This window comes from Typopeltis vanoorti, chromosome 24, assembly GCF_054136105.1.
Source record: "Typopeltis vanoorti isolate ZY-2024b chromosome 24, IOZ_Tvanoo_1.0, whole genome shotgun sequence".
In the NCBI taxonomy this organism is placed as follows: Eukaryota; Metazoa; Arthropoda; class Arachnida; order Uropygi; family Thelyphonidae; genus Typopeltis; species Typopeltis vanoorti.
Window position 1 is genome coordinate 68,283,767 of NC_143572.1, and position 436,633 is coordinate 68,720,399.

General features: G+C 35.2%; 2 protein-coding genes and 1 long non-coding RNA gene across 5 annotated transcripts; all 3 read right to left on the minus strand.

Annotated features, from left to right (window-relative positions):
- Positions 1-14,234: 14,234 nt before the first annotated feature.
- Positions 14,235-39,947, minus strand: LOC150093382 (uncharacterized). The gene is made up of 4 exons (XR_016550437.1): positions 37,793-39,947; positions 34,965-35,071; positions 33,828-33,923; positions 14,235-18,903 (listed from the first exon to the last, which is right to left on the minus strand). It is a non-coding gene; the product is annotated as an uncharacterized LOC150093382 (long non-coding RNA).
- A 39,434-nt stretch (positions 39,948-79,381) lies between these two features.
- Positions 79,382-124,610, minus strand: LOC150093383 (uncharacterized). The gene is made up of 6 exons (XM_090413877.1): positions 124,510-124,610; positions 117,706-117,825; positions 110,818-111,050; positions 97,966-98,098; positions 92,357-92,721; positions 79,382-80,095 (listed from the first exon to the last, which is right to left on the minus strand). The coding sequence occupies exons 2-6, from the start codon at positions 117,816-117,818 to the stop codon at positions 79,950-79,952; spliced, it is 990 nt and encodes a 329-aa protein (XP_090270003.1). The 5' UTR covers positions 117,819-117,825; positions 124,510-124,610; the 3' UTR covers positions 79,382-79,949.
- Positions 124,611-151,025: 26,415 nt separating this feature from the next.
- Positions 151,026-435,835, minus strand: LOC150093384 (serine/threonine-protein phosphatase 2A regulatory subunit B'' subunit beta-like). 3 transcript variants are annotated; one of them, XM_090413283.1, is made up of 16 exons: positions 435,476-435,835; positions 427,694-427,841; positions 416,226-416,341; positions 352,622-352,735; positions 261,406-261,636; positions 261,155-261,258; positions 242,924-243,026; positions 226,733-226,807; positions 217,302-217,388; positions 212,316-212,472; positions 199,555-199,603; positions 189,109-189,195; positions 188,794-188,938; positions 178,497-178,646; positions 161,201-161,295; positions 151,026-151,554 (listed from the first exon to the last, which is right to left on the minus strand). In XM_090413283.1, the coding sequence occupies exons 2-16, from the start codon at positions 427,815-427,817 to the stop codon at positions 151,413-151,415; spliced, it is 1,779 nt and encodes a 592-aa protein (XP_090269409.1). In that variant the 5' UTR covers positions 427,818-427,841; positions 435,476-435,835; the 3' UTR covers positions 151,026-151,412. The 3 variants fall into 3 exon arrangements, with proteins under 3 accessions (XP_090269409.1, XP_090269410.1, XP_090269408.1); XM_090413284.1 differs by lacking the exons at positions 416,226-416,341; positions 427,694-427,841; positions 435,476-435,835 and adding an exon at positions 355,540-355,616; XM_090413282.1 differs by lacking the exons at positions 416,226-416,341; positions 427,694-427,841; positions 435,476-435,835 and having other exon boundaries at positions 352,622-354,889.
- Positions 435,836-436,633: the final 798 nt, after the last annotated feature.

The window sequence follows — 436,633 nt, forward strand, 5'->3', positions numbered from 1 at the left end:
TAGTAATGCACTGGATGGTACAGAGGACAATTTGTTGTATGAGGATTCAGATTCTGATTTAGAAGAGGTTTCAAGTGTCTCTTCATTTAGCTCTGGAGATGAATTTCTGGGTTTTGACGAAGAAGATTAAAAGGTGAGTACTCTCTCCTAGTTAGATTATTTATTTGTTTGAAAGTAGACCTACTTATTACTTTAGATTAGAAATACTGTAAATTCATTAATATATTCAGCGATAAAGTTTTTTCCCTAAGAAATATGTACAAAAAAGGGGGTGCGTCTTATACGCCGGCAAATAGGTATATGGATTAAGAGAGAAATTAGCCGAAACAACAAACTAGCAGTATACAAAACAGTGTTCAAACCAGTTTAAAGTTATGCATCTGAGAGCTGTGTTAGAAATAAATTTCATCAAAGAAACAGACAAGAATGGCCATGAAGGGCAAGAAAATGTTCACCATACTGTAGATAATATCATGTGACATGTCCTTCATTCCAAGTAAGAAAAAAAAATCATTGTTAATGGTTTTCAATAGTTTTTATTTAATTAAAGTACAGACAGTCCCAGGGTTACGAACGAGATAAGTTCCGGAGAACGTCTTTAGGTCGAATTTGTATTTAAATAGGATCCCTGATTATCCGGATCTCTTCTATATGAATAGCGCATATTCGGTGATAATTAGAATAATAATAATAACAATACTATAATGGCTCATATGTGGTAATAATAATACAGTGTAATAGTATTAATTTTCATATTATCACTACAGACAGCCAAGAAAAATGAGAAAATATCCTGACCAAGGTGCGTTAAACAAGTAACAAATATCATATGAAAATCAATTTTAGTAAAACAAAACTAATGGTAATAGGAAGAAAAAAGGAAGCAATCCAAATGAAAATAGGAAACAATAATATAGAACAAATAAAGCAATTCAATTACCTAGGATCAATGATCCCTGAAGAGAAGACCAGTGATGGGCAACCTTTTTCAGACTTTCGAGCCACATTAAACCTTTATTTTTAATAATTAGGCCACAAGTCTTGGTAGATAAACTAATATCTTGAAATAAAGTCTTCTTTTCTGGGCGTATTTGTTCAATTACAGATAATAAACTTCGTTTAATAAATTCTGAATCTGTATAAGGCCTTCCTCATACAGATTAACCTAACCTACCAGTTCCACTACGACAAAACCCACACGAACAGCCGATTCATTATGAATACTTTGTTCCTTAAATATGTTTTGTTGAGCAGTCAAAGAAGCTTGTAATTTATTAATTTGATTTTTTCTAAGTTCACAGTTCAAATCTTTATGTTGCTTTCACGTTAATTCTCTTAATAATGTCTGGTATATTATTTCATAACAGCAACACTTTTATGATAAATAAGACAAAGGGGCTTATCCCCATATCAATAAGGAAGTATTTGCTGTTCCATTCAACATTAAACCTTCTACCTTCATCTGCAATTTTACGTTTTCTTGAAACCATTTTTGAAATTATTTTTGACAAATATATATCCTTTGAAAATAACAGTTGATGTTATTGAATTATAACATGGACCAAGCAATGCGACTACAAAAGTGCGTCAAATCTCGGTTCTCGTCGCCTTTGTTATCGCCACTAATGATGCCTCACACTGTTCACTCGGGCCGAGTTGTACGGCGATATCATAAAGTAGAGGTATAAAATTATTTTTAATTTATTATTCATATTATAAAATGTATTATTTAAATAATTCAACATACGGGCCACATGCCATGTAAGTATGGTCGACCTTTTATGTGGAGCCGCATGCAGACTCCGGGTTGCCGACCCCTGATCTAGACTATTCCGAAGCCATGAATACAGAATCAATAATAGATGGATAACAATGAGCAGACTACAAAAAAATATGGAACGATAAAAGATTAAGCAAAGCACTCAAATTAAAATAACATAGGTAGCAGAAATGTACCTATCTGACATTCGTGTGTAGAGGCTTAGGTGCTGTGAGGACATCATGTTGGAGGCTTAATGGATTTTTTACAACACTCAGAAAGGATTAAAACAGAATTTAATACTTCCTATATTTCGTCCTAGTCACTAGGACATCTACGGGGATTACGAAAACAACTAATGTAACATGAACACAAATATCATACAATACTAAGCCCAATCACATTAGTGACACTAAAGTCCTATCTAGGTGAAGCGCCCTCTAAGGGCGGTTGTAGGTGGCCTGGAATATAAGGTGGGACCTCTGCTGATGAGTGTTTCCCAAATCTTCGGAAGCTTAATGCAACCGTATTTATTAAGATTTGGTTGATTTCTGAGAGTTGCTGCTGCTTCTAAGAAGAGTCTCTCTTTCTTGAATTTGCTGTGATGGAGCATGGTGGTTTTCTTCCATGATACCCTGTGCGTGGTGTCCAAGACATGGTCAGCCAAGCCTGAATGACCATAGTTGTGTTTGAAGATGTAAGACTTGTGTTCCTCTAGACGGATGGATGCTGATCTGCCTGTCTGTCCAAAGTACGCCAGCTTACAGGAACAGGGTACTTTGTAAACTCCAAGCAGAGAGAGAGAGAGAGAGGAAGGAGCTGATCTTTCGTAGAACGGATAAGGGTAGCAAGTTTGCGGTGGGGGCTTATCTGCTGTTTTTAGGTAGAATCTTGGCTATTTTTTCGGATGTCCCACGGATGTAGGGTATGGTGATGGCATTTTTAAAATCTTGTTGACGAGAAGGACGGGGAATGGGGGAGAAATGGTTATTTTTTGATACTGTGATCGCTGTAGCCATTGAAGAGGAAAGTGCTGTGTATGCGGTTAAGCACTGGAACAAACATTGTGGGATCGCTTGGTAAGAGTTTTAATAATGCTATATTGTTGAGAGGGTGGTGGTGGGAGAGTTTGTGAATGTATCTGCCTGTGTGTGGGGGTTTTCTGTATACAGTGAAGGCAAGCGTATCATTAGGTAGGCGTGTAACTAAGGTGTCTAGGAAGGGTAAACAATTGTTCTTTTCCTTTTCCATAGTAAACTGGATTCTTGGATGTAGGCTATTGAGATGACTGAGGAAGGAGTCTAACGTGTCTGGGCCATGAGGCCAAATAAAGAACACATGATCTACATATCTTAGCCAGATAGAAGGTTTCAGTGGGGCTGAGTCTATGGCTTATTTTTCGAAATCTTCCATATAGAAATTGGCAAGAGGGGGTGAGAGGCGGGGGAACACCCATGGCGGTTCCCTCTATCTGTTTGTAGATTTTGTTCTTCCAAGAAAAATACCCAGAGTTAATGGCAAAGGAAAAGAGATCCAAGATGTCAGACGGAAAAACGTTTTCTAAGAGAGATAACGTGTCAGTTAAGGGAATATTGGTAAACAAAGAGGAGATATCAAACTTACCAATATGTCTACGTTATTCAAAGTTAAATTTTCTATGAGGGCTTTAAAGTGGGTCGAGTTTTTTTATTTAGGAAGTGGACCTTCCAGTGATGAGAGTTAGAGAGTTGGCCAGCTGTTTAGACAGTTTGTAGCAAGGTGCATTGGTGGCATCTACTATAGAATTTTTATCTATAAAAATACTATAAAAATTCCTTCACCATACCTTACATCCGTGGCACATCCGAAAATATAGCCAAGATTCTAAAAAAGTACAACCTACACACAGCATATAAGCCCCACCGCAAACTTGCTACCCTTATCCGTTCTACGAAAGACCAGCTCCCTCCTCTCTCTCTCTCTCTGCTTGGAGTTTACAAACTACCCTGTTCCTGTAAGCTGGCGTACTTTAGACAGACAGGCAGATCAGCATCCATCCGCCTGGAGGAACAGAAGTCTTACATCTGTAAACACAACTATGGTCATTCAGGCTTGGCTGACCATGTCTTGGACACCACCTACAGGGTTTCATGGAAGAAAACAAGCATGCTCCACCACAGCAAATTCAAGAAAGAGAGACTATTCTTAGAAGCAGCAGCAGCTCTCAGAAATCAACCAAATCTTAATAAATACGGTTGCATTAAGCTTCCGAAAATTTGGGAAACGCTCATCACCAGAGATCCCACCTTACATTCCAGGCCACCTACAACCGCCCTTAGAGGGCACTCCACCTAGATAGGAATTTAGTGTTACTAACGTGGGTGGGCTTAGTATTGTATGATATTTGTGTTCATGTTACATTAGTTGGTTTTGTAATCCCCGTAGATATCCTAGTGACTAGGACGAAATATAGGAAGTATTAAATTCTGTTTTAATCCTTTCTGAGTATTGTAAAAAATCCATTAAGCCTTCAACATGATACCTATCTGACAGCCAGTTACTGATCCAATTCAGAAGTCTGTTATCCAATCCCATTAGTTTCAATTTATTTAACAGTTTGTCATGTGGCAGCCTAACAAAAACTTTTGCAAAATACAAGTACACTACTGTATATGCATCTCTGCTGTCCAAGGTATTTGTCACCTTGTTATGGTACTTAAGTTAGTAAAACATGATCTCCCTTTAACAAATCCATTGTGATAACCACAGAGAACACTGCTGTTATAAACCAATTTCTGTACTCTACTTCTCACCAATTTCTCGAATATCTTCACCCCAACTCCAGACATACAGATTGGCGTATGATTTGAAGTTACAGCCTTTTCACCACCGTTTTTTTTTTTACGTTAGTTGTTGTCGCGATATTGTGTATTTTGGTTACCGAGAAGACTTGGTCGGAATCGAATGCATAGCGGTGGAAGGCAAGACGAAGGATAAGTTTTCATTATTTAGTTATTTCATTTAAAAAAAAAAAAAAAAATCAGCTAACGCCTTTTTATTCCTGTATACGGGGAGTAGGCGAGGCCATTTAGCCCTATCTAACTTTTGGAGACTGAGTGGGCAGTTAAATCTCCACTGGTACCAATCAGAGATAGATGGCCCAAGGCTATCACTAATTAAGCGGTACTCAGTGAAGAGAGACGGCTCAAATGTGCCGTCATCTCGTGGTCCCTAACCCTAACACAATATATTTAATGTCTGAAATAATGTGGGTTCTACGGTCGATTTTCTTGAGTTTACAGGACGAAAAACCCGAGTTTCCGGGAGGAAAAACCTGCTTACCCATGCCAGAGATCGACTAACTCGGGAACCGGTCGAAAAAAGGCTTAGAAAAATTTCCTCTAGTCGCCGACTAGACTCGAAACCAAGTCTTCCTTCGTGTGGCCAAGCGCCGTGGTTGGCAAACGCCACATCCACTGAGCTACACAGGCTCTATTTGTAATTGTTTGTACTTTTTCTTATAGTTATACTCCCTGATACTTATTTAGCGTTTTTTTTTTTTTGACACTAATTAGCGACATTATTTTTAATAATGGCGGCAGTTAAAATTGCAAATGGCGTATCACCAAGTCCCCCCTTCATTCAAGTACTCCATTTTTCGCGATATCCTACAGGATTTTGTAGCATGAGGGACTTGCGGAATGTCTGCGTCCCGGCGGTTGTATATGTGACAGGAGAGAGAAGGTGGAAAACGTATATGCGCCAAATGCAGGCAATGGGAAGGACTTGGTGATTTAGAAATGACCATAACTGACCTCGTTGAGTCGGAGACGGGAGATTCTCCACGTAGAGATGACTGGCATGATAGATTGCGAGAGAAGCATGAATAAAATAACAAGACTGGGGAGTATGGAAAGGTTGAATGATTCTGAGGTTTTACGAGATGGTCTCAATTGGGAGGATGAACGGCAAACAAGAGTGGCTGACTTACAAAGAGAGATAGATGAGCTGAAAGAGCAGGTGGAATGTCTCGGAAATGAGATGAGAAGTGTGAAAGACGAAAATAGGCGGTTGGAAGAGACGAATGCAAGGCGAATCAGAGGAGGAGTGAGAAAGAGTTATGGGAATGAGAGAAGAGGAGAGAATAGAAATAATAGTAGAGGAGAGAGAATGAGAGAAAGTTATGGTAATGGTAGAAGAAGAGAAAATAGGAACAGTATAAGAGAGGAAATGAGAGAGAGTTATGGGAGTGATAGAAGAGGAGAGAATGGGAACAATAGAAGAGAGGGGATGAGAGAGAGTTGTATGAATGATAGAAGCGGTGAGAATAGGATAAGCGGAAGAGAGGGAATGAGTGTCAGATATAGAAATGATAGAAGAGGAAAGAATGGAAACAGCAGGAGAGAGGGAATGAGAGGAATGCAAGGGTGCACAGGGACTAGTGGCAGAGGGATATCAGGAAGGCAGGTAAATAGGGAAGCACAGAGAGAAACTGTTACAGGAGAGAGAGAGGGATGCATGTGAGCAATCGAGGAATAGGGTGGTAAAAAGGTGTAACGTATGGGGACTCAATGATCCATGGTGTTCATGATAGGTTGCGTGAGGAGTGTTTGCCAGGAGGAACAATAGAAAGGGTGGCTATGGCAATTAAGAGAGGTGAAAGGGTGGACGAGATGATTGTGATGGTAGGAACAAATGACTTGAGTGGTAATGTAAGTAGGGCAGTGGAAACTGTGAGCTTCTTGCTTGAGGGTGTACGAAAGAAGACACAGAGAGGAAAGATAGTGCGTGTCGCCTAGGTATCATAGTGACGAGCTGAGCAGAACAGCAGTGATATTGAATGGCATAATAGTGACAATGTGTCAGAAAAGAGAATTGGAATAAATGGATGCTTGCAGTGCATTTGAGAAGAGAGAGAGGAATTGTATGCGAGAGACCGCTTGCATTTGAATGAGGAAGGACGTAGGCATCTGGAAAGATTGCTGTTCTGAACGAGTCAGTGTGTCCCAGTGTGGATGGTAGCAGCTGTGGCCTCTTGTGGGAATGGGTACTTGGGAGAAGGGGACGACATCAGGTAATGCTGGGCCCAGTGGGGTCTAGAGGGGATAATGCTGGGTATAGAAACAATGGCATTTTTATGCATTATACTAATGCCAGGAGTATTGGGAATAAGGCAGAGGAATTGGTGGCACAGACAGCATCAGCCTGGCCAAAGATTACTATGATCACCGAGAAGTGGTTGACAGAAGAGGATATAATGACAGGAATAGAAGTAGCAGGGTACAGCATTTTTCTGCAGGATAGGAAGGGAAAGCGTGGTGGTGGAGTACTGCTTATGATAAGTGACGACCTATGTCGTCTAGGAGTGGATGCTTCTTTGGAAGGCTGTGACAAGGGCCGACCATCTCGGGGGTGCAATGCACCCGGGCCCCACGATTGAGTGGGCATAGTCGGTACACATATATTTCGAATGTGTTTTTTTTTTTTGTTTTCCTGCGCCAAAATCATTTGCAGGTAAGAGGTTTTACAATACGTTTATTTCAAATCCTTTAATTTTTACCTTTGAAAAATTTTTAGGACCCCATAAGGTTTCTTGCACCCGGTTCCCTTTATAGAGAAGGCCGGTCCTGGCTGTGACACTAATGATTTTGAAAGCATATGATGTGAGGTGGAGGTGGGTAAGACAGGATAATTAGTGGGGTGTTGCTACAGACCAAGGAGCACAGAGGATGGGAACCTGGAGAAGTTGAGACAGTTGAGCATGGAAAGTGCAAGAACAATGATTGTTATGGGAGATTTTAAATACAGCAGTATACATTGGGGAGAGGAAGACGCATGTAGCAATAAGGGAATGAAATTTCTAGAGTTCTTGAAGAACAAATGTCTTAGGCAACTAGAAACAAAGGGAACAAGAGGTTCAAGAGTGTTGGATTTGGTTATAGCATCAGAAGAGTTGATAATAACTGAGATGACATCTCTCCCACCAGTAGGAGAGAGTGACCATATGGTTTTGACTTGGAAAATGAATAGACATGCAGGAGTATCCAAGAGACTGGAATGTATATGGAATTATCAAGTAGGTGATTATAATAGTCTTAGACGTCAACTTGGTGAAGTTTCATGGAAGGAGGAATTGGAAGGCCAGGATATCATTAGTGCTTGGGAAATTGTGAAGGAATATTTGTTAGCAGCAATGGAAAGCTGTATTCCGCGAGTGAAGAAGAGGACACAATTTGGTGTAAACGGGATGACAAACAATATTAAACAGAAACTGCATGAGAAAAAGAGGCTATGGAAGAGATATAAGGAGACAGGTGAAGAGAAGATGCATGAAGAATATAAGGCACAGGCCAGAAGAGTGACTAGTATGATAAGGAAGGCAAAACTGGAATGTGAGAAAAGATTGGCCCTTAGATCCAAGGAAAATCCTAGGGAATTTTTTAGCTATGTGCCCAGTAGGAGGAGAAATGACTGTGGAAGAATGAATTGGATAAAAATGGGAATAGAGTGACTGATGCAGTGGAATTGTTCAATGCACACTTTGGAGTATTTCATCCTGGAGGAGTCAACTTGAATACTACAGGGGGATAAGGCTGATTCGAGGTTTAGAGGGGCAGGAGGAGAGTGTGTTCCACATACTGAGTACTCTGGATGGTATTAAAGCTGTGGGACTAGATGGTATTTCACCACACGTTTTGAGAGAATGTGCTAAGGAACTGAGACAGCCTTTGATCTGGCTTTTCAATGATAGTCTGGCTGTGGAAAAGGTGCCCATGGAATGGAAAGAAAGTAAGATAGTGCCATTGCATAAGGGCGGTGACGGACTGCAAGTGTCTAATTATAGGCCAGTTTGTGTGCCATCAGTAGTTAGTAAGATCTTGGAGAAAGTAGTGAGGGGCCGTATACAGCATTGGGCAGATGAGGGTAATGTTAAGCGCTTGTGTTCTAGCAATATGCTGCCTTTTATCATAAAGTTACAAGAGTATTAAATGAGGGAAAGGCATACACTGCCATTTTCCTTAGCAAAGGCATTTGACAGGGTGCCACATAATAAGCTGATATTCAAGTTGAAGCACATGGGTCTGGATGTCAGGTTGGTCAACTGGATTCAAGATTGGCTGTCCGATAGGTATAAGAGAGTTGTGTATGGTGGAGAAATATCAAAGAGGCAGAAGGTTGCAAATGGAGTTCCACAGGGCTCAGTATTGGGACCTATATTGTTTAACCTTTATGTCAATGACATTGTCCAAGGATTGCAAGGGGATATTCATTTGTTTGCAGATGATGCAAAGCTGGGAAAGGTTATCAGTAATAGTGGACACGTGGTAGCCCTGCAAGAGGATTTGAATAAGCTAGATAGATGGGCAAATGAATGAGCGATTCAGTTTAATGCAGCAAAATTAAGGTCTTGAGGTTTGGGACACATCGATGGGACGCTGCAAACTCTATGGGAGGAGTTGTTAAACTGAAGGAAGTAGGGGAGACAAGAGATCTGGGATGGATGATTGATAGAAACCTGAAATTTAGTGGACATATTGCATGGGTAGTGAAGGTAGACACAATGTAGGTAACAGAGAGGATTATGTGATGGTAACACAGTGGATTGCTGCAATAATGAGAAGAACACTGACCTGTAGAGATAAAAGGGTTATCATTCCGTTGTATAAGACTGATCAGGATTTGAAGGCTTTTAGATTTATTATGTTATAAATAAATGGCACAGTTTTTCCGAAATGTTGGTAATTTCTACTTAGGTTTTTAAAAAAATTACGAAAAGTCAAAACGACGTATAGGGAAATAAATTAAAAAGTGTTTATTTTTGAAGTAAACTTTAATTCCAACATTCAAAAATATTATTTTTCTTGCTTTTCTGTTTGCAAAATCGTCGAAGTCTATTTAATCACTCAGTTGCTGTTTTATAGAGTAAGGCAAGATTTCTGTTTCTTAAACGCCCAAACAGTTCCGTCTCAGGCAAATCACCCAGCTATGCCTCTGTAACTTAGTGGTATGTAGAATTGTTTCGAGCATTTTACTGGTCCTTGGCCTTAGAAAGGTTGAGAAATGCTGGTCTAGGGTATTATGAAATCGTCAGGAACTCATGGAAGGAGGGCACATCACTCATTCCACCTGCCATAAGTTCTGTTGAATTTATTCCAAGTATACGCACTGCTTGCATCCCTTTACTGACTGCTATCGATGCCTCTTCTGACATGTCAAAATGAAATTTATCTGACGGTATCCTATGACCCTTCAGAAAGTTGTAGGCATCTATCTATCACTAGTTTGCTGTTTACAGCCCACCAGTTTACAAGTGTACTGCACATCTTTCATAATCATCACTCCAGGCCCGATATCTTTAACACTTCCCTACCTCCACCTCTGTACTGTATCTACAAATCATCTTGTAAACCATGAGAACAGATCTGTGCACACTAATCTAAGTGAACTTCTAGATCATTAGTGTGGTTAGTTTCTTCTAGCATAATTCCGGCAATATATAACATATAACACATGATTTAACATCTTTTTACACTAAAGCACATAACTTTACATTTATTAACATTGAATTGAACTGACGTTCATTCCACATGACAACTTAATTGGTATTTAAATTGTATTTTTTTTGCATCGTCCGCAAAAAGCTGTACGTCTCCTCCAAAATTCTCCCGATAGACTGAAGAGCAACTGACTCACCCCTGAATTACCCCAGTGGTTGCCTTAAAGCTTGTAAACCTACAACCACCCACCCCTACATCACTTTTTCAAATGTTCGTGTCAGCTTCCTTTCAATTCAATCTAATAACTTATATACTGCAATCCCATATCTTCACTTTGCAAGGGTATAGCATGAAAGCTGTCAGTTTAGTAAAATCCAAAATATGTTTATCCATCCCCTTGTATTACTTAATAGTAACCAATTTTCTTGTATGAGTTCTTAAAAATCTTCACCACCACTTCACATACTAATAGCTGGATAATTAGATGTCTTTGCACCACTCTTGTGCAGCGAGATTATCATGCATTATTTACAATCCTGCAGAATCTTCTGTGCTGTAATGGAAATTATTTACAATCCTGCAGAATCTTCTGTGCTGTAATGGAAATTATGCAACCAGATTAATGGCAGTCGCTTCTGCTAAACATTTGTTCAGCATCCTTACACCCTCTTCCTTACATAGCTATTAAAAAAATATGCACACATTAGTTGAATAATCTCTTCTGCATATGATACCTGTATGTACATTCTTTCACATACATCTTTTTGGGTCATTAGCTTGCTGATCCAGTTTATAACTGCAAGCTAATGAATTACCCTTTATAATTTATGACAAAAACAATACAAAGCAGCTATAGGTCAACATCTAGTCCAGAGAGCCAATCCAGTACCTCATTCATCACCTCGTGGATGTCTTGGAGGTTACCATGAAATTGGCACCTGGGTAGTCGTTCACAATATGAGTGATTTGGGCTATTGGTGAGGGGGTACAGTTACAGTAAGGGTGGTCTGACAGTTTCCATTTGTAGTCACACCTGCCCTGGTTACTTCCGATCCTGTTGACAGATGACTAAATCGTCCTAGGAAGAGGAAAAACCAGGTTGGAGAGCACAGGGATCTTCAACTAGGAAGTTACTGGTTGGTAGATTGTTGGACCAGCGTTCTCTCCACATGTCAGACATTTTATGCAAGTATTCTTGAGAAATGGATTAAAAAAATGTTGAACAAGAAGCTGGGTTGAGGCCAACCAGAGGTTGTCAGTTCAAATTTTCATTTTAAGACATAGTTGAGAAATCATGGGAATATAACAAGGATCTGTATTTAAGTTTTGCAGGTTTGGAAAAGGCATATGACAAGATGCCAAGAGGAAAGCTATTCAAAATGATCTAGATATTATGGTGTAAATGGAACATTATATCAAGCAATACATAGTCTATTTCAGTTGTAAATCAGCAGTTAGAATTGAAGGTACAGAAAAATGGCATGATGTTAAATCAGATGTGTAACAAGGGTGTACATTATTTTTACTAACATCTATATGAAGCATATTATCTGGCCAATCCAAAAGGAAATATATAAAATAAAATGCAAAAAAACAGAAAGAATGGAAAGATGTCTGCTAAACATAAGCCTCAAAGATAAAATGAAAAACGTAGAAATGAACAAAAACAAAATTTTAAATATTGGAGAAAACATACTTTGAAAGAAATAGGCAAGACACATTGCAACTCAAGGACAATAGATGGACCAACGTTTTACTGGAGTGGCAACCAAATGAAGATGAAGATGAAAGATCAGCTGGAAGACATGAAAGATGGTGAGATGACATAATAAAACAATTGGAACTCTTTGGCACCAAGTTCGGGATAGAAACTGATGGAGAACTGGGCGACACCTATAGCCAGAAGTGACTATAAAAGAAAAGATGAAGCACATTATGAAGTGATATTAAACCTGATATTAAAATTGGAGATGTTAATCTCAGCTCTTTATTTTATGCAGATGATGTTATACTCCTAAATAAATTCAATGGATGAAACATGTAAACCAAATAGCCAACACCCAATATCCTAAACAAATACTGAAATATAAGACAACTGGAAAGAGAAGACAGGGTAGACCTTAAAGGATATTGGATGGCGAATGACACTGGAACAGACCAATATGGTCTATACCTGTAATTAGCATTATGATGAATAAATTCAGGGCAAGTCTGTGGGGATTCCCTGATCAAAATTTATTATCTATAATATATAATAAATTTTGTATGAAAATCAGCATTAAAATGACAAAGAGAATGGAAGTAGGCAGAAACACTAACTGAATCATGAACAGAGAAAACATTTCAGCTTTTTGGCATGATTTGTAATGAAGATGGCAAATTAAATTTGGAAATAGACAGCAGAATTAGCAAAGCTGGTATGACAGGAAGTCAACTGAATAAATTTATATGGAATAAGAGAGAGAGATAAGTCAAAACACAACACTAGCTGTATACAAGACAATGTTCAAAACCAATTTCAACTTATGGATCTGAGGAGGAGAGGGGAAATAAAACTCTTGATCAAAGATTGGAGACCACAGGTATGAGTCCTGCAAAAGATTAGGGTAATGAACAGATGGCATCAGTGGCAATATCATATTAGAAATGAGAATATTAGGAAATTTACATTGTTAGCATTTAGGAATGTGTTAGCAGAGCTAATTTCAAGTGGTATGATCACTTAAATAGAATGGGAGAAGAAAGATTAGCTAAACAAGTGCTCTTTGCGAAGATGGTAAGAAAAAGACCTAGAGGAAGACCAAGATGTAGGTAGAATGATACAGTAAAAATTACCTTAGAAGATAGAAATATAAGATTGATGATATTGCAATGTTGACAGATAACAGGCTAATCTGGAGGAAAATTGACGGGAAGTTAGTAATGTAACTTTTCATGTAATAATATCATATCATAAGATTCTGCACATCTCCTGAGGTATGTCAGGAATTTGATGATGATGAATTAAAATCCTTTACACTCCTGGCATTCACAATGCAATCCAGCAATACATTCAATTCACAGGAACTCTTCGTATAAGAAATTGACCCTTCACACCCTTCTTCATGACATCTTTATACAACTTCCGGGGATGACCTCTAGTTCTTCCTAACTTGCTGCCCACTTGTTTTATAATTCCTTCTTTATTCATCTGGTAAAATCCCTTAACCTACTTGAAGATCTCTATCATGTTATATTTTAAAGTTAAATTTTTGTAGCATTATGCTTATTACTGCTCTCATTTATAAAATTATCATTGCAGTATTCATTTGAACATTAATGTAATATCATTAAACAGGCATTTTTATTTGTAATTTTAAAAATAGGATTAATTTTACACAATGTGTGAGATCAATAATTAGATTAGATCCTGTAATATTTCAGACTAACTATTTCAACCATACTGGCAAACAACATAAGAGCTGATATAATGTACGAAACATGGAACTGATTCTACATTTCATTTACAGCATCACTTTATTAATCTCCTTTGCATTTGTTTAATAGCTTTCACTGAAAATTTATAACTCCTCAAATGCCTTTTAATTTCCCAAAGGAATACAAAGTACTATTTTTTTCCTAAATTTGGAAAAAGGAATAGAGGACTATGACATTGAGTGGATTTTTTCCAGCATGCTGTACAGATGATGAAAAGATGACAGATAACAGCACCATATCATGTTCCTTATCTTAAGATTAATTGCATGTATATTTTGTGTTCCATGCTTTTTTTCCCTTTTCCTTCCATAATACAAGAGCACTTCTTTCCTACTTGTAAATATTTTTATTCCAAAGAAGCTACCAGCCTTAGTGAGTAGTGGTATTCTATTTTTGATATGTTACAATAAAATTTCAGTTAATTCAAATATCAGTCACGAAATAACCTCATTGTATAAAAGCATTAGTTTTATTAACATCACAGAATATTTGTATACACTTTTTAAAAAAAAATAGCTGAAGTAATTAATACAAAATGTATTAATTTAAAGATAAAAGTGGAAATAAATGTGGTCTATAGCACTGTGTAATTGAGTAACAATGAGTACAATATTCCCACCCATTCTTTCTATACAAAAGTACTAAAGGTCTGGTTGACAGTGGATAGTTCCTCCCTTCTCCAACCAATAGTTCAGATCTAATACGACACACACGGATGCTGGTGAATATCTTTAAGGTGAAAGATGAATTTTGTCACCTATTGCAATACCACCATCCTGATCAGGGATGGTGGTATCACACTGGGTATGTTAGGTCTACAGAGCAGGCTTCCAGATAATGTAAGAAATAAATATTAAATCTTAGTTCACCCACAATACTAATGCAACATAGGTTTGCAACCTGTTATGGGTGGGAATTACATGATATAGATAAAAAGAGTGAGTACAGAAACAATCAGTGAGAACCAAATTTGGAATTATTACTGTCAGCTTTCCACAGGAGGCATGCAGCATCTCTCGAAGGTGACACCAGCACAAACACCATGAATTATTGACTCCTACTCTCTGCCTAACTAAGTGCAATCATATTGCTACCAGATGTTTCAGACTGGCTTTGTATTTGTGAAGGGAACAATAGTCCATTGCCAACTATAATACTTTAGTGTAGGTAAAAATCAAGCAAGCCTTAAGTAATTATTACTACTGTAGCCAAACCAAAGTAATATAAGATTCATGAGCCTATGCTTAGATTGGTTTATGTATATTCACACATACTACATTGCATGTGATGTGAAAATACATAGAGAAAGCAAAAATATTAATACATGATCTTTATACATGGAGAAAAAATATAAATGCGCCAAAAGAAATTAGAAATACATTGTTAAGTGGTAGATTTTTATTATACAATACATACACCTGATTAGTGGGGATCTGCAGAAGCTTAACAGTTTTGCATTTTGTCTCTAGAACAGAGGTTTTGAATTATTCATGGTATTAAATGTGGCTCTGTTTTTAATCTTCTGTGGTTGGGAATGATATTCAAATAATTCAAGACATCATCATCTTCCCTTATATGTTAAGCAAAATATCCTGTAATGGACAAAAACTAGGCTTCACAGAAATTAATGAACTGATAGGGTAATTAATACTACCTACACTGTCTGCAATGGCTGTTAACTGCATGTATTCTCTTGCAATTTCTCTGTCTTGTTGGATGAAAACCCTGAGGGTTTTTTGAGGGGGGGGGGGGAGAATCCTTGCAACTTCTATATATGCAACTGGCTAACTCACTTGCTGAAAGTATTCTTCACATTGTGTAGATGGTAATTTCAACCAAAGGGCAACATTAATATCCTACAAAGGCTCATAATCTAAGGCATGCATATATGAAACAAGCAAATAATACTTTTAATTCCTAAAAGTGTAATGCAAATACCTATGGCATTAACACTTGCCTACATCAAGGATCACAACAGGTTCATAACTCTGAGCATGAATTTTCAATGAGTTGCCAAAGCAATTCACTGTTATCCTAATGAATGAAATCCAAAGAAAACTCACGGCATGAAGGAAAAGGGAGAGAGAACAACAAGTGGTGTGAAGATCAGTAGAAAAAAAAAAATATATGGGAAATATCATTTATGTGAGATGGGAGAGGAGACAGAGATAAGCCAAAATGTCCAAGACCTCTCTTACAAGTAGAGAATTTTATTTATTATTATTTTCTTTTAAGGCATGCCAAGGATAAATCAATGACCGATAGCTAAAATGGAGATATGCTAGCATAATACCAGAACTCAGTATAACTGAAGGGAAAAATCATACTCTGTAATTATGTTTAATCAATATTTCAGAATGCTGGGCTATGGAATATGATCTACATGCAGCAGAAAAAGGAATAGTAAGTCATGGACCCACTAGAAAGAATCACTCTGGAGAATGAATGGTTTAGAGTAGTGCTTCCCAAACTTCTGGATGTCAGGGCCCCCTTTGGAAAAATTAAAATATTTCACAGCCCCCTCGAAAAAAAAAATCGTAATATAGACATATAATTATAATATTTATTGTATTTATATTCAATACAAAACACACAGCGAATATTGTAAAAATCAAATGCAAACATTAAATTTTTAGCATCTTACATACACATTTGACATGGCACATTATTTTATATTTTTATATAGATAGATATTGTTATTGTACATTTGCAGTACAAGCACATGAAATGCAAAACAATTAGTAATAAACAAAGTAAGAATTAAAAATATAAAAGAAGATTAATAACAATTTAATGTGATGGATGTGCTTCAATACTGCTACACAAAAAGTCAATATCAGGTGAAATATTTGATTCATCCGGGATTCCATAGATCGACCAAGGTGAATCGACTAGCGTGCATCGGCAGACGTGACCCCACGAGAAGAGGGGGAGTCAATCCATGGAATCCCAGAATCCTAGTGCCTACAATGCCGAAAGATCGAGCTCCAGCCCCGCGAGAAATTCCAGAGGAGAACACAGTTTCCATGACGCGTATGAAGCGATAGAGCAAGCCTTAACAATAGAGGGGATCCAGAATAAGCCCAAAGAGAAGATACGACTAAGTGCAATTGTGCCTATGAAAGAATTAATGTGAGTTGAATTTTTTTTGTTGAAAAAACTCTCTTATTTATATTGTGAAGGACTGTTTTGGATAGACCGAATTCTTAGAACTGAAAGATGTAATAGATTGAAAACTAATTCGCATGAAGTGAATCTGCTTTTAGAATAATTGAAGAGATATTAATGAAAGTTTAAACTTGCGTTGTATTGCATTGAAATGGTAAGATATATAAGATAAGAAAATTATAGAATTTAGAATTGTAATGATGTGAGAAGTTCGTTGCTAAGTGAGTGTTACATTTTTTTTGTGAAAGTTAGAATTGGAGATTTTATTAGTCAAAGCATGATAATTCCTAGATTGTAAATGGGCTGATAGTTATTTGATATACAGAATTAATAGTTTGATGATTCTCATCTTTGATGTTTATAACATGCCTAAGAGTTGTCTTATATTATGGTTAGATTTTGATGTTTAGCTTTGAGGGACAAAGATAGTAACATCATAAGTGCCGTCTGATCTTTTTAGCAACTGCAGTGTTCTCAAATAAAATCCGATCCTGTAAGCGGGAAAGAAATTAAACCTTGGTACAAAAATTTAAGTTAGGAGTTAGCCACGACTGTAATTAACTGTATAGAGGTGCTTTGCTGGAAGTAAATACTTTTTTATGCAAATTAGAGATTTTTAGTGGCGCAGTCTGGAATAATCAAATAAATTTCTAGAAATCTCAAGTATAAGTATAATATACTGAAAGTAGAGAAAAGGAGTTAAGATTAACTGACTACATAGAAAGGTAACGGATAAGGATAAAGTAAAATAAAGTTAACGAATGATAATATAGAAGACAAGTCAAAAGAAATACATAGAAATATTACAATGGCACAGAAAATAGAAATTTAACAAAGGTGCAGGCAACAGAATCCGAACATGTGCGGGGAAGCCTCAATGGGTTTCGAATCCATTGTGGCTGCCCTCACATGTTCAGATCCTGTTGACTGCACCATTGTAAATTTTTGAGGTTTCCTTATTTAATATAAATTTACTAATGTTACTGCGCCTTTGTTAAATTTCTATTTTCTGCACCATTGTAATATTTCTATGTATTTCTTTTGACTTGTTTTCTATATTATCATTTCTTAACTTAGATTTCTGCTTTGAAATGAAACTTACATAAATAAGCATATATTTACTAATATTCATTAAGTGCCGAAATACGCAGGAAGCAAAGTTTGTGAACCAATGTATGCTTTTTTCCATTACAATATAAAATATAACAAAAAAGAAATAATAAAAAATAAATACCTTTCTTTTAAGATAAAAAAAAACTACTTAGTCTTAAAACATTTTAATTTGTTTTCATTATTTCCTGGCCCCCTCAACAAAAAACCTACAGTCCCTAAGGGGGCTGCGGCCCAGTAAGGGAAGCGCTGATTTAGAGGTCTGAAGGGAGTGGTAATAATGATAAAGAAAAAAGAGGAAGGACACAAATCTGCATTGTCCTCAATATTTTATCAAGCTCTCTTCACACAAAAGACAACATTGGGACAAATGTTCTATTTGTGAGAAAATGAGAGATGAACAGTGCAGACTTAAAAGTGCACTCAATCTTGCCCCCCCCCCACCCCACACACACACACAATGAGGAAGCCTCTGTAGAGGCCATTTGTTTCATGTGAATGATAATTTGTTCTACACGACAACTATGTTGTAACTGACTGAGCGATATGCTCCACTGGTGATTCTTTTTCACTTTGGGAAAGAGTGCTATGTTTTCTCCAAGGATGTTGTTTACTGTCTTGAATTCATCCAGAAATAGCCGTCTGTATAACTCTTTATGCAAGTAACATCTCGCTGTTCATCATGTATGTATGTATGTGATGTTGCTTTTTTATCCTCCTCGTCACTGGCATCTACTGTTAAATAGTCAGGAATTTAATAGCTTTAACAGTTATTCATATTTGATTTGAAACTCATGAGAGATGCAATCTGGTATATTATGGGATATTCAGAAGAATCGCCACCAGGAGGAAGTGCTCTATAACTTTCACTTGAGATGATGGCCTTATCGACTCTCTGTAGGATGCTATCTTCTGAAATAAAATAAAGCAATTGTGAAGCAGTTCAATATTTGGCAGGAGATGAAAAATTAAAAATTTTTCTTTTCTAACTTAATTTTTTTTTTCCAGTATGAATATCCATATATGTATTTATACAATAGTGTTCTTTTTAATTCGGATTAATTATGCTATTTTTAAAAACAAAATCATAGAGCTTTTCAAAGAAACCAGTGCTAACATTTTCATACCAAGCAGACACATAGTTATGAAAATCACAATTTCTAACAGGGACTACTTACTAAAATAAATGCATTTCTCCAAAAGGATTTGGAGATATGCGGGTGTCAGCAAGTCATTCAAAGGATTCTTACAGAAGAGCAAAAAGAAATCGTTTAAGTTAATCTTAGAGACCATAATAAATACCACACCAATTGGATCATTTAAAGCTGTATGTAGGTATTGGAGTTCTAGTTCAAGGATACTTTGTGGTCGGTTGTCGAATTTGGTGCTCTGTGAAATTGGTGATTTTTGTATGTTTTTATTGTGCTTTCCCTTAGAAAATTAGTGTTTTGTAGTATACTAGTGTAGATTTTAGTGTACTGAGTATTTTATCACATATTTTTATTAAGATATTTCAATATTTAGTATGTTTGAAATGGTGCCAAAAAAGGGCAAGAAATGTAATGCTAAAAAAGCACCACAGGCAAGAACAAGGAGGTTAGCCCTGCTAACGAGATAATTGAGGAGGTTAATGAAAATGAATTAACCTTCAAAATAGCAAACTTGAAGCAGATCATCAGAGAAACAACGTGGGAATTGTAAAAAGTCGAGAGGCTTTAAAATGAACAGAGGGAGAAAAAGAAAATTAAACAGGAAAATAAGGTAAGTGACGTTAGTAAAAAGAAAGTTATTTGGTATGGCGACTGTATAATAATAAAACATGCTATAGATGAGGGAGTTATAACATCAAGTTTTCCTTGAGCGAAAATTAAGAATACAAATTAAGATGATAATAATAATAATAATAATATAAAGCAATTCGAAAACAGAAAAGTAAACAAAATTGTAGTTGTAGTAGGTATGAATGATTTAACTGGTGATAAGTTCAGTATCAGAGGACATGAAAGTTGTTGGAAGAGGAGAGAGTGAGAAAATGAAAATCGTCAGTATTTTACCTCGCTATGATAAAAATTAATTAAGAAGGGTTATGATGGCAAGCGATTCGATGCATAGGCTATGTATGAGGGAAGATTGGATTTGTATAAGAGGGACTGCCTACACCTGAATGTGTTTGGTATCAGAAGTCTAGAAAAACTAATAACTGCTATGAGACCTAACACAGTCAGGGAAACTAAATTATAAAGGGAGGAATGGTGAGAATGTGTGTGTAAGAGGGGACAAAGTTATATAACTGTGTTAATGACAGGAATTGGATTTGTCATGGAAATGTTGACGAGGAGAGAACACTTTCAGGTTTGTGTTCGTCCGGTAGGAACCCAAATCGGACAAACACATGTATGCAAACATGTAGACATCTTTGCATACGTGTGCAAAGACGTCTACATGTGTGAGGCATTAGAGAAAAATATCTGCAAGTTGTCCAACTGTGTCAGGCAGACTGCAGACAAGTCAATACAAAAGAACAGGTAGATTATTATGTCTATACACGAATACTAGGAGTATCAGAAACAAAGGGATAGACTTTGTTTCCTTATTCAATATGTTGCAATCTCAGTTTGTAAATGGGTGAGACCTGGCTATCAGAATCAGGCCTACTAACTGGTATCGAGTGTCAAAGGTACAGTACTTTTAGGGAGGATACGAAAGGAGGGGCATGCTGCTAATGATATTGGATAACTTGAATCCAGTTAGAGTTCAGACCTATGATTGTAGTACTACTACTAACAATATTTCATGTGGCAGTGAGTTTCAAGCTATCTGGTGTGAGGTGGAATCTAACAAGACTAATTACATAGTGGGGTGTTGCTACAGACCTGGTGGATTGGTTGCTAATGATGAAGAAATCCATCACCAAACAGAAAAGATGAGTGCGAAAAGAGTAATCATAATGGAAGACTTTAATTATCCAAATATTGATTGGGTAGCAGTAGAATCTCATGAGAAAAATGAAAATGCATTTATTGAGCTGTTGCAGGACAACTTCCTCAAGCAGCATGTGACAGAAGGAACTCGAGGGCAAAGAGTGTTAGATCTGATTATAGTGTCAGAGGGCATTTCAGTTAAAGATGTAACTATTCTGCCTCTGGTTGGTGACAGTGATCACGCAGTACTAACCTGGGAAGTTTATGAATGTTCTATTCAGAAAGGATTACGTGCTGAACTACAAAGGAGAAAATTATGACCAACTGAGGAGTATATGAGTTCAGTGTAATGGGATCGGTTGCTTGATGGGAAGAATATCGGCAATGCATGGGGAAGTATTTAAACAATACTTAAATGATCCAATATCAGAATGAGTGCTGAGCGTTTGAATAATGAATAGAGTAGGAGTCAAATGGATGTGTAATCTTATTAAGCAAGAAATTCGTAAGAAAAGGACGATGTGGAAGGAATACCGTGTGCATAAGGATGATGTCTGTTATGAACGTTATAAGCAGCAGGCTTTTCATCATACACCTGGTGTATGCAACATTGAGCTCACTGTTACCTCTTCACTAGATGAAGAGACACAGGTGTATGATGATGAGGTATTAGAGCTGTTGCAAAAACTGAATAAGAATTCAGCAATAGGGACTGATGGGATATCAGCACGTGTGCTAAAAGTATTCAGCTGAACTGGCCATTCCTTTGATCAGGCCGTTTAATAGGAATCTCAGAACAGGGAAGCTTCTGCAGGAATGTATTGAATTCCATTGCACAAGGGTGGTGCAAAGACAGATGTATCCAGCTATTGGCCAATTAGTATCTCAAGAGTGGTGGTGAAGATTTCGGAAAAATCGGTTAGCGCTCGCATTCAGAAATGGGTTGACAGTAAATCTCTACTTTGCAATGAACATGGGTTTACTAAGGGAAGGTCATGTTTTAGCAACTTGCTCACATTCTATAACAATGTTACCATTGAACTAAGCAAAATCCAAAAGTATCATGGATACACCATGATTCTTTTGGATTTTGCTAAGGCTTTTGACAGAATACAGCATGGCAGACTGCTGCATAAATTGGAGAAAATGAGTTTGAGTTATAGAATATTAGCATGGATAAGAGGATGGCTGACTGACAGATATCAAAAAGTGGTATATGGGGGATGTGAGTCTAAGGGATTTAAGGTAACTAGTGGTGTACCACAAGGATCAGTGCTTGGTCCATTGTTATTCAATCTATACATTAATGATATGGGAAAGAATTTGACAAGCAACATACAGCTATTTGCTGATGATGCAAAGATCGGTAGGATAATCAGGAATGCTGCTGATATGCAGTACATGCAGAAAGATTTGAATAGGCCGGAAATGTGGGCATGGGAAAATGGGTGTCAGCTCAATGTTAGTAAATGTAAAGTCATTCATTTTGGCATGATTAGATATCCAATGTCATATTATATTGGTGTGATTAGGCTAGGGATCTTGGCATGTTAATAGATAGGAAGTTCATCGGCCATGTAGCAAAGATTGCAAACACAACTCAAAAGATAAATGCAATGCTGAAACGAACATTCACATGTAAAGATACTTTGATAAGACCTCACTTGACTATTGGGTGCAGGTCTAGTCTTCTGGTTTCCGTTGTGATTTTGATATTTTGGAAAGAGTATAAAGGAGAGTGTTAAAAATGATATCAGGATTGTGGAATACTGATTATGAAGACAGGCTGGGAATTTGTAGACTGCATACACTAACAAACAGAAGAAAGAGAGAAGATATGGTTGAGACTTACAACTTCTGAACGGGTCATAGAGGATTTCAATTAATGAAATTTTTCAATTTATGGAGGGTGAGGAAAGGACATCCTTGGAAGCTGAGAATGAAGGCTGCTAAGAAAGAGGTGAGGACTAGATTTCTCTCTCAGAGGGTGGTACGTGATTGGAATGGATTGCCACTGGATGTTGCGAGTGCAAACAGTGTGAACGAATTCAAGAATAAGTATGATAGTTGGTGTGTGTAGTATGTGGCCTTCCTCAATGAGTCCCTGACTCCCTGGAGGTCTCTCTTAATAATTATGGGGATATTAAATCCCACATTGTTTTAAAACCGAATAAGAAACTCAAAGATTGGAATCAGAGTTTCATTCCGAATATAGTTAACTATAAAAGTATCGGCGATTATAGTTTACTATATTCGCATGAAACTCTGATTCCAATCTTTGAGTTTCTTATTTGGTTTTAAAACAATGTGGGATTTAATATCCCCTTAATTTACATAATGTTTATATCGCCGAAATGAAGCCTATTGGCTCTTTATATATTTAAGTCTCTTGATAATAATAATAAACAAATTTCTCCACCTTACAATTTTTATAATTGTAAGGTGGAGAAATTTGTATTTGGATAAATGCTGTATTTAGGCTTACATGCTGGTTGAAGCTCATTTTTTATTTAATTAATTAATGGACAGCAGCAGCACTGGAAAATCTTTGGGGAAACTATAAAAATTGTCATGTAAGCACACGCAACATAGATCAAGTGGAGGTGATTAGACTAAGTGTACTGGTAGTGACAAAGGTTGTTAAGTGGGAGGCTGCCTATGAAACAGCTTCTGAGATTTCTTTGCTTAAGTCAAAATTCTTTAGCATTTGGTATAAAGACCACATAATTCTAAAATAACTTCTTAGTTTTACACTTCTCTACTAGTTCTGTATACACTGTACAATATTTTGAAGGGGAGAAAGTTTGTTAGATATCGGTTAAACAAGAAGCATTTACTGTATCAAAGCTTGAATGGCATCAATGGTTAAAACAATGGACATATGTACTAGACAGAATTATTACATTTCCAGACATAATGAGCATCATGTCCTAAGTCTGTATGTGAGATGAATTCTTGATGAGTGATGACCACACCTGTTAGGTGATGATGCTTTCATTTTTATTGAATTGGATAGGTGTGTGCAGAATTTATGGTACATTATTATAGTACAGGATGATCTTTGTTAGTAGTATGATGAACTATCCAGATTTGTGTTTGCTCTTCTTTTCTGCATCTGTAAATGCAAATATCATTCAAGATCATTTGTTTGTTTTACATAACCACACAAAAGTGTACAGACCCCTGGAATTTTAAGGGTAGATGAGGTAGTTTAGGAACATGTAAAAATTTTGCATAGTGAGGCTACTTCTATGTTGCTGAAGTATTTCAGAAAGTTTGTATTTAAGGTCTTGATTCCTCTTGTCTATGATTCTTAGGGATGTCCTATGCTTTATTTCTTAGTGTTTTAATTATTCCTATTTAGTTGCATAGGGTGGTGGTAAAATGAGGAATGAAGGTATCTATCTTTCAGCGTGGACAGGTTTTCTGCATATATAACTGAGCTTGTTCTCTTTGGAGATCTCTAAGAGTATGTTCAGAAATGGTAGAGCCCTGTTGTTTTCAAATTCAACAGTGAAATGTATGCATGGATGTAGGGCTTTCAGGTAGTTATGAATTCTTATAAAAGCAAAATTTTCAGTTTTATGACAATAGTTTGATATGGATTTATTATTTTTTTTTTCATCTGATTCCTTAAGTAAATTAACTAGAAGCAAAGTCAGAGGTGAGTATATACCTGTCCAAAAAACTCTAGGTATTTTTGGATATGAATTCATACGTAAAATCGTTATTTATGTCCTAACTATATCCATCTTTAGGAAATAAATACATATTTGCAGCCATTGGTATGTAATCACATTTTCCAGAAGCAGTTACTATGAAGAATCTATGAAGACTGCAAAAACTGTAGCTACAACTGAAACTGATGATTCTGGGGTATGGTACCACTCAGACTACTTACATTGCAATTTTTAAGTTATTAAATGTAAAGAAGCTTTCTGCCACAGCTCACTAACCTCAAATAAATAGAATTTGTGAACAACTAAATAAGACTTTAAAATCTTTTCCAAGATAGCTAATGCTAAGATGCCTGAGACTCTTATTTATCAGCATTATTTACACGTAGAACAGCAATTCATTTTGCTATATATTTAAAAACCTGCTTTTGTATTATATATGAATTTAATCCTAACTTTCCAAATGGGTCAACATCTACAAATATTAACTCAGGTTTCCCAGATACTGATGAATACCATAGGGATGTAGTAGAAAGCTCAGTTGCTCATGAACTTATAGCACAAACTAATAAATTTAGTTCTCAGAAAACAATAGCATTTATAAACAGATTTAGAAAATATAAAAATCTTATTCATGATAATTAGGACTTTTAGATAAAATTAGTAAATTAAGGAAAAAGGCTTCAGGTCCATACAAGATACTGGAAAAGTTGTCGTCAGTAAATTTTAATACAAGAAGTTATATACTTGGTTTAATCCTTTATCCAAGTGTAAGCAAACAAAGTTTGCACCTGAAATATAATCAGGACTAGGACAACTCATATACAAAAGCTATGACTAGCTTCTATATACAAATTATATAAGTATATAATTTCTTGGTATCTTTAATTTATAGTATAACCAAGTGGAAAAACTTCCAACAACCTATAAAATATTAATGCACATTCTGATAGGTTGAGATTACAGCTATTAAGAAATGACAGCTTAAATATGCTTAGGAGATAATTTAAATACAGTATTAAAGGTTGAAGTTTTTTGTGATCTAATAAGAAAGTAAAATCTTATAACAATAAAACAAAACGTCAGTCTAATTCCTCTTTAAAAAATTCAAGATGACAAATCCATAATAACTGTAAAAGATCATCTACTTATATACCTAATTATAAATCTAAACTTAAGTTCTCTATAAAGCAACTGCATAACACCATTAAGCAACATCAAATAATTCAAGTCATGAAAACAACTGTAGTTTAGATGAGTTAATGTTAAAACATAGATGGATACACCAAGATTCTTACATCTTAAAAACTTATAAAAATATGAATCAATTTGCTGTCTTGGATTTATCACAATTCTCAGAAAAAAATAAAAAATAACTCACAAATTAAATCTCATGATTATAGCAAAAATAATAATAAGTATTATATATAATAAGTAATAAAAATAATAATATGAAGTTGATAAAATGGAAAGATTAAAAATCACTCAGCGGCATAACATTTGTTAAAATTAAAAGGAGATATATTTGTGTGCTTAAATTTTTTATATCTTTTTTTTTTGCAAAGAAATACTAAGCCACTGTAAAAATCCTAATCCTAATTTATTATGCTCATTTTTACAGTATTATAATTATTAAATGTAAATTTCATAAATAAGATTTAAAATTAAATTTCACTTACATGTTACAATGTTAAAAAAAATTTGTTCACATTTCTTAATATAGTTGTACATCTTAGCATTACTAGATCCACCACGTGGCAAAGTGGTGACTAAACAAAAAAAGATAAATAGCCAACTAACTGACTTTAAATATTCTAATCCTTAGAGAGTTACAAAGAAATAGTGTGTGTGTGTGTGACATCTCATTTTATGTCTACTCAATAGTTTTTACCTCAATAACAGACATGCATGTTAGTTATGAGTTTTGGAACAGCTGTCAGCAGGAAATGCGGAATTCTGGAGAAGAGAGATGTGGGGAAGTGGAATTCTGTGAGCCTGGAAAATATTTTATATGGATCTTGATCTGCTCTCCAAGGAAGAACTGAAATTTGAAGGAGACCACACAATACAATCAAATCTTCCTATGTACTGAATGTGCTATATGCTCAAATGGGAAGCAAAAACATATACCCCCATAAAGAGACAAAAATTGTACAATAAAATTGTTTTTCTTTCAGATCACTCTTGGAACTGCTCAATTAAATGTACTTCTATTGTCAGTGATTGAGAAAAAAAAACAAAAAAAAAAAAAACATAGTTTTCATCAGATCTACTTGTTAGCAGAAGATCCCTTCTGCTAACAAGTTAAAGAGTCTAACTTGACTATTATATAAGTGAAGTGAGATCATCAACTTTTTTTTACTGTGGAGATGATAAAAAAATTTTAAAAAAAAGCAGGGGTGTAGAAAAAGAAAACAGTGATGGGATAAATCCTGCAGTCCCCATATATTCAAATGAAACTAAAGAATTCTTAGTTCAATGCTTATGTGCATTTTTGTAGTATCTGATGCCATCTCTCAGAAATGAATTTAACAGCATGAAAGATATTTTTTCTTTGAGCTCATTTCTGTATAATTCTTAGATTGCCCAAATAATTATCTTTTGTATTTAATAAGAATTTAAAAGTTACACATTGGAAATTACTTACTAATTTAATTCTACAGAGAATATGACTTCTCATCCTTATAAAGAAAAAGAGAATAACAGAGAATTGTATCTATTGTACATATATATTTGTATACTTTTTATTTATTTTTTATTTACTAGAGCTTCATTCTTTTAGATTTCACAAGTTGAATTTTGAAGTCAAACATGATTAAATAAAATCAAAAACATTTTAATAAACCAATAAACAAAATGAAATATGAATACTGGTAATATATTCTTGGCAAGTAAGTTTAACTATATTAACTTTCACTTCATGTATTTCTTTTTATACATGATACTCATATTTATCCTTCTCTAAATTAATCTAATTTCAAATCTTTCATATCTTCTTATCATAATCCACTCTGAAGATAACACTACTAACAATAACATAAGTTTTCTTATCTGCCCACGCCATAATTTAATCACATCACTATACATGGAATTCCCAGCCATTCAAGAAGTTTGTGTTTACTGCTAAATGCTATAGCAAATTCAGTAAATTTTAATGCTCTCAGAACATCCTGTCTTAAATCTCAGAAGAAAAACTTCACTCCCTCACTTTTGATAACATCCCACTCACCAGGTTCATTTCTCTCTCTCCTTGATTGCCTGTCACAAACACATGTCCATAACCTCTTCAGCCTCCAAAAAGCTTATCCATTTCTTACTTCTCTTGTGCTCAACTCTTTAACACCTTATAAATCCCTACCCACTTTAGAATACTGTTGGACAATATATCCTAGGACAATGTGTCACAAACTTCCTTCAGACTGCATAATTGCATCCAGAAGAGTGCTATTAGCATAACAGATAACCTCTCTCTCAATAACTTCCTACAATCACTTTCCCACACATACTATGTTTCAGCATTGCATCATTTCTATAAGTATTTCCATGGATGCTGCTCCACTAAATTGGCTAAGCTGAAATGATTAAAAATATTTTGGCTTTGCCAGGAACAATCCGTTATCTCCTATACTGGCAAATATATATTTAGAAGCCTTTGAAGAAAAAACAATCAACTCCTTCCCATTGAAACCAAGATTATGGAGAAGCTATACTGACAATGTTTTCTTAATTTGGAGCCATGGTCCGGATTCCCTAAGAGTTCCTGATTCACCTTAACAATTAACACCCAAAAATACAATCTCCCACGGAGTTGGAAGTTAATACTTCTCTCCCATTCCTGGATGTCCAAGTTACACATGCATTAGAAAAACTGAAGATCTCTATTTAACATAAAAATCCACACCTACCAACAGATGCCTTCATGCACATTCTCATCATTATCTGTCCCAAAAGTTCGACACCATTTTACATTAGGTAAACATGTTTGCTCATTCCTCAGTGAAGAAGAAGAGATCATCAAAGAACTAAAGTTTCTAATAACAAACCTTCAGAACAGTGATCATAAGCAGAATATTAATAAGCTCCTGTTTAATCCACTTGCTTATCATAATGAAGTAAAAGGTTTTATGTCTCTTCCATATATCAGCTTTGTTTCACTAAAGTTAGCCAAAATTCTCAAATAATATGAAATCCATACCTTTTTCACTCCTCTAATAAAATTCCATTCCTTGTTTGGTACAGCAAATATTAAACATGACAGCTTAAAATATTCAAGCATTTACCATCTTTGGTGTAATTGTAATGTGCCATATTTCAGTCAGATGGAAAAATCAATTGAACTGTTTACAGAGGAGCATGTGAGACATGGCCTATAGCAGAACTAGAGCCACTGCTCTATCTAATCGCGTTCACTCACCCAGTGATCTAGAATAAATCAGAAAACATTATTGAATTGACAGAAACTGTCCTCAATAAGGTCCACTTTAATACTAACCAGAGCTATCACCTCTGACTGTTATCCCTCAGTCATTCAACTTTGGTGTATGTGAGATCATACCCACATGAACATGCTCAACAATACTGTGGGATTCAGAAAGCCTTCAAGTGTCGGCAATCCATTTGTAACTTTTATAGTCTGTTCTCTGGTAATATATATTTTGTATTTCTCTTTTCATTTTTTTATGCACCTGATGAAGTCTTCTAGGAAGACAAAACTGTTCATGCAATCAAAACAATAAATAGTTTCTTTTTATTTTGTTATCCTTAGGCTTTTATTCAAGTTTCTTGAATTATGTCATGTCACTAAGTAAATTTGTTTCCTCAAATACATACACACGCATATATGTATGTATTGGTGCAACGTGAAGAAAAGACATCTATTTTGTCAATGATGCACGATATTATTTATTTATTTATTAATAATGCATTATTTTCACACACGTTTTCAGTTCTGATAATTACAGATCTTTGAATCACTTCTTCCAGGGAGGAGGGTCAATTTGTTTCTCTGCCATTATAAACAAACGTTGCAGGTAATATTTAAAATCACTATAACTCTTGATAAAATAAAATAGGGATAATAATAAAAGTTGACAATGAATTGACACTCATGTAAGGAAAAAATAATATTCATTACCTGCAGAATTTTTGTTTAGGTTTCCTAGCATTGCCTGTATGTATTGTTATAAGCATGTGCGACAATATATTATTAATTCAAGCAACATAGGAATGAGATGTATTACTTAGGATGACTTCTCAAACTGGTGAAAGTTTAAGACAGTGATTCTTGTTGAAGTTTAGTCTGTGGATATGGGTATTTTTATTATTATTACATTACACCTTCAAGCACTCGTCGTAGGAAGGTACTCTATTCCACTACACACAACTCACCAGAACTTGTTACAACACAAAGTTGTAACAAGTTATACACTTGTTATAATGCTGCAGCATCATTTGCAATCCACTGAGACAAAAGTCTTTCTCTTGTTGCATAATGTATTTTGCATAAACCAATCCTCAGCTGCAGATAAGACTTCATAATCTGTGGTAAACTTTGTTCCTTTCAAGTGTTTCTTTAAATCTGGGAATAGGAAATAGTCAGATGGGGCAAGTCTGGCAAATAGGGTGGGTGAGGTAGACATTGAAAGCCCAAGCTGTGTATTGTCTGTTAGGTGTATTTGTGCGTGTGTCATAAGCAGTGTTAGCAGGTGCATTGTCCTACAAAAACAACATACCTCTGATCAGTTTCCCGTGGTTTTTCCTTCAGTACCTCCCTCAGTTCCTTCAGAGCTGTTGAATAAACTGCTGGTGTAATAACAGTTTACCCTTTTTTGAGGTACTCAGGTAAGGATTACACCATCTGTATCCCAAAAGACAATGGCAAGAACCCTCTCTGATGACTTTTGGGTTCGGAAGTTCTTTGGCCATGGAGAACTTGTGTCTCCACTCCAATGACTGTTCTTTGGTCTCTGGGTAATAGTGATGAAGCAATGTTACACTAACAGTCACAACAGGACCTAAAAATCTGAACCTGATTTCTCAAAATGACTCAAAATCCCTTGAGTTGACAGCAGACACTCTCTCTTCTGATTGGCATTCAACATTTGGAGGTATTTATATAATATAGTCCAAACTGTAGACTCGCTGTATGCTAGGTCTTGCACACAATCACTGTGTCACCTTCATCTCTTTATGACTTCCAGCTTAGTGCAGGTCAGCAACAAAAAATTTCGTATAACGTAAACAAATCGTGTTAACTGATTAATCGCTTAAAGCAGGGAATAGTATTTCATTCAATTGCACGTATCAAATTGGCGTTAATCGAGGTTTTCCTGTACATTGTCTGCAAGGCCAAATCATTGGCTATGGTCAATTTGGCCTTGTAGACCACGTATTGAATACGACTCACCCACAGGATCTCCTGGAAGAAAACCACCATGATCCACTATAGTAAATTCAAAAAAGAAAAGAATGTTTTTAGAATCGGCAGTCTTCACAAGTAACAGCCTGATTTGGAGGAAAATTGTAGATAGGAAGTTAGTAATGTAAATTTTTCATGTAGTACTATCATATCCTTTACATCCCTTGAGGGTACATGTCAGGAATTTGATGATGATGATGAGGATGCACTGCCTAGATAGAACTTGAGAGTCACTAACATGTTTCATTTAGTATTGTGTGGAGACAACCCACCCACAGGATCTCCTGGAAGAAAACCACCATGATCCACCATAGTAAATTCAAAAAGAAAAGAATGTTTTTAGAATCTGTGACGGTACTCAGAAGTAAACCAAATTTAAATAAATACGGATGCACTGCCTAGATAGAACTTGTGAGTCACTAACATGTTTCATTTAGTATTGTGTGGTCTGTGTGTATGTGTGTTACAGGATCTATTTGTAATCCCTGAAGATGTCTCAGTAACTGATACACAATACTGGAAGCATTAAAATTAGTTTCTAATTTTAATGCTGTAAATATTCCATTAAACCTCCAACATTATGTCCTCCCAGCCCTTAAGCTTTAACACACAGATATAATCTTTGTAACTCTACTTTGCACACTTTTGACAGCTTCTTTATTCCCTTGGAACTCAGGAGACTAAATCTATGCACAGTAATCAGGTGCAGTTTTATCAAGGCCTGGTAAAGAGCCAAAATGACTTCCTTATCCTTACGTATCAAGGTCTGCTTCAATATTGCAATTTTTGCTATCTGATCCTTGAACTTCAAATTCCTATCCACCAAGATCCCTAACCTCAATCAGCATAACTCCGTTCATATAAAATGCCATCAAAAATCTCATCAATCAAGGTACATGCTTTTATGCTAATATTAAACTGACATTCAAATTTCCAGCCTATTAAAATTTCTGGTTTTTTAGTATAGCATCCCTGATTGCTCTGCCCTGCCTATCTTTTCATTATTGGTAAACAACTGCACATCTCCTGTTAGACCTTTCTTAATGGAATTAATGTATAGATTGAACCACAATGGCCCGGGGACTAAACCACTGGGTACACCACACCACTGGTTACTTTAAATCTGGCAGATTCACACTCATTGTATATCTGTCTCTCAACCATCTACTTAGCCCTGTCAAGAGTTTATATTCAAAACCCACATTCTCCAGTTTATGCAACAGCCTTTCATGTGGTATCCTATGAAATGTCATAGCAAAATCCAACAGTATCATGGTGTGTTCATTCCCTTTATCCAACCATAAAGGCAAGATTTTAGTGCCTTTATGATTTAGACACAATTTTTTAGTGAATATGGCAAATAGACAGCTAAATAAATTTACATGGCATAAAAGAGAAATTTAGTAAAAACACTGAATTAGCTGTATACAAAACAATATTCAAACCAGCCTGGCTGGCTGAGAGGTTAGCGTAAATACTCTCCAACCAAATCGAATCCTGCCATGGATGTTAGGTGGTCTTTAGGTATGAGCTGACTTCATCACCTGGTGTGAAACCACCACCCTGCTTATTAGAGACCTGAAGTGCCTTGAAAAAATTTAATCTTTGGTATCGAGAGCAAAGTTTTCAGACTACGAGGATGGTCTGAAAAGTTCTCGGCCTCAACCATAGATGACAACACTATCGAAAAGATTTTTTTTTTTTTTTTTTCTAAGTTGGTACATCTGTCATAAGCATCCATGTGAAATTGCAAGTCATTCTACCAAGTAGTTTGTTTTAAACAGCTGCCTGAAGCAAAAGTGTTCTGTATCTCTTCAAATGGATAAAATTCAGTATTGTGCGATTATAAAATTCTACGTAAAAGAAGGTTTAACGCAAAAAAAAAAAAAAAAAAAATCATTCAAAGTTCATAAAAGTTGATAGTACCGATCTTTAACTTTGGTGATGTTGAGTCAGGGTGTGCTTTCAGATTTGTTCAAAAAGAAGTGGAGGATATATTTTGCATGAAGAACAGTAAATGAAAAAGCTTTGTGCAAGATGGGTGCCACGTTTGCTCGCAGCAGATCAAAAATGCACTCGCACGAAAATCTATTAACAGTGCTTGGAGGGTTTTAACAAGAATAAAACTGAATTTGTCTGTCAATTTATTACTATGGATGAGACTTGGATTTACCATTACATACTAGAATCCAAACAGCAGTCAAAACAGTGGATAGAAGCCAGCTATTCAGCGCTACAGTCAGTTCCATCACCGAGAAAGGTCATGGCATCGGGGTTTTGGGATGCTAAAGGCATTCTGTTTATTAATTATCTTGAAAAGGGTAAAACAATAACTGGAGAATATTATTGCGATCTTTTAAACCAGACTACACTAAAAAAAAATTCGTGAGAAAAGACCCGGTTCTTTCATTAGGACAATGCACCTGCCCACAAAAGTGTTTTGGCAATGGGAAAAATTAAGGGATCTGCACTATGAATTGTTGGAACATCCATCCTATTCCCCAGATTTGGCTCCCTCCCTCTGACTTCTATCTCTTACCAAAACTAAAACTCTTCTTCGCTTTTTTTTTTTTGAATCAGGAGGTGATTGCAGCTGTAGAGGAGTATTTTGCAGATCTTACTGAGAACCACTACAGGGGCAGGATAATGGTGCTGGAACATCATTAGCATAAATGTATTAATTAGTCTTAAGGGAGATTATGTTGAAAAATAAAAATAATTTTGAAATTATAAATTTGTTTTTTCATTGTTAAGCTGAGAACTTTTCAGACCACCCTCGTATGTAAAAAATAAATAAATAAAAAAAATTAAAAAAAATACCTTCCTCTTCCTAACATGGATTTCAGACCATGTGGCCTGTTCCAGTCTCATGCCATCTCATTCTTGGTCTTCCGATTCTTCTTTTTCCACAAATTGCTAAAAATAAAAAAATATTCTTAGCCTACCCATGGTACAAAATGTACTATGGCTTCCCCCCACAAATAACCTTTTGTGGGTGGAAGCAACATAAAACCAATCTTAATTTATGGATCTCAGAGCTGGGTTAGAAATAAAACATACGATCAAAGACTGGATACCACTGAGAGTGCTGAGAAACTTTAGGGGAGTCAGTGGCTGTTGCAAATTAAAAATGAGCATATTAGGAAAGATGATGATGAATGCATTCAAAAATGTGTGAGCATGGCTAATCTAAGATAGTATGGTCACTTAAACAGAATGGGAGATGAAAGGTTAGAAAACAAGTGTTTTTGTCAGGATGGCAGGAAAGACAAAGATCTAGGTGGCTTGATACAATAACAAGTGTCATAGAAAACTGAAATATAAGATCAGATAATGTTGAATTCTTGACAGATAACAGAATTGTTGATAAGAAGTTAGTAATGACATAAGCTTTACATGTTGTGATACAATAATATCATGTACACTCCTTGAGGAAAAATATCAGGAATTTAATGGACAACTTACGAATTTGAAACCAGCTTGAGTGTGTGCAACTGAAAGGCAAATATATCTGTTCTTGCATATCAAAGAAGAAAGGTGTTCCAGATTATCGTCCGAAGTCTGGACAGTTATAGTTTTTTTTTTTTTTTTGTTCTGAAAAGTAAAAGGAATCAAAGATAATAAAGGGGACATGAAAACTGAATATAAGGATATCCTAAATCTCTGGAGTAATTACTTTGAAAGTTAAATGAAACAAGCAGTGACAGAACCATATTAGAACATTTTCAAGAGGAATGCAATGAGGAGTAAATATTATATGAACCCAAGTTACTAAATCATTACAGACCATTCACAATGTTCAGGGATATTCAGTCCAGGCACCATACAGGAAAAAGGAAACATGGAAAGAGATAATAAGATTTTAAACATTTAAGGAAATTATAATCAAATAAAAGTTAAATTGCATATAAAGGAAATTATAATCAAATAAAAGTTAAATTGCATATAATTACTTACCTACGCAAATTATGGTATGCAATTTGTATGAAGTTTTACTTCAGAAAGGAGCATCTGATTTTCATGCATAGTTTAGAATTTCTCTAAAATTCAACCTCTCTGATGACCTAAGGTGAAATGAAATGGATTTAAAACTCGCTCTTTGTTTTAGCATATGTAAAAATATGCTAATATTTTTAATATATTTCTAATGCTTGAAAGTCTCATAAAACTGAAATTAAATTAAATCAAACTAAAAAAGCACACATGCATTTTTGCGTCAATGACAAAAGCTATAGCAAAAAATGGGAGCAAACAATTGAAGCACGCACATTACAAAGCACATTTTTGTTTGCTTACTGTCTCTGCAAACCATGCTTGTTTTCATGTCCATTAGCAATTGGAGACGATAAAACATTGCAAAATATTGTTTTGGATTGACTAAATTTTTTTTCTCCTTCCAAACTCGAAATGTTTCTATTCAAAAGTTTTCTATAATATATATTAATTTTATAAGTTTATTACAATATAACTTATATAAGAGAATGTTTTCAAAATATTAACTTTTACATAGTGAAATAAAGACTCAAACTGTGGATCAAAATACAGCTTAAAAAATGAGTAGAGGATTGCAATTTTTTAAACAAATTTGTAGTATTTAAATGTTGTTATCCATTATTTTTAATTAAATTTATAAAAAAAATTTAAAAAAGTACTCTGCTATTCTGCATATTCAGGGAAGTGGATGGTGTGTGTGTGTGTGTGTGTGCTTGCCACATTAGTGAATCACAAATTTTATATATATTTTTAGAGAATCTGATAATGTATGCTGAAAATGAATGGCAAAGTGGTTAATTTATCTGCTCTCCAACCAACAGGCTGCAGGTTCAAATCCTGCTATGGGCATGGATGTGATGTGATTGTTTTCAAGATAGCAGATAAATTTCCTCATCCAGTATGTGAGACCACCACTCCACAGAGCTGACATTAATATCTCCAATTTTGATATTAGGTTTAATACCTCTTTCCTTCATAATGTGGTCCATATAGATAATGAATAACAGAGGGGATAGTGTATATCCTTGTCTGACACACACCAGAATTAACATTAAACCATCTTCCTGTACTTCCTTCAATTCTAACTGCTGATTTACAACTCAAATAAAGACTAAGTATTGCTTGATATACTCCATGGACATCATACAACTAGAGCATTTTGAATAGCTTCTGTCTCTCTCTCTCTCTCTCTCTTAGCACCTTGTCATACGCCTTTTTCAGATCTACAAAACTTAAATACAGATTTTTGTTATATTCCATGACTTCTGGAAGCATGAAAAGTTCCATGTTTGACATATAAAACTAATAAAAAAAAGAAAGAAAAAATACATTAGCCCATCCATGGTACAAATGTATTGCAGGTTTACAGAAAAACCTTTTGAGGGTAGGAACTACATAAAAATCAAAATAAGGCTAACTGCTTTGGAATTTTGTAAATAACACTGATTTAAAATTTAAAGTTTAGCTTAGCATACATACTTTATCAAATATTTTAATTGTGAACTAAGATTATAGTATTATTAACAACATAAGGGCGAAACGATTATCCTGAGATGATTTTAAAAATGCTAGCAGTAAATCATTCATATGTATATTAATTAAAAACATAAGTTCAGTAACAAAAAATTCAAGTTCAAAGGTGTGCCAAACTGCACATTCTCCCAAGGAGAAGGAAAAATCAATACAATAATAATCACTTTTATTATTATTTTCTGAAAAATTAGTAAATGCATTTTACTTTTTTGAAATACAAACTAGAATAGGATTCTATTTTCTAGAAGTGATCAAAAATAGTAAGAAGTTAATATTTCACCAAATATGAACAGCTTTTGATGAGATGAATTTTTTTTGTGTTTAGTAAAAGCCTAAAAATTCTAAATTTGTGGTTCAAAATTTTGTCCAACAACATCTATGAAAGGAATAAGATCATAACTAGTAACAGAAACGCAAGATAAACTAGACTCCCAATTCAAACACTCCTTACTTAGTTGTGATGGTAACTCGAGATTTAAAATTTGATAGTTCCTGCCAACAGATTACACAGCGAACTGTACTATACTACAATAAATTCCTATCTTGATGTACATATAACACTAACATTAATAACAGGCATGCTACATGTAAAGATTCTCTCACTCATACACACACACACATGCTACTAGTATTCAATGGTGGATACATAAGCATCTATTAAATGTTTTGTGTATCTATATTCAAATATTAAAAAAAAAAAAAAAATAGCTCAACATATTTTTTACTGAAATTCGGTATTCACAGACATCTTGTTAATCCTTACAGAAACATAGCAACATCAACAACAGAAAATTTAACTGTGAACAGTCTCAAATAATATATTGTATGCAAATTAAAACTATCAACAACTGCAATGGATTGGCCATTGACTGCTGTGCAATAAATTGTTTTTAAATAGGCCTAGGTTTAAGGACTGAAGAACCACCTCCCTTCCATTTTTATTGGTTAAAATTATTTAAAATTATATTTTCTGCTCTGTCATAATTAGACCATTTATGTTGACAACTATCAAAATGATAATTCCTTCCTGAATTAACAGAATTTAATATTCAGAATTACTATTACAATTGAATTTCAAAAAGAACAATTAGCCAAAACAATTATTACTTTTGTGGCCAAGTGGTTTCATTGATAGCTGGAAAAGGCAGCTAGATATGATGGAAGGAATTTTATAAGAGTGCACATGCAAAAATGGCTCCATTTTTGTAATTTGCAATTTTACCATCTCAATTCAAAAGTATATTTCTTAAAAAACTTACATATTTCCAGGTTTTTGAAAACAGCTTTTATACTAATCCCAGAGCTATTCGGCAGAGGTGGCTCCTTAAAGTCTAAAAAAAATTTAAAACTGAAACTCTTGCTAAGAGGATTAATATTTCTTTGAAACAGAGAAAAACTGGAAATTTAAAAGTTCTTTTAATACCTTTACACTATTAAAATTCAATGTGATTAATAAATATCCTACTTGAAACTAAACACTAAATACATACAGGAAGACCTCATTTTAATTCCTTTATTTATGAAAATTCATATTGATGAACATATCAAAATCAACAGAATATATGTTGCATTTTAGTCAACCATGAGCCATGTCATTTCAAAATAGTGAAAGTTTTACTAATATTAGTATTTAAACAATAAATTCAAAATAGAGCCAATTCAACATCTTATTCAGCTTAAAGAAAGCAGAAAATTGTTTCCTAGTAAAGAAAAAATGAAGTCATTATTGAATCAAGTGAGCGAATGCTGATGTTTGTAAATGACTAAAGTTAATGCCTTCCACAGTTTCAGCAATAGTAACCATTGCAGATTAGTTAATCATTATAACATGTTGGAGGAGAGGATAGAAAAGGCCCAACAGACATCCTTGTTGTTGCAGTTTTTAATGAAAAAGAAAAAAGGAGCCTGTAAATCCAGGTGACCCTCAAATAGGCTCATCTCATTAAGGCTTCTTATATTTTTACTTTAATTTATAACTTGTTATCCTATGTTATTTATAATCATTTATGTAAGGTAATTATAAAATAACCATAACTCTTTATAAAAATTGCAAAATTATTAACTTGGAGAGGTCAGTTTTTCATACCGAAGGAACAAATCTCATTTAAATACATAACAATTTTACCTCAATTTACAAACTTTATGAACAGTGAGCTTCAAACCTTTCATAAAATGAGGCCTTTCTGTTTTTTTATAATTAATGGAAATTAATTAGCTAATTTGGACTGAATTAGTTTAATTGTAGCCATCAAAAATAATTTGTTTCTTTGAAAAATTAGGTAAGGTGATATTTCAGTTCTTTTAATGTAAATTGTGGAAATCATTTTTTCTACTGCTTAGTTAGCAAGAGATTTGCAAGATTTACTTAACTGAAATTATGATTCACAGAATAAAAACGGGGGGGGGGGGGGGAATGTTCGAAATGACTTATATTTCTTACAATTCTGCATTTTCTACACAAGTAATGTAGACAGCTGAGTAATGTTTAGACAGGTTTCTGTCAACACAGAACAGACCCATAACATGATTTCCATAAGGTATACTTATCCAACGAAATATCATCACGTTCAACAAATGGAGCTAAACTGTGGCATAAAATGTTTAAATGAGAATATGAAATAATATTTTTTAATTAGATAAATGCAGTTTCTTTCTAAGCTTGGACACATTAATGAAGTAAACAGAGGTTTAAATCTTACCCGTGAAGTATTCAATTAGTGTTTTAAAAGCAATCAATATAGTTATCCTTTTCTCCCCATTTTAATGAAAGGCACTGTTTAATCAATTTTCTTATTTGTGAGTTGATAAAAATACCTAGCAGTTTTGTAGACAAGTGGTTTCATTGATATTTGAAAAAGGCAGCAAGCCAAATGCAATCTATCATGGAAGGAATTTTATAGGAGCTTGTGTTTACAAGTGGCTTTAGCCCTGCTTGAGTCTATTACAAAACATCTAGAGTATTTACCAAGAAGCAAATTAAATTGTGTGTTAGCAATGTCACCAACAAACAAAATGTAGATAAAACACAAGGGCTTTAAGTTTTTTGTTTTAAATCAATAAGTTTAACACTGAATGTTATCCAAAAGTTTGAAAACAGATAATGTAGCTATTTTGTAACATCCTTTATTGATAATATAGAGATATTCAAATACATAATATTCTACCACCTGGTGTACTCAAGCAGAGTATACTGTTGGCAAGGAAATATGAAAGCATTACATCAATTCATCTTTTGTCTAAACAAAACTATATTAAATTAAGTTTCCATCCCATTCAAAAGCTTCCAAAATTACCTCTTTCCCATTAATAATTAGAATTTATTTCATTCACAAAAAAAGCTGCAAGGTTTTATGTCAGGTAAAGGTTAATGTACATCTTCCATATTTCCAAACAAAAATTTAGTGGGGCAAACAATCTGACAGAAGGAAATGATCATATGACCAATACAAACAATGGATAAATCAATGCAAAGGAGGGGTAGAATAAAAAGTTGCAAAACATATGACTAAACATTATAGCATCGCTAAATTAATTCTATAACTATATGTGCATTTTTACCATCTTCGCATTCCATGAAAGTCAAATTTACAAATATAGAAGCACAGGGTGATCAAAATTTTGCAGGAATATTGTGTGTCATGTGGAAGCAACAGCCAAGAAAAAAATAATTCCAAAATTTGCCACCAGGGGACCTGTATGATGTACCAAATGTAGAGGTGGTAATTTTTTGTGTATAAGGAGGAGAAAAGTGATAACACAAGCATAAATAACCATTATAATTTGCTTCTATTATAGATTCACAGGCTGTACTGTTCAATGTGCTGCCCTTCTCAGTATGCCGCAAGCTTAATGATGTGCGCACATGCTGCGTTATGCTGTCTTTCAGTGCTGGCAAGTTATCAAGATGATCCCAATAAACCCTGCCTTTGAGAAATCCCCACAGTCAGAAGTTCCAGGGGAGATGTTAGATCAGGTGAACAAGACAGCGATGCAGTGGGAAATGCACAGCCATTTCTCTGGCATTTGCAAAATGTTCTCGAAGAATCTCCTGTACAGATCAATTAATGTGCAGAGGGGATCCATCCTGAATGAAATGAAAATGACAATCCATGCACAAACACTGCAGTAGCTGTGACACAAAATTGTTTATCAAATCGTGATAACTCTCAGCAGAAACCGAGGTCACAGGCCCCAAATGACAAAAATTCTCAAAAAAGAATAGTACAGTGATAAACGAAGCTGTAAACTCATGCAAGACAGTAACTTTGGGTGAATATAAAGGAATTTCTTGAATTGCATGTGGTTTTTATGTAGCCCATACCAGTCAATGGTGAATATTCACAGCTTCATTCAGGTGAAAGTAAGCCACATCTCCCCACAAAATCACCCAACTTCACTCGAGCAAAGAATGTTAAAGCGAATGTCAGTCAAATTTCAAAGTCCTGCAGGCTCAATTCCTGTGTCAAAGTTATCTTGAATGGATAAAAATGTAGAATCTTCCATATAAGTAGGTTGTATAGGGCACATGCATGTGTCTTGACACAACACATGCACTGCAGGAATTAATGCTTATTCATAGCTAACTCCACAATAGTGGTAGCAACTTTATTCACTTGTTGTGAACCAATTAGTTTGTGGCTTCTGCCAAGTCTCACTCCCAATGATCCCATTTTTTTGAGATGACTAATCATTCGCCACAGAGCACACTGAAACAGTGGACCTTGTTGTCATTTGTTTTATGGCAACAAAATTTGCAGAATGCAGCAACAGCATTGCAATCGTTTAGGTATTACAGCTTCACGAGCAAGGCACAATGCTGCAAAGTTAGTGCCATCACTGTGAACAGTATTAACCAGAATGAAGGGAAAAATCCCATGTCAATCTTTTTAAACCCTCCTACCATCTGCTGGGTTGTGTGATATACAAATTCACACATTTAGCATTTAGAATAACAGCTAGCATTATTAAAATAATGTGCATAGCAGCAGAAAACCATTAACGTGGTTGTTTATGATAGCCTTATAAAGAGGGATAATAACTTCCATATCTTTACTTGTTAGCATGTTTTTTGACATCCAATGTTGAAATGTTTTCCAACATTCTAATAATCCTTTGAGCTATTTTACCAACTTTTTTGCAATATGCCCTCTAAACTTCAACTCTGTTCATCATTATCCCCAAGTCCCTAGCTTCTTCAATTTCCTGCAATTCAACAGAGGATGTTGGAAGTTTTTTCCACTTGGTTAGACTATAATAAGGATTAAACTATATTTATTATAGTCAACAGACTCATTGTGGGAGGCCCACTCAACCAGCAACACTATCATAATGAACTTTGATGTTATTTACACCACCTGCACTTATAACGCACACTCAGGCAATGCATTCTACTCACTAAAAACTCTCTACATAAAAAATCCATTTTGCCCTCTCTTCCTCTGTAATCCACATTCTCTCAAACCCTCTTCATAACCAAAACTCCAGTCCTGATATCACTTCAGTTATTCGTCTCTAGACCCTCTCTAGTGTTTCCACATCACAATGAAAAGTAGGTGATCAAATCCCAGCACAATAGGCCATATTGGTCAGAGCACAATAATGGTCTAACCAATGCCTTATATAGATGCTCCTTATATGATACACCATATGCAACCTTTACAACCCAAAGTGCATAATCTTACATTTTGCAACATTAAATTGACAATTATTATCCTTTGCCCACAATGCCTTCTTCTTCCTAACATGGAATTTAGGCCAAGTAGCCTGTTCCGGTCTCATGCCATCTCTTTCTTAGTCTTCCGATTCTTCTTTTTCCACTTATTTTGTATCTGTATATTTTTTGTAATCTGCTGTTGTCCATTCTATTTAAATGTTCTAGCCATTTTTGTTTATACTGTCTTATGTAGTAATTAATTGGTTTTATTTTCAGGGATTGTAAGATTTCTTCATTTGTTTTGTGGTCCCACTTGGTATATCCAGCTGTTTTTCTGAGGAACTTCATTTCTGCTGTTTGAATTCGTTTACCAAGTGGGACGACAAAACAAATGAAGAAATCTTACAATCCCTGAAAATAAAACCAATTAATTACTACATAAGACAGTATAAACAAAAATGGCTAGAACATTTAAATCGAATGGACAACAGCAGACTACCAAAAATATTATACAGATACAAAATAAGTGGAAAAAGAAGAATTGGAAGACCAAGAAAGAGATGCATGAGACTGGAACAGGCGACATGGCCTAAATTTCATGTTAGGAAGAAGAAGAATTCGTTTTTCATCTTTCCTTTTCATGGTCCATGTTTCACTTCCGTAATAGTAGAGTTGGTTTTGACAAGACATTATATAGTCTGATTCTAGTGTGTTTTTGTACTAGGGATGGCTTAAATATATTATTTATTATGCCATTTACTTTGACAAAGTTTAATATTTTAGTGTCTATGTCCTTTTCTTCTTCGTATGATAGATCACATCCCAAGTATCTGAAAGTATTTACTTGTTCTAATATTTTATCATCTATCACTATTTTACTTCTTATTGGATTTTCTCCTTTGAATGCCATTATTTTTATTTTTTCTTTAGATATTGTCATATTATATTGCTTTGAGATATCATTTAATGATTTAATGATCTTTGTAAGTAATCTTCTGATGTAGCTAATACTATTTGATCATCTGCAAATAGTAGTGTATCAGAGTCAAGCAGATCTGAAGGCCTTATAGGACGACTTTAATAGACTGACTAAATGGATAGGTAAATGGAACTGTCAGTTCAATATTGCAAAGTGTAAGATTTTGAAATTTGGCAAGCAACAATGGGACGCAAAGTATACACTTTGTGGGGAAACTTTAAAAGAGGAAGAGAAGATTAGAGATCTGGGAGTGATGGTGGACAACAACCTTAAATTCAGGGACCACACTGTACAAGTTGTGAAGATGTCAACATCGGATAATGGTAATGATGCGAAGGACCGTGACATGGATTATTGTTTATTGATTAATCAGTTTAAGACACAATTGGATGAGCATTGCACATGATCGTGTATACCTCCCACGATGAGTCGCTGGCTCCATGGAGGTCTCATGTAACTTGAAAATAAAAAATTTCCATGTTTGACCTCTGAGGGATTCCAATTAAAATATATATACATATATATTATATTACAAAATTATACAAGGCAACCCGCAAATGCCAGGGAGTGTATTCCTGTAAGCTTTCTAGTCAACTTACCTTAGGAGTGTAAAATCTTGCATAGAAGGATTTTGTACAACAATTCCTTATATGCCGATTTCACTAGAAAATGAAAATCCATACAAAATACTTGTGGTTAATTAGCAATTGTTTATGCTTACGTAGTATGGAAATAAGTTAGAGTAAACTGTTAAATATTGTGACTGCCAAATTTCTGTAAAGAACGAAGAAAGTTAAGTGTAAAGTTAAATTATGACAAAGGAAAGTTTCAGACATAGAAACATTCCAGATGGATTAACTTATGACCTAAGGCAATCATATCACAAAGGTCAAGTATGTACAGGGTTTCCCACCTTAACACAACGACGAAAAAGGTGGCGGGTGTAGACCCACGAAGTACCCAAGGGAATTAAATCATAGCAGGACCCAAGGTCAAATGAGCAAGATAAAAGGGGATACAAGGTCGCCACAGAGGTTGATAGATAGAGTTTTGGTATTCATCGTCAGAGGTGGTTCGTAGTTGTCAGCGGGTTTTCCATATGCCATAGTACAGTTGAGTCATCTTCAGGCGGAAAGCCACGTAGAAGGGGAGGCCGTATCGATGTTCATGGCAAATAAGTTTGTCTTCATTCTGTTCTGGCTCCAGGTTCGGGAAAATCACACCGTTTCAAGATCAAAAACCTACATTCCAGCCAACAGATACCCGAAGTTCGAGATAACTCGTTTGAGATTTTTTGAAGAAAATCAGTTCCGGATTTCAAGCCACCAAGTTTCCAGACGATCTCAGAAATAAGAAGTGACCTCATCAATCCCAGAAAAAAATGTACCCGTGTGCGTAGCCAAGATCGGAAAGTAACAGAGGAAAGTGATTTCAAGGATCCATTAATGTGGACAGACGACTAGATACAAAGTAAGGTTTAATATATTGTTCTTACCAGAGATGGTATTTGTGATGGTGATTTCTCTAAAGTTTTATTATGTTAATGATACTTGAGGATTGAAGGCATTTAGCTAATCATTGAATTTACTTGTTCAGATGTGCAAGATAGAATAGCATAAATTTAAGGTGAAATTTAATACGTGAAAAATTGCTCTGTGTGCGACTAAGTGACAGCTAAAGTAGTACCATAGTCACGTTGTGTAAGAAAGAGTTGTTAATTCAAGAGCATTGTTTATAATTCATAACATAATTGCTGAAGAAATATAGAGCCTGAAATAATTGTGTGTTTAGTTTTAACCCTTTTGTATATTCAATTTGCATGAATATTTGTTTTGTTTGTCAGATAATTTGCCTGATTCCTGCATACCGATGCACTGCTCATAAAAATCAAATCTGTGTGACCTTGAATATTGAGTAGCCATGACTGATAGATAGAAATATTGCACTGCTAGATTTAGTAATAAGTATAAGAGTGAAAAGTTCCGTGTTTTTCTTTGGAAGGATATTCAATTCCTATCTATGAATCCTGATGATGGTGCAGTCGATACAAACAAATAAATTTTCAGAATTCAAAATAGAAAAATGCCAGTAGTTCAGACAAAGAAATTGGCTCCAGCCAGAGGCAATTTGTTACTTCTAAAGTTTCGTGCACATGTAGACGCATAATTGCGGTCTTGAGACAAGCGCGGGGAGGGGGGGATTAAAGTTCAATGAGAGGATTAAAAATAAGCGTCAAGCAACGTATTAAGAACTCGGAGCTACGACTGCATATAAAGTAGAGTACTTAAGTTTAAGTAAGGTAAAATATTAAGTATAGAACTTTTGAACAAGTACAAAAAAAATAATTTTTACAATAGTTTCTTATATAATTTTGCATCGCTAAACTGGAGACTTTTGACTTTTTATTTTAGTAATTACTTTTATGCAATGACTTAGAGTTGGCTTAAGAAAAATACATTTCCCTGACATTTCAAGTTCCTTAGTACTGAATGAGAGTTTTTGCTCTCTGAAGGTTTCTACCTGATCTCTAAAGAGAACCAACCAGTTCAAAACAGCTGTCAGGTCAGTGAAGCCTTATCAAACAAACTAATAAAAGGCAAATCTATGGACGCTTGGCGGCGGCGCCTGTCTTTTAAATAGTCCACACTAAGGTAACTCTTGAATGCCAGGGAGTGTATTCCGTAAGCTCTCTAGTCACAACTTACCTTACAAAACTTTTATAGTTTCAACATTCGGCTTTGAAATAATGCTGGATCTAATATCCACGCTGCTTGTTATATATATAATCAAACAGAGATGACATTCACTACTAAAAATTTGAAATTAACAAGTTTTGGAAGAAAATTAAAAGAGTATTAGAAGGGCATGCGAACTAGTGTTCAAAAAATAATATTGTGGCCAAAACTAACCAAAAAATTAATGAATACTAGCAAATGAAGTAACGAAAATGAAGCATGTGAAACATGAAATTAAATGTCTCACATAACACACACACATGCAACAAAAAATCAACTAGAAGAGAACACTGAAAGCCTGAAAACATATAAGTAGAACTGAAGTTTTAATGCTAATATGTATAAGGTGTTGAACTTTGAAGAGAAGCATAAAGTTATGTATTGTATTAGTGGAACTATGCTTCTAGAGGTGAATGAGATTTGAAATCGGGGAGTGATGGTTAACAGTGGCCTGAAGAGAGTACACTGTAATTGTTGTAAAGAATGACTAGCAGGGATAAAGAGGTGGCTGTGATATTCTGAAGCACTAGTCAGACAACACATGGGTTACTATATGTATTACAATTTAACCTGTATGTTAATGACATTGAGGAAGACTTGAATGGGGATATCCAGTTGTTTGCAGATAATGCAAGTCGGGATGAACTATGAGGAGTAGAGCAGATGTTATGGCCTTACAAGAAGACTCAAATAGACTGAATGGGTGGGCACGTGAGTGTGGATGCCAGTTCAATGTATCAAAATATAAGGTTTTAAAATTTGGAAAAAAAAGATGGAATGTGGAATTTACTCTTGTTGGGGATACATTATCGAAGGTGAACAAAATAAGATATCTTGGGGTGATGGCAGATAATTATCTAAAATTTAGAGGACATATTGCCAAAATTGTGAGGACAACACAATGAATTCTGGCAATGATGCAGAGGGATACTGACTTGTAGAAGGAGATTCTGGTTGAACTGCATAAGGACTTGATTAGGCTACATATGGCCTACGGTTGACATGCCATTAGGTCACCTGGTTTTCAAAAGGATGAAGAGTTAATTGACCAAGGTAGTTTCTGGTCTATGGAATGCTGAATATGAAGAAAGGATGAGAAGATGTAATTTGCAGTGTGTAGTGGACAGGAGGAAGAGGGGTGATATGACAGAGACATACAAGCTGGTAAGGGGTTGTTATAGGACTAATGGTGAAGAAGATTTTCATAAAATGGTGGGAGAATAAGAGATCATCCTGGAAACTGTATAAGGAGGGAGTAAGAAGCAGATTTTTTTACATTGAGAGTTGTGAACAATTGGAATGAAATGCCCAAGTGTGTGTAGGACAAAGGGACCTCCTGTGATGAGTCTGACTCCATGAAGGTCTTGGGGTAATAATTATTATTGTGCTCATATTTGGTCACCTAGTTTCCACTGTAATGTGGAAACTCTGGAGGAGTCCAAAGTTAATATCAGGAATGTAAAACCTATCTGCTGACCTTCTGGAGAAGGTCAGCGGATAGGCAAAAAAGAGTTGAAAGATATTTAAGTTAGTGAGGAGATTTTACAAATTAATACAAAGGGAATTATTATATACAGAGTGAAAGGTGAGAATGGGAGACCATCCCTCTAAATTACACACAGTTTGGTAAAAAAAGGAAATGTGGAATAGATGGTTTACATTTTTTATTTATTTTTTAATGTTGAGCCCATACACGAGAGGTTGGTTAATCAACCTATAGTACGTTAGTATAGTATGTGTAGTGCGGTTGTGAAAGGAGAAATTTGTTTATATTTGATTTAAAAGCCTGTTCCACAATACAGCAGTAGCAGGGATGGAGGAGGAGGAAAAGATACTTGTACTGTGGGTTTCAAGGTGTACTGTGAAGGGATGTTGGGCAGCAGCTGCACATGTTCCAATGGATGATATTTCAGATGAATATTTGCCATGGAAATATAGAATACATAAATGCAGAATCCAACTGCCTGTGTGAAAGTACAAGTGAGTTGGTAAGAGATGGGTTATTAATCTATGTAACTGCCCTCCTCTGTATTGAACCAAGCATTATGAGAGAACTCTTAGGGCCCAAACTCCAAATGTGAGAGCAGTATTCTATAGGTGGGAAGATTTGTATTAGGTTAACAGCTGTTCAGAGGTGAAATAACATCTTCAACAAAAGAGAAGTCCCAGTTTTTCAGAATCTGACGATGCACTGGTTGTGATGTGTTTATGCCAGGAGAGGGTTGATGTCAGGGTAATTTCAACAAAAGAAATCTGGCTGTTGTCAAAGATCATACTGGGAGAATAAGGCAAAACTGGGTTTTGCTAGTATTAAGATTGACGAGGTGATCTGGACCCCACTGGATGATAGCTCAGGGATCAGAATTAAGGGCAGTGGTAGTTGATGTTCTGTAGGTTGAGGGGATTTGTGTAGAATAAGTATTGTCAAATGAAAGGGAGGAGTAGAATGTGCTGTCATCTGGAAAACTGTGTATTGGGTGGTCAACTGAAGTAGGTCATTGATATATAGAAGAGGATTGGTGAGAAAACAGAACCTTGTGGAAAACCCCAGCATTAGGATAAGGAACCATCCATCATCACACACACATACTGTATGTCCAGACAGAAAGCTGGCAATTCAACTGCTCAAGTCCTGTAACAGACCAAATGATGGGAGTTTCTTTAGTAAGCCACTGAGCCAGACCAGGTCAAAAACTCGGAAGATATCAAGTGCAACTACTCGAGATTCACCAAACTTCTCCATGCCATTTGTCCAGAGATGAGTGATATATGTGAGTAGATCTACTGTTGATTGACAGTGATGGAATCAATACTGGTGGTCATTTATTAGTTAGCAGGGTGCCTTTGAGGTAGTATAGGAGTTGGGAATTAATGGTTCTCGACATTACTTTAGATAGGATGAGGTGAGTGAGATAGGACAGTAGTTTGATAGCAGTGAATTGTCATCCTCTTGTTCAGAATGGGTTGAACATAAGACAATTTTCAGGATGTGGGATAGATACCAGTGGAGCAACATAGTATATATACAGGTAACATAGGATAGGAGAGGAATCAGTTCGGGTGCAAACATTCAAGAAACTGGAGGAATGCCATTAGGACCAGGAGATCTCTTTGCGTCTAATTTGGACAGTATGTTTCTGAACTCTTTCTGGTAAAAGGATACAGGGGGTATTATGTATAGGGCATCTGGAATGGTTGGAGAACATTTACCATGGTCAGTTATGCATGCATTGGAGGCAAAGTATGAAGTCAGGAGATTGGCTTTTTCTGTGGGTGATGATGCAATAGAGCCATCTGGGTGTGATATGATGGGAATAGCATTGGGCAGAAGTTACTACCAATTGCTTTGGCAAGAGACCAAAATGCAGCCTGTTGAAATGCCAGTCAGCAAGTTTCCTGCTTTTTGCTCTTTAAAAATCTGTTTTAGAAGTATTGATACTTTTCTTGCAGCTATTTCGAGCTTAAGTATAACCAATAAAGAAGGATGGAGTTCTTGATGTAAGCCAGTTATGTTATGCTTGATTTTTTTATTTGTACAGCCTTAGCAGTTCAGAGTAGTGTGAGGAATGTATGTTTCCATGCCAGAATGTGATGAAAGGAGTGTGAATGAGTTTAATTTTCTTATTTCTTCAATGAAATCTCCCATGATGAGTCTACGGCCTTCATGGAGATTTGTTATAATAACATGTTTTCTGTAAGTATTCTGTGAGTGCATACAGGGATCCAGTTATAATACTGTCACATATACCATGCATTCAATTACAGGTATACCAGAATAGGTTGACTAATAACCTCAACTCCCTGCCTCAGTGACAGATCGAAAGGGGGAAAAATCATCCTTTCAAGAAATCACAGCAAAAAATTCTTAACTTAACCCTAGGTATTATTTCTGGGAAAAACTCCCATGTTACTTCTCTTAAAAACTATTCTTTTTATGGCTATTTTGCTTGCTTTCTTTAAGGAGTGCCCATTTTTAATGTCATTGGCTTTTTTACTCAAGAATTCTTAGGGCATTGCAGATGTATTTTAGAGAGAAATATGTAGCATAATAGAAGAAAATTCACACATACCTTTTCTTAGATGTTGTTGCCTATCTTCTTTCTGCAATGTGCATACTTCTGCTGTTATGGTGTTAAAAGGGAAGTGGGGGATAGGCAATGTGGGAAAATTAATTAGAAAAAACCCGTTTTTTTTTTATATAATATATATGTATATTATTTTTAAGGGTGGGCAGAGCGCTTTTTTTGTAGGGTGGGAAAGAGATGAAAGAGGGGGCTGAAAATAGAAATTGTTTTTTTTTTTTTTGAGGAAGGGGAAGGGTTTATGGGAAAAGGGGGCCAGGGAGAGGGTTTATATCCCCTTTGTCTGCTTTTGTAATCATTATGTTCAGGTTCATTTTTAATGATAACAGGGCTTTGCATAAGTTGGGAGTAATGTTGGGTTTTATTATTATTTTACTATTTATGATGATGTTTATTTTCTGGAATACTGTTTTTTTGTTGGGACATTTTCTAGTTTTGCTTGGATTTCAATAATGACGACTTTGTTTGGTATGTATTTTGGGGATATAGCAAAGTTTAATCCTTTGTTCAGGATGGCGATTTCGTCGGGTGAGAGGTTGTAATGTAATAGATTGATGATGGAATTGTTTTGTTTGGGTTGCAAGGCGGTAATATCCGAAAGGTTGGAAGCTGTGCATTTGTTGTATTGGGTGTCTGTTAAACTTAATAACCTAAACCTTTTGCTTCAAGCATTATAACACAAATTAAAATTTGGAAATATTATTCATGAAATATGAAAATAAATTGCTCAATATAAAATTTAACTAAATATAAAAAATAACGAAATATAGAATATGACTGATAAACACATTAATGAATGTGTTTATCAGTCACACTCTCCAAAAATTAAGAACAATAAATCATGATATTATGCACTGCGCACATGATCAAGTGGCTATTTTATATAGCAGTAGATATTTTATAACTTTGGCCTGCTGAAACTTCTTACAACTGCACAATAATCAGAGACTTGGGACTAACCTACATTGTGTCCTACCTTTGGACTAACCTACATTGTTTTTCTGTTGCTAGATACTAGTATTATAAACATCTTAAATTCTAATCACTGGATATATAATCCTCAAGCAACATTTCCTTTGTAGGAACTCCACAGAGAAGGCCCCTGATTATAGGTTTTACAGCCAAACCAAAATTTCTGGATAACTACAATTTTTTTTGAAATTATAAAGTATTATCTATGGATAGAAAGTGGTAACAGAATTCCCTTTCAGTGCTCTGCTAAACAATATTCACAAGTGTTTTCATTCTTTGGCACAATTTGTGTTCTATACATGATGGCATTGCACGTGGTGGTTTTTAAATGGTGTATTTCTTTCATTATCTTCAGACCTTGAAGAGTAACCTCAGTCGAAAGAATCGTCATGAAAAATCCTAACCTATCAACACATGCCATGCTCAATGAATTTTACTCTCCAAGCAAAGAGATTCATATAACCTGTCTTTATACCCAACATTCCAGAGGTGTGACACCTACATCTTCTTGAAAACCAGTGCAATAATCTGCATTAGTGGTTTGGTCACATCACTGAGTCTACCAGCTCAGTATTGCAAACTATAGTTTTGAAATTTGAAATAGCTGAATGGGATGCAGTATATCACCTTCCCAAGATCCCTTACCTCCTCCACCTACAACAGAAGAAGAGGTGAAATCTTAGGAAGTGGTGGTAATAGAAATGGACTTGAAAGTTAAGGACCTCATTTCCAGAATCAAGGATAACATAACAGATTATAACATCCTGTATTATATAAAACTTAAATACAGATCCTTGTCATATTCCCACAATTTTCTTATTTTTCTATCCTTGCAGACAACTTCCTCACATACTTCCCTAGCTAAATCAATGTCTTCTTCAGAGTTTGTTGCCGAGACTCCAAAATCTGGTTCTTGTTTTCAAACTGCTGTAAATTTTTTCCAGTAATGTTTGCATAGTCAAGTCTACAATTGACCTGTAAAAGCTGCTCAACTTTAATTTGTTTTAAGACTTTTTTTTTTTTTAGTAGTAACTGAGGAGTAGAGACCAGTAATGATTCTGAGGGGAAAAAATTAATGAAATGAACAAATGGCATTGAAAGAATATTAAAAATGAGTAGATCATTCCTTCAAGAGTGTATGAACTGAGCTAAAGATGGTGTGTGATCAATTAACATGAGACGCATTAGCAAAACAGGAGCAATGTCTAGGTAAAGATTCAGAGGAAGACCAAGATTTAGAAGTACTGATATAGTGCATTAAGATTTAAATGTCAGATATGATAACACACTGGAGACCTGACAAATAAGATTTGGAAGGAGGCTGGTGAAAAAAAATACATGGCAGGAATTGGGAGCAGTTTATATAAATTGTTCATACGCATTTTGCAAAATCAGTGTTAATTCTGTGAAGAGGAAAAAGACTAAATAATCCTTTTTTTTTCATGTATTTTTCCTTGTTTTGTGACACAAAACAAGGAAAAATACATTTCGAGTCACAAAATTTCTTATGTGACTCGAAAGATATTTTTGAAATTAAACCGAGTCACTAAGATATTAACAAGTGACCTGAATGGCACACTCATTTAAGACGTCTCAATGACTTTCATACATTTGTTGGTGTCTTCATTGCTTCTGCGTGGTATCTCCACTTCTGGGCCTGGCTCCCACTGAAGAGACCTCAATAAAGGTCGAAACTAGTCTGGGTAGTGGCCCTTCCCTTAATGCATAATATTATACATATTCACAAGATGTGTTTTGCATTATGGGAGATACTGATATAGGAGTGATGTTAGCTTGGTCCACCTTTGCTACGAGTTGCCCGGTGTTGTACTACCTTACCCCGTCCTGAAGATATTTTCAGGCGCAACTTTGTTTGCTCACACTTGGATAAAGGATTAAACTAAATTTATTATAGTCTAACCAAGTGAAAAATAAACTTTCAACATGATTACTACTCATATCAATTCCATTCATTTACACACTAAAGAATGCTATTTTGGTGTGTAAATGTTCTATAGAGTTCCAGTCTTTAATGAGTCGGATTTACATGACCTTTAATCATAGGAGGCGCCATTTTTTTTAAAATTAATTCAAGAATGCTACTGGAAATTGGCTATGAAACTTTCTCAAGTCATTCAACAAGTAGTGTGTGTGGGGACTCACATGGGGCAATGAATACGACTATCTAAAAACATCGATACCACAGTGGAATTTGAATGCATAGATTTATGTTGCGGACACACTAGCTACTCAACCAAACCAATCATGGACACTGAAAGAAGCAAAATATGATATGAACAACTGATGTGCTTAATTTCCTCTATCTTCCTAATGCAAACATCAGAGCAAATGGTATTCAAAGAACTAGCAATTAACCCACATACAAAGACGTCTGTGACAAGTCATTTGTTTATTGCACCAAAATTGATTTTGACATATCGCAAACGTTACGAAGTTCGCGTCAATTTCAAACGAATTTAGGGTATTAGGCAGTGAATATATATGCATGCATATAAACTCTATTCACTAGTTAGTTTGTGTTGCAATTTCTTATCATCCCTAATATGTCTGCAAATATTTATAATATGTTAGCTGAAAGTGATATTGAAAGCAGACAGGACAGTTTGGATAAAAACAGTGAGACAAATTTATATCATCAAAGGGTTGGCATTTTTGACTTGTCAAGTGACAATAGCGACAGTAGCAGTGGAAGTTTGGTTCGAGGCAATGTTCGTAAACGTTTGAGACCGATATCACCTAGTAGCAATGACTCCGATGTAACAGAAAATGAATGGAATTGGCAAGAAAGGGAAAATATTCCTATTATAAAACCATTTACGGAAATTCCCGGCATCAATGCAATTGCTTTGCTAAGATTTTTTCTGTTTTGAAATAAATACTTTGTGATAATAGTTACAGAAACTAATAGATATGCGGCTCAAGCAATAAATGAGGAAATTACTAAAAAGATTGAAGAATGGTATCCAATAACAAGTGACGAATTGCAGGCATATATCGCATTATGTATAATTATGTCACAGGTAAAAAAATCTAATATAGACATGTATTTGTCAAAGAGGGCTGTGGTCGAGACACCCATATATTCAAAAATTATGCCTCGTAAACGCTTCTTGGCTATATCTCATTTTCTCCATTTCGTGGATAATGAAACAATAAAGAAAGACGACAAAATATGTAAAGTACGAAATATAGTCGACTACCTGAATAATAAGTTTCAGCAATTATATATACACCAGATAAAAATGTAGTAATCGATGAATCCCTTATGAAATATAGAGGTCGACTAAATTATGTACAGTTCATTGCTAGCAAACGAGCACGATTTGGGATAAAATTTTACAAGCTATGTGAATCAGACTCTGGATATTGTTCAAAATTTATACAGGAAAGGATAAAATTCTGGGAAGCGATACACCTGCATCTCAAAATGTCTTCATGGAGTTGGCCGAACCTATTTTAGGAAAAGGATATACGTTATTCTTAGATAATTGGTATTAGTCACCAGAATTATTTTATTTCTTGAGAAAAAATAGAGTACAAATGTTGTGGGGACAGTTAGAAAAAATCGCAAGAATATGCCTAAGAAATTGACAAAACATATAAAATAAAAATTGGGCACATTTCACTGAACATATACCCCCTACTGATAAAAAGCAACATCCAGCAAAGAGATGCCATGTATGTGCCAAGCATAATGTAAGAAGTGAGACTACATGGCAATGTAAAAAATGTTTGATACCGTTACATTTACCTAAGTGCTTCGAAAAGTATCATACATTGCAAAATTATTAACATTCTTTATAATAAGGTAACAATTAATGAAATAAATCACATGAATTAAATAAATAGTTTTATCTGTTCCAACTTTAAAAATAATTTATATGTCAATGGGTTAAAACAAAACATGTTTGTTCAGAATATTTATTAAATTAAAAGAATAATGACAATTTGCTGTCATTTACCTGGAACAAATCTTAAGGCAAATAAGCAATAACTGAAAACAAGTGTAAAAAACTCAGGAATTACAGAAAGGTTTCCATGAAATATTTCTGACTCGAGAGCAGCCTTATACATGTGATTGTTGGCATAAGAAACATCTCATGTACTGGGATTAAATAGATATTTAGTAATGAAATACCAATGGAAGGTAAACATTGGACATTGAATCAGGAGCCCCAACCAGTTCTCTACATTCCTTAAGAATTATATGGAGAACTACCCAAGTTACTTAGGCAATCCCATTTAGATTTTAAGTCCACATAAAAATTTCCTGTCATGATGAGAATCAAACTTAGGTCTTTTCCAATCAAAGGGCAATATTACTAATAATTTAGTTGTGATATTAGGAGTGTCCAGAGCCTCCGTAGCTCAGTCGGTATAGACGAAGCCCTTTGGTCAGAAAGACCTAGGTTCAATTCCCGTCCATGACATGAGGAAACTTTATCTGGTCTCTTTCGACTAAAGGTGAGTTAGCCAGTAATTTCCTCATCGTATTACGATGAGGAAATCCAAGAATATTTGGAAGGAGTGGGTGCTTAAGTGCCTGTTAGAGGCACTTATGAATGGATTACGAGTTTCCAATAAGTTCCAGAGTAGAGCCTAATTACATATCTGATAATCTGTCGAGATGCATGTTTGAGGGAAGTTATTTTTCATTATGCAGACATTTTATTTAAAATTTTAAAAACTCGCAATTATTACATTATTTTACAATCTGTAAATGATGTCATGTCTATGTCAATATGTTGGAAATTACCAGAATGCAGACGTCTCCTTATAAAACATAGGATTCATATTTATTCACCTATTTTTTTCAGAAGATTAATGAAAAACAATTCCCCCTCCCCAACAAATCACACTGCAAATACAAGAAAAACGAGATTTAATGTATTGTAAAAACAGTCTGCGCGGTTAGTCTAGGGGCTTTGTGCCTCGCAACCATATGCCTGGGGAAGGAGTATACCAGGTTCGATTCCTGTCGAAGATGTAAAGAACTTGAGGATCTTCCTCAGTATTTTTTTCCAACCTTTTTTTTACATGGGTTTGTTAAACGTCACAAGTCATAAATAATTAATCGGTTTAGGACATTAAAGTGTCTCAGTTCACTCAACTGTAAGTTCAGAATATCTAAGTTCATTTGAAAAAAATTTCTGTTTTTCTGTATAATTATTTTTATTTTATAGAAAACTTTCTCAAAAAATATATTCCAAATTTTTGTTTTATGCTATACCTTTTTTTAATTGTTAATGTACATTTTCCCAACTGTTATACAAGCAAAATAGTTACACTTTAAAAACTACAATGTTCATAAAAGAAAAGCTAAATTTTCCGACCTGTAATAATAAACAAACTCATCCCAGAAGACGCATTGATTACCCTATTATCGGAATGGATTCTCCTTTTTGGGACATGCGCAGAAGTGTGGAAGGATCTCTAATCTGTGGGTGAACTATATCACCACCTTGATCTGGCTCCCACTGACGAGACCTCAATAAAAGTCGAAACCAGTCTGGGTAGTGGCCCATCCCTTAATGCATAGCATTATATGTCTGCAAGGAGATGTGCTTTGCATTATGGGAGATACTAAGACAAGGAGTGATGAGAGCTTGGTCCACCTTTACCATGAGTCGCCTCAGTCCTGAAGATACTTCAGGTGCAAACTTTGTTTACTTACACTTGATTAAAGGATTAAACAAATTTATTATAGTCTAACCAAGTGGAAAAAACTTCCGACAGTCAAACTCCAATGTAGCCAATCAGATATTGCTGACCTTAGAGGATCACTAAATTCAAATAGCATCCAGTGAAGAGAGGCAGACAAGCGTCCCTCATCTAATGGTCCTTTACAATTATATGAGGGGTATATCAACGATGATATATCATTGTCTGAAATAGTGTGGGTTATATGGTTGATTTTCTTGGTTTACAGGACGAAAAACCCATGTTAAAAAAAAAAACATGCTTCCCATACCAGGAATCAACTAACTTCAGAACCTTACAAAAAAAAGTTCCTCTAATAGGCACTCAGAATTGATTTTTGGATGGTCTTCCTAAGAGCAGGCTAGCACTTGAAATGTAAAAGCCATTTCCACCAGGTTAAACAGGTGTTACTGTAGTATCTACTACAGTAGTACTAAATAATTTTAAAAATTTTGCCAGCCTAACATCAATAATTTTTTTCTCAAGTTATTTGTCTAGTCTATCATTTATTCAAGAAGTTTCATTGTCTTCTGAAGTACTAGTACCTACAGCCACCCCACCCACCCAACTGTCCTGGCAATAAACACCCATCTTTCAAACCTTCTCTGTTCTATTCTGCTTAAGTGGCCAATACCATCTGGAATTAGCTATTTTATATTCATAGAATGCTAACATTGTTAGCATTCTATGCTAACATTGTTAGCATTCTATGCTAACATTAACAGATTGATGCTCTTTTAGAATTTTAGCCATAGAGCAGTAACGAGATTAATGCTTTACATATTAAATGAAGAATCATGCTATAGTTATAAAACTATGCATTATAACTATAAAATAAAAAATTACTATGCATAAATATCATGCCCCAAAACTCAACGATTCTAATAACTATGAGACACATCCAGAAAGTAAGGTCGATTCAGAATTTACTGACAAATAACATGAGAGAGGGGTTGCACATGCATGGTAACATACAGTGACTCGATTTTTTTTTTGTCTTCTACAAATAATTTATGAGTGTTGTGATAAAAAATCTTGCCAGTTGTGAGGTTCATGGTGTGATAAGGTTTTTGTTGGCAAAAAACAAGTGCTGCAGAAATTCACTGATGACTGCAAAGCTTATGTACCTAATGTAATGAGTGACGGAAAGGTTAGGCTATAAATTAAAGATACCAAGAAATTATATATTCGGTTTAATCCTTTATCCAAGTGTAAGCAAACAAAGTCTGCACCTGAAGTATTTTCAGGACTGATGCAACTCGTGGTAAAGGTGGTATGACTTCACATCAGTTGCCTTAATATCCCATAATGCAAAGCACATCTCCTTGCAGACATGTATAATGCTATGCAAGTACACCTAAACCTCTTTTTATGCGAATTGAGATATCAAAAATAATTTTTTTTTATGTGATTTTTATTCACTTTTATGTGACCAACCTAAAATCTAAGTTAGGAAAAACTCCATAATTCAAGAAAATTCTGAGAATTTTGTAGAATTGCATTCTTGTTTCAATTAAGAAAATTCTAAATCCTTACGAATTTCATTTATTGGGAATTCCCCGAATTACATAACTGACTGCGCATAAAAAAGCAGTTCTTATTGGTTTGAATTTGCTGTTTGAGTAGACAATACAGTTACCGCCATTTTTTGTATTTGCATTTTTTAAGTGAAATTAAAATAAAAATCATGTTATAAAATTAATAATTTTGCCAAGAAATAATAAATGGTAAGCTATATGTAATTTTCAAACTTTCATTTCATTAACCGAAGATTTTAATCCAGCCCTCATATGATGTTGCTGATAAAAACAAACAAAAAAAAAAAAAAAAAAGGAAAGCCGTTTCCTTGGATATAAAAATTCAAATTTTAGATCGTCTTCAAACTAGGGGAGGTGCAACAGCTGTGGGTAAGCATTTTGGAGTCTGTGAATCAACTGTCAGATCTATAAAGAAAAATGAAGAGACTATTAGAAAAGTGGTATGTTCTGGTACAAAATCGAGTGTGAAATTATCATCATACACAAGAGATGTTTTTCTAGAAAAGACCGAAAAAGCTTTAGTGATGTGGATAGAAGATAATGTACAAAAAAGAATGCCAGTGATGGAAATTCCATCAAGCAATCAGCATTGAGATTTTATGGACAGATTAAAAAACCTCAGCCAGATACTTCATCACAATCGAGGACAAAATATGAATTTTATGCAAGCAATGGTTGGCTGGCTAAGTTTATTAAAAGACATGCTCTTCATAATATAAAAATTAAAGGTGAAATGGCTTCTGCTGATGAAATAGCTGCTAAAGCATTTCCACAAAAACTTGCTAAAATAATTGAGGATGGAGGTTACACTTGTGAACAAGTTCGGAATATGGATGAAACGGCCTTTTCTGGTAAAAAATGCCAAACGGAACTTACGTATCAAAAATGCAAAAAACTGTTGGTGGGTTCAAAGTAGCAAAGGATCGCATAACACTCTTTGTTCGAACACTTTAGGAGATGGGATGTTAAAACCACTGCTCATAAATCGATCATTAAGACCACAGCCAATGAAAGACGTAGATTTTCAAAAATTGCCAGTTCATTGGATGGCCAACAAAAAAGCTTGGGTGACCATTGATATTTTCACTGAGTGGTTCCAGAAACATTCTGTGCCAGAAGACGCTATTTGAATGAAAAGGGTCTCGAATTTAAAGCTTTTGATTCTTGATAATGCACCCAGTCATCCTGCCATAGAACACCGAAATATGCATTTTTTTTTTTCTGCTGCCCAATACCACATCATTGCCACAACCTCTAGAACAGGGTATAATTGCGACTTTTAAAACACATTATGTCAGACGAACATTTCAGTACATTTTGAACAAACTAAATGATGATGAAACGCTGTCAGTTATGGATATGTGGAAAACATTTTCAATTATGGATTGTATTGATCAGGTTCTATTATCGTTATCTGAATTGAGACCAGAAATTATGAATGCATGCTGGAAAGTTATTTGTCCTGCATGTGTTAAAGAGAATGCTCCTGTTACACAACATAAGTTTGGCATGTGAAATTGGTGGAGAAGGATTCGATGATCTTACCGCGGCAGATATCGAAGAATTGTTAATTGCTAAACCTCTTAGCGAATACAAAATAGTGGAAATTGTTTCTGAGACTCCTGAAAGCGAAGAAGTTAATGATAATGATCAAGATAATCCTACTTTTACTACTGATATTATTAAAGAAGTTCTTAAAATGGCCAGTAATTTAGGCAATTATTTTGCCCGACATGATCCAAATGAAGAACGTGCTGGAAAGTTTTCACGTGAGCTTAAATTGTTAATGTCTTCATACAGAGAATTATATCCCGACTTATCTAAAGCATCAGCACAGCGATTAATAACAGAGTTCGTGCCTAAAAGTACTGAAACAACCAGTGGTACTTTTGTTCAAGACATGACAAGAATTCCATAAGTTGAAGTGGAAGTCAATGACGATAATACCGTATCTAGTAGTTCTAATGATATTACAGTCTCACGAAAACTTTCGCTTTTATTGTCAGAAAATGATAGTGAATAACATAATTTTTTTATAGAATCCTTAGCAAACAACTGAAATGGATGTTTTTTTTAAGTTATTAAAATTCATTATATGCATGTGTATTCTCCATGAAATGTAAATAAAAATCTTATGATCTTAACGAATTTAATGTGTGTTTTGTTCATTATTTTGCTTATATTTCAGGTTTGGAACCAATCTTCACTTTTTCTATTAAGTCAGTAGTTCTTTTTACGCAAATTCTATTTACAAATAATTTTTAGGAACATATCTATCGCGTAAAAAGAGGTTGAGGTGTATATAATTTCTTGGTATCTTTAATTTATATTTATATATCTATCGCGTAAAAAGAGGTTTAGGTGTATATAATTTCTTAGTATCTTTAATTTATATTTATAGCATAACCAAGTAAAAAAACTTCCAACAAGTAAGGTTAGGCAATAGTGTTGCTTGTTTAAAGAGGGGCCTAACAATGTCACGACGAAAAGCAGTTTCTGGCTGAGTTGAGTGTGGTGAGACAATTCGGTGGAAACAATGAACAAGAAAATTAGTGGCAATTGTTTCACAATTATGGAACTTTCTTTTGAATTCCTGGAAGTTTCATGCTCAGTCATTCATGAAAGTGTGACAGAAAAGCTGGGGTATAAGAAACTATGCTAGGTGGGTCCCTAAAATGTTGACCAATACACATGAACAACAATGAATGAAATCATCTCAAAAATTTTTGGTGTTTATGAAAATGAAGAAATTTTTTTCTCATATCATGACTGGTGACGAAACATGGAACTGAGAAAGTGGAATTCATACACAAAAATCTAGTCAAAACAACAATCAAATCAGTGGTACCATTCATCATCTCCAAAAGTAAAAAATTTCAAACAGGTACCATCGGTCAAAAAATGATGGCAACTGTCTTCTGGGACTGCAAATGAATCTTACTTGTCAAATTTCTTCAAAGAACCATAATGCTGATGCATATTGTGAAATATGCATGACGTCATGACAATGTGCAAGTTCATACTGCAGCTTGAACCAATGGCGCACTCAGAATCTAATCTAATGGGGGGGGTTGAGTAGACGATTTGAGAACACACTATGCATCGCATACGACCTACAACTGAGCATCTGCAGTGATCACCAAGTTCTTTGCATCATACAAAAACTTGGTGTGAACGGAAATTTAAAGAAGCCTGTGAAATTGTGATTAACTGCCCTAATCTTAATAATGGGGGTTTAAAAATCCCAAGAATTTGGATTGCACACATTCAGCCCACTTCCAGCAAACCCTGACTTTAGGACTCTAAGCAATTTTTCATTTTTTATTGTCCACTATCCATACCAGTTGCAATTTATATGTATATTCATATAAGTAATTTTATTTTCTGTTTATTTATCTATTATTTCCGATTAAACATGTTACACTCAGCTTAATTTAACTTTGTAAACCTAATAGATAATAATAACAGGACTCTAGCTTTGATGTAGTGATGTTTTTTTTTTTTTTTAGCACCAGAGGTCAGGCAAATAGGTTTAGCATGCCATTTAGATTGTAGTGCAGCTTGTTTCTTTGTATATATATGTACACTTTAGAAGATGGCCTTCATGTGAAGGGCGAAACGTCGAGTATATATTTTGGTTTATATTAAACTAAAGTTTTACTATAACACAATAGTTGTATCCATAAGTTTCATAATGTATAAGTCTAGATGACTATGTTATTGTTGATAGTGATGTTTTCTCACTGGTGCAGGACACTAGAGTGTACAGAGGATTTGAAATGGAAGTGATCAAAATTTAGTCTTGAGCATGCTAAAATTGAATTTCATATTGAAAAGAAAAACATGTAAGAAAGTTTTAAGGTGAATAAAAGTTGAGCAGCTCCTAAATGTGTGAACTGTAGATTAAAATACACAAACACTATTGATGAAAAATGAATGTTTGTAGCAGAAACCACACCTTGGAGATACAGTGACAAGCCATGAAGAAAACATTAATTCAGTCAGAGAGGCATATGGTCAGGCTATCTGCAAGGATAGAAAAATCAGAACTCCATGGTGGACACAGGAAGTTAAAGAGGCAATGAAGGAAAAGAAGAAAACATATCAAAAGTTCATGGCAAATAAATAAGCTTGTGGTCTTAGAGAATACAGAGACAAGGGTAAGAAAGCTAAACACTGTGTAAAACTAGCTACAGAAAAGACATGGGAAGACTTTGGCAAGAGCATAGAAAATAAACATCAAGAAGGGCAGCAAGATATTTTGGAGATTGTTGAAAAAAGCTCAGGAATGGAGGAACCAGAGATGATTAAGGTTACATGAAAACTGGACAAAAAGATACCCTGGATGTATGGAGTACTTACTTTGAAAAATTGCTAAATGAAACAGGCAGTGGTGATAAAAAAAAACTCAGCAGACATGCAGTCAGGAATACATATCCATACTTGAAGTAGAAAAAGCCATCAAAAACCTGAAATGTGGAAAGGCAGCTGGAGTAGATGATATTCAATCAGAAATGCTCAAATATGTAAGTAGAAAAGTTTTACAGTGGCTGCACTACATAGTTCAGAGGCTTGCACACAGCGACGAATTCCAGATGATGGGAGTAGTGCTCTCATAGTACCCATAAAAATATAAAAAGGAAGAAGGAAGATAAAACTGAATATGAGAAACACAGAGGTATTTCTTTACTGAGTGTTCCTGGTAAGATTTATGAAAGTATACTTGAACAGGATTGTGGAAGAAAAGCTTGGTGAAGAAACAAGCTGGATTCAGACCAAACAGAGGCTGTCAGGATCAGATTTTCACTTTATGACAAATAGTTGAGAAAGCATGGGTATATAACAAAGATCTGTATTTAAGTTTTGTAGACCTGCAAAAGGCATATGACAAAGGTGCCAAGAGAAAAGCTATTCAAAACACTAGTTATATGGTCCCCATGGGGCATTAGATCAAGCAATACACAGTCTTTATTTGAGTTATAAGTCAGCAGTTAGAATTCAAAGGATGCACAGGAAGATGGTTTGATGTTAAATCTGGTGTCACACAAGGATGTACATAATCCCCTCTGTTATACATTGTATATTTGGATCACATTATGAAGGAAAGAAGTCCTAAACCTGATATCAAACATTGGAGATGTTAATCTCAGCTCTTTTTGCTGATGTTATACTTTTAAATAAATCCAGTAAATGTCGGCAAGTTTACCTGACTAAATTGAATGACTGTTGCAATAAATTTAGTATGAAATCCAGCATTAAAGAGACAAAACAATGAAAATAGGCAGAAACATTGAAAACATCAACTCCATCATCAATGGATGACCTATAGAACAAGTAAAAGTTTAAGCTACTTAAAGACAAATTTTAGTGATGATGGTAAATTAAATATGGAAATTGACAACAGAATAAATTTATATGGAATAAGAGAGAAATTAGTCATCATCAAATTCCTGACATGACCCTCAACTGGGTGTGTTCAGGATATTATGATAGTACTAATGAAAAATTTACTCCAAATCAGTTTGTTACTTGTCAAGACGTTATCAGATCTTATATTTTGATCTCCTAAGGCACCTTGTACCATATCAATCCACCTATATCTTGGTCTTCCTATTGGTCGTTTTCCTACCAACCTGGCAGAGAACACTTGCTTTGCTAATCTTTCCTCGCCCGTTCTGTTTAAGTGACCACACCAGGAATCTGTTAGCAGAGATTAACTCTGCTAACACATTCCTGGATGCTGACAATGTCAAATTCTTTCTTAATAGCCTCATTTTTAATATGATATTGCCATTGATGCCATCTGTCCACGCCACTAATCTTTCTCAGGACTCTCATATCTGTGGTCTCTAGTCTTTGGTCAAGTGTTTTACTTCTGACCCAGCTCTCAGATCCATAAGTTAAAACTGGTTTGAACACTGCCTTGTATACAGCTAATTTCTCTCTTATACCATATAAATTTATTGAGTTGCCTTCCTACCATACCAGCTTTGTTGATTCTATTGTCTATTTCCATACTTAATTTACCATCTTCACTAAAAATTGTGCCTAAGTAGCTGAAATGTTTTACTTGTTCTATAGGTTCTCCCTTCACAATGCAGTTGATATTTTCAATGTTTCTGCCTATTTTCATTCTGCATATGTCTTTGTCTTTTTAATGCTGACCTTCATAGCATATCTATTACAACAGTTATTCAATTTAGTGAGGGAATCTTGCAGATTTGTAGTGAATTTATTTAGAAGTATAACATCATCCGTATAAAGCAAAGAGTTAACACTAACATCTCCAATTTTGATATCAGGTTTAATACCACTTTCCTTCATAATGTGATCCATATAGATAATGAATAACAGACTGGATAATGTACACCCTTCTCTGACACCAGATTTAACATTAAACCAGCTTCCTGTACTTCCTTCAATTCTAACTGCTGACTTACAACTCAAATAAAGACTAAGTATTGCTTGATATAATGTTCCATTGACACCATATAACTGTAGCGTTTTGAATAGCTTCTCTCTTGGCACCTTGTCATATGCTTTTTCCAGATCTACAAAGCTTAAATATAGATCTTTGTTATATTCTCATGATTTCTCAACTATTTGTCATAAAGTGAAAATCTGATCCTGACAGCCTCTTTTTGACCTGAATCCAGCTTGTTCTTCACTAAGCTTCTCTTCCACAATCCTTCTCAACCGTTTCTCAAGTATATTTGCATATATCTTACCAGGAACACTCAGTAGGGAAATACCTCTGTAATTCTCACATTCTGTTTTATTTCCCTTTTTATATATGGGTACTATGCAGAACTAGAGCTCTGCTACAATCATCTAAAATTCGTCCCTCTGTCCAGGCCTTCTGAAAACTATGCACTATAACTTTTATACTCCAATACTTGAGCATTTCAGGTCGAATATCATCTACTCCTGCTGCCTTTCCACATTTCAGGCTTTTTCTACTTCAAGTATGGAAAAGTATTACTGATTGCATGCGTGTTGAGTATTTTTTACCACTGCTTGTTTCATTTAGCAAATTTTCGAAGTAATTACTCCATACTTCAAGGATATCTTTTTCTGCCTGTTTTCATGCCACCTTTATCATCTCTAATTCCTTTTACAGCACTCTTTCCTCCATTTCTATGCTTCTTCAACTACCTCCAGAATATCTTTCCACCTTCTTGATATTTATTTTCTATGTTCTTAGCAATCTTCGCATGACTTTTGTTTAGCCAGTTTTAAACAACATTTAGCTTTCTTACATTTGTCTCTCTATTCTCTAAGAGCACAAGCTGACTTATTTGCCAGGAATTTGATATGCTTTCTTCTTTTCCTTCACTGCCTTTAATGTTTAACTTCCTGTGTCCACCATGGAGTGATGATTTTTCTATCCTTGCAGATAACTTCACCACATGCCTCTTTGGCTGAATCAATCAATGCTTTCTTCATGGCTTGCCACTGAATCGTCAAGGTTTGGTTCATGTTCACAAACTAATTTTTTCTTGAATAATGTTTATGCATTTTAGTCTACAGTTCACATCTGAGAGCTGCTCAACTTTTATTCTCTTTAAAACTTTCTTACATGTTCTTCTATTCAATATAAAATTCAATTTTATCCTGCTCTAGACTAAACAATCACTTTCAATTTCAAATCCTCTGTGCACTCTAGTGTCCTGCACTTTAGAGAAAACATCACCTTCAACAACAATAACAGTCAACAAGACCTTTCTTATTCTTTCCCTCTTCACTACATGCGACATTGTGCACATTTTTATATTTGAATATTGTGTTAGTAATAACCAGTCCATGTCCTGAGCAGAAAGGTATTTGCCATTATTATTAGCTTTGCTCTTTTCTCCAAATTTTCCCAAAATACTTTTGTGTGTCTGACAATCATTTCCTACTCTGCTATTTAGATCCGCAACAAGGACCAACTTTTCCTTTTTCATTGTGTCAGTTGCTTTCTCTAAAGCCTCAAAAATTCCTCCACTTCTACCTTAGTTGAACGTTCTTTGGAACCATAGGCACAAATAAGTCTCGTTGTCCAGTTCCCTATTCTGATATATGCCCACATCACTCTACTTGAAATCACCTGTCATTCATGAAGATTAGCCTCGTATTTAGTGTTGAATATTATGGTACTCCTTGTCCTTGGAAAGAAAAAGAAATTAATCAAAACACTAAATGTTTTGATTAATTTCTTTTTCTTTGTACACAAGACAGTGTTAAAACTAATTTTGACTTATAGAGCTATGCTAGAAATAAAACAATTGACCATAGAGATTATTGGCATGAACAGATGGCATTAATGGCAATATCATAATAAAAATGAGGATATTAAGAAAATACTTGATGTTAGCATCCAGGAACTGTGTTAATAGAGCTCACTTAAACAGAATGGGAGAGGAAAGATTAGCAAAAGAAGCATTTTTCTGCCTGGTTGGCAGGAAAAAGACTCAGAGGAAGACCAAGATATATATTTGGATTGATACAGTAAAAAGTGCTTTAGAAGATGAATGCACAATCTGATAATGTTGGAGTATTGACAGATTGATTTGCGGAAAATTGTTGATAGGTAGTAACTATGTCAGTTTTTCATGTAGTACTATCATAATATCCTGAACAACCCTTGATGGTACATGTCAGGAATCTGATGACAAAGAGAAGTAGTAATATTCTGGGTATCTTATTTACAGCAGGTTTTCAGATTTCATAACATCTGAGGAATTAAGGATAGAATGTACCATGGAATTGGAAAAAAATCATTAATCAAATAACAGTTATATTATTTATTGTTTTTGTTATGGAGCAATGTCAGTAATAACTTTCTTGGAAAAAATGTTTAAAATTAACATTAATTTTAAAAAAATCAAATTTTTATTTAAAAATTATGAATTTTTCATGACTTTTATTAAAAAAAATAGTTCAAATTTGCTATAGATATTCTATCATGTCTATTAAATATTATCAACTGAATTTATTGAGAAAAATAATTAATATTCTAGGACTAATAGTTTTTAAGATATCTTGCCAAAACCAACTGCAATGTGTTAAAATTTAAAAACCAGAGAAAAATCAATTTAAAGTTTATAACTATACTTTATTATTCTATGAATATTTAAAAGCCACCAGAAATATATGTGTTATCAATAACATATTCACAGATTTTTGCTTTCTTTTTAATTTTTCTTCTTCTGACGCAGCTTTTTTTGCTATTAAGCATCTCTGTTTATCAAATATCTGATATGTTTGTCAACATTGTTCACCTATTTTCAGTCGCAATCTTTGAAATACTGGTAATCCTCCTAGATCACCACCATTAAAAGTTATCAGTGCATCATATACTGCTATTTCTTCTCTTCTTTTAGGCATATTTGTATATATGTTTCTAAATGTTATATTAAAACTTAATTTTTATAATAAATCTGAGACTGAAGACAAAGCTTTGAAATCACACGAGTTATTGGCAGCCATATTGGTTCCAATTTTGTAAGCTTCGCTCTGATTGGCTTATTTCAAAGTAGCTTACAACATAGCAATGGTAGCAAGAAACAAAATTTCTTCTCGCAATTGATTTTATTTATGAAACTGGTGTTATAGAGCTTTTAAATCTACATAATTTACTTTTTAAATTTTTTAATTCTGACAATTACAAGCAAAGTTATAACAATTTAAAGTTTTTGCATGTTTAATGAGTATTTAAATGATAAATAATTTGATAAGATAACTCAAAATGTAGGAAGTTTCTGAGTACGAAAATTAAGAAATATATTCTTTAGTATATAAACTTTATCAAAACAAAAAAAAATTTTTTTCTTATTTTTACTCAAAACTATGATTTTTTGTGGGTACCCTAACTTTAATGGCATTTCATTGATTAATTAAAATACCTGTATGCAAGACTTCAAAAATTTCTGGATCACCAGTCAATCATGTTCATTCTCAGACCTTTATAAGGTAATTACCCTATGTAAGTATCAGTGTTAATACAAATATGCTAGTTCTATGTCAGTATGCTAATCTGTGAAGCGAAGGGGAAAAAATTTACATTTTATCAGTGATATATTATGATTTATTAACAGTTTTAGTATGTTCAATTACTTTTATATGAAAAAAAATAACCAATTCCAACATTGTTTATAATGTTGGAATTGATTATTTTTTTCCATATAAAAAGTAAATGAACATACTAAAACTATTATTTCTAAATCACTTAGGGAATTGAACAACGTAGATCCGAATATAAATTAAATTATACTTTAATAAATATTTCCGATATTTTGGAAATATTTATTAAAGGAACTTACAAAAAAGAACCTGCATGCAGGCACTACAACACAGTAACTGAGAATGAAGATATGAAGCTATCGTTCTCCTAGAAGTCCTGCTGATGTATGCCTCCCAAATTTGGGGCAGTCGCATACAACCAAATTTGTTGAGGTTTGGGGAGTTTCTTAGGGGTGAGGCAGATTCCATAAATAGTCTTCCGAATTTGTATTTGCTACAGTGTATTACTGTAGCTTTCTTCTACCGTATTCTGTGGCATGTATCCAGAGCATGGTCTGCAAGACCAGAATGGCTGTACTTGTGAAACCGGATGTAGTCCTTGTGTTCAGAAATTCTGATATTTGCTGTCCTGCCTGTTTGGGCAAAGTACAACAGTTTACAACTGCAAAGGACCTGGTATACACCGGGTAGGTCTAGGGGAAGTGGTTGGTCTTTGGTGGAGCAGATAAGGGATGCCAATTTTCTGTAAGGCCTGTAACAGGAGGTGAGGTCATGTTTTTTTAAAATTTTGGTAATTTTTTCTGAGGTGCATCGGATGTAGGGAATGGTGATGGATTTAGAGTAATCTTTGTTGTGGAGGGGGAAGGGGGCTGTGGTTTGTAGGTTTTAATATTTTTTGGATTTTTTTGGGGGGGATAGCCATTGGCTGAGAAAGTGTTGAGGATGTGATTTAGTTCAGTGTTTAGGGCCATGTCGTTAGAACAGATTAGTTTAGCCCTGTTCTATAGTGTTTTCACCACTCCATATTGTTGCGAGGGGGGGGGGATTGTTGGTGAATGTATCTGCCTGTATGGGTGGGTTTTCTATAAACTGAGAAAACCAAGGTTCCATCAGGCTGGCAGGTGACTAGTGTGTCTAGGAAAAGGAGGCTGTTGTTTTCCTCTTTTTCCAGGGTGAACTTGATTCTGGAGTGTTGGTTGTTTAAGTGTGTAAGGAAAGAGAGGAGTGTTTCAGAGCCATGTGGCCAAATAGCGAACACATCATCAACGTAGCAGAGCCATATGGTTGGTTTTTGTGGGGACAGGCAGGGCAGCGAATATCAGAATTTCTGAACACAAGGACTACATCCGGTTTCACAAGGAAAGCCATTCTGGTCTTGCAGACCATGCTCTGGATACACGCCACAGAATTCGGTGGAAGAAAGCTACAGTAATACACCCTAGCAAATACAAATTCGAAAGACTATTTATGGAATCAGCCTCAGCCCTAAGAAACTCCCCAAACCTCAACAAATTTGGTTGTATGCGACTGCCCCAAATTTGGGAGGCATACATCAGCAGACCTTCAGCCCAACGGCCAAGAACACCTACTTAGCCCGCTAGACGGCACCATCAGGACTTCTAGGAGAACGATATCTTCATTGTCAGTTACTGTGTTGTAGTGCCTGCGTGCACGCGCCTTTTTGTAAGTTCCTTTTGAAAATGGCAACGTGACATTGCCAAAATATCGGAAATATTTATTAAAGTATAATTTAATTTATATTCGGATCTACGTTGTTCAATTCCCTAAGTGATTTAGAAATGCATGGTCTGTGGGAACAAAGTTAATTACCCTCTGAAGTGGGCTTCTATTTTAGGTTATGTCATGAATAATCAATTACTTTGCAGTACCCCCGAATATCTATTATCTTTGTGTTTCATAATATAAACATCATCACAGGAACATCCCTGAGAATTTAAATAACAGGTATTTATAATGATTGGCATGCTCCAATTGATGCAATAAGTAAATTAAAAGTACAATGAACTATTTACAACATAAGACATTATAGAGAATACCTAATATAAATAAAAGTAATGTTTAGGTTAGGTTATGTAAATAAAAGTAATGGTTGAACTGAATTCTTTTCTGATTTTTTAATTAAAAAATACCTGGAATATCGAAGCAGTTAACTATGAAGGTATGATAAGACAATTAAGTATTACCTGAGACATTTACCAGAAGTGACACTAATAGGTAACAGTCAGTCTGCAAAACATTATGTTTCTCTTTAAAAAAATCATTTAAGGAATAAAGAAATGACCCGTTCATAACTAGATCCTGCAAGCCATTCTGAATAGTTCAGTTGTAGCTGCAGAAGAATTTAAGTGCCTATATCAACAACATTAGTTAGAAAAAGATATACTGCTTGAGATGCAAGATTGACCTAATTACATAATATAGGAAGCTGATATATTAAAAATCATTTGCCAACTAATAATGTTGGAGGTAAAGGGTTATTCAACACACTTCTGATCATTCTGAACTGAGTGCCAAGAAGGAGAATTATACTTCCTAACTGGAAATTAGCAAAAGTTCATTCCAATTCATAAAGGATGGTTCAATTCATACAGTAGAAAAGTGCTAACTAGTAAGCTTAATTAGTATTATTAAATTAAGGAAAAATTAATCAGAAATCTCAGGATATCCTTAATAAGGGATTACAGAGTGGTTTTACATTTCTCAAAGTCAGATAAAATACACATTTCTCAATTATAAAAAGCTTAATTTTTGTTTAGCTTTTAAATATTATTAAACAATTTTGCTAAACAATGTCCACATTAGTATAAAAAATATTCTTAAAGGGAATAATTTGCATGTCAAGACGTGTGGAAAGGTTTATGTATTTGTTGTACATGTTGACTGAGTTTTAATGGTATAGATATGAACACAGATTGATAAGAAAATAACTATTTAGTGACTTAATCGCTAATATTTTGCCAGTATTCTACTGTAACAGCGTTCTTTACAGTAGCGAGACAACAATCTGGTATAACAATGGGACTAGTTTGAGCAATTGTAGCGTGCAACACAAAGATCTAATTAAGCACCATCTAAATTGGTAAAAAAAAAGTAAAAAAAATACTAATTTGGTCTTAGGATGACTGTCTTCCAAATCTTGGGCATATTTATACAGCCGTACTTGATGAGAGTGATCGTAGGGTCTTGACTTGGGAGGCGGCTAAAGGTGTGGAATTTACAATTAAGACAGAGTACATGTGGAATTATCGGGCTGGTAAGTATGACAAGCTTAGGAGTTTGATTAGTTCAGTGCCATGGCATGTACAACTGCAAGGGCTAGAAGTTGATAGTGCATGGGAGGCAGTTAAGAAGTGTTTGCATGAAGCAATGGTTGACTGTATACCTAGAGTCCGAATAATAAATCAAGTAGGGATTAAATGGATGAATAACACCATTAAGCTTGAGCTGCAAAAAAAGAAACAACTATGGGGGGGGGGGGGGGGGGAATTTAAGGAGAAAGGTGACCGGCAGGCACAGGAACCGTATAAAGCGCAGGCCAGAAGGATAAAGAGTGTAGTAAGCAAAAAATGATTACAAAAGAACATTGGCCATGCAGGCTAAAGAGAATCCTTAAGTTTTTTCGATGTGTGGCAAGTAAAAGAAAAAATGTATATGGCAGAATGATTTTAAAGAATGCCGATGGTAGGGAGGTAACTGAATCAGTTGATGTAGTTGAGTTATTGAGTGAGCACTTTGCAAGAATATATCATCCAGGTGGTGACATTGCAGAAATGAATGAGCCAATAGATTATATGGGAATTGTGGTGAATGAAGTGGAGGTGAGTAGTCTATTGCATAACCTCAATGTCAATACATCTGTGGGATTGGATGGTATACCAGCTCGTGTCGCACGAGAAGCAGCTAAAGAATTGTCAGTACCCTTGACCATTTTGTTTAATTTGAATCTCGGGTCTGGGTCAGTCCCAAGGGGGTGGAAAGAGGGCATAAAGGTGGTTCCAAGGCTGCTGTTGAAAATTACCGGCCAATCAACATAACAGGAATCATTATCAAGTCTTGGAGAAAATAGTCAAGAGGAAAATACAAGATTGGATAGAAGAAAATGAGATACTGTATCGGGGACAGCATGGTTTTGTGAAGGGTAGGTCATGCCTCAGTAACTTGCTCACGTTTTATAACACAGTGACGGCTCAACTGGATATGGGTAATGGGTTTACAGTGATACTACTGGACCTTGCTAAGGCATTTGACAGGATGCCACATGGAATTCTAATCAGTAAATTGCAGCATATGGGGATGGATATAGGGTTGGTGAGATGGATAGGAGGGTGGTTGACGGAGAGATATCAGAGAGTGGTTTGTTCAGGAGTAGAGTCCACAAGACGGCCAGTGACTAGTGGTGTGCCACAAGGATCTGTTCTTGGACCACTGCTGTTTAATTTGCTCATTAATGATATAGGAAAGGATCTGAGAGAAACAGTTCATTTGTTTGCGGATGATGCAAAGTTGGGTAGGGCAATAGTGAATGCAGATGATGTCAAAATTTTACAGGATGATTTGGATAGTTTGGAGGACTGGGCTAGGGAAAATGGATGTCAATTTAATGTGGCAAAGTGTAAGGTTATGCATTTTGGGGTGAAAAGATTAGCAGCAGTATACCACATTGGTGGAACCGTACTCCAGGAGATTGATGAGGCCAGGGATTTGGGAGTGTTGGTGGATAGGGAATTGAAGTTTAGGGGGTACATTGCAAAAGTGGCTAAATCAGCTCATCAAATCACTTTGCTTGTTAGCCCGTAATAATAATAATAAAGTTATTTTCTTATCAATACGTGTTTGCATCTATACTGTTAAATTTCAATCAACATTGTATGTAAAGAATTTTCACATTTTAAGAAATATGTTACTGTATTATTAAATGACTGACAATATAAAAGTGGTCATGAACCAAGGTGATGTGACTAATGTTTGTGCTTTATTTTTACAACATAGGCAGGGCAATATCGAAAGTTAATTCTTTTATTGTGTGGAAGATTTTAAACAAAGCACACACAGGAAAATATTTAAGTACAAATGTTTTAGTTAACTCATATGGAATTATTTAGCAAAGGCATGTTCAAAAGCAGAGATCATTGTGACTGCTGCAATCACACCTGCATCATTATGATAAGTGGCAATGAGCACACTAAGAAAAACAACTGGTAAAAATGTACCATTATGGAATGTAACTGTCCATGAAATTAATCATGAAATAAGTCTTAAGAGACATCTCATATGAATGCAACAGATGTACTGCTATTTTTAAGGTGCTTCTCTTACAGGATCTTTTAACCACCCAGAGGCCAAAAGTATACACTTCTTATCCATAGTATTTCTGCAATATCCAAAGGTTATGTTGACTTCAATGGGCGCTTCGCATTCATGTGTGGTGGTATATACACATCAAGGCTGCTACGGTAGTTAATTAAGAAAAGCAAGCTATTGATTCTTTCTTGTCCTTGGTGATGGAATTGAAACTATTTTAATATATGACCCCAAATTATGTTGTGCAAGAACTGTATAGGATTAATATCTTCCTTCAATTAAATTTCTGGAGAGAAAAAAAAATAGGCAACTGAGAACACACTTTCAATATGGAGATTAATATAAGAATTTAACCTGCTCTGCTTTGTCCTTCTCAGATATCGTTGGTAAATTGTATATATTTTTTTTCTGAATACAGTTTTGTGATGGATTCTTTTGGTCAATATTTTTCTCATGTGTTTGTTCAATTATTTAAATTAGTTGACCTCAACATTTTTTTTAATTGAACAGTGTTTGAATGAAATAACTTACAATTGCAATGACTAGGCGTTGGGTGCTAATCATCTAGCGAGATATGCAAGAAAGTAGTTGACAGCCGAAAATCAGGAGCGTTTAGAGGATTCTTTAAAGAGTCATTCACGAACAACTTAGGTTCATATTAAAAGTAAAATTTCATTTTTAAGTGATGATGCAAAATTGGAAATAGTCAAATATTCAGGTGACAAGCTCTCCATAGGATTATCTTGAAAGAGCAGACAAGGAAGTAAGGTTTAAAATTTAATTAGGTTGAATGGAACAGGCTTTGCATCCTTATAGAGCAACAATATCATGGTGGTTATGAGAATCCCTTGGCTAATTCAATCAGATTAACTTACATTAAGAGATTTAATTCAGATTTACATTAGTTTAGACACAGATTATGAGACTCACGAGTCATCCTGGAACAGTGCCATGGCTTCAGAAGCTACAAGGAAAAAATGTCAGTAGTGCATGGCAAGTGGTCCGAGATTGCTTGAATAGCAGTATCAGACTGCATACCCAAGGTCAGGAATATAAACCAAGTTAAAATTAAGTGGATGAGTAGGGATATAAAAAAAGTTGGAATAAAAAAAACCCATTGTGAAGGAAATATAAAGAAAAAGTAATCAGCATGCTCATAAGCAGTACAAAGTGAAGGCAAGAATGATAAGAAAGACCTGAAAGAGAATTAGGTAAACAGGCCATAAACCCTAATTTTTTTTTTTTTTTTTTATGTAGCTAGTAAGAGAGAGAGAATGACTATGACAGGATGACTTTAAGCAATGTTCATGGCAGGAAAGTGACTGAGCCAAAAGAAATAGTTGAGTGATCATTTTGCAAAGGTTGTTCAGTTGCTCATGTTACAAACACATCAAAATTGAGTGGGACTGGATCAGCCCATGTACTATGTGAATGGGCAAGAGAACTGACATTGCCTCTCACAAAGTTGCTCAATCTAAGTCTCAGCTCTGGCAGGGTTCCAAGGGAGTGGAAAAAGGGTAAGATAGTACCATTGCATAAAGGTGGTTCCAAGACAGAGGTAGCAAACTACAGGCTGATTAATATATCAGGAGTGGCTATTAAAGTATTGGAAAAGATGGTGAAAGGTAAAATACAACAGTGCTGATGTGATACTCTATAATAGGCAGCATGGGTTCATAAAGGGTAGGTCATGCCTTAATAACTTACTCATATTTTATAATAGTGACAACAGAATTGGATAAAGGTAATGGCTACACCATGATAATGCTCGAAATACACCATGTGGTATTCTGACAAAAGCATTTGACAGAATACCACATGGAAAATTATTACAAAACTGGAGAAAATGAGAAAGGATATGAGGCAAGTAGCATGGATAGAGGGTAACTGACAGACACCAGAGAGTAGTGTATGGTGGAGTGGAATCTAGAATGATAGTGACGTACCTCTATGTTCGGTACTAGGCCCACTACTCTTTAATTTGCATATCAATGACATAGGATAAAATTTAAGAGGGAATATTCAGTTATTGCTGATGATGCAAAATTGGGGAAAGCAATAGTTGATAAAGGTGATGTAGATATCCTGAAGGATGATTTAAATAAATTGGCATTGTGGGCAAAGGATAATGATTGTCAAGTTTTTATTGCAAATATTCAACAAATCAGACTACTACAGAGCAAAATAAAAAATAATAAAGTACAGGAGAAGAGAGAGCAAATATATTTTAACTGGTAAATTTGAAATCTAATAATTATTATCTAATTTGGTAACATTGCACTCATTCACTGTGAAAAAATAGGCAAATCCAGACTGTCCAGTTACCATAGCACCTGAGTTTTTCAAATTCTAAAAATTTTATTTATAGGCTTCTTAAAAATAAACGTGGTAGCTCCTTTGAATTTGTGTTTAGTCTATTCCTGGTTATGTCTGCATATAAACGTGCATGTAAAAGAGAGAGAATGGAGGGAAGAAAACTGTAAATACAAGCCACTTTAAACATGGGTAGTTAAATCTTGTGTTGTGTATAACTGTTTGGCAACAGTGATGATTACTCAGTATATAGTTCACCTGTCATTTGATTAGAATTACTGAATTACCCATGTTCATATCAGCAATATGAATAACATACTAACTACTGTCGGCTTGTGTTCACTTCTGAACGAGTTACTTGAGTCTGGATAAGTAAACACTTCCCTTTGTACTGCAAGGAATGTAGAGAATGGATTTAAAAATACATTACAATAGAAATGTTCTAAATTTAAATATGGGATTTAATACATCCTTAAATACATATTAATTTCTGTTTTAAGAAATTTACCCATTTAGGAAAGAGGATTAGCAATTAAAACTGCAGAGAAAAAGAACTAATATCCAATCCCCTTCTCATGATGCTCCCTGTAATTGTATATCCAATCCAATAGTGATAGAACACTATATATTACATATATTAAGTGAAACAGAACTGATTATAGCAATCTATGAACTATACCAAATATAGCCATTTTTAATTTTTAATCCAACGTACAGAGTACCTATTAGTTTTGCCATATCTATATGCATGAAACAAATTCAGAATTGCCGAGGTCATTTTGATGTCAGTGATGACCACTTAATATTTATGATTAAGAAAATAGGTCAAGTAGTTTTTTTAAATACAATAACTCTCACTTCAAAACACATCTTTGCCTTCAACATATCCAAAATTCAAACGAATGATGCTTATGATAACCACAGTAACAAGAAATACACCAAGCGAATGTAATCGTGCATTAAGTAACATATTATAACAAAGCAACCTTGTTGCATAGGCAACAATCTGTATGTATTATTTTTTTTATAAATTTTTCCGACTAAAAATTCCAGCTTGTTTATCTATAAGCCTGCTTAGAATTAGCATGGGTACGTTAATATTACCAATTTTTCTGCATTCCAAAATGAGAAATAATACTTTTTAGAAAAAAAATTTTAAATATTCTAGTAAAAGTGAACATTTTATGGTGACTAAATTTGAAGTTTCCAATTATTTATTTCTGATAATATTGCAAACATTAATATCTTCATATATTCCTACATATATATATATATATATACACTTTTTTTTTGTTCTAACTGAAACTAATTCAGTTCTTGATATTTGAATTTGTGTATCTAATTGCATTTCTAGGATGCAAACTAATAGACTATTAGGATTCTAAAAATACATAGTCATTACTAAGTAATTCGACATTAAATTTTAGGTTGGGATGATGTAGAAGAGCCTCAGCACTCTTTAAAGAGGCATTTGAATTTCTATGCTTTCTGTATAGCAACACTGCGTCATTTCAGATCTCATGTTCTGCCTTGCATACCATGGGATGGACAACATTTAATCAACTGAATATAACATCAGTGTTCTGAAATACATTTTCAAACTGATTGACTTGTTTGAAAATATTTGACATTTGTCAAATTACATGGAATTTGACATAAAATTCTTATTACATGTATTAAAGGCAATTCTGTCCAAGAAATTTTAACTTTTTGCCAAATACAAACTTATCAACTAAATCAGTCTATTTTTAGATCTGCAAGATAAAATTCTCCCATTACTGCTACCTGAAATCTATGAAATTCCATGTAAATCTATATACTATTTTGGACACACAAGCTGATCAATTTTAAAACTTATTTTGGAAAACAAATCTTACATTCAACTTATTGAATGTCACAAGTCTGTCATTGAAGAATAAGAGATTAGCAACTAGCCATAGAATCCTTTAGAATGATGCACAGCTGTTACAGAGAAGCATTTACAAATTTAAATGCTTCTTCAAAGATAATGCTAAGATTCTTCAACCCAACATAAGCCTTAACAATGAACTACCTATACTCAAAATTTGGGAGATCATTATTAATAGCTGCATACCACTTTCAAAAGAATCCTAATAGTGTGTAATCTTGCATTCTCATGACTACACATATGATACCCACTGTTTAGAGCCAGTAGTTTTGATTTACTGTATATGAATTTAACATTGTTTATACTATACATAAGGTGGTTAATGATACAAACTTATCTGTATTTTTATAATATTTAATCTTATTGAAATATTTTTACTATGGTTACATGTATTTTCATATTTTTGTTTTACACATAAAGCATGCTACTTAATTTAGGCAACTTGGGAAAAATGGCTAAAATATATTTTCTTTTAATATTCAAAATGCTGCAATTAAATAATTTTCAAAATTTATTTTGCAATAGCCCAATTTAATTATTTTTTTGAATATACAAAATGAATATATAAATTTCACTTAGAATGTGGCTTCAAACATTTTTTTGCTTTGCTGTATATTTGAACATCTTGAAAAACTTTACTTTCACACTTAAGCAAACAGTAACATTTGTCTATAACTGAAATGCCTATAGTTGACAATTTCCTTCATTTATCAAATGATATTCCACCCATATCTTTATGTATTCATGAAAATGAATCTTTTTTGAATTTTAATAGTTGTACGAAATAGCTGAGAAATTTTCTTAACTAATGTTTACACTTTATTATGCAGTTTTCCAATTCTATTCCACATGTGATAAATGGCTCAATATGACCAACTAGAGAATATGCGTTAATTTAAGCAGTGCATGGGCACTGTATATTTTATAGATCAAAATATATATGACAGATGAATCTGTTTTTTGTGCATTGCATGCATCTTAACATTCAGAAGAGCAAACCGGATTGTATTCTTTATCCACTAAAATCAAACATAAATGTGCTAAACTGGAACACGTGAAATTATTTTGCATTTTTTTTAATGCCGAAGCGAAAACTCAAGAATTTACTCTCTTTAATATTAAATTGAAAATTAATTTCCATTAATGCACTTAAAACCAATTTCCTACATACATTTACATGAAATTTGGCTTAACATGACAAATATGATTATAACTCATTCAGCTATAGGCTAAAACAATCTGCTCCCTACCCACCTCATGTATTTCTATTTCAGTAAGTTGTAAATATTTTTCTATTGAAGAATCTGAAATAATTTTGGAATTTCTTCAAAATTTAATTTGTTAGTTTTAATCACAATTTTTTAATGCTGAAGATAAAATACCATTCGACAAGAATTTACTGTCTTGAATATTAAATAAAGTAAAGAATGTGAAATCATTCTCGAATTTCAATAAATTTAATTTTATGTTTTAATAACTGAATTTTTTTTAATTCTGAAGATAAAATACTATTCAACAAGAATTTATTGCCTTTAATATTAATGCATTAAATATGAACTTGTGAAAAAAATATATAATTAAGTATGACAAGAGTGATCATATTCATTGTATGACCAAAATGAATTTTGCATTTTTTTTTTCATTTAATAATTTTTTTTAATTACATCACATTTGTTCACAAACCAAGCTCATGAGCTTTGGTTCATTACAAGATTTAAAAAAAAGTACAATGAAGTGGTTAAATATACAAGTGATGTGACAAACATGGCTACTTTGTGTTTCTGGAAGAATGTGTACTGTCTAATTCTAGATCAGCACTCAGATGAGGATGCAAGAGCCACATTTCTAAGATGATTAAATAATAAAAAATATTGATGTATACAGAAGTAGCAATTCTCTGCAGCACATTAAGAATTGTCTTCGGGCATGAGATGTTCGTCTCGTGGTCATCTCATCTCACCTCTCTCTCTCTCACACACCCACACAATTTAAACTGCATTAGAAACCAAACTGTCCATATATAACGCACTGTATGTTAGATGGATAATGTTACAGTCCCCAAAATGGTTTGGGATGATTTTAAAATATTCTTCATTGAATGTTCTTCTAAAGCACACACATTTATAATTAAGTAGCCAAAAGATACTGATAAGCTGCTTGTGAAAAATTGATTCATTCATTAACCATTTAGTAACGACGTGGGGGTGGTGGTGGAGGAGGAGGCCCATAATTTCCTTGAGGGCCACCATAGTTATCGCGTGATTGTCCATAGGAGCTCATAGCTCCATAGTTGTCATATCCATAACGATCATCATTACTGGGTCTGGTTCCACCTGCAATCAAGGTTATTGTGCAAAAATACTAAGATTAGCCTCAAAGCTGATGTAAAAAAGTTACATTAACAATTAAAATCTGAGTACTGGTGATCCATCTTAAGTTAAAGTTATCTTTAATTTATTCAAAAATCCAGTACTATTTTATATATATATATATATTTTAGCTTTGATTATAATGCTGAACTGAATAAAAAGTGAATCAAGATAATTTTTCAAAAATGGTATTTTATTCTGACTAGAAGCAAAATTAAACAGCATTTAATTATTGATCATTTTCATTCTGAATTTCAGTGATTGGGTAAATTTTTTGCAGTTAACAGCAAGGTAAAGCTGTTTATTTTAATTATTTAAAAATCACAATTATATTACATATACATATACACGCACCCATACATACATAATAGGTGAGTGGAAAAACATAACTGTCTTGCAGTTAAAGAGGATTTTTATAGTTTCACCAGCCAACCATATTATACTGGTTATTCTTGGAATAAAATTAAAACTAAAATAAAAAGGAACCCCCCATACAAAATAAACCTTTTCAGATAAGCATAAAGTGTTCAAATAGTAGTTTCAGTCACTTGTGCATTTGGTAAGGTTTCTTTATTTCAGGCTGAACATCGTTGTGTCCGCTTTAAGTAATTTTATGATAAGCTGGTAAATTCTCATCATAAAGATAATTTAATGGTTACGTAAATTGAACATACCGTATTTTTCCATGTATAAGACAAGCCCTACTTTTTTGAACCCAAAATTAAGAAATTAATATTTTAAACATAAAATGTTTGATATTTTTTTTAAATATTCAAAGTATATTTAGTAATTAGGTAATATTTTTAAGATACATACTAAGAAATTATGCATCACTCTCAGTTCTGGGCATATCATTTTTCTTCATCGTATTTTTATTTCGGACATTTTTATGAGCAAGTGCTCATAATATTGTTAAAGCATTAACTTACTCCACCAACAAGTTGCAGAAGTATAAATGCTTTCAGAGTTCTCATTGATTCAGAATCAGCCGTTAATGACATCAATCAACAGAGTTAACAAAGACTAGTGATTGGCAGAAGCCTGTTCACGGAAACAAGGTACTGGAAGTTTTGCCACAGCAACTGCGGGTCTCTAAACCGGTTACCCCTGTAAAAAACAACCCCCAATTTTTGGTCTAAAAATTTTAGAAACAATTATCTTATACACAGAAAAACACGGTAACTAAGAATCTGAGGGGGAAAGAATGTGCTTGCTGAAAATATCAAATCTAAATGCCAACTTTCCAAACCAATCTGTCGTGTTCTTGCACATCAATTTGCAAATGAATAAACTAGACGTGACAAATAAAAAAGCAATCTTACGCCATGGCAAACATATTATACAAGAGGGCTACCAATGACATATAACCATAAATCAGAGGAATTAAAAAAAAGAAAAAAGAAGTGCATTAAAATTACCTTATTAAGCTTGGTAGCCACCAAAGTATTTGAAAATATGAAAACTGAAATTTTGCACGTGACCGCGAAATGAGAAATACATCTGGGAGATAAGTAAAAATGAAAACACGGCTGATATAAACATGCAACAGGACAGAGAGAGAAATCGACTTTTGGTGTCTCTTATCAACAAAAACTAAATGTTCATTACATGCTCAATGAACAACTGTTGTTTTCCTTCAAAGAAGTTGTTTCTTTGCTTGTCCATTATTTTTTTTTAAATTTTTTGCTATACAACTAAAGGTATTAGTTAAGACAGGATAAATCTAAAATGGAATTATTGTTAAGTTATAATTAACATACTATCTGTGGAAAGCAAAACAAACTATTTCAGATATGTTTTGTTCTACAAGAAAAATTTGCAAATCAAAATTACACAACCATCCATTGCTTTGATAATGATTTGAGGTACTACACATGGGAAATGTCCTACAGGGGATCAAGAGAACATTATTTTCATGAAAGTAACTAGAAGCATGCATTTTTACAAAAAGAAAAAAAAAATTGAACAATTATGTCATAACTGAAAACAAAAAAAAAGAGGGAAATTACTAAAAAGCTTTAAACTCAATAGAAATGTTCTAAATTTAAATATGGGATTTAATACATCCTTAAATACATATTAATTTCTGTTTTAATCAGAAATTTACCCATTTAGGAAAGAGGATTAGAAATTAAAATTGCAGAGAAGAACTAATTAAGGTTTTACATAACTCGGCAATAGTTCCTATGAAGAACAAGAATGCAAACTTAATTTGAACTACTTCAAAAGCACCTAGAAAATATCAAGATTGAGAAGTATTACGACTACATCCTTTTGAGTTAGTGTTACTACTTCAGTCATTTTGGATATTTTCATAGTACTTCTGAAAGGTTAGCTGAACTGGGAATTTTCAAATGTTCCTTTTTCCACAAAACATGACACTCAAAAGTAGTCAGAAAACAGATCTTGATCCATACAAGATGCAAAACAAAGATGTTTTGCATCTTGTATGCAAAATGAATTTTTTACTTTGCAGCTTTTTCAAGATAAATGCTGAAAAATCCAGTAGCTTTTTGGATCTCAAAATTATTATTATCTTGGAGGCACTATATGGAGTGTTATATTAAAAAGACTAACTTCTTAGCATAAATGGGAATGAAAGTATAATACATACTAAATACAAAATTTATGAATGAATTATGTTCATAAATTCTTCCCACTGAAGTGTTGGTCAATTAACTACTGCTTGAGTGATAATCTGAAGTGATACCACTGATATAAGAAAAGCTGTGCCAACAGATAAATTAAAACTAAACATAAGTGATTTGTCTTAGCTGGTATGACTAAGTGGAATAAACTAGATTGGTTGCATGAAATTGCATAGGGAAACCACCAACAATGACATAGCTGGTTCTTGTTTGAGGAAAAAGACCACACAGGAAATGAATTGCTCAGAAAAAACGTTTTGGGAAAACCAGAAAAAAGGTAATAATAATTTCAGCTATGGATATAGAGCAGTTATTATAAGCATCACACAAAAGTCTATTATGTTACTATTGAAAGACAGACTAGTCCAAAATACTTCTTCTTATGGTGCTATCTTCTATTGAAGGTCAGTGACGATCTTGGTGAACAAACTGCATTCTTGCGTTAATTGGAACAGTTGTGCACTGCTCTTTCTTATCCACGTCTTGATGTTGTCAAATCATGGTATTCTTTTTCTTCCTCTAGTTCCTTTGCCATCAATTCTTCCTACCAAAATAGTTTGAAGAAGTTGGTATTTGCTATTTCTCATGATGTGGCCAAGATATGTTTTTCATTTCTTGATTATTTGTACAAGATCTTTAGCTTTGCCAATGGATTTTAAGACATCTTCATTGGTAATTTTTTCTGTCCATGATATCTTTAGCATTCTTCTGTATAGCCACATCTGAAAGGCTTCAATTTTCTTGATGGTTGTCACCTTCAATGTCCATGTTTCAACTCCATAGATCAGAATAAACCACATGTAGGATTTCAGCATATGACTTCCATGTTTAGGTCTTTATTGCAGGATAATGTTCTCATTTTTCATGAAGGACTGCCGTGCAACTTCAATCCTTGTCTTTATATCTATTTCAGGATCCCACTTTTCATTAAGCCAGCAACCAAGATATTTATATCTTGACACTTGATCGATATTTTTCCCATTGAGTGTCAGTTTCATTGATGAGGTTGGATGTTTACTGATGACTATTTTTTTTGTCTTATTGATGTTATATTTATTCCCATTCTTTGGCTCCCTATGTATTCTCTGGCAATGAGTTTTTGGAGATCCATAATGTTATCTGTAATTAGCACGGTGTCATCTGCATATGGTAGGTTGTTAACAATTTTTCCATTTATTGCGATTCCCTCTGCGTATATGTTGAACAAGAATGGTCCACACTCCACACTGGTGGTAATGTTGTCTAATTGAATGGTAGCTGACTGATTCCAATACAGATTTATTATTAATCTTATGTCTTGTTCGTCTAGCCCTATTTGTCGAAAGACTTCTATTAAGTTAGTGTGTCCAACTTTGTCGAATGCTTTTTCAAAATATATGAAACAAAGATTTCTGTTTTTCTATGTATTTTTGTATCAATATTTGGGCACAGAAAAGGACCAATCTAGTACCAAAACCATTCCAAAAGCCGAATTGCATTTTGTTTCTTCACTTTTTCTATAAATACAATTCTGAATTACTTTCAAAAAGATTTTTAATGTTTGGCCCATTAGACTAATGAGCCAAAGATTAAAAATCATCAGAAGTCACCATAGGAATTCGCTTTGGGTTTCATTAGGATAGTGATAAATGTTAATTTGAGCCAATCTGATGGGAAATTCATCACTTTCATATATTTTATTAAATAGTTTTTCAAGAAGTCTGATGTTATCTGGTTCTATTAATTTTAAAAATTCTGTTTGCACACCATATGGTCCACTGGCTTTTCCTGTTTTACCTGATCTTATAGCATTCTCTATTTCACATTTCATAACTGCTGGTCCTTGAATGTTATCGTTTATATTTATAGGCTTCTGTCTAATATCATTGAAAAGTTCTTTTACATATTTTATCCAAATCTGTGCTTCCACTTTAGTTTCTTAGAGACACTGTTTGCTTTTTTCCAAAAATTTCGTTGATTTTCTTATAGACTGAAATTATCATGTTTCTTCTGAAGCAGTTCAATCCCACTATATAAATTTTTCATCCAATTTTCCTTGGCTTCGTTTATTTTTTTCTTGATGATGTTATGTGTTTCTATATCTGGATAGGTCTTTGTTTTTGTCCATTCTTCTTGTATCAATAAGAGAAAAATCTCATGTCATCCATTCCCATTGTTTTACATTATTCACATAACCTACTTCTTCAATACTTGCTGTTACGATGACATTCTCTGGGGACCAAATCTGAGAACAATAATCTAAGTGTGGTCTGATCAGAGCCTTATACAATGGAATGATAACTCTTTTATCTCTGCAGGTCAGTGTCCTCGTTATTGCAGAAATCCTCTGTGTTACCTTCACCACCTTTGCAATGATTCCACTCTTTTATTTTCTTCTACGTTAATCTGCTGTAATCATAGGTTAAGCTGTGTCTTGGCACTTTTATTTATCTTCAGATCTTTTAATTTTTCTACATCAATTTTCTTCTTCTTTTGTGATTTTTTAGCTGATTTTAATCTAAGGCGTATTTCTGCAAGAATGGGATTGTGATCGGATGAGATATCTGCTCCAGGATAAGTCTCTGCACTCTTTATACTACTGTGGAATCTTTTATTTATCAGTATGTAATCAATTTGATTTCTGACAATGTTATGTCGGTTATCTTGAGGCGATTTCCAAGTGTACAGTCTTCTGGGTGGAAGTTTAAACCAAGTATTTGCTATTATTAGATCTTCTTCCTGACAGAACAGGACAAGGCAATCCTCTGTCATTTCTGGTGCCTAAGCAATGTTCTCCAACAATTTTTCCATTCCCCTGCCCACTTTTGCATCAAAGTCACCCATCACTATGTTTATATCATGTTTCTTTGTTAGGTTTTTAATCTCTTTTAAGTGTTCATAAAACTCTTCAACATCTTCACTTTTGTCAGCTGTGGGTGCATAAGCTACGATGATATTTATATTAACAGGGTTTCCCTTAAGTTGTAACAGCATTATCCTTTCAGAAAATGCGATCCAATTTATTACCGATTTATTGATTTCTTCATCTACTATTACAGCTACACCATGTCGATGTTTGTTCTCATCATTCCAAGAGTAATACATTGTCATATTATCTTGTTGACACTTTCCAGATCCTGGCCATCTTGTCTCGCAAATTCCCAAAATCGGACGCCCATTTCTCTTGTGGCATTTCTTAATTTGCCAGCTTCATATAGAGTTCTGACATTCCAAGTTGCGATTTTAAAAGTGGACACCATTTTGAGACTGGAGATTCTTCGCACCCCTGTCTCATTTAAGGGAAGCCGGGAACTCGGGGCCAATTGTAAGTTTGCTCGCCATGGTAATTGTTCTGGAGATAAGGTAGAGAAGTAGTGTCTCCATTTGCTTTCTGCTCTGCAGTATTACAGGCGTACACAACATAATCATATTGCCATCTGCAAATCTCTGATCACAAGCTTTTCTGTCATCATTTGGCTTCAACCTTGTGTCAGTGCTGCTAACCACTGTCAGGGGCAGTGGCCACAGCAGGTGCTTATTTAATGGCAGCACTATTCGCCATGTCACTAAGTTGTCATTGGGCTTTGTGAGGTTTTAAGTGAGACAGAGTTGCCACTTCTGCTCCCCCACGCCCTGATAGCTCAGCCGCTGTTGGTTCACGGCTGCTTATTCGCCAGATTGCTCTGCTTATGTCGCAGCTAGCCTCCATATCTAAAGGCTGTTCCCTGATCTGCCACCTGGGGATGCACCCGGTAGTAGTAGTCACAGCAGCAAGTGACTGCTATTTAGCAGTGAGCAGGGGAGAAGAAATATGATATGAGTTAAATAGAACAAAGCTCTAAGGGATAGCTTTCAAACATGCAGTAGTTGAAAGAAAAAAAAAAAAAAAAGGAAAACTTTTAGAGATTAAATGTTTAGACATTACCTTTAGTTGAAAACATGTGGGTTCAAATCATTTGAGGGCTTTTAACAATTGAAGGTAGGTTTAACCATCACGTATGGAGGCGACAGGTTTTCCCCCCCTCCGAGAAAGTCTGGTTTTTTTCACCCCATAAAACATGCAAACTTGCCCAAACACAATTGATAGCAATAATACACTATGCAAGTAGGATTAACTCTATCAGAGCATTAATTAGGTTGCAAAAACTATTAAAGGCCAGGGGAAAATGAGAATTGTAAATTTCAGTGGCTACACAATTCCAGTGTTTAGCATAACAGGCTTCATATGAGACAGCTAACATATCTACATTTTGAATCTTTATAGAAAGTACTTCTATAAAGGTCTCATTCCATGTTTGAAGTAGCATTTCATATATAGCACTATACAAAAAGAAAATATTTTAAAAGAATTTTGCTTTTAAAGTCATTAAGGTCAAATTTTTTTCTATGCCTATATGGCTTCCATTAGTTATTCAAAACAGTGATGGAGATGAAACCTCACACACACAGGAATTCATAAATTTTATGATCCACAGAAAAGTGATATTAAACATATCAAAGCAGATGATATGAAGATCATTGCTTTACGAGGGTGATCTGAAAAGTTCTCAGCCTCAACCATAGATGGCAACACTATCGACAAGATTTTTTTTCTAATATGGTACATCTGTCATAAGCATCCACATGAAATTGCAATTCATTCTATCAAGTAGTTTGTTTTAAAGCAAAGGTGTTGTCTGTATTCCTTGAAATGGATTAAATTGAGTATTGTGCAGTTATAAAATTCTTTGTAAAAGAAGGTTTAAGGCCAAAAAAAAAATTAATTCAAAGTTCATAAAAGTTTATGGGCACTCTTCTCCTTCGTTTTCAACAATTAAAAAATGGGCTGCCGAGTTTAAACATGGCATAACCAGCCTTGAGAATGATCCAAGTGAAGGACGTCCAAAAAGTGTAACATCACTAGAAATCATTGATCAATGATCAAGTGCACGATATGCTACTGGTGAGTCAAAGTGCATGAAATTGCTGAGACTATAGGCATTTCAAAAGAACATGTAGGATATATTTTGCATGAAGAATTGCAAATGAAAAAGGTTTGTGTAAGATGGGTGCTGTGCTTGCTCACAGCAGATCAAAAATGCACTCGCATGAAATTCTCTCAACAGTGCTTGGAGCATTCTAACAAGAATAAAACTGATTTTGTGCATCGATTTATTACCATGGATGAGACTTGGATTCACCATTACACACTAGAATCCAAACAGTGGACAGAAGCTGGTTGTTCAGTGCCAAAGACAAAGTCGGTTCAATCAGCAGGAAACGTCACGGCATCGGTGCTTTGGGATGCTAAAGGCATTTTGTTTTTTAATTATCTTGAAAAGGGCAAAACAATAACTGGGGAATATTATTCCGATCTTTTAACCAGGCTACATGAAAAAAATTCATGAGAAAATACCCAGTTTGCAGAAGAAAAAATCTTTCATCAGGACAATGCACCTGCCCACAAAGGTGGATTGTCCTGATGCACTATGAATTGTTGGAACATCCACCCTATTCCCCAGATTTGGCTCCCTCTGACCTTTCTCTTCCCAAAACTAAAACGCTTCCTCACTGGTCAGCGTTTTTCTTCAAATCAAGGTGATTGCAGCTGTATAGGGGTATTTTGCAGATCTCATCGAGAACCACTACAGGGATGGAATAATGGCTGGAATAAATGTATCAGTCTTAAGGGAGATTATGTTGAAAAATAAAAATAATTTTGAAATTATAAATTCCATTTTTCATTGTTAGACTGAGAACTTTTCAGACCACTCTTATAGATGAAGTAATTTCCATAAATAAATTTTTTTATCAAAATTAAATAAATGCTGAAACAAATTTAGTAAGAAAATCATGAGCAGAATGATTCAGTTACAAATGAAGCAGCTAATTAAAGATCTTTCTTCTTCTTCAGCTTTTCCCACTTAAGTAGGGTCGCTGTTTGTAGTGAGTCTCCTCCACAACCTGCTGTCTTGAGCCGTAGCCACATCCAAATTCTTCATCCTCAAGTCCTTCCCCACCATCTCCCTTCATCTCTTCTTTGGCCATCCGTGCTTCCTCCTCCTCCCCTGCACATCCATCTGCATGGCCTTTCTTCCCACATACTCTTTCTCCCTCATCACATGACCAAACCATCTCAACCTTGCCTCCAATATCTTTGCTCCAAGTTTGTGACTTTCACTGTTCCCCTTAAGTAGTCAATTATCAGATGGTCCTGCTGATCAAAGATGGAGACTTTATATATGAGGAAAAAAAATTGGGGAGTGAACACTATCATCATGCAGAATCCTATCAAAAATGGAAACAGCAGAAAATAATTTCACATTATTAATAATGAAGAATGCAGAGCTAATCTGAGATGAATCTTATCTCCCGATGGAAGACCATTAGTACCATACAATAATCACTTAAACTGTATGTGAAATGAAATATTAGCATACAATATGCATGAAGCCAAAATTAATAAGGCTCTTTCCTCTTCTAATATTGAATTGTTTCAGAAAATCGAAAAGTAAGCATTGTTAAGAGACCAACCATCATAAGCTCCACTGTACTGAATGAAAAATAACCCAAAAACAAAGTGCTATAATTTGTTCAAATTAAGTCTTGATTCTTAATGATTGCTACAAATGGTACTTTACTAGTGAAGGAAAGTATCAGAGGATTTGCTGAAGAGCCGAGTAAATTTCTATGAACTTCAATGGAAAAGGGTTATTGGTTTCCAGCCTTGAGTGGCTTGATCCAAAAAAGCCTTGTTTACCTTAAAAGTATCTTTGAACAAATAAGTGGTCCTATTAAATGAGGATTTTAACATGTGTGGAAGCTATCACAGAATATATATATATAAAAAAAGGCATGTAAAGAAACAAAATGCCACCTTATTCAAAGACTTGGTGGATACATTTATCTAGAATCTAGAATCATCCTGAATATTATCTTATCCAGGGCTTGAAAAATTTTGGACTGGCTGACAAATATTTCATTAGTCAAATATCAGCCTTTGGGCATCCCCTTCAAAGTTACATAATATACTTATATGTTCATTCATAGAGGTCAACATAATCTAGTAATGCTCTGGCTAATTTTTATCCAGCTTAACCAATAATATGAATTACTCATAACTTTGTTTATTAGTCTGTGAAGAAAAAAACGCATACATTTATCAAAGATACATGCCCATTGCACGTTTTCACTTAACTCTTGAATCACTTATGAAAGTCACTTTCTTCTCTGCCATCATAAATGAAAGTAAAAACAACCAAGCTCAAACTCATAAGATATTTTACTGAGTTTCTATAATTTTGAAACACACTGGATGGACAGAGCCAGTGATATCATAACATCACTGGCTCTGTGAAACTCAGGAAACAATCTAAAATCATTTAGATTAGAATAAATATATTTTTCTATTTCCAAAAAAAACATAAATTGTTAATAATACGATTCCAAGTTTTAATATCCACTATCATTGGTTCAAATCCTGCATATTACATCATTAGGTAATATAAACTAATTACTGCTGTCCTCTGTGCATCTATTTTACTTTTCACTGATTAATTTGTTACTTCACAGTATAGCTGAGCACTATCTAAAGATAAAATGATGTGTGCATATCATATTACAGGTCACATCCTATTACAATGAAATCGACGATAATCAACAAAGCAGGCGTTTGTAACAACCAGCATGTTGTCTCAACAGGCATAAGTAAAAAATACAGAAAACTTTTTATGGCATACGAAACCAAATCAACATTACATAAACAAAACGATTAAACTGAACCTTCTCTCTCTTTTTTTTTTTACATCAACTAAAAATTCTCACTCATCGCAGACAAGCGTTTCCCCCCACAAATCCCCATCTACATTCTTGTTAAATTGTAGCATTGTGCATATATTTAAATTGCTTTGCTCCAAATTCATGTCCTCACTTTCAAAATCTAACACTATCCATTTTATGACACATATCAAGTTCACAATAATAATTAATTCTTGATTGACCATTTGCAACTGAAAATCACCACCCAAATTCTGAATTATACAATATTCTAATAATTTCCTACATTGCACTTTTCCCTCCCTTGGGCAGCAAATAGCCATTATCTGGATTTCACATATCAAGCAGGCAAAGTTATCACTAGGCCACTCCTATTTGAATTTTCTGCAGCTAAAATGATGACTAAATAAATTTAGTTGTTAACAAGGACATTTTAGAGATCTTGTAATGTTTTAAACGTTTTTAATAATATGTGCTTCTTTTTTTTTTTATTTATTAATGTGATACTTAAACACAATGCAAACACTTAAAACTGAAAAATGATTTCAACCAAATTCATCTTTAAATGTTGAAACAATTTTTTATTTGAGAGTTGGATGAGAATCTCCAGATTTAATTTTTTTAAGACACAAGCAGAATTGCCAATTCATTACACATTAACAATGACAAAGAAAAAAGTAACGGCAGTGAAAATTCAGCAAATATTAGCATTTAGTTATGATTGTACTTGCAAAATATAATCATGGCCTATTAAGGTAGTTGTAGTTCATTTATTATATCAAAAAGAAGGTGAATCTGCTATGCACTGTTGCTTTGCAATGCTTAATATTCAACTTAAGTAGTGGCAACTGAGATATCTGAACTCATGAATGAAACACGATAAAGTTCCTAGAATCACAGTAGTAATAAGTTTTTTATGATTGCCATTTAAAGCTATTAGCTCTTCAAACAAATGCTGCATGCTAAAATAATCACTATTTTCTCATGCTTTGCAATTCAAAAGCAAATTAGTAGTATAAAGCTAGACTCAAATGCAGATTTTCAGATCAGGTAATGTGGATCTTATCTGAATACTGGGCTACTAAAAGTGCAACCTATTAATGACAGATAGATTGCATCAAATCCATCTCAGATATTATATAGAAAGACCATCATTTTGACAGTAGTATCCAAATTACTGAAATGTTTAGTTGTAAAGTTGATGTTTTCCAAAAATAAGTACTGACCTATATAGATTAGATTTTAAAAATTTTCAAATAATTTAGAGAAAACTTTATAAAATGACTTATTCCTTAATCAGAGGTCTAATCATATATTCGGAAGATTTTCTCAGTAAATATCAAACCAACCAATGATGGATTTATATTTGTATTTCACCATATGGCATCCACAATGCCTTTGCATGTCAATCATAATCAGTGGTGCTTTTCATTCAGGGGAATTACTGTATAGCAACAATGTAAATGTAAAATATAACAATTCTAATATTTTACATTCTATACCCATGGTACTGAATACTTGCAGTAGGTTTTATTCATATTGGAAAACAAAAAGTCCAAATTTCAGTATATGAAATATGGCTGTATGCTCTTATAATTTTGGTATTTACAATATAAGATTCAAGCCCTACCCTGACATTTTAAGAAACCAAGATTCAGAGACAAAATAATCTGAACAATTTTCATTAGCACACCAAAAAAAAAGTTTAAGAATGACCAAGTTTAAATTATTTAATACTTTTTTAAAAAATTTCTTGACCATGCAAAAGCATCCAGGATATATAAGTAATGATATTTGTTAAATGCCGTTTTCCACCAAGGAAGTTATAAATAATAACACTCACCATATCCAGGATCAGGTCCAGGCACAGGTCCATAACCTCTGTCATCATTATAAGTACTTGTGTAACCCATTGCTGGCCCAGAAGCATATGCACCTCTGTAGTCTCTGTTGTCTGGGGGCATTCCTCCACCTACTTTATTACCATACCCACCTCCATAGGCATCAGCAGGAGGATAACTTGACTGGTAATCTCGCATTGCTGCACCTCCATAACCACCAGCTTCTCTACCACCTGGTGCATATGATTCATAGCCACCAGCTGAAGGGGGAGGAGGAGGAGGGGGAGCATGAGGAGGAGGGGCATGAGGTGGAGGAGCATGAGGTGGAGGATAATCACCACCACCAGCACCATAACTATAATCAGGACTGTAAAAGAAAAAATATTCAAAGAAATTAAAATAAATAACATTCATTTAAATACAACACATGACTAAAATAATGACATATTACACAAAACAATGTGTAATATGTCATAATTATATGAAACATAATTATGAATGAGTGTACTTATAATAAATAAGCAACAATGCAATATCTTCTACCATGCCAGTTAATACTAATAGCAAAATTTTGCTTCCATTTATGTATTAAACATGACCGGAAGGCAAAATTTGACAATTTTGCTACTACTAATTTCTTTATAAGTATCCAACTTTTGATAACGTCATCTGCAAATAGTAAAACAGGTTCATAATATGAAATAGCCATACCTTGAGTTTATATTTAAATCTTTTACTGAAACAATGTAAAATGAGGTGACAAGCGATTCTTGGAAAGGGATGCTTAAAATATACATGAAATCCCACAACACACAAGAGGGTATAAGATAAAATAATACTGTAGGCTAATTAAAGTATTCAAAGGTGGCAAGAAAGAGAAAATTGCAATCTCAAGTGGTTCACCGAAGGAGGGTGGGGGATGTTCTCACTGCTTTTCACTGATATTTATTCTCAAGGATTAATGATGGAATATCATCTGCAAATCCAATTTACTAAACAGCTTCTCTGGTGTATACAGATTCAGTGAGAAACTAACAACATAATTCAGCCCCGATCTTCTAGTGTCCAGTCAAGGTGTTCCTGATACCACTGTAGATGAACTTTCCAGTTCTTTGCAGAAATCAGTGGTTTCTCTATAGGCAAGAGGACTGCCAATACTGATCCTCTTAAACTTCCTACGCATATTTTGATGAGATATGGGTTCGGAACAGACTTTATTAAATTCTAACGAAGGACCACAGTTACATCTCTTAGACAAGCAATGTCTAAGCTTTAACCAAAATACAAAATGATGGTACAACATGACAAAATTTCATGCCGGCTGGGGCATCGCCTGGTTAAACAAGGTCCCCTTTGTTTTCGACAGGGAACCAGGGCGAACAGCGAAAAGTCAGCCACTGGAACAAATCTGAAAACACACCACAACTCAACATCAACAGAGTTAGAGATCGGTACTATCAACATAAGAAGCCTGAATGGCAAAGAAATGGAGCTAGCTGAGGAATTAGATAAGTACCAGATCGACATAATAGGGATGACTGAAACAAAAAAGACAAAAACTGGCGAGTCTTTCTGAGCAATAAATACAAAATGTTACATTCGAGCAATGACAATCAAGGAAAAGAAGGAGTAGTCATAGTATTCAACACAAAATACGAGGCCAATCTTTTTGAATGGCAGGCAATATCAAGTAAAGTGATGTAGGCAAATATGAGAATGGGAAAGTGGACAATGAGACTTATTTGTGCCTATGGTCCAACAGAAGATTCTACTACTAAGGTAGAAGAAGAAATTTTTTGAGGCTTTAGAAAAAGCTACTGACATAATGAAAAAGGAAAAGTTGGTCCTTGTTGGGATCTAAATAGCAGAGTAGGAAATGATTGTCAGACGTACAAAAATATTTTGGGAAAATTTGAAGAAAAGTGAATAATAATGGCAAATACCTGTTGGATTTCTGTTGAGGACATGGACTGGTTATTACTAATACCATGTTCCAACATAAAAATGAGCACAAATTCACGTGGAGAAGAGGAAAGGAATAAGAAGTCTCATTGACTATGTTATTGTTGATAGTGATGTTTTCTCCCTGGTGCAGGACACTAGAGTGTACAGAGGATTTGAAATTGGAAGTGATCACTATTTAGTCTTCAGCAGGTTAAATTGAATTTCATATTGAAAAGAATAACATGTAAGAAAGTTTCAAAGCGAATAAAAGTTGAGCAGCTGTCAGATGTGAACTGTAGACTAAAATACACAAAGATTATTGAAGAAAAAATGAAAGAGTTTGAGAACAGCAACCAAACCTTGGAGTGGCAAGCCTTGAAGAAAACCCTGATTGATTCAGCTAGAGAGGTATGTGGTGAAGTTGTCTGCAAGGATAAAAAATTAGAACTCCATAGTGGACACAGGAAGTTAAATAGGCAGTGAAGGAAAAGAAGAAAGCATATCAAAAGTTCCTAGCAAATAAGGCAGCTTTTGCTCTTAGAGAATACAGAGACAAATGTAAGAAAGTGTAAAAAAAAAACTGAGTAAAACTAGCTAAACAAAAGTCATGGTAGGACTTGGGCAAGAACACAGAAAATAAATATCAAGAAGGTGGCAAAATATTCTGGAGGTTGTTGAAGAAGCTTAGGAATGGAGGAAAGAGTGCTGTAAAAGGAGTTAGAGATGATAAAGGTGAAATGAAAACGGGAGAAAAAGATATCCTTGAAGTATGGAGTAATTACTTTGAAAATTTGCTAAATGAAACAAGCAGTGATGACAGCACAGTGGTAAAAAACATTCAACAGGCATACAGTCAGGAATACATAACCATACTTGAAGTAGAAAAGCCATCAAAGGCTTGAAATGTGGAAAGGCAGCAAGAGTAAATGATATTCGACCAGAAATGCTGAAGTATGGTGGTGTAAAAGTCTTACAGTGGCTGCACTGCATTGTTCAGAATGCCTGAACAGAGGGACAAATTCCTGATGATTGAAGTAGAGCTCTAATCGTACCTATATATAAAAAGGGAAATAAAACTGAATGTGAGAATTACAGAGGTATTTCCCTACTCAGTGTTCCTGGTAAGATTTACGCAAGTATACTTGAGAAACGGTTGAGAAGAATTGTGAAGAAAAGCTTGGTGAAGAACAAGCTGGATTCAGGCCAAATAGAGGCTGTCAGGATCAGATCTTCACTTTACGACAAATAGTGGAGAAATCATGGGCATGTAACAAATATCTGTATTTAAGTTTTGTCGATTTGAAAAAGGCATATGACAAGGTGCCAAGAGAGAAGCTATTCAATAGGCTACAGTTATATGGTGTCAATGAAACATTATATCAAGCAACTTAGTCTTTATTTGAGTTGTAAGTCAGCAGTTAGAACTGAAGGTAGTACAGGAAAGTAGTTTAATGTTAAATCTGGTATGAGACATATGGATATACATTATCCAGTCTGTTATTCATTATCTATATGGATCACATTATGAAGGAAAGGATATTAAACATGATATCAAAATTGGAGATGTTAATGTCAGCTCTTTGCTTTATGCGGGCGATGTTATACTTCTAAATAAATCTGCTACAAGTCTGCAAGATTCTCTGACTAAATTGAATAACTGTTGTAATAGATATGGAATGAAGGTCAGCAATAAAAAGACAAAGCCAATGAAAATGTCATCTGTGTTGTGAACGTGGAGAACTTGTGAAACAAGTAAAACATTTCAGCTACTTAGGCACGATTTTTACTGAAGATGGTAAATGAAATATAGAAATAGACAACAGAATCAACAAAGCCGGTATGGTACGAAGTCAATTGAATAAATTCATATGGAATAAGAGAGAAATTAGTTGGAACACTAAATTAGTTGTAATACAAGACAGTTTTCAAACCAGTTTTAACTTATGGATCTGAGGGCAGGGTCAGAAGTAAAGCACTTGACCAAAGACTAGAGACTGCAGATATGAGAGTCCTGAGAAAGATTATAGGTAAGAACAGATGGCATCAATGGCAATATCATATTAAAAACGAGGATATTAGGAAAGAACTTGACATTGTCAGCATCCAGGAATGTGTTAGCAGAGCTAATCTCAGGTGGTATGGTCACTTAAACAGAATGTGCGAGGAAAGATTAGCAAAACAAGTGTTCTCTGCCAAGTTGGCAGGAAAAGACCAAGATATAGGTGGATTGATACGGTACAAAGTGGCTTAGACGACAGAAACATAAGATCTGATAATATTGGAGTCTCGACAAGTAACAGACTAATTTGGAGGAAAATTGTAGATAGGAAGTTAGTAATGATGTAAATTTTTCATGTAGTACTATCATATCCTGTACACCCCTTGAGGGTACATGGCAGGAATTTGATGATGATGATGACAAGCAATGTGGGTTACTTTTTTACTGATTAAACACCCAGGTTATTTAACCTTTTACAAAACCTGTCAGCTCTGCTGTTTTCAAAATCATGGCTCCAGTCAGACATGCACCCACAATAACCAGTAGCATTCTTCAAGAGTTGCCTTGAACACTTGGTGACACATGTTACCAAGTATTTTATATATGTGCTGTATAAGTGACGTTTATGCACACATGCATAAAGGTTTCTAACTCAATAGCCAGTGGTATGTGTACATACGGATAATTTTATAGGTTTACACACACACTATTTACAATTACCACTTTACATATTCCAAGTTTAGTTCACATTCACATCCCCAAATCAATGACAATTAAAATCCAAAAACCTGTCTTTCTCTAATGCCAAATAGCCTGTTACAGCCATCTAGGTTTTTTATAAACTTAACTTGGCTATTTATAGAGGAATTAAGCCTATTTTTTCATTTTGAGATATCAGGAGAAAAGCTTGCCACTTCCACAGGAGACTGTCTAACCTGCTTTCAGCTGTAAAGCCTTTCATAAACATGCTTCACTTCTAGACTGGGTTTGAACCAAGGTGATATACATCGATAGGGCATGATCACTAGAGTAACATGAGTGCCACCTTCCCTCCTTTAGAAAGAAATGCCGCTGCATTTTTCTTGGTTATACACTAACTTCTAAAAGTCAAGAAAACTAAAGTTCCATAAGGAAGTCTCATATTCTAAATACATATGTGACAAATTGAGTACATATGTACAATACATATGTACTCAAACTTTAGATTAAGCATTCAAATTCATGTAAGGATTTTCAAGCACTTATAAAATTAATTTCTTTCCCTACATTTCTATATCAACTCCATCCAGATTTGCAGTAGTGGCTGTAGCATATGTATTTCTTAGAGGCTCTCTGAAGTTGGTAATGCCTTCTGGAAGTGAATTAGTTTTGTAATGAAGTAGCAGGAAAAATCCTGCTACTCCATTACAAAATATGCCAGGAATTCAAAGCAAAACCTAATATCACTAAAGTTTTCCCCAAAATTTTACAATAGTAATACATTACTATTTTTATTTTACATTTAAAATAAAAAACTTTATATAACAGTAACATGTTATATAAATGATACTGAACCACAAATAATGAAAGTTAAATTAAAAATTCCTACAATGATTTATTCACCTGAAATCATCAAGAAAATCATAAAATCTAAATAGCTATATATATAAAAAAGGGGGGAAAACTTACGCAGCTCCACCTCCATAACCATTTGCAGAATAAGATGCATCCCATCGCCCTCGCTTAGGTGGTGGTCCACCTCCTACAGGTTGATTCATTGCACCAGGTGGGGGTCTGCCATACGTGCCATCTTTTGCAACTCCTGGAGGGGAAAGAAAAAAAAAAAAAAAGGAATGATTTTCAATTTCGAGAAATTATTTCCATGGAGCTCCAAGATTAAAAGTTAAAGGAGAAATAGGCTAAGCTTTATGTATAGGGTTCTAATATAACCTTATACATAAAGTTCAGTGCCATTAATCTGAAGCCTTAAGTTATCCTCATGGCTTCAAATTAAAGGTTTACTATTACTAATTTCAGTTATTAAAAAAGAATATGGACTGAAAAACATATCCTGAACTCTCAAGTAATTATATATTAAAAAAAATCTGACAAGCATTGCTTATAGAAAAGATTTTGTTTTAATATGTATTTAATATTGGAACAATATTAGATTAGAAAATGAGAAACATGCAAACTCCATATTTATGTATTGTGACTTCTGTGTCAGATTATAACACTAAGACAAACAAAACACAAAAGACAAGAAACACAGAAAATTTGTTCTATACATGGAAAGCCAGCAGTAACGAGAGTATCCTGGTAATTTTGAATAAATTCTCAGATTTTATTCAAATTTGAACTCGAATTCCACAGTAAGGAATTAATCACTATACTTAATAGATGTATTTATAACAATGACATTCTGATCTACTTGTGTGATGTGTGACTGATCACAGTGTCTCATGATGAAGCTGTAAAAATAATCATAATTTAAAATTCTGAATATTTTTACGAACTATTTATGTTAGAATGTTTATTAGTTTTAGATTCATAACATGCATTGTCGGCACTTGCGATGTGCCCGTTATTGAAATTGTTTTGTCAAAAATGGTATGTAAAGCAGTTAAAAATTTATGTACTTACCGGATTTGAATAGTTGCATTACTTTAAACAAATTTATTGTAATTTGAAATGTTAAGTTGTGTTTTATGGAGACGTTCTCTTGTCGCTAATGGAGACATCTTGTCAGACATTATACAGTACTTAGTTTCTCGCTTGCCACGGAGTGCGCATGCTCGCCGAGAAGTTTGATGTGTGATTGACAGCTGACAAGGAAAGCGTTCGGTATCTGAGTAACAGAAATAAACAAGATAGCGTTCGGAAGGAATTTAGAACACAGGCTGGCAGATATTTAGATTCAGAGGAACTTGAGTTTTTTTTATGTGACAGTCGGAGGAAAATTAATAGTATATTCCGAAAAAGGAATCGTGGAACTATTAAGTTTCAAAGTGGAATAAGTATTGATAAATAAAAGGAAAATATTGCTATAGGCGTTTTACAAGGAATATTGGAGGAAACGCTAACTGGAAGATTTATAGGCGATTCCGAAACTGTAAGTTTTATTTTAAACGGAAGAGTTAAGACTGTCAATAACCATTAGTAGTGAATAAAAGAAGAAATTGCTATTTACGTTCTAAAGGAATGTTCGAGAGAACTTTGATTAGGAAGTTTCATCTGTATTAAGGACGCCGGATCTAACTATTATTTCTACTAAAAAGAGACAGAATTGAGTCGGGAAGAATTAATGTGTGCTACATAAGTGATGAGAAAGGATCCTGTAAAAATGAAGAATAAAGTATATAGCTTTCCCGACTCAATTCTGTCTCTTTTTAGTAGAAATAATAGTTAGATCCGGCGTCCTTAATACAGATGAAACTTCCTAATCAAAGTTCTCTCGAACATTTCTTTAGAACGTAAATAACAATTTCTTCTTTTATTCACTACTAATGGTTATTGACAGTCTTAACTCTTCCGTTTAAAATAAAACTTACAGTTTCGGAATCGCCTATAAATCTTCTTCACCTATAAAACATCTTTTATAGTTCCAAGATTCCTTTTTCAGAATATACTATTAATTTTCCTCCGACTGTCACATAAAAAAAAAACTCAAGTTCCTCTGAATCCAAATATCTGCCAGCCTGTGTTCTAAATTCCTTTCGCACGCTATCTTGTTTACAGCTGTGACTTCGATACCGAACTTGTCAGCTGTCAATCACACATCAAACTTCTCGGCGAGCATGCGCACTCCATGAAAGTGGCATGCGAGAAACAAAATACTGTATAATGGCTGACACGGTTGTTTCTGTTAGCGACAAGAGACTGTCATAAAACACAAAAACTTAACATTTCAAATTACAATAAATTTGTTTAAAGTAATACAACTATTCAAATCCGATAAGTACATAAATTTTTAACTGCTTTACATATCATTTTTGACAAAACAATTTCAATAACAGGCACATCGCAAGTGCCGACCATGTGTGTGTTATGAAACTAAAACTAATAAACATACTAACATAATTCTGAACTACTTGTGTGACCGATCACAGTATCTCACGATGAAGCTAGACTACTCAGTGATGTGTGAAGCTATTTGCTGCATTCAAAATTTAAAGAACAAAAAATAGAAGGCAGGCATTTAACGTATCACTGCTCAATTTTTCCTCCATTTGCAATAATGCATTTACTACTCCAAAAAGATTGGGCATACAGCAGCAAAGCAAAACATCATTACAAAACTTTGTCTGTCCAGAATGCAAAACATTTTATTGCCATTAACCTCCCAAATGGCCAGGATGTCTATAAACGTCCAGCTAAATCTGGATATGATTCAGCCCACCTGTTGAAAGAACCTGGATAAGAAGTGCAATTTGACTGTCATGTCCATTAGAAGGTGTGATAAACCTCACACTGAAGAGAACGGTTAATCTGATTATCTCACATTTGTAGCTGTCTCTCAGTTGCCATATAACAAGAAATGCACTTCCTTGTTCTATGTTGGGTAACTAGATTTTAGTTATATAGGATAGACTAAAAATAGAGAAATTTATATTTTTGATTTCTCTTTTTATTGTAGAATACAATTTTAATGTCTAGACAAAATAAAGATCTTGCATAATTTCTTCACTTAAATATTGCCTTACCTTGAAGAACCAATTTAATTTTTAATTTTTTGCACTAATTTTTTTCTAATCACTTACTAGACAAAATATTTTTCTTTGTTCTCGAAGAAATTAATTCATGATAATAATTTGAAATATTCTTTTAAAAAAAGAAAAGAAAACCGGCTGCCGACATTCCAGATTATATTATTTTTATTTTTGTACAAAACCATCGAAATCGAATAATACTTCACAGATTTCCTTTAGGACATGCTTGAGCAACTTTGCTTTATAGAGAATAACATGAAATTCTTTAATCATATCACTAAATTTTTTCTTCACATTGTATAGTAATCTACTGTTCTTTGTACTTTCACTTTCTTGGTTACCTTCTTTTAATTGGTCATTACAAAATGAAATTAACAGTTATGATTTAAATTTATATTTCCAATTTTTAAAGTAAGCAATACATTTTCTTATTTTTATCATTCAAAATATGTATATCAAATGCATCAAATGTGAAATTTCATTTCCTTTCACAATAGAATTGAACTTTATTTCACCTCTAATAGTTTAAACCTCCCCATTGCATAAATATCACACACCCGAAAACTGTTATGAAACATAGGTAGTTTTTATTTAATTCGTTATTTTTCTCTAATAATTGTTCCACATAACTTTAATTTTCCAATACTGACACTATGTGGCGATTATTATAAATTAGCAAATTATAAATCACAAAATATACATATTATTTCCTGATTATTATAAATCAGAAAATTATGTGATATTCGGTAATAGGCGAAATTAATATTTAAAATCAGTCATCCTTCAAATGCAATATCAGAATAAAGAAAGTGGAAAACCAAACAAGAAATTTCTGCCCGTAAAATATTCAGATATTGCTTTAGGCTCTTTAGTGTGCTGCATGTTCTATTGTTCTGTTTCTCAGTGGGGTTAGTAAATCTCCGTTAGCTTAGAGCTGGGAAGAAAGGAATAATTAGTAAGTATACCCAAGACACAATTCATTTACGAGATGGCAAGCAGCAATTCCCGCAGTAAACTTTCGAGCCCAATAGATATCATCATCATCATCAAATTCCTGCCATTTACCCTCAAGGGGTGTAAGGATATGATTGTACCACATGAAAAATTTACATAATTGCTAACTTCCTATCTACAATTTTCCTCCAAATCAGTCTGTTACTTGTCAAGACTCCAACATTACCAGATCTTATACAGGGTGTACCAAAATTCACGCAAGAAGTAATTTTGATAGAAAATACAGGTTTTTAATTAAAAATTTCAATTTCTTATTGATTCATAAAGTATACAGTATAGGGTTAGGCATGGAATAGTATATTGGGTAAATGGCCTCCACGGCTTTGCTGGCACATAAGTACTCTTTTGTCGAAATTTTCCATGACTTTTGCATAAATGTGGCTGAATTTCGTGGACACAGCACTCAATTTCCTCCTTCGTGTCGCTAAATTTAAATCTTGCGTGAATTTTGGGACACCCTGTATTTCTATCTTCTAAGGCACTTTGTACTGTATCAATCCACCTATATCTTGGTCTTCTACTGGGTCGTTTTCCTGCCAACTTGGCAGAGAACATTTCTTTTGCTAATCTTTCCTCACCATTCTGTTTAAGTGACCATACCACCTGAGATTGGCTCTGCTAACACATTCCTGGATGCTGACAATGTGAAGTTCTTTCCTAATATTCTCGTTTTTAATATGATATTGCCATTGATGCCATCTGTTCACACCTATAATCTTTCTCAGGACTCTTATATCTGCAGTCTCTAGTCTTTGGTCAAGTGTTTTACTTCTGACCCAGCTCTCAGATCCATAAGTTAAAACTGGTTTGAACTCTGTCTTGTATACAACTAATTTAGTGTTCCAATTAATTTCTCTCTTATTCCATATGAATTTATTCAATTGACTTCCCACCATACCAGGTTTGTTGATTCTGTTGTCTATTTCCATATTTAATTTACCATCTTCACTAAAAATCATGCCTAAGTAGCTGAAATGTTTTACTTGTTCCACAGGTTCTCCATTCACAACACACAGTTGACATTTTCAACAATTCTGCATATTTTCATTGTCTGTCTTTTTATTGCTGACCTTAATACCATATCTATTACAACAGTTATTCAATTTAGTCAGAGAATCTTGCAGACTTGTAGCGGATTTATTTAGAAGTATAACATCGTCCGCATAAAGCAAAGAGCTGACATTAACATCTCCAATTTTGATATCATGTTTAATACCTCTTTCTTTCATAATGTGATCCATATAGATAATAAATAACAGAGGGAATAATGTGCACCCTAGTCTCACACCAGATTTAACATTAAACTACCTTCCTGTAATTCCTTCAATTCTAACTGCTGACTTACAACTCAAATAAAGACTAAACATTGCTTGATATAAGGCTTTATTGACATCATATAACTGTAGCGTATTGAATAGTTTCTCTCCTGGCACCTTGTCATATGCCTTTTCCAAATCGACAAAACTTAAATACAGATCTCTGTTACATGCCCATGATTTCTCCACTATTTGTCGTAAAGTGAAGATCTGATCCTGACAGCCTCTATTTGACCTGAATCCAGCTTGTTCTTCACCAAGCTTTTCTTCCACAATTCTTCTAAACCATTTCTCAAGTATACTTGCATATATCTTACCAGGAACACTCAATAGGGATATACCTCTGTAATGCTCACAGTTTTATTTCCCTTTTTATATATAGGTACTATGAGAGCTCTACTCCAATCATCAGGAATTCGTCCCTCTGTCCAGGCATTCTGAACTATGGAGTGCTGCCACTGTAAGACTTTTATACCACCATACTTCAGCATTTCTGGTCGAATATCATCTACTCCTGCTGCCTTTCCACATTTCAAGCCTTTAATGGCTTTTTCTACTTCAAGTATGGGTATGTATTCCTGACTGTATGCCTGTTGAATGTTTTTTTTACCACTGTGCTGTCATCACTGCTTGTTTCATTTAGCAGTTTTTCAAAGTAATTACTCCATACTTCAAGGATATCTTTTCCTCCCATTTTCATTTCACCTTTATCATCTCTAACTCCTTTTACAGCACTCTTTCCTCCATTCCTAAGCTTCTTCAACAACCTCCAGAATATTTTGCCACCTTCTTGATATTTATTTTCTATGTTCTTGCCAAAATCCTCCCATGACTTTTGTTCAACTAGTTTTACACACTGTTTAACTTTCTTACATTTGTCTCTGTTTTCTCTAAGAGCACAAGCTGACTTATTTGCCAGGAACCTTTGATATGATTTCTTACTCTGGTGCCATAGGCGCCAGTCTCCCTTTTGAAGACTCGACACTCGGGGGCTACCATAGGCGTCGGAACCCCCTTTCAAGTCTTCAAAATTCAAGGAGAACTGGCCTACCAGTCTGAACTCAAGTGGTTGGGTGCAGTAGGCGTTGGGGGGGGGGGGGGGGGCTTTCGAGCCTTCAAAGTTCGAGTCATCAGAATTCAAGGAGAACCGGCCTACCAGTCCGGAACACAGGGGGTTGGGCATAGCCTCCCTAGTTAATAAATGAAATATATAAATAATAACGTGAACATTTTCACCCTGCGAACACTCAACGCTGTTATGATATGGGTTTCAAATTTCTTGTTTCGAAGATATATATATATTACAAAGTTTTGTAATAAAAATTTCTGCTACAATGAAGTTTGACAGAATCAACAATATTATTACTACCTTATTTCTGTTTCTCGTGTTTGAGAAAAATGGTAAAATGTCACTCTTATAATTATATCAGATGTTATAATGGCAAAAATTGTAAGAAAAAAGTCATTTGCACTTTCTCTTCAGAACACAAAGAAAGAACATTGTAAATTCAGCCAGTAGAAAAGAAAATACTATATATTTTTCTTCTGTTATCTGATTTTTTTTTCTTATACTACAAAAAAGAAATCACTGCATATGACATGGAGTCTGCAGGAGGGAAAAAATCTGGAAATAGGTTACATTATGACGAATAGAAAAATCATGTCAGAAAAATTATTCACGTAAGATTCTAATCTCAGCAGACATAACATTTTCTTCTAGATTAGATATATAAAGTAACTGAACCGTTGCTACTATTTTACACTAAAATGGATGGGTATGTTCTCCAAGTGATTTACATTTGTAACAGTTGTCTTGCGAACGATTTATGAAATAACTTCTCTGAAATATCCGCAGATTGATTAGGTCTATATCCCCCCCGCCCGCCCAAAAAAAGAAGATTATGAGATGCATATGCACCTTTTCTTTGAAAATAATTCAAATCCTCTTCTTCAAGATAATTGTATGAAATAATTTCTAATTTTTCAATAATAAAAGTGAAACTGATCATGATAAATTAAGAAAATATTTTGGCATAAATTATGTATAAGCATGTAAACGAAATGTCAGTGTTTCTGTTAGGATATCGGTAATCAACAATCGAAAAGGAAACAAGACATTCTTGATGTATTCTGCACTATAGCCTGAGGCACTTCAGTGTTCTCCCCTTTCTTTCTCAATAACACTGAGAGTAATAAGCCTTCAGCTTTTCCTCCAGCTAAGAGGATATTACCAAGTATTTATAAGACGTAGATTATTTCAGAAATAGCTTCCAGCAGCAGAAGTAATATTTAGATTTTTTTAAAGAAAAAAAAACAAAAATAATACTACTGAACTTTCTTTTGTGTGGTATGCATATAAACAATTTTGCATGGTGAAAATATAGCATATTATTTCTAAAATTTCACATAATTTCAGCAGACAGTAGAACAGCTGGTTTTAGATTGCAAATAAATAGTATAGAATTAGAAGCTTCATGGTACAATCTGATTGCTGTATATCTTTTGTCAAAATGATAAAATGAAGTAATAGATTTTGAATACTGTCTAGAAAAGCTTTCAAACCTGTAGAAGTTTAGAGTAGTTATGTAATTAAGTTCCAGGAGAGGATGGGGGGGGGGGGGGGGGAGCATTAGAAAATCTTCAAAATGAGCAAAAAATTTTTAATCATTCCATATATGATATTTTTCACATTATATTTTCAACATATCTACGAGGATATGGACTGGATATTATCATAATATAATAAAAGATATCATAATAAATAAAAGACGAAGGTGAAGAATCACTGCTAAAATATCATTGGATATAAATTTTTGATACCAAAAGGACTCACAATCAGAAACCGAGTAATGCAATTTACAATTTTAACATTTTTTTTTTTTATTCTGTCTTTATGAATAACAAAAAATCGTTTCTAAAACTGAAATGTGATGATCCATATAATGCTATTCGGTTAGAAATGAAAGCATAAGGACATATTTATTTCAATAAATATTATTTAAAAACATAAATATTTGACATAATATTTTCAAAGCAAACATTTGAAAATTCTGAAATTCGAATAAAATTGTTTCTATATTATAAGTAAAAGTGAAAGAACAATCAGTGCAACTCTTCCGGTGCACTGATTTGTAGAATAAAATACACTAAATTTACTATCAGTAAATAGATTCATTGCAAAGGCCGATCGGTGGTCATTTCAGGATTGATTTTTTTCGCATATGTGAAATTCGTTTCAATTTTTGGGAAGAGACACAAATAATTTTAGAGGCAAAAAAGGTCAAATAGCTTAGGACAGTAAATGAAATTCTAAGCAAAACAATAGATGTAAAGACAGGGGGACACAAAGGCCACTCAGCAACAGTTAATCCACTAATGGCTATAGAATAGCCATAACGAGATTAACAGCGGAGGAAGGTAATGGCATGATAAAAGGCAGAATGCCGACGAAGTTTTGATTCATGAAAAAAGCTAGGGAGAGCTGACTATTTCATCCATACCAGCCGGTTGGGAGGTTAATGCTGAAATTGTACTGAAGGCACCATGGACTGCTCAACATAAGCATCTTTTTGGCTTCCATTTCACCCTGATTAGCAATGAAAAGTATAGCACATTAATGAAGTTTTGGCCTAGGCCTAGGCAAAGAATAATAGCAATTAGATTGTATCATAAATTACCATGCTACAGAGAACTAGTTATGAGGATACATTAGATCTCTCTGGAGTAGGTAATACCCACCCCCACGACTATATCTTCTCAGCTATCTTTCAGAAGCATGAGCAGAACAACTCAGTTTCTTCGACATCTCATGATCAGCCTCCTCTCACTCAATAATTACAATATTTTAAAGAAAATTATCAGAATGCCAGTCAACAAAGTATCTATTACAGCAAAGTTGAATCATTATTTGGAATCAAAATTTGCCAAACAGAAATCACCCTTCCCAATTAAAATATCATCCTAATGATATTTTAACTGAAAAGCAAGATCTAATTAATTTACTTCTGTGTGTTAAACATGCACTATTCTTGCCAGTCTAGGATAGTGTTCATTCCAAAGAAGGGATGATGCATCTATACCCTTCAATTACCACCTAATTAGTTTCTCCTATTTGCCTTGTATTCTATGGTCTCATTAAACAGTCATATAACAAGCACAATTTTAGGAAGACCTTAATCCCTGTAGACAGCTGTGCTGAGAACACTTAAATTCTCTGCAGTTTTCTTTCTGAATCATAATGCCAAATTCAGCCTCTGGACAACTCTGGACCTGCAGCAAGTCTTTGCGAGTATGTTCCTTCAAACTATATTTCAAGTAATGTCTACTACATAATGGCCAGAAGCTTCCCTCACCTATATTTCAGAGATGTAGTCCACAAATTCTTTTACTATCACCCTGAGCTCCAGATTAACGTCCACCCTGGTGCTTAACAAGCTGAGCACTGGATAAACTATCACTGCTTACTTGTCCATGGAGCAGGACATTACAAATCACAAGTAACCGATAATTAAGAGAAACTGTACATCTGTTTCCATTTTAACTTTTAAAAAGGTATAAGTAATTATATTGCAATCAGCATGAATCATATATGAACATTTGCATATGACTAGCATGTTTGCCAGTCATACAAATAGTTCATATCTGATTGATATGTATAATACTGTACTTGTTACATGATCCTCCCCCCACCTCTAAAACTAATATCCTTTTTAGTCAGTGTTAATCAGCACACACTTTTCCATAGTAATCTATATACACAATTTGCTTTTTTTTTTGTTATTCATATACCTACAACTTGACTATCTAGAAATATATAGTATCTTGATTTCTTTTATGCTCATGATTATTTACAGAATACCAGTTTATTACAAGTTATTCAAAATTTATGGATAAGGCATAAATCTCTCCCCACATCACAGCACTAACACCACACTGTGCAGGTATAGGTAGAACAGTTTTCTTACAGAAGGAAATCTTTTCAAAGAATTGAATGATCTAACATCTATTTGGTCTATTCTTTAACCAGGAATTTAGTTTTCAGTTTATTTCCAAGAAAAGCCTGCTAATAATATAAAATTAGACTCAAATTATGCAACCTGTTGAGCTAAACACTTCATACATGGTATCCCATCTGTTCTTATTACTGAATTTTTATCCAGGCTATGCAACATTTGTCAAACCTCCTTTTCATGAACTGCTGTCTCTTCATCCAGTTTTCCAGTAGCTGTCATTTTGATAGATCTCAGTGTACTCATTATTTGAACAATGCTATATGCTTCTAACATGAGTACCATCAGCATGTGCGAAGATTCCACTTCATTCCATCTTTACTTGCAGCATAACAATTCTTTTGGATTGCCTTCAAGACTGCCACTTTCTTTTCATATTCCAACTTTGCAGTCCAAACAATAATACTTAACTTTTCCTATTTTTTATATATTTCATAACTCCATCTTTATTCTCACATGCCTTCCACACCTTATGGATCTCTTTCTTTTGCATGTCCATTTAACTCCTAACCTGTTTGTTCTTTGAACTCCAGACACACACACACACACACACACACACACACACACTAAGATAATACATCATTAAGCAACTTTTCATATTTTCCCTGTACTGCAGATATTCTTCACATTCAATAACTGACAGAATGAATACAATATTCTCTTCAGTTAGCCATAATTTCCAACTTTGCAGTTCATCATGTAACTAACTTTGCAGTTAGTATGCTGTTGAATGATCACCATCCCTAACTGACAAAACAGTTCAGACAAGATCCCTTCTGGTGCTGTGATCAAATCTAACAATTTTTGATCTCCAGTTCCTTCTTTCACACAAGGCACTTGCAGAATGGCTTGAATAGGCTGCACTTTGGCACGATGAGATTTCAAGGTATTACAACAGCATATTATAATAGGAACCTTATGTGGCTATGGATCTTGAGCTTATGATGGATAAGAAGCTGCAATTCAAAGAACATACAGCAAAAACAACTCATAACTGCGATGCTGAAACAAACACTGACTTTTAAGGAACTCATCTTCCCTCTTCACAAGGCCCTGACACACCCAACCTTGGATTGTTATGTGCAGATTTGGTTTCCTGGGTTCTGAGATGAAACTGTGGAGAAGGTGCAAGAAAGAGTTACAAATATGATATCAGGATTATGAAACAGATGAGATTGAGAGTAAGTAAACTACAACACTGGTAAACAGGAGAAAGAGAGGCAATATGATAAAAGCCTACATACTTCTGAAAGAGTTATCAAGGGCTCAGGAAGGATGAGAGCTATATTTTTCTATCACAGAGTGAGCAGAACAGTTTGCTTGTTTAAGTGAATGCATTAATATGAGTTTTAAGAAGGTATTACAAATTGTGCAGGTGATGTAGCTTTTCTCAATGAGCATTTAAAGCCTCTGATAATAAAAATGGCACTATATGCTCAAACATTAATAAATATAGAATGAATATCTGTCATTAGTAATAATGTAATTTTTCATGTAGTACTATCATATCCTGTACACCCCTTGAGGGTATATATCAGGAATTTGATGATATCTTTGTCAGTGAAAAGTGCACAACTAGTCAATTCTTGCTACAGCAAATCATAAGGACCACAAGAATGGTCTAAGTTTGCTATAGTGAATTTCCTTTAGCACAGAATATTATTGCAGGACTAAAATGCATGCAATAAACAATTATTAAATAAACAGCCTTTTGACTAGTGTTTTTTAAACCAGAAGTCCTCAATACTCTGGCGTCAGAGATGCAAGTATCATTTGCAGAAATGAACTTATAAGTAAATATTTTATTGATATATAAAACTTTCCAAAATAACCACCTATTTTTTTTTTTAAAAATCTTTCATTTAGCAAAGCAATAACTGCAGATGTGTATGGCTTGTAGAGTAATTAGTGAAAATGTCTAACCTGCATCTTCTACAATAGTTCACAAGAAAACAATTGTTTCACTATAAAAGTAATATGGCCTCTTTACTGCTGCATTTTCAGATTATTATATACAAAAAAAAAAAAAAAAAAACTTGCCCAAAGAAATAAGCGATACACCTTCATGAAATCTTTCTCTTACAATGAGTTATAGACGATTATTTAGAAGCAATTTTTTCTTTTAATACTGCAATAGCAAAAATGACCACTAAAGTTATTTCCACACAAAAAGATATATCCCATGTTTAAGGGCTGAGTAGTCTGAATATCATCTACAGCAGAGAGAGAAAGGATAGTTTTTTTTTTTTTTTTTTTTTGCTATTTTCTTCATTAACCCAATCATTTTCACTTACACCAATTTGAAAAATTTCTCACAATTCTTCTGCATTGCTTAGTAGAAGCCTTAAATAACAAAATATTGCTGTCAGCAGACAGCATGCCATGATTAAGATAAAATTATACTAAAGGATATGAAAATAAATGTTCATTAGTATTAACACAGAGAATAGCACTTAATAATAATAATAAAAAAAAAACTTTAGATGCACTTACCACCTCTGCCCATTGGTCCACCTCTTGGTCCTCCTCTTCCAGGAGGGCCACCTCTCCCTGGAGGCCCACCTCTAAGTGGTCCACCACGAGGAGCTCCAGGTCCCCTACCTGGACCTCTTCCTCTTGGTCCTCCACGAGGTGGAGGGCCATTCTGTCCCATTGGTGGTCCACCACCGCCTCCACCACCTCCTGCTCCTCCCCTAGGACCACCTCGTCCACGTCCTGGTCCACCTCTACAAAGAAGTTTCATATAAGTAATTCAAAATACACAACATATGACTCAAATTTGATACTAGCTGTTAGAGAAGGCTCAAACTGCACAACTTTCTCTAAGAGGTGTGCTTTTATATATAATAACATATAATACAAACACACAACTATATAACATTTACATAAGATTTTCTTCAAGAAAATTTCAACTAAATGTTACATATACAATCAAAACGAATAGTCTGACCCACTTTTCAATTAATATTTTTGTTGGTGAAATCAAGAAGCTAATCTTCATCAAATTACTGATATGTATTCAAGAATGTTAAGATAAAGTGATAGTAATAATGCAAACTTTCACATAGTACTAACTTCCTATCAACAATTTTCCTTCAAATTAATCTCAGATCTGCCAGAACTCCAGATCTCATATTTCAGTCTTCTAAGGCAGTGCTTCCCAAACTCTGGGCTGTTAGTTTTGTTGAGTGGGCCCATGGAATATTGAAAACAGATTTAAAATGTTTTTAAGACTAAGCAGATTTTTTTAATCTTAAAAACATATTCAATTATTTCTTTTTTGTATTTTTTATATTTTAATGGCAAAAATCACACATTGGTGTTGGTTCACAAATTTTGCTTCCTGCATATTTAGGCACTTAATGAATATAAGTTTCATATTTAGGCACTTAATGAATATAAGTATAAGCACAAAAAAGCTTATAAACGCAAAATCTTGCACTCATTTAAAACAGCTAAGTTTTTCATGCTTTAAATTAATGTTTAATTGCTAGTGTACAAGGTGCAGGTGATGCACATGAAAGAAATACGTTTGGGGTGCAGGGCAACTGTGCTGATAGCACAGATCGCATGTATCAGAACTATAAACGCCAGGGATTCCCTTGTTGACATAATTCACTAATTTCATCTTGTTAGACTGTGGTGAGCCGGTACGTGGTGCTATTATTTGATATATTCTATGTTAAAAGTTAACCCTGAGATGGATAAGTGGCTGATAAAAAAAACAATCCAGCGAACAATCGGCAGAAGCAGAAACAGACTCACAAATGAGAGTATTTCATATTTTACCAGCACAGTCCGCATCATCTTCAGGGCCAGACAGTAAGAAACAAAAAATATCATATGAAAAAAAATCGAAAATATGATCCTTCTTATTTGAAATATGGGTTTGTATCATCATATAATGATCTAAACAAACCTGCGTGTAATCTGCTGGAAACAGTTATCAAATGATTGCATGCAACCCAGAAAACTGTCGCCATTTAGATACTGTTCATGGGGAATATAAGAGTAAAACAATCGAGTCTTTTCAAAGAAAGGCTGAAGAATTAAAATGACAAACTAAATGTTTTTCAAAACATACTAAATTGAATGATAAATTATTATTATTTGACACCTCCAGGGAGCCAAAGACCATCGAGGGAGGGCACCTGCTGTACAACTGTCACCACCACTCAATCCACAAATGACCGCAACTACACCAATGCCATCTACCACCACTTCCAGACACAAACATCCATGCCCACGGTAGGATTCAAACCCACAGCCTTTTGGCTGGAGAGGGGATACGCTAACCACTCGGCCAGCCAAGCCATCTGTAAAATCTTTTAATTAGTAAAATTAGTAATAGTATCTTTTACATTTTACGTTTCATGTGCTTGTACTGCAAATGTACAATAACAATATATAGGTATATTGTTATTGTACATTTGCAGTACAAGCACATGAAACGTAAAATGTAAAAGATACTATATAAAAATATAAGATGTTAAAAATGTAATTTTGCATTTGATTTTTGCAATATTCGCTGTGTATGTTTTGTATTGAATATAAATACAACAAATATGATAAAAATGTTTGTATTAATTTTTTTTTTCGATGGGGGCTGTGAAATATTTTAATTTTTCCAAAGGGGCCTTTACATCCATAAGTTTAGGAAGCACTGTTCTAAGGAATTCCTAACAGCATCAATCCACTGTATAAGTGGATTGATGCTTGGTTTTTCTCTGTATCTTTTTCTTGCCATTGTATACCACCTGACAGTAGCTATGCTTCCCCATTCCGAATACAAACAATCGAGTTTTTTTCAAATATCTTCATTTTTAATTAGATTCTGCCCTTGGTGACATCTGTTCATTGTAATTTTTCTCAAAACTCATAACTGTGGTCTCTGGTTGATCCCAACAACTATTTGGCCTGAACCCAGCATTCCTCTTAATTTCCTTGGCCTCTTCTAAAGTATGCTTGCATATCTTACCTGGAACAGTGATTAAGAAAATTCTTCTAATTTTCACATTGCTTTATATCTCTTTCATATAAATAGGAACTATGAAAGCACTGCTCCAATAATATGGAATTTAACCTACTGATCTGGTCAAATATATTCATTCTGAATTGTATAGTGCAAACAAACTTTTATCCTTCTATATTATAGCATTTCTAATTGAATATCATTTAGTCCTTTCCAGTTTGTTTTCAAGTACTGATACTCCTGATTGCATTCCTTGAGTATGTTATATTGCTCTACTGTCACTTGTTTCATTTAACATCTTTCAAAAGATTTTTTATATCAGTCCCAGACACGAGAGAGCTCAAGCCTATAACATGACAGGGCAACATGTGGACAAGTTTGAAGAAAGGAATTTGTTGTGTGTTAAGAAGACCTGAAAGTTCTAGAGGGAACTGTTCCAAAGAGCACAATTGAAGGAAATGAAGGCAGAGGAATAAGAAGCTGGATTGAGTTGTATATGGGAATTGACCAACAGCTTCCCATGTCCAGTAGAAAAAAGGATGGTAGTGGTAAGCTGTATATCGTCATATGCCAGGACGCCAGTGAAAAAGAAGACAGCCAGCAATATCCCACAAAGGTATGTCCGGTTTTTTCTTCTTAAATATATATATATTTTCTTCCTATATATTCTTCATATATCTGTCCCTATAAAACACTAGTAATGCCCTAAAATTTGAGTAAAAAGCCAATGACATTATAAAAAAGGAGGTACTCCTAAACAAAAATAGGCTAAATAGCCATAAAAATTATATTTAGTCAGGAGTAACATGGGAATTTTCCCAGAAATAATACCTATCAGTTAAGAAAATTGCTCACTTTTGTATAGAGCATTATGAGAGAGAGGTCTTAGGTACACTACCCCAAATGTGAGAACAGTGCTCTAAGGTTGTAGAAATTTGACCATGACTGGAGGTGAAAAGGCTATAAACCTGATGTGTTTATGCCAGGATAGGCTAGATACGTGTTAACACAAGAATAACCTCATATCTATGGTCTAGTCTTTGATCGACTTGATTATATAGAGAAACCTGTGGAGAATTCGTGACTAAATTTAACACACGTGAACCACAGTAGGTTTTTTTTTATTACGTAACTATCTCATCCTAAGTATCTTAGGACATCATCAGTACAGTAGAATGATACTAGGAATGTATAGTAATGATTAATTTAAGTTCAGGCCGCAACGTGCCACCTCACACAATTTGGATTCCATTGGACGTACACGCTCTATCCTTTGTGTCATTCCTAGTATTGTTCTACTGTACTGATGATGTCCTAAGATACCTAGGACGAATTATTTATGTAATAAAAAAGACCTACTACTGTGGTTCTATTTAGCTTTGATCAACTGTTTTTTTTTTTATCCAACTCTCAGATTATTAAGTTAAAACTAGCTTGAATACAGCCTTGTTTACTGTAGTGATTTGGCTAATTTCTTATGTGATATGAATTTGTTCAACTGGCTCCATGTCATACCAGCTTGGATTATTCTATTATCCATTTCCAGATTTAATATGACATCATCACTAAAATTAGATGAAATGAAATATTTCACTTCTTTCTATAGGCTTTCCAACTCGAAGGTAGGTGATATTTTCCACACCCCTGCCAATTTTCACACTAAAATTTGTTATAACAGTTATTTAATCTAGTCAAAGAATCCCTAACAAAACTTCTATGAGATTATTTAGCACATGCATAAAGATCTTAGTTTAATATCTTCAATTTTAAAACTAGTTTTACTGTCCCTTTGCTTCATAATGTAATTCACATAGATGATTAATAGTGGAAATGGTGGTGAATCTGTCTTACACCTGATTTTACAACTTGAACGTAATTGTGTATTTCTCTGTATAGTGTTCCATTTACCCCAAAATTTCAAAAAGTTTTACTTGTGGCTTTGTCATATGCATATAATATAAATACTGGTCTTATTCCCATGATCAAAGTGAAATTCTGATCCTGACCACCTCTATTTGGCCTGAACTAACTCATTCTTCCCCAAGTTCTTTTATACATTTTTTTTTTTTGGCTTCTTTTTCAAGCACATACTGGAATACTTTTGTGTTAGGATGTATAAAACACTTATATTAAGGCTTCGGAATTATAAGAGTAGACTATAAAGATTCTCATATTATACAGGGCAAGATGAAAAAACAAAGTACCTAGGAGGAAAAATTCTATCACTTATGTACAAGACTGGCTAACCTTCAACTGAAAATCCCTTATAAAGGATTTTCTCATACATCAGCCACTTTTTTTTTTTTGAAATTTCATTTAAACATGATTCTATTCATAAAGTTGCTAATGGTTAACATATCCAGCTGCAGAAACCTTCAACTGAAAAGCCTTTAAAGAGGTTCTCATACATTAGCCACTTTTTTTTAATATTCCACATAAATATGATTCTATTTGTAAAGTTGCCAACGTCTAATGTTTCCAGGCTACTAACAAAAATAATAAAAAATAAATAAATAAATTAGTTTACTTCTAATTAAATTTCAATTTGAAACTGCTCCCAAAATCACTAAGCAAGCAGTTTCATGCTTTTATTTTAAATATATATTATATATACAGGATGATCAAAATTAAAGTAACCCTGTTTAAATGATCCAAATGCTGAGTACAGAAATACATTGTGTCTCATGCAAAAACGCAAAATTGCATGTAACACATTGCAATCTGATAAAAAAAAAAAAAAAGTAGTTCAAGAATTCACCACCAGGGGTAATGTAGATGTAGTGAAGGAGCAACATTCACAGGCTGAACTGTTCAATGCGCTGCCCTTCCCAGTATACCACAAACTGCATCCTTTAAGGCGTGTTCAATGGCAGAACACAGCTGGTCAGGGATAATGTTGATGCTGTAGTTCAGTGCTGGTTCCATCCTACATCAAAATGGCTGAAGCCATGCACAGGCACTGCTGCAGCTGTGCCACAACAAAATTATCATATTGTAATACTTCTAGGCAGTAACTGAGCAGGTCACAGAAATAACTAGTGAATGTCCTCAAAGAATGGTCAAATGATAATCAAAGCTGTAACTTGCACCAGACAGTAACTTATGGTGAATGCACAGGAATTTGTTGGATTGCATGAGGGTTTGAGTAGCCCAAACCCAGCAATTGTGAGTATTTATAGCTCCGTTCAGGTGAAAATGAGCCTATGTCCCCACAAACTCATCTACATTCATGTGGCATCCAACACTACTCGAGAAAAGAATGTTAGCGAATGCCAGGTCCTGTAGGAACAACTCCTGTGTCAGTTAATTTAAATGGACAGAAATGAAGAATCTTCTCTAGAATTTTCCAGATACTTGTGTAAGACACACCAATGTATCTTGAAATAGCACGTGCACTGCAGGAACTAATGCCGTTATTTACTACCTGCTCCACAATGGCAGTCACAACTTCATTCACACAATGTGAACTGATGGTTTGTGAATGAAGTCTACCAGGTCTAACTCCCAATGAGCCCGTTTCTTCAAAATGACTAATCTTTCACCACAGAATATATGGGTATAGTGGACCTCGCCAACATTTGTTCTTTTTCTTCTTCCCTTCGCGTATTAGGCCTAGTGGCTTGTTATGGGGCTATCCTTAGCCCTTCTAAGCCATACCCATTCCGAGGATAAGGTGGCTAGCCCTCTGCCTCCCGGTGTGTCCTATGTCTGTAGATGCGTGTGTTCACGGGACCAGTTTGCCTGCTTGTGGGAGGAAAAACCCCAGATAAACTGGGAGGAAAAAAAAAAAAAAAAAAACACGCATTCCACACCCAAGACTTGGCTATGTCTGAGAAAGATCTTTAAGCTCCTCACATCGGCGACAGGAATCCAACCCAGGACACTCCTTTCCCGGGCATATGGTTGAGAAGCACATAGCCACTTGGTTAACTGTGTGGACACCAGCATTTGTTCAGATGATGAAATTTGCAGAATGCAGCAACAGCATTGCAATTGTTTAGGTTGTACAGCTTCACGAGTAAAGCATGTTGGGGCAAGGTTAATGCCATCACTGTGAATGGCATTAACTAGAATGAAGGGAAAAATCCCATGTCTGAGTTTAAACCCTCCTGGCACCTGCCAAGTTGTATGATATGCAAATTTCATGTATTTGTGTACCCAACATCCCCCAGTAGCAGTAATTTTGAAACTAGTATTTTTCCCCCCCTCAGATATTGCTTCTGCATGCAACACAATGTATCCCAGCAGTTTCGCAGCATTTGGATCACTGGATTGCCTCCATAAGACCTTAAACAGGGATGTTTTTCACTCCATATATTCAAATATGATTACTTAATTGCATGTAATACATAAATTGACAATTCTTTGTGCTCCACCATAAAAAAAAAAAAATTTCATTAAGACAATACCTTCCTGGCGGTCCACCTCTTCCTCGGCCAAAACCTGGACCCCTACCAGGTCCACGACCCCTTGGTCCCCCTCTAGGTCCTCCTCTTGCAGGTGGTCCACCAACTGGTTCCATATTTTAACTGTAAAAAAAGAAAAAAAACTATTTCTAATTGTACAACTTCAATTTTCAAAATCAGTAACCAGTTCACACAATGCAACTAAAACCCTATTTTCTAATCACCATTTTGGAATGATTTTTTCCCCATGGAAATGCAATAAGTAAACTTAGTTATTTTCATTTAAGTCAATGCAATGAAACAATATTTTTATACTTCAGAAAACAACAGGAATCAAGGATTCATTGCAGGGCATACATTGCCCACACCAACAGTCATACCTTCTCATCCACACTAGACACATTCATTATTTCAGATAAACTGACTTGCTCATTTCTACAACATCTAGTTCTCACCCCTTTCTTACCAGCATGCAAACTACCACAGATGTTCTCTCTCCCTGCTTTCCATAATGAAAAATGTCAACCAATATCCTATGAACTCCTTTCAGAAGTTTATACCAAATCTCCACACAGCAGATGGTCATATCAAGGACATGTAAAAAGGCAAAATGACTTATTCTCACATGTAATGTTGTTTCAGTTGTTTCTTAGGTTGCATTTCTGTTATGTGACATTTGAACTTCAACTTCTGGTCAGGTTCTCAAGCATAATAGAGGAAATCTCATCAAAAAGACCAAAGTGTATAAAATATTATATTTTGCACTATGGTCTGCTCATTTGCCCACAGTTCCAGCCTATTCAAAACATCTCCTTTCAAGCCCTTCCCAACATATATAGACTGAACCTGGGTTACACACTACTGGTCACCTTAAATTTGGCAGATTAAATCCACATCTATTTTCTGATACTTACTCATCAGCCACCCACTTATCAAAGTCAACAGTTTATATTCTAATTCCATATCCTTAATTTATTATTATTATGCAATACCTCCAAGGACTCATCACAGGAGGACAATTCCACTCTATGCAACCAGACATCTATGCCACTTAACCTCTATCTACACGTAACACTGTCTACATTCCACACCATAATTATAAAAATGAATGGGCTCATCTCGGATTAATGTAATACACTGTGTATCATGTTGTATCTGCAGAATGCCTTGGCAAAGTCCAACAATATATATATTACAATGTATCTCATTTCCATTATCCAACTTAGCTATAACATAAAAAGATGATAAAACCACTCAGACATGACCTGACCTCGCTTGGTTAATTCATACTGTTCCTTACAAAGTATAGCTTGTCTCTCAATCCATTTGTCTGCAAACTTTTACCAACTTATCTAAAATCTTCCTTGCCACTTTTCAATGTCAGTTGTTAGGCACATCAGTTTTTCTGCACTGCCCTTGTACAAGGATAGTACACATTCTTTCCAGAGCTGAGACTCAAATTATACTAACATGCCAAGGCCCTAATCAGTTTGGCTGAACATTCATTTAGCATATATGCTGATATCTCATGTCTCTATTGAAGAATTTCTACCCAGGCTATTGAACAGTTCTAGAACCTTCATTTCATGCACCTCTCTCTCTCTTCATCCAAAGTAGTAATAGCACCATACACCATGTTGCACAAGCCAGTTTGATATATCTTAATTAAATGAACACTAATATGAACAACTGCATTCTGTAGCTATTTTTACACATTTTCTTTCTTTTACTTCCAGCACAACAATAAAACCCAGGCTGCCCTTAAACTACATCCAATTTCTTTTCATATGACAACTTTCTATACAATACAATAACTTTTTTAGTTTGGGCCTTATGTTCCATACTCCTCTCATCCTTATTTTCACAATATTCCTTCTACATCTCATGGATCTCTATTTGTTCTTCGAATTCTTGGAATGCATTTAAATACTGCATCATTGAAGCAGCTTTTCAAAGCTTTGCAGTTCATGCATCTACGTAACCTTTCCTAACTGGAACATCTATACACTAAGCCACTTTCCAGATTAACAGTCATTATGGTAGTGATCAATGTCACAAAGTGGCTAAAGAGTCACATCCTTAACTGAGACCATTTTTGACACTATGATCAAATCAAATATTCTTTGACCCAGTTTCTTTTTCACATGTTTCTTGAAAAAGTTGTTTTGCAACAGCTCAAGAAATTTTCCTTTGTTCTTATAATGAATTTTCTCTGCTACTCAAAGAATGCTGCACCCGTTTTGGTATGCAGTTATGCAATGCTTTGTCAGATACTGCCATCTCATTTCCCACACACTATCAACATCTTTTCTGCAAAACTCATTAACCTAGCGTATTGATGCCAGTTGATCACTCAGCTTATAGTTCTACATATATATCTTCTTGATGGCCTTTTCCTGTCTAATTTTCAAACCAATACATAAGGGAGCAATGATACTTCATTCATTTTTTCTTCTTTTCAATCCACATTGCTATAGTTACAATCTCCCATTAGGATAATCTTCCTTTTACTTTCCCAATTAATGTTTAAACATTTAACAATCAGTGCTCTCCAGATTCCCTGGCCTATAACAATATCCCATTAGATATACTATTCTAGGGATCTCAACTTCACACCAAACAGCTTCAAAATCTACATACGTACTATTTTCCTTTCACTGGAATCATTAATAGTGTCCCCTCCCTCATCTCTTCACTTTCCTATCCTTTCAGAAAATTCTATATCCTTTCATTGCCCTGACAGTATATCATCAGACAACCAAGTTTCACTTATACCAATTATCTTTGGGCATACTGACTCAATCAATGTTGCAAACTCAACTCCTTTATTTCTGAAATATATCAATATAACAAGTCCTCACTCTTTGAGGCTATCCCACCAGCACCACTATGTATTCTCTCTGCTATAATACACCTCTTTGATCTGACCCTAATTATTATTCATATCCTATCATCCCCACCTATGCACTGCATCACTCTACCCTGCCATAATCACTTCCTCACTTTCGTATCGATCTTCTTCTAGCCCCTATACAACCTGATTCTCAACCCCTCTGACCCTTGGTTATACTAATTCTGTGTGAATCTTGTGGTATATTTTAAGCAAACAACAATCACCCCAAATGTCCAACAACCCCATTCAAATGCAATCTCAATCTAACTTCCCTTCAAATTCACCTCCATATATTCACAAATTGAACACTCTTTGCCTGACACAATTCAGCTATCCTATTAGCCTCCATTTCACAAATAGACTAAAACTCACTACAAGGAGCATTATTACTTTTGTGAGTTTCTACCCTAACTGAACTCAATTCATTTGAACTGATATCATTAGTAGTACCTCCCACCTCATCCCATATCCTTTCTCAAAATATTATAACATACAAACACTATACATCAATTCCAGTCACACTGAGTCTGAAAGCCAGGTTTCACTAATGCAATCATAGACCACAATGTGTTCACCAAAGTAACAAACTCATTTCCTTTGCTCCTGATGCTCTGATTTTTATTTCAACATAAGCTACCTCCTTTTTTTTTTTTTTTTTTTTTTTTTTTTTATGGTTACATCTAAAGTCTGCTTGGCCCAACTGGACAACTTTTTCTTTAAAATCCCCACACACAAAAGTCTAAATCCAAAGCATACAAGCCCACATTTTCAGATTCACAACCACATTCACTGATATTCACATTATCACATCTATATAACGTAACAATTACAGGTTGTTCTAATGTTATTTCATTATATCATTAGTATTAATGATAGTAAATAATAAATGGTGTTGGTGGATTGAATTTTATTTATTTTGTATCCAAACATAAATGGTACAACATTATTTACAACAAATTAGGATACATTACAAATGAGAACAGCTTAAATTTGGTAGGTGAATTATACAGGGAATAATTAAATATGAAAAAAAAGAAAACCATACATAACTTATATACAATAAATATAGTCAGATGTTCCTCCATATCTTGCACGATCAACTGCTCTTTCTGTGCAAGATATAAGATCCTCTTTTGTGCAAGGTGATGAAAGAAAGGGACAAGAAAAAAGGTGTTCCATGGACTAGGTCAGCACTTCCCAAACTGTGGGCCGCGGCCTCCCTTGGGGACCGTAGGTTTTGTTGAGGGGGCCGTGAAATAATGAAAACAAATTGAAAATGTTTTAAGACTAAGTAGATTTTTTTTATCTGAAAAGAAACTTATTTAATTTTTATTATTTCTTTTGTGTTATTTTTTATATTTTAATGGAAAAAAAAATCACACATTGGTGTGGGTTCATAAATTTTGCTTCCTGCATATTTTGGCGCTTAATGAATATTAGTAATTATATGCTTATTCGTATAAGTTCCATTTCGAAGCAGAAATCTAAGAATTGCAGTTTCAAATATTTCACCTGATATTGACTTTTTGTGGAGCAGTATTGAAACACATGCATCACATTAAATTGTTATTAAACTTCTTTTATGTTTTTAATTGTTTCTTTATTACTAATCGTTTTAGTTTCACGTGCTTGTACTGCAAATGTACAATAACAATATATCTATCTATATAAAAATATGAGATAATGTACCATGTCAAATGTGTATGTAAGATGCTAAAAATGTAATATTTGCATTTGATTTTTTCAATATTCGCTGTGTATGTTTTGTATTGAATATAAATACAATAAATATTATAATAATATGTCTATATTACGATTTTTTCGAGGGGGGGCATCAAATATTTTAATTTTTCCAAAGGGGGACTTGACATCCAGAATTTTGGGAAGCAATGGACTAGGTTGTACCACACTCAGTTATCTGGGCCAGTGAGGTAGTCCCATTTGATAAAGTTTTGTTTGCAGCGTCCTGTTGTTCAAGGTATGTTGAGGCTTTTCCAAGTATTCCAGTCCAAGTAGGCACCACATGAAAGATGTTCGGCTGTTGGAATACCAGTATTATTTTCAGGATATAGTGCAAGCCATTGTTGAAGTGATCTCTGGGAGGTTTTTAGGTGGTTCAACATTTGCCAGGAAGCTATGTCGGGATCTTTGTCTTTCAGGCACTGCGGTCTGGCCAAATAGTGGATGGCGTTCATCATTCATTTGTCGGCTTCTTTCGTCAGCTGAGAATGCAGATCTTCAAATTGAAGGGGGGGGGGGTGCAATACCAGTCAAAGTATACAGGTCTTTTAGTGGTGTTGGTTTCAGGCATCCTGTAATTAAACAGCAGCTTTCATTCAAAGTTTTTCAGCATGGCAGGATCTGGACCATACTGAGCAAGCATATTCAGCAGAAGAATAGCAAAAGGGCCAAGGCTCAGTGTGCTAGGGTCTGCACCCCATTTGGAGGAGGTAAGCTTTCTTAATATACTGTCTCTTGCATTCAGTTTTGCCTTTGTTTTTTCTATGTGTGTTTTATATGAGGATGCAACCGAGAGTCACACCAGTTCCAGAAATGGAACCTTCTTTCTTCTCATGGCTGCAAAACTGTGTTGTATTCCATATGGAAAATGCAGCTGTCCATCTAGTAAACTAATAAACATGGAATTTCCTCACCAGAATCATCAAGTGCTTACCAATTTAAAAAAATTGTCAGCTTATTACACGTTTTCCATACAACTCGACTAAATTCCACAGCTGACATGTATCAGTTTCTTATTTTATCCTCAAGCAATAAATTATATGATAAAAGGCTAAATAATAAAACTATACTGTACACTTTTATATCTGTCCATAATTACTGCTACACTACATAATAGGCACGAATTATGCTTTCTGTTATAATGGCTTGCCTGTGCAACTTCTTTGTGACAACACATTCTATAGAAATGAAAGCTTTCCTTGGCCGATTCGGCTGTAATCAACACACGAATACCATCCCCCCACCTCTAAATTGTACTATTCATTACTCACTGTTTTTGGAATTTTTCACCTCTTAATATCTCCACAAATTCAGAGTAAGAGGTGTTTGCAAATACATGTGAATTTTAACAGGCGCCATCATACCATTGTACAAGGATGGATTATCACTTGTACAATGGTAGCTCTCACTTCTTATTCATGAGAGTTCAACTACACTGTGCACTTTTTTTGGCCGACGTCTACCAACCGAAGTTAATGCATGACTATTCATTTGAGTTTTCTTTTAATTATCTGATATCCTTATTTATATCATTTTATTTCTATGAATAACGCTATATTCCATTCCCGATTTGACTATGAAATATATTGTAAACAATAGTGTACAAGGTCGTCTAGTACAATAACATATAAACAATAAAATTTTCATGGTACTATCATCATTATAAATCTGTAAACATTTGTTACAATTACATTATCACTCAATCAACTAATAAAAAAAAAAAAACGTACACCAATATATAACAAATATTAAACTGCAGAATTACGAAGACTGAACTGAGAATTAGAATCGAAAACAAAGACAGGCATTCTCTTTGTTAGGAGAAACCCGCCAAAACTACATACCAGTTAATTTAATGAGATTTGTATCAACATAAGACGTAGTACTTACTGCTCAGGAGAGAAAATAAAATAAAAAAACTCTACAAGCAATAAAGAAGGTAGAATTTTCTTTCACCAAAGTCAATTATTTCGATTAAGTTTGTATTCTTAAGTATACATACAATAAAAATGCCGGGAAATGCATGCACTCAGCGCAACAAAGGAAAGTAATGCATAACATATATATTGTATATAATTTACAAACATCGTAACATTAAGACGAAAATTTTGCTATAAAAAAAAAAAATATATATATATACATATATAAACAAACAATAAAAAGAAACTGCTTACCAGGATAGAAATTTCTCAAAAATTTAACAAATTTCAAGAACTTTCATAAAAAAATCAAGCATTAGATACTAAACACAAAATGGCCAAACATCTAAAGAAAGATGACGTCACTAACAACAAGAATGCGCGCTCTTGTGGACGCTAAATAAATTATGTTTAATAACCATGCAATATATAATTCTCAGCAGATTTCATAACTGGAAGATAATAATAATAATTATCTATAAATATTATCATTATATAAGAAATATAATATAAAATAATAAAAGAGGCCTGTGTAGCTCAATGGAAGTGAGGCTTGTGGTTTTTTTTTCTGATTTTTATGTCAAAAGGCAAAATGCAGAAAAATTATGCGGATTAATTTAAAATCATTGCATTATTATTACTATTCAACTGTGAGTTGTATTACTGCATTGTATACACATTCAGGCCAATCCATATACGGTGAATAAATATTTAATTAGTTTTTTTAAAAGTATGAATATAAATATATAAATTATAATTATAAATAAATGTATAAATGAATACCATAAAACATCTAATTTCAAGAACTGTCCCAATACTGAACCGACACCCACTCACGTCTTTACTTGTCCAGCAATTACAGCAGCCTTGCAAGAAATAGATCCTAATCCTGAACAACAGCTCTATACAAACAAAATCATCAACATAGCCAAAGCAGCACAAGGAGCATACGGAAATATCTAAGACTCTTCAAAGGACAAGACAACATCTAATTTTAAGGAGATTTCATAACTAAAAGATAATAATAATACTTATTATCTATAAATATAATATATTATCATTATAACAAATATATGTGTGTATATAAATATAATGAATCCTTATACTGTACAGAAAATGTTTTATTATTATTATTATTTTTATTATTATTATTATTATTTCCCTACTCAGATACGGAATAACAGTCTATGCAAATACATCAAACAGCCACCTAACAAAATTAGAAACATTACACAGGAAAATCTTGCCAACAGTGATCTGGACACCTTACACGCAACAACCAATATCCGACAAGCACATGGCGATACACAAAATTCTGAGCATTAAAAACCTGAAACACTACATGACATTAACAAGGAATTACTTGAACATCACCTATCGAAACAACAGAGACACACATTGTATAACACGATCTACAACAACTCTCTACATCCCCACACCCTTCAACAACTCATACGGTTCTTTTGTGAGATCACATTAGATACCCATGCAACTTAACAACCTACCAAGAAAGTTAAAAAACACGTAGATAACTACAGAACATTAAAAAACGAACTCTGGAAAATATACCAACAAAGTTAAGAAACCATTAACACTAATATACACATCCCAAATCACTCGCATCCAATGCCTGCATCCCATACATAAACAGTAGCAACAACACAAATAGTGAAGGCTAAATCCCACTCTACTCATAAAAGCTAACCCAAGCTTCGAAGTAGGTGGGATTAACTTGTCTCACTCATCTACAAGTAATCATTATAAGCAAATGCAGAAATTTGTATGTATAATCACTCTTTCTCGAACTTAAAAAAATTATACAAAAAATTCTGTTTAATCTTCATTGTTAATATTAGAAGAACATGTGTTGTAAATGCATAATATAAATGCAAAAAAAGTATTATTAAAATTTTAATTGAAATCCAATGTAGGAATTGCAGCACTTAGTGCTAAACTCTGTAAAATTATAAGGTGCAATTTCACACAAGATGTTTATTCTATGCATAAATATTTTAGCAATAAAAAAAAATTACAGGCAGGCTCATCGAGGAGGCCCTAACATCATGTCAAGAACAACTATTCGATATTCACACAGTATCTATCATACTTCACCTTGAACACAATCACAGTCATGGCACCCACAACATATTCTGGCAGCTTATTCCACTCATTCACCAGTTTCCAAGTAAAAAACCTAGCTCTAATTCCCTTGTTAACCACACTCTTGCCAAGTTTCCATGAATGGTCCCTAGTCCTCCCAACACCAGTCCTATTCTCAAAAATATCTTATGAATTAATCTTATAGAAACCCTTCATTAATTTGAATGTCTTAATCATATCACCCATTTCCCGCCTATCAACCAAATTCTGCAACCCACAAATCTTCAACCTGTTCTCATAAGATTCATTCCATAGACCTCCTATCATCTTGGTCACTCGTCTCTGGTTCCCCTCCACCTCCTCCCCATGAAGAAGAAATCCTGCCGCCCACATCTGGAGAGAGTAGTCTAGATGGGGTCTTATCAAGACTCGATATAGAGGAACAAAAACTTGTTTGTCTCTGCTTGTTAAAGTATTTTTCAGCAACCAAATGATTTGATAAGCTGATTTAGCCACTTTTGCAATGTGCCCCTAAGCTTCAACTCCCTATCCACCAACACTCCCAAATCCCTGGCCTCGTCAATATCTGGAGTAGGGTTCCACCAATGTGATATACTGCTGCTAATCTTTTCACCCCAAAATGCATAACCTTTAACTTTGCCACATTAAATTGACATCCATTCTCCTTAGCCCAGTCCTCCAAACTATCCAAATCATCCTGCAGAATTTTGACAACCTGTGCACTCACTATTGCTCTACCCAACTTTGCATCATCAGCAAACACAAATGAACACTTCCTCTTAGATCCTTTCCTATATCGTTAATGAACAAATTGAACAATAGTGGTCCAAGAATGGAACCCTGTTGCACACGACTAATCACAGGCCCTCTTTTGGACATTACGGTTCCCAATCATAAAAGAAGCAGAACTTCTCTCTACAATACATCAAATCAAACCAAACAAAGGCCAAGGAATTGATGGTATAAGACCTAAAGACATAAAGCAACATGAAACTAGTTTAAGACCTATCCTACTAAAATTAATAAATAAAATATTTAAAACAGGACAGATACCAAGTATGCTAAAGACCGCCATAATCACACCCATATGAGCTGAGTCCAGGAAAAGGCAAGTGACTAGTGGTGTACCTCAGGGCTCAGTTCTTGGTCCTCTATTGTTTAATTTGTACATCAATGATATTGGAAATACCTTGAATGGAAATATCCACTTGTTTGCTGATGATGCAAAATTGGGAAGAGCGATAATCAATTCAAATGATATGGATATTTTACAGGATGACTTAAATAGACTGACGCTATGGACTGAGGTAAATGGCTGTCAGTTCAACGTGGCTAAGTGTAAGGTGATGCACTTCGGGAGGATGAAATCGCATGCTGTTTACTATATTAACGGAACTGAACTGCATGAAGTTAATGAGATAAGAGACTTGGGAGTTATTGTGGACAGAGAACTTAAGTTTAAAGGGCATATTGCTAAGATTGCCAAAACATCACATCAAATTACTTGGTTGTTGAGGAACACACTAACAAGCAGGGATAGGGAAGTTATTATTCCACTCTATAAGGCATTAATAAGGCCGCATTTGGACTATTGTGCACAGATCTGGTCGCCAGGATTTCTTGGTGATGCGGAAGTGGTAGAAAGGATTCAGAGGAGGGTTACAAAGATCGTTGCAGGTCTGTGGGATGTTCCCTATGAGGATAGATTGATGATCTGTGGGCTCCAAAAACTAGCTGATAGATGTAGGAGAGGAGATATGATAGAGGTATTTAAATTGTTAAAGGGATTTTACAGGATTGATACTGATGATATTCTTAAGACCAATGCAGGATGTGAGAGAACGAGGGGTCATCCCTGGAGATTGTGTAAGAGTGTGGTTAACAAGGGTGTTAGGACTAGATTTTTTACTTGGAGGGTTGTGAATGGGTGGAATGCTTTGCCAGAACTGGTTGTGAATGCTTCAACTGTGAATAAATTTAAGGAGAGATATGACAGGTATTGTGTAAATAATGGTTAGTGTGTCAATGTCGGTTCTCCCGCGATGAGTCTTTTGACTCCATGGAGACACCGTTAAAATAATAATAATAATAATAATAATAATATACAAACATGGAAAAAGAAATTTAATCAGCAATTACAGACGCATAGCAACATTACCAATAATCAATCAAATTATGGAGCTGATCATACTGAAGAAACTCACAGCACACACAGAGACCTTTCATATTATCCCCAAAACACAATATGGTTTCCAGAAAATAAGGGAATAACATTTCTCTTGGAAGACTTTACAGATGTAATTAATACCGCTTTAGACAAAAACAAAATTGCCATGGTAGTCTTTATTGATCTAACTAAAGCATTCGATACACTTACACATCAAACGTAAGGAGTTCGACATTTACACATCAAACGTAAGGTAAAGGAGTTCGAGGTTACATCGTAGTGTGTAGTGTTCGTGCAAGCTCCTGATAAGATAAGTATTATTTTCAGTTATCGTTGATAAAATTACTTAATATTGCGTAGTTTTGTTTGCCTTGCGTATTTTAGTGCGTCTATTTGTGTGTTTTTGGTGTGTTATAACTTATTATTTGATAAAACACGTTGCAAATAATTATGGCACTGTACGAAGGAAAACGGCGGCCAGTAATGATGGTTCGCTATCTTTATCAAAGAACGGTAGTATAAAAGAAATGAGTCAGTGTACTAGCTCTGAAATGTACGCTTTGCGTAGTGCGGTCGGAGTGTGGATAGATGATAATAAATGATTGAATGTGTGTAGAAAATGTAGGGAGAATGAGGAATTGAATTGTATTTCGGATCGTGAGTGTGATATTTTTGTCATACTTCAGAATGTGTTCGTCTTGTCTGATTGGGATAGACAAGACGAACACAAACGACACATTAAATACCTCCACTTCGGTAAAACAGGCCTTTCTGACCATGCACTCCAAACATACCATAGAATTGACTGGAAAAATACCAAGTCCCTGCACCGCACCAAAACCTGGTTTGAGAGAAAATTTAAAGAGTCTTGTGAAATGCTCAAACACAACCCAAATCTCAACAAAAATGATGGCCTCACCATTTCAAGAATGTGGAGGACCCATCTACAACCTGTATAACATCCTAAACTAGCATTAGAAAAATTCCCACTACAAGAAGACAACCTGGTGAAGTGTTTAGAACATTCAATAGCAACTGAAAGAAATCGTTTTGTAACTATCCAGGATATTAATACATGAGGACTCTAACAGTTTATTGTAGTTGCATTTATCTATTTATAATATATATATATATATATATATATATATATATATATATTTTATATAATTTTATTTCTTTATTTATTTTTGTTTTTCTTTTCTATCACTAGAGGTCAGGGTAGAAAAAAGATTTATTAACTACGTAGATTTAGTTTACTGGTATAGAAAGCATGAGCATGTAGCTTGGTTCTGTATACAGTTGTATTCTTCCGATGATGACCTCGATATAGAGGTCGAAACGTCAAGTTTTATTTTATTTGTAATTAATAAAATAATTTGTTCAACACGTGTGTTTTTGAGTCCCTAAATCTACAAATATGAGAAAAGGAAAGGGTGAAAGAAATTATTGTTGTGGCAGGTACGAATGACTTGAAAGGAGATAAAATGGATATGATAGAAGACCTGAATGAATTGTTTGAGGTAGCAAAAGAAAAGAGTGAGAGAGTTAGAATGATTAGTCTTTTACCACGGTATGACAGTGAAATGTTTAAAAGGAGGGCCATAATTGCGAATGACTTTATGCGTGGGTTATGTATGACGAGTGGCGTGGAATTTGTGGACGTGTGGAGTGAGTTTGATGGGCGAAAGGATCTACATAAGATGGATGGCTTGCATTTGAATGGTTACGGTGTAACAAGACTTGAGAAAGTGTTGCTGAATGTGGTGGATGTGCAAATTCAGGGAAACTAGATTTGTTAAGGGGGGGGGAGTAGATATACAGTCCTTAGGAAGGCAGTTGAATGTAAGAATGAATATAATATGCTAGAGCAAATAAGGACAACAAACCAGAGGAGGATAGTTAATATAAGGCATCAAGGTAGGGTTGGAGCTAATGGGGGTCTTAAATTCATGTACACTAATACTAGGTGTATTAGGAACAAGAAGGAAGAGTTTTGGTCATGGTTGGCATTTCCAGACCACAGGTTATTGGTATTAGTGAATCATGGCTGACTGTAGATGATATAGCTAGTGGGATTGAATGTGATGGGTATAGTGTGTTCAGGAATGAGAGAGAGAATAAAATGGGTGGAGGAGCATTGCTGATGATAGCTGATGAGCTACAGCCAAGGAGAATAGAAGTTGAATTGCAGGATAGAGAAAAGATCACATTTGAGGCCATTTGGTGTGAGATTGTGGCTAGCAGAACTAAATATACAATTGGGTGCTGCTATAGACCAGGTGATGGAAAAGATGATGGTGACAGTATGCACAAGCAACTAGAAGAAATGAGTGGAAGGAGGGTGATTATTATGGGAGATTTCAACTATGGTCGCATTGATTGGAGTGAGGAGAGGACACACGGGAGGAAGGAATTGGATTTTATGCGGTTATTAAGGGATAACTATCTGCGACAGCATGTAATGGAAAATACTAGGGGTCAGAGAGTGCTTGACCTAGTAATTACATCTGAGGTTTTGGCTGTAACAAATATGACCACATTGCCACCAATCGGTGAGAGTGATCATAGGGTCTTGACTTGGGAGGTGGCCAAAGGTGTAGAATTTTCAATTAAGACAGGGTACATGTGGAATTATCGGGCTGGAAGGTATGAGAAGCTTAGGAGTTTGATTGGCTCAGTGCCATGGCATGTACAACTGCAAGGACTAGAAGTTGATAGTGCATGGGAGGTAGTTAAGAAGTGCTTGCATGAAGCAATGGCTGACTGTATACCTAGAGTCCGAATAATAAATCAAGTAGCGGTTAAATGGATGAATAACATCATTAAGAGCTTGAGCAGCAAAAAAAGAAACAACTATGGAGGGAATTTAAGGGGAAAGGTGACCGGCAGGCACATGAACGGTATAAAGCGCAGGCCAGAAGGGTAACGAGTGTGGTAAGAAAAGCAAAAAAGGATTACGAAAGAACATTGGCCATGCATCCTAAAGAGAATCCTAAACAGTTTTTTAGATATGTAGCAAGTAAAAGGAAAATTGTACATGGCAGAATGATTTTAAAGAATGCCGATGGTAGGGAGGTAACTGAATCAGTTGAGATAGTTCAGTTACTGAGTGAGCACTTTGCAACAGGTGGTGACATTGCAGAAACGAATAAACCAGTAGATTATACGGGAATTGTGGTGAATGAAGAGGAGGTGAGTAGTCTATTGCATAACCTCAATGTCAATACATCTGTGGGATTGGATGGTATACCAGCTCGTGTTGTACGAGAAGCAGCTAAAGAATTGTCAGTACCCTTGACCATTTTGTTTAATTTGAGTCTCGGGTCTGGGTTAGTCCCGAGCGGGTGGAAGGAGGGGAAAATAGTTCCACTGCATAAAGGTGGTTCCAAGACTGCTGTTGTAAATTACCGACCGATTAGCATATCAGGAATCATTGTCAAGGTTTTAGAGAAATTAGTCAAGAAAAGAATACAGGATTGGATTGATGAAAATGGGATATTGTATGGGGGACAACATGGTTTTGTGAAGGGTAGATCATGCCTCAGTAACTTGCTCACGTTTTATAACACAGTGATGGCTGAACTGGATAGGGTTAGTGGGTTTACAGTGATACTACTGGACCTTGCCAAGGCCTTTGATAGGATACCACATGGAACCCTAATCAGTAAACTGGAGCAGATGGGGATGGATATAGGTTTGGTGAGATGGATAGGAGGGTGGTTGAAGGAGAGATACCAGAGAGTGGTTTATTCAGGAGTGGAATCAAAAAGACGTCCAGTGGCTAGAGGAGTGCCGCAGGGCTCTGCTCTTGGACCACTGCTTTTCAATTTGTTCATCAATGATATTGGAAAGGATTTGAGAGGAAGTGTTCACTTGTTTGCTGATGATCCAAAGTTGGGTAGAGCAATTGTGAGTTCACAGGATGTCAAAATTTTACAGGATGATTTGGATAATTTGGAGGACTGGGCTAGGAAAAATGGATGTCAGTTTAATGTGGCAAAGTGTAAGGTTATGCACTTTGGGGTGTAAAGAATAGCAGCAGTATATGGCATTGGTGGAACCGTACTCCAGGAGATTTATGAAGCCAGGGATTTGGGAGTGCTGGTGGATAGGGAGTTGAAGTTTAGGGGCACATTGCAAAAGTGACTAAAACAGCTAACCAAATCACTTGGCTTATGAAAAATACTTTAACATGCAGAGACAAACAAGTTTTTGTTCCTCTGTATCGAGCCTTGATAAGACCCCATCTGGACTTCTGTGTCCAGTTATGGGCACCAGGGTTTCTTCGTGATGGGGAGGAAGTGGAGAGGGTCGAGAGACGAGTGACCAAGATGATAGCAGGTCTGTTGAATGAACCTTATGAGAATAGGTTGAAAATTTGTGGGTTGCAGAAATTGGACGATTGGCGAAGGAGGGGTGATATGATTGAGACATTCAAATTACTTAAGGGTTTTTATAAGATTGATCCAGAAGATATTTTTGAGAATATGACTGGTGGTGGGAGGACTAGGGGCCATGCATGGAAACTGGGCAAGAGCGTGGTTGACAAGGGTGTTAGAGCTAGGTTGTTTACTTGGAGAGTGGTGAATGAGTGGAATAAGCCTCCAGCGTCTGTTGTGGGTGCTACGACCGTGAATGAGTTCAAGGCAAGATATGATATATACTGTGTAAATGTTGAATAGTTGTTCCAGATATGATGTTAGGGCCTCCCTCGATGAGTCTGTCGACTCCTTGGAGTTTCCCGGAACAATAATAATAATAATAATAGTAATAATAAAACCTTGTTAGAAAAGCTGAGGCATGTTGGAATAGACGTGCCTCTTCACAGATGGTTTACAAACTACCTTCAAAATAGAAAGCATATCATATATCGGGTCAAACCGAAGCAGAGAGCTACCAGTAACCTGTGGAGATCCATAGGGAGCTTTAGTCTCCCCAACTCTATTCAACATTTACACGCACGATATTAATCATCTACCACTCAAAGGTAAGATATTCCAATACGCAGATGATACAGCAATAATATCCATCCATAATAACTCAACCATAGCCCAAACAAATATGCAACATGACATAAATCTGATCATAGACTGGCTCACGAAAAACTCTATACACCTAAACTCAGAAAAGGCAAAATTAATGATATTCAGAAATCCACTGACTCAAGCAGTTGATAACAAATATATGACCATCCAACATCCACTTTCCAACATAAAAAACACACAGAACAACAAAACCACTGCAATCACTCATGTTGAAACAATACGATACCTTGGAATTTACTTCGATGCAGATATGAACTGGAATAGCCACATAAACCATCTACACAACAAACTCCGTACAACAAGTGGCAAACTCTACAGGTTTAAAGACATAGTTCCCATATGCCTAAAAACACTAACATACAAAGCACTATGCCAAAATATACTAAGGTACGCTATAACAACGTGTGCTTTCTGTGCACCCTACAAATTAAATAGATTAATGTCGCTAAAGTACAAAATTATAAAACTGATCTTTTGGGAACAGAGAAAATAACGACCTTATATACATTGCAATGTCAGAACACAAAATACTGACAGCAAAACATTTATGTCACTATGCAGCTTTGCTGAAACTTCGATGGCAACTACAGGACAGTCAGAAACACATACCGTATAACAAGACCTCAGACCACTAATTATATCACATATAAATACAATAATCACTACGGAAAGGGCATGCAAAATTTCTACATCCCAGACATGATAAACAAATTACGTTTTGAATACAGAAACCTTACAAACTACAATAGCCTGAAAAGAGCTCTAAGGACATACTACGAACAAGAAACACGTACCCAAAATACCATAGAAACTTAGTGAAACACAATATATTCGTTCAGGCTTCCAGTTCAGTGACGCATCAATATATTCCAAGTTATTGTGTGTGTGTGTGTGTGTGTGTGTGTGTGTGTGTGTGTGTGTGTGTGTGTGTGTGTGTGTGTGTGTGTGTGTGTGTGTGTGTGTGTGTGTGTGTGTGTGTGTGTGTGTGTGTGTGTGTGTGTGTGTGTGTGTGTGTGTGTGTGTGCGTGCGTGCGTGCGTGCGTGTGTGTGTGTGTGTGTGTGTGTGTGTGTGTGTGTGTGTGTGTGTGTGTGTGTGTGTGTGTGTGTGTGTGTGTGCGTGCGTGCGTGAGTGAGTGAGTGAGTGCCTGCGAGAGGGCGCTCGCGCGAATTTTTCAATCATAGATTTCGTAGCTTCCCAATACAGTAAAAAAAAAAAAACAAGAAATAATAACCAACTGGTGTCATCCTCAGATAAGATTACATATAAGCTTCGAGGATGAAAGCAGAGAAATTAGCTCTCATCCAAGATGTATCATATGTAACCAAGTGCATGTAATTTACGTATCATATGTATACAAATGTAAGTAATGTATCATATGTAAACAAATGTAAGTAATGTATCATAAATAATCAAATGTATGTAATAACTGTAACAAAAGTATGCAATATAGAGTGATTATATCCATTGATATTGTATATATAGAGTGTAAAAGTGCAAAGAAACATCTGTAATAATCATCATTATGAATATTAAAATAATATATGTTGTAAACAGTTATTGTTATTATTATTATTTTTAAAAAACTTTAAGTATGAGAAAGTATTTTTTATGCATAATTGTCTTCATATAATGTATGTAATTTATCTGAGAAATAATAATAATAGGAAGAAGAAGAAGAAGAAGAAGACAAAGAAAGGCCTGTGTAGCTCAGTGGAAGTGACGCTTGCGTCCTCTGCGTTTGGCCGCTTGAAGTTAGACCTAGGTGCTAGTCTAGTCGCTGACTGGAGGAACTTTTTCTAAGCCTATCTTCGACCGGTTCCCGAGTTAGTCTATCTCTGGCACAGGTAAGCAGGTTTTTCGTCCCGTAAACTCAAGAAAATCGACCGTAGTACCCACATTATTTCAGACAGTGACATATCTTGTTAGGGTTAGGTACCAAGAGATAGCAGCACTTGTTTCCCAGCCTGTTCATCGGCGGCTGCTATAATTAGTGATAGACATGGGCCAGCTATCTCTGATTGGTTACTGGTGGAGATTGAACTGCCTACTCAGTCTCCATAAGCTAGATAGGGTATAAAGGCCTCGCCTACTCCCTATTAGAGAATAAAAAGCGTTAGTTGATTTTTTTTAATAATAATAATAAATTAGGTGGTCTTGTCTAGCTCAGTGGAAGTGGCACTTGCGTCATCTGTGCTTGGTTGCTTGAAGTCAGACTTAAGTTCAAGTCTAGTCTGGAGGAACTTTTTTTCTAAGCCTATCTTCGACCGATTCCCGAGTGAGTCAATCTCTGGCATGGGCAAGCGGGTTTTTTATCCCGTAAACTCAAGAAAATCGACCTTAGTATCCACATTATTTCAGACAGTAAAATATCTTATTAGGGTTAGGTACCAAGAGATGGCAGCACTTGTTTTCCAGCCTCTTCATCGGTGGCTGCTATACATAGTGATAGACATGGGCCAGCTATCTCTCATTGGCTACCGATGGAGATTGAACTGCATCGGTAGCCAATGAGAGATAGCTGATAGGGTAGATAGGGTATAAAGGCTACATAGGATATAAAGGCCTCACCTACTCCCTATGAATGGAATAAAAGGTGTTAGCTGATTTAATTTTTTATTACTATTATTATCAATTATGGACGTAATTAATACCGCCTTAGACATTATATTAGTTATTATGCAAAAAAATTCTGTATAATCTTCATTGTGAATATTAGATGTTTTTATGTATGTATATTATATTATGTCTATATCATGCATTAACAAGACATAAATGTGTTTACGCATAATATATAAACACATAATATATAATTTACGACACATAAATGCGTTGTAAATACATAATATAGAACCAAAAACGCACTATTAAAAATTTTGATTTAAATCCAGTAATGCAGAAAACTAACCAGATATGCAGCCCTTAGTACTGAATTTGTAAAAATTATAAGTTGGAATGTCACCCAACATGATTATTGTATATGTCTTAACATTTGAGAAATCAATAAAAAAAAGTATTATTATTATTATTCACATAATTGATACTCAGTCAAAACAAGATTTAAACAACATTATTTAAAAAACAATTTCACTGCAGACCAATTCAGATTCTACCCAAGAATCTAAGAATAGTCTGTCACGTTGCGTCCTAAAATATGAACTGTTCCAAGTATATAATGCTGTTTTGTGTAGGTCACATAGTATCACTTCATTGATGTTTAATTACTGTAAATACTTGGATAGCTCTTTGAAATTGCACCAATAACTATCGGAATAGTTCGATAGCCAGATCGCGATATTTAGTAATGTTTTCCAGTACTTTGTTGTTAACACAGGGTACTGCGATATTGATAATCCAAACCTGTTGACGTTCAATAATTGTGATGTCAGGTCTATTGTGTTTCAAATGCCGATCAGTTTGTGTCCGAAAGTCCCAGAGAATTTTTGTTTTTTCGTTTTTCAGTACTGTCTATATTTTATGCTGCCACTAGTTAGCAGATGTAGGAAAGCCATATTTTTTGCATACATGCCAATGAATTATTTTGGCTACTTGATAATGGCGGTATTTATAATCAGTTTGGGCTTTCTTGAATCAGGCACTGATTAGGTGATCTACAGTCTCTTCTTTCTGATCGCATAATCTACATTTGCTGTTATTATTGATATTCAAAATTTTTTCTTTGATTGCATCAGTTTGTAATGCCTGTTCTTGAGCTGCTAGAATAAATCCTTCCGTTCCTTTTTTAATATATCCATATTGTAGCCATTGCCACGTCTTGTTCACGTCAATTTTGTCCTCAGTATCTCTAAGAAATTAGCCAGGCAAAGGTTTATTATTCCAGCGCACATATCGGTTATTTTGCTGTTCCTTTTTTGAAATCGGATTTGTTTCCTGTTGCTTTCAGAAGACCCTCTTGTGTAACTGCTTGAAGCATTTGCTCAGAGCTATTGTCGATGGTACTTTTTTAAGTTAATTTCTTCTTCTTCCACAGTCTGTCTCACTTGCATCATACCCCCTTCCACCTATTCTCCTTGGTAGGTTAAATCGGTCAACATCACTTCGTGGATATAATGCACGATGCATAGTCATTAGTTTTCTATTTTTGCGGTATAGTTTGTCCAGTCTTCTTTTATCCAATCTATTATGCCATCTGTGTATCGGATCACTGGTATTGCCCCAGAATTGATTGCTCTAATTGTGTTTAATCCATTAGTCTTGTTTTCAGAAATTTCTATCTCTTTTGGTGTATTCTGCTGCTGCCTGTGTTTAACTTTCGAGTGGAAAATATCACTGGCTTCTAATATTCCTAGGTATTTATTGTGTTCTTCAGCTGAAATTACTTTTATATATTTAACTTGATTAAAATTAAAATTTCTAGTGTCATTAATTTTTCCTTGTTTAAGAGATAAAATTGCGCATTTATCTAAACCAAATTCTATTTTGATGTCCTGACTGAAAATACCAACTATGTTCAATAAAGAGTCTATTTGCTGGACCGATTTTCCATATAACTTCAAGTCATCCATATACAATAGATGGGAGATTTTAATATTACATTTAGGAATTTCATATCCAAGTTTTGTTTACTTCAGAATCATAGATAATGGTATCAAAGAAATGTTGAAGAGCAATGGTGACAAGGAATCACCTCGGAAACACGATTAATGCTAATATCTTTGAATCGTTCATTATTCACTATTAAAGTTGTTTTCCACGATTTCATAGCAGCAGCCAGAAAGGAACAAATGTTGTTGGTAATTCCAAATATTTGGAGTTATTTTAGAATCCAGGAGTGCTTGAGAGAATCAAATGCTTTCGTATAGTCTATCCAAGCCATATTTAAGTTAGTTTTTCGTCTTTTTGAATTTCTTTTTGAATTTTTATTAATAAGGATCTGGTCTTTTGTTCCTCTGGATTCTTGAAAATTGTCTTTTTGTTGAATCGCATAAATCTGATTACCTGATAAGCACTGGTATATGGAATTTGCTATGATTGTAGTGAACAGCTTAAGAATAGTTGGTAGGCATGTTATTCGGCGATAGTTACTTCGATCTGCACCCTTATACTTATCTGTCATGAAAAGAAAAGTGTGCCCAAATATCATCCAGTCTTCCACTGAGCCTGATTGCAACAAATAATGAAATTTTTCTGCCATTCAATCATGTAGACTGGTTAGATGCTTTAACCAAATTCCATGTAGTTCGTCTTTGCCAGGTGCACTTCAGGTTTTTAATTTTATAGTTTGTGCCCTGACCATTTCTTTAATGATAATGAAATTTTACATTTGTTTTGGTTTCATTTCTGATTCTATTTCCTTAATCAATGAGGCATATTTATTGTGTTCAATAGCATTATCCCAGATTGTCTTCCAAATTTGAGTGTTTCTTCTTTTTCTGGTGAATGATTGTTTGCATTTGTATTTCTCTGAAGAGACTAAAAGAACTGACATTGTTCTGTCGAAATTGCATGTTTTGTACATATTGGTCTATTCTTGCTTTAGTTTTAAATTTCTCTTAACTGATATCGTAGAGGGCGGATTGCATTAATTTTACTTTCCCATTGCGTTTCTGATGGCTGTTTCAATGTTAGTTTTTTACGAATTTTAAAAGGATTGCCCAACGTTTTTAAGAGAATGAAAAGAAATTGTATATTTCTTGAATAATTGCAAAGAAACTAATTGTATATGCATTCGCTTTGGCTACATCGTTAATGATTAAATTTAGAGTGTGAGCAGCATAGCACGAAAAAATCTTGAGGATTTTTGTTTAAAAGCAAATTTTGGAGCCCATATTTTTCCCCTTTCATATTTGCCCCATTATCATACCCTTGAGCTCGCATGTCTTCAATTGGAATGTTCCGTTATTCCAGTTGTTCCATTATTGTTGCACATAACCACGTCCTGTGGAATCTGATATATATCTGCAAAACCTAAAAAGTTTTCCCTGATCCTGACAATTCCATTGTCACAGGAAACAAAGCGAATAATAATGGTCATTTGTTCTGTTTTACTTACATCAGGTGTGCAGTCTAAAATTATATTTTAATATTTAGATTTTGGAATTGATAATAAAATTGTACCCCTGATTGCGTTACTTAAAGTTTCCGATATTTCATTTCGACTGTCTTCACTGAAATAGTGTACTCTATTGTTTCGTTGTAGGGCCCTTTCAACATTATTTTCCATAACGGTATCCAACTTTGCAAACAGTTCGACTAATTTTAAAAAATTGCCGTTATTCCTTTCATATAATTTATCAGATCCGCGAAAAGCTAAATTTTGGCTACCAAGGAATTTTTTAATTTCAATCAAGCGTTCTAAAACACTCGTCCAATGTTTCTTTTCCATTTCATACATGCTTTGAGCCTGGCAATCAATAGTAGTTTTGTTTTTTAAATTTTTATCAACTTCCTTCCATTTTAAGAAATTTTTCATGTGAGTTAAACTAGTCTCATGTCTATGCAAAGTTGGATTTACATTTCTCCAATCGTTATAACCTTCTACCAGACTACTTGATTCAGTAGGTGCGAAAAGTTTGCAACAAAAGCAAAAAACAGATTTTTAAAGTTTCGGAATAAATGAGCCATGTTCTTGGCACGAGCTCCTCGTTTTCCATTTTTCTATTATAATACGTTTCGCCAAATTTACGACCATATGTATCTCTGAGATATATTATATTTTTCTTTTGAACAGGCCCGATTTCAATTAAACCAACTCATAATTTTTCATCAATATTTCCCCATTCACCTGGATCTTCTAAATTTACAGAGACTAGCAATGTGTTAGTTTCGTGGTCAACTACAACTAAATTTTCACTTAGCTGTTTTTAACTTAAATCATGCATCTTGTTATCTTGTACAATAGTTGCAATAGTACTTTCATGAAAACTGGATGATGTGCATGGTTCCTCAACTCTGATTTCTGATGTATCGAGTTGGTTACAATCTGCATCAGAATATTTTAATAAATTTATTAATAGCCCCAGTTTGTTTCTTAATATCTGCTTCTTTCGCATCATGACGCTTACGATTTTGTGCACCGAATAACTTTTGTTTAATTTTTGATTTCATTTCTATTTTATACCCACACGAAATTATTACACAACACGACACAGAGACGAAATAATAGTCCGCACTGCGCTACTGTCAGTAGTCTACTGAGATGAGTAACATATTACACAACACAACACAGAGACGAAATAATAGTTCGCACTGCGCTACTGTCAGTAGCCTGAGATGCGTATCATATGACTGGTTAACTAGCAACAAATGTTTTGTACGAAAATTCGTTTCTGTCCATAAAAACCGTTCACCGTTTCTCTTTAGATAGACTGCAGTAGACACAACATTCTGCAGACATTCTCACTGCAAAATTGTAAACAGCCGGCTGATCAAAGAGGCGGCAATATACAATTTTTTTAAATTTTTATTCGGTGTATCCGGCCTTATTTATTTTAAAAATAATCATCCTAAGAATTTTTTGTTTTCATTATAAAAATTTTGTTTCTTAAAAATGAACTTATGAACCGTGCCCCGGCGGCGGCGCCCCCTTTGTAGCGGCGCCCGCATGCACCGCATGCTCTGCATGCCCGCTTCCGCCGGCCCTGGGAATAGTTATAGGCTTAATCCATCTCCACAAATTACCCCACCACTACACTACTTGAAAGCACTAACTGAAAAGTAAATTGTTCTCACTAGGATCATATCTTTGGAGAAGTACAATACTAAGGAACTCATGACAAAGGTGATGCAAGCTTTTATATACTATCACAATGCTATTATTATCTAAAACTAGTTTCAAGCAGATTGGTTTGCCTTTGATATATATATTAAAAGTAGTATAGAATATCCTTCATTCTTGAGAAACACTTTGAGAAGAGTCTTTATAGAGTCACTATTCAAAATAATCATTCAAATGTTAATCATGCAACTAAATATTACTCCAAAACTAATTAAGTAACTGCTTGGGTAATAAAATATAACTTCACGTTATTATTGGTTTTAACAGATAATAAAGCTAGATTTTTCATTTGAGGTTTTGTTGTCTAATTCATAACACTAAACGAACAAAATAAGAAATTTATTTATTTAGCTACTAATATTCCATCCATCCATCTGTTCATTGGACATAAACAGATTCATTATGGTCACTCAGATCTGAACAATGTGCCAAACCATTCCTGGCCATGTGATCCTGTTGTATGCTTTTCTGAAGGCTTCATCTCTCTGAAGATTAGTCACTCCAAACATACCATTCATCCATCTCACTGACAGTCTATCTCTTCCTCTTTTTCCAGGAACTTTACCTTCTATGACTGACTGCAAAGTTCTCCTTTCAATGTGTCCAAAGTATTTTACCTTTCTTCTATCAATATCCTTAAGCCTTAAAGTTCTACTAATCTTTTCTAACACCCATTCGTTTGTTTGCCTTTCAGTTTATGATATCCTCAACAGCCTTCTGTAACACCACATCTAAAAAGCAGCTATTCGTTTCTTATCTGAATTCTTTAGGTTCCAAGTCTCACATTCATAAGTCGCTGCTGGAAAAACAACTGCATCCGAAATCCTCAACATTCCCATGGAGATGGATCTATGCTTCCAGATTTCAGACACATCTCTGACTATTGGTTTAGCCATTCCTGATCTTCTTTTGATGCCTTCTGAATAGCAATTCTTCACATTAATAATGGATTCCAGGTAATCAAACTTACTCACTTTCACAATTCTTTCTCCTTTAAGGTATGCATATTTCTCAGGAGCTTCCCCGTCTGTATTTCTTTTGAGAACCATAATCTTTATTTTGCTAGAATTGAGCTTAAATCCTCTGTTCTTACTGATCTTGTTAACTTTGTCAAAAATTTGTCCTAGTTTTTCCTTGTCATTACAGAGGAGTAATGTATCATCAGCATATCTCAGATTACTGATCAATATACAACCTATCCTAATTCCTTTCTTGATCTCAGCCAATGCTACATGCATGATATCCTCAGCATAGACACTAAACAAGTGAAGATAAAGTAGACATCCTTGTCTAACTCCCTTTCCAACCTGAAGCCAATTAGTTAATCCAACACATGTTCTTACTGTGGCTTCTTGCTCCCTGTACAAGTTAGCCAATAGCCTGATAGTGTGTGTTGAGGAAAATCCATTGTTTTCATTACTCCCACAGTTTCACATGCTGAACACACTCAAAAGCTTCAGAATAGTCCATGAAACATATTACTATAGGGAGTCTAAATTCTTTCTCCTTTTCTATGATCTGTCCAAGGCAAAGGATCTGATCACTGGTACCCTAATCTTTTCTAAAACCTGCTTGTTCCTCAGGCATCTCTGCCTCAATTTTGCCCTTAATCCTATTTAGAATGATCTTTAATAAAATTTTGCTTGCATGGGATATTAAACTAATAGTTCTATAATTCTTGCAATCATTCATATCTCCCTTCTTGTGTAGTGGTATGAAAACTGACTTCTTCCAGTCTTTAGGCCAGGTTTTCCAAATTCTGTTCCTCAGAAAGTGAATAAGTGTTCATGAAAAATTATCAAAATTAATATGAGCCTGGAATGGTTTTAAATGCTGTGACAAGTTCAAACATGTTTGAAAATCAGGCGCTCCTCATTTTGCGTGTGGATTGTGCTATTAAGGCCAGTGTATGCTGGCCTTTACTCAGTCTCCTGTGGTTGTCGACACCTCTGAGCACCAGTGAAGTATGGAGGTATCTATTCTAGGAAACGTGCGGTCATAAGACAGGTCGATGCGATGCGATACAGCCTGCTTTGGATATAGTATGCGCTTAGCTTTACATCAAATACGAGACCGATGATACTCGGCTCTGACCAAGGTGTTCAATTAAAATTTCAGGATTTGTCAAGTATTCCGTCGAAGGAAAAAATTTGAAATCGCTGCTCTAGGCCATGATCTTGTCTATCCACATATTGTTGTCATCCATCTATGAAACACTCTTATCCCCCCATCCCCATGTAACCTCAATTAACTCTTCTGGAATTCCATCTGCACCTGGAGCCTTATGGCTATTAAGCTGTTTAACTGATCTTTCAACCTGAGGTCTAAGTGAAGGAGGATCCAAATTGAAATTGAGCCTTATTGCTATTAAGCTGAACCTGGAGCCTTATTGCTATTAAGCTGTTTAACTGATCTTTCAAGTCTAAGTGGAGGAGGTTCCAAACTGAAATTTTTTTGGTGAGAGGACTCCTCCAAATTTTCTTTATCCTCTTTGCTGCACAGTTTTTCACAGTATTCTTTAGGTCATGAACTAAACGAAACATCGTTTTACAATTGTGCCTCCTCATCTGGAACTCTATCTCTTCACATATTAATATAAAACTTTTCCTTGCCCTGCCTGCTAATATTCACTAGTATTATAAATTATCATCTTCAGTACACAAATAGTTTATCAATGTACACAAAGAAGTATTAATATTTGTTGATTAGTGGAAACAATTTACAATTGCAACGAACACAAAACAGCAGAGGAAAATTCTGATTAGGCATCTTCTACTGTTCAACAAAAAGAAATTCGCAAGTGTTCAGATGGAGTTAAGCTTTGGGGAGTGTTAAATTACTGCTGCTGGCTCAAGAACTATCTAGTCTCTCTAATTTGTAATGACCTCTATAAGTATCATTCTGGGTTTTTTTTTCTTCTAATTTCAATGAATACACTGAAATTGTGGGTAAGGATAGTCTCAGACATGATCTGTTAGTATCAACAGATCTTATCTTTATATAGCAAGCTAATTCACAGATATACAAAGCACTTCACATACTCCTGGATATGACTGAGGATGGAGTTTGTCCTAAAGTGAATGGTAAACTTATAATTTATTAAACACGTTTTTTTTTTTTTTTTTTTTTGATGCATCCTGGAAATGTGGGACAGTGGTAGTTTTGTTGAGGTATTCCAGAAGTGCATTTGGAAGAATAAACATAGATATGAAAAAATATGAAAGCTATATTTCAAACATAAAAAACCATAAAAATTCAGACACTGTGATTAGTTTTGATATTACATCTCTACTAATGTATCACTAGCCAGTGCCGTAACGAGGGCGTGGCGAAACTAGGCTTAGGGCACAAAACGTAAAAAATCAAAATAAATAAATAAATAGATATAAAAGTCCGCTATTTTATATTTTTAAATTTCGGCAATACGCCACTTTAGACACACAAATTCTGAAACTCATTTTGATGGGGTTAATAGTAAGTATTTAACATATTGCATTTAGTAAAATTTAACTTGTTACATTTAAATTTTTCAAAATTTTTGTCAATTTTGGGTTGGGGTGGTACAAGTTCGACACTTGCCACAGGCGCTTCGTATCCTCGGTACTGTACTGTCACTAGCAGAGATACTTTATTGATAAAATTACGTTTCCAAATACTTGAGTTATTCAAATTTACAGTTCATACTAGTTATTTCACATGGACAGGAAAAATATATGTAAACAATCAGATAAGATGACAGTGGACCCCCCTCCCTCCCAAATCACCCACTTTAGCCAACTTCTGTGTAACATACTTAGAGATCACCAAACTCTCAAATCACTGGTCCAGTGGTTTGAGTTTGTATTGTGTAGATGATGTGTTTGTTATTTGGCCACAAGGTCCAGATACATTAGAATATATTTATAATGCTAATTTTTAGTGGAACCTGTGGCATAGTAATTAAATAATAAAGTAACACGTAAAAACCACAGTGATATCTTTAATTACTAAAAGGAACAGATATTTCGTACTAAAATTAATAGTACATCTTTAGTGTCTGTAACAGTAATAGGAATGGAATACAGGCAAAACAATCGGTGGATCACCTAAAAAAAAAATCAGCTAACGCCTTTTTTATTCCCGTATACGGGGAGTAGGCGAGGCCATTTAGCCCTATCTAACTTTTGGAGACTGAGTGGCCAGTTCAATCTCCACTGGTACCAATCAGAGATAGATGGCCCAAGGCTATCACTAATTAAGTGGTACACAGTGAAGAAAGACAGCTCAAATGTGCCGCCATCTCGTGGTCCCTAACCTTAACACAATATATTTAATGTCTGAAATAATGTGGGTTCTACGGTCGATTTTCTTGAGTTTACGGGACGAAAAACCCGAGTTTCCAGGAGGAAAAATCCGCTTGCCCCTGCCAGAGATCGACTAACTCAGGAACCGGTCGAAAAAAGGCTTAGAAAAATTTCTTCTAGTCGCCGACTAGACTCGAAACCAAGTCTTCCTTCGTGCGGCCAAGCGCCGTGGTATGCAAACGAATTGTTACCGCGTGCTGGGAAATAATAGAAATAACAAATTTAATCTATTAAGATAAATGTTTTTTTACATAAGATAAAAGTCTCCCAGATCTTTAAGAGAGACATGCAGTCATTTCTGTTTAAATTGGATCGGTGTAAGATAGTTTCCCAACTTTATTTGAATAAGCGTTCATATTTGAATCTGTATCTATGGAGGAGAACTGTTTTATCCCACTGGACACTATGAGTAGAGTCAATACTGTGCTTTGCCAGACTAGACTTCAGAGGTTTGTTATAATCAATATAATATTGATGTTCTTTTATTCTTTTTTCCAAAGAACAGCCAGTTTGTCCAAAATAAGAGACATTCATTCGCAAGGTATTTGGTAAGCGCCAGCCAAAAATAGAGAAGACAGTTTATCATTTGTAGAAGGTAATAAAGAAGAAATTTTGTTGATAGGAATATATGTTGGAATCAATTGATACTTTTTTAGAATTCTACCTATAGGTTCTGAGATTCCTGGAATGTATGGAATAGGAACTCTGAGGACTGTTGAAGAAACTGTAGGTGTTGGAACATATAAGAGTCAAGTATCTGTTGGATTTGATTGGAGTTGTAATCATTTGATTCTATTAACTTTTTAATGATAGAAAGTTCTTGTTGTAAGATTATTGGGGAAGAGAACTTTATGTGCTCTATGAATTAGAGATTTAAGAATGCTAAATTTTTGAGACGTGGTGCACAGACTTTTTGTGGATGTATCTGCCAGTAAATGTGGGTTTTCGAAAGACGCTTGTAGATAAGGTACCAGAAGACGTTCTAGTAAGGAGGATGTCCAAAAATTGAATTGTAAAGTACCAGAGTTTTCTTTTTATTTCATTTGGAAAAACAAATCTACAAACAAATTGAAGGTAGTCATGGGTAGCCCTCTGTCTCCACCTCTGGCAAACTACTATTTGAAACAATTCGATATATACTATGTTCTCATTCGTTCATCCTCAACCATATCTTTGGTACTGCTACGTCGATGATGTTTTTGCTGTTTGGTCACACACTGAAGATGAACTTTCCACCTTTCTATAACGAATAAATAACCTTCACCCACGAATCCAATCACTATGGAAAAATAGATGCAGATTCAAATATGAACGCTTATTCAAAGAAAGTTGGGAAACTATCTTACACCGACCGAATTTAAATAGAAATGACTGCATGTCTCTCTCAAAGATCTGGGAGTCTTTTATCTTATGTAAAAAAACCATTTATCTTAATAGATTAAATTTGTTATTTCTGTTATTTCCTAGTATGCGGTAACAATTGTATTTTAATAGGTGATCCACCGAACGTTTTGCCTGTATTCCATTCCTATTACTGTTACAGACACTGAAGATGTACTGTTAATTTTAGTACGAAATACCTGTCCTTTTACTAATTAAAGATATCACTGCAGTTTTTACGTGTTACTTTATTATTTATATTTAAAATGCATATAAACAGCCAACAGCCTAAAGTTCACTTAATAGAAAAAAAAATCATCAAACATTTGTCTGTTCTTCCTGGATACATTTCTGATATATATTTTAATTGGTTCGGTAATTTTCTAATAATACAAACACCAACACACATACACTAGATATAGATACACTAGATATAGACATCTAGACTCTTCTTTGGAATGTCTTTCTTCAAAGACGACAATCTTCCTATAAAAGCTCAATAGATTCCTTCTCTTATCATTCCTCTTGTTCATAGATGGCACTGATACGATCAGTGCCACTGCTGATGGCACTGCAGCCTTTCGTTGACTTGTTTACTTCTGTGGCTTGATGGACCTCAATCCCATGGATTATTATCCCTTCATCGCTAGGAAATAGATTTGTGTTAAAGATTAACGAGCACTTGGCTCACCCTATTCATGGCAGTGCGGAAGCGCCTGAACCGAAAAGCAGAGAAGCTTTCGGGCACTTAGAAAACTCCTGAGTGTTACGGAGCAACGAGAAAATATCTGGGATATCAGCAGCGATATGCAGGAGAGCATGTCACTTGTTAATCATGGAGAAGATGACTCGGGTATTCCTGAGGAATTTTTTGGTGTCGGCTTGGCTGGGGTTCATTTTGCTGAAGGCTATTAGCATCTCCCCTTGTGAGGTAGCAAGAATCAATGCAGAGTTTTGGCTATAAGCTGTCGAGGCACCAGGTAAAATTCGCGGAGAAACTGTAGAAGCGAAAGTTTTATCGGCTGTAACACCGTGCTGTAAAATCTGGCGCAGGTTTCATGGCTTGATTCTGAGTGGGCGGAGCTAACGCCGCTCTTGTCTTCTGTAGGTTAGAAGGGTGAATTGAGCAGCCCTTATAGTTGGGTGGATGTGGGCCGCCAAAATTCGCACTCTGGCAGGTGTAGACCATGGTTTTGTGCAAGTGTGCGAGGGATGGCTGTCACCGCACTTTACACACTTGTAATCTGCTTTCCATAGCTTTTGTGCATGCCCAAATTTTTGGCAGCAATGACATTGACCGGTGCATGCCTTTCTTCTGAGTGGTTCGGTCTTGATGACTAAGCTGCAGACTATTTTAAGGTCGTATATTTTTCTGTGGTCTTTACTGATCTCCACATCTGAGGTCAGTAGCTATTTTATCAGATGTAATGGTTTCTGCCAGACCTCTGATGACTGCTTTTAGGTTTTTTTCACTCTTGAGTTGAAATGTGTGATATGGGACATTCAGTTCATCCATAAGTCTGGTGATCCAGTAGTAGTCCAACGCCGCTTCTGGTTGAATTCGGATTCCGTCATCTGTGTTCTTAGCTGGTATAAATTCGATGTTGTTGTTCTTCATTGTCTCCACGATTGATGGCCATTTTTCTTTCGATTTTAGAATAACTAGAGGAATCCTCTCTTTGGGCTGTGCCCCTGAGTCTGTCACTCTTTTTTCAACAGGTTGTGCTGTTGTGTCCATTGGAGCTGTACTTTCCAAGGGCTGGGGTAATATTTCCGGAAATGCTGCAGGGAACTTTTTCTTTCTCTTCCTTCTGACTTCCTGAAAGCCACTGGAGTTTGAATTAGGGATGTCTTCAGTTGTTATTGCTGGCTCACACTGATCATGTGAAGAGGGAGAAAGTTCAGAGGGCTGGAGGTCCTCTGTCCCCACTTCAAGAACCTGGTGTTTTCCGATTTTATCGGGCCATTCTGTGTTTAGTATGTTGCCTAAATGCCTGAAAAGAGCCAATAGTTCTTTAAAACTGAGATCGTCAAAAGGCAAATCCATGTCAAGGCAAAAGCTTTAATGTGGGGGGGGGGGGGAAAGACCTGCCTTATCCCTTCTGGCTGCTACTGGAAAAATCGTGTTACTGAAAAAATCTTACCTGCTCTGTTGGACGAGCATGCTGCTGAAGCTACAGGAGAGATCAAAACACACGTATAATATCTATTTTCACATTAACATATTTATAATATCATTTTTTCTGACAACAACAACAATAAATGATGTTGATCTGACTAATTTGCAATCACAACCCAACTCATCTCACTCTGCAGCCTTTCATACACAGTTTTGATATATATATACCGGGTGATTATAAAATAACATCAAGTGTTCAGAGCCCTCTAGCGAGTAATGTATTGGATGAAACACACCAATATTCGGTAGATATACACAGTGGAACATGGGGATTCAATTGTCTGAGAAATGACTATGTCAGGGGAACAGTGAAAGTTACGAACTTAGGAGCAAAAATACAGGAGGCAAGGTTGAGATGGTTTGGTCATGTGATGAGGAGGGAGGACGAATATGTGGGAAGAAGGGTCATGCAGATGGATGTGCAAGGAAGGCGGAAGCGTGGGCAGCCAAAGAAGAGATGGAGGGAGCTGGTAGAAGAGGACTTGAAGATGAAGAACTTGGATGTGGTGACATCTCCACACAGTTGATATACACTTGCAAAGTGATCATTAGTAATTCAATTTTTCTTTTTCATCTATCACCCTCTCTTAGCATTCATTAAAATTATCCTTTGATAATCATTTTTTTTCTCTCATCCACCACATATCAAAAGAACTCCTTGGGATTTCATTGGCATGCTCAAAGCTAATTTCTTCTTGATATCTGATTTTGCTTTCCTCACCATGCTAGATTTCCTCCACCTTTTTTTTATTATTATTATTGGTAGACCACGTTTCATTTAATTATTTTTTCAATCCTGCTTAATGATGCTATTCATCCATTTAATTTTCCAATTTAATTATAGCCTATCCTCCTGACCTTCGGTAGCCTGTTTTATACTGTTTTGCTGAAACATTTATTTCCCTATAAATTACTGAGAGAAAAAATCCCCCCCCCTTCTCTCATAGTTGAAAACCCTACAATAATTACTTGGCCTGCACTCATTGCATCAATCTACTGATGGTATTAACATCTTTTTGTGCATTTATCTGGCCTATAACAATGAACTATATATTTTGTTGGGCCTATATTTCAGAGCAAAGAGACTCAAATTAATCACCTCTTTCAGTATTGAATTCCTCCAGCTTAACTTCTACTTTTGCAGTTTATAATTCTTCAGCTATCATCAGTCTTTTACTGTCCTGTTCTGTCATATCCCCCTGAAAATAAAATACTTCTTACATTCCATTGCTAAATCACCCTCCCCTCAACCAAGTGTCAATAATGCTAATTTTTTGCCAAGCTGAACTGACCAGTACCAAAAATTTCAACATTATTCTTGATGCTTCTGGCATTCATGTACATGAATTGCAATGTACCTTAGGTTCACAACTACCTTTGCATCTTGTAATGCACAACCTATTCAGATTTGAGACCTATGAAACTGCATTCACCACTGCTTGATCATTTCCCTTTCTGACATCCATTCACTCCAGGGATGTTTGAACACCCACTTGCCTGCATTCCCCCTAATAGATTCTACACTCTCACTGAACAATGCTTTTCCCAAATAACTCACTTCCAAAATTGTACAAATGCAATAATGACAGTAACATACAAGTTCTTTCTTCCATGAATTGTAATTTAATATTTTGCTCACTGGAAAATAAAAGAAACATCAGAGGTTGATGATAAGTGTCCTGAAGATTACTGTTATAATTTGTAACTACAATTAAACTTCATCTTAATTATATACATTTATTGCCATTAATAAAACTATAGAGATGTAAAAGTATGAAAGAATGAACAACAACTACAAAATAAAAATTATTTCATTTTAATTTCATTTTAGACAAAATTCAGTTGAAGAAATCTGTCGGCATTCATATACAGCTTTGACCATCTGTCTACAACATGAGAAAAGTATGCTAAAGTGATGTTAATTCACGGGATGCTATGTGTGATTTTCTTCTTCTTTTTTTTTCCTTTTTGAAATAATGCATAGAGTTAAATTAATAGTCCTGAGTTACAATAAAGGCTTGCATACTGTCATGACTCCACAAGCAGATTCCTCACACTCCTCAGTGGTTATCACAAGAACAAGTCTTTCCATTTACAACACTGAAAAGATCTATAGCTCTGTCTGTTGAATCTTTATAATACATAAAAAGTTAAATAAGAGTTACTTCTCTTGTGTGATAATTTAACTCAGTAATCTGGATCTGAATCTGCATAATCATAGTCATCATCAATGGAAATCATGTGCGACATCCCTGGAGAATACCGTGTTGAATTAATGTTTTCACTTTTAGTTACACTTTCTTCCATCGGGCTGCAGTTTTCAATTACCCTGAAAGCACAGAAAAGAAATATTAACCAGTGAATAATATAAAAAAAATAAAATAAAAGAATTATTATTATTATTTATATGGGCACTCCATGGAGTCAAAAGACTCATCGCAGGAGACCCACTCTATCCATTAATACAATACCTATCATATATCTCCTTAAACCTATTCACTGTTGGAGTGCTTACAACCATCTCTGGCAATCCATTCCACTCATTCACCACTCTCCAAGTAAAGAACCTAGTCCACACACCCTTACTAACCACGCTCTCAGACAACTTCCAAGTGTGACCCCTTGTTTTCCCCCTATTCCCTATGTATTGAAAAATTTCTTGTGTCAATCTTATAGTATCCCTTTAGTAACTTTTAAGTTTCTATCATATCCCCTCTCTTCTGCCTGTCAGCTAAACTCTGCAATCCACACACACCCTCAATGTATCTTCATAAGGAACATTCCACAGACCTGTAACCAGCTTGGTCACTCCCAATCCCCAAGAAATGCAGGTGACCAAATCTGTGCCCAGTAATCAATATGTGGTGAATCACAGGCCTTATAAAGAGGGATAATAACCTCCCTATCTTTACTTGTCAATGTGCTCTTCATCATCCAAGTAATCCTCTGAGCTATTTTTCCAACTCTTGCAATATGTCCTCTGAATTTTAAATCTCTATCCACCATCACCCCCCAGATTCCTAGCCTCATCTATTTCTAGTAAACTAGTACCATCAATGTGATGGCACTAGTTTACAATTATTCAAATGTAATTTTTTCATTTGTCTTATATTTTACAACATTCAATTCACAACCATTGTCCTTTGCCCACACCGCCAATTTATTTAAATCATCTTGTAAGATATTTTAATCACCTTTATCAACTATTGCCCTCCCTACTGAAAAAGAGAGCCAAAAGACTTCACTTCAGCAAATGCAAATTATTCAAATTAAGTGGATATTGAATCCAAAATTATTTCATAGCCGAATATAGAAAATGCAAGAGTTTCATGCCGAATATAGAAACTTTTATAGTCTCTATATTCGGCATGAAACTCTTGTAGCTTCTATATTCGGCTATGAAATAATGTTCGATTCAATATCCACTTAATTTGAATAAAATTGCCCTCCCTAGTTTTGCATCATCGACAAACAACTGAATGTCTCCCTTCAAATCTTCTGCTTTATCATTAATATACAAATTACAGAGTAGTGGTCCTAGTACAGAGTCCTGGGCACTCTCATTTGCCTTGATGATTCTGCTCCAACATACATCACTGTGATGTCTGTCTATCAGCCACCTCCAATCTATGCCACCAGCCTCATATCCCATTTGCTCCAACTTATGCAATAGTTTTCCATGCAGTATTCAGTCAAATACATTTGCAAGTCCAGCAGTATCATGGTGTAGCCATTTTCTTTATCCAATTCTGCTGTTACCTCATTATAAAATGTGAATAAATTACTGAGGCAAGAACTACCTTTTAAAAAACTATGCTGTCCCCTGTAAAGTATCATATTCATGTCCACCCATTCCTGAATTTCACTTTTCACCAACTTTTCCAATACTTTAACCACCACTCTAGAGATACCAATTGGTCTGTAATTTGCTACTTCTGTCTTGGAGCTACTTTTATGTAATGGAACTACCTTACCCTCTGTCCACTCCCTTGGAAAGTTGCCAGAGCAAAGTCACCACCTGGATGATATACCTTTGCAAAGTGATCATTTAGTCTTATTTCTTTCAAAATCTGATTTAGCCTTCCTTACCAGATTTTGAAAGAAAATTACTTGTGCTTTATGCTGCTCAAGTGCATGCTGTTCACCTTGTTGTTTATAATTCTTCTACAATGCTTTCTTTTTTTTTTTGTAGTTCCTGCTTTATATTGCTAGTCATTCACTTAATCCCTACTTAGTTTATCCTCATGACTCTGGGCATGCACTCTGATACTGCCTTGCTCAAACAATTCTTGACCACTTCCCATGTACTAATGACATTCATTCCATGTAGTTTCTTGTGTCATGACACTGCTCCAAATAGCCTTCTAAGTTTGTCATAATCACCAGTTTTGTAGTTCTGCATAAATTCTTTCTTGACTGAAATTTCCACATAGTGAGCAATCTCCCAGGACAAGACTGCACAGTCCCTTTCCCCAATCAAAGGTAGAGTTGCTACTACAGTTATAGATAGTTCTGATGCTATTACCAGATCCAACACTCTCAAACCCCTAATCCCTTCCATCACATGCTGTTTCAGGTAATTATCCCTTAGTAACTATAGATTCCGTTTCCATTTTGTCATGTGCCTTTTCCTCCTTCCAATTTATATCCCATAGTTCAAGTCTCCCAGGATAATTGCTTGGCCCTGCACTCATTGTGCTAATCTGCTGATGTATGTTATCCACATTTTGTTATGGATGCTGAGGTCTATAGCAGCAACCAATATATTTTGTCCTATTGTTGGCCTCTATCTCATGCCAGACAGCTTCAAATGAACCATTTCTACCAGATCTACAATCTTCCTTAACACGTTCGCTGCCAACTATGAGTATACTCGTAGTGGGTAAACCTGCTTCACAAGCCAGCTACGAGTATACTCGTATGACGCTTACCGCCGGGAACGAGATTATTGTAGTGACCTTGAAGAAGTGAAAATGCTTGGCTTGTGGGGCTAGCATCAAAACTGTGTATTCTCATAGACCGTATATGCTCTGTACAAGCCAACTACGAGTATACTCGTAGGACGTTTACCTCCGGTAACGAGATTATCGTACTGACCTTGAAGAAGTAAAACTGCTCGGCGTAGGGAAACAGACCATGCCAAAGTAGCGTGGCAGCGAACATGTTAACTTCTCTTTTTCTTGGTTGAAGTTCTTCAGCTATCATTAATAATACCCCTCCTCCTGCCCTATTTCTTCTATCTTCTCTGACAACCAGGTCTCACTGATACCAATAATTTTTGACCAATTCACGATGAGAACAAAAAACATTAATTACCATGACTGTTTTGCATAAATATCAGGAATAGTCTTGATATTTATGTAAAAATTACTAGTTATATCTAGAATGGAATAATGCTCTTTGCCTCATTAAAGCAATAATTAAACGCTTCTATCTTTAGCATTAACAGGTTGCTGAACCAGGGCACTGCAGTATGTCAAAACCCTTTCCGAATTAACTAATAAATCAAAACACTTATTCAGATTGTCTTTAAAAGATTTCGAAAAAACTTTCCCTAATCTGTTAGAATTCAGTGATAGAACAAACCATCCACTTTTATTAACAAACAATTAATATAATAAAATGCTTACTGGATAGCAGCAGTGTGTCAGCACATTGCAATTCATTTCTATTTACAGTTAAATACCTATAATTAAAACTAATATGTCCACATGTTAGTTCATCATCATCTAATTCCTGACATGTACCTTCAAGGGGTGTACAGGATATGATAGTACTACATGAAAAATTTACATCATTACTAACTTCTTATCTACAATTTTCCTCCAAATCAGTCTGTTACTTGTAAAGACTCCAACACTATCAGATCTTATATTTCTATCGTCTAAGGCACTTTGTACGATATATATCCACCTATATCTTGGTCTTCCTCTGGGTCGTTTTCCTGCCAACCTGGCAGAGAACATTTGTTTTGCTAATTTTTCCTCACGCATTCTGTTTAAGTGACCATACCACCTGAGATCAGCTCTGCTAACACATTCCTGGATACTGACAATGTCAAGTTCTTTCCTAATATTCTCGTTTTTAATATGATATTGCCATTGATGCCATCTGTTCACGCCTCTAATCTTTCTCAGGACTCTTATATCTGCAGTCTCTAGTCTTTGGTCAAGTGTTTTACTTCTGACCCAGCTCTCAGATCCATAAGTTAAAACTGGTTTGAACAGTGTCTTGTATACAGCTAATTTAGTGTTCCAACTAATTTCTCTCTTATTCCATATGAATTTATTCAATTGACTTCCTACCACTCTTGTTGATTCTGTTGTCTATTTCCATATTTAATTTACTATCTGCACTAAAAATCGTGCCTAAGTAGCTGAAATGTTTTACTTGTTCCACAGGTTCTCCGTTCAAAACGATTCTACCTATTTTCATTGTCTTTATCTTTTTATTGCTGACCTTCATACCATATCTATTACAACAGTTATTCAATTTAGTCAGGGAATCTTGCAAACTTGTAGCAGATTTATTTAGAAGTATAACATCATCCACATAAAGCAAGCAAAGAGCTGACATTAACATCTCCAATCCTGATATCATGTTTAATACCACTTTCCTTCATTACGTGATCTATATAGATAATGAATAACAGAGGGGATAATGTACATCCTTGTCTCACACCAGATTTAACATTAAACCATCTTCCTGTATTTCCTTCAATTCTAACTGCTGACTTGCAACTCAAATAAAGACTAAGTATTGCTTGATATAATGCCTCACTGACACCATATAACTGTAGTGTATTAAATAGATTCTCCCTTGGCACCTTGTCGTATGCCTTTTCCAGATCGACAAAACTGAAATACAGATCTTTGTTATATTCCCATGATTTCTCAACTATTTGTCGTAAAGTGAACATCTGATCCTGACAGCCTCTATTTGGCCTGAATCCAGCTTGTTCTTCAGCCAGCTTTTCTTCCACAATTCTTCTGAACCATTTCTCAAGTATACTGGCATAAATCTTGCCCGGAACACTCAGTAGGGAAATACCTCCGTAATTCTCACATTCAGTTTTATTTCCCTTTTTATATATGGGTACTATTAGAGCTCTACTCCAATCATCAGGAATTCGTACCTCTGTCCAGACCTTCTGTACTATGCAGTGCAGCCATTGTAAGACTTTTATACCACCATACTTCAGCATTTCTGGTCGAATATCATCTACTCCTGCTGCCATTCCACATTTCAAGCCTTTAATGGCTGTTTCTACTTCAAGTATGGATATGTATTCCTGACTGTATGCCTGTTGAATGTTTTTTACCACTGTGCCATCAGTGCTAGTTTCATTTAGCAATTTTTCGAAGTATTTACTCCATACTTCAAGGATATCTTTTTCTCCCATTTTCATGTCACCTTTATCATCTCTAATTCCTTTTACAGCACTCTTTCCTCCATTTCTAAGTTTCTTCAACAACCTCCAGAATATCTTACCACCTTCTTAATATTTATTTTCTATGTTCTTGCCAAAGTCTTCCCATGACTTTTGTTTAGTTAGTTTTACACAGTGTTCAGCTTTCTTACATTTGTCTCTGTATTCTCTAAGAGCAAAAGCTGACTTATTTGCCAGGAACTTTTGATATGCTTTCTTCTTTTCCTTCACTGCCTCTTTAACTTCCTGTGTCCACCATGGAGTTCTGGTTTTTCTATCCTTGCAGACAACCTCACCACATGCCTCTCTGGCTGAGTCAATCAGGGTTTTCTTCAATACTTGCCACTGAATCTCCAAGGTTTGGTTCCTATTCTCAAACTCTTTCATCTTTCCTTCAATAATCTTTGTGTATTTTAGTCTATATTTCACATCTGAGAGTTGCTGAACTTTTATTCGCTTTAAAACTTTCTTACATGTTATTCTTTTCAATATGAAATTCAATTTTATCCTGCCCAAGACTAAATAGCAATCGCTTCCAATTTCAAATCCTCTGTACACTCTGGTGTCCTGCACCAGGGAGAAAACATCACTATCAACAATAACATAGTCAATGAGACTTTTCTTATTCCTAGCCTCTTTTCTCCATGTGAATTTGTGCACATTTTTATGTTGGAACATGGTGTTAGTAATAACCAGTCCATGTCCTGAGCAGAAATCCATATGTTAGTTACACTTTATAAGTATCTATGGTTATGTTTAAATTTATAAGGGAAACTCTAAAGCTGAGCCCAGTATATAGCATTCTTTGTTTTTAACTTATGGGCTATGAGTTCAAATCATATCGTGATATGGTTGTTGCATGAATTTTTTTTTGTGATATGGTTGAATTCCCCCCCCCTCTCTATAGCAAGCTTTAATGAATTGCAGAAAGAGTTTGTTGCAGCTAGACATATTGCTATAATGAATTTAAAACAGCATGGCTATAGGGCATTGGTAAGCATGTTTCAATCGTTTATTGCAGTGAGACAGTTTGTTATAATGGTGTCTGCTATAGCGAGGATTGACTTTAGGTGATTTTCATTATCTTATATGAGATCACCACTCTGTTTACTGGAAGGGAAATGACTGGAGGAAAAAAAGACCCATGGTTAGTTTCTACAGCAGTTTCCAGATTATTTAGCAGTTAGCATATTTATAATGTACTATAAGCTTACAGTCTTTCATGGGTAGAAATGTTATTAAAAATGCAAAGAGTTTTTAATTTTTTTTTTTTTTTTAATGACAGTGATATTAAATATTCTATAGGTTTCCAACTTTTCTTGAAAAGAGTTGTCTGATAAGGATCATAACTGGGAACTCTGTTCTAAAACCACACATGATTTTGTTTTCATGTTTCTTCAAGCCTCTCCACCTACCATGCAGTGGTGGTGGTCTCATCCTGAGCAACAAAGATCATCTACTTAAAGACCTTACAAACATCCAGGCTACAGTATGATTTGAATCCACAGCCTGAAGTTCACAAGATATATGTAATGCAAAAAAGAAAGGAATGCGACTGGTGGCCATAAAGTTATTAGCATTATTATTATAATATGGCACCTTGACAGAGTTTGAAGGATCATCGTTAGAGGTTTACACTAATCATTATTCACACAATACCTGTCATAAGTCTCGATAGACTAATTCACTGACAAGGCACTCGTGATCATCTCTGATAACTTATTTCACTTATTCATCGTAAACAAAATAGTCCTCATGCTGTTACTAAACACAATCTAACACAACTTTTAGCCGAGATCTCTTTTCTCCTTCTTGTCATGTACTGCAAAATTTCTTCTACATCAACCTTATAAAATTCCTCTAGTAATATATGTTTTTAATCACATCCACACTTTTCTGCCTATCCACTGAACTGTAACTCACAAAACAGTCAACATTTTAGTAACTCACCTCTGAATCCTTTTGATTGCTTCAACATCCCTAAGAAACATGACTACTGTGCACAAATTTGGTCAAAAATCTTTCCTTTCTTCCTACTGACAGTCTATTTATGTCATACTGCACGATCTCCACACCACACCATCTTTGCAAACTACTGTCTTCCCCAATTTTGCATCATCATTATCAGCAAATAACAATATTTTCTTCTTAATTTATTCTCTATATAATTCATGTACAAATTTAACAGTAGTGCCTGACAAAGATCTCTGTAGTACACTAGTGGTTACCTGCTTTCTTCTAGATTCTACTCTGCAATATACTATTCTTTGATGGCTGCCTTTCAGCCATTCTATTATCCATGTCACCAGCTTTAAATACATTCTCATTTGCTACAGTTTATGTAACAATGTATAGTAGCTGCCCAAATGGTTTTGAAAAGTTCAGCAGTATCTTAGTATAGATATTTCCTTTAGTTAACTTAACTATTACACTTTATTTCAAAAAATGAGTACATTAGTAAGGCAAGACCTACCTTCATCACAGTTGTGGTCCTCCACAGCTACTCCCCACAGAGTATCATATTATTATTACATTTCTGAATTTTTCTTATAACTAACTTTTTCAATACTTTAACAACCACTACTGAGATACTGTCTGGTCTATACTTTGCTATCAGAGATACCTTTATGTAACTGATCTATTTTTCTCTTTTCTACTCCTTTGGGACTTTTCCAGAGCTGAAACTAAAATTTGTCAGCTTGGTGTGAAGCACTGCTAATTGTCCTGCACCTTCTCATAATGCAGGGGCTGTTAAACCCTCCTATCCCATGACTGTATTCACAGTGATATTTTGTAATATTCTCACATTAGTTCCTGTCATATCAGCCACTGCAATACTTCCCTCTGGATGATGCAACCACAAAGTGATCAATGACTAAATTATTTTTTCTGCTTCTGTCACCTCCCATCCATTGGCATTCATTAAAGTTATCACTATGGAGTCATTCTTAATTGCATTAATAGCATAAGAACTTTTTTGCTATATCCTTTGGCTGACCTGATAACCTAATTTCCTCTCATAATCTGATTTTGCCTTTCTTACTATGTTGGTTATTACCCATCTTGCTTGTGTTTTGTACTGCTTGTAAGCTGCTGATCACCTTTCTGTTTATATTTTCTCCACAGGATCCTTTTTGCAGTTGTTCCTGCTTACTGATGCTACCAATCCTTTGAACTCCAACAAGTATATAGTCTGATACTGCTTCCCTTATTAACACTCTTGATAAATATATATTACTGATGCTATATCCTCTGATGGAAGCTTCCTGAGGAGCTTTCATGACAGTAGTGATAATAACAGTCATGACAGAAACAGTTCAATGAAAATGTACTCAGAACACCTAATGGTAGCTCATGCCATTCACCACGTGCTACAAGAACCCAAACATCACATGCTCACTAAACACATCTTTAATTTATTTTATTTTATATATCTGATACACAAACAGAAGGCCACAAGACTTATAGGACATCAGTGCCGTGTGTGAGCAAGAGGAATCTGTTCACATTTTGCTTGAACAGCTGAAGATCGTAATCTGGGGGAAAGGCAGAGTGGGGGAGACTGTTCTAAAGAACAGAAGTAGATGGAATAAAAGAGGAGGCAGTGAAGTTGGTTCGGTGAATTTCAAGATGGACTATAAAAGGGTGTGGTTAGCAGTGGCTCTTGTTTTAATGATTTTGGAGAAGAGTGGAGGAATAATAGTGGCCAATTAAGCAGAGCACTGTCCATGAAAATATCTGTAGAAAAGACACAAGGCAGAAACTGAACGTCTTTTGAGAGAGGGATCACTAATTACCTGGACTGCCCTCTTCTGGATAGAAGTGAGAGGATTTTTGTGCACCACCCCAAATATGGGAGTAATATTCCATAGATGGATGGATTTGGGCTTTGTATAGTTAGCAGCTGTGAAGGAGTAAAGAAGCGTGCTGTGTGAAAAAAATTACACAAAGTTTTTTGATGGCTACAGAAGCTATAGTTGAAATGTAGTTGTGTCAGGAAAGATCAGAGGTGCAGGTCAGTCCAAGAAGAGAAATCTGATCATGTTTGGATATTTCAGTATTACTGAAGGTAAGGGGTGGGGGATACAAGCTCTTTCTTGCAAGAGATAAGACAGAACTGAGTTTTGATGACATTGAAGTTTACAAGGTTGTTCTTGCATCCCACTGGGATATAACTAGGAGATCAGAGTTCAGTTCCTTGGTGATGGTAGATCTACATTAATTAACTCAAGAATTTATAAATTTAACCTCATATTCATTTTATACTTGGTAATTATATTTTATATTGAAAATTTCACTTATGAAGATATAATTATAATCCAGAATCCAAATGGATTCTATATATATTTTAGTGAACTCAATGTTTGTGCATGTGAATTTTGATCTTTTACTAACAAGCAAATTTTTATTATAATTCTTTTTTTCCTAAATTATTATTTAGACCTCAGCACTGAATATAATAAACTTACACTGTGCATACATAACATTTAAAAACTTTAGGCCAGCAGTTTGAATCAAAGCATGTAAATATTAAGAAAGTACTTACACTTCATTAGCATTTTCTTCACTAACAAGATACTGGTACTCTTCTTCAGCAAAACGAACCCAATCAGACACTACTTCTGTTTCATTATCTGGATCCTTGGAGGAGAAAAGAAGTGTTTTTATAGATTAATATAGGAAAAATAAAAAAAAATAGAGATGACAATAAAATACAGTAACAGAGCAAATATCAAGAAGTTATATGTTTTGTTTGTTGTCATTTCCTGCATGGTAGTCAGTTTGTGAATATAAACAAGGAAAAAGATTTTATATACTCAGTGAACATTACTGTATGCCATGATCTATCTCTCTCCCCCCCCCTCCTCCCCCAAAAAGCTGTAATTCATTGATCACTTAGGCTCAATGTCAGTGAGAATATGAAGTATGGAAAATGACTGCCATAAAGTTAGGGAGCTAAAGGAGACTCTGCCTTGCGCTCTATGATGTTTGAGGAATAAAAGGCACTGGATGATTTTTTATTTTTATTTAATTTTACTGACTATATGCACATTCAGTTAATATACATCATGATCTATTGATTCAAATTCATACAATAATTCATTATCATTATTAGTATTTGCCTTCAATGATTTGAGATCACATGTTATAGACTTTGTATGAAGAAGGCGGAGTATGTGTATTCATTGAATATAATCAGTCAGTTAATATACATTCAAGTTCATTTAATTTAGATTAGAATATTTTAGAATTAACTGATAAAAAGTTTTATTGATAAAAAGAATATAGGAATGAGATACAATATTTCCAATATAGAAATTCATTAATAGCATTAATTTATGTTACTAAATTTTTATTTATGATGAAAAATAAAAATACAAGTTTAGAAAGATATTAAAAAATAAGAAACAGAAAAAAAATTACACATATTTTTATTAACAGAATTTTTGGTCATATTTCATAAACATAACAGTTTAATTATATGAAAAAGATACAACAGTGTAATTATATGAAAATACAACATCAGGGCATGTTAAAAAACTTGATCTGTATACCATTAGAGTTCAAAGTAAAAAGTAATTAATTTGTAGCAGATGCAAAAACACACACACACAGTTACCAAAAAACTGTGTGGTCCACGCCTCTAATCTATCCAAGATGGATTGAGTACCCTAATTAGGGGTTTCAAGCAAATGAATGCAGCCAACTTGCTATTTTCCTCTGCCATATCCTTCTAAGGGTATTTTGCTGCACACCATCCTCCTCAAAAGACAGAAATCATAAAGTCTTTGATTCAACGATCTAAGACTAATTGTTTGACTCCTCATCAACTACATGAAGAACTCTCAAATATCAAACAACATATGAAATTAAATGTCTTCTAAGAAAGGACTATGCAACATCTGTTTGACTCCTACAAACCTACCTAAACAACAAGGAAACAGTATGTCGAGTTCCAATCCCACACATTTTTGGTGTTTCAGAACCAATTTCCAGAATTCTGAAGAAATATTCTGATAAATGCTCTCCAATGTCTCTCCTGAGTGTATACCAAGTTCCTTGTGACTGCCATCTATACTACTTCAGACAAACTGGATGCTCAACAGAAAAGAGAATACAAGAATATCAATCATATATTTACCACAGGAAATTTGATAAATCTGGATTGGCTTAACACAGAGTAGACACAGACCACAACATTCTTTGGTCTGAAACACACCTACTACATTGCTGTCAATACAAATTTCAAAGTTTATTTAAGAAGAGTGCTGAAGCCGTGTTTTACTGCCCAAACTTGAATTGGAATGACTGCCAGTTGTTATCATAAATATGGGAAAGTCTGATTACAAGAATGCATCATTTTATTCATTTATTTTTTTTATGCTTACTGTTAAAACAAAGAATGGTGAGTCTCAAGAAACTCACAAGATGCTGTATCTATCGGGTGATCAGTAGAGTATGACATTATATATATATATATATATATATATACACACATACACACAGGAATACCTCGATTATCGTGGTTTCGATTATCACGATTCTCGATTTATTGCAGTTTGTAATTTGATACCAAAATTCCAATTATTGCGCTCCAAATTTGAATTATCGTGGTCACGAGATGTAGCCCACTACATATGCAACCAGTTCGAGTCGCCACTCTCCAGGTATTGCTCTCTTGTAGCGCTTCGTTTTTATCCGACGCCGCCTGCTCACCACTCACCAGTAACTGTCCGCCTTTGCCTGAAGTACATGTGGATATTTATTTCTCTTCTTATTTACCCCTACAATGAATGCTAAAAGAAACAAGGATGATATCAAGTCTACAGCTATCAAGAAGAAATGTAGAGTGATCAGCTTAGAAGATAAGTTGCATATGATAAATAAGTATGAAGCAGGCATAACTAAAGACAAAATTGCAAGAGAGTACGGTCTAAATGAATCAACTGTTCGCCATATTTTAGACCACGCTGTAAACTATAAGCAATTAGGACAAAGTGCATCGACCTCATCTGGGTCCCAAACTATGAGAAACAGAAGCCATCTTATGATTGAAATGAAAATGCTATTGTCAATGTGGATAGAAGATTGTAACCAAAAGAGAATTCCTTTTAGTCAAATGACTATAAAAACAAAAGCATTGAATTTGTTTGAAACTTTAAAAAGAAAACAATTAGAAAGCGAAAATGATTTGGCATCAGTAGTGGAAGAAACTTTCTCTGCAAGTTCAGGGTGGTTTGATCAGTTCAAAAAGCGATTGAGCATTCATAGTGTTCGCATACAAGGTGAAATTGCAAGTGCCAATGAAAAATCAGCAGCTAGTTTTCCTGGTGAATTGCAACAGATCATTGAAGAAGGAAATTATACTGATGATCAGATATTTAATGCTGACGAAATAGGCTTATTATGATAACAAATGCCCACTAAAACATTTTTATCAAAAAATGAAAAATCACAGCCTGGCTACAAGGTTTTGAAGGAGCGTGTAACACTTTTACTATGTGGCAATGCTTCTGGAGATTAAGATGAAGCCTCTCTTTATTTATCGTTCACAAAATCTTCACCCGCTTAGAAGTTTAGATAAAATTTTCTCCCTGTTCATTGGAGATTCAATAGAAAAGCTTGGATGACAAAAACTATTTTTGAGGATTGATTTAAAAACTGCTTTTGTCTAAGCTGAAAGGTACCGCAAGTCATTAAATCTTGATTTTAAAATCTTGTTGATATTAGATAATGCACCTAGTCATTCAACAGTACTGAATGATTTATGCGAAAATGTAAAAGTTATTTATTTACCACCTAATACCACTTCCATCATCCAGCCAATGGATCAAGGTGTAATCGCATCCTTTAAGGCATATTACCTACGAAGAACTCTTTCACAAGCAATAGAAAAGACTACAAGAGATGAAGCCATGACTTTGACAGAATTCTGGAAGGCATTCAATATCAAAAATTGCACTGAGAATGTCAAGGAAGCATGGAGTGAAGTAATGTCTAGCAACCTGAGAGCGGCGTGGCAAAAGATTATTCCTCATTGTGCAAATGATTTTAAAGGATTTGAAAATGAAGTAACCCGTGTTATCAATGACATAACTAAGCTTGGCATCTAGGACTAAAAGAAATTGAAAAAGGTGATGTTCAGGACCTGCTTCAGTCAAACGATAAGGAGCTGGATGGTGAAGACCTAATTAACCTCGAGAGAGAATGTGCTTACAATGCTAAAATCGATGATAATGATGAACAAATTGAAGTGGCACTGAAGGAATTTACCCTCAAAGAAATGGACGAAATGTTTAGAATTGCTGAAAATTTTAAAGAAATAAAAAAAAAAAATCTTGAAAGGTGATCCTAATCTCGAGCAATCAATGAAAGTTCATCAAGAAATTGAAAATTCCATGTTGCTACCGAGTTTTATACGAAGAAAAAAGAAAGAAAAAATTCCACCAGACAACTCTACACCAATTTTTATCCAAGAAAGAATAATTGTATGTACTGTATGTACTCCTTATATATAAATAAAGATTAAAGAATAATCTTGTTTTTCTAAATGAACCTTCATTTTTTACTTAACACGTTTGGACACATTTCTTTTTACTTCATATATAAAATTTAATTAATAGATTTGAAAAATCCTTGGCAATGATCACCCATTTTATACGTATTATTTATCCCAATTATTGTGGATTCAATTATTGTGGTATTTTTCGTGGCAACAATAACCGCGATAATCGAGGAATTCCTGTGTGTATATATATATATATATATATATATATATATATATATACTGTTTTGATTAACCTTTTCCTTAGTTAGAGCATAACGTTACTGGAAATATAACATCAAACGGCTCATTCTATTTCAAATAGATCCATTGTTTGCATTCTATCTTTTATCAACTGTTTTTTTGTCACTGAAGATCTGTAATTTTAAGACTGAAATATATGGCCTTATAATAAAGTTTGTTCACTACAAACTTGGTATTATCTAGGTCTACCTACTCACTGATGAGACCTCAATAAAGGTTGAAACCAGTCTGGGTAGTGACCTTCTCTCATAATGTAGAACAGTAATACAGCTCCTAGGAGCTGGGTTTCACATTATGGGTAAATACCAAGAATAGTGAATGGAGCTTGCTCCACCCTTACTATGAGTTGCCTCAGTGTTGCACTACCAAATGGGTTATGTGTTAAACTATCCAGGTATTTGCTTACGCTTGGACTCGCCGAACTTTATATAGTTTCTATATTCGGCATGAAACTCTTTAAATTTCTTATTCGGCTATGAAACAATATGGGATGTAATATCCCTTAACTTAAATTATTACCTTTACTTTGTGTTTATGTGTAAATAATTCATAAAAAACTATGGCACAAGTTTCTCTAAAAGAAAGAATTAAAATACTCCCTGTATGGAGAAATTTTTTTTTCATTCATAATTAACTTTCTGACATTAACACTATAAAGAAGGAATCTCCCACAAACAATAATAAAAACAAATAACAACAAGAACATAAAAAGCATTAAAAAAATAAATCAACAAAATTTCATATAAAAAAACCCACACCCATCACCTTTAATATGTCCTTAACAAAAAACATGGTGTACATCACTCAAAACGACATCTGCCTCAACAATTGGCAGTATCAACAATTACTGTCTACCTCAAGTACCCAAACTACATGAATCTAGTCTTATGTAAGAACTTGGTTTACATCCAAAGTACCCTATGTTGAGTAGGGACAGCATGTTCAGCTAAGCCATGCTCATGTTCATGGTACTGGACATGGTGGATGGCAATATATCTACCCAATTGTCCAAAGCGTGAGCAAGGACTCTAGTAGACACCTCAAAAGTTAAGCAGAGGAGGCTTGTCTTTAGGTGAAGAAAGGAAGGTTGAAAGTTTCCGACAGGATGAAAGCATATACCACAATGTTGAGAGTCTACAGAACTTTAACAATACTTTCAGATATTCCTCTAACATATGGAAGAGGAATCCAAGAGATTTCTTCCTCAGACAGAAACTGAGAGCTTAAAACTGTTAAATGCTTTGTCAATAAATAACTTGTTGAAATAATTTTTTAATTCTTCATCCAAAGATGAAGAATTAAAGATGATATCAGTCAATATATTAACTTTATTAATCTGGCTAGTAGTAATAGCAGGATCAGATGAGAGAGAATGATAAATAGAAAAAAATCACAAAGCAATAAGGACATATTCCTAAAATATCATTTCCTATCTTGTATGACTACTGCTTTGTCTTGGTCAGCGCTGATAATAATGAGATTATTATTTTTAGAAAGTTTTCTTTTCACTTGGTTATAAAGTAAATAAGAGTTTATAAGTAAATAATTGCCAAGAAATTATATTCTTGTTTAACCAATGTTTAACCCCAAGCATAAGCAAACAAAAGTTAGCATGTGAGGTATCTTCATGATTAGGCCATGTGTATATAGTGGCTATTGATTTCACATCAACTGCCTCAGTAATCAATAATGAAGGAAAACAACTTCCTTTCAAGCATGTATATTGCTATGCATTATAAAAAAAGTTATTATCTAGACTAATTTTGATCTTTATCGATGTCTCATCAAAGAAGCCAAACCCAGAAAAATACCAAGATTGAATTAATGCAGAAGTTATATATTTTCTATACTTCACTTTTGTTTGCTTACACTTGGGTAAAGGATTAAACAAGAATATAATTTTTTGGCAAGTATAATTTGTAACCAAGTGAAAAAAAACTTTACAAAGCTATCTCCATTCCAGATTATTTTAATAACAAGATGGTAAACCTTTTTCTAATTGTATACATAAAACATATGACATCCACTTTAATTGAATCATGGTTTTAATATCTGATCTTGTATGTCATCTGATGTGATTGATCTTGGTGACCAAGAACAGAGCAAAGTTCCATCCTTTGTACTCAAAAACTAGCTCAGATTTAACACAGAAAACAGCCAAGGAACACAATGGGCTTTGTGAAGTCAGCAGGAAAAAACAATGCAATGAATCAACTTTTGTTGAAATGGCACACACAGAAGCAAAAACAAAACCACATTAAGGAAAGACCTCATCCAGTTTTCCTGTAAGTTAAGGAAACAATAGATGGCAGTGGTCTATTATTAATAAACAATACCAGTAAAATAAATTTACAAAACCTGAAATACAGACAAGGCAATCCAAATATAGTTAGAAACATTTGTGTACTCACTCAATTTTTGGATGATAAAAACGTTCTGTACCACACATTTGCTCTGAAGAGTGAAAAAAATAAACACTTCAAGGCAGTACTGCACACTATAACAGAATCCATAATCACCAAGGAAGTCACAAGAGACCTCCAAAACTGCAGACTAAACCTTGTTAAAGTTAGCTGTATACTCTGAGCAGATAAATGTCCAATGCCTCTCGTCTTAATGGAAATCGGCAAACAATACCAAGAAATCTATGACCTAAAAACTGTCCGTGACCTGGCTATAAAACCAGAGAACCATTATTATGAAAGGCATCAACTGGACAATGCCACCATTGTCAAAAATTTGTCGCTCGCAATGCTGCACAAACTGATTTCTGCTGCATTAAGTGCAGAGAAAATCATGCAATAGCTTCGTGCAAAAAATTAAAAACAGAATCAGCTAAATGTTTCAACTGTGGTGGACCACATCCCACCTACTGCAGAGGATGTAAGCAATACTTAGCCACCTAGAATCTGTAAGAATCTGATGAAATATGAAGGATAATATTTAAAAACTCAGTGGATAACACAGTTGACAGAGTCCTAAAAGGAATTAATTTTGATATTTAGAAGATTTCTTAGTTTCACTGAGTTGCAATATTAACAGAGTTAATAGAGATGAACTGCCTCAATGTAAAAATACGATGTGCCTTAGGAGACTGGAAAACCTCTTTAATTCTGCAACAGATAGGAATCACCAGTACTGCCTTACACATAAAAAAAAATGCATAATTTTTGACATATGGCGCACCAAAATGTATTTATGCATTTTTATATTAGGTCCAATAAATCTCTGTTAATATCACAACTCAATGAGTGAGCCTTTGTGAAAAAAGGCAGATACATTGAAGATGACTAATAAATCATTCTTTGTCAAAGTGTAATGTTTTAAATTTTGTTTATGAAGTGTTTGTCTGTTTTTATGTGTGTGTGTATATATATATATATATATATATATATATATATATATATATATATATATATTAAGGATACCAAGTAATTTTATAAACTTGGTTTTTACTCCTTCTCCCAAGTAATCAAAACAGTTAAGTTTGTGCCTGAATGTAGTTCAAGTCTAAAGGTAGTGCAACACCAGGGCAACTCGTTATAAAGGTGGGTAAAGCTCTGATCACTATTCTTCGTATTTCCCATAATGTAAAACACATCTCACTAAGAGATGTATACTGTTATACATTATGGGTGTGTGTGTGGGGGGGGGGGGTCACTACCCAGACCGGTTTCAACCTTTTTTGAGGTCTCCTCAGTGAGTAGCTAGACCCTGACATACCAAGGTTTTTAGTAATACAGAGCCTAAAAAAACATTGGTATTTCAGGGTCTAGCTATTCACTGACGAGACCTCAAAAAAAAGGTTGAAGCCAGTCTGGGTAGTGACTCCCCCCTCCCCCAACCATAATGTATAACAGTATACATCTCTTAGTGAGATGTGTTTTACATTATGGGAAATACGAAGAATAGTGATCAGAGCTTTACCCACCTTTACAACGAGTTGCCCTGGTGTTGCACTACCTTTAGACTTGAACTACGTTCAGGCACAAACTTAACTGTTTTGCTTACTTGGGAGAAGGAGTAAAAAAAACCAAGTTTATAAAATTACTTGGTATCCTTAATATATATTATCCCCAAGGTAAAAAACTTTCCACATATATATATAGGAGTAGGAGGGAATGATCTACCAACTCCTTTAATGTCAACACTAGTTTCTGAGCTAGGTGATAATTAGTGCTGATGTGTCTAACTAATGACTTAGTAGCTCTGGAGTGGTGGTAAAAATTTTGGAAGAGTTGGTAAGAGGTCACAAAAAATTGCCCAAAAGAAATGCCTCTGCTCGTCTATCTCTCTCTCTCTCTCACACACGTACATGGCACTACTGCAACATTACCTAAAGATAAGACTCCTGGCATCTTTCATTTTCTTTATCTCTTGTACAGAAGACAAGGCAAATCACCTTGTACTACACATAAACAGTTCACTTCCTCTGATGTTTTGCCAGAAAGACATTTTGGATTGGTCAAAAGGTATAACCCCCACCACAAAAATTATTCTCAAGTTTGTACTTCAGAATTAACGTATTTCTTGTATCATCTATATTATTTGTTATACATCTGGCATCTATAATAAATTTAGTTTAATCCTTTATCCAAGTGTGAGCAAACAAAGTTTGCACCTGAAAGTATCTTCAGGACTGGGGTAAGGTGGTACAAAAGCAGGGCAACTCGTTGCAAAGGTGGAGGAAGCTACCAACACTCCTAACTCAGTATCTCCTATATCTCCTATAATGCAAAACACATCATCTCCTTGCGGATATGTCTAATGTTATGCATTAAGGGAAGGGCCACTACCCAGACTAGTTTCGACCTTTATTGAGGTCTCTTCAGTGGGAGCCAGGCCCAAGTGGAGATACCAGGCAGAAGCATTAGCAGGTCATCTCTACCTATAGGAGTTGCCAAATGGTGTGCCACCCTTTATTTTTAATAAATTACTCTGGATTTAGAGAAAGATGTTGAAAGTTTATTTTTCACTTGGTTAGAGTATAATAAATTTAGTTTAATCCTTTATCCAAGTGTGAGCAAACAAAGTTTGCGCCTGAAAGTATCTTCAGGACTGGGGTAAGGTGGTACAACACCGGAACAACTCGTTGCAAAGCAATGCTTCTGCCTGGTATCTCCACTTGGGCCTGGCTCCCACTGAAGAGACCTCACTAAAGGTCGAAACTAGTCTGTGTTTTGCATTATAGGAGATACTGAGATAGGAGTGTTGGTAACTTCCTCCACCTTTGCAACGAGTTGCCCTGGTGTTGTACCACCTTACCCCAGTCCTGAAGATACTTTCAGGTGCAAACTTTGTTTGCTCACACTTTGATAAAGGATTAAACTAAATTTATTATACTCTAACCAAGTGAAAAATAAACTTTCAACATCTGGCATCTATCTGAAACAGAAGAATGTCCATTTTCAACACCCCCCCCCCAAAAAAAAGAGATAAAATCAGTCATCAGGCTATTGTCCCAATGACTTCATCCCTGTTCTGTTGAAGATAATGGAGAAAGGTCATCAAGCTAATTTCTTCACCACCAAAAGGTCCACTAATTCATTAGATCTCCAGGCTAGCCTTATCAACTTTTGGACAGTACCCATGAAATAGTTTCATTAAACTTATGTATATACTCTTGAAATTTTGAAGGTATATGATTGGGTCTCACACAGAGGACCGATCAGGCTGCCATCTTCTAGTTGCTTTTTTCCCTTTATATTTGGAAGTTCCTTTCTGGACATTAAATATCCCAAGGTGATGGTTTGGATTTCAGCCTACATTGTTTCTTCACATTCATGACCATCTTTCGCTAACCTTAAATCTTATTCATAGTTTTTTGATGACAGTAGACTCCATTCCTTTCTTCATTTGAAGAAGAGGGACCTTGTAGCACCAACTAATTCAAGATTTCCATAACTAATTTCTGAACACACTGATCTTGCTATTGTCCAGTGAGGTTAGAAAAATCTTGTAAACACTGATGCCATCAAACCACAGTCCTGTCTTATTTCTTCTAAAAAAGATTTCACTTTTCGTTACCTTTGATAATACCTATATCTCAAAAGATCAAATTACACTTCTAGCTTTTCCTAGCATTTTTCAACCTCCAAAAAACTTTGTGTGCATGAAAACCTCCAAGAATTCTTGATGCTACACAGAAGAGAATAGTCTATTCAGATAATCCCTCTCTGACATATACTTCAATCACTTTCCCCACAGATGTTCTGTTTCTGCATTATGATTTTCTCACAGGAATTTTCATTGGCATGCAGTACTTCATTGAACTAGCCATCTTCACTTCTTCATTTTCCTTTAAGCATGTGAAAACAAGCATATGCTGGAAAACATCCATATGTAGTTCACTTTCAAACTTAGTGAATGATCTTCTCATCCTTTTTTTTTTTTTTTTAATATGTCTACCTCTGTTTTTTCACAAGAAAGTTTTCTTCACTTATCAAGTAAATTATAATGGACAAAAAATTATATTCTTGTTTTAATTCTATGCCCAAGCATAAGTAAACAAAGTTTGTGTGTGAAGTATCTTCATGACTAGGCTACTTGTATACAGAGGCTGTTGACTTCACATCAATTGTCTCAGTACCTATAATGCAAAGCACACCTCCTTTCAGATATGTGTATTATACATTACAGGAAGGGTCACTACTCAGACTGGTTTCAACCATTATCGGTCTTATCAGTGGGAGATTGATCCAGGAAGATAATGAGGTTAAATTAATGCAGAAGGCATATATTTTTTCCATATACACCCATATTTACCATAAACACCATATTTTTAAAATATTGTAGACCTAGCTCCTACTGAGGAGAATTCCATAAAGATAAAAACCAGTCTGGGTAGTGACATGTCCCATAATGCATTGCAATATACATGTCCACACTTTCTTCTGGATTCCTTTATTTGCATATGCTTGATCACAGGATTAAAACATGAAAATATTTTTTTTCTGTTATAATTTACCCACTTCTGTTCTTTGGAATAGCCTTTCCCCACACTGTTTTTCACAAGGATTAATATTTCAGCAGCTCAAGAAACACATTAACAGTCTTCTAATTTCTAATTAACACTTTTCCAGGCATAAAATTTTTTTTCCCTAAATTCTAAATTCCACATCTTATATGTGGAATTTAGAATTTTTTTTTTTTTAAATAAAAAAAAAAAAAGAGTCAGTAGCAGTCAAAATACTACTTTGCATTCTCAGGATGATTAAGCTAATGTTGGGTTTCAAACATGTTTATGCCAATGCAGCACATCAAAAGTGGCTCAAGAATGAAACTAACTTCACTCTCAGCCTATATATATATGAGGTGCTATCAAAAAGTTTCGAGACTAGTTTTGTAACATGCCAACAGATGGCAGCACTAGGCTGCATGCACAGTCACAGGGAGCACCAACCTTCATAAGTCAGTGTGCCAAAAGACATCATCCTGTGTACATCAGGAGCTGTGCAACTGATGCTATTCTGACCACGTACGTTACGTCTGCGATTTCATCATGGACAGCAAGTTAGAACAAAGAGTGAATGTGAAATTCTGCGTGAAACTGGGCAAATCTGCCACAGAGACGTTTGACACGATTCGGCAAGTTTATGGCGATGCTGCAATGAGTCGTTTGAGGTGTTTTGAGTGGCACACACACTTCAAGAGTGGAAGAATATCACTGGAAGACGATGAGAGATCAGGAAAACCTTCAATGAGCTCAACCCCAGAAAATGTCAAAACCATTTGGCAACTTGTGCATGAGGATCGTCGGAGAACACTCCACAACATTGCTGCCATTGTCGGTGTGTCATATGGAACAGTCCAGGCAATCCTCACATGTGATTTGAACATGTGCCGTCTTGCTGCCAAGTTCGTCCCCAGACTGCCGACCCAGGAGCAGAAGGAACACTGCGTCGAAGACTGCCAAGAACTCTGTCAGCGTGCTGTGTCAAGAATCGTTACCAGTGTCGAAACTTGGGTGTACAGGTATGGCCCTGAGACGAAGCAACAGTCTTCACAGTGGAAGAGCCCATCATCTCCATGACCAAAAAAGGTGAGGCAGGTCCACAGCTCGACCAAGTGCATGCTCATCGTCTTTTTTGACATTCGCGGCATTGTGCATCAAGAATTCATCCCCAGGGGCCAGACCGTCAATAGCAAGTTCTACTGCCAGGTTTTAAGGCATCTGAGGGAGGACATTCGGCGAAAGCGACCAGATCTGTGGTGTGCAAAAAACTTGATGCTCCACGACGACAATGCACCCTGTCACTGAGCTCTCCTTACATGTGAGTTTCTCACTGGAAACAACATAATCTCACTCCCGAACTCACCCTACTCGCCAGATTTGGCTCCAGCAGACTTTGCCCTCTTCCCGAAGATGAAGATCCAGCTCGAAGGTTGCCGTTTTGACACTAATGCGGAGATCTAGCATGAATCACAGAAGGTGCTTGACACGCTTCGAAAAGAAGACTTCCAGGACACATTCCAGAAGTGGCAGGAACGCTAGGAGTGCTGTATTGCTATGCAAGGGGAATATTTTGAAGCTGATAGCGTGTAAACATAGATAATTAAAGTAATTTCTCGTAAACAGAACTAGTCTCGAAACTTTTTGATACCACCTAGTATTGCAGTAGGTGAAAACAGTTGCGAAACCTCATTATTAACAAATCTAACTTTGAAAGAACCAAAGGCAGAACACTTGCCTCTTGTACAAGTGGTAATTATACCTTTTGATCAGTAGCTAAGGAACAGAGGGTGTAGCTTTAGCCTCTCATATCCAGATAGTCCTACTATATCATTACCAAAAAACAATGCTAAACTCCTTGTGTCATTTTCCTGCTGCAATGATGATCTTATCAACTCCTCCATCTGCTACACCAAAAACAGCTTAATCCATGCCACTCCCCACCCTATGGATTTTTCATCAGAAGAATTTTGAATAGCCAGTATTTCAAAAGTCTTCTGGTTCTGATGCTATCCCTCCCCCTACTACACTCAAAATTTGTGCCTTTGTTACTTAAAAGGAAGATAAAAGTGTGTCACTAAACTATCAGTAGCCCTAGAATTTTACCAATTAATTAATGAATAGAGGTATTAATTCCACTGCTTTCAATAGTCTTGGGAGGGCATATCATTGTGCTCATTATCTGGCTCTGGCACAGAATCCCCCCCCCCTCTTTTTCTCCATTATATAAATTATCTCATGGGATCCTATCCATAATTTTCTTATGCTCTGCTGATGCAGTCACTAGATTCAGTCCAATTAGGAAATGTACCTCTGTGCTCTATAATTTGGCACCCTCTTTTCCTGGAGTTACACAATATTCTGCATTCCTGTAACATCCTTTACTCTGGAAGGCAGATAAGACCACAACAAAGATCTGTCTCATGTACAGCAGATCATGCCATTAAACCATTCTCACATAATCTAATCCAAAAAGACAAAAATGCCACACGAATTCCTCCTCTTCATGTGACAAATCTTGTATTCAATGGTCCAAGCTTTATTTTAACTTTATAAACATATATGTGCAAACAATGGGATGCTGAGACTCATAACAGAGGGAAAAATAACTTAAATACATAATTAAAGATCGCAGAAAGCCATGATTATTTAAAGAATGACAGTAAATTTAAGATAATATAAGAATAATGACAAATGAGTACAGTCTTCCAAAACTTAGAGATAGGCCAATAGTCATTTGCTTAAAATGGGATGATTTATAAAGGTTTTATCAGATTCCTTAAAATATCTAGTGGCAACCAATGTGTGGCATTTTTGTCTTTTTTGATTAGATTATGTGAGAAGGATTTGATGGCATGATCTGTGGTACATGAGGCAGATCATTGTTGTAGTCTTATCTGCCTTCCAAAGTAAAGGATGCTACAGGAATGCAGAATAATGTGTAATTCCAGGAAAAGAGGGTGCCAAATTATAGAGCACAGAGTACGTTTCCTAATTGGACTGAATCTAGAGATTGCATCTGAAGAGCATAAGAAATGGGCTACTCAGATAAATATCTCTGTGGATGGTGCATCACTTTATGGATCTAATCTAGTGCCTCCCCAGCATCAATGGGTACAGGAAGGTGCTAGACTCTTACCCTAGTTATGAATTAATCAAAGCTAGGATCAATGCCCTGCCCATGAGGGCCCACACAACCCACAGCCGCAGAGGTGACATAAGTTGTAGGGCAGGTTGCCACTATAGTGAACCCTTTCTCATATTGCCCAATGTTGTTTTCGAACTCATGGTATTCAGGTGAAGCAGTATGATGCTGTGGTCTCCATATTAAATAATCTGTTGAAAACAAGGGAGACTGTGGTTGAACCACACTATAGGACTACAGCTGGTATTAGAAAGCCCGATTTAATTTCAAAGAAGGATGAAAGAGTTTGGGTTATTGATACACAGATAGTGGGTACTGGGCACCCACTTGTTGTCAGTCATAGGAACAAGGTCTCATATTATGGGCAGAATATAGATCTTGCTCAACAGATTGAAGAAGAGTCTGGGGCAGCTCCTCATTTCACTAGTGCTACTTTCTCCCTTTGTGGCTTATGGTGGAATGACAGCTACGAAGCTTTGACATCTATAAGCATTACTTTGGCAGACAAATGATTTCTAGAATACCTCATACTGGCCATTGCCAAAATACCTTGATGTATTTTGACTTCAGTCTTTCTGGTCTACTGAGGCAAAGGCATCAGCTTTTGCTCTGGTAGATCATAGTATGTAGCACTGCATTTCAGTGTGAAGATTTTTAAAATAAAATAAAACAGTGAAAGCATATCAAAAGTTCCTGGCAAATAAGTCAGCTTTTGCTGTTAGAGAATACAGTGACAAATGTAAGAAAGCTAAACAGTGTGTAAAACTAGCTAAACAAAAGTCATGGGAAGACTTTGGCAAGAACATAGAAAATAAATATCAAGAAGGTGGTAAGATATTCTGGAGGTTGTTGAAGAAGCTTAGAAATGGAGGAAAGAGTGCTGTAAAAGGAATTAGAGAAGATAAAGGTGACATGAAAACGGGGGAAAAAGATATCCTTGAAGTATGGAGTAATTACTTTGAAAAACTGCTAAATGAAACAAGCAGCGATGACAGCACAGTGGTAAAAAACACTGACCAGGCATGCAGACAGGAATACATATCCGTACTTGAAGTAGAAAAAGCCATCAAAGGCTTGAAATGTGGAAAGGCAGCAGGAGTAGATGATAGTCGACCAGAAATGCTGAAGTATGGTGGTATAAGAGTCTTACAGTGGCTGCACTGCATAGTTCAGAATGCCTGGACAGAGGGATGAATTCCCGATGATTGGAGTAGAGCTCTCATAGTACCAATATATAAAAAGGGAAATAAAACTGAATGTGAGAATTACAGAGGTATTTCCCTTCTGAGTGTTCCTGACAAGATCTATGCAAGTATACTTGAGAAACAGTTGAGAAGAATTGTGGAAGAAAGCTTGGTGAAGAACTAGCTGGATTCAGGCCAAATAGAGGCTGTCAGGATCAGATCTTCACTTTACGACAAATAGTCGAGAAAGCATGGGAATACAACAAAGATCTGTATTTAAGTTTTGTCGATTTGGAAAAGGCATATGACAAGGTGCCAAAAGAGAAGCTATTCAATACGCTACAGTTATATGGTGTCAATGGGGCATTATATCAAGCAATACTTAGTCTTTATTTGAGTTGTAAGTCAGCAGTTAGTATTGAAGGAAGTACAGGAAGATGGTTTAATGTTAATTCTGGTGTGAGACAAGGATGTACATTATCCCCTCTGTTATTCATTATCTATATGGATCACATTATGAAGGAAAGTGGAATCATTTTAAACATGATATCAAAAGCTCTTTGCTTTATGTGGATGATGTTATACTTCTAAATAAATCCGCTACAAGTCTGCAAGATTCTCTGACTAAATTGAATAGCTGTTGTAATAGATATGGTATGAAGGTCAGCAATAAAAAGACAAAGACAATGAAAATAGGCAGAATCATTGAAAATGTCAACTGTGTTGTGAATGGAAAACCTGTGGAACAAGTAAAACATTTCAGCTACTTAGGCACGATTTTTACTGAAGATGGTAAATTAAATATAGAAATAGACAACAGAATCAACAAAGCTGGTATGGTGGGAAGTCAATTGAATAAATTCATATGGAATAAGAGAGAAATTACTCGGAACACTAAATTAGCTGTATACAAGACAGTGTTCAAACCAGTTTTAACTTATGGATCTGAGAGCTGGGTCAGAAGTAAAACACTTGACCAAAGACTAGAGACTGCAGATATGAGAGTCCTGAGAAAGATTATAGGCATGAACACATGGCATGGCATGGCATCAATGTCATATTAAAAACGAGGATATTAGGAAAGAACTTCACATTGTCAACATCCAGGAATGCGTTAGCAGAACTAATCTCAGGTGGTATGGTCACTTAAACAGAATGGGCAAAGAAAGATTAGCAAAACAAGTGTTCTCTACCAGGTTGGCAGGAAAATGACCCAGAGGAAGACTAAGATATAGGTGGATTGATATGGTACAAAGTGCCTTAGACGATAGAAATATAAGATCTGATAATGTTGGAGTCTTGACAAGTAACAGACTGATTTGGAGGAAAATTGTAGATAGAAAGTTAGTAATGATGTAATTTTTTTCATGTAGTACTATCATATCCTGTACACCGCTTGAGGGTACATAGCAGGAATTTGATGATGATGAAATATTCTGGTTACGTGTCTTGCTTCAATTATACATGAAGTTGATTATCAGCCAATGACTATGTTAACACAGTACAATTTTTCTCCTTTAATCTAATACCTTAATATTTCATGGTTTCAATTCTGAAACACTGATACAAAATAAACTAATAACAATGTATTTGTGTATGTAACTTAGATTTGCATACATAAATCATTTATCATTGGATTTTTATTGTTACATAATATCAAGGTAACTAAATATCAAAAAAAAACTTTTTGGAATATTTCAATTTCTTTTTCCATTAATGATACATTAAAAATATTTATATTTTGAGTATTACCTTTTGTGAAGCAAAGGGATCTTTCTGTTCATGTTCTAAGTATTTTTGTAAGTTAAAAAATGTATCAAAGAAAACAGGAGTCATTTTACATCTTTTGAGGTCAGAAAGGGATATTTTTCCTGGATTTTTTGGTCTTACCATGTCAAGCATCTATATTGATTAGAAAAAAAACAAAATATACATATTCAAAATAAATATGCAATTTAGTAACAGGAAGATGTGATAAAAATGAAATTTAAAAAAAAGATTTCTACGCTTTGTATAACTGATAATTGTTCACAAGTCACAATCAAAAAAATTTTTTAGGTTTTTTTGTCTTATAGTAATTTCCATATAATACATTATACGAAAATTATCCTGTTTTAATCCTATTCTTTTCATGCTATTTGCTACTTAAATATGTGATTTGTTTTACAATGGAAGTTGCTCATCAAGGAATGTATTACTTTTCCAATAAGTTATTAATTAAAGGCTGTTTCAAAGAATGGAAATAAATGAAATAAAAAAAAAAGGAGAAGGTATGGTTGCTTTGAAGCTACAGTGCTTGTTATTATAATTTAGCAAAAAACAGAGGCATGATGAGTTAACATACAGTGAATACCTATGCAAAAAGATATATGGCAGAAACAGATTATCTGTGAGACAGTGGTTAATGTGCCTCTGTGAAAGAGATCACAGATTTGCTAAGTTGCTCTCTTTTAGACAGCAACAATAATTTTTAGGGAGTATTTTAAGGCTGAGCACAATTGGAATTTGTAGATTTTGTAGCTGTACAGGTGAAAGTACTGTTGTAGAAAGCAGCATAAATTTTTTTTGGAGGCTGAGGAAGCTATGAATGTGATGATGTTTGGCAGGAAAGACTAAAGGTGGATGTTGACCTAAGAAATTTCATCTTGTCTGGTAATCTGGATGTCATCAAAGATAACAGAAGGCAAACTGTATATTTTTGAATATAATTAAGCATTCATGAAGAAGAACTTCTCAATATATTTCATAAAATACAAAATGGTGAAAGAAAGAGGATAATGAAAAAATTGCAGAAAAAATACAACCCTGTGACCTGAAAATCATTGATATATATATATATATATGTACATATGCATCAATATTATCAAAAGAAGTCCAAAGTACCCAAATAATGTTTTGTAGTTCAACCAATGCTATTCCATAAAATGAATTCTATGCATCAAGTACACATATCGGCCAATGAATTAGAAAGCTTTATGAACATGTAAATAAACATCACTTACGCAGTGTATCTGTAATAAACTTAGTCTCATGCATCACCACATGTTCTAGGCAACCATTTAAGAATGCTGCTGGTCAGTAATTGACAACAGTGTTGAACATAATGAGAAAAACAAAGCATCTTTTGGAGTTCGGTAAAGGACTTATTATGGGTGCCTGTTTGGCTGGAGCCACAATTTTGTAAACAGCAGAGTCGACTGGTTTCTCAAAATATGAGATATCTGGAATCAATGGGAAAATAACCCACGTTGCTTGTCTAAGAGGTCTAACTGTGGTCTTAAGACAGTCTGTCAGGAAAGACCACGTCATCTGAGAAGGCTTGTATGGACAAACAGAACTTGTTGTGTGCAGCAATTAACTGAATATTTAATGAAAGATGTTCTCAGCCCATATCTCACTGAACTATGTGCAGGAAATTGAAGATCAGTCAGTATTAGCAGGTGGATGCCGATACAGATACACTGATTTCTGTGAAGTTTCTAATTCACTAGCTGGTATGTGTAGATTTAACTGATATACAATCTTAGAGGGATAACAACTATGCATTTATTCTTGTATATCAGAACTACCTGAGAAAATCTGTACGTATGAGAGTGAACGTTGAATGAGGAAGAAGCAAATATTTTTGTAGATGTTTTCACTATATTCAGAGTCCTTGGTGTTATAAAAACTATGAAGGGCAAATTCCCACCCCCAAAAAGGTTCTCACCTGGTATTTATTATTATTTGACACCTCCAAAGAGTCTAAAGACTCATCGAGGGAGGGCATCTATTCTACAACTCTCTATCTCCACCAACCACAATCAACCAACTACACCAACGTGATCTACTGCCTACTACTACCACTAGTATTTTCACAGACAATCACAAACATCCAAACCCATGGCAGGATTCAAACCTGCAGCCTTTTGGCTGGAGAGAGGATACGCTAACCACTTGGCCAACCAGACCAGCGATTTATTGTGTGTTTTATTATCATCATCATGTCCTACTTTTTCAGGCAAGCTCATAAGAACACAAATCACACAAAATACTTAAAATTCCAACAAATCTGGCTTGCATCCCATGCCACTGACACCAGACAGAGTTCAGCGAAATAAACAAAAAATGTCATAAAACTAAATTTACATTTCATCACATTCTTACAAAAATCTGCAAGATTCTGATCCACCATTCATATTTTTGGGAAGTGACCCATAACTATTTCTAGTATTTTTTAAATAAGTTTTCATTTATTGTAAATGATGCATAGTCATTGTCAAAATTCTGGGCAATGATCGGCACACTGCAGATATATAATTATTTATACGCAACCTACCCCACCCCTTTCCCTCTATATGTGTGTGTGTTCTTCTTCTTCCCATCTAAATAATTCTGAATTGTCAATATGTAATTTTGGAAAGTGATCACCACATACTGGCAATAGATAATTAATTATAAAAAATATTCTACCTTAAGCACACAATACATGTCTTTTTTCTTTTTTAGAAATTATTAATTGTAAATGGTGAAAACTATAAACAGATGGTATACCAACATGAAATAATGAAAAAGTGTCATCATAAACTTTCAATGATGTAATATATATAATCTCACTTTAATGGATATTCAATAGAAACAATGAACATTTATGAACTCTAATAATATGTTCTCCAGTACACATTATTCGAGTTCTGACCAAGACTTGAATCACATGTGTCATTTTCTATATCTAGAGATGCTCTTGTAACAACTTGCAAAATATAATGACCAGTAATTCTTCCTTTTCACATACTAAGAAAATGAAGAATGTTTAAATATGTCAGACATCCATGTTCCACCAACACTATCATGATCAAAAGTCAGAAAGTCATGACTGTCCATGGCTTCCTGCCGTAACATCATTTCTTATTCTGTTATCTATTTCTATATTTAATTCACTATCTTCACTAAAAATTGTGCCTAAATAGCTAAAATGTGTAGGCTTATTATAGGTTTATAGATTTACTAGGGGGGCTCTGCCCCCCCCCTAGTATTCGAGTCATCAAAATTCTGATGACTCGAATTTTGAAAACTCGAAAGGGGTCCCCCCCCTTTCGAGTTTTCAAATGCCATGGCACTACTGAAAGCTGACTGCTGAGTTTGTCCTGATCACCTGCTTTGTATTTCCACATATATCCCTTCTTAACTGAAAATTATGCATGTCTGGCAATCTCCCAGGTCAAGACTACATGATCACTTTCCCCAAGCTGAGCCAGTAGCTAGATTGGTTAGAATTAAGTTCTCTGATGCAATGATCAGATCCAACATTCTTGAACTTCATGTCCTCTCGATTACATGTTGCCTCAGGTAATTATCTCTCAACAGCTATATAAATTCCATATCCTTCCCTGCTTGTGACCATTCCACCTCCCATTCAATGTCCCCCATAATAATTACTCAATCTGCACTCATCATGCTAATTTTCAAGTGCTTTTCATCTACATTCTTACTATACCTCCTGAATTATAGCAGCACCCAGATATATATTTAGTCCTGTTGGCCTCTATCCCACACCAAATAGCTTCAAATGAATTACCCTCTGAATCCCTGTTTCCTTTTTCCAATGTACTTCTACTTTTTCGGCTTTAATTCCTCTGCTAGCCCTATACAGTTCTTTCTCTTTGAAGACACTATATCCCTTGCATTCTATTCCCATGACCATATCATCTTCTGTCAACCACATCTCAATAAAACTTTTGGCCAAGCTGTGCTAATCAATGCCAAAAACTCCCCACCCTTATTTCAAATACTTCTGGCATTAGCATGTATAAACCAAAATAACCCCCTTCACATCCTACAACCTCTGTTACACTTTGTGTTACTTGACCCACTAAAGTTACGAACCTTGTGCTACATTTCATATCATGTGATCACTCTCCCACTTACTAACATCTAGGCTGCCTGAATCTACACTCACTTTCATCACCCCAAAATGTTCTAGTCCCCCTGACTTTGCACTTCAAACTCTCACTGGACAACACTTTGTCAAGACTCCTGACACCAAATCAATTTACATGCACACCATCCACCTTATATAAATCCTTCCTTCCATCAAACTCACTCTGCAAATCCACAAACTCCATACCATTCCTCCTGCACAATCTGCATATACTGGCTCATTTGCAATCACAGATCTCTGTCTCAGCTTGCCTCTATCATACTGTGGCAACACACTCACAACTTCTACTTCCTCACTCTTCTTTTTTGCATACACTAGCAACTCTTTCATGTCTTCTTATATACTACACTTGTCAACTGCTAAATCACTGGTATCAGCCAAAAACAAACATCTCTTCACTTTCCTATCCATGAAGCTCAATCTTCTGAAATCCAGCTATCCAAATAGTGAAATCATCTTCCTAGGCGATGTCAACATTCATAATACCAAATGGCTCCCTTTTTTGAACACCAATGACCAAGCTAGATGTAATGTGAAAATTTTTCATACAAATAATAATCTAATACAAATTGTTCATTTACTTACAAATTCCAGATTAACTTTCTCCACTCCTACAATATCCTTCTTCTTTTTTTTAACTAGTTCTCTTCCCGATATTATTATTATTATGTGACACCTCCAGGGAGTTCAAACACTCATTGAGGGAGGGTACCCACTCCACAACTCTACAGCTCCATCACTCAATCCACCAACTACAGTGAACAACATCATCTACACCAATGCCATCTACTGCTGACCACCACCACTAGTATTTTCAAAGACAATCACAAACATCCATGCCCACAGCAGGATTCGAACCCGTGGCCTTTTGGTTGTAGAATGGATACACTAACCACTCGGCCAGCCAGGCTGGCTATACCATGGAGGTCTCTCCTCTTGGTATCTCATATCATAAATCATATGCAAGGTTCCCCTCACAGATAATGGCATTCCTGCAGCTACTTCATCTTGTTAGTGTGTGTTTTTCACATTACTAAGGTACCAAGTGGGTTGAGCTGAATTTCTACTTTCCTTTCCATGGTCTGACTGTTGCTTCCACTCTTCTGATCCAAACACTTAGACTGAAATCATCCTCGCCAGCATGAAGGCACCTTCATTCCCTTTACTCCAAATTCTTTCCCTCTTACCATACTAGAATCTGAGCACCATATGCCTCCTGTGGACTTAAAAAAACTTGGATACTAAAAAGTGTTTGGTCCCGATGGCATCTCACCAGCAGTACTCAAACATTAGAGGATAGATGTTAGATCCAGAACTAACACCTGTTCTCTATCACGTATAATCTTCCATATTCAGCTGGCACTTGACCTAATCCATGGAAGCAAGCATATATGCAAACTATTCAAAATGGGAAATAAAAATCTGCCATCCAACTGTCATCATCTCAATCCACTCTAAAATAATGGAGAAAATTATCAACAGTTGACTTCTCCACTATTATGTTGAGGCTCACCAGTTAATCACCTATCACCAGCAGCATATTCTCTCTGATTTGCTGACAAACACAGTGCTGATCTTGTGATGCTTCATGGTGATGCTTCAGTAGCATTATATTTGATTACGTGGCCATAGTTTCATTCAATATAGAATACAATTCAGTTAAATCCAGTTCAGCATTTCAAGTTTATAACAATTAAAAATGGGACAGCCAAAAGGCCATGGGTTCGAATCCAATGACTACATATCGAATAAGAATTTCCAGTTGGTTCATTATGTTCCTTGTAGGATATGGGAGATTTCCTCTAAGTTATCTACTTGAATCCTTAATAAAAGCTGTAATTTTAAATTCGATGATTTTCTAAGAAGAATAATTCTTCGATAACAGAGCTGCTTCCAGAAAGGTAAAAGAAAATTAAACCTGCATATAAACAGCCATGATGATTCAGAATGTTAAACAATGCATGTATGTGACACGTAACTGCTAAGGTGATTCTGCTGATGGTGCTATGAATCTGTTTGGTTTGGCTAAGCCTAACTGAACACGTGTGTTGATTAAATTCAGATTGCTGCTGTAAATTTAATGAATAATTATAACTAATTTTCAAAAGGATGGAACTCAAGACTATTTATTTGAAATGGAACAATCATCACAGCAATATGTAATCTGTGTTTGACTAGTTACTTTCTAAGGAAGTGGTGCTGGCAGATGTAACTTTAGTGCAAAAGGCAAGAGCCTAAAGGCTCACAGAGAAATGTTGTCTGCATGCAGTCCATTCTTTTTAAATTTATTTATTGAAATTTCTTGTAATCATCCCAAAGTGATCCTCAAGGACATACTCTACACAGATCTGAAAGCGATGGTGATTTTCATGCATGGAGCAAAGTGAGCATCTCATATAGCCACCTGTCTATGCTTCTTAATGTTGCTGAAAGTTTAAATATTAAATGGTTTTAAAGAGGCTACAAGTGAACTTCTGGATATTTCAAATCGTGTGTATCTTCCAAAGTCCACACCAAGATGTTGTATTAATCCCAGTTACACATCAACTATCTGGTCTTATCAGTGCTGGATTAGTTGACAGTCTTTCTCATCTTCAAGAGGAATGTGATCCTCTCCACGGCCTCCTACTGTGGCCCAGTAGGAGGCCACAACAACAACAACAACAAAAGGCAGAATTGCCACCTTTAGGTAGGTGGAAGAAGAGGAAGACCTTGGAGAAGACTTCTTTGTGATTCAAATAAATGTATAAAGGAACATGTGAAGTCAAGAACAGAGTTGGTATCAACAGAAGAGCTTGAGGATATTAATGAAAAGGCAAATTTGATCACAAGCGAAAGAAGACCTGAGTTCTCATTACTTAACCATCAATCCATCAACTCAACTTTCTTCTTTCATATATAAACACTAGTGTGATTCAGAAATCATTTTCTAATCATCAGTGTTTTGTAATGGTGGATGCACCAACTGGAAAAGATATGGTAAGTGAAATAGAATTACCACCATTAACACAGATGTTGACAACAAATAGTGCATCTTCTTATGCACAGTATCAAGGGGATATGTTAATTCCAGATAACAAGCAGCCTGTGCTTACCACTGTCAGATTAGTTGACACTCAACCTCATCTTAAATTATCAGAGATATGTGAAGATGGTCAAATATTAATTCATTGTTCTATACTACCTGAGATTTTCACATCCACTCAGATTGTTCAAGATATTAACCAAAATTTCAAGCCCAGGGCCTCCATCTTATCTGAAAAGCCTCGTCTTGCACCTTTTGTTGATAGTTTATACCAAGATAATAATAATAGAAGTAGTAGTAGTAGTAGTAAGGATATTTCTGAGGAGGCTTGCTAACACTGGGCCAAATAACAATCAGACATCTAATATGAATATTTTTTCTATCAATCTACATTTCAAGACAATGCCTTTGGTGCTGGGATTGCCATTTCCTTCATCTCTTAGATTACATTCAACTCAATCAGAGAAGCTGGAAACAGAAATCAGTCATTGTCTATGGAAGAGTGTTTGAAGATATCTGCGGTTGTCAACAGCTTGTTATGTATTGGCAATACTAATCCACAAAATTTTACTGTGGATGGATTTTACAACCTGTGAAGGTTTCATATCATTTCTTTCTGGCCTTGCATTATCCAGTCATTATTCCATGGAAAAAGAAATATTGGTATTCAGAAAGGAAGTAGAAGATTTGAGGACTTGGATCAAGACAGTAAATGGAGACATTAAGATGCTGCAGATAACATTAGTTAATATAAAAGCTTCAAGAAGAAATGTGAGAGAGTCAAGAGAATGAGAAAACAAATGAGAGCTTGGGTGGGAAAAGTATAATGATTAGAGAGGAGATGAGAAGGTTCCAAGAAAATGTGAGTGTGTCGGGATGAGAGAGAGAGAGAGAGAGAGAGAGAGAAGGATGCTAATGCAAATAAAACCATGGATAGTGTAGAGAATGAAAAATTTGATGTAATGATAGAGAAAGCTTGATTATATGTAGTTTTTCATAGGACAAAGCATAAGCTTGAGAGACTGAATAAATATTTGGTGTGTACTGCTGCGAAAAGAAAGAAAAAAGAGGTACCAATGAAGAGAAAGGAATGCTTGCCAAAGAAAGATAGTAAGAGCAGAATGAGAGTTTTGTATGGCGATTCTCTGATAAGAGGAGCGCTTTGTGAGGGAATGACAAAATCATGTTTTCCAGGTGCAAAGATTAATGACATTTGTGATGCTATTAGCATGCAAAAGAGTAAAGTGAAAGAACTGATTGTTTTGGCAGGTACAAATGATCTGAAAGAAGAAAATATGGCATGAGGAAGGACATCAAAGAGTTGCTGACTATAGCAAAAGAGAAGAGTGAGAGAATAAAGACAGTGAGTCTGTTGCCACGGTCTGACAGAGATGAGTTGCAGAGAAAGGCCATCATTGCAAATGACTCAATGCATAGTTAGTATAAGAGGAAAGAAGTGCAGATTCTGGATATGTGGAATGAGTTTGATGGCTGAAAAGACTTATATAAGCCAGGCAGTTTGCACTTAAATGGATTTTGTGTTAGGAGTCTAGAAAAATTGCTACTGACTGTAGTAGGTTTAGATGTGCAAAATCAGAGAAACTAGAGTTGTTAGAGAGGAAGGTGCATGCAAGTAGCTATAAAGCATGGGTGTATGACTAATTAGAAAATGCAGACTTTAGTCTCTGAAGCAGTAAATAAAAATGGGATTGTGGGTACATGGCGTAAGGTTAATTATGGACCTATGAGGTTTATATCATTTATGCATACTAATGGCAGAAGTATCAGGAACAAGAAGGAGGAGTTTTAGCACTAATTAGTTCCTATTGGCTAAATGTTATTGGTATAAGTGGCTAACTAAGATGATGCAATTATAGAAAGTGATGGTTATAGTACTTTTATGGCAGATAGAGCAAATGCGATGGGGTATTACTGATGATATCAGATGAGTTGCAGCCTAAAAGAGTGCTAGCACAACAGGAAATCAGTAAAATTGAAAACACTGCTTTTAAGGCTGTCTGATGTGAGATACAAGCTAACATAACAAAGTATTTGGTTAGTTGCTTCTATAGGCCAGTGAATGCAAAAGTTGATATGGGCAACATGTATCAGTAAATAAATTCAATAAGTAGAGATAGAGTAATTATTACGGATGACTTTCAATATGAAGATATAGACTGGAAGGAGAAAAGATCTTGTTTGAAAGGAAATGGAATTTTTATAAATATTTTGAAAAATTACCTAAGGCAGCATGTAATGGAAGGTACAAGAGGACTGAGAGTGCTGGAGCTTGTGATTACATCTGAGGATTTATGTATAACTAAGAGAGAGATATTGCTGCCAATCAAAGAGCTGATTCATTCAGTGATCATTCAGTTTTGAGCCACCTGGGAGGTGGCTAAGCATGTGGAATTTTCAGTAAAGAAGGGTTTGATGTGGTGGAAATACAAAACTGGGAACTATGAGAAACTTAGAAAATAAGAAAGATTTCATTCCTTAAAACTGACCATACTTTATGAAATTCTGTACCCCAAAGAGACTAGTGTAACTTACCCAGATTTTTAGACTTTCAAGTAGAAATCCTATTTTACACTAGTGTCAGTATGCTTCCCAGGATGAATTAATAACAAATTTCTGACATTACCTGAAATGACACTTTTACTCTACCTAACATAAAGCTGTGCACTATATAATCACTTGAGGTATGATGAAAATTGAGTAGTCTATTTCACATGCTTCCAATGTGAAATCTGGAATGTCCAGATAATGCTTCCATTTCAGTCAGAATTAGGTCTTATAATTCAAGCCTGAACTACATATGAGTCATTATTCCAAAAAACAAACAAACAAACAAAAAAAACCCCAGGAAAACAAAACAAATGTGTTTTAATTTTCTGTACTTCTAAAAGCTACAGGATGCACTGAATTTATAAAGGAACCCAACTGCACTGTGTAAAATTAAAAATCAATCTGTTATATTCAGTTAAAAGGTTAATAAATTAAACAAATAATCAAATGTCAGTATTTCTGCAGTTAGTACATAATGTTTGTAGATGTCTTCATCACTTTCCCTTAGCAGAGTAATTAAAATAGAAAAAATTTACCTGACAGAGACAATCTGTGAATGGCAATGTTTCAATGCCTAATGATTCCATGGTCTCAAGTTGTTCCTCATAGAAATATTCTAACTCATACATAGAGAGGTAGCCATCCCCATCTAGGTCCATGCACCTGAACCAGTACTCTATACTACAATGACAGAAAAGTATTCATAAACATTTTATTTTATCTTACACAAAATGCAGTTTTTTATTAGAATTTTAGATTTTGATTATCTTTATGACATATTTATTTAATCTAGATTATAAATTAAAATTTATAAACAAACAAACAAACAAAACACTAAATTAATAGCTCACCTTCGGGGATGCCTCTTGTCTTCTTCCGATATCAAGAACCATACAAATTCTGTGTAGCTCATTCTGCCTTTCTTCTGAATGGATCCCCTAAAAAGAATGAAAACTGCATTATTCTGTATAATTTCTCTTAGGGAATAAAATGTTGATAACTGAGAAGTGCTGTATCAATTTCAATACAATTATAGAATCTGTTACTGCATATACGCAGTACTGGTGTGATATACTGTATGTTCTTCAGCCACTTGTGTGTGAGATTGATATAAATATAAAACATACACTGCAGAGTTTATTCAACAAAATCAGATGAATTTATAAATTCATTCATGAATTGTACAAATTTCTAACAATCTTTTAATCTTCCCTTTGCCTTAACATATTAAGCTGATGGATAAAAACAAGATCAGAATGGAATGAGCATACTAACAAAATAGACCCCAAAGGAATAGTTAAATCAATAAAAAAGTGGAAGTAGAATGAAAAATAGAAAAAAAAAATGGCAGGGAAAAAAAAGACAAGTAGACTGTTTACAATGAAATATTTAAATATAATAAGCATAAGCTTAAAGCAAAAAGAAAAAGAAGAAGCCTGTTTTCAACCAACAGGTATGGTATTATCACCACAGAGCATTATGGAGGCATTACAACTTCATTTATCTCTAGTAATCTGCCAGTCTGACTAAGTGGATAACATATCTACTCAATAACTAACAGGTTGTGGGTTCAAATCTCACACAGTAGCCTGGACATTTACAAAAGCAGTTAGGTGGCAGAGAATTTTTGTAGTTCCAAGGCTTGGTCCTAGAGTAGAGTTCATGTATTGTATTATTATTATTATTATTATTATTGTTCCAGGAAACTCCAAGGAGTCGATAGACTCATCGAGGGAGGCCCTAACATCATGTCTGGAACAACTATTCAACATTCACACAGTATCTATCATATCTTGCCTTGAACTCATTCACGGTCGTAGCATCCACAACAGACTCTGGAAGCTTATTCCACTCATTCACCACTCTCCAAGTAAAAAACCTAGCTCTAACACCCTTGTCAACCACGCTCTTGCCCAGCTTCCATGCATGGCCCCTAGTCCTCCCACCACCAGTCATATTTTCAAAAATATCTTCTGGATCAATCATATAAAAACCCTTCAATAATTTGAATGTCTCAATCATATCACCCCTCCTTCGCCTGTCGTCCAATTTCTGCAACCCACAAATCCTCAACCTATTCTCATAAGGTTCATTCCACAGACCTGCTATCATCTTGGTCACTCGTCTCTGGACCCTCTCCACTTCCTCCCCATCACGAAGAAACCCTGGTGCCCATAACTGGGCACAGAAGTCCAGATGGGGTCTTATCAAGGCTCGATACAGAGGAACAACAACTTGTTTGTCTCTGCATGTTAAAGTATTTTTCATAAGCCAAGTGATTTGGTGAGCTGTTTTAGTCACTTTCGCAATGTGCCCCCTAAACTTCAACTTCCTATCCACCAGCACTCCCAAATCCCTGGCCTCATCAATCTCCTGGAGTACGGTTCCACCAATGCGATATACTGCTGCTATTCTTTTCACCCCAAAGTGCATAACCTTACACTTTGCCATATTAAACTGACATCCATTTTTCCTAGCCCAGTTCTCCAAACTATCCAAATCATCCTGTAAAATTTTGACATCCTGTGCACTCACAATTGCTCTACCCAACTTTGCATCATCAGCAAACAAGTGAACACTTCCTCTCAAATCCTTTCCAATATCATTGATGAACAAATTGAAAGGCAGTGGTCCAAGAACAGAGCCCTGCAGCACTCCACTAGTCACAAGACATCTTTTTGACTCCACTCCTGAATAAACCACTCTCTGGTATCTCTCCTTCAACCACCCTCCTATCCATCTTACCAACCTTATATCTATCCCCATCTGCTCCAGTTTACTGATTAGGGTTCCATGTGGTATCCTGTCAAAGCCCTTGGCTAGGTCCAGTAGTATCACTGTAAACCCATTACCCCTATCCAGTTCAGCCGTCACTGTGTTATAAAACGTGAGCAAGTTACTGAGGCATGATCTACCCTTCACAAAACCATGTTGTCCCCCATACAATATCCCATTTTCATCTATCCAATCCTGTATTCTTTTCTTGACTAATTTCTCTAAGACCTTGACAATGATTCCTGATATGCTAATCGGTCAGTAATTTACAACAGCAGTCTTGGAACCACCTTTATGCAGTGGAACTATTTTCCCCTCCTTCCACCCGCTCGGGACTAACCCAGACCCGAGACTCAAATTAAACAAAATGGTCAAGGGTACTGACAATTCTTTAGCTGCTTCTCGTACTACACAAAGCTGGTATACCATCCAATCCCACAGATGTATTGACATTGAGGTTATGCAATAGACTACTCACCTCCACTTCATTCACCACAATTCTCGTATAATCTACTGGTTTATTCGTTTCTGCAATGTCACCTGGATGATATATTCTTGCAAAGTGCTCACTCAGTAACTCAGCTATCTCAACTGATTCAGTTACCTCCCTACCATCGGCATTCTTTAAAATCATTCTGCCATGTACATTTTTCCTTTTACTTGCTACATATCTAAAAAACTGTTTAGGATTCTCTTTAGCCTGCATGGCCAATGTTCTTTCGTACTCCTTTTTTGCTTTTCTTACCACACTCGTCACCCTTCTGGCCTGCGCTTTATACCGTTCATGTGCCTGCCGGTCACCTTTCTCCTTAAATTCCCTCCATAGTTGTTTCTTTTTTTGCAGCTCAAGCTTAATGGTGTTATTCATCCATTTAACCCCTACTTGATTTTTTATTTGGACTCTAGGTATACAGTCAGCTATTGCTTCATGCACGCACTTCTTAACTACCTCCCATGCACTATCAACTTCTAGTCCTTGCAGTTGTACATGCTATGGCACTGAACCAATCAAACTCCTAAGCTTGTCATACTTTCCAGCCCGATAATTCCACATGTACCCTGTCTTAATTGAAAATTTTACACCTTTAGCCACCTCCCAAGTCAAGACCCTATGATCACTCTCACCGATTGGTGTCAATGTGGTCATATTTGTTACAGCCAAATCCTCAGATGTAATTACTAGGTCAAGCACTCTCTGATCATGTAATGGAAAATACACTCCCTGGTATTTTCCATTACATGCTGTCGCAGATAGTTATCCCTTAATAACCGCATAAAATCCAATTCCTTCCTACCGTATGTCCTCTCCTCTCTCCAATCAATGCGACCATAGTTGAAATCTCCCATAATAATCACCCTCCTTCCACTCATTTCTTCTAGTTGCTTGTGCATACTGTCACCACCATCTTTTCCATCACCTGGTCTATAGCAGCACCCAATTGTATATTTAGTTCTGCTAGCCATAATCTCACACCAAATGGCCTCAAATGTGCTCTTTTCTCTATCCTGCAATTCAACTTCTATTCTCCTTGGCTGTAGCTCATCAGCTATCATCAACAATACTCCTCCCCCCCATTTTATTCTCTCTGTCATTCCTGAACACACTCTACCCATCACATTCAATCCCACTAGCTATATCATCTACAGTCAGCCATGTTTCACTAATACCAATAACCTGTGGTCTGGAAGTGCCAACCATGGCCAAAAACTCTTCCTTCTTGTTCCTAATACTCCTAGTATTAGTGTACATGAATTTAAGACCCCCATTTGCCCCAGCCCTACCTTGATGCCTTATATTAACTATCCCACTCTGGTTTGTTGTCCTTATTTGCTCTAGCATATTATATTCATTCATACATTCAACTGCCTCCCTAAGGACTGTATATCTATTCCCCCCCCCTTAACAAATCTAGTTTCCCTGAATTTGCACATCCACTACATTCAGCAACATTTTCTCAAGTCTTCTTACACCGTAACCATTCAATTGCAAGCCATCCATCTTATATAGATCCTTTCGCCCATCAAACTCACTCCCCACTTCCACAAATTCCACACCACTCGTCATACATAACCCACGCATAAAGTCATTCGCAATTATGGCCCTTCTTTTAAGCATTTCACTGTCATACTGTGGCAAAAGACTAATCATTCTAACTCTCTCACTCTTTTCTTTTGCTACCTCAAACAATTCATTCAGGTCTTCTATCATTTCCATTTTATCTCCTTTCAAATCATTCGTACCTGCCACAACAATCATTTCTTTCACCCTTTCCTTTTTGCTCTCAAATAGATTCAGTTACATCCTTTATGGTCCCACCAGGTTGGTACGATTTTGTCAAATCCTCTACTAACACACCTCGTACTAACGAGTCTCCATACAGCACTCTATCCTTCATTTTGTTCATGTTCACATTCATACGCCTATTTTTCCTGTCATACCTTTTATTATTGGTTGGTTCATTCAGTCGACTTTTGTTCATGCACTCTAGCTGCTGTTTTGCCCGTTCTATCGCACCATTCAACAACGCGATCTCACTCAATGCATCGATCTCATCTTTTTTATTCTCTGAGAAACCATTAATACTATCATTCACACTTTCTACATTCACACTCTCATAATTCTCATGTACAACCTTGCCGTTTCTTGCCATATCGCTATTTTCTTCATTCTGAAGTTTGACAAAAATATCACACTCACGATCCGAAATACACTTCAATTCCTCATTCTCCCTACATTTTCTACACACATTCAATCCTTTATTATCATCTATCCACACTCCGACCGCGCTTCGTAAAGCGTACATTTCACAGCTAGTACACTGACTCATTTCTTTTATACTATTGTTCTTTGATAAAGATGGCGAACCATCATTACTGGCTGCCATTTTCCTTCGTACAGGTGCCATAATTATTGCAACATGTTTTATCAAATAATAAGTTATAACACACCAAAAACACACAAACAGATGCGCTGAAATACACAAGGCAAACAAAACTACGCAATATTAAGTAAATTTTATCAACGATAACTGAAAATAATACTTATCTTATCAGGAGCTTGCATGCACACTACGATATAACCTCGAACCCAACCGACTAGATAATGATTATCTAACCCTTTGCCCTACCCATAGTATTTAATGCTACTGGTTTATACCCTTTCATGGGTATAAACCAGTAGCATATAAAAAAAGTTGAATTTCAAACATTCTGGAATTTATTCGTGATGATTGAAGTGAAGTTTTGGCATATTACTTTGTTAATATCAGCTACAGAGAAGGTGTAGGAATGCTGAAACCAACCTTATGTACAGTTCTTTCATAATGTGAGTGTACACATCTTTCTTTGCAAATGCATATGTACAATGGCTGATTTTCTTATTTTTATGAGGGAAAACAAGAAAATCAGCAAAGGTTTTCTACCCTCCCAGAAAATCAAAATAACCTTGGAGGAAAATCTCATATCAGTGGTCAAATACAATGCTGAGATTAAATCCAAAGGAAGAAAGAAAGAACCAACTCAGCCAAATATTTACTGGAAAAGTTTTGTACTGTATTACACAGGAAATGTAGTATATTTCCTGTATCATTGTTATAACCAAATGTGGATATGCTGCCAACTCAGATATCCGACAGGCAGTGCCTGTAAATAAATTTCATTAAACTTGTGCTCCTGAATTTTATCGTAATTGCAAGTATCTTTTTTGTGCAAAATAACCAGTAAACGGAATACAGAGGGTACTAAGGAGCCAATTTCTTCTACACAACTTGTAAGTACCCATAGTCCTTCATATCAGTTATTTTTACAATAAAAAAAAAACAGCCATGTGAAAGTGCCCGATATGCCTACCGTGTGAAGTAAAAATGGCGGCAACAACGAAAGATTACTTCGAGTACTGTGAGGATAGCACAGCCGATAGCCAACAAACCGAAAGACAATACGAAGTGCCGCAGTTGCGAAACCGAAGTTACCAAAAGGAAAAAAGGTATATCATGTGATTTCTGTTGCAACTGGCTACATACTTCCTGCACAAAAATAGATGAATCGGCGCTCAAGCTTTTTATCGAACTGAACCAGCCTTTTTTCTGTTTGATGTGATTTTCTGCCTTCCTTCTGTTAAAGAGCTGCTGAACCTAGGCAAATAAGTCAAAAATCTCGAACAACACCTTAATAACGCGATCGATACTTTCTCGTCCAAAATCCGAAAGTTGGAAACAAAGCTTGAGATACTCAACGACCAGCAGCCGATCGCAAGTGCATCTGTACCAGCTAATGAACTCCGCGATTTAATCGCATCAATGGTACATGTGTCGCTTGAGGCCGAAAACAAGAGACTCAATGCCATTAATCTGAACTTTCCGTAGGAAAATGGTAAATTTTTAAAAGAAGACGTTAGCAAACTAGCAGGAGAATGCAACTTTGATCCCAGGAATATCAAATGTCATCGTTTCGGACCCATAAACAAAAGAAAGCCCGGAACGAAATTTCCACGTCTCATGAAAGTGGTCTGTGATACACCGACAAACACATCCAAATTAATACCGGTGATAAATAGCAAGCTAAAGGACAGTTGCCCCAATTGCGTGCACATGCTTGATCTGACTTAACCTTTTCACAAAGGGAACAAAGATGCCAACTCAGAAAACAGCTAGAAGAAAAATGCCAAAATGGAGAAAACGGTTGGACCACAGACTACAAACAAACCAAACTAGTGCAAAAACCAAGTCACGCCACTAGTAGCCACCAAGGAGACCACCAGTATGCAGGCACGCATAGGAAACATGCAAGCCCCTTGTGGTCAAAGCCATGCTCCACAGACCCTTGCATATCCACTACACCAACATCCGTGGTCTCAACTCCAACCTTAATAGTGTTCACTATCATCTGCAGTCAACCAAACCCCACCTACACTTCTTAACAGAAACTCAAATTTTACCTTCCCCCAGTACTACCAAACTATACACTATTTAACTCCTTTCGACACAAGGGTGGTGTGTGCACATATATCCGCTCTGACATACCCTGCCAGAGAGCACCTAACCTAGAACACCCAATTTTGACCTTCTTTGGCTAAAAATATCCCTCCCTCACTCAGTCAAATTCATCTGCTGTCTCTATTGCTCTCCTAATACCACCAACCACTCCAAGCTCTTTAATTTCCTCTCCTCAAAAGTTGATTTCCTCCAGGCCCACTCTCCTAATAGTGAAATCATCCTCCTAGGTGATTTTAATGTCAATAACACCATCTGGCTTTCCTCTTCCAGTTGTACAGATCCTGCAGGCAGAGATGCTGAAATATTTGCCATCATCAACGACCTTACACAAATTGTTCACAAGCCAACCAAATACCCTAGATCTCTTCCTTACCAATGACCCTTCCCAATATACAGTGAATGTAGTCAGCCCCCCCCCCCCTCGGTAATTCTAACATAACCTAGTGCTCATCTCCTGCCCCATGCAACAGCGCTTACACAGTCACACCTGCACAAAAGTAGTTTGGCATTAAAACAGTGCCAAATGGGACAGCCTCCGAGACTACCATACTTCATTCCCATGGGTGGACTATTGTTTGCAGTCTTCCAATCCAAACATAAGTACCAAACATATCACCAAAGTAATCCTCACTGACATGATGACATACATTCCCTACACTTCTCTGAACTGCCATCCCCTATCCAAACCCTGGTTCTCCAAAAGATGTGCCAAAGCTGTACAAATGAAAAATCAGGCATACAACTGACTCAAATTAAGAACTCCATCCTCCTTCAGTGCCTATACTGCAGCCCGAAACAGATGCAAAAAATTATCAATGATTCCAAAACAGAATTTGAACGGGCAAAAAGCAGGAAACTTGCAGTCTGTCCTAGCGGCAGCCATGCCTTTTGGTCTCTTGCCAAAGCAATTGGTCGCAACTTTTGCCCTACACTACTCCCACCCCTATCTCATACCCAGATGGCTCAATTGCAACATCACCCACAGAAAAAGCTAATCTCCTGGCTTCACACTTTGCCTCCAATGCATGCATAACTGACAATGGCAAATGCCCCCCCCCCCCAGTCATTCCAACTGCCCAACATACAATGCCCCCTGTATCCTTTTGCCAGAAAGAGATCATAAACTTGTTGTCAAAATTAGCCACAAAAAAAGCTCCTGGCTCTGATGGCATTTCTCCAATTGTACTGAAGGTCTGTGCAGCAGAACTGACTCCTATCCTATGCCGTCTGTACACACTCTCTTACTCCACTGGTATATATCCCAAAGCCTGGAAATTGGCCTATATTCAACCCATTCCCGAAAATGGTGACAAATCGTTGCCTTCTAACTACTGCCCTATCTCACTCACCTCAATCATATCTAAAGTGATGGAGAAAACCATCAATTCTCAACTCCTACTCTACCTTGAAGGTACCCAGCTATTAAGCAACCACCAGTATGGATTCCGTCGATGCCGATCAACAGGTGACCTGCTCTCATATATCACCCATCTCTGGCCATATGCCATGAAAAAATTTGGTGAATCCCAAGTAGTTGCACTTGATATCTCTAAAGCCTTTGACCGGGTCTGACACAAAGGCTTACTAAGCAAACTTCCATCATTTGGACTGTCTCAGGACTTCTGCAGATGCATAGCCAGCTTCCTGTCTGGACGCACACTATGTGTAATGATAGATGGCTCCCTATCCTCCCACTATCCAACTAATGCTGGGGCACCACAGGGTTCAGTTCTCTCATCGACTCTCTTCCTTCTGTATATCAATGACCTACTTCAGTTGACCTCCAACCCAATACACAGTTTTGCAGATGACAGCACGTTGCACTCATTTGATAAACCTTAACCTACACAACTCACTTCAACCCACAGATCATCAACCACAACTTCCCTTAGTTCAGACCTCCAAGACATCCTTTGATGGGGCTCAGATAACCTCGTCAACTTCAATGCTGGTAAAACCCAGTTCTGTCTTATTTCCCACAAAAAAGAATCATTTTTCCCAGTATTATTTTTGATAACACTCAAATTCCTAGACAAAATGAAATTTCTCTTCTTGGAATTATCATGACATCAGCTCTCTACTGGCATAAACACATCACAACCATTGCATCCTCAGCTTCCAAAAAACTAGCCTTTCTCTTTCGCTGAACATTACTTCACTTCAAAACAGCTGTTAACCTTATACAAATCACAAATCTGCCCAGCTATCAAATACTGTTCCCACATTTGGAGTGGGGCTCCTAAAAGCTCCCTCAAAATGCTTGACTCAATACAGAGGAGAGCAATTAGACTGATAAATGATCCATCTCTTATCAACTCACTCCCCCCTCTTTCACATAGACATTTAGTCTCTGCAATTTGTATATTCTACAAATATTTTCATGGAAAATGCTCATCTGAAACAGCATCAATAATTCCACCACTCTGTACTAAACCCATTTGAACACGTACAGCTACCTCCAAACATCCTTTCACAGTACACCTTGAAACCCAAAGAACAAGTTTCTTTCCCCCCCCCTTCATCTCTGCTACTGCTGTACTGTGGAATAGTCTTCCCCCTGATGTATTTCCCAAGGAATACAATATACAGGCTTTTAAATCGAATGAAAACAAGGTTTCCTTTCCCATCCCACTACCTATATACGGTACTAATGTACTATAGGTTGACCAGCCAACCTCTCGTATATGGGCCCAACATAAAAAAAAAAAAAAACTTACTTGATCAACAAGCTAATTATATCAACTTATCCTCTTTAGCTCACTGTATTAATCAGATTATTTAAATAATTATCAATTTTCTGTTGTCTGATAGCCACTTATCTAAGTAAATTGCTAATGATTTATAACTCCTATATTACAGGTCAGTTCAAGTTCATGTATGAACAATTTGCATGGCTCAAGGAATGATCTCAGTAGTCAATCAACATTTAGAATTTTAAAAATCGAATGTTGGAAATTTGGATATTTATTTATTTATTTATTTTATGTGAATATCACCCATAAAATGTTGTAAACCTATAGTACATCAGTACAGCAAGTAGACCTAAAGATTAGGTAATCTGGAAATCTTGCTTTGGAGACCAAAAATGGAACTTTTTCAAGCCACTTTAGGCCTTTAACAAGCAAGGTGATGGTCTCACAATGAGCAATGAAATGCATCTATCATGTAAAGATATTCACAAACATCCATGTCCACTGTGGGATTTAAAACCACAGCCTGAAACAGTGTGGAGTTTCCTGTGAGAATACACTTACAATTTAAATTCTAGAAAGTTCACCAAGAATTTATAAAATTAGTGCACCACATCAAATATTCCCTATCAAGATGTAAAAATAATAGTGACACATATCTATCTCTGGTGGAAAAGATTACAGCCTTTATATTTAGAGAAAAAAAAAAAAGATAACTTTATGGAAACACAACTATAATGAAATTCTACATATGCTGTAATTGCTGATTTGGTCCATAAAGATGAAGACTAAATTCTATCATTCATAATCATAAACTATACTGAAAATTGCTATTTACCTAGTAACAGCTCCAGAAAATATCCTATCGATCATTCTTGAAGATATTGCTATAATAAAATATACAGTAAGCATAAAATTACTTTGAAACAAATCGATATTATGTCAGTTAAGAAAATCAAAACTATGATATGATACCACACTTCATTAATTAGCCATTATTATAATTATTATTACTATTACTCAGGCATACAAATGGAGTCTCAAGATGCCAAAGGAAGTCCATGCATAGCATTAATACAATAACTATTAAACTACTCATTTACTCATTCATCATTAACTAACAAAGCACCGGCGACTGGTGGCTGTTGTGAACCATTCCATTCATTCACCCCTTCCAAGCAAAATATCTAGTCCTTACATCTCCTTTGTAATTACACTCTTGCACAATTTCCAGGGATGACCTCTTATTTTCTTTCCCTTCTTGTCATACATTAAAACATTTTTTCTGTATCAATATTATAAAACCTCTTTCATAACTTAACTGTTTTAACCATATCTACTCTTTTTTTGTCTATCACCAATTTTTGTAACATACAAACTTTCAATCTGTTCCAATAGAGCATTCTCTAGAGAGTTGTCAACATACTGAGCACTGGATCCTCTCCACTATTTCTTCATCCCTAAGGAATCCAGACAATCAGATCTGTGTGCAGCAGTTCAGATGTTGGAAATAAAACTCTATAAAGATGGATAATAAGTTAATTACCTCTGCTCATCAGTGCATTCCTCAACAACCCAGTTAGCTATTCTGGCCACTTTTGCAATATGTCCTCTGAACTCCAACTCCTTGTCCACAACCATCCCCAAATCCCTCGCCTCATTAATTTCTTGCAGCCAGTTTCATCATTCTGAAGTGCACCTCATACTCGGTCACATTAAACTGGCCACCACTATCCTTTGTCTACACTGTCAATCTATTTAAATAATCATACATTTAAATCATTTATCCAATTTTGGAAAATCAGCAAACTGGATATTTCCATTCAAATCATTTCCTGTATCACTAATATCATTTCTGTATCACATAGGGATCACAAGAACAGATCCCTATGGAATGCACACCACCAGAGGAAGACAAGTCACCTGCCTTCTTCTGGATTCTACTCTTACATTTGATGTCTCTTTAATGCCTATCCATCAGCTTCCCTCTTTATTCATATTATCAGCATGATATCCATACCCCTTTGCCAATCTGTGTGGGAGAATTTCATATGGTATCCTGTATAAATGCATTTGCAAAGTCTAGCATCGTCATAAAGCTAGTTCCTTTATCCGACTCAACTATCATTTTTATAAATTGAAGATACCAAGAAATTATATACTTGGTTTAATCCTTCATCCAAGTGTAAGCAAACAAGCTTGCATTTGAACTATTTTCAGGACTGGACAACTCTTATAAAGAAGCTAATGACTTCACATCACTTGCCTTAGCATCCCACAATGCAAAGCAAGTGATGTGACGTCATTAGTTTCTTTATACGAGTTGCTCCAGTCCTGAAAATAGTTCAGGAGTAAACTTGTTAAACTGTACCTGAACTTTGCTTATACTTGGATAAAGGATTAAACCAAGTATATAATTTCTTGGTATCTTTAATTTATAGTATAACCAAGTGGAAAACCTTCCAACATCATTTTTATAATAAAGTAAGTAAATTATTAAGGCAAGATTTACCATTCTCAAAATGATCCTGCCACCTCATTGCATCATATTCCCATTAATCTATTCCTGAATTCTGCCCTTGATCAACTTCTCCAGTATTTAACTGTCACTTCTGAAATACTAATTGGTTTATATTTTTTTGTTGAAAGTTTTTCCACTTGGTTATATTATAAATTAAAGATGCCAAGAAATTATATACTCGGTTTAATCCTTTATCCAAGTGTAAGCAAACAAGCTTGCATTTGAACTATTTTCTGGACTCGGGCAACTCGTATAAAGAAGCTAATGATTTCACATCACTTGCCTTAGTATCCCACAATGCAAAGCAAGTGATGTGAAGTCATTATTTTCTTTATACGAGTTGCTCCAGTCCTGAAAATAGTTCAGGCACAAACCTGTTTGCAGGATTAAACCACGTATATAATTTCTTAGTATCTTTAATTTATAGTATAACCAAGTGGAAAAACTTCTAACATCATTTTATAATAAAGTGAGTAAATTATTAAGGCAAGATTTACTATTCTCAAAATGATCCTGCCACCTCATTGCATCACATTCACATTAATCCATTCCTGAATTCTGCCCTTGACCAATTTCTCCAGTATTTAACCATCACTTCTGAGATACTAATTGGTTTATATTTTTTTGTTGAAAGTTTTTCCACTTGGTTATATTATAAATTAAAGATGCCAAGAAATTATATTCTTGGTTTCATCCTTTATCCAAGTGTAAGCAAACAAAGTTTGCACATGAAGTAACTTCATGACTGAGCAACTCGTATATAGAGGCTAATGACTTCACATCAATTGCCTTACACTTCAATACGTGTATTGCATTATTCCATAATGCAATACACATATCCTTACAGACGTGTGATGCTAAGCATTATGTGAAGAGCCACTTCCCGGATTGGTTTCGACCTTTATTGAGGTCTCATCAGTGGGAGCCAGATCCAGAAGTGATACCAAGGTTGAAGTAATGCAGATATAGGAGTGCAATAGATCTGTGACCTTACTAAACAAGAGATCCATAAGAAGATGATTGTGTGGAAAGAATATCTTGAGAGTAAGAGTGACAGGAATCATGAAATATATAAAGCAGAAAAGTTATAATTATTGTAAAGAAAGCTAAATCAGATTATGAAAAGAAATTGGCTGTGAAGGCTGAAAGCAACCCAAAAGAATTTTATCACTGAGCTGCAAGTAAAACAATGAATGTGGAAAAATAACTTTAGTGAATGCAGACACTCTTGTATGAGATTAATGGATGAGACTGTTCAAATAATGAGTGCTCATTTCGCTAAGATCTATCAACCAAGTATATGTAACATGGTGCACAATGGATAAAGAGAATACAGGTGCATAAAACTGAGGTTCAGCAGCAGTTGCATAACCTGGATATTAATTCAGCAGTAGGACTAGATGGGATATCGACATGTGTACTAAAGGAATATTCAGTTGAAATGGCTTGGACCTTAGCATGTTTGTATAACTTGATTCTAAGCTCAAGAAAGATTCTACAGGAATGGAAAGAATGTATAATAGTTCCATTGTACAAGGGTAGTGCAAAAGCTGATGTGTCAAACTACTGCCCTATTAGTATTTTCTGGAGTGGTGGTGCCAATTTTAGAGAAATTAGTAAGAACTTGCATACAGAAATGGGTTGATAGACAAGCTACGCTTTGCAAAGAACAGCATGGATTTATTAAAAGAAGGTCATGTTTAAGCAATTTGCTCACATTATATATAATAATGTTACTGCTGAGTTGGATAAAGGGAATGGATACACTATGATGCTATTAGACTTTATTAAGGCATATGATAGGACACCACATGAAAGGCTGTTGCATAAGTGTGTGGCTGATGGAGAAGTATCAGAAAATTTTATATGGAGTTGCTGGATTTAAGGTGACCTGTGGTGTTCCTCAGAGATCAGTCCTTGGACCACTGTTGTTTATTCTATATATTGATGATACTGGAAATGACCTGATGGGAGATTTTCACCTGTTTGCTGAAGATGCATACCTTCTTTTTAACTCATGAATGAGTTAAAAAGAAGGTATGACATCTATTGTGGGTGATCTATGACCTCCCTCAATGAGTCCTTGACTCTCTGGAGGTTTCTGATGATGATAATACTACTACTAATAATAATAATACATTTTTGTAAAGAAAGCTAAATCAGGTTATGAAAAGAAATTGGCTATGAAGGCTGAAAGCAACCCAAAAGAATTTTATCACTAAGCTGCAAGTAAAACAATGAATGTGGAAAAATAATAAAGCAATAATTTGAAGAAATTACTCAACATCTAGAATATCTTGATAGTTTTCATGTTACATTTGTCATCTCTGATTCCTTTTACAGTATGCTCTCTTCCTTTTCTAAGCTTTTTCAATAGCCTCTGGCACATTTTGTCATGTTCCTGATATTTACCTTCTGTATTCTTAAAAGTTTTCCCATGACTTTTGTTTAGCTATTTTTAAACACAGCTTGGCTTTCTTATATTTTTCTCTGTATTCTCTAAGAATAGAGCCTCCATAGCTCAGTTGGTATAGACAAAGCCCTTTGGTCAGAAAGACCTGGGTTCGATTTTCGATTCCAGTCAGTGATGCGAGGAACCTTTATCTGGTCTCTTTCAATGACAGGTGAGTTAGCTTGTCTCATATTGAAGTAGGGGGTTTTTCACCGGAAACTTGGGTTTTTTGTCCCCCAGAACAGGCAAACCGGTCCCATGAATGCATGCAATTTATAGACAAGAATACTTAGAGGCATAGGGGTAACTGCCTTATCCTCGTATTATGGTTAGGAAATCCAAGAATACTTGGAAGGCTACGGACTCTTAATGCCTGTTAAAGCCACTGATGATGATGATTCTCTAAGAGTACATGCCAACTTACAACCTAGAACCTTTTGATATGCTTTCTTCTTTTCCATGACTATAAAGCTGAATCTATCTACGGTTCCCCTGTAAAAGCTGCTCAACCTGTAATTCTTTTTAAAACTTTCATAGATACTTTTCTTTTCAATATAATATTCACTTTTATACTGCTTAAAGATCACTTAGTTTTAACTAAATGATGATTACTCCCAATTTCAAATCCTTGTATACTAGTGTATTCTGAACCGGTGTGAAGATTATTACTGTTATTATTATTATTAAGAGAGAGAGACTTCTAGAGAGTTGGGCACTCATCAAGGGAGGCCACATTACTTTCAACCCACACTATTACCCACACTACTTTCAACCACCATTTCCAATAGTAATCCATTCCAATCATGCACCATTATGTGTGAAAATTTAGCTCTCACCCCCTTCTACTCAACATCCAAGGATGTCCTCTCATTCTTTTCCCACTCTTCATAAAATGAAAAATTCCATCTACTAATATCCTGAAAAGATACCATTGTTCATAATAATACAGTCAAGACCTTTTTTTTGTGTGTGTGTGTGTCTTCTCCACACGTAAACTGGTACATTTTTATGTTGAAACAAAGTGTTAGTAATGAGTAAGTCCATGTCATGAACAGAAATCCAGCAAGCATTTACCATTATTATTAGGTTTGCGCTTTGTTCTGAATTTTTCCAAAGCATTTCTACATGCATATTTCTGGGATTCATTTCCTGTCCTGTTTAGACTCCAACAAGGATGGGTTTTCTATTTTGCTTTATTATTTATTATTGATATTAATAATTTATTATTAATATTTATTTTTTTTGGGGGTTATCCCCTTTCCTCTCCCATCCCACAGGACTGGTTGAACCTTCCTAATGAGGGATTAAGTATGTATTTTATAACTGTCGATCTGTGTGTGTGTGTGTGTGTGTGTTCAAGGTGCTGGTTTTGCCTGTACCGAGGGACGAAAAACCCAAGTTTCCAGGTGAAAAAACCCTTTACTTCTATGAGACCAGCTAACTCACCTTTAATCAGAAGAGACCAGGTAAAGGTTCCTCACATTATGGACAGGAATTGAACCCAGGTTGACCAAAGAGCTTCGTCTATACTGAATGGATTGAGTTGAGACTTTAATTAAAGTCTCAACTCAATCCATTTACTAATTATTATGCTGCAAAAATACAGAGGTATCCAAATTTAAAATAGTTTTTATAAAATTGTAAATTTAAAGCAATTTTATAAAAGTGCTTTGAAGCTAGGCTTCAAAAATTGGTTATACCCTTGGCAATTTTATAAAAACACTTTTTTTTTTTAAATTTTAGCTTCATTAAAAATATAATTTATTTTGAAAAGTAACTACTTTATTAGATACATCCACCTAATAGTGATAACTCTGCAGGGAGTCATGAGCAATTAAAAACATTTCAAAATGATGCTGTCTCAAGGACTCAATTATATCCTATAGCCACCTCAGATTGAACTGTGCTAGATCACTTTAACAAGCAAGTAGTGTCACTTATCCCAATGCATGCTCTACTTCTAAACCTTGAATTCAGCAGTTGAGTATCTTTGGAAGAATTTATCAGCCATCAAAGAAAATAATGAATGCTTTATATAAAGTGACATATCCACTCTCAACTAATGGACAGTCAGATTGAATAATCTTGCTGGGATATGGATGTTTGCAAAAGTGTATAGATAGTAGGCAACTTTCTTCACCTACTGTGTGACCATTGTCCTGTTTATTGGAAATTCATTTTATTTTTCTAATTTTGCACACTATAAACAGTGCTATATACTATGGTTCCATGCGTAGGACCAGAAGACACCTAAGCTCCAACAACACTTCCTGTACTATCCAACTTCAAACCTGGAGATTCAAGAAAATATTCTCTGGCAAGTCCTCCATGCTACCAGTGCCCTGCAAAGCACACAGAGTATCTAGAAATCAGCCTGAGTGAGTCCAAAGTTTAGTAAGTCCATGTAACTCTGCTGTCAATATAAATCTTTAAAAGGACACATTTGCAGAGGCGAATTTTGATATGATGTGGTGCTCTTCCCAAAGTAGCCAAAAACTCTTGGTTTTTAGCCTAGTAGGCAGCTTTCTCATTATGGAGGGAAGTGAGTAGTTGCCCAACACCCACAACTTGTACGCTGATAAGAACTAACTCATCTCTGCTCTTTACTACCAGGTCAGGCTTCCTCAGTCCAATGTTAGTCCTATAGTGGGATTCTACTAGTTATCCAACCTTTGTTCCTGAAACCCTTCTTTAGTACAGGCTATAAATATAAGGTCATCAGCAAATGCTATTGCATTAACAGTGGTTGTGTCAAGACAGTAGCCAATATGACTTGGAAAAGGGGGGAAGAAACTCATTAATTTCTTCATTTCTGAAGAAAAGAGGAAAAAGTTGCTTCCCTCTTTTCCAAGCCTACTTGGTATATACTCCAAAGCATTGGGATGGACATTGATCTGGTGCCTATGATAACAGTAAAGGAATTTGTAGAGTAAATCTCTGATGCATAGGTGAGAAAAGCTTCCAGATATCCTGCAATAGACAGTGCCAAGCATATCTTGAAGTGAGACATTGATGTTGGCATCAGTCCTGAAGGGGCTTGAAAAAATGTATAATAATGTAAAATGTAAATGTATAATAGATTAACAACTTTTCATAGACAGAATTCACACACACACACACACACAAAAAAAAAAATCCAAAACATTAACACTACATTTATCTTGAGAAATGCGGAATGCCCAGAACTTTGCTATTTCACCCTATCCTGTTCAACATCAGCAACTTCTCACATTCACACCAAATCTTATCTACAAATTTTGTAGTAAATAAACAATTGGAGCATTAATACATTTAGTATGTAATGCTCTGATTGTTTAAATGCTCAGCTTAAATACTGGGCATCATGCTGTCTGCATCAATGGGCACAGATAATAAATTTATCAGTGATGAACAGCTTAAGTAAACTAGTCCTTGGACATTAATTAATTCCTGGCCTTTCTTTGCATAAACAGATCATACCAGTCACATCCTGTTGGCAAGACACATTCTGCTTACTGGAGACCAGGAAAAAAAGTATCACATTCTGTCTTTAGAGCAGAGTAGTATTCCCAGATTATCTAACCCATAGCTAAGTGATAGTACTATTGTATTATATAGGTTCATACAATCTTCCATGAGTGAGATGATATATCATAAAAAATAACTAAACCAAAAATTAAAATCCATCCTATCTTGAGAGTAAAGCAGACCCCCAATTATTTGGGGTGACTGTAAATGAACTTCCCAGATAAATGAATACCAGATTAATGTGTAAAATGACAAAAAAAATCTGTAATATGATATTAATGTGTATATTAAAAATGAATAAGATACATACATTATTTATTAAAAAAAAAAAGCAAATATAGTTGTGTTTTTGCCCCCATTTTCTGCATAATCAAGTGGAGCATTCACACACAGGACAAAACAACACTGTGGATATTTGTTGCATCAACAAATCTTCTACTGATTCATCCTTTTGCAGCAGGTTCACTAGACACCTTATTTTCTCACCTTTGATAGCAATTTGCCTAATGCATTGGTATCATTTAGGCCTTGTTAGCTAAAGGATGAATCTCTTCCTAATTTCAACTCATCAAAAAAAACTTGCACAGTACAAATTGTTCCAGAGAAATGGAATTCCCTGTGCCTTTGCAGATTAAACCCTATACCCATTGCTTTGTCAAGATTGCTATATGTTGAAGTTTTCACTGTTTTTCATTTTGACATACCAGAAGCACTACATTCAATATTTTAGCCTAATTTTTTATTCCATGAGTTGATTGTGCACCAACATTATATTCTCTCATTAATGCTGACACTGCACAACTTATTTATTTTGTTTTATTTTTGTGTGTGTGTTTATGAACTCATTATTATTATTATTATCTGAGACCTCCAGGGAGTCAAGGGCTCATCGAGGAGGCTGTAAATTATTCAACCCATCTATCATACCTTCCTTAAATTCATTTATACTAGATGCACTCACTACCCCCTAAGGACAAATTATTCCACTCACTCACTGCTCTCTGGAAGGAAAACCTAGCTCTTACCCCTTTCTTGACTGAGAACAACCTTAACTTCCATGGATGCCCCCCCATGTTCTCTCCTCACCTTCCATATAACGAAAAATTTCATCATCTGAAATGCTATAACACCCATTTAAAAGTTTATAGATCTCTATCATATCACTCCTCTTTCTCCTGTTAACCAGAGTCTGCAATCCACATACTCACAATCTGTCCTCATAATTTAATCCCATAATCTGGATATAATCTTTGTAACTCTTCTTTGCACTCTTTCCACAGCTTCTTTATCCCCTTGGAAACCAGGAGACCAAATCTGTGCACAATAATCCAGGTGTGGTCTTATAAAAAGGCAAAATTGCTTCCTTATCCTTACATGCCAAGGTTCGCTTCAACATAGCAATTATCCTCTGAGTTGTATTTGCAACTTTTGCTATGTGACCTTTGAACTTTAAATTCTTATCCACCAATACACCAAGATTCCTTGCCTCTTCAGTTTTTTGTAGCATAATCCTGCTAATATAATATGCTGCTGGAACTCTAACCACGCCAAAGTGCATAACCTTACACTTACTAACATTAAATTGACAGCCATTTTCATTTGCCCAGATTTCCAGTCTATTCAAATCATTTTGTAATTGCTGAATATCAGTAGCATCCCTGATTGTCCTGCCTATCTTCGCATCATCAGCAAACAATTGCAAATCTGATGATAGATCCTGCTGATGTCCTTAATGTATAGATTGAACAATAATGGCCCAAGTACTGAACCCTGAGGAACACCACTGGCAGATTCACACCCAATGTATACCACTTTTTGATATCTTTTTGTCAACCATCCCTTGATCCAAGTCAATAGATTATATTCCAATCCCATATTGTCCAGTTTACGTAACAGCCTATCGTGTGGTATTCTATCAAATGCCTTAGAAAAATCCAACATTATCATAGTGTATCCATTCCCTTTATCCAACTTGGCAGTAACATTGTTATAAAATATGAGCAAATTGCCAAAATATGACCTTCCTTTAGTAAACCCATGGTGTTCCCTGCAGAGTATAGAATGCTTGTCTACCCATTTCTGCATGCGAATTCTTACCAACTACTCTAAAATCTTCACTACCACACCAGAGATACTAATAGGTCGGTAGTTAGACACATCAGTTTTTGCACCACCCTTGTGCAATGGAACTATCATACATTCCTTCCATTCCTGAGCTGAGACTCAAGTTATACAAATGTATGAAAGGCCTAGCCAATTCAGATGAACATTCCTTTAGAAAATGGGCTGATAATCCATCTGCCCCTATTGACAAATTCTTATCCAGGTTATGCAAAAGCTTTTCAATCTCATTTTCATGAACCTCTAACTTTTCATCCAACATAGCAGTAGCACTGTGCACCATGCTACATACCTGGTTGATATATCTTAGCAAAGTAAGCACGCATTAACTGAACAATCTTCTTAGCTTCCGACACTCGTGTACCATCTGATTCAATAATGTTATTCTTCCACATTCATTCTTTCTTTTGCTTGCGGCATAACAATATAAATCTTTTGGATTGCCTTTACCTCATCATTGTGCCGTTTTAGATCACTTTTGTCAATAAAGAGATCATGATCTGAATCTAAACTCCAGAATTTACAATATATAACATAAAAATGTTCATTGGAAAAATAACCTGTGACTTGATTAACATCTTCTTCTTCTTCTAACATAGATACAACCTAAAAAAAAAAAATAAAAATAAAGTAGAAATAAAATCTTTATGCTACACTTCATTTAAGCAATAACTATATACTTGCCCAACCACACACACACACACACACACACATGGCCAATTTCTTTTCATACTCCGTTTTAGCTTTTCTCACAATACTCGTTACTTTTCTGGCCTGAGCTTTATATATTTCATAACTCCTCTCACTCTTATTCTCACGATACTCTTTCCACATCATCTTCTTCTTGTGGATCTCTTGCTTAATAAGGCTGCACATCCATTTCACTCCCAACCTATTTATTCTTTGAACACTAGGGATACATTGAGGTACAGCCTCATTCAAGACTTTTTCAAAGATTCCCATGCATTGCTGACATTTTTTCCATTCAGTAACTGATACCATGGGACCAAAGATAGTATTTGTTTAAGCTGATCATAATTTACAGCTTTGTAGTTCAGCATGTAGCCTGTTTTAATCGGAGCTTCAATACAAGTAGATAATTCCCAAGAAAGAACAGCATGATCACTGTCACCAATTGGTGGTAAAATAGTCATATTCTTGACAGAGATCCTTTCTGACGCTATGAGCAAATCCAACACTCTTTGACCTCGAGTTCCTTCTTTCACATTCTGCTTGAGAAAGTTGTCTCGCAACAATTCAATAATTCCTGTTATTTCTTATCATGAGATTTCTCTTTTACCCAATCAATGTTTGGAAAATTAAAGTCACCCATAATGATCATTTGCTTGGTACCCATAAGACTAAATTGGTGATGCATTTCTTCGTCCCCTACAACCGAGCCACCAGGTTTGTAGCAACACCCCCACCATATATTTCATTCTGTTAACCTCCATTTCACACCAGATAGATTCAAACTCATCGCTACATGGGACATCATTACCATCATTGTTTTCTTGTATTTCTACCCTAACTGGACTCAAGTCATCTGATATCATTAGTAGCACTCCTCCTCCTCTCCTATCTCGTCTGTCATTCATAAAAATAGTATATCCATTACACTCAATCCCACTTACCATATCTGATTCCGATAAGCAGGTTTCACTAATGCCAACAATCTTAGGCCACATCCTATTCAATAAAGCAACAAACTCGACCCCTTTGTTTCTAATGCTCCTGTGTATAAATTACAACCTAGCCTATTCGTATAATTAGATATGCAATCTATTTGGTCTTGTTCTAGAATTTTATCTTTTCCCTCCCCAGACATACTTAAAAGGTCCAAACCCAAAGCATATTTTTCCACTCCTTCCCCACATAGATAACCATGTTCAAAGGCATTCATATCTTAATCACGCTTATATACCATAGCTGAACTTTCACACACATTTTTCCCATGCCTCCCTTGATGATCTAGTTTTCCTGACTCTCTGCATTGGTTCTCATAGCAAGAAGTAATTTCTCCAGGTTTCTGATGCCAAATGAATTCAAGTGCAGGCCATCATTCTTATACAATTCTTTTCTTTTCTCAAACACACCCCACACATCTAAAAACTCACATCCATATCTTCTACATAGCTGCACATGAAATCATTTGCTATCATCGGCCTCCTTAACTCAGTACTATCATATCTAGGTAGTAATCCTACAATTTTTATTCTTTCACATTTCTTTCTCGCTTCTTCCAACAGACCTTTCATATCTCCTCTCATACTATGTTTGTCACCACTTAAATTATTAGTACCTACCAGCACTACCATTTCTTTAACATTTCTTTTTTGGTTTTCAATTACGTTTTTGTTCAACTGTGACAACATCATCCTCTTTCTTTTCAACATGATGAATAAAAGATTTAAATTAATTTTGTATTTATACAGTAAAACAATTTGAAATGAATGCAGACAAGCACAATGTGTAGGCACTGATTAACTGCATGTGACTGATTCCATTATTGAGGTTCTACTTTTATAATGGATTATATGACATTACAGTAGTACAATGGTATTGATGAGAGCAGTAGGGATATATACAGTATAATTTCCATTCTGTAATAAAATATGGTAACTATCTATATACAAAATGGAAATTAAAATTTATAATTTTTGAACTGAAAGGACTGCAGGCTCAGATAATTGGAAGTTTACTGTGATATTCTTACAATTTACAAAATCTCCATAGAAATCCTTAATATTCTGTTTGGAGTAGAGCAGTTCCCATAATCCCTTCCCTTATTTGATTGATTTATTCCATTCTTTATCAAAATTATAATTTTTTTTTATGTCTTTTCTATAACTTCATACAATGATTTATGTAAAATTTCATAACTAACAAGAAGGAAAAATTATTTATTTAATCAGTATCTTAGTATTTTAAGAGAAAAAGTCAATTTAAAAATTTACTTATACAATCACATATACACACACCTAAATATTGATTTTACCTCCGTCATTGTGCCGTTTTAGATCACTTTTGTCAATAAAGAGATCATGATCTGAATCTAAACTCCAGAATTTACAATATATAACATAAAAATGTTCATAGGAAAAATAATCTGTGATTTGATTAACATCTTCTTCTTCTTCTAACATAGATACAACCTAAAAAAAAATAAAAATAAAGTAGAAATAAAATCTTTATGCTATACTTCATTTAAGCAATAACTATATACTTGCCCAACCACACACACACACACATCATTCATTAATAATGCTCAGGATTCCTTACATAGTCAACCTTCATTATGAGAACTTACTATAACAAACTTAAAAATTTTTAGACAAATCCATATAGTATCAATGACATTTTAAATGAAAATCACTAGAACAACCTATTGACTATAACAAATTATTCTTCTTTCTTAAGGGTTCACTACAGTGAGAGTCGGTTGTATAAAACAAGCTAGAGTGATACCCAATTCATAAAATCAACAGAAATATAAAAACAGGATGAAAATAGAGCCTATTTCAATAAATTAATTGAAATTTTCTCATGTTCCTAAAAAAAAATACATATTTTTAAACTTGGACATCAAAAACAAATTAATTAATTCTGAATATGGGATAAAATGCATTCAAATTATAAATATCAATTTTTTTTATTGTAATTTTTTATTATAATCAATACCAACAGAAAGAAAAATTTTACAGAAATGAAAGAGATACTTGTCCTACTACAGACTTCCTAAAATTTGTTGGCTTCCTACTGGTAACTGGCTATCTATCTATTTTCCATTCCAGGCATGGAATGGAAAATAGATAGATAGCCAGTTATTACCAGGAATAGTGCTATTAGAGCCACTCACATATAAGTATATCAATTATACTGTAGCTTGTTGATTGTGATGGAGAATGCTATCCATAATGGTAAGTATCAGTTTTAGTAAAAATGGAACAGTAGCAAGAGCATGGAATCTGATAAGTGTCTGGGCTTTCTTCCCAAGGCACTGACAAAGAGTTGTTTTGAATCAAACCAAGATTCTGCACTCCAGTTGATTTAAATTTGATTATGCTACATGAAATGTGAAGCTTTATGACATTGTCAAAATCTCAACAATCTGACTGCATGCTTATATAAAAGTTTTAGGTAATCATGATTTAACTGTTCATAGCTTTATTTTATTTAATTACTTATTTTTATGTAATAATGAAAGAAATAAGTCTCTGCAGCTCAGTCAGCTTTGACAATGCCCTCAGGCTTGAAAGACCTGCTGGTTTTGAATTCTGTCTAGGCTGCAAAGTTCTTTGCAGCCTAGACAGAATTCAAAACCAGCAGGTCTTGACAAGCCTTTTCAATTGAAGGTGAGTTAGCTAGTCATATACAGAAGTGTCATGCTTTTTTTTTTTTTTTTTTGTTGTTGTTGTTTGTGAGTTAGCTAGTCATATACAGAAGTGTCATGCTTTTTTTTTTTTTTTGTTGTTGTTGTTTGTGAGTTAGCTAGTCATATACAGAAGTGTCATGCTTTTTTTTTTTTTTTTGTTGTTTGTTTGTTTATTTTCTTCCAGAGAACAAAACAGGTGAAGCCAGCCAGAAGAATTCACAAATTGACAGCTGATATTATTATTTTTTTGAAAGATTTTGAAAAACAAGCTCTTGATCAGATTCCCCTCTCAAATCTTCTATCTGGTTAAGATACTGCTACAGACACCTTGGCTACATGCCTACCTGATGGTAACCTGTCCTTATTAGAATACAGAAAACTACTCACACAGGTAGATATATTCACAAACTTTCCCATCACCCCCCCCCCTTTTTTTTTCTTCAACAATATGGTATCATTAAAACACTAACCAATAGAGCCTATAACTTTTGTTTAAGTGAGGACTCTCTGGCAGCAGAACTCAATCATATACACCACACCTTTCTATCTAATGGCTACAGTGGTTCCCACAATATCAAAAATAATTAATCCTTTCCCCAATCTATGAGCTAATCTTTAGAAAAATTTCAATAATGCTATCACCATCCCCTATGTCCAAGACACATCAGAAAAAAATAGACAGAATCTTAAAGAAATACAATCTTTGCAAATTTCAAGCTTAAAACTAGCTACTCTCATCCACTTCACTAAAGATGAACTCCCTCCTCTCTCAGTTCCTGGTGTATATATAGTTCTTCATTCCTGCAAGTTGGCCTACTGTGGATAGACAGGAAGATCAGCCACCATCTGCATGAAAGAACATAAAAAAAAACCACCTGCAGTCAGTCAGTCATGACTATAGTAATTGAGCTTTGTAGGCCATGCTTTGGATATGACTCATAGACATAGAATCAACTGGAAAAAGACTGCAATGCTACATTTAAGTAAGTTTAGTAGAAAGACTATTTTTAGAATTTGGTGCTATTCTCAAAAATCAACCTACTTTGAATACATATGGTTGCATATTGAAAACATATGTGCTGCTCTCAAAATTCAGCCTACTTTGAATACATGAATACGTAAAACTTCCCAAGATATGGAAAACACTAATGGCTTGGAGATCCCATTTTGCATCCCAGGCTGCTGACAGGTGATAAAGCTTTGGAGTGAGTTTGCAGCCGTCCCATGGCAGAACATATTACAGGGGAAAGATGTTAGCAGTGCATGGGATAAAATCAGTGGGTATCTGAGGAAGGCAATATCAGATTGTGTCCCCATTGTCAGGAAGACAAACAAGGTAGGCATTAGATGGATGAGTAGTAGTAGTATCAAGCTTGATCTGCAAAAAAAAAAAAAAAATGTTATGGAGAATTTACAAGGAGAAAAATGATCAGTACACCCATGAGCAGTACAAGGCTCAAGCTAGGAAGGTTACCAGCATAGTAAGTAAAGCTAAATCAGATTATGAGAAGACCTTAGCCAAGGAGATCAAGGGTAATCCCAAAGAGTTCTTCCACTATATGGCAAGCAAAGGAAGAATAACTTCGGAAGGATAACTTTAGTGGGTGCTGATGGTATTGAAGTGACAAATTCAGATGTAATAGCAGAGTTACTGAGTGATCACTTTTCAAAAGTCTATCACCCCAGTGAGGATATCTCTGTACCTGTAGCAATAACCAATGTGAGAACTGAAGTTAAGAAATCAGAGGTACTTAGTATATTGCAAAATTTAAATGGTATCATCATTTAAATATTAGTGTATCATCATCTACACTAATGCCATCTACTACCCACCTACACCACCAAGTATTTTTACAGATAATCACAAATATCCATGCCCATAGCAGGATTCAAACAACCTTTTGGCTGGAGAGCGGATATGCTAACCACTTGGCTAACCAGGCTGGCTCATCCAACCAGTCTCAATATGATTGAGACTTACAAACTTCTGAAAAGGATCATATAGGATTTCAGTTGATGGAATTTTTTATTTCATGGAATAGTGGGGAAAGGACAAGAGGACTAGATTTTTCTTTCATAGAGTGGTGTGTGATTGGAATGGATTGCCATTAGTGTGTGCAAGCAGTGTGAATGAATTCAAGAATAAGTATAATAGCTGGTGCATGTAGTATGTGGCCTCCCTTGATGAGTCCCTGACTCCCTGGAGGTCTCTCTTAATAATAGTATTAATAGTAACAACCTAGTTCTCTTCCTCTTGCTTATATGTCTCCCATTATTGCTTATATGTATGCTTTTTCATACATATAAACAATAATGGGAGACATATACTAAAAGAACAAAGACTTAAGTTCAATTCCCTTATATGTTAATTGTTATTAACATTAACATATTAAAGGAATTATGTTAACATATTAAAATATGTTAATATAACTCCTTATATGCATAAGGAATCTTTATCAGGTCTTTTTGAGTAAAAGTGAGTTAGCTGGTCTCATATGGAGGTGAAGTTTCTTCTCCCAGAAACTCAGATTTTTCACCTCTCAAATCAGGCAAAGTGGTTTGGGACTATGTGTATCTACAGACATAGAACACTATGATGAATGATAGTAGCTTGCACTGGCCCCTGGTTTGCCAAGACTGGTATCCTGGATACCTCCATACATTTACATCAACATAGGAATAAAGTTGGAATGGGAGGGGGAGGACAGCACAGCAGAGGAAGACCAAGAAAGAAATGAATTGAACATTAAAGAAAGCACCCACTTAAACTCCATAATATAATTTCATAAAAAGACAGCAGATAGAAAGAAATGGCAAAAATTCGTCTTTGAGGAACTCAACCCGCCATGAGCGGAAGAGAAGAAGAAGAACCTTGTGTTATTATACACTATTTCTCTGGGGATTTGCTATAGTGATTATCTACTCCCTCTCTCTCTCTCTCTGTGTGTGTGTGTGTGTGTGTGTGTGTAGAGACAGAGAGAGATTTATTTATATTTATTTTTCACTAGTGATCCCATTAGGGATAATTGTATGTATTGTAATGTAAAGTAATGTATTGTACTGCAGTATACAAATGGCCATAATATGGTCAAACTGGGTAATTATTTTATCTTAAAGTTATTACTCTGCTATGATAGTAGTTTTCTATAATGATCATAATGTAATAATAATAAAAAAAGGATTCTTGTGTGCTACAGTTTAATAACTTCTAATCGATGGGATTCACCATAATAATAAAATAAATAAAGTGCACAGAAAGAGTGACAATGACTATCAGGTCCTTGCAAAAAAAAAAAAGTGTTGTAAAAATAAAAATAATAATTTTCAATTATTTACTTAAGTATAATTTAACACTATGCTATTTAATGTGAAAACCAACATGAATTGTCAACTGTTTCACAATTTGCCTTCTTTCACCAAAGTAAGATGAAACTGCTTGACTAAAAACAAAATCATGATGTTCAATTCCAATGCATGTACTATCATATATACTGACTTAATCCAAGATGTGGTTGCATAAAACTGTTGTTGCTATTTTTTATCATTCACATAATTAAAAGCATATCATAAACAATAGTTTTTCCACCCTGATATATATATATAAAATACCTGAAGAAAACTGCTTTTCCTTAATTCTGGAGCTGTGATTTTTCCACTCCAAGACCTATTTACATCATAATATATCCTTGCAATAACCTAGAACAAAAATAAAATATATTAAGCTCTGATAAGCTGTTTGTCCAATTTAAGAAAAACAAAACCATAATAATATTCTGTTAAGATATCAAAGGTTGTTATGAGTTTAAAGGATATGTATTGATCTTTAAATCAATTTTATCTAGTTGAGGTATTTATTTGTTCTCTTGTCAGCCCAACATCATATTTAGGGTGAATATTGATTGTGTTGTCAAATAGTTATGAGTGTGTGGAGGGGGGGAGGGGGAAGATATATATAGAGGAACGAAGTTACAATTAAGTGGTATTTGATGATATTTTTGATTATCACTGATAACATGTACAGAGGCATAACTAGGTAGGGCATCCACCAGAGACCTTGGTTGTAATCTGAGATCACTGAAAATTAAGGTTTCCCATAATTTGGGAAGTTTAATGCATCCATTAAACTACAGGCTATTGAAAAAGCTTAGGAAGTGAGGAAAGAGGAATCAGAAACGATAAAGGTGAAATGAAAACTGAAGATAAACATATGCTAGATGTCTGGAGTAATTACTTTGAATGACTACTAAATAAAACAAGCAGTGTCAGCATGGTGGTAGAAAACACCCAACAGTTTGCATGGATAGGCGGTCGGGAATGCCTATCCATGCTTGAAGTAGAAAAAGCCATAAAAAAATCTGAAATGTGGAAAGGGAGCTGGGAGTAGATGAAATTCGACCAGAAATGCTCAAATATAGAGGTATAAAACATGTGGACAGACTTACGTGTTCGTCGTGCATGTTGTTTATTTTTTAACGGTATATATTAGAACACAGAAAAATAAGTGAATAATTAATTTATTAACTTATTGCTGATATTTCGCTGGTGTTATAACCAGCATCTTCAGAGCACAAAAACACAGTTTGTCACAATACGCAAGACTATAACAACATGGTGTAATCAACGGACTAGTTAAACAAAATTGTAGCAGCAACACAAAGACTAGAGTCCTGATTTTGGTGCCCTCTATCTGAAAAAAAAAAAAAATTGCAGCTATCACATAAGACTGGAGTCCTAAACAGAGAAAAAAAAGAAAAAACTGGTACTAGTTTTTTCTTATCTAATTCTTATCTAATTTTTTTCTAGTTTTTTAAGATGACTGTCTCCCAGATTTTAGGCAAATTTATACAGCCATATTTGTTGAGATTTGGAGTGTGTTTCAGAGCTTCTGCTCATGTAATCAAGCCTACTACAGTCAAACAGGAAGAACTGTGAACATCTGCATCAATGAACACAAAAGATACATCCAGCATTATCACTATGGCAAGTCAGGCCTAGCAGACCATATTCTGGATACCCCTGCACACAGGATCAACTGGAAGAACACAAAAGTACTGCACAGAAGCTCTTACAAGTCAGAGAGACTGTTCTTAGAGGCAACAGAAGCCCTGAAACACACTCCAAATCTCAACAAATATGGCTGTATAAATTTGCCTAAAATCTGGAAGACAGTCATCTTAAGAAAAAACTAGTATCGGTTTTTTTTCTTTTTTTTCTCTGTTTAGGACTCTAGTCTTATATGATAGTTGCAATTTTTTTTTTTCAGATAGAGGGTGCCAAAATCAGGACTCTAGTCTTTGTGTTGCTGCTACAATTTTGTTTAACTAGTCCGTTGATTACACCATGTTGTTATAGTCTCGCGTATTGTGACAAACTGTGTTTTTGTGCTCTGAAGATGCTGGTTATAACATCAGCGAAATATCAGCAATAAGTTAATAAATTAATTATTCACTTATTTTTCTGTGTTCTAATATATACCGTTAAAAAATAAACAACATAGAGGTATAAAAGTTTTAAAGTGGCTGCACTGCTTTAGAGAGCTGTACTGCTTCCTGGTCTTTTAAATAAGGCAGTGGCTTGTAGCCTAATGTTGTCTGCTTCAACTTGTGAATTCAATGTTTGGCATTAACTTCAGCATGAAATTTTTTTCATCACTGTCCTGCTCAAAAACTTGGAATTTTCAACTTTAGTCTCCAGGACAGAGCAAATTTCGTCCTCTGGACCACTGCACCTGGAACAACAGGCTCTGCTTACATCATTCTAACAAAATAGATACAACAGAAAACCCTCAACAAACTCCTTTAAAAAGAACAACAAACTCTTCCCTCCCAACCAGACTATATATACAGCCATATCTTTATCCTACATCAAAGGTATAATGGATAAACTGGAATTCCATTCCTACAGAAACAACACAAAATCCAAATTGTATATTGACCTCTAAACAAAGTTTCCACCATCCAGAGACAAATCAAGGATCTTCAGGATCCTCTCACCTTCTCGGGTGTCTACAGCATCTCCTGCCAGTGTGAAACCTAGTATTTTAGACAGATAGGAGAGACTATCTTGATCAGAAAAAAAAAAAGCATAAAAATGCATCCAGTAGAGACAACCAAAAAAACAGAAGAGCATAACACGCCTTAGAGAAAGACTACTTTATCAGATGGAAGAAAGCCAGACTACTTCACAAATTCCAGTTTATATTGGAGAGGCTGTTCTTGAAGCTGCACAAGTTCTACAGAACCTGGTTAGCTACAACAGAACAGATGATGTGATCCTGCATAGATTTTGGCACACTGCCCTATCTAGCTGTAAGTATCAGTAACAAAAATTGCTATGACGATCCTCCATGCATGTGACTATCCTTGTTTATATGGTCATTTCATTCTCTTCACTGACTGTATTGTTAAAGTGCCTCTGATAATGCTAGCAAAATGTTGGCTTGTAAATAATTAATATTAGTCAGTAAATTATTTATGTGCATTCCTGTTTCTACAGTTTTTTTGTTCAAGAAACTTCAACATGAATCAAATTTCTGTAACTGTTGCTAAGAAAATCTGAACATGGAAATCACAGAATATAAAAGTGGGCATAAAATACATTGAAGGAAACTGAGCAGTTTACTCCATGATTTAGTAGTACATCCCGAAACATCACACAATTATTATTATTATCACTCTATTGCATTATATTGTATATGAATTGATCAGATCAACATACGGGCTTCCATCCATATGTATACATCATCAGCAATTAACGTCAAAATTGCCGATCACTACTTTGTTTCATTACATTACCTCTCCCCCTCCCACCAGCACCAAAGTCGACAAAACTTGATCATGTTAAAGAGCATTGTCGACAACCTTGTAAAAAATACAGACTGGAATTGCCTACTTAAAATAAATGATCCTGATATGAGAACTTCCAACGGAAATATAATATTCACAGAAATATAATTGTAGTTGGTGGATTGAGTAGTGGAGATGGAGAGTTGTAGTAGAGTGGGTGCCCTCCCCCGATGAGTCCCTAGGCTCTCTGGAGGTGTCATGTAATTTTTAAAAAATTTTTTTTAAATTTTTAATACTTTAATATTTCTCAGATAAATTACATACATACAATAATATTATATATATATATACATATATAATATTTATAATACATTACATGAACACAATTTTGCATATCAGATAACTGCATGTAAATAATTGTTTTAAATCATAATGATGATAATAATAATAATAATTTATTTTATTTTATTTATTTATTTATTATTTTTTTTTTAATTTCTCAGATAAATTACATACATTATATGAACACAATTATGCATAACAAATACTTTCTCGTACATAAAAGTTTTTTTTAAAATAATAATAATAATTTTACAATGCATATTATTATAATATTCATAATGATGATTATTACAGATGTTTCTTTGCAATTTTACATTCTATATATATACAATATCAATGGATATAATCACTCTATATTGCATACTTTTGTTACAGTTATTACATACATTTGATTACATATGATACATTACGTACATTTGTTTACATATGATACTTACATTACATACGTTTGTTTACATATAATAAATACATTATATATGTTGGTTTACATGTGATACGTATATATGCATTTGGTTACTTGTGATACATCTTGGATGAGAACTAATTTCTCTGCTTCCATCCTCGAAGCTTATATGTAAGCTTATCTGAGGATGACACCAGTTGGATTATTATTTATTGGTTTTTTTGCTGTGTTGGGAAGCTACGATATCTATGATTGAGAAATTTGGGTGCGGGCGCACACACACACACACAAATAATAATATACAAAAAAGCAACAAAGCCTACACAAACGAGGTGACAAACAGACAATAATCCATGGATAAATGGTGACATTCTAAATAGCATTACTGTAAAGGAAAATCTATGGATAAGACTAAAAAAAGTCACCCAGTAACACTCGACTACAAAGATTATATAAAAACACAAGAAATCAACTAACAACAAAAATTCTTAGGGCAAAAAGACACCACTACTTCCAAAAATTTACAGAATATAATCACAATACGAAGCAAACATGGGCTATACTTAACAAATTACCGACTCGAAAAAAGAAAACTTCAGCACAAGATTTTATTGCAAAAAAGCTTCAGTCAGAAACCAAGAGGAACTAGCAGACTCATTCAACCATGCATTCACAAACAATATCACCCGACTCAAAAAAGATAATCTAACAACGATAAACAAAAAAATTACTGACACAAAGTGAACAGCAAACTATATTTCCCACCTGTAATAAAACAGGAACTGAAGGAAGCATTCTTGCAACTAAAACCAAAGACGATTCCAGGAATAGACAAAATAAGACTCATAGACCTTTTAACAAATAAATCCAATACTTTTGAGACTCATGAACATAATATTCGTCACTGGCATTATTCCACAACAACTAAAAACCGTGATAATTACGGCAATTTACAAACATGGTAAAAGAAATGGTACACAGAACTACAGACCAATAGCTAACCTACCTGTCATTTCAAAAATTCTAGAAAAAATAACACACACCAGATTACAGAACTATTTACATAAGTAGAGCATTATCTCACAAAACCAATATGGCTTTCAGAAAACAAAAAGCACCATCACTTTATTAGAAGACATTGCCAACGCCGTAAACAAAGCCCTTGATAAAAACAAGTACACTGTCCTTATACTGCTTGACTTAACCAAAGCTTTTGATACACTAAAACACGATATACTACTGAATAAACCATATTCAATCGGGATATGCAGTGTTCCTGCATGCTATCTCTCAAACAGAACACAAGTAACAAAAATAGGCACATGTTATTACAGCGGGTATACAATTAAAACACGGTGTCCCACAAGGTGCCATATTATCACCTACTCTATTCAACATATACATTAATGTCGTTCATAGCCTGGCCACACGAAGTCAAATATTTCAGTATGCAGATGACACTGGATTACTAGCAGTTCACGCAGACATCAACACGGCTCTCTCTCTCGCCAAAGCACAACAAGACCTAAATGAAATCTCAACATACTTCTACCGAAACTCAGTTGTAATCAAGGCACCAAGACACAGATGTTAATAATACATAATCCGAGAATAATGCACCCAGCACCACTATCTCTACACTGTCACACATACCACTGCATTAACAAAAATACCTGCCAATGTCCCAAAATCAAACCCATAACACGTGCAAAATACCTTGGCCTTTACATAGATTGCCCTTAAATGGACAAAATATATAGATTACCTACATACTAAACTCTGCATCATCACAGCAAAACTCTTCCAAGTAAAAGACATGATTCCATCTAACATAAAAAAAAATCCTATATGAGGGTATCTCTGAATCTCTACTCAGGTATGGTATGACGGTCTACACAAACATATGAAACAGCCACCTAAGAAAATTAGAAATATTACATAGGAAAATTGTGCCAACAGTGATTTGGAGGCCTTATACACAACAGTCAATATCAGAACCAAAATGGAATAAAGTCCTAAATAGTGTATTAGACCTTTTTGGATGCTACACTTCAGTCTTACCACCATATATGGCCTGTATGTGCACATATTGTTTGTACATTGTTTCCCAATGTCAATTTGATTTGTCAAAATATCAGAAGTATTAATTAAATTATTGTAATTAATGCATATAGTCTATGTTGTAATCCTTATTAAAAATACCAGTATGAATAGCTACATATAAGTCTGACCATGACACCTGTTCCAGGTATCTCATTTGTAAGAGAATTTTCTGAAGTGATTAAAATTTTCCAGCAAGAAAAAAGGCTTCCCTCTACTAGGATCTGACTACTGGAGCTGACTACTCAATGATATTCTACCAGACAAGTGAATAGGTAAGAAGAAGGACCTGTTGTGGTCTATAAAGTCTCCCAACCTTACCCTATATCTTTTCCTACAGGATATATGAAAGACAGTGTTTACATATCACCACTGCTGCAAACCCTGCCAGGCTACACAGGTCAGATTTGCAGTGTCACAACATAATTGCACCAGATGTAAAGAAGATTTTTTACTGAATTAATTATCACTTTGATCCCTGCCATGTAACAATACTTCCCTTATTAAATGCTTGAATGTTTCAGCTTCTGCTTCATGCAGTTGTCCAAATATAGTAAACACCTGTTCTTACGACCCAACTGGTTCCTGGAAAGCCACCATAAATCAAACCCTAATTTACCATAGGCTCAGTGTCATGAATTGAAAACATAGCTAAAATACAACTAAAACAGACAGCACTTAAATAATGAAATGATAAAGAAATATATTTATTTAATTATACAAAAGTAAAAATGTTACAGGTTTTACTCTTTTAGAACTTAAAAAAAAAATTAAAAAAAAAAAAATATATATATATAAATTGCCATGTGGTTTCTTCTGAATTGTGTAAATTTCCCCGACAAGACAAGACATTCTAGACCAGCGCTTCCCAAACTGTGGGCTGCGGCCCCCTTGGGGGCCGTAGGTTTTGTTAAGGGGGGCCGTGAAATAATGAAAACAAATTTAAAATGTTTTAAGATTAAGTAGATTTTTTTTACTTTAAAAGAAACGTATTTAACTTTTATTATTTATTTATTTTTTTTTTGTTATTTTTTATATTTTAATGGAAAAATTCACACATTGGTGTTAGTTCACAAACTTTGCTTCCTGCGTATTTCGGTGCTTAATGAATATTAGTAAGGAGCCTGTGTAGATCAGTGGATGTGGCGTTTGCACACCACGGCGCTTGGCCGCATGAAGGAAGACTTGGTTTTGAGTCTAGTCGGCGACTAGAGGAAATTTTTCTAAGCCTTTTTTCGACCGGTTCCCGAGTTAGTCGATCTCTGGCACGGGCAAGCAGGTTTTTCCTCCCGGAAACTCGGGTTTTTCGTCCTGTAAACTCAAGAAAATCGACCGTAGAACCCACATTATTTCAGACATTAAATATATTGTGTTAGGGACCACGAGATGGCGGCACATTTGAGCCGTCTCTCTCTTCACTGCGCACCGCTTAATTAGAGATAGCCTTGGGCCATCTATCTCTGATTGGTACCAGTGGAGATTGAACTGCCCACTCAGTCTCCAAAAGTTAGATAGGGCTCAATGGCCTCGCCTACTCCCGTACACGGGAATAAAAAGGCGTTAGCTGATTTTTTTTTTTTTTTATGAATATTAGTAAATATTGCTTATTCATATGTTTCATTTCAAAGCAGTGGTTAATTGTATTTATTTCGAATGCTCTCCAGGGAAGCTCCAAATCTTCCTGTCCCTTTCATCACGCGTTCGTAATTAGGGACTGTTGATATTGACTTTATATACATATCAAAACTCATTTTATATTATCACTGTCATCCGAGCTAGTTTTCTGTTACCAATAAAAGTTTCGCATATACTTCACACATGAAAAAAAGCTTAAACAAGTTCATGTGGGGAGATAGTAACTCGCAGTGGTAAACAACAGCCCTCCCTAACAGCCACTATACTGCAGAGGCAATAAAAACAAGTACTTTTATTATGCCAGTGAATAAGGCATGAGGAGTCTGTGTAATATATTTCTCAACAAATAGTGCAATTAGAGACAACTGGGATAAAAACACACTAATTAATGAATCACATGTCCCCTCATACAGAAACTATGCTGTATAGACTGAAACAAAACCATATGTTGCATGGGCAAACACAGTATCTAACTAAAAACTATTGTTATTAATTAGATGTGTGTGAGTTCGATTTCCCAAGGCAGTAATGAAATTCAACCGAACGTGTTAAAATTCGTAAAAGTGTTAAAACTAAGTAATACATATATATAATGAATGTTATAGCAGTTTCACATATGGAATTCGATTGAAGAGAGTTAGCATTTCAACTCAATTGTCAGCTATGCTTTTATCTTTTGGTTGCGCGATCTTTTGTTAATACCGCACCAATCATATGCACATGTTAATAACCTGCCTTTGCTGTCTGTTTCGTGCTAGTTACCTTAAAGGGAGAAAAGTCACAAAAGAGAAAAATGTTCCTGGTCCGATGATTCCCTTATTCAGGTAATATTCACTAATTTCATGTTATCAGTCTGTGGTGTGTGCCAGTATCGGTGATATTATTTGATCTATTTTACGTTAAAAAATTTAACCCTGAGATGGATAAGTGGCTGATAAAAAATAAAAAAAAAAATTCCCACGAACAATCAGAAACAGACTCAAAAAAAAAAAATAAATAAAAAAGGACAGTATTTCATATTTTACCAGAACAGCCCACATCGTCTTCAGAACCAAACGGTAAGAGGCAAAAAATATAATATATGCATTTGATTTTTGCAATATTCACTATGTATGTTTTGTATTGAATATAAATACAATAAATATTATAATAATATTTATTGTATTTATATTCAATTTATAATCTCTATTACGAATTTTTTTCGAGGGGGGGGCCGTGAAATATTTAATTTTTGCAAAGGGGGCCCTGACATCTTGAAGTTTGCGAAGCACTGTTCTAGACTACTGAGGTTCAAAATCTGAATCATCATTTTTTGCCTCTGCACTTGTGAAGTTAATTGTGCACAATGACTCAGCAATTTCTTTTTTTAACACAAAGATGTATATATTTTTGATGTAAAACTTAGTTATTAGATCAAAAATAAACCACATTGACACAGTTATTAGAAATCATTCATACTAGCCAAAAATTTTTTCGTAGTTATATACTATGATCTCATTCAGTTGGCAAACTACCTCAGAAGGATACACATCCCATTTGCCTCCCTTCTGTGGCCTGGCATTTCATACAGTTAATACAGAATTCATACTGATTATAAACATGGGGAATCCTAAAGCATAGATTTACTCTATAACAAAATGAAACTGGAAAGTGAATTATTACTCTCTGTATATCGTTACAGTTATCAATTGACCACAACTATATAAGTTGAATTTTTATATTATACATTAGAAAGCTACTGAAAGAAAATAAACTCATGATCATTTAAAACTTACTGTATGAGCATATCTGGAATGAAATTCTGTGGCATCTTTTAAAAAAGTGAGCCCAGGATGTGTGTTTATGATATCCTATAAAAAACATAAATATAAGTAAAATAAATAAATAAATTTGGGCATCAGAATAAAATTAAGTTAAATTTTCTTCAATAATATACCAAATCTGTGATCTGATATCCTTGATAAAACAACGTCTTTTTTTTTCATAAATTTCATTTACACAAGAGAAAGTTAAATGCAAAAAATAAAATAATAAAAAATAAATAAATAAATAAAAAATAATAATAAAAATATATATAATGACAGATTGTATACCTCAAGTGAAGAAGATAAAGCAATTCAGAGACAAATGGATGACAAGGAAATAAAAGAGGAATTGCAGATGAAAAAGAGATTATGGAAGATATATAAAGAGAGAGGTGGAGAACAGTTGCATAAGGAATATATGGCTCAGGCCAGGGAAGTGACTAGTATTGTAAGGAGAGAAAATTAGAATATACGAGGCACTGCAATCCAAGGGGTTTCTTCACTGTGTAGCGAGTAGCAGGAAAATGACAGTGAATAGATTACTTTCCTGGATGGACATGGGAATCAGGTGACCAATGCAGATGACATGGTTGAGCTATTTAATGATACACATTAAATTTTATTAGAGTGTTCCATCATAGTACAGTATGCTTTTCCTAGAAGGATAATGAATGGTGAAGTGTTAGAACTGAATGAAGAGAAATGTATTCCGAATACTGAGTATGCTAAATGTCAGTAAGGTGTGTGGAGGGGATAGATGGAATTTCATGATGTGTTTTAATGGAATGTGTTGTGGAAGTGACCATGCTATTAACTTGGCTGTTTAATGGAAGTCTTGCTATGGGACAGTTTAATGGAGACATCAAACTATAGGCCTGTTTGTATTTCTTCTGTAGCTGTCAAGATTTTGGAGAAATTGGTAAGAACTTGTATATAGAATTGGGCAGAAGCAGGCAATATTACTTATGCAAGCCAACATGGATTTGTTACAGGATGCTCTTGTTGCAATTTGATTACCTTTTACAATAGAGTAACAAGAGCAGTAAATAAGGGTAAGGAATATGCTGCCATTTTTTTGGATTTGTCAAAATCATCTGACAGGCTACCATATGACAAGATGTTTTTTAAGTTGTAACATATGGATTTGTATATCAGATTAGTGGATTAGATTGGTGACTAGCTTTTTGACAGATATTAGAGAGAGGTGTATATAGAGGAGCAGTTATCATGAAGTAGGAAGGTTACAAGTAGATATCTACAGGGTTTGGTACTGGGATCATTACTGTTCAACTTAATGTCAATGATATTGTTAAAGGACTACAGAGAGAGATGTGCAGTTGTTTGCAGTTGATATGAAGCTTGGGAGGATTATTAGTAATAGTGTTGACGTTTTGGCTCTTTGAGAGGATTTGAATAAGCTGGAAAAGTGAGAAAATGAATGGGGATGTCACTTTACTGCAACTAAATGTAAGGTTTTAAAATTTAGGATCTGCAGATGGGATACTTCAAACTTACTTGGTGGAGTTGCGATGATTCAAGATAGAAATTTGAAGTTCAGAGGACATATGGCAAAGCTTGTGAGGACATCTCAGAGAATTACTGCAATAATGAGAAGCGAATTGACCACAAAAGATAAAAGTGTGGTGGTCCTTGTATAAAGCTTTGATCACACCACACATGGATTTCTATGCTCAGATCTGGTCAATGGAATTTGATGGGGATGAAGTAACTTTGGAGAGAGCACAGAGGCAGATAACAAGAAATTATATCAGGACTGTACACAATGTTGATTATAAGGATAGAATGAGGGCATGCAGACTACAGAATTTAATAGATAGAAGACAAAGGGAAAATATATGATGGAGAGATTTAAGATGTTAGAGAGTTATTACTGGATCAATACTGAGGGGATTTTTCATATGGTAGATTGAGAGGAAGGGACAAGGGGCTATCCCTGGAAGTTACAAAAGGAAGTAGGGAGTAAAAGAGTAAGAAGTAAATTTTGTTTTTGAATGGAGAGTGGTGGTGGTGGTGAAAGTGCAGATGGCAGATGAGTTTAAGGAGGTATGATAGACTTTGTACTGATGTGTGTTGATCTCCCATGATGAGTCTTGGGACTCCATGGAGATCAAGAAGATAATAATAATAGCAATACATATTAAGAGCTACAATGATAACACACTGGCAGAGATCAGAATCAGTATTTTATTCCTACAATTCCATTTTTTTTTAAAATATATATTTCATTCTGTATGCTATCCACTGTTTATAGTAGACGGAAGTTGCAAAGAAAGAAGTTTGATAATAAAGTAAATTTTTAAAGTAGTTAAAGCAAAGAGATACCCACAACAAACTGATTTGGTGTCCCTTTGTTGTTGCAGGTTCAGTAACACTATTAGATGAAAATAGCAATACTAATTCAAATTTAGTGGTACATTTTGAATTAATGGTTATTAATTTTTAGTATGTCTCAGTCAAATAAGAAAAAATGCCGAAAATAATTCTTCATGGAGTTTTGTAAGCTGGCTGAGTTCTTAAATCACCCATAATTAGAATACTGAAAGTCCTGAATGATCCAAGCTTAATTCATTTCCTACAGTGTGCATCCTAAAATCAGTTTCACTGTTGAAATGGAAGGCAACTTACACATATGGTATACAGAAAGAAAATGAACATGCTGAGTTGCATTGCCACCTTGCACAGAAACCAGGTATCAACCACCAGAGTGACAACAGCATATGCTATATCCATGTAATAATGAGATGAAAATCAGATGCTTTAATACATAAAGAGCATCCTAATTAAAATGTTATAATAAAAAATCTGTCATTAACATCTTGCAACACACACACACACACACACACACACACACACACACACACACACACACACACACACACACACACACACACACACACACACACACACACACACACACAGAGTGAAACTGAATAGCACAGAGAATATTGCATCTAGAGAGGTGATCATTTTATCTTGGATAAAAAATGTGACCAATTACATAATGCAGGTCTTGAAACAAGATAAAGTTGCCTTCACTTCTCAAGTTTTAGCAAATAAATGCCTCTCACATCTGGGGTAATAAACATCCCAAAAACTTTCCTCAGAATGCTAGAGAGAAGAGAGAGCTATTTGCTTATTGGGTGATCCTTTTCTCAATGACTTCCTGCAATCAGTTTCCCACAGATACTACATTTTGGCATTGTCTTTTCTATAGGTATTACCATGGATGCTACTTTACTGAACTGGCCATCACTGTTCCTCCACTTCAGTCTAATCACATAAACGAATATGGGCACCTACTAGTTGACATCTCTATACTGTTTAGCTCAATCACTAAAATAACTTCTCATCCTCTTCCTTCCATATAATCTATGCTCTTTGGAACAGTTTTCCCCACACTTTTTTCAAATGCATTCAACTTCCAATTCTTTAAGAAACACATTAGCAGATTCCTTTCTTCTCTCTGATCACTTGCCTACACATTGCACTGTTATTTTATAGGTCTTGAGACCTCATGTGTGTATAGAGTCTGATACATATATAAAAGTTACACCTGAAAGTTCAAGGAAGCATTGGAAATGATTTCTTCACTCACACAGGGAATAAGAATGAAGGTTATAATGAATTACTAGTGATCTGCTCTTACAAAACTTTTTTTTGAATTTTCCAAAACAGTCTAACTCTTAGTAGACTAGGAATATGAAAGGAAACATTAGTAAGGTCAACAATCTTGCTCATATCTGGCAGCGTATATATGAAGTCATAATGCGTGTTTTAGTTGAGGCTATCTATAATGTTGACAGGCTTTTCACTTGGTTGTATTATAAATTAAAGATGCCAAGAAATTATACTCTTGGTTTAATCTTTTCTCCAAGTGTAAGCAAATAATACTTGTACATGAATTATCTTCACAACTGGACTACTTGTATATAGAAGCTAATAACTTCACATCACTTGCCTTAGTAGCACATAATGCAAAGCACATATCCTTTCAAATGTGTATAATGCTGGTTTCGATCTTCATTGAGGTCTCAGACTCTATATATAAGTATCCCAGTTGTGAAGCTATTCCACGTACAAACACTGTTGGAATCTTTTCAATGATGTGATGAATAATATCTTTAACATCCTGGAAATGATGTGATGAATGATATCTTTAACATCCTGGAAATCCTAATAATATAGCAAGTATCTTATGTATAAACAATTATCATTAAAATCAACTACTTCTGCAAATTTTGGCATTGCACAGTGTAACTGTATAGTACTATATACATTAAACAACAGTATAATATTCTGTATTCCAAACTCTGTACCTCTCCTAATTCACCTTTCCAGATTTGTACGTTATCTAGAAAATCCAGGAAATTTATTATTCTTTGAAACTCCTACTGTTTCTTAGCAGTTTTAGGATATATTATTTGGGATAGCAGCTATTTATGGAATTTTTATGTGACAGTCCCCTTGCTCAAGTCTTTAATCTCTTCAAAATTGGCCATTTCTGAATGAACAGCAATTTATATTTGAATGTTTTTCGAGGTAAATGACTGTTATTCACTCAATCACTCACTCTTTCTCTCTCTCTCACACACACACACTTTGGTTTATTCATATATTCTACTTTTTTTTTTCTTTGACATTCCTTACTATCTTTAACTGTTTATATATATATATAAATAATATTCATCCAAGCTTGATTTGCTTCCTCAGTCTTAAGTAAAAGGCTGGTTATATTCCACTAATTCAAGTCCTACCCAAGGGCCTATGAGTGTGAAAATACCTTCTGAATATGAATGCTGTGCTGAACAAAGCGACCTTTTGCAGCTGCCCAATTTTTAATCCATCTAACTCTAGTGCATCTAGATGTTTTTTTTTTTTCAATATTTTAGGGATGGTGCCTGAAGCACCTATTATTATGGGAACAATTTTTGTTTTCTTCTGCCAGATTTGTTCACCTTCGACTCGCAACTCACGATACTTTGTAATTTTTCAGCTTCTTTGTCGTCAATCCGACTATATATTGGTACTGATATTTCGGTAAACTGAACACCCTTGTTTCCACTTTTTTCAACCACTGTTATATCGGGTGTATTATATTCCAAACTTTTGTCAGTCTGGATTTTGAAATTCCAGAGTATTTTAGCTTTTTTCATTCTCAATCACTTTCTGGTGAACTTTATGCTTCCAATAGTCTTTAGATACTTTAAACTCATATTTTTTTACATAAATGCCAGTGAATTATCTTAGCTATGTTATCATGCCTTTTACGGTACTCAATTCGTGCAATTTTGGTGCATCCACTTATAATGTGGTCTACCGTTTCTTCCTTTTCTTTGCAAAATCTACATTTACTGTCTTCTTGAAGTTTTTCCTATTTTTACCTTCATAACATCGGTTTTAATTGCCTGTTCTTGTGCTGTAAAAATTACTGATTCTGTTTCTTTTTTTAGTGCTCCATTTCTCAACCATTGCCAGGTCAAGTTGCTGTCAGCACTGTCCTCTATGCTGTGAAGGTGCATATATATATATATAAAAGGAAATTAAATGACTTTATACCAAGAATGACAAATTTATTGTTAAGATACAACTAGTTTCGTTGAAATACAACTTCTTCAGGTATCATTGGCAAAGAGTAAAATAAAAAATAACAGACACATGAAAAAATACATTAACAGATCTAGTATAAAACAAGTACATTTAAAAGAAATGCGTGCTAGAGTTCCAACTGAAGTTGACTACGCGCGTGAGCTGGTATTAGTGCGCCAGTATTGGACAGTGGCAATGTGCGTCAGAAATATTATAGCTAAGGCTGTTATTAATATGAGACGAATCAAGTGATATTTCTTTAGATTCAATTATTCTTCTTTCCAGTTCATCATAGCACACATGGATATTACAAGTTTTTTGCCAATCAACGATGTGTTGGCAGCCATCATCTGCGTTGACTGAGAAGAGAACGTGGCTAGAGAGAGAGCTGGCTCTGGTTCTGGTGTAAGAAATGTCTACGCATGAAGGAACATCAAAGAGACATTTCTTACAACAGAACCAGAGCCAGCGCTCTCTCTACCCATGTTCTCTTCTCCGTCAATGCAGATGATGGCCGCCAACACATCGTTGATTGACAAAAAACCTGTAATATCCATGTGTGCTATGATGAACTGGAAAGAAGAATAATTGAATCTAAAGAAATATCACTTGATTCATCTCATATTAATAACAGCCTTAGCTATAATATTTCTGATGCGCACATTGCCACTGTCCAATACTGGCGCACTAATACCAGCTCATGCACGTAGTCAACTTCAGTTGGAACTCTAGCATGCATTCCTTTTAAATGTACTTGTTTTATACTAGATCTGTTAATGTATTTTTTCATGTGTCTGTTATTTTTTATTTTACTCTTTGCCAATGATACCTGAAGAAGTTGTATTTCAATGAAACTAGTTGTATCTTAACAATAAATTTGTCATTCTCAGTATAAAGTCATTTATTTTCCTTTTTTATATACAGTTCTACTGAGTAAATAATGAACATTAATATATATATATATATATATATATATATATATATATATATAATCAGTAGTTACATTGACTTGGTGATTGCATATGTTCATCTTTTTTTGACTGACTGAAACCGAGAAATAGATAAGTTAATTTAATAGAGCACACAACACGTTTCGTCAAAAATGAATTCTTCAGGCATGGTAACACTTAAAGCAAACTTGTGAACTGTGGTTAAGTTTGAATTGTCGTTATAGTCCATTCTGTAGCGCTATTGTTGTGCAAATGCAAGCGTATGAGATCACGCATACGCCGGTACCTAATGGCAGAACTATGCAAGTCAGGTAAACTATAACTAGGATTGCTGTTGATATGAAATGGGTCTAGGGCAAATTCTCTGGACTCAACTATGCGCCATTCTACTTCATCGTGACAAATATAAACGTTCAATGTTGCATCCCAATCTACTCTGTGTTGGTGGCCTTCATCGTTTGTGTTCACTGAAAATAAGACATGACTTGAGAGTGTGCTTGCTCTGACTCTATTATATGAAATGTCTCTCTGATGTTCCTCTAGCCATAGGAGGATTGACGTCTCAGTCTGGCCATAGTATGGCCTCCCAAAATTACATATTACCTTATATACACCGGGGAACTGAAGATGGTTATGAGCCTGTTTTGGATAGCCTAGAAGTAACCTTAGTTTTGGAAGAGTTGAAAAACACGTTTTAATATTAAATTTCTTCAAAATTCTTCCTAGTTTCCAGGAAAGCGAGCTGATGAAAGGTAAAGAAACATAACCCTTGGGGTTGTTAGGGATCTCTGTATTGTTTCGAGGGCGCTGGTATAGCTGCCTCTTAATGTTTTTGGAAGAGTATCCATTATTTAAGAAAGTTCTTTCTAGGTATTTTAGTTCATTTTTTAGTTCTTCTTCGTCGGACAATACTGAGCGAGCAAGGTGAGCCAATGTAGAAATGATACCTAACTTTTTGTGAGGGATAATGATGTGAGGATGCATGTAGGTATCTATACGTATGTGTTGATTTTCTGAAGATTGAGATCCTTAAAGAATCAGACATCTTAGAAAGCTTCATGTCTAGAAATGAAAGGGAATCATTTTCTTCAATCTCGACGGTAAATTTTATGTCTTGGTGGAAGTTGTTTAAATGATTTAGGAAGATGTGAAGATTCTCTACACCATGCTCCCAAATAAGGAATATATCATCTACATAGTGGAGCCATGTTCTAGGTTTTAATGTTTCTTTAGAGATGGCTTTTTCCTCGAAGTCCTCGAAGAAAATGTTGACCAGTATTGGTGACAGGGGGCTACCCATAGCTAGTCCTTTGTTTTGTTTGTAAATTTTGTCTTCAAACTTAAAATACCCCGAATTAATGCAGTGTGAGAGGAGAGCAAAAATATTTTTAGAGATCTTGTTTTTTAAAATACTGAGAACATCTTGCATTGGCACATTTGTGAAAAGAGCCACAACATCAAAGCTCACCATAATATCGGAATTCTTCACTTTATATCTTTAATTTTAGAAGCGACGACTGTTGAGTTTTTAATATAAGAGGAAGATTTTCCTACTAGACCTTTAAAGGAGGATACTAGATATTTTGATAAGTTATATGTCGGTGAATCAATATATATATATTGGATTATTGTGTACAAATTTGGTCTTCTGAATTCCAAGGGGATAAAGAAGCTGTGGAAAGGGTGCAAAGAAGAGTTACAAAGACTATATCCAGATTATGGGATTTAGATTATGAGGACAGATTCCAAGTATGTGGATTACAAACTCTGGTTAACATGAGAAAGAGGGGTGATATGATAGAGATCTATAAACTTTTGAATTGGTGTTATAGGATATTATCTGATGAAATCTTTTGTTATATGGAAGGTGGGGAGAGAACACAGGGAAGTTAAGTTTGTTCACAGTCTAGAAAGGGGTAAGAACTAGGTTTCTCTTTCATGGAGCAGTGAGTGAATCTAGTATGAATAGTATGAATGAATTTAATGGAAGGTATGACAGCTGGTTTGGGTGATTTATAGCCTCCCTCGATGAGTCCTTGACTCCCTGGAGGTCTCAGATAATAATAATAATAATAATAAATCTATCCTATATATATAAAATGATAAGCCTTTTTATGTCATGTTTTTTGAAACGTTTTGAAACTCAGAGGCTACCCTGAGTGTCGAGTCATCAGAATTCAAGGAGAACCCGCCCACCAGTCTGGAACTCGCAGGTCAGGCAGGTCAGCATCCATTCGGTTAGAAGAACACAGAGCTTACATCGACAATCACGATTATGGTCAATCTGGCCTTGCAGACCATGTTTTGGATACTACCCACAGGATCTCCTGAAAAAAATGACCATGCTCCACCATAGTAAAATCAAAAGAGAAAGACTGTTTTTTTGAATCTGCATCAGCACTCAGAAATCAACCATCTAATTTAAACAAATACGGTTGCATTAAACTTTCCAAAATTTGGGAAACATTAATTATTAGAGATCCCTCTTTACATCCTAGGCCACCTGCAAATGCCTATAGAGGGTGCACCACCTAGATAGGACTTTAGTTTCACTCACTACTGTATTGTTACAAAAAGTTTTTTGTAATCCCTGAAGATGTCTCTGTGACAGAGACTAAATATTGGAAGTATTAAAATTATTTTTAATCCTTTCTCAGTGCTGATAATTATTCCATCAAACCTCCAACATGAATTTAAAAATATTATTTCTGTTTTTCAGTACCTTTATCTTTTTACCACACGATGTCTGTTGCTTCTTCTGTATGTTTTAATTCTTCACTAACATTATTAGATGAAACTATGGTTTCTCAACTCAGTTGACAATTCTTTGTTTCTTCTAACTCTAATTTTGGATCTCTTTATTGAGCCATTTCAAAGAAATTTTATTTTAAGGTTTCATATTAGTAATTTATTATTTGAATTTGAGTACTAGCCAAGCACACTGACATGTAAAAACTGTGTTAGATTTCATGTAATGTATCATAACATTCAAAAAGTGAATATCTTTTGTGAATACCAAAATCAAAAGCACACCAACTAATACTTGATGAAATCAAAATTCATAGTCTTCAATGTTTTTCAATAGTATGTGTAATGTCTGAGGATTTGTCTGCTTTGCATGTGTGTTGTGTGTGGGCTGGAGGTGAATCCATATTTCCAAGAGGGAGAATCCCACTGTCACTATATGAGACCAGCTAATTCATTTCAGCTGAAAATGACTAAAAATATGCTTTACATCCTATATGGAATGATTTAAATACAGGAGTTTATGTTCAAATGCAATATCACTACTGACTACACTACGGAGGTGCTTAAATATATAATAATCATAATTTATAACAGCTTGAAGTATATTAGATGTTTGTGCACATTCTTTAGTACTACTGATAAAAAAAGAGACTGAATATAGTAATAGGTGTCTTAGAGAGAGAGCCACTTATTCTTCTATTCTGGTGAAGATACTGTCACCCTATGATGAAAATGTTCTTTTGTAGAGAATTTTGAACCCCCCCCCCCCACATCATATTAATTTGTAGGAATAATAACAAGAAGCAATTTGGGGTATGCATACTGAAAGAATCCCACTGTCACTATATGAGACCAGCTAATTCATTTCAGCTGAAAATGACTAAAAATATGCTTTACATCCTATATGGAATGATTTAAATACAGGACTTTATGTTCAAATGCAATATCACCACTGACTGCACTACAGGGGTGCTTAAATATACAGTAATCATAATTTATAACAGCTTGAAGTATATTAGATGTTTGTGCACATTCTTTGGTACTACTGATAAAAAAAAAAAGAGACTGAATATAGTAATAGGTGTCTTAGAGAGAGAGAGCCACTTATTCTTCTATTCTGGTGAAGATACTGTCACCCAATGAAGAAAATGTACTAGATCAATTTTGTAGAGAATTCTGACCCCCCCCCGCCCCATATTAAATATGCTTTATTGTAGGAATAATAAGAAGTAATCTGGGATATGCCTACTGAAAGAATAAAGGGCAAAAAAAAAAAAAAAACTTTCTTGACCACAATTTTTCAAAATGATTAAGTTTATGTTTTTTCCAATTTAAGTTTTTTACAAGTCTTCATGGAGTTCATTCAGAAGATTCATTGCAGGCAGCTAAATACTCACAGACCACAATGCTTATTGTATTTTACCTTGAAAACATTCAGCATTCACCTTCACAACCCATTCTGGCAATGCATTCCATTCATTTACCACTCAACATGCAAAAAATCTCCTTTTCACTTCCTTAACCACATGACCTTTCTACAGTTTCTAATCATCTTTGTACATTCTCCAATAATCTGTTATCATCTTCATCAATTTCCTGATATGTACCCTCAAGGGGTGTTCCTGCTATTATAACAGTACTACATGATTAAATTTATGTTATTATTAATCTCCTATAAACACATATATCAACAAATAACTGGGAGGAGACCTCTACATTGCCTTTAAGAAATGTGGAGAACTGACTGGGGCCTTTGAACCTAGTGTCCAATCCTCACCTTCGCATGGTATGCCCATTAGTAGGTATCCACTGGGTACTGAATGAATGAGGATGGACTGGCAATTTGGAACTTAGCCAACGAAACTTTACTCTCTACTGGCTTAAACCACAAATACACATGATGGTACTACATGACAAGATTTCATCTATTAACTTGTGCAATAATTTTCCTGTATCTGATAGGTTCATCTTGCCAACTTACATATTTCAATCACATCACCACTTCTCCTTCTGTACTAAGCTTTGCAGACTGCAATCCTTTAATCTGTCACCATATTCAGCATTCCACTGTTTTAAGAGAGTTTTGGTCTTAGTTACCCATTTCTATACATTCTCTAATAAGTTTCAGTAAGGAAATACCATGAGTAGACATATTACTTACTATTATAATAACGGAATTAACTCGCATAAAATATTCTTTATTAGTAGAATTTTCACCTGAGTATCACAGGCATCATCAGTACAAGTACAAAGGCTAATTAAACAATAACTGATATATTCACAAAGCACTCCTTAAGTAGCTAAGGTTAAATTTCCTAAATTTATTTTAAAAAAAACAAAATTTTTTTTAAATAAAATAAATAAAATTTATATATATATATATATGCTTAGGAAAGATTTGCTGATTTATAGAGTACTATCTCCCACAAGGGGGAAAAACAAAGACTATCGGATCTGTTTAGGTTAGGGGAGTGAAGTAACGTTTCACATGTTTCTTTGTAAAGACGTTCCATGAGGAAATAACTTTTGTGAATGATTTTTTTGTCTTGTTCCACTGAACTCTATGTCTAGTGTTGATGGCATGCTCTGCAAGTCCAGGCTGTTCAAGTCTAAGGTACTGAATATATGACTTGTGTTCTTCTAACCGGATCAGAGCAGATCTTCCTGTTTGTACAAAATATGATAATCCACAAGAGAAGGGAATCTGGTAGATAGACACCTGGATAGCTGAGATGCAGGAGCTTGTCCTTTGGAAATGTGAGGAATGTAGAGATTTTTCTGATGGGTCGAAAGGCCACACAAATATTTAGTGGTTTTAACACTTTAGCTATGCATTGCTTCTTCTGTATTTGAAGAGGATGATGAAGCACGACTACTTAAAGCTCTTTTTATGAAGGAATTCTTATAACCATTGGATATGAAGGAGGAATTAAAATATTGTAACTCTTTTTGTAATAGTTCTTCTGAAGAACAAAAGGAATGGGCTGGCTCTATGAATCAGTGTTTTTATAGTACCTGCCTTTTGACTGGGATGGTGATGTGGTTCAGCATGGATGTCTGGCCTGTACGAGTCTCCTTCCTATAGACTGTGAACTGTAGGTTACCATCTGGTTGGCGAAGAATTAAGAGGCTGAGAAAGGCTAACTGCTTATTTACTTCTACTTCTGGGGTAAACTGGATCCTTGGATGAAGTGCATTTATTTTTGAGAGAAACTGTTGTAATTCTTCCGAAGTGCCCTTCCATATGGCAAAAATGTCATCCACATATCTGAACCAAAGGTTAGGTCTGGGTGAAACGTTGTCAAAGACAAGTTGTTCGAAGTGCTCCACGAAGCAGTTGGCAATAGCAGGAGATACTGGATTACCCATTGCTGTTCCTTTGATTTGTTGGTATAACTGGTTTTTGAAGGAAAAATAACTGGACTTTATTACAAATTCAAATAATCTGACTATGTCTGGAGGAAATTCTTAGTGCAGTAATTCAATGCTGTCTGCCAATGGAACATTCGTAAATAGAGAAACAACATCTAGACTAATCATAATCTCTGAATCATCTAGATGAAGATCGGAAATTTCATTTCTGAAATCCAAAGAATTTTTTATATATGTAGCTGTTCTTCAAGTTGAAGAAGTGAGTAAATTTGACAGAAATTTTGAAATTGTGTAAGTGGGACAACCTATACAGTCTACAACAGGTCTTAATGGAATTCCTGGCTAGTGTACTTTTAGAAGACCATATAATCTAGGTGGGCATCCGAAGGAGGCTTTTAGTGTTTTCTTTTTATCTTCATCGCATATCAATATATTATCTATAAGAGCATTAAGTCTTTTTATTTGACTACTGGTAGGATCTGAAGTGAAGGGCCTATAAGTCGAATAGTCGCGGAGTAACAGTGACATTTTTCTCTCGTATTCTCTTCTGTCTTGAATGACTACAGCCTTCCCTTTGTCAGCTTTCATAATTATTAGGTTCTTGTTATTCTTCAACGATTTCAGTGCTTTTTTTTTTTTTCAGCATACGATAGGTTCGGCCGAGGAGGCTTGGCATTAAAAAGAATTTTTGCACATTCAAATCTTGTCCTGTTAGCTGTTTTTTTGGGTAAGGATTGAATACCTCTGTCTATGCTATGGAAAAAATCTATTATGGGTAACTTCTTCGGAGAAACGGCAAAATTATGACCTTTTGACAAAACAAAACGTTCACTGTCTGTTAGCGGGTGGCTCACCAGTGAATCAAACTTGCATTTTAATCTATTACAGGAAGCATTAAAACCTTTTGGTATAATGTCGATGATATGCGTAAAATGGTGTTAAAATTTTCAGCCTCTAATACTGGTTCTATAGCGTTCTTGATATCTACTATTTCTTTATTTCAGAGGGCAAGAGATTTCTTTGCTTCTTGTAGCTGATAATTTAACAGTGAGTTAATTCCATTATTATAATAGTAAGTAACATTCTCTAATGTTTTCTCCACCCATATAATCAGGTGATCAGATCTGCACACAGAAATCCAAATGTAGCCTGATTAGTGTCTTAAACAATGGAACTATCACCTCCTTAATCCTACATGTCAGGGTTTCTCTGGTTTCAAATTTCTGGGTAAACCTTTACAACTTTTAATATGTCCCCTGAATTTCAGTTCCCTGTCCACTGAGATCTCCAGATACCTTACCTTCTCTGACTCCAGGAGCAATTATAATAAACCTCATTCCATCTTTTCTAGCCAAAGTACATGACTTTACATGTAGCAAACAGTGAAGTAACATGTCCATTCTTTAGCCCAAAGTAAACCTACTCAAATCTCGTAACCACACCAGAGCTTCCTGACATTGTACTTCCTAATTAACATCATCAGCAAATAATTTAGTATCCCCTCTTAAAACACTGAATTATATCACTAATATATAAACTAAACAACAATACTCCTAGAACAGAACTATGTGGTACTCGACTTGTAATTTCTCTTCATTCTGGGACACTGTAAACACTTCAAACGCTCTCTTGTTTTCTGCATCTTTCTGTGTTCCAGTGAGAAGGCCGTGAGGGCTGAGGAAGCTTGTTGCCAGTGACCAGCAACCTTCCACGTTGCTGTGGGACCCGATGTGTACAGGACATCCAACTGAACAACAGGAAACCAGCAGACAGGGCCACTGGCAAGTTTGCCGCCAATGTGACGATAGCGAAGAACCCTGCATTTCGAAAAGAATAAATAAAGCAAGACAGCAGAGCAACAAGGAAATCTTGCCACGTCCGAGGAAGGACCAGACTTAAAACAAAGGAACCACTTCACTAAGAAGATTAACCAGTAAGGTATATATCTCTTACCTTATATGTATATCAAGTGCTGTAAAACCAGAGAGAACAAGGAAAAAGTGGAGAACCTTAAGCATAGCCCTGCTTGACCTGACTAGAAGATCCGTTTTTGGACTGAACGTCTTGATAGGACCTTCCTGTTGTAATTTGTAAATTTGTGTTTGAGTGAAACTATAATGGAACAGTTAAGAGATGAATTATTATATGAGATACAATGAATGAAGGCACTGCTCTGTACATTAAGGCTGTGACTTGCATAAGATTTTATAGCAAGGAGTTTCCCTTTTACAAAATCTGTAATTGATAAGATTGAGTGAATCATGTGTAATTTGATTAACCTTGGAGTATTATTTAATCTTCACGCAAACCACGGAAATAACACTGATTAACTAATGCTCCTGGATTATAATTGTATGAGCCTGCATATTAAGAAGTACATAAGAGGGATTGAGTGAGCCTATTGCAGTTTTTGGGCATTTGTGCATGAACCTATTTCCTTTTTTTTATTATTATTAGTACATGATTTCCTGTATATGAATTTTAGTTGTATTAAAATGCATTATTTTAAATCAAAGTTTGTATGTTTCTGTTGTTTGAGACTGACCTACCACTTATAAAAAAATTCGAACTTGTGTAAGTGTGTGTGTGGGGGAGACATTTGACGTAATATAAAGAGGGGAGCCGCGACTGCATATCATGTGTTCCCAATGCTAAATAATATTGTCGAGATAGTTATTAAAGTAAGCTTAAGTATCAGGAACTAGTCATCGGCTAGCGCAGTCAATCTAAAATAAATAAATTTGTCAGAAGCTAACTTCTGGTACAAGTAAGACATACAAAACGTTGTAAAACACACAAAAAGAGTAAAAGTAACAAGATATAACAGACTATTATAAAGTAACAATTAATACCTGCCCTTAAGAATGTAATTCTGTTCGTGTAATCTCCATCATACCAAATGAGATGCTGATTGTTACACAAAAGCTCATTTAGTGTAAATGTATCTAATGCTTGAAGAATGAATCATAGAAGTAACAAAAAATTCATTTTAGGATATATCTAAATGATCAAGAGAGCCTCCTTAGCTGAGTGGTACAGACGAGCCCTGTGGTTGAAAAGGGCTGGGTTTGAATCCTGTCTATGACGTGAGGAATCTTTATCAGGTATTTTTAATCAAATGGTGAGTTAGCTGGTCTTATATAGAGGTAAAGGGTTTTTCTTTCAAAAACTTCAATTTTTCGTTTTTCAGAACAGGCAAACAGGCCATAAACATACAGTTCTACAGACATAAAATACTTACTCTTAGAGGGATGCAGCAGAGGAATGGCAAGCCAGCTGCATTAAATTGCCTAAAGCTCTTAATCAGTGGATTAAGAGCTTCCTCAACCCATCTTGGACAGATGAGAAATGGATGGAGGGAAACAATCAAGAAAGGAGGTGGAGCAGTTGGTTTCATTTGATATATATTAGAAATGAAAGCTGAAATTTTTTAAATTAAAATATTAAATACAACAAAATACTGATAAAAATACAGCAAACTCACAAATATCATGGTCAGGAAATCATCATCCAGCAAATACTCCCTTGTCCCTCGTGTAAGTATCTGAATAAATCGTGAGGCTTCATCATGGCACATGGATATAACTCTTGGGAAAAAACATAACAGACCATTGTTTTCATGGGCATTTCAGACACAAAAAACATTAAAATGAAAAATAACTGTCAATTGTATAAATAAACAAAATGAACAGCTTTTCAAACATGTTTAAAATGTATTTTTTTTTTAATATATATAGAGGAAACTAAAGCTCAACCATGCCATACAAGTTAATTTCAATGTTATTACATTATTACATCTATTCAGCATGCATACCCAAGGTGAGATCGGGAAAAAAAAAAAGTACTGAGACTAAATTTCATACCCTAATAAATCATAATGCTAATTGGAGGCAAGTGGATTCGTTATGGCAAAATTATGAAGACTATTATTGTGCTTGAATAATAACTAATTCAAAAAAAAATCAAAGTAGTTCACATTCACCGTTATTTGAAGCTAACCATATGTCTATACAAAGGTTCCCAAATGTCTTAATGGTCTAACTTCTAGTGAAAAAAACCCTATATGAAAACTAGTTTTTTTTTTTTTTGATAGGTAGCTGGAGAACAATTTCAGTCATATTCTCCATTAGTTTTAAAAGACAGTAATTTAATTATAACTGCATTAGTTGTGGCCTAATAACTAAAGTAAATTCCCATATTTGTCCAAAATAAGGGTTGCAGTTAGTGATATTTAGTACTTGGACTTCTTGAGGTGAGGACTACTGGAGACATAATGTACTAATTATATGCATACTGCTTATGTCACCATCATTAATTCCTGACATGTACCCTCAATGGGTGTACAGGATATGATAGTACTACATGAAAATTCATCCCCACTAACTTCCTATCTACAATTTTCCTCAAAAACAATCCATTACATGTCAAGAATCCAACATTATCAGATCTTATATTTCTTTCTTCTAAGGCACTTTTTACTGTATCAATCCACCTATATCTTGGTCATCCTCAGTCTTTTTCCTGCCAATATGGCAGAGAACACTTGTTTTGCTAATCTTTCCTCTCCCATTCTGTTTAAGTGACCATATCTGAGATTAGATCTGCTAATGCATTCCTGGATGCTGACAATGTTAAGTTCTTTCCTAATATCCTAATTTTTAATATGATATTGCTATTGATGCCCCTGATCTTTCTCAGGACTTGCATATCTGTGGTCTGTTGTCTTTGGGCAAGTGTTTTACTCCTGATCCATCTCTCAGATCCAAAGTTAAAATTGGTTTGAACACTGTCTTGTATGTAGCTAATTTAGTGTTTTGACTAATTTCTCTCTTATTCCATAAAAATTTATTCAATGGACTTCCTACCATACCAGATTTGTTGATTCTGTTGCCTATTTACATATTTAATTTACCATCTTCACCAAAAATCAGTAGATGAAATGTTTTACTTTAGTAGATGAAATGTTTTACTTTAGGTTCTCCATTCACAATGCAGTTGACATTTTTAATGCTTCTGGTTATTTTCATTGTTTTTTGCCTTCTAGTTGCTGATCTTCATACCATATCTATTACAACAGTTATTCGATTTTGTCAGGGCATCTTGCAGACTTGTAGCAGATTTATTTAGAAGTATAACATCATCTGCATAAAGCAAAGAGCTGACATTAACATCCCCAATTTTGATGTCACGTTTAATACCACTTTTCTTCATAATGTGATCCATATAGATAATGAATAACAGAAGGGATAATGTATATCCTGAAATAAGGGATACCTGAAATAGCATTTCAGGTATCCCTTAGTGACTGTATAAGTCATGGAGGGGCCAGGAGCTTGAGAATGCTGGATCTAGTAATGGTATCAGAGGATTTATCCATAACTATATATTATTCATAAAATGTAACACGTATCCATGGTAGACACTCTGCCTCTGTTTGGAAAAAAGTGCCGATGCAATCTTGTTTTAAGAAGTTGCTAAACATATGGAATTCTCTGTAAAGGCTAATTTTAAGACATCACTCTTAGATGTTAATCTAAGGCAAAGAACTGATGTAGGATCTGATCATTACTTTGACAGCCAAATTTAAATTAAAACTGCACAGGAATAAAAAAAAAAAAATTAAAAATCAAAATGAAAGGATAAGATATATCTAAATCAAAAATGAATGAAATAAAGGAAACTTTTTTTTGTTATGATAAAGAATCAATTTCAAATCTTAGAGAATGAGAATAGAAAGTGAAAAAGAAGAATGTCCAGAAGACATGATATTTGAAACGAAAGAGAAAGATTTTAGGAGAGTATGTAATGAGGGGTGGCAAGAGATTGTCTAGGTACTAAGAAAGGAAACAACACATGTTAGTTATCAAACGAGACCTGGAAATTCATAAAAGAAAGGCATAAAATTAAATTCTGTTTGAAAATGCCAAATCTCAGAGAACTAAAGAAATCCATTTGAGCAATTATAGAGAAAAAAATTACTTAATTAAAAGATCAGGAAGAGAAGATAACAGGAATTATGTGGACAACATGGCAGAAGCAGTAGAAAAGGCTTCGGCATTAAGATAACATCAGAAAATTGTATGAGGTGACAAAGAAAACATACTTTGAAGAAAAGAATCAATAAATGTTGTAAGAGATAAAAACGCTTCACTGCTAACTGAAAGGATAAGATTCTTGGAAGATGAAGAGAGCACCTGGATGGATTTTAAATGTGGAAACAATATAACTGACAGGCAAAGAAGTTTAATAATAATAATAATAAAAAATTCCATAAGCACAAAATTAAAAATTACATTAGAACCAATATCTAAAAATGAAATAACGAACATAACAGGAAGATGAAAAGTGCTAAGGCATGTGGCAATGATAATGTAGCAAAAGAAATGCTTAACACAAGTAGAGAAATTGCTAGTGATAAACTGCAAATCATCTTGAATAATGTGCTATTCACTGAAAAGATATCCAAACTTGGAAAGAAGATAACTATAATGATTATACAAAAAGATTTACTAAATATGAAAATTAGCGAGGCCACATACAATCTGCACCAGCTTATTCTTGAATTCATTCATTCACACTGCTTGGACATACAACATCCAATGGAAAAAAGTTTCTATAAATTTTGATTATAAGTAAAATAGAAAAGGTATTAAGGCATAAGCAAGTTGGTTTTAAAACAGTTGAAAGTACTGTACATCATATGTTTACCTTAAGAAATATCACTGTGAAAAGCATCAAATTTAAAATATTCATATTATTAAGAGAGCCCTCCAGGGAGTCAGGGACTCATCGAGGGAGGCCACATACTATACACACCAGCTATACTTATTCTTGAATCATTCACACTGCTTGGACATACAACATCCAATAGCAATTCCCTCCAATCACAATCACCCTATGAGAGAAAAATCTAGCCCTCACCCGCTTCTTCGCAGCATTCTTCCTCAGCTTCCAAGGATGTCCTCTTGTGTCAAATATCTAATCACACCAAAGTGCATGACTTTGCATTTACTGACATTGAACTGACTTCCATTTTCCCATGCCGACAATTCCAGCCTATTCAAATCATTCTGCAAGTACTGTATATCAGCAGCTTTCCTGATTACTCTACCTATCTTTGCATCATCAGCAAATAGCTGTATGTCACATGCCAAATTCTTCCTAATGTCATTAACATACAGATTGAATAACAGTGGACCACGAATTGATTCTTGTGGGATACCGCTAGTTACCTTAAATCTTGTTGACTCACATCCACCACTATATATACCGCTTTTTGACATCTGTCAGTCAGCCATCCTCTTACCCATGCTAATATTTCATAATCCAAACCAATATTCTCCAATTTATGCAACAGTCTTCCATGCTGTATTCTGTCAAAAGTCTTAGAACCATGGATACACCATGATTTTGCTAAGATTCAATCTTGTCTGGTTCAATGGTAACATTATTATAGAATGTGAACCAGTTGCTAATGCATGACCTTCCCTTAGGAAACCCATGCTGTTCATTACAAATTAGAGATTCACTGTCAACCCATTTCCGAATGCAAGCCCTATCCAATTCTTCCAAAATCTTCACCACCACTCCTGAGATACTGATCGGTCGATAGTTGGAATCTTTGCACCATCCTTGTGCAAGGGGATTACCATACATTTTTGAAAGTTTATTTTTCACTTGGTTAGACTATAATAAATTTAGTTTAATCCTTTATCCAAGTGTGAGCAAACAAAGTTTGCACCTAAAAATATCTTCAGGACTGGTGTAAGGTAGTACAACACCGGGCAACTCATAGCAAAGGTGAACCAAGCTAACATCCCTCATGTTATGCATTAAGGGAAGGGCCACTACCCAGACTAGTTTCGACCTTTATTGAGGTCTCTTCGGTGGGAGCTAGGCCCAGAAGTGGAGATACCAGGCAGAAGCAATGGCAAGGTGTTGTACTACCTTACCCCAGTCCTGAAGATATTTTCAGGTGCAAACTTTTTTTGCTCACACTTGGATAAAGGATTAAACTAAATTTATTATAGCCTAACCAAGTGAAAAATAAACTTTCAACATCTTTCTCTAAATCTAGAGTAATTTAATAAAAAGATGGCACAACTTTCGGCAACTCCTATAGGTGGAGATGACCTTGCTAATGCTTCTGCCTGGTATCTCCACTTGGGCCTGGCTCCCACTGAAGAGACCTCAATAAAGGACGAAACTAGTCTGGGTAGTGTCCCTTCCTTTAATGCATAACATTATACATATCCGCAAGGAGATGTGTTTTGCATTATGGGAGATACTGAGAGGAGGAGTGATGTTAGCTTGCTCCACCTTTGCAACGAGTTGCTGGTGCTGTACTACCTTACCCCAGTCCTGAAGATACTTTCAGTCGCAAACTTTGTTTGCTCACACTCGGATAAAGGATTAAACTAAATTTATTACTATACATTCTTTTTGTTCCTGCGGAATCTTCCCTGATCTAAGACTCAAATTATATAGCCTGGTCAAAGGAATAGTCAATTTAGCTAAACACTCTTTTAGCACCTGTACTGATATCTCCTTGCTATTATTATACCTAAATTTTATAGATTTCGCCAAAGTACTTGACAGCATTGATAGAGAGACATTATGCATAAAGCTATGGAATTCCTAACAAATATGTGAGAATAATAAAAGAAACGTATAAAGGAAGTAAAAATTATTTTATTGCACAGCAAACAATCCAAAGGTTTTGTTAAGCATTTGTTAAGCATAAGGATATGGGTATTATACACTTTGAACTCTTGCCACGAAACCAAACAATCACAGCTGAAGTACACTGTGAAATATACTCAATCAATTGAAAGGGTGTTGTTTTTCACCATGATAACACACACCCTCATTGTGCAAGTATCACCTGTACCAAGATTGAGGAACTTGGCTACGAATAGCTTCCATATCAGATTACCACTTATTTCAAAGTTTGAAACATTTTATTAATCTAAAAACATATGATACATTAGAGGCACTGAAATTGAGCATATGCAACTTCTTTGCCTTCAAACCTCCTGAATTCTGTACAAATGGTATTATGAAGCTTTCACAATATTGGAAGAGTGTTACTGATTCAAATGTAGAATATATAATTCATTATATTAGCAAGTGATTTATCTTTTATATTTTTTGAAAACGTAATGCTTAAAAACAACATTACTTTTGGGATGATGAGATATTATGTTTCGATAAAGTGCATCATATTCAAGGTCTGTGTGAATGAGATTTCTGATGAACCACGTCCAGCCTTGATGTTATAGTTTGTGTATGCCATATCTGTTTACTACCAAAGTACAAGAATGGTCTTTGTTGGCTGTATGATAGGTTAATCTGTATTCATGTTTTCACTTATTTTCCACATTTTTTGTATGTTTTGACATGTGGATTTCATAAATCTCTAGTTTTTTAAGGAGTGGATGAGCGGTTTAGGAATGTAAAAATTAATGTAAAAATCTTGAGATCATGCATAGTGGCATGAAAAAATAAGAATAGGATATCCCCACTCATTCAATAAAAAATAAGCAAGAAACAAAGATATAAAAACTCCCTTTTTATATCTAATGTGTAACAGACAATATTTTGATAGCACAACATAAAAGGAGCTTTCACCCTACTGCACAAGAGCTCAAGATTTTTACATTCTCCTAAACCATCTTGCATACCATATATAAAAAACAAACAAACAGAGGTTTATAAAATTGATTGTTCATAAAGTATATGCTATGTAGGACAAAGAAAACAATCCAGAGATCCATGTGAAGAGAAAAGAGAAAATACAAATCAGGATTAGCTTATCATATAACCAAGAAAAGTCATCCTGTTATTTGGCAGAAAATAGAAATGTCATACAAGCTTAAAGAATGTCACACACCTACTCAATGTAATAAAATCCAAGGTACCATCTTACATCAAGTCAAGTCATTGTTCATCAAAAAATTATCTCTCTTTCTCTCCACTCACTTGTTTTGGATATGATGCACATTATGTTTTGAAACATGATAATTCCACCTAAGTAAATATGGCATTACATGTCCTTTGTTAATTTTTTTCACATTTTATAGTAAAGGTCCCTTGTTATTTAACTTAAGTCTAATAACTTATCTTAAAAAAGGTGCACAAAGAGCTATACAAAATTAGTAGAGACCTGTCTGCACGGTTAGCCTAGTGGCTTTGCGCTTCACAACCACATGACTGGGGAAGGAGTGTCCCAGGTTTGATTCCCGTCAAAGACGTGAGGAATTTAAGGATCTTCCTCAGCCATAGCCAAGTTAGCTGGTCTTGGGCGCAGGCAGTAGGGTTTTTCCACCAGTTTATCTGGCGTTTTTCATCCTGCAAGCAGGCAAACCAGTCCCATGAATACACATGGATCTACAGCCATAAATACTTAACCCCCCATGAGGGGGCTCAACTCGTCCCAATAGGGACGGGGGAGAAAAAGGGAGGAAACTCCATAAAAATAAATAAATAAATAAATAAGTAGAGACCTGTAGAACTAATAAAGATTTTTTTTTTTTTAAATCTTATAATTAGTTATGTGGTCCTTATACTGGAACTCTCAAGAATGGATGAATTTGTTCTCCAGTTATCTTATCAAAAAAAAAAAGAAAAGAAAAAAAAAAGAATCTATTTTTTTTCCCCACTAGAAGTCAATATTAATATGGTTAACCATATTAATACTTTGTCATTTGTACGTATTGTAACATAACTTGTTTCTGTGTGTGCACACACTACACATGATGAGCTTGCTTTATTTTAATTAAAGTCACTTATTACATGTTACTTCAAGAGTTGAATTATAATCAAATCAGCTTGTTTCATAAAAATGGTTTTAGCAAATCCTTTGTTATCAAAGCTTTCAACAGTTTTATGCTCCCTGCTTAAACGTCTCAAAAAGAAATTTCTCATATTTCTCTTCCCTATGTTATGAAAACATCAGAATGTACTATGAAAGTTCGGAGGTCTCTCTCAACATCATTGTGTCCTTTCATCTTATCAGGCAGATTTCCGCTTCTTTTAATGTTACAATAATTAGCATTCATTTTGGTAAAATTATGGAGACCACTAATATATTAAGAGTAATAACTTTAATTTTGCAACATTATGTGGTCATCAACTAGAGTATACAGAGAAACAAGTTATGTTACAATTAAATGGTATGCCAAAGTACCACTAATGTGGTCAACATGGCAATATATCTAGTTATTTAATAAAAAAAAAAAAAAAAAACCTATATCAAAGTTACATTCAGCTTTAAATGGCCATTTATTAGCCCTTGTAATGCTCCTTCTTATGACTCTGCTTTACAACAATCTGCTCATATGATACTGCATATGATCAGATGAGTGAATTAGCAACATGATGCTGCCATGAATCATCAGATGCACAGTATTCTTGAACTCAGTTTATTTACGATCTTATCGCTTGCCACATCTCTTTCTATTTGGTGTTTCCTGTTTCACTGTGAACTATAAACTGTTTATTATTTATTATATTGTTGCTAATAATACTGTTGGCCAGCCGAGTTAGCGTATCTGCTCTCCAGCCAAAAGGCAGCGGGTTCGAATCCCGCCGTGGGCATGGATGTTTGTGATTATCTGTGGAAATACTAGTGGCGGTCGGCGGTAGATGGCATTGGTATAGTTAGTGGATTGAGTGGTGGAGACAGAGTTGTACAGCAGGCACCCTCCCTCGATGAGTCTTTGGCCTCCCTGGAGGTATCAAATAATAATAATAATGGCAGAAGAAAAAAAAAATTCAAACTAAGGGTGCTGTTCTCCAGTGAAAAGAAGAAGATGCATAAACCTATTACATTACATGCTACGATTAAAATGATTAAATTTAGTAAATAAATACTGCATTAATCAGAGGGTGGTGGTGGATGCAGTATTTACATCATTCACAAAACATATGACTGCTTAGAAACATCATTAAACCATTGCATGTATTACAAGTGGGGGAAAAAAAAGTAGTGATTTGCTATATGACAGTGGCCTGGAACCTAATATGTTGTATGACAGGGAGGATGTCTGTATTTTAAGCAAGGGCTGAGATTTGTTAATAAAAACTATGGCTAAGATCCTCGATTACTATAATCTTAATTGTTATGACCTGTTAGAACCAAAGGCTATCTGGGTTGAATATGTGATCCATTTCTTGAGATTAGGTAATTAATTAGAATTTTAGAGGGTTTTTTTTTTTTTTAAATTTACACTTACACCAGGTTTTGTTCTTTGTTGTAAACAAGGAACAAGTGCCTTTCCAGTCAATTCTGCATTTACTAGAGGACTCAGGGCATTAAGGCTGTATTTGTGTAGTATTCCATTTATTTTATTTGACAGATAAAATAAATTTTATGTATGGAATAGTTACAGTTTTATTAGAATTTAGTTTATTTTTAAGTGCAATCTTGTGAAGAAGAATGTTCACAGAACTCTTGCTGTAGCCATTTTTTTAGGATATCCCTGGTAAGTTTTAACTCACGGTTAAGTGCTTGCTCACTGGAGCAAACCTTCATAGTACTGTTTTTAGTGTTAATAACACCTAGTTTTTGTGTTTGGTGACAATAAGTTTATATATATAAAGGGTTTTAATAAATTTAGTTTAATCCTTTGTCCAAGTGTGAGCAAACAAAGTTTGTGCCTGAAAATATCTTCAGGACTGGGGTAAGATAGTACAACACCGGGCAACTAGTAGCAAAGGTAAACAAAGTTAATATAGTACTGTTTTTAGTGTTAATAACACCTAGTTTTTGTGTTTGGTGACAATAAGAGTTTATATATATAAAGGGTTTTAATAAATTTAGTTTAATCCTTTATCCAAGTGTGAGCAAACAAAGTTTGTGCCTGAAAATATCTTCAGGACTGGGATAAGATAGTACAACACCGGGCAACTAGTAGCAAAGGTAAACCAAGTTAATATCCCTCCTATCTCAGTATCTCCCATAATGCAAAACACATCTCCTTGCAGATATGTCTAATGTTATGCATTAAGGGGAGGGCCACTACCCAGACTAGTTTCGACCTTTATTGAGGTCTCTTCAGTGGGAGCCAGGCCCAGAAGTGGAGATACCAGGCAGAAGCAATGGCAATAAAAAGGTGTGCCACCTTTTTATTAAATTACTCTGGATTTAGAGAAAGATGTTGAAAGTTTATTTTTCACTTGGTTAGGCTATAATAAATTTAGTTTAATCCTTTATCCAAGTGTGAGCAAACAAAGTTTGCACCTGAAAATATCTTCAGGACTGGGGTAAGGTAGTACACCTTGCCATGCGACCTTGCCATTGCTTCTGCCTGGCATCTCCACTTCTGGGACTGGCTCCCACCGAAGAGACCTCAATAAAGGTCGAAACTAGTCTGGGTAGTGGCCCTTACCTTAATGCATAACATTATACATATCTGCAAGGAGATGTGTTTTGCATTATGGGAGATACTGAGATAGGAGGGATGTTAGCTTAGTCCACCTTTGCTATGAGTTGCCCGGTGTTGTACTACCTTACCCCAGTCCTGAAGATATTTTCAGGCGCAAACTTTGTTTGCTCACACTTGGATAAAGGATTAAACTAAATTTATTATAGTCTAATCAAGTGAAAAATAAATTTTCAATATATAAGGGTTGTTTGAAAAGTTTGGTAAAAAAATAAGTTAAACACATTTTTTTTGAAAAAATGTGTTTAACTTATTTCTCAACATAGTCTCCATCAAGGTCTACACATTTGGTCCAGCGAGTTTCAATTTTTTCATCCCATCTAAAAAGTAGGATTTGTCAAATTGTGCAAAATAGTCACTGACAGCCTTGATGACATCCTCATTTGAAGAATTTTTTTTCCCACCAAGTCAAATTTTTACGTTTGGGAACAAGAAGTGTCACACGGAGCTAAGTCTGGAGAATACGGTGGATGTAGAACCAATTCGAACCTCGATTCATGCAATTTTGCCATCATGATGGCCGATACGTGGGATGGTGCATCGTCTTGATGAAAGAGCACTTTTTTGTGCACCAATCTTGCCGTTTTTTCTTCAGTTCTTCTTTTAAATAGTCCAACAATGATGCATAATAGACTCCTGTTATTGTCTTAACTTTTTTCAAATAGTCTATCATGATAATTCCTTGGAAATCCCAAAAAAAATTGGGCATCACCTTCCCACCTGACAAAACGGTCTTTGCTTTTTTCAGTGCTCTTTCACCAGGTATTGTCCACTGTTTTGACTGCTGCTTGGACTCAGGTGTGTAGTTGGTGGATCCAAGTTTCATCTAAAGTCACGAATCAACACAAAAAATCCTGCAAATTGTGATTAAACACTGCCATACACTGCGTTGAAATGTCTTTTCGCATGCGTTTTTGATCAACAGTCAACAATTGTGGTGCCCATGGTGCAAAAAGCTCTTTCATGGGCAATTTTCTGTGCAGGATATTATACACCCATTCAGTTGAGATGCCTACATTCTCAGCAATCTCATGCACTTTCACTCGGCAGTCTTCCATAATGACACTATGGATTTTGTCAATCATTTCCTTCGTAGTGATCTCAGTCAGGCGTCTGGAGCACGCTTCGTCTTTGATGGACTTAGGACCACGTTTAAACTCATTTATCAAAAAATAAATAGTCTTTAATGCTGATGCAGAGTCCCCATGATCTGTATCTAACTCGCCTTTGATCTGCGTGGCTGTCCACTTCTTCAAATAAAAGTGTTTTATTACTGCACAAAACTCGTTTTTCTCCATTTTTATGAAAAATGCAAACATAGTCATTTTAAATGTTTGCCAAACGAAAATTATATGTTGCACGTGCTAAAAGTTTGCCAGGGGTCATGAAAAAGATGATACGTGCCAACACTGGTATGAATGAACAAATTGTGGCACCGTTTATTGTAAATTTACCAAACTTTTCAAACAACCCTCGTATAAGCATATATTCTTTGGTATATGTAATCTTATGGTAAACAGTGAAGGAAAGATGTGTGATAAGTGTATCTGGAAATGGAAGTGTGTTTTTATTTTCAGTTTCAATTTCATTTGAAGTAGTGCACTGGAGAAGGGTGGAGACCCCATGGCTATCTCCTCTATTTGTTTATAGAATTGTCCTTGGCAAACAAATTTGCTTGAATACTTGATCAAATAAGGATGAGATAATGGGAGGAAATTCTACTTGGATAAGGTCTAAAGTGTCCATAAGGGGAATACTGGTGAATCGAGAGGCAATGACAAAACTGATCAGTGTGTTCGAGTAGTTTTCTAATAGTACCTTAAAGTGGCCTGAGTTTTTTTTATGTACAAAGAAAAGTCAGTATAATGGGTGAGCACTTTAGCTAAGTGTTCAGCCAGTATATTTTGTATGTGGATGAATCAATGTGATCTGCAACTAGGCATAACAGCACATTCTATTTGTCAATTTTTGGTAACCCATATATCTAGGAGGTGGTCTGAAATTGTATGGTTCATGTTTATTTGTAATTTCCACAGAACAGGAGGTAATTTTTTTTTAAAGAGACTGTGGTGAGTTCTGATCAGTGTGTGTATTGGTAGGATCATAGTCCAGAGTGGGTAAATGCAGTAATTCTTATGGAGAGAGGTAATTTTTTGTGTGTAATCATGTTGATTAAGAACTACAGTGGCATTCCCATTATCTGCTTTTGTAGTTATAATTCTTTTGTTATTATTCATCTCTATTAGCTTCAAATTATTTGTAGGAGAGGCTGCTTTTTAACAGTTTTGCTTGTATTAGGACATTCTCTACATCCAGTCTGATATTGTTTGCACTAGGTAGGAAGGCTGTGAATCTCTCTCTCTTTCAATTCGTACCATAATTTTCAGTAGGAATCTTTTAGGTGTGAGAGCAGAGTTATGGTCATGGCTGAATGTGCTGACTTCTGATCACCTCAGTATGAAAGGTGACAGGTTTATTAAGTTTTTTTTTCCAGTGGTTGTTCAGGAAGTCTTAAGACCTATAACATGATAGTACTGTATGTGGACAAGTAATTAAAAGGAAGAAGGGAATCTATTAATGTGCTTTGTGAAGAGTTGGAGGTTGTATGTATGTGCTAGGGAAAATGATATGAGATGAACTGTTCCAAAGAATATAAGTATATGGAAGAAGAAAGGAACTTCTCCATTTTCTCTCAAAAAAAGATGAGACGTTAGTTTGATAAGTCTGGAGCTGAACGGTAGATGGATGTTGACCAGCAGCTGCCTGTTTTCATGCAATTAGAGGGCAGTGGAGAAACAGTGATGGCCAGTTCAGCAGGTCAGTGTCCATGGAAATACCTACAGAAAATACAATGCAGAAACAGAGCATCTATGGGAAAGCAACTTGAAGGAGTCAATGAGAGAAGGATCACCTATTAAATGAATGGCTCTCTCCTGGATACAATCTAGCATTTGGAGGAATTTTTGATACACCAACCAAGATTGATATTGTAAGACTAGGTGGATTTGGGATTTATAAAGTGGTAGGAGTTGAGCAGAAGGGAAATAATGATTCCCTTCTGCTAACAAAACAAAATACTCAATCCCTTCCGAAATCGTCGACCATCACTACATACAAATTATAGTCATGCAATCACTATCCCTATCTGTACATCAGGAAAAATAGCCAAAATTTTGAAAAAATACAATCTATGCACTGCCTCAAGCTTTACTTGAAACGAGTCTAATTTGTTTCTCCAAGAACCAACTCCATCTTCTCTCAGTTCCTGGGAGCATGTGTGTATGTGTATACATGGTTTCTTGTTCCTGCAAGTTGGTCTACTATAGGCAGACCAGTCAACATCTACTTTGAAGAATATATATATATATATATATATATATTAGGATAACCAAGCAATTTTATATGCTTGGTTATTTTAGCTCCTAATCCCAAGTATGCAAACAATTAAGTTTGCGCCTGAAACAAAGTTCAAGTCTAAAGATGGTACAACACCAGGGCAACTCATTGTAAAGGTGGTTAAAGCTTTGATCACTATTCTTAGTATTTTCCCATAATGTAAAGCACATCTCACTAGAAGATGTATACTGCAATGCATTATGGGTGGGGTCACTACCCAGACCGGTTTCGACCTTTTTTGAGGTCTCCTCAGTGAGTAGCTAGACCCTAAATACCAAGGTTTTAGTAATACAAAGCCTTATCAACTTTACCTATATAAGTTGCAACAAGGTGTATTAAGTTTTAATAAAAATCTCTGGAGGAGATATTGATGGGAATAAATTTTTAACTTAGGTATATTGTATATTAGGATAACCAAGCAATTTTATATGCTTGGTTATTTTAGCTCCTAATCCCAAGTATGCAAACAATTAAGTTTGCGCCTGAAACAAAGTTCAAGTCTAAAGATGGTACAACACCAGGGCAACTCATTGTAAAGGTGGTTAAAGCTTTGATCACTATTCTTAGTATTTTCCCATAATGTAAAGCACATCTCACTAGAAGATGTATACTGCAATGCATTATGGGTGGGGTCACTACCCAGACCGGTTTCGACCTTTTTTGAGGTCTCCTCAGTGAGTAGCTAGACCCTAAATACCAAGGTTTTAGTAATACAAAGCCTTATCAACTTTACCTATATAAGTTGCAACAAGGTGTATTAAGTTTTAATAAAAATCTCTGGAGGAGATATTGATGGGAATAAATTTTTAACTTAGGTTAAGTTGCCCTGGTGTTGTACCATCTTTAGACTTGAACTTTGTTTCAGGCGCAAACTTAATTGTTTGCATACTTGGGATTAGGAGCTAAAATAACCAAGCATATAAAATTGCTTGGTTATCCTAATATACAATATACCTAAGTTAAAAATTTATTCCCATCAATATCTCCTCCAGAGATTTTTATTAAAACTTAATACACCTTGTTGCAACTTATATAGGTAAAGTTGATAAGGCTTTGTATTACTAAAACCTTGGTATTTAGGGTCTAGCTACTCACTGAGGAGACCTCAAAAAAGGTCGAAACCGGTCTGGGTAGTGACCCCACCCATAATGCATTGCAGTATACATCTTCTAGTGAGATGTGCTTTACATTATGGGAAAATACTAAGAATAGTGATCAAAGCTTTAACCACCTTTACAATGAGTTGCCCTGGTGTTGTACCATCTTTAGACTTGAACTTTGTTTCAGGCGCAAACTTAATTGTTTGCATACTTGGGATTAGGAGCTAAAATAACCAAGCATATAAAATTGCTTGGTTATCCTAATATACAATATACCTAAGTTAAAAATTTATTCCCATCAATATCTCCTCCAGAGATTTTTATTAAAACTTAATACACCTTGTTGCAACTTATATAGGTAAAGTTGATAAGGCTTTGTATTACTAAAACCTTGGTATTTAGGGTCTAGCTACTCACTGAGGAGACCTCAAAAAAGGTCGAAACCGGTCTGGGTAGTGACCCCACCCATAATGCATTGCAGTATACATCTTCTAGTGAGATGTGCTTTACATTATGGGAAAATACTAAGAATAGTGATCAAAGCTTTAACCACCTTTACAATGAGTTGCCCTGGTGTTGTACCATCTTTAGACTTGAACTTTGTTTCAGGCGCAAACTTAATTGTTTGCATACTTGGGATTAGGAGCTAAAATAACCAAGCATATAAAATTGCTTGGTTATCCTAATATACAATATACCTAAGTTAAAAATTTATTCCCATATATATATATATATATATACACAGAATATACACAGAATCAAACAGGAAAAAAAAAAAAAAACAACTAATATATATTTCATCACAACAAGTTCAGATGTGAGAGACTTTTTCTAGAATCTGCAGCTTAATTTAACTAATTACAGATGTGTTTAATTTCTGAAAAATATGGGAAACAGTAATTCTAAAGCATAGCAAGTTACAATCTATGTTTTCTATTAATTTCCACAGAGGACAACCTTCCTAACTAGGACTTCTACACTTTAATGTACAAAGTTTCACTTTACTTTGTGTTGCTGGTGTGTGTTACAATTTATATTGTACCCTCTGAAGATGTCTCCACGAACAAAGGCAACATTATGAACGTTAAGTTGCTTAATTCACTTCTTGTGCCATTTTCATTCCATTAAACATGAGGTGATTTAATCACCAAAATGCCATAACATGTTTACACATCAATAAGTACATGGATGCAAAGTGTCCAATGAAGTTAATATGACATTTGGATACTACTGAAATAACATGGATACAAAGCTTATATTTCTGATCTATTTCATCCATGTGGCCATTTGGGTAGCTAAACAGACTGAAATGTCTGTTTAGTCCAGACATTAAATTATTTGTATAATTTAATGTCTAACTATTTGGATTATTCATTACACAAACAGTGTGGAACAAACTGTGTAATCACTTTAATAGTGTAATAGACTTTACTGATTTTTTTTTTTATTATTATTCATATTTAATTTGCTAATATTTTCAGCATTAACTGACAGTCACTTGTTAGTACATTGTCATTTTGTCAATAACTTCAGACTGTAGGTCTTTGTCATCTACTTCAGAGTTCATCAGATATGGCCTTTGTGCTCTCTTTAAAATGCTTAAATGATTAAAATGTTTGCACGTGGGACAAAGAGTCATTCCATAGGCCAGTGTTTCCCAGATTTTTCCTACGATGGAACACTTCACAAATCCTGAAATTTTTTGTAATGTATTAATAATTAATTATGACATAATCATAAAGAGCATTAGTACACTTATGTATATGGTGTGACATGTTGATAAATATAAAATTACATTTAAGTCACTTATCAATCACTTCACTAATGAAATCTTGTAGCACTTTGTGTAGTTTCCTCAGACCAACATAATTAAATTAATTTGTGCTGATTTTCATTGACATATTCCATTCTGATCACCAAAAATTTATAATATTATTATAAGTACTTACGAGGGAATGCAGACTTTTTCTCCTGTGTGCTGGTAGTTTTCCCTTCTTTTGTACATCCCGGAGATCGCTTTGAAGGCTGGAGGTGGATGAATCACTATCTGTTGCATCACAAACACCTTCAATAAGAGATTTCTTAACACCAAAATCAAACAAAGTCCCTTGTCTCTTATTCATATTAAAATTTAAATCTGTAGGCATATTACTTTTAAAAAATCACGACACTACGGTTTCAAAATAAGCACTTTCACCCTACATTATGAACTTGCAAAGAAAGTATTCAGTATTACTAGATTTGAGAACTAGATACAGACTACCTAGCTCTTCAATTTCAGTGGAAAAATTTTCTTTATACTCCCTTGCTGATTGGTCACTAACATTTGCAACACAGATGTTATTTCGTTCAGTTTTGAGAACAGAGGATATGCCACCCATTGTTGTAATCGGCTTGCAGGCAATTTTTATGACCGGTCATAAACAGCAGTATTCCCTTTCCCGAATTACTTCCATGTTTAAAAATATACGGCATGGTCAGTGACATCATGGAACACTTATTCACTTTCCACGGAACACTAGTGTTTTGCGGAACACAATTTGGGAAACTCTGCCATAGGCTATTCATAACATTCAGCATGTTTCAGTGGAACTTTACACAAAACTCAATATTGACCCAGTGTTCTATTCTCTGGTTTCTGACAGCAATGTAAGACGATGTTAAATACAATGCACAAAGAATGCCTTTATGAAAAAAGCAACTAAGAGCCAACTAGTATAGACTGATGGGAATATCAAAGTCATTGTTTTATGCTTCTCTAATACCATATCCCAGAAAAATATTCAAGTTAGGAAATTTACATTGTTAGCATTCAAGAATATGTGAGTAGAGCTAATCTAAGGTAGTATGATCACTTAATGGAATGGGAGAGAAAAAGTTAGAGCCGATGTTTGTTTCCAAGATAGTAGGAAAAATACACAGAAAATACTAGGATCTAGGTGGAGTGATGTAGTCAGAAGCATCCTAGAAAACAGAAATATAAGATCTAACAATACCGGAGTGTTAACAAGTGATAGACTAATTTGGAGGAAAGTTGTGCACTTGTTGAGAGTATGTGCTGGGATATTGATGACAATGATATTTCTATGCAAACAAACAAACAAACAAAAAAAAAAAAAACACTACTATCTTTTATTCTCCATAAGGAGTAGATGAGACCATTTTAGCCACATCTCATTTTTGGAGACTGAGGAAGCAGTCTATCTCCACTGTTAACTAATCAGAAACAGCTGGCCCAAGACTATCACTAATTTTAAATTCACAGCATCCAGTGAAGTGGTGCAAAGTGACACTACCTCATAGTCCCTAAATGTAACACAATATATTATCGCCTGAAACAGTGCGAGTTCTATAGTTGATCTCCTTGAACATTTGTTTATTTAGTTATTATTTTTTTATACTAATGCAACACAAGAGAAAATGCAAAACCCACATAATGCATAAATGTCATTTACAACAGCCTCTATCAAAAACACAAAGTAAACATTATGTGAAACTTGTATTCTAATAATCTAGCAAAAAGATTATTACACAGGATCTCAAAACTCTTGATACAGAGGAGGAATAAGTAATTCATTGCAGTTCCCTTTAGCAAGTTATATTTTTTAAATAAAAATTTCTGAGATATTCTTTTCATACTTTACAAGTAATAGTGACATTCCTTCACATTTGTAGGGGGAAAAAGTACATTCTCTACTCAGTTGCATTACATTATACCTATTTCTCCAATGAATAAGAAATTAAGAGATGTCTTATATATCTCTGCCAGCTTACCTTTGCCAATAATCAAGAAACCTATCACATGTTACGTAACTTAGTTTATCCCCTCCTGCAGCCAAAAATAGAGGCATTTTCCAATAAAGAGGAAGTCCACATGTCTAAGTACAGAAAACATTTAAATCAAATGTATGGCTGCAGTTTAAGAACAATCTTTATTAATATAAAAAAGAAATTTCAAATAAGGAAAGATAATCTGTTCAGATAAATATGGTGAATACAAAATGAGATTATGACACACTGAATACCTTGACGATGACTTTAAAATTTTCCTTGGTGACTCTTCCATTCAGTGATGAAAAGGCTGCTTTAATTTTTTGTAAATGATTTTCGATATCACTGGCACTTAATGGTCGACCATTGGGGAAGTAAAATGTTGGTATATATACAGAATGAGAAGATGTGAACTTGTTACACTGTTGTGGAATGGGCCTTGATGAGGGATCAACATTTTCTTTATCCCTGTAGGTTCGAAGGGACTGAAAGACAGAATAAAAAAATACACTTTGTCATAATACTGGCATAATATTTTTAAGTAAACATTTCAGTACTCAATATCATTTACAAATTCTGAATATTATATATATATATATATATTTTTTTTTTTTCCCCTGCTGGTATTACATTGCCAAACTACTGACAAGCAAATTGCCATAATTTTTGAATAAGAAAGATGTTGGAAAATGACTTCTATGCAGTTTATTAGCATGATAAGATTAATTACATCAATAGCTGGATCTGTCCTCAGACTGATATTTGACCATTGTTCATATAGTTAAATATTTCATATAGTTAAATACCGTGACTGGCACGCAAACAAGCCTTTGGAAATCGTTATTCGACCCTCAGACAGGCGAGGCCCCGGGAGGTACCCAAGGCCGCAATGTGCATTCGAAAAATCAGTGCTTAACTTATATATATATATATATATATATGTGTGATCAAACTGAAATAATACGGAATAGACTGGTTAATCCTTATTCAGGAGTGTCTTATGTCTGTAGATGTGTGTGTGTGTGTGTGTGTGTGTGTGTGTGTGTGTGTGTGTGTGTGTGTGTGTGTGTGTGTGTGTGTGTGTGTGTGTGTGTGTGCACACATTCGTTCGTTCATGGGGCCAGTTTGCCTGTTCTGAGGGACAAAAAACCTGAGTTTCCAGGTGAAAAACCCTCTACTTCTGTATGAGACTGGCTAACTCACATATGAAAGAAGGTAAGTGTTCTTAGTAAGAATACATTTTTCCACTCAAATAACTTTTCTCTTTTGCAGTGGATCACTTTTGAGGATATTTTCAAATTATAAGTATTTAACTATATTAACAATAGTAAATATCTGTTTGAGGACAGATCCAGTCATTGATGTAATTAATCTTATCATGCTGACAAACTGCACAGAAATCATTATGTTTTGGTAATGTAATACCAGCAGAAAAAATTTTTGTAATAAATAGTTCTTATGAAAAACAAAAATATATGGTATTTAAAACGCTAACTGCAATTCCTACTCCTTTATTGCCCTGTCCCCATAAAAATACCTTGATTTTTCTCAAAGAGAAAGTGAATATTATTAAAAGAAAGCAAAGGAATGGTAGTGGTCAGTACAGCAGAACAATGCCCTATATAAACAAGGGGATAATGCAGAAACAGGGTGCCTATGAAAAAGGGAAAGGAGGGGATCTGCTAAATTGACTGGTCTCTTTTGTATGCAATCAAGAATTCCTAGAGAGGTTTTGGGTGTATCACCCAAAATGTGAGAGAAATATTCTAAGGTTGGTCAGATCTGAGATTTTTAAAGTGTTACGAGTTAAGTGAGAGAAAAGTAGTGTTTGAATGAAAAGAATATCAAGTTTTTTTTAAAAGAAGCTACTGATGTAATATGTTTCTGCTAGGATAAGATGAATGTGAAAGTCAGCCGAAGAAGGGGAAACTGATCTTGAAAGGAAGTCGGAATATTACCAGAAGTATCAAATCTACACTCATGACCAATATTTGACAGTCACAGGACTGTCACTCATCTCTGAACATTCTCTAGGATTCCCTTATTCCTACATATTCAGGTAACCAGACCTGTCTACACTAATTCATATGCGGTCTAAGTATCACCTCTTTATTTATACTTATAAATATCCTTTTAGCAGTGGTTCTGTTCCCTGAGTAACACAGAATTACTCAGTAATACAGAGAATTATCTGAGAGACATATACATAATGTATGTTAATATATCCCTCAAACTTCAACTTCTAATACATCATCATACTCCCAAATCATTTGCTGCTTCTATGTCCTGGAGTAAGTGCTACAATACACTACAATACATTTCATCTCATATGGCAAAAATGCATGACTTCATACACACTTAGCAAGAGAAAACCATTATATTCCCAATCATCAACCAACCAATTCACCACCATATTCAAATCATAGCAATTTCATATTTGATCAAGCAAATTGGGGTGAGCAGTGGCATGTGCACTTAATCACCCTTCTCTCTTAAGGCACTTTCCCATACACAACTTACTAGTATCTAGTAGTTACCATTCCTGTATCAAAGCTACCAATCAACTATCGACATCCATTCATCCATTCACTCCCACATCCCCTCAATTTCAACAGCAACATTTCAGTCATGTTGTGTTTCCATTACCCATCTTTACAAAATATAGAAAATTATCATACATATATCTTTTCTGTCCAATATAGACTGTCATCCGTGAAAAATGTAATGAGATTACTCAACAAGTCGCCCTTTATGTGGTTCTCTGGAGAGAGAGATCTATTCTTATACAAAATAGTGGTGAAGGCTACAGATTATATATAATCTTCATCACCACAGTTGGAAAATATAGGCTTATAATTGCTACTCTTTAGTTGGATCCCTCATTATGCAGTGACACTATGTTCACTTGCTTCTACACTTCAGTAAGTGTTCCTATTGCTCTCTTCTTAATCAACCAATCTAAGAACATTATCAACTCTTTCAACTTCTTTTAATATATACTCCAAAAATTTCACCTACTCTCACAGCATCCAGATGACACAATATTCCAAACATTTTGTTCTTCAACTACAACTATATTGATCACTGCTATTTCCATTCCTCCAACATGAAACACACACACACACACACACACACACACACACACACACACACACACACACACACACACACACACACACACACACACACACACACAAATATTCAATGATCAATTCTTCTACTATAATCCTCATATTGATGACTCACACTATCTAAAACAAAAGTCAGTCTTCCACAATCACTCTTTTTCTGTTAGTTACAGATGGAGGAATATTTTAGCACTACAGAAGAAAAGAATGAACTGGGAAGGTTAATGCAAAAACAGCTATAGAGAGGCTCCCAGGAGGAATGTGCAAAAATTTTTTTGATTCCTTGAATGATTTTAAACCAAAAATTTTATATTGAGAGTCCAATTTCTAATTAGTACAGAAATATGACAAAACTAAAAAATCATGTTAAATGTTTATTTTAGAATCAGAAATGTTTGAATGTCTTAAAAATTTAATGTTTTCCAAAATGGTTTAATGTCATAACTTACTTTTAAGATTAAAGAAAGCACTATTTCCAGACATTCCTATAAGAATTTTTATTAATGTTCATTAAGTATAGTTTCTGGGAAATTCCCAGAAAAATAGAAAAAAAAAGTTCCAACGATGGTCAGAGGATGACCGAAGCGGTCCACACCCCGTAAACCCTTGCCCCAGTTTCCACATAGGGATACCCTTCCCCTTCGTTTTTCCCCCCTCTCCCCACAACAAAATAATATATATATATATATTTATATATATATTATTAATAATAACCCGGGTTTCCAAACTTATTTCCCGTGTCTCAAGCACATCCCAATGTTCTTCCCCCCCCCCCCCCCCCGTTTTACATACAAACTTTCAGCAAGAGCTTGGATTTAGAAGGCATCTTTAAACCAAAAACAAGGTATGTACAAAATTTTTCCACATTTTTTATTCTGCCATAATTGCCTTCTATACTCGCCCATAATGCCCTAAATATATATATATATATATATATACCCCTTTTTGAGTTATGTTAGCCAATATATTAAATATAAGGGACACTCCTAAACAAAAACAGGCTAAAATAGCCATTAATTATATTAATTAATGTTCATTATTTTAAGAAATGAACATTAATAAAGTTTTTATAACAGTTGATCATAATATCTGTCTTCTGTTTGGATACACATTTTAGTAATAATGCTTGTTTGGTTGTTTCTATTGCTCACTTTGAATATGGTCTGCAGCATCCAAATTCTCTGATGCAGTTCATCCCTATATTTTATCTGTAGTACACAGAATGACACTTTAATGTGACTTCTAATGCAATAGTTTAAAAGAGTAATGTTGAGAAATCAGTCTAAGGATAAGGATGTCCTTTGACCAATCAAACAGAATAATGAACAGTTCAGATAATCAGAAATCTTTGCAAAAGAGAAGCAAAGGCTCCATCACATCATGATGGAAATACATATATATATATATCATCACATCAAGGAATCCTTCAAAAGGTACAATAATTCATTCTGCAACAAAAATTAAAGTATTTTTCCTCACTGAGATGACTGATAAACATATGGTCAGATGATTTAATTCCAACAAATCCACACCACCATACATTTACTATACACAATATTGGAAATTAATTTCAACTGTTGCATGAGTTTTTTTTTTTTTTTTTTACTGCTCCATTTATATTCATTACAAGCATTATTCATTCCATCTTAAGCAATGTTACTTCAATAGTGAATACACTGTACCTCTATGCATCTGTATTTGGAAGCATGAACAGATAAACTTCACTCATATCTAATAATCTGTCATTTCAAAATCTGCTATACTTCTACTATTAAGTTACAAAGCATGTCAATATTTGCCAAGTACTGTTCTGGGATTGGGTTATACTCTCAAAGCATTTCTGAACTGGGTGATTAATGTCACATTCAGATACAACAATAATAACTGTGTTCATTTCTGTGGAGATTACTATAGATTAACAGCTTGTTGATTATGGACAATGCGGTTGCTGAAATCACATTATTCATAAAAAAAAAATGCACTTCTGTTAAAAAGCAGTAAAGAGTAAATTCTTCTCTAGTATAGTCTTGGCATACTTCTTGGAGAACAAAGGAATATTTATTATATGAGATGAAAATTTAAAGTGGAATGAGGAATGAATGATTCCCTATCAATAAGAATTGCTTCAGTGATGCAATCAGTGCGGCTTGTTTGGATCAACATGCTGAAAACAATAATGAAGCATAGAAGTCATGTGCATAGAAGAAATCCTAGTGGAATGAAAAAAATCATCCCCCATTTGGCACATTTGTGTGTGGCCTAAATTGCCTAGTGAACAAACAATGTACTAAGCTCAGAAAGAATGGCAAGGATGATACCAAGAGTGTTTGGAGAATGGTTAGTGTTATCTGGTTTTCTGGTGGTTGTGTGAACAATTTGATGAGTTCAGTATTAAATGAGCATTAAATTTCCAAGGAAGATGACCTCACTATTAGTAAAGTTAAACTTCAGAAAAGTGCATTTAAAAAAAAAAAGAAAATCAAAAAGTTAGAATGGCTGTTGACATTAGGAGTGATAAAGACAGAAAATAAATTTGATAGAATGATACAGATTTTTTTAGCCAAAGAAAACAAAAAACAAAAGTTAGAAACTCTATATCATGGTATAGCAGAGAAAATACTGGCACAAAATGTTCCTTTGAAATGTGTTATGAAAGATTGTCAATATGAGAAGAATGTATTAGGACCAACAAGAGGTTTTGATATATTCAAGCTATTTGGAATTCTGATCTTTCTCACAAAAGACCACTGGCAGCATGTACAAAGCTGTTCTTGGTATAGTGAGAGATAACTGTCCTTTGACAATTAAGGACAATGTCCTTTGGACATCTATATAGAAGTTTGAAGAGGATGATAAGAAGCCAACCTTATCCTTGGGTGGATGTGATGGTATCATCTGAATGAGAGAAAGCCTCTGTAGTACCTCATTTGGTATTGGCAATGCTCTTTGACTGGAAAAACTGGAGTTCAAATCTTGTCTGGGATGCAAAGAATCTTTATAGGACTTTTCAACTGAAGATGAGTTAGCCAGTCTCACATTTTAGTTCCAGGGTTTTCCCCTTGCAAACAAGTCAGAAGAACACATGCAATCAAGAGACACAATACACCAGCCTCAGAGCTTTAGCTGCTCTGGCTATAATCCTTTTTTTTTCTTTTATTTAAAAAAAAAATTCACCTTCGGAGAATGTTGATACACTCGTATGAATGAATGTATGAAGGTAAAAGACAATCACAAACATCCATGCCCACGGTAGGATTCAAACCTGCAGCCTTTTGGCTGGAGAGTGGATATACTAATCACTTGGTCAATCAGTCAGCCTATAATCCATAATAACAACTATCATCTGAATGAGAGAAGCAGAAGCATGGAAAGGAAGAAGTTGTGTTTAATGGTTTGGACAAGTGACTGCAAAGCACCACTTCCATTTGAGCAAGTGGCAAATTTACTTCAGTGCTTTCAAAGACTACAGGAAAGAGTACAACCACCAAAGCCATTTCATTTGGCACTGTTCCAGTACTGGAGAAAAAAGCAAGTTTAAGTTGTGGACATCCAAGAAAAACAACTTCACTTTTAGATTGCAGAAAATCAAGCTTCAGAGATATATAGTCAAAGGGATCAGAGTGGTTATCATAATTTGGTGATCATTTTAAAGACAACAGATGAATGCAAGCAACAAAATTAGACAAGGGAAGTTTCGGCCAGAGAAGACCAAAAAGTGAAGATGCTAAATTTTACATTCTCTGACAGAGGATGTTAGATCTGACAAATGCAAGGAAATGCAATTCCTTCTAATACCTCAGTTTCTGAGGTATTAGAATGTTAATATGAGGAGAATGTATTAGGACCACTTCCTTTTTTTAGATTGAAAAAAAAAAAGGAAGAATGAAAAACAGATCAGGTTTAAATGCCTATAAATGGTGGTGTATATCATTTATGTTTGTATTGAGGCTGCAATTGTTGATGAAATATATGTGGAAGAGAGTTTTGGTATGAATTTTTTTTTTTTTTTTTTTTTTTTTTTTTTTTAACTCATTTCATTTTTGCTGGATTTTTTGGTTACATCAAAAAGGCAATTCATCAAACGAAAATTCGTCAAAAATGCAATTCATTGAAAAAACAATTCACCAAAAATTTTAAATTTTCGATAATGTTACGATAAAAGTGATTCATTTAGAACAAAAACTGAACCATGCAGACTGCTTCTTGTACTGGTAACATCTACTAATTCTGCTAAGTCTCAGAGAGTTCTTGTAATACAGTACATAATTTGGACACGTTATTTTTGTTGCCCCGTATATAGCTGAACTGAAAACTAGAACGGTTCAACATTTTTCTTGTAAAAGTTTCAAATAGCGAATCTGAGTAAAATTCATCCCATAATAATTGCTGTATTGAAGTCACATATTACTACTAGCAACAATAATAATAATGGAGCCTGTGTAGTTCAGTCAGTATAAACGAAGCCGTTCAGTTAGAAAGACCTGGGTAGTCGGAATCCCATTTACGATGTGCATAATTTTTTTCAGTCCTGTTCAGCTAAAGAAGTTAGCAGACATAATATGGAGATGGCTGGGCTTTTCCTCCCGGAAACAGGCAAATCAGTCCCATGAACAGACATGAAACAGTTATCGGATAAGAAACCATATTGTTCTATAATTTTTCCCTATTAAACTAGCATTGCTATCTCACTCTGCACGGTTCAGTTTTTGTTCTAAATGGATCAATTTTGTCATAATATTTTCGAAAATTTAAAATTTTCAGTGAATTGCCTTTCCGATGAACTCTCCAGATACCAATTTTTTAGTGCCCCCCCCAGAACCATTCCATTATTTTTGTTTGCGATTTTGATTGGATTGTGTTTTTTTTTTTTGCAAAAGATCTGTGAGCTATCGAGTTACTGTATTTATTAATGTCTTTCATTGTTGGTAAAGGACAAGAGTTAATTAAGGATCAGGATATGCGACATATCTGTGAAACACTTGCAAATGTTTCCCTGTTTCCCATACAAAGAGGGAGAGAACACAGTCTCTCCTGTCTATTGCTTGGATATATCAGGCCAGATAATAAAGTGAAACCAAATTAGGTAAACATAGCAGGTGCTCTAAGCATGCAATATCATCCCTATCAAGCACTTCAAGGATTTTAGCCAATTCTGACCTCAGAAACTATCAGATCAGCAAGTCGCTTTGATTAATGATCCAGTCTTCTTTCCTGATGGTTTATAATGAAGTACTCTATGAGAGCTACAGATCTCAATTTTGCAACCATTGACCATTAACAGGATTGAGGACTACATGACAGAGACAATGAATTAAATCAATATAACACTTAAGTAACTCTCAGAGTAATTTGCATGCATCTTGAAAAAAATTTTCAATATCAATGATGCAGAATGCTTGAATGTATTGCAGGTCATGTAAATAGGCCTACAGAACATCATGTCATGTTCTTTAGGATTGAATATGTTATTTTGGTATCACAAACGCTCCAAGATTAATAAAGAATTATGTTGATTTGACAACAACTAGAGTTTGGGATTTTTCAGGCACTACATTTGAGAGAAAAACAAGACTTAGAAAAATAAATGATTGAATCCATATCTAAATCAGTAGTCATTATTATTTTTTTTCCCCCGAGTACTCCAGGGAACTAAGACTTATCAAGAGAGACCATACATCACCCCATCACCCACAGCAGCTGTCATACCTTCTCTTAAACTCATTACATGCATTCACTACTTCAACAGGCAAACTGTTAAACTCACTCACTGTCTGTGAGAGAAAAATTTTGCTCTCATTCCTTTCTTAACCACATACAAACTTTAACTTCCATGGATGATCTCTAATCCTGTCTTCTCCTCACCTATATAATTTATTGTATTAGTACAAGCAGGTTTAATTAAAATTAAAAACAGTCTTAAAGAAAAGAATATATAAAATATAGGAGTAAACCATTACACATAGTGAGTTGTCATTTGTATCATAAATTTATGTCCAAATTCATCAGTCACTCAGTCTTTCTTCATTGATATGCTCACTAGATCCAGTCAGGAAAGACTTGTACACTGCTTTTTACATATTGTGAGTCACTGTCCAAAATGATGCTCCACAGTTGAAAGCCAGAGTCAGATTGATGAGCTAGGGGTGCAAGCATGCTGTGCTCTTGCCTTATCTGGTTTAAAAACAGTTAAAATGGTTCAAAGTTGCCAGGAGCAACGAGGAAGATTGAAGCCAGATGGTCGACTAGTTGGATCTTTTATAACTTCTTTGTTGAACAGGATCGACATATTGTCCCACCCTTCTTTCCAAGCAACACAAGAAGCAATTCCTTCAAACAGAGTATGCAAAAATCATGAACAGTCGACAACTCCCAATCCAGTGATCTGGAAGTGACAGGATGTGACAGATTTATATCTCGATGCACCCACCTCCACAAAAACTGCAGAATAGCTGATTGACAACTTTAATATTTCCATATAATGAAAGATTTTGTAATAGTTTTTCATCTCACGGCTTGGCAAGTTAGTCAAAAAAAAGGCCTAGCTGATGTTGTCATGGCCGTACTATTAGAAACGACTGTCATGAACTAAAAGTCTAGAATGTGCTGTTGATTAGTTAATATAAGTTTGTTATCCAAAACATTGGGATCACTGTATGTAATGAAAGTAGGTGCCATAGCTGTATTTTGGTAATAATGAGCTCAGAAAATAAGATTTAATGCATGTCTGACTAACTTCATGGCAAACTCCTGTAGTCAATACAAGAAAAGAGTGAATATTTTCTTATTAAATTATAAGACTGCATCTCTGGTTAGGTTGTAAACCAGTATGAAATATAAACATGGTAAGAAAAGAAGATTTTAAAACCTGGTGGTAGACAAGATTCATGGATTGGTGAAGGAATATGAGTAAATCTACATGCTGTTTTATGTAAATATTAACATGCCTAAAGGCAGTTAATATCCTTGTATATAGATAAAAACCAGCAATAGATATTCTCCTTCCATAATCCAATTGATTCTTCATGTAATGTTTAGTTATAATAAAAAAAAAATGGCAAAATGAACTGGCCAATGAAACTGCTATTACATTCAGCATTTAAAAGTACTGAAAATCTCTGTAACCTTGACCCTGATGATACCACTGCTTTAATTCGTGTTCAATGGTATTTCTACTATGTGCATGCCAAGTGGCAGTAAGCATGCATGCTTCTGCTTTTGGCAAGAAATACAGATGTCATCGAAAATTTTGATCTTGTTTTCCTCTACATTCATATACACAGCCCGGAATCAACATAGAAAATGCAGGCATGAGTGATATATTTTCTTTTTGATTTGCGCATATAAAACTGAAAATTAATAATTTAAAAAGTAAGTTAATATGTATAAATCAATCAAAATACAATTATAAAAATTACTCAAGAATAAAAAAAAACCTTCAAGGTCATAATTTAATAAACGAAAATTATTTCGAAAATAAGTCGTTTGTTAAACATAATTTGCCAAGCGGCACCAGGCTATAACCTTGACCTTGTTAGCAGAGGAGATGTAAAGTCATGCATAACTAATAATTCTAAAATTACAATTTTGAATATTTGTAAGAAAAATATGCTTCTTTTTTATTGTATAACTGCGAATGAGATAAACTAATGGGTAATTATATCATTAACATAAAAATACGAAATGTAATACAACCAACTAGATAATTCAATGCAGTCTTTTCTCTTGAGTCCCTGTGGACAACAGCACTATGTAATATCTGATTCTGTAATAAAGTGCAGTCGATAAACAACTACGAATTTGATCCTACAAATAAGTATTTATAAAAATCCAATACACAGAAAAGAAAGGAGAAAAAAAAAAAAAGCATGACAATTTTCGCTGCTCACCTTATACTTTTTCAAGTGCCGGCTAATGTGCGGAAGCCGCACACACGCAGCCAGCGACCAGAGCAGTACGGTGGTAAAATGAATACACAGGCTAGCCGCTATCAAAACGGCTCGACAAAATAATGTCATCACATAGATCCCACGCGCTTTTCTAGTCGGCGGCTGACGGTAGTCCTCAGCGCTGAGTCAATTTGCCGTTCTTTGCCAAACACAGCGCTGTAACAGCGGGAATTCAAGATCGCCGTAAGACGCTGCATCCCTGCCTGTTAGAACTGTTTGCGGTATAGGTACTATCTAATACGACTACTACCGCTATGTCGGCTGACCTTCTACTCTACTATGGTTACCATGACAACAGCGTGCATTACTTCAAGAGCAAATACAGACGCGTGGTGACAGCATCAACAATGTATGCATCCGCAGAGCATGATGAAAATGAATCTTAAGATCTAGATATATACTTATCAGCTGCGCTCAATAATTGCACTAGGAATGTTACCTTGACTTTATTGTGCAGTTTGGCTGGTGTATTTCGTAAATAATTCCTGCGGGCTTATTTTCTTCTCTTTTTTCCAAGCGGGAAGCGTGTTTACCTAAGGGGATTGTTTGTCAACGTATTTTATAACACGTAACTTGAAATCTCATTATTTTTATTTTTTTTCCCGCACTAGATTACATAAATTTAATTATCATGTTTGCAGTGACTGCAACATCCCACGTATAAACAGCATGCCGTTTTCAACTTTTTCACACGTAATTTAGAACTATATATTTAGTGAGCTCACCGACTTTTATCCAGATAGATAAAAGTCGGCTAAATAAAAATGGCTAAACAAAGCTTTCTATTTACATTTCGTTCTTAATTGCTCACAACTATGTTTATGAATTTTAACTTTTCAAAAATATTTTTCCATTACAGTTTCTATTCATATGTAAGTACAAGCAATAACCATTATCTATTCTGGATTCACAGTGGATAGTGGTTATTATGGATCCGATAACTACTACAGTCAGTTCACAAAAGAAATATCTCATTTAAGAAAGTGACGTAACATCGCCATTACAGGTACTGTTCAAAGTGATGTTCATTATGTGCTGTAACACAAGTATACACGATAAATGCTTGTCCTGTTTATGGAGGATTTTGTTTATTCATTCAAGTAATTTCAAATAAGAAAAAAAAAAAAACATAGTTTATTTCGGCTTCAGCAACCGGTCGGACTAGACACTCAGTAATACGGTTGCGTTCCACTCCTACCAAAGTTCTCATCCTTCCTACCTCCGCATAGCAGGATTTCAGTTGTTCCCAACTGGTTTTTAGCAAAGCATTTTCGTTTGTAAAAGTTATTAAAAAGAAATGTTACGAAGCAATCAGATATGAATAAGAAGGTTATATTGAAGACAGTCCAAAAACCCACCATCAAATACCTGTAGAAGACAAAGAGGAACGTCAATCAGATAACAAAACTGAAAATTTAACTGACGAGAAACATAGATATTCAACACTACACGGTTAACAGCTCAAAGAACCGTAACTTTCAGAGAGCGACGTGTCTGTCGCCTCTATCCATAAGACATCCCGTAAAAAAAGTTCGTAGGTACCCTATAAAGTTAAAGTAGTGTGTGAAAATTGATGCCAAAAAACTACATCAGCCGTCTCCATGAAAACTGAAACAGTCTTGCGTAACTCCAAATGAGAACTGCACCAGGAGACCTGGAAAGAACCAGTCGTTGCTGGTCGTGAAGGCATTGAAGTGTGTTTCCACTTAGATAAGTATCTCAGTTCTCAAAATTATCGCATGTGATCAACAGAAAATCTCCCTGTTTCACCTTTCCTTGCTTTTTCAACTGGTTTTTAAAGTACTTAGCTTCCATTGTTCTATTATTGGTACTACTCTATCCTTTTCGTTCCCAATAACATGTTTCGCTCATTCCTAGTGTCATGTTTGATATTCGTTTTCATTTCTGAGCTTATTAAATTTGTTTTTCTCCAATTTTCCTGAGTGATTTCATTTCTGCAGTAATATTGAACTGTTTGATCTTAACCATTTTAGTTTCAGATGTAAAAACCGGTACAATACTTTTTATATACACTTGTTTTAGTTACGATATTTAAATTCTTATTGTTCCATATTTGTTTTGTTTAAACATCCAGAAATCTTATTTGCGTTAAAGACTTTTTAAACATTTGTTAACCACAAAAGCCAGAAGTCGCAAAACTTATTAAAAACAAGCACTGAGGGTGGGAGAGGAAAGAAGGAATCGTTTACGTCATTTTTTCTTTTATTTCAGTTAATGGGAGTTGCTTAAGTATTTAAATTTATTATTAGCTCTAGTTCTTATACTGAAATTTACTTATTAAACTTTTGGCAAATATGTTGGAAATCAAATATTTAGCTTTGTAAATTACCTTCTGCGTCTGCTATTACGTCATTCGCATAGCACTCAAATTTACTATACTGTTGTCGATTTTTGTTTCCTTTTGACTATATTATTTCATTTATTAGAATACTGGAAACGAATCACTAATTCCTTTATTTAAATTTATTTTGTTTCATTACTGCAAACCCTATTATACATTTATTATCTGTGTAAATACCTTTTGATAACGTTTGTTATTTCTTAGTTTTTCGTTTTGCTATTATACTCAGAATATCATGCAATTTTATACTATGCGATGTTTCAAGCAAATCTATAAAATCATAAAGATATTAGCTGCTTTTTTACAAATATTGAATCCGTGCATAATCTTTTAGATCTCAAATATTACTGTTCGTCATTTAATGCCAGAGATTCATTTACTTATTGAGTAAATTTTGGATAGTATAGAAAGACAGTCGATGACAAATTAACTTCTTTAATAATCTGGATCCATTTTATTTTATTAAAAAAGCTGAGAAGTTGATATTTTTCCCTCTTTCATCGGACACTCTTAAGAAAACACGTTAACAGTTCAGTTAGTAGGAATATTATTTCTCTACTCTCCCATATTTTAACTACTCATACTGTACTGTGTTTATTCCAGTTGATTATTTTCCGTTTGTAATTTTTCTCCACACATCTTCTGTTTCTTGTGACGCTATTTCAAAGTCTCCTTCTTCGAAATCAACAAGAAAATCATTTTATATTGCAATAACTCTGGGACTTAATGGAATAGGCGCAAACGTCGGAATTTCTAAAACGCATAAGTCTGTGTGGTTCAAGTTTTAGTTCCAACAGGATCACTTTTATGAGAAAACTTTGGTAAAGAAGTTTCGAAATGATATTAATAATTCCGCTCTAGCTGGATGAAATTTAATGAAATTTTATAGTTAAGATCTATATTAAAATATGTCCGTTTTGATTTCAATTTGATCACTGTTGTGAAAAAATTAGGTTTAACAAACTTTTTTTTTTTTATCTAGAGATAATATCAACACAATGAAGTACTTACAGAATAATGTAAAAATCAACAAAACAATTATAACATCTCAATATCAAGTATTCTTACCATAATAGGTATTCTTACCAAACACTTTAAAGAAAATTAATCTTTCGATGAATTATGAAAGAATTCCTCGAAAAATTATCTGTAAATTGTTTTTTTTTTTTGATTAATTGCATTTGCGACGAATTGTTTATTCGATAAATTTCTTTTTCGATGAACTGTCTTTCAATGAAGTTTTCGATGATTTTTCATGGAACCATTTGTTTGTAAACTGTGCATCATCAAGCCAGCTGGTCTACGCCAGTAAAAATCCAACTACCTCCATATGAGAAAGGCTCATAAGCTATGAAAGTTCCTTGCATCCCAAATGATATTTAGCTCAAGGTCATTCAGGCTAGGGATGTCCCGTATCTTCCGACTGTGTTGCTGAATTACTAGGGATTTGGGAATGATAGCAGGCAGGCAGGCAGAAGAAAACCACTCACAAGAATGACGAGATTAGCATTGCTGCTACCAAGGCCGTGATACAATCACAAGGAAGATGAAGATATAGCTAAGATAATACAGGTCTATATAACGTCACTAAGAATGCGGAAAGAGTCTTTATCTTTACTTAAAAAAAAAAAAAAAAAAAAAAAAAAGAGGAGGGGGGTGAGAATATGAGACCATCCCGAGAAAGTTCAGTAAGTATCTAGTCAGTGAATGAGTTTAAGGATACGTATTAGCGTAGATTGACAGACCTCCTTCGATAAGTCAGCCATGGAGATAAATGAAGAATAATATTTGTAATTTAATGTTAGCCATACCAATTTCTCTCTTAAGTTCTTTGAGCTCACTATATGAAATACGATTACAGAAATACCAGTATCGCATTTCCAATCCACTAAATATTTCTGAGCTGAAAGCAAAGAATGAACTATATCCCTTTCTTCTAAACCGACAAATGTACAAGTGCATTACTTACGTAATAATAAAGGAACTGATTTCATTTGCAGTGTACTTGGACAATGGTTGAGGCAAGATCATGCGAAGTGTTGTAATCTGATATATTCCCCCAACCCTGCTAAGATTAAAATTTCCGAAGTATCTGAAAGAAATAAGATTATTTCGTGCATGATGCAAGGCAACTAACTGTTTTCAAGCAGATTTTTATCATGTGACTGCAGGATAGACAAAAAATAGCCGGCTATTGCTATTATTTGCCTAATATTCATGTTCAAAACTTATAGCTAAAAAGTGTACTCAGCGATGGATGAGGCGGGGATTGATTCCGGTACTGACCAACGTAAGAAACCACCTTCTTCTAGCATGTCGTCAATCAAGTGATAAAGAACCAAATCAGTTAGTGAAATACTACTACGCCTTTAGAACTTGCGTGTAAGCGCACAGATTGATAAAATGCTTACTCACACGACTAACGGGTATATAGGAAGTACTGAATCTAGCACGGCGCACTGTAGAGGATTTCCCTCAGTATCTTAAAAAAAAATCAGCACATATTGAATTTTTATTATATATCTCCTGTTTCCCGGTACTGTCATCGACCGGGTATGAAGAAAGAAAAGAGATGAACCTTATCCTGAATCCGCAGTCTAATTCATTAATCACGTCTTCCCTTTTATTCTCTATGTGTATTCTTAATCGTCAAAAAATTTGTTCTTCCTGTTACTTCTTAAATATTTCTGTTTAGTGAGACTCTTAACATTTACTCAGCATCTTCGCCTACGGCACCATATCTGTTTTCTTTTAAATATTTTATACTTTTTAAAATAAAATTAATTAAACAGATATTCCTAATAAATTGTTCTTCCGTGTTTAGGGCAATTTTATTAGGACGTGTAGAACGAGTTCTGTTTGCGTTTGTATCTTACGATACAAACGCGGACATAGGGCATATAGTTAAAGAAGATGCCCGTGAAGTAAGTTTTTGAATGCACAGCACCTATTCATCTCAATTTCGATATTAATTTCTTTTCATGACACCTTAGTGTAGTATACGTGATTGATTTTATTATTATTCGTGGCCTTCATGGAGTCATCCTTCCATTCTACACACTACTTCTTTCCGTGCCAAAACATTCATCTACCACTTTCCATACAAATAATCTACTTCTCTCTCACAACACTTATACAGTTCCTCCTGTTCTCCCATTATTTGATGACCTAAACAATATCCCACCCCACCTCACTCCAAATACATAATCTGTCTAATAAGGTGCTATCATTAACTTACAAGTCTTAATCATATTTCTTCTCATATACGTCAATTCTTTATAAGAGGGAAAAAGGTTTGTGAAAACAAATTTAAGATGACTAAGACCAGCGTGTGACTAACAGCTGTCACATGCTAGGAAAAAAAAAAAAAAAAAAAAAAAAAAAAAAATCGTATCAAAGAGTACTGTACTTTATAACTGACACTAGTGGACTAACTAAAATAACGTTAAGACTTCTCTCCACCATTTCAGTTTTATAATGCATTTCGACACAGCTAAACAAAGGCACATATTCAATTTTCTACACCATACATTCAAATTTTCATCATTATATTCTCGTTACGGTATTACATTTTCTGCTTATTATGTTCACAGTTTTCTGATCACCGAGATAGAATATACCTTGATGTGTTTCGCTCATGAATCATAAACTGGAATTTTTCTTATTCATCGGCCGGCTTCAACGTTTGTCACAACTCTCTATTTTACGGAATGCATTGCGAATGCTTTGGCTACCTTTAGTCATTCTCGATGACCGAATCTGTACAGAATGTTGTGTTCACCCCATAATTTTCTGTAATATGCCAAAAGTTCAGAAAAAAGTAAAAGAGTATTATTTGAATGGAAAACTGAACTAATAATTTTGTATGTTTTACGCTATATACGCGTATATTTACCTAATGTTTGAAAGTAGTGAAACAAATGTTAAAGAAGAAGAAAAAAAAACTTGTCAAATGAGGACCTACACTGCGTATAAAGTATAAGAAAAATTCTAAAGTTTACTATCTTAACGACTCCATTCCAGAGAAGTAACAGACTGACAGACTAGTATACAAGAAAGAAATGTGCAAAACCTAAATAACTGCTGGGATATGAGGATGAAGAATGAGCTTGCGGAGATGAGTTCTGGACTCCATGAAGGTATCGATTCACCTCCATAATTATCATGAACAGTGCCTATTTGTAGCAGCCAACAAATAAAAATATTGCTCTCTCTCTCTCTCTCGTAGAAATATTTTTTTCTGAAGAAATAAATATTCCTTCATATAGGGAACAGTATATATAGTAAGTAAGATATAAATACAATTCAGCAAAAATATAATTGCATTAAAGTCTGTTTGTTAAAAAAAAAAAGAAAGAAAGAAAGCTTCAATCATTTGAGAAGTTACATAATTATGAGGTTCTAAACAATTTAAATGAAGAAAATACGCATTCCTAAAACTGTTTTAGAAACATAAGGAATTTAAAACTAAGAGAACTAATTAATCAGTACCAATTTAATACTTCCGAAAATTATACAAATACCAGAAAATTTACATAAAACTGTTTTTAATTGATTAAGTACAATAACAACTGTAATTGACAATCTAAGACTGAAAGAGTAGGAGAAATTTTCACGTAACCCAGTTTCGTTTTCTATAGATAAATTGAAAATGACCCTTCTTTAATAAGGCAAGCCTGATCAGAGAAGCGTGTCATTATCCCTAGAAAAATAAACGTTCTCTCGGTGCAATAACCTATTGTTGCATTTTCAAGGTTAATGAACGTTTCGGAAGATTTGGGACACTATTAATACATATTTGGCTCAAATCTTGGTCAAGAAACTTTTGGGACATTCATTAATTACTACAAATCCCGATAAATTGGCATTGTAGTAGGTACTGTTTGCAGTAATTGGTGACTTTTGTAGAACTAAAAATATGCTGCAGCAAAAACTGCAATTTAAATTGCTTCCGAGAAAGCAATAATGCTCCGGTGTCAGTCCACACACGCCTTGCAGGTGTAGGTTATCAGAAAGAACAGGGAGTCACGTGATAGCAACGTCGCTAGTAAGGTGATGCTATCACGTAATGCAGTAGTCTCGAACTCAAATTGCATGCGGGCCGAATGCACGATGTGAAAGCAGCTGACGGGCCAGAATTTTTTTTTTTTTTAACAAAAATGCGAGTGAATATATACATTGAACCGTACTTACCCCTAATGTATGGATACCACCCCTTTATAACTTGAGAATAAATAATGACAACCTATTCTCTTTCTTTTATTTATTAAATTTTTCTTCGACACATACAGAAAAAATACATGTTTGTATGTAAATAATTATAAACTTCTTTATTTCTTACTGCAACTTGACAGCGTTTCGATTCTAATAAAGTTTGTAGCCTTGGAGAAAAATTACTAGACACTATCTTCATCACTGATTGTGGATGCTCATCGGTCAATCGGGTTCTTTTCTTAGACATTAATTTTCAACTGCGGAAAAAACTGTTCACATATAAATGTACTCTCAAACAAAGCGATTATTCTTATTGCAAAAATTCGTAACTGAGGGTATTTATCTTTTGACAAGTACGAATAACAGTTAATCAAATCTGTATCTTCAAATCTTTGAATAAGATTTATATCTTACTGTAAATTAATTAGCTCCATTTGTAAATTTTCTGGTGCGTTATTCACGTTCGTTTTTAATGGTAATGAAAATAATGTAAAATCGGACTCCAAATCATTAAAATCTTTAAATCTTTCTTCAAATTCTTGTCGTAATAATGCTATTTTTCTTGCATATTCTTGAGATTTTTCATTTGAAATAATAGCGCAGGATTTAAGATGCAGGAAATGCACGAAATTTTTTGATTCCAGTTGTGTTTCCTATAATTGCAAGTTAACTTTAAAAGCTTTAATACAAGCATACATGTCAGTGATAAGTTTATTATTTCCTTGCAGCTCTTTATTGAGAATATTTAAATGGCCGGTTAAGTCAACAAGAAATGCTAAATCTGTTATCCATGTATCATTACGTAGCCCGTCGATGGTTTTATTTTTTTGTCATGAAAATTTTGATTTCATTTATTAAATAAAAAACCGTTTTAATACAGCTCCTCGACTTAACCACCTCACCTCGTTATAATAAATGATTTCTTCGTACTCACTTTCTTCAAGCAATGCAACAAATTCTCGATGATTCGGAGCTCGTCCACGGATAAAGGTTACTGTTTCCATAACATTATCCATCTGCAAACTTTTGGAACAAAGTGCTTCTTGATCAATAAGGCAAAATTTATTAATCAAGAAGCACTTTGTGCCAAAAGTTTGCAGATGGATAATGTTATGGAAATTTTCTTTTACTATATTTCTTAATTTAACCCTACTCCATTTTTTTTTTACCAACCATAGCAGCTGCACCATCACTTGCAAATCCAACCATTTTATCTCAACTTAATTTATATTTATCTATTACAGTTTTTATTTCAGAAAAAATATCCTGTGCACCAGTTTTTCCTTTCATAGGAATTATTTCCAATAATTCCTCAATTACTTCAAATTCATCAGTAACGCCTCGGACGAAAACGGCAAGTTGTGCTATATCTGTGATGTCAGTACTCTCATCAACTGCTATTGAGAATGCTGCAAAATCTATACGTTTTTCTTTTAACTGACATCGTAAATCACTACCGATTTCGTTAATATGTTCCGCTACCGTGTTGGCTGACAAACTAATATTTTTAAATAATTGTTGTTTGTCAGGACAAAAAATAATTCAGCAGACTGAATCAAACAATCTTTAAGGAATTCGCCATCAGTAAATGGTTTTGATCGTTTTGCAATGATGTGCGCCAGAGCAAAACTTGCGTGAAGTGTTGCTTCACTGGATTTATTTGCTTCAGTAAAAAAAAATTTGTCGTTGTAAGCCAGATTTCAGAAACTAACTTTTCTTCCCTCAATTTGCCTTCCAACATTTCAAAATTTTCTTCATGATTCGTTTCGTAATGGCGACGTAAATTGTATTCTTTTGGAACTGATATTCCCTTATTACAAATAAAACATACAATTTTATTGCGCACAACACCACAAAAGTACATAATTTCCCATTTATCTTGAAAAACACTCCTTCTTTCCACTTTTCTTTTACTCTTTGTTAAAGACACGGCTTGCAGTCTAATCTCTTAATTAAAATCACTATTATAATTTTATTTACAACTTTAATTCGATAAGATGAATTTTCGTATGAAAGCAACACTCAAAAGTTATGCACAATTCTAAACGATAGGTATTGATATAATGTAGATCTGACAACAAGCACAAATAAACAGGTTTTATAAGTCGTACGTTAGTTTGTCTCCATATGTGCCTAGTAGCACAGCTGCGCAATTCAATATGAATTGCACAGCTGTGCATCGGAAACACCAGAATACTGAAGCGCCACCAACCGTCGGCTGGCGAACTAAATTTACTGATTGTAAATTGTAGATATGAACTGAGCTTATGTGTGCATAAGCTCAGTCCATATCTCTATGTCTCTAAAACTATAAGCACAGTATTTACAACAAACTGAAATGTATTCGCGGGCCCCGAAGTATCCGGCCCCCGAAGCAATTTTACACGGCCGGTGTAAAATTGCTTCGGGAGCCGGATGCGGCCCGCCAGTTTGAGACCACTGAAGTAATGGATAAGACGCTAAGTGCGCTTAAAGCTATTATCTAATTTTTTTTTAATGAAAATCATTTTCCTAATTATTGGGGATTTGATTTCATTGGAGTTACGGCTGAAGCAATTAAAACTATTAGAGGTCGCAGTATATGTCTTGTCTGTTGAATGCGCGTGATCTCCGGGAGGTTTGCCTATTTTGCGAGATGAAAAAACCCCGCTACTTCTGTGACATTGACCAACTTCACTTTCAACTAAAAAGTCCTTATGACGGTTTTCTTTGCATTCTTAACAAGAAGAAAACGTCATGTTTTCTTCAACGGCATCTTCATTACCGAGTGAGTTATGGAGGTTCCCCAACATCAGGAGTGTGTCAAGCTAAATTTAAAACAGCTCGAACACACTCTCACAGAGGATTTCGTTAGGTCACAATTTCAATCTTTTCGAAAGGTTGTTATGCAAATTATGAACTTTAGAGGAAACTTTTATTTCTGCAACACCATAGAAACACTAGCTTTAAAAAATATCCGTTATAACTGGAAAACGGAGTCACAAAAGTTTTTTGTGACTCTCATTCACCAAAAGTTGTAAACCCGTTAGCACATTAATAATCGTCTGTGGGCTAAGATTATTTATTTTTTTTAAATTACTTTACTTATTTTTTGACCAAACGTGGAAATTTTTCAAACCGCTTCAGGCGTCCAATATGCGGACACGGTGCTATCATCTCCCCACCTAAAGACAATCACTAATATTCATGTCAATGAATGTTAATTGTAACAGTGATTCATTCAGAGACTGAGCTCTCATACCGGAAGATGAATTTCATCCACTTAAAGAAAATCACTATCAAAATCACTTAAAGAAAATCAAGCCAATGGTAGATTTGAACTCTCTCTGGGCATGGATGTTTGGTTTAAAGTCGAATGCATCATGAGTCCATTTTGGAAGAACAACAAGTGTGGAGTTGTCTGATGCTTCAGCAAAGTTAAGGTGCGTTTTAATTTTTAATGACAACTTTCAACAAAACAGATACTATCTTAGTACCAATATTCTATTCAATCGAGAATTTAAAGAAGCTCTTTTAGTTGTTGTATAATTCTCATTAATTGGGGTGGGAGTGCAATTGATATGCTAAAAAGAAAAAAAAAACATTGCACGATGTTTAGAAATAACGTTAAACCTGCAATTTTCTTTTCTCTTTTTTGTTGTTAAAATAATATGCCAAAATCATGGTGCCTAGTAGTTTAAAAGTGATGCATATACAATAGTTGGTAAAGTGATGCATATACAATAGTTGGTCATTATGCAATATTTAAATTTGATAAATATCACTTCTGTGGTCAACTGTAATTGAAATATTTAAGAAAACTGGTTCAGAAAGTGACATCGCAGTATATGTGAATCTTAGCCAAAGAATAATTAGCGATGTATGAATAATGTGTAGTGTGGGGCCACCACCACTGATTATTTCGACTTCATTGATGTTCACCATTACCTCTGAGTACATCTTTATTTCAAAGGGCTATCTGAATAAATTAACGACTCAGTCAAATAAACAATTACGAGTCATAAGTACTGCAGTAATGCCCGTGGTTGTCAGGAATGTTAACATGAGACAAGTTGTCATGTTTGAATTGATGAGAAATCTTTGAGATTAAGCTTTTAAGGATATTTTAATTATGGCTATGAGATTATGAAGGATGCAGACCAAGTGATATTTATTAACTGAGTTAATAACCACTAGGTGTACAATTCTATTTTCTCGGTTTCAGTCAGTCAAAAAAGATGAACATAACTAATCACCGAGTAAATGTAACTAATGATCATCATATTCCTTCTGACGAGGATACATTCCAACTTACAAAAGCTTATCAGAAAACCACCTGAAGCATTGGACTATTCATCAACAGGCTTGTCTTTTTAAAACGCTGTAAGTCCTTTTCAATCATTTCGAAATTCCTACAATTCAAGGAAATCATCACATCGGAATGGGCGCGTAGAATTTACCAAAAAGCGAAATTAGATCTTTTATCAGAACGAATCAGTGACACGAAACCGATCTTCGCCCATCTCTTTGGAAAAAAAAAACTCACTTTGGAAAATCGTTTCGCAGGATCTTTACACCCAGTGTCGTAGAACACCATAAAAGAGATAAGCACGCGCCGGGCTTTAAGAACTCAGGTAATCAATAAATCTAAGCTAATTAGAAAATGTAATTCACTCAGATTAACACAAGAACGATTCACACCTAATAAGCATCATGAAGGCCTTAAAAAAATAGTAATAAACAAATCATCTTACATCCTTAGTCCGGAACAGGAGCATATTCTTTCAAAAGGTCTTAATTTTGTTCCTTCGCCAAAATCCATCCCTAGAAAATTGTTTCTTACTAAGATAGAAAAAGAAAGCGAACTCACTGCTTCCTACAGCAAACGCAAATTTACTTCGTATGGAGGCAATATTTGCGATTAACAACGCAAAACCACCAGTCGACAACATTTCTCCTGGTGAAAGACTAGCCATCAAAAAACTTAAAAGGAATAGAGATATTATTATCCTCCAAGCAGACACGGGCAATGCAACGGTTGTACTAAATAAAACAGTTTATCGCGAAAAAATCCTGACGTTACTAGAATCAGATACCTACTCTGAACTAGACCGAGACCCAACGAGAGAGATACATAATCGAACAAACAATTTCCTTAAGACGACAACGGAACTTCCAAGAAACACACGTCTTTCTCTTCGGTCCTTACATCCACTTATTCCAAGATTATACGGCCTTCCAAAGGTGCATAAAGCAAATTGTCCGCTCAGGCCAATAGTTGATAGTATTGATTCACCGACATATAACTTATCAAAATATCTAGCATCCTCCTTAAAAGGTCTAGTAGGAAAATCTTCCTCTTACATTAAAATTCAACGGACTTCGCTTCTAAAATTAAAGATATAAAGCTGAAGAATTCCGATATTATGGCGAGCTTTGATGTTGTGGCACTTTTTACAAATGTTCCAACGCAGGATGTTCTCAGCATTTTAAAAAACAAGATCTCTAAAAAGATTTTTGCTCTCCTCTCACACTGCATTAGTTCGGGGTATTTCAAGTTCGTAGAGAAAATTTATTCATTGAATAAATCCTCGAAGAAAATACACTTTCTTCGAGGAAAAAGCCATCTCTAAACAACATTAAAACCTAGAACATGGCTCCGCTATGTGGACGACATATTTCTTATTTGGGAGCATGGTGTAGAGAATCTTCACATCTTCCTAAATCATTTAAACAACTTCCACCAAGACATAAAATTTACCGTCGAGATTGAAGAAAATGGTTCCCTTTCATTTCTAGACATGAAGCTTATTAAGATGTCTGATTCTTTAAAGATCTCAATCTTCAGAAAATCAACACCTACGTATAGATACCTACATGCATCCTTGCATCATTATCCCTCACAAAAAGTTAGGTATCATCTCTACATTGGCTCACCGTGCTCGCTCAGTATTGCCCGACGAATAACTAAAAAATGAACTAAAATATCTAGAAAGAACTTTCTTAAATAATGGATACTCTTTCTAAAAACATTAAGAGGCAACTATACCAGCGCCCTCGAAACAACACAGAGATCCCTAACAATCCCAAGGGTTATATTTCTTTACTACATCAGCTCGGTCTCCCGGAAACTAGGAAGAATTTTGAAAAAATTTAATATAAAAACGAGTTTTTCAACTTTTCCAAAACTAAGGTCAGTTCTAAGCCACCCAAAATAAGCTCATAACCATCTTCATTTTCCCGGTGTATATAAAATAATATGTGATGTTGGGAGGCCATACTATGGCCAGACTGAGAAGTCAATCCACCTACGGCTAGAGGAACATTCGAGAGACATTTCGTACAACAGCATCAGAGCAAGCGCACTCTCAAATCGCATCTTATTTTCAGTGAGCACAAACGATGAAGGCCGCCAACACGGAGTAGATCGGAACGCAACATCAAACGTTTATATTTGTCACGATGAAGTAGAACGGTGCATAGTTGAATCCAAAGAAATTGTGCTAGACCCTTCTCACACCAACATCAACCTCAGTTACAGTCTTCCTGACTCGCATAGTTCTGCCATTAGATACTGGCGTACGTGTGAACTCATACACTCGCATTTGCACAACAACAGAACTACAGAACGGACTATAACGACAATTCAAACTTAGAAACTTTAGTTTACAAGTCTGTTATTATAATGGCACAGTATTTTGATGTTTTTTTTTTTTAATTTGCTTTAATTGTTACCACACACCTGAAGAAGTCGTTTTGACGAAACATGTTGTGTGCTCCATTAAATTAACTTGTTATCTATTTTCTCGGTTTCAGTTAGTCAAGAAAAGATGAACATAACTAATCACCGAGTAAATGTAACTAATGATATCTATTTTCTCGGATTCAGTTAGTCAAGAAAAGATGAACATAACTAATCACCGAGTAAATGTAACTAATGATAATCTCTCTCTCTCTCTCTATATATATATATATAGCGGTGGGCGGTAGATGGCGTTAGTGTAGATGTGGCGGACTGTTGGTGGTGTGAGATAGAGTTGTCGAGTAAATGCCTCCCTCGATGAGTCTTTAGACTCCCTGGAGGTGTCAAGTAGTAGTAATAATAATAATAATATATATATATATATATATATATATATATATATATATATATATATATATATATAGCACATTTAAAAATAACGAATCACAAATTTAAAACTGAAGTTTTAGTTAATTCAAAACAGAGCTTGCAAATATGAAAATAACAGAAAATGTCAACTGTCAGAATGAAATCGCGTCGAGTATTCCATAAATGGAAACTCGACTTTCAAATGCATTATTTACAGCATTAACTTATTAGTCATTGAACGCAAGAATTTTTATCGCCACAACAGCTTCTTTTTTTTGTTCCCCAACTAAATGTTTTCACAATGTGGCATTAGTGATATACAATTGGTAAGATACATATGAATGCAGTCCAAAGAATCTGCTGTGATTTTGGGTGGAAACGTGAAGCGCGTAATTCAAAATGGAGGCGTTTTCTTTTCATTTTCATTATTCCAATTTTTATGTGAATCCCATTCAGTAAAGGCTGTTATCATATGGTACATTAATTACCATCTAAAGACAATGAAACTTTATCCCTTCAACAAGCGATGTAGTGATTTCACAACGGACGATAAAATTATCTCCTATCAACTTAAAAAACATTCACTCATGGTAATATTCAAATCCGCAGTCTGTTGGTTGGAGATCACACAGCCAATCACCGGGTTGGCCAAGTGGTCTCCAACATTACATAGAGTCAAAATCACAAACATTTATTTTACAAGCTTTTGATTTAAAACAGCGAAAGCAGTGCAATGGCATAATAACATTACCCCTTTGCCAATTGATACATACAACAATGGGTAATTTCTTTCTTTCTTTCTTTTTTTTTTCTTATTACACGGCCAATACCATATAAACTTTTGGGCAAAGGGCTAATCAAGTGATCTCAATAAGACGATGTCAATACCTCACTATTAGATATTACAACCGTGATCAAGAAAAAAAAAATCGTTAAAAATGTAGAAGATTGCTAGTTTTGGACTTGCAAAATTTTTGCACCTGATCGAAAATCCAATTATGAGTCAACTCTGTCCTAGAAGACACTCTGCCCAACTGAACAGAATGTCTTCTAGATTTTAGTTTTATTATTTTTTAAAATATTTTGAAGACTGTTTCTTGAAACACAATACATCAATGCCTAAAATCATACAAAAAAAATACATTAATATATATATATATTAATGTATTTGTTTATTTAGTATTAAAAACTCAACAGACATCGACAAGAACTCAATATACAAAAACCAAAGAAAACATGAAGCACAGTTTTAATTATTAAAAAAAATAAAAATAAATAAAAAACAGCATTTTATTTATGTCTGCCAACTACACAATTAGTTAAAATTTTAATTTCTTAATATATTCAAAATGATCTTGAAGTATAACAACACATTATCGTTAAAACTGCCACTCACTGCTCCCTTATCTGTGAACAAGCACTAGGACAAACAGAGGGAGAGAACGGGATGTCAACAGTAGGAGAATTATTCCCCAGTGTAAAAAAAAATAATACATAAATAAAAAATAAATAAATAAAAAAAGATATATATATAATAAGATTTTATAATTTTTATCATCTAAAAATTTACACGCACACACATAAACGTGTATATTTTTATATAAAAATGCGACCCCCCCCCCCCAGACAGACATGTTTCTTTTATAAACTGCGATATAAATGACAAAATTCTACAACTAAAGGTACTTGTTTAATATTCATTGAAGCATATGATAATTGTCTCATCCTTAACTATTTCCGAAAAAAAAAAAAAAATCGCACCAATTACGAGTATTACGGGGCGCACATAAATTGTGCTTAAAACAACTTGTTAAAATGCACTTAATGTTTTGTTTGAGTGGATTCTTGTCAATTTTAGGAACTTTTCTTGTTCGAATTTATTGTTCGCGTTGTTAATTACGCCCTCATGTGATACATCATGAATAATAAGTTCAGACGATTCCGTGCATTACCTTAAAGGTCACATATTGCAAAGAAAGTTGCCTACGCACAAATGTTCTGTAATTGTATTACGTGACGTTTCATGAGGGGAGAGAGAGAGAGAGAGAGAGAAACGCCAAGTTTGTACCAGCTTGTTCAATTGTAGAATGGTAATATTTCCACTTTTTACATAGGAAATAAACATAATAATTACCTTTCTCCCCTCAGCTCACGTAAAATTTTTTAACACATTCTTTCTATTTTATTTACAAAAACAAAATAATAAAAATAAATAGTATTCCTCTCTGTTCTCCTACATTAAATAATTATTTGTATTTTTTCAAGTGTTCACAAAAACTCATAATGTGAAGGTGCTTTTATGTGCAAATCAACAATAATACAGTATAATCGAATGCAGTTTAAAAAAAAAAAAAAAAAAACGCTTCCCTATTACAGCATTTCGGTTTGCGATCATTTAGCGAACAACGTTCATTTTAGAAAGTTACCTTCTAAAGATGTTTTTTTTTTGTTATTATTATTTATTCTTTACTTAATCCGATTTATATATTTAAACTTATACCCTACTTTACTAGAGACCAAACATGGAACTTTTCAAGCGAGTTCAAGACTAATAAGCAGGGTGGTGGTCGGACACTACGCATCGAAATTCACATCTTAACGAAAAGGCGTTTACAAAAACGTCCGTATTCACAGCGAGATTTGAATTCTAGAAGTAGAGACCAGCCTGCAACCTTTTGGTTGAAGAGCGGGTATGCTAACTGTTGGTCAATTATTACTGGGTGCATTGAGAGAGCCGGTCAACAACGAGGGTTACGTAACGATCACATAAAGATCTGACAAGTGAAGTTCTTGAAGTTTGTGTTTCATGGATAGCTAATTTTAAAAAAGGATTATTGCTAACAAGTACTTAGACTTTATTTTACCAATTTCTTTTTATGGACCTTTGTAAAAAAAACCTTTTATCATTTACAAATATTAATAATTATACACGATTTATTATCATACATTTATGAGAATTTCATCTGCCAAATCACAGAAGGTCCAATAGTTTTTTTCCAATTCTTGATGCTCACAATTTTCTTTCGAAGCCTGCATATGCATAGCCCTCATGGTAATCTCCGAGATGTTATTCTTCAAAAGTCTTAGAGTTTCGATTCCAGTCAGTGAACATAGGAACTTTCAGTCAATCCCTGGGAAAAGCAAGCAGAATTTTTGTTCTCTTCTCCCAGGAAAAACTCTGATTGTTAATCCTGCAACTCAGTAAAATGTAGAACGCACGAGTACTCACACATACATACAAATTAGGGAATAAGAACATTCGCCTCTTATCCGGCATGCTGTGGGACTGAACTCTAAAAGTGGAGACTCAACGAGTTTCAAAGTAAGGACTCATAAAAAGCCTATCGCTCCCGTCATGAAAACAAAAGATGTTCGAGAATTTTTTTAAAAGGAATTTTCATTATTTTTCGAATCCATCAATAAATAAGATACCTTTCGTCCCTTTTCCATTTCAGGAAATTGAAACTGACACCAAATTTGTTTTCTTATAAAAAATAAAAGTGATTTTTCCAGTCTCAGACGAAGGTAGTAGGGTTTTTCCTCATGAAACGTCGAGTTTTTCATCCCGCAAAACAGGAAACTGGCCAGAAAGAACACGTACAAACGCGCGCGCGCGCACAATTTACAGATACAACATTAACTTCCTTGAGTTGCTTCGGTCATAAATCCAAACCATAACTACCCGCTGAAAACTGGGGGTTTTTCCATCAGAGAACAGGCAAATCAACCAGAAAAACGCGTGCAATGAACAGACATAATTGTCCTGGTATCACAGGCTTAACTGCTTTGGCTATAATTCAAAGCAACCCAACTCTTTTAAAGAGTGCAAACTTTTTAAATGTTCAGTATTTTAGGATAACAAAAATTTCAAATACACTGCTCAAAACAATTAGAGGATATTTTAGTTTCTGTCGGATAATTATAAATTTCTGCAAATAATTATAACTATTGGGTACTTTATACATGAATAAATATTTCTTACTTATGGATAGGGAATAATTGATGATATATTTTAAATAATGGATATTTATTACAAATGTAACAAATTATACATTTTAGCGTGAAATAATTTTAACAAGAATAGCCAAAAACTCTTTTGTTAATTTTTAATGGGGTGTATGGTCTCCATTAACAGCGGTACATCTTGACTGCATGGCCCTGATAACATGATCAAACAGTTCTTGTGGGATATTTCTCCACTCTTCTGTGAGAGTAATTTCGAGCTCTTGAAGCGATCGTAGTTGCACCAGTCGAGCAGAAACGCGCCTACCTAAAGCATCCCAGGCATGCTCGATTGGATTACAATACGGTGAACAGGCAGGCCACTCCATTCGTTCAATACCTTCTTCCTCAAACCACTCTTGTACCAAATTTGCATGGTGTGGGCGAGCATTGTCATCCATAAAAATGAATTCTTGGTCAATCGCAGCAGCAGCATATGGACGAATTATAGAAGAATCTCATCACGATACCTTTAGGCTGTTACTGATAAAATAGAGATCAGTATGGCCACATATACTTATTCCAGCCCATACCATTAAACTCCCACCTTGATGTTGGGGTCTTTCACGAACAAAATGTGGATTATTTCTTGTTCCACTTTCACGCCATATCAAGATACGTCGGTTATGTGGTTGCAGACTGAACCTGGATTCGGCACTAAAAAGTACACGAGCCCAATTCTCATTTGTCCAATTGCGGTGTTCCTGTGCCCCAAAATTTTTCGGGCTCTTTTTTGATTTCCAGTAAGTGGAATGCAAACTATTGGTCTTCGAGCTTATAAACCTATGGCGTTGAAGACGATTTCGAACATTTCTCGTCTCCAGAAAGCGATTCCAAAGTCGCGAAATTACGCTTTGACACGACACGCTTGAGCGACAACTTGCTGTGTTTGTCCAGCTTCTAACCGACCAATGGCTCTCCAAGTCATAGATTCCGGGATATCATGTTGCTCTGCCATTTTTAACAAAATAATGGGGGATACTGCTCAAAGCATTTACATTTGTAAATCATTTTTATAACTTCATAATTTAGAAGAAAACCAAAATATCCCCTAAATGCTTTGAGCAGTATAATTTTACTGAATATTACAATTTTAGCTTGAAAATTATTTCAAATAACGTTAATGGATATTATATATAAATATAATGTATTTGTTCGGACTGGTTGGTCGAGACAGCATTTCTGCCCTCCAAACAACAGGATGTGGATTCGATTTTCACTGCAATGGATTTGCACACATCTTTAGGTAACAAACGATTTTCAACGTGTGGTGCGAGACTATCACCCTGCTTACTGAAGGATTGAAAAAAAAAAAAAAAAAAAAACTATTTAATCTATAAGAGTTTCCCGATTATTTAAATCTTCGCTCACTAACGGTACTGCATGTACGATAGGCTTAGACCTTTTCGTAGGAGGAATAATAATTTAAAAAATATATTTTTCTTATTATGTTTCGTAAATGAAAAAGAAAAAAAAAAGTGCGTGGAGACCTAAAATGTAAATACGCCTCATGATAAACTAGTTACTATTTTCGTCATCCCCAAAAGAAATTGTTTTCATCACGTGGTCTACCAGATTTTTCAAATATCTCATTCCTTGCTTCCTGCAGTTAGCTTTGAGCAACGGACAGTGATGAGTTTCTTATTTCTCAACCCTGCCAGTTCAGCAACTATAAGGCTGGTAAATTGTACCATACATTCGTTTTTATGTCGTTGCTTTAATCGTAGTGATTTCTATTATTTCAACATATTTTGTATTAACAAAAAAATCAATGAAAAGGAACATTATTCAAAGAATAATGTTGACTAAAATTCTTCGACGTTATGCTCTAAATATTTCCATTTCTTGCAAGTTACCAAACCGTTTCGGTTCTTTGAATTTTTCTATCATATCTTGGCAGTGACATTTTAAAAGATTTTTTCAGCTGATGAATACATTTTAGGAAGGATCATTATTAAGACAGATGTTCATAAGATAGACTGCGCAAAACACTCCTTCCGTGCTGTAAAGCAGTACTATCAGTTTTACTCTATCCTCTCAAGATACTACTTTTTCTGTCAGAGACTAGTAATTCTTCTTTTAAGCAGAGGGGAGTAGTTTTTTTACTTCTTCTATGCTACACCCATTCAATACAACAGAAATGAAACCATAGCTAGAAGAGAACCTTCAATAATTACACCTTTAACAGATTCTTCATGTTCACAAAATGTTTGCTCAGAATGATTTACAAGCACTTATACGCAGTGCCTTTCTACTACGACGATTACGAGGGTGGTCTGAAAAGTTCTCTGCCTCGACCATAGATGGCAACACTATCGGCAAGATTTTTTTTTTTCCTAAGTTGGTACATCTGTCATAAGAATCCATGTGAAATTGCAAGTCATTATATCAAGTAGTTTGTTTTATACAGCCGTCTGAAGCAAAAGTGTTGTCTATCCCTTGAAATGGATAAAATGAATATTGTGCGGTTATGAAATTCTTTGTAAAAGAAGGTTTAACGGCAAAAGAAATACCTTTGATGTTCATAAAAGTTTATGGGCACTCTTCTCCTTCGTTTTTGACAATTAAGAAATGGACTGCCGAGTTTAAAAGTGGCCGTACCAGCCTTGAAGATATCCATCTGAAGGACGCCCAAAAAATGTAACAACACCAGAAATCATTGATCAAATGCACAAGATGGTATTGGATGACCGGCGAGTCAGAGTGCGTGAAATTACTGAGACTATAGGCATTTCAAAAGAACGTGTAGGATATATTTTGTATGAAGAATTGCAAATGAAAAAGCTTTGGGCAAGTGGGTGCCGAGCTTGCTCACAGCAGATCAAAAACGCACTCGCATTAAAATCTCTGAACAGTGCTTGGAGCGTTTTAACAAGAATAAAACTGATTTTGTGCGTCGATTTATTACTATGAATGAGACTTGGATTCACCATTACACACTAGAATCCAAACAGCAGTCAAAACAGTGGACAGAAGCCGTTTGTTCAGCGCCAAAGAAGACAAAGGCGGTTCAATCAGCAGGAAAAGTCATGACATCGGTGTTTTGGGATGCATTTTGTTTATTAATTATCTTGAAAAGGGTAAAACAATAACCGGGGAATATTATTCCGATCTTTTAACCAGACTACACGAAAAAAATTCGTGAAAAGACTCGGTTTGTAGAAGAAAAAAATCATCTTTCATCAGGACAATGCACCTGCCCATAAAGGTGTTTTAGCAATGGGAAAATTAAGGGATCTGCACTATGAATTATTGGAACATTCATCCTATTCCCCAGATTTGGCTTTCTCTGACTTCTATCTCTTCCCATAACTAAAACTCTTCCTTGCTGGTCAGCGTTTTTCTTCGAATCAGGAGGTGATTGCAGCTGTAGAGGAGTATTTTGCAGATCTTACTGAGGACCACTACAGGAACGGGATAATGGCGCTGGAATAAATGTATTAGTCTTAAGGGAGATTATGTTGAAAAATAATTTTGAAATTATAAATTCGTTTTTTCATTGTTAGGCCAAGAAGGCCTCCCTCGTACTAATGCAGGATGACATAAAATCCTATTATTTTACTGGTGCCGGTACACTTCAACTTATTCGACCAATCATGCCCTATTTAAACAACGAAATTTCAGGATATTTTACAGTACCCCCCTGCATACATCCAATGCGATCTCCATACCAACCTTCAAAGGGACACCTCAATTATTTTAATGCAAAAAATATCCAGTGTTAAACATTTGATAACATCCAGATCCTCAGATAAGATAAGTCCACTCTCATTTTTGGCTAACGTAAATAAATATCCAGGCTCTTCCAACACAATCGTTGTATTGCATTCTCAGCTTCCAAGAACTTCGCATTTTTTCTGCTAGCATTCCCTACTCCTTTTCTTAAAATCCACCCACTCGAAGTACTAAAACCTAGATCAAGAAGAACGCAATTCCACTAATAGACGATTTATCTCTCGCCTAACAACTTCGCTCTTCACCACACAAACGACCTGTCTTAGCTAGTTCCTCGAATTTCTGAAAAAAAATCTACAAAAACACGAGCGACAGCCGATATCATCCATACGAGATACAACTCTGATTTCTTCCTACTAACTCTGGCTCTGTCAAATTTTTCTACTCTCTTACAGTTTCCTTGTTAGTTTTTCTCAAGAGTTACAACTGACAAAAATCAGTTATCTATCTTCAAAATGCGGTGATCATCTCACTAATAAAATAATCACACGACAGTTTATTTAACCACTTACGTGGATAGTTTTTTTTTTTCTTAATTCCAATTGAAATGAAATCTCCAACTTAAAAAGAAGAAAAAAAGAGAAATTAAATGGATAACATCTACCAGAGATCTAGTGCTAATGTGTGGTTCAGCAATGATTAGTATTCTTATACATCTTTGCCAGTTTGTTCAAGCGGTAAAGGTTTTCCTATGTGTTAATACTGTTGGCATTAGATTAACCATCGAAAGCTTCGGATTGAGAAATTGATTAGCATCGTAAAAAAAAAAAAAAAAAATTAAATAAAGTTAAAACGATTAGATGAATTTGTCCCAGGTGCGACTCTGATACTGAATCCTACTTAAAAAAAAAAAAATGTGTCTCCTACCCGCAAAAAAGGTTGTAAACCTATAATACAATTAGTGCCGTGGGAGTTTAAAGAATTTCATAAATATATATATATATATATATATATATATATATATTTTTTTTTTTTTGTATATTTTATTTTTCAAACCTGGAACCATGTTTGGTCTGAAAAATATTTTCAGACCAAACATGGAACTTATTCAAGCCTCTTCAGGCCTCCAATAAGCGAGGCTGTCTCATGCTAGGTAATGAAATGCATCTAGCACTTAAAGATAATCACCAACATCCATATCCACAGCTGGATTCGAACCTACAGCCTGAAGTGTCGTAAAAATGATTTTCAGAGGAGTAAAAATGTCTTTTTTTTTAGTGGACGAGGGGTTAAAAAAAATCTAAACGTTGTTCCCCATCCACAGTACTAACGCACTATTTCGTAGACTTGCAATTTTTTCATAGGTAGAAACGACATCATATATATATATATATTCATTTTAGCAAAATGTAACACATTTTTTCTACCGTGCTTTTCAGTGACTTCAACTAAACATATATTTTAAAACTAAAGAATAGCAAAAAAGAAACACTACATATCATTATACTTTCTTTTTATTCAACCAGCAGAGAGAGAGAGAGAGCTCTAAAATTGCAAATAACTCTACGCTGCTATCTCGCCAGCTCCCCGATGGTTTGCAAATCCTCTTCAGAAACGGCAGGTGATTCAACCAATCAAAACTTTTCTATTCTTATTGCTAGATACTTTTCAGAAAACTTCTCCTCTCTAGATCTGAGAGAGGAAGAATTTCACAGCCGTGATTTCCCTCTCCTCCATTTCTTCTAGCAACTATTCAGTAGTTGCTTGCTTTCTCCTGCGGATTTGTGAGAATATTTGCATACAAGAAGTAAGAAGAAAGAGAATTTGTTCTCCGTTGTAATCCTTTTGGCAGTGTATCAATTTGTGTTTGCAAGGTCTAACGCTACTCTATTACTTCTGACGCCAACTCACAATTCCAGAAGGCGAAAGAATCACTCGAAGGTCAGTTGAACGTGTATTCGAACTTTGCTTTAATTGCTCAAACGACGGTGTTATTACGTGTTGCACGTAGCGATAAATCTAGGAAATAATTCGAGTTAATCCACGTGTATATTTGTTTTTCTTATTAATATATAAAATTAGTTGATGTTTGAACAGAAGAATGAAATGAAATAAATGACAGAAAATAATTGTGATCTTTTCACTCATTCGTGAATAATCCGCAATTAGAGAAATATTTGTTTGATGATTCCAGCTAAATCTGCAAGAATTAAATACCTTTAATATATTCGAGGTAAGTCAGAAAGAATCGCGCAAAAGCCAAACTATAAATTAAATATAGTTTTATATATGCAGATTTTATATATCAGAGTTTAAATAGGAATCCTTTGCTGATTCTCAAATTCTGTTTCGGAAATATAAAATTTTATTTGCTTTGAACTTGGTACTAACCACTTAGTGAATGTAATTCGAAGTCAAATTGTTTCGAAGTTTTTACGGGATTTTTATGTGAGAAGCTAAAAGGATCTGCACGGCAGCAATAATATTCAAGGATGAAATGCTTCAACTTCGTTATTAAACTTTTATGTTACCAAAAGTTTTTCATTTCGAATGCGACTCCTACTGGAAATGGAAATTTTGTTCGTCATGTCGCGTCTGGTAAAGGAGAAACAGTGAATTTTACAGATAATAATTTACATTATTATTTGTACAAACATTCCTAGGAGTCAATGGGTGTAATTAAACATTCTTTTTACAGCTGTTTTATTCTAAACGAATTTTTTTAAAAAAATCCGCGATCTTGAAATTGGTAACTAGATATTTGGTTCTTTAGTATGCTTTCAGTGTATGAAAAGATTACGTACACGTATTATTTCCGTGCTAAGAAATAATACTTGTACGTTCCAAACAATTTGCAGGAATGATTGATCTGTAATCGACCTGTACTATGTAATATATGTGACTGCGAAGAATTGCCTATTCTTAGTTCAATCAGGTTTTGTAATAGTGAAATGATTATTAAAACTTTTCGTTTTCTGGGAAAGGTATGCGACCTTCTCTTTCATTTCCGGAGAAACTTAATATATTCACTTATATGCATCTTTTTAATACTCCTAATTAGCATTAATCAGTAAGTGCACTGAGAATGGTTTTCAGGTCCTCTTTTATTTTGTCTATCCATCTAATTCTGGGCCGTCCTTTGGATCTTTTACCTTCCATCGTTGTATTCAGGGCTTTAGATGGTAGTCTTTCTGTTCCCATTCTGGTCACATGGCCAAACCATCGCAGTCTTCTTTCTTAGATTTTGTCTATTATTGTTTCAGTAACTGATAATTTTTTCTCTTCAGTCTTTTTGAGATTCCAGCATTCACTTCCATAGAGGAGTATTGGGAGGACCATTGTTTCATAGATTCTTACTTTTGTTACTTGTTTGATGTCTCTTGACTTCCATATTTTATTAAGCCGTCCAAACGTTTGGGATGCTCGACTAATTGGTCTGTTTATATCTTTTATAATTTCACCATTGTACTCAATAACTCCTCCAAGGTAGGTGAAATTTTCTACCTGCTCTAGATTCTTACTATCAATTTCAATTTTCAGATTGGTGCGACCTGAAAACCAAATCCCAACAAGCGACACCAAACTGGACAGAATTGTTCGGACTCTCCAGGGACAGACAGAAGTGGAAAGAGTTCATTCGGCCTCATCATCATCCACATAGATGATGGAAGAGAGCAGCAGCAGCACTGAGAATGAGTAAATATGTACAAAATGTGTTATAATATAGTATGTGCTAAATCATGTATGCTAATTATAAATATCTTAGAGCTTAATAAGGTGAAATGCTGCTGAACATCGTTCATGATAGTTGAATAGTCAGGTGTATGTGTGCGCGCACGATAGTGTAGACATGTCTCAAATGGACTGTAGCGATTTCTTTTCTATTTTCCTTTATTCCGTCAGCAAAACTCCGTGCATGAGAACGCTAAACAGCACTTTCGCCAAGTTTTTTTTTTCTTCTCTCTTTCTTCCGCTCTCTTTCTCTCTCTCTCTCTTTTTTTTTTTTGTTGTTTTCGCCACCTCCTTTAGACACTTCATAGTTCTTTATGTGGCCTCGAAATTACTAAATTTAAATAGCACTCTTCCTTAAACCAATTGATAAACTTCATTTCAATTTTTAATTTTAATTTTATTTTTAAGTTATTCCATTTTTAATTTGATATTTGTTTACTCTATGCATTTTAATTTTTTATTACTTCTAACTTTATCTTGACCCGTAATTAAAAACAATGCTAGTTTTTTAAAATTTCTTTCTAAACTAAATATAGCTATTTCACATAATATCTCTGATATCTTGAATATTTATTTATAACAGACTCTTCCAAAAACTCGAATTAGAGGGTACTTGAATGATGCCAACATCATAAGGTTATTGTTCGGAAATGCTTGCAATTCAAACAGAGCCTACATTTGCAAACAGCGTTCCAAAGAATGTATACATAGGGAAGGGATGAAGAAAAGGATGAAAAACATTCACTGAGTTCGAAGTCGTACTATATATATGATATGTGTATTTTGGGGCTGCTAAAATGCAGCCCTAAAATTTCTTTTCAAGTTGACAGGTTGTTTACGTCCAAGTTCGCTGGCAAAATCAGCATTTGTGGCGCCGAAGTGTAGATGCTAGTGAAATTCTGTTTGAGAAATGCAAGGCTTGAAAAAAATGCATTAAGTATTAAGTAACGGGGTGTACTTCTAACTAGTATTAAGCGAAGCCGCCTAAAATGCTTGTATAGGAGAAAGAACAGAGCCGCAGGACATTCCTGCATTTACATTCAAAGATAGTTATTCACTGTAGCACAGTGAGCGTTAGTGAAGGAAATTAGCAATCAGAGGTAAAATTAAATAAGAATCATTACACCTACACACGCAAAACTTTTCATATCACAAGACTAGTCATCCTCTTCCTTTACAAAACGCGCCCTACAGTTCGAAGAACCGCTAAACAAACCCAAATGCGTAATAGAATCCAATTCAAAGAAAACAGTTGGATATAATAATAAGATTTTAAATGTATTCAGTAGCTGAAATGTTACAAAGCATGTTAACGGAATAAAAGTTAACTACCTTTATCTCCAGGTGGTGCTAATAAAAAAAAAATATTAAAAACGTATATGTATATATATATATATATATTTTATTTTATTTTTTTTTCCACAACAAAGTTTCCAGTGTGTCACAACTGTTGTTATTATTTTATTCTAAACCACTCTAAAAAATAAAAGCCCATCACCGTGATAAAGTAGATAGTTTATCATTAAATTTGAATACTGTTCGTTATTTTTATGATTAATGCGTCACTTCGTTATTTTGCGTGATTAATAATACACAAAATGCGAGTATGGTGAAATCTACCACGTTACCAAGGAGATATTTCCCATGATGCACTAAATCAATTTTAAGCTTTGAAACGTACCTTTTAATCAAAGAAAAAGAAAGGAAGAAGTTCTTCCTGTAAACGAAGGGAAGAAGAGTTATTAGTAGAGCATAATTTTCCAATACGCTCTACTAATACTTAACTTATTCAGGAAAATAATTGAAGACGATCGTTTTTTTTTTTTTTTTTTTTTTAATATTTCGAATTAGCACCGCTGCACTATGATATCATATATTCATTAGTACTGAGAAAACAGAACTGTTATTGGCTACAGACGTTTTTTTTTTTTTTTTTGGTTTTTTCCCACTAAAATCGAGATCACTCACAAATCATAATAATATAAAGCATAATCTGTCTTATTACGTTGGAGAGCTATTTTATTCTCAATTGCTTTGTCCATGAATCGAAAAATTATATTTTCCTTACCATTTTTTTTTTTTTTTTTTTTTTTTTTTTTTTGCAATGGAGTCCCAAAAAGCACGGTTTATTGGGACTCCATAGTTACGTTTCTGCATTTTCCACAAGGTTAGCTCATTTCTCCTTTTCCTAAATACCATAATGTTCATAATATTCATAAGCTGCTTAATATTCAAAGCATGCATCAGGATAAACGAGAATAAGTTTATTATTAGAATTAAGTGGTTAAAACAGCGTACCAAACCGAGCTTTTTTTTTTTTTTTCTGAAGTAATTTTTTTCAATTACCCTCATGCGAACTATGATGCGTGGGACGAGAGGGAAAAGACATGTGGCATTATATTCGTTAGGACCTGAGAGTTTATGTCAACATCGAAAAACTGAAGTAGAATACCTGCACTTCAAATCACTAGCGCGATTTTATTACCATTTATAATTAGTCATTATATCAAATCATTATATCAGCTCATCAAATCACTTAGTTGCTGAAAAATACTTTAACAAGCAGAGACAAACAGGTTATTGTTCCTCTGTATCGAGCCGTGATAAGACCCCATCTGGACTACTGTGCCCAGTTATGGGCACCAGGGTTTCTTCGTGATGGGGAGGAAGTGGAGAGGGTCCAGAGACGAGTGACCAAGATGATAGCAGGTCTGTGGAATGAACCTTATGATAACAGGTTGAAGATTTGTGGGTTGCAGAAATTGGTTGATAGGCGGAGGAGGGGAGATATGATTGAGACATTCAAATTACTGAAGGGTTTCTATAAGATTAATTCAGAAGATATTTTTGAGAATAGGACTGGTGGTGGGAGGACTAGGGCCATGCATGGAAGCTGGGCAAGAGTGTGGTTAGCAAGGGTGTTAGAGCTGGGTTTTTTACTTGGAGAGTGGTGAATGAGTGGAATAAGCTTCCAGAGTCTGTTGGGGGTGTTACGACCGTGAATGAGTTCAAGGCGAGGTATGATCGATACTGTGTGAAAGTCGAATAGTTGTTCTTGACATGATGTTAGGGCCTCCCTCGATGAGTCTAAGGACTCCTTGGAGTCGCCCGTAATAATAATAATAATTATAATGCAGAGAACGCTGATGCTCGAGTGCATATAAAGGAAGGGAACGTAATATTTTTCTTTTATTATTTATAACGGACGGAACGGTCTTCGATAACAATGAATTTAAAACTTTTGTTTTACATTCAAGAAAATGAAGATAAGTAATTAATTTTCGAGTACTGAATTCGAATATGAGCTTAAAGTTGCACTGCGTTAACACAGTAATTAAAAAAAATAGAAAAATTACCACTTTTTTTGTTTCAATTAGACTATCTGCTGGGACATACAGTAATTTCAATTTGGCCAAGGCATCGTAATCGGTCTATTTAAAATGGGAAAGACCAAATAAAACAAAATTATATTTCTACAACGCATAAAGCAAAAACGATTCGATATTTCATCAAGCTGGCTTGGCTATTACTCACTCGTAAAAGTCGTTAGGAGAAAACGGCGAAGTAGAGTCGCTATTATTGAATGAAGAAAATGACTGAATATGCGGCAGTTTGCTAAGGAAAAACTAGAGGGCGCCACTAGCTTACAACATATAGATCAATGATAACAAGCAGTCATCAATTTATTTAAGGGTGTCTGCTTAATGTCATTAGTTGAAAGGATCACAGTTTCAACTCTTACGTAATTACAAATGCATAATGATTTGAAATGGTGTAAACAGGATTTGCCAGCAAACCGATGGAATAGTTTCGTATTCTATTTTACGTGCGCATAAAACAGAGTCAAATATACCCTTCCATTTCGTAAAAAAATGTTATCTTCACTTTATTCATTTTTTCCTCTTTTTTTTCTTTAAAAAAAACTATAAATTAAAAATAATTTCGAGTGATCCGTATTCCTATGTGGCTTCGACTCTGTGATAAATGTGACGATGTAGAAATTATGAAATTAATAAAAGAAAACACTCTAAATTTTCAATCCAATGTATATCGAACGAACACGAACTACCCCCCCCCCCCCGCCCTCCCGTTTTTGTTATTTAATTTTAAGCAGCCTTATTGCTTCTTACATATCTTCTCAAATTCTACTACACAGAGGAAACGAAACTAATTAATCTGATGTAATCCTTAACTCATGACAATAATTTATATTACTCAAAAGTTATATATAAAAATATTTATATAATAACAATTATATTAAGAAATACTATTTTTATTTACATGATTAGGTAAAGATGATTAATATGCAATTGGTATTGATTTCTTGTGTTTTAATATTATCTATTTTATGTAAAAAAAAAAAGTGTAATAAAATGAAAAAATAACATTTAAAAAAAAAAGTGAAGGAGAGACAATAAATATTTGCTAAACACCCCTAAACCTATTGAGGTGTTTAGCAAGTTAGATCAGCAACACGTTATTCTCGTGTTGCTGATCGATTATTTTTGTATTTTCATGTTCTTTACTCAGCATTAAAATAACCGATCTAAGGCTAATTTTGGGGTGCTTCGGGTTTCTTCTCAAAAACTTAAAAAGGGATCTCAGATTCCTCCACCTTTTCCAAGTAACCTATGTTTACTTCAAAATTGGGTAATTCGTAGAATTCATAACACTGCGCGCGCACTTCTGATGAAGGGAATAACAAGGAGGGATGAGGGGATCAAAGCCAAGTAGGAAAAGGCCTGAAATATCCGATTTTTTTTTTTTTTTTTTAAACTGTAGTTGACAACCGCATATTTATAAGTACTGAGCATACTCGCGACAAAAGAATATTAATACGCAAGTAAGGAAATAATCGGCAAATGATTGTAAAGAAGGTGATTTCCACAATAACATATTTGCAGTATCATTATTACAACTCGACCTAGAGCCATTTTTGGCGTATTTAGATTAAACATAATTTTCAGTTGCACACTTTTGCCACTCCAAATAGTCCCAATGAAACTAAAACTGAAATTATAAATTTTCTCGATTTCCACCCAGCCAGAGTTCAAAATACCAAATTTAAATAAAATCCGGAAAAACCATAAATCCAAAACAATAAAGCACTTAAGTGCTTTATTGTTTTGGATTTATGGATGAAGCAACTCTGGGAACGAGACCTTTGCATGTATGTTAACTGAGTAAGTTTTTCGGCAGGATGAAATATCCAGCTATCTCTATGTGTAAACTGATTCATCTTTAACTAACAAGCTCACATAGACGCTAGACGTGACTTAAACCAAAGTCTTCCAACCAGTGCCTAACGAGGGCGTGGGGAAAGAGGCGCCCGCCAAGGGCGCAACTAGGTTTGGGGCGAAAAACGTATAACATTTTTGGGTTAGGGAGGACGCAAGTTACACACTTGCCCTCGTTACGTCACTGCTTCCGACTGCATCATCGATACCAAATGAACTGGAAGGAGGGAGGAAGTTCAAACATGGCTGCTGCATGCCAGTCTGACAAGGAAAATTCACTGTTGTCACGTTCTAAAACTCTGTTAAATTACATGCACGTCAGGCACTATTTTTTCATGCAAAATTTTAGCTGCCAATATACCGTCTAGTAAAAAAGGAAAAAAACATGAATTTTTGTCGGAGGCACGCTTATCGGCAAATGAAGGGGAGACCGCGCAAGCAAGCGAATAAATTAACCTGAACCAGCATTCTTCACTGACAATGTCCGCAGTCTAACGTTGATGATTCCAGGATCATGAAATTCTGCAAAACTTCATGTGACGTTTCAACTTCTAACTGAAGTCTATGAAGACTGCAATATAAAATGCAAATTCGATAACTTTCGAAAATCAGCAACGACTTGTGCAACGTTTTATCGTAATAGTGCAGACAGTTCTTTTGAAACTTCCGCTATGTTTAGACACTCGGAAAAATGAAAATAAAGACACCGCAGACATCGAACAGACTACCAACGAAGTAAAAAAGGAAGTCGAAAAGACATGTCTCACTGGAGGATAAACAGCAAGTTATGTAGGTCCGTTTCCATAAAGAAGACAGGAAGCGTTATAGCTTGACTACAATACAAAACAAGTTTCGTTTTGTTCATATGAATAGAAGTTTTTAATCTGAGAGATGAATTTGGTTTAATCGCTGTTCTTTATTATCAACAGCAGTTTACTATGATGAAATGGACACTAAAATAAATAAATAATTCACTAAACGCCTTTTATTCCCTATGGAGAATACGCGACGTCGTTTTTAGCCCTATAACTTTTGGAGACTGAGAGGGGAGTTCAATCCGCCTTTGTTGTCATTCTGCCTAGACTTTACATGTCTGCAGACATGTAAAGAAATAAACAAAAACCATAACATAATCTATAATTTTCTATTCAGATAGAATTTAGTAGTAGACAGGCATGAGACTATTAATGATGCTTACCTGCAGCCTTGGAAAAAAAAAAAAAACTTTCATATTTGGTCTCTAGTTCAGGGTTCTTGGTTTATCTAATTCTTAGCCATTCACGATACTATTGTGCCACAAGGTTACAATTCTTTCGTGTAATTATTATAGAAAAGTGTCCGCGCAGTTAGCCGAGTGGGTATGCGCATCGCAACCATATGCATGGGAAAAGAGTGTCCTGGGTTCGATTCTCGTCGCCGACGTGAGGAGCTTAAGGATCTTCCTCAGCCATAGCCAAGTTAGTCGAGCTTGGGCGTGGACAGTAGGGTTTTCCCCCCAGTTTATCCTGGGGTTTTTCATTCCGCAAAGCAGGCAAATCGGCCTTGAGAACTCAACACTACAGGACATAGAATACACCGGGGCGTAGGGCTGACCACCTTATCCTGTGAACGGTTTGAGGTCCGATGATTCATAAACCATCGACACCGCAAGGTAAAAGAGGGTAAAAGGAAGATGAGATGAGATGAGCTTATACTTAACCGGAAATTATATTCATGTTTTCATCCACAGATTACATGAACAACCACAAAATTTTCATGAGGACAAGATGTCCTCAGTCTTCACTAGGGGGGTATCACTTTAAAGCCAAATAAATCGCAGCTTATCATAAATTCAAGTCCAAAAGTTAATAGTCTGTTGAAGTTTTCAGTATTTTTAAGGACATCCCCCCCCTTTTTTTGAGGGGGATAGTAAGAGGATTTGCTGTGAGTATGAATGTTTTACAAAAGTTTTATATAATTTTCCATCCCACAGTGTGAGACCACTATCAGACTGCTTATCGGAGGCGTGAAGTGGATTTGAAAAGACTATCTTTAATGTCTAAGGAACGAGTTCTCTGATCTAACCCTTATCCCATCTGGTACCTGTATTATAAGTTTCAACATTTTACGAGTATCATTATTATTATTAAGAGAGACCTCCAGGATGCCAGGGACTCATCGAGGAAGGCCACATACTACACGCACCAGCTATCATACTTATTCATGAATTCATTCACGATGCTTTGCATTCACAACATCCAGTGGCAATCCATTCCAACCATGCACCACCCTATGAGAGAAAAATCTAGCCCTCACCCCCTTCTTAGCTTCCAAGGATGCCCTCTTGTCCTTTCCCAACCCCCCATAAATTAAAAAATTCCATCAATTTAAATCCTGTATGATGGAATTTAATTTAACCCCTCTTTTTCCTGTTTGCTAGTGTCTGCAGTCTACAAATTCTCAATCTGTCTTCATAATCCATATGCCATAATCCTGATATCATTTTTAACTCTCCTTTGCTCTCTCTCTCCACTGTATCAGAATCACCACAAACACCAGGGGAGACCTGGCCTGTGCGAAATAGTCCAAAGTGGTCTTATCAAGGCATTGTAAAGAGGAAAAATGACATCCTTATCTTTACATGTGAATGTTCGTTTCGGCGTTGCAATTATCTTTTGAGTTGTATTTGCAATCTTTGCTACATGGCCGATCTTTTGAGTTGTATTTGCAATCTTTGCTACATGGCCGATGAACTTCAACTTCCTATTTACTAACACTCCAAGATCCCTAGCCTGATCAGTTTCTTCTAGCATAATCCTACCAATATAATACGACATTGGATATCTAATCACGACGAAGTATGATGATCGTAAAAAGAGAAAACAGTATATTGCATTAAACAGACACTTCATATAATGACAGTTATAAAACTGAAGTAAGAGACGTTCTATTGCAGTTATTCTAAACGATTTGCATTATTAGCAGATCTTTGCTAGTAAACATTGCCTTCAAAATGTGTGGTCCAAATTCGCAAGATGTCTGTAACTTATATTAAGATCTCAATTTTTCATTTGTGATAATAACTAACCAACCGCCAATGAAGTAAATTAGTTTTCTGTACCCCGCTGTGATAAAACGAGATACTTGATTTATGCATTTCTTTTCACGTAGTATCTACCCATATAAGTGGCATTCTTTCGGAAGCAATGAGACAACCCCAGCTTACTTTTAGAAACAGTGAGGTCAGTAACCCCGAAAGCACACAAAACACATAGATAAAACTAAAATATCACCCCCGGGAGTCAAAAGCTATTCAAATACATAAAGCATTGATCGGGTATAATGGAAAAAAGAGTATTTCACTTCCTATTCCAGTTAAGTAACGATAATTTATTTTTATCTCCTTTCTCAGAATGAAAACTGTTCCGAGAGAGAGATTAATATATATGTTAAAAAAAAAGCCTTTAATGATCTATATTTTTAATATCGAAATTCTAAGGATAATTTCGATAAAGAACAAACTTGTAACTTATAAAAACCTAATCTTTTAAGTTACTTAAGTATAAAGAGCTAATAAGCTTCATTTCGGCAATGAAAACATTACTTAAATTAAGGGGATATTAAATCCCGCATAGTTTTAAAACCGAATAAGAAACTCAAAGATCGGAATCAGAGAGTTTCTTGCCGATTATAGTAAACTATAAAGTATCGGCGACACTAGCGTTAGCCATTGCAAGTGATCCTAGTACGTAGTACAATATCGGGCAACTCGTTGCAAAGGTGGAGGAAGAAGTTCAGATCGCTATTCTTAGGTATTTTCCATAATGTAAAAACACATTTCCTAGGAAATGTATGCTGTTATTACATTATGGAGGGAGGTCACTACCCAGACCGGTATCAGCCTTTTTTGAGGCTTCATCAGTGAGTAGCTAGACCTAATACCAAAGTGTATAGCGAAAAGAACTTATGTACTCTGCGAACGAGTTTTCCAAACAGGTGCAACCATTAAGTTACTTAAGTATAAAGAGCTAATAAGCTTCATTTCGGCAATGAAAACATTACTTAAATTAACACTTTTTTTTTGGTATTAATACACTTTGGTATTAGGTCTAGCTACTCACTGATGAAGCCTCAAAAAAGGCTGAAACCGGTCTGGGTAGTGACCTCCCTCCATAATGTAATAACAGCATACATTTCCTAGGAAATGTGTTTTTACATTATGGAAAATACCTAAGAATAGCGATCTGAACTTCTTCCTCCACCTTTGCAACGAGTTGCCCGATATTGTACTACGTACTAGGATCACTTGCATTGGCTAACGTGTCGCCGATACTAAAATTTCTAAAATTGCCACAATGTGGGCAATTTTAGAAATTTTAAACTGCACATGATTTAAAAGACATCGAGCTAATTGATTAACGTGGTAGTGTATTGGATGGATGGGATGGTATAAAGAAATAGTGAAAAACTTAAAACACTAAATAAATAATACATATATATTTGCTAACATCGAAGCTCTATCATTGGATGTTTTGTGTGTAAATGCAGAAACTATTTTACTCGTAAAATAATAACTGCATAACAAATAGAACTGAAAAGGGTCCTATTAATGAAGGCGCAATCCTAATCGCGTAATTATAAATTAAAAAATAACAGAAAAAATTCCCCAAGGGCAACTTATATTTCATAATATCCTAATTTTGCTGAAGCTGTTACACGTAATCTTTCACAGTAAAAGGCATTAGAAATTTTATCTAAGATCATTAATAATACTTAAATGAATGTGCAAATATAATCTGTACTTTTTATCAATAATTTATTTTGAAACTGTCTAAAATCCCAATCTGATTTATCTAAAGTTTAAAGGATCACATTTTAAGACTCGCTCTAGCATCGTATTATCCACTTATACTAATGATGAACTCAGCGACTGCTGAGTTCGGTGCAGGGAGTGATGCCTCTAAGCAAGGCTACTAAACCCACTCGATTACGTTAAGTTCCATTTCTAGTAAGAGCTTGTTTATAAAAGGATTATGAAGTAAGTCTTCATCAAACGAAGCATACAATTAAGAGCATTTCCTGGTTTTCCAAAGACTTAATTGACCTTAATGAACTGTAATAGCAAGTAGGAAGATTAATCGTTACTCTTCAAAATGCATGTTTCGACTTTAGACAGCAAGGCCAGCAAGTTTTAAAGAAATAGCTACATAAATAGCTACCTCCTAACCTACATATAGCCAAGTTACATTAAGGAGAGCGAGAGACCCAGTTTCAACGCAGCTGGCTTCAATCACTTCAATACCCTCTCGATAAACATCTCGTGAAAGTTTTTAGTCAGAAACTGAATCACCAAAGAGGAGCTCTTGGCTAAGTGTGATATATGTATATGCAACCTTCACATAGCGATGTTAAAAACAATTGCAACACGCTTCGAAATATATACACGACCGGCGCACACATTACTTTAATGTAGTCGTGACAGCTGTTCTCTGGATAGTTCCCAATATGTAAACGTCCATCAATACCGTTAGTCCATGTTTCTGGAATTCCAAACTTCAAGAAGCGAAATACAGTAACTGGAACGTGGCGCACTAAACGAGACCAAGTAAGGTTACGCATTCGCAATTGCGTCCACACTCAGTGAACCAAAGCATGACAACTTCTACTTCTCAAGAGGGAGATGGTTTTATCAGTAGAAGCAAAACTGTTGCCAAGGGTGACATTCTTGAGGCAGGAAAAAATAAAAACCCTGCTGTGTTAACTCTTCTATAAGTGAGAGCAAGAACTGAATTTGTATTTTATAGCTTGATATCTCGTATTAAATTTTGAATCCAGCAATGCAAACACATTACTGGAATCGAAATATCAACTAGCCTGATACCCAGTGCTTCTGAAGTCTCAAACTCGTCCCACTACCTTCTGGAGGACTATAAATCATCCAGTTTTTTTAAGGTTATCCAGCCCCCCCCCCCTTATTTTAAATGTGAATCTCCATTCACGAAACGATGTAAACCAATCCTTAGGTAGGCTAAGGATTCAATACTGCACGAAAATTCATATTAATATTATAGAGGGACTCCGATTCAAAGCATCATTGGAATCCTGTTTTCATCGCCGTCATTTCTGACCACTGATACTCCTTATTTCCCGATCTTTTTTAATTCCAGAAAATTCCTTAATGTCCGGAATGCTTTCAGCTAAGTTTGTGAATATTCTACTATCGGTGAAATTAATTGAATATAAAAATTAAGTTAATTCTTATTAGATAAGTCACGAAAACCAGTTTCTGCATCTATAATAGGTTCGTTTAATCCATGAGGCCGCTGTTATCCCTCAGCTCTGGATGGACCATTTTTTATTTTAAATTCAGGATTTGGAATCCTTAAAAAAATTGCCAACTCATCGTTTTCGTTTCAAAATTATAAAATGCAACCAGAGCGGATTTATCGTTCTAGATTAATTTAAATTTGAATAAATTTAAGATTCAGAATGTTTATCCCGTCACAATAACTGGAACATTTTTACTGCAAAATGGGGCAAAATAAAATTACATGTTGACAGTGGATTAGCCAAAATTTCCCCTGGATTTAAAATATTTATAAAACTTACGTATATACCGTTCTTTCGTTTAAAATCAAATGTTTATTTTTGAGTTTGATACTGAATATTAATCAACACCAATCCAACCGAACTGTGTTTGTCCACCCCCCGTTTTTTTTTTTTTTTTTTCTTTCATCCGAGTTTTGTAGAAAAACTTTTTCTTGTACCGGAAGAAACATTAAACCGCATATCATCTTAAAGGCTTTTATACAAATATGTTTTGTGCAATGTTGCGACTATAAAAAAACTGCTGTGCAGTGCCAAAAGGTTTTTCATCCGGCCAACCGGACGAAGAATACAGTTTTTATATATGTCAATTCCAAACACCATGATGCAAAACCTATAGTAATCAGTGCCGTGGGTGATCAAGAAGAAAATAAGGAACCTGTTGATATATTTTTTCAACAAGATGTTGTCATTCTCAGGGAAAACATTATGGGGAGGAATGTTCCGGATCATTTTGAGAGATAGACGGTATTGAAATGCGAGGACGAGAAATTGGTTCACTATTTTGGGGGCTGGAGAGTGACTGGGTGTTGACCAGCAGCCGTTTGCGAATTTATGGATTTGAGGAAAAAATGATGGAATGGTATTAGCCATTTCAGCAGAATGTCTTAGACTTGAGGTTAACAGACATTATGCAACATTTCGCTATTACTGGACTTTGTATAAGTCCAGTAATCATTTCCATAACTAAGAGGAGGTAAGCATTCAAGTTTAGTGATTCACAAAGTATTTTTAATTAATCATGCAAGTTATTATTATTATCCTGACACAATTTTAATGCATTTCGCAATAATAATGGCATGTTAAATTGGCATTAAAAGTTGATAGCCACAAAATAGGAGAACAAATTACCGTAAAAGCTACAAGAGTTAGCAATGATTTTCTTACTCGCTTTACTTTTTTTTTTAATTAGAAGAACATTAACTACCCATGTTTTTTGTTTGTCATTTTTAATCTAAAAAAGGATAACAAACTGAAAATGATGTCCCTTACTAACTGTACAATCGTTTGTTTTTCGTCAGTTTCAACAAATATTCTTAAAAAAAAAAAAAAAATTCTTCATGCAGATTTTTGATTAAATTTTATAAAATAATGCGCATGAAATGAGAAAGAAATCGTACTTAATAGCTAGTTGTTATGGTATGCACGTTTCGTATATCATGTATGTTTTGTTTTGTTTTTTTAAATGTCATTAAAATTAATACTGCTCTATACTTATGGCACGTTATTTATTTATTTATTTTTATTTAGTTAAGTAAAAATAAATGAATAAATACCATCTTCAAACTGAAATTGGTACTCGTGATTCTCCAGTTAGAGAGGGGAAAGTCGCTTTTTCCCACTAAAATTAAGCGAATTTTTTTTTCAAATAAAATCAATGTCTGTATATAATATTTCTTACGAATTTCAAAAGATGCAAAAGACTACTGTGAAGGAGAGACGCTATCAGTCAATCGTATCGTTATGACGAATTAGCTGAATCTGTTTCGTATGCATCAGACAAGATCATCATAAAAGACGCGAGAAATGTTTATGGGCGAAACACCTGTGCATTAAAACTCCTATCACGTTAAAGTCGGCTTGTACAGGTTTTAACGTAAGCAATGTACTGCTTCAACCTTGAGATATTTGACTTAATAGGCTTGATAATTTCTTTCTCTTCTGAAATATAAAAGTCCATGTAACGAGATCCTACAATTCCGATAAACTTCTTGAGAGTAAGCTTAAGACTACAATATCGTTAATCATATGTAAAAAGAAGGAGGGAGGTGAAATAAAAAAAAGAAAAGAAATGAAAACTGCTATTGTGCCGCAACTTAAGTGGTAATTAGGTCCGTGTGTCAGTTAAATATTTTAATGGAGTCTTTATTATGGTAATTAGCTACGCAAAGGAAATATAAGATTTGTTTAAGCACGCAGTGATTTTTATGTTTTGGACAAACAACAACGAACAATTAGCAGTGGTACTCAAATTATGTATAGTGCCGCTTTTCGATAAAAAAAGAAGATAATGGCGTGCCCAAGTTACATTGTGTTTGATTTATTTAATTTATATATATATATATATATATATATATATATATATATATATATATTTTTAAACCAATCCTTAGGCGTGTGGGGCACTAACAGTCGAGGTTGTTTGAGAACCCAGTGTCATAATATAATTGTAATATTATGATAATGGAACATTTCAAAAGTGCTTTTTTTTTTTTTTTAATACAAAGTTCTTTAAAAATATAAAGAACTTTAACTTTCTCCGGAAGCTGTTGGGCTCATCTACCGAGCCCAGCTAACGGAGATGACAACGTTTTTAAAAGTTCAGAACATATTAAACTACTTAAAGTACTGAATTAAAAGTTTGTAAATATATATTATTAATACGAAAGAAAGAAATTACTTAAGTAAATTGTGTATTATTGTGAGCATATTATATCAATCCATAAAACAAAACTTTAATAGACAGAGCAAAAACATCACGAATACTTTTAAGACTAATAAAAATCAGTTTAACTATGAAACATTATCTCGCAGTAGCGGTATTTTATCTTATAAAATGCCGCTACTAAATCGTTCTGAAAGATCAGAATGATTTAAAAATCACTCTGATCTTTTTATCAGAAAATTTCTTCAATACTGTTTCCCATTGGCGAGGATACAAAAAAATGCTAGTTTAAGGGGGGGGGGGATATAGTCATCTAACAGGAAACTACTAGGAATAACTACACTGCACTTCTCGGTTTCGGGTAATCTGTTGATTATAAAACAAAACTATCTGTGCTGTTGAAAGTCCGCACGCTTTTAATTCTAGTCAGTGCGTGTGCGCGGACTAATCTGTCGTCTTTAACCATTAAAAATGCACATAGATGTCTTTAGTCTAGTCAGGGTTGCCAGATTGGCAATTTTATGGCCAAATTTCCAAAATTTGACACTTTTTTGAACTACGGGCCATGAAAAAATCAGTTTGGCCATTTATGCAAATGTGGTCACTAATTTGGCCATTTTTACAAAGATTTCAAATCATATGCATTATTTACTTAGTTTAATATTGTTGTCGCATTGTAAGGCTAGCTGTTGGTACCCCTTTACGCGGCGTCTGGTTGGCGGTGACTTGCTTGATGCAAATTGACTGTTACTGAAAATATTTGTTCGATGACGTCATAATGAGCCTTTGGTAGCTGACTTATAGTTTGTTACTATGACTCCCTCAATAACACCAAGCATGCTTGAGCTTCATTCTGTACTTGTATAAAACAAGTACACAAAGCTCCCGCTCGCTATTGTTACTATAAACCTGATCTAGTTCTGTTGATAAATACCACCAAACACGATGCAGCTTCGTTTTGTACTCGTATAAAACACGTACGCAACAGCCATACCAGCTTGGCTCCATGTCTGTTTTGATCGTCTCTAGTTAGTTATGGCGTAGACTTGGTGTTGCAAGTATTGTTCCGTTGCGTGATATCAGCCATTTGGTGCTCTTTGGTGATAGTTCTATCTCATAAGCTTTCATACTGGAATATTTTACATACTTTACCCGTATTGTGACAATATGCAAGTAATATGTTCAATTTCGTAAGAATGGTAATTAAGTGATTGTAGTATAATTAATGAATAATTTTTAAATATCGTTTATAAACTCGATCTTTATTTTGCTTATATTTTTGTTATTTTCCCTTTACCAGATTGGTGTTTGCTGTGCCAGATTAGTATTTGTACTACAAATTTTGTAGTGCTATTATCTCTCTCTATATATATATATATATTTTTTTTTTTTTGTTGCTTCATTTTCTGAATTGAGATATTTTGTTTTTTTCAAGCCCTTTAAAATGCCTAAGTACAAAAGTGATAATAGAGGTGGAAGAAAATATAAAAAAGAGTGGGAAGTAAAATATTTGTGGCTGAAATCTTCTGATGATGGACAACATGCATATTGCACGTATTGCAAAACTAACGTGATGCCAAAACTTTATAACATATCTGTTCACGAAAAATCAAAGAAACACCAATATAAATCTTCCAGTACATCACAAACAACTCTAGATAAAGTTATCAAATCGTCCATGAATGACCAGGAAAAACAAGCAGAAATAGAACTTAGCCTTGCAATAGCATGTCATTCCTCAATTCGTGCTGTAGATCATATAGGTGAAGTAGTTAAAAACATTGCCAAAATAGTGTTCTTGGTGGCATTAAACTGCACAGAACCAAATGTGTTGCAATTATAGAAAATGTAACTGCTGCTTCATTGAAAGAGCAACTGAAGCATGATTTAGAAGGTAAAAAGTATGTATTACTAGTAGATGAATCTACAGATATTGCAATACAAAAGCATTTGTGCATAGTTCTTAGATTTTTTTGCAATGAAACAAATAAAATTCAGCTTTCTTGGGTCTTATACTTGTTGTAGAGACAACAGCGGAAGTTTTATTTAATAAAATTTCAGAAGTGTTAGCTTTATATGATCAAACTCTTAAGAACTGTAATGGGTTTGCTAGTGATGGTGCTGCTGCTATGGTTGGAAGTAACAATTCCCTGTGGACTAGGATTAGAAATGAAAATCCGAACTGTATTCAAATGAAGTGCATTTGCCACTCTCTGGCAATTTGTATACAGCATGCATTTTCAAAGCTGCCATTCAATGTTGGATTCATTTTGACTGAAATTCCTAGCAATATGAGAAGAGAAGAGAAGATTTTAAGGCTCTTTTTAAAGTGATGAATTCAGCAGTTGAAGATGACCAGGAACGAGATGCACCCCGTCCATTTATGAAATTGTCCAAGACAAGGTGGTTAGTGAGAGGTAAAGTTTTCAATAATATACTACTAAATTGGGAAGAATTAATTGCCTACTTCACCTGCTGTGAACAATCTGGAGGTCAGGATACAAGGTATAAGGCATGGTTGATAAAAGAGATGTTACAAGATAGGATGAATTATTTTTACTTTGTATTTGCTACTCCCATTGTTAAGGAGTTCGAAAGGGCTTAATGTTTTGTTCCAACAAACCTATGGTGATCCTTACGATCTTGCCAAAGAACTGCGCACACAAAGAGATGGTCTTTATCAAAGGCTGTACAACGAAGACGGAACATGCAAAATAGTAGAAAATGTAGTCTTTGGAATTAAATTTGTTCAAGAAATTAGGACGTACTTGATCAGCTTTAGCACTTCTCCTAATATGGAACAAGAAAATAACATAATAAAGTCTGTGAAATTTAGGTGCCAAGCCATGCTTCAAGAATCGATGAATCAAGTGAACAAGCGGCCCCCTGAGTCAGCTGATATATTTAAAGGTCTGTCACTTTTAAATCCTACTGTTATTCTAAGCCAAACAGAAAAGGGAAAATTTTGTGATCTGCCATTTTTCCACCTAATAAACGATGTTGATGTAGTCGAAGACCAATACAGAAAAATTAGCCATGTTGCGTGGAATGAAGAAAACTTCAAACAAGATGGAATCCCTAAGGAAGCTTTAGAATTTTGGCAAGCAGTATCCAAAGACAATAATTTTAAAGAACTGTCGAATTATGCCTTATCGTGCCAGCAAGTAACGCAATAGTTGAACGAATTTTTTCTTATGTAACATCTATCAAAACTAAACCCAGAAACAGGATGCAAATTAAACTGCTGGATTCAATTGTAAGAATCCGCTCATTCTTAAGTGATAACAATATGTGCTGTCAAACTTTAAATTACTCCCGAAATGCTACAAATGCATAACAGCAAAACCCTTTACGACTCGACTGCAGAAAAAGAAGAACAAGATATTCAATATTTTGAGGAAGTGCTGTCAAATTAACAGCTGAGTTTCACTGTAAATATTTTTAAATAGTTTAAAAGTATTTTTGATGATATGTAATCGAATATATAGGCATAATTTATGCACACTTAATTGTTGGTATGTTAATCCACACAATCCAATCATTTTATATTTTTGGCCTAATACTTTTCCAAAGCGGCCATTTTGCCATACTTTCTTTAAATTTTGGCCATAAGCTATTGTGTTCATCTGGCAACTCTGAGTCTCGTCATATATGAATAATTAACACGCAGTCACATTCTGAATGTCTCCATATTTGTAACAGTTCATGACTATTTATTTCAAATAACTGATATAAATAATTTCAAATAATTGACCGCTCAATATTTCATGAATTTCTCGGGTGTGCGGCGTACACCTAGCACATCGTGAATATACTTTCCCCTGATATAAACACACTAATGCGCAAAAGAAATGTTAGAAATCAACAGGATCATAGGGGGGGGGGGGATTAAAGGGAAACCACTTTCTGTTTTTAAATGCACTTCAGCCTATCTTCAAATATGCAAGGTAATAAAATACCTGATATTGGAAGATGTCCGGTATTTCACCAGCGGTTTAAACATCAAGATTTTTCAGTCATTTGCAAGATGACTTGCCCTTTTGCAGGCAGATTACCTCATTATCGATGCTGAAGTCTCCAAACGAAATACAAATACACTACATTGATATTTATCTGGACTTTTATTAACTGAATAAATTTTTTATTAATCAGTTTGTTGCGCTTTAAGAAGAGAAGCTTGAAATCATAACTAAATTATAACACTGTTAAATGAAATATTTTAATCCGTGTACTGTATTTGTTTTCGTTGTCAATATATTATGTATATATAGATAGAGCGAAAACAATACATATATCCCAAACTACAACAGAAATCACCACAGTAAACCATGCATTTTTCAAAATTACATATTTCTGAAACCAGTTATAAAGACAGCATAAATTGTACAGTTAAGCACCGCAAACTCTGCCTAAACTGACGAAAAATAAATGTTTTATTTTTATTCTCAGGTTATTCATTACTTTTGAGTTTTGGAAGAATTGACACCCGCAGTGCTTAACCACAGCACAAATATACAGATTTTTTTTTTTGATTAACTGGCCTCCTTAGAATTTCCCATGGGAATTGGGTAAACAAAAGTTGACTAACTTTTATGAACAGATATTAAATAATCATGCTTGTGGCAGTTAGTTATATGCTTCCAAATAGCCTGATTATCGTTTGTAAACAGCGACATAAGGTGCCTAACGCAGACACACAACACAAGCACACCAGTTAACATTCTGATTAGTAAGCGAGTTAGCAGTGTACCAGCTTGTTTTATGGTACACTATAAACAGCGCCAATGAAAAACACTTATATATTTAGTAAGCTAAAAGGCAGATAAATATGACTGCTTGCTTCTATGCCTTTGTGTGCAATTGTTTATAAACAAGCACACAAAAGTTATATTTTACGTTCCAGATAAATTATACTGCTAGGAAAATGACTACTTAGGCCATAATTGCCTATGATTAAGCAGAAAACGTGTAGGCGAATAAAAAGAAACCATAATCTAGCCCTTTACCTACATCTAAAATAACCGTTATTTGAATTACAATACGGAACAGTTTTATTTTATTTATTTTTTTAAGCAGGAAGGAACTGAGTACCATATTTAACCTAGTTTTTTCCTACACAGCTTAGCATTCACCTGCTGCATTTATAACCACGACAGGTGCATTTTAAAGATGAGATGCTCGCATCAAACTAGTGTTTCCTGTTTGCTATTATTACCACGTGAATTATCGCTTATAACGAAGGTTAGGTTTTAATTCCCTTTGGAAAGGATATCTTACATACTCCAAGAAATTCTACATGCCGGATTGCTTCATCCAATAGTTATATACGGATGATGCTCGAACACACCTTTCCGGCTGTCTACGTGATCTAATGCTTCCCGCATACAGCGTTAGCAGTCAAGTTTTTCAATGCCAGTTATAAAGTTTTATAACCAGTCTTTAACTACGTATCATAATTTACCTATTGTGTATTCAAAGATGGGGCTGTTTACTATATGGAAGTGAACACGTTGCTCTAATGTTAACCATAATAGCGAGATAAATTTGTGACAATACATTATGGAAGGATGTGTTGATTCGTTTGGTTCAACATATTTCCAAGTGCTAATATTTGCATGTCTTCAAAATGAGAGTCGTGAAGTAACTAAATAAAACATAAATTTAACAATGTACGTTACAAAAAAATATTCACAATCCAGCCACCAAAAGGTTGACAATACAAAAACCTTCCAACGTAAAAAAAAACAAACAAACAAAGAAAGCACTCTTCATAATTTATGATGATGATGTACAAAGAAATCAAATGAAAGTAATCATATACTAATATAATTATTTCAAAAATATCTTTAAATAGACACAAGACCTTTAAATGATGTCGCACTCTGGGAGAAAAGGGGGGGGGGGTCGAGAGACGTCACGATGTGATGGGAAAAAATATGAGGTTACATCACACAAAGCATTTTCCTAGAAAAATACCTGCATTTTTCAAACTATAAACAGTCCAATTAACATATTTTCAAAAAAGTGGTGCTTCTGATATTAACTTAACGTAGTGTAAATTATTACATATAATTAATTGACGTTATAAAAATAAGAAATTGTTACACCTCCTATTTTCTATTTTGTTCTATTTACTTTTTCTATTCTATTTATAATTTCTATCTGCCATATCTCAATGGAAATGATAATGTCATTCCCGTTTCTCTTGCTCTTTCTTGCCCCCCTCCCCCCGTAAAGCGACATGGGGAAGAGCGAAGAAACATTTATAGATGACATTTAGCACTGATTTAATGTTTCACTGATTCTAATCATTGCTAAAGGGTAAATTTATTCGAAAATATGGAACACGTAGCAAATTTGTTACAAAAGAAATCATTACAATATTCAAATAAAGAGAAATGCTAAGTTTTGTTTATCTCATTGATTACCTTCCGATAAATCATTATCTCTTAAGCGCCACGATATTCCATGGTATTTTAAACGCTTCAACGAACTTTAATTCTGAGACACTGTCAAAGTATTTTTTTATCTCGAAACATTGCACACATTGTCTGCGTTTTAATGACGCCAGTTGGGTGGCGTTTCCTTCCGTACAATAACGTAGGAAATAAACACCAGAAAGGGAAGCTGATCAAGATAATACCAATAAATCTACTTGAATCATTAGTGTTGACGTCAAACTGAAGTTTCTAAAATCTGGTTCTTTTACCGTGTTATGAACAATTTTTTTTTTTTTTTTTTTTTTCCCACAGACCGAGGCAGGGATGGTAAATTGATAGACGGGAAAAAAGATGAGTATCCTCTTCGTGTACTCTGCAATTACCGATAATCCTGGTTATCACGACCTTCTTTTAAATGCGTTTTAATGGTAGACCATAATTATGATGGCTGTCTTAAAACCTTTATTTTTTTAAATTTCTACGCGCTTATGTGAATTTAAGGATCCGAACAGGGTCATTAAAATTTAAATTATAAGAATAATGCGGAAATAAACTGAACATTTCACGGCAAAGATAGTCGAAGTAAACATTTTCGTATTAGAATGCTTTACAATCAGGCTTGATCAATTTAGGTTTATGCACCAAAACAACGCCTTGTTCTAATATGATCAGGGTGGGACCATTCCCTTTGCATCCATTTGCCTTCGTCTGCAATTCAATTCTTGGCGTTCACATCGAAATGAGCCTCAAGATTGATTTGATTCGAACCGGTCAAGTGATTGCATTTTATAAGATATCACACTGTGATATCTTAAGAAATATATCCATGTTACTTATTTTGGAAGTGAAGTTATATAAATACGCCAGCACGTAAGTCTAAATACTCGACCATATAAATATAGTTTGTTTCATGAGAGGTTCTGTTTTATTTTATTTACTCTTTTATCAATTCTCAGTCTAAAAAAAGTAGCTGAAATTTATTTTGTCTCCCCCCCCCCCAAAAAGATAAAATCAGCTCCGTAAATAAACAATAGTCTGCAAGATAATCAAATTCTTCACTATGTTTAAGGCATTTTTAAAAAACTATTTGTTCAAGTAATCATACAGTATAGAATTTTTCTACAAGCGTGTTTCCGTCCGAAGAAATAGGAATTCCGTGAGAAAATTTCGGTGCAAGCGATATTTAAATATGGAATTGAGTACTGATCCATGCTGTGTAGTCTTTTGATACGCTTCCGCTTCTAAAATGCTAAACTCATACGAAAGACCCTTATAATTATGTTCGATTCTCGTCAATGATTGGAAGAACTTTTTCTGTTTTTTTTTTTTTTTTTTTTTAGGGGTGGGGGTGGGGGATTTAAGCTGCAGAATTAGTCGATCCAGGAGAAATGCGAGTTTTTCTAATTTTTTAACCGCGCACCTCAACAGAAATCGACCGTAGATTCACTCTGTAATTACCAGCTAGGATTTGGTAACATGAGATAGCGACAATTGTATCCTCTCGCTCCGGAAATACGTCGTCAACTCTACTAGTGACCAAAGGTAGAGTCAAGCTGCCTGCAGATTTTCCAAGGAGTTAGTGAGACCTAAACGAGTTCTCAATTAGGAATTGAAATCATAACAGGATTTTTCTTGTATTGATCAAAAATGCTAAATTCAAAGGCTTTTTAGATCATATAATAACTATCATACTATTATATCTGTATAGCTATTATAAGAGATAACTTCCTTAGTATTTTACAAACCACTTTATTGTGGTTAATAAAATATAAAAAAGAACCTTCATTAAAAAAAAAAAAAAACCATCGAAAATCAGATGCACTTTCAACATGGAAAGTATTTAACTTCAAATATTTTATCCTCGTTCAATGAGCAGCATGTATGGTGTCCATCAATATATTGTAAGTCAAAAACTATTTCGTGATCAAACTGGTTGAAGGAATGTAGCAATGGCGATTAGTATCTCAGGTGGACAATGGCTGAATAAGGCTGGATTATTTCAGGCCTCCAAAGTAGCGACACCACACTGCGATGAAAATCATTTACTACCTAGTAATTTGAGCCTGCGTAGCTATCAGTATAGACGAAACCCTTTGGTCGGAAAGACCTGGGTTCGATTCCCGTAGGTCTTGAGGAACCTTTATCTGGTCTCTTTCGACGAAAGGTGAGTTAGCTGGAGGTAGGGTTTTTTTTTTCACCCGGAAACTCGGGTTTTCCGTCCTCCAGAACAGGCCCATTCATTACAGTCATGAATATGCCCGGATAAAATCGGCTGCGGTGGGGGGGGGGAGGCAATGGTGAACTACCCTGTAAAAAAATATTACCCAGAACTCTTTGTGGCCAATGCCATACAAAGTCATCTAGGGTCGGAAACGACCGAAAAGGGAAAACCACTCCAAGTCATTTATTCCAATTCGAAACATACTGTACTAATTAAAAGTGTCTTGATATTAACAAACAAAAAAAAAGTACTATACGAGCTCGTAAATCAGAGTTGTCCAGCTACCAGTCTGGAACAAATTTTTGTCTGGGGGGGAAGAACTATTAACTACCAAAGTTCCTTACTTTTCTTTTCTTTTATTTAATTTCAAAATGTTCCTTCATTTCCCGAATTTTCAGACTGATCAGATTTGAATATGATAAGCATCACAGGATTCATGATTTACACGAATTATATTTTTGAATTGCCGAAGGATAATTATTCTCGATAATATGAAACTAGGTAAGCCTGCTTGGCTGAAAGGGCATTTGAACCAATAAGCTGTCGATTAAAATCTCACTATGGCACAGATGACTGTCTTCAGATGTAGACGATTCTCGATGCATGACGTGAGTTCTACCACCCTTCTTACTGAAGGCCTGAAATGACTTGAACAAGTACCATGTTTAGTGTCTGAAGCGAGATCACCTGGATTATAACCCTTAATCCACCCAAAGAATTAAATGTACTGCAGGTTTACAACATTTCGTGGTTGAGAAATGTCTTTTTGATATGTCTTCTTATATAAGAAGAAATATCATGATCATTGCCAACCAGATATGACTATGCATGAGATGGCCATCGCACCTCCAGTTGGCGAGAGGGGAGAGAAACCATAGCAACTGTGACAGGTTAATAGAGTTATCAAGGTTTAGTTTGGTTTGGAATTGCAGCTGAAGCAACTACTGTGTGACCATTGCGAGATCCCTCGACACTTCTGCGCATGGCAGAAGAAGGCGAATCCATTCCGATAATAGGGTAATAAATGCGTTTCGTAGGATGAGTATTTATTATTATACATCGGAAAATTAGTTTTTCTTTTATGAAAATTCTAGTTTTTAAAGTGGCAACTATTTAATTGAACAACTGTTGGAAAATATTATGTATAAAGCACGTGATTTTGCGTGTTGGTAACAAATTCGTACATCGTCTTATTCCTTTCTCCCCTTCAACATGAATTGACTCTTCTTGGCACATTGCCAGCTGAGGGTTTCGGATCTGTGTTCGGAAGGCCATAAAGCCAGTATATTATGTCTGTTAACTGTATAATTATATTATACATAATATAACATAACATGTGGGAATACAGAGTAGGAAATTATGTTAAACGCGAATCTGGAATACCGCGATTTGAAAAGAGCAATGTTAGAATATAATCCCACAATCAAAAGGGTAAATTCGAGCGAGAGTTAAATGATATTAAATAGGAACCGAAACTAGAAGATGTGGATTGAAAAAAAAAGAAGCGACTTTTAAGGAATGTAAAAATGGATTATCTGAGAAAGTAGCTTCAGCCTACCCATCGACGAATGGGTAGGCTGAAGGAAATATGTATGGAGTTTTTTCGTTATGTGGCAAGTAAAAGGCAAACTGATTATATGAAAGAATAACTTTGGTGAAAGCAGCTGGGAATCAAGTAACAGAAGTAGCAAAAGTGAAATTGTTAAACAGCCACATTGTAAGTGTAACCTCATTCAGGCGAAAATTATATAAGACGTGATACTGGAGACAAGAAATGGCGGTGGATGAGCCAGAGATCCTAAAGCAAAATCTACGTCAAAACACAGCAATGAAATATCTGCGCAGGGACGAATGCTGGTCTTGAAATTCACGTTTGCTCTTGTTATCATTCAGGGAGTGAGAGGTGTGATTGAAGTCTAATTAGCGGAATAATGAATTACTGGCCATTTAAAGCTATATATTTAAAATTTTATGTACATTTAATCATACAAATACAACATTTATTTTACAAATGATATTCTATCTTTTTCAATTTAGCTACTTGAATACAAATTCTACCCTACGGTTCTTCTTTATGAACTGGTCAATAACATCGTCATAAAAAGTTGGTTGGAACTTAATTTTCCCAAGCAACACGCACACTTGTAAAGGTTGGCTGGAACTATGGCTAGAATTACTTTGACTGCGTATGGCCTGTGTTTAAGACGACGTGAAGGGAGCGGAAATGGCTATGCGCGCATGAAATCATAGTGCTGCAGCGAGTACCTGGAAGCTCCTACAACCGAGCAAGCCGAGGTAGCTTTGACTAGACGAGCAAGCATCGGCCTTCGATACACAACGCAAAGCTCAATTATTGCCGCGCAAGCTTAAGACGTCTTCTGTCTACAAAATAAAAGCCTAAATGGAATGCTTATAAATGCACGCATTTATTAACGAATAAATATTACTTCTTTCTCGAGTAATGAGATTGCGCAGCAAGCATGGAGAATTCGCCCTTGTATCTAAGCATGTATTAACGGAAGGATGGAATTGGTAGTACTTCATGTTGTTCGAGTCCTATCCCTGGCACAGTACCAACGAAGAAGATGAGATAGCCGTACTATATAGTGATAATGTCAAAAAGGAAGCTGCAATTACAGGCCGGTTAGTATTTCTGAAGCAGTTGTTCAAGTCTTGAAAAGTTACGTAGGGCCAGAATTCAGGAATGCGAAGACAGTGACATGAAACGTTACGTATCAACACAGTAATCTGCGATATCTGTCAGGCAGCCATTCTCTTATCCATGATCCCAGCATATTACCCACTCTCAACCGTCCTAACTTATGCAATGACTCATAGTATGATGGAGGAATAGTAAAAATATAAAGAAGGAAAGTGACAAGTGGAGTTAGCCATTAGAAAAAGAGGAGATAACACAGAGACACAAACTGGTGCAGCGATTTTACAGAACAGATAATGGAGATTTTTCATTCACGGTAGCAGAAAAGACAAGGAATCATCCTCGAAAATTGTGGTGAGTGGAATATGTTACCCGAAGTCAAGAATGCATCACTTTATGACACTGATTACTTAAAAAATTAAATTTAAAAGCAAGTTTTTTTCTGTATAGCTCAAATTAGAATAAACACAAGTTGTTTTTAATAAAATAATTAAAATAGTAATTTATATACTATTTTTTATACTGACGTTATTTCAGCTGCAGCAAACAGATCAACAATTTCGTATATATTTACTTCTTCATATAATTTAAGGCGGAAATATTTATAAATAATAAATCTAAATAATGCTGATTTTGCAATGAAAACAAAAATATTCTCAGTGCAAACTCAGTATTATTTAGATTTATTTATTTATTTTAGGTTAGCTAACTAGGCTAGCTTTTTTTTAACTTCAAACAGTATATATATCCCAGTATGAATTAAACTGTACTAATTCTTTCGGTATTCAGTGACATTTTTCATAATTTCAACAAAATTAATGATGCTCTTTTCTATCCCACAAGGCGAGCACATTGAATTTATCATTTTTCCACTTTTCATTCCGTTCTTTCAAATGCAAAGTATCTCAAAATCTATGTTAGATTCGTTTACTTGGCGATTAAAGAGGGCAATATATTATATCTGCTAATTGGATATATTATTCTTGCCGGTTTATGGGATGAAAAACCAGAATTCCGAGAGAAAATGTGTTACTCTAGATTCATTATTATGTTTCAACAATAATTAACTGCCATGCATTTATAATAATCAAAGAACTTCTTTATTGTGTTCCTCTTTCCTATGTCCTCTGAAGACTAGTTCAAAACACTAGGAGTACATGAAACACTAGCCTCATAAAATTCAGACTAAGATTAACTTAGTACATTCAGTTCAGCTGTATGTTTTTGAAAGCAAAAATCCAGTTTTTCGGGATGAGAATTCCTTTGCCACCACCACGTGCAACGGATTCACTTCAGTTGAACTCACCTTTCCAATAAAATGGCATGACTTCTTCCGAATGTACCACAGAGGCGAGGCGATCTTAGGAAAGAGTATAAGCTATACGAGATAAGTCCTCAGTTGAGTGGAATACGAAATGAAGTAACAATGCATCATTTCAAGGATGATGACGCCTGACTTCTAGTTGTTATAATAAGTTAACGTTAAAATCTTCAGCAGTTTATCGTTAACTATTGGATGAACCAAACAAATAGTTATTCTTGTTGCCAGAGTTCAAAGCTAGAGGTTGAACACCTTCTGACGCTTTTGTTAGGTCGCAATTTCCCTAACAGGAAAAAAGAAAAGGCACAGAATTCTCTATATAAAATTTTCAAATCTCTTTCGTTGTCAAACGAAGTTTATAGATTTTTTTAAATTAACCGTTCAGATTTATCACGAGGAATTCCTTTTGATAAAGAATAACAGATCATTCGGAGGTCAAAAGTTAAAGCGACATTTTTTTCTAAGTGGAATACGAAATGAAGCTGAAATGAAAAGTCAATTATGCCATTGCAAATACAATCCACGGGGAAGTGAAGAGGGGTAGATTTGAAAGGGCGTGCTTGAGTAGGGGTTATGAGAGAACCAGTAATCTCTAGTACAAATGACATAAATTGAATCTGAATGTATTACATTCATGTGGAATGATAACCGTTCGTTCCATTGTACTTAAGGACAGGAGATATCAAGTAATTCCCATTCATTTATTTGTCTAATGGGAAATTTCATTGGCATTAATTTCTCCTCTCCTTATGAGAGAGAGAGATAGAGGGAAAAAGAAAGAAAATGTCTAGTAATTTATCTATTGCTATTTCCAATTAATTATTGGTTTTAGCACATTTATTGTTGAAATAATTTTCTAGTACTTTGGTCATCAACAATCAATTGAAAAACAACTGGATATGACAGAACTAACACTAATGCCCTTTTACAAAATATATACTGTACTAGGGGGAGGGGCCCGAGTTCCGGACTGGTAGGCCGGTTCTCCTTGAATTCTGATAACTCGAAAGGCCCCCCCCCCCGAAGCCCAATTCCCCGAGTTCCAGACTGGTAGGCCGGTTCTCTTTGAATTCTGATGACTCGAAAGGGGGATTCTGCCCCCCATCCCCGGCGCCAAACCCCCCCGAGTTCCGGACTGGTAGACCGGTTCTCCTTGAATTCTGATGACTCGACACTCATATCGATGAATCCTAAGCTCGTCTATATCAGCATTTTTCAAACTGTGAGCCAAGACTAGCATTTTTTTTTTTTTAACAAATAGAATAGAAAATATCAGAATGGATCAAGTAGATTTCGTTGCTTTGAAACATTCTGTCATTTTGTTCAAGTGTTCAAATTTAACTATAAAACATAAATGGATGCCACGCTTACTCGCCAAATGGATTGTAGTTAAGGGAGGGGGGGGGATTTGACGTTTGTCTGTACTAGACCTCTCGCGACATCCCCCTTCATTAGTATTAACAATTGAATTTCACTAAAGTACATTTGGTTATTAAAATAAATAACCAAAAAGGACATTAAGTTTTTAACTTTATCTTATGTGGTAAGAGCACGTATTGTTTCGTAAAACTTTTGTTTCATTTCACTGTGTGTGTATATATATATATATATATATATATATATATATATATATATATATATATACATACACATACACACACACATTGCTTGGAAAGAAGTCAATGGACATCCCCATGGGATGTCCATTGACAAAATGGCTCTGAGAAGGGGACTGTCAGAGTTTGATAGGATGCCATGTTGCGGGCTTATCTGTTCGGCAAATTATTGACAAATTGGGCCATCCCATGTCAACAATCAGTGGTATCATACTCAGATGGAAGTGCAGGGAGGCAACTGCAAGCGCTACCCGCAGTGGACGACCCACCACATTCAATGAACGTGACCGTAGGGTGCTACGAAGGATAATATGTAAAAACCGTCATTCGTCGGCCGACACGTTGAATGAGGATTCCGGGCATTGACCAGAACACGAATTTGCACAAAAACATTCAGAACTAAGGCTCACGACATGGGTTTCCATGGTAGGACCGCAATATGCAAATCCCACATTACTAGAACTAACATGTAACATCTTTTTCAATGGTACAAAGAGCGTATACAGTGGGACGTGTAAGCTTGAAAAGCTGTAACACAGCTTCACGCTACACCCTTTACCGCGCAGATGAACGGGTGTGGATGTGGCGGATGTCCGGTAAACGTTCCTTACCAGAGTGCATAACTCCAACTATGAAATTCGGAGGTGGCGGTGTGATGGTATGGTCCTGTTTTTCCTGGTTTAGCTTCGGACTTCTGTTTGTGGTGCCACGAACACTGAACTCCGAGAGATATCTGATCATTCTGGACAATGTAATGCTTCCTGCTTTGTGGCGTTGGAACTGACCACCGTCTCTTTCATCGAAACAATGCATTGTGTCATAAAGCTGCTGCTGTAACTGCCTTTATTATTTTTTTAAGCATCTAAGAAATTGTCTTATATAACTCGTGTAATCAGCCTGGTTTGTGGACATGAACGTCACCACACGACGCTCCAGTTCATCTGTGAGATGAACTGGAGCGTCGGGTGAGATCAAGGGCCGTCCGCCCCACAACAGGCTACATTACATGCCTACAGGAAGAATGGTCCAAAATTCTCCTTGATCGCTACTTTAAGTTTATGGAAAGTATGCCCCGTAAGATTGCTGCAGTCATCGCGGCATCAGGAAGGTCCTGCGTCTTATTAAGGTGGATGCCATGGTTTGTTCCTCACACATGATATCCATTGACTTCTTTCCAAGCAGTGTATTTCTTTTCGTAAACAGGCAGAATAAGACTCGCAACTACAGACATTATTCATTGGCTCCCATAGCATTAGCTGCTTTAGGTCATAATTCGGTTCGAACATCATTTTGGGCATGAAGGTTAAGATCTTTAGGTAACAAATATGTGCCTCCCAGGTATGAGAATACCATTCTACTCGCGATTAAAATAATAATAATAATTCACAGGCTATACTTGTCGAGTTCAAAATACTCGTACAGTACCATTGCAAATATTGTCAACAATGGCCCAATCCCTGTACTTGGAGTATCAAGTAACAAGGAAACTCACTTCCAATGGTATTGTTGAAAACAGCAAGTAAATGCCATTATCTTAGAAGGGAGAAAATACAGCCAGAAAAAAAAAAAAAAATATATATATATATATACAGTATATATATATATATATATATATATATATATATATATATATATATATATATATAGCGTACCACGTATATTAGAATTTTCGAAGTTAAACTATAAACAATATGGTTCATTGTGCTTCTACATGCGCTCTATTCTTCTCTGAACAGGTTACTTCAATAATGGAATAATGAAACGTTCCCCCCCCCCCCCCAACCTCCTTTTCTTAAGCATTTAAGAAACTGCCCCTGTATAACTCATGTAATCAGTTTCTCACTTAAATGAAATCTGGCTGACGTCCTGACAGGATTAAGGCGGATTTTAAAATTTGTTACCTTTTGTTGTTTCTTGAAACATTCATAACGGTTGGACGCACACAAACGCTTGAAAACTTTTTTTTTTCTTTCCAGTATGTCACCTGTATGATCTTTTAGTTAGACCTTCAATGAGTGTTCGGCATAACTCAATGTCGGCGAGGTTAAAGATAGTTTTGAAAGGTCAGACAAATCGAAGTGAGAGTTTTTTTTTTCTTTTTTATACAATACTTTCTTATTTTAGTTTTTCTTTTTCTTTTATACAATACTTTCTTATTTTATGTTGTGGTTGTTTCACGTAACTTTAACTTTTTTTTTTTTTTTTTTTTTAATTTGGTGACGAGAAAATGATTAGAATAAATTACTTTTACAGCACGTACATGCTGCCTTAAATGCAGAATGTAGAAAAACCGGCATGCAAACGATTACGGAAATACTAAAGAGAGTGAAACTTAGTAAACTTCATTTAGTTTTCCGCAGAACTGGTTCTAGGAATCAGAGCAAACATTTTAGCTCCTTTTGTTGACTTTTTTTACTTCAAAAGTTTTTAAAAAATGAAATCACAAAATGTATTTTATGAAATGAAAACTTTTCTTACTAATGCGCTCATTTTTATTTTTAGTATAATCATAGTTACAAAAATACATTAGTGAATATTTAAAAAAAAAGTTTTTGTATATGAATGGAGCATGCCCTTGCTTTGTTGACGCGTAGCGACATCGTTTTATCGAGACGATAAAACGTTTCTAAAAGTTTTTTTTTTTTTTTTTCCCTACTGAGGGTGAGTTAGGAAGTCTCATTCGAACTGACGGTTTTTCATCTAGGAAACTTCATCCCGCAAAAGGCAACTCCCCCCCCCCTCCAAATAATAATACACGCAATAAACTGACATTATCATAGTTACAGTCTTGGTTCCTTTGGCCGTAATGTCAATCAATCACACCGCCTGGCTGGCCAAATTAACAGTATCTCAACTTAAACCAACTATGGAATCGGATCTAACCGTGGACATGGACGTTTATGAATGTCTTTAAGGTTGCAGATGAATTTCATCGCCCAGCATCTACTTAATGGAAGCCCGAAATGGCTCGAAATATTATAGTACTTTTGGTCTCCAAATTACTTAATCCATAGTCCACTCACGGCACTAATAATATACTTCTGGTTGACAACACTTTCATGAGTGGAATTCACATATAAACAATATGTGAATTCCAATAGCCTTTTCACGATTTATATCAGTAAACTAAAGTGCGGTACAATATTTAAACATCAGTCCACACAAGAGAGACATATTAGAACCTATAGCAAATTGATGTCATGTGTGGAAAGCAGTGGCGGCCGGTGAAAATTTTAAGTGCTGCATATACTAAAAAAAAAAAATTCTTAATCAGTAACGAATTTATTAATAAATAAATTTACATTTGAAATGGCTTTATTAAAAATATTTCATCCTCAACACGAACAAACACTAATAATAAAAGTTTCGTATTAATAGCGATGACAAGCACAAACGAACGTCGGCGTTAGATCGCAGTGCATTTGTTTCGTGTAACGATAATTGAAAAAATATAATTCTTTTCATATTTTCAACAGTGACGCTCGTCATAATTCAGCCTTGTATCTATAATAAATAAATAATTATATGTTATTTTAACAAAATAAAATAAGATTTACAAAAAAATAGTTCACCATGAACACACACCAATAATAAACGTTTCACATCTCACAGAAATAACGCGCGCAAGCTTATGATACACTGCCCAAGCAGCAGTGTATCTAATGACGTAACGTGCAATGACCAGCGCAAACGAATATCGGCGTTAGATCGCAGTGCATTTGTTTTGTAATCTAAAGCGTTAATCGAACAATTCCAATTATTAACTATTCACTCAATGTAAAAACACAAGCTGTAACCTTTAACATGTTGTATTGCATTTATATAATGTTGTAAGCACTGTTATTATTTATAAACATAGACAAAATTTAATTTTTTCATTTTTTCCTTGGGGGTGCTGCAGTGTCACAGTGCTTATGTACGAGCCGCCACTGGTGGAAAGTGAAATAATGAGTTAATATTATGATTTCACGCTATCAGCAGGAGACCTTAGTCCATCCAGGATGGTAACTGGTATGAACTCTACAAAACTACCAGCTTCGAAGTACACCTAACAATAAAAATGGATTTGAAGCAAATTCTATAATCAAAAACATCCATGTTAACGAAGACTTGCTCACCAGATGAAGAATTCTAGGTGAAATGTTCCTAAATTTCTATGGGTTGATTGGAAGGGAGGGAAATGGACAGATTCATGAATTATTAGACACAAAGGCATTTGAAAGACAGAGATTTCAATGTATCTCTAATTTCTTATTAGCTTTCGCTTCAAGTATATCTGAGTTCTCCAGGGAACTAAGAATATGCCGGAGTTTCTTTGCTCCTAATAATGTTATTGGCTAGTGAAAGAGAATTCAGGACAGCTCATCGTTTCAAAGCATCAGTACTAAGGAGATCAGCGTGCAAATGAAGTCAGGTTCTCTTTCTTTTAAATGCAATGCAATGAAAATAGTTACGTCCCACTTCTACCGTCCTAAATTAGGGATTGAGATTATACCTCCGTATAAAGTATGATGACATTTTGTTATGCGGCTTTACTGCTTTCATTCCTTACGAGTTGTTAGTAAGCTACTTGAATGGATGGAATTCAGAATACTAACAGAGAACAAGAACGCTGTTGTTTTCACTATATGCGCCGCTGGTTTGTTTATGCTCTAGTTTACATCACGGAGGTCTGTATTATTCCAAAATACATCTTGATTACTTCAATACTCTCCTTATTTCCCCCCATTTTATTTATTTTTTGTTTAGCTAATTTTATTTGCTGGGGTAGATTCTGCTCTTTACTTTCTTTCTGATAACAGCGTTAAGAGGTTTATTGTTCCATTTTGAAATTAGCTTTGGACTCATTTCCCGTGAATTTTACCCTATTAAGCGCAAGTGAAGTATTTAGAACTGAGTCCATACACCTCTTTCTGGAGCATAAACAGCACAGCGATTTTTTTTCCTCTTTCTTTCTCTCTACTCAGATGTTTATTCGAAAGGAAAACAAATATTATGCATTCAATTTTCAATCAATATATCATTCGACAATCTGTTGAAGAAATGTTGAGCTTTATACAACTGGCAGTTTTCTAATCCACTTTAATATATAAAAAAACATTGACTTATCTGATTGATGATTATAGCTCTTTGCTAGCATATGCTTTATCAATATTATAGACGATGTGGTGGTGTCACCGAATTTTTCGCAGTGCCTCCAAACTGTGCGTTTGTGTATTATTTATGATAATTGCGAAAGTCAGAAATTAAACTGTTGTCCATGAACACTATGGATAAGTTAAGATAATCCGGAACTTTTTGAGAAACCAATCAGGATATGTGTTTCAAGCCACTTTAAGCATCCACGTGATGGTCTTCTATCTTTATATACATGCGACATCCACATTAAACTTATCTTAATAGGGCAAAAGCCATGATATTTGGCAAAGTTAAATTTCCTCAAGACACCAGAGGAACAATGCCCCTCTTCAAACCAAATACTGACTGGCTTAAGGGCATTGTACTAATGAATTGGGCGGTTCAGACTCCCGATCCTAACTCTGATTTTGCTTTGTATTACACCGAAGACTATGGCAATGGAGACAAATCGTCTCTTAAATGCGTGTTATCTCTGACCGGTTTGTCCATTTTGGGGGGGAGGGGAGGGGGGGATAAACACTGCCAAATCCATATGCAATTGGCTGGTTCGTAACAAGCTGAGTCCTTATAAAGGTTCCTCCTAGAATACTGTTCATAGACGAACTCGAATTCGGCTCTTTTCAAACAAAGAGCACCTATCTTTTATACGGCTGCCCTTCAAAGGCAGGCTTACACAAAATTAAAAGTATGTATAATTTATCTGAATTTCTGTTTTACATCTTATTAGTTTTAAAACAAACAAACAAACATACACACTAATAAGACGATTCGGAGTGACATATACATAACCAAAAAGTTCATCCTTGGTGGATAAAAATATTCGTCAAATGTTTCAGAGAAAGTACAACTATAAAAAGGTATTCGCCTGTGAAGCAGATTCGCTGCTTGTACGATCTCTATAATCAAATATTTCTCCTTCCTTACGCACAACAACGGAGAGAGAGATTTTAGTGTTCTAACAATAGCAAACACATTCAGCAACGACAGCACGAGCATCAAAACTGCGAACATCAGCCAATGCGACCTGTATTTACGGGAGTCGACCTTAAAATATCACTAATCGTAGACGTTTTTTTTTTTTATTTTTTTCCCTTCTCTGAAGACAAACCTGTTGGGAAATACCTGTACGACGCTAAAAGGCATTGACCTAAAATCAGGGCACAACTGCTTAAACAATAAATTCTGTTACAGAATAGTGATGAAACTGCAAATAGGTTTTTCTTTCTCTCACACACACACACATTTTTTTTTTTTTAATGGTAACCCACACATGAAATGTTTTTGAAGCTATTTACAAAGGTGTCGAACCGAACTTGATGAGCACGATAATATTTTATAACATCATACTGATATAAGTGAGTAAAAAACAAACGAAAATTTCAGCTTAAACAGGGTGGAGTTGTACTGTATGTCATTGCAGAATTATTATATTTTCTCTAGTATTAACTGCGGAGGTTTTCCAGCCAGGTTATACTATGTTATAATAATAAAAACTAAATTTATAATAATCATATTTTGGATTGCCATTAGTGTAGGGTCAATGTAGTCAATGTAGGAATACTGTACAGCAATTTGTGATAAATCAGATATTCTGAAGAGTTCTTTTTATCAACATCCTACAAAGCCCATTCATCATACTTAGACTCATTTGTATGGGCCAAATAAACTCCGACGTTTCACTTTACCCCAAAGCATTGAGATTGAGCCTTGGTACTGGATACTTAAGTTTGTCGCTATTAGTTTCCTGAAACCATGTCGCAACAGTACTTGGAATGTATTGTCGTGTGGAAAGGGATATGGATCTGTTCTGGAAACCTGCACAATAAGAAGCAATACATTATCCAGAAGCGTTACATCCTTCGATGTTTTAGGCATTAGACCAAGGTCCGAAACCGTATCAAAAAAAGCTCCAGACCCTTCCACCTCCTATCACCAACCAAATTTCACAATATAATACATTCTGACATTAGGGATTCTCCAGGTATTCACATATGCAGATTACACTATCTGGTCAAAAATATCCAAACATCCCTTCGTAGAACTGGATATGGCTATATACATGGCTCATACAAGTATAAAAGGAAGCAATATTCTCAGACAAGCATTAACAGTAAATGGTCCGTGCTGAAGAGACCTGCGACTTTGGACGTGGCACTATCATAGGATGTAACCTTTGCAACAACACCCAGTTGGGGAAATTTCTGCCGCTGAACTGTAAATGACGCCATTGTGAAGTAGAAACGTCTAGGATCAAGAGCAGCACAATCGTGACTTGGAAGGCCGCCGGGGAGTGGGACAGACGAGTTCTGAAGCGCGTGGTACGAAAAATCGCTTGTCCTCGGTTGAAACACTCGTTACCGAATTCGGAAATGGGTCTGCAACCAACGCCAGCACCACAATTGTTCGTCCAAAGCTGAAGAAAATGGGTTTGAGTCGCGCAGACGCATACAAGCCTAACACCAGCAAGGGCAACGCCAAGCGTCGGGTGGAGTGGTGTAAAGCTCGCCTCCATTGGACTATGGAGCAATGGAAATGTGTTTCTGGAGTGATTAATCACGCTCACCATCTGGCAGTCATCAGGAGTATGGGTGTCTGGTGTATGCCAGCCTCCTTTGACAAGGAGTGTCCCAAAAAGCTTCCTGTTTTGTGTCTTCAGCCGATAGAAATGTTGCACACAGGAGATTTTTGGTGATAATAATGCAGCATTGGCCACTAATGTGTGAATACAATGGCATCACTCTTTCAAACTCCTTCTTAACATGTCATTGACAGGAAACATCGATCTTAGAATATGCAATGAGTGGCCACTTTATAAAGAAACATCTTCCCCATTTAGGAAAATGGGAAAGTGTTCCAAATAATATACGTCAGATAGATACACCGAGTGGCCACTCGGTGTATCTATCTGACGTATACAGCAATATATAACATAACACGTATAACGACATAAACGTACGTATGAGTATATCCCAAAACTAGGAATGTCGATATTTATTTCAAAATAGTAACATACACGTAATACATATTTATTGCTAGTATTATAGTATATAAAATACCAGGAGGCTTTCCCGATACACTTCAGAGCACATTGCATTGTTTGAATATTCCCTCGAGTACTTCGTTCTGTTAAAATAATTCTGCAATACTTGATTACCCATATATTTGACGGAAAAGGTTTATTCTTTTCCTCGTGATCTTTAAGATACTAAGCAAACAAAGTACACATTCTTATCACATCCGTCTAAACATAACATCTTAAAATAAGAGCTATATGTCTGTTTAAAATAACTAACCCCTTGCAAAGCTAGCTTAGCTTTTTATTAACATGATTTTGACTATCATGGTTGCAAAACGTCTTGCTTCTAAAAAAATTAATGGGGTAAAGTTATTATTATTATCAGAGACCTATATGAAGTAAAGGATTCATCGAGGGAGGCCGCAAATCACCCAAACCAGATGTCATACCGTCTCTTAAACTCATTAACACTGGATGCACTCACCACTTCAACAAGCAAACTGTCATTCACTGCTCTGTGATAGAAAAATTTAGGTCTCATCTCTTTCTTAACTTCGCAGAAAATTAATTTCCATGGATAATCCCATTGTTCTCTTCCCACCTTCCTTATAACGAGAAATTTCATTGGATGATAACCTCTAACACCCTTTCAGAAGAACTCTATCATATCACCCCCTCTTTCTCCTGTCTACCAGTGCCTGCAGTCCACATACTCTCAATCTATCCTCGTAATCTACATTCCATAATCCCAATATCATCTTTGTAACTCTTCTCTGCACCCTTTCCAGAGCTGCTTTATTCCCTCCGAACTCAGAAGACCAAATCAAAAATCTCTAGCCTCATGAATTTCTTTTAACAAAATCACACCAATAAAATATGCCGTTGGAAATTCTATCACACCAAAGTGCATAACTTTACATTTACTAACATTGAATTGATAGCCATTATCAATTGCCCACTATTCAAGGTTATTCAAATCATTTTGTAAGCTGCATATAAGTAGCATTCCTGATTGCCCTGCCTATCTTTGCGTCATCAGCAAACAATTGAACATCTTTTGTCAGGTCGAAGCTGATCAAAAATATCCTAAGAAATGAGATTATAACTAAGCTTAGAGGATGTAGGAAATGAGAGGAACACGAAATTAAGAATATGAAGCAGCTGCAGCTACAGCACTTATGTCAAATCAGTTGATAACTGAAGTTATTTCCAAGAAAAAAATATCTCATCCATTCTAACAGTAAGATCTGGTATCAGAGAGGTTAAGAATGAACGAAATGACTCGTTTTTGAGAGAAATAGGATTGAATAAGACATGGATAGTGTCGACAGTTAATGCAGATAAAGCGAATCTTTTATTTTTCAATAATCTATATAGAGATTACAGGCAACAGATTATCAACGACAAACACTAAGTAAAGGGTATTTCATAAAACAAGTTACTTTTTTTATATGGAGAGATATCATGCCTCTTGGAAGAAATTCAGACAGCAGGCACGTGTGGCCAATCCAGTTTTTCATTTATGAAATATGAACTGATGTTTCCCTAAAAGAATTAGAACATTAAACCAGCGTATAGGGTCAACAAGAGTCGGTATGCTTGATCGTAACACTAATTATTATCATCATGCCTACACGCATTTAGGTCACGTAGCCTGTTTCAGTTTCCTGCCAACCCTTTTCAAGTTTTCCGCTACTTCTTTATCTTTTTTTTTTTTAGCCAGTATGTTGATGTTATCTTTGTTGGTTCATTTTATCTTGAATGGTGTATGCATTTATTTCCGCATTTATAAATTTCTTTTATGATTCCAGGTTCATTTACTTGTTATATACACGAATGTTCGTTCTTTCGTTTATCTCATTTCAGCAAAAGTACAAAAAAAGTCCTTTCAAATAAATTTAGCATGAAAGGCAGAACTTACTGAGAGCCGATTGCCATCGAAAGTTTATCTGCTCTACTCTACTCTCTGAAGAGCCATCATTAACTATAGAAATATGTCGGACTGGTAGCAGAATCAAGCAGACGAAGTTTATCTTTTGAGGAAACTAAAATACTTTAATTTCCTGAAAATAAATAACGCTCCTTAGAAAACCTTTTTTTTTTTTTTGTAATCACAGACTAAGTATGTGTGCTCCCGGTTTTCCTGTTTCACTGAATATAAAAAGAATAAAATCAGTCTTCAGAAGAGAAACTCTTTCACTACAGGCGAGATCGATTAACCCATCTTCAGTTAAAAAATCCTTATAAAAGTTGCTTCTCGTCCTACACGGAATTCGAACTCACGTATTTTCAATTAAAGAGGATCATCATGTCGACAGTCAGGACACCTGTCTTTGAAACCGCAGGTCACAACTACTCTACGGAGAATTTCAAAACCTTCATTTTTCTTTGAGGTATTCAGTAGTTTGTTAAGTGCATGTTAAAAGTGGTGAGTCATAGAGCACAAAGAATTATAGGAGAACAGGAAATTTAAGAGGGGGAGGAGAGAAAATGCTAATGGAAAGAAATGGAGAAGGCAGAGGAGGATTTTCCGATTAAATGGAAAACTTCTGTTTTTTTTTTCTCCCTTTCAGTTTCCCACTTGCCCACCTTTTTCCTCTGATGCTTTCATTTCCCACTTTTAAATATTCTCTTCAGCAAGTTAAAGAACACATACAATCGAATTCTGCAATGAATACTTAAAACAGAAAATGCACCAACTAAGCCTCCACACTCCTCCCAATTCTCTATTAAGCTAAACTATCTAGTCTTGCTATTCGTAAATAAAATATTTTTATAACTCAATGATAAAGCTATTATGAACAAAGGAATCACGGAAATCTGATAAAAAGGGTTACATTCTCATTCCAAAGTTCTCTTAAATCTGATTTCTCTGTCGGCAACATCATCTTTCCTGGACTGTCTGGGGGGGGGTACCTAGAGAAGTACCCCCCCTCTTTGAGCATAATTAATTTTTATGGATTGCTGCTACATAGAACTGGTCACGGAACCCAAACATATTTAACTAACAGGTTCATCTTGCCATTCATCATTGACAATACTGATTTAGACTAATGGATTTTCGAAATCTCATCAAAATTTCGCTAGAATCGCTGTCAGACTTGATTCATAGTTGATGAAATGGATAGTCGGTGTCGCATTTATCCGTAAGCAAGGTCTATGGCACCAAATTATGAAAGTATCCAGTTTTTACGAAAATTCTGCTCATGAAACGCTGTAAACTTGTTGCGTATTTTAGCACTTTGTGAGGCTAAGGGTGATTAATTAATCCATTTCCCTTAACTCTTAGAGATAAAAACGTGGAACTTTTCGAGCTACTTCAGATCTTCAATAACAGTGGTCTCACGCTGGGCGGCGAAAATCACTTACCAGAAGTGCTAGAGTATATTCACAAATATTCAGGGCCTACAAAGGGATTTAAATCCACAGCAAGCTAGTTTGAGAACAGCACTGCTAACTCCATCAACCAGGAAAGCAAAATAATTTGCATTTTAGAACTTTCGATATTTGAAATTTCTGAAATGCATACTATCATGTAACAGGCACTTTGACGGTAAATTTTATTGAATGTTAAATGGTATATGAATCGCATGGTGCTACTAGTGAAATCCTAAAGCAGTTTCAAAATTCCATGCTTACTTTTCCGAGCAGAGTTCCCAGATTATCAGATCCATGGTATTGTGCAATTGGTTTACAATCTTTCACGTAAAAACAGCATAATTACAACGTCTGCAAACGAGAAACAAGCACACCCCAAAACAGTGCTGCGTGAACCAGAAAATCCTGCTGTGGACGGTTAGTTAATATCTTGGTGCACACTGTTTTATACAGCCGTGTGTGTGGGGGGGGGGATGCTTTTTAGTTAAGGAGGAGAAGATAGATAAATGATCCTATAGTACCTGCTAAAGAACAGCGCGTTTATGAAATAAATGGATTTTCTGGCATTATTAGCTTCTTTCGTGGCTGATTTAAGCTAAACTTTAAGGTTCAGGGAAATTACAGCCGAGGCGACTAAGGCTGCGAGAACAATGCATTGTGTCTGGGGGATGAAAACTTCGAGTTTCCGAAAAACGGCAGTAGTTTTTACATTACACGTATCGTTTAAATTTAGTAAAGAGATGAATATATTCAGAGACCTTAACATCTGAAATAAAATAGAACAGGTTGGGTTAAAAGCATGCGGCTGTTGTCCTAATGTGAATATAATATCGCGTGTTTAACTGTTGATGAAATTTCGAAAATATTAAACGGTACTTACTCTATCCTCTTAAAAAAAACCATTTAGACTAAGACAATTAATTTTTTCGACTTTTTTTTTTTTTGTCTATTAATGAATTTTTTTTTTTTTTTGCTGGAGACACTGTGTCTAGTTAACTACATGCAAGAGCAAGTAACTGTCCCGAATGAATTCCTTAATTATTAGTTTCAAATGGCAGTTTTTTTTTCCCCCACATGCGCGGTAATTTGTTTCCGCCCAAATGTTTTAGGGACATTTTGATTATGCGATTCTACGATTCTAAAAAAGTTACGAAAATCTCAAACTAAGCACGAAATCACTGGATCATGAAATGTAAGAAGTGATATGCTATAATGTATTTAATTCCTTATTATTCGCCAATATTTGGAACATTGATGAATATAACGAAGCTTTCCTGAAAGTCAGGCTTCATATTTTCTGGGAACTACAAAATGATTTTTTTTCTTACTTATAGAAACATTTAAAGATAAAACAAAATATATCTGAGTAGTAAGTTTGGTTATCCAGTCAAATATTTATACCTGACCTACTTAAAACATATATCTTCCAACTTAATATCGAATTAAATTATTGCAAGCATAACTTGAAAAGTTTCATTGTGTTTTTGACCCACTGTTTTAATTTTTCCTCATATAAATTGAAATCCTTGACAGTGCAAACAATTCTGAACTATTTGAAACGAAGATCAGAACTACTAACTTAATTAGAACTCTCATCTCATCTTCCTTTTTCCCTATTTTACCTTGCGGTGTCGAGGGTTTATTAATCATCGGACCTCAAACCGTTCACAAGATAAGGTGATCAGCCCTACGCCCCGGTGTATCCTATGTCCGTAATGTTGAGTTCTCAAGATTTTTTCCCCAAGATAAGTTGGGGAAAAAATCTTATTATTCACGCCCAAGACCGGCTAACTTGGTTATGGCTGAGGAAGATCCTTCAGCTCCTCACGTCACCGACAGGAATCGAACCTAGGATACTCCTTCCCCAGGCATATGGTTGCGAAGCGCACAGCCACCAGGCTAATCGCGTGGACCTTAATTAGAAATATGACAAAATTAAAATGAATGACTTATGGATCTTTTTCCTCCTACCAAACACCTGTTTTGCTAGCCTAATCTAACCTTTTCTATTCTATCTAAGTGCTGATGACAACTATTTTTATTGTTTAAAAATGGCTGAGAATTGAACCTCTAAAATAAAACAAAATCATCAATGTTTTATACAGGCATATAGTTTATGAGATATGAAACGGTTCAACTGTTTATAAATCCAAATACACAGAAATACTAACAATAGTAACTTCATTTATAATAATTTTTATGATTTTGCCATTGATGCAGATAACAAAATCATTATAATAATACTTAGAACAGCAGCATTATCTGAATCTATCTCACTCGACATTAAACATGATTCAGATTTAACTGATATCGTGTCATAAATGGAAATCGTATCATTATAGAACGCAAAATGTCGTTAGTTTTTTTGGAATTTAAATTATATGATTCACTCTAATATCATTTAATCTATGAATTCAACTCACTTAAGATTTAATCACTCTTTTAGAGTGATTAAATCTTAAGTGAGTTGAATTCATAGAGATAACTTATATTATTAATCAATAAACAATTTATTGATCTCTTCGCTGATTAATTAAACTCACACATGAAACAACATGAAAAAATAATAAATTCTTTGTTTTATTGTAGCGTTCACGCAGCGCCTCTGGTGACCACGGAAAATGTATAATAACAAAACATCATAAAATGCTACTCTGTGACAGAAAGGAGACTCATATTTCGTTAAAAAAGGAAGCTAACATTTTAACACACACCGCGTGACACGACAAATTCCTTGATGCAACCGAAAGATGAACACGCTCTAAATAAAAACGTATTTCAACTTTCAGTTCTAGTTTATTTACAGAAATGTCAGCTATGATCATCTTAAAAATATCCGAGTTAGAACATTTATCTTTTTTGTTTCCTGCAACAGAAACAAAACTGATGAATGTTATTTTAGCTAGGAAAGGGGGAATAAAAGGTTAAGGACCTAAAAGTCGGTCGAAGTCAAGATCTTATTTCCAGAAGCATTCTAGAAGTCAAAAATGTTAAAGAAAACACAAGAAAAACATAGCAGGGAGTAAACGGTAGTTCAGAGTAGCACACAGGAATGTGTGTGTGTGTGGGGGGATTTGTTTCCAAAGGAAAGGACTTAAAAACAGTGCATATTTGGCACTGTTTTTAAATTCCACACAGATTCCTATAAAATATGTTTTACATAAAATTTACAAATGGATTCGCACGGCGGGGAGTTTATTATTAGTGTGACAGCTTTGTTATTGCAGCCTGGGGACACTACTTTAGGTTCACCATCTATACATACGAACTCTTATTTAACGAACGCTCCTTCCTTCATGTTAATAATTACTAGAGGATTTTATTTGCAGACAAATTTGTATTTAACATGTAGAGAACTTTAAGCTGAAATAAATGGCATTGCAAAAAGTGTTAATATTTTATTTATAATACTGTATTTAATAAATTAATCGAATATAATATTTAATTGAATTGATTTTTTTTTTTTTTTTTTTTTTACATAAGGTGTTTATGTCGTAAGCTGCGCATGAAATTCAGCAACAAATACTGTTTAATATATAAGGGACCAATCTGCACCAGGTTCTAAAACCTGATATGTGGGACTGATATATTTTCTCTAAGGCCTTTTTTTATTCACAATGAAGCAAGCAGAACTCTTTTAGCCTAATTTATTTAGCTGGTCTCCATCTTTAGTCGTCGGTTAACTGGGTTCATGGCTACCGATGAAGGCCTTCAAGACGACAGCATGACAGACAACTGATGCCAACTTATGATCCTAAAACCTAATTGATATTAATCTGGAACAGCGTTCTATAGCTAAAGTGGTAAATATTCGAGTTTCCTGGGAGGTGAACCCATACTTGCCTTCGAAGGTGGGTAAAAAAAAAGTTCCTTTACATTGGTGTCTAGAATGAAACTTTTAACAGCCTAGCATTGCTGAATATCAATCCAAAAAAAAAAAAATGTTTGTTTAAATCTAATGTCACTTTGTTGTACGTGCATCAGATAAAAGAAACTATCTACACTAAGTACATCTCTTGTACTTTATTTAATTGCATATGTTATTGAAATTATATTTTCCTTAGAACTCAAATATTTTGCAGTCAGTTATGACAATTTAGCAGAGATAGCAACTTTTAAGACAGTGATGAATAAGTGCAGAGCAAGTTTGGTGTACTGACATTTCATTATTCAGGCTTAAGGAGATTATGATGATCCAACCCTCCCATCCCCGCACACAGAGAGAGACTATATATCTGAAAAAAAAAAAAAAAAAAAAAAAAAAAAAAAAAAAAAAAAAAAAAACGCACAGCAAGTTTGGATAGTATGGGCTCTAATAAGACTATTAGAGTCTATTCTGCAAATTCCTCTCTCTCTCCTGCTAGATCTACCGCCTACGCTCTTTTTACACTTCCATAGTGTAGTCGGTAGATCTAGCTCATCCATCTTTCGGTTCGAAAGAGCCGGGTTTTAATCCAGTCTACAGAGCCAGCAACTTTTTCACAGGCTTTTTAAGTTAGACGGCCTCATCCAAAGGTGGCAGGGTTATTCTCCACGGAACTGTGATTTTTCAACAGACAAACCGGCCAGAACAACAATGGAATTCAAGATATAATACACTGGACTCCAAGGCTTAGTTGCTTCAGCCGCAGTTCAAAACAAAACAACCCAAGCCAAGCAAAATTTCTAACAATTTCTTTATAACTGTCAATTATATATATATATACACACACACACACACACAAGTAAAAAGTAAAATTTGTAAGAGCTGTAGAATAGTGGAAAAACAAATAAAAAAAATATAGATCATATTTATCATTCAGATTGAAAAGTTCACGCTTCATAAATAAAATTATTTATTTATAAATTGTGTGACCTCCAGCCATGAAAGATTACAAACCTACAGTACATTAGTACTGTGGGAGAGGGCTAAACTTTCTTTGATTTTTCTTTCTTTTTTTTTTTTTTTTGTATAGACTACAAACTCTAGTCTAGGCTAAAGATGAAACTTTTTCCAGCAAAGGCCTCCAAGTAAGCGAGGTTCATTTCCCACCTGAACACAACAAAACATTTATACAAAACCAAGGCGGAATTCGAACCCGTCGCCCACTGGTTTGATAGCGGATAGGTACCACTGTGCCAACCAGGGCAGCAATTAGTAGTAATGAAGAATGACCTCAGTATGTGATAAGCCTCTATATATCAGCAAAAGAGCATGAAACTTAATAAACTTTAAGTTACCTTCGTACCCAAGTTGGGAAATTAATGATTGATGCTGCGTACTTTCAAACATAAACTCGCAGAACCTTGTGCAAGCAAGAAAGATACTGTGTTTGAAAACTATCACCCTACTGTTCCAACTAAAATTCGTCTAACACTGCAGTGAAACTTTTTTTTTTTTTTTTTTTTGTAGAAATAGAGTATACTATAGCACTATATTGGCGAACCTGCTACTGTTTGCATCTTACTTATTTCTTAGAATATTTATTTATGCTTATGGCTACATGAAACAGGTAAGTGAAGAGTACAATCACAATTTCTAGCAACAAATGATGTAAAATCTTAACATATAAAAGTTCATTACATAAAAGGCACAACCAACTTTCTAAGTCTTTCCTTTTTTTTTTTTTTTTTTTTTTTTTTTTTTTTTTTTTTAAATAAAGCAAAAGTAACTTGCCATAATCAAGCCAGGGGCATTTATCGTCCTACTGTAACAAGTATGACAAGGCTGCATGTTCTCACAACACTTCGCAACATAAATGTAGCTGTATCCTAGGTTTAATTAGAAAGCACATTACATCATCTTCTAACATGAGGAGGAGTTCTGTTGATACCATGACGAGGACTATGAATATGATAATATTTATCCAATCAACAGAACAGAGAATAGTATTTCAACAATAACTTTTTTTTCTGCGTGACTTATTAATTTATTGAATGTATTATTTAGTTGGATGTATTATTAAAAAACAAATTCGGATGTTCCCCCCCAGCTTAGTGGATAGCGTGTTCATTTTACAAACAGACGGAAAGTTTGAATCTAATGTGGTATACGAATATTTGCGCAAGTCTTTATAGGTCGTGGATGATTTTCATCTCCAGATGAGACTACCACTTTGTTTATTAAGACGTACAGTGAAGTGTACTAGTCGCTTTAAAGTTTAATGAATGTAGATACTGTTACAGATAAAAAAAAAAAAGTGATATTTAATGAAACAAGGTTAACAGTTTTAAAAACCATTTTCAAAACGAACACAAAGTTTAATACGAATATTTGGCAGACGAAATTAAGTTGATTTTCTCCATTCTGAGGCTGAAATTGAATGAATTACGGTAGATAATGCGCATGACTGGATAGTTACATTTCTTTATAAAATTAATCTATTCTGTTATAATTGTGCTCGAAGATTATGACCGGATAACGAGCAATAAATGGTTCCATTAAACTAAATCTCTCTCAGCGCATTTAATTACTGATATATCTAATTAAATATGAGCAGCACAAGATCATGGAAAATTATATGGAACTTCCTAGGGGACAAAAATCACGTGACGATGTAGAAAAATTATCATAACGTTTTATTATTCTGTCAAGATAAAAATCCTGATATTGAAGAATCGGGTCAATTTTTTCACATGTTGCTGCTGACCATGACCACATGCATTAAACGTTGACTTCGATCTGTGAAGTTCCAGTTTCCTGTAGTCGATGTGGGGCAGACGACTACGTGAATTTTTTTGAAAGAAAATTATACAGCGCATCAAACTGATATTTATTAGGCCGCATAAAGTCCTTTCTGATTTTTATTTTTTTTTTTAGTTTTCTGAGACCTGATTGCTAATTGTAAAGTAGACAAAATCAAGAGTAATAACTGTCCTATATTCATCTGGATGAAGTTCTTTAACCTGATTTAAATGCTCTTAAAATATTTATGCGTTAAAAAAAAAAAAGGAAATTACAGGTAACATATTTATCACTTCCATAAAATTTTAAAATGTGCAAATCTTTCTTCAAATCGGATAGCAAAATTTATGCTTATATAGGAAACGATCGTAAAGATAAATATGATTGGATGACGCAAGTACATAAATATATAGATAATAAGAAAGAATTATTACAGACTATTCTTTAACAAACTGAACAGAGTCAAAAAGATAATAAGCTTAAGAATTACCGTTCAATTAAGTTTTCAATTTCATATTCTGAAAATGCACAAGATTGCAAGCATTTGCACAAATAAACTTACTTTTCTAAACTTATTCTGGCAGTAAACACAAACAATTTTACTTCTAGAAAGAGTTAAAAAAAAAAAAAAAACTTAAAGCATTAACGTGTCTGTGCAAGTAATCCACTATTTAAACAAGTCCGGTGTGATCATCATCCCATTTAGCTTGAAAGAGCGCCCAGAAACTTCAACTCTTTCTTGACTTGTTTTGACTCCAAATCTAGCAAACTGCCAAGCTATGTCATGCCAGTTAGAGTTGAACTATTTTGTCTAGCAGCATATCCGGCAGTTAATGAATCATTTTCACTTTTGAAAAACTGACTGCTAGTCTCCACGAAGAAGAAGAAAAAACGCCCTGACCTACTGCATTAAAAACACCCTTTTTTACTACTACAAGACAAGCGTTGTATGGGACAGAACAGCGGTCACCTCACGTGAGTTTGGAGCAAAAAATGTAGCAAGTTAAGCAATTTATATGGTAGCCAGTGATTTAAAAGACCACTAAGCATGCGTAAAATCATTAACAGGAATATAGAAACATCTAAAAATTAAAGCTCCTGATATAATTGAAAACGGTAAATTGTGGAAAAAGATATAACAAGAATAAATTGAACTCAACACGTCAGATTTTACAATTATAGCTAGAAGGCCAGCACTGAAATTAGTTCACTATTTTACACATCGATAATAATTATCATATGAGTTGGGTGCTTCTCATTGAGCCTTCAAGAAGTGATTAAAAACTGTTTACATCGCCAGCTAAATAAACCTTACCTAAGTAGAAATAATTTACATAACGACTGTACTATACTATATTAGTAGACTTATAAAATCTCGTAAATTTATTGCACTTTCCACGGATATTTGAGAGAATAGTTTTGTTGATTGAAAGTTTAGAATAAGTTCACACAGTGGCTTACCAAACGAGTCCATGCTTAGTACTCCTTTTATACAGTTTTCGCAATGCTACTTGTTGATACTATTTTGGCTTGATGTCCCCCCCCCCCCTCACTACCACCATTGGAAGAGAGCGATTCGTTGCACAGGTAGAGCTGCTTCATTTAATGACATTTCTTTGTTATTAAAGTTGCACGTTAATAAAACAATAAGTAAAAACTCTAATAACAGATTTATCATCATTCCGATATTGAATTTCAGGAGTAAAATAATTTCTTACTTTATAAATTGAAATTTTTTATAACAGACTGACAGCTAAGTTGGATAAAGGGAATGATAATACACAATGATACTGCTGGATTTTGCAAAAGCATTTGGCAGCATACTACATGGCACTGTTACGTGGGAAAAATGGGAATAGATATGACACTGGTTATTAGGATACGAGGATGGATGATGATATCAAAAAGTGGTATATAGAGGAGCAGATTCCAGGAGAAAGCAGGTGTGCTAGGACCACTGTTGTTTAATTTGTACGTATATAATATAAGAAATAGGACTCCGTGGCAGTGCCCATATAATAATAATATGCATGTTTTGCTCTGAGTTGCTTTTGTGCGTGTTCTTCGTTACCGATGAAACACAATGCTTACGACTCTCTTGGCTTAATGACGTGATTTAGTTCAATATTAAATACTTGGTCTCTAGAGCAGGGTTTCCGGATTATGTAAAAAATACGAAACAGATAAAAAAATCCTTAGCCAACTAATGTTAATTAATGCGATACAGGCCCTTTTGTGGGCGGGAATCCCATAAAAACTAAATTATTTAAACAATTTAACATAATTATTATCCACGTTGTGATTTTTATTTAATTGGATTATTCCCGAAGAGACCGAGCACTTAATTATAATACGTAAATTGCAGGGGGATGGGGAAACGTCAGCTGCATATTGTAGCTAACTGTACTTCAATGTATCATGAAGTAGACTACCATTGACCGGTGATAAATGAACCCCCCCCCCCAACTCCAACACACACCTCTTTTTAAAACAAAGCAAACCGCTTACACAGTTGTTATAGGCTGCTCCGCTCTGTTTAAAAACAATTAAAAATTAAACAAAACGAATGCTTTTTTTTTTTTTTTTTGGCAAAAATATTTCGACAGGTAACTCATATTGGTACTCTTTTATTATTTGATATTTAACGAAAACTGATAAAAATAATTTTTTTGTTAGGGAAATATTATTTTGACAGAGTGCACTGTCATTTTTGAGAGATATATTCACTGCACATGTTCACTCTTGTGATTTTTAAATTTAAATTCATAATAATTTCCTTTACTACCAGGTTATGCAAGATTTCGGGGATATCTGTAATGGTCGTATTAATTCATCAGGATTGAGGGCAACAGACGTATTTCCATATCATGCAGAGACGAGTCCCCCCCCCCCCCCCAGATTCTTACCGGAAATTCCACAACTCATGTGGAGCCATCGCTGGCTCTCAATGAGGAAAATACGCAACCAACTGCTGTTCTAGTGGCTTCTGCAGAAATGTCAGAAGCATTTTTTATTTCACCGCTTATTTTTAGATCAAATCAGTCCAATTCCTGACATACATTAGCATTAAGAATACTGTTAAAATGAAAGCAAAATGCTGGAATATTAACTTCACAAGAAAAATGTTCACATCGTTAAGAAAAACTTGAAAGATTTTTCAAATTTATTTGTAAGCACGAAAGTCAAGTTTGGAAATCAGCCAGATAAGAATAAAAGTAACCAAAGTCATTCAATTACAATTAATCGTAATTATTAATTGCAATTTTATATGGTTGATTATAGAGATGAAACCTTTTAAATAAAGTCTAGTTAGCAACCAAAGAAGTTTGTTTTAATACAACATACTCAACGTGCTACAACTCAGAACAGACGATACCCTTTGGGTGGAAAAACTTGTGGCTCGAGTCCCATCTAGGGGGCGAAGAACCTTTATAAGGGCTTTTCAACTGAAGATGAGTTAGCTGATCTCATTGGGAGGTGGAAAGGTTTTTCATCCCGCTAAACAAGAAAACTAAATTGAAGAAAATGAATGCTCAATTTGCAGACATAATATAATACATATACACTCTTACAGCTTTGCTGTTTTCCGATTCTATATAACTACAACCAGTGCTTAAAAAGTTATTAATCACGGGTTTTGTCAATATATATCCCGGAGATATATATTGACAAAATCACTTCTGGAATCAATAAATATACTTCCCTAAATGCCACAGGTTCACCCACTTCGAAGTCTGCAAATTGCATTCTTCGTACACAAAAAGTCGACAAATATATATGTGCAATATATCCCTTTTTCGTTAGGAATACTAAAAAAAGTAAAAAAAAAACGCCTTTTAACATATTGTTAAAAAGATATATAATAAGCAGTTTTCTTGCTTAATAGCCACGTCCAATGAACAACGGTTAAGTTTGGAACATTATTCAAAGTCAGTAGCCATCACAGAACAAAATTTAATAGAAACTTTGTTAAAGTCAAGACAGTCCTAAGCAAACATGTATTAGTAAAAATATACAAAATATAATATGAAATGATGCGAGATTAAGATTCATTGATTTTGCCACGAATTTGTCGTAAACCATCATAAATAATACACTGCACATATATACTGTAGTTAAAAAAGGACTTTAAAAAATGTATGGATAATGCAACTTTTAAATGGTGTATTACATTAACTTCGTAATAAAAATAATATATATATATATATATATATATATATAGTCATTATATGTATTAAAAAAACTTTCAAAGTAAAACTACCATTAAGAAGAACAACTACTTAAAAATTCAGACGTATTCGTTGCGATCATTATCGGTCATATTTGCACATCAAAGGAATCAATGGCTAACCATATTCTTCCTCGTGATTCATCAAGAATGGCTGACATCGGTTAACAGAAAACATTACAGGAACCGGAATATTTTGAACACTGTCTATCCTACCAGAAAAAAAAAAAAAATATATGGCACAGCCAGAGGACGTATTTTAATTTACTAATAAAGCCACGGCTATGAGCCCAGAGTATGTAAATTGCGTGCGTTCATTTGGTAGGTTTCCCTGTTTTTGTACAATGTAATAAACTTCGATAAACACGCTTCGTAATTTTTTGCTGTATATGATGGCATCAAACCCTGGATAGCATTTTAAGCTGCATTTCATTTACTATTAATCCATTTGGCACGCGATCAAGTGGCTAATATAAGCTTCGTTGGGGGGGGGTTCAATTAGAAGTACGTTACAGTTCACCCAAAAAACATTATTACAATATCAAAGTTCAGCACCTACAATACTTATGTCATGCAACGGTTATTAAGTATTGATTGCGTTCTTAGATAGTCAACGTACACATGCCAATTAACGGATCTCTTGGATATAACGAGAAACGATAAGAAATTATGAGGTAGGACCCCCCCCCCCCCGTCATCTGATAGCAGTGAAGTGCGTCTATGGCTAAGTGAAACTTTTCACTTATGTAATGTGTAAACACAATTCAAGTTACGTAGTGGAATGGGAAATATGAGGTTTTTTAAGTGTGAAACAATGATAAGCAGCAGAATCCAACGAGATGTATGAAATAAAAGCAACATAACTAGTGATTAAAAAAAATATCAGTTGTTAAACTACAGAATTACAATACATGTCATTTATTTATTTCAACAAGCATGGAAAACGAATACGTCTAAATAACTTAAAAGTTGTCGTGAGTTTCTCATCGGATGGTATAGTACAGTCGCCACCTTGATTATTAGAAACCCAGATCGCATAAACCGTATATTCTAATCCTCTAGTAGTCTAAGATGGAGAGAGATTACTTTCCCAAATAATGTGTTATGGGGGAGGTGACTATTATTTAACAATGCCGAAGAAAATGGGGATATCTCTAGCGTCGAAAGTTGAGCATCAAGAAGCTGTTAAGAATGTGTCATTCCCCAAGAGAAAAATACTTTAGAAATATATTTCTGATTATTTCTTCTTTATTATCGATCTCATACATGCGAAGCATAAAAACCTATCTATAATACACTAGAGCCAAATGTGGCGTGCGTCTGGGAGATGAGAAAGAAGAAATCTATTGACATTTTTCTTGAAGAGTTGGAGATGTTGTTGGGAAACACTTCATGATTAAGGCTGTTCCGGAGGTTCGGTGTGTTTACAGTTGGACTGAAAAGGGATGTTGGACGACAACTGTTGTTTTAAGACTCAGAAGGGGAAGTATGATATTGCTAATCCAATGGTGCAGTGACCATGGAAGCACTCGTAGGAAAAACAAAGAGATGAAACGGTGCGATCGTGACTTAGGGGTTGAAGTGCGTGTGTAAGGGAGGATCATCTCTTAAATGAATTGCTCTCCTCTGGACAGCGTGGAAAATTTTTTGGCAGATTTTTTGGGATGGGCGGATTTGAGATTTGACGGAATTAGTAACTACGTGGGTGAAAAGAATGCTTAGTTTTTTAAAGACCCGAGGAAACTATTGATATGATGTGCATATGCGAGGAGGGGCAACAGATAAATGCCGGTCAAGAAGCAATCTGATCCAGTATGGTGATTAATGGATTAATAAGAGTAAAGGTAGGTGAACTGACACCCCTTTTGAGAAAGAAAAGGTACTGCGCTTTGGTGGTGCTGAAGGATGGTAATGGAAATCGGTGTTTAAGGCACTAGTTGCAGATGATGTTGAGGCCGGGAATGTCTGAGCACTGCATGGTTTGTCAAATAAATAGGACGAATGAAGTGTACTATCATCAGCATTGCTGTGGATAGGATAAGGGGGTGAGTAAGAGTAGGTCATTTATGTATAAGAGAAAGAGGACATGTGACAGACCCAAAGCACTCCTGTAGAGAATTCGAAGAAAGAGAGCAATCCGCCATGGCATGCAGTGAATATCAAGAGAGAAAGGTGATTATCCGATTACAGAAGATTGCAGGTAGACAGAAGGATGGCAATTTAATTAACTGTGCAGGCCGCTATGCCTGATGATCAAATGGTCTGGAAATGTCAAGCGCGACAAGGTTTCAACAAACCCTTTCAATGCCACGTGTCCAGTGTGCAGGCAAAGAGGACGGCCAAAGATCATTTTTAAACAGAATGCCATTTTCTAATATACAGATTTTTTTTTAAAGGTATTCTTTTTAACTAACTTTCTCCCATTACACATCGTTGGACTTTGATATCATGAAACACATATACAGACACACACATAGCCACAGGATAAACAAAGTTCCCTGGCCGCAGTTCATTTCACTTATTTAAATAGTTGGGTCTCTCTCTCTAAGCAAATTTTCAGAGATGATTCGTTTTTCATCCATTCAGTTCGCTGCGATCCTTTCTACAGCAGTTTATAAAACGTTTTTCCGTAGTAAAATAACATCAAATACACTATTATAATGAATTCATAACTTATGAATACACCGAAAATTGATGACATATAGAAGAGTGTATATCCCACTTATGCGCTTTTGAGTCATTGCAAACACCGTAAAATAGGTCACGACTGTTTCTCCATGTTTGAAACAGCGAAAAATATGATCAGCTAGATTATTAGAGATAAAAAGGAAATAAGTAAACAAAAATAGTTTATCAATATTATTTTCTTATAAACGATGTTTTTATTTTTTATTTTATATTATAAATTATTATTATAAGGTGAGCTTTATTGTTTGCGGTTCTAGACATAGCGGTTTTTTTTTTTTGTTTCACCCCCGGCTTGAAAATTATTTATATTTATTCGTGAACGTGTGGCGATAGCACACCATTACGAACTCTCCTTTCGCCATGCACTGTCTGCTGAACTGATGACCAAGATTAATATCGTTTTTTGGCATTATTCCAAGGTCAGACCTGGTTCTTATCACCTTGGTGGGCTAATCGAGAATTTTTCTTTTTAATCTGAATATTTATATTTGTTAGTAATATGCAAAATTCTAAACTGCCAAAGGTTAATATTCGAAGTAGTCTTTCATGTCTTTAGCAGTTTTGGGTACTTTGAAACGCCACATTCAAATAACGTCATGAAATCGTTTATAGCGTATTTTATAATCTTCCGCACGAATAAAACTGTCATCTTAAGTAATGCATATAATTAATCTAAAAATATTTTATATTACTACATGATAATAATTTAGCAGAACCAGAACAAATTCGAAACATTCACTTACCGTTTTTCTTGGCGGTACTTGCAAAGGCCGAATTTTGGAAGACGCAGAACGATCTTGATTCCAATCAGGACATTTTTCAAATGCCATTACACGCTCGGCCACAGTCCTTATTGGCTGAAAAGAAAGATGAGAATCGGATGAGAAAAACGACGAAGGCCTTTTGTGGACATGCTTTGGTGGTACAAAAGCTAATTCAGGATGAGGAAGGGAGGGAAGCAACTCATGAAGATATCCATGAGATGAAGGAGTAGTTTTATGTTCGTATCCATAGTTATCTTCAGAGGAAAATGGATGTAGCATCGCAATATCCTCCACGGGAAAGCTTTTCGAATGCTTAGAGTAATGCGAGTTTTGGTAGACTGCATCTGGACGAAGGCCATTCTTCAGATGGTATTTTTGGTGATCACTATGGTTAAAAGTTCTCATCTCTGTGGTATCCTCTGACTCTCTCAGGCAAGCGATGATGTCATTGACAACTGTTTTCAACTTATTACTCACTTCTTTGGAAGATTCGTCCATTATATCGTCTTCAATAAGATATTCTGGTAGATTTTTCAAGGTGTCACCGATATTGGGATGACCCTTGCTGCTTCGTGATGGATTTCGAGTGACTTCAGATTCGCGAGATGCTTTGGAAATTCCCTTGATCAGATCAGTGTCGCCATAGGGTCGTTCGTTGCTATTGCTACGATGCATACTGCTGCTTCTTCGAGGTGGTTCCACAGGATTTAAGGTGAATACAGGCGATTGATCATAAGTAGGTAATTGGAAGTCAACATGATTTTCCAACGAACCCAACGTGGCATTGTTATTGAAAACAGAATAACAATGATTACTTTTAGGGCTATCGAAACTTCTCTGAGAGTCTACTATTGAGAGGAGAGGTGTCTTTAGCGTCTCCGACAATGGCTGGAACGAAGGAGAATCAACAGCTTCGAATGAATTCAAAGTTATTCTTGAAGACTTGTTATTTTTGGACATTACTCCAAGTTTATCTTTTGGTGATTTTTCTGCATTTACTGGTACTTCATTTTGAATATACGGACTTTCTGAAGCAGCAGGCCATGAAATCAACTGATTTGAAAAGTCTGATTTACTGGAAGTTTCTTTAGTTCTGTTCGAAATGGAACGAGCGGGAGACCTCGTCGAAGTATCATTGCTCGGAGCCTTGTGCGTCTCACTACGCATAAAAGCCGACATAAAATTTCCCAGATGTTTCTCAAGGTCGGCAGCTAGCATTTCAACGGAATCTCGTTTGGAAGGCTCATGGGAATTAGATACTAGAACATCGGCAACGTTATACAGATGGGTAGACGGCTGTTTTCTTCGAATCACGGGAGAAAAATCGTCATCAATGTTAGTTAAGAAGCTATCGTGAACATTCGGTTTCGAATTGGCGATTTTCGGGGCCATTGCCCTGATTGGTGGTATAGACTGCGTTTGCTCTTTACAGAGAGAAGGGGAGGGCACCAAATCTCCAGAGGGAAGGATTGAAAAGGACGGCAATTTCAACAGAGGTGAACATAATCCATGATGAATGGCACGACATTCCTCACTGGACAGCAGAGTTGGATCTGGACAACAAGGTTCATGCTCGGTAGAATGCACACTTCGGCTCTTGGACAAATCCACAAGAACACTCCGAAATACTGTCACAGAAGTGACTAAGTAATGACAGCTCACATGTTGGATCATCATGATAATAATGTATTTTAGGTATTCAATTTATTATCCGAATAGCACTAAGATTATAAGTACTGGAAAAATCCACAACTTCAAAGGTATCGTTATCCGTAGTTCCATATTCACAGAGAAAATAACACTGTTAAAAGAAAAGCTTCAAAAAAAGGTGGTCGTTTCTTATCAGTTTTACTCCGATGTTAAAAATTACATTTCTGTTAAGAGAATGACGCACTTCTGGGATCCTGGTTTAAAACATCTTTGCCAGAGTTAGACGAGTAACACACAGGTGCCAACATTAACCCTTACCGGTACTCCCATGTTGAACACACACATAAAATGCTTGCGGCAAGTCAACACGTGGAGCTCTTGAAACGTTCGAAGCGCCTGAGCAAATGGCAGTTGCTTCAAGTAACGGGGTCGGCCGGCTTACGGCGAACCGACTGCGTCTCCGTACACGGAAAGCTGAATAAAACTACCAGTCCCAAAAAAGTTCACGTAGTGAGAACAACTGAAGCGCTGAAGTATGAACTTAACGCGGTCCGAACTTTGGCGACACTACCAAGAAGCAACGGCTGCCAGCGTTGGCTCGACGTGGGATGAGGTAGTGAAGTAAAGTGTTGGCGGGGTCGTACTCTGCCGCTATCGACCGCGTGAAGCAGCCAAATAAGGACAAACTGGTAGGCGTGTAGGGGTGGGTTAGGCCGATTGGCGCTGGCCCAATATCGATGAGTAAAATATTTTCACAATGCCATTTATGTTTACAAAACACACCAAATGTTCATTACTAAAATTCTGTGCAAACAGCGTACGGATTGCGGGAACCTTTCTTTGATTATTTTAAATCCGATGTAGAGTTGTCTCAGATGATGTCATTTAAAGCATGCCAAAATGTCGTGGGCCTCCTCGATGCGAGCGACCGGTGAAAGGCAAGGCTTTCGAGGGAGGTGTAAAAAGTTGACCTCGGGTGAGTGATTTTCTCCATCTAGACAACGCGATTTCCTTTTTGACAGTCATCAAGACATATTAAACCTGAAACAGCACGAGGAAATGCAACGCACTAATAAAATTAAGTAAAAGGCCTTTGACACTTGCCGTAAGTTTCGTTACTAGTAATGCTAAAGTCAAAAGTTTTGTATTTTTTTTTAACGTATCCTAACATTTGGACATTCGAACAACAGTCAATGAATATGGGATGAAAATATTTAAAAAAACCTGAATCTCAACTTAGAACAAACCTGGAAAACGAGGTAGGTAGGAAGTATACCACATATACAGGTGCTCCAGTGATATCCAGTCTTGATCATGCCAACTGTCAAATATCTGTATGGTTTCGATCTCAGTGCAATCGTTGCTTGTAGATGCTCCGTCTTCTCAATTCTTTAGGATGAAAAACGTAGGAATAGGTTGATTATGGAAAAATCCGTAAGATACCGAAGGTCAAGTGTACATCTGGTGATTTTACAAGTACTTAGAGAGATCAAATTGATTTATATAAACATCTTAATTTGAAGGATTCTAAGCTTTTCATATACCGGATTTCCTATCATGTTTCTATTTAAAGATTTTCACACTTGCACGAAAGATATTTTTAAAAGTTGTCTGTGAAGATTAAAGCTGTTTGTCTAGACTTAGGGTGGAGTTCGAGAAGCTAATCGTAGTCGCATGCCTAGCAGCCTACTTTAATAGAATTCAACAATTCATTCCCCCCCCCTTTCGGTTTTGAAATAATGTATTTCAAAACGGAATATTTCAAAAAGAAAATGGGATTGCTATTTCTACAAATATCGCCGATTTAATCTTTTAATAGTTTAAAATTCGGACCACAGGCATGACGAATAATTTCTTTGTAAATTAGTTTATAAGCAACGTAAGTCTTCTATGGTTAGACAAAATCAATCAATCATTCTGGCAATTTCATTGTTATATCAAATGTTGGTACTCTAGTTATGCGCATGATCTATAAAACGAGGGTGCCCCAGGACTGTTCAATTTCAGATGCTGATTCCCTGAGTGTAAACAAAATGGAAATACCAAGACGGGTTAAATTCCCGACAAATGAGAAGATAGGGTCATTTCATGATTCTTGCTGCTAACTGCAGAGCTGGCTGACTGCCCACGTGTCATAGTCTAATTCTCGCAGACGTCTTCGGAGCTAGAAAAGTGTTCTGTTGTGTGTGTGTGAGTGGGTGTGTTATTGGGTTGACAGGGTTTTCAATGAAAAGATGCCGGCTAAGTTCCAAGCGACGAGTACGGCGGTATCCACTTCATTTACGGTTTTTATAACGTCATTAGTACTGCTCAACACAGGAGCTACTGTTGAGGAATACTTGATGGAAATGTCTCGATGACAGTATTGTCTCTAATCAAGTTTTTTTTTTTTTTTTTTTTTTTGTAACTAGGAAAATTTGAAACAAGCAACAACTAAATCCTGGAGTTCCTAAAACTGTTTGGATGGCGGCGAGGAAAAAATGTAAAATTTCTGTTAATTTAGCACCTGAAGTGACCAATATTTATAAACGTTTAATGAGATAGTGAAAATTTTCATGTAACAGTTGAAATGGATTTTCAAGGCCAGTTTTCCTAATTGTACGATGCAGTCTTGTTTGGAACAACCAATTAATCGGACCACACGTGTTGAAACATTCATCTCCGTGGGGATACATACCTTAATTTTTTGCCAAATGAGGTGCAGAGCCTTCGCGAGGACGTTTCCTTATTCACGCGACAGCGTTCATGTATTTCCATCATGCTGGAGCTCTAATGCATTCTTTTCAGACAGGTTTCTGACTATCTGAATACTGGACTAATCAAAGAAGTTCTTATTCTTTGACAACTATATCGCCCGACCTCAACCTTTAAGATTATTTATTAAGTCTGGAGTGGGGGGGAGGGTCACATTAAATAGTGTACGCGCAAAAAGGTTAACGATAGGTGTGCAATGCATTGGAGAATTTCACACGCCATAGAATATCTGTGCAATTACCAACCAGAGGGAACAAGCATTATTAAGATTCATGGAAAATGTATGTCCAAATAAAAGGTCGACGATTTGAGCATCTATTATAATAGCTTTACTCTTATACAAGTTCTAAAATGATACTGAAATTTGTAACTGTTAATTCTACAATAAATGCTCAACAACTTACTCCTTTTTTTTTTTATTTTATTCCCTTACAAACTGCTGGTTTGGTCGGATGAAGAGATAATGTGCCCCTTTTCAGCCGACATATATTCTTAAGTAGTTTGAAAAAGTTCCATGCTTGGTTTAGACCAGTGGTTCTTAACCTGGGCAGTAGCTTTCCCCCTGGGGCGGTATGAACGCTGAGGAGGACGATAAGCGTTATAATACTACTATGATAAAAGCAAAAAATTCCGTATTTAATCTAGCATCCCTATTTATATTGTATGTTTGGCAACACTGTTCAGAATATTGTATGCCTGGCAATACTGTTCAAATTTATTCGTTACTTATTTTTTAGAATTTTTATATTGAAAATTAAGTAATTGGGCTATTTTTTAGTCTGAATTTTCTACACTGAAAATAATTAAGTTGGGCTATTTTTAGCAGAATCCACTACTTTTATAAACTTTATCTGTTTTCCTAACGACTATCTGACAATCCTGGTTTGCAGTTTACATCTAGCCTGTGGTATCGTGTGGCACACTTCGCCCATTAAAATGAGTGAAAAAAGAAAGTGTCGTCAATATTCAAGTGAATAATAAAAATATGGAGTTATTCCGTCTAAAAACAATGAGCAGTTGCCAATGTGCTTAATATGTAAAAAAAAAAAAAAAAAAAAAAAAATACTAAACTTTCTCAAACGAAGCCGTCCAAGAATGATTGAGCATTTAAGAAAAAAGCATCCAAATAAAGCAAGAAAGGATGTGGAGTACTTTCGCGAATTAAAGACTAAATTTAAAAATCGTCCTGGACTTGAAGGATTGGTTGCAAAACAAAGTAATAAACAAGAAGGGACTTGTTGTGTCTTGCAAACTTTCAAAATTAATTGCTAAATGTGGAAAGCCACATACTATTGGCGACACTCACATCTTACCGGCTATAAATGAAGTTTTAGGTACGATGATTGGTCCAGGTAAAAGTAATATGACGTCGTCAATTCCTCTCAGCAATAGTTCAGTATTAACAAGAACTGACGAAATAGCCAAGGACATTAAAAAAAAAAAAAAAAAACTTTGGAATGATTTAAAAACCATAGTATTTCTTTGCAACTTGATGAGACGACTTCGTGACAACAACGAAGTTTTATTAATGGCCTACGTGCGTTATATAAATACTAATGAAGAAATGATCGAAGAGTTTCTATTTGCTGAACAACTGAAAACTGACACAAAAGGTTCTACAATTTTTATGATTGTTAGCGACTATTTTTTAATGCTAAAAACATTCCTCTCACAAATATTAGTAACTGATGGAGCACCAGATATGATTGGTTGTCACCATGGATTTATAGCACAATTAAAAAAAGCAGTTCCAAATATCTTAACAATTCACTGCATTCTTCATAGACAGCACTTAGCGGTGGACTACATAAGACTTTGGATGATGTTATTAAAGCAGTGAATAAAATAAAAGCCCAGTCATTGACAACTCGTATTTTTCAGGAACTTTGCCATGAAAATGAAGAGAATTGGAGCGTCTTTTGCTTCATTGAAGTTAGATGGCTCTCAAATGGAAACTGTCTGCGACGCTTGAATGATCTCTGATTTTTTTAGAACATATGTAATGTTCTAAAAAAAAAAAAAAAACGGGCTGACATCGCATATCTTCCGGATATTTTCACCAAATTAAATGAGGTTAACATCAAATTGCAGGAAAGCAACATGAATCTTATTAAAGCAAAGGGAATTATAAATGCTTTTATCAGCAAATTAACATTCTACAAGCAGGGCGTTGCAAGACGAGATTTTCTGTAGTTCCAAAGTCTACAAATAATAGATGATGATTTAATATTAGATACAGATTTGGATTGTTATTATTCCCCATCTTCTGACACTCAAAGAAGACTTGATGATTAGATTCAAAGACTTTGATGAGCTTAAAATACCCGACTGGGTCATAAATCCATTTCTTTCTGATGCCACTTTTGTTCATCCAAATTTGTGTGAAGAATTTATTGACTTAAAAAATGATTTTGAAGCTCAAGTACAGTTTCAACACTTGGGTATGAAAGATTCTACCCAAACACGCAAATGCAAGTATCTTCAGCTTTGGCAAGAAGTGAAAATTACTGCTCAATGCTTTTCCTTCTTCAAACTTGGTCGAAAAAGGATTCAGCATCGTGTTGCAATTGTTAGCTAAGCAGCGAAACAGATTTCAAATAGGGGAAAGAGGGGACTTGAGACTTCGTTTGTCGGACATTGAACCTGATATTGAAAAATTAGCTGCATCTCATTAGGCTCGGGATAGCCGTTAATGACTGGCTTATTAAATACAGTAAGTTTATATCTTTTTTGAGTAAAATTAATTTGTATCAAAGTCATTAATTTTTAATTAACTATCAGTTCAAATACGCTGATGGAAATTTAGGTTTGCCTAATAATATAATTATCTTATTGAGGTGCCAGGCCATACAAATAGTTGAAAGGAGATGCCAGGCAATAAAAAGGTTAGGAACCACTGATTTAGACAGTAGGATTTCCGGATTATCTAACAATTAACCTAATCACTGTACTAAATGTACTATAAGTTTATAACCCTTTTGTAGATGAAAGTCACATTAAAAAAAAAAAAAAAAAGATTTATCACCAGAAGTTAGAAATCGCACCCATGTTTTTTTTTTTTTTTTTGCTGCTGCTATGCATTTCCTGGGGCGCCCTGACAGACGCCACTAAGAGTGAACTACTGATAACACGTTTGTCAGTTCCCGCGGAGGTAACATTTTGTACTAAAGCAGCTTTCGGTGAGTACTTTGAATTTGGAAAATTCAAAAATGAAATTTTACCAAAATGAGTGCCTCACTCCAAATAACTTGAAAAAGATAATTATTTTCTAACACTGTGCATGGATTAAAAATACTTATAATACACCTTCTTTTATAATTTTAGACAATACTTAATTTGAAACGGAAAATTTTACATCAAGTATTGGGAACACACGTATAAAAAATATATTTATATCGACTAATTATACCGATTTTTATAATCTGCTACAAATATAATCTGCTACTAATATGATTTTTATAATCAGCTACAAAACATATATAATAAAATAAATAAAAATGATTACATAATTTTAGCAGGAGACTTAAATGCAAGAATTGGAAACACGAAAATTAATAATAATATAGGAATACATGGAGAACACACTCTAAACAGAAATGGTAAAAAATTGATTGACTTTGTAGTTTATAATAACCTAAAAATAATGAATTCCTTCTATAAACATCAAGACATACATAAATATACTTGGGCAGCAAGAGGATGGAAATCAATATTAGATTACTTCATATTAAATGAAAAGACATCAAAATTTTCTCTAGATGTTAGAGTTCACAGAGGATATGAAATAAGCAGTGACCACTTCCTTGTTAAAATAAAATTAAGATTACCACCTAAATGGCTACAAGTAACAAGAACAGAAAGAAAATTGAAACATTTGTTTATAAAACTAGACTAATGAATGACACAAATGTACAATGGCTATATGAACAAAGAATTAACCAATATCTAGATAAAATAAAACAAAATGAAGAAATAGAAATAGAATGGCTTAATATAAAAACGATACTAAATGCAGCAGCAAATGAAAGCTTAGGAAAGACCAAAATATTCAATAAAAGAAAAAAACTGAAGATCTGGGATTATACAATCAAAGAAATAATCAAAAAGAAAAAAGAAGCCTATCACAAATGGTTAAGCAGTAAGAGATTAGAAGATGAAATAGAATATAAAAGACTAAGAGCCATAGCTAAAAGAGAAGTCAGAAAAAGACAGAGAATCATGGAATAAATTTGTTTCATATTTAGAACATGATTTATATAAAATAAGTCCCAATGTATATAAGATTTTGAAACACTTAAATGCAGATACCAAAGAAAACATAAAATTAAACACTGAACTGAAATTAGAAGAATTTCTAAATTACTACACAGAACTGTGGACAGACAAATATTTTAAAAAAGACAAATGGCAAACAATTAACGAAAATGAAAAGGAAATAACTGAAGAAGAATTAGAAATCAGCCTGAAAGAAACAAGAAACGGAAAATCACCTGGAGAAGATAAGCTAGGTTCAGAACTATATAAATACGCAGGAACAAGATTCAAAGAAAGACTCTTATTATTTTTAAATAAAATTTACTCAACTGGTATCCCCCCCCCCCCCAATAGAATGGAAAAAAGCAATTGTGATTCCTATCTTTAAGAAAGGTAATAGAGATGACCCTAAAAACTATAGAGGTATCAGTATACTAAATTCCTGCTACAAAATGCAGAATCTTAAATAACAAACTAATGAAATATTCCAAAAACTTTATTCTAGAGGTACAGAATGGATTTAGAAAAGGACGATCATGTATAGACCCAGCCTTTTGCCTAAAATTAATAATAGAGAAAAGAAGAGAATATAATTTAGAAACACATATTGCATTTATTGACTTTGAAAAAGCATTTGACAAAGTTAAAAGAAACATAACATATTAAAAGAAAGACAAATGCCAAATAATATCCTAAAAGCTATCACAAGTATATCTGAAAATAATCAAATACAAATAAGATTAAATCACGAGCTATCATATACAAGAGAGATAAACCAAGGGGTCCGAAAGGGATGTCCCCTCTCAGCAAATCTTTTTAATATATACTTAAATGAAATAATAATAAAATGGAATAAAAATTTACATCAAGGAATTAAACTTTCTCCTACAGTTAACTTAAACACTCTCCTCTTTGCCGACGACCAAATAATAATTACAAATTCTGAAGATAACTTACAGAAAGTTATTTTAGATCTAAATGAGATATCCAAAGATTATGGTATGATAATATCAACAGAAAAATCAAAAACTATGGTCTTTAAAGGACAAGATCCAGCAAGAACTAAAATAGTAATAGATAACAAGATCTTAGAACAGGTGAATTCATTTAACTACCTAGGATGTATGATCACATATGAAAATTAAAAAGATATAAACGTAAAAATTGCAAAATATTTAAAAATAACAGGTGTAATTAACTCTATATTTAAACCAAACCTAGTCAAAAACAAACCAGACTAAAAGTATACAATACATTAGCCCTACCAGTCTTAATGTATGGAAGCGAAATCTGGACAATAAAACAAAAGGACAAACAAAGATTAACAACAGCAGAAATGAAGTTTGTGAGAAAAACTGCAAAGTATACCCTATTTGATCACAAAAGAAACGAAGATATTATGAAAGAATTAAACCAAGAACCAGTAATAGAAAAAATTAAAAAATATAAACATAAATGGATGGAACATGTTCAAAGAATGAAAACAGAAAGATTACCAAAACAAGCCATTAAGAAAAAGAAAACCAGGACGTCCTCTTAAACGATTCAACGATGACTTCTAAGGCCGGAACAGGCCATGCTAGGCCAAAATCCTTGATACGCATGACGATGACTAATTATACCAAACTGAGGAAATTCAAGTTAAAAAGTATTAGCCAACCAGTTGCAATTTCTCAAGATTCGTGGTGGAATAACTCCATCCTCTTATTTTCTTTCACCTTTCGAACTATTCACTTGATAAATATTAGTAGAAGCAGTTAATTAGGGAAATCTTACTTCCAATGATTTCCCCCATTTTTTGGAAATTTGCGTCGCTTTTTTTCCCTTAAATACACATAGTGGATTCTGATGCCAGCTTCCAATTACACCTTGACGATTATTGAAGCCTCATTCGTTTCCATGTGACGTTGTGATGAGAAAACAATTTGGAAATCGATTGATATAGAGAATGTGGATATTAATCAAACATTCATATAGTTCGCCCACCGTTTGTAGATCTCTCCTTGGCATTTTGCCAAGAATAGTCGATTCATGCTGAAGGGGAGAAAGAAATGAAGGATGTACGAATTGGTCGCCAACATGCGAAATCACGTGCTTTCTTGTCGGTCGCTGTACTAGTACTAGCTTGATTTTTGTTGTCGCTTTTTTGCATTATTTTTTTATTATTAATTTGTATGATGGATACAGTCAACAAGTTCTGTTGTTGTTTAACAACAGAACTTATTGAGTGTAGTTTCAGTAACTCTTGCAAAAGAATATTGAATAATGTGCTGACACTCTGCGAAAAAGAATCGTCTCCTTGTTCCCCTTTCTCAAGTCATAAAACGTGCAAGTGCAATTGTGAGCGTATCGGGGTCGACTGTTAAAAGAATTCGTAGGGAATCCAAAGGTGAAGGTAAGCCAAAATTTAAATCTCCTAAAAAAAAAGCGCCAGAGTAAAGAAAACCATCGAAACCATAGCTTTGAATGATTTTGATGTAGACGTTATAAGAAGAACTATTCACGAATTTTACGTGGTCGAGAAAAGAGTGCCAACTGTTCCGAAATTGATTTCTGTGCTTAAAGAAAAAAATTAATTTTCCTTGGAAAATAGAAACTTTAAGGAAAATACTTCAAGAAATCGGATTTTGTTTCAAAAAGTCCCAGAATAAAAGGAAACTTATCATGGAGCGAGGTGACATTGTTTTATCTAGAACGCAGTATTTGAGAGCAATAAGACGTTTCAGGGAGGAGAAAATACAGATTGTTTATCTAGATGAAACTTGGATTGATAGTAATTTAACTTATGGAAAAGGTTGTCAGTCTAAAGAAGAATGTGCAGTGCTACAAACCGGAAATGCCTCGCGGCGCATAATAATTTTGTGTGCAGGTGGAGAAATGTTTTTTTTTTAACGAATTCAAACTTACTATACAAAGCCAATTACCATAGGCAAATGAATTCTACGATCTTCGAAAAGTGGGCAGAAGAAAAACTGATTCCAAACCTTCCTAAAAATGCCGTTGTTATAATTGAAAACGCTTCATATCACTTTATTCGATTAAACAAAGTTCCAAATTGGTCTAATAAGAAGCAAGTTCTTATGCATTGGCTCTCTGCAAATAACATTTCTCATTCCCCAGATATGCGAAAAATTGAATTGCTTAATTTGGTCAAAAGAAACTCGCCCACAATTAAACTATTTAAATTCGACACGATGCTCAAAGAGCATGGATTTCTAGCTTTGAGGCTATCACCATATCATTGCGATATTAATGCTAGTGAGTATGTTTGAGCAGAAGTGAAAAGTTTCATTCGCCATCGCAACGTAACTGGAGATATTGACATGTCGAAACTTTTTAAGCTTTCAGAACAGGCGACTGAAAGTATTACAGTTCAAAACTGGGAAAAATATCTTTCATGTCACCTCATTGGAAAATATGTATTGGGACAGTGACGGAAATATCGAAGAATTATGCGAACCTTTGGTGATCAGTTTAAGTGAAAGTGATGACGATTCGGACACCGATTCAGATGACTATGAAGATTAAAAGGATTTGATGATGCTATTTTTTTCCAACCTTTTTTTTTTTGCATGGGTTTGTTAAAAGAGTCACAACAAGTCATAAATAATTAATCGGTTTAGGATATTAAAGTGTCTCAGTTCTCCCAACTGTAAGTTTAGAATATCTAAGTTCACTTGAAAAAATTTCTGTTTTTCATTATAATTATTTTTATTTTATAGAAAACTTTCTTAAAAATAAACTTAGTTAAATTTTTGTTTTATGCTATACCTTTTTTAATTTTGTTAATACTCTACGTACATTTTTCCAACTGTTATACAAGCAAAATAGTTACACTTTAAAAACTACAATGTTCGTAAAAGAAAAGCTAAATTTTCCGACCTGTAATAATAAACAAACACATCCCAGAAGACAGGTTGATTACCCTATTATCGGAATGGATTCTCCTTTTTCTGACATGCGCAGAAGTGTCGAGGGACCTCTAATCAGTGGGCGAACTATAGTTGAATGGATTTTTTTTTTATGCTGGGTGTAAACTATATATTACATTTAAAAAACTTATACATTCAACTGCGACAATAAATCCATGATTTTTACAATGATATGTTTGCGAAAGTATGGATACTGCGCATGAAACATAAATCATCCATGAACGGATTCAGAGTTCCCTATATCCCCCCCCCCCCCATACACACATCTGACATCTCTCGTAGCAATGACTACGTTTATCCTAACGTGACAGAGCATAATACATATGAAAGCGGAAAGTTACTTCCTTTTCGTTTTCAACAAGAGCGAATTAAAAATAAAGCAACCCCTACATTACCCTACCACAGCTTTCGTAAATAAATTTTCCGTGAATCTGAATATGTAACAGCAATTTCTATTACCAAGATCAGAAGGTATTGGGAATTCAAAATTGACATTTTCAAATTACCTCAGAGATCTCTATAACGTCTTCGAAGTCCCCAAAAAAGGTGACAAACACCACTGTGAACTATCAAAATATCACCACAACTGAAAATATATCCTGTAGTTTGAATACTATCAAATGAGGATGGACTTAACGGGATTCAAATTCCAACTAAGTTTTGTTTGGTTGTTTTAGAAGCGACTGAAGGCTATAATGCAGATTCAGATGTTATTCCTAACAAACGACTGAAGCTTTTGGAAAGAAAAAAAATTCTACTAATGCCAAATAAGACCTGGTGACTAAACTCAGATTCTCCTGCTATTTACCAAAGGACAAAACTGTCGGTATGCACCGGACGCAGTCAAAAGGACATTTGCCTTTTAAATAAAAAGACATGGGGGGTCGAATTAAACAACTGTTAACTATAATTAATTACCAAATGAAATAAAATAACTTCAGATTCGCTGAGAAGGTAACTCGTTAAAGTTACAAATGCTTAATTATATTTTAAATGCTGAAGGTCTTCAGAAAAACGAATGCTGTGTGATTGATTTAATAATACCAGCAGAAGTCCAATATAATGACAGCTCGCAACGATCAGTAAAAATGCCATTATAAAAATGATCGTTGTTCAATTCTCCAGCTATGTAAGAGAATGGAAAAATCAATTCATTGTCGGGAAGGTGCTAACATTAATTTTGATAGAACAGGGCGAACAAAAGCAAAACCAAATGAAAAGTCAAAACTAAACACGTTGTAATACATTTGAACTAGTAACAAGGATGATTACGACTGGTACAACAAGAATATGGACATGTGGATTCACTTTTCCAGTGCTGCTCACATCAGAGACTAGATGACACAAGTTGCAGGTGTCAGTTTTGTGATTTCCAGAAACTGCTAATTTAAAATACAAGTAATAACGACTAAGACATGTTTCCAGGAGTTTATTTTTCTTCTTTTTTTTTATTATGAAAAAAAGAAATCAAGACCTTGTTTATGAAAATGAACGGAGATTACGACGATGACAGATGTATGTATGTGCAATTGTGAAATATGGGCCCAAAACATCGTTATAATGAAAACGCACTGTCTTTAAACGGGAGAAAAATGTATATTTAATTATATGGATGTGATTATATTATATGGATATAATTATATTTAATTATATGGATATTTAATTAGATGCATAGAGGAAAAAAAAGATGTTGATTTTATAAGGTAACAGGTGTTTGCTAACGAGTAAACCAGAAATAAATAGCCATTTATATTATACTGCACCGAAATAAACTTTTATGCACTGTATATACAGTAGTATGCAGACGACCGCTAAACACATGCAGACGACATAAAACTATGTCAAATTATTGTTCGTACAGTTAGTAAAATACAGCGGCTTATTTTTCGCTCTCTCAGCGATTGGTGAATACGTAAACATTTCAAAGTTTAGAACACTTGGCAAGTGATAGAAACTATCATATTACAAAAAAAAAAAAAAAAAAAAAAAAAACAGCAATGTATTTTTTTTTTTTTGCAAACTATATACGTTGCCTATGTTTATGCATAATAATTATGCAAATTCTTTATGCATATTAACTTTTAAATATTCGTTGAACTAAAATACTTTTACTATTATTTTAGTTGGCCTTCCAGCGAATAACCATTCATTCTCTTGAATATGCCGCTGTCTGCCAGATTCGACTTTGGTTACCGATACATCTAATGGCTCAGACATGCAGTGCTGATGACAGCTGGCTACCCTGTCCCCGTCCCTGCAGGAACTCCTTCATTGTGTCGTTCGATCGCTCCACAGGCGTCGCTAACGTACATCTATAAGAATGGCAGATGAATGGCGTATACAAATGACGCTGTGGATAAAACATCGTAACTGGTGACAAGAATGACAGCCTGGGGACATTAATTAATTTCGAAACATAATAAATTTCCCACGGATACGCCCGGATAATTGACTCTCCTGCACCTAACTTTAACCGCATTACTTTAGTAAGACATGCTAGCGGGAGGAAAGGGTATCTAAGTAGTGATGTTGAACAAGCATGATAATTGGATTTGTGAGAATCGACTATTGTAGCTTATGATTTATAAAAAAAAAAACAGTAGTACCAGTTTTTAGATAATAAACGTGGCACACCGATGACAATTATTTAGAATTCCACCTCGTCACACAGCTCGTCTTCATTTTGTCGCATTCCATCTATTTGTAGTTGTATAATTTCAGATGTTTTCCCATCTTCGAGAGAATGAGATGCTGGAGCGTTAGCGTTGATTAGTTTCCTAGTTAAAGGCAATTAACAAGTGTATCTTGTGAATTATATCTAAATTGTGTCAGTGATCTATATGCGACATAAAAATCTAATTTGAAGGGCGAAAACTGACTAAACAAGAGATCTACTTAATGCAACTTACTGGAAACAGTTGCCAGCGAACTCTAAATCTATTCAACGTTCACTTTATACTAAAGTTTATACTGAATATGAGCCGATTTCAGAATTGCCCCGTAATTCTGAAATCAGCTCATATTCAGTCCCCCCCACACAACAAACAGAGACCGGGGAAAACTAGTCTTATCACTGGATTTTTTATCGTTCAGTTGTTCTCATTTGAATTCGATAAAACAACTGACAGGATGTAAACTCCAATAGCTTGCCGAAGCCATTAAGATTATGAAAGCAGAGTAACATTATCTGCTAATTGCAAATGTTCTACCACCGTTGTACAGAAAGGAAAAAAAAAACGAGTTCTTGGTATGGAGAAATCACCCCTTCACCCCATATTGCATCAGTTAATACACATTCAAATGAAAATCAATTATAAAGGTTTTTCGAATTCCTTTTTGGGACCCCTTGGCTGGAAAAATCGTCTTTTCAAAAACTCAGGAGCACCGTTCATACCCATTCAGCTACGAAGGCTAGATTCTAACAAGGACGAACTCGATATTATTATTATTAGATACCCAGGATCAAAGGACTCATCGAGGGAGGCTTTACATAACCACACCAGCTGTCATACCTTCTCTTAAACTCATTCACACTAGATGCACTCGCTACTTCAACAGGCAAACTGTTCTACTCAATCACGATCTGTGAGCGGAAAATCTAGCTCTCATTCCTTTCTTAACCATACACAAACTTAATTTCCACGGATGCCCCCCTTGTTCCCTCTCCACCTTCCGTATAACAACAACAATAATAATAATAAAATTCATATTCATCAACGGATATCCTATAACACCTACTCAGAAGTTTATAGACTTTATCATATCATCTCTTTCTCCTGTCTACCAGTGTCTGCAGTGCACATACCCTCAATTTATGCTCGTAATAATCTACATTCAATAATCTCGATATCATCTTCGTAACTCTTCTTTGGAGCATTTCCACAGCTACTTCCCCCCCCCCTCGGAACGCAGAAGACCAAATCTGAGCACAATAGTCTACGTGCGGTCTTATCAAGGACTTGTAAACAGGCAGAAGGCGTTCCGCATCCTTACATAACAATGTTCGTTTCAACACCGCAATTATCTTCTGATGTGTATTTAGAATTTGTGGGTGGTGTTTGAGATTCGACTTCCTATCCACATAACACCAAGATCCTTAGTTTCATGAGTTTCTCGTAGCATAATCCCACCAAAATAGTATGCCATTGGATATTATTTTCTCACGCCAAACTGAATGCCTTTACTAACATTGAATTGACATCGAGTTATAGTTTAATATCACATGACAAAAGGAGGGAGAAGAGAAAAGAAATACATGCGTGAAATAAATAAAAACCAGCTATTATAATAAAAAAACGCGCGCGCACACATACCTGAAAATGAAACATAGAATTCATAATGCTAAAGAAATTAAATGAAAAAAAAAAAAAGATAAAAACAGAAATAAAATCCTGCACGTTCCACTTCAACCCAAAGATGTTCAATAGGGTTTGGTTGAGATCAGTCAAGTGTGGCAATGTTCATGTCCACAAACTACACAGTTACAGTAGCAGCCTTATGACACAGTGCACTGTCTTGCTGAAAGAGACAATGGCCAATTCTGTAGAAATGCCACAAAGTAGGAAGAGCTGCATTGTCCAAAATATTTAGATACATCTTGGAGTTCAATGTTCGTGGCATCGCAAACAGAGTTGGACGCTAAACCAAGAAAAAACAGGACCACGCTATCAAACCACCTCCGAAATTCATAGTTTGGGTTACGCACTCTGATAAGAGACGTTCTTCGAGCAACCGCCACATCCGTTTATCTCCACAGTAGATAAGCAGAACGTGATTCGTCGCTCCATAACACAGCTTTCTAAGTAGCTTCCAAGTCTCACTGTACACGCTCTTTGTGCCACCGAAGACGACGCTGCATGTGTTAGTTCGAGTAATGTAAGGATTACATATTGCGGTCCTACCATAAAAAATCATGTTCATCAATCAGATTCATTCCAGTTGATGGATCTCCACATTCAACGTGTCGGCCGACGAACGGTTTTTACGTATTATCCTTCGTATCATCCCACGGTCAGGTTCGGTGAATGTGGTAGGTCGTCCACTGCAGGTAGCACTTGCATTTGACTCCCTGCACTTCCATCTCAGTATGGTATCACTGATTGTTGACCAGGAATGACCCAATTTGTCAACAATTTGCCGAAGAGATAGGCCTGAAACATGGCATCCTATCACAACGCCTCTTTCAAACTCTGTCAGTACCCTTCTAGCAGCCATTACACCCGGACACAGTTGCACTGACTTAGGAGCATCATATTCTTCCAATTTATACTAGAAACAAATAATTGACTCGTTACATGGCACGATGCACCTTCTTCTTTCCAAGTAGTGCATATCAATCTTACATAAGATCTCTCAAAACGTATCGCGTATGTCAGATCGTAGATTTCTGGTAGAAGATCAAAGTGGGCAATAAAGTGGGATTATAGAAGACGATGGTCATGGTCAATTATCATCTGAGGAGGAGGCAAGTTTTCTACATCTGATGCTTCCAAAGTCTGATTCTGCTTTTATTTATTTATTTTTCTTATGTGCAGTGAGCTGTAGAGTAGCGCAGATTGAGTAAACTTGGTGTATTTTAATTTGAACCATTTGAGATATACTTAATTTTTATTTTCGACTGCTTTGGCACACCTTTGTGTTCCAAAGCAGTTGAAGAAGTAGTGGAGAACTAGGACTTGGATAGTGGTTGGGGATCTTGAGTGGAGCGAATAACTGAAATAATTCTTGCTAGAACGAGGGTGAAAGCAACTGTTTGGATCAGAAAAGTGGAAACAGTAATCATACTATGGGAAGGACTCATAAAAATCACGACAATCATCCAATTTGACGAAGAGCCAGAAGAAACAGGTTTATTTTAGTTGGATGGAATGTCAATCTGTAAAAAACAGGAAAGTTGAAAAGGTTATGGTTGGAGCTGCCAGGAGTGGATGACATATCTTGGAAATGGGAGAGAGGGTCAAGGAAAGGATTCACCGTAATAAAAAGAGAATGATGAGGATTATTTCGCATTTTAGTTGGTCATGGACAACACGTGTTAATCAATTAATAAGAGTGAATACTTTTGCACCTCTTAAGACCTAACCAGGGACCGCCACAGATCGATGCCTTTTGGTCCGAAAGACCTTGTTCCTTGTTTTGAGTCCAGAACCTCTTCAAATAAAAGTGGGTCAGCAGATCTCATACGGAAGCGAAAAGTTTTTTCCTCCCATGAAACAGGCAAACCGGAAAGAACACGCGAAAATGGCATTAATACACCGATCTCACAACTTTAGCTGTCTAAGATGTAATTCCATACATCTCACCTAATCTGTGAGGTTAGAGAAGGGAGGCCACTTTGCATTGCTTCCTACTTAAATGCGATATGATGAGCAAGTTCACAAATCGTGACATCCGCACTGGAGAAAAGAAATCAAAGATTATATGTTTCGAAGACTAAACATAGTAATCTGCCTCTTTTAAATAAGTAGGTGATGGATTTCACCTGGCGATAAAAGTTCACCTGAGGGTCTAATTAGCATATCCTCCAAATAGGGAAGCTATGTTTGATAATACTCGCGAGTTTTTTATCCCAAAGAAATTCTGGTTTTTAACCCCGCAGTTCAGCACAATACACTATCTTTATCTTGCACACTGTGAGCATCTGCTTAATCTTTCCGATAGTGAGATATGGATGCTGACTACCTTACCAATGTTCAAAATGTTAGGAATCTTAGAAGATTTTTGTTGGCTTTTAATTTAATTTCTACTTTTGTTTTCATTTCTATTTCCATTTTGATTAACATAAGTTATCTATAAAATTAATTTATTTTGAAATATTTTATTAACTTTAGCACTTGTATATAAATTGACGTCTATCTTACTTTCTCTTCTCACATAATGGGTTAAATTTATTTATTGAAAACTTATTGTTTTGCTTGGATTGCAAGGATTTCGTCTGAGTAGGTCTAGAGAGAATCTTGTTTGTGTCATCCACTTTAGGAAAAAAATTATATACAAGACATTTGATTGTGAATGACACAAAAGGCCTTTTAAGGAAGCTCGCAAGCTACGATTTTTTTTTTTTTTTTTTTTTAGTGTTTTTGCAAGTGGATGCTGAATTTCCTTACAGCACATGATGGGCAGAAGATAGCTTCGCATTCCTTCCCGAGTTTTTCTCTTAACAGCGCTCGTCTTTCGGTTTTGTCCCGCCTACTTTTTTTTTTCCCCTGGATCGCACCAATCATTGTAAATCACACTAGTAACTTATTCAAGAAACCAGGTAATATCATCATCACACCACAACACGAAGCCATAAGATAGTAAAAAAAAAAAACATCTTACAATGCCAATCTATAAAATTTTGAATGGAGATCCATAACTTTTTTTTTTTTTTTTAAATGTGAATCCTACCCACGAAAAGCTGTAATAAAAGGAGTACATCACTATAATGGGCACGCGAATTATTATTATTATTATTTTAAATTTTTACAAAAGCCAGAAACCCTGCTGGGCGATGTTCTCACCTGGGTGATGAAATTGATCTCACACCTAAAGACAATCGCAAACATTTGAGCATAGATGTTTGTAAATGTCTTGCATGAACGTTTGGCAGAATCGTATCCACAGCCTGTTGATTGGGAGAGCGGATACGATAACCATTTCGCCAACCAGGCCGACATAGTTGACTTCAATAAATGTTTAACTGTGTCAGTACCTATCCATTCCACGTAACCTTATCATAGATAAAGAATAGCGGACCGTTTATACTCTTATCTCCACAGATAGTTCCATGGCTATTGTTCAATCTAATATCAGTCTTTCGCTTCGCTAAACATTACGATTCGTGCAGCAATCAACTAACCGTTCACGGTTCAACTTTGAACTTAACTTGCTAACTCTTACGCCTTAATTCATGTTACCTTAGTCCTGCTAAAAACTCATCTCCAAAGTGCAGCTATTTGTTCACATATGTGAACAAATCACTCCTGCAAACTTTTTGAATATAAAAATTGTTTTTTTTTTTTTTTTTTTTAAATAATTCCGACCCTTTCCATGGGTCTAAAAAGCGACAGAGCAAACATACACCAAACATCGCGCTATTTCTACTTCTTTTCTTTTTACGCGATCTCCTGCAAACAAAAACAAAAAAACAAAAAAAAAAAATGTAAACAAAAGAAGACTAGAGAGAGAAAGGGCAAATTTGTCAAGTTAATTATAGGTGAAGACATCTCGGTGAGCTGATTCTAAGATTAACTTGTACGCAGCACTATCCTCGTAACTAAAAGCGTAAAATCACCGAGTGAGTCTTTTCGCAAAATTCATCCCTTCCTTCTACCTACCACCAGTGAGATAAAAATAAAATTACCACATTAGACGGAATATGTATAATTATACATACACAGCAAACTCGTGTTCATCTAGTACCCACGAATCTCTGGAGTGATGATTAATGAACTTGCGTATCTTCGAGAAATACTGTATATAAATAAGCATTTCGAATTGATCACAAAATCGAATGAGTAGCAATTTAGAATACGAATAAAATATTCGATTATAACCAAGAAGACAATAATGCTTGTGGAAGAAGAGCAAGGTTTCCTAACTATGTAAAAATAATAATAAATAAATAAATATAAAACTATATTAAATTAATTAAAACAGAAAAAAAATCTTAGCACACGCACACACACGATACGAATGTTCTATAGGCATACAAAAAAACCTTGCGTGGATAGGAGCCACGTAAAATATATATGGAGCTTGGTTCAACTTTGCCAGGGTGCTGCACTATTGAAATATATTAAAAAAGGACAAAAGTAAAATTAATAACTTCATAAAAATTTTATATAATAAAAATGCGTGAAATTTAATTACGTTGGACAGCAATGATGCGCACATTACCAAGTCATAGTTTTCAGAAATTATATAATCATTAAAATATTTTTCTTATCAACTTTCATCATTTCTTGGTGAATTATGTCGCCTCGTAATAACCTCCAACTAAACTGGGTTGGATTCTAGTAGCCAACTAGAGGAACATTTTCTATGCCCCCCCTGGTTCCCGAATTAGTCAATCTGAAGCCCAGAGTAGCAAACTCACATTGCAACTTCAAAAAATCGACCGCGCAACACAATATTTCAGAAAATAAACGAGTTAAGTTAGGAACACGAGATGGCAGTTATTCTCTGTTGTACACTCGTTATCCTTAAGTCTATAAATCATTAGTAAAAATAAACTTAACTATCGGTAACGAGCTGCTACCGAAAACAGTTACATCAGTTCCATTTTCAGGGGGGGGGGAAGCGTTATTACACAATTTTGTTATTTGTTTCATTCTGCTTTTAAAGTGATCAAATTAAAACCAGTTTTAGAATCGATCCTAAATACCAAATTCCATTAATGTCATCATCAAGCTAAGCATTATCATATCAGCTAATGCCAATAAAAGTGATGGAATTATAGCAAAAACATATAAAACTTTCAAAATTTGGTCAATAAAACCAAAACCAAACATGGAACTTTTTAGAACCACTTCAAACCTCCAATACGAGAGGATGTCACCTAAACACTGAGCCACGGATTTCATTTCCCACCTAAAGACATTCACAAACATTCATGCTCAAACCGGGATTCCAACACGTAGCCGGTGGAGTGGAGACGGTAGCCATTCGGCCAACCAGGCTAGCACTATGGGGGAGTTCAAAGACCCCCCCCCTTCAATTCATCTGACAGATTAATCCTTATGGGAAAAAAAAAAAAAAAAAAAAACAGATATTTATTAGTTAATTCACTATTCCTCGAAGCGCATTTTTCACGAATACGCATCTTTTGCCTGCGATATATACCTGTAATTATAACGGATGTAAAAAGTCCAAAAAAAGGCCAAGTATAAATTTATTTTAAATTTTATATTTTTAAAATTTTCCCCCGCGAAATCGCATATAGGGCACTTCTTTACAGATGAAATAAAAAGGTCTATTTCATTCTGCAAAGATGAAATGCACATTATTCACATTTAAAATACAGTAAAAATAATCTAAGAACAATTGAATCTACTTACAAACAGGCTACCATAAAACTACAACAAGAAACAGGAGGGCTGCTTAAGCTTGTACTTTGATAATCCATCTGCTTCTGTATAATTTCATAGTATGGTTGAAGAAGTTTATTATGATATTAAGAAATTTATTATGATGGTTAAGCCTTACTAATATTCTAAATCAATGCAGTCTTGCAGAAGACAGCGATCATAAGCAATTTAAATCATAAGCATGCGCATGTTTGCGTGTTGTACATTACATGCATTATCACGTGCAAAACATAATTTATAACTGTCCACGGCTGACTCTCGTGTCACTCTCACACCGGAAGTTCTCAAATATCTACAACTACAATTGGAAATGATGAGTTTAATAATGTCTATTCTGATGATTTTTTTTTTTTTTCATTTTTATTTTCTTTTGCTGCCGCGTTGTATGGCTCGTTGTTTAGAAGCTTCTAAGCAGACTTCCCATTCTAAAAGAGCGCTGTGTCGTTTGCTAAGAAAAACAACGACGTTCATATGAACATTTTATTTCACTTCACTTAGCAGTCGATAGAGTTCCCAAAAACACAGATGCTGTTTAGAAACAGTGGAATGATTGCTAAGACATATACCACTCACTTCTCGATATTTCGGTCCGTTCTATTCAGGGATTAAGAACCGGACTGTTTCACTAGGGTACCTTATAAACACTTATCTTAGCCAAAGCTTCCGCATACTTGAAATATTTTAAAATTGTTTGGACAATCTCGGATTTATCTACAAATATTTTACGTTATATGTATTCGTTCGCCAATATATAATTTTACAGACTAATGGGTTTAAATTGGTATTTATGCTCTTTCCGAATGCACGGTGCTGATTATTCGAAATATTATTATTTATTTATTTTTTCAATTGCAAAAGAATGTTTCTAATTTTGAGAAACTGAAGTTTTCTCTTTTACGTTTTTTTCTGTCAAATTTACAATTTAAGATGATTCATTCGGATGTATTTTAGGTAGCAAGCAGCATTCCTACCAGAAGCAAAAATTTCGAAAGTAAAACTGAGACCATGATGACTGTAATCACCGCATCGTACTATGGTGGATGATGGATGTCCATGAAGGAAAGAAAAAAAAATACAGATAAAAAAATAAGTTACGTAAAGGACGGTTGCTATTTTTAACCTGCAGTGGGAAATCACTGAAGGTTTACAACACAGATATTAAACAGCTTTTGTGTGTGTGTGTTAGTTTATTATTATTTTTTCGACCTAGTTCAAAACAAAATAAACAGATGCATTTATTGCTTAATAATTTCAGAAGTCAATTTACAGACAGTATACCCTCGAAATTCCGATGCTGATCAATGTATTCAAATACAGTTTATTATCTTAAACATTTTAATCATTCTTTATCAGCAATGACAAAAATAAGAAAATCGTGTGTGTGTGTGTATATATACACACACACACACACACACGATATGACAAAAATAAGAAAACCGTGTATGTGTGTGTGTGTATATATATATACATACATACACACATGATATGACAAAAATAAGAAAACCGTGTGTGTGTGTGTGTGTGTATATATATTACTTTATGCAAATCGCACCCAACTAGAAATGTTGTCAACCCATCGTAAAACTGTGAATGGACAAGGAGGTAATCCGCAGGTCCTGGTTCCCCAGTTCAAACATCGAACTTTTTCATGCCACTTCAGACCTTTAATAAAATAGGGTGGTGGTCTCACAAACAACGTCTATTTTACTAGATCTTTCCAGCTGGGAAAAAAAAAGTGGGAGGTATCGCCGCTTTATCTCTTAAACTGCATGATGAATTTGGATAAAAGGGGGGGGGATCCATTCTTTCTATAATATGAATTCAGAACTCGATGTCACGCGAGATCCCTTCGCATTTCTGTATTGATGTTTAAGGTTTTGAAACCACTGGGCAGAAAAATGGCAATGGGACTGGATACATGAGGACAATGTTTCACCATGGCTTAACTAGCAAAAAAGTGTTTTCACCATTTCGTTGGTATAAGAGAACGATGCAGTTAACGATGTATATAACAGGTCTGCTTACATCACTGGAACAAGACGAAAAAAAAAAAAAGGAAAAAAAAACCATATTGCTAAACTCCTTATCTCGTCAACAGTAATCGCAAAAGATCAACACAAAGAGCATCGCTGTCATCCTCCATGCATGTGACTGTTATGCCACGTGTGTATCTTTAAAATGCCTTTGATAATGCTAGCTTAAGTTGTCGGAATATAAATAATTTTAATTAGTAACTTATTTATATTCATTCCAGTTCCACGTAGATTTTGTTTCGTACACTTTAACACGAATCATTTTTATTGTTTATATTTTAGTATATATGTTACGCTTAAAGTGAATAATTCCTAGAGGAGTCTGGTAAATGTAATAAAAACATGTTTATAGGTTTTATATGTAGGTTTTCATTCTCAATAGAAATTATAACAGCTTAGGTTAGGTTAGTTTACAATGAAAAAAAGTAAGGAAAGTACTTATTTTGCACTCAATGAAATCAGAAATCATTATAAACTAACCTAACGTGACCTAACCTATCCTAACCTAAACTGGATGTCGCATGTCGAACCAGAGTGTAGTCGTAGGCAGATTAATGGGGATGAAAGATAAACGTTGTTGCGGGTAGATAAATGGGGATAACAAATACAAGTTGTTGTGGGCAGATGAAGGGGGATATTAGATAAATCAGAGAGGACCTAATCAGTGTTTTTATCCATTGATGGGGAAAGAGGTACAGCAACGACGTTTATCTATTATCCCCATTTATCTGCCTGCAATCATTAAGCTCAGCCCACAACAACGTTTGTCTTTCATCCCCATTAATCTGCCCACGACAAACTACGACCACACTCTGGTTCGACATGCGACATCCAGGTTAGTTTAATTTAGTTTGGTTAGTTCATGATTCCCAACAGATAAAGGTTCGGTTAGGTTAGTTTATAATGATTTCTGATTTCACTGAGAGCAAAAGAAGTAGTTTCCTTACTTTTTTCATTATAAACTAACCTGTTATTAATTTCTATTGAGAATGAAAACCTATATACAAAACCTATAAACATGTTTTTATTACATGTACCAGACTCCTCTAGGAATTATTCACTTTAACCGGTTAAAGTGATTCATTCTTGTAAATTATTCGCTTTAACCGGTTATTATTAATAATAACCGGATTTATCACTTTAACCGTAACATATACTAAAGAAATTCAGAGAGTGGCTTCGCAACCATCCCTGCATCTTACATTTAGTACTAGCATCTAAAATTTTGTGTAGACATTTAAATTACATGATTGAGAAGTTTAAATTACTTTCTCAATTACTCTATAATTGAGAAAAATCTGCAATGGTGCCTCCACAAGAAAACACTGAATTTTTCCTTATGAGCAAATCTGGTCATCATCTGGATTTCAGGAGAGGATGAGGATCCTCAAGCAGATCCAGAGACGAGTGACGATATCGAGGTTATGGAAAGTTATTTGCCTGAATATATTATCGAGCGAAACGTGATATGACTGAAGTGTGAATCCATCGCTTCATCCGTAGGAAAACCAAAGTGATTATAACGAATTATTTGCAGGATGGATAGGAAAATTAAAATATTCTTAGAAGTTATAAAAATGTGTAGAGAACAAGGGAGAATGAATCTTCTGACTCCATGGAGGTGTGTGGTAATAATAACAGAATTACTGGTTTAAAAAAAAAAAATCAAAGTTCGTCAAAATTAAATGGTAACGGTCAATTGTCATAAGGGGAATGTTTAATGCCATAACTGTGAAAATCATGATTTTTTTTTAAGTGTAATATTCAGCATTCATATCTAACTCGCTTGAAATTTCAGCTTCCGAAGTGTATAAAGAAAGTAGTCACAACTTTATTTATTTATTTTTGCTTACTTCTATTTTCCTTTTCTTTTTTCTTTTTTAAAGAAAAGGGAAAATAGATGTAAACAAACGTTCTTTCTTTCGTTAAAAAAAAAAAAAGAAAAGAAAAAGAAAAGATGTTACCGGAGCAAATAAAGCTAATTGCACTTAATGTCTTCAGCCGCTTCTTGAAAATAGGACAAAATTGAACACGAGGGAATAATGACCTCATTATCACATATCAAATACAGTCTAGTTTATTGCTTTTCTTGGTGTTACTTCATTTCTCAGAATTTTAGGTACCTCCGAATGGAATTAAAATTTGAAACCTCGTAAAGATAAAAGACAATGAGTGACGTGTCCCGGACGAACGCGTATGCGTTTTGAATAATGTATCAGAACTATGACCAAATTAGTTAGCATGTGAACTAAAACTAATTTGCTGGCTGTCAGAAAAAGAAGAAAAAAACACAGTTTTCGATGGTACTGTATTCGAGATGACTGCCAAATCGTGCGCGTGGAGAGTCGGGAATCATAAGACATTCTATTCTTGCCAGAACGAGAAATGGATTTTGAAAGAATCACTGTGATAATTAATTCTAAAAATTAAGCAACTTATTTCACTATTTCATGTCACTAGAAGTGGCACGAAATCTATGAATCATGCCATAAACTAGTGAATAGCCAAATTTAGATTGACTGATTTGTGGTTTTATGGAGCAAGAACAACGAAGGTCATACTGTGCCTGACAAATTTAGAACCCAATGATCGGATTTATCTAATCCTTAACCTACCAAGGACATTAATTTGCTGCAAGTTTCCAACATTGGGTGGATTCATACGAATGAATCCACTCAATTCAATATCAAATGAATGAATGAATGCAGACTACACTGATGGCAGTTTGAGAACAATGGCTAGATTATGAAGTGATTTTTCTGGCCATCACACTTCTGCAATAATCTTCGAAGTCAAAAATATTTCTGACAAAATATGAAAGACTGATTGTTACTTGTAATGTCGCGGTACCTATTAAAAACAACAACAAAACAAAACAAACAAACAAAAAAGTTTCGAACGTGTGAGTAGTGTTACGAACAACCACTTAGTGGGAACTCTGTGGGAACAAATATTACATTAATGTCGCAGTACATTTATTAGTAATAAAAATAACTATTTTAAGCTACTTCTCTTAAATTATAAACCAAACATGGAACTTTTTCAAGCCACTTCTCAGCCTGCTAACTACTCCAGTTAGGCCTGATTAATTGTGTGTAATATATATATATATATATATATATATTATAGCTTCTATTCACTCGGCTTGTAGACATTTTTAAAAATAATAATTATACTGACTAGGAACATCGAGAAAGATATAATAAAAACTTTAATCAAACACGACTAGTTTCGTCAGTTGTGTAAATAACTACAAAAGAACTGGAAAAAATAACAAGTTAAAAAACATGGACTTCTTATATAATACAAATTGGGAATACTAACAATCAAATTTGAACTGGTGTCCGCGTGGCAGGTCTAACGTGAGTGGCTACTGACTTGAGAGCGCCAGAATTGAATCGTTGCGCTCTGAGAGTCAGGCAAACTGTAGCTTAAATTATTGTTCATGTGCGATGGGTCCAGAAGTATTTCTTTTGATTCTAAGATACGCCTCTTTAGTTCGTCACCGCATTTATGTATAGTGGACGTAAGGTTCCAGTCTATCTGGTGTTGGCGCTCTTCTAGATTGGAGTTAGCGGAGAAAGAAAAGAATATATATACTGGCCAATTACCTGAAGAAGGATCGATTCGTTCATCCGTGTGTCGAATGGCAAACATAGAAAATCTCAGGGAAAGTTTTTTTCCATTAAATTCTTACTTTAATTTGTAATACACTGCGGTATAAATGGGATAATATACATTACTTACTACTTAAGTATGGAACCCTCGTATCTCAGCTGATTCTGACGGGGACAGCTTGCCTGTTTTTGAGGGACGAAAAATCCTCCATCTCCGTATCAAAACTGGCTAACTCACCTTTGAAAAGCCCTGATAAAAGTTCGAATCCCATGTACGACGCGAAGAACCTTTATCGAAACTTTTCAATCAAATGTGAATTAGCTGGTCACACGCTTATAATATTTCCCTAGTAAAGTAGGCAATGCTACTCCACCAACCATTAAGTTGAGGAGAAGCAGACACACTTAAGTACATCCTATACTTAAGTAGTAAGTCAGCTGTTAAAATTGAAGGAGATAAATGTTTGATGTAAAAATTTAAGACATAGCTGCAAGCCATCTCTCTACACAAATGTAATAAGTCTTCAGAACTCTACTGAATTGCATAACTGCAGTAATATATTTGGCATGAAAATCAATAATAAAAAGAAACTATGCAAATAAGGCACATTCAGCAGAAATATGGAAAATATTAACTTCTTTCTCAATGGGAATCAACCTATAAAACAAGTAAATTATTTTATTTATTTAGAAATAATTTTTAGTGAAGATGACAAATTCAACTTGGAAATAGATAACGGAACAGAAAAAAGCTGATATCCAGGATAATCAACTGAATGAATTTATATGAATACAGCATTGAATAAGAGAGAAATTAGCCAAAGGAATAAACCAGCAGTACACAAGAACTGCTGGTTTATGAATTGAAATAAAACAGTTGATCAAAGATTAGAGACGCAGATATAAGAGTTTCGAAAAAACTTAGGGGAGTCAACGATGGCATGAATGGCAGAATCAGATTAAAAATCAAGACATTAAAAAGGAACATGACACAATCATAGCATTCAAGAATGTATAAACAGAGCTGATCTAAAGTGATGAGATCACTTCAACAAATGGGACAGGAAAGGTTAACAAAACAGGTGTTTGAAAATGCCGACAGCATTTCGTTCTTCTGAGATATTATTATACAGAATTTGACAATACTGAAGACTGAAAAATAACAGATTAATTTAGAAGAAAACTTTCGATGGGAAGATAGTGATGATGCACACAATCATGTAGTACTCTTACATTACATCCTATGAGGATATCAGGAATTTGATTATCAATGGTATAAATATTCCGGTGCTTGTGTAGCGTCGTGTTCACTTCCATGATGCAGAAGAAGAAACATGGTAGGTTTGGGATAAGTGGAATTACCCCAAGGAACTAAGGTCAGCGTATGACATCTGCTAATTAAGTGTTAATTATCAGTTGGTTTCTATGTTTTGTGGGATGAAACTCAAGTTTCTAGGAGGAAAAATCCTAAACCTTTATATATAACTAGATAACTTACTTTCAGCTGGCGAGTAGTGATACATTTGGTTCTAGTTTAAGTAGGGTAAGCTTTTGTATGACTTTCTTTCTTCCCCCCCCCCCCCAGCTGTTAAAATCAACAAATGAACACATACCAGGCTATATAATAAAATTATTTAGGATTAGAAGAGGACCTGGTGGCACTATCTGTTGTCGTATTGTTGTTCTCTTCTAGCACATAACAAAAACGCCAAATGCAGCGATGGCGACAAGTGGGACAGGATGACCGACTGATTTCAGTCTGGGCTAAAATTAGTGCACCTACCACCATTGGAGAATGAAAACGTGTTAGAAGATTATCTTTATTAATACTTAATTTTATTAATAATTAGTAATACTTAATAAAGATATTTAGTAGAAGGATATTCAACAGGATTTTAGCATTAGATTAAATTTTCTGAAATTTTGGATCTCAACGATCTCCCCTAATACTGAACGAAAAAAAAAAAAAAAAAGCGACTCTCCCCCCCCACCCCTAAAATAACTATACCGCTATACACATCAGTTGAAATTGTTGCTGTTTCTCGATACTTCCGAATTAAGAAAAACTGGAGTAGACCAAATGTTGCATATCCAAGTAAGTTAATTAAAACTAGACGAATTTCTTGAATTTTCTTAAAAAAAAAAAAGGAAAAGAAAAAAACTATTTTATCAATGAATACGTGATATGATTTGGAGCTTATTTTCAAGAATTCCAGGTGATCTAGCAAACGTGAAAAAAAAAAAAAAAAAACTTCTGTATAAATATGAAAATAAATAGGGTTGGCAGCATTTTTGAAGGAATGGTTACCTCCCATACAGAATGGGAGCCGAAACTTAAGTATAATGACAACAATTAATCATAAAGATAATATATACGGTCCCATTTCATTACTTGCCAAAATGAGGTACACCACACCAAAATCTATTCCTACTGATGAGATATCAGATCAAAATCATCTTTAAGTACAAGAGTAGCTCTCTTTTTATCATTATTTTAATTATCTTTTTATTAGTTCACTGAAAGAAACCAAATATTCAAGCCTATTACTGAAAGAGGTCAGGTCGACTGGGAGTTGCTAATAGTACTAATGAATCATCGTCACTGGCATATAATATTTCGACATAGAACCACCACCCTTCCAAAGACAGAGAACGGTTGGCCCATTAATATCCCCTTATGTATATTATTACCACAAATTAAATTAAGCAATATTTTCATACAGTGCTAATGACAGCGATGATGATGTAAAAAGGAAAAACTATTTTTTTTTAATTCACGCAAGGTATGTGATGAAAGCGGTTATTCTCAAATCTTCATAAATATTGTTTTAATAACTGCATGAGAATATTTACATCTAGTTATTTGAAAGCGGCGTTTGCGCAACAAGTAAACGAGTTTGTAATTGCTTAAGAAGAAGAAGAAAAAAAAAAAGAGACAGACGTTTACAACTTCCTACATACTCCATCAGTCACCTACTGTCAGCGGATGCACGAGTCTAAGGTATATCCTACGTTTACATTCAAACTCAAGTCAGTTTCCATCCCTTTATTTTCAATAATTTTTTTTTTCTCAAGAATGATACATTTTTCCAACGATTTGAACGACACAACGTAAATTACTTAATTTACTACCTAATTTAGTATGTAATTACTTAATTTACTTACAACCAGCAAAAACCTATTTTTTTAAATAAATAAATAAAAGAATTTGCTGATATCTTTTGGACAACAGCACACCCTAGTTATTCAATACTGTCTGTATCGAATCTCAAACGAAATCTTTTCACACAGACATAAAAATCATCTACTATTTTTAATACAATGTCTTAGACTAAAAATCGGCAATATTGTATAACCGACATACTTCGATAATTCAATGTAGCAGAATAATATGCAAGTCTACTATTCTGGGAAACCAAGCGAGTAGAGATAATTCGTGAAATAAACATGAACAGTGTAGGAGCAGATGACAGCACAGATGATTTCCAAAGTTGACTTACCTGTAGGAAGAGGCATGTGAGGCATTCTAGAAATGCAGTTTATACAAGCGAATGGCTAGTATGAACTTCTAGTTGCTGCTTTCGTGATGACAATGTTCCAGTCCTCTTCCGGAAAGAATGTGTAATAGCAATAATAATAAATCTAATTGAAACACTAATAGGAATGACGGAAACCAACAACAATCATAGGAGAATTACAGCAGAGTTTATCCGCAATGATCTCAACCGACAACGTTTCCAAATTCTCATTTTAATAAGAACAATTTCTAGAACTGCATAAACGGGATGTTCACAGCAATGCCTATTCAGAAAATGCTTCACGGTAACATGTAAATAGTATTTGGAGTACAAAATTTGAACTGCTGAACTAATGAAAGATTGTTGAGTCCGAACAAGATTTCGCCACTTCAAAACAGAAAAATATTAATATTTAAATGGTCGATTCATTCAGAAGAGCATTAGTGCGGCCGGTCACTGAATCAGCCTGGCCCACAATTGTTCGATAGGATTGGGATTGGGGCTCTGTGCAGATCAGCCGAGTTCTTTAACACCCATCTCATCAAATGATTCCCGCACAGAGCTTGCTTTGTGGACAGGGGCATGGTCGCGTTGCTAAAAGGGCTTCACCGCACTGACGCCATAAAGTTGGAAGCAGAGAATTCTCCAGAATGTCATTATAGGCCGCAAGTTAAGAATCCCCGTCACTGAAATTGGCGGGCTGTCTCGAACTATGAAAAACAGTTCCTGAACATGATGGGACTCCTGAACATGTTGTGGTAAACTTTATAGCTGGCACAATACATTCGGGGCCAGGTAGCATTCTCCTGTCATCTGCAAAACACGGACTCCAGATAGTGAAGCCTGATCCATCACTTCAGAGAACGCATTTCCACTGCTCTAGAATCCAATGGTAGCGAGTGCTTTAACCAAAGATGGGCGATTTTTTTTGCGCCACGCGCTTCAAGCACTCGGAGGTCCCGCTTTTTTGTAATATTATTCTTATGAGGTCGCGATTGCGTTGTTGTTGGCGTTTCCACTTCACAATAACATCACCTATTCACCGAACTAAGTTGTTGTAGAGGAAAATGGCATCCTATGGTACAGCCACGTCGAAGTCACTGGGCTTTTCAGTACGGCCTATTTTAATATTAATGTTTGTCTATGAAGATTTCAAGACTGTGTGCTTCCTTCTGTATAAGCTATAGTTGTGATGTATATAGCCATATTAACTACTACGAAGGGAAGGTTCAGATATTTTTTATCAGATAGTGTATACAATTGCAAAATACTTATTTAATTCGTCTTCAACCACAGCTGAATCATTCAAAATTGCTCCAGATGAACTATTAGGCTTAATTCAACTCGGTTATCCTTATTTCTTTTCGCATATCTATAAAACCTTTTCAGATAAATATTAATAATCAGTTGAAATTCAAATTTCACTTTGAGACCTTTAACGGCTTTAATTAATGCTGGTTGTTGTTGCTTATATTTATCATACTTAATAACCAATTTATCAGATCGATACTCTTTCCATTTTTTTATAACGTATTTCTTCAAGAACTTGAATATTCATCCAGCTGGCCCCAGATTTATTATGAAATTTATGCTCAGGAATTGAGTTATGTAAGATATTCCTGAATACTGTCTAATTTACATCATTGTTTCTTTCATTAAACAATGTCTCTAGTCTTAATCCACTAACATTTTTTTAAAATCTCTTGATGCTTTCCAATTATTATCTCCCCTCCTTAGACAATTCTCTTTCCACGGTCAAATGATCGATTACAAAGAGGTTCAGAGTAATTAATTTGGTTAGTTACTAATGGACTATTGAATCCTTAATATCAAATCTTCGCATTAATGAAAATTTACCTTTTTAAAGGCTGGACTTAGCACTTAATATAAGTGCCAAATATATATATATAAGTCCTGAGGTTGGTATCAAAATGACGAAAATTCTGAGGTGTTTATGTTAGGTCGAACAAATGGTCTAAAACTGGGGTTATTTAAAAGACTATAGGAAAATATTCTCAATGAAAAGTTAACGGGATGGGGGAATCAGAACAGACATCGAGAGGCCATCTTAATCAGATAAGGATCTGAAAGTGTCTCGACTTCTATACGATGTGTTTAATCAAGGTATTAAGTTAAATGAACCCTCAACCAATTACAAAGCAAAAAAAAAGCAAATATCCTTCTAATAATGTGTATTTATTTAATGTGTATTTATATAATGTGTATTTATCTCCATTGTCACAAATCAACACAGCACAAAATTATACCCCCAAACCAAGTGCGGTAGGTTAATTTATGACCAAACACATTCTTAATTTTTTATTTTTTTATGTTCCTCAATACATGCCGCTTATGTACTTTCCCCTTCCCATCTCCATATTAATGTTATTTTGCTCGAGACTCTTCCTCAACGCTTGCGTAAATAAATACCATCGCGCTAATATCAAGGCCAAACGAGAAAAGTCACGAAACGCAAATGCTTATCCTAATTAGTCAGCAATATTCTTTAAGAGTTCATTAAAAAAAGTTGCAAAAATTTCCTAATTTATTCAGGGACTGAGAATTTATTTCAACAATGATGTATTATATTACTGAAGAATTTGAATACTATAATTAAATAGTCCGCTGTTACTATAATAAGACCATCATTAGCGTTTCATAACTTGCTATTTTTTTTTTTTTTTTTTACAATGAACAGACGAAAAAAACTGACCGACTCTATGCTACTTTTGGTGTCTGCTATTCATTGATGCTAATTTAATGCTATATATTGATTAAAAAATATTTAATTTTTCAATCGGATGTATTTTGTGAGTGTAAAAATTAAAAAAAAAAACTCGTAGCATTCGTTAAATTACTTCAAAAGAACATTATAAACGAATATTTTTAGGCCATCTGCATCATCTTGTTTTGCCGCCACCACACAAGCATCAAAACTAAGTAGCTTATACCTACACACTTCGGTGTCAGGTCAGCTATTTTGTGCCCTCCTCCGCTGTCATTAAAAAGTTGCTAACACACGTGCACGGGTGGTAGACTTGAGAAAGACGTGCGTTAGCAACGCCTAATAAAGAGCCGTATACGCAATGCTCGACCTTGCAAACAGGTAGAAATGAGAGAATCCGGGCGTAGTTCAGCAGCAAGCCGTCTTAGGAAGGAATAAAAAAAAAGCAGCTACACCGTAACACACACAATGATGTAAAAGTAATCTTTCCATATCTACTTTCTTATTGTCTTAGCTTAAAAAGAGGGAAAGAAGTTTCGTCATTATCAGTTAGGTGTGTGATGTCAGGAAAGAAAACACATCACTATACTGTTAGATGTTACTGCTTGCACTTTTTTTTTTCTTATTATTAATATTGCGTCATACATTCTCTATAAGGATATCGCTTTCAAGAACATGATCTCTGTGCATTTTATAGCAGACGCTCTTGACATGGAGAGAGAGTTTAGTTTAGGTTTTACCTGGCTGGCTATTGTGCCTATGTTTTAATGATTTTGGCAAAATATGCCATCGCCTTACCAAAATATACCTAAAATTTTGACATCGTCCATTTTTGATCTACCATCGGGATCTGTATAAACAGAGCCTACTATATGAAAGGCTGCTGGCATTAGGCTAACAGTGTAATATATGTAGTTAGCATGGTTTCGCTAACAGTTCTAGATGAAACTTTTTGTCTGCTTAAAGTATTGTATACAATGGACTTGCCAACCCTCTTGTGATATTTCTCGTTGCAGGTCTAGAAGAACAATGGGACATTGCGCCCTTCGTGTGGAAAAGACCCGCGTTCGAATCTCGTCACGACAAGAGTAATATTTTATATTTATATGGGCGTTTTTCAACTGAAGTGAGTCAGCAGATGCATAGAAATAGCAGTTTTTTTTTTTTTTTTCCCTCCAGGAAACTCGGGATTTTCATTCCGTATGTTAGCCAAGGAACACAAGCAATTTACAGACAAAAAATACTATTAAGTGACGGTATGGCGTAGTATGTAGACTGTGGTGGTGGCGGCATCGTGTGTGGATTTAGGATTCAGTAGTTGTACACTGTGTTGTGTGGAGTGCTGGCAATGAATCCTTACTCCTTGGAAGGGTCACCAATTTTATATCATTTCTCGGTTATGAGAATTTAAGTCACTGCACCAGTTTGTATATACCGAACACAGCATGTTGGAAAATAAATAAACAAACGCTATACATATCAAATATGACGGTAAATCGCGACATATACATATCAGACAATCCCACACATTACATGTGCGGGGAGTTATCGTAACTCAGTCAGTATCAACAATGCCCTTTGCATGGAAACATCTGGATTAGAATCCTGTGTGGAATGAGAATATTTAAAAGCCCTCAATAAAGTAAATTGGTATTTTTTTTTTTTTTTTTTAAATCTTACAAAAAAGACAGAAACCGGCTGGGAACAGATATATTACACTGGCTCCACTTCATAATCTTAGTTGCTTCGGTCTAAATCCAGATATAAGATGTGTATGGAAACCAGTATTTCTCAAGGACATCTCGCCTACGAACACATCATTTTTAAAGTAGAAGAAATACTATTGAACAACGCTGTGAAATCAGTGATTAACACAATGAGGTTTGGCAGGAGTTCCCTCCCGTTAAATAACGAATAACAATAAAACTGATCTTGGGGGTTATATAAGTAAATAAATTCCCCGCTATTTGGCCGAGGGTGAGCATACCAGCACTCCGACCAACGGGCTGCGGTTCGAATCCTAGCCCTAGTATTTGAAAATCTAAATTTTGGTTATTAAAATATTAAGAAATTATCAAAAAAGGAAAGAAAAGAACATTTATTCATAAAAAATCTGCAACGGAGACTGCTAGTTTTTCAGTTGAAAGGAACTGCTTTATTAAACAAATGAGTTTTGTTACAACACTATCATCAACACGGCGCCATCTACTGCCCGCCACCACTACAAAGTATTTTTATCTGCAAACTGCGTGTGTTCTCTTGGGCGATTTTCCTGTATGCGGAACGAAAAACTCTGTAACTGTCATATAACATCGGCTAACTCACCTTTAATTGAAAAACAAACCCCATATAAAGATTCCTCTAGTCACGACGGAAATCGAACTAGGGTCTTTTCCAATTAAAGGGCGCAATGTCCTCGCTGTTCTTCCAATTGCGCCAAGGAGGAGCATTGTCTGCAGGATGAAACACTATACGTATAAGAACAGGTTTAATCAAACTCCGGGCTTGCCAATCAAAGAGCGTTCCAGCTACCCATTGCATAGGTTATATCTACAGAAGCATGTTATCCATAAATTATTAGAATTTTTTTTTTCATGTTTATTGGTCTAAATATTTCAGTTCACTAGCTCTACTATCAACATGCTAGTAAAACCAGACTTAAAAATCAAATCCTAAAATGTATACTCTGCTCACCAAGAAAATTTCAAAATATTCCTCAAGAACAGAAAATATGGACAAGACAGTAAATTCCCAATGAGTAATAATTATTCTAACTATTTGAGAAATGAACTATTATTTTCAAAACTAAAACTGATTACACAGCCATGATTATCCTCTTTAAAAATCTCTTAAAATAGTTTTTAAATAATTGCTAGGCTAGGAAGAAACGAACAATACGATATAGTAAACTACGTATTAATAAATCACACATTTGGTGAAAATAACCTTCCGAATTCTCACTACTGATACATTAAAACGAACCACATCAAGCCGTTTCAAAACATCTGGAAAATATACGTTACAGCAACTGCCCTACCTACACATTACATAAAGTAGGTTTTAGCGGAAGTTCCTCTTTATTCTGCTTTCTTCTTGGTATGTTTTTGTTTGCGGTTTGGCAATGAGCCAAACACCCTATAAGACAAACGCGCGTCATCTATGGGTTTCATAATACAAAGAAAAAACCTGCATTTTTAAAATGAACAGTCTGACCCTTTACAATCTGTTACACAATATATTTTTCTCTAACAAAAAAATTAACATGTCTGACAGTTTTTGAGTTACTGTTTGTTAAAAAAATTTAACTTTCACTTGAATATTTTTCCCGTCGCTTAAAAAAAATCACAATTAATTAAAACTATCCTTTCGATTGTTATTCATTATGACAAAAAAAAAATTAGTTTATTGCCAATTGTAATGAAACAGAGACGGTTATGTTATTAAAAATGAAGTACTTTCATATAAAATTTTAATAAAGAACAAAACTGCGCAGTTTATATACAGTATTGCTAATTGTCAGATTGATAAAATCCTCTCTCAATCTGAGGCGCAAACATAATAGCTTAGTCCCGTCAAGAATGTGCAATTTGTACATCCGAATTATCTATGATATTATAACAACGAAATAGATTCAGATCATTTATCTGTCACAGAAAATCTGCAAAAAATACTTTTCGTGCCAACTTCATCGTCTGCACTAACAATAATGAAAGTAGAACAGAGGAAAGACCCAGGGATCTAGATTAAACTGCTTTAGACAATATCACAGTTTTATTTTAGTACTAGGAAATGGCCCACTTAGACCACTAGTCAAATTCGAACGAATATTAACAGGGTTGTTCCAGTAATATTTGTCCAATAAAAGATTTTAAAACACTGCAATGAAGTGCACATATTTCTGTCCAGTGTGAGACCACCTATTAGGCTTGAATTCCGGATTATATATATATAATCATTATATTTTAATCAATAATGATTACGTAAAATTATTATAATTATAATCATTTTACGTAAGTGTAAAACATTATATATATATATGTCCTCATTCTCGTAGCGTCCCATGTTTGTATATTAGTGTTCTTTCGGCTGATCTGCGGGATGAAAAACTCGAGTTTCTGGGAGGGAAAAAACCGTGCCATCTCAGTATGAGACAGGCTAACTCACCTTCAGATAAAAAGTCTGGTAAAGACTCGTTGTGTCCTAGATGAGATTCGAAGGTAGGTCTTTCTAACCAAAGAGCGTCGTCGAAATCGACTGAACTATGGACGCTCAAAAAATAATAACATAATGAATAAATAAAAATAATAAAAATGGAAAAACAATCTTTCGTCAATTCATAGGCTTACAACTTTTCGTAGGTAAGAGTTGATGTTATTTTTTTTTTAGTTTTCTGTGTTAAATTATATTCATGACAGAGTGACACCAAGTATATCATTTTTATCCCCTCCCCCTCAAACAGAGCTAATGTGCTATGCAACATTTCGTATATGATTAATAAAAAAAAAGTGCAATGAGGAAAACGATCATTTATATCCAGAATGCCCGCCTCGAGAGGCTGTAGATATTAATAACATGCTGTCTGTTTATTGCAAAGACAGAATTAAGAATTCCACATAAGAATGGGCGTTAGTAAAATTCTACTCCAGATTAGCATGCACATAGCTTAATGGGCATCGAGTTCTGAGGTCTAGAACGAGAAGAACCTTATACGGACTTTTCACGTTAAGGCTTGAATGGGGATGGTGGAAAGCATTTATGTTAACTATTTGAAGTGAGACAATCTTCCCAATTTGATATCTGCTAAGAATGAAATAAGAAAGAAAAAAATACAATAAAAGAAAACTGAAATCAAATTCTCATTTATGTTACAGATGAAAAATGCACTGATCCATCCTAAGAACGAAAACACCCGCGCGGGTGGGTGGAAAAAATCAATTAATATAAGTCATTTCTTAATTAAAATACTATGCATTGCTCTGTTCTCTATCAATCACTAAGTTAAATTATGATATATTTAAGGAAAATTACTTAAATACACACAACGTGCTCCAATTTATAGCATTTTTCTGTAAAAACTTCTCTTTGGTCTTGCCATTATATCGTATCGCTGGCGTAGATGATGAATTTCAAAATATCACTGAACTTCCTAAAACAACCCCATGAAATATTGCATCCAGTGGAAATCTGTCTTCTTTATTTACATTTTTTTTTAACTAAAAAAGTCCTCTTTTGTATTCAGGATCAACACCTTTTCATACGAGAAAGTTGAGAATTCCATTTCTTAATGATTGGCACGTATACTCGAGCAATATTTTAAGAATAGTGGAATGTTCGCTAGTATCGAACTAACAGAAGCTGAAGTCAGTTTGTAATCACAAACAGAATTTTCAAAGAAAGAACGAAAGGTGTGTACTCAAATACCCAATTTACTTTTATAAAGAGCAGAATTAAATTAGTTAATTTCATTGCTTTAAGAATAGTGAAATAGTAAACATGTGTCGAAATGGCCTGTGCCCGAGATAAAGAAGGAGGGAGGGAGCAGCTCAGTTTTTTTTTTTTTTTTTTTTGCGATCTTTGGCAAAGTCAACAACTCTTGGCATTCACTACTACAGTCATTGTTTTTAAACATGCAAGCATCAGCAGGTTTGACGTTACTGGAAACTTTTTTTATAGGGCACAAACTGTGAAAGTCAAGTTCTCCAGAACAAAGCCACGAAACACACACACTAAATAAGCGTGAAACTTAAGTCATTGATTATACTTTGTCCAGTTCAAGTCACAGATGGCAAAAATATCACGAGGACGTAAATAAATGGTATGCTTTCTTGTGTGCATTTAGTTTAACGCATTGTTTCCTTCCTTCCAATCAGCAGTAATTAAAAAAAAAAAAGTATTTTGTTCACAGCATTTTTGAATGAGTTAACAATGATGACCGAAATTGTTAACTCATTCAAAAATGCTGCTGACACTTAAATGCGCTCCGTCAACAAAATTGTCTCCGTTTGCGAACAGCTCTCCACAACCAGATGAACTGATTTCGATGAAATAATATTTGAGGAAAATTATTGTTCAGCGATTTTAATTTATATTAAAATCGGCGATCATGAAGCATTATTTTACCGAAAGATAAAATACACTTTTCACCGAGCCAGTGACGAAGACAGCAGAACTATGGCGATAACGGTTTTAATCACACCCTCCTTATATTAATCTCCCTAGTGAACGTAATCGCATTATTAATCATCATACTTTCTACTCTTTATCTAATTTTAATAATAATTAAAAATATAATTATTTGGGCATAAATGACCCAATCAATATTTTTTAAAATCACTTTAATTTACACAAACAACTTTGACGTAGAAACATTTATATAGAAAGATCAAATAGTTTACCTTAGGAATTCGCCCCAGGTCGTATAATAATATTGCATCACGGGCATCTTTTCTTTTTGAATAAGACAACAAATTAATTGATATACTATACTACTTTGCTATTATCCCATATATGTTGTTAGTAGTATTAACACTGCTTTTTAACCAACGACAATATGCCTACTAATAAAACTATGCGAACTGTCCTTATGCCGGCCTGGTTGGCCGAGTGGTCAGCGTATCAGTTCTTCAGCCAAAAGGCTGCGGGTTCGAATCCCGCTGTGGCCATGGATGTTTGTGATTGTCTGTGACAGCAGCAGTGGTGGTAGTCGGCGGTAGATGGCGTTGATGAAGGTTGGTGGAGTAGTGAGACAAAGAGTTGATGCACTCCCTCGATGAGTCTTTGGACTCCCCCTGGAGGTGTGATGTAATAATAATTTGTCCAAAGGAACAATTCCTTAAATTATTTAGGGAAACATTTATTTCGAAGTCAACACAGAATCTTTTTACAAAATGCAAGAATCTATATCCTCCTGAATAACTTCAGATGTTATAAATGAAAGGCTAGCAAAGTCCTGCGATAGCTCGTTGTCAAAGTTGCTTAAGACACGAAAAGTGTCTTAAGGAGGACTTTGCTTAAGACACGAAAAGTGTCTTAAGCAACGTGCTATCCAATAGGTGCATTTTTCAAGATAAAAATAAATTAACGTCCTCTTAAATATTACTTGAAAAAATTGACAAATGCACGTTTATATTTAGTAAAGTGAACAACTGAATGAATACAGCAAACGCTTATGTCTGACCTATATAGATTACGAAAAAGCATTTGATTCAGTTAAAACATTTGCAATACTAAAAGTTCTTGAAACTCAGGGAACTGCGAAACCATATACAGAAACACTAAAACATATTACAATAATGCAACTTTTGTAATTAAATTATAAAAACAGAGAAAGGATTTTGATACAAAAAGGCATTTGGCAAGGCGATACCATATCTCCCAAATCATTTACAGCTACATCAGAGGAAGTCTTTAGAAGCCTTGATTGGGAAACACAAGGAATAAACATAAATGGAGAAAGGCTGCATCAGCGGAAATTTGCAAATGATGTTGTCCTAATCGCAGATAATCTTGAAGATCTGGAAGAAAGGCTAAATCAACAAAATGAAGCCTCCAGAGTAAATGGATTAAAAAAAAAAAACGAGAAAAAACAAAAATAATACGGAAAAAATACATAAACCAAAGAACTGTCAAAGTTGAAAATCAAGAAATAGAACAAGTTACCTCATATGTATATTTGGGTCAGCTGATATCTTTTGAGAAATGTCTCTTTTCTTTGACATTTCTCAAAAGATATCAGCTGACCCAATCAGCTGACTTCTGAAATGAAAAATTCACCTTGGATGTATCGCTTATGGGAAAATGAGAGACATATTCAGAAGTGACATCCCTATCAGCCTAAAAAGGAAAGCTTTCAACCAGTGAATACTTCTTGTCGTAATATATATGGAGGAGAAACATGGACTTCAACAGAAACCCTAAACAAAAAGCTGAGAACAATACAACATCGAATGGAGTGATGTATGCTAAAAATAACCCTATTATTGTTATTATTATAGGGGCACCTCCATGGAGTCCGAAGACTCATCGCAGAAGACCCAATCAATCCACGCAATTTATCATTAACTGAAACATCCACTCATTCATCACTCTCAAAACAAAAAATCTTGTCCTCACACTCCTGCTGACCACACTTTTATTCAACTTCCAGGGATGACCCCTTGTTTTGGTCCCCTCTAGCCAAATGTTGAAACATTTCCCCTGCACCTATCCTATAAAATCCTTTAAGCAACTTAAATGTTTCTATCATATCCCCCCTTTTTTTCCCTATCAACCAGCTTCTGCAATCCACACACCTTCAATCTATCCTCATAGGGCACATTCCACAGGACACTACCATCTTGGTCACTTGCCTCTGAATCCTGTCCACTGCTTCCACATCCCCAAGAAACCCAGGGGGACCAGACTTGAGCATAGTAATCCAGATGAGGGTATATCAAGGTCTTATAAAGAGGAATTACAACTTCCTTATCTCTACTTGTTAATGTGTTCTTCACTAGCCAAGTAATCTTATGAGCTACTTTAGCAATATATCCTCTAAACTTTAACTCTGTCTACCACCACCACCACCCCTAAATCTCTAACTTCATCTATTTCCTGGAGTACAGTGCCATCAATGAGATAAGCCATTTGTAAACTATTTATCCCAAAGTGCATAATTTTACATTTATTGACATTAAACTAACACCCGTTAACTTCTGCCCATACTGACAGCCAGTGTCATAACGAGGGTGTGGCGAAAGAGGCGCCGCCATGGGCGCAACTAGGTTTGGGGTGCAAAACGTATAACATTTTTGTCATTTTTGGGTTGGGGGGGGGAGAGCACAAGTTAGACACCTGCCACAAGTGCTTCATATCCTCATTACGTCGCTGCTGACAGCCTATTTAAATCATCCTGCAAACTCTCCAGATTGGCTTGATTCTGCTCCTCCATATACCACTTTTTGATATCTGTCCAGCAGCCACCCTCTTATCCAATTAACCAGTGTCACATTCATCCTCATTTGTTCTAATTTGAGTAACAGTCTTTCACGTGGTATTCTGTTAAATGCCTTTGCAAAATCATTGTGTAGCCATTTCCTTTATCCAACTCAGCTGTCACTCTATTATAAAAAGTTAGTAAATTACTAAGGCATGACCAACCCTTCACAAAGTCATGTTGACCATCATAAAGTATCATATTTATAATATGATACTGTCTATAATTTGCTGATGTAGTCTTAGAACCTCCCTTATGCAAAAGAATAATTCTGCCTTCTTTCCACTCCCTTGGAACTCTACCAGCACTGAGACTTAAATTAAACATCTTGGTCAAAGGCATTGCCAGTTCTCTGGCACATTCCCAGAAAACCCTTGCTGAGATCCCAATATTGTAAGGAACTCCAATTCATCCACCTCTGTTCCCACATTAGTGTCTGTCACATAGGTTAAAGCAGTAACCTCACTAGGAAGATATATGCTTGCAAAGTGGTCTTTATCCAACTCAGCTGTTACTCTATTATAAAAAGTTAGTAATTACTAAGGCATGACCAACTTTATCTGCTTCCGTCTCCTCATGACCATCATCACTTATTAAGGTTAATCTTCCATAGTCATTCTTCCTCTTACTTGCCACATAATGAAAGAACTCTCTGGGATTTCCTTTGGCCTGCTCAGCTTCTCATAATCTGATTTTGCCTTCCTTGCCATGTTGGTCACCTTTCTTGCCTGAGCCTTGTATTGTTCATGAGTTTGCTGGTCACCTTTCTTTTTACATTCCTTCCACAGCATTTTTTCTTCTGCAACTCGTGCTTAATGATATTACTCATCCATCTAACTCCTACCCGATTAACCCACCTTACCCAAGGTATACAATTTAATACTGCTTCCTCTAGATGACCCTTAACTACATCCCATGCACTACTAACATCCTTACCCTGCAGTGTTTTATGCCATGGTAAAGATTTAAGTTTCTTCCTAAGCATGTCATAATCACCTGCCTTGTAGATCCACAAATACCCCTCATGATAGAATATTCCTCATGTTTTACAATTTCCCAAGTCAAGACTGCATGGTCACTTTCACCAATTGGAGGTAATGTTGTCAACTTGGTTATGGATAGCTCTTCTGATCCAATGACCAAGTCCAATACTCTCCCACCCCCTAGTCCCCTCCATCACATGCTGCCTTCAGTAATTATCTCTCAGCATGTGTATAAATTCTATTTCATTTTTGCCATCTGATCTTTCTTCCTTCCAATCTATATCTCCATAGTTGAAGTCCCCAATAATAATCACTCGACCTGTACTCATTGTACTAATTTGGCGATGCATGTCTTCCAGATCATTTGTGGAATTCCCTGGCCTATAGCAACAACCAACTGTATATATTGTCTTACTGGTTTCGATCTCACACCACACCAGATTGCTTCAAATGAACAGTTACCCTCCTGCCTGTTTCCTATTCTCTTTGGATGCAATTCATCTGCTATCATTAACAGTACTCCTCCCCTCATCTCTATCTTCCCTGAAAATACTAAGCCATTTACATTCAATTCCAGTAACTACATCATTTGCTGTTAGCCAAGTCTCAAACTAATGCCTATAATTTTTGGCAAGGTTGCACTAATCAATGCCAAAAACTCATCCCACTTGTTCTTGATACTTCTGGCATTAGTATATAAAAACAGCAACATCCCTTTATTTCCCAACCCACTCACCTTTACTTTCTGAATTGACTAACCTATTCAATATCTTTGCTTGAGAGACTAGATTCCTCACTTGGTCATTCTCACACTCATTTGCTTCATGGTTGCCTTCACACAAATTCACTTGCTTTCACCTTAATTACTTAAGTTTCCCTGAATTTACATGTCAGTATGCTTGGTGAAGAAAGCTCACTCCAGACATTAAGAGATAAGAAGACAAATACCTGGATAAGATCTCAAACAGGTGTCACGGATATCATAAAATACATTAAACAGACTAAGTGGAGATTAGCTGTCCCCATATTGCCAGATGCAATGATGGAAGATGGACTAGAAAAACAACACACTGGAGACTAATGGATGGAGCAAGAAGAAGATGGAGGAATGAATTGGAACAAGATGCAGGAGTGAGATGGATGGGAGAGGCAGAAAACCGAGTGGCTTGGAAAACCATGGGGAAGACCTCCGTCCAGCAGTGGACAGAACCAAAAGGTTGAAGAAGAGGTGAACAAATAATCCTTTGTAACAAGAATTGTGGTTGTAAAATTATCTTTCAGAAAACAGAATCACTACTTTAATAAAAACAAGTTTCCATTAGGTATATCATATATTTTTAAAAGGCTTTTGATACATACAATAAAACTTCAGATCAAGTCAGTTAGTGTTCATTAACATTTTTAATGAACACTATTCTCAACCACATTTTTTTATTTAGTTACCACCATGATTAAAGAGATGTTATTATTATTACTCACTCTTATTTCCTCTAATTATTAACTTTTATTTCCAAAAGTGGGCAGTTTTTTCTCCTTAAAACATTTAAAAACTGATAAATGGCTGGTCTCCATCCATAGTTGAGTTCATGGTTACCAATGATTTGTCGACTTTATGAGTAACGAGAGGACACATTAGACAACTATCACCATCTTGTTTCAAATTCTAACACATATTATGGTCTGAAATAGTGTTAATTTTATGGTTGATTTTGCTCAGTTGGGAGTTATAAAACTGAGTTTCCAAAAATAAAACTAAAATTATATGACTGTGCCAAAGATTGATAAACTCTGGATTTAGCTAAAAAAAAAACCTAGTTGTGAATTAGAATTGAGTACATAACAGTCTTTCTTTTGCTGATCTAGAGTTATACTACTATTACCACAAAGTAATTAGCGGTTGGTAAAGGCTCACTTAAAAACAGAAGAGTCCAACTACTACATATCAAAAGTCAAAAGCATAAACATAAGCATGATGGTGATGGCTAGGAGACTTGTTATGGATTTATAACAGTGGAATTCATATTGCTGGTCCTAGTTAGCTGGTAAAGATATTGACTGTAGATGATCTCTACAATTTTTGAGACTGCTTCAATGATTGTTATAGATGCTTCTATGCTTAATTTATCAGAACAATAAAACATAATAATCAGATAAGAAGAAGATATGGAGTTACTGTAAACGATTTTCTGTCCCCCTTTCACGGCTTAGAAATGTATTTAAAGTTTAGCGGCCATGAGATCAAATGGCGAATACACTGTTAAGATATCTGAAGCAAACTTTGAATTTTGGACATGCCGAATCTAGAACTCATTCCTCAAAGTCTTCTATATAAAAGTTAGCTGCTGGTGGCAGGGGGGGGGGAAGCAAGCTCATGCCCATACCTTCTTTTTGTTGGTAGATTTTACTGCCAAATATAAAAGTGACTACAGTGATGCCATTAGATAGAATATTATTATTATTATTATTTCATGACACCTCTAAGGAGGCTTAGACTCATTGAGGAAAGGCACTTGCTCTACAACTCTCCATCTCTACCACTTAATCCATCCACTACAGCAAAACCATCCCTATCATCATCATCTACATCAACACCATCTACTGCCCACTACCACCACTTGTATTTTTTGTCTATAAATTACAGGTGTTCTGAAGGTCGATTTGTCTGTATGCAGGATGAAAAATCAAAGTTTCCAGGAGAAAAAATCCTGCTACCTCTGTACGAGATTGGCTAACTCACCTTTAATTGAAAAAACTCATGAAAAAACCCATATAAAGATTCCTCTCATCACTACAAGAATTGAATTTAGGCCTGAGACAGAGAGTTGTTGAGTAGGTGCCCTCCCTCGATGAGTCTTTATACTCTTTGAGGTGTCATGTAATAATAATAATAATAATATTGTATTATATATTATAATATATTACAGATATGCAGTATATTATATCTGTCCGGCGTGGATGGCTGAGTGGTTAGCGTACCTGTTCTCCGATCGATAGGCTGTGGGTTTGAATCCTACTGTGGGCATGGATGTTTATAATTGTGTTTAGGTGGAAGATGAATTTTCATCACTCCACTTATTGGATATTGGGGGCTTGAAGTGGCTTGAAAAGGTTCTATGTTTGGTCTCTAAAACAGGGTTTCTGGACTAGGTCAAAAATACAAACATATGTATAAGTGAAATATAATATCCTATACTTATTATTTAAATAAGATCTCAAAAACAGGTGAGATCTTACTAAATAATAAGTACAAGATATTGTTTTCAGGCAAGAATAATCCAGGAAAGGTAGAAATAGTAATAGTACACACCACCAAAACATGAAGATAAATTTTTTGATTGGAATGCAGTTTCAAGTAGAGTTATGTGGACAAACTTCAAAATGGAAAAATGTACAATGAAATTTATTTGTCTACAGTCCCACAGAAGGTTCTTCTAAGGAAGAAGTGGAGGATTTTTTTGAGTCATTAGAACAGCCAGCTGACATTGGAAAAGAAAATTGGTCCTTGTTAGAGATCTGAACAGCAGAATAGGAAATGAATCCCACCAGGCATATAGGAACATTTTGGGAAAATTTAGAGAAAAAGGCAAAGCTAATAATAATGGTAAGTATTTACTAGACTTCTGCTCAGAACATGGACTGGTCATTACTAACATCATGCTTCAACATACAAATGTGCACAAGTTTACATGGAGAGAAGACAGGAAATAGGAAAGCCTAATTGAGTACATCATTGTTGATAGTGATATCATGCTGGTGAGGATTTGAAATTGGAAGTGATAATTACTTAGTGTAAAATATCGCGAGAAATAATTTTTTTTAGAGAACTTTCGCTAAATATTTTACAATATTTTTTGTCTGAAATTATAAGAAAAAAATGTACTTAGTTAGTTGTAATAATATAAAAATGTAAAAGTATAAATTGCTGTTAAAATACACCCGCACTTTAGACTTATTGTTAAGAGCTTAATAAGAATTAAGCCGGATTAGCGCAGAATGCCACCAAAATCATAAGGTCAAGCGACCAGCGATGACGTCAATTCATTCATTGCATCTGGCTAATCCTGGAATACTCCTAAGGCCTGAAAATGGGATAAAAAGGCAATACAGCACGTGGTTTGGGGCTTTTTGGTCCTTGGCTCTTCACTTACTGTTCTATGGGGTTCCTTCCCGAAACCCAGGAGGTTCATTTTCCTGCTGATGTCACCTGATGTTCACTGCTGCCAGCTCGCTCTAGGCTCCTGGTAGCTACGGCAGAACCTCAGCACGACCGACCGAAGGATGTTCCAGTTCCAATGTGTATAACGGAATGTATGTCGAACTTTCCTTTCGAGATTGTTAACAAGTAAGCCATATTTTTGTTGTAGTATGTTATGTGTATGTAACCCGAAATCGTAAAGGATTGAGGGAGGTTACTTGTTAACTAGCGGGAAAAGTGAATGTGAAATAACGGAAAATTATGTATTGTTGAGTATGTCTAATTCACAGGTTGATTGTGATAGTGTCTGAATTAGTGTCATTTAAGTTTTGAATATATTGAAAGAAAGTTAAATGTAATCCCTCCTGGAATACTTATGCATACTTGTAAGCCAAGTTGTGTCATAGAAGACACTTTTATTTCAAGGAAAAATAGGTTTTTCTGATAGTGAAAGCACTATAGTTTCTGTTGGTCAGATAGCAAGGAAATTTGTGCGTTAAAGTGCTTTTGATTAAGTTAATCTTTTATTAACTTTTATGTGCTCTGTATCACATATTTTAGTTTGATAATAAATATGTTTTTGTTTTGTAACTACCTGGTTCTCATTCCTTAGCCAATGCACTATCCCGAAAATATTAACGAGCATGCGGGAATAGAATATAGTAACGAGCCTGTATATAAAGAATTTTTAAGAAGTGTTAATTTAATTTCGTCATCTTTTAATCCCGACTTTCAAACATAAAGAGGTCAATTAAGTGGCACAGTCGTTAAAATAAATAAATTTCTTAAGTGACATTGTGTGATTGCTCAGGGACTGTTACGATAGACTTACAACACGAGGTCTAACTAACAGCAGAAAAAGGGGAGGCAAGAAATATGTTAGGTAAGGAAGTAGATAGACAGATAAAAGAATAATAAAGAAAGAAATAAATAAAAGAAAGATATGTATTTACATTAGTACTAAACAGGATAAAAATGGATATCACATTGAAGAGAACAGTATATAAGAAAGTTTTAAAAACAATTAAATTTGAGCAGCTTTTACAAGATAAACTGTAGACGTCACTACACAAACATTACTGAAGAAAAATTGAAAACAAGAACCAAGCGTTGGAGTGGCAGTGGCAAACTGAAAAAGACATTGCTTGATTCAGCTAGGGAGATATGTGGTGTCTGTAGGGATAGAAAAATAAGAACACCATGGTGTATACAAGAGGCTACAGAAGCAGTCCTGAAAAAGAAGAAAGCACATACCAAAATTTCATAGCAAATAAGTTGGCAGATGCCCTAAAAGATTACAGAGAAAAATGTAAGAGAGCAAAGCTATATGTAAAAGTAGCTAAACAAAAGTCATGGGAAGATTTTGGGAAGAATATAGAAAATAAATATCAGGAAGTTGGCAAAATGTTCTGAAGGCTATTGAAGCAGCTTAGAAATGGAGGAAAGAGTACTGTAAAAGGAAAGATGATGAAGGTGACATGAAAAGTAATAAGGAATTCACTAGATGACTGGAATAATTACTTTGAAAGGTTGCTAAATGAAACAAGCAGTGACAGACCAGTAATAGAAAATTTAAAAGAGGAATGCAAACAGGAGTACCTATCAATGCTTGAAGTAGAAAAAAGATGATGAACGCGACATGAAAATTGAAGATAAGGATATCACTAGATGACTGGAGTAATTACTTTGAAAGGCTGTTAAATGAAACAAGCGGTGACGGAACAGTAGTAGAAAGTTTGCAAGAGGAATGCAAACAGGAGTACCTATCAATGTTTGAGGTAGAAAAAGCCGTAAAAAACTTGAAATATAGAAAGGTAGCTGGAATAGATGATATTCGACCAGAAATGAATAAGTATGGAGATATGAAAGTTTTGCAGTCGCTACACTGCATAATTCAGAGAGCCTGGTTAGAAAGTTGAATTTCTGATGATTGGAGAAGAGTTCTCATAGTACACATCTATAAAAATAAAAAAAGGAAAGAAAGCTGAATGTGAGAATTGCAGAGGAATTTGTCTACTAAGTGTTCCAGGTAAGATTTATGCAAGCATACTTGAAACATACTCGAAAAGAGGTTGAGAAAGATTGTGGAAGAGACATCTGAAGAAGAACAAGCTGGGTTCAAGCCGAATAGAGGTTGTCAAGATCATATTTTCACTATAAGCAAATAATTGAGAAATCATGGGAATATGACAAGGATCTGTACTTAAGTTTTACATATCTGGGAAATGCATATGACAAGGTGCCCAGAGAAAAGCTTTTCAAAACACTACAATTAGATTGGATGAATGGAATATTATATAGAGCAATACATGGTCTATATTTGTTATAGTCAGCAGTTAGAATTGAAAGAAATGCAAGAAGATGGTTTGATGTAAAATCAGGGATAAGACAAGGATGCACATTATGAAAGAAAGTGGAATTAGGCCAGGTATTAGAATAGAAGATGTCAAAGTTAGCTCTTTGTTTTATGCAGATGGCGTTCGCTTAAACACATCAAGTCTCCAGGATTCTTTAATAAAAAAGGCATAAAAATTGATTACCATCAATTTTTATTTCGGTTTAACCAATAAGAATACAATTTGGTTGGCTAAATCCCAAATTGTCAGCCCATCCTCGTTCGTTCAGTATCCAGGTAGATATCCAACAGGGTGCACCACGAGAAGGTAAGGATTGGACATTAGGTCAGAAGCCCTGGTCAATTCTCCGCATTCCTTTATAGGCTATGTGGAGGTCTCCTCTCAGTTATACAGCTTTGACCCTTAGGCACCCCATTTTTTTTAATATGTAAATTTATTTATTAATAAATTCGTTACTGATTAGTAAAAAAAAAGGTTTTTTTTTTTTTTTTTTTTTTTTGTATATACAGCACACGCACTTAAAATTTTCACTGGGGGCCACTGAATAAATTTCTATGGAATAAGAGAAAAATTAGCCAAAACACTAAACTAGGAGTATACAAGACAGTGTTTAAACCAGTGTCAAGTTATAGATATGAGAATATTTTTGTTAGAAATAAAGCACTACTTGATCAAGGACTAGATACCACAGATCTGACGGTTCCAAGAAAAATTAGGTAAACTAATCAATGGCAAATCATATTAAAAATGAAGATATTAGAAAGGAACTTGACATTATTAGCATTGAAGAACGTGTCAGCAGAGTTAACCTAAGATGGCCACTTTAACAGAATGGGTAAGGAAAGGTTAGAAAAACAGGTGTTTGATGCCAAGATGGCAAGAAAGAGATCCAGAGGAGGATTGAGGTCTAGATTAATCGATTCAGTCAGAACTGCCTTAGAAGCACAAAATGTTAGATATGACAATATTAAGAGTGCTCACAAGTAATAGATTGATTTGAAGGAAAATTGCTGACAGATTAATAATCATGTAAACTTAATCATGTAGTTCTGTCAAAGTAACCTGAACAACCCTTGAGAGTACATATCAGGAAATTGATGATGATACATAACTGATCAAGAAATAGAAAATAAATCCTTAACCAGCACATGGCACTAAGTATACTATAGGTTTGTAAATAACCTTTTGTGTGTAGTAGCAACATAAAATATACATCTGAAAATTGAGTAAGAAATAAAACAGCTGATCAAAAGGCTAGAAACCCCAAATAAGAGAAGAAAAATGGCAAAAAGAAAAAAGAAAGATGAATGCAAAATGACACTAATGGTAAAATCATACTAAAAATGAAATCTGATATCACTAGCATTCAAGAATGTGAGAGTAGAGCTAGTCAAAGGTCTTATACAACTATACAAAGTGTATCTATTACAAGAATAAAGCACTGACATGCTAAATTAATCATGATTAACAGATTACCTAAAAGAAGTCAAGGGTGAAAGCTGTATAACTGAGAGGAGACCTCCACAAAGCCTTTAAAGGAATGCGGAGAACCGACCAGGGTTTCTGACCTAATGTCCAATCCTCACCTTCTCGTGGTGCACCCTGTTGGGTATCTACCTAGATACTGAACGAATGAGGATGGGCTGGCAATTTGGGATTTAGCCGACCAAATTGTATTCCTATTGGCTAAAACCAAAATACAAAATGATGGAACAACATAACAAAATTTCATGCCGGCTGGGGCGTCGCCCGGTTAAACAAGGCCCTCATTGTTTTCGCCAGGGAACCAGGGCGAACAGCGAAAAGTCAGCAACTGGAACAAATCTGAAAACACACCCCAACTCAACATCACCACAGTTAAAGATTGGTACTATCAACATAAAAAGTCTGAATGGCAAAGAAATGGAACTAGCGGAGGAATTAGATAAGTACCAGATCGACATAATAGGGGTGACTGAAACAAAAAAGACAAAAACTGGTGAGATTCTTTTTGAGCAATAAATACAAAATGTTATATTCAGGCAATGACAATCAAGGAAAAGAAGGAGTAGCCATAGTATTCAACACAAAATACGAGGCTAATCTTCTTGAATGGCAGTCAGTCTCAAGTAGAGTAATGTGGGCAAATATGAGAATGGGGAACTGGACAATGAGACTTATTTGTGCCTATGGTCCCACAGAAGGTTCTACTAAGGTAGAAGTGGAGGAATTTTTTGAGGCTCTAGAGAAAGCTACTGACACGATGAAAAAGGAAAAGTTTGTCCTTGCTGGGGATTAAATAGCAGAGTGGGAAGTGATTGTCACACATACAAAAATGTTTTGGGAAAATTTGGAGAAAAGAGCAAAGCTAATAATAATGGCAAATATCTGTTGGATTTCTGCTCAGGACATGGACTGGTTATTACTAACACCATGTTCCAACATAAAAATGTGCACAAATTCACATGGAGAGAAGAGGCAAGGAATAAGAAAAGTCTCATTGACTATGTTATTGCTGATAGTGATGTTTTCTCCCTGGTGCAGGACACCAGAGTGTACAGAGGATTTGAAACTGGAAGTTATCACTATTTAGTCTTGAGCAGGATAAAATTGAATTTCATATCAAAAAGAATAACATGTAAGAAAATTTTAAAGTGAATAAAAGTTCAGCAGCTCTCAGATGTGAACTGTAGACTAAAATACACAAAGATTATCGAAGGAAAAATGAAAGAGTTTGAGAACAGGAACCAAACCTTGGAGATTCAGTGGCAAGCCTTGAAGAAAACCTGGATTGATTCAGCTAGAGAGGCATGTGATGAAGTTGTCTGCAAGGATAGAAAAATTAGAACTCCATGGTGGACATAGGAAGTTAAAGAGGCAGTGAAGGAAAAGAAGAAAGCATATCAAAGGTTCCTGGCAAATAAGTCAGCTTGTGCTCTTAGACAGAGACAAATGTAAGAAAGCTAAACAGTGTGTAAAACTAGCTAAACAAAAGTCATGGGAGGACTTTTGCAAGAACATAGAAAATAAATATCAAGAAGGTGGCAAAATATTCTGGAGATTGTTGAAGAAGCTTAGAAATGGAGGAAAGAGTGCTGTAAAAGGAGTTAGAGATGATAAAGGTGACATGAAAACAGGAGAAAAAGATATCCTTGAAGTATGGAGTAATTACTTTGAAAATTTGCTAAATGAAACAAGCAGTGAAGACAGCACAGTGATAAAAAACATTGACCAGGCATGCAGTCAGGAATACATATCCATACTTGAAGTAGAAAATGCCATCAAATGCTTGAAATGTGGAAAGGCAGCAGGAGTAGATGATATTCGACCAGAAATGCTGAAGTATGGTTGTATAAAGGTCTTACAGTGGCTGCACTGCATAGTTTAGAATGCCTAGACAGAGGGACGAATTCCCGATGATTGGAGTAGAGCTCTCATAGTACCTATATATAAAAAGGGAAATAAAACTGAATGTGAGAATTACAGAGGTATATCCCTATTGAGTGTTCCTGGCAAGATATATGCAAGTATACTTGTGAAACGGTTGAGAAGAATTGTGGAAGAAACGCTTGGTGAAGAACAAGTTGGATTCAGGCCAGATAGAGGCTGTCAGGATCAGATCTTCACTTTATGACAAATAGTTTAGAAATCATGGGAATATAACAAAGATCTGTATTTAAGTTTTGTTGATCTGGAAAAGGCATATGACAAGGTGCCAAGAGAGAAGCTATTCAATACGCTACAGTTATATGTGTCAATGGGGCATTATATCAAGCAATACGTAGTCTTTATTTGAGTTGTAAGTAAGCAGTTAGAATTGAAGGAAGTACAGGAAGATGGTTTAATGTTAAATCTGGTGTGAGACAAGGATGTTCATTATCCCTCTGTTATTATCTATATAGATCACATTATGAAGGAAAGTGGTATTAAACATGATATCAAAATTGGAGATGTTAATGTTAGCTCTTTGCTTTATGCAGACAATGTTATACTTCTAAATATATCGCAGAATCATTGAAAATGTCAACTGTGTTGTGAATGGAGAACCTGTGGAACAGGTAAAACATTTCAGCTACTTAGGCACGATTTTTAGTGAAGATGGTAAATTAAATATGGAAATAGACAACAGAATCAACAAAGCTGGTATGGTGAAGTCAATTGAATAAATTCATATGGAATAAGAGAGAAATTAGTCAGAACACTAAATTAGCTGTATACAAGACGGTATTCAAACCAGTTTTAACTTATGGATCTGAGAGCTGGGTCAGAAAACACTTGACAAAAGACTAGAGACCGCAGATATGAACATCCTGAGAAAGATTAGAGGCATGAACAGATGGCATCAATGGCAATTTCATCAGGAAAGAACTTGACATTGTCAGCATTCAGGAATGCATTAGCAGAGCTAATCTCAGGTGGTATGGTCACTTAGAATGGGCGAGGAAAGATTAGCAAAACAAGTGTTCTCTTCCAAGTTGGCAGGAAAACGACCCAGAGGAAGACCAAGATATAGGTGGATTGATACAGTACGAAGTGCCTTAGACCAGCGCTTCCCAAATTGGGGGCCGTAGGTTTTGTTTAGGGGGGCCGTGAAATAATGAAAACAAATTTAAAATGTTTTAAGACTAAGTAGATTTTTTTTATTTTAAAAGAAATGTATTTAACTTTTATTATTTATTATTTCTTTTTTGTTATTTTTTATATTTTAATGGAAAAATTCACACATTGGTGTTAGTTCACAAACTTTGCTTCCTGCGTATTTCGGCGCTTAATGAATATTAGTAAATATTGCTTATTCATATGTTTTATTTCAAAGCAGTGGTAAATTGTATTTACTTCGAATGCTCTCCAGGGAAGCTCCAAATCTTCCTGTCCCTTTCATCACACGTTCGTAATCAGGGACTGTTGATATTGACTTTATATACATATCAAAACTCGTTTTATATTATCACTGTCATCCGAGCTAGTTTTCTGTTACCAATAAAAGTTTCGCATATACTTCACACATGAAAAAAAAGCTTAAACAAGTTCATGTGGGGGAGATAGTAATTCTCTTGCAGTGGTAAACAACATCCCTCCCTAACAGCCACTATATTGCAGAGACAATAAAAACAAGTACTTTTATTATGCTAGTGAATAAGGTATGAGGAGTCTGTGTAATATATTTCTCAACAAATAGTTCAATTAGAGACAACTGGGATAAAAACACTAATTAATGAATCACATGTCCCCTCATACAGAAACTATGCTATATAGACTGAAACAAAACCATATGTTGCATGGGCAAACACACTATCTAACTAAAAACTATTGTTATTAATTAGATGTATGTGAGTTCGATTTCCCAAGGCAGCAATAAAATTCAACCGAACGTGTTAAAATTCGTAAAAGTGTTAAAACTAAGTAATATATATATATATATATATATATATATAATGAATTTTATGGCAGTTTCACATATGGAATTCGGTTGAAGAGAGTTAGCATTTCAACTCAATTGTCAGCTATGCTTTTATCTTTCGGTTGCGCGATCTTTTGTTAATACCGCACCAATCATATGCACGTTTTAATAACCCTGCCTTTGCTGTCTGTTTCGCGTTAGGCTTAATTACCGTAAAGGGAGAAAAGTCACAAAAGAGAAAAATTTCCTGGTTCGGGGATTCCCTTATTCAGGTAATATTCACTAATTTCATGTTATCAGTCTGTGGTGTGCCAGTATCGATAAGTGGTGATATTATTTGATCTATTCTACGTTAAAAAATTTAACCTTGAGATGGATAAGTGGCTGATAAAAAATAAAAACAAATTCCCGCGAACAATCAGAAGAAGCAGAAACATACTCAAAAAAAAAAAAAAAAAAAAAAAAGGACAGTATTTCATATTTTTTTTACTAGAACAGCCGGCATCGTCTTCAGAACCAAACGGTAAGAGGCAAAAAATGCAATATATGCATTTGATTTTTGCAATATTCGCTGTGTATGTTTTGTATTGTATATAAATACAATAAATATTATAATAATATATCTCTCTATTACGATTTTTTTTCGAGGGGGGGGGCGTGAATATTTTAATTTTTGCAAAGGGGGCCCTGACATCCAGAAGTTTGGGAAGCACTGCCTTAGACGATACAAATATAAGATCTGGTAATGTTGGAGTCTTGACAAGTAACAGACTGATGTGGAGGAAAATTGTAGATAGAAAGTTAGTAATGATGTAAATTTTTCATGTAGTACTATCATATCCTGTACACCCCTTGAGGGTACATGGCAGGAATTTGATGATGATGATCAATGAAGATATAGAAGAATGGAAAACTTTAATAAAGATAATTCATAAAGCAGCCTCTGAAGTATTTGAAAAGAAAAACATTAAAAATTTGGAACATAGATACAGAAAATGCAATAAAAGAAAAACAAATGGCATACAAATAATTCCTTCAAAAACATACAAAGGAAACAAGAAATATGCAAAATATAGTTAAACCATAGTATAGAAAGCTCACAAAGATTCTTGGGGCAGAAGTATTAATAAAATAGAAGAAGACATAGATTATTATTATTATTATTATTATTATTATTGTTCCGGGAAACTCCAAGGAGTCGACAGACTCATCGAGGGAGGCCCTAACATCATGTCAAGAACAACTATTCAACATTCACACAGTATCTATCATATCTTGCCTTGAACTCATTCACGGTCGTAGCACCCACAACAGACTCTGGAAGCTTATTCCACTCATTTACCACTCTCCAAGTAAAGAACCTAGCTCTAACACCCTTGTCAACCACGCTCTTGCCCAGCTTCCATGCATGGCCCCTAGTCCTCCCACCACCAGTCATATTTTCAAAAATATCTTCTGGATCAATCTTATAAAAACCCTTCAGTAATTTGAATGTCTCAATCATATCACCCCTCCTTCGCCTATCGTCCAATTTCTGCAACCCACAAATCTTCAACCTATTTTCATAAGGTTCATTCCACAGACCTGCTATCATCTTGGTCACTCGTCTCTGGACCCTCTCCACTTCCTCCCCATCACGAAGAAACCCTGGTGCCCATAGCTGGGCACAGAAGTCCAGATGGGGTCTTATCAAGGCTCGATACAGAGGAACAACAACTTGTTTGTCTCTGCATGTTAAAGTATTTTTCAGAAGCCAAGTGATTTGGTGAGCTGTTTTAGTTACTTTTGCAATGTGCCCCCTAAACTTCAACTCCCTATCCACCAACACTCCCAAATCCCTGGCCTCATCAATCTCCTGGAGTATGGTTCCACCAATGCGATATACTGCTGCTATTCTTTTCACCCGAAAGTGCATAACCTTACACTTTGCCACATTAAATTGACATCCATTTTTCCTAGCCCAGTCCTCCAAACTATCCAAATCATCCTGTAAAATTTTGACATCCTGTGTACTTATAATTGCTCTACCCAACTTTGCATCATCAGCAAACAAGTGAACACTTCCTCTTAGATCCTTTCCAATATCATTGATGAACAAATTGAAAAGCAGTGGTCCAAGAACAGAGCCCTGTGGCACTCCACTAGTCACAAGATGTCTTTTAGACTCCACTCCTGAATAAACCACTCTTTGATATCTCTCCTTCAACCACCCTCTTATCCATCTCACCAACCCTATATCTATACCCATCTGCTCCAGTTTACTGATTAGGGTTCCATGTGGTATCCTATCAAAGGCCTTGGCAAGGTCCAGTAGTATCACTGTAAACCCATTACCCCTATCCAGTTCAGCCGTCACTGTGTTATAAAACGTGAGCAAGTTACTGAGGCATGATCTACCCTTCACAAAACCATGTTGTCCCCCATACAATATCCCATTTTCATCTATCCAATCCTGTATTCTTTTCTTGACTAATTTCTCTAAGACCTTGACAATGATTCCTGATATGCTAATTGGTCGGTAATTTACAACAGCAGTCTTGGAATCACCTTTATGCACTGGAACTATTTTCCCCTCTTTCCACCCGCTCGGGACTAACCCAGACCTGAGACTCAAATTAAACAAAATGGTCAAGGGTACTGACAATTCTTTAGCTGCTTCTCGTACAACACGAGCTGGTATACCATCCAATCCCACAGATGTATTGACATTGAGGTTATGCAATAGACTACTCACCTCCACTTCATTAACCACAATTCCCGTATAATCTACTGGTTTATTCGTTTCTGCAATGTCACCACCTGGATGATATACTTTTGCAAAGTGCTCACTCAGTAACTCAACTATCTCAACTGATTCAGTTACCTCCCTACCATCGGCATTCTTTAAAATCAATCTGCCATGTACATTTTTTCTTTTACTTGCTACATATCTAAAAAACTGTTTAGGATTCTCTTTAGCCTGCATTACCAATGTTTTTTCGTAATCCTTTTTTGCTTTTCTTACCACACTCGTCACCCTTCTGGCATGCACTTTATACCGTTCATGTGCCTGCTGGTCACCCTTCTCCTTAAATTTTTTTAAGGAGAAGGGTGATGGAAGACAAGATAGCCTACAAAATATTAAGGAAATTAAACAATGAAGAAAGAGATGCAGCACAAATCAACATAATAGAAGAGAAACAATGGATAGAACATTATAAGAATTTATGGTATTGACCCAAATTTATTAACAGAAAATAATAATAATGAAGAAATCAGAACTGATATAAAACCAATTAGATCAGAAGAATTAAAAGAAACAATAAAGGTATCAAAAATAGACAATCACTCAGATTAGATGGCATAAACACAGAGCTTTGGAAATATGGTGGAAAATATTTACATGACAGATTTTTTAAAATGAATAATAACTGTTGAAGGAAATGTCAGGTTCCAACAGATTCATCAAAATCTAAAGTTATTTCTATATTTAAGAAAAAAGACGGAGTTGATTGTGGAAATTACAGATGAATAAGTTTATTAATATTAAGAGGGACCCCCAGGGAGTCAGTACTCAGCGAGGAAAGCCATACTATTTGCACCAGCCGTCATAGCTATTAGCGAATTCATTCTTGATACTTGCACGCACAACATCCAATGGCAATCCATTCCAATCATGCACTATTCTTTAAAAAAAAAAAAAAATCTAGCCCTAACCCCCTTCTTGATAGCATTCATTCTCAACTTCCATGGATGCCCTCCCATCCTTTTCCCACCCTACATAAAATGAAAAATTCCATCTACTGAAATTCTGTATAACCCTTTCAGATGTTTGTAAATCTCAATCATATCACCCTCTTTCTACTGTTTGCTAGTGTCTACAGTCTACAAATTCTCAATCTGTATTCCACAATCCTGATTTTTGACACTCTCCTTTACACACTCTCTCTCTCTCTCTCCACTGTATCAGAATCACCACAAAAACCAGGAGACCAGACCTGCATGCAATTATACAAGGCCAGTCGTATCAGGGCCTTGAAAAGAGGCAAAATGACTTCCTTATCTTTACATGTTAAGATTCGTTTCATCATCATTACTATTATTCTCAGTTGTAGTTACAATTTTTCACTATATGACCCTTGAACTTCGACATCCTGTCTACTAAAACTCCAGGATCCCTAGCCTCATTATAATACAACATATCAAATCACTCTGCAAGTGCTGCTGGTATGCACTTTTCCAAGTGCATACCAGCAGCACTCCTGATTGCCCTACCTATCTTTTCATCATCAGCAAATAGCTGTATATCCCACATCGTATCATTCCGAATGTCCTTAATGTAACTGAATAGCAATGGACTAAAGACTGATCCTTGAGACCACACCACTGGTTACCTTGAATTTTGCAGATTCACCCCCCCCCCCCCCGCTCCCCAATATATCACTTTTTGATATCTGTCAATCAGCCAACCTGTTATCCATGCCAATAGTTTATAATCCAATCCCATATCAAAATTTCTCCAATTTATCCAAAAGTATTCCATACTTTATTCTGTCAAAGCCTTAAATCAAAAGAATCATGGTATATCCATTGTCTAACTCAGTGGTAACATTATTATAAAATGTGAGCAAGTTGCTGAAACATGACCTTCCCTCAGTAAACCCATGCTGTTCATTGCAAAGTAGAGATTCTCTGTCAATCCATTTTAGAATGCGAGCCCTAACCTTCTTCTTCTTCCCCTCTTTTTACCTTGGGGTATCTAGGGTTTTTAATTCATTTAATGCAACTGTACACAAGGATAAGGTAGTTAGCCCTATGCGAGCCCTAACCAACTTTTCCAAAATCTTCACCACCACCACTCCTGAGATACTGATTGGTGATAGTTAGATACATCGGTCTTTGCACCCATGAGCAATGGGATTACCATACATTCTTTCCACTCCTGCAGAATCTTCCCTGTTCTGAGACTCAAATTATATAGCTGGTCAAGGGAATAGCCAGTTCATCTGAACACTCTTTTAGCATCTGTGCTGATATCCTATCAGTACCTAATTGCAGAATTCTTATTCAGTTCATGCAACAGATCTAGTACTTCTTCCTCATACGGTGAAGTGGTGAGTTCAATATTGCATATACCAGGTTGATAGCTTTTAGCAAAATGGCTGCTCATTGTTGAACAATCACTTCTGCATCAGTCACCAAATGCATCTACATTCAGTAGAGTTATTCTCTCAAATTCATTCTTTCTTTTACTAGCAGCATAATGATAGAATTCTTTTGGGCTGTCTTTAACTTGCAGAGCCAGTTTCTTTTCATACTCAGACTTAGCTTTCTGTACAACACTTTTTGTTGGGCTCTTTGGGCCTGCTGCTTATAATTATCATAACTGACATCATCCTTATGCATGCAATATTCCTTCCACATAATCTTTTTCTTACGAATCTCTTGCTTAATTAGATTATACATTCATTTTACTCCTACTCTATTTATTCTTCAAAACTCTAGGGACACATTCTGATATCGCATCATTAAATATTTTGTAAACACTTCCCACGTGCTATCGATATCCTTCCCATCTAATAAATGATACCATGGCACAGAATCCAGCATACCCCTCAGGTGGTCATAATTTCCTGCTTTGTAGTTCAGTATGTGACCTTATCTGAATGGAACATTCATAAACTTAGCCACTTCCCAAGTGAATACCGCATGATCACTGTCACCAACCGGAGACAGAATAGTTACGTCTTTAACTGAAACCCCCTCTGACATTATAATCAGATTTAACACTCTTTGACATTGAGTTCCTTCTGTCACATGCTACTTGAGGAAGTTGTCTGGCAACAGCTCAATAAATTCGGTTTCATAAGAAAGATTCCAGTAATTGGACCACATGTTTATTACAATAAATAGTAATAAAAAACAATCCGACAAGTTTCGTAAGTCGTATGACTTCCATCTTCAGGGGTCAAAGGCAACTAAAAGTTAAAACACAGAAAATGAGAAATTACTCAAAATAGTTCATTCTATGCAGTTGTCTAACTGTTCATTAAATTGAATATCCGAATGTAGATTCAGTGCAATGCTAAGTTTGAACAATGTTGGATGCTGTCACATTGTGTTGTTCACGTTCACATTGTTCAAATTCAGTTTCATTCTTGTTATGGGATTTCATAACTACCCAATCAATGTTTAGATAATTAAAGTGGCCCACATTTGTTGATGGATTTCTTCGTCACTAGCAACTGATCCACCAGGGATCGTTTACACAGTGGGGCTTCTAATAACACCCACCGTGTATTTAATGGAAAGATGGAAAGACCAGTGAAGCTGGAATAGGCAAATGCCTAATTAAATTAAATATGCCAAGAAATTATATTCTTGGTTTATCCATTATCCAAGCATAAGCAAACAAAGTCTGCATGTGAAGTATCTTCATAGCTATACTAGTTTTACATAGAGACTAATATAACTGGCTTAGTATTAATTAGTATTAAACAAAGAATATAATTTCTATGGATATTTAATTGATAATCAAGTGAAAAACTTTCAACAGGCAAATGCATAATCTTTGAAAAGAAGAATTTACAGTTGTGTTTAAGAAAAATGGCCACAAACATGTTTTTTACATATTCTTCATTAAAACACCAGATTATATCATGATTAATAGCAACAATACACATAGTTTTATGGAACTGAATTCATGTGTGTTGGGTGGTGGGGAGAAGACCCTCACTGCACAATAATCATGAAAATACTTTACCAAAACTTTTTTAGGTCTAATAAATCATAGTAAGGAAACACTGGCTATATGCATATCACAAAAATGTTACTAACATTTTTTTTTAAATCACATACTTTTCTAGGGGACATAAACATTCAGTTATCAGCAATAGTCAAAACATGAAAGTATGGGGTTGTAATCCTAACCACTACACTTTCATCTTCAAACAGAGATGCAATAATCTGGAAACTTGGCTAGAATTTAAGTAACTATGCAACAATTTTCAGTACAGTTTATTAAGCAATTACGTACTATTCAATTCTGTAATATTTCACTATTATATAACTGAGTTATAAGATACTGAACAGATCATTTAATTATAATATGAATGGGAAAGAAAATTATAAATTAAGATATGAAAAGAGCTAATAATTTTACCTCTTCAACATGATGAGGATATGAAAAAGGGTGTGATGAGGCACTGGCACGTGGTGATCGTGGAGATAGTGGTGGAGTTGAGCCTGATGGAGAAAGATTCTCTCCAGACAGAAGACCTATAATGTGAAAATGATAAATACACAAGTGAAATATACAAAAAATATATACATAGCATTATTATAGTTTTCCCTCTCCCTTTATTTTAAATTTCTTAAGGATTCCGAAAATAAAATCTCACAGGGTAATTTAAATATGAATTTATTAATTACCATAATATTTCCTAATTTATTATGGTAATTAGGAAATATTATGGTATTCTAATTACATATCTAAGTAATTAGATATGTAATATGCATACTGGAGAATTTTAAGTAAACATGGAAAACACTTAACTGGTGCAGGTTTGTAATTATAGAAACAAACTAAAAGAATTGCAATGAGTTTGCTTTCTCTTTCCCACTTTAGCCATCTATTATATGGAGCATTTAGAATGTTCCATATAATAGATGTATAGCTTGAATATGTTGATGACATTTTTACAGTTTGGAAGTCTTTATCTGTGCTCTGTTTTTCATCATAAAATGAATTCACTCCATGCAAGAATTAAATTTACTAGTGAAAAAAAAAAAAAGAACAAGTTCCTTCATTCCTGGACGTTCTCATACAAAGAAGACATCCTAATGGAAGCCTCAGTTCACAGTATACAGAAAGAAATGCAGAGAGGTAAACTGATGGTGGCTTCTCATCATTGCCCATTTCGGATGTTGAACATTTTCTAAACTTAAATGCATCATGATACAACTTATGCTCCGTTATTATGTTTTAAAAACAAAACTGTCCTTTAAGTCATTTTCAGCTCTAACAGCTGTAACTCCCAATATCACCACCAAAGCAAACAAATTTGGGTTTCATCCCAGTCACTCTTTCAGAGGAAGTTTGCAGTCTCCACTCCACATGTCAAAGGTGTGTCTGAAAAGCTTGCCAGAATTCTGCATCTGATTAATCTTCAAGGCTCCATCAGGCTCACAAACTAAATTTAATCTTATGCTTTCCAAAGGATGGATATATATATATATAAACTCTATAAACTCTTTCCTATTAATGAGTTTATAGAATGCCTTGTTCATGCAGTCTCTCATATTATGAGCAGACAGGACAGTGTGCTCAAATATATTTGGAAGAACACCAAGATTACATCAAGTGTCATGATTCTGATAGGTAAAGTCATATCAGTCATGCCATATCTACTAGACATGTGATTCAATAAGACTTTTTGCAATAAGAATTCTTTTTTTTTTTTACACAAAAATCCCCAAACTGGCCAGGATGTATATATATTTCCAGATAAATCTAGATACAATTCTGTAACAGCTATTGAATAACATGGATAAGAAGTGCAAGTTTGTCTCACTATTTCATGCACCTTGGCCGGTAGAGAGGTTAAAAGATTGTGCAAAGAAAGCCCATATTCATCATTCAAACCAGAACAAAAATGATTATCTAAAACTGTCTCAATTTTGGAAAGTTATTTTACTCAATACCACTCATGACAATGTTAAATAATTTTTATTTGATAATACAGTAGTTTCCCCCCCCCTTATCCGAGGTCAACCCCAGTCTGAAAATACTAAATGAAAAATTCTAGACATAAACAATTTATAATTAATTGACAAAATGGATATTAGATCCAACATTATTTCAAAGCCAAATGTCTGTAGAAAATATGAAAGTTTTGTAAGTTGACTGGAGAGCTTACGAGAATACAATCCTCGGCATCCCGAGTTGCCTCAGCTACTTAAATCAACTAGTGCAAGCTAAGGCAACTTGGGGATGCCGAGGATTGTACTTTCGTAAGCTCTCAAGCCAATTTACAAAACTTTCATATTTTCTACAGCCTTTGAAATAATGCTGGATCTAATATCCACTTTGCCTATACAATTTTACATCGGCAAAATGAAGTTGTATGCCTCTTTCTTTTAGTAATAGACAATTCATAAGTTTTAAATTGCAATCTGTTCTGAGTAGTCCTCGGTAATCAGATTGAATTTTGTGGTATTGCAGTGCTTGTGTTCAAGTAACCTTTATTTTAATTAATAATGGGCCTAAAAGCACAAGAGTAGTGATGCTGGCAATTTGGATATGCCAAAGAGAAGCTATAAAGTGCTTCCTTTTAAGTGAAAAAGGTGCAAGTTCTGGACTTCATAAAATAATAAATAAATAATAATAATAATAAACGTATGCTGAAGTTGCCTAAGATTCCATTAACATTCGGATAACTTTTATTACAATATGTTGTTATAATTGTTCTATTCTATTATTATTGTTGTAATAGATTTAACGGTAATGATATGAACACAGATGGATAAGAAAATAACTATTTATTAACTTAAAAGCTAATATTTTGCTGGTATTATATCCAGCATCTTCAGAGCACACAACACAAAGTTTTTTACAAATGCAAGATCGTAAATAGTTCAGACCTAATGGTGAGTTTTGATATCACCTCCTTATTCACTAATGTACCAATGATTGAAACACTTAAACTTACTAAATTCACAATTTCCCCCAGATATATTTCAGCTATTTAAATTCACAGTACAGGCAGGCTATTTTACATGGAAAGGGAAAATATACAAACAATTAGATGGAACAGCTATGGGTTCCCCCCTTTCTTCCCCCCTCCCCCCTTAGCTAACTTCTACATAGAACATCTGGAAAAACAAGCTATCAACACAGCCACTCTCAAACCTAGTCTCTGGCTATGCTATGTTGATGATGTGTTTGTTATTTGGCCACATGGCCCAGACACATTGAATACATTTTTAGTGCATCTAAATAGTCAGCACCCTAAAATCCACTCTACAATGGAACTAGAAGCCAATGACTGCCTGCCCTTCCTGGACACACCGATCACACGTCTTCCAGAAGGTTCCTTATCATTTTCGGTTTATAGAAAACCCACACATACAGGGAGATACTTACACAAACAATCACATCATCACCCTTCTCAACAATATGGTATCTTAAAAACACTAACCCATAGAGCTAGAGCAATCTGTTCCAATGACATTGCTCTCACTGCTGAACTTTCTTACATCACACCTTCTTAACCAATGGTTATAATCCCCATAAGATAGATGACATACTAAATACTACCCAGAAATCTCCTCTATCTACCACAGAAGACTACAACAAAACTATCACCCTCCCATACATTAAAGGCACATCTGAAAAGATATCTAGGGTGCTTAACAAACACCAACTGCGCACCGTACTTAAACCTTATGTGAAATCAGCAACTCTCATCTGTTCGCCTAAGAACAAATGCACTCCTTTATCACATCCAGGAGTCTATGAAGAGCCCTGTTCTTGCCATCAACCCTACTAAGGACAGACAGGAAGAACTGTGGACATCTGCCTCAGTGAACACAAAAAATATATCTGACACTTTTGCTATGGCAAGTTGGGTCTGGCAGACCATGCTTTGGATACCCCAGCACACAGGATCAATTGGAAAAAAACAAAAGTAATGTACAAAAGCTTCTATAAGTCAGAGAGGTTGTTCCTGGAATCAACAGAAGCCTTAAAACATACTCCAAACAAACCTTAACAAGTATGGCTGTATAAATCTACCAAAGATTTGGGAGACAGCCATCCTAAGATCAAATTAATATTTATTACTTTTATTTTATTTTTTCAAACTTTCTAAGACTATTATTTGGACTACTATTTCAAAACTTTGAAATACTTTTTTTTTTTTTTTTTTTTTAACCTAGATGGCACCTTATTAGGACTTTAGTCTTGTGTTGAACGCTGCAATTATTTATACTAGCCCCACTGTTACACCAGATTGTGGTTGTCTTGTATTTGTAACAAACTTTGTGTTGTGTGCTCTGAAGCTGCTGGATATAATACCAGCGAAATATTAGCTTTTAAGTTAATAAATAGTTATTTTCTTATCCATCTGTGTTCATATCATTATCGTTAAATCTATTACAACATGTCTGACGAACACATAAGCCTATCCGCGCGTTTAAATATTAGTTATTGTTGTTAGTAATCTTACTGTGCCTAATTTATAAATTAAACTTTATCATAGGTATGTATGTATGTATAGGAAAAAACGTAGAATATATAGGGTTCGGTACTATCCATGGTTTCAGGTTTCTGCAGGGTGTCTTAGAATGTATCTCCCACAGATAAGGGAGAGACTACTGTAATTTGTGATCTTTTCTGAGTACTCTAATAGATTGAGCTCTCCTCTTACATTTAATATCACATATTATTACACATATTATTTATCTCTTTAACTGTATGTTCTGAAATGGTCTAGAAGAAGATAAAAATTCTGCTCATATTAAAAAATATATTTCCATCATGTCACGTCATCATCAAATTCCTGCCATGTACCCTCAAGGGGTGTACAGGATATGATAGTACTACATGAAAAATTTACATCATTACTAACTTCCCATCTACAATTTTCTTCCAGATCAGTCTGTTATATGTCAAGACTCCAACATTATCAGATCTTATATTTCTATTGTCTAAGGCACTTTATACAGTATCAATCTATCTATATCTTGGTCTTTCTCTAGGTTGTTTTGCTGCCAACCTGGCAGAGAACACTTGTTTTGCTAATCTTTCCTTGCCCATTCTGTTCAAATGACCATACCACCTGAGATTAGCTCTGCTAACGCATTCCTGGATGCTGACAATGTCAAGTTCTTTCCTAAAGTGCCTCCGTAGCACAATTGGAAGAACAACGGTACATTGCACCCTTCGATTGAAATAGGCCTAAATTCGATTCTCGTCGTGACAGCAGGAATTTTTCTGTGGACTTTTTCAATTGAAGGTGAGCTAGCCGATCTCATATGGAGGTAGCAGGGTTTTTCCTCAAGGAAACTCTGGTTTTTCATCCCGCATACAGACAAATCGGCCCTTTAGAACACACGCAATTTACAGACAAAAAATTACTAGTTGTGGTGGTGGGCGGTAGATGGTGTTGATGGAGATGATTGGTAGAGGTTCGGTGTGATGGTGGAAACAGTTGTATAGTGGGTGTCTTCCCGCGATGAGTCTTCGGACTCCTTGGAGGTGTCAGGAATAATAATAATATCCTCATTTTTAATATGATATTGCCATTGATGCCATCATCTCGCCTCTAATCTTTCTCAGGATGCTCATATCTGTGGTCTCTAGTCTTTGGTCAAGTGTTTTACTTCTGACCCAGCTCTCAGATTCATAAGTTAAAACTGGTTTCAATACCGTCTTGTATATACAGCTAATTTAGTGTTACGACCAATTTCTCTCTTATTCCATATGAATTTATTCAGTTGACTTCCTACCATACCAGCTTTGTTGATTCTGTTGTCTATTTCTATATTTAATTTACCATCTTCACTTAAAATTGTGCCTAAGTAGCTGAAATGTTTTACTTGTTCCACAGGTTCTACGTTCAGAATGCAGTTGATATTTTCAAAGATTCAGCCTATTTTCATTGTCTTTGTCTTTTTATTGCTGACCTTCATACCATATCTATTACAACAGTTATTCAATTTAATCAGGGAATCTTGCAGACTTGTAGCGGATTTATTTAGAAGTATAACATCGTTCCGCATTAAGCAAAGAGCTGACATTAACATCTCCAATTCTGATATCATGTTTAATACCACTTTCCTTCATAATTTGATCCATATAGATAATGAATAACAGAGGGGATAATGTACATCCTTGTCTCACACCAGATTTAGCATTTAACCATCTTCCTGTACTTCCTTCAATTCTACATGCTGATTTACAACTCAAATAAATACTAAGAATTGCATGATATAATGCCCCATTCATAGCATATAGCTGTAGCGTATTGAATAGCTTTTCTCTTGACACCTTTTCATATGCCTTTTCCAGATCGACAAAACTTAAATACAGATCTTTGTTATATTCCCATGATTTCTGAACTATTTGTCATAAAGCGAAGATCTCATCCTGACAGCCTCTATTTGGCCTGAATCCAGCTTGTTCTTCACCAAGCTTTTCTTCCACAATTCTTCTCAACCATTTCTCAAGTATACTTGCATAAATTTTACCAGGAACACTCAGAAGGGAAATACCTCTGTAATTCTCACATTCAGTTTTATTTCCCTTTTTATATATAGGTACTATGAGAGCTCTACTCCAATCATCGGGAATCGGTCCCACTATCAAGGCCTTCTGAACTATGCAGTGCGGCCACTGTAAGACTTTTATACCACCATACTTAAGCATTTCTGGTCAAATATCATCTACTCCTGCTGCCTTTCCACATTTCAAACGTTTGATGGCTTTTTCTACTTCAAGTATGGATATGTATTCCTGACTGTATGACTGTTGAGTGTTTTTTACCACTGTGCTATCACTGCTTGTTTCATTTAGCAAATTTTCAAAATAATTACTCAATACTTCAAGGATATCTTTTTCTTCTGTTTTCATGTCACCTTTATCATCACTAACTGCTTTTACAGCACTCTTTCCTCCATTCCTAAGCTTCTTCAACAACCTCCAGAATATTTTGCCACCTTCTTGATATTTATTTTCTATGTTCTTGCAAAAGTCCTCCCATGACTTTTGTTTAGCTAGTGTTACACAATGTTTAAGCTTTCTTACATTTTTTTCTGTATTCTCTAAGAGCACAAGCTGACTTATTTGCCAGGAACTTTTGATATGCTTTCTTCTTTTCCTTCACTGCCTCTTTAACTTCCTGTATCCACCATGGAGTTCTAATTTTTCTATCCTTGCAGACAACTTCATCACATGCCTCTCTAGCTGAATCAATCAGGGTTTTCTTCAAGACTTGGCACTGAATCTCCAAGGTTTGGTTCCTGTTCTCAAACTTGTTCATTTTTTCTTCAATAATCTTTCTGTATTTTAGTCTACAGTTCAAATCTGAGAGCTGCTGAACTTTTATTCTCTTTAAAACTTTCTTACATGTTATTCTTTTCAATGTGAAATTCAATTTTATCCTACTCAAGACTAAATAGTGATCACTTCCAATTTCAAATCCTCTGTACACTCTGGTGTCCTGCACCAGGGAGAAAACATCACTATTGATAATAACATAGTCAATGAGACTTTTCTTATTCCTCGCCTCTTCTCTCCATGTGAATTTGTGCACATTTTTATGTTGGAACATGGTGTTAGTAATAACCAGTGTTAGATCCTGAGTGAAGGAATTTTGCAAAGAAATCATTCATTCAGGATCTAACATACTAAACTATACAGACAAAGAGAAATACCTGCACATCAGGTGAGATTAAAGTGAAACTTCTCCACATATGTATAAAATTGCATTAATTTTATGTACCATGTATTTTAATCTATTGTGATCATACCAAGATAGAATTAGAGAATGTCTTAAAAGAGGAATTTGTTAATATTATTTAAGCCTCACTTTAGCTGTATAGAATGATTGTGAGTCACCAGATAGATATTTAGTAACAATTCATAGAAGGTATACAACTACACGTGTCCACCGTAACGGCAGAGGCAGTAGCATACGCGGAAAGTATGTCGACACGAATTCCATGAATACCAGAGTATAGCAAAGGAGACTCCGAAAAAGGGGGCGCTCAAACGAAGAAGATAAGGGAATGAGTGCCGTATAAGCTCTCTCTCTCTTGTCTTATCGTTTTTTCCTGGTTCAGAAGTTAGCCAGTAGTTTGAGTAAGGCGAATGAAACGTCAGTGTTACAATATCGGCCGGCGAGCTTTCCTGAGAATGTTGTAGGATTCCACGCAGAGCTGAAGGTGAAATTTCCAGCCCTAGCAGAATCAAGCCCTCACTGAAAAGTACCATCGAGAGGAACAGAGATGTTTCCTGAGATACAAAGAATCGAATCCGTGATCGGCAGCAATTATGAAGATAGCCCCTATGCTAGTGTAAGGACAACCAATAGACAAGAGGTAACCAGATGTACACGTGGTGCTGAAAGATGTCGGAAAAAGTTCGGTAAAGTAGAATTACTTTATTTTGTGTTTAGAATTCCTTAGAAGAGAGAAAATTATTTGTGAATGTAAATTATGAACATTATTCCAAAGAACTTTGTGAACAGATTTTAATTAGATAGTTAGCCTCCTTTTGAGAACAAGAAGAATTGTTTGGAAGAGGTCTTTTGTGTTGTATATTATTGATTTAACATAACAAGATTAGGATTGTAGAATTATAGTAACTGAATAACATTGGAATGTTTGTTATATTATCTTATGAATAGCTTGCAGAAAGGAATTTTAGCTTAACACCATATCATTTGCTATCTATCCCAATTATCAGTCACTGTGTCTTACATGCTTTATAATCTTTGATTTAAATTTAAAGTGTGTTGATCTTTTAACTTGAGTTTCCTTATTTAGTTTTGAGATAAATTGAATGCCTGAATTTTTCTAGTGTATTTTGCTTTGATATTCCAATAAACATGATTTATTTGCCTATACTTCAGTCATGCCTGACTATGATTCCGAATTACCACTTATAAAAATAGACCCTCTTTTGGCAGGAAGGAATTAGAAAGTGTATATAATAATAGATTTGGGTCACGACTGCAGTCTGAATCTATACAGCTGTATTAAAGTAAAATATAGTGTAAGAATGCCTCAGAATCTAGTATTGTCTCCCTGAGTAAGGATCTTTTCTGCTATAGGATACTGGCTGGCGCAGCATAATATAAATTTGCCAGTATCTGAAGAGGAAACAATCCTAGATGTAAGTATATTAGGCCCGATATCCGAAGAAGTAAAATAGCAATTGAAAGAAAGAAAGGGAAGATATAAATTATAAATAAGAAATAAACAATGACATAACACCAGTCCATGTCCTGAGCAGAAATCCAATAGGTATTTGCCATTATTATTAGCTTTGCTCTTTTCTCCAAATTTTCCCAAAATATTTTTGTATATCTGACAATTATTTCCTACTCTGCTATTTAGATTCCCAACTAGGACCAACTTTTCCTTTTTCATTGTGTCAGTTGTTTTCTCTAAAGCCTCAAAAAATTCCTCCACTTCTACCTTAGTAGAACCTTCTGTGGAACCATAGGCACAAATAAGTCTCATTGTCCAATTCCCCATTCTGATATTTGCCCACATCACTCTACTTGAGACTGCCTGCCATTCAAGAAGATTAGCCTCGTATTTAGTGTTGAATACTATGGCTAATCCTCCTTTCCTTGATTGTCATTGCCTGAATATAATATTTTGTATTTATTGCTTAGAAAGATCTCACCAGTTTTTGTCTTTTTTGTTTCAGTCACCCCTATTATATCGATCTGGTACTTATCTAATTCCTCCGCTAGCTTCATTTCTCTGCCATTCAGGCTTCTTATGTTGATAGTACCGATCTTTAATTCTGGTGATGTTGAGTTGGGGTGTGTTTTCAGATTTGTTCCGGTAGCTGACTTTTCGCTGTTTGCCCTGGTTCCCTGGGGAAAACAACGGGGCCCATGTTTAACTGGGCAATGCCCCAGCTGGCATGAAATTTTGTCATGTTGTACCATCATTAGTATTTTGGTTTAAGCCAATAAGCATACAATTTGGTTGGCTAAATCCCAAATTGCCAGCCCATCCTCGTTCGTTCAGTATCCAGGTTAACAGGTTAACAATCATCTAACAGGGTGCACCATGAGAAGGTGAGGATTGGACATTAGTCAGAAGCCCTGGTCGGTTCTCTGCATTCCTTTAAAGGCTATGTGGAGGTCTCCTCTCAGTTATACAGCTTTGATCATTTATGTATGATCTGGAAACCAAGCGACAATCAATGCAGTAGAAGTCAGCAACATCTCCAAGACCAAAAAAACATGAAAAAGATTTGTGCATAAATGGTTCCAAAAATGTTGTCAGATGAACAAAAAGAACATTGCAAGAAACTGCATTTGAATCTTTTACAATGCATTAAGGATGAACCAGATTTGTTGAAGTCAGTAATTACTTGTGATGAAACTTGGATATTTATGTATGATCTGCATAAGTGATAATGAACTAGGGCAAGCAATAAAGGATTGGCCTAAAGTTTTAAATAGTATCCCAAAGTGGCTGGATTGGATGTTTTTGGCTGTTGGGATGATGTTCTGAGGATGAGTTCTTTCCAAATTAGAAGAGTTTTATGGAACCAATTTTTTTGACATTTGGATAGTTTCTTGATGCTGTGGAGATTCCAAAAAAAAAGTCTCTTATTTGTATTTGCTAATGAAAAAAAAAAGAGGCCTGTGTATTTCAGTGGAAGTGGCACTTGCATCATCTGCTCTAGGCTATATGAAGATAAGACTTATAGTTCAAGTCTAGTCGCCGACTAGAAGAACTTTTTCTAAGCCTTTCTTCGACCAGTTCCCGAGTTAGTCGATCTCTGGCATGGGCAAGCGGGGTTTTTCATCCTGTAAACTCAAGAAAATCAACCGTAGAACCCACAATATTTCAGACAGTAACATATCCTGTTAGAGTTAGGTATCAAGAGATGGCAACACTTGTTTGCTGGATTCTTCATCAGTGGATGCCTATAATTAGTGATAGACATCGGCCAGCTATCTCTGATTAGCTACTGGTGGAGATTGAACTGTGTATTCAGTCTTCAAAAGCTAGATAAGGTTTAAAGGCCTTGCTTACTCCCTATAAGGGAATAAAAGGCGTTAGCTTATTATTATTATTATTATGAAAAAAAGTATCTTGCTCTACCATAACAAATACAAATAGGAGAGACCTTTCCTGGAATTTACTGCAGCATTAAGAAACTACCCAAAACCAAACAAATCTGGGCATGAAACTGCCTCTGATTTAAGCAGCATTCATCCTCAGTGCAAACATCAGTCCAACAGTCAAGATCACCCAATTCAGTCCAGGGCTTTAGGCTCACCTTTTTTTTTTTTTTTTGCCTTGCACTTGTGTGCAAGTATCAGTTTGTACATTATTCCCTGATGATGGCAATTTGACTGTTGAAATATCAAAAGTATAATATCCTCATTAAAATACCCATAGAGAGCATGCTTCTTAGGGCTATAGGCTGATATTATTTCCAGTATGCTACACAAGGATAATCAAAAAATAGCCTGCAGGTTTTACTGTTCCAATAATTAAGTAAAAATTATGAAATCATGAAAACTTGGTAAATTTTTGCAGGTTTATAGGACTATATAAGAATATTGTACAGATTAACTAAATCTGTAAAAAAAAAAAATTTATTTTAGTTATGATGCATGTCAAGAGATAAACGAATATTAAAATTGGTTACTTTAATGAACTTCACCATAATAAGAAGTAAAACACTTCATTGCTGTCAACACTAAGTTTGAAGAATAATAATTTATTGAAATTATCTATTCCAGAAATACTGTCAATTTTTTGTATGTTATAGAGATACACATGAAAAACATATTTTTCATAAATTATTTCTAATTTAAATATTTTGTTTTGACTATACTTTCTTACTGTTTTTAACTTGAAACTTACCATCACCATTGCCATTAAGGATCTGTTTTAAATCATTTTCTAAAACTCCTTGTACTTTATTGGATGACAGCCAATACAAAAAAAGATCATCTACTCGTGCTTTAATATTTGGTTTCAGAGCCATTACTAAACTTTATATTCACAAGTTCTGAAAAAAATTAAGAAACACAAAAAAAAAAAAAAAAAGGATGTCATCTCTGAAAATTAATATATAACAAAGTAACTAAAAGTTTCAAATTCAACTAAATCTCAGCATAACAGACCAAAAACTTTCATTTTTGTGAGAGTATTTTGTCTTTCCTTACACAGTAGCAATTCTGAAGGATATTAGTCTAATATCTAGCTAGTGCACAAGATGCGACAACTGTTTCATGTATGCATCCAAAAACGTTAAAGATACATATCTATCATATGTATCTTTAACGTTTTTGGTTTCTATAAATGGTTTCTCAGAGAATAAAAAAGATGAGATAGATGCATTGAGTGAGATCGCGTTGTTGAATAGTGCGATAGAAAGAGCAAAACAGCAGCTAGAGTGCATGAACAAAAGTAGACTGAATGAACCAACCAATAATAAAAGGTATGACAGGAAAAATAGACGTAAGAATGTGAACATGAACAAAATGAAGGATAGAGTGCTGTATGGAGACTCGTTAGTACGAGGTGTGTTAGTAGAGGATTTGACAAAATCGTACCAACCTGGTGCGACCATAAAGGACGTAACTGAGTCTATTAGAGAGCAAAAGGAAAGGATGAAAGAAATGATTGTTGTGGCAGGTACGAATGATTTGAAAGGAGATAAAATGGAAATGATAGAAGACCTGAATGAATTGTTTGAGGTAGCAAAAGAAAAGAGTGAGAGAGTTAGAATGATTAGTCTTTTGCCATGGTATGACAGTGAAATGTTTAAAAGGAGGGCCATAATTGCGAATGACTTTATGCATGGGTTATGTATGATGAGTGGTGGGGAATTTGTGGATGTGTGGAGTGAGTTTGATGGGCGAAAGGATCTATATAAGATGGATGGCTTGCATTTGAATGGTTATGGTGTAAGAAGACTTGAGAAAGTGTTGCTGAATGTAGTGAATGTGCAAATTCAGGGAAACTAGATTTGTTAACGGGGAGGGGGGGAGTAGACATACAGTCCTTATGAAGGCAGTTGAATGTAAGAATGAATATAATATGCCAGAGCAAATAAGGACAACAAATCAGAGTGGGATAGTTAATATAAGGCATCAAGGTAGGGTTGGGGCTAATGGGGGTCTTAAATTCATGTACACTAATACTAGGAGTATTAGGAACAAGAAGGAAGAGTTTTTGGCCATGGTTGGCACTTCCAGACCACAGGTTATAGGTGTTAGTGAAACATGGCCGACTGTAGATGATATAACTAGTGGGATTGAATGTGATGGGTACAGTGTGTTCAGGAATGACAGAGAGAATAAAATGGGGGGAGGAGTATTGTTGATGATAGCTGATGAACTCCAGCCAAGGAGAATAGAAGCTGAATTGCAGGATAGAGAAAAGAGCACATTTGAGGCCATTTGGTGTGAGATTGTGGCTAGCAGAACTAAATATACAATTGGGTGCTGCTATAGACCTTTCCATCAGAGGTGATGGAAAAGATGGTGGTGACAGTATGCACAAGCAAATAGAAGAAATGGGTGGAAGGAGGGTGATTATTATGGGAGATTTCAACTATGGTCGCATTGATTGGAGTGAGGAGAGGACACACGGAAGGAAGGAACTGGATTTTATGCTGTTATTAAGGGATAACTATCTGCGACAGCATGTAATGGAAAATACTAGGGGTCAGAAAGTGCTTGACCTAGTAATTACATCTGAGGATTTGGCTGTAACAAATATGACCACATTGCCACCAATCGGTGAGAGTGATCATAGGGTCTTAACTTGGGAGGTGACTAAAGGTGTAGAATTTTCAATTAAGACAGGGTACATGTGGAATTATCGGACTGGAAAGTATGACAAGCTTAGGAGTTTGATTGGTTCAGTGCCATGGCATGTACAACTGCAAGGACTAGAAGTTGATAGTGCATGGGAGACAGTTAAGAAGTGCTTGCATGAAGCAATGGCTGACAGTATACCTAGAGTCCGAATAATAAATCAAGTAGGGGTTAAATGGATGAATAACACCATTAAGCTTGAGCTGCAAAAAAAGAAACAACTATGGAGGGAATTTAAGGAGAAGGGTGACTGGCAGGCACATGAACGGTATAAAGCGCAGGCCAGAAGGGTGACGAGTGTGGTAAGTAAAGCAAAAAAGGATTACGAAAGAACATTGGCCATGCAGGCTAAAGATAATCCTAAACAGTTTTTTAGATATGTAGCAAGTAAAAGAAAAATCTACATGGCAGATTGATTTTAAAGAATGCCGATGGTAGGGAGGTAACTGAATCAGTTGAGATAGTTGAGTTACTGAGTGAACACTTTGCATGAGTATATCATCCAGGTGGTGACATTGCAGAAACGAATAAACCAGTAGATTATACGGGAATTGTGGTTAATGAAGTGGAGGTGAGTAGTCTATTGCATAACCTCAATGTCAATACATCTGTGGGATTGGATGGTATACCAGCTCGTGTTGTACGAGAAGCAGCTAAAGAATTGTCAGTACCCTTGACCATTTTGTTTAATTTGAGTCTTGGGTCTGGGTTAGTTCCGAGCAGGTGGAAAGAGGGGAAAATAGTTCCACTGCATAAAGGTGGTTCCAAGACTGCTGTTGTAAATTACCGACCGATTAGCATATCAGGAATCATTGTCAAGGTCTTAGAAAAATTAGTCAAGAAAAGAATACAGGATTGGATAGATGAAAATGGGATATTGTATGGGGGACAACATGGTTTTGTGAAGTGTAGATCATGCCTCAGTAACTTGCTCACGTTTTATAACACAATGACGGCTGAACTGGATAGGGGTAATGGGTTTATAGTGATACTACTGGACCTTGCCAAGGCCTTTGATAGGATACCACATGGAACCCTAATCAGTAAACTGGAGCAGATGGGGATAGATATAGGGTTGGTGAGATGGATAGGAGGGTGGTTGAAGGAGAGATATCAAAGAGTGGTTTATTCAGGAGTGGAGTCTAAAAGATGTCTTGTGACTAGTGGAGTGCCACAGGGCTCTATTCTTGGACCACTGCTTTTCAATTTGTTCATCAATGATATTGGAAAGGATCTGAGAGGAAGTTTCACTTGTTTGCTGATGATGCAAAGTTGGGTAGAGCAATTGTGAGTGCACAGGATGTCAAAATTTTACAGGATGATTTGGATAGTTTGGAAACTGGGCTAGGAAAAATGGATGTCAATTTAATGTGGCAAAGTGTAAGGTTATGCACTTTGGGGTGAAAAGAATAGCAGCAGTATATCGCATTGGTGGAACCATACTCCAGGAGATTGATGAGGCCAGGGATTTGGGAGTGTTGGTGGATAGGGAGTTGAAGTTTAGGGGGCACATTGCAAAAGTAACTAAAACAGCTCACCAAATCACTTGGCTTCTGAAAAATACTTTAACATGCAGAGACGAACAAGTTGTTGTTCCTCTGTATCGAGCCTTGATAAGACCCCATCTGGACTTCTGTGCCCAGTTATGGGCACCAGGGTTTCTTCGTGATGGAGAGGAAGTGGAGAGGGTCCAGAGACGAGTGACCAAGATGATAGCAGGTCTGTGGAATGAACCTTATGAGAATAGGTTGAAGATTTGTGGGTTGCAGAAATTGGACGATAGGCGAAGGAGGGGTGATATGATTGAGACATTCAAATTACTGAAGGGTTTTTATAAGATTGATCCAGAAGATATTTTTGAAAATATGACTGGTGGTGGGAGGACTAGGGGCCATGCATGGAAGCTGGGCAAGAGCATGGTTGACAAGGGTGTTAGAGCTAGGTTCTTTACTTGAAGAGTGGTAAATGAGTGGAATAAGCTTCCAGAGTCTGTTGTGGGTGCTACGACCGTGAATGAGTTCAAGGCAAGGTATGATAGATACTGTGTGAATGTTGAATAGTTGTTCTTGACATGATGTTAGGGCCTCCCTCGATGAGTCTGTCGACTCCTTGGAGTTTCCCGGAACAATAATAATAATAATAATAATAATAACAATAATAATAATCATAATGAGCTTTGAAGTTAAACTACCCCTGCATTCACAATGCACTCCAAGTAAAGCAATCCACTCAACAACAACTTTCCAAGCAAAAAATCTACTCTTCACACTCTTCTTCACCACATCTTTATACAAATTCCAGGGATGGCCTCGTTATTCCCATCTTAACATGCACTTCTTTTTTTTTTTATAATCCCTTCTGTATTAATCTTATAAAATCCCTTAACTAACTTGAAGGCATCTATCATATCTCCTTTTTTCCTCCTATCCACCAACCTCTGTAATCCATATTCCCTCAAATGCTCTTCATAATCAACACTCCAAAGTCCTGATATTACTTTGGTGCAACACCAAAGTGATAATGAAAACTAGGTGACCAAATCTGAGCACAATTATCCATATGTGGTCTGACCAATGCCCTATATAGAGGCACTACCACCACCACCAAATCCCTATATGTCAGAGGGTCCAAAGACGGACGCTCTCTAGTGTTGCACCAAAGTGATAGGACTCCAGTGTTGGTTATGAAGAGCATTTGAGGGAATATGGATTACAGCAGTTGGTGAATAGGAGGAAAAAAGAAGATATGATAGATGCCTTCAAGTTAGTTAAGGTATTTATAAAATTAATACCGAGAGGATTATAAATAAACAGTGGATGTTAAGATGTACTTTTTATCATAGCAGCAAACAATGTGCAGTTTTTGCAACAGTAACATGCCCTCAGAACTTTAGCCCACTGTCTACAAACACTCCAAGATCCTGAATCTCATCCAATTCCTGAAGTACAGTTCCACCAATACAGTATGCAGCCTTATATCTCTGTATCCCAAAGTGTAACACCTTGCATTTATTAATATTAAAACTGCAACCCCACTCATTTGTCTACACTAAAAGTCTTCAAATCTTCATATAGAGTATTAACATCAGCACTATAATAAATTTAGTTTAATCCTTTATCCAAATGTGAGCAAACAAAGTTTGTGTCTGAAAATATATTCAGGACTGGGGTAAGATAGTACAACCCAGGCAACTCGTACCAAAGGTGGACCAAACTATCTATCTCAGTATCTCCCATAATGCAAAACATCTCCTTGTGGATATGTATAGTGCTATGCATTAAGGGAAGGGTCACTACCCAGACTAGTTTTGACCTTTATCGAGGTGTATTTAGGTAAAGACCTCTCTAAAAATTAGACGATCCCGAAAGACCGCCTAACTCAGCTTTGTTCCACTCAGTGACAGGCTCACCCCATCACCAAGAACTTCTCAGCGTTGGCTCTACTCAAAGACAGGCAAAAACCTACCCCAAGCAGAGCCTCTCATATATCTCTTTAGTGGGAGCCAGGCACAAAAGTGGAGATACCAAGCAGAAGCAATAGCGAGGTCATCTTTACCTATAGGAGTTGCCAAAAGGTGTGCCACCTTTTTATTAAATTACTCTGGATTTAGAGAAAGATGCTGAAAGTTTATTTTTCACTTGGTTAGACTATAATAAATTTAGTTTAATCCTTTATACAAGTGTGAGTAAACAAAATAAACTTTCAACATCTTTCTCTAAATCCAGAGTAATTTAATAAAAAAGTGGCACACCTTTTGGCAATGCCTATAGGTAAAGATCACCTCGCCATTGCTTCTGCCTGGTATCTCCACTTCTGGGCTTGGCTCCCACTGAAGAGACCTCAATAAAGGTCGAAACTAGTCTGGGTAGTGGCTCTTCCCTTAATGCATAACATTATACATATCCGCAAGGAGATGTGTTTTGCATTAATGGAGATACTAAGATAGGAATGATGGTAGCTTGGTCCACCTTTGCTACGAGTTGCCTGGTGTAGTACTACCTTATCTCAGTCCTGAAGATATTTTCAGGCATAAACTTTGTTTGCTCACACTTGGATAAAGGATTAAACTAAATTTATTGTAGTCTAACGAAGTGAAAAATGTCTTTTGCATTATGGGAGATACCGAGATAGGAGTGATGTTAGCTTGGTCCACCTTTGCTACGAGTTGCCCTGTGTTGTACTACCTTATCCCAGTCCTGAAGATATTTTCAGGCACAAACTTTGTTTGCTCACACTTGGATAAAGGATTAAACTAAATTTATTATAGTCTAACCAAGTGAAAAATAAAACTTTCAACATCAGCACTACTCCTGATAATTCTACCAAACTGTGCATCATCAGCAAACATTTAAAGATCTACATGAAATATCATTAACAAATGAGTTAAACAGCAGGGATGCAAAAACAGAACCTTGAGGCATGCCACTGGTTACCTTCCTTTCTTGCTCCATCATACACAACTTGCTGGTATTGTTCAGAGAGCCATCTCCAATCCATCTAACCAATATACTATCTATTCCAATCCTCTTAGCTTGTACATCAACTTATCATGTGATAATCTATCAAATTTGCAAAGTCTAAGAATAATACTGTATATGATTCTCCCTTATCCAACATATTCGTCACCTTATCATAAAACATAAGCAGATTTGCTAAAACAAGACCCAACCTTCACAAACCCATGCTGGCCATCACAGAGAATCTCATGTCTGTCAACCCAATCCTCTAATTCTAACCAATTTTACAATGCTTTGATTACAACTGCAGATATACAGACCAGTCTATAATTGGAAGCTGCTGTTCTCAAACCAGGCTTATAGAGAAGTATTATTTTGGCTTCTTTCTACTCATTAGGAACCTTCCCCGCTGCAAAGGGCATGGCAAATTCTTCTACATATTACATAGCATCATTCACACCACTATGATATAAATTGATAAAGTGTTCTTTAAATAATTACACTATATGATTTGCTATGGTTATTCTGCTACTCTAACTATCCACCAGTGTCAAGCTGCCATAATTATTTTTCCTCTTGTTTGTGACATAGCAGAAAAATTCCCTTGGATCATCTTTTGACCTTAATGGCCAATTGCCTCTCATATTCTACTTTTTCTTTTTTTAACCATGCTTGCAACTTTTGTAACTTGCAGTTTATATTCTTCATGCAGTTGTTCACTGCAAATTGTCTTGTATTTTATAACTTCTCTTGTAACACTGCTCGCTTGATTTCACTTTTCATTCATGCATCTCACTCATATACTCACACACTAATTTTCCTGTCCTCCCTCCCTTAAAAAACAGAAACTGAGTTTATGGAAGGATTAAATCTTGCTGCCTCTATCTGAGTTAGCTATCTTCAGCAAGTGTATATTTCAGTTAACTGATAAACAAGAAGAGGAAAAGACAGACTTTATTTTATATATATATATATATATATATATATATCAATTAAAAAAAGTCTTTGGCATAATGAAAAGAATTCTGACTACAAAAAAACTTTTGAAATGAAGATCGTATGAGATTAATTAACTACTAGATACTTCCAATTCCAACTGTGCTTCACGGTACAGATATTATGTAACAGCATCTAGAAAGCAAACTAGGTATCTCTGAAGTACATAAGAATAAGGATGCCGGAAATGTGAAGAAATCAATGTAAATATGGTTATCTCAGTTCACAAAAAATGGAAACTTTTTGTAATCTGACTATAGGCTTAAGATGTATAACGAGATGAATCTGGATCTTTATTTAAGGGAGGAAATTCAAAAACGATTCAACATAAAATACTTCCTTAAAAAGGAAACTTTTTATCTTACCCAATGGCTTTCCATTTTTCTGCTGTGTTTCTGAAGGGTACATCCGGACCAACGGAATCTTCCACATAGAAGACGAAATTTTCAAAACTGTATTCCATGCTTTCATGCAAAATCAAGGCACCATATATTACTTTCTTAACAGAACTAGCTCGTCAAATTATCCGTTTAATTAAAAATAACCAAATTCAAATTAATCCAAAGTATCACGAGTGACATCAATCAAATATAAAAACCTCAAGTTTATACTAGCTGAGTTTCATTTTTAATAGAAAAATATATAATGAACATTTTCTATGGCTAACAGCTGATAATACATTTGAATATTAAATATGATCAGCACATTTAGCATATAAACAATAAGACACACTAGGATACAGAGTAAACATCGTATCTCTTCCTATCAGGACGCAGTCAATTCTCCGAAATTCGCGGGAGGTGGAGCATTTCAAGAAAGCGTCCTCTTTCGGAAAAGAATACTATTATCGTATCACTTAGAAAAGTTATTCACATGGTTGTTTGTATCTTGGGAGGAAAAATGGATTAGTAAAAAATCTCGTGAGAGACACGGAGAGCGATATAGGAAAACAAATCCAAGAAAAGGGTTGGAAAGCCAGTAGGTAGTGTTTAAATTCGTGCTGAACATTGTTGATAACAGCGATCTTCAAATTAATGCCGTCGATGTACCTTCCAAAAGTATAAGGAAACATCGAAATGCTCATAAACCAATCCTTTTCCTTCTTATATCTAATGGAGAAAAAAGTAAATAAAAATAATGAAGCGTCTTTGCGATTTTTCATCTCTATCACAAAGTACAGACACTAACTTAAAAATATATGACATCTGGTATAATTGCCTGTTTTCGTAAGGCCGAACCTCGGAAACAGTGAAAAAAGATTCTACAAAAGACAGTAAATATAAGAGTGTTTATAATTTGTATTAAACAAGTATAAACTTGCGAACAATGATGGTTGAATTACATTTTCATAACTTCGAAAAGATTATAAAAATTAGCATTAAGGGACAGAAACATGTATTGGGGGTAAAGAAATCCAAAGAAGAATAACAAAGTAAAATCAGGTGTGCTTCGGATATTTTATTTCATCATAAAACTTAAAGACGACCACTACTTCTAAAAAAAGTGAGCAGTTCATAAAAACA

What these genes read in the sequence shown, in the direction of transcription:
- LOC150093384 (XM_090413282.1), bottom strand. Translation starts at nt 354,319, where the DNA reads ATGATGATCCAACATGTGAGCTGTCATTACTTAGTCACTTCTGTGACA. An exon ending in AAGTACCGCCAAGAAAAACG is followed by an intron (nt 261,637 to 352,621) that starts GTAAGTGAATGT and finishes TCTGTCTTTCAG; the next exon opens with TCCCTTCGAACCTACAGGGA. An exon ending in ATTTCCTGACCATGATATTT is followed by an intron (nt 226,808 to 242,923) that starts GTGAGTTTGCTG and finishes TGTTTTTTATAG; the next exon opens with GATATCATAAACACACATCC.
- LOC150093383 (XM_090413877.1), bottom strand. Translation starts at nt 117,818, where the DNA reads ATGGAACCAGTTGGTGGACCACCTGCAAGAGGAGGACCTAGAGGGGGA. An exon ending in AGAGGTGGACCGCCAGGAAG is followed by an intron (nt 111,051 to 117,705) that starts GTATTGTCTTAA and finishes ACTTCTTTGTAG; the next exon opens with AGGTGGACCAGGACGTGGAC. An exon ending in TGGACCTGATCCTGGATATG is followed by an intron (nt 80,096 to 92,356) that starts GTGAGTGTTATT and finishes CCTTGATTGCAG; the next exon opens with GTGGAACCAGACCCAGTAAT.